A 575,537-nucleotide genomic window follows, 5' to 3' on the forward strand; every position below is an offset into this window, starting at 1 on the left:
CTGGAGGCCATCTGTGCTATGAAAGCAGCCCCATAGTATCTTGGGAAACACTGGTCCCAGCAGTCTCCCAGGAAACGGTGTTGAGGTGAAGGTGGTTGGGAGGTGGTAAACGCCACTTTCCAAGACATCTTCTGATGGATTCCCTGAAGGGGACAGAGAATACCGAGATGTTGGCTTAAGGAATGTAGAATTCTGGGCTGAGAAAATGGCACAAAATATTGTGCAAAGACATGAAAATCCAGAGTTCAAAAAAGCGTGTAGGATACAGACTGAAGGATATAAGAATGTAACACTATGATAATTCTGTATTTTCGAAGCTGATCGCTAGCAGGAAGATTTTGCAATTAACTAAAATAGGGCACAAAACAAACAAGACCACACTTTCTACCACTTGGCTTTCCTGCAAACTGTACTCCCAAGGTGACCTCCATAGGAGAGAAGGAATTGCCATGACTGTCGCTGTTATGACCCTTGTCATTATTACCTCTATTGCTGTTATTCCTCCAGGAGGAAGGGTCCTGGTCATCAAAGGTCCCAAAGGCAGGAAGCAGAAGGCTGAAGCACGAAGTGAACGTCTCTAGTTTATTCAATTTTCAGAATAATTTTTTCTTCTTATTTTAGAAAGAGAGAGAGAGAGAGAGAGCAGGGGAGGGGGCAGGAGAGAGGAGGAGAGAGAGAATCTCTTCTCACAGGCTCCACGCTCAGTGCAGAGCCCAACTTGGGGCTCGATCCCACAACCCTGGGATCACTACCTGAGTCAAATCAAGAGTCGGACGCTCAATCGTCTGAGCCACCCCGGCGCCCCATTTTTCAGAATTCGTAAAGTGCCCACACTGGGCTTGGCCCAAATCTCGGAGTCTTTGCTGCACAAATGGTGCACACGTAAGAGGAGATTCATGATGGACTAATTATAGGCTCTTACGCGAGTTGGGTCATATTTCCCTTCTCTTTGGGGACAGTGTTCATCTCACCTTTCCCTTAGCAAGTCCCATCCTGGAGATGTGCCAGTGAGCCAGCTGCCTGCAGGGTCACAAGCGTGAACAGCGCTGGGGCATGGCCGACGGCTCAGAGGAAGCAGTCCCGCGTCTCTGGTTCTTGCCCAGACACTTGGACCATGCTGAGGGCACCCCCTGGCCCGGAACAGCCTTAGAACAGCGCTGTAAGACTTGCAGGGATCATTTCTATGGTTCGTTACTAATTGTGTTAGTGTTCCTTTGTGGACATCGCCTCTGTCAGGATCCGTAACACCGCCCCCAAATGAATACCAGACCGAATGAAAGAGTTCTAGCCTTCTCATCTCTTTTATTCAAGTTCCCTACAGACATCCCCCCTCGCTTGAAACAAAAATGACAGTGACCAACCTCAGTAATAACACAAGTAAGTGCCTTTTAATCTGCTTATTTTGGAAGCTTCATATTCATCTCCTTGAGCCAACGTTTACCAAAAGAGAATGGTCAGCTCCCCAACGTGCTCACCCCAAGCTACCTATCCCACTCCAAATGATGCCAAAAGGGCCCAAACAAGCCTCTTTGGGGAGAAAAATTTTTGGAAGTGTGCAAAGAATTCAGGGTTGTCCACGCCAACTGGCAAAAGTATACTGTGCGGACAATCTGCAGCTATAAAAATATACACATACAAAAAGACAGCTACAAAATCATGGTGCCCATTTTCTTAGATTCCCATTATAAAAAGTAGGGGTTTTCCATTAAAGGTAAACTTGGGGGGGCAGCATTATAACTGTGATTCCATGTCTAGTCTCCCCTCATCCTTATTTTCATGGAATAGAGCACACTGAACTAGCCACTGAGGAGTGGAAGGGGTTAATCCTAACAATTCTCGGACCAAGGTGAGAAATTCGAGGTTCACGGTCAAATGGTCATTCTGCTGTCAGTAAGAGTGTCATGAGTCAGGGAAGGAGGGAAGTATTTTAATCCTGCCCTTTGGCCCTTTGGGTCTCTATTTTTTTTTTCTTTCTTTTTTTATGCACTATGAATCACAACACAGTCATTGAGCTACAGCAGACAGGCTCTGGAATTTGCATTGATGTGTGATCTCTGGCAGCCCCTACACATTCAATGGAGAAAATTCGATGCTTCCTACACAGAGTATTCCGCTGGGTTTGGCCCACAGAGTGTCAGCAGGAAAGGCCACACAGGGACTCCTGTCTTGGGTCTCGTTTCTCATCAGGGCGTACTTTCTCCTTGATGAGAGGAAACACACCTGGTCCCCGTGCCTCTGCGTATGGCATCGGGCAGGGGCTCGGGGCCCCCTGGGATTCTCAGGATAGAAGGCTGTGTCCCTTGGGCAAGGCCAGCTGGTGTTACTTGGCTCCACAAGTGTTGATGTTTTTCCCATCCACAGCGTCTTCCACGAGGGAAATGTGGTAATCGGTGGACAGGGTAAAATGAGAAATACAGCCCACAAGGCCTCGCATGTATTGCCTGTTAGTGTGCAGAGCAATTTCCTTCATTCCACCTGCCAGGAAGCAAGAGGGAGAGGAGGTGAGCCAAAGGGGAGGATGTCTCTTTAGGACACCTGTCTACTGACCAAGGCGTCCCTTGGCTGACACGATGAGTAAGGGCTATGAGCCCCTTGAACTGCTCGGTGCACAGCATTTGTCCAATTAATGATTACCCCTGAAGGAACAGGTTGACTGATATCAATCTGACACACAACCAGAGGCTATTTACACCCTCCCTGCATGTGATTTCTGACCCAACTGACCACTTACAGCCAAATAGTATCCAATAAAATTTGAAATGTTATATAATGTCAACAAAATGTAACATGTAAATGTGATGTCATCTTAAACAGAAAGAAATACACTGATATTGAATGCTTTCAATCAAGTGCACTTTTAGGAACTATCACATGGATAGAGATGTATTTTCAGGTTTCTGTATATGCAGTAGCAGGTTCTAAACTATTTACAGAAACACCACTCATTCTAATTCTGAGAGGGCCAAAGAAAGATCCTCCTTCCTCAGAGGGAACTTTCGGAGCTATATTAAGCAGGTTCCTGTTCTATAAACAAGAAAAGCATGGTTTTCCTGGTGGCTCAGCCCAAAAGCACAAAAGCATCTAAGTGCTTCCTGCCCCCTCAGCGATGAGTCAGAAGTTCAGAAAATGGAAGAAGAGAATATCTGGCAGGCTTCCCAATTTCTAAGTATCTGATCCAGTGAAGTACACCGCTTTGGGGAGCCCCACCATGAGAAATGGAAGATTAATGAGAAAACACTGGCATAATTTAGACTTGGTCAAAGGTCACTTACCCACATACAGAGCTCCATTGATGTTGAGCTGCCTCATCATGCCAGGTGATTTGCCTGTTCTGGCCCCATAGTCATCCACAGTTATCTTTCCAGATTGGCCATCCCTGTAGAAACCGTGATTTTTAGAGCTTCATTTAATTACCCTCCATTTTAATAAAACTGTATTCAAGTACCTACTCTGTGCCAGGCGCCATGCTAAATGATAGAGGTGCAAAAAAGAACAAAAAATTCCTGGCCTACAGGAGTATATGGTCTACCGAGGCAAACAAAAAATCAAATTGTAAATGACCACATCGTGCCCCCACTCTGCAGTAGAGGAATGCCAGGATGCTGTGCAATTACACAGGAGAAGAGAGGGTCAGGGAAAGCTTCAGAGGAGATTCTGAGTTTCGAAGGCTAGGTAGGTCAGGTGAAGGAGGAGGGTAATGCAAGCAGAAAGTGGCGATGCCAATGGGAGAAAAAACAGGGGATTGGTATACATTAAGCATAGAGAATTCCATAAGTGGGAGTAGAGCAGCCAGAAGCAGATGATGAAGGGCATCTCTGCTGACGGGAACCAGAGAAGAACGTGTAAGGGGAGAAGTGGTCGTGACATGATGGCACATGACATGTTTGAATGCTATTCTAAGCAAAACGGGAAGCCAATGAAGCAGGTATTGTAGAGGGAGGATTACTCTAGGGGAGGACAAAGAACAGCTTAGAAGTTTCTAAAGGATTTAGAGAGTCACCCAGAAGGGACTCTGGGCACAGTGGAGTGGAGGTATTCATCTATGGCAAGGGCTTTAACCATTTTCTAAGCTGATTTCCAAAACTACCCAGTCCCATGACCTTCAAAAAACTGCCTCTGTTTGTACAGCTTTTGGAGGGGGTGCACCAATGCAGGTTGCGCTTTTTTTTTTTAAAAAGGAGTTCATTATTGATCTTCTAATGTTCCTTTTTATAGCAAACTGTTCTTGTTTCTTGGGTTAATAGCCTTTCTTCCCTCTCTGACAATTGTAATATGTTTTATCATTTTTTTTCCATTCAAGTCTGTTTCCTTCAAATTGCTTTGTTATGTTAATTTGTTGTGGTACCCATCTTTTACACTGGAGACTTTTCTCAAATGCCCAGTGATTTCTGACTGCCACTTCATAGTCAAGTGAAGAAAAAAAGCACTAAAAAGCAGATTGGAAGCTCTGTGTGCAGGATGGGCTCTGTTGACTGTGTGATGGGCTTCATTGTGCTGTGATCTGGCTCAATCATTTTCCTGGGGGACACGCGAATTTTCTACTTCCTTTACTGTGGAGTATAGGCATGGCTGCCAGCGCTCTGTAATCTCACTGGAGGAAGAATTACAGGGTTCTTAATATTCAATATATGAGCTTGAACACAGTCCCCAGCCCAGTATATGGTCCAGTATTTAGTTATGCCTAGTGCCTCCCATTCCAGACCCTTATTTCACTCTTCCAGAGAACTGCCTTTCATTATTTTCCCATGGTTAGGCAAAGGGAAGTGTGCCAAATATGGGAAGTAGAAAAGAAGTTTGGGGTCTAACTCTTCAAGTAAATTCAAGTACATTTTTTAAAATCGATCTTCCTGCTTTTAGCCCCTCCTTCACCTTCCAGAGGTTCCTGGCTCTACCTCCTTTTTGGGGGTACACTAATATAAATCTGTCGCCTGGGCTTCACATCTTGGTAGCAACTCTTCTAGCAACTAGCTTTAGAGGTAATTCTGTTCTGTCCTCACCCTCGATACCACATACCGCCTCCCCATTTTGGATATGCTTTTTTTGGATCTCACACCTGAATGCCGTGATGGGCAATGCCCACAGTAGTTCGCTTTGCCTGACCTGCCGTTTTCCCCCCTCCATGACTCTAAAAAATTCCATTTTTCCTATTTCATTTCATCAGTTCTAAGAATTTTTCATTTTGTTATATCTCTGAAATGAAGATACTTCTTACAATCACTGGCATCTTAGATTTGAAAAAACATGGTATCGACTTCTAATATGATAAGTAATATACTTCGCTATTAGGTCCATTACTTATTGTCTACTGCCTCCCGTTAGAACGCAAGACCATCAAGGCAAAGGTGATGGTATTATTCGATGATGTGTCTCATGTGTCTGGAATAGCACTGCAGTAGATGAATGAACAAGTGAATGTGTGAAGCTTCAACATCCTCGTCTGAAATGGGAGTAACTATGCCTATCCTACGAGGCTACTGATGAGAGATTATACGTGCAAAGCACGGAGCATGGTACCTGATATGTAATTGCTGTACAAAGAGTGGTAGAGGAAGATGCTGCTATTGTTTACCAATACCATCATCGTTCTCATCTGTAAAACGAAGATCACAAAACCCAAGTTGCTGTGAAAATTGACCAGGATAAAGTATGTAAGGCACCTGGCATCTTGAAGAACCTTAACAAATGAAGATTTGCTTTCTCTTTTCTGCTAGGATTAATTCCTACAAGACCAGGATTACTCAGAGCAAGACAATGTAGGAAGCCGAGCTCCCCTTGGAGATCTCTTCTTCATTAATTCTATTTCTGACTCTGAAGCCTGCTTCAGAGAATTAAGGTATTCATCCAACCCTTCTAGGTCTAGTTGAAACCCATGGCCGTAACCCAGTTCCTGCTTGGATCTGTTGTACTACCCCTTCTAGGCCTATCTGCTCCTCTGGGGCACAATTTATAACATCTGCTTGAATCCTCCCATCTCTTCAGTTCCTGGTTAGTTCCTTCTGTTCAGTCCTCACTGCAATCTAAGACCCACAGGCAGAGATATCACTGATGAAAATAATAACATTCAGGTCTTAAATCATTTTTGTGGTGCCAAGCTCAGTGCTTTGACATTCAAAGTCCTTCTGTTGGAACATGCCCTGTCTTACCCTCTAAAACATCTGAAATCCTAGCTGGGGTGGGCTGCCACTCTACGGGGTGGGATGGAAAGAGCTTTGATCTAAGATTCTAATTTTGGTTCTGCTCACAGAGAGTTGTATAGTCTTGGGAATGTCACTTGACCTCTGTTCCCTGAGATGTCTAGGAAGTGCCTAGAATCCCCACCAGTGTGTATCTTGATGAGCATAATCAAACCACAACAATTTGGAGGATTTAATAATCATTCCACAATGTCTGACTATTCCACCAACCTTCTCGATTCAAGGAAATTAACAACAGGTGTTCTCTGATGTTCCCAGGATGGGAGTTAAAGGGATCAAATGTGGTATTTCATATTCCTTTGGATGATTCTGAGTGAGCCCTTTTACAGATGAGTAAAGAGAGAAATATGAAGAACTTAGAAGCTACATTGTAGTATCTTGAAGTTGAACTACAAGCATTTAAATTTATATCCTAGAATATATTTGAGATCAACATTATAAATACTCACTATGGGAAAGACATTTCCTTTTTTCAACCAGTCGGAGCTAGGGCTTCATAAAAATCACTGTCTCTTTTCAAGGGCTTTCTGAACCCCCTGGGCAGTTGGCACAGCTCTGCCTCTTTATCCTTACACATCCTTTCAGGCTCAGAGGTAGGCAAAATGGGCAGGACACTGGGGTCCATCGAGGCTACTCCCACCACAGCCTACATGTGAGCTGAGCCGGAAACTGATCATGGTAGCCCCATGTTTCCCAAGCCTTACTCATGACCTCACCCACCAACCTCCTCACGGAGGGCTACGGTAAATGCTCAAGGAACCTGACCCAAAGACTCTGTTCAGTTCATCTCCTAGAACCTTCATCTAACATGGCAAGAGTGAATTTTTTTTTTTGCATTTTTTTAAATTAATTAATTAACTCATTTTTTCATTTACATCCAAGTTAGTCAGCATATAGTGCAACAATGATTTCAGAAGTAGGTTCCTTAATGCCCCTTACCCATTTAGCCCATCCCTCTTCCCACAACCCTCCAGCAACCCTCTGTTTGTTGTCTATATTTAAGAGTAAGAGTGCCACTTTTTTATAGAGCTAAGTTTAAGCCTGGTGCTATTTGGTTTCTCAGAATATACTGTTAAGAATATGGACACAGGTAGTAAAACTCATTTTAAAGGAATGATTTACCCAAAGTTAATCAGAAGTCAAGGTAGTGACCTCTGTGAGAGGGGAAATATGTAACTGGGGCAGGTTACACACAGATTCTAAGGCTCTGTAATGTCAAAAAAAAAAAAAAAAAAAAAAAAAAAAAGGAAAAGTAGGCGATTACCTACACAATGAGAGTTGAAGCATTTCTTAAAGTCCACATGCCCAGAAATCTTATCCCACTAGAGCTATAGCTCTCACTAGATAGCAAGGCCCCCTTCCACTTTAGCCCTCAAAGAGTTCTTTCTCCAGAAAGTCACTGTCGAGTGAAGATTTGGGAGTTCAGCCTCCCTAGTCTGCCAGTGTTTGGGAAAAGTAAGGTGGAAGTCAGTAACAAAATGCCCCAAAAGACCCAGGTCAGAAGTAGTAGGATGCCAGGCAAGGTTGGGGAACAGGACACTGGGGCTAAAGGGACTGGGATATCACATCGACCTCTGTTTCACCTTTTGGTAGGTACTCACCTAACAGCCTTGACTCGGTGCCACCGACCATCATTGAAGGAGCCATTAACCATGATGGATGCCACACCACTGCCCAGGTTATAGCTGACAGCGTGGGGGAAGAACAAGACAGACAGAATGAAGTACTATACTACAGGCAGCCAAGCGTGCACAAACGATTCTCATCTCGAACATTCTTTGGGACTCAGAATGCAGTTTTCTTAACACGAAACAAAACAATGTTATAAAAAGCATTAGGGGTGGGAGGGAGGGCAGGGTGGGAGGGAGGGCAGGGTGGGTGATGGGTATTGAGGAGGGCACCTTTTGGGATGAGCACTGGGTGTTGTATGGAAACCAATTTGACAGAAATTTCATATATTAAAAAAATAAATAAATAAATAAATTAAAAAAAAAAAAAAAAAAAAAAAAAAAAAAAAAAAAAAAAAAAAAAAAATAAAAAGCATTAGGTTTCCAGGCTAGGCCATGAATGATTAAAAAAAAAAAAAAAAAAAAAAGTTTTCTTTAAATCTTAGTTGTAGTAAAATACACATAACATAAAACTTACCATTTTAACCATTTTTAAGGGTTTAGAGACAGTTTAGTAGTGTTAAGTATGTTCACATTGTTGTGCAAGCAATGACCAAAGCTCTTTTTATCTTGCAAAACTGCAACTCTGCGCCCCATAAGCTACAACATGCGATCCACCCTTTCCCCAGCCCCTGGCAAAAACACCACTCTACTTTCTGTGTCTGTGACTTTGACTATTCTTGGTACCTCATATAAGTAGAATCATACAGTGGTTATCACTTTGTGAATGGCTTATTTCATTTAGCATAACGTCCTCAAGGTGTTTGTTTGTTTGGGCCCCATGTACAGAAGTGTCAGTACCATAGTATCGGGAACAAGAAGGGTTTTATCATTTGTAATGTGTGCTACTAGGTTAAATGATGTCTCCTGAAAATTAAGGTTCACCCAGAACCTCAGAATGTGACCCTACTTGGACATAGGGTCTTTGCAGATGTAATCTAAGTTTATGATGAAGTCATACTAGAATAGGCAGCTCTAAATCCAATATGTCCTTATAAAAAGGGAATTTTTGGACAAAGAGACAGAGACATGCATGGGAAAATGCCACACGAATATGGAGGCAGAGACTGAAATGATGCATCTATAAACCAAGAAACACCAAGAATTGCCAGCAACCACTGCTACGTGGGAGAAAGGAATAGAACATTCTCCCTCAGGGGCTCTAGAAGGAACCGACCCTACCAACACCTGTGTGTTGGACTTCTATCTTCCAGAATGGAGAGAGAATTAATTTCTATTGTTTTACATCACCCAATTTGTGGTAACAGTCATGGCAGCTCTCAGAAACTAACACACGTGTTTTCGCCTTTTGAAAAACAAAACAAAACAGGACGTTGCGGAGTAGGCTGAGCCCCAAAGAGATCAGGGGAACTTACCTGAAAATCCCCAAACTAACGTATAGGACTTAACTTGGTCTCCTATCTGCTCCTCCCTCCCCATTTTATTCTGACATCAGGTCTACTCAGTAGCTTTGTATTTTCTAGTGCAGTTTCCAGATGCCCTCCTACCCCGGGGGTATCAGAAGACGTGCACATGTTGTTTACGGGAGAGAAATATCCCTCTTAGTCCAGTGTTCATTCAATAATTCTAATTTAATTCGATTCAACAAATATTTGGTGAGTGACCACTCCAGGCTGGGCACTGGGCCAACTGCATAGACCTCCCCTTGATAATGTAATAAAGCCTATGTAATCATGCTCTTCGAAGAAAATGTGTTCCACCAGGACACCTCTCTCTTCATCTTAGAAGAGGACATATCTCTCCATTACTTGACTGGCCAAGAATTAGGAATGTTGAAAGGAAACCTGGATTAGTTACTGAGCTCCTGCATGCACTCGCTCTGAGAAGACAGCAAGAACAGAAAGCACTTGGCTTTCCCAGGGAAAGCACTATCGGTCCTTTCTGTAATAATGGCAGCTCAACGGAGTCACACAGCCCATAGACACTGAACCAAGCACAGAACCTGGGCGACTTGACGAACCAGGAGACACAGTTGTCACTCTGATCCTGAAAAGTTTACTGCTTTCTAATGAATTTTCCCACATCCTGTGTCCCCTTGTATGAAGCAGCCTGCAGGTGGAATTGTCAGATTTCATTATTTAGTGGCCAAATACTTTTTGAAGAAACGAACGAATACGAAGCAGGGCCAAGAGCTGCTTGGCAGCAACTGAGCTGAATTACTAGTGTGGCTTTTAGGAAAGGTAGCACAGGGTAACAGAAAGGGCATCAGCTCTTGGATCGGACTAGCCGGCCTTGATTCCCAGCGTTGCCAATGACTAGCTCTGGGACGTTGGCCATTTGCCTGATCTCTCTAAGCCTGTTTCCTCATCTTGAAAAGGGAGTAATATCTTCCCTGAAGGACTGCAGGGAATATTATATACAAAGAGCACAGCACACAGTAAGATCCAAATAACCCCATTACCCCAAATATATGAGGTCTTTAGTGCAGCTCATATTCAGGGTTGACAATACATCTGCAGGAACCAGTAATAAGGAGAAAGTTGCCACCAAGAGTTAAACTCATCAGGCCTCTCCTGGAAGAGTAGTCATGTGTGACAGTAAACCCACAGTCTGTCAATATGTAACTAAAAAGGCCAGGAACACCAAGTTTCTGAATCAGGGTGACTTGGGTAAAATCTCAGGGACGCTAGACTGGAACGAGATTGTGATCCAGTGAGTGGAAACCTTTCAGTTGATAAGGCTCCTGTTCACGCAAAGAGCCCGAAAGTGCTCAAGGGAGTCAACAGTGAACCTGGCAGACAGGAATCCAGCCCTCATTGTGGGGTGGAGGTTGGAGGGGCCGCTCGGTTGGCATCTCCACGACCTGACTCTCCAATACCCACCACCACTCTATCTCACCCTCCAAATAACCTCTTGCCTCTCCAGACACCCTGTCACTCTGGAATATCTGCTTTTTGCAATGATAAAGACCAAGAACAGTGGTTACCTGTATTGGGAGAGGGCATGAGGGAGCTTCCCTGGGTGAGGGAAATGTTCTCTATCTTGTTCTGGGGGTGGTTACACAGGCATCTACATGTTTAAAAATTTACCAAAATCAGGGGCACCTGGGTGGTTCACCCGGTTTTAAGCGTCAGACTTCAGCTCAGGTCATGATCTCCCAGCAGTTCTTGGGTTTGAGCCCCACGTCGGGCTTTGTGCTGACAGCTCGGAGCCTGGCGCCTGCTTCGGATTCTGTGTCTCCGTCTCTCTCTGCCCTCCCCCCACTCAAAAATAAATACACATTAAAAAAAATTTTTTTAAATGTACCAAATTCATCAAGCTGTATACCTAACATTTGTGTACTTTATGTAAATTATACCTCAGGTGTTTTTTTTTTTTTTTTAAAGGTGGAAATATAGAATGAATGAACAAATGAATGTATGTCTGGCTTCTCTATCAATGCCTTGTTAATCTGGTTAGCATGAATCGCTTATTTTAGTCCAAATTTACCTACTTAACTTGCTGTGCACGAGAAGCTATGGGGCTGAGCACCAAGCGGGGGGCTGGCTCGACGAGCCACCAGGTGAGGCCTTTTGGAAACCACTCGGCTGCCTCCATGTGGCGACACCCCTGCTTAGTCACGTTCCCTTTGAACTGTAGCACAGGGCACTTTGCTAATGGCACATCTCTTCCTTTTTCTCTCTTGCCTGAAAATGTTATCAAGGTCACACGGAAACAGTGGGAAAGACGGTCAATCAAGCGATTGTCACAAACCTGTTCACTGGGTTTTATGCCCCATATCCAACCATAAAGCATCATGAAACAAAACAGGCAGTATCCACACACTTGGATTCCCTTTCTTCTACTTAATCTTGCACACAGAAACACAGAAAACATTTGCTCAAAGATCACGATTTTAATAACCATTACCACTAACTGCTAGATATGCCAGGCCCTGCATTCTGTGAATTAACTCCTTCAATGCTCACAACTGTTTCCTTTCACAGAGGTCAGGTGACCTGCGAGAGGTCACACGGCCATGGGAATGGTGCAAACCTGACTGAGAAGGCCACGCTTTTGATCATTTCTTAGGGCGTGGTTCCTGACGGCACCCACTAGGACCTGGTCCAGCAGAATCTCTGGGGGTGGTCCCAGGAGTCGACCTCCGAGAGCAGCTCCCTGCTGACTCTGTACATTGACATTTTCAACCCACTGGCCTGAACTCTAATTCCTCTCTCTGCTCAGCCTCCCGCAGCCGAACTTCCTACGCAGTAGGTGCTGGGTGAATGGATGTGGGAAGGAACTGCCCAGAGGAAGGAAAAGCAGCAGAGGCAACAAGGCTGTGGCCCCAGGCCCAGGGGCGGGCGCAGATGTGTGCCTTGGTGGGGGTGAGGTGGGCGATCCCTTACACAGCACACAGCTAGAACTCCAAGGCTTAAGTGAAAAACACTGGGCCCATTTTCAGAATCCCGAGGAAGAAGTGGTAGCCTAACAAAAATGGCTGGGATGCCGTGGAGTTGTCAGAAGGGTCTCTGAGGGTGTGGGAAGTGGGGGTGGCCGGCTGTGGGAGCCAGAGGGAGAGCTGTGCCGGGAGGGCCCTGGGCAGAGCTCCCATGACTGGGCTGAGTGGATGGGTTTTAGCTGGCGGTTTAGGGGGAAGTGGGGCCTCCCACCCACGGCCCAGCTACTGTTTCAGTTCCCTTTTCTGGGCACAATCAAGCACTTGAGGCCTTGGTGAGGTTAACCACAGGAAAACCACAAGAAAATGGCTTCGCGGCAGCCAGCCTGAAAGTGGGGTGTGAAGAGCTCTGCCTTTGACCTCGGGGCCAAGCGGGGGAAGGGGAACCAGCCGGTGAGAACTGCTCCCACCGGCCAGCCTCTAGCTTCCAACCACACGCGCTCTCACTAGAACCCGGCAATCACAGGACTGCATGGCTTAGCGTGCTCTGCTGTCTGGGGGCAAGCGTGATGTTGGGCAAGTGACATTTCCTCTCAAGATGCCTTTTGTTCAAACTGAAAAAGACTTAACGGTTATTCTACTCTGGCTATCAGTAATCCCAGTGCATGATCCACAGAAGCCTCAGAATTAAATCTTCCCCTTCTCCACAGGTCAGTCATCTTTGTTTTAATTCCAACTGATGCCCTATCATGTCGTGAATTTGTGCTAGTCACCAGAGGAGGAATTAAAAAAGGGAAAGCCAGATAAATTCCTACCCCCGTGGAGCAGACAGACGATCTAGAGACACGCAGGGGTTTCAAACATTAGCAGACACAGAGTCACTTGGGGAAACCGTTAAAACAGAATGCTGGGCACCCCCCTAGAGTTTTTCTGGTTCAGTAAGTCGGGGGCAGGGCTGAGAATCTGCATTTCTAACAAGTTCCCAGAGACCACGCTTGGGGGAGAGGGGCAGAGGGAGAGAGAGAATCTTAAGCAGGTTCCATGCTTAGCAAAGAGCCTGACACGGGGCTTGATCCCCGACTCCGGGATCACGACCTGAGCTGAAATCAAGAGTCGGACACTCAACACACGGAGCCACCCAGGTGAACCTGGACAAGTTATTTCTAAGCTCGAGTGAGGATGTAGCATCAAAATCTCTACAGAAGCTTTTTCATATCACACAAGCCAGTGCCTGCCTGGAGAAACCCAGCTCCCGCCCAGTGTGGCGGGGAGCAGTGGTCTAGGAAACCCTTTTGCCACCTCACAACCATCCATTTGACAAGTTTGAGAATAGTCTAAAGTCACTCAAAAGAGGTAAGAACTTCTGGGACTGCCTTATCAGTATCACCCAAGAAGCATTTACAGAAAGCCAAATGTTGGGTCGACCTACTGACGTATGAATCTGTGCTTTGCTCTTCTTTGCCGTGGGAGATTGGAAAGCAGGCATTCTCCTTCCAAAGGCTGCACAGCTAATAGGGAACAGAGTCATAATTTACATCCAGGTCTCGCGACCTTCGATGGCTGCATCCGTCTGAGCTAGCTTGAGCTGAAGAGTCATATCCATGCTTGGCGCTATCAAAGTCCTCTCTCTACGACTTCCTAATTTCCAAGTGGGGAGCATATGGCTGCAACATACTAGAACAGGGGTCAAAAAACTTTCCGTAAAGGGCCAGATAATAAATATTTTAGGCTTTGCGATACAGTCCCCACTGAAACTACTCAAGTGTGCCAGTGTAGCACGGAAGCAGTCAGATAATATATAAATGAACGAGTATGGCAGAATTCCAACAAAACTTCATTTACAAAATTGGGTGGGGGGCTACATTTGGTCCTCAGGCTATAATCTGCTGACTACTGCTCTAGAAGATGGATGAAACATCGAAACACCAGGAGCGTCAAATAAGCCTGGCGCTTCAGGCAACGGTCAATTCCAGCAAAATGTGTGCTGGCTTACTTTGGCATGACTCTGTTTGGCATGATCAGCACTGAGAAAAATCGCAAGGTGATGCTGCAGACAGCTGGTGAGGGGGTTACCTGAACACCAGGGCTCCATCTCGAAGGCCCAAGGAAATGAAGTCACTGTTGGGTCTCATGGGGCTGTCTCCCCTCCACAACAACAGGCCATCTTTGGCAGTTGTCTTAAACCTCATGAATGCATTTGTTCTTGATCCTGATACCCTGGGGGAAAAAGACAAATAATTGCAGCAAACCAACCAGTGTCCATCGACATCCATTCTGCATAATCCCAGTTTTGGCCACCAGCGCCAAGAAGCCAGGAATGAGGGTCATCTGGCCTTCCCGATACTTACTACCAGGAAATTAAAAATGGCATCACCGCCACGAGTCACAGTATGGGTCTAAAATGCTGGACTTCTCATTCTGCAGCAGTGTCCCCTCGCCACATGTGGTGAAACTCCACGAGGGAGTACTTGATGAGTCACAGAGTAGCCAGAGTCTGGCCAATGCCAGCATCAAAGATGCACCACCCCCTATACACACCTAGGTCTTTCCTCTTTCTTGTCCCACCTTCGTGGGGCCTTGGAAAAGCGCTCCTTATTCCCCAACAGAGAGTGAGTTTCTTAATTGCCAAGGGGTTCAAGTCAGCAGCCCTCTGGGCTATGATCATGGCCATCGATGGCTTGCTCTGGCAGGGACTGTCCTTTAGGGCAGAACAGGAGGCAGAGTGCCAGACGGGGCAGAGTGCCAGTCGAGGAAGGTGGCTTGATTGGATAATGATCTTGAGAGCTATTGGGGCAGCAGCAGGGTGGGGAGGAAGAGGAAGCTGAGAGGAATGGAGGGATGCTCAGGCAGGTCAGCTCCCTGCCCCCACAGCCATGGCTGGGCATATAATCACATGCTTATGTGTTCTTATCAATTCTTGGGAATAGACCAGTTCAGAAATCTAGTCTCACTAAAGTGACCAGGGTTTTATCTAATAAAAGGAGAAGAGCAAGCATGAGGTCCTTACATCAAAGTGAGATAAAAGTAAACATAATTTAGCATTGCTCCTAATATGGCACTACTGGGAAAGTCTCTTTTTCTATTTTCCTATCGCTCGTGCCATCCTTCTGTCTCACGTACCTGGTCAGGAGCTGTAGAGTATATGTTAGTGCAGATCTTCCTCAACTTACTATGGGGTTATACCCTGATAAACCCAACATAAATTGAAAATGCCCTAAGTCAAAAATGCATTTAATACACCTAACCTACCAAACATCATAGCGTACCTTAAACGTGCTCAGAGCACTTACATTAGCCCACAGGAGAGCAGAATCATCCAAAACAAACCTTAACGTAAAGTGTTGAGTGTCTCGTGTAACTTACAATACCATACTGAAAGTGAGAAACAGAATAGTTGTATGGAAACAAAATGGTTGTAAGTGCTTCTGTGGTTCACCCTCCTGACGGCGTGGCTGAGTGGGAGCTGCGGCCACTGCCCCGCACTATGAGAGAGGATCGTATCACACATCGTAGCCTGGGAGAAGATAAAAACTCAAAATTCAAAGTATAGTTTCTCCTGAATGCACATTACTTTTGCACCACTGGAAAGTTGAAAAATCATTCAGTCGAACCATCTTCGCTCAGGGATTATCTGCAGCGAACAGGGGAGGGGACTTTGGTCTAGGTTTTCCAAGAGCCCGACCTACATAGAAAGAGGTCAAGTTTACTGTCCCCATACAGCGCATTGGAGTGAAGCAGTGAGAAGCAGGGTCCATAATGGTGACTTTGCCACCAGGCCGGGTGCAGAGAATCCAGCCCTGACCTACTCACTAGAGATCTGCTTTTTTCCATCTTTTATTCCAAGTTCCTTACTTCTTTTACTTGCTCTGGATACATTGATTAGTATAAGCTGATCATTAATGGCTCCATTTCTCTTGCAGTGATTGGTTTAGGGGTGGCCATGTGACCAATATTGTCCAATGAGATAGAGGAAATTTATCAGGAGGATTCTAGGAGAGATTCTTTTCCTTTCAAAAAGAGTCAGATGTTGGGGCGCCTGGGTGGCTCAGCTGGTGAAGCATCCGACTTCGGCTCAGGTCATGATCTCATGGTTCATGAGTTCGAGGCCCACGTTGGGCTCTGTGCTGACAGCTCAGAGCCTGGAGCCTGCTTCGGATTCTGTGTCTCCCTCTCTCTCCACCCCTCCCCTACTCGAGCTCTGTCTCTCTCTCTCAATAATAAACATTAAAAAATAAAAACAAAAAAGGCACATAAAAAAAATGTTTACTTCCACTGGCTATTGCCCTGATTTATAGCCATCTTACGAGCATCTTATGGACAGCTGTCTTATAACCATGAAGGGCGGGCCATTGGGGAACTTGTTGAGGATAACAGGGCAGGAAGATGGAAGAGACTTACTCTTTGATGATACAGTTGAATCGCTGACTTAACCAACCCCGGAACCACTCTAAGTCTGGACCGCTTGTTATGTGATGTGATAAATGCCCTTCATCTTTCAGACATTTTGAGCTGAGTCTTCTGTTATTTGCAGCCAAAGGCATCCGACTGAAAGACCCTGATCTTGACTTCCTCTTGCAGCTTCACACACATCGCATATACATGCGTGTACACGCAATTGCTTTGGTTTGGGGCCCTGCACCTCCTCCTCTCACCAAACCCCTCTACTCCCCCAAACCACCCGGTGCCTCTTACTAAGCACCAGGGTGCTCAAGACTTGGGCCCTCTTCACACTGCCTTGTTTTCTGGGGACTGAATGCCCTTCCGTTTTGGGGGGAGAAAGTGCTGAAGAAGGAAGAAGCTCTCTCTCGGCTGGGAATCCATATTTCCTAAGGCCCCATGCAAAGACAACCTAGATAAATACAACCTGGAATTAAAGAAATGAAGCAATGCCTGCCTGGTGTGTGTTCTGAGTTACCAGGGACATCCAATGCCACAAGAAAAGGTCTCGTTACTACTTCTGTCCCTTAGAAGCCCCCAGACTCCACCCTAAGAACTGGGTGCCTTTGGCTTAAAGCTTTGCCTTAGTCTGTTAAGATGCAGTCAACCTGAAGATGAAGAAAAATTCTAGAATGATGGTGTTGGTGGCAGGGTTGGGGGGGTGGCACCCTATAAACTACAAAGAACCAGAGGCGGAAAAAGGAGAGAAGGGCAAACCAAAAGCACCAAAGATGCGTCTCACAAGGGCGAAGACTTGGCCTGGGCCAGCCTTTCCCTTGTCCTGTAAACATGCTCCAAACCAGGAGAATTGGACTGCAGAGCAGTGCCGGAGCTCCTGCCGCCAGGGATTGAAAGCCACGGCTAGGACGTGGGCCGCCAGGGATTGAAAGCCATGGCTAGGACGTGGGATTCTCCTTGTACCCACATGAGAGCTGAGAAGCTGCTCCCTGAGTGGGCCAGAGCCTGCAGAGGACAGAGGACCTTTGCTAAGGAAGATACAAAGCGGCACCTGCATTTGAAGACTAGTTGGCCGTGGGAACACTGGGGTGCTTGGGCTAACAGTTCCGGGAAGAACCGCAGACTGTGGCCACAGGACAACGTGAAGCAAACTGCCCCTCCCGGGGACTCATACTCATAACCTTCTTGCTTCTCAAAGCCCGAGTATCGCAAATCCTGGAGCTGGGTAGTTCCTCTCTCCAGGCCCTTTGACCAGAAAGGGTTTGCGCTGTTTGTAATGGGGTTGTTTGAAGGGCAGCATTTTTCAAGTTTAGTTTGTTTTTTGTTTGTTTTGTTCTGGTTTCTATGTTTATGGTGTGTGTGCTCCCCACCCCCCCCCCCCCACCCCAAGGCCACGGCAAAAAGGACTTCATTGAGAGTTATCTTCCGGCAAGTAAGATAAGGAAAAGTCTGGGAAAGACTCAGAAATCTACCCCCACAGAGATGAGAATGGTGCCTGCTGTAACTTCTTACCTCTTGAGGATGTCTGGATTGTCATAGATCAGGTAACTGCGGCCGATAAACTGTGGAATCTCGATGGCTTCTGTGATCGCTGAGACAGAACAGAAAATGGATGTTACATGGTATATGGCTCCCTTGACCCCAGCCCTCAACCACATGGCAGGAAAATACAAAGGAAGCCAGCTCCTGGAAACGGGACATTTAACAACCTGTCAGCCCCTTCCTCTTGGCTGCACATGCACTTGGCCAGGTTCAGAACTGCCTGTCGTGGCTGGGAGTTGGTGTCTCCCTGTGGTTGCCTCCCTGGGGCTGGCTGTCACTGCTATTGGCCTCAGCACTACTGAGAAGTCCTTGCAATATGTTGAAACTTGAACTGTGCCCAATTATTCTTGGAATCCAACGAGCAGGTCCGGGGCCATGTGGGGAACAGCTGGGGATAACCCTAGATGCTCTCCAAGGGAGGCAGAGAAAACATTCTCCGAACAAAGCCCACCAGGACTGCATTGTTTGAAGCCAATCTGCCCCAGGACTCCTTCAGCCATGACCTCAAGAGATCGGTGAGGTGGGCAGGATAAGGTTTATGACTCTTTTTTTTTTTTTTTTTTTTTTTTTTTTTTAACAAATCACCTCCCAGTGTTACATTTCATAGGATCTTCACTACAATCCCATGAAGTAGCAGGGAGTATGAAGGAGGGTTGGTTATTCCCATTTTACAGAAGAGGAAAATGACGCACAGAATCATCAAGGATTTGCCCAAGATCACACAGCTAAGACAGCAAAAGACCATAAGCCAATGGGTTCTCCCTAATTCTGGCCCTCAGCCCACTCAGCAAAAACTTTCCAGTATTTTAGAAGTACATTTCCTTCTTTCTAATTTCTCATCACTTTGTTTTCCTTAGGAATCACCCGTTTCCACACAGTTAGCAATATCTTTTCCTCTTTAGAAATGACAGTTTAAGGAAATTAACATGGAATGAATCTCATTTTCAAAGAAATGTGTATGAAATGAGAGACAAAAATCCAGCTTAGTTTTTTATTTAATTTTTTGCAATGTTTACTTTTGTGAGAGTGAGAGAGAGAGAGACAGAGACAGAGAATGAGCAGGGGAGGGTGGAGAGAGAGGGAGGCACAGAATCCGAAGGAGGCTCCAGGCCCTGAGCTGTCAGCACAGATCCCAACGTGGGGCTCGAACCCATGAACCGTGAGATCATGACCTGAGCTGAGGTCAGATGCTCAACCAACTGACCCACCCAAGCGCCCCTAAGGCAGCTTATAAAACGAGTTCTAGTTTCACAAAAATACGCAGTTGACACAAAGGAGACACTGAGCTGACTCTACACCCAGGAGAGGAAGTGTGTAACTATCTGATACTATGAACAGTAGGAGAGTTGAAGCATAACTTCTTAAACATGGAGAGAGAGAGAGAGAGAGAGAGAGACAACAGCAAACGCTCAAACCCGATGACATTGAGCCCTAATAGAAGGTCCTCTGTCGGCAAGTTCCCAAAATCTTTTCATAAAAAATACAAAAAAAAAAAAAAAAAAGGAAGGAGGGAGAGAAGGAAGGAAGGGAGGAAAGAAGAAAAGCAAAGGAAGAGAAGTGAAACGTTTAAGATCGTTTCTGAGGGAACTATGAAGAAATTGGTCTATTGCTCTCTGGTGCAGCACAGCCCTGGACAGGGGGCAGCCAGCTGAGAGGGCCTATTAGAACCCAGAAAGGCTCTTGTGCAGTAGCCCCCACTTACTCATGGCTTTGCCATCCACACTTTGAGTCGCTTGTGGTCGGCCGCGGTGCAGAGGGACATCATCCTCCTGACAACCCTCAGGAAGTCAGTAGGAGCGTGATGCCTTCCACCTCACTCATCTCGTCACACAGGCATTTTATCATTTCATAGCATCGCAGGGTGGGGACAGTCCCATAAGATATTTTGAGGGAGAGACCACAGTCACGTAACTCTTATTACGTGTGTTGTTACATGTACGTTCTATTTTATTATTAGTTATTGTTGCTAACCTCTTACTGTGCCTAATGTAGACATTAAACTTTATCGTAGGTAAGTCCTTACAGGAAAAAACATAGAATATATAGGATTCTGTACTGTCCGTGGTTTCAGGCATCCACTGGGGGTCTTGGAACGTTTCCCCCACAGATAAGCGGGGGGCTATTGTAGCTTAAAATTCTGGTCGCACCACCAGCCTCTCTCCCTTCTGGTTAAAGTGGGTAGGAGAAAGAGGGGAAGGAAAGGAGGGGAAATAGAGGAAAAAAGAGTGGGGCGCAAAACAGCACAAGTTGAGTAGAAAAACAAATGGGAAGAAGGAAAGAGAAGGGAAAGGTTCGAAAAGAAAACGATAAGGAAGGAAGGGAGATGGTGTGAAAAGAAAGGAGAGCAGGTGGACAGGCAGCCTTCAGGTGGGGAAAGAAAATCAGGGCAGGAAAGCCAGGCAGAGAGAGAAGGACCCAGAAGAACAGAGGCAGAAATGAGAGGGCAACAGTGGATGAGGTAAAAGGGGGCTTGCAGCTAGGATGCGGGCCCCTACTATCAGGATACGAGTGCCCAGAAGGAAAAAGGAGAGGCTATCCAAGCCGACGAGTCCTCGTTCCCAGAGCTAAACATAGCCAAGGCTCCCCTACTGGGCTTGGCTCACCCCCAGGGAGAGAGGCACAGGCAGGGCCCATCCCTGCTGTTACTGGCCACGGACATGGGCCTGTGGCCAAGAGCCATCGTTCCCCTGGACTCCTTGAAATGGTCAGGATGTTCTTGTCACATGTCACCAGCCCTGCACACAGAGAGCCTCAAAGGGGTCCGTGTGAGCCCAGTCCGGCTGCCTGCTAAGCCCCCTGGCTCTGGGGCTCAGGCTCCTCCTGAGACAAGCTGGGAGACCAGCGCATTCTCAGGGCTGGTGGTTTTAGAGGGAGGATTCCCACTACCCTGGTAGTGTCCGAGGCCCACACCATTTCCCCGGATACCCTCTGCATGTGGTCGGCCCGTGCTGTGCCCGTGGCCTGGCCAGAACTCTCCCAGGCACGAACCCAGGGTGCTTTCCCAGTGTCTCGTGGAACGTACTGTACTTACTATTGAGGCAGTAGTTCCCACACTCTGCCAGGTGCCAGCATGGAACAGAATAGGGAAAGTCAGAATTCCACAGTCAATATAAAACCCCAATTCTCTTGGTTGCAGATCCCCGAAAACCAGCCTTGTTTCCCTCATAGATCCCTGCAGAGGGCCCAGCTCACCCTCTTAGGGGAATGTGAGTAAGAATCCCAAAGGGACCACTGGGATCTTTCTCAGCAGGATTACACCAAGTCACAGACTCACCTCCCTAACTAAGTCTTCACTGAACAGTGGGGATGGGGGTGGCGGTGGGCAAAGAAGAGATGTAAGTTGTCTGACACTTCTGAGGCTCCCCTGACCTTCAACCAACAATCCCCATTTATTCTAAACCTGCAGAAGTAGTTCTTTGCTAAAGAGTCACTTACCTTGTCCATGATTATTACTTTTCTTGCCTCTAGACTACATGTGAAAGAGGAAAAGACGAAAAGAGCTGCCTCTTTTCTCTCTGTAGTGGAAAAATACCACCCCAATTCCCACCTTCACCTCCCCTTTGGAAGATCCAAGAACCCTGCTTATTTTGTGATTAACAAACGTCAGGGGGATGCTCCAGAAATGACATGACTGAGTACAAAATGGAGAAAATGTACTCACTGTAGGCAGTACATATGGATAAATATTAATTCCATACTAAAACATTAGAGCCAGAAATGACCATCTTGGCCCTTTCTGGCCCTTGTGGTTTATTTAAATATTGTAAACACGACGATATTTTATCCTAATCTAATTTTTTTCTACATTGTCTTTTTTTCTGCGGCAACTACACTAGTCGACAAGTATTTTTGTCACGTCTTCCCATTTATACCCAGAAGCTTGTGCCATCTGCTGACACACAAAAAAATACCCCAATGAATAGCAGCATCCAAGCCAGGCAAAGCGAATTTTCCACTTGAGGGACCTGAAATTCCCAAAAGACTCTAAATAGTTTGACGGGAGTGCTGGCTCTCTCACAGGACCACAGCAGAGGAAGGACCTGGGGGGGGGGGGGGGGGGGGTGTGATCTGACTTTCCCAACACCATCCCGATGGTGGCAACTCCCTCATCCACAGGGCAGCTCCATCCCTTGCTGGAAAGTTCTACTTGGTACAGAATTCTTGGTTACATGACGCCTACTCTGTAGGCACAGAGTGAACAACAACAGAATACCTTTTTCTTTATGACCAGCTGTCAGGGATCTCAAGAGCAACATCTAGGCCGACCACTCCCACATGTTTCCATTGTTTAATGATACAGCATCCCAAGGGGAAAAACTTCCCTGTATTATGCATAATTAATGTATTTTTTAATCTGTGGTTCTATATACTGAGTTTTCATATATTATGGCCTATATTTACTGAGGCTGTTTTTTCATACACTGGGACCAAATAAATAAATAAGTAACAAAATCATCTAAATCAGACCCAGCAATACGCTGTCCATTTGCTAAATACAATATAAAATGTTCAAAATGTTGCATTTGTGGTGTATCTGTAATGATGAGGCAAGATCCGATCTTTTAGGACTGCGCTTCCCTGACAAATATGTGACCAAACCGGTTTGGCTGTCAGTTGTGAGTGGGGTACAGCCCACGTGCTACAGAGGAACACCCCCATCTAGTGGCCTGCAGGGTCCTGCACGATCTGAGCCCAAGCTTCTCAGCAATGCAGGGAAGGGAAGGGAGGACCAGGGCTGAGTTCTTTCCCAGGTGGCCTGTGTGCCCTTGGCTGGGAGAAGCCCAGGAGGAAGAAGCTGTATCCTGTACCCTTGTCGTAGACACTTGGATCATCGCCAAGGCCCTGAGAAGTCCTGCAGAAGAGAGAGCTGTTTAATTGTGGTTGCTCAGGATTACCCAAGCTTATTTGACCACAGAACCCCACTGCCATTTTGTGTATGTGATTGTGTGTCTGCCTGTGTGTGTGTGTGTGTGTGTGTGTGTGTGTGCTCAAAGCAGTCATTAATATTTCTTAGAACCTAATTTTTTACACGAGCCTTGTGAAACTCTGCTTTAACTTGCTGGTCACTTATTTAGATACAGGAACTCTGAGGGACTGCACACAAGATGGGTAAATTTGGATGAGAGTAGAGAGAACAGAAATCCTTTAGGATGGGGCATATGTTATATGAGGAGGGAGGACTTGGTGATGCCCCTCTGGTGAAATGAGAAGGGGGTCTCAGTATTGGGGTGCTATATGGGGTGCCTAAGTTTGAGGTGGCAGGAGGCATCTAAGAGTGAGAGCCCCCAAATGGAAGGCGAGAGAATCACCAAAGTCAGGCCTTATGGTTTTTGTAGGCACCTGAAGTTAGAAGCAGGCTGGGGGTTAGAACTTCTGGTACATATATACAATGGAATACTACCCGGCAATGAAAAAGAATGAAATCTTGCCATTTGCAGCAACGTGGATAGAACTGGAGGGTATTATGCTAAGTGAAATAAGTCAGAGAAAGACAGATATCATGTGTTCTCACCCATATGTGGAATTTGAGAAACTTAACATAAGACCATGGGGGAAGGGAAGAAAAAAAAAAAAAACCTTATAAATGGAGAGGGAGCCAAACCATAAGAGACTCTTAAATACAGAGAAAAAACTGAGGGTTGGGGGCGGGGGTAGAGAGAGGGGAAAATGGGTGATGGGCATTGAGGAGGGCACTTGTTTGGATGAGCACTGGGTGTTGTATATGAGCGATGAATCATGGGAATCTACCTCCAAAATCAAGAGCACACTGTATACTCTGTATGTTAGCTAACTTGACAAAAATATATATATTTAAAAATTTTTAATAAAATAAAATATAAATTATTTGGGGGCGGGGAAAAGAACTTCTGGCTTCTCCTGTCCTGGTGGGTTCCCCACGTTGGGCTGGAGAGGCTCAGGTTTCTGTAGCTCCTGGCGCTGCAGGGAGCCTGCTGTGCCCTGGGAGCAGCGAGGAGCTCAGCGGGAGCCTGATCCCTACTTCCGTCTGGGCTCAGCCTTGCAAGAACAAAGGGGGAGGTCCCCAAACCATAGCGATGGTCTGCGTGTCTAGCACCACTCCAGGATTCGTGTGAGTTTCTGGCTCCAGTCCTCCTGTGCCACCAAGTGGTGAGGACGAGTGTCCATCTCCCAGCGAGGGCCCTCGTGGAAACCGCCTGCCTGCCACAAACTCCCTGACCAGGTTGGAGAAAACTAGACTCACGAGGATCCCCAAAACGAAATTCCTGAAGGAGGTGGTACGGATTGAATGAGGTCAGATGCTGGTGACGTCTGCAATATGTCGCTCAATGTGAAAGGACCAGTTTAACTTCTGGAGGGGATACTATGAATAGGTTTTTGCTTTTGAAACATTATCAGGGAGGGGGGAAAATTCAAACTTTTAACTTATGAAGCTAGGGATCACCTTGCTGGATTTGACAAGACTGTCTCCTGTCTACTTGTCAGGATTCATCCTGACAACCAAGGATGGCTTCTAAGTATTCTTGGTCTCCCCGACTAAGAATCCACCCAACTTTTAGAATGTTCTTATGCATCTCTACGGAAGAGTGTAGCTGCCTATCTCTCTCCCCTCTCTTTCCCATCCTTACTCAGGACTAGATGCTCACCCCAACGAGTCTGTATGGTAACTGCATACCACTGGGTGCCTGCTGGGGCCTGGAAAAAAATTGTCCTTAACAGCCCTAACCTGTGCCCAGGCGCATTAATCCTCTCAAGCCACATGATGGGAGAAGACATGATGCAGGCCATGCTCCCCATGTATAAATCTTCCTAGGGTTGGCAACAGCTGCCATTCTGCCAGGAGCATTATCTTTATTTCAAAACATAAAAAAAAATACTGAGACAACACAAGGGGAGCTCATAGTCTGCCTGGGTTTTACTCTTGACTCTAGCCTAGCACGTTGCAGAAAAAGAGGCCTAAAGGTCCCCTCAGGTTCCCCCGGCTGCTGTCCATTCCCTTGGATCTTGCCAGGAGGCCCAGGCCCTGCATGGAGATCTGACTCCTCATTCCGGTGAGATGTGTTTCTCACTGAACCAGAACCTACAGTTATGAAGCTATAAATGTGAGCGCTTTGCACCTGTCATGGCTGATATTCTACAGCGGGAAAGGAGGGTTAACAAGATCACAAATTATCCCGTCCTTCTTCCTTTCGTTCTCAAAGCTGCATGTTCATTTAAGCCTGGACTTTATATATTGACCATTAATGTTAGCATTTAAGGCAGGAGCAAACCTGAATTGCCTGTGGTAAAATTGGAGACCCAGGAAATTCAAACACTAATGTGTAAAATCCAAACTCAATTTTCTGAATGAATGGGCTACTCTCGAACTAAATCTCTGCAAGTACCCACTATTAGCTAAACAACGATTTGCTTGTTAGAATTATAATCAGGATCTTTCAGAAATGGATCAATTACTCTTCTTTGGAGGTTCACTGCTAGGGTGAGCTATGTTAATAAATATATTTCATATAATTTGCCAGGCAGTTTTCAGAATTCATTTAAATATAATACTACTCAGGCTTCCAGCCAGCAAATTAGCATTCATATTTCCCAAGACTGTTGCAAAACAACTTCTCCTAGCATTCCATATACCGCAATATCTACCTGTAACTTAACAGTCTTCCCCTAAGCCATAATTCTGATAAAGATCGGGAACCTGGAAATAAACAGGAAAGAGAGAGAGCACATCCCTTCACTTAGGCTGCCCCCTGCCTTATTTCCTTTGGCCTGTCTACCTTTTTTTATTAGTTCCCGGACAGGTGAGGCCATACTGATGTTGGAAACAAGAAGATCCATATGGCCGAACATGATAACCATATGCTGGCAGGCCTCTTCTAGACACCAGATCCGTGGCCTCTGCCTCCCTAAGGCAGATGTGAAAATCTCAGTCCAGCAGGGACTCACCACCTGTGACTTGCTCTAGCTTTCAGACAACGGAAGGTAAGGAGCTGAGTAGCTCACCGCACCTGTAGTGCATTTTATTTTTCTCCCCAGTAACAACATGGTTAGTCCTGGTTGAGTACTTACCAGGCATTGTCTCAGCAATATGCATCGTCTCATGTGGACTAAAGAGGACACTACTGTGTTAGACACTACTGCCTGGTTATTCCCGTTTTACAGATGAGAAACTGAGGCACAGAGCAAATAGCATGAAAAACAGCACTTTACAGAAGGTTATTTGTACTTGTAGTTTGAAGCAACCTATTTAGAATTTATACATTTCTGTATTTGGTGTGATTTCTCAGCCACATACAGAACACTTTTTTTTTTAAACTTTTTTTAAATGTTTATTTATTTTTGAGAGAGAGAGACAGAGCACGAGAGGGGGAGGAGCAGAGAGAGAGGGAGACACAGAATCAGAAGCAGGCTCCAGGCTCTGAGCTGTCAGCACGGAGCCTGACACGGGGCTCGAACTCACAAACCGTGAGATCATGACCTGAGCCGAAGCCGGAAGCTCAACCGACTGAGCCACTCAGGCGCCCCTAGAACACTTTATAGCGTTCGCAGGAAGGGGTCAAAATAGTTACCAGCCTATAAAGTCTCCACCTATGAGGACAGGCATGGCTCAGGTGCAGGGGTCCTGGGAACCCCCCTACACTATGATGTAACCTTTTGGTGGCTAGACCCTGAGGGGATTCTCAGGAAAGGAGCCATTTACCTACTGTTACAGAGGCATTTCAGCATTTCAATTCTTGTTTAATGTAACAATTAACCATCTCAGATGCTATTGAATACGTTACTGAGATCAATGATAAAAACCACTGGCACGGCTGTCCCGGGGTTGCCAGATCCTTCTGGAAAAGTCGGTCCCCTCTGCTCCCCGTGCAGCGCCTGAGCCCCGCCCCGTGTACCTTTCTGGCAGTGGAGCCCCTCGAAGCCCAGGGGGCAGTCACACTCATAGCTGTCCTTCCTGGGCCGGCAGCTGCCCCCGTGGGTGCAGGGGGCCCCCACGCAGGGGTGGGCTGCGTTCTCCACGTTCACGCCCCGCGTGAAGTCGTGCTTCACGTGGATGGTTCGGTCGTTCAGGATGATCTTCGGGAGAAAATGTAAACACAGAAAACATCTTTGCAGTCTGCTAAAGCTCCCCTCAGCCTGTTAACCTCAGCTACATGTGATGGGGGAGCTTTCATAAAAGAGAAAGTGTCTGGTTCCTGTTTTTACCGCCCAGTAAGTGATGCAGGCACTGAAGTGATGCTCTGTGGACCTTGGGAGAATCTGCAGAGAGTAAAGCGTCCTCTGGTCCTGGAAGATTCCGGGAGGTCGTAAAGAAGTCTCAATAAATACAAAATTAAGGTTCTCAACCTGGCTGCCTGTTAGAATCGCCTGGGGGACTTTAAGAAATACACTAATGCCCCAGGTCTCACCCAGATCAATGGAATCAGAAGCTCTGAGGGCAGGATCCAGTCAACAGTAACTTTTAAAAGCTTCCCAGGTGATTCTAAAATGCAGCCAAGGTTGAGAGGTGCTGCTATAAAGCCAAGTAGGGAAGAATACAGAACGAAGTATCATGCAGGCAGAAATCAAAGGGGAACTGACGCCTTCTAGTGGCAATGGGGCTGGGGGAAGCTTCTCCCTGTACTGCTGTGTTCTTCTGGCTGATGGTCTCGTGTCATCTACAGCTCCATCAGTGGGGTCTCCCAGATTGTCCCATCCCTTCCTGCTATCCTCTCTCCCTGACACTCTTGAATTCCCTTCCCCACATCCCCTTCCCCACTATTAAAAAAAAAAAAAAAAAAGTGACACTCAGATCACATTCTTGTCATTGCTGTGCAAATTCCCTGGGACAAGAGGGCTCCATTGCCTTCACTCCCTTTTCCCTGCAATGGGGGTCTAGTGAAAATGATGAATTATAGGGAGAGGTCACTGGGTTTCCCAGCCCCAAATAACGTCTGGGGGACCCAACGTTTTCAGCCCTCCACTTGGAGAGTGTGTTTACCTTGAGCTGTTGGGTGTTTTGGTGTCAGGCAGGCTTTGCAGAACCAGGAGACAGAACACCTCTCAGAAAGACCCCCACCCTGCAGGGGGTCCTAAGAGGTTAGCCATGGTCCTTCCTGCCACTAATCCATGGTTCCATAGGCCTGCCTAGTCCTTGGAGGGTGTCAGGAGAGTTAGGAGAACACTTTTTCCCAGTCTTGAATCTTACAAGCTGCAAGAGAGTAGCCAGAATCCTTCTACAATCTTCCCCTTTTCGTGCTTCAAGGGAAAGACTGTGAAACTCAGTCATATGTCCTTGAGACAGGCCAAGAGGCTACCATCCCCTTCAGGACGTGGCACAGCCAGTGACTCAGCCACTGGGAGGGGCGGGTGGCCTTTCCGGGACGTGGGGAGGAAAGGGTTGTGTGTGCCACGTGAAGGGGGCGGGGGCAAAGCCTGACAAGGGCCGGGAGGGAGGCGGTGAGGCCTCTTAGCATCTCAGCTTGATTTCTCAGTGAGAATTTCAAACGCATGATGAAACATGGCCAAACCCACTGACGGGGGACAATGGGCTGAGATGAGGTGTCGCTGGCATCACAGTTCAGCAACAAAGGGAAACACCTCAGAGTCAGCAAATATTGACTGGACCCCTTTTCTGTGCTCCACACTGGGATACAAGAGGAGGGGAACAGAGCCCCACGGGGCCCTTCCTAGTGCCCAGATGTGCAAATCACAGTAGGGCTTTCTTTCACTGTCCTGCCTTCATTTTAGCCTCTCTCATGTTTCACCCCGAGTCTAGAAAGGATCAATGGCCCACATTCCACCACTGGTTGCTAAAGGAAAACAGGACGAAGCTAACATCCAGCAATTGAATATGCTTTTTCTTCAAATGCTTTTTTTCCCTAATGTTTGATGGTCCTGGAAATCTGGTTTGGTGAGTCAGCCTGCACCTCTGTTACAGACAAAACATATTATTGAAACTGGAGAGGTCATGGGCAGCCCCAAGAGAAGGAATAACAGACAAATATGTGTGGGGTCAATGTCCTGTATCTTTCACTGGCTGCATGATTCCACCCCCCCGCCCCCGAACCTTCTATGGAAGGACTCCTTAATCTCTGCTCTTAAGAGCGTGGTTACATGATTGATGAGCTGCAACTGCTTAATTGCAGGGGTAGGAATGGGGGTGGAGGTGGGATGAGAGTTGGCTCTTGACTTGAGCAGGAACTTCAAAGGCACCTCAGAGAGAAGCACAGAGCCAAGAGTTGCTCTGAGACTCCACTGGCTTCCTTCCCTTTGGTAGAAGCCTGTCTGCAGCCACCTGATGCCCGCTGCCTCCCCCAGCAATGCCTGGATCCTTCGGTGGATGTATTGTAAAGACTCATCTTCATTGAGTTGCTTTCGTGGAATGGCTGCTGGACGGGGGCCCAGGAGCAGACGTTATAAGAAAATGGGGTTGGAAAGCTATGCTGCTAGCATTAAAAAAGAAAACCTTAAAACGTGAAAACTTCCTCCAAGCTTCTTTTTTGGATCCTGCAGATTCCACTGATCACGGTTCTTAATTCCATTGTCTGTAGTCAAGGTCACACAATAAACATGCAAAAGCGAAGCCTGTACCTTCTGGATGCTCCCACTAAAGGGCTTGAGGACGCCCGAGTTCTTCTTCACATCATCGTAATTAGGGACTCCACCAATAAAAATGTCCGTGTTGCACTTAATCTGTGTGAAGCCTCCCTGCCAACAGATGAAAACCAAAACACGGTATAGCTTCAGAAAAGGTAGTAAGGTCTGCCAAACGGTAGAGACACCTTGAGGACCCACTGCAACAGGCCGGCTGGACTTTCACGTTGTTTTGCATTTGCTACCTTACTGCCTGTTTGTATGTTTGGAAATGTATTAACCTCTCTGGGACTCAGTTTCATCATCTATAAAATGGCAGCCATCATATCTACCACATAGACACGTCACGGTGAATGTGGTGGGCCGCGTTACTGTCTGCCAGTATTCAGTGCTTCTCCAGAAGCGCCCCTTCTCCCTGCAGGGAGATGACCTTCAACCTGTTGCTCTTGAGTGGGGCCAGGTAACCTGCTTCAGCCAATAAAGCATGAACAGAAGGGAAATGAATCACTTCCGGGCAGCAGGTTTCAGAGCCAGAAGGTGACTCACAGTGCCCTCTCCCTCTCTCCCTGTTCCTTCAGCCAGGGTGTCAGATTAGAGCTGCAACTGAACGTTGATGGACATGTAATGCAAGTAAGAAATAAGCCCTTATTGTAGCTGATCTTCTGGAGCTGTTTGTGACCCGCTTGAGCCCAGCCTAGCCTCTCTTGGAGGCAGAGAGCCCACTGATTTAGCACTTTGCCCAGAGTTGGATGATTAATCAGCATTCCAGTCTGACCAGCTATTGTTATATTCGGCAGTGGTAAAGATAAAACCTCTTCAGGCCAAGAGAAAAGGAAGGCACGGTGGGTGGGAGGCATTCCTTGCTATCAACTACAAAGGGTAGAGAAATTCTTCTCTTTTCCAAATTCTCAGAAAACTACCCAGGTCAACCCCCAAAGCCTTGCCCTGTTACCGGTCATTTCAACAGCTTAAACTCTAACGGGTGGGCTAGACAACAAGCTGTGTATAATATTTAATGTCTAAACTCTTTCACACATGAGCTGGAAGCAAAATGTGAAAATGTCCTAAGACAACAAATAGAGATAAATGGAAATTTGAGACTCTAACATAAATCATTATTTCCTTTGATTTATGGTAAAAGGAAATATAAATAGTAGCAGCATTTAGTCATTAATTTAACAAATATTACTGGGCATCTACTGTGTCCCAGGCACTAAATGCTAGACAAACAACAGTAAATAAGGAAGACCTGGTTTCTGCCCTCAGAGGCAGAATCCAGACACATAAATGGGCAGGTGGGATTAGCTCAGCAAGGGCTGCTCAGGGGACTCTGGATGCACTTGAGGAGGGAGTGCACATATCCTACCCTAGACACAGATAGTCTGGGAGGTAGTAAAGGAAGAGTCAGAATTATAGAAATCGGTCAAAGTCAGTGCTTGAGAGGAATATAGTAGGTATAAGGGCAGAGGCAAGGAGGGGCCAGATACTGCATGCTTAGAAATGCCCTCTACCCAAAAAGCATCAAGCTTTAAGCAGAAAAAAAATAGTTATATCTGTGTTTTAGGCAGATTACAGGCCAGAGGGAGGAGAACGGACTTGGGGTCAGGTCAATATAGAGAAGGAGAGACAGAACAGAGAGGAAGGTACAGGATCTAGGAGAGTCTCACAGTGCCCAGGTCCCACCAGGGAACAGCATGGAGGTCTTGATTGGAACATAGACAGAATTGCCTTCCATCAGTAACCTTGGGGCAGCGTTCTTATTTAACTAGGCAGGGGTTTGGGGAGGGGGAGGGGAAGGCAGTGTTCATTAAAGAAGCAGAAGGGCTTTCAGGAATTGTAGTGGCCGGATGGAATGCTGACCCTGGAGGGAGCTGTTACCACACCACCCCCGCCCCCGCCCCCCCCAGGCCCCAGTCACTGTCTTAGCTCTTCTAAAGTTAAAATAAGATAGTAAGTGGAAAGGAGAAAGGTTGCAGGGTCAAAGGGATGTCAGAGAAACAGGCTGTTTTGAAAAACCTTTGAGTTACAGTTGTACCCAGTGAACAGGACCTGGCCTCATGGGGTGAGAGCTGGTTCCTTTTGGTTTCTCATCAAAACCCTCCCCTGCACCCCTTCCCCCCCCCCCCGCCCCCGCCACCCCCCACCCCCCCTCCTGTTGACAAGAGACAGGGCTGCAGCTGCCACACCCACAGGGAACCGCAGGAGAAAAGCAAACAGACCCCACCGAAAGGAGGCTTCGTGTCTAGATCTGCCACTTCTGTTTAGCTGGAAGTGGTTGGAAAACCTGAGCAAAGCTGCTGGTTAGGGTTTTCTGGAACCCTCAGAGGCACATCCCATCCTTAAGTCTGGCATAGACTCAACCCTTGGCTGTTAGTATTTCTCAGCTGAGCAACCCAGAGTTTGGCTTTCTCGTGGACACTGAGGGGCCTAGGCCCTGGGTTAATCCCCAGAAGAGTTCTTTCATCCCACCCATCTCTAAACTCTAAGACCACTACTCCTAATCCCATTGCTCTCTAACCGAAAGAGTCACCTATGCCTTTGAACGTGGTATGGACGGCTGGGGAGCAGAATCCCCTGCTGGGGGAAGATGTGATTAAGGCTCAACTCACTGAGATCAAGCATGGAGCCTTCCCACTCCTGTCTCAGAGCTGCCTCAAAAAACCCCAAAACAAAACAAAACACCCTCACATGCACACAGATTGGCTACACCTGTACCCACATGTGCACACTGCTTTCCAGGTGGGCAGCACTCCAGCCAGCTTTGTCCATTCAAAAAGCAATAGGGAGGCACTGGTTCTACCATATTGGTTGAATTCTGACTCTCTGATATTGTAGCAATAGAAATTCTGAGGTGTGGTTTTTACCTTTGTGTTGTCTCTTCACTGTAGGATCCCAACAGTAAATACTGTGTCCTAAAGAGTTTCTTCTTCATAATCAAAGGCCTTAACCCTACCATCTACAAATATTCCATTCTGAACTTTTGTTCCTGTTTTACAAATGTTTGTAACTAAGGCCTACAGAGATACAATGCTTTTTCGAATTTATATTAAGTCAACATATAGTCAAGTCTAGTCAAGTCTATAGTTGTGAGCTACTACTTCTATCTTGGACTGAAGTCAGCTGTTAGAATTTTCTGGATCATACCGGAAATTACTCCTGTTCTCCCTTTAAAATCCATTCCCCTTCATCCACCTTTCCTTCCTTTCTGCCTTTCTGCCTTCTTTCCTGCCTTTCTATTTCCCTTCCTTCCCTCTCTCTTTCCTTCCTTCTCTCCACAAATACATATATAGAACATTTTCTAGGTTTGAAGAGTGCTCACCTCGTGAAGCAGAGCCCAGTTGGGGATTCTTCTTATCCTGAGAAAGTCCTTGGTTCTGACAGGACCTCCCACCACTACCACCTCTGATACTGGCCTTGGGACATACGTGTTCTTCCTTCTGCTCTCTTCTTCAACTAAATACCTCTTTCCTCACCAAAAGTCTTTTTTTATTCCTTTTCTTTTCTCTACCAATCCACTTTCTTATCAGAATACCCACATTCACAAATGCCCTCTTTAAATCTGGTGATGCACAGAACAATGACATTGGGAATTAAAATAGTGGAAACCCTAAGTCCCCTTTAGGGGACTAAACTTTGTGTGTGTAAAGAATCCTAGTAGGTTATAATTTAAAACAAATCTCTCTTATCTTTTCTTAAAAATGTTATTTTCTTGGGGCGCCTGGGTGGCTCAGTCGGTTAAGCATCCAACTTCGGCCCAGGTCATGATCTTGCAGTTCGTGGGTTCAAGCCCCACACCGGGCTCTGTGCTGACAGCTCAGAGCCTGGAGCCTGCTTCAAGTTCTGCGTCTCCCTCTCTCTCTGCCCCTATCCCGCTCATGTTCTGTCTCTGTCTCTCTCAAAAATAAATAAACATTAAAGAAAAATTTTTTAATGTTATTTTCTTTGGATACGACCTTGGAAATAAAATCATGGGTGAAAGTTATAAATTTGAGTAGGAATTCTGTGCTCTTGAGGTCATGAGAGTACTCTATTAACCAACAGGAATAAGTAAAGCTACATAGTGTTGACCATGTACTGTTGTGTTTTACATATATAGTTATTTTAATTGGCACAACGCTACAAAGTAGGCGCTATTATGGTTGCCATTATCCCCACTTTATAGATGAGAAAACACAAACTTGAAGGTCAAGTGACCCATCTGAGTTCACACTACTGGTAAGTAATGGAGCTAGATCTGGAATCCAGGAGCCTGGCATCAGAGCTGTGTTCTTGCCAGATGTGTGGCCCCCACAACACTGGCCCGACCTCCAATGTATGTCCTGACCTACTACATTATACACTGACTCAACAAAGACAGGGATTGGCGGTAGGGGTGGGGGTGGCAAGTGATTTCATAAACGATGTACTTGTATTAGTTCACTTAATCCTTGCAATGGCCTTGTGAGACTGCTGCTATTATGACCCCATTCGCAGCTGAGGAATAGACAGGTTAAGTAACTTGCCCAGTGGGGAGCTTGGGTTTTAAGCCAGGCAATCTGGCCCTGGAGTCCATGTACTTAGCCATTACTCTGCTGCTTTTCTCTCCAGGACAGGAAGAAAACAGTAACCCAGTTTGCACTGACACGTGTCCTTCTTACCTCTGCCATTGCCTCCACTACCTTCTGCTTATCCACTTGTAAGATACCATTCTTTGCTGTGCGAGATACATGCAGCTCATGCCAGTGGCCCAGGGCGAGGGGGTCTTCACTCCTGTTGAAGGAAGGAAGCTGAGCGTGGGATAGCATCAGTGGTGGTATGGACAGTGTTCATCAAGCTGCCCTGATGAACTGATGCAACCTTAACTACCTCATTCATTCCATCCCAAGAAAACAATCACTCCTGCTTAGTGAACACAGCAACGCTCGGTCTGTTTATTGGACCCCTTTATGGTAGGAGCATTGCAATTATCACTTTATTTTATTACTTCCAACAAGCCTGAAATGTGGGTAAGATGAGCCTGGTGTCCTGGAGGAGAGGTGACAGTGAAATGTGATCATACTTGCACACAAGCTTTGAAAAAGAGAAAATTACCTGGACTGTAGTGTAAACCACAGATTCTTTCGTGTGCTGATGGCTACGGCATCCTTTGAAATGCATAAAAAATTAGGATGGATGGATGGATGGATATAAGGATAGCTAGACATGTGATAAAGCAAATACAGCAAAATGTTAATTATAGATGACAGGTGGGAGGAATAAAGATGTTTGCAGTATAATTCTTTCAACTCTTCCACATGTTTAGAATTTCTCATAATAAAACGCTGGTGGGGGGAAAGAGTCCATGTTGTCTGATATTGTGAAAAGGATTAAAACTAAAAATTCAATTAATTCAACATGAAAGTGTTTGAAGTTTAAAGGATTTCGATAAGAGTTTTGCACGCTACTTTGGATAGTGAGGTATGCAAGAAGAGGATAATTATTGCATTTGTATTTCTAATGATGTCTAGTTCCTGGCCTTCACTGAACCTCCCAATTATTTTTTGGTCCTGGATCATCCTTAGAAAACTGTCAGGAATACCAATGGGCACAATTATTGAAAGGTCTCCACCCCCTCACTTGATTTTTTCGCTCTGGCAAATGCTTTTGTGATTTGTCCTTAGCAATTAGAATTTAATCACCTTGGCTAAATCAATATGCAATAAAGAAACCAGAGGCACTCTTTAAGCAGCCCCATCTCCATAATAAGTACCACCGCCTTAGTCGTGTTCTTGTCCTGCAGAGGTCATTCCCTGTCAATACCCTGCCTTCCTCGGCACAGTTACATCGATCACAGCCGTCACGAGCTCATTTCAATTGCCTCGATTTTTGAATCAAGTTCATAATGAATTTGACCACCTTATCCTTTTCCTAAAGTTAAAATGATTTGGCCAATTCCACAACTTCCTGTGGTTCAGGATTTTACTGAATTTTCTTAATCAAGCAGGAAGTCTTAGAAATGATCTTCAGAATAAACATCTTGCAACGGGGCACCTGAAACGCCCACAGTAATCTCTGTTGTCAGGTTACCCTGGGGAGGGGATGGGACAGGGGTGGTCTTTCCCTTGGACATTCTGAGCACTTGCCTTCTTTTCGTTACACCTGATACTCTGAATTCTTTTTCCAGGCACTTTTCTGACAGGCAGGGAAATGATATCTTACATTAAAAAAAAATTAAATAACACTTCTTGTCTCAAATAGGCACAGAATGATGAAAGAGAGAAATGCTGGACACTAAGGTCCTATGTGTCTGTGACCCCAGAGCTGGAGCTGCCACCATGGAGGGGAGCAGTGGGGGGGGGGGGGGGGGGCGATCTGCCCAAGAGGAGGGCTGATGAGCCCCGACCCTCCCCCTCACTCTTTCTGGTCATTCCTTATCCAGGAGGAAGCCATTTGAAAGTACAAGGTGATATTCAAGGTGTCTTCCCTTCTGAACTTGACAAACAGTTCTACGTGAATTGCTTAGACTGTTTTGCATAATCTTATGTAAATTGAATCAATTAAACACCCACCAAAGTTGTCTTGAGACATAGGATGTTTTTGTATAACCAGAGGCACAAAAATGTTTGTCCATGGCCCAAGGTGGGAGGTATCAGTGACGTGCAGGAATTCAGCCACAGGACAAAAATGAACTGTCCTTTTTAAGAATTGTTGAAACCTAATGCAGCAAGCATTTCCCATCGGCCGTGAGAAATGATCAGCAGTTAAGGGCGATGTATGGCCGTAACATCTCTCCCGCAGTCTTCCTAAAAATGACAGTCTAGCAGCATAAATTACGATTGAATGCAGCCTGCAATTTCCTTTAAAACAACCACCACCTTTGGATTTCCTGCTGCGGGGCACCATTGAAGGAAACATCATAGTGAGTTTCAAAAGAGAATTCGTCGAATACAGGAACAAGGAGCATGTCTGCATTAGATTAGCAGGCCTCTGGCTGGAGGGTAAAAACTACCATGGAAGGAACACAGTGCGAAGACGGAGACATAAACAAATAAGAGAAACGTCTGTATCCACCATCATCAGGCTCTGAGGGTGTTGTAAAAATCATGACGCGCTGTACGGGAACAATTGATCTTCTAAGTAAATTAATAGTACAAGCTAGATAACAGGAGGAAAGGTTTGAGGACCCAGAGCCACTTCTGCAGATACCAGCAAGTACTTCAGAAGCACCTGTTCACTGCCATGCTATTGAAACCACTCATCGCACCGCCTTCTCGAACATATCGGTCAGGGATGAGCCTCTGTGATTTGCAGATTCGCTGTCAGACTCCTTATCTGGAGAATGGTCAGAGATGTGCTAACCATCTAGTTACCATCAAAGAAACAATGCGAGAGGGTGGTAAAAAAATCAAAGTCAGGTCACCAAGGGCATGTCTGTCCATTCAACTTCTGTTAATACTTCTTTCCTAGTCATCCTCTATTTACGGAGTGCCCACAAAATGATGCTAGGAGCACGGATTGATCAACTACAATTCATCAGGTTTTTGTGATGGCCTTGTGCAAAATGAAGGCAGCCCATCCATGGGTTGAAGCAGAGAGTTGCTACCTGCCGGGAAGTTACTTGACAAAAGGAAAACTTGCCAGTAGGAGAGAATGATCCATAATGAAGTATGTCATACCACCAGGACACGTTTTGGAAAAGAGAACCACGGAGGGACGACAGGAATAGTGCAAGCTATCAGGACAAGGCCATCTTTTTCCAAAGTGACCGCTGTTGAGCTTTTTGGGGGGAAGGAGCCCCTAAAGGTCTCAGCCCTTACCTGAGAACACCAGTGCCAGAGCCACAGTCAAAGCGGAACTCCACGTGGCCCCCTGCCATGTTGATGGACACAAAGTCTTTGCTGCCCGTGTCGTAGCTGTAGAGGAGGACACCATCACCCGAGTCCGGCCGAAACGTGATCTCCAACTCCATGAAGGAAAGGTAATGCTGGGGCTCCAGAGGCCAGGGTGTTGCAGCATAGGATCTCAGGGACTCTCTGAATTGAGGGATGGTCAGGGTGAAAGCTGAAGAAAGAAGCGTGCTGTTAGAAATCCCTCTGTGGCAGAACTAGCCATGTTCTCTTCCTCCTGGGTACGGAGCTAACCTACATTTCCCAGCTGCCCTGAGTGAATTGGGTAGTATAACTGAATTCCGGTCAGTGGATTGTGGGTGGGAGTATTATACGCATCCCAGGTCTGACCCCTAAAACTTCCCACCATCTTCCATGCACTCTCTCGTCCCTCACCTGCTAGCTGAATGCAGGAAGCAGGGGAGGATTCTAAGGGCCTGGCAGAGCCCTAGAAGGCAGGGCCTGTGTCCCTGAATGACTGCATGGCACAGAGGCCACCCCCACCCAAACTCCTCACTGACCTGCAGTGATGTGTGACGTGAGCAAGGATCAAGCCTTATTATGTTAGGCTACAAAATATAAGATGATATGTAACAGCTTTGACTTACAGGAACTCACATGCCCTCTTCTAGGTGATCTGAGATCTGAGATTATTCAGTGCTAAAGAAAAATCCCCCCCAGGATGGTGTCTTAGGTCCAAATTTGAATCAATGGTAGAAAAGTTAAAACATGTTCAACTCAGGCCATCTGGGGGGCGCTCATTGGTTAAGCACCCGGCTCTTGATTTCGGTTCAGGTCAAGATCTCACTGTGGTGAGATCGAGCCCCACATCAGGCTCAGTGCTGGGCATGGAGCCTGCTTGGGATTCTCTCTCCCTCCGCTCCTCCCACACTTGCACGCACTCTCTCTCTCTTCTCTCAAAAAAAAGTGTCCAACTCTGCATGTTTGCCAAAATCTTTGAAATCTCTGAAATTTCCCATGATTCTGTGTGTTTGCATATGCACATGTGTTTACGCGTATAGATACCCACATATTGAGACAGGTATAGTATCGAGAGGTGGACAATTCACTAGAACAGTAACAAAAAGAAGAAAGATTACTCTTGTGCCTTCCCATTGTTAACGACTCTGCGTGTGTCTTCCCCACATTTTCTCTGAACTTGTCAGACATTCTCAGAAGCATGAGCTGCAGATGCTCTGAATTCAGTCTGATACAGACCACACGTATAAAGGCTTTTCAAAGTTATGTGAGGGCCAAAAGGAGCCCACCAAAGCCTGGCCCAGAAGCATCTTAAAATGAACCTATCTTTGGTTGGCTTGACACTCTGACACTCAAAGGCACTCCAATCTGATAAAAAAACAAAACAAAACAGATTCTCCCATCTCTCCCAACAATGTATAAATTTTAATCCCATAAACATTTATGGGACTTGCTAAGAGCACGCTGATGAAAAATTACATCGACATGAATTAACAGGGCAGGCAAAGTGCAGTCAACTTGCTTCTTTCTCACCATCTTCACAGTGTCGGCCTTTAAACCCAAGGGGACACAGGCAAATGTAGGCGTCGGCTTTGACTGCTGCACAGGTGCCACCGTTGATGCACGAGGCTTCGTCACAGAGTCCACTGCTGCACTCCCCTAAATACAGAACAGGAAGGACAAAACCGATTCATCGCATGAGCCGGTCCAAGACGCTGGAGCTGACCACACCAGCTCTGAATAAACACGCTCAGCTCCCACTCGTGTTAATTTGTACCCCTGCCCAGCTGCAAAACAGCCTTCAGGGTAGGTGGAACGTACCCTTCATTTTAGTTTGATTTTGGCCTGTTCTTTATGAAGAGCCACAAAGAATCTTTAAAACATGGCAGACACAATAAATCAAATAGTAAATTGTTTGGACAATTATATGACCACCGACGAAGACGAATGAGTTGTTTCTGCGTTAATCCATCTGTCTCTTGTTTCAACAAGAGCATGTTTCAATCCCTTCTGTGTCAACATGGTGTTTCTGTTCCAAGCATTCTAATTTGTATGGCCCCAGTTACCTTAAGTGCTACTGCCTTGTTGGTTCAAAGTTGAGGCAATAAGGGGAGCACGGAAGCCACATCTAACTTATTACCTGGCCTCAACCTTCCACTGCTCTGTCTGGGGCAGGAAGGGGCTGGGGCGGGGGGTGCTTCATAATACCTCAGCATATGCCTTCCAACATCCCTATTGCCACCTCCAAAACTGAGATCTTATGGGAGACAGGAGGGTGGCCTGGAGTAAAAAGCAGTGAGAGCTTCAACACCAGATGGGTCCATACTCTTTACCAAACACATATCAGAGAGGCCCATACAGGGTATACTCTCACTGTCAAGATCATCAGATGACATGGAAACACATGGACTTCTCCTGCTCTGCTTTTCTTCTGCTTCTTTGGTCCTCCTCTTCTCCTTGTATATAAGAAATAAATTTCACAGATGGGCCACTAGCTGGCCCAGAACAACACAAGTGAGTACTAAACACTTGCTCCCGGGGTAGGGACAAAGGAGCACATCTCCGACTGAGCCGTGAGGGGCCCGGCCCTGAGCCCCGCAGGCTGTGATGCTGCACCTGCCTGAACTGCAAGCCCACTTCTGGTGGGATGAAGAGCCTCCGTTGGCCATCTCATCAGGGCAAGCCCCCCATCCTTTTCTCATCCGTCCTCTGCATTTGTGGAGCTGACCCCGTCTTTTCTTCCACGAAGCCTCGCTGCGAGCGTGAGCAGGGCTGGGTATAGTGCAGCCAGCCGAAGAGGCCGACTTCAGGAGCCAAGGACACAGTTTAATTAAAGCCCGTCCAGATGGCTCATCGCCACAGCCGGGGTGGGCTGGCCTCAGCGAATTCCAGCCGGGGCCACTGGAAGCTCAGGGCAGAAGTGACCAGTGGCCTCTGCAGCCACCGCCTGAGAACATGGCCAGCATCCAGTCTCCTCGGGGTGATGGACATGGAACCATGAGAGCCGGACTCTCACAGCCCCTGAGCGCCCCCGGGTCTGGGCGGGCTGGGATTCTTTCCCCGAGAAGGGCGGCTCCCACAGGAAGAAACGAGGTTCTTGGGTTATTTTAGCTACACATGGAAAAGATATTACTTTACAAATTTGCATTGTGACTATCCTTTAAGAGGGGGGAGTGGGGTGGGGGCGTTGATGAAAGCAACACGGCGGCAGGATTCTGCTGGCAATGGTATGCAAGATGGCCCGTGAGCGGCGGCGTGGGAAAGAGGAACGGACTCCCACGGGGAGGGAACGTGGGGCTGGCTGGGGTGGTAGCAGAGGAAATGGACAGGGAGCGAAGACATGGGGAAGGGAGACCCAGCCAGTCCCTTCTAGAGCTTGAAGGCAGAGGCAGACCCTAGCAAGGCCTCCGGGTTCCTCGCCTGGCGGTCTGAAAGGACAGTGGCGGGAGTACAATGATGAGCACGGCTGTGAGCAGGAGCTGGTTTCTGAGGCACAGAGGACCTGGCGTTGGGAAGCAGACTCCGCTTCCCATTCTCTCCCTCCCTCTCTCTCTGCCCCTTCCCCGCTCGTGCTCACGCTCTTTCTCACTCTCTCAAAAGAAATAAACATTAAACAAACAGATTGCATAGCTTTATTTCAATGTAATTGTTTCCTACCATGGATGTTATTCTCTACATTTAAAAACATCATTTGTTTCAAAACATCCGGCTGCGCGGTCAGGGGAACATGTGACTCTTCATCTCGGGGATTGTAAATTTGAGCCCCATGTTGGAGGGGGAAATTACTTAAAACTGAAATCTTTAGAAAAAAAAAAGAAAGAGAAACATCATTTTGGGAAGAGTCCACAGGCTTTACCAGACTGCCAGAGATGTTCACAGCACACAAACAGTTAAGAACCTTTGGGTTACTAAATTGATGATCCTGGCAGCAAAGTCCAGGGATGTAGGGAAGGATGGGTGCAGAGTTTTAGAAAGGAGGAAAACTGTCAACTCTGAGAGTGGGAGGAAGGAAGTTAGTCGCAAGGTCATGTGCACAGAGCGCTGGCAGGACCTCATCATCAGTATATAACTTTTATTGACATTGAACCTACTAGATGCCAGCTTTACGCAAGACAATGAGGTGAGGGCAGGAGAGAAATTAGGCCTCGGAGGAGAGCACAGCAGGTGGGATGGGGCAGACTACATTAAGGACGCATGGACGGTGAGCAACCACCTGCCCCTTGCCCACCAATCCGTAACTGAAGCCAGTCTATTTCCCCGACTGAAGATCTGTCCACTCGGTCCACATCTCCACCACCACTACCAGCCTAGAGCAAACCGTCATTATCTCTGATCTGGATTGTCGTCATAGCCTCCAGCCAGTTTACATGTGCCCCCTGAACACCGCTTTCAATAAGCTTTCCACAGCTAGAAGGATCGTTTCAAAACACAGACTAGATCATGGTAACCACCTCCCCCTCATACTCCCACTAGGACAAGCCGTTTCCTCTGCCTGGAATGATCTTCCTTCTCTTATCTGCTTAAAAAGAAATGCTTCAGATATCAGCTTTGTGTTATATGCTCAGAACGCTCCAGCCCATAAAATCCCCTTACTATACCCTATTATTATACCACCATTTCTTCTTTGTAACACGCTAAATTGTAATTTTTCATTGACTTGTGTGACTATTTGATCAGTTTGGTCTTTCCTTGTGGCAGCTACATGAAGGCTGAGGTAGGATCCTGTTTTCTTGTTCATTACTGTCTCCCCAGGACCTGGCATCATGACTAGCATTAAGCAGATCCTTAAAAAAGTATCTTGAGAGAAAGCATGAGTGAAACAGTGATAAACCATGGTGAGACCCATGGCCACCTCACACGTCTTGAGTCTCAAAAAACTTGAGAAGTTTGTTTCCCAACTTGTCACATTGACCCAGTGGGGTGTGGAAATCTAAGACAGGATTGGAAAAGATGAGTTCCGGTGGTCTAGGTTTAAGAATTTACGTGGAAATAATAAAAGAAAGTCTGGGCCGGCGAATGCGAAGTTTTGCTGAGATGACTGACTATTCTAGAATGTGGGTTTAGAGAGAGTCTCACTGCTGGGAATAATCTAAAGAAGGTGATGAAGGGGGAAGGCTTCAGTAATGAAAGGCCCCTTTGAGGAGTTGAGGTAGGCTTAATGGAGGTGGGGAGGGGGACAGAGAAAAAGCTGTGGTTGAAGATAGCAGTGACAAGTTAGAGATACCAGACAAAGGAACTGTGACTCTGCTACTGTCATTACCTTCTTCTGGAAGCCTGTATCTCCACCAGAAATTCACTGCTGTTTGTATGAGCCCAGTCTTCCCCCATGGTGGCACTGCATTTAATTTAAAAGAACTTGAATTTCTGGAGGACTACCTCAAAGTAAAGCAAGTATGGAGGTTGAATAACCAGCTCTGTTCTAGCACTCCAGGGGGAAAATGGGGAAAAAATGAAAAAAGGCAATGAGACTGATGCCTGCCATTAAAGTTCATCACAACGCTTGTAGACATCAAATAATCCAATAGCAGCTTCGGGTGGGGGGGGGCCCAGAGCCAGCAAGATGGGCCCATTTGGTACCACCTGCTCAATGGAGAGGCTGGTTTTGCACCATGTGAGAATTTAAAATACTGCCAGAAATCGGTCCTTGCTCAACTTTGCAAGGTCTTAGCTACCTGTCAGGGGTCACCATGCAACCTCAAGACTGCAGATCTGGATTTCAGGACTGTTTCCCGTTTGTCCAATGAAGAGAAAAAAAACAACTGATACCCTGCTTAATGGGTGGAGCCAGAATATTAATAATAATATTAATAACAAATACTTACAACATGCTTGCTATATGCAAAGCACCAACTCATCTAGACAAAGGGATTTTAGGAGGAAGTTACTAAAAAAATTCATAGATTGAAGACTGAATTCCCAATGTGACTGCATTTGGAAATAGGGGCTTTGAGAAGCTAATTAAGGTTAAGTGAGGTCTTAAGGGGGGGACCTAATTCAATCTGACCAGTGTCCTTATAAGAAGAGGGAGAGACACCAGGGATATAGACACAGACACAAGGCCCGATGAGGACACAGTGAAAGAATGGCCATCTGCAAGCCAAGGAGAGAGGCCTCAGGAGAAGCTAAACCTTCCAGTGCCTTCAGCTTGCATTTCCAGCTCTCAGACTGTGAGAAAATAATGTTACTAAAACCACCCATTCTGTGGTATTGTGTTATGGCACCCCTTCCAGGCTAAAATGGTCACTGAGTTAACCGACCTTAGAATTATCTATCTGCTTTCAGTGACGGAAATAAATGTCCTTACTGCTTTAAAGACAATCCAAGTCTTTTCAGAAAAATGGTTCTGGAACAACTAGACAACCACATGCAAAAAACTGAATCTAGACACAGACCTTACACCTTTCACAAAAATTAACTCAAAGAGATCACAGCCCTCAATGTAAAATGCAAAACTATGAAACTTCTACAAGATAATGTGGACAAAAATCCAGATGACCTTGGGTAAGGCGATGGCTTTTTAGAGACAACACCAAAGGCATGACCCTTGAAAGAAATAACTAAGAAGCTGGATTTCATTAAAGTTAGAGAAGACAAGCCATGTCTAGGAGAAAATATTTCCAAAGGACACATCTGATAAAGGACTGTTGCCCAATATATATATATATATAAATCTCTGAAAGCTCAACCGCAAGAAAATAAACAACTTGATTCAAAAATGGGCTAAATAAAACCTTAACAAAACCTCACCAAAGAAGGCATACAGATGGCAAATAAGTGTATGAAAAGATGCTCCACATCATATGTCATCAAAGAAATGCAACTTACAACAATGAGATACCACTACATATCTGTTAGCATCTGAACTCTGACAACACCAAATGCTAACAAAGATGTAGAGCTACGGGAACTCTCAAACATTCCAGATGGGAGTGCAAAATGGAACAGCTACTCTGGAAGACAATTTGGCAGTTTCTCACAAAATGAAACATGCTCTTACCATGTGATCACCACACCATCACACTTCTTGTTGGTATTTACCCAAAGAAGTTAAAAACTGATGTCCATCCAAAAAACCTGCACACTGTTTACAGCAGCTTTATTCACAATTGCCAAAAACTTGGAGGTAACCAAGATGCCCTTCAGTAGGCAAGATAGACATGCCCTGCAGTACATACAGACAATGGAATATCATCCGGCATTAAAGAGAAAGGAGCCATCAAGCCATGAAAAGGCATGAATAAAACTCAAATGCATATTACTAACTGAAAGAAGCCAATCTGAGAAAGCTACATATGATTCCAACTATATGACATTCTGGAAAAGGCAAAATCATACAGAATATAAAAAGGTCAGTGGTTGCCAGGGGTTGGGGGTGGGGAGAGGAATAAATGAACAGAGTACAGAGGGTTTTTAGAACAGTGAAAACACTCTATACAACACAGGACGTACAACACCATGAGTGAGCCATAATATGAACTACGGGCTTTGGGTAATACTGAAGTGGTAATTCAAGTTCATCATTTGTAACAAAGGTACAAAGGCGTGTTGCTAATAGAGGAGGCTATGCATGTGTGGGGGTGGGGGATATGTGGGAAATCTGTGTATCTTCTCCTCAATTTTTTTGTGAAGCTTAAACCGCTGAAAAATAAAAATCAGTCCTAGCTCTGCCTGCTATTTTGGAGAAGTTATTTGACTTTTACAAGCCCTAGTTTCTTCATGTATAAAATAGGTATCGTAACAATTTCTACTTCCTAGAGCTAGCGTGAGGAGTTAATGAGAGGGCATATGAGAAAGTTGGACACAGTGGTCAAGAATTAGAATGTGACCATTTCTTTTGGAAGCAGAGAGCATACGAAACCTCTTCTTACATTACTGTGTTGGCTTTTCCACTGAACTGGGTGAGTAAGGGAGGGTGAAAGCACTGAACTGCTTGCTGCTTTGTTGGATGAGACCATGCCATGCTTCGTGAAGAGAGCCAAGGGCAACAGGACACAACCAAGGGTTTGGTGCGCCATATTGTTTATCCTATCTTGGTATTCAGATCCAGGTCATCATGTCTGCAAAGCACCAAGCTTGTCCCCTGGGCCCACCTCCCTCCTAAAGTTTGACCTTAGCCAGCTGCCTAGGGTTTCAATCCATGAAGCTTCTTACTGCCCTGGCCCACACCAGAAAGGCAATCCCACAAGAGCACCCTGGCCCACTGGGCAACCACTTACCCACGTCGGCCCCACTGAGTGCTTTCCCCAGTGGCCAGGGCCTCAAGTCGATTCGTTTCCCATTGACGGTGAGCGACTGCACACAGCCTTGAAAGCCTCTGTTTGTTCCTGTTGCTCTGACCAACCAGTAAGCACTGGGAGCCCCACCAAGATAGAGGGGCGTCCGGAAGGTAATTTTACTGTACTGGCCCTGTAAGAAAGAAGAAAACCGTAACTCACTAAACAAAATCAAAAGCCAAAACACAACAGATTTTAATGAGGGACATGGTTAAGATGTAGTTTACAGCCCCACTGCTTTCTTCCATCTGTGTTTATGTTTATGACATTGCCTTACTGGAAAATTAAACCCCTGGTTACCGTAGGAAACTCAGTGAGCTCCTCAGAGGGCTGTGTTTCGAGAAGGGATGATTTTGGAAGCCTAGAAGGGAAGGGAAGGTAGGTCAGAGCCAAGAGCAACCCAACGGGCAGGGTACTGGGCCGGGCATCCAACAAAAACTTTGTCTTTCCAGTCTTGACACCAACTTACTGTGTACCTTGGATGGTTCACAGGGTTATTCTGCGTCTCAAAAGATGATAATGCTAATTTTGTGTATATGTGGGCCAACGCTTACCTTTCCTATTCCCAGCCACCTTTATACTATATCCTGCAAGAAACATTGTGTGTGCGGGGGAGGATTGCCACACAGATTGTGTTGCAAAATATTTTGAAATTTGCTCACGGATACAACTTGTGTGTGCGCGCGTGCGTGTGTGTGTGTGTGTGTGTGTGTTACTACGGTGAGGTAGGGACATTTCTAATCTTACAGAAAACCACAAACTGGATTGCAGGTTTTGAGGTTACAAAACACAGACCTGAACATTAGGTGGGACAAAATTAAGGCACCCTTGGTCGTTTTTATTTTTATTACAGAAATATTTCATTCATTTGGATTAAAGGGGAGTGGGAAAAAGCATGTTGCCAGAATTTTTAAAGTCCAGAACGTAAGCCACTGAAATGTGGCAAACGAAATGTTGCCAACAAATAGAACATCTAATCGTTACTTTATCTTTTCTAATGAATGGATAAGAATCATTTATAAATAGTGTGCTGAATGTGAGCGAGGCAGCTGTAAAGTGCTTACAGTGAATTGTAAGGACTGTTTGCCAGCCTCTGGGCACACTGCTTTTGTGGGATGAACTGAATGCCCTGTTGGCTTATTTCGTTAAGATCCTCAGAATTCACTCCTGAAACCCATCTTCACTCTGTTCCCTGATTCAGGACTGTACCAGGAGCCTGACCACTTAGCGCTTTTTTCCTTTTCTGGAACAGCAACCCTGAGCCCCCCTTACAACGTCCCAGGCAATAGTCTGGTAAAAGCTGGCTTTTACCTTCCTCTGGTGAGGGTTGCTTTGGGTTTCTGGAGCCTGCTTTGCCTACGAGGCAGAGAATTCGAAGTGCCCTGGCGTTTTCATTTCCCCCGACACAGCACTTAACAGTGTTTGATGGGTGCCAAAGTGTGAAAGTCCAATTGACCAGCTTTGGGTTGGGACCACTCTGAGGTATAGCTTATACTACAGAGCTCCCCTAGGGTCAGGCTGAAGCCAGACAGACCCTGAAGAACTTTGCAAACCTTGATATAAGACAGAGTCACTATCTCCCAAGATAGTTTACTAAACATTCCACAGCTGCTGTCCTGCTTATACAGCTTGCTAGCCAAGTCCCGGGAGGAGAGCGGCAAACGCTGCCCTGAGTAGCCATAAAATTGTATGCTTCTTGCAATTAATTCTTATATTCATTCAAAGGATAAGATTGGCAAAAATACAAACACTCATATAAGCCAAGCTCACATTGACTTCCAGAGCCCTTGTATTATCCCTACCAAAAGGTTTCGGTAACTTATTTTTTCAACACCCCCAAGGACAGGACAGGAAACCGTCTCCTGAGATAGTCCTTTGCACTTCTGTACACTTTTGTATGATTAAGTGGAGTTAAAATTACTCCCTTAGGCTCTCCCATTCAACATCAGCCTGGGGGGGTGCACAGAGTAAGTCCTTCTCTCCCCAAATCCCCTCTCTGATTCTATGAAAAGCCACCATCCACACCTTCACCTTCTTTTCTCCAAACTAAACAATGCTCCTTCAATGAATCACTCCAGGGATTTCAGGTCAGTTTCCTGTTTCAATGATTGCCTTCATGTTCCAATATGTCTGTGGTCCTCTTAGAGGACCTCTTCGAGTACAATCACAGAGCTGAATGCAATCCTCTTAGAGGATTAGAGTTACCATTAGAGCACTGGAAGCTATATACAGGGCTACTAGGATATCATACGATCATCACCTCGCTTTTTCTAGATGCTATGCCTCTATTAATACAACTTGTAATTTCTTCAGCTTGCTGTTACCACATGGCTCTGCTTATTAACCTTTACTGAACTTCCTTGCTTCAAAACATAAGACTTTTTCACATGTGTTGTTGCTTTTATTACAGCTTCTCTGCTCTATATTCACTATTACTATTTTGGATCCAAGTTCAAAGCTTCTTTATTCCTATCAAACTTAATTTTAATCATATTTAGGGCTATTGTTCTGGGATTTATGTGATTCTGTAGTTCATTTATCCTGTCTTTTTTCCTTAGAAGTACATGCATATATGCATAAGTGATCTCACTGGATTCATATTCTCTATATTTGGATTCTTATTCCTTTGGAAGCTTTGGGGTCCAAATTAATGGGAATCAGCAAAGCATGGCTCTTTATAGGATATATCTTGCCAGTAAAAAAGTCCAGGCAGGGAGGAAGCTATATACATATACACAAAGGTTTTCTTGCTACATTTTTCCTGAGAGAACACAGACACCTGCCTGATTATAATTACACACTCCGTTCCTTGGCAGGTTGCTAATCCAAACTGTTTATTCTAAACATGGTTCTGAAATTGCCCAGAGCATGACGAATATGTGAATACCTAGGTGATTTACTGAGTAGCCCCACAGTTAAATTGTTTTACCGCTTCCTATAATCATGGCCCCCCAAAATGGTAGATGAAAGGATCATTCCTGCATATTGAACCAAGTGAAACTTTCCGAACTCTTTGCTAAAGCCACAGAATTGCAACACCCTTGCCTTAAAAGCAAGCTTTGTGTTTGGCACTAATAATGGCTTCTATTCTTCTGATACAGGCCTTCTTCTACCCCTGGCTTTGATGTCCTTGTGGAAAAAGAACATGTCCCTGGGCACAAAGCCAACTGCATGCTTCTGCGCCCCCACAGTAATGACGCTTGCAAATCCGATTCTGCTCCTCAGTAGATGTGGGATGGATGTGTGCCCTGAAAGCCCACCGAGAGTGGTAAGAGCCACTGAGATGCAGGAGCATCTCAGAGCTGGGGTGCACGGGTTTGCCACGAAAACCGGCCCATCCGGAGCTTGCATCCCGCCAGTGTGGCCTGAGCTGGCAGCAGGGCCCTCTTGGGACGCGCATGGTGGGTGCTGGGTGGGTGGGCAGGTTGGGAGGCTCACACTCACCTGGGACTGGCCAGTCGCTGGGGTGCCATTGTTCAGCTGCAACAGCCCGTTCAGCCCATCTCTGTAGAGTGTAACCGTGTGCCAGCCCCCCAGTTTGATTTTGGTTTCACTTATAATGATGCCAACCCCAGTTCCACAATTAAACCTGTGGGGAAGAAAAAAAAAAGAAAGAAAGGCTCTTTGATCAACCAGCTCGTTATGCTTTCAGGCCCCACGGATACCACTTCTGGGGCAATGGCTTCTCTGAGAGTCAATCTGTTTAGTTACGTTTGTGAATATCAAGGACTGTTTAAATCTCTACAGGAAAGAGCTCAACACCTGCTTTCTGGGCCGGCCTCAATCTACTTATCTTAATCTGCCCACAGACCTTTCAAATGTGGGGCCTCTTTCAACCTGATTTTCTCTGCAGCTTTGAAAACGATGGGCAACTAAGATCCTCCCCCTCCTTCTCAGTGACTGCCAGATGCTTCAAGTGGATCCCAAGAGCAGAGAATTAGAACTCGAGTCATTTTGCTTCCAGGTATTTCTCTGGGGACTTCCCCCAACTCCCAAATGACAGGCTCCAGCGATATTATTAAAATGTCAAAAAACACTCATTTTGGCCAGCTGGCTAGCACTGCCATCTGTGTTCAGCTGTGCCCAAATGCAGGTGCAGTTTCCATAGGGGAGGCGTGGGCGGAGGGGGAACATTCTCAGACGATTGCTTTATTCTTGTTTTTGCTTTGTTTTTTCTCCCAACTTCCCTATGGCCCAGGGTACCCACCAGTCACTATGCCTTACACCCATGATTTTGACCCTTTCCAGTCAACTTCCAGGCAGCCACCATGCCACTCCCCCACAGATCCTGAGATGGCCAGTAGGGAAGGACACATGACCAGCATTGTCCTTCTCAGGACGTGCACTAATTACAGTCCCTTCTCCTGGCTTCCCTTTGTCTCCACGATCCTCAGTGGACTGAAATGGGGTTGAGAGGCATTGTGGAGCAGGCTCATCTAGAGGGGGATATCAGACTCCACAGCAGCTGCCCAGTTGGAGAGCGGCCAGCAGCCAATCACAGCCAATGCCACTGGAAGTCTATCAGATCCTTCAAGGGTGAGAACCACTGCCCCAGATCCTGGCCCTAACATCAAACTCCCATGAATCAAAGCATTTAGCAAAGGATAGGGGACCACTGTCTACCCCAGGTGGGATGTTTCAGTCTTCTTCAGCTTAACCCAAATAATTTTTGTGCTGAAATAATCAAAAGACAATGACGGTTAATGCTTATTGAGTGCTTGCTATGGGCCAGGCACTGCTCTAAGCACTTGTATGTATTAATTCACCTAATCCTCACAAGAGCCCTGGGAGGAAATGCAGGCTCAAAGAGGTACAGTCACTTGCTCAGAGTCAGGGAGCAGAGGAGCAGTGCCATCAGGATCTTAACCAGTACACTATGGAGAAGGACAAGGCTGATCCTCATCGGTCATTCTCAGATAGGTGCTTGTGTACCCTTGAGGGTGGCCAAAACACTCACACCTTCACAAAACTCTGCCCCCAGAAAACCACACGCAAACCAAAGATGGCTTCCAAAATATATTGGGAGAGAAATGACCAGGGCAGAGGAGGAACACCAGACAGCCTGCCACAGCCAGAGGGAAAAGTAGGGATGGGCTCTGAGCCTCTGGGAGCCCTCAGGAGGTTGTAGGCTCCTCTCTGCTCCCCAGGGATGTCAGTCCGACCTACCACAGGGGACAGGGAGAAGATCTCAGCCTCCTTCCCATCACATCCACTAGGGCTGTAGGAGCAAAGGGACTAGATCACTTAGGCTCACTGTTGCATTCGCAGGATCTACAACAGTCCCTGGTACACCGTGGGTGCTCAAGAAATATTTCCTGTTGAACGAACGGATGGTTACAGGGTTCTGAAACTCAAGTTCCAAGGGTGACCCTGCAGTCCCGATAAGCCACTATTTAGTAACCTTTATCTCCAGGAATCCATTCCATGTATTTTTTACTCTATAAAAATGTAAAAACATAATGTAGGATGGTATTTTAAAAATCTGTGGGATTTTAGTGAGAGTTACCTGAATTGGAGTGAGCGTCGGACGATGGCCAGAGACATGAAGTCACCCCTCCCGTGTTCATTCTCCCCGCAATAGAGCAGTAAACCATCTTCTGCCTCCGCCTATTGTACAAACAAACGCCACACAAACAATGAGCACCACCTGGAAACACTCATGAATATGAAACCTGAGCATTCTCCCTGTGGTCCTATTTACAAAGGGGCAAGCTCATGGACTCCAATTAACTCCCAGTTGCCAATTCTCAGTTCTTTTCCCTTTAAAAAACGGCAGCGATATAAACAGTATGTGACAAATGGCAGTGAGGTTAGAGAAAGGTGACTCCGCATTTGACCTGCTCTTTACTTGGCTTTGTGGGTCCACCAGCAGAGCTTCGGGCAAATGTGTGCAGAGACCACGGTCACAGAGAGGCTGTTTGCGTGTCCATCAAATTCTACTTCCACCAAAGAGCACTCTATTTGTTTTTGTTTTTGTTTTCATTCTTTTTACTTCCGTCCCTGTGGAGAAGCATGCAAATTTGCTTCTTTCCTTCTGTCAGGAGAACAGGACGATAAAATCAGCCCCACTGACAGACTAGTTTGGTTTTCACCCATGTTGGCTGCCCTAGCCTGAGACAGATCATCTTTTGGATGATCTCAACACTCAACACATTCAACACTGTGATCATGATCTCAAAGGAGGCTTGTTTCCAGGTCTCAAACCTTGTTGTGTTGTCTGAGATGCCCAAAAGAATAACTTGAAGCTGAAGTCGCTGACTGAATTCTGATGTGCAGTTGATTCAAATCAGAGAGCGTCTACCGGCCCCTCACTATGTGCGAGGGCTTTGTATAGCAGCTTTCCTATTTGTTCAGCTACAGCCATAGCATTGAGGGCAGACATTTGGGCTCCCTCTAAGAGGGATTGGGGAATGGGGAATGCATTATACCTCTGAAATCCTGGCCTGTGAGGAGTCACAATTATGGGCAACAGAGCTGGGACCTACACATTCTCACTGGTCGGACAGTCATTTCCATAGTTCAGTAGCATACAGGACCCACCCTCCACTCGCTGGCACCCTTGAATGTGTGAACGTGCCCAATGTTCTCACCACCCTGTGAACAGGTTTCAGGACAGGCCCTGTGTCATATTTACCTTCTCTACTTACCTCCCTGCTTCCTGCACCCCCACCCGACCCCGTCTGATGTGGCACAATGATGTGTTAAGCTGCCCATCCAATAGGCATTCATCAAACAACTAATCCTTCTTACCCTAAATTCAAGAGTAATTTGAAATGCCTGATAGGAGTTCTTCAGAGGTTCAAAGGTTACAAAGGAGTGGCCAAAGAACTGAGGATACTGTATAACAATATCTAAAAAGAGAAAAAGATAACATAAAAGAATGTTATTTCCTCACTTCTTCAAATGCAAAAATCAATATATGCCATTGCCCGGATATCATTAAGTGAGAACCCCTAACAATCTATTAAACCTAGCTCATTATCGTCTCTACTTTTTACACTTATGATTCTCATTCTTGGGGACTTAGAGCTTCTGAAACTCTTAGGGAGAAACTGGAGAGTGTTAACTTGCTACCCTAAAAAGAAATCAATGGCTTTAAGACCACTGACACCTGTTTTCCAGCTGTACATTTGTGTAAGTGTAAGTTGGCTCAATTATTATCTTTCTTAACCTTCACGCAACATGCTTCAGCTGCATGTTTTCGGTAGAGATGTGATCAAAGTAAAGTCCACCTCCCCAAGGTGCCTTTAGGATGATTAATTGCTTCAAAAGTACTACATGTGTGGCACACATAGACACAGGGCTGCTATTCAACTAGAAGCAACAGAAGTTGCCTTACCTTTTTCCTGTGTAGCTAATTTAATCGCGAGCACATGGAAAAAGGGGCTTCTCTTAGATAAAGGGCTAGAAGAAACCATGTGTGGACCACAAAACTGCCCTCTGGCTCCCAATGGGACCAACCTCCCTACCACATTCTTCTCCCCACCAAGGGCCTACCTTCTGAGCAGCTCTCACCACCTCTGCCCAGGTTGCAGTGGCACCGCGAGCCCCCCCAGGTGTAGTCATTGACACAAAAGCTGTCAGCTGAGCAGAGCGTTTCATCACAAGACATGTCAAAGAGCCTCGGCATTACAGCCACACCATTCTTCCCTTTCCTCTCCGCTGGAGTGGGCTGGGGAGCCACTGTAGTCATTGGGAGGGACGCTAGGGTAGGGGGGACAAGCCTAGAAGCGGTCTTTGGGTTTGACCTGGGTGCCATCTTGGATTCCCCCCAAAATTTCTTATGTCCTCCTTTGATAGCAGGAAGTGGTTTAACCTAGAGCCAGAGAAGAGAAAGGATTCAGGATTAACACGAACACAGTGTTTAGACAGCCTCATTTATGGTTGGTGTCTAATACTTGAAAAGTCCCTTTTGTTATTTCTCAAAACTCTAGGATGTAAATGGGGCAGATAGTACTGACCCCAGTTCATGGATAAGAACTTTAGGCTCAAGGATTTCAAGTACCTTGCCCTGTGCTATACAGAAAACCAGTGGCAAAGCTGATATTACATGATTTTTATTGTTATAATATCACGAAGATGCCTCACTTTGTCAAAGAATTGTTCATTTCCTTCTAATACCTGACTGTACATTTTCACGTGGTGGGAAATGTGTTTTTGCCAGTCCACAGGCAGGGGCTGGCTACACAACATTAGCATGTTAGTTGCTACTAATTTATAAGCACCTGGAGCCTAATAGAGAAAATAAATACGTATTAAGAGCAAATGGGCCCGCTTAAATAAGTTTTAAGTAGAATGTTCATGGTCCAACAGCTAACTTGCCTTGTTCAGCAGGAAAACCAAAACACACAGGTTTTAAGAGCAGAGATTCTTGTTACCTCCTCGAAGGAAATATCCAAATCTAAGTCGTCTTCAAATCCGTCATCATCCTCACTGACTCCCATGTCGGTTGTATAGCGGGGTCCATAGCGGCCACTTCCTGCCTCCTCAGGGCCTTCACAGAGAAAGGAACAGACTGTTGTCAACATATGCCTTCCCTCTGCCCCTTTCTATCCTAATTCAGCCACAGACAGGACTCTGCCAAATGCATCGCGATGTCTTGGAAACACACAAAGAATTCAACACGGAAGAGGAAGCATCAACGACTAACAAATAGAAAATGTTTCATCTCATAAGTATTAAGGAAATGCTAATCAATGCCAGAAAGAGCTGCCGTTTTATACTGACAAGATTGGCAAAAAGGTAAACGCTGGGCAATAAAAGAATATTACCAAGGATGGGATCAATGGGGACCCATACACCAATGTTACATGTGTGCAACCATTTTGCAAAAATACTTGGAAATAAGTAGAAAACGTTCGTACCTTTTGACCCAGCAATCTCACCCCAATTTGGCAATCTCACCCCAGCTTACAAAATCTGGAGAAACCCTCCCACATGAGTACCACAACATGTGCAAAACACATTCAGAGCATCACAATTTATAACAGTAAAAAGCATTTCAAATTTGCTGTTTATAACAAGTAGCACCCCATATATCTGTCAATAGAGAATGGATAAGTGAATTACAGTAATATATATATATATATATGGAATAGAATACTACATAGCAGGAGAAATGAATGAGCATTTAATGTGTTGACATGGCTTAATCAAACATTATTCCATGCAAAATATGCAAGTTGCAAAAGAACATATTCAGTTTGATGCCATTTATATAAAATTCAACAAGCAAAATTTAATATATTATTTAGATAAATAAATCTATATATCTAAATATATGTGTGTGTGTATATATATATATATATATATATATATATATATATATATATATATATGGTTTAACTCCCCCCAAAAGTAAGACAATGACTAAAATACCTGGGGGAAGTTAGAAAAGGGATGTGAATGAGGTGTGAGGCACCGAAGCCTTTGGATGCTCTATAATAGTCTATTTCTTAAGACAGATGCCGGGTACCTGTGAATGTTCATATTATTTTTATATGAACTTGATGTATCAAATATTTCATCACAAATTCTTTAAAACAAGAAAGAGATATTGCACTAGAGCAAACAGTGCTACACCCAGAAAAAAAGGGCCCCTACAAGGTTATCGTGGGTGCCACCATTTCCATCCATCTCAGCAGGACAATGGGATCTTTCAGATCTGGAAGGTGGGCTGAGAAAAACTCTTAGGAGACAAGGCATTGTCCTTTGGGAGGTCGTCACAAAATCTGCTGATCTGCAGCAGTCCTGACGTAGGCTCACACAGGTGGCACTCCCCCAGGGTATGAGAGTCTTTCAAAGTGCTGCTCCATAGCACCCCTATTTCCTCCCAACGGGTTTTCACAGGCACAGGTACTAGCTGCCTTCTCTAATCAGGGCACACTGGGCCCCAGCCTTTACAGCATAAACAACTCTGGCAACAGAAACTGACTTTTGTAGGTTGCCAATGCCCATCAGGCGTCCAGTGTTTGGATGCCTGGTTAGGAAGCGAAGGGAAAAGAAGGGAAGGAGAGGGGAGGGGAAAGGAGGGGAAGGGAAGGGGGGGGGCAGGAGGGGAAGAAGACATGACAAACATAAACTGAACTTTTTTTTTTTAATTTTTTTTTTTTTTAACGTTTATTCTATTTTTGAGAGAGAGAGAGACAGAGCATGAACAGGGGAGGGCCGGAGAGAGAGGGAGACAAAGAATCTGAAACAGGCTCCAGGCTCTGAGCTGTCAGCACAGAGCCCGACGCGGGGCTCGAACTCACGGACCGCGAGATCATGACCTGAACCAAAGTCGGACGCTTAACTGACTGAGCCACCCAGGCGCCCCATAAACATAAACTGAACTTAAAGCCATTCTGCTTTCAGAATAAGCTAAGCCAAACACCTTTGTCACAAAAGCAAACTCACCCTCCTTTATGCAAAAAAATAGCAAGCAGATTGAAAACAGAAGGATGTGACAGAAAGGACAGAAAGAGGGCGTGGGAAGCCTTCTGGTCAGGCACACTGCTGATCAGAAATCTCTGGACCAGGAAGAGAGAAAGGTGGTGAACAGGTGATCAGGAGACAGCAGGGAAGGAGCCGTTCTCAGGTGTTTGGGCACATTTTGGTGGAGGAGAGATGAGACAGGGGACGTGGTGTTCTCACTACCCTCACATCAATTCTCCACAGTTTTATTTAAAATAGCCCACGTGTCAGTGGAAAATTCAAGCCTGTTGATTCCAGGTTTATACCTGGATGCAAGTTCTCTTAAGCCACCTGCATCCAGCCTGCACAGCTGTGTGCCAGATGTCTTCACACAAAAATCCGGGAATCTTGAACACCACTTTCCTCTTTTTTGTCTCTCTGTATCTGTGTATCTTTCCACCTCTCTCCTCGACTCTCTCTCTTTTTCTGGGTCCTTTTCTTACTCTCCATTTCTATGTCTATCTCTCTCATATATTAAAAATCGTCAGATTAAAGAGGAAATATTCCATTTGGCAGTAAAAGTACTATATAGCACATATGTGAAGAGAGCTGGGTCTTATTTCCAGGAAGCTGGCCTTTCTACCCCCAAGGTGTTCTCTCTGCCCTGTGCACATTCTTGCCATTCTTGTACTGTGTTCATCAAAGTCAAGGTACTCTTCACTTAGTCTTATGATGCCCTATCTGAAAAATAAAAACTTTCAAAGACTACCACCACTTACAAGATAAATCCTAGGCTCTTGGTTGAGAATTCAAGGATCTCAATGGTAACTCCTTGTTTTCCCTCCTTTTTTTTTTTTCACCATTTATTTATTTTTGAGAGAGAGAGAGAGAGAGAGAGAGAGAGAGAGAGAGAGAGAGAGAGAATGCGAAGCAGGCTCCAGGCTCTGAGCTGTCAGCACAGAGCCTGATGTGGGGCTCAAACTCAAGGACTATGAGATCGTGACCTGAGCCAAAGTTGGATACTTAGCCAACTGAGCCACCTAGGTGCCCCCTGTTTTCCCTCCTTCTTTCCCCCATCACCATGATTTCCTGAAACCTACTTTCTCCCCCCCAAATAACAAGTATGGTTGTGTGCGTAACATAATACATTTCTAAACTTTATAATAATCTTGCAAAGTAATTATGGCTCATTTCACTTTGTAGATAAGTAAGTTGAAGCTCAAAAAGGTTAAATGATTTGACTAAGATCAAAGACTTTGTAACTGGCCGAGCCTGACTCAAAGCCAGGTCTTTCTGGTTGCTGCTTTCCCAGTTGTCTGTAAGAGAAGCAGCCACTGTGGAGGCAGGAAGAGCCTGGGAATTAGAAAATCAACATTTATTGACCATTTTTACTGTGCCAGGAACTTTTCATGCATTGTTTTTATTAATCCTCAAAAAGTCCTGTAGAAGTAGTATTACCTCCATTTTACCATGTGGAGATAGAAATTCAAGAAGATTAAATAACTTGCTCAAAGGCATGCAGATGATAAATGGCAGAGCTAGCATTTATCTTTGGTCTCTCTTTTGACTGCATCATACTATTTATAATCCGATTCCAAATTGTGTTTTCAGCCTTTTTTCCCCTCTTCAAAAGTCCTAGTGGCCAAACTGGTCTACCAGTTGTCTCCTTAATATATCTTGTGTTTTCTCACCCCAAGACTGGTCATTATTTTTTTTCCCCACATTACCATCTTTTCTTCCTCTCCTATATCCTACACGTAGCTTACCTATCCTCCCAACTGCACGCATTCTGTGGAGACAGAGCTGAATGTACACCATCAAAATGCTAAAATCAAGTGATATTTTAAAAAGAGAACATCAGACTCTTTCCAGAGAAAAAATGGTTATTCCACAAAAGATGGAACTGCCAAGACCTCTAGGATGTTCCTCTATCTCCTCCTGATTAGGGTTATCCACCCATGGATGTGTGCTTCTAAATATGAGCTTGGAATAAACTTCCATAGCTTGATAAAATCAGCATATATTTGAGGTGCTATTTCCACCGTCTGGACTCCAGGCCCCGGAATGCTGCCCTTGTGTTTCCCAACTCAGCTGTGAACCCCTTGACGGCAGGAGCCATAATTTTAGACTTCTTGACATCCCTTTTATTCATCCATTTAAGTAAAACTTCACATACTCATCAAAGCTCCCTCTAGGTACAGAAGACTCTCCCACAATGGCTCTGTCCTGACACTCTGGCTCTGTCCTGGCCTGGCCTAGCTGGCCATGCCTATTTAAGTGAGAGAATATCTGGAGGGGAATCCTTACAGGGTGAGACTCTGCCCCTCATCCAAACATATTCCCATCAAACTACCACCATCCTTGTCCCTTTTCAATTCATCAATGTCCCTTGTCCCAACTCAGACTAAAGTTGAAAGTTCAAAGAGAGCCTAGACACCATCCAGTCCAAACTTCCCATTTCATAAATATGTAAACTGAGGCCACAAAGAAAAGTGACTTGAGATCAAGTTCATGCATCTCATTAGAAGATCTGGGGCCATACTTGGATCATGTGACCTCTAGTTCAATATCCATAATACCCTCTCATGCAGACTTTTTGGTGCTAAGTATCTAATAAGATACTTCAGTCAGGAGAACACAGAGAAACTGAGGATGGGTGCAGGTAGCTGAGGTCTCCTCTTGCCCATTAGCCCACCTAGGAAGTCTGTCTTGAAGGCAACTCCTTAGAGAAAAGGACCGCAGATGCATTGCAGCAGCTATGAAATGGTACCTTGATGAGAATGGAAATCATTCCAGATTCCCTGTTCTTTCTAATGAGTAAAATAAGGCATATATTATTCATTGGATAAAATCCTTTGGTATTTATAAAAATTAGTCTTTCAACACGATATCACATATCTTTGTGAAATCAGAGGCTACTTCTCAGTTTGGGGAAACAAAGGATGTGAGATAAACAAAGGGAAAGGAATATGGAATTACAAGGACTCAGAGTCAAAGAAATTTTGACTTTTAAAGAAAGACTTTAGAGATCAGCGAGCACAAGTCCATTTTACAGAAGAGTAACCTGAGGCTCACAGAGTCCATGTGACTTGCCCAGAGGGACAGAGCATTGGTGGCAGAGCTGATCTAGAATTCTGGGCTCCTGATGATGCTTTCTGCCATCCTTTACAACCTGTCAAATTCCCTATCCTCATAATAACCCGGGGTAATAGTAATTTCCCACTTTTAAGGAAAAGAGTACAGCATGGCTAGAAGAAAGCTGGAATAAATCTCTCTACTCTTGTTCATGGACGGCCTCACCACCTCAGAGTTCAAATCCACAGCTTACATGAAGTTTTTACCAATGCCGTTTCTAAGTGAACACGGAATGCACAGTCCGAGATAGTGATAAGAATTCTCAGTGGCCTGGGGTTATTGTAATTAAAGTGCACAACTTATCTCTTTCTATTTGGCACATTGTTAATTAGGAAAAGAGAACATTAAAAAGGAAGCATTTATTTAGAACCAGAATAGTCAAACCACTCAATGAATGCAAAACAAGTTCAAGGGTTATTCCACTAGAGGAAAAACTAATATACAAAATACAAATTACTGTTAATAAGTTAAAGGATGACTTATTTTATAAAAACCTGTCTGTTTATTTTTATAAAAGCATCACAAGTGTTCTCCAGATAGTGAGTTTCTCTGATATATCAACATGGTGTAGTTGGAAATATCCCTGGTCACGGAATCCAGATAATTAGGAGAGGGACACAGATGACTATGTGACCTTGGACAAGACACCTAATCTCTCTGGGTCTCCTGTTTTCTAATAAAGCAAGGAATGGGATTATATTTGATGACCTAAGGATCCTTTATAGCACTAACATTCTGTGACCCTTAAGTTTACGCTTTTGATTGAGACATATTGCTGGCACCTGTTATTACAAGCAGGGCTTGAAAAAGAAACAACTGGGGAATTTTATTTATTGTGGATGAAAAAGCAAAAAAGAAGTTAGTTCAGCACAAAAGTTACATGCTTTGGGGATTGTGGCTTTCTGTTCAATATTATAAGCCTCCTAGAAGATAGGATATCATTTATCAGAATTCATCTTCATTAATAAGAACCAGGTTATTGCAGTCCCTTCTCTTAATAGCTCTTGGCAACGGATGAGAGAGGAACAGTTATTCCCCACTCCTGAAGTTGTAATCATGCAAAGAGAGTTCCCCAAAATACTGTTGGATTCTTGTCCAACCCCTTTTCCTCCCTACAGAAGTAGACAGTAGGCTGGTGTCTGGATGGAAGCATTTGGTACACATTTCTGAACTGACTGAAGTTAATCTATCAAAGAACCTGGGGCAGGGGAGGAGGACTTGGGGGCAAATTTGGTCGCTCCACCTTCTTTCTCAACCTAGAAAAGTGGAAAGCAGTGACCTGGGCAGGTGTGACTTTGCTGCAAATGCAAGCTTTCCTTCAAACGGGCTCTTCCGTAGTCAGAGGGGAGTCCACAAACCCCCTTTGTACTGTAGAGTAAGCTACGTTCTCTGCCCGGCCTTTATCAGAAATAAGGATGGCAATTTGATTCTTTATCTGCTGACTCTGCTGCCGTATTTCTGTTGGTTCAGAAAATGGACAAAGGGGAAAGTGGTGTTAACTGGGCAACCTCAAAACCCTAACACTCACCAAAACAAGAATGACTGGAGGAAAAGGGTCCCCCGTGAAGCAATGTGTCATGGACAGAAACTAGGTCATCCCTTCCAGTACAAATATTTAAGATTCGGTTGATTGGATGGAAAAATGACAGGCCAGACCTGTGGCCTTTGCGGCTTCAGAGACTTTCTTGTTACTCTAGCTAAGCCCCATCTTACAGCAATTTATTCCTTCTCATCCTGTTCCACCCAGAAAGAACATTGGTTCTTCTTTCATTTCAGAGACATATCTCCTGCCTCAGGGACTTTAGACATGTTATTCCCTATGCTTGGAAATCTCATCTCTCACTGCCCATCTTTTGCCTTTTAAATTCTTGTATTTGTTCAAAATCACTTTCTTAGAGATGTTTTCTCTGTACCCTAGATAAAGTCAGGTTCCCTTCCTATATACTCCCATGGTTCTGTCCTCTCTTAGAGCATTATTAACTTACAATTACATATTTATTTATAGAATGATTTCATAAATGTGACCTCCCAATAGATTGAAAGTGCCTTGAAGAAGGCAATACTGTCCATATTGGTTTCTACTATGACACCAAAACCTCACTCACTCCCTGGCACATTGAAGAAATTCACAAAATGTGTAAGAAATAAAAAGAGTGAACTTTTGAAACAATGCAGGCAGAATAAAAATATATGACAGTAGTATTCATCTGGATTCTTAAATAGCAAAAGTCTAGGGACAAGAGGACCCCACATAAAGAGTTTAAAAGCTATCAATAATTCTGAGATCTTAAAGAAATCATTTCACAGACTTTTCCCGGAAAAGAATCCATATCCTGAACCTCTTCTGGGGTTGGTCTTTCAAGCGGCTCTTCTGCATTAAGTTACTCTGGCTTCGGCTCTATGAACTTAGTCCTGCCACCCTCGCTGAAAATGATGGAACTAGGACCTATGTCTGAGCCTAAACAACCATATCCAGACTGACCACCCCTGGGGGCCTCATGTGAAAATCTACCAAAAGGAGGGCTTCATATCAGAGGGCAAGGCGGATATTTCAACCTTAATCCCTCCTCCCTTACCTCTTCTCTGTAGATACTATAGGAGCTAAATGTTGGATTTCTGAGCCTCCTTTGCATCTCGGTAGTTTGGGTCAGTAAGGTGCAAGTGGAAGTCTGTTGGAACTTCCCTTTCTACTATATTGTCTTTGGCAGTGAAGGTGGTTGTGATGCTGGAGTTTCAGTGCATTCCTAACTGAAATGGATGGGGATCCAATGACACAGTTAGACCCTCTCCTTGGGAAATGTACCCACCGACTGTGTGCATGCTGAGGGGGTGGGGCACAAGAGCTCCCCTGTGAACCTGAAGGTCACTGGGAGAGACTTCTGGTTGTGCATAAAATCAGCCTGCTCAACGTCAGCCTCGGCAGCATAAGGACTCAGAGGGTCTGCAAGGACACTGAATGGTTTCCCTTGCTCCTTCCTTTTCCCCAAATAATCTGCCTGAATGTTTTCTTCCAATTTGAATGGATCTAACCAATCCAGGGTATGTTGCCACAGTGGTAGGAGTCGGGTGTTGGGACAGAGCTGCTCTAAGTACCAGCTGTAGGCAGAAGTGTTCGCTCTTTTCTGCTCATGCTTCAAGAATGTCTCATCTGACTGGAGCTCAGGATGATACCCCAGGCATGGAGTGACCATTAGAGCCCTCACCTCAAAGCTTCTTAAACTCCTTTATCTTTATGCACACACACACAGGGGCCGCACCAACTGTGCATAACCCCTGTGGGGTGTCGCCTTTTGAAGAACATAAACCATTCAACAGAGAACAAGCCACTGTATCTTTCTCCCTCAGAGCCTCCCTTTCTATGGATAATGGGGCCGTGGAAAGTTAAGCAAACGGCCAGAAACCACCAAGGTGTTAGGCACTTACTTCTCTGCTACCCACTGAAGGAGGAGATGCACCGGCAAAGCATAATGTAAGAGGTGGCTGTAAGAGGTGGCTGCAAACACAGCAGGAAAACCCAAGGCCATATTTTCATCATGCTGTGCTAGAAATTTCAGACTTGGAATCTTTGTAACCTCAGAGAATGATGAATTATAATTCACTGACAACATTCCATGGCCATACCTGGGGACTCGGGGAGGAAAGGGCAGCGTACCGTTTAGCCGGGCAACAAGAACATTTCTGAACAGCTGAAATGGTGGCTGGCATTAAGAATTCAGTGTTATGTATACAGCGGGCACTCAATATGTATTTGTTAGCAAAGAGAACAGGTGAATGACTGAATGTTCTCTGCAAGAGCCAAATCTTACAGTGTGCTCTGCACACGGCAAGTGCAAAATAAATGTCAATTATTGATGGCAGAAAACTATTGTCCACAGTGTCAGGATATGACTTAAAAAGTGAGATCTCCCTCTTCTTCTCTCTCTCTCTCTCTCTCTCCTTTTCTCTCTCTCTGTGGGATAATTTGGCAGTATAATCAAGCATTTGCGTTATTCAATTTTGTAATTCTATTAGAGACTTATCCAGCCAGATGTATTAAAAATGTTCATTATTTTTTAAAATTATTTTCAACTTAATGGTGTGTGCTATGTTCATGGGATGACACTACGTTTGGAAAAATGGAGGTCATTGGCCCTCTTCACATGAGCAGTGGGGATAAAGGCAGGTTGGAGTTGGCTGAACAGTGAATAGAGGTCAAAAAAAGGGAGGGGGAGGTAACTGAATATAGACAACACAGTAACTCTAGCTTGAAGGAAAGCGGAGAAATGAGATGGTAGGGGAAGAACTGTGGGGTCAAGGGAGTCTTTTCTGTGAGTATGGCATACGTGTGTTGATGAAAATGACGTAGAAAAGTTGAGAGTGAAAGACGGATCCTGTCGGAGAGACTGGGGGTAAAAAACACAAAACTGATGTAAATGGTGTAATGTCCATCCGGCCAGTACAAAACAGGGCTTGGTTCATACCCTGCCTGCCCTTGGGACCCAGGAGGCTGAACAGAGAATGAGATGGGAAAGACAGAGGACATGCAGCTTGCAGTGCAGTGGGGAGGGAGACACCCTGCCCCACAGCGCGGGATGACTGATGCTGTGTGCGTGGAACACCACTGTCTCCGTGGTGCCCTTTGAAGTGGCTTCACATTTGGACATCAACTGTGGTCCAGTTCTCTTTTAGAGATCACCAGATGGTTTAAACCAGAGACGGTGATAGCTTCTCATTCCTCCTCTCCAATTTGAGACACGATGCTAGGAGAAATCATTACCATCACAAAGTTTTACGGGATTAAATAGTTTTTCAACAACAACAGTGAAACAGAGACTCAATCACAAAGTTAGAGAAAGTTCATCACCCTCTCTTAACAGATCCTCAAGAATTTACTGAAAAGTATACTTCAGGAAGAAGTATAGATGCAGGAAGAAGTAAAGAATAAGATGCAGAGTAGTGGGCAGAGAAACTGGTAAACATTTGGATAAATCTAAAGAAGTGTTACTTTAAAAAAAAAAAAAAAAAAGCCTAACCTGTGGCTATTGGGTAGAATAAAAATACTGAAAGAGAACATGCAAGACAAGAAAGAATTCACTTAGATTGAGGCTGTTAAGATTGAGGTTTATGAGGGTAATAGATACTGATTAACCTGAGACTATAAAAGTTTGGAAGTCAATAATTTATGGATGGTAAATAAAAGAATGCATAATTCATCCCAATAGAGGGGAAAGATAGGGGGCTAAGAAGATATAGTCTATCCTTTTTTTTAATTTTAATTTTTTAATGTTTATTTTTGAGAAAGAGAGGCAGAACATGAGCAGGGGAGGGCCAGAGAGAGAGGGAGACACAGAATCTGAAGCAGGCTCCAGGCTCTGAGCTCTCAGCACAGAGCCGGACACAGGGCTCAAACTCATGAACTGTGAGATCATGACCTGAGCCGAAGTTGGAAGCTTAACCAACTGAGCCACCCAGGTGTCCCCAATATAGTTAATCCTATAGAAAACAGGAAGGAAGCCAAGACAAAGATTCCCCACCCCTCATCACCAAAAAAAAAAAAAAAAAAAGAAAAACAAAGAGAGAGAGAAAAGCAGAGTAAAGAACACAAAATAAAATGGCGGAAATAAAACATGTTAACAATTACAATAACTGTAAAAAAAAATTCTTGCCATCTAAAGGACAGAGCTTGTCAGATTGGATTTTTAAAAGTTAAGCTGTATATTGTTTCCAGAAAGTACCTACAACATAAGACAGATCAAAAGTAAAAAAGATGTAATAGATGTTTCAAGCACTAGCAAAAGCCACTGGATCCATATTATTACTATATTATTATTAGGCAGCATAAACTTTCAGGGAAAAAAGAAGCAGCATCATTAATGTTAAAAATGGTGGCGGGGCGCCTGGGTGGCTCAGTCGGTTAAGCGGCCGACTTTGGCTCAGGTCATGATCTCGCGGTCCGTGAGTTCAAGCCCCGCGTCAGGCTCTTTGCTGACAGCTCAGAGCCTGGAGCCTGCTTCAGATTCTGTGTCTCCCTCTCTCTGACCCTCCCCCGTTCATGCTCTGTCTCTCTCTGTCTCAAAAATAAATAAACATTAAAAAAAATTAAAAAAAAAAATGGTGGCTAAGTCATGATTAAAGGAACCACCAGGAATATAAGATGATCCTAACCTTGTATGTACCTAATATTACAACCTCACATATATAGAGAGAAAGAGATTGAGATACAGGGAGATATGGTGAGAAATTTTAATGTGTCTCTCTCAGTAACTGATCAGGCTGACAATATAGATGATTTGAACAATGATATTACAAAGCTTGATCAAGTGGACATATATAGAACCCTAGACACCAAAATATGAGAATACATATTCTTTTCAAAAGCACATGGGAGGGGTGCCTGGGTGGCTCAGTTCGTTAAGTGACCTGCTTCGGCTCAAGTCATGATCTTGCAGTCTGTGAGTTCAAGCCCCACATCTGGCTTCTGAGTCTCCCTCTCTCCCTGTACCTCCCCTGCTCATGCTCTTTCTGTTTCTCTCAAAAATAAATAAAAACATTGAAAAAATAATTTTTAAAAAAGGACATGGGAAAAGTGCATGGAAAGAAAATTGTGACTACAAAAAAACAGAGAAAGAAAGATCCACAGATTAAACTAATTTCAAACAGCTTTCCAAGTATAAGAGACTGGAGAGTAAGTGTGACAAAACTCACTTAAAGACTTTAGAAAGATGCAAATAAATGGATGAAATTGAATACACATGACTCTATATCATAAAGATGACAATCCCTCCAGAATTAATTTATAAATTCAATATAGAATTCAGCATAATTCTGACTTTAAAATCCCAACAGAGTTTTTCACGGAATTGAAAAACTGATTCTAAAATTTATATTGATTAGTGAAGGTCAAGGAAAGACAGGGCAATTTCGAAGAAGAATGAGTGTAGAATTACCTACCAGATAACATAATTTTATAAAGCTGCAGACATTAAGACAGTGTGATATCCAGGAAAGGATAGAGAAATAGACTACAGAAAACTGAGAAACAGATACACAAATGTATGGAGCTGATACATTAGAAAGATGCCATTACAGATCAATAGGGAAAAGGATTAATGAATGACTCAACAGTTGGTGCTGGGCAACTGGTTATTGGTATGAAAAAAAAATATGAAGCTAGGCTCCTACTTCTCCATACCTAAATGTAAATTTCAGGTAGACTGAGATCTTAAATATGAGAAGCAAAATTTTCAAATTTATAGGATAAACAAAATTTTGCTTAATGACCTTGGGAAAAGGAAGTAGTTAAAAAAACACAGGAAGCAGAAATCATAAAAGAAAAATTGAGATATTTAACTGTATTGAATAAAATAATTCTGTTTATTAACTGACATTATAAGTGAAGTGAAAAGTCACAGGCTAGCAGAAGATATCTGCAACACATATTACTAAGGATTAGTCTTTAAATGTATATATTAATGCTTATCAATACACATTATGTAATGATATATACATGTATACACTATGAATATACACTATGATATACACTATGTATATCATTAATGTATCTAAATAAATTAATGTATATTTACATATATTATATGTAGGCATATATAGAAATAAGGAAAGGTAAAACATATAAGCAGTCAATTCATAGAATGATTAATAAATTTATAAAATTATGTTTAACTTCACCAGAAATGGGAACATGCAAATCAAAACAATAATGCCATATCACTTTACCTCCATCAGATTGACTCTATTGGTCTGATAATACCAAGCACTGGAAAGGATCTAGAGCAAGAAGGGTTTTGAACACACTGCCCATGGCGTAGAGGTAACTACAAACACCCTGAGGACCAATTTTCTACCCAGTGACAGAGTTGAAGATACACATGCACAACTCAGCAATTTCATTTGGAAGCACATACTCAGGAAAAGCTCTTCTACACAGGCTCAAGGAAACATATATGAAATTGCTCATTGCAATGTCGTTTTTAATGGCAAAAAGGGAAGAATTTAAATGTCTAAAATCCAAATAACTGATAAATAAACTATAGTGTATTTACGTGGTGGAACATTATACAGCAGTGAAGTTGCATGAATTCAAGCTTTACAATTCAACTCGCATAAGAGTCAAAAACGTAATGTTGTAGAGACAAGTTTACCATGAAAGGATACCTGCATGTCACTGCATTTATCACAGAAACACTCAAAACAATACCCCATAGTTTATAAATATATACATGTTAGTATATTGATTAAATGTGTAGGGAAATCATAACACAGTGCAAATGTATCTCCAGGGAGAAGACAGAAGGATGGTGTTGGGAAGGTACTGGGGACAGGGTACAGAATGTCCCTGTATCTGTGAGGTTTTATTTTTGTAACACTGAAGAAAATATGGCAACCATTAAGATTTCCCAAAGCTGGGTCACGGATATAGAGGTATTCCTGACATTTTTCACTATGCTTGAAACTGCTCATAAGAAAAAGGAAGCAACGGGGCGCCTGGGTGGCTCAGTCGGTTAAGCGGCCGACTTCAGCTCAGGTCAGGATCTCGCGGTCCGTGAGTTCGAGCCCCGCATCAGGCTCTGGGCTGATGGCTCAGAGCCTGGAGCCTGCTTCCGATTCTGTGTCTCCCTCTCTCTCTGCCCCTCCCCCGTTCATGCTCTGTCTCTTTCTGTCTCAAAAATAAATAAAACGTTAAAAAAAAAATTTTTTTTTAAAGAAAAAGGAAGCAACGTAACAAAGGCAAAATTTTATTCAGAAAATGAAAAGCCACACCTAAGATAGCAAAGACCAAAATTAATGCTGTGGAAGCTTGAATTAGTGATGTGGGGGTGAACCTGAGAAATGTTCCCAAAATGATGAAAAAATATGACAGAAAATAATATATATGGATGTGGATATAGAGGACAAGAGCCAAACCAAGGGATTATGGGTATTTATTTAGTATTTACCAGAATAATGGAAACATAAATATGAATCAAAAACATAAAAATAAAACTTGTCTGAGCCGGGGGAAAAAAAAAGGACACCAAAATTTGAAAGAGCTAATACTGCTGCTAAAATGAAAAGACCTGTACCTAGACACAAACTGACAAGATTTCTACAACAGAAAGAAAAACCGTAGGAATCAGGATGGTGATTTCTGTGTAGACAAGAAGTTGGGGAAGTAAAGAAATGACTTGAGGCTGAAATACATAGTCCATAAGGTGACTTATCTTGATTGGATTCATATAGACAGGTTAGGAGGGCAAAGGAAGTTCTACCACCTATAGAGAGTATGTGGACTAAAAGGAATTAAGATACTTTTGAAATATCCCTTTGAACTACAGTTTAAAGGAAAAACCTCAGTATTCAATAACAGTATGTATTCGGTGCTGGTCTCTAAAATATACATGAAGAATTTGCTGAATAATTCTGAAAGCATATTAACCATCAATGCTTCTAATTTTCTAAGGGTTTTCCTTCTGTGAAGTTTGATTATCCCCAGAGAAATGCCATAACTCAACCGCAGCCCAATTTTTAATGAGGATCAGTAAAAATCTAGCTATACAAAAAATATTTCTTCACCCATTAAATCACTATTAAGGTCAGTATTATAATGCTCAATATTATTTTTTTTTAAGTTTATTTATTTTGAGAGAGAGAGAGCGAGTGAGAGAGAGAACATGAGCAAGGAAGGGGCAGAGAGGTGGGGAGAGAGAGAGAGAATCCCACGTAGGCTCCATGCTGTCAGCACAGAGCCCAATGCGGGGCTCAATCTCACAGACCGTAAGATCATGACCTGAGCCGAAATTGAGTTGGACACTTAATCGACTGAACCTCCCAGGCGCCCCTCAATATTCTTTATATAATGATTCATTTGGTAATTTCTTCCGACAGCTATATCCAGAAAAAAAATTATTTTCACTGAATTGCATTCTTGAGTCAGATATGGAGAGTTCTGTAAAACCTTGATCTTTTCTTTGTCTTTGATAATAAGTTTAGAGGTTAGTGGCACCCAGGACTTCAGTGACTATCTCACCTCATACATTTATATTTGTATTTCTGATTTGGTTTCTGATCATCGTATCACATTTGTTTTTAATTACGGTGTGTGAATGTATGTGTGTATGGGTATGCATACAAACTGCCTCAAATGATTTTTGTGTGTTGGCGAAATACGAGTGACTTAAAAATGCATTCAAATGTCTTGAGTGAACTCACATTCCCAAAGCTTGCATGGCTTTAGTAGACAGTAGTCCTTACTGACGAGCTACAGAAGAGACCACTGGTGATAACAATTAGGCTGGGAGGGTCCCATGGTCTGCTGTCATGAAGAAAACAATCCTACGTTGTGAATATCATCATAGGAGCAGAGCCAGTCTGAACTCAGGGAAGGGAGTCTGGCTTAAGTCCTTACTCTGACCCACAATCTTCTCTAACAATTGATTAAAAACCCCACAGAGAGTCTGTGACAGGAGGAAGCTAAATTCTCTCTGGGTCATGGATTAAGTTGTGCCCAAGAAACTTTTTTTTTCAAAATAAATGGAAACAAGAGTAATTTGTTCTCACTTTCAAATAGATATTGGCATATTGATTAAACCAAGAACAGTGAGAGGAGAAGCCAGGGGTTCAGTGGAGGGTTTCCAAGCCCTGAGCGTCACAAACCCTTCTCCATCGGGGAGAAAATCATGAAATGCTAATTCTGAGAATTCACTGTCTGAATAACAAATGGAAGCATCACAATGCTTTCGATGGAAGAATTTCCATTTTCCATGCTTGAAACCTACACCTGGAGAAATTATCATCTGGCTGGAATTTGCTGAGCAAGAAAAAATGAGGATGTGGAAGAACACACAGACTTCCGGAGACAGTGGGTACCCCTGGTATACCACCTGCTGGGGTGGAGGGCTTGTGCTATGATTGCCAGGAACGATAAGGCAAGAAAAGTTAGCCGGAGCTAGACTATGAAAGATTGTAAATGTCAGGCTAAGGAGTGTGGCATTTATCCTGTGAACAGGAAGAGCAGGAGAGAGTAACATGTTAATGGGAGTGGTTTTACATTAGCCCAGTGCAGGGGTCCAGCGTGCATTTCCACATTCTGCCTTCGTGCCCTGTTATCTTTCGGCCTCATGCACACCCTCAAAGATCTCCCTCAACACCCCACCCAGAAAACCTTCTACCTGGATTCTCTTGTTCTTCATCCCCTGTCCCTTTGGAGAAATCCCACTCAGCCATCCCTAATGTCACCTTACTGGGGAACCTTCACCAATTCACCCCCCAGTTTCCTGATCCACAAAATCAATCACTGTTCCCCCTCTGAGCTGCAGAGTGCATTCTGTATACTGCACATCACTATACAGGTAGTTGTATGATAGTCTGTTCACTGGACTGGATCATGAATCCCAGGAAGGCAAGAACTGGTTTAATTCTCTTTGAAGAAGGTTTGGCAAAAATAGCTATTTGTGAAATTAATGGCCGATCCTTTTGGTGACTTCTGTACAGAATATACCCTTACTTCATGTCCTTCTGTGCTATTATGTATTTACATGAAACTGCGTTCACTTTTCTTCCATATTTTACCCAGTATTATTCAAACTGCAGATTTCAAACACATTAGTGAACAGTAAAAAATAATTCAGTGGGGGCGTGACCACATTTTTTTATTTTTATTTTTTAATTTTTTTTAATGTTTACTTTTGACGGAGAGAGACAGAGCATGAGTGGGGGAGGGGCAGAGAGAGAGAGAGACACACACACACAGAATTTGGAAGCAGGCTCCAGGCTCCGAGCTGTCAGCACACAGCCTGACGTGGGGCTCTAATTCAATGACTGTGAGATCATGACCTGAGCCGAAGTCGGACGCCCAACCGACTGAGCCACCCAGGCGCCCCACGACCACATTTTTTTAAATGGAACCAAGTGGTATAAAAATATAAACCCCTGCATTTAGCATGGGTGAGTATTGTCCTGTGAGACATTTGCACACACACACGCACACACACACAAACATTTACAGATATGTTTGTGTGCGTTGGGCTGTAGTGCAAGGGCATATTCTTACTGTGGGTTGCAGTCCAAAAAAGTTTGAGAAATCCTTCATTCTAGCTGATATTTTTGAATGCTGGTTCATTTTTCCAGTCTGATAGCCATTTTATTTTGAGCAAGGGTTAGATTTTCTAATTTTATTTTTATCTTATAGTAGGGTTTCTCAACCTTAGCACTACTGATGTTTTGGGATGGATCACTGTTTGTTGTGGAGGCCTGTCCTGTGCATTGTAGGATTCTTAGCAGAATCCCTCATTTCTACCCACAAGACGCCGATAGCACCTTCCCTCATTATAACGGATGAAAATGCCTCCAGACTTTGCCACCTGCCCCCTAGGGGGCAAAATTACCCCTCATTGAGGACTACTACTCTATGGTGCCCCGAAATAATGCTGAGCATTCAGGCCGCCTTTAAGACATGCATTAGACAGATCTGACACAAAGATCTTGCAGGACTCTTCTACAATAGAACGTCTGGGGATACCGATCTCCAAAGCTTCTTAACCTCTTATTGGGTTCACAAACAGGTCCCTATGCCACCTTCTGACTGTACACAACATCTTCAGTCTAACCACAGGGTTTGCATGAGTGCAGCTAGAATGTCCTGTGCAGCAGGACACAGCAAGGGTTCAGGGTCAGGAGGCGTTCTTGGAAGCCCCGAGGCAGGAGAAGGAATCCCAGTACTTCTGGTTGAAAGAAGTGGAGCCGTGCAACGAAAGAAGTATCTCAAGAAACTGGGACCACGGAAGCAACGGTCCCCTTGCTCTGAAAAGCAGCTACAAGTATGCAGGAGATACAGGAAATTAAGAAGCGACTCTGCTCTTACGTGGAAGGGCCTGACCATGCATGCAAATGGGGTCTTTGCAGCAGAGACGTGGGTAGGAAATGAAAAGAGCATTTGCCAGAAGTCCCATGAACCTAACACTCATGGCCACTAACTGGGACCTGGAATTAGTCCCTTAATCTGATGACTTTCAGTTCCTTACCAAAAAATTGTGGAAGTTTGGCTAGGTCCTTAACCTACCTGCTAGTTCCCAAATGCCATGATTTGGTTTGGCTCTCTACCTTTCCTTTTCATGTATATTCTCCTTAAAGCTACAGAATTGCCTCTTTGCTGGTCTCCCTTTGTTTCTTTTGATTTCCACACCATAGCCGCAATGATCCTGTTTAAAATGTAGGCCAGATCACATCATTCTGCCGCTCAAAACACTTCAAGGGCTTGGCATCTAACTTAGAATAAAACCCAGTCTTCACCAGGACCCACAATGTTTGACCCCTGGCCTCTGGCTACCTTTCTGACCTCACTTCCTATCATTCTTCTCACTCATCATGTCCCTGCCACACGAGCCTCCTTACTATCCCTGGAGTATCCTGAGGCTGTCATCACCCCAGGATCTTTGCACTTACTGCTCCCTCTCCATGGAAGGACTCTGCTCAAATCTTTATTTTGATAGCTCATTCCAAATAGCAGTTCCCACTATCCTCTATGCCCTCTTACTCTTTCTCTTTTCCTCTTAACACTCATCATTAAAGACGTATCACTGGGGCACCTGGGTGGCTCAGTTGGTTGAGCGTCTGACTCTTGATGTTAGCCCAGGTCATGATCTCACAATTCATGGATTTGAGCCCCACATCCAGCTCTGTGCTGACAGTGCAGAGCCTGCTTGGGATTCTCTGTCTCCCTCTCTCTCTGCCCCTGCCCTGCTCTCACACTATCTTTTTCAAAACTAAATAAACATTTTTTAAAAAGACATATTATTTATGTCATATAATAAATATTTATTTTATTATCTACTTACTTTCTGAGACTGACTCTCCCACATATAAGCTCAATGAGGGCAGGGATCATCTACTTTGTTGACTGCTAGACATCAACATCCAGAATTTGCCTGGTATATTATAGGCATTAAATGCATACTTTAAAAAATGGATTGGCAAAAGAATGTATAAATAAGTGAAATAAGCACTGTATATTCAGAATATTCAGAAACTAAATTCTTTACTTCCTCCAGCATCCTCAAAACATTTTCCAGATTCACACAGAAAATTAGCAGTAGCGATGTATGAAGCAAAAAACAAAACCACAATCCAAAAAGGTCTGACTTCAAGTTGTTTATAGCTTTTCTTATCTCTCACTTTTGTAATTTTAGCCGTTCTAATTCTGAATTTAACAGCCCTTTATTCCCTTTTGTTTTAGAAATTCATTCTATCAGTTCTTGGTACCATGAGGACTCAGCATCGATTATAAGCAGGATGTTATTAAGGACTCGGATCTCTATTCCTGCTTCAGTTTCTGCTCGCAAACTTTTCTTTTGACGGCAGATACTAAAATCTGAAATCACTTGCCCTCTCCCATTTTGATTGGGACTAGTTAACCATGGAAGAAGTCAATCACGTTGGGCAACAGAAGGGAACTTCTCTGTGTCGCCCTCATCTCAACCGCTCTGGGTGACACCAAACGGATTCTAAAGGCTTCTTCCAGCTCTGAAAGTCTGTGAACTATCGCCATCTGCTGGATGACTTGTGAACTACCACCATCTGCTGGGTGAGTCTTCCTACTACCTCCTTAGGAGTCGTTGGTCATTCCCCAGTGGTTGTGATCCTTTGGATGCGTGGCCTTTGAAATTCCTTTATGACCACATGACTAGGACCAGGGAGCAACATTCCACTGGGCCAGAACAGACATACATTTACAGTTTTAAATATGGTAGACACTACCGTTCCATGATCTCTGGCAGATCTGTAGCTCACCATTCAAGTGGAGTTAAGGAGCTGGAAACAAAAATTCCAATATAAGACCTGAGCTTTAAGGCAAATGATTCTTTTCTTTTGAAAAATAGTTTTGTCTTAAAAGTGTGTATGAACAATGCGCTTTACTATGTACATTACCTATCAAAATATTCACTATTAGTCAGAAAAAGCAGGTGAGAGTCTGAGGTTTCAAATGTCATCCATATTACCAATTGGCTGCAACATGAGTCAATCCATCAACAAATATAAGGAAGGGATAACAGTCCTGACCCACTGTGCTTTACAGCAAAGCCAAAGGGGGAAACAGAAACGTAGACAAGCTGAAAGTTAAGTAAGAGCATAATCAGGATATTGTATATTGTAGTGAAACAATCTAAGTGTCCGTCAATAAAGAATTAAATAAATGTAGTAGAGCTTTACAATGGAATACACTATGGTTATTAAACTTAATGATGTAGATCTACATTTGTTGATATTTAAAGATGTGTATAGCATTTTGTTACACAGAAAAATTTTATGTATGAAGATCTCAGTACTGGATTTAAAAAAAACCCTGGAAGATTATATACCAATATGTTAATAGTTGCTATGCCCGGATACTGAGATTAGATATAATTTTCATTTTTATTTTTTCCCATATTTAATGTTATTTCAATGTTTTTATAATAATAAGTATGGATTACTTTTTTCTATTTAAAGACAACAAAAAGAGCTATTACTGCTTCAGAATTATTGCAACGGTTGTCTTGACTGGTCTCGCTTCACTTACTCTGGCCCCTCTTCGGTCCTTTCACACACTGGTAAGAGTGGCTTCATTGAAACCTAACTAAAAGGGGAACTCCCAGTCTTCCCATTTCTGTCCCAGAAAAAGCAAAATCCAGTGACTTCCAATGGCCTCCAAGGTCCTAGTCAACCTTTACCATCACTTCCTACCCCTTCTTACCTCATCTCTTTCTAGGCTCCTCCCCCAAATACCCCCAACCCAGCCACACAACGTCCTTGTTCTTCCCTAAACACCCCAGGGTGCTCCTGCATTGGGACTTCTGAATGTGGCTGGAGCATTCTTCCCCCAGGTGGATGAATGGACTGATTAGATTAGATAGATAGATAGATAGATCTATTGGTCGAGGTACATATATCCAGAAAGTTCACCTCAGCCTTCTTACTCAAATGTCACCTTCTCGGGAGGCTTTCTCATGCTGCCTATCCCCTTCTCTGTTCTGTATTTCACCATGCCCTTATCCCCGCATCTGACATACTATCTACATGTTTTAACTGATCTGTTTACTGTCTGTCTGCCTTGATTAGAATGTAAGCTCTGCAAGGTCAGGGATTCTTTTTGTCTGTTTTGTTTCCTGCTCAATCTCCAGCATCTGAAACAGTGCCTGGCCGCCGTGAGCACTGAATATTTGTTTGAAAGAGTAAATGGGTATATTGTAAAATAAATTGGGGGCACTGATTCTTTAGGAAAAAGAAATCCCACAAACTTTAGGAATCAAATGGAAAACAAGGTTGTCACCAAACTGCGCTCTTATCCAGGATCTGCAACCAAGTGACCTTGAGAAGACTGTTGAGTCATTCTGAGCTGCAGTTGTCTCCGGTGAAAACGAGGACACTGTCCTTGCCCACTCTGAGTTTATAAATTTGCAGTGGACAAAAGTTTGGCTGTGAGACCTGACTACCTCCTTTGTTCCAGGCAAAATGCTAAAAAGGCAAAGATGAATGAGGTAAGGTTCATGTTCTCAATCAATAAGAGAAAGACCAAAACACAGTCCATATTTTTGGAATCCATGTAAAAGGCACCAATCTCTTATTATACGAGATTATACTATGACTTTTTTCAGTGGATTCCTTCCCTCTGTCCCCCAGTCTTCCAGCATGTATCTCTTCTCCTCTCGCCTCTGTCCTGGGCCCTGGGAGGCTGACCTGTGAGGCTTCCAGCTGGGATCTGACCATCTGGAGCATCAGCAGGAAAGTGGACAGAGGGAGGAAAGGAGTCAGCATCTTTGTTCCCCAACTTCCTTTCCACTAGGTTGTCACAGGATACATGTCTGAAGGTCACAGCTCTTGCCTGATGGCTCTCCCCGTCTGTCTCCAGATGCTGGTAATTGCATCCTTTTGGTTTCCTTACATCTGCCCAAACTTTTGCAAAAAAAATTCCCTCACTAAACTCATTTCACATGAAGCAACAGTATGTGCCCCCGTTTCCTTCTAGAGCCTGGTGACACCCAAGATCATTAGAGAAGTCATCTTTTCTCCCGTGGTTGTTTCTTACTTGCACATTATTTGTTTCACGTTTGGTTGTATCATCAGAAGAGATCTGCCAGACTCAGCCAGCATGCACTGTCACCGCCCACACGTCTGTCACTGCATCAAGCTGATTTCAGGTGCCCCCTCTCTGTGCTAAACCACTACTGTGGTCCTACTCTGTCATCAAAGAACCTGAGTGATTCAGGGATTTAGATGCTAAGAGACAATCCCAGTGGAGAACTGTGTCAAAGCAAGAAGTGTTCCCAAGGACAGAATAGAAAAGATTAACTATGAAATAATGAATATACAAGAAAGAACAAAGCGAGTGATAAGGAAATAGAAGGAAACAAAAGGAAAACTAGGGAATAACACTCGCGTCGGGCTTCAATCTATTAATGTTTCACAATTCATTGAGGCGAGAGTACCATAAACAGCATATGGTTGCTCGGGTGTGGTCACTAAATAGCAGCTGAGCCAATGAACACATGCTACAGCTGAAACCCGAGCACCATGAGGGGCGCTGGGTGGCTCAGTGGGTTAAGCATCTGACTTCCGCCCAGGTCATGATCTCACAGTATGTGGGTTTGAGCCCCACATCGGGCTCTGTGCTGCCAGCTCAGAACCCAGAGCCTGCTTCGGATTCTGTGTCTCCCCCTCTCTGTGCCCCTCCCATGCTCATTCTCTGTCTCTCAATAATAAATAAACGTTAAAAAAAAAAAAGAAAAAAGAAAGAAACTAGAGCACCATAAGTGCCTTTTCTTGGGAAAATTATATTTTCTTATCCTTTATTTTAGTCTTTCTTCCTTAGCTAGGCAGAGGGGGTAAAATACCTGCATAGTGATTATAAGTAAATGTATGGTAATGTAAGATGTACCAAGGCCTCAGAAGAACAATTAATAGGTAGCAGGTATTTAAACAGCAAAGTGAATCATTCCCTTTAGAACCAATAAAGCTGTGCAAATGAGCGCTACTCAGATTTACATGCATCGAGGCATTAGCAAATCAATAGAGCGATTACTGCGGAGGGCACCTGAATGTACAATCATGTCTGAAGTTATGTTTATGCACAAACCTCACACTTAAAATGCATTTTTATCTAGGCTATGGGGGAAACCAATGATTTGTTCTTTCTCCTGCTCCCTTTTCGGTCTTACATTCTAAAGATTTACAAATCCACGAAGCTCACGAATTTACAAGCCTAACCCAAGCTCAGGGAGGAATGCCCAGCAGAACAGCTTTCTCTTTCTCCCTGGAGAGCAGCACAAACCTGCCACCGAGGTTGCAGGCTTTTTGGGGGGCTCTTATTTGTTTCAGACTTTTCATGTGAACATTAAATTGCAGGGATTTGCCTCAAGGAGACAATGTCATCAGCATGCACCAAATGATTCCTTCCAAGTTTGACAAAATTGCTACAGGGAAAATTCCCCAAATTTTCAGGACAATCCCTTAAAATTTGAGGGGGAACCCCAGAAATATACCACAGAGGTCAGCTGCTTATGTCCCACTGGCCAAATCTAGTCCAATTGCTTGCCATTATTTAAAAGAATTTTTTTTAATGTTTACTTATTTTTGAGAAAGAGAGAGAGAGAGAGAGAGAGAAAGCCGGGGAGGGGCAGAGAGAGAGAGGGAGACAGAATCTGAAGCAGGCTCCAGGCTCTGAGCTGTCAGCACAGAGCCCAACGCGGGGCTTGAACTCAGGAACCTTGAGATCATAACCTGAGTGGGAGTTGAATGCTTCACCAACTGAGCCATCCAGGTGCCCCGAGCTGCCTGTTTTTATACTGAGGAAATAAATGTCTAAGCTCAAGATGGAGCCATTTTTGCCGTGGGGGGGGGGGGGGGGCACATCAGTAAACAGAAACCCAGGTATCTTGCATGTTCCTATAAACACTCCTCTTAAACCAGAAATGCAATGTTCCTTATAGTTTTAATTATTGGATGTCTTTTAAATCCGCAGCCTTTTAAAACCAATCAACCAACCCAACCCATCTTAATGATTCTACTTGACCTAACTCTGGCAGTCTCTTCTATTCTTCCACTTCGGTCAAGACAGTTTTTGTCCCTGACCCCTTGTTTCTGAATTCCGAGATTCTAATGCCCTCAGGTCCCAGGAGCAGAACTCAGGGCACAGAGTCGTAAAGGAAAATCAATTGACAGGTTAGCGATCACCTGGTCAGTTACACCATCCTTCAGAAATTATGCATGGAGGAAACACATATCAACATCCCCTTTGTCTCAAAAAGTGAGCAGATGTCATAATCTCTGTTTCACAGGTGTTTCCTCAAAATAACCTTGAAAAATAAAAAATTTTACCTACCTCAGACATTATTATACCCATTTTAAAGATGAGGACACTGAGGCCCAGAGAGATGAAGTGACTTTCTGGAGTTCTCATAGCAAGGTAATAAAAGAATGGTTCTCTACTCAGACCCAGGCATGCCTGACAGATTCTCCTCCATCTAAAGGTACAGTATTTGGGGGCAGTGAGGAACTTCCAAGGCTTGGTGAGGACTTTTCATAGGAACTGACCAAAACAGGCAGTAAGCTGTACATATGTCATGGAGATTTGGGGAGAAACTGCTTCCAGTCCCTTCCTGTTTCTTACCCATCCCTAGAGCATGCCACTACATTCTGTCCCGCTCGCTTTCCTAATTCAAGGCATTGCTACCAAATAGGAGCCCTTGCTAGTGACTGGGGATAAAGGAAATCTATTCTGTGTCTAGGTATGTGACAACATGTACCAAGGAACCCTAGCTTGCTAAACAGGTCTCTGGGGAGACAATCAGGCAATTAACGACAAGGACCCAGGGCACCTGGGTGGTTCAGTCAGTTAAGCGTCTGACTTCAGCTCAGGTCGTGATTTCACAGTCCATGAGTTCGAGCCCCGTGTCTGGCTCTGTGCTGACAGCTCAGAGCCTGGAGACTCCTTCAGATTCTCTGTCTCCCTCTCTTTCTGCCCCTCCTCTGCTGGCACTCTGTCTCCCTCTGTCAAAAATAAACATTAAAAAAAAAAAAAAAAAAAAAAGACAAGGGCCCAAATCTCAGAGCAAAACTGAGCAAAAGCAGATTCACTCCCGGACATTCACGTGATAAAGGTATAAACAGATACACAACCAACAGCAGCTGCGATGCCTGAGTAAGCAGGAAGGTAGAGAGCAGAAAAGTGGGGGTGGGGGGTGGGGATAGAGGGAACATTATGAAATCAGGTCTACTGTAGGAATTTTGTTGATTTGGGCCAGGGTGTGTTGTCTCAGCTCAGTAGAAGAGAGTGTTTTTCCAACTGCTGAAGACAATGGACTGTGGGGGAAGAGTCTGGTGAAAACCAAAGCCAGACTGAACTTCTCACATCTTCCTATGCAATCTCTGAAGATCTAAGACCATAATTAGATTTACTAGAACGAAGGGAAAAATGTACGCGAATTTTGCATGGAAATGTTAAAGCTTATTCTAACGATCAAGGAAGAACATAGGAGTGAACACAGGCTTGCTTAGAAAATGTCTCTCCCTGGGGTGCCTGCGTGGCTCAGTCGGTTAAGCATCTGACTTCGGCTCAGGTCATGATCTCACAGTTCATGAGTTCAAGCCCCATGTCGGGCTCTGGAGCCTGGAGCCTGCTTCAGGTTCTGTGTCTCCCTCTCTCTCTCCCCCTCCCCTACTCACATTCTGTCTCTCTCTGTCTCTCTCTCAAAAAAATAGACATTTAAAAAGAAAAGAAAAGAAAATGTCTCTTCCTTCCTCATCCCCTTCTTAGAAAACTGGCTCTTTGGATCACTGGAATCTCTCTCAAAGGCCTCTTCTCCATCCTTATTGCCTTCAATTTAAACTTAAACCCCCAAGTTCTGCTTTCTTTCTTCCCTCCTTCTTCCCCCCTCCCTCTTTTACTCTTCTTTTCTTTTTTTTGTGCAGTTCTGGAGTTGGACTTTTCCTGTGAACCACATGGACTGATTTCATCCCATGGGCTCTTGTCTTAAGTCACATTCAGTCATTCACGTACTCAATAAATATTTATTGAGCACCGACTTTGTACAGGGTGCTGGGAACACAGCCCTGAGCAAGAAAGCTTATCCTGGAGGAGAGATACAGATAATAAAATAGTTTCAGGCAGTGAAACACTCCGGAGAAATTAAAGCAGGAATGGGGCTGAGGTAGCTGAGTGTGAAGGTCAATGAACCCTGTCTGAGGAAGTGACATCCGAGCTACAGGAGTGCCGGCACTGGTCATGGAAAGATCTGGAAAAGAGAGTCCCAGGCAGAGGAAACAGGGGGTGCAAAAGCCCTGAGGCAGGAAAGAGCAAAATGACTTTGGTGAGGAACAAAACAGCACCTTCCGTTGGGACTGCTGTGACTATACCAATTCTACTTCAGTGAAGAATTTATTGGTTCTTTCTCTGCTTAAATAGTGAAGAAAGACCATGAGAAATTAAATGGTTCAGGGTGGTAGGACCAAGTTCCATTCCCAGGGAAATTTATATAACCCTAGAGTTGGTCAAACATGTGAGTTATTTTTTCATTTGTCTTTGGGAAAAAGAAAAATAAAATTGGCTTTTTTGTTCTACCACGTCTATTGTTTCCAGTTCGTGCCCTCTTTGACTCCTTCTATCCTTCTCAACCAAGCTAAGCTTGGATCCCAGCAAGTAAGTGACCACCAGATGGGGTAAACGCACGTTCACAAAGCCCACACGTATGTACCTGTGTCCTCGAGGTTCCGAAGAGCCCCCCTTTTCTGACTGGCTAATTTATAAGATCAATCACAGGAGAAAAAGAATGCCGTGGAACAATAAGGCAAATTATAATGTTGGCATTTCTTTCTTGAAGAAATAAACTTTAGGGAGTGGCAGACCGTGACCTTGGTCTTTGTATTTCCTAAGGGGAACAGTATAGGCCCTGATACGTATGGAAAGTCACCAGTGAGAGGATGGAGATAAATATAGGGTAGTAACCTTGTTACTCAAGGTCACTGAAATGATTCTGTTTCTGGTCAGAGGACCTGGGTGCTGAAACACCTCAGTATTTTCTTCCCGTTGTACTTGTAACTTGGTGGAGCTGAGGTAAGATGTGGAAGCTGGGCACAGCTGGCTGGCGACACTCCAGGGAAGCCATCAAACCCTCGCTCTTCCTCATGCCGGTGGAAGTCAGGGAAATACTGGGCCCTGGCTTTCATTAAGGACACACACTAGCACCTGAGATCTACCCATTGTCCCCTTAAGCAGTTAAGCTGCTAATACGGTCTGGCATTAATAGGTTCAGGGGAAGCCAATGCTCTGTCAGTAGAGCTGAGGTGTTAGCCGTCCTTACGAAATGAGGTATGTGTAGGTCTCCATTAAGCAACAGAGGGGCCCAGACTGTGGTGGCGTCCAGGGTGGGATCTAAGGATCCCCACTGGGCACTCTGCACTCTGGTAGTCAGCGTGAGCATTCTGTTCTGTAGTTCACCATTCAGGAAGCAAAGAAGGTAGGACACCAAGAGAACATCCATATGGGATGGACCTTGAGGTAAAGAAGAGGAGGAGGAACGAAGAGGACTGGGGAACACCCAACAGGCACAAATACAGATCTCACAGACCCCCTCAGGGCAGCCTTCAAAACGTTTAACAACTGGCTTGCCTCCCGTCTAACCAATCAGAAGGCTGCGGGCTGTAAATGCCGATGAGGACCAGTTGAATTTCAGGTCTGCGTGTATGTTTTATTCCTGTTTTTGTAATGTACAGTATACCTCACAACTTTTAAAAGAAAAAAAAAAATCTATAGGTTCGTTCTGTGCTGGCAAACTTTCTTAGTCCATAGATACCAGCAGGACTATTCCTTTATCTAACCGTTCTTTATCTAACCACTGACGCTGACCCTGCCACTCTCGTGCTACTTTGCATTCGAAGGATAAGAACCTCCTTCCTTCTGGATCTCGCTCAGGGAAGTAATTTTGCCATCAGCTAAGCTTGAGTTCAAATCCTGCCTTTACAAATAGGATTCTTGGCAAAATCGGTCACCTTTCAAAGACTCGATTTTTAAAAACCTATTCAAAGGGATGTCATTCCTCCGTCCCAGGGTTTCTGTGAGAACTGGCATGGAGTTGCCTAGGTAACATGCCTCGTGTAGGGCCTGGCACAGACATGGTTTTCGCAGCGGAAGATCTGAGATTGAGAATTTATTATAATTCAGATAAGTGCTACTTGGCGATTAGGTAATTTCATATATGGAAAAATGGGCTTGGGAAACTAATAATCTAAACTAATAGCAACGTAAGAAGTGTGAATGTGGCAGAACACAGGGTTTCCTAAAAATATTTGAAGCAAACGTGAGAAAACAACTCCCAACTGAAATACCAAACACGGCACATTCTTATGTTCATGAAACCAACCATCCAATCAATTCTATTGCTATTTTCCTGAGTTGAATAACTATATATATGTAAGAAAGAGTTAAATTTTATTTATTTAAGAATATTTCAAAATTGAGAGTTTTCACTGAACCAGCCTTCTCCCCTACACGCAATTACTTTACCATGATACGGTCTTACTTCACACTGGGGACCAAGTGTAACCAAATGTCACGTGTCTCTGAGGCAATTTCACACACCTTATCCCGCTTAATTCACAAATGGGGAAGTAATTATCAGAAACTGCAAGACCAGATCAGTGTTGCAGTTTAAAAAAAAAACAAAGTTTACAAGATGCCCCAACTTCTGTCCTCTCTGGTGATTCCCACGGCCAGGACCAGCACAAGTGGCTACATCTTGGCCTTTATTTCCCAGTCTCTGTGGAGAAGGAGACTAGCAGGCCTGGAGGGAAAGAAGTGAGCATGGGTTGGCTCAGGAAACAGGAACAGAGGAGCTGGGCGTTGAGGAAGCGAGTGGGGGCGGGGTACAACCACACAGCGCACCTGCTCAGTCTATAAAACAAAAAGACGAACTGCGTATTTCACAATAGTCAGATCCCGGGGCCTGCCCCAGCCACGGCTGCCCCAGTTCTTGCCATGCACCACACAGCTTAACTAAAGATTGTAGCATGGATCTCATGCAGCAAGAGTGGAAGGAGACCCTCTGTCTATTTGAAATAGAATTGTTAACATTTCTTCTAGAAAGAAGGAGGTTCCTTGCTTGTCATATGACTGGGGAGTGTTAGCTTCTAAATTCTGAAGAAGAACAATGAAACAACTGTTGAGCGATCATAGTTACTCTGTGTGTGTGTGTGTGTGTGTGTGTGTGTGTGTGTGTGTGCATGTGTGTATCATAGGCCTGTGTATGTATATGTGTGTGTGGGGGGGTGTGTGTATGTGTGTGTATTTGGGTGTGTGGGTATATAGGGGTTATGTGGGGTGGCCTCACCATAGCCCAATAGCCCCCAACAATTCAATCTGAAGGAAGGAGCCCTGAAATTCAAGGTCAGGGTAAGGGTTTTTTTCAGATAAGCCAAAATTCCTAGGACTTGTGGAATGTAGTGAATCTGGAAACAGCCATGGCCTTGGAAGTCAGCCATGTGGATGTTGTGTGAGGACAGGGAAGGCGTTTATTCAGATCGACTAACAATATAAGTAGGGCTCTGTGTTAGCCAATAGAAAGGCAACTGATGGTGTTAGGTAGGCTTCTTTTCTGAGAGCTCCTCTCCTGGGTAAAGAGGACCCAGGAGTAGCAGAGATCTTCAGACACAGAAACCTGGAGGAATTTATTGTTAAAACTGAAAAGATGACAGAGCTTTCAAACAAAAAGTGCCAACATTTCAATTCTGAGATCTCCCCACTACACAGTGTTCTAAGTTTACATAAATGTGCCCCTCATTTCCAAAACACAAGGATTCCTAAGCCAGCTTCGGCAGGTGGTATAAGTAATCAAAGTGTGGCTCTTGCTTGAATCATGCAGGAACATCTTAAACCCTGGACCACAATCAGAATCTGACTTTTCACAAAGTCCTCAGGTGATTTGACAGACAGTGGCCCAAGCTTTCCCCGGCCTTCCAGCGAGCCACTATGACAAACAGGAACTTCCGCCATTGGCTAGAGCCCCAGCTACACGTCCACCTGACAATGACTTTAATTCTCCCTGACCATCATTCAGAGGGACTGATTTTACTTGAGTGTCCTCGGTTATGCAGGTGAACACAAATCCTGAAGAGTCTGGGAGCATTATCTTTTCTCCTCTGACCCTAAGATGAACCCATTTTCTCAAAAGATGAAAAGGGCAGAGCTGGGGGACGGCTGCGCATCATCTTGGTATGTGATTTGTTCTGTGATTGCGAAAGAAAACTGACCTCAAACTCCCCAAGGATCATATGTAAAAATAAACTTTCCGCTGACCTCCCGTACATAGAAACAGCCTGTTGTCCCTGTTGAGAGCCTCGAACTTCCAAAGTGCTGGGAAAACAGCAGGAAAAGCTAGGGATAACCTCATCCCAGGGTGTCCTCCTGCAGGGCACTAAGAGACCCCAGTCAGATGGGTCCTCGCAAGGCAACCTCAGCAACGCAGCTATGTCTGTCCTTCAGACGGGCCCTGGTACTCACGGAAGGTCCTGATGGTGTCGCTGGGCTGGCTGCGAGGGCTGGGGCCGTGGGGATTCATGGCCCTCACGGCAAACTGATAGTTGGTATCTGGATCAAGGCCCTTGATAACCATGGAGTCCATCTGGATCCGCTCTTGGATTAAGGTCCACCTCTTGTCAAAATCTGGTCTTTATTGATTAAAAAAACAAAACAAAACAAGAAGCAGTAATTCAGGAAGAGCAAAGGGAAGGGAGGCTGGCTATGTAAACTCAGCATTCGGACTCTAGAAGCAATACTTATAAAAATGAGTTAACATTTCCTATCTAAAAGTCATCTTGATTTTAAATCATAGGTCACAATTTTTAAGTCCCTGCCAATAAAAGCAAGTAGATCATTTTTAGGGCCAGTTTTAAACCCTGTTTCAAGATCATCTGCTTTTCCTCGGCATGAGCTTGACCATGGTGAAAAGACCCCCACAGAGGAGTTCATTTTCCAGGACTGTGCCTTCCAGATGTTTCACAAACAAACCCTCCCCAAACAGCCGCCATTCCCAGAGGTCAGGAGAGCACAGATTCTGTCTATTCACAATCTGTTCACAAAGTAAACAAATGTTAAGTTTTATAGGGTGACTAACTGCATGAACGACCATGGGAAAACCCACTTAGATTGTGTTCGTGGCCATTCTTCCTCTTAACAAAATTGTACAACTGTGCCAACTCGCTGACTTCTCACAGGTTCTGCTAAGAACCCTCTAGAGAATGTGGGCCCTCAGAGCTCCCACCTGGGAGGCAATACGCAGAGGGTAAGGGTACAAATCTGGGGTTGCTCATAGCTGCTCAAATCCTGCCTCTACTACTTACTAGCTGCTATTTAACTTCTCTAAGTCTCTATTTTCTCATCTGTACAATGGGTATAATAAAAGTACTTATCTAAGAGGACTATCATAAAGATTAAATGAGAGCTATATCCTCAGCATGCTGCCTGGCATCACATGGTAAACACTCAGCATTTTTTGGCCATTATTTAACGGACTTATCCACATCACAGAGCCAGTAGATAACCCTGTGTCACTGCTTACTCCTCTAAACCTGTGTGTTCTGATGCGATAGCACTAGCCCATGTGGCTAGTCAGCACTTGAAATATGGTTAATCTGAACTGAGATGTGCCGCAAGTGTAAAATGTACATTGGGTTTTAAAGGACAAAAAAAAAGAAATGTAAAATATCTCGATCATATGTTGAGATGATAATACTTTGGATTCAGTGGATTAAAATGTATGTTATTAAAATTAATTTTATTTGTTTCTTATTGCCTTTTTAATTCCACAATTAGAAAACTTCAAATTTCTGGGGTGCCTGGGTGGTGCAGTCAGTTGAGTGTTCAACTTCAGCTCAGGTCATGATCTCGCAGTTCATGAGTTTGAGTTCCGCGTTGGGCTCTATGCTGACAGCTCAGAGCCTGGAGCCTGTTTCAGATTCTGTATCTCCCTCTCTCTCTGCCCCTCCCCAGTTGCACCCTGTCTCTCTCTCAAAATTAAATAAACATTAAAAACATTTTTTTAAGAAAAAAAAACTTCAAATTTCACCCAGGGTTTGCATTGTATTTTTTTTTTTAATTTTTTTTTTCAATGTTTTTAATTTATTTTTGGGACAGAGAGAGACAGAGCATGAACGGGGGAGGGGCAGAGAGAGAGGGAGACAGAGAATCGGAAACAGGTTCCAGGCTCTGAGCCATCAGCCCAGAGCCTGACGCGGGACTCGAACTCACGGACCGCGAGATCGTGACCTGGCTGAAGTCGGACGCTTAACCGACTGCGCCACCCAGGCGCCCCTGCATTGTATTTCTACTGGACAACGCTGTTCTGTCTGGCTTCCCAGTTGGAGGGGGAAAGGAGAGCATCCCAGGTAATATGAACCACAAGATGAAACTTGGGAATGATCATGCGTGGAGGGGGATGGTGTGAAGGCCTAATTAGCTGGATGCTTTGTGTTATTAGTTAATTAATAATAATTAGTCTATCAAGTGCTTGTGAAGTACCTATGTACTTCATAGTACATAGTATCTATGTAGTATCATAGTATCTATGCAGGAGATATTACATTAAACACCCTTCTCCCCTCATTTTTATAGAGGAAACAGAGCCATTAAATGATTGAGTAACTTGCCCAAGTTCACAGAGCTGATAAATGGTGAGGCCAAGTTGGGTTGATGAGGAAGGGTTAGATTAAGAAGATCTTTGACACTGGACACAAACTTGGGGTGATCGTGGCTGAGAGGCTGTTCTCCATCCTTTACTTTACTTCCTGACCACTTCTCAGTTGTTCGAGTGTTAAATACCTCTGCTCCCAGATATTTAGAGGATAACAGAAAGCAAAAAAGATTGATGTTTAGCCTTTATGAACAACTTATCAGGCAAGGAAACAGAGACTTATTTTGAGAAAGAAGATGCCCGGAGGATACATGGCTGTCTTGAATGTGAGCTTGCTTAGTTTCTCACTGGCAGGAATTAAAAGCCAAACGGAGTCCTTAAGCCCAGTAGAAGATGCTTCCTCAAGCTCACCGTGCAGGCAAGTAGTCTGTGGGGCCTGTGTCTCATTAGAATTCATCTGTTTGGAGAAGCAGCGGTCACAGGGCATGCTCACTGTAGAAAATCAGGGCTCATGTCTCTTTCTTTTTCTTTTTTTTTAATTATCTATTTTTTAATTTACATCCAATTATGTTAGCATATAGTGCAACAATGATTTCAGGAGTAGATTCCTTAATGCCCCTTACCCATGTAGCCCATCCCCCCTCCCACAACCCCTCCAGCAACCCTGTTTGTTCTCCATATTTAAGAGTCTCTTATGTTTTGTCCCCCTCCCTGGTTTTATATTATTTTTGCTTCCCTTCCCTTATGTTCATCTGTTCTGTGTCTTAAAGTCCTCATACGAGTGCAGTCATATGATATTTGTCTTTCTCTGTCATGTCTCTTTCTTGGTATCCTTTCCCTAAAGATGGACTTCTTGTGTAAACTAATTTTGTCACCAAAGAGAAAATCTTAGTGAGTGGACGGAAACACATTTACAAACTTAAATTAGAACAAAATCATGTCACAGGGGAAAGCCACCAGCGATACCTAAAAGTTGACAGAAAAGATATGATCTTCAGATAAAACTCTCCCGTTCTCCATTGCTAAGCCTTCCTGTGGCATTTATAGAGGAAATGCCATGTAATTGCTCTCAGAACATGCCACTGTTTACCCAGGACTGCCTGCAAATATCTAAACAATCCTCATGTGGAAATTACAGCCCCCCCCCCACACGCAAAAAGGAGATTATACTGTATTTGTTCATTTAAAGCAAGAAAGAAGGCTATATTTTAAGCGAATAAGAAACTGAAATCATTAACATTTAATTCCATGATATCAAGTGAGAGAGCAAAGCTCATGCGGACTGAATACCAGTTCAAAACCTTTAACATTTTGCCTCTGATTTTGTCATGGGTTTTGCATTTAAATGTTTTCAGCGTCTCTTGAGGTACAAAAGTGCAAAGGTGAGGTTGAGAGAGAGATAACCGGGCAAAAGCATTGTCTTAGATCATCCTCAAACAATAGCTTTATCTTTCTCCACTGAAGAAAATTATTCTATTCTGACTACAAAGTTGCCAGTCAAATCCCCATAGCAACACTAGCCTGCCAATTTCCCCATCAGCAAAAAGGCATGAGGGGGAAGTAAGCTAGGAATACGCTGCCATCCCAGGTACAAATAGGCAGCCACCAGCGGGGTGGACACTTTCAGCACTTTTCCAAATAGTGGGATAGAGTGGGGTTGGGAATTCTGCATCTCAGGAGATTAACTGCCTTTGGAAGGTGTCTGGGCGGTGAGGGTCGGGAGGGGGAAGGTTCTGATGGGGCAGACACAGGGCAGTCAGCAGTGGCTACTCAAAACCCAATTAGCTGATTCAAGTGATTGAGACTCACTGGTTCATTTTGGTGGAAACAGTACCACTCACTGGCAATGTTAGAATCCAGCCTGGTTATCAGATATCTTACAGATCAACCAGCCCAGATATCTACAGGCTCTCAGAAATTACACGCAAGATTTTACGTGTGAGCATGATCATTTCAGTTTTCTAAGTACAGTGTCCTTAGCTTTTTATCAGATTCTCAAAGATAATTACGTCCCCCAAAGCTTTAAGAGTCACTGATCTAGTCCAGTCTCTCAACCTACCCATGGGAACACGGAAAAAAAGTAATTTATCTAAAGTCATAGAACCACTGGGTGGTCTATTTTTCTTATTCCGTTTCTTGTGGCATTTTGACCACCTTGCCTATTTTTAGCGTCAGTCTTGAGTGGAAAATCATTTTTCTTGGTACCATCAACTCCGCAGGTGGCTGCCTCGGGCTACTCAATTGGCATGTGATTGATTATCAACAGGGTATCCATCACAGAAGCTATATTCTAGGAGGCTCCACGGAGCTGTAAACACAATTCCATTCTTAGGGAGTTTATAGTCTAATGGGGAGATAATATATCTAAGGATCAGTAGGAAGCCAGTACAAAATAGCAAGTTTCAAGTGTTATACAGCTGATCTTTGAATAACACAGGGGTGAGGGGTGCTGATGCCCTTGTGTTGCCCAAAAGCCATGTATAACTCTTGACTCCCCCAGAATTTAACAGCCTACTGTAGAACTTAACGATAGCATAAATGAACACAAATTAGCACAAAGTCAATTAACACAAATTTCATATGTTACCAGCATTATATACCGTATTTTTACAATAAAGAGAATAGATAACGTTATTAAGAAAATCATAAGGAAAATACATTTACAGCACTCTACTGTATTTATCAAAAAAGAATCCATGTATAAGTTTATCTATACAGTGCGAACCCATGTTGTTCAAGGTTCAGCTATATTTGAGTGGGTCGGTTGTAGTGAAATGGAATGCTGTGGTAGGTATGTGAGGCCAGAAAGAACTTAAGTTAGATTTCAAATGTATTTGGGTTTTGATAGCTGAAAAGGAATAGAGCATCTTTGGGTGAAGTGGAGACAAGAGCAACATCGGCTCTCTGTATGATCTGACCGTATTACGTACTAGTTACATGCAAAATACAATGCGGAATATCCCAAGACAGTAAATATATGGCTCCCAGTAATGAATGAGCAATCAATCTATACAAAAAATGGGTATGACATATAAAAACACGAGCCAAAAGTAAGTGAATGAATATACGGCACCTTTGTGCAGATCATACATAGTCAAAAGCTTTCCTTATCAACCTCTACTAACCAACCTGTCAAATTAACCGTGATCTTCATTTGTTCCCACTAAGTCAGCTATTGGCTTGTCAAGAGTCAGTTGTGTTTATTCCAAAACCTATTGATGACTTTTGTGTTTGTTATTGTAATTATGTTATTTAATGTAATATATAAACTTGTGAAATAGGAGTAAAATATAGAGCAACAACTATTTTTGAATGTTTTTGAAAGACTTGATAAAGCTGAACCACTAAAACATTATTGCCTTTGATGTGGTGTGTGTGTGTGTGTGTGTTTATGTATAGATTTAGTTATATATAATGAAGTATTATTCAGCCATGAGAAGAAAATTCTGCCATTTGCAGGAGCACAGATGAAACGAGGACATTATGTTAAATGAAATCAGGCAGAAGGAGAAAGACAAATATTGTATGATCTCACTTTTATATATGGAATCTAAAAAAGTTGAACTCAAAGAACCAGAGAGGTGAACGTTGGTTGCTAAGGTCTGGAGGTGTGGGAAATACAAGAGGTTGGTTAAAGAATACGAACTGTCAGCTTTAAGATGAAAAGGTTCTGGGAATCTTACAGAACAGTGTGGTGATTATAGTCAATAATACTGTATTGTATTCTTGAAATTTGCCGAGAGAGTAAATCTTAACTGTTCTCACCCCACACACACAAAGGTAACTATATGGAGTAACAGATGTGTTAATTAACCTGATTGTGGCCATTATTACACAAATGTATATACATATTAAATCCTCACATTGTATACCTTCGCAAAATCACACGGTACAATCTAAATATATACAATTTTTATTTGCCAATCACACCTCAATAAAAGTGAGAAGAAAATCTAAAATAATCAGAAGAATTTTAGGAAATGCAAATAGTTGCCTGGGAAGTGGCCTTACAAAATAAGATGCATGACAGAATAAAATATCAAAATGATCCCCACATACAGAAACATAAGGCAAAGCCAACTCAAATGATATATGTAAAATCTTATGTTAGGTCTTCTTAAAAAGCCAGCGGCACAGATATAAAGATAGAGAAAACCTGGGATGGCAAAAATCTATGGGGAAGGCAGAGGGCATAAAACTGGGCTTTAAAAATTGGTCACAAACTCAATATGAATTCTCTGGACAAGGTGCTGTTGACCAGCTCAGCACCCATATCCTGGGGAGATGTGGTCTTCTAGGCCGATCGCTCAGCAGAAGGTGCTCTGGACTCATCTCCTCCTGAGGCAGAGTTCAAAGGGCTGCTACCGCTTGGCTTGAAATAGCATAGGACAGTGTCTTTAGGTGAGAGACAGACTGTTGTCAAAGGAAGACGGTAAATTTGCCTCCATGTTGTCCATATTGGACTAGGAGAACCAGTGGTTCCTGACAGGGAGGTCAATGGCAGGACATTACAAGGAAAACCCTTAATGGCTTAGGAATGGTGGACAATGAAGCCAGATGCCTCAGAAAAATTGAATTCTGCATCAATGGCTATGTTGAAGCAGACGTTGGATGGCCATCAATCAGGGATGTAACAAGTGCCTTTCTGAACAGGAGGTTGGACTTTGTTTAGTAACTCTGATGTAGGGTCACGGTAACAAATACATTTATGCATAGTAATGCAATACACTTATACCTATATGTATGTATGCACATGAGCACAAAACTGAAGAGAAGTTTCAAGGAAAATATTTATCCTTACTCTATTCACTTTGCTATTTTCTTTTCTATCTGTTATTTTCCTTTTTTTTTTTTTTTTTTTTATACTGGTAAGAATCCACTAAATCAATCTTACCACCCACTGAAGTGTGGTGACCCATAATTTGAAAAACACTGGACAAAAAGGTTGTTTTTTTTTTCCCTCGAATACTTTGGATGGAGCTTTCAACTCTAAAATTCTATGATTAAAGGAAGCAGATTTTGTCAGTCGTGGAAAGAAATCTATGGCTTATAGTTTAATCAAATGTCCCACAGGTGGCAAACAAAGCCTATTAAACTCGAAATAATGCTCTAGATATGTCGAGCTCTACAAAGTCTTTGAATGATCCCCAGGAAGACCTACATTGGACAGTGTGACCCTCTACACGCCACACATACGCCAAAACACAACACTGAAGCAAACATTTCATAAAATAATTCCTAGTTTTACTCTGTGTGATACCTTCTGATAGTCTCTCTTCTGTTCTATTTCACTTTTGAAAAACTCTTGTTCGGGACGCCTCAACTGCTCCCACTACCTTCTAATGAGTAACTACTCACAGTTTGAGAACCCTTTCTCTTCTAGAAAGTTGGGGCTGGGCTGAGGAGGGCCGCTCACGTGTGCTTCAGACCTTAACTAGGAAACTGGGCTAAGAACGGTTAAATTCTGCTAGGGAAACACTTCTGAGAACGGAATTTGTTGGTGCAGAAAACAGTCCTCTAGGGGATTCAGCAGAACATCCAGAATGGCCTTGACAGTAGAGGCCACTCTACTGGTCTGAGAGGGAGTGGACCGAAAGCCTAATTATAGCAAACGAGAGACATGTGTGGCCTCCTTCCCTCAACATCAGATAATGTTTTGGGGAGAACCTTGGATTACTTGGAGTCTCCCTTCCTAAATATTTTCCTTCATATTATTCCTTCTCAGCTTCACCTCAGAAACAGAACTCTCCTCAAGATTCTCCCATGCCTTAAATCTAGTGCTAATATTACACCAATTATACTAACTTCTTTTTTTTTCATTTCTTATATGAGTTTAATGATTATTGATCTACTTATCTGTGAGAGAGAGAGCGCATGCATAAGTGGGAGAGGGGCAGAGGGAGAGAAAGGGAAAGAGTATCTCAAGCAGACTTCATGCTTAGTGTGGACCGGATGCCGGGCTCAATCTTATGACCTGGGGATCATAATCTGAGCCAAAATCAAGAGTCTGACACTCAACTGACTAAGCCACCCAGGCACCCCATTAATGTTTTTCTTTAGTAATAGAGAAGACAGTATCATTCATACCATTAAATTTTTTTATCACAATTTACCCATTTCTTTTTTTTTTCTTCCGAGTTTTTATGTAAATTCAAGTTAGTTAACATATAGTGTAGTATTGGTTTCAGGAGTAGAATTTAGTGATTCATCATTTACATATAACACCCAGTGCTCATCACAAGTGCCCTCTTTAATGCCCATCACACATTCAGCCCATCCCTCCCCTGCCCACCTTCCCCCCAGCAACACTCAGTTTGTTCCCTATTGTTAAGCATCTCTTATGGTATGCCTCTCTCTGTTTTTATCTTATTTTTCCTTCCCTTCCCCTACGTTCTCTGTTTTGTTTCGATTATACCACCCTCTAATGTTATTTTATATTTCTGTCTTTCCTGCCAGGCTATGTGCTCATTAAGCATGCTGATTGCCTTACTCATCTCTGTGTTCCTTGGAATGTCTTCATGATCCTTCAAAAGATCTGAAGGGACAGACTATATGTTCCTTTCCTGCTTAACACTCTCCATTGCTCCCTATTCCCTTCAGGACAAACATGAGCTCTGTTATTATGCCTGTTTTGCTCTGACCCTTTCTTGCTCTTACCCATCTAGCCTTATCTCTTGCTTCATAAAGCTTCAGATTTTCTAAGCAATTCCAGGAACATCTTCTTGCCTCCAAGCCATCACTCAAGTAGCTTCTTCTAGCCTGACTCTTTTCATGCTGTGTCTTCCTTCCTCTTTGCCTGGTTATCACAGATGTGTCCTTCTTTGCTCCTGTAAGAAGCCTTCCCAGACTCCTTCAAAACTGAGTTAGATGTCAAGCTGGTATTCCTCTGGGCCCCTGGGCCCCACTCCTGCCTGCAACACTCCCCACTTGGACTATGGTCTCGTCTGCCTTCCCCACTGGATTGTCCAAGCAGGGGCAGTTGCTGTTTGACCCCTAAATCTCTTGTGCACGCTTTGCACATAAAAGATACTCAATCCATACATGTTTGGATGAACATATGCACGTAGTAAGTATCTGATAAAGACTGGCTAAGCTGAATTGAAATACCTTCAAAATTTGACCGTAAGAATAACAAGATGTCCTAAATCAGGGGTTGGAAAACTTTAGCCGGCTACAAGGTATTGTAAATAAAGTTTTATTGGGGGTGTGGGAGGGCACCTGTTGGGATGAGCACTGGGTGTTGTACGGAAACCAATTTGACAATAAATTTCATATTAAAAAAAAATAAATAAAAGGCCAATTGTCCTTAACTGACAATTGGTTAGTATCAGAATAAAAAAAATATACAAAAAAATTTAAAAAAATAAAGTTTTATTGGGACCCAACCATGATCATTTGTTTAGTTATTGTCCATGACTGCTTTCTTGTTCCAATGGCAGAATTGTGTAGTTGAGACAGAGGCCATATAGGTGGGAAAGCACAAAATATTTACTGACCCTGTGAAAAAAAACTTTGCCAACCTCTGATCTGAGACAACAGTCTCTAACTTTGTACCACTTCAACAGTCTGAGGAAGATCTATGAACCCTTCTCAGAATATTTTTAAATGCATCAAATAAAAAATCCTTAGGATTGCAAAAAGACACCAGTTATACTGAAAACAATGATCTAAACAAAAAAATATTACGATTATGGTAATATATGTACTTCTTTATTAGTACATTAAATAATGATGCCTAGTGATGGATTAAATAAATGTAATTGTTTCAAAGTAGTGATAAGCATTACTGGTATTATGAGATATGTACAACAGTTGTAAAGGGACAAAATAACATACCTGTGATTCTATTAGTGGCAAAGCCACGGGAATTGCTAATACCACTGTAGTTTGTTGACTACATTCCTATTTGAAGGACATTAAATTTCAGTTGATAAAACTAAGAATGTAATTTTTGTCCAACCAAGATCCAGGGACCCCCTTGAATTCTATCTATCTATGGACCCCTTGGGGATCTATAGGCTACAGGTTAAGCATCCTACTCCAAGAGAAGAGACATGATCCCATAGATTATCCAGGGGTAAGAGAAAACCTCACACTCAGAAGAGCCTCTGATTCTCTGTCCATTTTACAGACTAGTTTTATGCAGGATTTGTTCTACACTAGAATGAATTGCAGAGGAAAATCCTAAACTACTAAGTAGTCAGTTAAAAAAAAATGTATTATTTGACCTTCAGCTTTCAGCCTCTTTCTTTATTTTTTTTTTAATTTTTATTTATTTTTGAGACAGAGAGAGACAGAGCATGAACGGGGGAGGGTCAGAGAGAGAGGGAGACACAGAATCTGAAACAGGCTCCAGGTTCTGAGCTGTCAGCACAGAGCCCGACGCGGGGCTCGAACTCACGGACCGCGAGATCATGACCTGAGCCGAAGTCGGCCGCTTAACCGACTGAGCCACCCAGGCACCCCAGCCTCTTTCTTTAATTATGAATTGGTTCAATTCAACCAAATGACAAACAGATAGATACAATGGGGGTAATGATAAACTCAGCTGGCAATTTGTCCCAGGCAGGGCAACTGGAGAGCATGCTTTCATTTATAGTTTACAAATGTCTCCCAATGCTGTTACACCAGAATTCAATTTATGTGAGCTCACATCAATCTGACCAGGGATTACATCAGGATAGCTCATGGTAGGAGGGATGGAATCTTTAAAGGATCAATTTGTAGAACTCTAAGTCAGACTTCTGCAAAAACATTTAGAACAACCCTTCCATTTGACCCTAAGTGGAGGAACTTTCTGGCTACCAGAATGTCTGAGATCAGGCACCAGCCTAGAAGGTGGTTCTAAGATGATTTTTTACTTAGAAACTAAAGATAAGAAAAAGGAATTTTTTGTGAAGCATCACTTGTTAATATGAAATCTCAGCTGACATCAAAGCAAGCCCATTCTTGCTTCTTTCTGATTCTAGTGGTGGTGGTAAGGAAGGCTTATACTTAAACAGCACAACTTCCTAAATACTTGCTTGAAAAGAAAGGAAGATTTTTTTGTTTGTTTTTTTCCCCCATTCTTCCCCAAATTAATCAACTGTATAGGAACAATTCTTTAAATATTTTAAGCTTTATACTTTTGGGGCCAAGAAAACCAACACAAGGACTACATCACTGTTAAATATTGTAGCCATTTGCCTAATTATTGCTATAAATTCTAGTGAAATGCTACACAAAAAGTTGGCAATTCACTTCCATCTTATGAAGAGCTCCAAAACACAGGTTATCATTCAACATGAAATAAAATAACAATGGGAACTTCCAGTTAGTCTTATACATGAGGTATAAGCTTTGCCATCTACTGGTATTCCTCTTATGATGAGCAAACAAAGCAAAACCCCAACTTGGGGTTGGGGGGAAAGAGGAGGCAGACGTGTGTGAAGATCCCAGGTGGGTTTTGCCTGGCTTACACTTCTGCAGTTGGTAAGGTAGATCATTGGTTACTGGCCTCTGAGATTAGTGGTAAAGGGTTCATTGAACCCCTGTGGCTCATGTGCCAACACATTTCCATTTCCAACACACGAAAAATCTTCTACAAGCCACTTCTCTAAGTATGGTACACACAGCTTTTCATATTCACAAGCCTCCTGAGGTAGCTGTTATTGTCATCCTTACTTTACAGTGGAGGGAAATAAGGCTCAGAGAGGTTGAGGAGCTCATACGAGGTTCCAGCTAGTTTTGGCATTCTCTAGGTTCAATCCTGTGACTGTCATGTCCAAATGTTCATCAGCACCTATTTGACACATGGTATGTTTACCCCATGCTAGGTGTTATATTCTACAAAGGGGAACACGTCAAGATGTTGCCCTCATGTCCTGGTGAGGAAGACCTTGAACAAGTAATTAACTGCAAGTGTGTTGAGTGTTGCAAGTAAATGTTACAGGTGTATCTAACCTAGTCTGGGGAGGGGGCAGGGTTTCAAGGAAGGCTTCCTGGACAAGGTGGTATTTAAGCAGGGGTCCTGAAGGCTGAACAAGAGATAGCTAGGCAAAGAGGTAGAAGAACTATCCTGGCTGAGAACAGCAAACATAAAGACTTCTAGCCAGGAAAGAACATGGCTCTGTACGAGAGCAGAAGAGATCTATCCCCAAAGTCACCATAGCAATGGTTCCTCCCATTGACTGAGCACATTTGGGAGCCAGGAGCTGTTCTGTACATTTCATGTGCATCAACTCATGTAAACAACTCCATGAGGTAAATAGATTGTTATCCTTATTCCTCTGTCTGAGACAAAGAGAAGTTAAATAATCTACCTAAGATGACACAGCTTAAAAGTGGTGGAGGGAAGGGTTGGACCAGGGAGCTAGCCCCAAAGCCTATGCATTAAACTTCCAGTCTGTACTGCCTCACCTTTGTCACGAGGACAGCAAACCAGGGTCACTGGGTTCTAGAGGGCAGATGGTCCAGCCTTATTTATACACAAGGAAGCTAAGAATTAGAATTGAGCAACTCATGCCCAGGATTAGAGAGGCCAGCTCTGGGCTATGTCTTCTGATTCTACATTTGAACAAACTCTAACTTGAAAGATGAAACCAAGTATCAGACTAGAAGTCTCAATTCTTTTTTTTATTAAGTTTTTCTTTTAGGAGCTCCTGGGCGGCTCAGTTGGTTAAGTGACCAACTTCAGCTCAGGTCATGATCTCACAGATCATGAGTTCAAGCCCCATGTCAGGATCTGTGCTGACAGCTCAGAGCCTGGAGTCTGCTTCAGACTCTGTCTCCTTTGCTCTCTGCCCCTCCTCCGCTTACGTTCTGTCTGTCTCTCTCTCTCTCAAAAATGAATAAACGTTAAAATTTTTTTAAAATTTTTATTTTAACTCCAGTATAGTTACCGTACAGTGTTAAATCAGCTTCAGGTGTACAATAGAGTGATTCAACACTTCTACACAACACCAGGTACTCATCACAACAAGTGCACTCCTTAATCCCTGTCACCATTTTCACCCACCTTCCCCACCCACCTCCCCTCCGTTTGTTCTCTAAAGTCTCAATTCTGAATGAGAAACTTTAACCTTCATAGGCCGTGACCTTGACCATGAGTCAAATCACATCATCCCTTAAAACTATTCAAGGAAAATCCATAATCCATTGAGCTTCTATTCTGAATCCCAGATTTCATCTTTATTTTAGTAACAGCCTTTACAAGGTAACTTCCTGCGAGCAAACTAATTAAATTCATTTGTTACTCGCAGATTAAGGAAGAGTTTTTGATAGGATGGAAAGACAGATGGCTTTGACAAAAATATCAATTTGTACAATAATTTAAAAAACCCACCCAAGTGTGTATGACCTTAAGATTCTCACGCGAAACCAATAGGTAGGCATTGCAATCGGCTTAGAAGCAGCCCTGTGTGAAGATGAATTTTTCAAGTCTTATTATGGAAGGCATCTGCAAGAGACCAGGGAAGTATTTGAGCAGAAAGGTGTGAAAGGGAAAAGAGGGCAAGCATTGCTTTTTCTCATTTATTAGGATAACTGTCTTGGGCTGAGATTGAGATCAACAGTTCTTGACCAGCGTCCTTAATACATACACAGAAATATTTTGAACTTTCACATGTACCCCAAATAAGCCAGTGTGGACTTTTGTTTTAAATTAAAAACAGCCACTATCATTTATATGTGGAATTTAAGAAACAAAACAAACAAGCAAGGGGAGAAAAGAGAGAGAGAGAGAGAGAGGCAAACCAAGAAACAGACTCTTAACTATAGAGAACAAACTGAGGGTTACCAGAGGGGAGGTGAATGGGGGGATGGGTGAAATAGGTGATGGGGATTAAGGAGTGCACTTGTCATCGTGAGCACTAGGTGCTGTGTGGAAATGTTGAACTTCTATATGGTATACCTACACCTAATATAACACTGCATGGTAACTATACTGGAATTAAAATTAAAACTCAAAAAGTAAACAGCCACTGAAAGCTCTAATCTACCCTTTCCAGCAACTGTCAATGCAAAACTCAAGCAATTTTAGCCCATCAGGTCACACTTGTAGAAAAACTATACTTAAGTTAAATGAAAACTGTTTTTCACCTATAACCAACCTGATAGATAGCATATGTGGGTCATGGCACCCCAAATGGAACATCAGAGATAGGGAATATTTTTCTAGGCCTTTAGTTTTCATTGCCACCATAGTATATATTTTTTGCTTATGAGAAAGGCACTTACCCTGGGGAAATTCTTAGGCAGGAGGAAAACTGCTCAGATATTTATAGCTAAAATATTTCAAAACATAGGTAGCTATATTTATGCTTGGTTCTTATTTTAATAAACAGTAGGGACTGCTGCCTCCAAAGAAATTTTCAGTATCACTTTAGAAAAAAAAAACTTCTCCTTCACCTCAAATGCATGGCTTTTCTGTTTTAAAAAAGCAGGTAAACGTTTGAAAAACATTGCAAAATATGTTACAGCCTAGGCTTACTTAGAATCGGCCTCTTCACATTTTTTTCTACACTAAAATAAAAAATCTACTGTTAGTGAGGAAGCAAATAAATAGCCCCCAGGCCAACTCTGGGGGAGATCAGATTACTCTCAACGAAAAGCTTCATCTTGCCTGAACCAGAGACTAAGACACTGAGAGCACCCCTTCAGGGTGGTCACCCTAAGGATGTCTTTCATTTTAAGGAGGTGGAAGCCGGATGAGAAACAAAATTTTGCTTGGTCCTAAGCCCATGACTCAAGACAGCATCATAAATATACAATGTCTACCTGAAATATCACCCAAACTAGCAAGTAAGCAGTCAGTACCCCCAGACTCTGGTCTAGTGTAATTCCTCAGGTTAAGCTTTTATCAGCCAGTTAAATCATTTTTAAAAAGGTTTTACACTACTTCTTTTTAAAATTTTTTTAATGTTTATTTATCTTTGAGAGAGAGAGAGAGACAGAGCATGAGCAGGGAAGGGGCAGAGAGAGAGAGGGAGACACAGGATCCAAAGCAGGCTCCAGGCTCTGAGCTGTCAGCACAGAGCCCAACACGGGGCTTGAACTCTCGAACCGCAAGATCATGACCTGAGCTGAAGTCAGACACTCAACCGACTGAGCCACCCAGGGGCCCCTAGGCTATTATTTCTTAACAAAGCCTTTAATATCATTATCCTCATCGACTAAGAAGACCAACTGATGTAGAAGTGCCTACCAAGGCAGAGAGATGGAGGAGAAGCTGTTCTTCCAGGGACAGGACTGGGAAGAGAATTTCACATTAAGGTGGTTGAAATCTGAGGATAACCTCCGGCGGTGAACTGATTTCTACAATTTCCTAGTCTTGGCTTGCCAAAGGCCTCCCTCTTGGATATAACAAGAAACTAAAGACCTGTCACGGGTGTTTCTGTACACAGGAGGTATCTGAGCAAAAAAGAATTTAATATTAAAATGAAGCAGACCTTTCTGGGGAAAATAGAATGATGACTAAAGACTCCCAGAAGCTTCTCATGCTAATTGCAGTTTCTGATTTAGCCCTCAGAAAAGCTCTCTCTAAACGTTATCCTTGAGCACTCACGTGTAATGGGATAGACTCTGAGACGTTTACAAGTGGATATGGGGATTTTTTCTGCAGCCAAACATTAAATACCACGAGAAGCTGTGAAAGCTTTCTTTCTAGAACAACAGCAAACAGCAGCCTACGATGAGGCTTCGTGTATCCTTACCAGCAGGGCTCTGGGCGGGCTGAGTCTATGCTTCCATTTCTTTTTTTATTTTTTAGTTTTTAATGTTTATTTTTTTGAGAGAGACAGAGACAGAATGCGAGTGGGTTAGGGGCAGAGAGAGAGGGAGACATAGAAGCAGAAGCAGGCTCCAGGCTCTGAGCTGTCAGCACAGAGCCTGCCCGACGTGGGGCTCGAACTCACGAGCTGTGAGATCATGACCTGAGCCGAAGTCGGACGCTCAACCGACTGAGCCACCCAGGCGCCCCTATGCTTCCATTTCTGAAGGTGGATCACAGACATGAAAGGGATATAGGGCTTCACAAGAGTACTGAGCTGGAAGTCAGGAGACTTCCAATTTTGATTCTGTTCCCAACCAGTCATTTTACCTTGGCAAAGCAGCTTAAGCAATTGAGTCTCAACTTCTTTCTTTGTCAAAAAGAAGTAGTAGTGTGGAGGGAAGGAAACTAACAGATATTCAATATCTGCGAAACACTTTATGAAGACAGTAACCAACAATTTTCCAATGAGAATTACATCAGCTTGATATCACATACGAGGAAGTGGAGGTTCTGAGATAAAATCATTTGACCAAAGCTACATATTCGGGAAGAAAACAGAGAGGCAGAATTCCTAGTATAGGGGCTGGGAATAGAGGTCAGCTTTCCCCATTCTGCCATGTTCCATTTGAAACTCCAAGATGTCCAAGAGTTTTAAATTCAAAGTTAGCTTTTCAGAAAACATGGTAAAGTTATACTGGTCAATATAAATAGATTTTTTTAAAAAAATTAAGAGTTGTTAGAATGGTATATAATTTTTAAATGCGTGTACATAAAAATTGGGGGCCTGAGCCCTCAAACGTTAGAGACTGTTTTCAATGTTAGAATGCATTTTTGTTGGTGACGAAGTATAATTATTACATGTAGGTACATAACACCCATATATATCTTACACTTTTGTAGGTTTTAATATCTACAAAGTTCCCTCTCATATGTGATTTCAGTTGATCCTCCTGACCACCCACTGTAAGGCTGGAAGGTTTTCACCCATCTAATTGCAGATAAGGACTGGCAGTCAACGTCTGGGGCTCCAAGTCACCTCCCTTTGTCCCACTCCTGATTGCAGCAGCAGCTGGGGGTGGAAAGTTTCATGTGAGCTCAGATTTGCCTTATAGACCAGGATCCAACCTCAATCACCTGCTGTGCTCATATCACACCTTCTTCTATCCTGAGATCCTTGTCCTTAATCTACATGCTGGCAGAGCCTAGAAATATGGGAAGTTATGCCCCTGAAGGAAACCCTCAATCAAGAGAGGAGAACGGAAGCCGGTGGGTAAATGGCTCCTGTCCTTTGAGAGGGATTCTGCATACTGCAAAGAGTGCTCAGTGGGATCAAACCTCCATAGAAGCCCCTGCTACCTCTAGAAGTGACTTCAGCGACATAGTTATACATCCTCCTTCCCTGTCTCACCCTTTCCACTTTCTCATTCCTGTTTCCAAATAAAATAAACCACTTGCACTCTAGCCCTTGTACCAGGCTATCCTGCGGGGGAGCCCAAACTACAAGAGGGACTGAAGTATCAGGGCTGCAAGTGATCAGCGCAGGGCCTCCTGGCCGGCAGGTAGTGGAGGCAGGGCTCTCTTCCGGTTCTTCTGGTTCGAACCCCAGCGAATCACTTTCATCGTCCACTTTCAGTTGTGCACACAAGTTAAGAAGCTGCAATGTCTACCTTTTGTCAATATGCCAGACTTAAAAAAAGTTTTAAAAATACATGTTTTAGCTCACAATTAAAAATAAATGGTAGCCATCATCTTTGCTGGTGGTTATACAGACAGTCTGCTGGGCTAGTGGGAAAAAAAAAAAAAAATTGCATTTCCCCAAATTTCAAAGTACTACATTTTGCTTTGGGTGTGCTAGACAGAAATGCATCACGAATGAATGTGAATCAGAAATGTTAAGATTCAGCCCAAGTTTTACAAATGAGCAAGCCGAACTTTTAGGACTTTCAGTGTTTCATGTTTACTCTTGGAATGAGTATTAGAATCTCTTCTATTCCAGGCACACCCCAGCTTTGCCTACCAAATTTGTTCAACAGCAGGTTTGCTGATTATCCTCAATGATGAGCATCAGTCTGGAACTTTGCAGTGGGCGTCGTTTCCTTCCTCTAATTTTCTCAGGATCTCTTCTTCCCTCTTTCATTAATAGCACCACAATTTTCCTTTGAGGAGCCAACCCTTCCGAACTCTCTCCATCCGTGTACTTCAGGTGCGAATGACCCACCAGTTCCAGAGCTCAGAATGTGACAAATGTTTGCCCAATTAGGGTAGCCTCCTCCCTGGCCACAGTGACTGGCTCAGAGAATGGAGAGGAACCCAACCCTGGCCAACTAAGGTGAACACTGAGACTCGAGTGGGTCCACTGAGAAATGACCACTCTTTTCCTGTGGGGAGCTACGCTAGTGGGTGGCAAGTCTTCAGTGCCTGGTGGCCGTCTTGCCACATCAGAAAAGCCTTCTTGAAAATGAAGCCAATACAGGGGAAAGCATAGCACAGAGATGGACGGAGACAAATGGCTGCTCTGGAACAGATCACATCTTCCCTGAATCTGGATTTTCCACCGGACTTTAGAGTCACAGGAGTCAACACAGAACTGCCTCGTCTTCTTCCAGGCTTCTGCCACTTGCAAGTCAATAAGTCCTGCCTGAAACCAGCTCTGTCCTCAGGCATTAAAGGGACTCCGTGCAGAGTGCTTCTCTGAAGAAACAAGTATCTATTTTTCACTACCAAGGAATAGGCGAGGAAGTCAAGCCACAGAGCAGAGCTAATCAAATCTTGCCAGAATCATCTGTCCCAGCGTCAGAAAGCCTCAGGAATGAGGTGCTGAACTAGTCCCTTTATGAATCAGGAAGCAGCAGGCTTTAGACAAATCCCGCCTTTAATGTAGAGAATACTAACTATGCAGACGTTTCCATCAGCCAGGTGCTCAGTTCACACTCCAGCTGTTACTGGAGTCAGAGAAAGGACCTTAGATTAGGAATTCTTTTTGCTTGGTGTGTGTGGGGGTGGGGGGAGCGCGTGCACATTGTTTTTGTTTGGTTTAGTTTTACTTATTTTTGCTTAAAACTACATAGCAGCATTGAGAATCCGTGTTTTTACATCTGTAAGCTTTCGGAAGAATTTCTTGTCACTCTTGTACCCTCTGATAAAGCTGAATAACAAGAACTGGAGAGGCAGACGAGAGAAAAAAACTGAAACTGAACCAAGAAACCGGCCCCACAGCAAATCAGGATGTGAAGGAAACAATGACTTATCGATGTTTTTCCCCCCTCCCTCAAGAAAAATCACCATCAGGTATTTATTTCAGATGTAATGTTGCAAAGCCAGGGAGGCGGGTTTCAAGAGTGAAAATGCAGGCAGGCTTGTTGGCAAATGATGCCTTGGGAGTTTTCAGAGCTTAAGATAGTCCTGACTGTGAAGGGGAAATGAGGCGGAGGTACGGTGAGTGCAGATGGGTTTACCAGATGACCCAGCTCCAAAGAGGAGTGGGGACAGGTGCTGACCCAAGGGCCGAGTAAAAATGCAGGTCTTCAAGCCTTTGTCATCTCTTAAATACACAGACAGCAGAGACGGCTCTCCATGTAGCATCCTATCGCGCTTGGAATACCCAAGGTCAATACATATGGCTTTTAAATGTGACACACACACTTACCTGATGAATTCCACAGAATAGTACTGAATTGGGGAGCTTCCTTCGCTCTTTCCAGGTTTCCAAGAGAGGGCTACCTCAGAATCAGAGACCACAGTGACATGTGGCTGCTGGGGTGCTGATGGAGGCAGGCAGGAATCTAGGTGGGACAGCAAACACCTAGAGTTGACGGTGGTCTTTGCTGCTGGGGATGTTTAATATATAAAAAGCTTGTGCTTCCCATTGCCTAAAGATCTCTGTTCAGAACAGCCTCAAAATCCAAACCAAACACAAAAAATAATCACAACTGGATTCACCATGTAAGGTTTGAGATACTAAAAGTTGGTCTTCCCTTCTTCCCCCAGCCCCCTGGCTGAAAATCCAACTAAATTACGTCCGGACCCCTGGCCCCGGGACACACAATGGTGTGTACCCTTTAAAACCCTCAACCACACTCCCACCTCCTGGTAACCTTTCATCCCTGTTCGCAGGTTGGAATTGATACCTGCAAGGAAAATTGAATGCAGAGCATTGCTGTCACTTACATTCAGTTCTTCTGTGTGTGTGTGTGTGTGTGTGTGTGTGTGTGTGTGTGTGTGTGTATGTTGTGTGTGTGTTTTGCCTTGACCATCAGAATGCATCCTAAAGGTAGGACATTTGGGAAATACCATCATGGGTAAAGATGTAAGAGTCACCCATGATCCTATCACCCCAAGGTAACTGCTATTACTCTTCATATCTAGACTTTCACATCTCTCGGCCTTTGTTTACACTATTGCTTATGCCAGAAACATTTTTTCCTGTCTTCTCTTGCTAGCAGGATCTTATGTAGTTTTCAAAGTTCGGGCCCAAAATATGGATCTTTCTAAAACCCTCCCTGATCCCTGGAGTAGGGGAGGTGCTCCCTCCTGAGTGCTCCAGAGCCCTTTGCGCAGACCTCAGATGCCCTGGATCTACTCACCTATCATTTGCCTCTCCCTCCACAATGAGCTTGTGAGCAATGATGATTGAGTAACCTTTGTCCCCCATTGTCCAGCACGGTGCCGCATCAATGAGCCTTTGATGGGTTCCCTTTGCCTGTAAATCTCTTCTCCCACTGGACTTCCTCCCCTTTCTGATTCCCACTTACTGGTCAGACCTTCACTTAGCAGTCACCTCCCCAGAGAATTCTTACCTCACCCCTACATGGGGTCTCCATTTGTACATTCTTACAGCATTTACCACAATCTGTGACTACACGTTAACTAGGTAATGTCTTCACCCACCTCACTGAGTTCTGAGAGGGCAAAGGCTGTGCCTAGTTTTGTTCACCGCCAGAGCCCAGCATGGTGCCTGGTACACAGTAGGTCCTCATTGATACATACGGAAGGAAGGAATGAATGAATAGCACCCATCGCTTTCCTAATCTTAATGAATTGAACCCATTTTACCTTGGGGCAAAGTAGTAATGTGCCGAGGAGAGCTAAGCCGTCCTTTGCCAGTCTGGCTGTAAGCTGCTACACTCACTCGATATTCAGTGCCTGGTTTCAAGTCTCCGATCACTTCCTCCTGTCAATGACCAAACGGGAAATGTGTCAATGACCAGAAGTCCTAGTAGAGCAAACCAGACAATTTCCATGAGGGCTGCATCTCAAGGCCCCTGTGAAACCACAGGGGACAGAGACCCTTTTGCTGTCTCTAGGGTTGGCCAAGTTTTAAAATTTGCAGAAAGGAAAACACCATCACATATTTCCCACAACTAGAGAATTACCCTTTACTGGAATCTATACACTGTTCTAGAACTAAGACTCATTCTCCCTATCAGATATGACTTTTAACATTTGAGTTCTTTGATCAGAGTACTGGGCTGCTAAAATCGAGGTAACAATCTTTTTGAGGGTCGGAACCCACCAGTTTTCTCTCCCCACTTACACGACACAGATGTTCAGAGACTAGCCACAACAGCAAACTGACGTCTTGATTTGTACTAAAGTGGGGACTCCAAGTTTGGTTCTCAAATTTTAAAGGGCATCAGAATCTCTAAGAAGGCTTAAATCGTTGGGTCTGGCCCCCACCCCACCCCCCAGGGTTTCTGACTCAGTACCTCTGGGAAGGGGCCTGAAAATGTTCATTTCTAAGAAGTCTCCAAATGCTGCTGCTGGTCCAGGGACCCCACATTGATGAAGAGCATATATGAACTTCACCTACACAAATGGCCCTGACCAGAAAGCCCCAGCTGAAGAACACTCACTCCACTTTAGGCTTTGACAAAAGCAGTATGTCCCTGGGACTACAGTGCTGCACAGTAAGTGGGAGTCTGGGTCTCACGGGTCCCAGCACACTGTAGCGGAAAGGACACCGGCTTTGGAATCAACGAGTCCTGGGCTTGAATCCTGATCCTGCCACTTATTCCTAGCCGTGGCCTTGACGTCACATCCCCTGAGCCTCAGCTTCTTCCTCTATAAAATGGAGATGATATATAACAATCCTGCAGAACTATACTACTTGGGATAATGTGTGTAAAGTGGCTGGAACCGAAGCCGTCCTCAAGAAACGGTGGTAATGGCTGCTGACTTGAGTGCGTGGGGCCCTTGCTCTTCTCTGCGTAGCTAGGCTCCAACACTTCTCTGAGACCCAAATCTTCCCCATTACTCCTGACCACCGACCTGATCTTACCCTACCGACTGTTGTGCCACTAATCTAGTACTTTCCTCTACTACAAACCATGTGCTACTATTTCTCCTATGGGATTGTCAGCGACTTGAGAGCAGGGATCCTGCCTTGTGTTTCCTCATAACCTCTTCTGCAGATGACCAAACCTTCTTCACTGTTGCTAAGGAGAATTCACCCACTGATCAAAAAAACTTTTAAAGCATTCAACAAATAGTTACCGAAGACGTACTACAGTAGTTCTTAACTTTGAGTGCACGTTAGAATCGCTAAAAATTACCAGTGCCTGGACTCCACTCCAGACTACCTACATCAGAGTCCATAGAAGGCTGGGCTCTGGTGGGCAGTTTAAAGCCCTCAGCTCAGGCTAATGGGCAGCCTGGTGTAGGAACCCCTGGTCCAGGGCTTGGCTCCTCCCCTGTGCTCTGAATTATATCCGTTGTCCACCTTCTATAACTCCTTCCCCTCTCTTACCTCCCTGGTCCTTCTCTATTTACTGTGTTCATCTCTCCCACCTTAAAAATGGTCAGCACGCATACACCCACCTCCTCTCTACAGGGGCAGGGGTTACCTCCACTTTCTCTCCTCCGATTCACTCCTCACCAGGCCTCTCTACACTATAAACCTATTGAGATGCTCTTACCAAAGTTACTACATAACTCTGTAGTAAATCCAATGGAAATGACTCTCCATGCATGACTTTTTGCACCTTTCAATACTGTTGCTTATCCTTGCTTCTTAAATTTCTTGGTTCCCTTGGAAGCCTTCTTGGCTCCTTCTTGGTCTCCTTCTACTTCTCTCATTGCTCCTTCTCAATATTCTCCACCCACTCCCCACTCTCTGCTTGCCCCGTACGTGTTGGTCCTTCTCAGGGCCTCACCCCTCACCATCTTGCCCTCTCACTCTGTAGTCTTGCTTGGGGCAGCTCATCTACTACGTCCTTAGCTTCTAGCACCACCTTCACTTGACATCTTCCAAATCTGCCTCTCAGTTCTGACCTGCCTCTTGATGTCCAGACATGGGTTTGTGACTGTCTCTAGGACATCTCTACCCAACAACACCAAGCCACTCAAGTTCGACATAACCAAAGCTCAACTAATCGTTCCTCCTCCTGCTACTGAAAACCAAATAAGAAACTGCCTCCCCTCTTGTGCTCTCTCTCCTCATTACCCAAACCACAAGTTCTTGACACTTGCCCCTTTGTGTTCACCCCTCCTCTCTAACCACCATTCAGTCAGTTACCAACACAGGCACCAGGACTCTCTCACATCACTGGAATCTATTTCGATCTATCCTCATGGCCACTTAAGCGCAAGTCCTCATAATTTTGACAGGGGGTTCAATTTTCCCTGCTACCCACGCTGCCTCCATCACCAGCGTAGACTCCACCTGCTACGGTTATGTTCCTAAACGTCAAATCTGAGCCTCTCACTTCCCATTTAAAAATCCCCTTAGAATAGCCCAGTGTGTCCCCCTGTTCATCCTTCCAGCATCATCTCATGCCTCTTCCCTTCCTTGCATTCTGTATTCCAGGCATACTTCAGAACTTGGCAGGGTGCAAATTTATGCCATTCAATTCCTTGCCTCTGGGCCTTTGAACCTGCTGCTCCCTCCACATGAAATGCCCTTCTCTCCACTCTTGCCTGGTTCACCCCTGCTCATCCTTCATGACTCAGTTCAGCTGAGACATTACCTCATTTCTCTGACCCCCAGCCTCCAGTCTGGTTAGGCCCCCCTCCTCTGTGCTTCCCTGGCGTCCTTGGTGTACCTCAATCTTAGCACCACTCACCTTAGATTGTAATTGTCTGTTTATTTGTCACCTCCTCCCCACCCACTTGAGGGAAGGAGCAAGTCCTTAGTCCTCTGGGAACCTAAAGCTTAGAATAGTTTTACCAGACAGGTAGCAAATACTCGAGCAATGCTTTTTTATGAATGAATAAATGAATGAAGGAAAAGCGAATGAATGAAAGAAATCAAATCAAGGTGTCCAATACAAGCAGATTACCTCATCAAGAACCAGCTTCTACTACTGAATCCTCCGTCCCAGTACCTCTGTCCCAGTCCCTGGAGTTAGCAACTCCAGCAACAAGGCTGACTTCCTCTTACCTACTTCCTCCCAGCCACCTCCACATGCCTTTCAGATCTGCTCCCTTCTTCCACTTCCTCTGAATCCTTACCTGGGCCATTTCTCCAGCCTCCCTGAAGGTTTCTGTCTCCAATCTTCCTCTCCCTTCCACTCTGACCCCCGCCAGCCTACATGCAGCTACACAAGGGGTCGTGGCTGAACATATGGACCTCGCTCCAAAGCCCCCTTTCTGCCCTAATTCTCTGCATCTGTGCACCCTAGTTCCACTATCTGTCCCCTGGGTCCATGGCCAGTCAGAAATTAAAGGACTGGTGGTACCAAGTGGATATAAGGCTTCTCATTCTCTTATAGGCCATGACTAGGCTATTCCTATGACAGTAAAAAATACACTTTCAAGCCAATACCCTCACAGCCTTTTGCTTTAGGATCCTTTTCTCCCATGGAGTCTATATGCTATATGACATATGAGAGGAGTGGTGTCGTTATAGATTATTAAAGATATTAGCTATGAGCCAATACCAAATACAACTACAATTAGCATGTATTATTGTGTGTTTTCTCTGTTCCAGGAACACATAGCCTGATTTAAATCTTCCTTCAGTCATATGTGAGAGACAGCACTCTTATTTTCATTTATAAGGGAGAAAACAGAATCTCTGAAAAGTTAATGATTTGCTCAAGGACATGAATTTATTAAGTGACAAAGTGGGGATTTGAATTCCACTTTGTTTGACTCCAAAGCTAAGTTCTAACTCGGTAATACATGTACAAAAAATATTAAATATATTTAAATTTTTTTAATGTTTATTTATTTTTGAGAGAAAGAGGGAGAGAGAGAGAGTGGGGGAGGGGTAGAGAGAGAAAGAGAGAGGAAGATACAGAATCCAAAGCAGGCTCCAGGCTCCAAGCTGTCAGCACAGAGCCCGATGTGGGACTCAAACTCACCAACTGTGAGATCATGACCTGAGCCGAAGTCAGATGCCCAACCGACTGAGCCACCCAGTTGCCCCTTAAATATATGTAAATCAATAAAAAATACTTAGCAGAAACACTGAAGACCAGATTACTGCACAAAAGTTTATGTACCAAAAATTTTTAACTTATCATTGAAAACCAAAAGACATTAGACTTGTAGAAGTTGCTTATGTAGCTTGAAAAACAAACTGTTTTTTATATATGGAAGAGTAGTCCTACCTTTAGCCCGAGTGTATGATAGATAGATAGATAAGATAGATAGATAGGTAGATAGATAGATAGATAGATAGATAGATAGATAGATAGATAGAAGGTGGCCCTCCCAGAAGCCAACTTTTTCCAGTCTTTTCCTGTGTCTTTCCTGTTTTGACTAGCTGGTTAGCTGGCAGGAGGGAGTGAGGGTCAAGGGCACTGAGGAGCTGGGGCCACGGAAAGAGGAGCTGGACTCAGTGATTTAACCATCACTTCTTCCTCTGACATAAATCGTCCCAAATGAAACCTCTCACTATATTCTGACTAGTGATAACCCTTGGATTCTTTATGAAAATACCACAGAAACAAATCTTTCTATGTCCATCCTTAAATGTCTTATAATGATTTGCATCAAATTAGATAAGATGCTGTATATGCACTTTCTGAAGTAGAAAAACAAAGTGTTTTGTTTTTTTGCCTTGTGGAAGTTTGAGAATAAGTCAAAATGCTTATCTCCCTTGGCTTTTATTTCTATACAAGACGGTGAAAGACAGTGAGGGAAATTGCCTTCTTGGAGTAGAGTCCAGAGTGAATTCAGCAGTCCTCACTGCCCCCTTCCCACACCCTTTTTGGGGGGTGAGGAGGCAAGGCTGGATGCTTTGTTGCAAAAAACCCTGCTTTGTGTTTGTCTAGCCCTTTCTGAAATGCAAAACCCCTTCCAAAAGCTGCCTCCCTTGTCTTCTCAGCAACCCCAATGGTTGTCATGAGATCAGAGAATTCACATCTCTGACAGAAAAAAACAAGGCTAGTTAGTTCACTGAGCCCAAGAAGAAAGCTCAATGACATATAGAACAACAATGGGTCTGGTTTCCCTCATACATACCATAATTTAATATGCTTCTAACTGCCCAACTCTCAAACATAGCATATCAAATTTTCAGGCTATTATTCTGTTTTTCAGATGTCCAGCTGCCTTACCCACATCTGCTTTACCAGTGCCATTCCTCTATTCACAGTCTGTGACAGGGATGACTGTTTCCTCATATCCATTTTCTCCTTTCTTATAATAGAACCCCTGTATATCAGTTGGCCCATCACCACTCAAGGATTACATTTCCCAGCATCTTTTGCATCTAGCTGTGGCCATGTGGCTAAAGTCTGTCCAATAGAATTTGAGTTAAAATAATGAGGGCAATTTCTGAGTTATCCCTTAATAGGAAGGGCTGTGTACCCTTTCTTCGTTTCCTCATCTAGTGGCTAGAATGTGGATGTTATCAGTGAGCCAATTTGGACCACGGGAAGGAGGGCCAAAGGGGTTGGCAGAACAATGAGATGGAAGGATTCTGGGTCTCTGATGGAGAGAAGCCACCAGAACTGGTTATATCCAGACAGGTTATATCCTGAAGGAAACATGAATGCACATCTTGTTAGAATCACTATTATCTTGGGATTTTGAACTGTTAGATTTTTATCCTAATTAATACCTGACCCAATGTACAAAAATAATCTGGATTGCTATGTACAAGGAGCCCCTGAAAAGATGGGACTATTCTTAACTGAATACTTCTTGCTTTGCGATGACAAAACCATGCTGAATGGCTCTGAACTTAAATCTCTGACCCTGATTTCAGATTCTATCTTTACCCCCTTCCATACCATACTTTTCTCCTATGGCTGGAAACCCAGGTCATTTGTTTCCAGAAATGAAGCTCTATGTTTTTTCATTTACTGGTCCAGACAGGTAGCTACTATTCCATAAAGGAATCCAGTGAGCATTGCTGGAAGAAAGCACAAAGTGGGAGAGCACTGGACCAGGAGCCAGGAGACCCTGGTTCTGCTACCAAATAGCTTTGCAATCTTGGAGATGCCACTTAACCTCTCTGGGCCAAAGTTTCAACACTAAAATACTACGATTGCTCTAAAATTACCTTGTTGGTAGGTAGTAACCTTGGGTGCAGCTTCACAGTTGACTTTACAAGTCAAGGCTCGGCCTTGGTTGCCTTGGTAGAAGTTGAGAATATCTAGCATCATGACATGGGAGCACCAGAGAAACAGAAAAATGCTATCTTCCAAACATTCTTTTTCCAATGGCCCTGATGAAAGCTATGCAGGCCAGAGTGGAGGGAAAAATTGGGGGATTCTATTCCCTTAGAGGTCACAGAAAGCTAGAAAGTATCTTCCAGGGTTTCACAGAAAGGGCAGCATTGACTTTGGGACTGAACACATCTTCCTTGTATGGGTCCGTCCTGTGAACCGCAGGAAAGCAGCATCCCTGAAGCTTGTCCACTAAAATGCCCACACTTAGGCCCATTTGCCCCATAAGAACTAAGAAACTCCCCGTTGGGAACCATTACTAGGCCACCCCTTCATTTTACAGTCAAAGAGAGATTAGATCCAGAGGGGTTCAGTAACCTTGCCTAAGATTACCCTTGCTCTGGTGAAGGAAGGAGCTGGGACTCCATGAAAGTCTCATGATTCTTGCCTACGTCTTCTCTCTGCATCCTGGGATAAGACCCAAGTGCAATCACTATCGTGGGTCAACCAGACCAGTGGACTCCAAAGCAGGGTGATAGTGTATCTCCCTGGGTGAATAAGACAATGTCCTGGGATGACAGAAGAAAAGCACTTTCTATTTTTGTTTTATTTCCTCCTTTAAATCCTGTGGAACTTTACAATGTACATAATTTATTAGTAGAGTAGCATGTGTATAATTTATAACCACACACACACACACACACACACTCAAATATTTTTCAACCAATCGTATGCATGATCCGAAAGTGTGGAGCCCACCAGTTTAAGCATTCATTTCCACTTCTAACCCTAAAAAGGACCAGATTGCCCTGGTTTATTTTACTACTTATTTTTCCAGGTTGGAACCTGCAAGTTGTTCTTCTAAGCGTCAAATGCTACCCAAATCAGAATCCTCCATGTAGGCAGATTATCAGAGGATACGATCAGTGGCCAACCTGATCTTCTGTTTGGCATTAAATCCAGCAAGCCAAACAGTTTTAGGTGACCTGGTCCTGACGTACTGGGAAGGTCTGGAATCACTAGAGGCAGCGAGGAAAGGAGAAGGGAAAAGAGGGGAAGCACACAGCGATGCTCGCTAGTTTAAACACCTTCTCTCCTTTTCAGTCTTGCTCACCTAGTCTTGGAACAGAGCTTAAATTACTTCAACCTTTAAAAATGTTCCTCTTAACCTTACTCTGCCACGAGAGATGAAGCAACACATAGGAGAATAAAAGCGACTTCTTTCTAAATGATCGAACATTCATCTAGTATGCTCTGTGGTCCCTGCTTACACTGGAGCTAAGCACTCTCCCTTGGGCCTTAATCAGTATGACCGAGATGCAGGAAAATCAACATTTTGATGAAAAGAGACCCCCTGAATCCTGGGTTGGGGCAAGGGTATAACCTTTCCAAAGCATACTTACAAAAATCACCTGACGATCGGATTGTCCCTGCAGAGGAAAAAAAAACAAACAAAACAACATGAAAGGAAAGCAAAACTTATAGGTCTAAAATGAAGCCTCTTCTACAGACAGCCAAGGGCAGCAAACACACATCTTCCCATCTGAACTCCCTTGACCGCTCACTCGGTTCTTGTTCCATGAGCGCTGTGGTACTGAGGGCTCTCCGCCCATGACCTTATTTGGCAATCACCGCATCCTTGTGCTACAGGCTGATATGATATGGTACAGAGGTTCCCAAACTTTCTATGTTCACACCACCTTTGCTGTCTCAGTAATATTTTTACAGCACCTCTCAGGCCAAAGAAATGCCTAAGTGTTCCATTTGTTCGGTAGTTACACCCAAACAACTTGGCATTGGTAGTTCACACAGATGTCGCCCTTTCCCTTGAAAAGTTGAGACAATCCACAGTATCCCTGAGAGGTTGGTGCAGAGCCCTGGACACCCTGGCACACAGTTTGGGAACCACAGATACACTCCCTATAATACAGTTATTATGTGGATCCCCGTTTTGTCCATGAGGGAACTGAGATCCAGTAAGGTTAGCTTGTTGTAATACAGCATCGGAATGCAAGTCTCTGAACCCAGAATCACTCTGCTATACCAGACACCTCCCCTCTTCCTGACTCACTGCCTGTACGTCTAGGCATTATTTCTCTTCCCATTCTGTATATTCTGCGCCTCCCCCCACCTCCCTACCTAAACACACAAGCACACGGGCCTGTACACACACACAAACTTGTCCTCTTGGTTCAAACCATTCCCTTTGACTTCAGTGCACCTCCCTCTCGTCTGCCTTCCAGAAACTGTCCCTGCTTCAATTCTCAGCACCTACTTTGACCACTTGTTTTTATACTAAATCTTCCCTCTTCAAAACTTCAGTCTGTCTATTAAGCATGTTCATCACATCCGGTCTTATGTTGCTCTCCAACTGTGTATCAGTAAGAATGTGATTTTCCCAGAGAACCGAAAGCTGCCGAGAAAAGGGGGTCTGTGTTGTCCTATGCTGGGTGTACAGTAGCAGCTATGAAAGTTTGTTGAAATCAGCAAGGTATAATTTGATAGCACACTCTGATGCCGGGATGTAATTAACAAACAGATCATATTTAACATAAAGGCAATGATCATCACGAATGATCATTAACATGTACCTGGCTTTACATTTTAACACCAAAGGCTTTTTTTTTTTTTTTTTTAACACCAAAGGTTTTTATTTTTGAGAGAGAGAGAGAGAGACAGAGTGCAGGCGGGGGAGGGGCAGAGAGAGAGGGAGACACAGAATCTGAAGCAGGCTCCAGGCTCTGAGCTGTCGGCAAAGAGCCTGATGCAGGGCTTGAACTCACAGACGGTGAGATCGTGACCTGAGCTGAAGTCAGACACTTAACCGACTGAGCCACCCAGGCGTCCGCCCACCAAAGGTGTTTACGTACACCATTGTATTTGGAACTCACAACAATTATAGCCCTTTTGTGGGAGAAAGGAAAGGGTTAGTCAGATGAGGCGACTCCGGCCGAAGTTACTCAACCTGTAAGTGCCAGAAGGATGTCTGGAAGCCCAGGGTGCCTATTTCCCTCCTGCCTCTCTCCTTCATGTATGCACTGCAGTGACCTCCCCAGAGATGCCAGTGTCCAGCCCAGCTCCATGTGATGGGTCAGGGACTGGATTCCAGAGGCACCATCCAGATACCCAGACACCTGTCACCAGCGCTGTACCCTTGCTGCCTGGACTGTGGTGTAGGCAGAGCAGTGAGCCACACTCCCCTGCAAGATAGAAGGCTGGTGGCTGGGGACATTGCTGGCTCCTTGGTGGGGTCCAGATGCTTGTTGAAAGTTCCAGTGCTGCCGAGGTGAGATAGAACCTCTACTGGTGGCTTCCGTCATGGGCTAAGCCAATCTCCCCTTTTAAGATAAAACCATAGCAGTTGGGATGGAGGGCTTCTGGGGCAAATGAGGAAAGCTGAAGCAAAAGTCTGAGACTAAAAGCCTACCGTGCAAAGGACAAGCAAGCTGCAAATGTGCATCTCTTCTTTTTGAAGAGCTTTGGTAAAAAAACAGCCAACAGCCAGAGCAGGACTCTGAAGTCAGCCTGCCCTGGGTTTACGGTTGACTCTGTTACTCACTAATGTTACGATTTCGGGGAAATTATTTCACCTGAGTCTCAGTGTCCTTGTCAGTAAAATGAGGTCATAGATAGTTGTGAATAAGAAATGGAAAAATGAATATAAAGCATGAGGAATAGTGCCTGGCAGGTAACAGAGGCCCAATGAGTGACAGCCACTTCTTCCCGGCGACAAATAGGTTTTCCACACACCAGCCTTGCGAACACTTACTAAGTAGGACTTACAAACAACCCCAGCACCACGGCCCCCATTACAGCAATCTTCTGGGCACTGGTGCTAACTGCTTGCAGAGCAATTCAAAAGGCTCTAGCCTGTAGGATAATTGTAGTAGAATGGGGAAGGAGGCAGAGAGTGGAGGAAAGAAAACAGAACATGCCTAAGGCAGAAAAATTCACCCAGAGAGACCTTGACAGCAGAGAGAAAAGAAATAGATGGAGAGCCAACAATTGGTTAGTGGAAGGACAGGGTGCCTGCCGAGCTTGACAAGAAAAATAAACAACTTGGACCGTTGGAATATACATTTCAAATTACATCATTTTCTTCTGCATTGTGTCTCCAGGCTGCAAGGGAAGATACAAATGTGTCATATTTATTTATAAAGCTTTACTGGGATTTTTTTAAAAAATGGAATCGAACTTTATGAAGACAAAAAGGGGGGAAACAGCTGTAAGGTGGCTGTTTTCTCACATGACGAATGGGATGGGTTGAGTCCAGGATGGAAGTGTTTATGCCAGAACTTTCTTCATACCGCTGCCTTTCTGGAGATATAGATGCGTGTGGCGAGGGAATGTGCATGAAAGACATTTGTAAATTCCAGGGGACTATACAAACGGTTATTATTATTACATATACAGCATGCGCACGCACACACACACGATTAGAAATCCTTCTGGATATCGCTGAAATGCCAACCGCAGCTGTGTCTTTGTGGGAGCTGCCATGATGGAGATACTCACAAGGGCAGGGATGTCCTGGCTGAGTGGCACACTATGGGACCGCTCCTGCAGGGATTTATCTACGCCGACCTCGGAGTAGAAGACCTGGAAAAGACACAGACGTCCAGGGTGAGAGTAGGGCCAGCACTCCTCTACCAGATCAAGGTTCTGGGGTTCTAACTCCACTCACAACAACAGTGGGTTCTGAGGGGCACCGCCTCTCCTCACAGACACCTGTTCTGAGGCAACAAACATCAGCTTGACCTGGCCGGGCTTGCAAACTCAGAAGCCAGAAGGGAGACACGTATTAGTGAAATGGGATAGAGAGGGCTGGACCCAGCTCCTACTATTTTTCCCCAAACCACGACTTTCTCAGGCAATCTTCCATCTTCCCACTTTGGATACAACATGACTTCAGAAACACATCTCTCTGCTTTAAGAAGCCGATGGGATGAGGACCTGTGTGTGTGTGTGTGTGTGTGTGTGTGTGTGTGTGTGTGTGAGTGAGAAAAGGAGGCAGTAGGGAGATGCAGGTCCTGGCGTTATTGGGGGAGCTTCCGTTTGACCTCAAGTGGGCAGCCCAGCTCCAGGGGGCTTGGAGCCCCATAGGAATGTGGTCCCCAGTGTGGCCAGCTCTCTGGATGTCCCCAGAGATTTCAGAACTCTAAACATTTATCTGAAATCTCCTAACTCTTAAAAGTTGACTCGTTTTTAAAAATCCTGTTCAAACCAAACATTTTAGTGAACGGAAATCAGTCAAACCTGTAACCTCTGGCAGGTAGGAACGCATTCTCTGTTCCCTCCCCCACTTTGCCTGTCCATCCCTTTTCTTTAAGTTAGATTTTACAGTATTTTGTATTTATTGACAACATTCCACAGTGACTCCCTATTACTTCCCATGCTTCTGCTATTTAGCCTCTGAACTTGACTGTGGGCAATTGGATAGCAAGAACCACATCTTCTACTTAGTTTATATTTTCCCATCCCTGAGCAGAGTGAGGACTCCAAAGATCCTAACTGCCTTTCAGGCGCTTATAAACACCCTTAAAAGGGAAACATTTCCTCTGGTTTCATGTAAGGAGACTGGGGGAGTTATTAATATGGGAGGGTCGATATAAGGAGACCATATATAGACAGAGCAAGGGTGGGAACAGCACAGTTACCCCAACCACACCCACTACAGAAATTCCTGTGCCCAGGTACTCACGGTATACCCAATGATGGGACTCCCAGGATGCCTTGGCATTTTCCACTGGATGCTGAAATCTGTGCAGTTCAGTGGGTACAGCATGATATCGAGAGGAGGCCCAACCTTGCCTGCCCCAAAGCAAAAGAGATTGTGTTAGAGGCTCCACGCATCCCACCTTGAGTGTACTTACAGATGGACAGCATACTTCAAGATGATGCCACAGGACAGAAATGCAGACATCTCTCTGGTATGCCACACCTCTATCAGCTGACTTCACCAGAATTCTGCTATCCCCTCCCAAACTGGCAATGGTAGGGAAATCAGCCCAGCTATTTCTCTCAGTCTCTTCTGTAACTATTTTGTTTTAATTTTTTTATGTTTTTTTATTTTTGAGAGAGACAGACAAGAGTGTGAGCAGAGGTGGGCAGAGACAGAGGGAGACACAATTTGAAGCAGGCTCCAGGCTCTGAGCTGTCAGCCCAGAGCCTGACTTGGGGCTCGAGCTTGTGAACCGCAAGATCATGACCTGAGTCAAAGTCGGGTGCCTTCCTTCTGTAACTTCTAATACCTCAGGGACCAGTAAAGGGAGAGTCAGGGTAGCACAGACCAAACACTTCCAACTTGAGTCTAGGAGCTTGGAGTGTATTAAAGGAAGATGGTGATTTTATTTAGTAGCATATATATATATATATATATATATATATACACACACACACACACACACACACACACACACACACATATATACACATATATATACACATATATACACACATATATACACATATATATACAGATATATTATGTATGTTATATAGCTATGTCTGTTTATATATATTCTTATTACAGAACATTTCAAAAATATGGTTAAGTGTAAAACAGGGTTAGGAAACTTCAAATGTTTTACTGTATCCTTACCTTAGATTTTATGATTACAAATAATGCATTTTATATTTATAAATATACTAGATGTGGATTGCCAAAATTGAGAAAATACAAAAAAATTACATTTAGAAATGAGTCCTGTTGAGGTGCCTGGGTGGCTCAGTCAGTTAAGCGTCTGAGTCTTGGTTTCAGCTCAGGTCACGATTGCGCGGTTTGTGAGTGGGAGCCCCTCATTGGGCTCCACGCTGCCAGTGCAGAGCCTGTTTGGGATTCTGTCCCTCTCCTCTCTCTGCCCCTCCCCTGTTGTGTGCTCTGTCTCTCTCTCTCTCTCAAAATAAAGAAATAAACTTAGGGGCGCCTGGGTGGCTCAGTCAGTTGAGCGTCCGACTTCAGCTCAGGTCATGATCACACGGTCTGTGAGTTCGAGCCCCACGTTGGGCTCTGTGCTGACAGCTCAGAGCCTGGAGCCTCCTTGGGATTCTGTGTTTCCCTCACTCTCTGCCCCTCCCCAACTCGTGCTCTGTCTCTCTCATTCTCAAAAATGAATAAATGTTAAAAAAATATTTAAAAAAAGAAATAAACTTTAAAAAAGTCTCTAAAAATAGAAATGAGTCCTGTCAACATTTGAATACAGTACCTCCTTTGGTTATATAACATTTTTTTTGTGTATGTATATATATATATATATATATATATATATATATATATATATACACACACACACACACACACACACACATACACAAATATATGTACATATAAATTTATATATGTATATATAATTTTTATTTTTCTTTGTTGTGTTCATTATATATAATAAATATATATACAGTCATAATTTTAAATCTTATTTTCACTTTGTATATATAGTATGTGTGTATATATGTGTGTGTGTATATATATATACATACATATATATATATATACATATATATAAACTGAAAGTATAGTTGTTCCCCCTTATGAGTGCAGGATACTTTCCAAGACACCCAGTGGATGCCCAAAACCACAGATAGTACCAAAACCTATGTATACTATGTTTTTTCCTATAAATATATACTTATGACAGTTTACTTTAATAATTAGGCACACTAAGAGGTCATCAATAGCTAATAATAAAATAGCACAATTATAATAGTATACTGTAGTATAAGTTACGTGAGGTCTCGCTGTCAAAAGATCTTGTTGTGCTGTACTCACCCTTCTTGTGATGATGTGAGATGATAAAATACCTACATGATGAGATACAGTGAGGTGAATGATGTGGGGACTGTGACACAGTGTTAAGCTATTAACCTTTTGATGACATGTCAGAAGGAGGATCATCTGCTTCCAGACTGTGGTTGATGGTGGGTAAATGAAACTAACAACATTGAAATGGCAGATAGGTGGGGGACTACTGTAATGCATATGCCACAATTTCCACTGTTTCTCATTCCACTATTGTTAGACATTTAATTTATTTCCAGTATTTTGCTATTTTAAATAAAGCTCAATGAGGGCAGGAAATGGGTATGTCCAGTTCAGAGCACAGAGACCAATAAATGGGAGAGCTTGAGTGCATGAATGTTCTTCAATTTGATTTCCCATTTGCTAATATGTCCTGATGATCCTTCTTTTTAACAACTGTGTATAATTCTCCAGCATAACAGTTAGAATATTTTGTCTGCAATTAAGAGAGATCTAATGTGTATATTTATTAGACTCCTGCTGGGGCCTCCCACCAATGCATTTAATAACACAGTGGCTCAAGTGATAGAGGTTCAGTGCCATCACTTGGCAAGAACTACAAGTCCAGGAGGCAGCTGCCACCCCTCCCTGCCCATAGACACCTACCACTGCCACCAATGCTATCACTCAGGGATTTGGTCTTCAACTACTCTCTAGCTCTGCCTTGGTTCAAGATCTAAAGTCCCATCCAACTGGCCAGACTTATGTAATGTGACACCTTCTTGGCTCAACCAAGGGGTCAGAAAGGAAAGATCAGTTTTTTTTCTGGTTTCCCAACTGTGAAAAGATGAAGGGAGTCTTAGGAATAGTTCTATCAATCCCATCCATAGTACAGAAGGCTGCTTAGAGAAGAATCAGACCCCAGGAAAAGAGCAGTGGGAGGTGGGAAGGCATAATACTCTGCTACTCAGAGCATGCATGTACATTAACTGTTACTCTGTCGATTGACATTTAGGTTGTTTACAAAATTTCACTGTTAAAAATAATGCTGAGAAGAACATTTGTGTATGTACCTTTTTGCTCACATGTCCAAATATTTCTAGATGGATACCTATTAAAGATTATGGGTACATCTATCCTAAAACAGTGAAATGCACATTCTTTTCAAGTGCATCTCCAGAATAGATTACATGTTAGGTCACAAAACAAGTCTCAACAAATTCAAAAAGATTGTAGTCATACCATGCATCTTTTCCCACCACAACTCTATGGCAATAGAGATCAACCAAAAGAAAAAAAGAAAAGAAAAGAAAAGAAAAGAAAAGAAGTCAATCACAAGAAAAAATCTGAAAGACCACAAATACATGGAGGTTAAATAATATGCTTCTAAACAATGAATGGGTCAACGGAGAAATCAAAGAGGAAATAAAAAATACATGGAGACAAATGACAATGAAAACACAATAGTCCAAAATCTTTCATATGCAGCAAAAGAACTTCTAAGAGGGAAGCTTATAGCAATACAGGCCTACCTCAAAAAGCAAGAAAAATCTCAAATAAACAACGTAACCTTACACCTAAAGGAGCTAGAAAAAGAACAAACAAAACTCAAAACCAGTATAAGGAAGGAAATAATAAAGATGAGAACAGAAATAAATGAAATAAAAACTAAAAACTAAACACACACACACACACACACACACACACACACACACACAATAACCAGTAAAATGGATCAATGAAACCAGAAGCTGATTCTTTGTAAAAATCAACAAAACTGATAAAAACATTAGCCATACCCATCAGAGAAAAGAAAGAGAGAGAGAGATAGAGAAGACTCAAATAAACAAAATCACAAATTAATTAAAGAGGAGAAACTGACACCACAGAAATGTAAAGGATTATAAGAGAATATTATAAAAAATTATATGTCAACAAATTGCCAACCGAGAAGAAATGGATAAATTTCTAGAAACATATAACCTCCCAAAACGAAATCAGGAAGAAATACAAAATTTGAACAAATGTATTACCAGCATTGACATTGAATCAGTAATCAAAAAATGCCCAAAAACAAAAGTCCAGGACCAGACAGCTTTCGCAGGTGAATTTTGCCAAATATTTAAAGAGTTAATAATGCATTTTTCTCAACTATTCCAAAAAAATAGGAGAGGAAAGAAAGATTCCAAATTCATTCTACGAAGTCAGCATTACCTTGATCTCAAAACCAGATAAAGACACTACCAAAAAACAAAAAAGAGAGAACTATAGACATAAAAATCCTCCACAAAATATTAGTGAACCAAATCTAATAGTACATTTAAAAAAATCATTCACTACGATCAAGAGGCATTTATTCCTGAGATGCAAGGGTAGTTCAATAGTCACAAATCAATCAACATAATACATCACATCAAAAAGAGAAAGGGTAAAAACAATGTGATCATTCAATAGTCACAGAAAAAGCATTTAACAAACTACAACATCCATTCATGACAAAAACCCTCAATAAAGTGGGTTTAGAGGAATATACCTCAACATAATAAAACCCATATATGAAAAACTCATTGCAAATATCATACTCTGGTGAAAAACTGAAAGCTTTCCCCCAAAGATCAGGAACAAGACAAGGATGTTCACTATTACTACTTGTATTCAACATAGTACTGGAAGTCCTAACCACAGCAATCAGACAAGAAAAAGAAAAGGCATCCAAATTGGTTAGAAAGAAGTAAAACTTCCACTATTTACAGATGACCTGATACTATACATAGGAAACCCTAAACACTCCACCAAAAAGCTCCTAGAACTGATAACTGAATTCATAAGGTCACAGGATACAAAATCATTATACAGAATTCTATTACATTTCTATACACTAACAATGAAATAGCAGAAAGAGAAATTAAGAAAACAATCCCATTTACAATTGCACCAGAAATAACAAAATATATAGGAATAAACTTAACCAAGGAGGTGAAAGACCTGTACTCTAAAAACTATAAAACATTGATGAAGGAAATTGAAGATGACACAAATAGAAAGATATTTCATGCTCATGGATTGGAAGAACATTGTTAAAATGTCTGTACTACCCAAAGCAACTTACAAATTTAATACAATCTCTATCAAAATACCAAAGCATGTTTCACAGAACAAGCACAAATAATCCTAAAATTTGTATGGACCCCCAAAGACCCTGATAGTCAAAGTAATCTTGAAAAAGAAGAACAAACTGGAGGTATCACAATCCCAGATTTCAAGATATGCTATGAAGCTGTAGTTATCAAGACAGTACGACATTGGCACAAAACTAAATAAACAGATCAATAGAACACACTAGAGAGCCCAGAAATAAACCCATGATTATATGGTCAATTAGTCTTCAACAAAGGAGGCAAGAATATGCAATGGGAAAAAGACAGTCTCTTCAACAAATGCCATTGGTAAACTGGACAGCCCCATGCAAAAGAATGAAAGTGGACCACTTTCTTACACCACACACAAAAATAAAGTCAAAAGGGATTAAGGACCTAAGTGTGAGAACTGAAACCATAAAAATCCTAAGAAAAGAGCACAGACAGTAATTTCTCTGACATTGGCTATAGCAACATTTTTCTAGATATGTGTCCTGGGGCAAGGAAAACAAAAGCAAAAATAAACTATTGGGACTACATCAAAATAAAAAGCTTCTGCACAGCAAAGGAAACTATCAATATAACTAAAAAGCAACCTATGCAATGGGAGAAGATATTGCAAATGACATCTGATAAAGGGTTAGTATCCAAAATACATGCAGAACTATGAGAAAGAATGAAATCTGGCCTTTTGTAGCAACATGGATGGAACTGGAGAGTGTTATGCTAAGTGAAATAAGTCATACACAGAAGGACAGATTCCATATGTTTTCTCTCCTATGTGGATCCTGAGAAACTTAACAGAAGACCATGGGGGAGGGGAAGGAAAAAAAATGGTTAGAGGGGGAGGGAGCCAAAACATAAGAGACTCCTAAAAACTGGTAACAAACTGAGGGTTGATAGGGGGTGGGAGGGCAGGGTGGGTGGGTGATGGGTATTGAGGAGGGCACCTGTTGGGATGAGCACTGGGTGTTGTATGGAAACCAATTTGACAATAAATTTCATAGTAAAAAATAAAAATTAAAAAAAAAATTTTAAAAAACAAAATACATGAAGAACTTATATAACACAAATAATCCAAATTAAAAATGGGCAGAAGACACGAACAGACATTTTTCCAAAGAAGACATACATATAGCCAACAGACACATGAAAAAATGCTCAACCTCACTCATCATCAGGGAAATGCAAATCAAACTCAATGAAATATCACCTTACACCTGTCAGAAGGGCTAAAATACAAAACACAAGAAACAACTGGTTAAGAAATTAACCAGTTTAGAAGTAAGGAAGAAGATACACCCTTATGTTTATTGCAGAATTATTTACAGTAGCCAAATTATTTGTTTTATTTTTATTTTTTCAATATATGAAATTTATTGTCAAATTGGTTTCCATACAACACCCAGTGTTCATCCCAAAGGTGCCCTCCGCAATACCCATCACCCACCCTCCCCTCCCTCCCACCCCCCATCAACCCTCAGTTTGTTCTGTTTTTAAGAGTCTCTTATGCTTTTACAGTAGCCAAATTATTGAAGCAACCAAGTTTCCATTGATAGATGAATGGATAAAGAAGATGTGACACACACACACACACACACACACACACACACAGGAGAATTACTCATCCATAAAAATAATGAAATCTTGCCAACTGCAATAACATGAAGCTAGAGAGTATAATGCTAAGTGAAATAAGTCAGTCAGAGAAAGACAAATACCATATGATTTCACTCAAATGTGGAATTCAAGAAACACAATAAATGAACAAAGAAAAGAGACAAAAAATAGAATCTTAACTATAAAGAACAAACTGTTGGTTGCCTGGGAGGAGGTGGGTGGGGGGATGAGCGAACAGGTGAAGGGGATGAAGAATCTACTAGTCCTGATGAGCACTGAGTCATGTACGGAAGTGTTGAATCACTATACTGTACAACTGAAACTAATATACACCATATGTTAAGTATACTGAAATTAAAATGTTTGAAATTATGGGTATATGCATTTTAAGTTTTAATGGACTGACTTACTGCTCTCCACAAAGGATTAAACACATTTGATTTTTTTCATTTGGGCAAATTCTTAAAGCAGAATTCTTGTATCTAAGACAGAATTTTTCAATATCCACACCATTGACCTTTTGGGCTAGAGGTTTTTTGTGGGAACTCTCCTGTGCACTGTAGGATGTTGAGTAGCATCACTGGTCTCAGCTCACTAGATGCCCCAAACATAGCTGGAAAAACCAAAAATAATCTCCAGACATTGCTAAATGTCTCCTGGGAGCAAAATTGCTTCCAGTTGAGAACTATTGATCTTAGAGAATGGATTATTTATTTATTTATTTATTTATTTATTTATTTATTTATGATGTTTATTTATTTTTGAGAGAGAGAGAGCACAAGCAGGGGAGGAGAAGAGAGAGAGAGAGAGAGAGAGAGAGAGAGAGAGAGAGAGAGAGAGAGAGAGAATGAATGAATCCAAAGCAGGCTCCAGGCTCTGAGCTGTCAGCACAGAGCCCGACACGGGGCTCGAACTCATGAACCATGAGATCATGACCTGAGCTGAAGTCGGATGCCTAACCAACTGAGTCACTCAGGTCCCCCAAGAATGGATATTTTAAAGACTTTTTATAAATATTACCCAACTAACATCTGAAAAATTAACCAGTTTAGAAGCTTATGGAGGTGTATGAGGATGCCCAGTAGAAGTAACATACCTTCACCAGATCTGAGTATTACTTAAAAGTCTTTGCTAATTTGATAAGAAAAGAATATTTTAATATCTTCTTTGGCTATTTTTCTTCATCTATTCATGTGTTTTGTACATTTTTTCAATTGGGTTGTTAATTTTTTTCTTATTGATGTAAAAAGAACTCTTACTAGGTTAAACATCCTAATCATTCACCTGTATTTTCTCTGCGTATTTTTATTTTGGGGTCTAGTTGTGTAATTAACCACTACTGGCCAGCTTTCCTGCCGAGTTAAGAGGTTTATGCTAACAAAATCTCAAAGGAGACTGGCAAGTGGGGGGAAACAGAGTAGAAATGACTTATCAGACCCTCACCGAACCATAGAATAACCAGTAAGCACACCTTCATCCTAAGTCCTAGGAATAGAACTTTCTCCATTTACTTTGGGGAAAACGACAACTGATCAAGGCGGGCTGCTTGGGTCAATAAGCAGGACACCAGTTCTCATGTCTTTTGTATATCTGCCATTGTTCACAGAAACAGAAAACACTCTGAGTATTTGAAGCACAAGCATGGTTACAAAATTGGTGAGAAGGCCAGTGGAATGGAATTTAGGACCCTTCGTTCACTGTATTTTATAGATAGATAAATACATAGATGAGAGAGAGAGAGAGAGAGAGAGAGAGAGAGAGAGAGAGAGAGAGAGAGAGGCTAGCTATAGTGGTGACCCAAAACTGAGAAGCCTCTGCCTTCACATTCAGTCTTGTCAATAGACTACAAGCTGCCTTCACACACCCGCTGATGTGGGGGTGAGCTTTGGAAGGATGAGTTCTCATGTTTTGCTGGCCTCGCTTAGCAGGAGAAACAGCAGGAGGAAAGTGGCCTTCATCCCACTCCTGTCTTCCACTTGTCCCAAGAATGCATCCCATTGGCGGAACCTAATTTACATCCAGAATACTGCCTGCAAGGCAGTCTGGAAAATGTCGTTTTAATTTTTCCAGCCTGTGCGTTACAGTAACGGCACCTAGAAGGAGGATGAATAGATGTTGAAGGAGCAAGCTATAGGTTCTATGACATATTCGTACCATACAAAGCATAAATTCCGATATGCTATCCCTTTTACTTTCATATTCTGTAGGAAAATATTCTGGCCGAGCCCTGCTGGGACACAGTTAGGTACGACTTCTATTTTACTGGCATATTCACTCATTCATTAAATCTTTCACATACATAGCAAGTATGTATCGAGTTCCTGTATGTATCAAGCACTGGGTTAGTCAGTGAGGCTACATTAAAGATGAGAGAGATAGAGGACCAGGAACGAGTTAGCAGGACATTACCACTGGGTGTGATAAGCCTAAGGGGAGATGTGGGGCACTTTTGAGGCAATGGCAAGGATGCACCTGAGGCAAAGTGGGGGTGGGAAAGCGTTCCAAGTACGTACTCTTCCCCCAAAAGCAGGAGGAAGAATCACATAATGGAACCACTGAGGCGTTGTAGTTGGGTCAATGTGGGGGGTCAATGTGGGGGCGAATGAAAGGAGTCAGGAAGGCTGCAAGGATTCTGCCTTGGGCAACACAGGGGAGGAGGGTTTAGGCCATTCAGTATCTGGGAACACAAAGATGGCCGTTACAGTGATGAGGGAGGTGTGGTCATGGGCAGCTGGTGAGCAAGACACGGCCAGGTCAGACATTTGGACCAAACACCAAAAATATTCCAGATGAATCAAATGGTGAAAGGCTGGAAATCAAATTATAGAAGAGAATTGGATTTTAAAATCAGATTTTTGTTTTTGAGGAGAAACCTTTCTAACCTTAAAAAAGGTAAAGAGAATAAATCAAAAGAAAATGATGAATTCTGCACCATAGAACTTTCACTATGCTCTTCAAAAATTGCAAAAGAAAATCAAAACAACAGACTGAAGGATAAACGATTGCAGCAAAATGACAGGCCAAGGGCTATCTTTATTTTAAAACTCATACATATTGATTAAAAAAAGACATATTCAGACCCTAATAAATAAAATATGAGGAGACAACTCACAAAAGAGAATGTATAGCTGGTAAACGTGCATGGTGAAATATTCAAATTTGCTAGTTATCAAATAAATACAATTTTTAAAAATTGAGATGTCCTTCTTACCTATTAAGTTAGCCAAATGTTTAAGTGATAGTAACTAATATTGACAAGAGTACATGAATGTGCTACTCTCAAAAAATTACTTGTGACAGTGTAAATGAGCACAGGCATTTTGGAAGACAATTTGGCAATGTGCAGTGATATCCAAAGCCATAAATATGTTCCTTTCCTTGGGCTCTCAGAAGTGTGGTTAGTCTGCCATGAGGAAAGAATCTTAAAAGAAGAGAAAACCACTCACATGAAAATGTTCTGCCTGTGATCACTTGTGATACAGAAAAAATATAAACAATCTAGATATTTAGAATCAGGGTGGTAGGTCATTAGCGGTGTATTTCACAGGTGGACTGTAATACAGACATTAAAAATGAGATTTGAGGGGCGCCTGGGTGGCTCAGTCGGTTGAGCGTCCGCCTTCGGCTCAGGTCATGATCTGGCGGTTTGTGGGTTCGAGCCCCACATCGGCTCTGTGCTGACAGCTCGAAGCCTGGAGCCTGCTTCAGATTCTGTGTCCCCACTCTCTCTCTGCCCCTCCCCCACTCATGCTCTGTCTCTGTCTCAGAAATAAATAAACATTTAAAAAAAAATGAGATCTGACTAAACATAAAGTGGTATCTTGGATTGGATCTGGAACAGAAAAGGACATTAGTGGAAAACCCAGTGATCTCCTAATAGTCTGTAGTTCAGTTGATAATATGGTACTGTGACTAGTTAGTACTATCCCTAGTTAATTTTTTATTTTTATTTTTTTTAATTTTTGATTTTATTTATTTATTGAGAGGGAGACACAGAATCCGAAGCAGGCTCCAGGCTCTGAGCTGTCACCAGAGAGCCCGACGCGGGGCTCGAACTCACAAACCGCGTGATCACGACCTGAGCTGAAGTCGGCCGCTTAATCGACAGAGCCACCCAGGGGCCCCTATCACTAGTTAATTGTTTAGATTTGACAAATGTGCCACGGTTATGGAAGACGTTAGCACGAGGATAAACTGGGTGAAAGGAGGGCAGGAATTCTTTGATCTTTGCAACTATCTATAAATCTAAATTTCTTTCAGAATTGAAAGTTTATTTCAATTTTTTTTTTTTTAAGTTTATTTATTTTGAGAGAGACAGAGACAGAGCAAGTGGGTGAGGGGCAGAAAGAGAGAGAGAATCCCAAGCAGGCTCTGTACACTGCCAACACAGAGCCCAACGTGGGGCTTGAACTCACAAAACTGTGAGATCAGGACCTGAGCCGAAATCAAGAGTCAGAGGCTCAACTGACTGAGCCACCCAGGTGCTCCAAAAGTGAAGCTTGTATCACTCTTCAGCAAAAAATATGATGTGGCGTTAAATAAAAAGTATGCTCAATTGCCATGGATACTATTACTAGACTTCTAGGAAGTACTCGAAAATAATTTGAAGGCAAGAGTAAAAAGCAATTGTTATGTTAGGGTGGCTGAGATTAAAGATGATTTTTCTTCCTTCTGTTTTCTTCTATTCGGTAAGCTTTGTGGAATGTTGAGTGTATATTTTTTTTATGATTTTTAAAAATGACTCTGAAAAGTATTTTTATAGTCAAAGACCAAACATTGCTGCTTTGTAGCAAAGGAGATCCACGGACAACTGCTTCATGAAGCTTGTATTAGTTGCCTTAAGGCAAGCTTTGTTGTCTCACGGACGTAATCTGTCTCTCTCCATTTAATGGGAAGGCTAAAAATAGTTGGCAATTAATGAAGCAGATCTATTAGCTCTTGACCACCAAAGGTAACGTATCTGCATAAAATATTATTCCTGTATCATAAGCCAATCATCATGGTAAAACAAAGGCACCCAGGAAGGAGGCTATCGCTGTCCTGAGCAGTGCCACACAGCATTGTCAACTGGTAGCAACAGAAGTGCTATCGGGGTGACGTGGCATTGGAAAGAATACAGAACAGGCACTCTCGTGCTCCTCCCTACTTTGGTGGCTGGCTCTATCAGAACTGGATTTTCCAAAAGTTTTTGCTCCCTATGCCCCGGATTCTCTAGAGCAGCTCTGATTCTAAATTGTGTCTCACAACAATGGAAGTTAGAGGGGCATGGCCACGGGGTCTCCCAGGACATGGGTGGAGGATGGCCAGGGCCATGTCTCACTCACAGTGTCTCAGAGAGGAAGGACAGGTCCCTGACCTTCATGAAGATTCTAAACTAGAGCTGGTGGGGAAGCCAAGTGCTCTGAGCATGCTGCCTTTACATACACCCATTTCCATGGCCCTGCATACTGATGAGATTTTGTTTTTCCTTTCTCAAAATAACTAACATTTTATCTAATGGGAGAAATATTTGCAAACTATATATTTGATAAGGGGCTAATATCCAAAATATGTAAGGATCTCATACAATTCAATAGCAAAACAAAAACAAAGCAAAAACAAAACAAAAAAAATACAATTAAAAATGGGCAGAGAACCTAAAATTTTCCAAAGAAAGACATTTTTCCAAAGAAGATACACAATTAAATAGCCAAAAGATATGTGGAAAGGTGCTCAACATCACTACCCAACAGGGAAACACAAATCAAAACCACAATGACATACAACCTCACAGGAGATACGGCACATTGGGGAGGATGTACGGAAAAGGGACTTTTCTTGTGCACTGTTGGTGGGAATGTAAATTGGCACAGCCCCAGGGTGCCTGGGTGGCTCAGTCAGTTAAGCACTGGACTCTTGATTTCAGCTCAGGTCACAATCTCACAGTTCATGAGCTTCCGCCCCATATCGGGCTCAGCACTAACAGCTACTTGGGATTCTCTCCCTGTCTCTCTCTGCTCCTCCCCTGTTTGCGTGCATGATCTCTCTCTCTCTCTCTCTCTTTCTCTCTCTCAATAAATAAATAAATAAACATGAAAAAATAAGTTTAAATTGGCACAGCCACTATGTAAATCTACATGGAGGTTCCTCAAAGAACTAAAAATAGAACTACCATGACTGGGTATCTGAAGGAAATGAAAACAGGATCTCAAAGAGATATCTGCACCCCTGTGTTCATTTCAAGCATTATTTATAATAGCCAAGGCAGGGAAACAACTCATGTCTATTGATGGATAAATGGGTAAAGATGTTGTTTTATATATACACACACACACCACCACTGATCAGCAAAGTACTACTGAGCCCTACAAAAGAAGGAAATCTTTCCATTCGTGACAACACAGATGAACCTGAAGGTCACTGTGCTAAGTGAAATAAGTCAGAGAAAAAGCGAATCCTATTTTATTTCATTTGTATGTGGGATCTAAAAAAAAAAAGTCAAACTCCTAGAAACAGAGTAGATTGCGGGTGGGTGGGGAGGAGAATGGGTAATGGTGGCCCAAGTATACAAGCTTTCAGTTATAAGATAAGTAAGTTCTGGGGACCTAACGTACAGCATGGTGATGACAGTTTACAATGTTGGAAAGCTACTGGGAGAATAAATGTGAAAAGTTCTTACCGACGTAATAAATGCATCAGCTAGCCTCACTGAGGTAATCATTTCTCAACAAGTAAATCAACTGCGTATGTCAAATTATCACATTGTACACCTTAAACTTACACAACGTTATATGTCACTTATATCTCAATAAAGCTAAAAAAATAAATAAATAAATGTGGGGACGAGGAATAAAATACAGCTAAATCTCCATTCTCTATTCCTTTCCTTTTCCTTCTTCTCTTCCAGAGGGAACAACCCTTTGGTGTTCTGTGTCTTATCCCCATGTAGGTTTGCATACTTTCCTTTTGTCTATACATTTCTTTATTTTTACTGGAAACAACGTAACTGTCCAGCAGTAAGAGAATGGATAGACTGTGGTTTATCCATACAATGTACCACCATCTTTCCCCCTTGAAGGTTGGTTTCTTGAAAATGAAAGAGAGATCTATCTGAGGAAAGATAAAGAGAGATACAGGAGAAAACCCCTGTAAACTTGAAAGCATTCCTCAAATAGTAGTCAGCTTCTGAATCTCCCCTCACTGCTGTCCTGGCAATCGTCATTCTTTGGTTTCTAAATCCATTGCCATTGGCCTGTGTGCATGTCAGTTTCCAAAATGTCTCACTGCCATCTTCTGCCTATTCCCTTTTGTCCTGCTCTTTGCCCCAAATTACAATCATTTGAGTGGAATTTGGGAAGGACCAGTAGTAAATACGTTTGTTCGACCCAACATCACCAGAAAGCAAGTGATCCGCATGACAATATGGGACACAGGAGAGAGAAATTATTCCCATTTTCCAGATGAAGAAACTGAAGTCTGAACGGGGTTGACATAAAATCTTATCAATGGGGCAGGAGGCAGAGACAGTGAGTAACGAGGTAGAATTGTTCTTCCTCCTCGACTTTTTCTTGGCGATTCTGCACAACCTCTTCTTCTCGACCCCCACTAGGTGCCCTGCTCCTGGGGGCTCCCATCCCCGCCACTCACCCCTGCATAGATGCTGGTGGCTCCCCAGTCTATTTCTCCAGCCCAGCCACCTCTTCCAGAAGGGCAGGTCTATGTCCCTAACTGCCAAGTGGACCCAGGTGTCACATGGGCTTCTCAAACTTCACATGTCAAAACTGAGTTCGTCACCTTTCTCTTTAACCTCAGCTGCATCAGTAATCCTTGTCCTGCTAGGTGGCATTACCATCCACCACAATTCCCACGATTCCAAGCCTGGAAGTCACCTTCAACATCAAATTAATCACAAGGTATCAATTCTCTCCTATTCGTGCAGGCCTCAGAATCCTCCTCAACTCAGTGCCTGGAAGCAACAGCACCAGCTGCTGTTCAGGGAGGTGGGTGCAGTGGAACATATTTGCCATTTGTCCAGACTCCCCTGGTGGTTTTCTGGTCTTTCCAGATCCTAGGGGATACAGTTTCCTTCTCTCTGCATTTACTCTCCTCTGAAGAGTATGTGTTCATAACTAAATGAAACTTGTTTTCTGCAAAGCAGTGGAATGCAACATTAAGGGTGTCGGAGTCAGGCTGGTGGCTCTAAACTCTGTGTGTAGGAGGCACATATGAATGGCCAGCTGCTGGAAGGAAGCACCAGAGACACATTTGCATTGTGAGCACAGCTTTTTTTTTTTTCCTTGTGTGTTTGTTTGAAGTGTCCTCCAGGGTAGGGTAGGGCGGATCTCCAGCTGGGGGCTGGCTGAAGCTGAATTTGCAGAGTAAGCACATTGTTTGAGAATGTAGATTACTGGGGTATACATGGAGGGGGCAGGTTAAAAGCCCGAGAAAGCCACCTAGTAGAACCGCCTTTGCTATGGAGATAGATTCCAGGCAGGGCAGGGTGGTTCTGGAAAGGTCGGAGAAACCATGGGGGAATCTTGACACAAGGCCTGGCATCAGCTTCAGAGATAAGGAGAGAGTGGACTATGGCCCTAACTGGGATGAGAGCCAATCAAAGTATCCTCTCTAAATCTCTTCCAGCTAAGTGAGCGAAACTAAAGAGACTTTCCTTCCATCTCTACAATCTCTGAGTCATCAGGAGAAAGTCCAATCTCTGAACGGGGCAAGCCCGAGCTACACTCTCCAAAAACACCTAATAAAGCAGAAAGTTTTGAGAAGGGTTACAACACTGAGGTTTTCTGCGATTTTATCTATTATGATTTAAAAACATACTAGCACGTCCTCATTATTAAAACAAAAAAAAATAGTAGACCACGTACATGTGGACTAAAGACTTAAGCAGTTGCATACAAAAATCACACTCCTATTTAGCCAACGATGGTTAGAATGACGGAAAAAATACATTACACAAGAGAAAACTAGTTTTGAAGAACTGTAGCCTTGAAAACTAGGATAATGCATTTATACAATGTATCCTGAAGCTGTGTTCTTGTAAGCTAAAAGCTAAAGTTCTTAAGAGATAAATAAAAACTGTGTTACGTTGCCACAAGGGAGCTGTATTCTTGGGCTTTCTTCTTTGGAGGGCTTTCAATTCTGTATTAGGTTTTTGCATTAGAAACTTCTGAATAATTAGGTCAATTTCTCATGGTAATTCTATTTCATAAAATACTTCAACTTCCTGAGCAAAATTCATCTCTGATTCAATTAGTTTTGTAATACAATTCATAAAAACACTTCAAAACGCAAACAAAAACATCATCTGTGACAGAAATACATTGCTAGCTTTTTAGTTATTTGATTTTCATGGAATGAACCAAGTTATATTCACTGATGCAATGGAAAGTGCCCAGACTAACTAAAAATAATCAGGAAATTCTGAACAGGGGGAAAAAAAAAAACCCCTTATTTCCATCTTTTTGAAGCTTGCTCCAACTATTATTACTAAAGCAGCACGAGGAATATGTAACCACAATCTGTCACTAGAGCCTTCCCCGAGGTGATGCCTTCGAGGCAGCCGTAAAAATGTGGGTTTAAGACAGAACAGTGTTTGTTCTAGTTACCCGGGGATTCAAGAAATTCTCAGACTCTGAGGAGCAGCATGAAGTGTTTTCCAAAGCCCTGCCAGCTTCTCAATGTGGGGCAGTTCTGTTCACATCACAGTCATGTTTCTCTTTGAAACCCACCCTCGCCGCACAACAATCCAGAATGTTAATCCACCATTCCACACAATGTAATTCCCAAATGAAATTCACCCTTCCGGGGTGTAATTTCAGAACGTAATCCACAACTCCAGAGCGTCAATCCACCAGGCCAGAACCCAACTCGCCACTCCAGACCACCTTGATTTTCTCACGTGTTAACCAATGGGCTTGATCAGATTATTTCTTTTTGTTTTTTGTTTTTTGTTTTAATTTTTTAAATGTTTATTTATTTATTTGAGAGAGAGAGAGAGACTGCACAAGTGGAGGAGGGGCAGAGAGAAGAGGGATACACAGGATCTGAAGCAGGTTCCAGGATCTGAGCTGTCAGCACAGAGCCTAGTGCAGGGCTCTAACCCACGAACCGTGAGCTCATGACCTGAGCCGATGTCGGACACTCAACTGACTGAGCCACCCAGGCGCCCCTGATTAGGTGATTTCTAATGTCTCTCATACTCTGGCATTGTATGATATGTCCCTTATACCACAGCGGGGCGTATCTGCAGAATACCAAAGCGAGAGGGGACAGGATCAAACAGTTCCTGGCTGCCCTTTCAGACCCACACAAACAGGAGTCCTCCTTTAGAAGCCCCAGTATGGGTCCTCCTTTTGCCATTCAACACTCCTTGGATGGAGTGTGGTATTCCAGGCTACATGCCTATGAGAGTCCAGGACCCCATGTGTAGACGACTCCCCAAGCGCCTAAGCCCTGGATTCTCCACCCAGACGCCTGTTTCCTGGTCCTCACTGACTTCTTCCCTGGTCTTTCCTTCTGAGGGCGGACCGAGCTGCTGATGTGCACACCCTCAGGCAACAGGGACGGTGAATGGATTGCCATTTGCCACAATAGGTGGTGGACAGGGCCAGGGTTGGCCGGGCGTCTGCCCATGTGCATGGGGGCCCCCTTCGGAGAAGGACAGAGCGAGAGGTGCACCAGACCAAGGGTTAGAGGCCAGTTCTCTCCGCATTGCCTCTTTTCAAAGTGGAAATTTAAGCAGTCTGAGGAATCTAAATTTGAATGTGGTCTTCCCGGTCACTATAAAAGTGTATCTGTCAGGATGGAAGGGGAGAAAATATTGTATCCAAGAGTTTGCTGGCTTAATTAAGTAAGTTTTTACACAAACGGTATATGAGCGTCCGTGTGAATTCTGAGCTTGGTTCACTGGCGTCAGGGGCAGGCCTGCCTCTGAGCGTCACGCTGTTTCATAAACTGGGCTCAGCTGGGTTGTGAGGGGACCTCGCAGAGGACTCTTCCTGGCCCAGCCGGTGACTTCTGACAGAAGGAGAGCTGGGCCGAGAACCTCGAGCAGCAGCTCCTGTTAAGAATCAGCAACAAGCCCAAGGGAACACAGATGCCAGAGATGAGGGAACTACTGGGGAGAGTGATAACACACGGAGCTGGCACTTAGTAGAGTAGCGATTATTCGACCTATTTCCAGGCCCACCTATACCCCGAACTCCAGCTGTGTCAGGGAAGGTTAAGGCAAAACACAGCTTTTGAGTGCCCCTCAATGCGGGAGTTCGTGCATTGCGATCTTTGGTTTTCGCTGACATAGCTTACTTTTCACTGCGTCATCCAAGAAAGCAAGCAGGACGGCCCTAAGTCTGCACTCACCTGCCTTCTGTTGCCCCACACACGCATGCACACATGTGCACACACATGCATACGCACACACACATCCTCCTGGCCCCAAGCAGAAATAATTTAAACTGTTTAACGATGATTCATCTTTAACGATGATTCAATGTTAAGATCATTTTACATGGTTGGGGGGGGGGGGGAGCGGACAAAGAAGCACCAGAGGCTATTAAACTTGACAAAAGCATGTGAACAAGAATGCAGTAGAGAAGCTTCTAAGCTGGAAGGGATTTTCAAATTCGTCTAATCCAGTGGTTCCCAAACTTTGGGGAGCGTCAGAATCACCTGAAAGGCTGTACTAACTGATGGGCGGCCCTGCCTAGAGTCAGTAGATCAGGGATGGGGTCCGAGGATTTGCACTTCTAACATGCTCTCAGGAGATGCTGGTGCTGGGGGGTTCCTAAACCACAGCGTGAGAACCACTGGTGTGGCCGAACCTCTGGTTTTAATTGTGGAGAAATTAAAACTCAGAGAAGCTAAGTGTCTTGTGTGAGGTCATAGCAGCTACTGAAGAGCTGACACTAAGACCTTGATTTATTGAATCTCTACTCTCAAATCTCATGAAATTGTAGCAGGCTTCAATTTGACCCAGGCCCCTTCCCAGGTTGTACCAGTGACTCTCAACCCTTTTTGTTGCCTTAACATACATCGAACTCCCCTAAGAGGACATCTCTGGTTTAGGGAGACTGCCTCTACGAGATATTTCAAAATCTCTAACTATCTGGGTCAAGAACACTTTTTCACAGAGTTTGGAGAAGTTCCCCGGGTGGTCCTGATGGGCACCTGCCCTTGGCTGAGCCCCACCCTGAGTCCCACTCTTGGGAATGAGATCTCATCCATTCCCACAGTGTCCCCAGGCTTCTGCCATGTGTATCTTTTCATATCTAAGTAGGCATATCTAAGTGAACATCTCAGCCTTGATGGCTCACAAACATCCCAAACTCCAAATGTTCCAAAATGAAACCATCATCTCCAACCTCCCAATCTCTCTCATGTTCTCCATAGCTCAGAAACCTGCCGTACCTTTAACTGCTCCCCTTCTCTTATGTTCCAAATACAGCCCTGATGCTGCCCCAGGAGACCACAGGATATAAACTCTCTGAGCACAAGGACTTTTACATTCACCCTTTATTCTTGACACCTGTGATAGTCTCTGGAACACAATAAGCATTCCACAAATATCTGCTGTCTGACTGACTAAATGTTTGCCTGAATAAATCCCTATCTTCCTGCTAGCACTCCTGCCATGACCTTAGTTCAGCCTTCTATCAAACGGGGCTAACATCCCCAAATAGCCATACACCTGGATCTGCTCTTTCAGGTGCTCAAGGTACCACAGGACAGCCAGAAAAGAAGAAACCGTGGGGGCAGGAGTGGGTCTTCTCTCCAACACTAGACCCCTGTCTTGCTCGAGACCAGAGTCCATTTCCTCCAGGCCAGAGACCCGCTGAGGTTTAGCTTAGGCTCCAGTCTGAGGACTAAAGGGAATGTGACCCCTGGGGGTCAGGGGCTGCTGCAGAAAACTGGATCACCTTTCCAAAGAAGGGACACTGGGGAAGGGCCAAAGTAATATTTACTCCTAATATTAATTCTCCTCATCTTATGAGCCTGAGGCCACAACCATATAGGAGATCCTTGTAAGGGCTAGGGATCATGATGTCTATAACCAGCTTCTTATAAAGTTCTCTTGGATGACCTCAGGAAAATGGCCTATTCTCACAGAAGACAGCCTTCGTAATTCTTCTGGCTCACTGCTAGATGGATGACATTTTGGGTTCTTGTGACTACAATGAGGGTCTTTATGAGGAGAAAGAGAATCACCACGAGAACACCATCATTAGCAACAGTTGCTGCCAGCGAAATCCATGAGTGAATGCAAACTTTAATGGGGAAGCTTTGATAAAGAGGACATTTGCACAGCCTCAAAGAACAGTTACTAATCACTGTGGTGGTTTTCACATGTGTCCACAAATGCTTTGATAGTCTTCCTCCGGAAGGTGGAGCTTAACTTCCCTCCCTTGAGCGTGGGCCGGATTTAGTGGTTTACGTCTAATAAATGGAATGTGAAAGGGAGAAATGGCAGCTTTACAGTGGAGAAAGATAGCAGACACCATTTTCACCAAGTGATCCAGGTTAACATCACCAGTGAGAAGACATGTTGGTATCATTTGTCCCCTGACTTGACTGGATGTGAAGGATAATTCAACCCTCTGGTATTCCTGCCCCAAATGCACAGCCCCAGTCTAATCATCAGAAAATATTCGACAAACCCCAATCAAGATGACAGTTTCCAAAATAACTGACCAATAGTCTTCAAAAGTGTCAAGGTCATGAAAGACAATGAATCTGTCACAGATTGAATGAGACTAAGGAGATACAACAAAATGCAATGCAATGTGGTATCCTCGATTAGATTCTGGAATAGAAAAAAAGACTGGAAAAGCTGATAAAATTTGAATTAAGACTGTACTTTAGTTAATAGCATTGTGCTAATGTTAATATCCTAGTTTTGATAGGGTCCCCTGGGTGGCTCAGTTGGTTGGGCGTCCGACTTTGGCTCAGGTCATGATCTCACAGTCTGTGAGTTCGAGCCCCACGTCAGGCTTTGTGCTGACAGCTCAGAGCCTGGAACCTGCTTCAGATTCTGTGTCTCCCTCTCTCTCTCTGCCTCTCCCCCACCCAAGCTCTGTCCCTGTCTCTCTCAAAAATAAATAAGCATTTAAAAATGCTTATTTTTTAAATTTTTTAAATTTTTTATTTTTAAATTTAAATTTTTATTTTTAAATTTAAAATTTAAATTTTTTTAAATTTTTTAAAAATCCTAGTTTTGATAAATGTACCATGGCAATGTAAGATATTAACGTTGGGAAAAGCCGAGTGACAGATGTATGGAAACTCTATACTCTTGCCACAATTCTTCTAGAAATTTAAAATTAATCCAAAAACTAAAATTACTGAGGAAAAAAATGTGGATCCTTCCTTTTCATCATAATCCCAGCAGGAGACCCTTTTCTCTCAGGCAGGACCCCTTTCACTAGGCAAGGCTCTCTCCCTCCTGGAGCAAGACTGTCTCAGGTCCTGCAAATCAACAACAAAAAGCTGGTATCATCCGTCATTGCCCACTTGTGGTGACTGGGCAGCCCTGTAATTCATCGCTCTTCCTCATACTCTCAGGATCAGGTTTCCTTCCTGTCTCCTCCTGCCAGCACGGGCTCCATACCAGATGGCCGTACATCTGGTGAAGGGTGTCTAGGCTACACCTGCCTTAGGAAGAGGTTTCCTCCTTTCCCTTGTGCCGGGCTACAATCTGGCCTCTGCAATTTTCAGGATGGCAGCAAAAAACATTTTGCCAAACCTTCACCAGGCTCCTTCCTGGTGAAGTCACTGGGTTAGCAGAACATGAAGCTTAATGAACAATGAGCTACATAAGCATGTACACGATCACAAAAGGTTTAAAATATCTTGTCCTACAGAGAACAGAGATTAACAGTCATTTAAAAATGGAAAAGGAACCAACTGTATACCTTATCCCACAATGCTGGAAACGTTAAGGACTGTAGGTTCATAGTTTGGGCATGTGAAAGACGGTAATAGCTGTAATTTAGGAACCACTGTCTCTAAGCCTGACACTCTTCAGCACTTTATAAGGAGGGTGCCTTCCACCACTGACCCAACTCCATAGGACAGTTTGGGCAAATAGGAAAAAGATTTCCTGTCTCTTGGCAGACACAGACCCCCAGGCTGGGCAAGAGGACCGGACAGAGGATGGAATTTCTGCCCCCAGGCCACTGCACCCTCAACCACTCAAGATTAACAAGGTGATCCCCAGGTGGATTCCAGAATTCTGCAACTCCTGGCGGCATATAAACGGCCCAACATTATGAAGCTTGTTTTTTTGACAGCTCTGCAAGGTAGGTGTTGTTATACCCATTTTTAAAAGGAGGAAACTGAGAACAGTCGATTACTGACACATTCAAGACCATAGAAGGAAGAATAGCCAGAATGTGACCCCAGACCTCTTTGGCTCCAAAAGGGATATTTGCAATCACTCGCAGGATCATGTGATGAAACAGCCATCAGAATGGTGATGGCAACAGATTTACTACAGGGGCAGGGGCTGCTGGCAAAATCCTATCAATTGCATATCTTGCTTATTCTGCTTTTGCACCCAAACAGCAAGTCTTCCCTTGTCCCCTGCCCTTTCTTAGTAACATCCTAAAAGGTAACATAAGAAAATGGAAAAATTTTTATTTCCCCAGATTCAGGGTTAGGGACAAACTAACCTAGCAAGTTATTCCTCAATAGAGAAATAGTGGTTGGGAGTGCAAACTGGTGCAGCCACTCTGGAAAACAGTATGGAGGTGCCTCAAAAAAACTAAAAATAGAACTACCCTATGACCCAGCAATTGCACTATGAGGTATTTATCCAAGGGATACAGGTATGCTGTTTTGAAGGGGCACACGCACCCCAATGTTTATAGCAGCACTATCAACAATAGCCAAAGTATGGAAAGAGCCCAAATGTCCATCGATGGATGAATGCATAAAGAAGATGTGGTGTGTGTATATACACACACACACACACACACACATACACACACACACACACACACACACACACACACACACACACACTGGAGTATTACTCTGCAATCAAAAAGAATGAAATCTTGCCATTTCCAACTACATGGATGGAACTAGAGGGTATTATGCTAAGCGAAATTAGAGAAAGACAAATATCATATGACTTCACTCATATGAGGACTTTAAGATAGAAAACAGATGAACATAAGGGAAGGGAAACAAAAATAATATAAAAACAAGGAGGGGGACAAAACATAAGAGACTCTTAAATATGGAGAACAGAGGATTACTGGAGGGGTTGTGGGAGAGGAGATGGGCTAAATGGATAAGGGGCATTAAGGAATCTACTCCTGAAATCATTATTGCACTATACGCTAACCAATTTGGATGCAAATTAAAAAATAAATAAATAATTTACAAAAAATAAAAATAGATATACCACATGATGTAAGAATCCCACTTCTGGGTATATATCCAAACGAAATGAAAACAGGATAGACATTTACACTCTTATGCTCATTGCAGCATTATTGACAATAGGCAAGATTTGGAAACAACCTCAATGTCCACCAATGTATGAATACATAAAAAAAGTATGATTAATTACACCTACACACACAATGGAATATTACTCAGCCTTTATAAAGGGAAATCTTCTCACTGTGACAACACATAAATTTGAAGGACATTAAGCTAAGTAAAATAAGCCAGATGCAGAAACAAAAATACTGCATCATCTCACTTATGTGGAATCTAAAACAGTCAAAATTCATATAAGTATAGAGCAGAATGGCGGTTGCCAGGCATGGGGAAAGGGGAAATGGGGAGATGCTGACCAAAGAGTACAAAGCTTCAGTTTTGCAAGAGATATAAGTTCAGGAGATCTAATGTACAGCATGGTGATTCCATAGGCCTGGAAATCTAAGGTACAGTTAACAACACTGTATTGTGGTGGTGCCTGGGTGGGTCGGTTAAGGGCCGACTCTTGATTTCAGCTCAGGTCATGATCTTATGGACAGGGGTTCAAGCCCTGCATTGGGCTTTGCGCTCAGAGCGTGGAACCTGCTTCGGATCCTCTGTCTCCCTCTTTCTGCCCCTACCCCGCTCACGCTCTCTCTCTCTCTCTCTCTCTCCCTCTTTCACTCTCTCTCTTCCTCAAAAACAAATAAATGTTAAAAAAAAAATTTAAAAAAACCCAACACTGTATTGTGTAAGTAAAATTTGCTGAGTAAATCTTAAGTGTTCTCAACACACACACACACACACACACACACACACACACACACACACACAGAAAATAACTATAAGATATAATGGTCTTGTTAATTGGCTTAATTGTGTTAATCATTTCACAATGTGCATTTGTATCAACATTATTGCTGTATACCTTGAATACATTTACAAGTCTTGTTCCTTTTACTTCAATATAGCTGGAAAAAAGAAAAATATACTTACATTTACTCATTGGTAGGGTATTTCAAATTAAAGATGAGTTATTATTTTCTATGCTTTTTAAAAACTAGAATGAGAACATGCAATTGTAGTATAGATATGTATACAAAGTATAGAGAGTAACCTTTTTTCAAAAATTGTTCTAGAAATGTCAATGAAAAATATACCCTACGACCTCTTAAACCTTCCTTCGTGAATCAATCGTAGAGAAAGAAAAATGCTTTTCTGAAAGTTAAAAAAAAAAATAAAAAGAGAGAGAGAGAAAGAAATAGTGGGAGCAGCTGAACTGGACCTCATGTCTCAAGGAGCTTCACAGGGGTAGCAAGGGGCATGTGGGAACATGGGCTTTGGAAGGCAGGAGAATGTAACGGAACTGAGCCTGCAAGGTGGAGAAGAGGTCAAATCTTTAACAAAAATTGCCAAACTTACAAAAAGGTGGAAGTGGACAATAACAATAGAGGAAGTTTTTTTATTGCTTATTATATGTCAGGCACAGTTCCAGAAGCAGTGGATGTATTAATCATCAGCCCTCGCAACAACCCTGCGAATTAGGCACTACTATTTTCCTATCTTAGGAGTGAGGGATCTGAGTGGTTAAGTAGTTATTCCAAGATGAGGGAGATAGACCATGAATGGAGGACAACTCCAGAGCCTTGAGGAGAGATACATGGAGTTTTAGTGCCAAATGTAACTCACCAAACAACCAACCAACCAACCAACCAACCAACTGAGGAACAGGAGGGCCTCCAAAGACATCTGGGCTAAACTTATCATAAAACAAAAACAAAAACTTCTGGTTTTTAAGGACCAGATTCTGTGCTTAAATACCTTACACATATTTTCTCATCTAATCTTCACAAAGATCCCCATTTTACAGATGGGAAAAGTGAAGCTGAGAGAGATCAAATAACTTGCCCTAACACATACTTCGTAAGTGACCACTAGAGGTCTAAGTCAGCTGGAGTCTGGAAGCCAAGCCTTTCAATCACTAGGCTTATAGCATTCCCTCTTGTGGGGGATGGCGCTAATACCCTTCCTCTTCTCTAAAGCTCCTAGTCCCACATCACTTGTGCAGCTCTGTTCCATCAGGAGCAATAAGCTTTTATGGTCAATTAAGAAAATGTAATAGGAGCATCTCACAGATAGACTTTGGAAACATAAGATGCTGTTAGTACATATTTGTGGAATGAATGAAGGAAGGTCCAGTATGGTGCTATAACCTGTGAAGACCCTGAAGTTGCATAAACATTGGCCATGCCTATCAGGACTTATGATATCAATAAGAAGAAAAGATAAACCGAACTGAAGCAATAAAATATGAAGAGTTGTCTACTGTCCAACACAGCAAATCATGCCATAGGTAATAGAGAAGAAGGGCTAGGATCACTAAAGACTATAAAATCTAAGTTAGAAAATCAATACCAGTAAATGAGATCTGAGATATGCAAAGTCACCTTTAAGAGATGGGGCAACAAGACTTAAGTGAAGTACAAGGCTAACAGTCATGCTGGATGCACCTCCATGGTGTCCTCCTGGCTGGCATCCATTTTGATTAGTCAATGTGCATATCATCCCAATTGTTAAATATTTTGACTCCTGGGTACCTGGGTGGCTCAGTCAGTTGACCATCTGATTTCCGTTCGGGTCATGATCTCACGGTTCCTGAGTTCAAGCCCCACGTCGGGCTTGCTGCGGTCAGTGCAGAGCCCGCTTGGATCCTCTGTTCCCCACCTCTCTCTTTGCCCCTCCCCTGCTCGCACACTCTCTCTCTCAAAAATAAATAAAACATTAAAATGTTTTTAAATATGTTGATTCCTGCAATCAGTCAGGCTAGGCTAGGTCATGCTGCTGTAATAAATGACCTCCAAAACACAGTGGCTTCCAACAGTGGGATTGCTTTACCATTCGTTCTACAAAATCACTGAAGGTTGACTGCAACTCTGCTCTATGCCATCCCCAAGGTGGGGCCCAGGCTAATGGAGTAGCCTCTATCTGGAGCCTAGCGAAACATGTGCTGGCTCTTCAAACCTCTTCCTGGTAGTGACACATGTCACTCCCACTTACCTTCATTGACCAGAACTAGAGACATGGCTCCTTTATAGTCAACAGGTCTACTATAGTCAACTAGTCAACAGACCATCTTTATGGATGAGTAACAGCATTCTACCAAGATGTGAAGAAAGACGCTGTCATTTAGTGGAGAAATGGGTATTCATGTGGAACCCAGAAGCAGGTGACAGTGGTACCCATCTAGGCTCTGTCCAGGGGAGCCAGTACCTGCGAGGCTTCCGCATCCCATCTACATCCCTGGATATCTGTCTCCCTTCAACAAATACCAATCGCTCTGTTCAAGGCCCAAAGATGGGCGAGGAGAGCAAAACTATCAGGCATGTGTAACTATCTACTGCCCATATTCTCCCATTCACATAATTGTTCTGGCTCTGCTGGGCTCTCTCTTGAAATAGTGGACTTAAAACACCCTTCAACTATAATTAAAACACCATGGTATTGGCGTAGAAATGGACAAGCAAATCAATAGAACAGAACAGATAGCCCTAGAATGTATAAAAACTTAATTTATGATAAGAAAGGCATCTTGGATCAATGGGGAATGGAAGAATTATTCAACAGATGACATTAGGACAGTTGGTTAGCAAATTAGAAGAGAAAATCAATTTCTGGCCTTAATTCATGCCACATACCGACATACCTTTAACTCCAGATGGATTAAAGAATTAGAGAAATTTACATGTGTAAAGCCATAAAACAAGAAGATTCTCCCCATTCACCCCCACTCACCCCAGCATATTTACTTATAAATTTTTGTTAATAGAAGAAATCATACACAAAATAAACAGATTATAAAACTAAAAAAAATTTAAGCATTTCTTCCTGTCAAAACAACAATCAAAGTTAAAATACAGCCTAGGATAAATATTTATAGACAGAAAAAAAGATTCATATCATTTAGTATATAAAGAACTCATACAAAATACAACAGCAACATTTTATGGTTCATAGAGAAAAATTGACAAGTTATTAAAAAAGATAAACTTTAAATACACACCGAGAACAATATTCAAAACTCATGAGTAATTAAAAGAAGGGACACCTGGGGCGACTTGGTGGCTCAGTCGGTTGAGCGTCCGACTTCGGCTCAGGTCATGATCTCACAGCTCGTGAGTTCGAGCCCCACGTCAGGCTCTGTACTGACAGCTCAGAGCCTGGAGCCTGCTTCTGTTTCTGTGTCTCCCTCTCTCTCTGCCCCTAACCCACTCACATTCTGTCTCTGTTTCTGTCAAAAATAAACATTAAAAAAATAAACAAATAAAAGAAGGGACACCTTATTGCAAAACGAGAGCCACTGCTTACCTATAAACTGAAACAAATTTTTTCAAATGATACCACCCGGTTTTTCAAAGGATGCCTTTGTATACATTTTGATTGTAGTTTTACTTGGTGTAACTTGTTTGGAAATTAACTGGGCAATGTATGAGAACTTTTTTTTTAATGTTTAATTTTTTTTATTTTGAGAGAGAAAGAGAGAAAGGGAGAGAAAGAGAGAGCATGCCAGTAGAGTTAGAACACAGAGAGACAGAGAGAGAATCCCAAGGAGGCCCCTCACTGTCAGCACAGAGGCAGACTTGGGGCTCAATCTCACGAACCGGGGAGATCCTGACCTGAACCAAAACCAGGAGCTGGATGCCCAACCAAATGAGCCACCCAGGCGCCCCACGAACTTTTAAATATATACTAACATGCCTTGATATTTGTACTTCTCACACTCTATCCCAAGAAATAATCTCTGTTATGGAAAAAAAGGGTTTATGCATACACATGTTTATATCAACATATTTATAATACTGAAAACTTAAAAACAACATTAATTCAGAATGTTTAAGTAAATTACAGTAACATATAATATACATATATTATATATATATATATATATATATATATATATATATAATTGGTAGTCTATCATTAAAATGATGCTTGCAAAGTGCTTCTAATGACATGGAGAAATGCTTCTGTTCTGACACTATGTAAACAAGGCGTCTACAAAATGAATGTATACACAATACAAAATTAGGCAGAGCAAAACCCTGGGAAAAAATTCAGCAGAAATTCATTGTAGTTGGCTCAAAGTAATGAATTTTTCTATTTTCCCATATATTTGAATTTTCTCTAAAGAGCATGTATTACTTTTATAAGAGGAAAATAAGCATCTTAATCATTAATAATAATAATAATAATAACAGAATGTTGACAGAGTAAGGCCTCATGCTGAGGCCTTACAAAATCAAGGCAGAAGCGCAACATCTAACATGTATTCAATGCTGGATATGTTCTGGTTGATCCCATAGGATATCCAGTCATTCGGTGTTACACCCCTATTTTATAGATAAGAACCTGATGCACAGAGAGGTTGAACAACTCTTCCAAAATCACACAGCTGGCGAGCATGGGACGGAGCCAAGATCTGAACCAAAACAGACTGACTGCAGAACCAGTGCTCGTAACTATATAGTGATTGTTGCATTTAGTCACTGCAACAACCTTGTGGACAACATTTGATAAATGAGAAAACTGAGGTTCTGAGAACGTTAAGTGGCCACAGTTACACGCTTGGCAAGAAAGGAGCCTGAATGTGAACTGAGGCAATCTGATTCTGGACACACACACCCCGCCCGGCCTCAACCCTCACTCCTAACCCCTGCACAAACTGCCTTGTCAAATAACCAGTACATATAGCTCCCACCCTTTTCTCATTTTCCCTCTGTGCTCCTTTTTCCTCAGTTAAGAAAGTATACTCTCGCCTGCTCAGTGTGTCCACTGCCCAAGACCCTCACTAGTCATCCCTTGCGTTTTTCAGCCTGTTTTGCATTCCTTTTCTTTCTCAGCATTTGCAGTTCTAAGCTTGCCAACTTTGCTCCACATATGCGATTTGATAAAGATCTCTGTAGGGAAGGGAGAGTAAGCACGTTACAATGTTTTGTATTTATTTGTATTCACTTCCATTCTTGCTTCCATTAAAACAAAATACACACCCACACCCACACACCAAGACAGGTGGCTGCTGCATACAAGTGTCATTAGTAACCAATCCATCCTCCCAAGTGGGAAAGAGAAAGAAGGTGGAGGGCGGTCAGAGACTAAGCAAGGGGAGCTGCTGATCCCACATCTGGCCCACCTCTGGAAGCAGTGTCCCCAGTGCTGGCCCCAGCACAAGGCTTTTTGGCACAAGACAGTACCGCCCTGGGCCGATCACTCTTCGGCTCTCGTGAACAGATCTCTGTGAGAAGAAAAGGCTTTATTGACCACATTGTTTTAAATGGTGACATGTCAGATAAAATGCCTACAAGATCCAGATCTTAAGAAAGGTCAATGCCACTACATTTGCACCCTTGTGTTATGCTTGAAAATTACCTGCAAATTCAGGCCAGACGGTAGATGATAATGGCCCAAATATGTACCTTAAAGCATTAGAAATAAAAAGACACATTTTTTTTTTTCTTTTTAGTAGCTTAAAGTATAACATTCAAAGAGATTCCTAGAGGGGCACCTGGGTGGCTCAGTCCGTTAAGCCTCCGACTTCAGCTCAGGGCATGATTTCACAGCTTGTGAATTTGAGTCCTGTGTCAGGCTCTGTGCTGACAGCTCAGAGCATGGAGCCTGCTTTGGATTCTGTGTCTCCCTCTCTCTCTGCCTCTCCCCCGCTCATATTTTATCTCTCTCTCTTTCAAAAATAAACAAAAACATTAAAAAAAAAAACCAAAGAGATTCCTAGAGGAGGAAACAATATGAAGAAGACAGGAAAGAATACTGAAATTGTACAGGGGTAGCTTCATAAAAAATAAAGAATAATTATAACAGACACTTTTTGAGCCCTTGTGTGTCACACAGAGTCTGAGTGATTTAACTCAGTAAATTACTTTGTTTAATTGATTGGATCCTCATGATACTCCCATGCAACAGGTGCTATCATTCCCACTTCACAGATGACGACACTGGCACACAGTTTAACCTTCTAAATGCAGCAGGATTTGAACCCCACCGTGTGACTCCAGAGCTCATAGCTCTTAACCACTTTCCTGATGTAAATGGAGCAACCGCAGAGCAAAATGGTGACTTAAATAAAACAGAAAGAAGGAACAATTACACTCTTTGGGGATTTGGAGAAAAAAGAGCTAGGAAAGCCTCTGCGGAAGATCACCTAAATCTGTTTAAGCACTTTAATAGACAATATCAACTTTTGTTCTGGGGATGAAGTACCATCTAGTGTCCATGCTTTGTGTGCTATCTATCAAGCATTCGGCAGCCCTGGAGGCTCCGAGTGCTATCAGCGACTTGGCATTCCCCGTTGTGGCTTATCTGAGCCGTCTGTCACTGCCGATGCTGTGGTCTGGCGTTAGGTCCCGCGGTGGCATTTGGTGCTATTGCAGAGATTCGGGTTATTATCATTCATTATGGTAATGGGCAGGCTGGACTTTACCTGCCCCTAGAGAACTGAATTTACTGTCCTGAAGTGCACTGTGTCCGCTTTTCATCCCCCCCGCCCCGCTTCACATCATCACTTAGGTGTTTTATCATCTCACATCATCACAGGAAGAAGGGTGAGTTCAGTACAGGAAGATATTTTGAGAGAGAGAGAGCACATTCACATAGCCTTTATTGCAGTATATTGTTTTAATTGTTCTATTTTTTTATTAGATATTGCTATTAATCTAATTTATAAATAAATCTTATAGGTACCTATGTATAGGAAAAACACAGTATATATAGGGGTCGGTCTATGTGCAGTTTCAGCATCCCTGGGGCGGGGGGGGCGTCTTGAAATGTATCCCCCCGGGAATAAACGGGGGGGGGGGGTGACTAGAGTTCTGTTTGCTAATTTTTGCTTTTGTTGCCCTTGCCTGAGGACACAGATTCCGAAAATATCGATAAGGCCGATGTCTATGAGCTTACTGCCTCTGTGTTCTTTTCTGAGCGCTACCTTTAAAAGAAAATCCCACCAGGTTATTTCTCTGCTCTGAACCCTGCCCTGGTTCCTCATTTACTCAGCATAAACCTGCCTCTTGAGACCTTGCATATCTGACCCCCTACTGCAGCTCTGCTCTCTCACCCCTTACCACTCAGCTCCAGCCACCCTGGCCTCCCAATGTTTCTGGAACATGTCAGGCACACCCCCACCTTAGGACGTTTTTGCGGATTGTACTTTATACCACTAACTCCCCCTCCTTTAACTTTCCAGCCTTCTCAATGTGACCAGCCCGAGCACCCTATTTAAAACGGCAGCCCATCTCTGGCCCTGCCTAGCACCCCATATCCTCCTTACCCTCCAGTATTTCTTATTTCCTATACCACTACTAATGTATACTTATATATTTATTTTTAGGTTATTATTTATTGTCTGCCCCCTCTAGAATATAATCTCCATGACGGCAGAGATCACTGTCTGCTTTTGCTCACTGAGGCATCCTATGCACTTCAGACGGTGAACGGCATACAGCAAGTGCTCAATAAATGTGTATCAAGTGAATTCTATCTAGCACCTTATTGGAGACCAGCCATCAGCATTCAATGCCATAGCCAAGTCTCACTTGTCACAGTGTCCTGAATTCTGTTCCATCTCACTAGGCTTTAGCTTCTTTATGTAAGCCACGTAGTGCATGGATGCTTTAGAAGGAAAGAATCACAGGCGGGCACGGGCACACTGTAGAAAAAGAATCCTTTGTGTCACAGTATCGGGCACCTGAACAGGCACAGTCTGGCCTGCACTCATCTATTCTTTCGTGTTGCGCAATACAGGCAATGACCCGGGGGCAGGGGACCAAGAGCACCATCTCTGAACCCTGTCACCTGGGTTTGTCGCCTGCTGCTACCACTCACTAGCTGTACTTACTGAGGGGAATTTCTTTAACCTTTCTGTACTTCAGTTTTCTCAGTTGACAAATGGGGACAATAGTTGTACCGACATCAAGCATCGTACAAGGATTAAATCAGCTAATACAATGCTTAGATATAATAAACATTGAATAATTTTAGCTAATATTGGTAAAGTATGCATTTATAGTTTATATTTATAGTTATTTGGGTAATTTAATGGAAATCTTAATTTTATATTCATAGACACTCAAATAGTTATATAATAGTATTCAATATATAGTAGAGGACTTCATACCATCTCAAAACCCCACACATGAGCTTTTATTTTTTTTTCCAACTTTTTATTTGAATTCCAGCTAGTTAACATACAGTGCGATATTAGTTTCAGATGTAGAATTCAGTGACAACACATGAGCTTTTGTAAGTGATTAATAGCCCCAGGATGGTCCAAAGATAGGGGCCCGTGACCGTGTGGGCTCATTAGGACTCAGCAAGGAAGCTATTTGTAAAGCACCTGCTAGCAGGGAGCAACAGGAAGGTGCAAGAAGCAGGGGTGTTTTACATCTCTCCTAACTGAAGAGCCCTGAAAGCGAGTGGTTGGGAAATTATCTCTAAAGATGACTCCAACATTGCTCAGATACGGCCGGAGTCACAGTCAATTAAAACTGAAGGCTTTACTAATGCCAATTGCTGTGCAGAAGGAAAAAAAAAAGAAAAGAAAACATCAGTGAAAGATGTACCATCAGTAAAGGTTCTTAGAGCCCAAACTCCACAGGGCAGCATCGAAAGGAATAACATATCCAACTGACAGTTGAATGCAAAAACAAAACTGTGGTATTTGAAATTCATTGCCAAGAGATTAGGTATTTTAAGTACTCTGGGAATATCTGTATTTGTGGATAAGTAAAAGATGATAGTAGTCTTTGTTTGGGACAATAAGATCCCTAGTCTTTATTAATTTAAACTATACCAGGGGCGCCTGGGTGGCTCAGTCGGTTAGGCGTCCGACTTCGGCTCAGGTCACGATCTCGCGGTCCGTGAGTTCGAGCCCCGTGTCGGGCTCTGGGCTGATGGCTCAGAGCCTGGAGCCTGCTTCCGATTCTGTGTCTCCCGCTCTCTCTGCCCCTCCCCCGTTCATGCTCTGTCTCTCTGTCCCAAAAATAAATAAACGTTAAAAAAAAAAATTAAAAAAAAAAAAAGATGATATGCTAAAATTTAATCTGAGGGGCACCTGGGTGGCTCAGTCAGTTAAGCGTCCGACTTCAGTTCAGGTCATGATCTCATGGTCCGTGAGTTCAAGCCCTGCGTCAGGCTCTGTGCTGACCGCTCAGAGCCTGGAGCCTGTTTCGGATTCTGTGTCTCCCGCTCTCTCTGACCCTCCCCCGTTCATGCTCTGTCTCTCTCTGTCTCAAAAATAAATAAACTTAAAAAAAAAATGAACTATACCATTATTTTCTTTATTTTTCTAAACTCTTTATTTAATTTAAATTTACAGAAAATTTACAAAAATAGTGGAGAGTTCCTGTATACCCTTCGCCAAGTTTCTCCTGATGTTAACATTTTCCCTAGCACAAGGAAGTCACCATTGTCTTAATACTATTAAGTAAACTATAACTCTTATTCATATTTTGAAACTTTTCCCACTAAGTCCTTTCTGTGTTTCAGGATCCAATCAAGGATCCCTTATGGCATTAAGTTATCATGTTTCCTTAATCTACTCCAATCTGCAACAATTCCTAAATCTTTCCTTTTCTTTCATGACTTTGACCCTTTTGAAGAGTACAGGTCAGTTGTCTTGTAGACTATCCCCTCCATTTGGCTTTCCGATTTTTTTTCATGGTTACATTGAGGCTATACCTTCTGGGCAAGAATGTCACAGAGGGATGCCCTCTCAGTGCATCCTATAAAGGAGTACGGAACGAATGTGTCTTATTATTGGTGGCTGATGCTAACCTTGGTCACTTGGATGAGGTAGTGTCTACCCACTTTTTCCACTGTGAAATTACTATTTTTCTCTTTGTAATTAATAAATCTCTCTGGGATGGGGAGATACTTTGTTACTATGAATTATCCTTATTCTCTTCAAACTTTACCTACTAATTGGTGGATCTTGCCAGCATTAGTTATTACTGCAGCATTTGACTAAGTGATTTTCTATTTCTCTCCTTCCTTCAACATTGATTATTTAAAAAAAAATTTTTTTTTAATGTTTATTTATTTTTGAGAGAGAGAGAGAGAGAGAGAGAGAGAGAGAGCACGAGCAGGGGAGGGGCAGAGAGAGAGGGAGACACAATCCGAAGCAGGCTCCAGCTCTGAGCTGTCAGCACAGAGCCCGACGTGGGGCTCGAACTCACAAAACGTGAGGTCATGACCTGAGCTGAAGTCAGACACCCAACCGACTAAGCCACCCAGGCGCCCCAATTTCCTTCAACATTTATTAATGAATGGGAAGCCTTCTGTAAAGAAGATGCCATTCCCTTCAAGTAAGAGGCAGTTGTGTGCACTGAGTCTAGATGAATAGACGTCGGAGTTAAACTGCCCTCTTTCGGAATGCAAACTTTTCAACTTAGTAGGGCAAGTATTCAGCAAGTGGATTCTATCATTATCATCATCAAATTATCATTTGCCTCCTGTAGAACAATTCCTTAGTCTGGTTTAGAATTGTTAAAACAGTACAAATCACGAGGTGTTCCTTCTATCTTTCTGCCTGGGCTTCTTCCATAAAGGAACTGCGTGGAGACCACCCTGCTTGTATCCTGACCCTATCAAGACCCCACAGGGACTACGTTCTTGCCCACACATCGTGTCTAAAGCACTGCATGGCCAGGAGTTTTGGGTGTAACCAGAAGTAGATTTGTTAACTCACCAAAGTGTCTGAACAGTTATTCTTGGGCTTGCTTCTGGGTGCATTTTGCAGTTTAAATAGTAGCACTAACCCTATATATAAAACAAGCAATCCTCTACATTTCAGAATTGCTACTTGTGCTGCCTACACTGTGAGACTTGCCTTTGCAATGTAGACAGTGTAGAGCTATGGTCTTGCAATCCACTGCCAATTGAAGCAGGAGGTTTCCTTAGCAATGGAAAACATTTTGCTTTCCTTGAGCAGTCTTTCCTACTAGAAATGTGTAAAGTAGCCTTTAGTAGTTGTCTGATAATCAGCACCATAATCTTATTTATTGTCTGGGAAGCAGGGAAGGCATAGCAAACTGCAAAGTTCAAATCAGTATACCCTCTCTCAGTGGCAGCCCAAAGTTTTACAAAAATCAGTCAAGGGGCACCTGGGGGTCTCAGTCAGTTAAGCGTCCAACTTCAGCTCAGGTCATGATCTCACAGTTCCTGAGTTCTAGCCCCACATTGGTCTGTGCTGACAGCTCAGAGCCTGGAGCCTCCTTGGGATTCTGTGTTTCCCTCTCTCTCTGCCCCTCCCCCGCTCTCTCTCTCTCTCTCTCTCTCTCAAAAATAAAAACATTAAAAAAATAATAAAAAAAATTTTTTAAATGAGTCAAATTTCTATTTGCAATTGTATTATTTTTTAACTTTTTCTGCTTGATGAAATACTGGGGCTCTTCTAACATACACCCAGAAGGAGAAAAGGAATGTCCTGTTTGGTCATCCCACGTTAGACTGCTTGTCCTTCTATGTCTTATTCATCAGCCACATGCTTTTGCAATTTTTCATATATATTATGTTAAAACACCCATATACTCAAAGATCAAACGGTAGGTCTCTCTGTGTCTTGATTACTAATGCAAAAATGCTTTCCCTTCCAAGTAAAAACTGATAAAAAGTGAAAAAAAGCCCAAGTCACCACAACACTCCATGAACTTTGCTCTGTGGTCAGCTCTCCAAACACTGGTTAGTGGCTGATGGAATCTAGTTGCGGTTCTCAGTCATGACATGCTGCCATCGGTGTGAGCTTTATCACAAGCCATCAATTACGAATTGTACCTAAAGTACCAAAGTTTAAGAATGATTTGCTTTTGAAAAATAAGTCCAGGGAGGTAAACTTTCCTGAAAGGGAGGGGGAAAGTAGAACTATAGCTAGAACCAAGACAAACTTGTAGAACCTATAGTCTTTGTTATCTTTTTTTAACAGTGGAAATGACTCTGTATGGGAATATCATCCTGTGAGCATCATTTTTATGTGACACTCCGGGATGGCCATTATGGAGGGACATTGGACCTCCTCTGTTTATACTGTAGACTGGCACCACACACGTCTGTGTATTTCACTTACAGGAACTCAATTTATGCACTTGACAAATGCCTCCCTAAATGAAAGTCACATGTGTAGACATCAAAGCATATATATACTATACTTAATGAATAATAGTAACAATAAAGACTCAAAGACTTGCACTTGATTAGATTACTGACCAAAAATATTTAACCTCCCTACCCCAACATAGAAGGACTATACTTCCCAGCGCCCTTCAAATTGGCCTTGGCTATATGATCTACTCTGGCTTCATGGTACATAAGATATGTATACTTCCCTATTCTTTGTCTTTAAGCTTAGCGATAGTATTTGCTTTGACCAATGAGACGTTAGCAGACACGAAGCAATAAGAGGCTTCAAATGTTCTTGTGCACTTGGGTGTGCCTCTGGTGCCCTGTCATGGCCGTGACAGTCCCTGCATCCTGCAACAGACACCTAAGGAGCAGACCTGAACCTAACCTGTAACAAGGAATCAATCCCAGAGGAACCTGCACCTTGAAACAGTACTGCCCGGCTGGGTCCAGCCGAGATCGGTCTGTCCCCAGCCAACCTGCAGAGACATGCATGAAAATAAATGATAGCTCTCCTAAGTCATTGAGTTTTGGAGTGCTTTGCTATCCAGTAATCGCTGGCAGAGTAATAAAGAAAAAAGGGGGAAAAAAGAAACATCAATATAAAGGGTGCTCAATGAATGAGCACCAGGAGCGAGTGTGAGATGAGAGTCTTAAATCTATTTTTCCTTAATAGCTCTCAATTCCCACATGCATCTCCCAGTGTGAGTATCAACCCCATGGAGTGTGATTTCAGAGTTTAAAGAGAAATGCTTTTCCTACAAATGGCTCCCTAAATGAGAGTCACATGTGTAGACATCAAAGCACACACACTATACTTAATGAATAATAATAACAATAAAAACTCAAAGAATAATGCCGACTCCTTGTGCAATTTTGACATCATGCACTGACCTTAGGAAATAACCCCACAAAACATACAGCTCCATTGTTCATATCTTGAAGAACCACATATGAAGACATTTTGCAGGCCTGGTATAGGGCAACTGCTAAGGAAAAAATCTGTTTTCTGTGTGGTTAACTGTTTACAATTAAAGTATTTCAGGCATGGAAGAAGACATTAAAGGAGAAATTCTTGGCAGCCAAGTCTCCATACAAAGCCAGTACAATTATAGCACTGTTAAAAAAAAAAAGAACTTAAAAATTATATAATGCATATGATGGAACTTAATTCTTACTGTAATTCTGTGGGCAAAAAGTACTGCTATCCTTATTTGACTTATTTTGCAAACAGGGAAATAGATGTTCAGAGAGGTTAAAGGTCTTATCGAAAGTCACACAGCTGAGACTGGTAAAAGGGCCAGGACTCAAACCCAGGTCTTCTGATTCAAATCCCATGTTCTTCCTATAACAGGGAGGAACTTAGCACGTCTGACTCCATATTGCTTCTATCTCCCTTACTGCAGTGATCTATAGCTTAAAAACTTCTGCTTCGCCCTACACGTAAGCATGTTAATTGTTGAAGGAATTTTGCTTACAGCTGAGATTTGCAAAAAAACCCTGCTTTTACCCACCACCTACCTCACTCAAGAAGATAAGGAAGTATGTACAGAAATGACTGTGCTATGTTTAAGATTTACAGGAAGGACACCACCAGATTCCTGCAGGCAAAGATCAACTCTACAAGGACAAGGACGTTACAAGCCCTTTCTCAGATGTCTACAAACGTCAGTCACCTTTTGACTCCGACTCCCTCCCACTTCCCCCCCTTCCTAACATAGGAGAAGCTCAAATCTTATGCTGAGAGAGATGGTTCTTTGGGACAATAGTCCATCATCCCCTCCATTTGCTGGCTTTCCAAACAGAGTCACTTTGCTCACCCCCCAATCTTGCCTCTGAACTTACTGGCCTGTCGCATGGCAAGCAGAACGAGCTTGCATTCCCACCACGCAGCATAGGAGGACAGCTGCCCTACAGCCCAGATTAGAAAGCCCAGGGTCTTCCTAGTCTGAAACACTAGACAAATTAAAAGGTTAAAAACAAAAAGCCTTATTAGATTGGAAGTCCGCAGTCAACAGCAGTTCACACTCTTATGCGTGGAAATGAAAAACATATGGAGTCAGAGGCTTGAAGACAGAAGGAAAAGCTGCAACCTAAAAACGACAAAAACAGGAAAGATTTCCAATGGAGCTGCTTTTTCACAAGGACACTCTCTGTCATATGTTCCATAGTGAGAGGAATAGACAAGAGAGCAGGAATTGATTTTTTTTTAATAATTGTTAATGGTTCTCCACAGAAATACCAACTAAATCACCAAATACAATAATTATAAATGTTTCCATGACTCTCTAGAGCATTATGTCCTTGCCTTCTAACACTGGCATAAAATTTGATTCTTCCAGAAAGTTCTCCTTGATTAAGTACCACTCACCCTCCCGGCCCTGACGACCTGCTAACACGGGTATATACAAAAGTCTCATAATATCAACATGTGCCCTTGCAAAACGTAGTTAAGCTGCCTACACACGTACACCTGTGTACTACCCTCTTGGTACATCTGGGATCTGTGTGTGATTTCGGTCAAGGGATCATTATTAACTCATTGACTGTGGGTACTTGGATAATGTAGAACAGTAAATGGGGGGGACATGAGTGATGTATAAGCGGGACAGATATCAGAATCTGGGGTATAAAAGCAAGCTTGCAGTTGGCTTGTATTTGCAAGTACTCACAACTGAGCTGCTGATTTTTTCCAACGTTTTCCTTGTAGACTTTCTTACCTAAGCAGTGGAGACAAACACATGAAACACAGCAAAGCCATCCTTAAACTCTTACTCAGCCATATGAGAATAAAAAGGCATGGGGCACATGGGCGGCTCAGTCAGTTAAGCATCCGACTTCAGCTCAGGTCATGATCTCAGGGTTCGTGAGTTCCAGCCCCATGTGAGGCTCTGTGCTAACAGCTCAAAGCCTGGACCCTGTTTTGGATTCTGTGTCTCCTTCTCTCTCTGACCCCCCCCTGCTCACACTCTGTCACTCTCTCTCAGAAATAAACAAACATTAAAAAAAATAATAAATCATTGAAAAATAAGAATAAGGGGGCAGTTAATGAAATTGAAAGGCAACTTATTTAAAACACATAAAAGAAAATGAATTTTTTTTGGTCCACTACATAATTAATTTTAGAATTTGCTGTACAAGAATTGTTAAGGCAAATTATTTGATATAGTTTTTTTTAAAAAAGGATTTGACTGAGAATGCAATCTGTTTTTGCATTCACGGGGGGAAGAAAAGATAAGGGTCATCTATCTTTGTTAAAATGAATCACCATCTGTGGCCAGAAGCTCCTCTCTGGCAAAGCATCTTGAAACGGAACGGCAATATTAATAAGGAGGGGTTGGGATTACCACGTTACAAAACCTCCTGGGTGCACAACCTAGGAAAGTGACACTGTGGATGAGGCCAGGATCATCTACTCTGCTGTTATTTCCTTTCATGAGCCCCGCTGTACACAGGAAATCTGAAAGCCATGCTTCAGCACCACAAGAATGCCTCTCTGAAAGTGAGGGCCAGGTGGAATCCCCTTCTGCAGGTTACAGCCGTTCTCCTAACCCATCGAAAGGGCAACTCTGAATATCAGGTGAAAGCACTTCCAGAATCATCTCCCTTTACACAGTTCTGAACCAAAGAAAGCCAAAGGTTTTTGTCACCTCCTAATCATTAGCAATCCTTAGCATATTGTGGAGTGTCACCTTTTTCAAACAATGTTTACTTATGTATTGAGAGAGAGAGAGAGAGAGAGAGAGAATGCACGTGAGCGGGGAAAGAGGGCAAGAGAGTCCCAAGCAGACTCCTAGCTGCCAGCATGGAGCCCGATGTGGGGCTCGAACCCATGAACCATGAGATTAACACCTGAGTCAAATTCAAGAGTCAGACGCTTAACCAAAGGAGCCACCCAGGCATCCCTGGTGTGGAGTGTCACTTTAAGGTGAATTACATTCTCCTCTCATGTCACCTGAATCAGGCAAACCATCTTCAATGCAATCCTATCTCTAATGGGAATAATGACAGATACACATTGCTCAGACATGATACATGGAGGGGAGCCTGCCACAAACTGCTGGAAACTGTCCTGCCCTCAGTCGTCAGCTCCTGCCCTTACTCAGGAGTGGCAACTGTAAGTGCAACACAGAGGCCAGAAGTCATGTGAGTAGAGAAGCTGACGGTGGCACAGTTAGCCTAAAAACAGAAACCTCCCAACATCCAGACTTCAACATGACCTTCCGCAAAGTCAGTCAACATGGACTGAAAGCGAAGTAAATGTGCATATGGATGTGTGTATGCATGTATACAGTCATATTTATCTGTCTGACTCCACTAAGCATTTGAAGTGACCGAATAAAACATGGTCCAGGCTCACAAGGAGCCTGGTCTAATCCAGAGAAAAACCTATAAGTGCATCCCTGCCATGTAAGACAGTACAGGGTAAGTGCTGCTGGTGCATTACTGGACTGCTTCAGGGTTAAGAGGTGAAAGGCTGCATTTCTGACGATCAAAGAAGGCTTCATGGAGAAGGCAGTGTTTGAGCTGAGCAGAGATCACGGACAGAATTTAAATAGGAGGCACAGAGCAAAGAGCGCTCCCAGTGGAAGGAATGGCACGAACAAAGAGATGGAGAAGAAAAAGGACAAGATGGTTTGAAGAGTGATCAGTGACCATTTGGGCTAAAGCACGGATCCATCTCCTGTGTTAGTAAGTAGTGAGAGGTCAGCGTGAACAGTGGGATTTGGAACAAGCGCGTTTGGGTTTAAATCTTATTCACTGTATTCCTTGGGCAAGTAACTTCACCTCTCCATAGCAGAAGCTGCCAATGCCTGTATTCCCCGGGATTACCAAGATGGCTCTAGAAAACAGCTTGCTCACCTCTGCCAAAGGGTATGTTGTGGCTGATAGCATGTGCTTGGCTTACGGACAGAGCAGGCCATAAGTTCTAGAGAGTTAACATCTCAAGAGCAACCTCCAGCAAATGACATACAGGAGGAAAACTAGCCCAGTTCCTTGGCCCATAAGGGAGAGCTGAGCTCTGTTCCCCAGTCTCTCAGAGGGTCTGCAGCTGGACTGAAAGCCCTCGCAGCCCTCAGTGGTAACTCACTCACTATCACATTCTTGACACTCCTTTCTTCCTGTTACCACAACCCCCTCCCTCACTGGGCTTCCTGGTTTCTGAGTCCTTGCCACATTGTCTGAATTTGGAGAAAACTAAACTGGGATATTCTCTAATCCTCAGTTTCCTTATGTGCAATATGGGATAATAACAGCAGCCTTGAAGAGAGTTAGGAGAAACAGACAAGATAATAGATTATCTTACTGACATCATAAGTGCTTCAAAACTATTGGTTATTCAATAAATATTAGAGATTGAATATTCAATCTTCAATATTCAATATTAGATTGAATTGTAGATCATCTGATAGAGATAGTCAGTGGGAACCACTGAAATGTTTTACTTAAAGAAGTGCTTTGACAGAATCACCAATGGCCTTCCTTGGAGGACCCGGCCTTTACTGGAGGACCCGCTCTTCAGTGTCGGATTCTGGCCTTCACTGTAGGATAGAATAGGGAAGCCTTCGAATGCTCCTCACTATCTCTCTCTCCACTTGTTAAAAGCACATGAGAGGGTTACACATTTCTGCCATGTGACTACCTGTGGCCAGCGACTGTGAGTGAAAGTTAGCACGTCATACTGAACATCTGTCAGTATAAGATCACCCAGGACCCTCTTCCTGCAATCTATGATGACCATGTAACATAAACTCCCAAGTACATTTTGTTTTAAACCACTGGGATTTTCTGTTTGTTTGTTACTGCAGCATAACCTAACCTAGTCTGGTTAATACAACTGAGAAGGAAGCAGAAAGACTTTGGCAAGTCAATTCAAAGGCCACTGCAGGCCTCAAGTAAAAAGGATCTGAAATAAGACCTAAAAACTGGAATGTGAGGGAGGGAAATGAAAGAGTTATTCCCAAGAAAGAAGAATCAGCAAGTAGGGGAGGAGAGAAAAGGAATTAGAGATAACTCCAGAGAGGCAAGCTTGGAACAGTGGAAGGAACATGGTGCCATAGAAGAAAAAGGCAATCTAGAAAAGTGGTTTGGTATGAGACATGAGTTTAAAGGGGTTCTACTTCCTATCATAAAAAGAAAGTTTCCTATCCCCTCTAGCCACAGAGGACTCCTGGAATTGAGGGTTAATAATGAGGCAAACCACGCAGGGTTTCCCTATAACATTGTTCCTCATAACAACACATGGTGATCACAGATCCAATCATAGGACATAACAGTGGGGTGGCTCATACCTGGAACCCCTGCCTTCTAACCCAGTGCTCTTCCTACTTCTTCAAAATTGCCCCAGTATTGAAGAAATAGCACACATCTGGTCTACACAACCAGATGAGGGATTGCTCAACAATGCAGTTAATTTAATATTGTCTAGACAACTAAATTATGTAACTTTTTAGGAAAATAAAGCAAATACTTGTCACTTTTTTCCTTCTTATAGTCAGAGACTATTTTAGTACAAGAAAAATTAGCACTCAGATTGTCCTCAGCTCCACTATGTAATTAAAGAACACCACTTCTCCCCAAGAATGCACAGAAGCCCTATATTTTCTCAACCGATGGGCCAAAGTCTCAGTAACTCAAGACCCCACTCTCAAACCTTAAATGTGGACTACTCAATCAGACTCTTTGATATTATAACATTTTATAAAATTATTTAGGTTTTTTGTTTTTGTTTTTGCTTTTTTTTTTTTTAAGTACAACTGTGAGATGAAAGCTTTCTACTTGGCCAGAAGATGACAATAATAATATGAATAATAGATAATATCAAAATGGAGGTCCTTTCGTTCCCACCAATATGTTTTTCCCATTTTCCAGTTTTAAAAATGACCATCTTTCTTTCACGATAGTTACAGCTATTTTACTAATTATATAGAAAGTGCTAGAAGATGTCAAGAAAATTGGGTAATACGATAAAACAGCCTTATCAAATACATAAGCCCTTTTATCTTTAACAGGTTTTTTTAAACTACAGACCTGTGCACTGAATTTTCATTTATGTATGTAAAAATACATTAATAAAGATCTATATTAAGAAGTTATACTGGAAAAGTAGTTCATAATGTACCTTTCAGCTTTATAATTAGTTCTGTAATCTGTAATCAGATGATTTAAATCTCATAGAGTTAAATTACAAACTAACTAATTTCTATGCCAACAGGAATCATTATATCTTTGGAATTTTGCAAAGCGTTAATGAGTTTTAGAGAAATTATTATATTTCTTATTCACTTTACTCCCAGCAGTTAGCACAATACCTGACATATGGTACTTACTAAATAAACAATTGCTGAATGAATAAATTAATATGTAATCATAAGTATGTGATTACCAAAAGCACATTATTTATTTGTCATTGTCCCCATCCAGGGCATGAAAGATATTCACTTCCATGTCTCAACTCAGAGTACTGATCCATTGTCTTCTGTTTGGTTGGGTGTCCATCCTGACTAGAAGGTTCCTTTGCCTTGTGGGTTATTAAATGGAAATGTGCTTGCCTCTGGACAGTGTGTGATAAAGTGCGGTGACTGCCAATCTGAGTCAGAAGATATAGGATCTGGGGGTGCCTGGGTGGCTCAGTCGGTTAAGCGGCTGACTTCAGCTCAGGTCATGATCTCGCGGTCCGTGAGTTCGAGCCCCGCGTCGGGCTCTGTGCTGACAGCTCAGAGCCTGGAGCCTGTTTCAGATTCTGTGTCTCCCTCTCTCTGACCCTCCCCTGTTCATGCTCTGTCTCTCCCTGTCTCAAAAATAAATAAAACGTTAAAAAAAAAAAAAAAAAAAAAAGAAGATATAGGATCTGATTGTTCACATGTATAAAGGAAATTTTCATTAAACCTATGGCAAACCGGGCTCGGTGCTAGGCGCATCTAGGCATCATAGGACCTAACTTCTAAAACTCCAAAAGATAAAGGATTTAGCCCCATTTAACACATGAAAAAAACTGAGGCTCACGAAGATTAAGGAACTAGACCAAAGTCACAGATCTAGTAGGCAGGATTGTAAAATCACTCTGACTCTATAATCTACCACCAGTAACACACTAATGATATGGCAAGAGTTTTTCAAACTACAGCTCTCTGTAAGGATGAGCTATCATCATCATCATCCGTCAGTATCCTATATCTCCATCAACGTCCTCAGAGACACCTCCTATCTGAAGGTGACAAGTATCACTCAACACATCAGTGGAGTCTTTGCTTTGCCAGACCATCCTGGTAGGCTCCGAGCAGGCCTGCTGCGTTCAGTTCCTTCTTGGTCTGTTTAGGTCGGACGTGACTGTCTGAGCGTGCTCACCCACTGGTCATCACTTTGTAGGTGCACAGTCACTGTTCAGGAGTGATGTCTGCTCACTTTTTATAATCTGTGTAAAGTGTAGCAAGATGGCGCTGGTGGCACGGTGCCCCATATTCAGATACTCAATCCGGTGACACAGCTTTCTAATGGCAATTTTATATCCATAAAAGCTGGAATTTCGGGGCACGTGGCTGAGGATTAAAGAGGCTTCTCACGCCCTGGCAAGAAAGACCTCACTCTGGGCTGGAAGTCCACCATGGCCACCAAGTCAAGCGTGTCTCCCTTGAGGAATTAGGCAATCTGGAAAGCTGTACTCACCTAACATGCCCCAGGCTGATGCCTCGTGATACATTTTGCTGAGAGCCTATCATTTGTACTTATGAGAGTGAACTTTAAAATGTAAAAGATTTGAGCAGAGTGGCCATTTGGGTCAAACCTCCAACCTCTCTTCTGCAACGCAACTTCACCCCTGAGGGGGCAGAAGGGAGTGGTTGACAAGAAAAGCTTTAGCCCAGTCTGGCTTGGTTCAAATCCCAGTTCAGCCACTCAACTTCTTTTGGCTGAATTAGGATTAGGGGGATTAGTCTCCTCATCTGCAAAATGGTCATGAAGTAAGACCTACCTCAAAGGGATGTTAAAAGGAGTAAAAGTACAATTGTTTCTAAGCATTTGAAATAGTACTTGGCATGTAGTAAAGCCACATGAATGTTGAAGCTATTTAAAAATTCTGAAATAGTTTACCAGTCGCTATGTTTTTTTACATTTGTGTGTCATTACACACGAATTTATTCAACATCGTTGAGTAAATTTCCCATTGCCATCTTTTAAGTGAAAATAGAATGTATCTATATTTAAATTGTCCCATTAACTAACTCTTTCAATTAACTAACCAATGCAAACTGGATTTGATAAGAGGGTTTCTATTGTAATTCTATGAAAATAGTTACTCTTGAGAACTGAGTTTTATTTTTTCTCTAAAACAAAGCTATTATCATTATTTTAAAATAAGAGCAGAATGAGAATTCTAGGAAGGGCTCAGATCTATAATGCTTTCTACATATGTGTGTTTTAGATATAGTTATTTATTGCCTATTATCTATGTGAAATGGAAAATTTATTGGTTGATAACTTGATTGTTTCAGGATTAGACCCCCATACCCATGTGAAGCTAACTGCCCTGGACTTGCTCTAACAGCCAACGTTCCTTTTAAGCACTATACCAATGCTATCTTTGTTGGTGTTTAGGAATTGAATGAAGCTATTTGCCAGAAAATAAACTTTCAGCAGAAAAAGACAATGTTAATGATATTAATAATGAATAAAGACACCACAGAGGAAGCAAACAAAAGGGAGCAACAGGCCTGCTGACCTGTACCACCTAAAGGCTTTGGGCTGACCAGAACTCCAGAAAAATATGGCCCTCTGCTTGTTTTGTAAATAAAGTTTTGTTGAAACACAGTCACACACTTTTATTTACATAATGCCTATGGCTACGTTTGCTTTACAATACCAGGCCGAAGAGTTGTGATACAGACCCAATAAAGAAAAATAAACGAATTATTTACTATCTGGCCCTTTACAGAAAGTTTTCTGACCTTGGTTCTTAAGGATCAATTCTATGTAAAAAATTCTATGTAGGCAGTGCTCTACAAGGTATGACTGTAACTGTGTTTTTTAAAGACGTTCTGGAACTTTGCCATCATGGATTAATTCCTCAAGGTGACCCCCAACAATGAGAGGCAAGCCAAGTGATTAAGCCACTGATACTGTCTTATGACACAAATTTCTCCTCAATTTCCCCTTCAGGGTGTCTCCTGGAAGGATTCACTTAAGAGCATGCTATGGGGGTAATTCCACATGGGAATTCTGATCCTGTACAACGTTACTCTTTTCTCTGCCCTGACACCCCTGGCTATCTACCTGTGGGTCTCAGTGTCTTAGAAGATGGTGCCTCTCACAGATTCTATAGTACAGAGCTAACCAGGAGGAGCCAAGAAGGTAGCTTGGGCCACGACTGAGCAGCAGGAGCAAGCTTTTCACAGCTCATTTGTTTCTCTGGACGTGGCACTGTTTTAGGAGCCTGAGCTGAGGGCTCTTTGCCTCCAACCATATAAGCAAAGACCACATTTGAAAGGAAAGAAGAGCTAGTCAATGAAAGCAGAAGTTGCACATAAGAGTCTCTACCTACTCCCGGGTCACAGAGGTGGTGGGGTCTCGCAGACACAGCATTGGGCCACAGGTCAAAAGCCTTGGGTCCTCATGCTCATTCTGCCACTAACTAGATGCATGATCTCAGGCCAGTGACTTACCTTCACTAGACCATACAGAGTTAAGACAGCTACCCGTCAGGTCCCTCCTTGTGCTAAAATTCAGGGTTTCTATGATGCCGGCCTTAGGAGGCTACGCTGTCACTACCAATGCCTGGTATACAGCAAGTACTACATAAATTTGGGCAATCGTCATTGTTTTGTGAAAGCAAGATGCACGCCTTTAAATGCAAATGGAGTTACCTAGAAGCAAATTCTAAACGGAGCATACTCATAAGTAGTGAAGGCTCTAACTCCTACTGGCCTTCTCAATTACTCCTCAGGCAGGACAACTCTGAACCATGTGTTCTGGACCAGTTCCTTCAGTTTCTCCCACCAGTTGAAGCTCTATCATCTATAATGTAACCCGCTTGCCAAGAAAACCTTCAGGACTCTCCTCTCAGTAGACAGTCTCACTCCCCCACGCTCCTGTTTTCAGCTTTTGTTTTGTTCTGTTTACCTTTCAGATAAACTATTTGTATTCAACTCTTTGTCTGTTACTGGGGAATCCAAACCAAGACAAAGGGGGTAGCCTAATTAATTCTTTTAAGTTTGAACGATAAGCATTTTCAGTTCAGTTCCACTCATCGGTAGAATATCAGATACAAATAGCCAAGAAACCAGAACAGAGTCTAAAAAATATCAAAAGCCTAAAAACCAACAACAAACCTAAAAGAACTGGGAAAAAGTCCAAGCTTCCCATGGTCTTTTCCCTTGAGATCAAATTCCCTGGAGTTATAAGAGGTTAGATTTGGTTCATGGTGATTTTCTCAAGAAATGAAGAATGATCCTCCCTTCATTTCCTATGTGTTCTAGAAAGCTCTGGGTTCCTAGAATTTCTACTAGGGGTCATGAATATCACTGCGATCATTTCTCAACACCACACAGCAATGTATAGGTTGGTCTCGATATGCTCTTTCTTACACAAGCCAGCAGATTTGGGCCCAGAGAACAAGCTCATCCTCAAAAAGATCAAGGTTCCTGTTACTCTTGCCAGGAATCTACAGCAGGCATCCTTAAGCTAAATCAGACCTGATCCTCAGAGAGATCTGAATGCAAGGTACATACAAATCAAAGCATTATGGTTATGCCTAAGGAGGGAAATCGTAGAAATAGGGCATATATTACAAAGCAGTAGTACCAAAGGTATCAGTTAGAGTCCCAGCAGGAAGAAGAATTTACTTAATTAAAAAAGATTTTAATTAAAAGACTACTTACAGAGATGTGAGCTGCTTTAAGGGACAGAGAGGGATACTGATGGCAACCCAGAGCCCAGCACTCCAGAAGTGTTGCCATTACGCCATGAAAATGCGTGTGGAGAAAAAACAGGGGCGGAAAATGCAAGTGGAGAAAAACCAGGTTACTGGAGCTGGCCAGGGCCAGGATCCATGAAGGGGCAGGAGCGGTGGTTTCTGAGAAATGCAATAGCACAGCAGGGGGAATCAGGGAAGAAATACACTGGCTTCTCTCCCCTGCTCCCCCTCATCTCCTTCCAGTGCCTCCCATTGGCTGAACCCTCGGGGGAAGCAAAAGGCACTGCAATCTGAGTAATGCCTTAAGGAGCCCCTCAGGGCAAGGAGGGGGACAGAGATGAGAGGGAGTGGATGTGGGGTGAGGGGTAGGACAAAGATGAAAAACCCCAGGGTGTGTGGGTGCACAGCACAATATGCTAGAATCTGTCTTCATGGGTAAAACTCTGTAGTCGTTGTTTATTTAATACTCAGTTCACCCTTTCCACCCCTTGATTATGAAAATATTCAACGTACAGAAAAGTGAGTTTTCCAGTGAACATGTATTCACTCACCACATGGATTCCACCATTGACATTTTACTACTTGCTTTATCGCATATGTATCCAACAATCTACCCCTTCTCCATCCATCAGGGCATCTTATTTTTAATGTACTTCAAAGTAAATTTCATATATCAGTAAGCTTCCCCCTAAATACTTTGGCAGTATATCATTTACTTAGTTCAATTTTAATTGCTACTACAATGCAACTCATTTTCAGCTCTCCGCTCTCTCCATATATATCCAAGTCATATATATGCATATACATATATACATATGGAAGTCAACCGGTGAATGGGTCAATCAATGGGTCAATCAACCAAACTCTGTAAGCTGCTTTTGGTTGGGCTGCCCAGGGGCATTCATTTTATCAGACATGTTGGTCCTTGCAAAACAAAGACTGGAAAAACCTTTGCAAACACTCCAGCTTTTGGTTGCTTTACTTTCCAGGGATTACAGAATTGATCTTCCTAAGCAAGCCAGGGCCAGCACAATAAAACTGAAGAAGAATGTTGAAGAACTTGAGTACTGTTTTCCTCCCGACCTCACAGTCAGATCTCATTACGAGAGAAGGACTGGCTTTATCCCTTCTCCCGCAACCTGACCTTTTCAATCATGCCACCAATGCCATTCCCACACAGCCTCATTTTCCTTCGGTTTTAAAGACAGGTGGGGGAAGGAGGGGAATTGAACACTAGACTGTTAACTCCTCCTCCCCCACTATCTTTTGATGTACCAGTAAATGGTATTATTGCCTTTGCTTCTTAACCTTCCAAGACATGATAAAAAACAGATCTGAGGCAGCCCTGCATGTTACTTCAAACTCTACCTGTTCTCCATGTATGGAAAATGACATATTTCACAATTTGGACTCGATCAGACACTCCTTAAGAACCCACAATTCCAATAGCCTTTGGCAGCACGTAGGTAGGATTTAAATTACATACTGCTGCAGACTGAGTGCTGAGATATTTCCTTCTCTAAACCAGACTGCAGTGCGGGTTTTCAAATGTCTGCTCAGGTTGAGCAAAACTGTTGGCACATGGAAGTGACACCTCTCCTGTATTGTGCTGGAGGGAGGAAATGAATTCGGGAGCGGGGAGCAGAATCAAATTAATCACACGACATAAAAAGGTGTTTGCCCACAACAAGGCCATCTCTTTCCATTCCACAGCTGCCTGGGGAAGGCCAACTGCATGCAAGACACTCCACCAGGCGATGGAGGGGACCCACAGGTGAAAGATGTCATAGTGCTTTCCTCAACAAAGTTACAAATCTAATAGAAGGCATGAGTCAGGCACACCGATAACATAATACAACAGAGAATGGGAGAAAACAGAAATGGATCCTGGCTGGGAGGGAACATGAAGACTTCACAGAACGGGGCAACTGAGCCATGCTTTGAAGGGTCATTGCATTTCCCTGAGCAGAGACGTGGGAAGGATGTTCCAAGGAGGCAGATCAGCATGTCGACAGGCTCATATTGGAAAAACGAAGAAGTAGACTATAGAATAGCAAATAATCTAGTTTGGCTGGAATACAGGTTGTGTATTCAGTGAGAAGACAGGAAAAGTAAGTTGGAGCCATATTGTGACAGACCTTGGATGTTCAGCTTTAGAGTTTGGAAGGCAGCAGGGAGCCAGAAAAGAATATTAAACACAAGAGTGACAGGATTAGAACTGCATTTTAGGAAGATTATTCTGGCAGAGAGCATGGTTGACTCAAAATGGGGAGAGAATAGATATCATAGAAATAGCATCTTTTATACTTATTCTCTTAATACCACAGTAAAGAAGGTAGCTAAGGAAAATTTTGTTTATATTCTAACTGCAAATAGCCTCTTTTTGGGTAAGGAGCCATACAGCTGATATATGAAAATCTGTTACTACTCTAGTAGCTATATATAATTTTGATATATGATCTTGATTCTTTCGTCTCGGTTTTATACAAAGCCCAAAATGGATGTTGGCTATTTTTATTAAACTCTAAGCCACTTCCAGATCTTTCATCGATAACATGATCTTTATGACTAATCTAGATACCAAGAGTCATCATTTAACAACATAAACTCCAAGAATCTATAATATAAAATTAAGGAAATGAAACCATTTTCAATTCCATTTTCATGGGAGCCTAACTAAACTCAATTATACATCTGTGTCAATGTTGTCAATATTTGAGGCCTCTCGAGTATGAAAAAGCTACGATCTCCACCGCTGTACAAACTCTACAAATTGTAATGAATCAAATTAATATGGACTAACTCTGGAGTGTAATTATGTACCAAACGTCTAAGTGCTTTCCTAGGTGCATTTCCAGAAATCATCTCATTTATTCATCACACAGAACCTTTGTGGCAGGTACTATGAGCCTTAAGTTTCAGATGGAAATCTAAGGAATAAAGAAATTAAGTTCTCTATCTGGAATCAGACAAGAATAAACTTGAAAACTAGGATTCAAACCCAGGTCTGTTTACTGGATTCTCGTTATAACTGCTCGAAGCTGAAGGGGTGTGTGTTATGTGTGTAGGTTGTAACCACAGCCCATGAATTACTTTAAAACAGCTAACAGAGGAATGCTTCTTTTTTCAAACTAATGGTTTATTTAACTACACTAATTAGGAACTCTTAGAATATCACAGAGCTGTTTAAGAAACCAACAGCAAGTCTTGAGACTTGAATGATAAACCTTGAAATACACCACGTTGAAGGTCTAGCAAACATCATTTGCCACTAAAGAAAATGGCTAAACAGTACAGGAATGGAAAGCTTCAAGGCCAGGCTGAGTCCTCTGAGTGGTCCCCGAGACCCCAAAAGGGTCTTCTTGGGGAGACATCTTGGGGGACTCTGGAGCTAGCCTCCAGCTACCACAGTTGTTTCTCGATTGTAAATAGCCCCTCAGTCACCGTGTACTTGACAAAATGCACAACTAACCAGCCAGGAGTATGACTGTACCAGTACCAGATCATTCTACATGGTGTCCTGCGACATGCACTGGAGCCTTTGCAAGTGAAGAGTGGCGAGTCTTGGTAAGTTTCCTCCTGACTGCATGTCATGACTGCAGAGCTGCTCAGGCATGTTGTAGCGATCAGGTTTTTATCTGTTAGCTGCAGGAATACCTCTGGAATGCTGGGAAGCAACAAGGGCTAGGGGCTGGATGACCTAGGTTCATGTCCTGGCTATGCCTACTTCCTCTTTGCTAAGTCATCTGCTCTGGACTTCCCAGTAGAAATGATCAAATGAGATCATTTCGATGAAAGTGTTTTAGGAAGTGCAGTGGTTCAATAAATGTATCAATTTATTTTTGTTGGGATCAGTCCACACCATCTTCGTTCCATCAAAGCAGGCTGTGGTGTCTAAAAACTGATTTTTATATTTTAAGATGTGTATCTCACTGAATAAATTATCCTACCATGAATAGTCCTTTTTGTTATGGGACACAAATAGAAGGAGCTTCCAGAAAACTATAGGGAAATCACTGGAGTTCTGGTCGATGTGCCTTAGAAATTTACTCTATTTAACCAACTGGATAGTTATTTTACTTTTTAAAAGGGATTAGTTTTACTTTTCGTAAAACGGACAAAAAAAGGTGGCAACAAATAGCATATATTCACGCAAACATATACCCATTTTTGCATCCTTTTGCAAACCAATCTAAGTCAATTTGACTGCTTAGTGTTTAGGATCTTTTGTTAAATTATGATGATTTCCAACACATAGATAGATGGTAGCCATCTGCGTCTCAGCCAGACTGCACACCATAATGGATGCAAATTCTAGGCCAAGTTCTGCCACGTACACAAATATTCGTTGGCAAGAGGTCACCAAAATTCTCATAGACTTTACTCTTTTAACATCCCTTGTCTATGGGTTTAGCAACTCCAAAGGACCGCTTCAGAAACTATCCACCACGTCGGGTCACTTTCTTCCGGTGCACGTGGCCAAACTATGCTTCCCAGCCTCCTTACAGTTAGGTGGGAGCCACAGGACCAGGTTCTGGCCTGGCAAGTAAAAATCTCCCACAGGGGCCTTCCTTTTCTTTTCCTTCCATGATAGCTTGGAAGCCCATTGTAAAGACGATGGCATTCCGAGACGGAGGACACAGGGAAAGAATGACTCAGGTCTCCAAGTCACACTTGGAGGGGAGCAGTCCAGGAGAGCTTGCCCGACAAGGGGCATCCACTTTGGACCTACAAGCAAGTAAACAATAAATCTTGTGTTAAGCCACTGACATTTGGGGTTGTTACAGCGGCAAGCACCTTGCTGAGGCAGGTACATCAACATTTTAATGGCGGAATCAGCAAGTCATCCAGGGGAGCGGGCAAAGGAGTCTACTGTTGAAGTGAGCAAAATCTGGGACTGAATGAAGCTTTAGCCCAACTCTAAAGCGGCTGGACTGTTGGGTTTAGTGCTTCCTAGTCTTTTTCCATTCAAAAAATAGAGGGACATGTATGATCTTTCTAGCTATTCACATGTTTCACCAGTGGAAACATTATTTCTAACATAATTTATGCTAGTTAACAAAACCTCTAGATTGGATTTTTGCTAATACTTATTTTCATGTATTTCCCAAGTCACTTTTGAGAGTGGACTTTAAAAGTTCAAGTGGTAACTCCCTAGCCCTGGAGTGTGGGTTTCTGCCTAGCAAGAGACCAAGTTCAAAATATTTAACCACTGGTATGGCACAGGCAGTGAGAGATTAAAATAAAATGTAAAGTCTTATGCAGGAGTGGTACCTTCTATGCCGGATTACTTCAAGTGTTAATTAAGCACCCTTAGGGTAGAGATTAAAGTAATTCACACAATGACTGTTTATACAGAAGTATTTTAAAAATAAATTACAAGCAATGTAACAAGCATCTAATTCACAGCCACCACCCATTTTATTTATTTCTCTGCTCACTCTAAGAATTACAAGCAAAGGATCATGGGACCTATTCCTAAGTGTAAAATTAGATCAATAAAATTAGCCATCTGTCCAAGGAAGGCTCTACACTCAGGTTGTATTTAAGTATTATGTTTCCAATTGCCCAGATGTTACAGAAAAGTGCCTGCTGATACAACTCCTTTTGCACAATGTAAACCATTAACTGGCTAACAGAAACTTATTGTGCCAAGATAAATAAATAGCATTAACATTGCATTAAATCTGATTCGGGATCTTGGGTGCCCTGTCAGCAAACACAAGTGTTAAGATTTAAATTGCTCAGGATTTGCAGAGTCAGATGAAGAAAGAATCTTCAAGTGTCTTCAGGGCAGTGAGGAGGAAGAGACTGGAAACGAGACGAAAGCTTCGGAAAGTATATCTTTGCTTGGCTAGTTGGTAAGGTAATAGTAATTACGATGATTATTGTCGAATGGTAATATCCCATCTTTATCTACTTGCTTCGGCTCTTGCAAAGCACTAGTCTGTTTTATTTCCTTCGATTCTTAAAATAAGCCGGTGGGTTATCTGGGGGGATGCAGGGGCTGCATGGCCGAGGAAATGCAAGAATCATTAATAGGAAAAGAAGAGCCAATGGAGCCTGACCTCTAACATTCCCTGTCATTGGTAGCGGCTCATGAATTACTCCAATCTCCCGATCAATGAGCAAACCTGAACCATTTCTTAACTCCCTAGCTTCACAGAGATTTTCTCCGCTCCCAGTTACACATCAGTCTGGCTAATTCTCGTTTAGAAACAGCTGCTCCCCCTGCGCCCCACACCCTGCAAAACCTCCCCAAGACAATTACCAGGCAAAAATCATCCACCACCCTTGGGGTTACTGTTTCTCAAAGGAATCCATTCAAGCAAGACCACAAACCCGGCAGCTACATTTTCTAAACCAAAAATCAAGGCATGTGGTTGACCAAAGAGTCCTTCTGATATGCCAATTAATTTATCTGAAAAATCTGACAACTCAGTACAAATTAAATCACATGTAATCAATCATATATTAATATGTATGGAAAAGGAACACGAAATCTTAAGTGTCTGTGTTTTCTGCTGTTCCTGGAACATATTCTTTCAGTCACACATATTCATTCTGTTTCTTTTTTTTCCTCTGTCCAGATTAAACAATCCCAGTTTCATAAATATTGCCTTCAGCCTCAGGCTTCTGTGCCTTTTAAACGCTTGAGTACATGTATCGCTAGAAGGATTGCATCCTTCTAGCAACCTTAATGTCAGGTTCCTTCCTCATCTTATTTTTACAGACAAAGAAACTGAGGTTTACCAAGCTAATATAACTTGCCTTACATCATCAAGTAACTAACAAAAAACAGTGTCAGAACTTGAACCCAAATTTGCCAAATATTAAAGTCTGTGCTCTCACCCAAGGAGGAGGCAGCTTTGGAGGCTGAAAGAACAGGTGCAGGGTGGGGGTTGGGAGGGTACAGTGGGTCTGAGGAAAATGGGGGCCGAGGGGCTAGCTACACACAGTTCCATGTGGCTTCTTGTTCATGCCACTACAGGCTTTCCCTCTGTGCAGCCACCTCTCAATGAACGGGCTGGTGGGGGGTGGGGATTTGCCTAGTAGAGATGTTGCTCAGCTATCTTCTGAAGACCACAAGCCCCAAATCTAACCTTCAGAAGACCTGTGGGGTCTAAGGTTACAATACAGACCCAGAGCAATGAGTTGTTGCTGCCAATCACATGTGGTGTGGATGAACAAAAGAAGGAGAGGCTGTCAGTGTCCTGCAGAGTATCTGGGGAGCAGGTGCAGAGGAGAAGGAGGCTGAGAGGAGACTAACCTCTCCTTTGTCACATCTCAAATGGGACCTGCAAATCACCTCAAGTCATCTGAGGTTCTTGTTAAGAAGGCAGATGCCTGTGAGGCACTCCAAGAATTCTTAACCCACATGGAAGGTCAGGAATCACCGGCCTGAGATCTGCAGAGGTCAGATCTGCTCCGAGCCAGCTCTGAAAAGTGCATCCTCTGCTGACAGCGGTTTGACTTGACTTTCCCTTGTGTCCCTTGCTGGCCCGTCCCCACCCCCGATCCCATGAGACTGGGGGGCAAGTAGTGACTAGGACGCAAATGTCTTCCAGCTCGTTTCAAGAAGCTGAAGCCACACTCTGGGGTCTTTCTTCAAAACAGGAGTGGAATCAAAGATGGGTTTGGGGGTGTCCACTACCAAGTGCCATTTAGGCTCTGAGGTACCTCTTATCCTTTTCCCTGTTTCTATCCCTGAAATAGCAGGTATACTTCCCATATCCACAGTTTGACACCTTATGACCAAAATCAGTGGCAGGGGTCCTGACCAGCTCAAAAGATTTTCTGTTGTGATCATGACATCACATCATTCATTTAGTCGATTGAGAAAAACTAGTCCTGCTTACCGAGTGGGTGTGGCAGGAAGACTCAGGACATCCACAGGACAGCCCAGTGGAAGCTGAGGTCCCACTATGGCCTCAGACGCCCGAGTCCCCGTCTTCCCAGAATCTAGTTCTGCGTCACTGGACCCCTTTTGAGCTAGACAGATGGACAACTACTCCCAAAAAGGATTCTGAGGTTATGAAAGCCCTGAGCTCAGGGTAAGAAACAAAAAGCAAAAACAAAAAACACCACTCAGTTCCTTTCTGGCCAAGTCACTCTTCCATGAGAAAGAATTCTGAGAAACAAGTACTGCCACATGTTATGTGACACTTACCCCTGACCTTGACCTCTCTGTCCCTTTACCTCACAGAGACTCAAAGGAGAGAGAGAAAGACATGCAGGGGCTTCTTAGAGGAATTAGATATGATGTAGAAACAAATAAGAGGGTAGGAGGGCTAATAAAATGAAAGAGCAGGGGAAATATTTCTGCTACATTGCCTGGACTGCATGGATGCTAGTAGTTAGGTCCTGGGGATACACACACACACACACACACACACACACACACACACACAGCATTTATGGGGGGATATATACGTGGCCTTTATGAGCTGCGGTTTTCCCCAAGAAGCCAGACAATCTGGATAGCATTGTAATGAGGTACTTCGGGTTGAAAAGGGACAAGGAGAGACACATAGAAAACATGAGCCCCCAAAGACATGCTTTGAGAAGGGCGCTTGCATGGGAGCCATGAGGTCATAACCAGTCTCTTGTGACTAGCAGGTTGTTCAGATTGGCATGGGGGGAAGTAGAGCTGGAAGATCCACGACCCCTAGCCATTGAACCTCACACTAGCAGCAGCAGAAACCACCTAGAGGCACGTGTATTCACCACCATCAACGAGCAAGATCACTGCCCATGAGCTAACTCCGCTCTTCCAGACTTTTGTTTTTTGCTCTCTGAGTTTCTTTGGATCTTCCTTGTAGTCCGATTTTACAGGCAAGGAAATGCTGAGGAAGCAGAAAGGAAAAGATCAGAGACCCGCATCTCCCTAACGATAGTTCTGGAGCCCCAGCTCTCCTAGGGATGACCTTGAATTCTCAACTCTGACCTGACCTGATCTCACTGACCCTGGAAAGACAGGAGGAAAGGCAGGGCCTTTACGCAGTCCTCCAGCCCCTGTCTCTGTGCCAGAGACTTAATTAACACCATGAGTTACCAATCTGCCTATGGAAACGTGTGTGTGGCTTGATGAGCGCTGGCTCTAGCACATGTGTCTGGATTTCCTTTTCCCATCTTCCTGCTCCACATCAGAAACACAACCGTCTTTCCCGTACTTCCTGGTGAGACTACGGATAAGGGAGAAGTACCCACTCAAGAGGCCTGGGTACTAGTTCCGGGTCAGCTTCTGATGTAAAGTTGGACAAGCCCCTTAATCGCCCTCAGCCCAGTCGTAAAATGAGGGCTTTCCATTTCCTTCCAGGTCTATGATTCTAATTCATTATCTGAAAATGAATGAAGGGTATATTGTTTCCACACCATGAAGACCCAGAAGATGACAGTGTCCTATACCCTACCTATCTTCAGAAGCCTCTTTTTTCTACCTCCAGGTACTTGGATGGATCCTCTGGCCCTCCTGAGACTTAGCACCCAGGAGTTCAACAAGAGAAAGGAAATGGTTCAGCAGCCTGTAAGATTACATCCCCCGATTCTTGTAGATGAGCTCAGTAGACAGTGGCTTCCAGGACTCCCTCTCAGTATATCACTCGCACTGTTATCTTTAAAGGCCTGGGCATGATCCCATGTACAAACGTTTAACAGCATTTAACAGGCTCCCCATGCGCAGCAGCAGGGATAACGCCCTCCATCCAGCTCTGTCCATGGGAGCTCCCTGGTTCAGCCAGGAGGAAGATGCCCTCCAAGGCAGGCTGCGTACCCCTGCTAACAGGACTGCTAAGGACTCCCATTCCTGGTCCTGAATATCACAGCCTGAATCCTGTTCCATAACTCACTAGTTGTGTGACCTCGGAAGAGATATTTAATTTTCTCTAGGCCACAACTTCATTTTCAGTCAAACAGAGGTAATAATAGTACCCATCTCACAGAGCTATTGGGTTGATTAAATATCAGTACGTGCCAAGTTCTTAGAACAGTGTAGCAAGCACTTCATTAGAGTTAGTTATTATTATTTAATTTGACTTAACTTAAAAGCTGTCATTTCTTGTTAGTCTCGGCAAATGCAGAGGATTCTTTATTAATGCTCGATCACAGCAGATGAGCTATCTTGGGGTCGAGGGAAAGGCTGCCTACGTCTGACTCAAATTAAACTCATAATTAAACCTGCTACTTGTTTACTTGTTTTTTTTCCCACTAGAGGTAGGTGGGGACGGGGAATTTTCTGGTTGATTTTGAATACAAGACTTCTCTACCAAAGCTGTACTTGTCAAAAGTAGATTTAGAGTCGTTAGGAAACATACAGGGTCATCTAAAGAAAACAGGACTGGGGGCACCTGGGTGGCTCAGTCAGTTGAGTGTCTGACTCTTGACTTTGGCTCAGGTCATCATCTCAGAGTTGCGGGATCCACGCCACTCAGCGTGGAGTCTGCTTAGGAGTCTCTCCTCTCTCTCCTTCTGCCCTTGTTCTAGCTTGCACTCTCTCTCTCTCTCTCTCTCTCTCTCTCTCTCTCGCCCTCTCGCTCTCTAAAATAAAAAAAGTAATAATAAAAACAAAAACAAAAAACCAGGACTGTTCCAGTACACCTACATGGCAGTCACACTACCTTCCAAGTACTGCTCACAAACCGATTTCTATTGAGGAAACAAGGTACGAAGAACTCCTATATGGATCCTGGCAGGACTTGCTGGTGTCTGGGGAAGATTACAAATTAGCTGGTTGCTGTTCACATCAGAGCCAAGCAGGGCACATTCAGTTTTTAATCTGGACCAATTTTACGGATCAAAAACTAGTCTTTCCAAGGGATGTAAATGAGCCCAGGAGAAAATTTTACCCTGAAGTTTATGAAGTAGCTGTCATTTTAATCTGAGCAGCTGTCCAACCTGAAAGCCAGTGTCTGGATAAAATTATAAAGTAATGAAAAGCTCTTCTGGGCTGAACCTAGTCCAAACACCCCCTCTACCTCAAATTTGATGTATTTAATATGCCAAAAATATTTAAAAGATAGAGTTTCCACTATCAAAACCCTATCCATGCTTCAGATAAAACCAAAGAGGCCACAACGGCACATTCATGGCATGAGTATCAGAATGAGATCCTAGATGAACTAGGTAGAAAATATTTTTAGGAGACAAACTACAAAACATAAGAAAGGAAATATGGTAAACCATAGGAGCAGTTTTATACAGGAGACAGTTATGAAATGCTTTTTAAAAAATTCTGCTTAAATGGGTTGAAATCTATCCTTAAAAGAATATTACACACAGTGCTTAAGCTTAAGAACTACAGGTGTAACTATGCGTTATTCAAAAATTGTGACTAGATGGTTTTATGTGAATAAACCCACAGAATACAATTGATCATGATCACTTTAGATGGTGGTCACTTTAGAAGGAAAGTTAGAAAGAAGCCCCTTCATTGAAATCCTTGAAGATGTGTGTACGTGTGCATGTAAGAAGTAAAACAATATAGTATTGCCTTGGACTGCTGCTATTATCTCCAAAATGAATTGAACAGAGGCTATAGAATAGCTCGTAATTTCAGTGCGTTGAAGATTAGGATAATGACTCTAAATTTCAAGGCAGGTAGCAAAGCACAGGTAATAGTAGATACAGCTTGAAGAGTGAGTACGTCTCTTGGAGCTGAAAGGCAACAAGTCATGTTTGCAAATGGAAAGACCCTTGAGCAGTGAAAATATTTAAGAAGCCATATGGGAACCGCCAAGATTATTTTCTTTGCCCTCTGATAAATTTCCCCTGGTTGGTCTCTTTCTTATAGAAACGTTATTTGTAAAGACAAACTGCACTTTCTGCAGAGTTTTGCAGACGGCATTCAAGTAAACTTACATTGTTTTCCATTGTTCCTAAGAAGTAATTAATCCCATAAGACAACTTTGCTTACAAAGTAAATTAAAAAAAAAAAAAAAACTCAAAACCAGGAAAACACAGATTTTCCAGAATTCTAAATAAGTCTTAGCAAAGAAGAATAAAAATCGTTATTTGGGAGATAATGTTTAGAACTTTATTGTTTAGGACGTTGTATTTTGAATAATCTCACAACACATACCAAGTCAAAGTAGACAGAAATAGATGAAGAACTTTTTAACCGCATAACTAGAGGAAATGCAAGTTACTGTTTCCAGTTCTCTACAATTCTTTGTAATATCGTACACCATACATCTGTGTTTAAATTGGCGAGCAAACAAAGGAGTTCAAAACATTGGGCACCCCTTTCTGAGAAAATGGCCCCAGAGAGGGAAGCATCCTTAAAAGCAGAGGCGACATCCCTACACACTGCAGGGTAAGGACCAGAGATGGGCATATAGGGAACTCCAGGCAAATCTTCAGACGCTTAACAGGAAATGGCCGGGCCCTGGGCAATATGAATTCAATAAAGATGTTTAGAGACACTGGAGGAGCTGTTTGACTTCTGCACAGTTGCAGTCCTCTGTAATTGAGACAGCATGATCGCTGTCCCTACTCTCAGCTCTCCGTGGTCAAATACAGAGCCCTCCATCTATACTGTGTCTGGAAAACAGATCATTCCTTTAACAAACAAACATCCCTGGAACCGCCTGAGCCGGGGAGAGGGCGAGGTTCGCACCTTTTCTCAGCTTTGGGCAGAGATGGACCCAGTTAAACCGCCGCCGGCCAGGGGAGAGAGGGGCGGTGCGTCGCCCGCTTTGCGTCCTGGCGGGGACCGAGACCCGGGCGCTCCGGGCGTGGTGTCCCCCGAGCGCACTGAGCGCGTTACCTGATTTTCGGAGAGCCGTTCTGAGCGACACTGCGCTGGGTCCGAGGCTGGCAGCCAGGAGCAAGAGCCGGAGCAAGACGCCTCGGATTAAATCCATTTCACCGCGGGCGCCTGCAAAGTTTCACCAAGTCCCGGACGCGCAGAGAAAGGGCGTCTCCTGGGGGACCTGGGGGGGAGGCGGCCCCCGTGGATCCCCTGCCCCGGGTGAGGTGGTGCAGGGCTGAGGGAGGTTGGACCAGGAACGACCGAGGAGTCCAAGGAGGCAGGACAGCAGCCGGGAGGTCGGCGTGCGGGAGTGAAGTCGGCTGCGAGCCGCAGGGCTTTTCCGGGGAGGGGGGCGGGGGCGGCGAAGGAAGCCGACGGGGAGGGACCTGCTAGCCGGGGGAGGGAGGGAGGCTCGACCCGCCGGGGGATGGAATTACAATCGAGTGGAAGTGAGAGGGGCAGGCCCTGAGACCATTTACTCTTGGCCCACCTCGGGGACAGGCAGCCCGCCCCTCTCCCTCTAGCGATCCCCCTGGCTCGGCCCTTCCCTGCTGGTGACCTAGATTGGGGCGCTAGGAGGGGCCGACTTCAACCACTAGCGTCTCGCAGGGCAGGAGTTGGGTGACTGTGAGCCCAGGACCCTCTGCTGTGGTTCAGACCCCGAAATCATGCGGCGCCTCCCCGGGCTGTACCCTACTCCTGTTGCTCCCCTCTAGGTCACTTCCACCCAGCTTGGGGACTTTCCCCAACACCTCCAAAGGTTGCTCGGGTCGGTCCAGCGCACTTGGGGGAAGGAGGACTGTCTGCGATTTGCAAGTGGGGGAGGATAAGAGAAGAGGGGGCGGGGCCGACCGAGTCTCGGGCGCTAAGAAGATAAATGGGATTTAAGGCGCGCAGATGGAGAGTGGAGGCCACGCCACTCCATTGGAAACGCGGGGTGGAGATTAGGGCCCAGCGCAGGGGATTGGGGTCCCCTCCCTGGGCAGAGGAAAGCAACTTGAGACCCTCCAGGGGAAGAGATGAAAGTCCAGGTTAAGCCTGGCGTCGGGGTGAGGGATCCTAGCTCAAGCCCCCTGGCGGACGGAGAAGACCCGAGCGGGACACCGCAGCCTCCCTCTGGGCTGGGGTTAGGGGCGGGCGCGAGGTCCGGGCCACTGACTCCACGGGATCTAGGTTCCCGGGTCGGCTCCCTTCTCTGGATTTGCTGCCCTAAGACTCAGTAAAATACGCCTTTTCCCGGGTTTCCTGGTGGCACTGCGAGAGGGGGGACCCCGAGACTCAAGTCAAGTTACACACACTGGCGTGCTGATCTTCAAGCCAGCGAGAAGAGAAAGCAGATACAATAAATAAACCAAGAAAACAGTCTTCGCCAGTCCCTGGGGAAAGATCAAAGGCCTTAGGAAGTGCCCCGCAGAGGGAGACAGTGGCTGCTGGCTGGGAGGACCTTGCACCTTCTCCACCCTGCGGTCCTGCGGAGGCTCCTGGGTGTCCTGGCCCTTCATTGTTAACCTAGGTTTCGGAGAGCCAGAGGGAAGGGCATTGATAGCTGATATCTGTCAGCTGATAGCTGAGAGCTGCTAGCTCTCCCCGCCCCCGAAGGTTTCTCCTCCTCTTTTTAGGAATGAATATCCCATGGCTAGAGGGTTTATAATGAGCCCAATCTTGTTTGTTTGCCAAGCTTGAGAATATGTTCCCTTGGCCTTCTCCCGCGCCCGACTGCCCGTAATAAATTCAAGTCCACTCTGACTTGAGTATTTGGAAGTCTTAGCTGTGACACCTGAGCTTGTCCTTTTATGCAGAGCTAGAGTAGAAAAGTCAAACAGACTGTGTTCTTCACTTCCAAGGTGATAACAATGCCGTGTTTGAAAGCCAGGCAATGTGACTGCCCCCAGGACTGCTAGGCTCAAAAGTAGCAGAATCATAGACCCTTGGGATTGCGGGGGCGGGGGGGGGGGGGGGCGCCCCAGAGGTTATCCAGGCTCTGCCCCCATTCCCTGCAGAAATCTGCTCTCAGCGTCTTTGGCAGGTCATTCCCCTGTGTTTAAACTCCACCTGTGACAGAGAGACCCTACCTCACCACCGCCCCTAAAGTTGTTGGATAGTTCTCTTTATGAGAAAGTGATTTTTTATATCAGAGCTAGGGTGATACCAGGAACAAAGCAAGTGTTACCAGGAAGAGAGCTTCCAGGTTGGTTCCACTCTTTCCCACTTAAAAATAATTCTCCCTGATCTAAAAATTGGAAGTAATACTAACCACTATATGGCTAACGTGTATATAATACCTACCGGGTAACACACTCTCTCTGAAGTGCTTTATAATCCCAATAACAACCACACCAGGTAAGTATTATTAGTATTACCCCTTTGACAGATAAGGAAACTAAGGCATGAAAAAGTTAAGTAACTTTCTCAAAATCATGCAGCTCCCAAGAAACAGAGCTTCAGCTGACTCTGGTCTAGTGCCAGAGTCCAGGAGTTTAAGGAGACCAAGGGGGAGCAGACAGAAAAGCAGACCAAGAATCACAAGCTCTTGGTGTGTAATCTCAGGCTCTGCCCACAGTGTACCTTGGTAAAATGAAGGGGCTGGAAGAAGTCATTGCTATCTCCCAGGTTTTGCTTCCTCTTCATCATCTGATGAACAGCACCATCTAGTCCAAGACATTTTTTGCTCTGAATGTGCCTTTTAAAAGACATAAACAAACTGTCCGTTGTAAATTTTGCAAGCCCGAGTTTCACCCTTCTTGCATACCTTCGACCTCCATGGGATGATGGAGGTGCCCATATCACCTCCTCATCCCTGGCATGGGCTCCCTTCCGTCTCTTGCAGATGGCTACAGGTGATTGGGAAGCTGGCTTGGGGTCTTCAGAGTCCCCACTTGTTTCTTCCTTGTGAGATCACCTTCAATTATATTATTATATTTTACTTTCGAGTGCCCCCAAATGCTCTGGGTCCTCAGGCCTTTGGATTAGACCTTCTTGGGATCAGCTTGTTACAAATCTAGGGAACACCTTAGAGAAAAGTTATTTCCTTCCTTTGAGAGTCAAATCACATCCTCCAAGGTTCCCTCTCCTTCCAGTTGGACAACCAGTTTGTGGCATTTATAAATCTGACAAAAGATAAATAGACACTTGCCTTTCACTTCCTTCCTGCCTTCTGGGAGGAGAGGAACTAGAGAGGGCAAAGAGGCTTTGAATGTTTCATTTTTAAAAATCTGTTCAAATTCACCAGAGGTTTAAACTCAATTAATAAGGTCACCAGCAGAAGAGTGACCTGCCTGCTTTGCTCAATATCGTGGGAGAAGAGTCTGACCTTTGCTCCACGGAATGGATTCAGAGGGTGTTCAGATGAAACAAAGACAAACTTACCAATGACAGAATGTTGAGGAAGTTCTAACACAGGATTCAGGAAAAGCAGCCAATAATTAACGTTAGGTCTAATTCATTTTTTTTGAAGAGGTTCTATGTACACATAAAATTTGAAATATGCAGAGTGTATGGTGAAAAATAAGTTTCCTTTCACCCAGCCTCTCCCAGAAGCAACCACTGTTATCAGTTTCTCGTGCATCCTTCCAGACATACTCTATGAACATACAAGCACGCACATATACTTGACACAAACAGGAGCAATTCGTACATGCTTTTTAACCTGAAAATCCACCCAAATCAGCAGATAGAGATCTGTCTCCCTCTTACTGACTGCTGAATATTCTGTTGTGTGACGTACAATTTATTTGTGCTCTCCTTATTGTTTCCCATGGCGCTATTATGGACAATACTGCAGTGAATGACCTTGAATAACAGTTTGCACATGTTATAATAGACTGTAGGGCACACTTCTAGACTAGCCATTGCTCAGCAGAAGGGTAAATGCCTTTTCATTTTGACGATTTGGCAAAATTGCCTCCCTAGGAGAGCATACAAATTTACACCCCCACAAGTGATATGTAAGCCTGACTATTTCCACAAACTCTCATCAACACAGTATCTTATCAAACTAGAACTGTATATTACTTACATATATGTTACATGTTTTAATCATCACTCAACATATAAAGAAAAGTAAAGCATACCAATGAATCATAGCCAAGTGAGTACACTTATATAACTACCACCCAGATCGAGAGAGCAAGAAAACTGCCCGCACGTCCAGTAATCCTTCCTTACACTTCCTCTCCAGATGTGTATGTTCTTCAGGAAGGATGAGAAGAGTTCAGACCTCCCATTTAAATACACAAACGAAAATTAAAGTTACACAAATAAAATATACAAATGACAATAAATCAGTGAAAAATGTAAGCATCCCTCATCCCCAATATGAAATAAGCATTAATCGAGATTTGATCCCACTACATGCAAGGCTCTGTACAGAGAAGAGGAAGACTATAGGAAGGAAAATACAACAATGCCTTCTGCACTCGAAAAGACAGTTGAGAGAAGAGAGTTGCATAGTCAACTTCTCCACCAAGCAGAACAAAAAGGACACTAGATAAGAGTGCCAACAACATGCTGTTGGTGTGACAAGGGAGGAAAACCCTGTATCACAAACGATAACCTATGTAGCAATATACTGTAAAAGATAGCCTTCGACCTCATGAATGTATTTCCTTTTTCTTAAGTTTATTTATTTATTTTGAGAGAGACAGAGACAGCATGAGCAGGGGAGGAACAGAGACAGGGAGAGGGAGAATCCCAAGTAGGCTCCTTACTGTCAGCGCAGAGCCCCAGAACCCAACACAAGGCTTGAATGTCATGAGATCATGACCTGAGCCATAATCAGGAGTCAGATGCTTAACCGACTTAGCCACCCAGGCACCCCATGAGTTTTTTTCTTTTTAAATTTATTTATTTATTTTGAGAGAGAGCGAGAGAATGGGGAGGGGCAGAGAGAGAGGATCCCAAGCAGGCTCTGTGTTGTCAGCATAAAAGCCCAGCGGGGCTTGAACCCACGAACCGTGAGATCATGACCTGAGCTGAAATCAAGAATCGGTCGCTTAATGGACTGAGTCACCCAGGTGCCCCGACCTCATGAATGTTTAAATCATGCTAATATACTTAGTAGGGTTCACCAGGGACAGGACTGGAGTTACAAGGGTAAATTACCTGGTATTCCCAAATCTGTCCTTCCTTCTGCATACATTTCTGCAAGCATAAATTAAAAATGACTGGGGAGGGGCGTCTGGGTGGCTCAGTCAGTTGAGCAGCCGACTTCGGCTCAGGTCATGATCTCGCGGTCCGTGAGTTCAAGCCCCGCGTCGGGCTCTGTGCTGACAGCTCAGAGCCTGGAGCCTGTTTCAGATTCTGTGTCTCCCTCTCTCTGGCCCTCCCCCGTTCATGCTCTGTCTCTCTCTGTCTCAAAAATGAATAAACGTTAATAAATAAATAAATAAATAAATAAGCAAAATAAAAATGACTGGGGAATTATAATTAACTTAGGCAACCTGATTCTCCAGCCTTTATTCTAAGGTAAACTTTTCAATGAAGTATAAAAATGCATAAGTCCCAACTACATGTATAATTCAGTGAGTCATTATAAAGTGAATAAACCCATGGGATAAGCCCCCAGATAATGAAATATAACAATTCCAGACCCTAAAAGCCTTTATATTTCTCCTACCAATTATAAGCTACCCCATAACGAAATAGGAAAGCATTTTCTAATTTCTAACATTAGTTTTGCCTGTTTTTGAACTTTATACAAATGGAATCCAGTAATTTCCAGTGACATAGTCATTTATGTCCAGCCCCTTTTACTCAATGTTATGTTTGAGATTTTCATCCAAGTTGTGTGGTTATTTCTTTTCATTGGTGTATGGTATTCCATTACATATACACATTACAATTTGTTTACATGCTACTGCTGATGAACATTTAGGTTGTTTTCTAGTTTGGAATTACACTAAAAAATGTTTCTGTAATTATTCTCATTCATGTCTTTGGTAAACTTCAGTATGCATTTCTGTTGTGTATACCTGTAAGTATAATTACTGGGTTATGTGGTAAGCATATGTTTAGGTTTGGAAGATATTGTCAAGTAGTTTTCCAAAGTGGCTATACCAATTTACACTTTTACTGGCAGTACATGAGACTTCCAGTCATTCTACAATCTCACCAACACTTGGTATTGTTTGTCTTTTTCTTTTTAGTCATTTTGGTGACTGTGTAGTAATGTCACATTGCAGTTTTAATTTGTGTTTTCTTGCAAACTATTAAGTCAAGTACTGTTTCACTTGTGTATTAGCTATTAGAATCCTAGTTTGTGAAGTGCCTGTTCGTGTATTTTGCCCATTTTTCTATTGGATTGTCAACCTATTTCTTATTGATTTGTAGAAGTTCTGTATATAGTCTGGATGCAAGTCATAGGACTTTTTTGTTGGTGGTGGATGTTTATGTTGAAAATAGTTTCCCCATTCTGTCTTGTCTTTTAACTCTCTTAATGATGACTTTTAATAAACAAAAATCCTAGTTTTAATGTACAATTCATAAATGTTTTTTATTAATATCTAGCATTTTTAATGTCCTATTTAAGAAATATTTATTTACCTCAAGATCATGAAGATATTAGTTCAAGTTTTCATCTAAAAATGTTATTTCTTACCTTCCACATTTAGATCTGCAGTTGATTTTTGTGTATGATGTAGGATAGTCCTCAAGTCTGTTTGACTGGATGCTCCCTCTTGATTTAGATGAGGACAGGTGCATCTTCATGGGGAGATGTGGCTTCTAGAGTGTGGCTTTGGAAGGGTATCTTTTCCTCTGTAAGCATCAACCAAGTTGATATTCAAGGCTAACACTGTGACTACACTTCTCACCAGGTATATCCAAGTGGATAGCTACCTTACATTATGTCTTTTGGAGCATAAACAAAGCCCACTTGCTCCAAAATATCTCACCTACAGGTCTCTCAGTTTCCTTGAAATTTCTATCATTTTAAATGTTTCCATGAGTTCAAAGTATTACTTGTTTACGGCCCATATCCATTATATCCCACAGAGCATTACAGAAAGATGGAAGAGAGATATTTTAAGAAGTTTTATCCAGGTGGTTCTCTTAACATGGCCATATTCTTCCTGAAAAGGAGAAAGGACTCATTCATTAATACTCTGCCTGTTAACAAAGAGGTAAGGACTAATTTATTAGCTAATTTAGCTGTCACCTACAGTATCAGCTCCAGGGTCTATAGAAGGTAAAGTGTATGAATTTGAAAGTGACTTGAGAAGGGGAAATTTGTGGTGGGCGAGGTTCAGAATGTGGGATATGGCTTGTTTGCAATAGCACAACTCTGTAAGTAACAAACAAATCCATCACTAGGGGAGAGCAGGTAAAACACATTATGGATTATAATGGAGCAGTAATCAGCTATCTAAGAAGTAATAGATTTAGAGCTTCATGTACCAAAATGGACAAAGTGGACAAAGCAAGATGTTGAGCAGAGTGCAGGTGTTCACAGAGTGTGGGAAGGGGATTAGGGGATCTGAGATGAATGTGGGGCAAATGAGCAATGTTATTTTTTTATTGGTTGTGTTTTTAAATTATAAGGCTATTTTAATCTGGGCTAGGAAAAAAATGTATGAATGCATTTTATTTTTTTTATTTATTTATTTTAAATGTTTTTTTATTTATTTTTGAGACAGAGAGAGAGCATGAGCACAGGAGGGGCAGAAGGAGAGGGAGACACAGAATCCGAAGCAGGCTCCAGGCTCTGAGCTGTCAGCACAGAGCCCAACGCGGGGCTCGAACCCACTGTGAGATCATGACCTGAGCTGAAGTCGGATGCTTAACTGACTGAGCCATCCAGGCGCCCCAGTATGAATGCATTTTGAAAGAAGACAGGTCAGTCTGGGTGCTGTAACAGTAGGAATCATGGGGACTGAGAAACCGAGAGAAGAAACACAGGTCTCACTCAACTTGAGAGAGGGAGAGAATGAAGAGTTTGAGACAGGCATTCCCAAAGGGGAGGAGGTCATGAAGGGCAATCATACCTCATGTGATTCCGTCTGGTGCTGCCAGATCTCACGTGCAAGGAAAAAACCAAAGAGCTACTGTCTTCCTGAAATGCAGGGAGACCCTGTAGCACGTTGAAGATTGGGGCTCCACACACAACACGACAAAACACAGGAGCGCTCCACAGTGGCGGCAGGTAACTGCTCACCACACTAAAAGACATCTGTCTTGAGAACCTGCATCCCATTTCAAAATGCAGGGCTTGTTTGGGAACGACACGATGTCCGGAAAATCTCATCGGACTGGAGGTCAGGAGGCCTGCACTCCTGCTCTGGCCCTGTCACTAACTGTCAATGGGACTTTGGTGATTCAATCGACCTCTTTAGACCTTACTTTTCTCCTCTATCAACCAAGAGTGCTGGATAAGATGACGTCTCAGCTTGTCCTAGGGCTCACAGTATCATCTTCCATGGAAGAGCCTCTTTACTTTTTTCAAGATAGACAGATGTCACTACTTAAAAACAAGGAGTCTTGTAAAAGGTTTGTTCTCAGAAAAACTTTGAAATTGGAAAGCAATAGTCTTTTGCCAAAAAAAGAAAAGAGAAAAAAAGAACACAAAACAAAACATTTAATACACATTCACACACACACAGAGAAGGCAGGACAAAGGCAATTCCTTGCCTCTGAGAAGGCTGTAGGAAGCAGACTCAAAGTTTCCAAGCAGCCCACATCCAGTCCATCCAGACAGAGGAAATGGGGAGGTGTGAGTAAGGAGGGGCAGGGAAGACCAGGGCTGGGAGGTGGGCGTAGGAAGCAGAGGAATGCTGGCTCCGTTTCTGGGTTAGTTAGTGACAGTGCAAATAAATGCAGATTTTCTGACGCCAAGAGAAAACCTGTGGAAAAAAGAAAAAGGCCAATCTCTTCACCTTTATTATACTTTTATTTGTGCGTTTCTTAAGAGACGAAGTGAGGAGGAGGGGACTAGAAGATTTAAAGGTATGATCTGATCGGTGTCCCCAAGCACAAGGGGTTAAGGAAGTGAAAAATAGCTGGGTGAGGGTGACACTTGGTTTGTACCCAGCCCCAGGGGAGGAGGGGGGCTAACAGAAAAAGGTTTAAGCAAGAGAATAAGTTGTGTGGCTTGCCAGGATGGCAGTGCTGTGGGAGGAAGGAGGAATGGGACAGCTTCAAAGGCTGATTCAAAAAGTAGGAGGGGATGGCTGAGATTCATGTTTTTAAGTTAATTGACAATATGAAGAAAGACCAACAGTGCAGGATGAGGGAGAAGTTAGCCTGGGTTTCCTCCCCTGTGTAATGGGATGTAACACCCACCGCGAAGGCTGTGCCCATCAGATGGGATGACCCAGCACACTGCATACCATGCACTTGGAACTCTGAATGTGGGCTTTATTTCATTTTATCACTCGCATCTATCACAGAGACAAGCTAAGTGCTCTCCAGAGTTAAATTCCAGAAGCGCTAGTAGATTATTGCCAGCATGACAAAGGAGACTCAAGGCCGAAGATGAAGCTTTGATCCAGACACATTCAACATGAACTGGAAATAGTGGAAAATCAAGGTTTGTGTTTTGGGACAATGAAAGACATGCCCCAAAAGATTATGACATCCTAGATAGGGATTCTCCCAAGAAGTAATAATAGCTGAGCCATCAACATGAATGAAGCCACATAAATAAAATAAGTGTAGGAGAAACCTACAACTGGTAGGATGCCAGTTGGTTCTGGATGCTCCTGGGACCATCGAGCTTATTCAGTTTCCTTCAGCTTTAGTGCCTCTTAATTGATCCAGTATGCATGCCTTTCATGTTCCCTATTTCCTTTGTTGTTTATTACTCATTATATGTCCCTGGGTGAGTCACATTGCTTTCCTAACATTAGTTTCCTGGGCTGAACTTGGATGGAATTCAAGATCCTTCCCAGCTCGGACAATCTTGCATCCGTGTTTGAGCATGGTAGCCCCAGGCACATCCTCCTCAGTCGTGTCTAGACCCCAGCAACTTATTGTGGGAAATGCTACCATGGCTCTGCTGTCTGAGCCAAAGGAATAGACCAAAGTGGAGATGTTGACTTGCATGTAGGGTAACAGAGAGGGATGGCTTTAATTGCTCTTTGTTCCCAAGCTCTATTATAATTGTGGGTTTAATTGGAAAAAAGCAAAAACACACAGGTCAAGCACTCCACTTTCAATGGGGTGAAAAGCAGTGTATAGCGATATAATGACTTTATTTTGAATGCGTAAGCAAGTACATGTGCATATTTATGTGTGCCCCCCTATATCCTCACCATGCAGGTGTATGCCTGGGCTTTCACAAACAGTAGAGAACTATATGGAGGAAAAGGAGGACAAAGAAAAAAACCCCGAAGTCAAGAAAACAAATGGAGAGTGGAGAAAGGAACAGAAGTGGAGGATACAGAGATAGGAAGAACATTCTCACCATATTCCAAACCGTCCACAGAACTGTAGCTCAGAAGTTTGATAGCACAATTTCAGATTTTAACTATTTAGCATTTTAATAAGTCAAATAGATAAACAAAATTGCCAGTTCAAACTGATGACTCTTTACAAATGTGTCCTTCTATAAGAAATCTAAATTTATGCAAAAGATTCATTTGGGGGATAATTGGGATTTTTTTCATGAATTTTAGGAAAACTTTTAGGTAGTAGTTACTACAGGGAGATTTTTCCAAATGTTTTGAATGAGAGTAAAATAGACACTTAAGCCAAAGTACGAGCTTTAATTTAATTTATATGTATTCAAATATAAAGATAAAACATTACTGAAGTGAAAATGTAAGCCAATGAAAAAAGTGGAATATATATATCATCTAAATTGCTATTTCGTTAAAAATTTTAAAAATACAAATATTTCATTATTGGAAGGAAACAATTAGACTTAGGGGAAAAAATCATTCTTAAAATGTTCTCCATCTTCCTCTCCCACATTTTCTTAGGAAGCCAAACCACATGTTCCATAATAGAAAACAGAAATACTCTAGGGGCTCCTGGATGTCTCCATCGGTTGAGTGTCCAACTCTTGATTTGGGCTCAGGTCATGATCCCAGGGTTGTGGGACTCAGTTTCATGTTGGGCTCCGCACTGAGCGTGGGGCCACCTTAAGATTCTCTCTCTTTCCCTCTGTCCCTCTATCCCACTTGCATCCTCTCTCTCTCTCTCTCTCTCTCTCTCTCTCTCTCAGAAAGAAAGAAAGCGAGAAAGAAAGAAGAAAAGAAGGAAAGAAAGACACACTCTAAAACTCAGCTTACCTTGTCAAGGCACCAAAACATATCCTCTTTTCCTACAATACTTGCTTGGTCTAAAGAGTAAACTTTAATAGCAAACTATCTCTATGATTACCTATTGGGATGTTAAAGAACTGAGAATCAACTTTATCAATCCCTAAAGCATCTAAAGCTGTCAAATGTGTCAAATCCATGATTAAACCATGCTCTAACATGTTTATCAGATTGGAAGGTGAGGCAAGCTGAAAATGAGAGGGAGAAGGTGTGATGGTATTTTATTCTCAAACATCCAAACTCATTAGACTACTTTATTTTGCAAAACAAGTAAGCATAAAAGAGAGTTTGTAAACTATTAATTTTCTAGATTGTATTTTACTATGTGAATGGTACTCAGAATCTGAAATGCTAGAGCTTCCAAATTTATTATTGTTTGTGTGTTATATTTTTATTAATCATAAATTAATATGACTGTGGGTAGTTGATTTTCCTTTTAAAGTAATATTTCCTCCCTTCTCCCCAAATTTTTTACTTGATCCTATATTTAACCTGCTAAGAATTACTGTTAACATGATTTATATATTCCCCAAACAATAATTAGTTTAATGCAACAGTATCTAAATAAAACTAGATAATTTAGGGGTACCTGGGTGACTCAGTTGGTTAAGTGTCCAACTCTTGCTTTTGGCCCAGGTCATGATCTCACAGTCTGTAGGATCAAACTCTGCTTCAGGCTCTGTGCTGACAGCATCGAGCCTGCTTGGGATTCTCTCTCTCCCTTTCTCTCTGCCCCTCCCCTGCTTATACGCTCTCTCTCTCTCAAAATAAATAAACTTCAAAAAGAACCCTAGATCATTTGAAAGCTAATTAAACGTCAACAAAATCGTTTTCTCTTCAATCTTACAAAAATAAATAAAAGCAGATTTCAGTTTCTCGAACAGTCATGTCACAAACAAAAGAGCATATTACTCAAGAGGACTACCTTGGGAGGAAAACAGCCAGCTGCTTTTAGGCCAGCAAGATTATGACGTTCGCAAAATTTCTCTTAGCACCGTCAGGCCACGACTCTACTGGCGACCCCGTGCACAGCTGATGGAGCTCACCAGCCTGGCAGCTGTAGAGGTTTTGACTCCCTTCTCCTCCCTCACCCTGAGGACTATGCGTGCAAAAGCAACAAAATGTGGGCAAGTTTGAAGTGGGCTGGTCAAAGCAGAGCTTCCGGTTCTTGGCCTGGCCCAGCCCCTTCCTGCCCATGGTAATTCAGCTGAGAACTGGTTCCCAGGAGGCGTGAAGTATACCCCTCAGCAGCCTATCTGCCTGTCATACACTTTTGTCTCATTCCCAATCCCTAGCTCCTCCATCACCGAGCACTGCTACTTGTCAAGCCTACTAGCGTATGCTGTTGAAGAGTTTGCAAGAAGTGATTTAGGCTGCTATTAAAAAGAGCCCTATTCCCAAGCAAAGTGCAAATGAGAGATAACAGTTTTGCCTTTCTGAGGGGCTATTTGCATTTCCACAGAATATCCAAGCAAGGAATGAAGTAAATAGCCTAAAATGCAAACGGGTGGCTCTCGACCAGTGGCTCATAACTTAGATGCACATTAGAATCTCAAGGAGAAATATCATAAAATTGTAATGCCTGGGCTCCATCCCTAGAGATTCTCATTTAGTCAGGGCTGAGGCATCAGCACGGGTTTTTAGAGGCTCCCCGAGTGATTTCGGAGTGCGGTCAGGTTGGGAACTCTTGATCTAGAGTGAGAGGTGTTAACACTGAAGCTGGAAGGTGAAGGCTGATGACCACTGGAGAAGCAGTCAGGAGGAGGACGGTGCAGATAGGACCGCTCTAGCAGATGGGAGGCTGGTCTGGAGAAGCACTTCTCCAACTCCAATATGCACACTCATCTCTTGGGGTCTTGTCAAAGTGAGGATTATGATTCAGTAGGTCTGGGTGGCTCCTGAGAGTCTGCATTTCTATCAAGCTCCCAGATGATGCCCATGCTGCTGATCCAGAGGCCATATTTGACTGGCAAGGATCTAGATGATCTTGAAGATCCCTTCTGATCCTAAGATTCTATGATTCTCTGAATTGAGACCAACAGGACCAGCAGAGAGATTTTTCCAGAGAGGGAACCTCCTGAAGGCTTGAACCACAGGACACTGTATTTTCCTAGCCCTGAAATGATGATGAACAAATTTGCCATGGAGCAAAATTCCCTCCTTGTACAGGTAGAGGAGTCAGGTTGCTATAGACCCAGTCAAGAAGCAGATGTGCTAAGGAAGCATTTCAGAGGTCAGAGGGACTCAAGGAGCCTACTCACATGCTCTCCTGAGTAGACCTGGAATAAGCTTGGAAATCCAGGCATCAGAGTAAGGTACAAAAAGGTAGGAACAAGACTGAGGCGCCTTGGTGGCTCAGTCTGTTAAGCGCCCGACATCAGCTCAGGTCATGATTTCGTGGTCCGTGAGTTTGAGCCCTGTGTTAGGCTCTGTGCTGACAGCTCAGAGCCTGGAGCCTGCTTCGGATTCTGTGTCTCCCTCTCTCTCTGCCCCTCCCCTGCTCATGCTCTATCTCTCAAAAATAAATAAACATTAAAAATATTTAAAAAATGTGAAGACATATTTGGACAAAAGAACTAAAGATAAATGAAGTAAATGCACATAAAGGGTAATCATACTAGTTTTAACTGAATTGATACAACAGCAGGTGGGATGATCTTGTTTTTTTTTTTAATCTTTTAAAATTTTATTTTAGAGAAGGAGAGAGTGTATGAGCAGGGATGAGGGGCAGAGGAAGAGACAGAGAGAATCTCAAGCAAGCTCCACACTCAGCACAGGGCCTGATGCAGAACTCGATCCTACAACCCTGGGATCACAACCTGAGCCAAAATCAAGAATTTGACACTCAACCAACTGAGCCACCCAGGCACCCCAGGATGATCTATTCTGCAGCAATTTAAAAATCTTGCAGGGATTCAATAAAATATGTTTTTAATTTTGATGTTATTCTTTATCAAATATGCTGTCTAAAAGGAGTACTACCTTTTGGGGTTTTGGTTTTCTGAAGAAATTTTTTAACTGTGCTGAGACCATGACCATGACCCATCATAGGACAAAGACAAGGATGTAAATTGCAACTGGAAAAGAAACAAAATCTAGAGCTAGAAAGAGTATTTTCACAGAACTTCTGAAGTCAGCGATTTTACAAAACACCAAAAGCCTATCCACACAATGAACATGACAACTTTCAAAGTCCTCCAGGATTCCCAAGAGTGATCTAGTGCAGTGGTTTTTTAAAATGGTATCGGGGGGGGGGGGGGTCCGTGGATGGGGTCTCTGAGACCTTTTCAGGGAGTCTGTCAGTTAAAACTATCCTGATAACGATAGTAAGATGTCATTTTGCCTTTTTGACTCACATGAGTCATGAATATCTGCTGGAGATTTCCAGAGGCTGTGTGTCATGTCATGTCACAGCAGACTGAATACAGAAGCCGGTGGAGAACTCAGCTCTCTTCTACTAAACCTGACATTAAAGAGATGTGCAGAAACGGGAAATGATGTCATTCTCACTAATGTTTTTATTTTGAAAAATATATTATTTTTTATTAAAATATTTTTTATTAAAATATATTAGTTTTTTATTTTTTATTAAAATAAAATAATTAAAATTTTTTATTAAATTATTTTTTATTAAAATATATTAGGGCGCCTGGGTGGCTCAGGCAGTTGAGTGTCTGACCCTTGATCTCGGCTCAGGTCATGATCTCACAGTTCGTGAGTTCGAGCCCTGCATCAGGCTCTGCATTGACAGTGCTTTGGGATTCTCTCTTTCCCTCTCTCTCTGCCCTTCCACACTGTGCTCTCTCTTTCAAAATAAATAATAAGCATTTAAAATAAATAAGTAAATATATATATATATGATTTACATGAACATATATAATGGGTTTAATTATTTTTAAAAATATTTTTAAAATTTCTTAGTTTTAGTTTTTACGACAGTAAATATTGACAGAGACAACCCATGTAAACAAAAACTCTTTGGTGTCCTCAATAATATTTAATAGTATAAAAGGGTCCTGAGCTAAAAAAAAAAGCTTTGAACCATTAGTCTAGGTCCTTGTTCTCAAAATGTGGTCCATGGACCGACAGCATTGGCCTTGTTTTCAAAATGTGGTTCACAGACCAAAATCTTGGTGCCTCCTCAGACCTATTGAATCAGAACCTGCATTTTTGCAAGGTCTCCAAGTGATTCGTGTACACAGTTAGGTCGAAAAGCATTGGACTATAGCCTTTCTCTATTCAGTCAATCCTAATCTTGATACAGCACAGTAATGAAAAATGTGGACTCTTAGAATTCCATCTTTACTACACCCTAGTTGGGTGAAGTTAGGCAAACTACATAGCATCTTCATGCCTCAGTTTCCTCAACTGTAAAATGGGGAAAATAATAATACCCAGCTAGAGTTGTTACGGAGATAAATGAACTAATATATGCAAATGTGTAGAATGATGCCTGGCCTAGAATAAGCATTCAGCAAATACTGAGAGCTTAGTAAATTTTCATAGTTTTAGTTGCTATTCCTACTTCAGGAAGTGTAAAGATCAGTGAGAAGGCAGAGATCGAAGCAACTGCCATACAGTGAAGCTGCCAGAGGACTCTTTGTGTGTTCAAAAAGGCAGAGGGAGCCTGGGGCCTGCCTGAGGAAGCCATGGATTTTATTCTGAAACTCCAAGGATAATGGGTCTTTCCAAATGGCCAAGTATGGAGAAGGCATACTCCACAGTTTCTAGAAAGAGCAAGGGAAAGGCAGAGAAACTAGGGAGAGTGTGACCCAAGTGAGGAACTACTGTTCTCCTTGCCACAAGCCTTTGAGTTCCACAGATGAGAAAACTGAGGTACAGAGAGGTTAAGTAACTGGCCCAAGGTCACCGAGCTAATAAAAGAAGCAGTCAGGATCCAAACAAAGGCAGGTGGGCTCCCAAGCCCATGTATTTTCCACTATGTGAAACAGCCTCTGTCCATAATGCCAATACTCAGAGATTTTTGAAATTTGTTCTATGGCTAATAAGTGACATACATATGTTTGCAAATGTTCCAGGTTCTCTATTTGGTGGGGTATTGGGTTCTATATGCCTCCATAAATCAAATCTATTTGCTGTACTGCTCAAATCTGGATGGAGTCCATTCACAAAAGGTTTGTTTGCCAGACAAAGGAATCCAGATACCATCCTGTAAATCATGACGGAGCCTTGCAGACTTGTTATGGGAGGGTGGAAATCTAATCTCAAGATTCTAAAGATCGGTCCATTGGATGTTGTGGCAGATTATATTCATGCAAAGTGATACCATGATGAAGATCTTCTAAGATGGCAAGAAAAAAAAATACCTCAAAGAGCATGGAACATAAGCTAGATCCTACTAAAAGTGCACCAATGTTCACAAGTGGAGGTCTTCGCCTACATGCACGGGTTGGGCATTGTTCTCAAAGGAGAGCCGAACCAAGGAGGGCTCTTTGTTAAACTCTACTTGGGGATTTGGGATTTAAATTGATCCTTAGGTCATGAGACCTCTGACCAGGAGGTGTATATGTTTTAATCAACAGAAAAATCAGTCTAAAACCTATGTTGGATTTTGGGAAGTCATCAAAATGGGCCATCTGAGCAGGTTCCTGCCTCCTTTCCCAAGGAGTTGTAAACAAACAAGTTGTAGAAAGCCCCAGCAAATACTTGTGCCTGCCGCCCCACACTCTTCACCCATCAGAGCAAATTGAAAGGGACCTTCCCTCAAATAAGTTCCATTGGTGGCCAGCCAGAGGGAGGGGGCTTCCTTTCTGCCCCTAAAGGGGCAGGTGCCCATCCACATAAGAAGGGGGCAAATCAACACACGTGGGTAATTAAAGTAAGGGGAAAAATCCATATTAAAGGCAACACTATAGGGACATTAAAAAGATTAGTGGTTGCTAGGGGCTGTGGTGGGTGGAGGAATTGTCTACAAGGGGCATGATATATTTTGTGGGGATGATAAAACTGCTTTATGTATTGACTGTGGTTACCCAAGTGTGTGTTTGTCAACTTTTCTAGAACAGTATACTATATGTAAATTATATCCCAATTAGCCTGACTTTTTAAAAATTGCATATTACTTCTCTTCTATTTTTAATTTGTTCTCTCTGTATTTCCTTAACATTCTTTCATAGCTAATATTTCCTGAGTGCTCAGTATTTGCCTGGTACAAAGCTAAACGTTTAATATCATGTGGAACCATTTCAAATTGCAATTTCCATAGACCAAAAGATAGTCAAATATCAGCTATTTCATGTGCTTTAACTTAATATTTACCACAACCCTATAGTACTATTATTATCTTCATTTTGAGGTACAGAATGAGGCTCAGGGTGGTTAAGCAATTTTCCCCAAACACAGTGAGGAGTGAAGCCAGTTCCAAAAAATATACAGACTTAATGCAGCAAAGTGGTAAAACACTGAGATTCCCAAGGAAGAAAGAAGACCCTCCCACAATACCATCAACCAAAGTGATAACATCTTGGTGTATTATCATCAAATATTTTCCTAAGCGTTCAATAAAAACTATTCTGATGCTTTTTTTTTAATAAACGAAGAAAAGAAATACAGACATTGAATAACTACAGAAGAGGTTATAAATGAAGATTTTTGTCTTACTTCAGCTTGCCAGGCATTCTGATAATTGAAAAACAGTTTAATGCTATTTTCCGCACTAACAGTTTTAATTTTTCCAATTCATCTTCTCCTCTCCTCACTTTCTACCCCTTAATGGTGGAGTCGACATCACATATTTAAGATGGCTATTGATAATTATCACGAGTTTCCAATGCAACGGTAGCACTTAGAAAGAGCCTAAGAATACAGGGGTCCATGTAACTAATTACCACACGAATTTATCTCAAGGGCCTCCTTATCTCCTCCCTCCTGTGAGTCATTGATAACTTGCCCGCTCCAGATGAATTCACTGTGTCAGAAATAGAGAAAGAGCATTGTAGAGTTCATTCCAGCTGCCAGAGAGGCTCAATAAGCCCCCAAGAAGCTTTTGAAAAATCAAAAAACTCTTAAAAAGGTCTTTAAAAGTAGTTTTTCACGTTTGGCCCAACAGAGTGATAATGCTTCTTTAAAGATAGCGGGCATATGAGCCAATCAATACACTATTAAGACACTGGCAGCACTGAGATAGGATTACATGGTGAAGAAATTGTGAAACCTTTAACTTTTCATTTTCAGCAAGAAGAATTGAGGGAAGTGGCTTTTTAAAATTTATTTTTATCTGAATAGCCTTAGGTAATACAATTTTCATTTTAGATCAGGAAGTTCACCCTCAGTCCACATACAACCGAAGGCTCGAGTTAACTTTATATCTTTTTTATAACATGACTTTATCCCCAGGTCTGGTCCAGCTTCCTGGTTTGGTGGGAAAACACAACTCCTTAACTCATAAAGACTTTTTCCAATGACTGCCCTTATTCCATTATTGAAACTATAGGAGCTTAACCAGATAAACTTACAAAGGAATCTGGCTGCACTTACACGTTAACTTGAGGTCTGAAACACTTTCTAAATAGAAGTCGGTGGTCTATAAGAGATTTTTTAAGGCTGGAAGGATCTGTAGAAGTCATTGTATTCCACCCCCAAATTCACAGATAACGAAATGGAGACCCAGAGGCGTTGACTTAAGACCACACAAATGGATGGATAATATTGGAGTTCAAAATCATCCTAAAACCTTGGCCCTTTCTACTCTATGTGTATCTTAGTATCACTTTAGGGAGCTTAAAAAACTCTGATGCACAAGCTACACCTCAAAATAAGTCAATTACAATCTCTTGAGTGGGACTCAGGCATCAGTGTTTTTTAAACGTTTGGGGAGACCATGATGTTTACTCTCCAAGTGCAGAGAACCACTGGGTTGAGCTTCTTGCTATGTTGAGTATTCACTTTTACAAAGGCAACTATCAACATTACTAGAAGGATTTGACATGCATGATTTTGAACATACTCCAGATCAGATCTTGTCCTTCAATTTTAATGACATGTGGAAGTCATTAGTACTATTTCAAAAATATTTTTGGCTCCTTGTCTTCCAAGTACTCAGTAGGATAACACATCCTGGCTCCTTGTGATTGAGTGGGGCATGTGACCAATGCTGGCCAATGAGTTGAGAACAAACATTTCTTTGGGCCTGAGTACTTAATTCCTGGTCCAAGCCCTTCCAAGGCTCTCAGTCTGTCTGTCACAATAACTAACCGTGATCCACAGAGTGGCGACTCTGTAATCCTGGTCCCAGAATGAGGTCAACACTCACAATGGATATGTCGCATGGATGAAAAATAGATCCTGTGTTTTGTTTTTTGTTTTTTTTTAAGCCACTGAGATTTTGAGGTTCTCTGTTACCACAGGATAACCTAACCCATCTTGAAAGATTCACCATAGATTCTTAAGATTAATATTACATGAGGGGCACCTGGGTGGCTCAGTCGGTTGAGCGTCCGACTTCGGCTCAGGTCATGATCTCGCAGTCTTTGAGTTCGAGCCCTGCATCAGGCTCTGTGCTAAAAGCTCAGAGCCTGGAGCCTGCTTCCGATTCTGTGTCTCCCTCTCTCTCTGCCCCTCCCCCACACATGCTCTGTCTCTCTCTGCCTCTCAAAAATAAAGAAAACTAATTTAAAAAATGAAAAAAAAGATTACTATTATATGAAAAATTATTTTTAAAAGAGAAACATGTTTTCTCCTCTAAAATCAGTATTCAAGATTTCATTGTTTTCCCCTTTCTACTAAGAATGTATCTTAAATACTTAATCTCAAACTCAAATTTTTGAAAAGACTTGTCTTGTTCCCAACATTCACAGTGTTATTTTCATGTATCATCAAAAGTCAGCTAAAAGAATCACATACAAGATCCCCAGATATTCAGAAATGAGAACATTTCTTTAGGAGACTTAAGTCTTTTCAACACACACATGGAGATTTCTTCTAACATTACTGCTGTTGTAATATTTACCAGTGGACTCACACCTGAACCTATGTTTGTCTTTTTACACTCTTGAGTTGTTGTTTAAAGTTGTTTAGAATTTTTAAAGTCTCCAATGGGGTCAGTCATTTGCTGTTAAAATCCATATGGTTATATGACTTATGACCCAAGTTATTGGCCAGACCATCACTCTGGGGTCTGGAGACATGACCTCTAACTTACTTCTTGAGCTCAAATCTTAATGTTGTTATTCCTGAATATAATATCTGTCCCTTCTTCTTCTTCCCTAGAAATTTTGGTAATAACAGAGGTCAACTGGAGCCCATGTATATGACTGCCTCAGAGGAAAGGCTACAACTCAACCTACAGGTGGAAGAGGCAAAATGCACCAGCACCAAATACGGGCTTAATCCAGCCAAGATGATATCACGGGATGGGGAGAAATAAATAATGGGTAACTGAGGGTCAGGGCCATGGGTATAAGAGGCTAGGAAAAGGCTGGGGAGACACCACACGAGGTCTAATAACCCCTAGCCAATTAATAATAAATTCACTTCGCATGCAGGCAAACACAACTGACAGGACAATCCAGCACTGTAAGGGTGAAGTGGGGTGAATTTGTTGACCTAGTAATGAGCTTTTCCTCTTCTAACATGTATAAGTCTATGACTAGCACTGGAGCCTTGTTACGCTGTAGTACCATTATAGACTTCTAAGTCAGGGTGGTCCTTCAAAGGCTTCTTGGACCTTGTAGGGTCTCATTTTATGTAGTTGATGAAACAGATCCATTTTCAACATTTACTTTCATTCCTTTGATTCCTCTGGGAAATTTCTCCACACCTCCAATAGCCAATCCTGCAACTTAGTGATGGTTCCACAACTTCAAGAATAAAAAATGTGAAGAATAGAGGTGAAGTTAGTTTGGAAGACAATCAAGAACTTTCTAAGCATGCTTTTTTTCTCTGAAAAGGGAATACATTTCTACTGACTGAAAGTTAAAATCTGCAATTTGCTCCAAAAATATGATCAGAGTAGTAGCCTCGAGTATGGTCTAGAGGAGAGACTACACATTTAGAAACGAAGGTTTCAGATTCAAGTCTCACCCTCTCTTTCACCAATTCTGCAATTGTGAGAAAATTAGATATACTTTCAGACCTTAGGCTTTTTATTCTGTAAAATGGGATAATAGTAAACTTGCTCTGTCTCAGCTATGGCATTGGGATCCATTTGTATGATATACTTTTCAAACTCTGGGCTTAATATTGTTATTGATATAAGAGTATCTGAAGGTTTAATCATAATCATTAATGAAAATGGGTTTTGAGAAGCAATAAAAGAAAATGTTACGATGATTGCTATTTATTTTTAAAATTCCAAAACTGGCAAAGTTCTGGAAATGTACTAAATACTCTGAGGCTATTATTGCCCTGGTAGGACAAGCACATTTCAGGGGTGTCCTTTAGCAGTTAATAAGCAGTCCCTATTTCAGAGGCAGCTGCTGTAAGCACTGCAGCTATCTTTATCCCTGATCCATACCAGAGGTTTTGCTAAGTAGCAAAATATATATTAGCAATGGGTTTTCATTGTCAAAAATAGCATTGCTTAATATATGTGGATTGGCTGGTGCAGTGGTCAGAAAACCTATTTTGTAAAGGGTCATATGGTCAATTATTTTTGGCTTTGCAGGTAAACGGCCTCTGCCACAATCACTCAACTCTGACATCATAGCCCAAAATCAGCCATAGACAATATGTAAATGAATTCTCATGACTGTGTTCCAATAAAATTTTATTCATAGGCACCGACCAGATTTGGCCTGTACACCATAGTTTGTCAACCGCCAAGCTAGAATAGTGTAGAAACACTGTCCTTGAGTGGAGAGAGTTTAAGAATAAAAATCTTTTCAGATATTAAAATGTTTCCCCAAGTTGAGTTCTACAATAGTCTTAAGGGGCGCCTGAGTGGCTCAATCAGTTGGGTGTCGGACTTTTGGTTTTGGCTCAGGTCATGACCTTGCGGTTCGTGAGTTTGAGCCCCACATTGGGCTCTGCGCTGACAGTGTGGAACTTGCTTGGGATTCTCTCTTACCCCTTTCTCTCTGTCCCTACCCTACGTGTGCACACGCTCCCTCTCTCAAAATAAATGTAAAAAAAAATGTAAATAGTTCTGAATCCACTGCTGTCATGGAGGACTCTGGTTACCTGGTGGCAACTACAAGGTTAACTGACCCCTGCCTGTGGGATGTTACGGCGTTTGCCCCAAAGGTGCCATTTAAGTGGGGAATAACTGGAGCATTTAAAAGGGTAAAGACCTGAAGTCACTGACTGAGTTGCATGCTTTCACGCCTGCTTGTCAATAACTGTGTAGCAGCAAAATTCGTCAGAGTCTTGCTTGTGTTACTTGTAGCACGATGCCAGGCTTGGAGATCTGTAGTCCTCACCTACCTCTGACTATGGATACACATCCAACGTGGATAGCAAGAACCTGAAAACTCTATGCTGCCAAATTGGTTTCGGCCACTTCGGGGCAAAAGTAGACACCAGAAGGGAGACAGTATCACCAATTCAGGAAAAGAAGAACTGAAATTAGAGAAAAGGCAAAGGGCGAGCAAAACAGCCCCGCTCCGAGAGGTCATAACAGCACAGCCTTCTGTGTCATGGGGAACCCAGTCCTTCGGAGTCAAAGATGGCATTATCTCTGCAGGTCTTGGCGGCTGGAGAGACCACCCCCAGATTTAACAGGCCTTTCGACTCAGGGGAAGACAGTTCTTTGACTCCGGGCAGCAATTACTTTTACAAAGCTTGTTATTGTTGGCAAATTCGCTGCTTCGAATTGTGGTATGTGCTTAGAAAGATCTCCTTCTTTCCAGCGGCTGGTCACCAGGCAGAATTTCCAACAACCCTTTTATAGGGATTGTAAGGATTAAGTGCAACAAGGTATGTAAGGCCTGGCCTTTAGTAAGCACTCTATAAATGTGAGGTGTTTATTATCATCTCCCAAATGTAATTGGCTTCTGTCCCACAGAGACCTTGGACTTTTTTTTTTTTTTTTTTTTAAGTCCCTACTCTTTCCCTTGTGATTTGGTTCACAGAATTCTACAATTTTAAGACAGAAAAGGACATCCAAGACTGTCTAACCCAATTTCCTCATTTAGTTTTGAAAACCTGATCCCTGATTGGTGACAAAGTGTGAGGAATTTCCTTCTTATCTATCTTCTTCCATATGGAGACATAAACCACATTAATGCTTAAAGCAGGCTTTAGAATTATGTAGCCAACAAAAGGGAACTAGAGGGCATTAATCTATTTCAACCAGAACGTGGGTCAAAAAATAGTTAAAAACTACAGAAAAATAGAATATGGGGTAACTTTGTTAATAGTTCAAATCACTGTAATATAAATATTTCAAATTAAAATATTTCAAATTTCAAATAAATATTTCAAACAAAAAAATTACTCTTTCCTTCCTCCTCTAGGATTGGGGAGCCCAACTATTCCATGAAATAATTTTGGAAAGCATCCTGGAAAGTTTATTCATTCCTTCAATCAAATCGACAAATTTTCATAAAACACCTACATGGTTAGGTTTCCCTTATAATGTTAGGACTAATAATTATAAAGGTAGAACTCCTAAAACTATATCTCCAGCCATAATCAACCTCTCTCTTTGCATTGCCATTTCCTTTCCCAGTTAGGTAGAGATGACCTGAACTTTATTCATTCGATGAATGTTCTTTGGGCACCTATTCTGGGTCAGTCATAATTCTGGGCATCGGGGACACAGTAGTGGACAGGACAGATATAGCCACTGCTCTCATGGAGTTGATGTTCTGATGAACTTTCTATAGTGAGTAGTCCTTCATGCTTACGCATGTCAAAACCTAAATTCATTCGGATTCCACTAACAGTTGTTAACTTTATAGTGTTTACCAGGCATTTTCACACGCGTCCTCTCTTTCTCCCTTACAACAACGCTGTAAAGTAAGCTGTTCTATCCTAATTTGTCCAAAGTGACACAGCTCTAGTAAGGGGTAGAGCCAGAGCTCAAACACAGGTCTTCGAACTCCAGGCCCCATGAGGTCAGTCTCTCTCTCTCCCTCCACATTCGTACATTGATCTTCTCCAGGTAGCTGCCCTTCCCCAACTTGTGCAATTCCTGGCACCTTCAGCCAGGCTGTCCTTAATTCTAAATGTCACCAGCCTACCCCTCTCACTCTTCTCTTACCTCCTCCTCCCCGCAAGCCCCACCATCTCTACATCTTGTAAATTTGCTATCTTCAGGTCTAGGCTTTGTATCTATTTAGCCCTTCAGCTCAGTCCAAAGAGGCCAAACAAGTTGCTGGCTCCGTGTATCATGGGAATTCTTTGGGAGAAGTTTCCCTAGTGGAGGAGTCCAACACCAGTCATTGCAAAGACATTATTATATAACCATACTCCTTCACGATATGTCTCAGATTAAAAATGCCCCTATCATGGGGCACCTGGGTGGCACAGTCAGTTAAGCATTTGACTTTGGCTCAGGTCATGATCTCACCGTTTGTGGGTTCCAGCCCTGTGTCACGCTCTGTGCTGATGGCTCAGAGCCTGGAGCCTGCTTCCGATTCTGTGTCTCCCTCACTCTCTGCCCTTTGCCCACTTGCTCTCTCTCTCTCTGTCTCAAAAATAAATAAACATTAAAAAAAATTTTTTAATGCCCCTATCTTCTGCTCCTTGGTGTAATAGGTCAACTTATAAGATATCAGAAAGCTTATTGTATATAAGTTCAGCTTAAACTCACCTTTCATGAATAATTGAGATAAAAGGCTTATGTAGTTCCCTATTAGGGTTATCAGAAATTTCTAACCGCCCTATCTCGCTTCTGTGACCTCGCCTGCTTGCTAAATAGATAAGATGCAAAACGCTCCCTCACCCCCTCTACCAAGATCTGGCCTAGGCAAGACCAACATGTAAAAAGTCATGTACTCACTGCCCTACGGCATCTCAGGTATCTAACTATGATTGGTCATTTTAAACCCTCTTAGGACAAAGAACTTTAAATTGATAGGTTCCCACCAAAACTAACGTCTGTGTGTCACAATATAATTGGCTACCATGAAATGCTGTAAATTGCAATTGGTTAACCAAATAATGACGTATTCTGACTTGCTAAAATCCGTATAAGCTCACTGCTACCTTTGTTCGGGGCCATTCTCTGCACTTTTCTCCTTAAGATCAGGAGATCAGGTTTGGCCCGGCCGTGAATAAAATCTTGCCTCACTTCTATTCGGCATCTGGTGGTCTTTTCGACAGCACCCTGTTTCACTTGGTATTTGGTTAACAGACACTCTCACATGCACAAATGGCATTATTGGGCAAAGCTACTCACTGGAACATCGTAATAGCAAAAGACTGAAAACCACTTAAATGTCCATTAATAGGGACTAGTTGAATAGAACACAGTGCATTGGTAAAATGAGATAACAGAGAAAATGGAGGAAGTTCCTTAAGTATTAATATAGAAAGATCTTCTATAGAGTGTTGTTAAGTTAAAAAAAAAGTTTCGAAGAAGTATTTATAGTATAATATATTTGTGTGGAAAATGAATATATACATGTTTCTTTAAATATACATAGAATACTTTTGAAATGATATATGGCTGACTCTTAAACAACTCAGGTTCATGTCCACTTACACATGGATTTGTTTTTTCAATAACTACAGTACGGTAAATATATCTTCTTTATAATTTTCTTTTTTTTCTTAATTTTTAAAAAATGTCTATTTTTGAGAGAGAGAGAGACAGAGACAGAGCACAAGCTGGGGAGGGGCAGAGAGAGCCTGAGGCAGGCTCTAGGCTCTGTGCTGTCAGTACAGAGCCTGACATGGGGCTCGAACCCACAAATGTTGAGATCATGACCTGAACCAAAGTCAGACACTTAACCAACTGAGCCACCCAGGGGCCCCATCTTCTTTATAATTTTCTTAATAACAATTTCTTTTCTCTAGCTTACCGTATTATAAAAATACAGTATATAATACATATTTCATACAAAATATGTGTTATCTACTGTTTATGTTATCAGTAAGGCTTCTGGTCACTGTAGACTATTAGTAGTTAGGTTTTTGGAGTCACAGTTATATGTGGATTTTTGACTCCATGGCTTCTGGGGAGGTCAGCCCCTAACCCTGTTGTCATTCAAGGGACAACCTTATAGGAAATAAGTAACAGTGGTGACTTCTAGAGAAGGAAACTAAGTTTCTGGAAAGTAAGAAAGAAAGAAAGACTTGCTATTTTTCACTAAATGATCTTTTACATTGTTTGGACATTAAATGCATTATATTATCTATTCAACAATAAATTAAATCGGGGCACCTGGGTGGCTCAGTCGGTTAAGCATCCAACTTGGGCTCAGGTCATGATCTTGCGGTTCGTGAGTTCAAGCCCCGCGTCGGGCTCTGTGCTGACAGCTTGGAGCCTGGAGCCTGTTTCAGATTCTGTGTCTCCCTCTCTGTCTGCCCCTCCCTGTCTTGTGCTCTGTCTCTTTCTCAAAAATAAATAAATGTTAAAAAAATTTTTTTAAATAAATTAAATCATTAAAAAAATGTAAAAGCAATATGCCCCAAGCAGATTTGTGTAGCTCAAAAACAAAGCCAATTTTAAGAGCATTAGAAGCTTCCCTGAAGCTCAAGTATTGGTACCTAGGAATGCTCCTTAAGGTGTCTTGTCTGCCCAGATGCCTCCCAAAAGGCTAGAAGTCAAACAATATCAGTGCATTAGCTCCTGATAAGTAGATTGAGATTTAAAAAGAATTGCATATGTTAAAGATGTGATTTGAATTTGAATTTCCGTAACCATCAACCTCATTAGGCTTACAAACCCATTCCTCTCCAATAATGTACAACTGAATACTTAGAACATCATTAGGAGCCCATTAAAACAGAACAACAGAAAAATATTTTTCTGTTAAGCAAATCAGGAAAAGCAAAGGGGGAAAAAGGCCATTTACAGCTGAACTTATAACCAGAAGCATATGCTTGGCCACCAGGAATCAATCTCCTAAGCCGTTTAATTACCAAATCTGATGACCACATCAGAATTTCTTTTTGTTTTAAAACCGACTTAAAAAATAAATACGTATATTTTAGATGCCATGGCTTCTGCATTGAAAGAAATATCAATCTGAAAAAGAAAATGACAGAGTGTTTTGTGGCTCGCTGCTTTAAGTCTCCTGGGTAAAAGAGCTGGTTAGCAGTCTTTTCACACAAGTGTGGTGTATATGGGCAGACGTGACTCCATGTTTTTTGTATGGACAACCACCAGTTCCATTGTGCCCCTTCCCAGGCTGGACTTGGATACAGCCAGAGGAGAACTCCGTCTAAGAATGCTGGGAAACGAGGTTTAATGCGAATTGGTGGGAGAGTGGGAGAAGGAGGAGGGGAAGGGGTGGGTTCTGCTTGAAGCAATCATTCAGGACCACAGGGTCCTTCTGTCTTGCAACCCCATCACCCCCAAAACAGAGACTCAAACGTTTCTGTGTGACGGAACCCACTTGGCAATCTGGTGAAGCTTAAGGACTGTTCCCACCTAACTGCCAAGGAGCCTGGGACTGGCAGGCCCACTGTGTGCCCTGGAGGAAAAGGGCAATGATTTGGTGAAGAATTACACAACCTCTGCAAGGCTGTTTTGAAGACTGAATCTGAAGTTTTTACCTTATTTTCACAATGGGGGGAAATATGTGCTTTTTGGTCACTGACTCTTTTGCATTCTGAATGTTTAGTAATTCCCTCTATTGTGGACAGAGCATGATTCTGACCTCAGGGATATTTGTGCATACAGCAGGGCCAAGACTTAAGAATGGCCATCTGCCCTGGGCATTAGGATTTCAGTTCCCACTTAGCCCGCATTAAACGTCAGAGACTTCATGGGGTGCCTGGGTGACTCAGTCAGTTAAGCGTCGGACTCTTGGTTTCAGCTCAGGTCATGAATGATCTCGTGGTTCTGGCTCTGTGCCCACAGTGCAGAACCTGCTTGGGATTCTCTGTTTCCCTCTCTCTCTCTCTCTGCCCCTCTCCCCCCCTCCCCAGCTCTCTATCTCTCTCAAAAAAAAAAAAAAAAAACAACCAAATTAATTAATTAAGAAAAACTCGGGACCTTCATCCTATAGCAAATACACTTGCTCTGTTTCCTATAGACAGACCCTGTGTCTTGTCCCTTCTTGGCCCCCAGCGATTTTCCCTGTTCTCCTGTGTGCTGGAAGGCAGTAAATGATCCACATGTTTGTTTTTGCTATTTTTTTTTTGTTTATTTATTTATTTTGAGAGGAACAGAGAGAGCATGAGTCGGGGAGGGGCAGAGAGAGGGGGGAGAGAGGATCCCAAGCAGGCTCCACACTGCCAGCGCAGGAGCCCAAGGCAGGGTTCGAACTCGTGAAACCTGGAGATCACTACCTGAGCTGAAACCAAAAGTTGGATGCTTAACCGACTGAGCCACCCAGGCGCCCTTGCTTTTACTATTTCCAAAGGTGGTGCCTCTTCCATAACCTGACACATCATAAATGAGAAGAATTAACAAAGGAAAGAAACTGTAGTGAAGCCCTGCAGGGGGTGAGAGCCAGCTTCCCTGGGAATCACTAGCCTTCAGCCTCACACCCGCATGGGCATCGGAGCCACTCAAGTGCCTGCTCCCAGTGTCCCCACCCCGACCTCCCCACCCCCCGCGGAGGGCTGAGTTCTCATGTCCTGTGTGATGCACACACGCCACAAGTGACAGACTGGCCTGTAGAAAAGCCACCTCATTCCATTCCCAGACCGAGAAAGGCCAAAAATTAGGAAACGTATGTGGTGGCGGCTGCCCTTATTTATTGTCAGAAAGCATTTAATTCTCCACGCTACACTCTTCTGAAACGGTATCGGCATCTGCCCTTACTAATGAGCCCCCTGACGTGGGCTTTCCGCTGGAGAGTAAAAGAAATCACAGCCTTCATGGCACAAACATTGATTGACAGGATTATTTACTCCATTGCAGTAGCATCCAGAATAATACAAAGAACGGGAGAGTTTGGTTTTTTTAACTCTTCTGGGAATTCAAATATCAGCTTATTTGGAATTCAAGAGGGCAAAACAAGTGAACTCCAGTAAAGTGTAAATAGATTTCACTTAATTATGTATTTATTTACTTTATATTATCTATCTATATTATACTATATCTATTATCTGTATACTGTTGATTTCACTTAATTATCCTATTGCCTGTTGCTAAGTTCGTAGTCTAATTACCATTCCAATAACACTTTTTCAGAAAGTCTAGTGGAAGTATTTTCTTAATTCCGCATCCCGTAAGTGAGGTTTGCAGACAGGTAGCCTCATTTTCCCTGCAGTCATTAGAAAGCATAGCAGACTTCTATCTGAAACACGTATGAAGCACACACAACGAGCACACACACACAGTATGCTGTACCCAGTACAGCTCAGACTGTCCTGGGCCTGGTGGAACTTAGGTTAAGGTCAAATACCCGCACCTTGAGTTTGAGGCCAGGCAAGGGACACGCACCCCTGGCTGTGTGTCCCCTGGGCTGGCCGTCTCCCTAACGAGCAGGAAGCAATATGCATAAACAGCCAATTCTCAATTACTCAGGGGCTCTTGTCAAGCTACTGGATTTTCCAATACCTCCATATTGTTTTCTTTTCCCCTCATGAGGCTTACCCCTACAAGGTGATGGTGCAATCTGCGATTTTACCTCTTTCCCAAAGTTTTGGTGGGGCAGATATAGCACACTGCTGAGGATGGGGGAGACAGAGAGAACTGTTAGCTATTTATTAGGATCATTTTCACTGGAATTGGTTCATCATTATAGGCAGAAATCAAATGTTTCCCATATGTGCAAAGCGATTCCCAGTCCTCAAAGTACTTTCTTTCTCTCTCCGCCTCCTTTTCTCCCTCTCTCTTTCTTTCTCTGTTGGCCCACTTCCTTCCAAGATGGAGAGGTGCTAAAAACCAGCAATTTCAACGTCTTGTTTTCACTTACAGAGTATGTACGCTCTCTGATTTATCCTCACAAGAAGGTCCTTGTTTTCCTACTGAGGAAATTGAGCCTCAGAGAGGCTAAGGGACTTGTCCAAAGCCATACAGCTAATAAGCAGCTGAAGATGAGATTCAAAGACAGGTTTTGTGATTCAGATGCTGTCAGCTTCTGTCCACCAGAGCCATCCCACCTGAAATAGCATATTCTTCAATGTGAGCTGCTGGCTAATGTTGAGGGGCCAGGCGTAGGTTAACGTTGAGGGAGAACTTTCTGCAGCAAGGATAGGTTGACCTATAAACTATTTTCATTACATAGCATTCACCATCCATGGAGATTCTGGAAATAATTCAGAGATGTAGAACTGAGACAAAATAGCAAATGCAGAGGGTAAGTGTGTTGCTCCCTTTGGCTTGAGTGGAGAAAGGGAAGTCGAGGCAGAAACCTACACGGGGAACACATATTCTTCGGACTTGACAAAATCCTACTGCTAAAGATCACTGCCCCTTGACCTCTGCAAGTTTTGAGGGCCACCTTATTCCTGATCTTCCAACATTTGCAAACTTACAGTTGCTTATTTATGAAATCATGGGCTTTAAAAAATATCTGCAAGATGAAATGAAAATAATTAGATGGGATAATCTCAATTACCTAACACTGGGTTGGGCACATAGTTTGGGCTCAATATGACAGCTGCTACTATGGCCATTATTGTCACCGCTGTCGTGGGTGTTAGAATAAGGCTGCTTTTCTCCTTATTATGAAATAGCCAAGCTATATTTCTTCACTTTGCCTCTCATACAACACATATAAACATTTTGTCTGAAATTGTATACCTTTTTGTTAAAGATAAGCACAGTGACTCATGGTGATAACCAAGCCAACTTTCATACCAAATCCACTTTGATCTAGAATATGTTCTAATCCCAATGCTTAGACACTCCCACCAGGGTTGCTACTAAACATATAACTGGATTATTAGAGAGGTATCACTACATAGCCAGATAGGGTCAATAAGCTATTTCAATTAACTACGCCAAATAGTATATTTCCTTTCCTCCCTCCTTCCTCTTTCCCCTTTTTGTCTCCCCCCAAGCATGATGGTTCACAGTACGTCACATTTAAATACCTTGAAAGACAAAACAGAAAGCATCTGTGAGCAGTAATCAGATTTGCACACAGTGGTTTGGTTGGTGTCTTGTTTCTCAATCCTGTCATTGTTTGATAATTGTTTTCCCCACTGGGATTTATGGGTGGAAAGCCCCTCCCCCCAAATCTTCCCCATGCCTGAATTTCCTCCCCTGGGGATTTGTACTGGGAACTGCCTTGTCTGTTTCCAGAACTCTCTTCAAAAAAGCAAAGAGTTCTGGGAAGGGTGACCAAGCCCTTACAGCTTGGGATAGAAAAGTTTATTGGATGCTTTCTTTTTTGACCTGAGTTATCCAAGTACTTTGAGGATGTTGAACAAAGGGATGAGGAGGTGGAAGAAACAGTGAAGGATTTCTGAAGAGAAGCACTATCTTCCTCACTGTTTGCCCAGGGCCAATCTTAGCTCTGAGTTCATTAACTCTGCAATGCAAACACCTTCCAGTAACACCAGACCGAACCTCTGATCCTCCCGAAGACCAGCTGACTTCTACAAACAGGCTTTCCATAAGGATTATCAAAGAAACAAACAAGTGGGTTTATACCAAGTGACTCAAGCCAGGCTCTTTCATCTTCCCACACTGAATCCTGCAGCCTGTAGCCTCTGTGCACTCTCGCTCTGTGTCCACTCTGGTCAGACCCAAGGTCTCCCTGTCCCTATGAGAGACCAATCTTCCATTTGTCCTCTTCTCCTCAAGGACTTTGCTTCTGCGGCAATTTCTTTCCTCCTCCACCTTCCCTTTCCTCTATTCATTTATTCCCCATTTACATAAAAGCATGCTAACTTCTCCCAGCTCTCCTGTGTCAATGTCCTCTCCTTCTTAGCCTCCTTTCCCCTCCACCGGTTCTACAAACAGAGATTGCCCAGGGCTTTGCCTACTCACTTCATTTTCCTAACTGCCCCTCTCCCTGACCTCATCCAGCACCAAGGCCTTAAGCAGCATCAGTATGATGCTGCTGCTCATATTTACATTTCCAGCCTAGACCTATCTCCTCAACCCCACACTTCCCCTTCTTTGGACTTGATATATCTGTGTGGGTGACTAATGGGCTCTGGTAAGAGAACTATTGATATCTGCATCCCCCCAGCCCAAAGTTACTCCTCTCTCCATCTTAACCATCTCAGTAAACACTCTATTTTCCAATCAGGAAATCCAGGAAAAAAGCTAAGAGAACACTTTTTCTCCCCATGACAAATCCAACGGGAGATTCTATCACCTCTCCCTCCAAAGTGCCTCTCAAATCCATTCAGTTACCTCTATCTCCACTATTGCTTCTTTGTCCACACCATAATCGTGTTTTTCCTAAATTCACCTCTTACAGGCTCCCAGATTCCATATTTACCTATACAGCCCATGTTTCATGATATCAGAATTATCTTTATAAAATATAAATAGTGCCATACCTTTTCTTTTCTTAAAACCCCCAAACAGTTTCCCATTGTACTTAGAATAAAAATCAAAGCTCTTTATCATGATAGCCATGGCTGCCATTAAAAAAAAAAATCTAAATGGACATAAATGAAAAACTCTTAAGCTCACCAGCACAGGTGTAGATAATAAGAGATTGTCCCAATGCTGACAGAGCAAAAATTTCCTGTCCCTTAACCCGGTCATTACACCTAGGTGACACAGCTTTCTAAATCAGAGTGATCACCTCATGTTATACTTGGGCTTCCTCACAATGTGGAGGGCTGGGCTCCTAGTGTTAAGGATACTGGGAGGTGGGAACACTAAGTACAAGTGCATTCTTTTTAGGACCTAGCCTTGGAAGCCACAAAGTATCATCTCTACCATACTCTGTGGGTCAGAGCAGTCACAAATTTCTGTCCAGATTCAATAGGAGGAAACACAGAGACCACCTCCCAGTGATGGAAGTGACAGTCACATAGGTCATGTGAAGAATATGTGGGATGTGATATGCAGATGAGTGTGGCCATTTCTGGAAAGACCATCTGCTACTCATGTGGTCATGGTTGTGATATTACATTGCTTGGTCAAGATTCAATAAAATTGTCCCTAGTTCATCTCTTGGGAGTAAGCAGATGATAAATTCTACAGTATTACACAAAGACTTGTAGGTGGTCTGCCTCCCAAATTTGAGAACTACTGGGGTCACCCAGCTGTTTCAGTTTGTAACTGATGGACCAAAGGACTAAAGAGATGATTGTGATCGCCTGCTGGGAGATTGCCTGAAGCACAGCTATTACCAATCTCATTCCTATTCTTCCTGGCTTTAGAGGCCATTCTAGAGCAGGTGGAATTGGACACCGACACTAAATGATGGAAGAGATTGGGCAAGTACTCAGGTGCCGTTGACATGTGGGATGGACTTTGGGAAAGTTTGGGGTCACTTGGGTTTCCCCTTGATGTGGACCCTGTAGAGTTGTGTCTGGTGGGAGGTACTGGAGAGAGTACAGGATGAGCAGAAGGGGACAGTGCCTGGAAGGGGATAAAGCAAGGCAGTGTTTCTCAAAGTGCCCCTGGTGGACCAACTGTGTGAGAATCAGGATCTAGAGTGTTTGTCACAGGGCAGGCTTTTGGACCCCTCGCCTTCTCAATCAGAATCTTCGGGAGTGGGGCCCAAGGAGCCATAGTGTAACAGGCTTTCAGTGGATACTTATGCATTGTAATGTTTGAGAATTACTGAGACAGATGATGAGCCTAAGTCTGGCTTATAAAATTGAGCCTGGCTCAGAAATAAGAAACCAGCAAAAGGGCCATGAGTATCTGTGTGTCATCAAGATGAAGCTAATCAAATACAGTGGAAAGATACTCTAGCAATGAAAGAGAAATGAAGATTTCAGTGCGCCTCAAAATAAGAACATAATTTAGGAGAAACGACTAAATAAATCTCAAAAGACTTCAGTTTGTACCCTTAAAACGCGATTCAGCAATGTTTTACAGCCTGTTGTCATTGTCATTTTTAATAAATGCATCTTCCCAAAAGAAAGTTTACAGTTTGACTTCAGAAACTCCCTCCATCTAGTGCTTCACAGAACTCAACAGGAGAGGGAACACATCTCTTTCTGTCACATTCAGCTGATTTGCACATGCAAGAGTCAGGGGGCATACGTTTCCACAGAAGTCTAAGGATGAAAAGCCAGAACACTATTTGTATTGGGGGCACTTATGATATGATCCAATTCTGCTTTGCCTCACAACCCACCCGTCCATGGTTTCCATTAATATGTTCTCTGTCTCATCTCTGAAATTCTTCATCATCAATGGCTTATTGTTAAAAACTCTCGTCCTTAGCTTCGGGCTACTTTGCCAGACGGCTCCATGTTCCCCTGCCCCCCACCAAGGATTCTTTTTTTCCTGACTACTAAAGAATGAACTTCCTGATGATGGTGGAGACTTGGACGTGGAGACTTTCAAGGACGTGGAGATTTTCTGTCCATGCCAATGGGATTTACCCCTTGGATCTTATTGGGCTGGTAAGACACCCTCGCCCATCTAATGAACACCCCAAAATGTCAGAGACTCCCAGAGAGCTTTGCCCTAGACAGCTAAAAATCTCCATGGCAACAGCCATCCATCTGCTTAACTTTTCCAGACAAGTTTTCTCTCCCTGGGGAGAGCTGATGGTGGAGCCTGTATTATTAGATCACACTTTGCATTCTTATCCCACGTATCGTTTAAAAAAGATGTTCTTTAACTTTGTTTCTGAAAGCTCTTTCTTTGGATGTCTCTGCCTCCTTTCCACCCTGCCTCCTCTCCCCCTGCACTCCCCACCCCATACACTGGCGGGCTATTAAACAACTTTAACACAGTTGCACTTCCTTTGCTCCATATCTGTGTTTTTGGCTTTCTGAGAGGAGGTATTGTGCTAGGCAGGACTATTTGATTGGAGAACTGTTTGGACTGGGGCAAGTACAATAGTTAAACAGGATTTTTTTATGGAGCTCAATTTCAAGGCAAAAGAAGGCATCGTGAATGCACAGATAAGAAAAAATGAAAACGTTGGCATAGACAGGACACTTGGGTCCTCCTAAAATAAGAGGCCACACACACAACTTCAACTCAGCTTCACTGAGTTGGAAAGTTGACTTTGAAATGGAATCCAATTGCTGAACATCTCAGTCTGTGAAGAGACAGAATCAGAAAAAATAAAAAACATACACGCTCATGAACGCAAACCAAAACTTTCACAGCAGTACTTCTTAAAACCCAGCGTCTTTGTTTCTTCACAATTCTTCATTTTTTCCACCGTGTGGCTTTCACCAGCAGAATGGCCTTTCTTTCTCCAATGCTTTTTATAAACCTTCTAGAGATTGGAAGACATAAGCTTTATGTCAAAATGGCCCCCCAATTCTGATGCTACAGTGAACCACAGCTTGGTGGAAGAGAAAGGTTGCATGAACTCAAACCCTCACTGGAGAGAGAACAAGGCACTGTGACCCAAGGAAACAAACACAAACACATGGCCGGGAACCAGAGACCAGGATTCTGAGCTTGACTCTTCCACTTTCTGGGTGGTCTTCCATGAGCTTTTCAGCTTATCTAGGTATTGATTTTTCTCACCCATGAATAGGTTAAATGAATTCAAATTTCTTCATCGCTCCAAATTTAGAAGGTACTGCCACTTGAGAACTAATATTTCTTTTCACATTTCTGGCTCATCTTGCAGAGGAAACTAAGCATGGTTTTCTTACCGCATGAGTGCTACAGGAAATCACTTGCCAGTGTTATTAGGATGAATCAAAAACTATTTTGTTCATTTTATTTTCATTTGCTGTCAAAAAGTCTGTGCTCCTCATGCTCAGAATGCTTCATATTGAGATAGTAGAGTGGCTTGCATAGCAACTTCATTTTCTACGACATCTTTCCTATACACTGTATCTCCAAGCACTTTACGGAGGTTCCGTAAATAACACAATTATGGAATTACAGGGGAGAAAGGAGTTTGAGAAAAACACAAGGAAGAAAAGACATGAAGTGCAGATTTTTCCCCCCACGATTTTACTGTGTGTACTGATATAAAGAAATTCTGCCCTCACTAGAGAATAATGTGGGCTAAAAAATATCACCTGTCTGGGGCTTTTTAACGTGATGGGACTTGTTCTCTGTGCTATTGCACGTGTTATGAGCTCAAACAGCTAGGACAAAATCTTATTAATTTGAAAGTCCACATTTTCAAGTGGATATGCTGGATGTTCCAAAGTTTGGAAGCTTAGAAACCTGGGGAGCATTTGGGTCTCTGAATCTCAGACCAGAACACATCAAAGTAACACTGGTGGGTCAGGGGGAAAAAAAAATTCCATAATAAAAACCTTGCCTCAAACCAGAGGTTTATTAAATATCAATACGGTGCTTTTCAGTTCAGTTAATAATTACTAACGGGTTGGGTACACCAAGCACAGATGTTGACGTGACACGACAAACTTTTGGAAACAAGAAGTTCACATGTCCTCATGGTCCAGATGTCAGAAATACTTCCTGCCCTTAGACACACATCTAGAAAGAGGTGAATTCATCCCGTGCCATGGCTGATGCTCATTTATTCCCAGCATCACCAATGATTAGTATAAATTAATTTTTTAAAATTATAATTACTGTATACCTATACATAAATTATTATCATTATTATCAATCAACGTAAATAACTAATAATACATTAATGGTGTGCATTTATGTTGCCACCTCTTTTTTCGACACACTTGAGTTAATTTTGTCAAAAAGAAATAGCTATTGCCTTCTTTGATTATAAAAGCAATATATACTCAAAGTACAAAAAAAAAAGGAAAGAAAAAGCAAGCAAGCATTGGAAGAAATTATATGATTTAGGCTGCAAAGCCTTCTCATCCCTCTAAATTCCTGAAATGTGTTAACCGTATGTACTATTCATTTGGGTTCCCTGAAACATAGTGTTGACTTTTCAGGGTACAGGTTCCCTCCTCTCTGGCTCTGCCCAACAGGGGAGGGAGTTCCTACACTTCCCAAAGCCCCTCATCCCATTCTGGCTCTAGACCTTCTTTTGTCTCCTTTATACAACATGAGTTCAAGGTTGCACTCCATCTCTTCCCACTCACTCAGCTCCTCGAGAGACCCCACTTCTTCCTGCCTTGACCCCAGAAGAGTTAGCCTTGGAAAGTTGACGCATGCCTTGCAAAAGTTGGTCACTCTCCATGGCATCTGGGAGGTGAGATGTTAAGAAGAGGCTGGAGAGGGAGAAGGTCATCACTTTGCACAACTCCTGACAGCGCACTCGTGCTGCGTTCCGTGGGACAAGCGTCCACGCAGCCCCTGACAGGAGTGGATGGTACCTCAGAAGCTGTGTGACGTGCTGGCTTGGTGGCCGGCATGCTCAGAGAAGGATGGTGAGCTGGCACAGAGGAGGCACTCAGTGCACGCTCTCTGTTGTTGTAGGGGAAAGGGCAATCAATGGCTCCCACCACGGAGGCTCGTCCACTGCTCACACACGAGGCCTCCTGACACGGCTGCCTCTTGGCCTTGTCTATGCTGGTCGCACAGAAGCCCACCCACACTTCAGAATGACCCGTAGCTCATCTTAAAACAGACACTAGTTGCCCTTTCCAGGACAATGCAGAAATCCTCCAACTTGTAAAACAGTTCCCCCGATGCCCAAATGTGGTGAAAGTCTGCCAGTCTGAGCCAGCGAACCTTCCACACATCAAATGCCCTGCACTATCAACCAAACGTGCAATCTGGAAGTATTCTGACTGAAAATGGGAAGGGAAAAAAGTAAATGGCTTACAGTTCACATAATTTCTGTCGCTCCCTCCCCTCCCCGACCTCTTTTTGTGCCAATTTGAATCTTTTTAAAACTGGATTGATAAAAATGATGAAACGGCCAACCTCTTTCTTTTACTTTCTTAAATGAAAAACTCATAGCACTCCTGGGTCTGACTGACATTTGAAATTGTGTCAGAATGATTAACATTTGTATCTGTTCCCTCCTCCTCCTTTCCCTTTCAGCCCTCCCTCAAGCCCAGCACCTTGAACCCTGGCTGCTTTGGGTTCTCCATTTCCAGGAAATGTCTATGTATGAGCCTTTCCCTAAATCCTTCTCAAAATGTATTTCTCTTAGGCCTCATTCATTTGCCTTCCAGGTAATAAAACTTGATGCATTGGTTTTTATTTATGACTGCTAATAACTTAATGTATTAGCCTTTCTATAACTGCGCACCTGCATGCATTTGCACGTACACACATTTTAATAAGAGTCTTCAGTATTTTACCCAAAGGAATGAGCAGTGACGAAATTTTAAAAAGGCCACAAATGCAGATATTTGGGGGTTAAGATTGCCTAAAGCTATAATGGAAGTAACGACAGGGCAAACTGGGTTGTCACCATCTTCATTCAAAGAGAACCTTGTCCCCCTCCTGTCCTCTCTCCTACACCCTAACTAAAATACCCTAGACACAGCCAGCAGTCACCTATCACTTCTCCACATCACAGGGTAATAACTTCCCATGGCAAAGACAATGAAGATTCTACTCCTGAAGAGGAAGAGGTCCTTGGGTTCTTAAAGCTCCAGAGTTTGACCTGGAGAGAATCTTAGTGGCTGCCTTGTTGGTCAGGATAGGTTAGCTGTTACTTCAGTAACAAACAGCCCGGGATCTCAGTGGCTTAAAAACGAAAAACAAGTGTGTTAAATGAGGATCAACCAGGGGTTCTGCTCTGTATTGTCCACACTCTGAGACTCAGCTGGCAGAGCTTCCACTTTCTGGTTCCAACGTATCTGGTTGCCATGGTAGAAGGGGAAAGATGGGAGGGGGGAAGCGAGAGGGGGTGTGTGCACAAGCTATGAACATTTGATCAGAAGTTCCTCTAACAACTCCTCCAACACTTCATTCACCAAAGCAAGCCCATGGCCACACTCACTACCAAGTGGGTGTGGAAGCAAGATTCTACTGTCTGCCTGCAAGAGCAGTCAGAATATTTACGGAAATTCCAACCGATTAACTTAGAGTATCACACACTATCATATTACAGTAAAATGCTGAGAACAGAGCCTGGCATTTAGCAAGAGTTGTTGTTGCTGCTGCTATTGTTGTTGTTGTTGTTACTATCTATGGGACAACAGATCCAGCAACATGAAATGATTACCTGATGAAAATGCACATTTATTGAAATCATATAGTTTTTTTTCTCTTAGTTCATCTGAATTCCTAGAAAAGACATGATCAAACACAATAATTGGACCACCACATTCAACTAGATAACCAGCGTGGGATTTGCTTTGTTTTCATACAGGATGACTTTCTAGAAGAGGGATCAGCAATTTTTTTTCTGCAGTGGGCTAGTTGGTAAATGTTTTAGGCTTTGCAGGCCATACGGTCCCTGTCATGCTACTCAGCACTGCCATTCTAGCACAAAGCAGCCACAGACAAGACATAAACCAGTGGGCAGGTCTGTGTTCCACCAGAACTTTATAAAAACAGAAAGTGGGCTGGATTTGGCCAGCAAGCTGTACTTTGCCCAACCCTTCTTCTGGAACATCCTTCACTGGAGAAAGACCGGTCAATGGAAAGTCAGAACAAACCCAAAGAACCCTTGGGCGAGTTACCTCACCTCTCTGTGCCTGGGGTCCTCTTCAGTACAAAACCTACTGTACAGGGTCGTTGTGAGCAAACAGGTCTGTATGTGCACCACACTTAGAAGAGTACCTGGCACACAGCAAACGCTCAAGTCACTGCCCCTTACTCTGTGCCAGCCGCTGTCCCCATTGCTGGAGGCTGGGTGGCAAGCAAAACAAAGTCCCTGCTCTCTTGAAACCAGTATTCTCGTCCAGCAAGTCAGACATAGAGACAACCAGATATGTAAGATGTCAAGGAGTGATAAAGGCTGAAAAGGAAATAAAGCAAGATGGAGGGCAAAAGGGGCAGGGGCAAGACTCCAAGCAGAAAACTTCATGGTGGGAGTAAGCAAGACATGTGGACACCTGGAGACACATGGGGCTAGCACGTTTCAACACAGGTAAGAGCAGGTGCAAAATCCCTGAGCAGGAGCCTACACCAGTGTTCCCAGAGGGGAGAGGGGGCCTACCCAGCCCGGGGAATCACTGCAGAGGGAGGGGGGGTTCAAACTGAGTCCGGGGGGAACGTGAGGAAGGCAGGTGACCGGCCCTGGTGAGGACTCCGGATGTAATTCTGCACGAACCGGGGAGTATTATCACCATCATCGGTCATAACGATTGTTATCCTGTATGGTCAGCCCTGCTTGCCAGCACTTTTTCATCGCTCTTCCTTCTCCCCACCTCTTGTCCTTCTGCCCACCCTCTCTCCCCATCTATCTCTGCCTCTTTATCTGTGCTCCTATAGGTGCTTTTTTTGCCCTTTTGTAATCTTCTTTTGGGTAACGCTTAGCTCAGTTGGTGGCACGTGAAACCAAGTTGCTCACTGCCCCCTGGGAAGGGTGGCCCAAGCCAGGGGGAGGATTTGACCTAATTCCTCAGATGCTGGGCATCAGACTGAAAAGGTTTAAGAAGAACAAGATGAGAATTAAAGCAAAGACCATCAAGAATATTTTGTTATTTTTTTTTTAAAGATGTATTTTTTTTGAGACAGAGAGAGTGTGCAAGTGGGGAAGGGGCAGGGGGGGCGGGACAGAAGATCTGAAGCCCAAAGCAGGCTCTGCACAGATAGCAACGAGACTGATACACGACTCGAACTCATGAGCCTTGAGATCATGACCTGAACTGACATCAAATGCTCAACCGACTGAGCCACCCAGGTGCCCCGTCCATCCTTTTTGCCATGTGAGTTGTGAGTGCATGAGTGTTTACCCCAGAATATAACCAACTCTGGGGTGCCTGGGTGGCTCAGTCGGTTGAGCGTCCTACTTTGGCTCAGGTCATGATCTCGTGGTTTGTGAGTTTAGGCCCCGCATCGGGCTCTGTGCTGACAGCTCAGAGCCTGCAGCCTGCTTTGAATTCTGTGTCTCCCTCTCTCTCTGCCCCTCCCCTGCTCATACTCTGCCTCTCTCTGTCTCTCAAAAATAAACAAATGTTAAAAAAAAAAAAAAAAAAAGAATATAACCAACTCTGGTTGCCAGGGCTAATTGAGGTGACATAAATATTCCAAGTAGCTAAAAGTCGTCGTGCTTTCCACAGATACCTTTGTAAATAAACTGTTGTGTTCTGGTTAAACAAATATTACACATAATATCTATATCATATATAATATATATATATATGATGGTGGATCTTTGGATATATATTCCACATAGAGAGGAGTGAGAGATGGCTAGGAGAGAGAGAAAGGGAGAGGGAGGGAGGAGGGAGGGAGAGAGACAACACAATATGACCATCAATAAATCAATATCCAGGATTGCTGTGTAATGTGCAGATTAAATCCAAGCACAAGAGCCCCTGGCCAAAAGTGCCAGCGGGTGCTGAAATCTTGTTGTGCTCACACATTTGTGGCTGCATCTGTCTGCAGGGAAGTGCTTTTTAAACTTAATTTACAGAAGACCACATGTGGGCTCCTGACTCTTGTGTGCTTCTCAAACTCAAATGTAACATGAATCACCTGGGGAATCTTATTCAAACACAGATTCTGACCCAGTGAGTCAGGAGCAGACCCCGAAATTCTGCATTTCTAACGAGCTCCCAGGTTTTGCCCTTACTGTCCTCCTTGGGCCATGCTTAATACAGTGGGATTTTTAACACAACAGTAAATTCAAAAGTTTAAGTTACATTGAGTGTCTATTTTATTGCACTAAATGGTAACATTTGTAATAATGTCTTGGCCAGCAGTGGACAGGTGTGTCATTTTTGGGTTGGGGACCGCTAAAGTTTCTAAAAGGAAATTTCCACAGTAAATTGACTTGGAAAGATGTTAACACATCTGTGGGAAAAAAATTCCAAATGTAGTTTGAATGTTGGCCTATTGGTATCCAAATGGCTGCAACCCAAGTGGATGTTTCAACTCTCTGATCAGCTGTTCCAGGTTGGACCCTCTGGCATGAGCATGGTGTGAGGCCTGTCATGAAAGTGCCAGAGTATTTGGCAAAGTGGTGCTGGGCAGTGACACAGGGCCAAACGAGGTTGGCTTGTTAGAGCTTGTTGGCCTTGGGCGCCATCTCGTGGTGAAAGCAAGAAACAATATTTTAAATCTGGAACCGACCAAATGTACTGCAATTCTCACTATCTCACAACTACGCTGTTGTGTGAGGCATTCGAATGAAGAGCGGTGCATATTAAAAATATTGGATTTCTGAAATGTATGAGTGGGAGTTTATAAATTCCTTTTATAAGTTGCTTTTCTAACTGTAAAGTTGACATTCTCGTTAAATTCACCACGTTGAGCTGGTGTCCACTCTTATTTGCTGTGTGACCAAGGCCAGATTATTTCATATTGCAGGGTCCTGAGTTCTGAGTCTGTAAATGCGACTAATAAATCTACTTCATGACACTCTGGTGCCCAGGGAAGGTGCTTGGCCCCAGTGCCTGGTAAGTGCTCAACCATGAGAGAACAAAAAGTGGCAGGAATTGTTATTGTTGGTTATAGTAGACAAAATAACAACGGTGATCAGGAAAAAAAAGAAAAAACACAACGTTTTGTTATTTCCAATTTGCAAACTAGGAAAATGAGGTCCAGAGGTTGAGTGATTTATCCAAGACAACAAATCCAATGTCAGATCTAGAGTTCAAATGCGGGTCTTTTAACTCTAGATCACGGACGCTTGCAATGACAAAGCCGCTCTCATCGTATGTATGACAAAGGGCAAAAAATATTAGTCAGCTTTCACTGAGTTATGCTTAAGCCACAATGGACTCCAAAGTCTCAGTAGCACATCAAACACAACGGCCTATTTCTTGCTCGTGTCACATGGGCTTCAACAGTTGACTGAGCTCTGACTGCTCCTATCAGCTGTGGGCAGAGAAAGTGAGCAGAGTTGAAGGTCCACTGGTGAAACTGGTAGGAAAGCAAGGCATCTGTATACTGATTATTTCTATATTTTCTATGAAGTTATGAAGCAAGGTCACCTAATGACCATGAGGCAAGGAAAAAATTTTGGAAATGCAAGGAAAGTTAAGGTGGGGCTGTGTACTTATTAGGAAAATGTAGTCTTCTGTTCCATGGTAAGAGTCCATTTGAGCTATTGGTCATAAGTGTGAAGCGGGCTCAGCCAACTCTGCTGTGTGATTCCCTCCAGGAACACTGAGCTTGCTTGGGTTCTGGTGTGGACTAGGCAGAAAGTTGGGTTGAGGTCTTGCTGGGTGAATACAACATTGGGAGAGGGGGCAAGGGAGGTAAGGATGTTTTAATATTTTTTGTCAAAAACATAAACTTCTAAGTCTGGAGAGAACTCGGAGGTCACGTAGCACCTTCTGCCCACTCTACAGGTGAAAAATGGAGGCTCTAAGTAGACAAATGACAGCCTGAAAGTTATGAAAGGAGGCAGAGAGTATCCTGGAAAGTAATCCTTTGTGAGAAAAGAATGTTCACATGGTGTGGCATTGTTGTGGGCCACTCCTGTGCCTGCTTTCCTTCACACACCTCTGCCCCTGCCTTGAGAGGTCCCCTTATGCCACCAGAGCTTCCTGAAATGAAGATTTTATCCAAATCCTGGCTGTTCATGGCTTTGAGTGCAGCAGCTCCCGTCCCGGGAATTGGGGATATGGTAGATTGAGTTCGGTGGGTGAGTTTTTCAGCCCTCTCCATATTCACACTGTTTATCATGTGACTTTGAAGTTCTTCCTTCCCCATCCTCTGACCTTGGGTTTGGCCATGTGGCATGCTTTGCCCAGTGGGATGTTAGAAGAGGTGATGTAACCAGAGGCTTGAATTGTGCCTGGCCAGTTGGATTTCTGTCCTCTCCATGACAAAAACATGCTCAAGAACCCCACTGATCCAAGGGTGAGGAGAGACTCTGAACAGAACTGTCACCAACCTGCAGCTTTGAGCCCAGTCTAGCCCCGCCTGGATCAGTCGCCTGCAGCTGACCTGCAGCTGTGTGAGCAGTGGTAGATAATCCCACTGAGGTTTGGGGTTATTTGTTACACAGCATTTTTGTGGCAATAGGTTACTATGTAGAAGTATCCTTTTGAAAATTGATTATGCCTACTTTCTTGTCATTCACCTTTCTCCTAAATATAGGGCACCACGGCACTTGTAGAAAATTGAGGATCTCCATTTATCAAAGCTTTGCCATAGCGTGATGCCATTTCTGACTAAAAATGTACAAGCCTTGTGGGAAGAGAAAAATGTTGACATGCATATTCCAATTCCCCGGAAAAAAGTTAGGGGAAGGGAGGAAGCCACTTTTACTCAGATTTTTGGTTTTTCATTTTCATTTGCCATCCACATATCAGCTGTAAAAGAGAGATGACAAAGAAGAATGGTGAAGTGAGAGTCTGAAGCCAGGGAAGGAACATGGGTGGGTAAGAGCAGGAGGGGAGAGAGGAAGGCTGGAAAAAAGTCTAGACAGAAAGGGTAAGGGGCAGATTTCCCACTGGAAAATACAAGGAGTTGGGGATGAGGAGAATAACAGAGAAGGTGGCCCTCCTTATTGCAGAATGTTAACAGACATATTTATTTGTTTTAACAAACAAAAGGTGTGCTATAGCATAACAACTAAATTTCTGAACTGTGTTTCATAGTGTACGTAGCTGATTTCAGGTACTTCTGTATTTCATGCCATAGTACATTGGAGACAGTTACAACTCCCCCCACCCAGCCCCACCCAGCCTTTGGGACATCATGTTGGAATTTGGTAGGTTACAACATAGGCAATATGGGCCCCCACCCTCTGCTTCCCCACTGCCGACACTGTTGATATTGGGAAGTGGCATCTGGAACGAAAGGTAGTAAGAACAGGAATAGGGAAAGAGGAGAAAAAAAGAGCCAGAGTGGTCACCAAGAGATGGTCACCCCTTCTGCTCTAGCAGACACTTTGCACTCCTGGTTGACAGCCCAGGCCCAGCCAAGAACCAATGGTTGGCTGGCCTCTGTTCTGCAGCCTGAGGACAGGAGTGGGGCATGGGTTTGCGGGGCTGGAAAGTGGGCAGATGACGTGACCACCATTTTCTCTACCACATCTAAATGTATTTATGGGATCTGGGTTTGTGCAGTCATGCCTCTGTCCTTTTCCTCATTCCCGTATTTCTTTCAAGAAGTCTCCCAGTTCTCAAGATGGAACCATAGGTATAACTGCACCTATGCCGGAATCATGGCAGGTCAGCTTCCCCTCGGAGATGGCCCACTGGGGCCTCCAGAACACCGATCTCCAAAGTTATTTGGCCCAAAGACATCACTTTCATTCACTTAATTTCCAGTATGCTCTCCTGAGTGGAGGAGTAAAGGGGAGGTACACAGGTCAAGGCTGGGAGTTGTGCACATACCTAAGCACACCCATGGGGAGTCATCAAAGCAAGTAAATCCAATGTGAAGAAAGAAAGGTTGAGAACCATATTTTGAATGCATCTTCTGCCATAAGGCATACTATGTCCAAGCTTTCCCATATAGTATTATGTACCCCATTTTGAAAGCTTTGGGGAGAACAAGGGCCCAAACACTCCTTAATAACACAAGCCTCTGAATCTTTCCTTTTGTGTAGACATATTCCCCCAAACATGTTTTCAGGTAGGCTCTACCTCCCAGCCCTCGCGGAAGTAAGTGACTTGTTGGAACACTCCTGCTGCCCTCTGCCTTCAGTTCCTCTGCTATTAGGGATGCTGGCTGTTGAATTTTGGTTTTGCCGCTTTCTAGAATTTCTAACCTTAGGAAAGATGCTTTGCCTCTCTTCCTCCATTTCCTCACCTATAAAATGCGGCAAGTAATAGGATGTCTTTCATAGTGTGGTTGCAAAGATCAAATAGTAAAGTAAATTAAGTACCTAGAACAATACCTAAAATAGTCAGTGTTCTATAAATATTAGCCAACAATAGTCAAATTATGGAAAAAACCCAAGTGTCCATCGACTGACAAATGGATAAAGAAGATGTGATATATATATACACACATACATACATACATACATACATGCATACATACATATAATGAAATACTACTCAGCAATGAAAAAGAACGAAATCTTGCCATTTGCAACAACATGGATTGAATTGGTGGATATTTTGCTAAGCTAAGTAACTCAGTCAAAGAAAGACAGATATAAAATTTCACTCGTATGTGGAATTTGAGAAACACAACAGATGAATCAGGGGAAGGGAAGGAAAAATGAGATAAAAACACAGAGCGAGGCAAAACCATCAGAGACTCTTAAATACAGGGAACAAACTGAGGGGTGCTGAAGGGGAGGTGGATGGGGGGTGGGTTAAATGGGTGATGGGCATTAGGGAGGCCACTTTTCGGGATGCGCACTGGGTGTCATATGTAAGAGATAAGTCACCGGGTTCCACACCTGAAGCCATGACAACACTGTATGTTAACTAACTTGACTTTAAATAAAACATTTTAAATTTAAATTAAAAAAATAGGGGCGCCTGGGTGGCTCAGTCGGTTGAGCGTCCAACTTCGGCTCAGGTCACGATCTCACAGTCCGTGAGTTCAAGCCCCACGTCAGGCTCTGTGCTGACAGCTCGGAGCCTGGAGCCGGCTTCCGATTCTGTGTCTCCCTCTCTCTCTGCCCCTCCCCTGCTCATGCTCTGTCTCTGTCTCAAAAATAAATAAAAATAACATTAAATTTTTTTTTAAATTAAAAAAATAAATATTAGCCATTTGTAGCTGATTTTGCCAACAAAACAAATCTAATAATAGTAATAATAATAACAACAGTACTAATGAGCATTGTTTGAGGATTTATCATACCTTAGGCAGTATTCTACATGTATTTGCCTATATCAAGTTGGTGATTAAGGTTCTAGAGCCAAACTGTATGATTAGATAAGGGGATTGGACACGATCAGATAGGCAGAATCTATGCACTAAATTCCTCAGGAAAAGGAATTTACAAACCAGATGGAAAGGAAAAAATGACTTATTGTTGGTGGAATTTAGGCATCAGCTACAATGTAAGACAAGGGGTGTGGTGCAGAGAAATGACATTTATGCCTGGACATTTCCAGTACCCTTCAAATAACACCTCATATAGCTGGCCATGGGAAGAATCTTTTTTCAGCCAAGTGCAAGATGAGCTTACTGGGGCTATATTTTCAGGTGTTTGGGGGCCAATACAGGGATAGTATGGAATGAGCCTCCCTTTTGTACCAGGGCACATATGTTGCTCTTAGTCTCCTGGCCCAGAAAGCATATCTGCTTCTATAACATCAGCCCCTGAGACCAGAAGTGGCACCAATGAAAAACCAAATAATAAACAGGTGGAGAAAAGTAATAACTTGAGCTTTGCCTGGACTGGATTCAATTTCTGCCTGCAGCATTTCAGTTTCAACTCACTAAACCTTGGTCAGAGTCTTGGGAGAACAAGACAGTACAATTCTGAAAAGCAATCAAAAAGCGACTGCCAAGTTATTGGGAGGTTCCATGGTGCGTTCCTAAACCAGTGCTAATCTAATAAATGTACGGGCAATGAACTGCGAAATTGAGAACATGATTGTCCACGTTCCCTAAGCCAAAGGAATAAAACGGTCATTTTCCCCTTTATTTCATATGAAAAAGGAGTCGCTAATAATATGTTATTTTTGCACCTTTGTATAAAACACGGAAGTCTGTATGTCTAATGGCATTTGTTAGCAGGGAGAAAACACTTAGAGAATTATGATCCTGGGTTTGCCAGACCCCACCTTCAAACAAAAGGCACGAAGGAGTACTGACTTCTGAGCCAGAAGGCCTGGATTAGGAGCCCAAACTCTGCCATTTAGCACTTCGTGAAGTGAGTATTAATTCCTATTCTACATCATTGTGTGAGCTTTAAACGAGATAATGTTTGTGGGAAGCACTGTTTGAAGTGTATGAATGAATGAGTGGGTATAAGGCAGGATATAGGGAGAGCAAATATTTTCATTTCAGTTTGGGGAATTACCGGATTTTTTTTTTTTTCACTTTAATCGCAGTTTTAAAAAAAACCCACAAATTTTGTGGGTACAACTTATACAACATAGCAAAAGCAGTAGAACCATTGAGTACGGGCAATGACACTCTAAGATCTTAGGGTTACCTTCTGGGACATCAATTCAAATCAACCAGTGTTTGCTCAGAACATCAGCTGAGTTGTGGAACTGAGCTGGTTGCTGTAGAAAATACAACAATGATTAGGATTCAGTGACTGCTTCTGATGTGATTACGAACTAATGGGAATCAGATGGGATAAAATAAGTGAGTTTTCGGCGAGATGAAAAATTGTAAGTGCAAAAGATGTTCAAAAAGCGGTAGCTAATTGCAAATAGTTACCTCTCGCTGGGTGATCAAAGATAAGACTTCATGAAGGAGAACGCATTAGGGATATACTTTGAAGAATGGATAGTGTATCATTCTGGACCTAATCTGGAAAACAGATACCAAGCCAAACATTTCTAACATAGAGGATTTAATTCAGGAATCAGTTACAAAAATACTGAATGAGCCAAGAAAGCAAAAACGGGAAGGCCAGGCAAACCAGAGATTTATAGTTTAAGGAAGAAGTTTCCATCCCTCTGGATGTAGAAACAAAGAAGAGGGGGCCATCTTACCCACAACCAGGAGCTCATTCTCCTGCACTGCTGGGGGTGCCGCCCAGCTATCTGGGACCTGCTGTAGAGGGGCCTTTACTTGGAACTGTCCTGGAACCATAAAGGCCCAACAGCTGGCACTGGGACATCCCTGATGGGAATCACCATGGCTGCATCTTTCAAGTAGCACTAATTTCATATGAATACCTTCCTCACCAACCCAGGAATGTTGTATTACTTTAAAACAAAATTTTTGATAGGGCTTTTGGGGTCTTTTGGATCCTTCCAAACATGAAATATCTTACTCCACAGCTAAGGATTCTTTCATTAAAATACTGATTTTTAACTATATACCCAAGGACTGGTGAAATAACCAAGATGTGCTTGGGATCGCATTAAGCTGTATTTAAGGTGGATTTGGACAAAACATCACTCATCAATGCATCAGCCTCCATAAGCCCCCTATTTAGTCTCTAAGAATTTGTTCTTTTTTTTAAAAAAAATGTTTATTTCTTTTTGAGAGAGTGCATGTGTGGGGGGGGGGGGGCAGAGAGGGGGCAGAGAGAAAAGGGGACAGAGGATCTGAAGCGGGCTCTGCACTGACAGCAGTGAGCCCAGTGTGGGGCTCAAACTCACCAGGCACGAGATCATGACCTGAGCCAAAGTTGGATGCTCAACTGACTGAGCCACCCAGGCACCTCCAGTCTCTAAGAGTTTGTTAGCGTATAGTTGGTGTTGAAATAGTATGTTTCCCCAGTACCCAGTTAGTCTGGTAGGTGGTCTTCAGGTATCTTGGAAAGCCAGGAGGAGGAGCCACCGAGTGTGCTTGAGGTGTGATTGCAGAGTCTTTCCTAATGACGCCCAATTCCTTCTTGTGCTGCCTATGGTTCCACCTATTGTCCCCTTCTGCCATGGTGGCCTAGTTCAAGTCAGACACATGGTCACAAGATCTGGAAGTTGCTTACGTAATATAATATTGGGTCAACTTCATTGCTAACTTGCAAATGAGGCATCAGAGACTGAGAGAGAAGTGTTCGATTTAGTTTATCAAAATACTTCATGTTTTTAGTCGAGTCAGGGATGTTGCCTTATCGCCAGGTTGCCAACAGGATGGACTTTTCCATGCGGTCAGTGTACTGGAATACTTGAAACAAGCATAGTATCTCGCTCACTACTCTGCCAACAGGGAGGTCATCCATTCCAAAGTACTGTTGGATTCCGTCCTTCTTCATCAATAATAAAGAGACCTGAAGACTGTGTCCTGTGCTCTCCATACATGATAATCCTTTGAGATCTGATAGGTCAAATCTGAAAGAAGTGAGATCTCCCCAGACCCAAGCCCTCTTCATGGGGAGGGGGGAGGTATTCCTTCTCACTATAACAGGTAAATCATGAATCAGCAGGGCATGCTATCACTTCAGTCTTTATAGATCTGAAGTCTCAAGTCTGTCGCTAAATTGATCGATCATTTAACACAAAAATGTGAAATCAAGAAGAAAAAAAATATAGGGATTTCCCTGTGACCCAGTTAAATTGAGCTCTTCGGGTTCTCCATTTGTCACTGCTGATGCTTCCCAGTAAGGTGCACATTTGGCTTTGCTGAAGGGCAGGCAGTGGTCAGGCACAGGCACCCTACATGCCTCTCTGGTGTCGATGCTCTGCCTACATCAAAGTGGCACGCCCTTCCACTGTCCTCAGGTCTGACTCCCATAGGGAGTGTTTCAGTGTTGTTCCTCCCTGGCCATGTGTTCATATTACCTAAATTCTGGCAAATCCACAGTCTCTCACCCTGAAAGTTACTTTTACTTACACCAATCAAGTAGGACCTTGATGAATTATCCATATACTCATGGAACTAAGAATCAGTTAACTTCTGCCAAAGATTCTTGTCAGTCAGCTCATTGCTATTACCAAATCCACTCTGCTGCCTGTTACAGTAAACAAACACCTTCGTCTCTGGTAAGTCTGGTAAGTGTAGGCATGCTTCTCCTATGGAGAGGCCGAAGGGCTCTCCAGCCCCACTGAAATCAGGGAACCCATTTCAATCGTAGAACCTCCCACTAGCATACTCAGTCCACATTCAATAGCCATAAAAGCACCACTCAAAGATGGCGGGTCTCCTTCCCAATGTTATTTCCAAAGGCCTTGGTGAAGAGCATGGTAACTGGACCCTCTCCGGAAACACAGAGGATAGATGCTGATCAAACACACTAAATGTATTCCAGCTTTCCCATTTTGACTTCTTTTCCTACATCATGATAAGAAACTTATCTCATCTTGATATCATTTAGTGGCTTCAGTCTATCAACCAAGCTAACAACAAGCATCGCTTCCAGATGATTGAACTGAATTCATAGGTAGGTGCACTTTTATTGATAAGTCCAGTCCTGGCTAAAATTATCCCCTTTCCTCCTTGGGCAGGCAACCCAAGAAAACACTCTTATGTTATTCCCCAGATTTTTTGCTGACAACATTAGAAAGAGGCCACATTTTTGGGGTGGGGAGATATAAGCTTTTATCTAGATTTGTCTTTATCAGTGTACCCCCAAGGGCATGGCTACTGCTGGCAAGGAAGAGACTTCAACACCTTTTGTTGGTTTTTTTAATGCCCATAACCCTGCCCAGACCTCTGTTGATAGTCTCTTCATTAAGAAATCTGCAGCTAAACCCTCTGAGTGTTTCATCTGATACCACTTGAGTACTTTGAGGGATCTGTCAAAATTCAGAATTTCAAAAGTCCCTCAAAATTCAGAATTCTGAAGAGTGCTTCATGAGGGTAGGGCCTTGTGAATTGTTTAATGTTTCTTTTTCTAGAGGTTAGTCCAGCGCCTGGCAAACAGTGAGTATCCAAGCAATATTTATGATTGAGAGCCAAGAAACAAGGATTAATTAGGAAGCTACTGAGTTAACTCTGCTGAGAAAAATCAGTCCTGCATGGAAGGAATCAATCTTATGATGTACATATTGTTTCCATTTTACAGAGGTTTAAATGAATTAAGTAAAAAGTCCACATTCCTACATGTAATGAACAGCAGAGTTGGGATTTGAACCCAGGTCTAACTGTGAAACTCATACTTGCCCATTATATCATGCCATGGGGTGGGAAGGGTGGTCCAGCAGTGAGGACCCAGTAAAAGAGGCAAGATACAGGAGGTATTGGCAAGTGACTAGATGCAGTGGGTGGGACAGAAAAATGAGGCAAAGTTGAGGGGTTCTGGGTTCTGGGCTGGAGTTACAAGGAGAGTGGTGATACGATTAAAAGAAATGGAGAAGCCAAGGAAAGGCACTTCCAAGGACAGGCTTCTGGAGTCTGCTTCGGACTAAGCAGGGTTAATGGAGGGACAACTGGATGGAGCTCTTCTCCGGGCAGTTGGATAGAAGTAGGCATCTCAGGACCAAGGTGGTGGGAAGGAAATAGATTTGCAAGTGACTCATATTGAGATGCTGATCTGAAGGTATGAACACCGAGGAGAAAAGTTACCGAAGTACAAGGGGTGAATGTATGTGGTCCAGGCATGACCTGTGGGTGGTGCTGAGTACATACAGATCCTAACGTATGTCCTAAAAGCAGGTCTCCTTATTAACTCTTCCTATCAGCGGTTTTCTTGTGATTTTCACATTTATTTAAGTGGGGTGTGTTGGCAGGGGATGAAAAACACATAGAGGATCTCTGACCAATGAAGGATCCACTCTTGGTGTGAGTTGGGTTCTGTCTGTGCATGACTTAGTCTTCTCAAGGAGACTTTATTTATTTTTTTTTTTATGTTCATGTATTTATTTTGAGAGAGAGGGAGCATGCATGCATACCAGTGGGGGGAGGGGCAGAGAGAGAGAGAGCGGGAGGGAGAGAGAATCCCAAGCAGACTATGTGATGTCAGCATGGAGCCCAACGCGGGGTTCAATCCCACAAACCACAGGGGATTATGACCTGAGCCGAAATCAAGAGTCAAACGGTCAACCCACTGAGCCACCCAGGCGCCCTCTAGGAAACTTTAAATAGCCAAGCGAAGAAACTGCAAATGCTGGTGATTCTCTGTCTGGGGGCTGAAAACCCAACCTCCGGGAGCCATGACTCCTTGGGTCACCCACCCGTCAGCAGGGCTTTGACTGTACAATCCCCAGGCACAGCCTCCAGGATTGGGTGTCTGCGTCCGCAGGTTGGGGATCCCCTTTCCTCTCCATCCTTCCCTCCCCGCCTTCCCTGAAGATTTACTGGGCTGCACCACTTTGTCTGATGGGTCTTGGCCAGGGCTTTCTAAGAAGCCAGATTCCCCCATGAAAAATAGTACTGAAATTCCACTTCTCAGGCCAAGTTGCCCAATTACAGCCGTGTCAGACATGGCCACCTCTGTCATTCTATCAAATCAAAAAACGACCTCAGATTTCTATCTGAACACAGATAATCCAAAACGGCTGGGTTTTAAAAGAGTCTTTCTGCACGCAACATTTTTATAGTGGAAAAGTACCCTGATTAATTTAGGAGAGCATTTTACCCTGATTTAGTTATAAGTGACTGAAAATGTGCTTTTGCACCTGTTTAGGATGACATTTCATGGGCATCTACCCTACATAGCCTTTCCATGACAATAAACACGTAGACTTGTTATTTGCTAGTTGCATCATTGCAGTTTTCTTCTGCTTGTTCTCAGAAAGGTGGAGAGCTGTTGGTGTGCTCTTTGTTCCCCTTTCTTTTTTTTTTCCAGGGGAAAAATGTAAAACGCATCAAACCTAGGGAAAGAAACAGTCAATATGCCATTGCTGCATGTAGGCTGCTGCTGCACGCGTATTTATTTGCCAGTTCATTCTCTGAATTCTCCTCTGAAGCGCTTTGCGGGCTGGTTGGGCTCAGGGCACGCTAAGTGGCAATGCATGCCAATGACCGCCAGAGGGCAGTCATGCCCTCATAAACCTCAGGAAGGCAGTCTGTCCTCCATCCGCAAAATGAGAATGGCTCTTGCAATCTGTAACTCCAACCACCTCTCTCAACCACTGAATAAATAATTGCTATGATAGAAAATCACTGCATGTGCTCTGCAGTCAGACTGCCTGACTTAAATCCCAGCTCTGCGACTTAATAGCTGTGTGACCTTGGCTGAATTACCTAACCTCTCTGGGTTTGTTTCCTTCTTGTTTGTAAAATGAGGATATTAATAATATCCATCTTGTAGGCTTGTTGTGGACATCGAATGAGTTAATATTTGTCAAGTGCTAAGAACAGAACCTGGCGCATGATAAGCTATTATATTTGTTGTTGTTACTAATAATAGTAAATTAAACCGATTTTATTTTCTCTTTCAGGGGCCCAACCGAACTGACTAAGGAAAAGGGACATGATTGAGGAGAAAGGGGGGAAAGCTGTGCCTGGAATCTCCGGGTGACGGAGAAGGGGGTGTCAAACATGGCAGCACTCGGGGAGGAGAGCAGGAAAATGGCTCTAGGGAGGTTGGAAGGGGCAAAGCCTGACAGGTTTGTCTGTTTCTTCCCAAAGCTGGAATGACAGACCCAAGCTTGGGCGGCGGGAAGGCCAGCAGGCGTCTGGGACAAAAAGGGCTTGAGGCGAGCGAAGAGCTGTTTTCCCCAGCAGCGTTCAAGCAGGGCGCAATTAGCTGCAGCCTGGGGAGGTGGCTGTGGGGTGCCTGCCGCCTGGGCACCTCCCCTCACAGGCTGGGGGAAGGACAAAGGGAGGACGCCAGCTCTGAAACTGAGGCCTTGGGGTTTTCACCACCAGCATGGCAGAGGCCGAGGAGACAGGTGGATGTTTCCAGCTGCCTTTGGCAAAAGCTTTAAGGTGGGGGTAAGGCGTGGGGGATTTGCAGCAGAAAGTGGGGTGCACCCTTCTGAAGGTCTCAGAGGCCTCTGGGAATGATGTGGAGGTAAGTTCTGGGCAAGCTTCTCGAGGGCCAGGGGCACGGCTCAGCCATACTTGTAAACCGGCAACTGCACCTGCCCTAGGGCTGTGGACAAACGCTCCGTCTCCCCCTGCTGACACACAATAGGATTGCACTTCCCTGCTGTTTCGAAGTCGGTGTTAACTTTCGCGGGCTAATGAAATAGAAGCAGCGCTAAGAGCCAGTGCAGACTTCGCTGCGTTCTTTTTCCCCGTCTGACCCAGCGGTGTGACTTCAGTGAGCAGAGTGCCCCCTACGCTGGCCTGTGGCAGCCGTGCCACACGAGTAAAAAAAAAAAAGTCAACCTTGGTTGCTTTAGGCCATTAAATGCTGGGGCAACCGCAGCATGACCCGGCCCACCTTGGCACAGCCCTCTGCCATACACACGCGCCTTTCCCCCACCCCACCACCTCACTGGATCCTCTGGAAAGCGCTGTGGGGTAGAGCTGTTACCTCAGTTTTCCAGGTGAGGAAACTGGGTCCCAGAAAGGGTGAGTCTTCAGGATGTCAGAGCAAAGTGACAGAGCTGGCAATCCACCTCAAGCCCCAGGACTCCGCCACCCTCCCTAAGTATGACACCCGAGGACGCACAAACATGCATTGATGTAATGGAAATGGTAACACCGGCCAGCACAGCCCAATCACTGCCATCACATGGCTTTCACGAGGACGAGTCTTTTCTGGGGCCGTGAACACAGACGTACAGCATGGCTAGTTCCGTGAAGAGCAAAGGCCAGTAAGAAACAGCGCCTCAGAGAAAGGACACACATCGGAAAACATTGCCTCGGCAAGACTTACTGTTAAGCATCACCTAACACTCATTACGGTGGCTTTGAACCCAGTTTCTCTCATACCACTCCCTTCATCACCGAGTCCCTCACCACGATCACCCCAAGGCTGGCTCTCTCGTTCTTTGTACCAAACCTCCCTCCGATCACACTGACCTGTTCTAGTGCCTCAGTCACTCAGGGCCCTTTTCTCCCCCTTGGGAAACTAAGTCAGGAGAAGGCTGTGCGTGTACTCTGTCTCCCACATATCACTCCTGCGGGTTAACTTGCTCTCCCCGCGCTGGTCCAGCAGAGAGGTTTTGGACCCACTCAGCCGGCTGGTACGGGAGGTGTCTGGGCACTGGCCGGCTTTTCATTACACCTCAAATCACATCCTGTAATCGGCAGTCGATTCCACCCACCCTGAGATCGCTTTCTGCATCCATCCATCCTTCGCTGCTAACTTTGGAGGGATCAAAAGAGCCCTGTGTGTTTTCCTAATCTCCCTAATCCTCCTGACTATCCCTGTGAGGGTGCAGGTATCATCGCCACCAGTTTTCAGATGAAACGAAAGGCCCAGAAAGTTTTAGCCACAGGCCCAAGGTCACCCCCATGGGCTGGTGGCAGGGATGGGAGCAGAACTCAGGCCGGCGGATCTCCCGGGCCATCAGTCTCCATTAGACCCTGCTGTCTCGCTGAATTCCCCCCGCAGTTTTAATTGAATATCATGTTCTTCACTTCCTGCCCTAAACAGAGCAACAGCTGCCACTCACCCTCTGAGCCGGCTGGCGGTACTTCAGTGGGGGGAAGTTATCCTGGGATATAAAGTGGGTGAAGCGTTTCAGGATAAAAGGGCCCATCCAAACGGAAGATATTCACGAAGGTATAAAAGAGATGCCTCGACTTTACTGCTCTCCCTGACTTTCAAATGACATCGTGTCGGGCACCGGTCTAAGAGGGAAATCCGCGAGGGAGGGTGAGTACCGGAGTCGGAAGGAGGGATCCTGTGGAGGAAAATAAAAAAAAATATGTGGGTGTAATTGGATGAAAACTTCTCCCCATAAGAAATAAAAAAAGCTATATCATTGGTGAGACGCCAGTGTGCGGCCTTGTGGGACCGTCCTGGGTTCATCTTCTTTTCTGGGGAATGATGCGATAGGGTTTCAGGAGGATTAAAAGGAGGAGGAGTGTAATTCACTGCACCCTGGTCCATCCACTGGACGGGGTCTACACCAGGAGCTCTCAGACTTGGGGCGTGTTGGCCTGGACCACTGGGGAGACGCGTTGGTCTCTGGCCCCGTTCCTGGGAGGTGTGACTTGGGAGGATTTGCGGCTGACTCGAAGGGAAGGCCCGTCTGTGCCCCCGCCCCACCCCCATGCACATTGGGAGGGTCTTGTCCGGTGGAGGACAAAGGAGCAAGCCCCAAGAAGGGGCTGGTTGCAGCGTTGGGTCTGGTCAGCCCCAGGCAGCCTGCTCCGCCGGGGGCGACTGTCCGCCCGCTGAGTGAGGCCCCTGATCACACTTCAGGGCACGGAGGACCGGTGTGGACAGGGGAATCTCGCCCTTGGAAATCTGAGCGGTTTGGTTCAGGCCAGGAGGAAATTGAAAAACTTCCCAACCAAAACGTTTACTTCCCGAAGAGATAAAAAGCAGCTCAGGGTCATAAATCCGTGCCAACAGTCGGGACCCAGAGGTCAGGCTGGAGGCCCAGAAGGGAACCAACGGCCCTGAGAGTGGGAAGTGTAAGGGGGGAGACCCTTGGCCATCAGGGTGCACAGCTTTTCCACAACCGCTCGGGTCACAGGAGCCGAAAGGGTGCCAGGGGACACCTCCCAGGAGGCAGGGGCTTCGGGGTTCATGGCATTCACACACAGCGAGGCAGCGGGGTCCTGGGGATGTGGTCCACCCGGAACCCCGGATCCATCACAGCCTCTTTGTATTTTGCAGAGTGGCATTTTTCCTGGACCCCAGCTTAGGCAACTTCACCGAAAAGGAAGCAAATCATCAGGGAAGATGGTGCAAACAGCTGGCAGGCTCTCTTTTCTAAACTGAGAAGCTGAGCTGAACCAGGAGGCCGGCGGACCAGGTGCCCAGCCCCAGTGCCCAGAGGGGGGCTGTTTGTCCCACTGTGCCCCATCTTGGGCAAATGGGCCCCTGAGAAGGCAGCCCTAATTACCCTCAGGAACCTACGCAGTGTTCAGGTAATCGTGAATTATGACTGCCACAGCAAGGACTGAATGAATTATGACTCAGGATGCCTTTGACTGTTAATTTCCGTCTGGAGGGGCTTCTTCTTCTTCTTCTTCTTCTTCTTTTGTTGTTGTTGTTGTTGTTTTGTTTATTTTGCAGGGGCTTCTTATTTCAACATGCTAACTTTCCCATTCTGGGTAGCCTTACCCACACTCCCTCTCCCCTGAAAGGTTCCCCAAGGTTAGGAAAGTCTGCAGAAGAGTGTCCTTAGAATCAAGGAAATTATTTATAGTTTCCTCACTGAACCCTTAAGATGTGAGGATCACACTAGTAGGGAGGAATTGTCATTTCCAAGGACAAATGGTGGTCCTGCTGATCCTAAAACTTCTTTATTTCTATATTTCAGTCATCTCCCACTGCTGGAGAGTGAGGTAGATAATCATCCTCTGATATGAGGGTGGGGGGGAGTCAATGTGAACTTAAAATAAAGCTTGTTTCCCTCAAGAATGGCATTGTAATGTTACATAAGTCCTTTAACCTTCCTGGGCCTCGTGTTTTTCTCGCCATAATACAGCTGTCATTTCATCGAGTAAGCAAATCATGACTCTTCACTGCCTCCGAAGGGCCTTGAGCTCTACATTTGGAAGGCAGAGAAGGCTGAGCAAAATATTCATGTGTGATTGCTTATAATAAAATCAGAAACTCAATTTAAGAGCCTGTAGATGTTGGATGGGCAAGCCTCACAAAGATATAAGGAAACATTTAGAGACATCACTGTTCAAAAAAGAGTTGATTCTCTTCTAGAGCAATCATCACAGAAGGCCATCTCACATCTCTGAAATGGAGTTACAAATAAAACAGAAATCAGAATAAGGAGAGGTGGTAAGGCATAGCAAAAGGCCAATGATCTGGACTTAGCCAGCCCTGATTCTGTCCCAGCACTAACTAGCTCATGATCTTGGGTAAGTCATCTGTCACTTTGGCCCTTGCTTTCATTGTGTTTATGTTTTGTTTTTTTTGTTTTGTTTTGTTTTTTTAATGTTTATTTATTTTTGAGACAGAGAGAGACAGAGCTTGAACGGGGGAGGGGCAAAGAGAGAGGGAGACACAGAATCGGAAGCAGGCTCCAGGCTCTGAGCCATCAGCCCAGAGCCCGACGTGGGGCTCGAACTCACGGACCGCGAGATCGTGACCCGGGCTGAAATCGGACGCTTAACTGACTGAGCCACCCAGGCGCCCCTATGTTTTGTTTTGATTGTAAAAACAATATAACAAAAACTCACCCTCTTAATTGTTAAATATATTCTGGGCACTGTGGGGTACTATGGATTCTAAAACTTTTCATCTTGTGTTAATAAAATTATACCCACTGAACAACAGCTCTGTGTTTTCCCTGGCCCCCAGGCCCTGGCAACCACCATTTTACTTTATGTTCCGATCAATATGATTGCTTTAGATACCTCATGTAAGTGGAGTCATGCAGTATTTGTCTTTTTGTGATTGGCTATTTAAGTTCACATGATGTCCTCAAGTTTTAGCCACATTATTGCACATGCCAGGATTTCCTTCTTCTTTAAGGCTGAATAATATCTCATTGCATGTATAATCCACATTTTCTTTATCCACTCATCCACTGATGGACATTTAGGATGCTTTCTTTTTTTTTTTTTTTTTAACGTTTTATTTATTTTTGAGACAGAGAGAGACAGAGCATGAACAGGGGAGGAGCAGAGAGAGGGAGACACAGAATCTGAAACAGGCTCCAGGCTCTGAGCGGTCAGCACAGAGCCCGATGCGGGGCTCGAACTCACGGACCACGAGATCACGACCTGAGCCGAAGTCGGCCGCTTAACCGGCTAAGCCACCCAGGCGACCCTAGGATGCTTTCTAATCTTGGCTATTGTGAATAATGCTGCAGTGAACGTGAGTGTGCAAATATCTCTTCGAGATCCTATTTTCAATTCTTTTTAATATATGCTCAGAAGTGAGATTGTTGGATCATAAGTAGTTATATTTTTAATTTTTTTGAGAAAACTCTATACTGTTTTTCATAACAGCTGCATCACTTTGTAATCCTACCAACAGTTTGCAAAAGTTCCAATTTCTCCACATCCTCGCCAACACTTGTTATTTTCTGTTTTGTTCTCGATTGTTTGTTTGTTTTGTAGTGGCCATCCTAACAAGTATGAAATGATATTGATCATGGTTTTTATTTGCATTTACCTGATGATTAGTGATATTGAGCATCTTTTCATTTGCTTTTTGTCCATTTGCACATCTTTGTTGGATAAAATCTATTCAAATCCTTTGCCCATTTTTAATCAAATTAAACAATATTTGTTTGTTGTTGTTGTTGTTGTTGGGTTGTAGGAGTTCTTTATGTATTCTGAATATTAATCCCTCATCCAATATAAAGTTTGCAAATATTTTCTCCCATTCTGTAGGTTGCCTTTTTGCTCTATCAATTATTTCCTTTGTTGTGCAGAAGTTTTTAAGTTTAATATAGTATTGCTTAACTAATTTTGCTTTTATTGCCTATGCTTTTGGTGTCATATTCAAGAAATCATTGCTATTTCAATGTCATGAAGACATTCCCTATGTTTCCTTCTAAGAATTTTATAGTTTCAGGTCTTACATTTAGGTCTTGAATCATTTTGAACTAGTTTTTGTATTTGGCATAAGCATCCATCTTCATTCTTTTGCATGTGGATATCTAGTTTTCCCAGCACCATATATTGAAGAGAATATCCTTTCCCCATTGTGTAGCCTTAGTATCACTGTCAAAGGTCATTTGATCATTTATGTGAGAATTTATTTCTTATCTCTCTATTCAGTTCCATGTATGCTTCTTTATGCCAGTACCATACAGTTTTGATTACTATTACTTTGCAATATGTTTCAAAACTAGAAAGTGTGAGGCCTCCAGTTTTGTTCTTCTGTCTCAAGATTGTTTTTGTTTTTTGGTGTCTTTTGAGATGCTATGCAATTTTTTTTTCCCTTTCTGCAAAAAATGCCATTGGGATTTTGATAGGGACTGCATTGAATATGTTTATGGCTTTGGAAAGTATGAATATCTTAACAATATTAAGTCTTCCAATCCATGAACATGGAAGGTCTTTCCACTTACTTGTGTCTTTAATTTCATCAGTGTTTTGTAGTTTTTAGCGTACAAGTCTTTTACCTCCTTGTTTATGTTCATTACAAAGAATTTTATTCTTTTTGGTGCTATTTTAAATGAGATTTTTTTCTTAGTTTCCTTTTTGAATCGTTCATAATTGATGCAGAGACATGCAGCCGAATTTCTAGTGCTGGTTTTATATTCTACAACTCTGTTGAATTCATTTATTCTAATAGTTTCTTTTTTGTGTGGCATCTTTAGGGTTTTCTACACAGAAGATTATGTCATCTGCAAGCAGAGATAATTTTACTTCTTCTTTTCTAATTTGAATGTGTTCTATTTCTTTTTCTTGTGTAATTGCTCTGGCCAGTACTATGTTAAATAGAAGTGGTGGGCATTCTTATCTTGCTCCTGATCTCAGAGGGAAAGTGTCCAGGTTTTCACTCTTCAGTATGATGTTAGCTGTGGGATTTTCAAATAAGACCTTATTGTATTGAGGTAGTTTCCTTCTATTCCTAGTCTGTTCAATGTTTGTATCATGGAAGAATTTTTAATTATGTCAAATGCTTTTTCTGCATCAATTGAGATGATCATGTGATTCCTGACCTCCATTCTTTTAGTGTGGTGTATTACATCTATTGATTTTTGTATGTTGAACCATTCTTACATCAAGGGATACAGCCCAGTTGGCCATGGCATATAATCCTTTTAGTGTGCTGTTGAATTCAGTTTGCTAATATTTTGTTAAGGATTTTTGCATCAACATTCATCAGGGATATTAGTCTGTAGTTTTCTTTTCTTGTAATATCGTTGTCTGGCTTTGGCATCAGGGTAATGCTGGTTTTGTAAAAAGAACGTGGAAGCGTTTCTTCGTCTTCAGTTTTTTGGAAGAGTTTGAGAAGGATTGATGTCAATTCTTTTTTTAAATGTTTGGTAGAATTCTCCCATGAAGCCATCTGGTCCTGGAATTTTCTTTGTTGACAGGCTTTTGATTACTGGGTCGGTCTCCTTACTAGCTATAGGTCAGTTCAGACTTTCTATTTCTTCATAATTCAGTCTTGGTGGGTTGTATGTTTCCAAGAATGTACCTTTTCTTCTCGATTATCCAATTTGTTGGCATATAATTGTTTACAGAAGTCTCTTCTGATCCTTTGTATTTCTGTGGTACCAGTTGTAATGTTTCCTCTTTCATCTCTGATTTATTTGTCATCATGTTAAAAGGAGATTGTTGACTTAGATTATTTCTAAGGCCTTTTTATCTCTTAAATTCTTTGGCACCTCAAAGGAACATTTAAAAATGTATTATAAAATATTTAAGAGATACAAAATGATACAAAATACAATGAATACCTACCTGACTTAAGAAATAGAAGTTATCAAGGTAATAGACAACCTTCTGCGTATCCTTCCCTAAATGCGTTCTCCATCCCAGAAGAACCCACCATTCTAAATTTTGTTTTTCATTCTCATGCATTTCTTCATAATTTTATTGTACACATATAAATGGATCCATGAAAATTATGTGGCATTTTTGCCTGCCTTTAACTTTGCATCAGTAGTGTCATACTGTATTTATTCGTCGACAAGTGGTTTTGGTTCTCTTAACATTTTGTGACCTTCATCCATGTGGATGCATGTAACATTTGTTCATTTTCAGCCCTGTCTAGTAATGATTATATAAAGGTGCCACCATTTATTTGTGCACTGCTGATGGACATTAGGTTGTTTCCATTTTTTTAAGCAATGCACTCATATGATACTTGCCGTAATAGTGGATTACTTGAAGCACAGGGAATGTACATTTTCACCTTGACTAAATAATGTCATTTTTTTCCCTAAAGTAATTGAATGAATGTATACTCCCACGAGCAAGGTACAAGATTTCCCATTGTTCAACATTTATACCATCACTTGGTGGTATCATGCATTTTATGCCCAATTTGATGGACATAAGATGGTAACCTGTTGGAGTTTCACGTGCATTTTACTGGTAACCATCATGGTAGTTCATTTTGTCGTATGTGTAGCAGCCATTCATGTTTCTCCTCTGTGAATTGCTTCTTCATATATTTTGCCCACCTTTAATTTTTAACATGGATGGACTGTATTTACTCCCACTCCCAGGAAAGCCACAATTGTATGACCAGATCTCACTATTGTGCAGTGCATTCTTGGGGAATTTATAATATAGCTCCCACTTGTACCACAAGAATTTGTAGACAAGCATCGCCTTTCCTCAGTTGCATTCACTGCATCCACATTTTCTTCACACCAGCCAGTGCAGGTGGAGAATGTGAGTCTCCTGTTAGAGAACTGAAACTCGGGGTCCTCATGGCACTTGTTGCTGAGCTGATGCTGATTCTATCCAGATGGCCACCTGCATCGCCTGATCTGGAGAGGCTTAAGCATGCACTGAAAGGAGGCCGTGCACACTGATTCTCCACAGAAAGAGTCATGGAGTTATGGCTCATGCTCTAATACTTAGAATTTCCTGGGTTTTATGAAGAAATGTGTATTCCTGGTATTTTTCATGGTTGCAAAATACTAACATTTATATAAAGACGTGTCACAAGTGAAGCCGAAAGAAACGCCCAAGGTTGAATTTGGGATTTCTCTCACTGCAACTTTGGAGCAGAATATTCACCAAAGAAAGGTTGGCAATGAAGAGGCAAAAAGCCTAGTGTATGAATCTTTGTTTAACTGTTCTTATGGACAACTAATTTTGTCCATCCGGGTTTTAAACAAGTCAGGATACAAGAGGCGGTGGGTACAAAGGATAAATTGACCTCAGTTTGTGAATCTGTCTAGTCTCTGATTAGTGTGAATTATTGCTGCTGTCACTTCAAATTGCTGCCCCAGCTGTAGTTAGGTTGGTTGATTTGTCAAGTGTAATGCTAACGTAGACTGGTATGTCCACGGTGGATACAGTCCCATTGGAGAATACTAAACGCTCACTGACAGAGTCCAAAGTAAAAAAATAGAAATTGTGGCTTTGTCATTGAGACACAGTTCATAGGACATTCAAAAAGCAGAGAGGAGTAGGTTTTATTTTCCATAGTCCCCAGTCCCCTTCAAAAATATGTACACACACACACACACACACACACACACACACACACGCACGAGTTCAGAAAAGCATAGCTACTCCATGCAGCCCCCATTCTGCTGAGTTTAGTTTGTCCTATTTCAACTGCTCAGTAGCAAGAAAAGCCAAAAGTCAGGGAAATGAAATAAAGAACAATAAAAACAAAAAGCAAGACAAATTCTATCAGACCTAAAATTCATAGAAGAATGAGCAAACATGTTTACCACAAAACCACAAAGCAAACCAGCATGCCACCAAAGTGCCAATCAATTAACACATGATTATGGAGTCAAGGTGTTCTGCATCTTCTGGATTGGGAGGCTCCTGTGGCTGCCCTAGCGCTTACAAGAACAGGAATTTAGGAATAGCCCTCACTTGGATGGCTGTTTCGATTTTCAATCAGCATCATACACACAGCCAGCAAAAGGAATATAGGAACAGAGAGCTAAGTAGAGAAGAAATAGATGACTATGCAAGACCTGGGCAAAGAGAATCTTTGAAATAAATGAACCTTGACTAATCGATCCATCTGCAAATATTTATCTAGGACTCAGTATGTGCGGTCAACGTCTATGCCCTATCAGCAGCATGACACTATCTTTCCCTTTTTGCTTCAGTTTTCTCAGCTGTAAATTGGGGACAATAATAGTACCCACCTCGAAGGATCATGGTGAGTGTTAAGTGAAATAACACAATTAAAGGATGTAGAGCTGTTCCTGTGCTGGTCAGGCAATCAATATTAAGGAAGGAGACAAATCCTAAGCACATAGAAACTGAACAACAATAAAGACATCAATACAAGAGATGTCACAGGCAGTGCATTATTAATTGCCAAACAAGTGCTTCTCACCCCTGAATGTCAAAACTGAGGGCACAGAGCTAAGAGAGAGCCAAAAGGAGTTTGGTTTCTCTCACTAGCCAAGCACCTGCCTTTTGCACGTGTCTGAGAAGCTGCAAACTGGGTCCCTCCAGAGACACCACGAATTGTGATGGGCTTTTGGGAAAAAACCCAGAGCTGCCCCTTGGCATGGAGGTGGTGCAGCAGAGTGCTGGAGAGCATAGCCATGGTACCAGACCGCCCAAGTTCAAAGCCCAGCACTGGTGTTTACTACTGGTAGGATCCTGGGAAAGTTACTTAACTCCTGAGTCTCCGTTTCATTATATGTAAATGAGGAAAGATAGTAGCATCGATTTCATAGGTTGGCATCAAGATTAAATGAGAGGGTTCATATTATGCTTGCAATAGAGTACCTGGCATGTACAAAACCATTTCTCATCTAAATTGAATGCTAAACCAGTTGCTTCTTCAAGATCTCCTAGGAAAGAAATTCCACAATCTGCCCCAATATTCAAAACTTCCCCCTGTGAGGAAATCCTCCCTTTTTAAAGTTCATATGATTGGAGAGGGCCATTAGAGATTTTATAAACCAACTCATTCTACAGAGGAGGAAATTGAAGCCTGGGAAGTTGAAGCAACATGCCTCAAGTTACCCAGATGGTTAGTGGCAGAGCTTGGGGCTGACTCCCAGTTCTTCTGACACCCAAATCCATACTTTTCCTACAAAGGCTGCATTTATTGCTTCCCTCTGCAGGCCCTCTCCTCCTGGGATTCCAAACTCAAGGCAGAGCATTCCAAGCCCTCCATGGTCTGGCTGTCATCTGCCTGGTGGGCACCCAATGCATAGCATCCCTCTTCCCTACATGGAAAAACTGTGAAATAAAACAAGGGTGCAAATGTGGCCAAAACATCACCTTTATTATTGATAAAGGTTAAATTGGAGAATACAGCTTAGTATGAGAGCCAACGAGCCTGCCAACTATACCCGCCTCCCCTCCCCCATTAGGCAGACTCCTACAGACAGCCCCAGGCATGTGGACTGCAGCGCAGAGAAGCAGATTTCCCTGTGGCAGACATTTTCAATCCCAAGAGGAAGAAGGAAGACGGGGCTGAGCAGAACATGCCCAAGCATTCTTCTGCCATGTGCCAATCAGAGAAGTCACTGCACCTCCCTAAGAATGGACAGAAGTTAGGGGCATGGGTAGGGAAAATCCCCTTTCATAGACACCAAGAGTGGGAAAAGACTTGCTTTTCTATTTCCACCTTTTTCCAACTACCCTCCCCTTGTTCCCTATTCTGGCCCTACAAATGACTTGTAAGCCTGTGTCCCCTATTCACTATTCCTGTTTTTGTTCACATTACCTGTCTTGGATAGATTGCCTGTGCCCTCTGGGTCCCTGAGTGTCAAGTGCCCTTCCATCTTTCAAGACTCAGTTCACGCATCACCTTCTGCATGGAACGCCTCCTTTTCCTTTCTCATTTCCACCCTCAGCATCTCAGAGGGAAGAATGGGTCAAACCCTTCTGTGTGATCCCATTGTGTTCGTACACTTTCCTTTCCCCTCAGCCCTTTGAGCACTTTATTCCACTTAATTTCCTGTGGCAGAGGCTACATCGTACCTATTCTGGGTTCAAAGCCTTGCATGGAATTTTGAACAAGGTAGGTTCTCAATAACTTCTGGTTGAATAAATGGTGAATACTTTTCCTAGGTATATGACACGAAGCCAAGTCCTGTCTTCTCCTATTAAAGGATCTCATTCTTTCATTTACCCTTTACGTGTCAATAGGTGAGTGGTACTGTGTTAGGTACTACAAAGATATATAACTTCTAGTCTCCCCTTTCTAGAAACCTCAGGTCTATTTGGAGAGATAAGGTAAGTTCACAAGACACAATTGAGTGCATGTACATCATTGATACAAATACTTCTTTGTACCCATAGAACGCTTTACAATTTACAAAGCGACATCTGCATAATTTGCCGTTTGATCTAAAGACCACCCTGTGACTCAAAGTGCACTGACCAGTCCCATCTGACAAATTAGGAGACTGCACTTGAGGAGCACCAGGTGCTTCACCCGAACACACACACGTGGCGGATGACAGAGCTGGAGCTTGAACCCACGCATTGGCTCCTAACCCACATTCACATTAAGCAGCCGAACAGAAGTGATAAAATGTAGTGTGTTTGCGATACCACGAAGGGAGGGCGGTGTGTGTACACACTCCTAGTGTCCCTGTCTTTGGCCAGGTTGAATCCCAACATCCTTACCCTTTCCTCAAAATCTGGCAACAGGTGAAGCCCAGGGCCTTCCTGCCAAACAGATGAAAACAGTTTTTTTAATGTTTATGTATTTATTTTGAGAGGGGGTGGGAAGTCTAGAGAGAGACAGAGAATCCGAAGAAGGCTTCACTCTGTCAAGAGTGGGGCTGGCGTGGGGCTCAATTTCATAAACTGTGACATCACAACCTGAGTCGAAATCAAGAGTCAGATGCTTAACCAACTGAGCCACCCAGGCGTCCCTCATGGGAAGTTAGAGTTTAGGGGCTGAGAAAAGTATTACCTAAGTTGGGATGTCAGCTATCCAGGTCTATCGAACAAACTAGAATCTGAAAGAAATACGGATCTGCGTATGTAATATCAATGTCTTTAAAGATTCCTGCTATTCTAGCCCTGAAGATTCCAGTCCATAGGAAAATTCTTGTATCAAAAATACCTCTTGAAGACTGTGTGGGATAGTTGTGGAATGAACAAATTTGAGTGGGAACTGAGTCATTTCATGGCCAAAAGAAGGGATTACAATAAACAAGCCATGAGATGGAAATCATTCAGATCTGAGAAAGACGGTATTGTTTGTTCCTCCATCTAAACAAGTGACTGCGATTTCACATGTATCTTTAGGTTTCACTTGAAGGACAATTAAATGTAAAAGGAGAACATTACAAGGAAAAGCTGTATTCTAAATTACAAGACGTTTCCGGGCAACAGATATTTAAAACAGAATGGTTAAAGTAACCCATGGCTAGAAGCCAAATTCTGGAGCAGGAGGCCAAATTCTGGAGTTCAGACTCTGTGGCATAACAGGGAATTAAAGTATAGAAATAAAATTAAACGGTATTGGGTACACCACTACACTGGTCACAGTTAAAGAGAGAACTTATAAATTGGAAGGCAGTTCTGAAGAATTCACCCAGAATACCGCTCGGAAAGATAAAAGAGATAAATATGAAAGAGCTGTGAGAGACAAGGAGGAGGACTGATAGGTTCCAATGTAGTATCTTTCATTTCCGTGAAAGAAAAGGAGTGGCTGGGGGAGAAGCAATACTTGTAGAAGTAATGGCTAAGACTTTGTAAGAACTGAAGAAGGTCATGAACCCTCCTGATTAAAAGCGCATACTTACACAGGGCAGCATTAAAAAAAATAAAGCAAAACCAGATGCTTCGTGGTGAAGGTGAAGAACACCAAAGGAGAAAATCTTAAGCTGGAGGGGGTGGGGGTGGGGGGGATAGGGACCTGTCTTCAGATATCTGAAAAGCTGTGTCGTGGGAGAAGAGTTAGTTAGGATACCTCTGAGCCCCTTAGGTGGTGACCTAGAACCTAGGAGTAAAAACCACATGGAAGTGGATTTTAAGCGACTTTAAGGAGAAGCTTTCTAATAACAAGGGCTTTCCAGAATGCATAGCTTGCCTTAAAATAAGGAAGTGAGTTCTGTCACTAGAAATTTTCCTTCCCAAATTAAGTTCCCCATTCTAAAGGGCCCTGGAGGAAAGCTAGGCAGACATGGGAGGTACTGGCTGGTTAGGGCCAGGGTGGTAGGACCAGGGCTATCTGAATGGCTTAAACACTGGAAAATGGTGCATGAAGGATGCAGGGAATTAGAGAGAAAAGAGCACTTCCAAAGGGGAAGTGTGATTTTACCCCTATCATGGTTCATTTGGGTCTATCCCCTTCCTTGTCATCTTCTAAATGAATTATATACCTTTCCTCAAATTCTACTCCACAAATTGACCTCCCCTAGAGTCAAGCCCCACCTGGATCTTTCAGCAGAACTATTTGCCATCTTGAAATTCATCACTCCCATCACCTTTTCTAGAGATTAGACAGCCAACATAAAACTTAACCAGCAATTTCCATTTAAGAAGGTGTCATTGAAAGATGCCTATTTCTAGGTCCTTTTCCCTTAATTCTCTGATATAGAAGACAGAGTGACGGCTCTAAAATGACAACTCAGAAAGCAGACTTTGGTTTTACAACGCTCTGTTATGTATACTAACCTCATTTAATTTTTACCAAAAGAAGGTAAAGCAGTCATTATCATTACCAGGAAATCAAGGATCCAGCTGGTTGTGTAAGGTGTCCAAAACCAACACTCAGCAACAAACCAAGTGCCTGAGTCTCCAAATCAAGAGATGGCTAATCATCCCAGGTGGTTGAAGCCATCTGGTGAAGAGCAAATGAAGAAGAGATGGAGCTAATGTTCCAAATTGCTTCCAGGAAGATTTTTGTCTACCGGGCATTGTATCTTATCTGCCTCCTCCCTGAGTGGGCTCTGTATGTCCCTAACCCTCCCCAGCTGACACCCAAAAGAAATATTCCCAGAGAGCCATGGTTATGGTAGTTAAGAGAACTAGCAATATCCCCCAGCACTAGTCCCTGGTAGAGAGAAGGTGTTCAGTAAATGTGTATTGCATTGAATTAGAATTATAGCTCAGACTTGTTATGGGCTGAAGTGACCACCAGTGGGTAGGCCAGGGAAACCAATCAGTGTTTTTCTATCCCCAGTGCTCACTCTGCTATAGCTACTCTGGCCTTCTTGTTGTTCCTTGAACATACCAAGTTCATTCTTGCCTGGAGTCTGGAACGTTCCTCCCCTGCTCTCTCACTCCTTCAGGTCTCTCTCCAATAAGGTGTTCCTGAGTTATAATCCCAGCCCCTCCTGGCATGCCTCGTTTCCCCACCTTTCTTTATGGGATCACCCGACGTAGCCTACATTTTACTTGTTCGTTTGTGGTTTATGTCTCCCCTGACCAGGGTATCCACCCCTTGAGGACAAAGGATTTTTTTATCTACTTTGTTCCCTGAAGGTTCCTCAACATTTATACTTGTCATATATAGTGCTCAAGATGTATTTCCTGAATGAATGAACGAATGAGTGAAAACATTCATTTACAGTACTATTTCTGTGGGCTTCCACATTCAAACAACTTATTTTCAAGCAGTTCGTAAATACGGACCTTGTGGAAATTTTTTGTGTACTAATAATGAAACACAGAAATAATTTTTAATAAGCCTAGTCTCCCCTCAGGCCGAGCTGTGCACCACGCAAGCCTTGAGACAGGCACAAGGAAGAAGACTCACAGAGCCCCGTGGGTCAGCTTGAAGCTGTGTGAGGACAGAGTGGGTGCTTTGCTGAGTGGGAGGCGTAGAACTGAAAAAGAGGGAAAGACATCCAGAAGGAGAACACAGGTCCATCAGCCTGGAAACCTAGAATGTCCTTGGTGTCTTGGCCTGTGCTGGGCAGTGAGGGCCAGACAGTCTCACTTATGGTCCCAAGGAATCCACAAAGCGGGGAAGGGACAATCAAAGGGGAGGAGCCCAGGGGCACACAGAAGAATGGGGAAGGTATTGACAAGGAGAGCTCCATGGAGGAGGACAGAAGAGGCTCACTGGAGGAGGTGGTCCTGCTGCTGATGTGGAAAGGTGGGTGAGTCCAGGGCCTCAGGAGAGGAGGGGGGAAGGGAGGGCCCTTTCCGACCTGGGCCAGTACAACTGCTGCTGAAGAAATGGGGCCGAGGGTGCTGCAAACACGAAGCTCTGTGCTAGCAAATCTAAAAATACCCACCCTCCATTTTTTTCTTTCCTTCTTGGTCCCTTTTCTTCTCACCCTTCTTCCTATTTTCTGCTTTCTCTGATTATCCCTTCTGGCCGCCTTCACGCATTTGCTCATCCCCTCCCCCCCCCCCCCCCCCAGGGAATCTCTTCCCCTGGGGGTGGGTCAAAACCTTCCTGGACTCCCTGCTGTTCAGGTACAGGTTGGCAGCGGCTCCAAAGGCCTCCCATCCCCCTCAACTCAGCTCTTTCGCATGCCAATTAACAGGTGTCAGCAATGCTGGCCCGGACTAAGAGACCCACGTCTGCATAACAACCCAACTATTTTGGCTATCCAGGCCGAGAGCATAAATATGGTGGCGTTTGAGCCCCCGGCGGGGCCCACGGAGTTTACAAGTATGCTGTCCAGCTCTCTTCACTGGCCTAGCGCTTGAAGTGTTGCCAGAAAGCCAGGGGACTCCTGTCCTTTTATGTGTTCCCAAGCGCAGTCCTCCCTGGCTCCGGGAGCAGCCCTCTGGGGACCGCGCGTCGGTGTGAATCTCAAACAGCAAGCTGACATTCCGGTTGGGAGAGTGACAGTGCATGCCTGGGTGATGATGCCAGGGCGGCAGGTGACACGGGTCGGCCGCAGAGGGGGAGAGGAGTCGGAGTGGCTTCTAATTACATGTCCTCAGAGTTCTGAAGGATGGCATTGGTTGGGGTCGGGGGAACAGTTATAAAACGAGGTTACAAAATCCGGATGTCCTGATCAAACTGAGACCACTGAGATGGGGCATTGGGAGCACAGACTACATCCGTGTTCCCCCAAAAAAGCCTCTGACTTGGATGGATCTAGGATTAAAACATTGCAAGCCAGACAGACCACTGTCTACCAGTGAAAACACATATGTACCGTCTCTCAGCGAGAGCAAGAGGAGGCACCCATATGATGTGCCCTAGATGCCTCCCTGAGGAATTCCTCCTTCAGGGCCATGTTCCCTACCCGGCCCCCACCTCCACCCCAACCCCCACTCCCATCCCAGGCCTCATGCCGGCCACTGAGGTTCTAACTCAGGGTAAACATCTGAAAACAGAGTGGCTGCCAGGGAGGAGGAAAAAAAAGGCGAGGATGGAATGGGATGGGGTGGGGCATGGCGACAGGAAGAGCTCAAAAGATTCTCAGGTTGGGCGACTACCAAGGTTGTCTTGTCCGGGAGGTCAGTTTGGCCGAGACCCTGAGGGCATCGGGGGGAGCAGTGTAACGCGCGCTTCTGCCGGTGGGGGCAGCATTTCCTCCAACTGCTGGGGTTCAGATCTAAGTTCGTGGGACCTTTTATAAACTTGGTTCCACTCCAACAGAACTGTATCACAGGGCCTGAACAAACTTTGCCTCATCTGCTTTGTGGTCTTTACGAAAGTGGGAAGAAGCCACAGAAGGAGGCCTGATCCAGGGGCTACTGAGACCTCCCCCTCAGGATCAGCCTGGTTATGCTTTTGTGATCACTGTTCCAGAAACTCCAAGGAGGGAGGCTTTCGTGATTTCCCCAGCTCTCTCACCACTTGTCATAGTAGCCCAAGATATTATAGATTTTACATTCATGGGGACCAACACCCAGAGAGACACAGATCAAGATCGTACAAGATCACATACCTCCCCTTGGTCCCTAATAATCTTTCTGCAACACTATTCCTTGTTCTGTATTGTACATATCTCATTATCGTATTGAAATGATAAAGCATGAAAAGTATAAATCCCTGGGAATGTTTCCTCTTCACTGAGATAGACGATAAACTCTTTGTGAGCAGGGTTGGCCTTTATTCCTTCACTCTCTGGTCCTAATTTAATTTATAGCCTCTGTTCAGTGCCTACTTCAGATGCTCCTGACCCCTGACGATTTGAAGTTAAAACAAAGAGTCTGCACAGCCCTGAGCCGCCCTGAGAAATGCACGGATGAACATAACAAGAGTCCCAAAGACAATGCAGAGTCCTGCCCCTCATCTGTTTGGACTAGAAAGTAGTGTCTGCCTCTAAGCAAAAGCCAGATGCCTGCAGAGGTGAAGTAGGAAGCTTTCAAGAGGATGAGGTCAGTTCTCCTGAAAAGAAATCTTAGTGGATGAAGACAGAAAACAAATAATTTCACCCAACACGAGAAAGCTATTTATTTCTCTGCTCCACGGTGGCCAGAGGCTACCGATCTGTAAAATCTGAAGGCCCTGTAGGTTTTAGAAGGTTGTCAGTGGGGTAATTTCTATTGTACAGTGAGTGCGTGCCCCAAGATGGCCAAAGGGAAGTGTCAGAGTCTCACATCTTGGCCCTTTTTGGGGAAGGCCGCTCTGGGCAGATATTTTGCTGATCATAATCACTTTTATATGTAACTGGACCTTAATTCATTTGGTAGTTTGAGCTACGGAAGGGCGGCACAGATTAGAGAGCTATGTCTGTAACTGACGAAATCTGCGCCTGGCGTGCATTTGTGGGGAAATTAAAAATAAAATGAGGCTCATCTGAAAAATGCCTGGACTGGAATTAGCCGTCTCCTGACCGGTCACGCATGGAACTTGTCGGAGATGACCAGGACAGAAAAGTGAGACCTGGGCACAGATCGGGCCGCGCTGCCCGCCAGGCTCCTGGGAGCCTGTCATAATTTATAATGGATTATCTTAGGAAATAGATGAGGACGGCTTGTGTTCAGGAGCCAGGAAGGACTACTTTGGTTTAAAAGAAAAAAAAAAGCCCCGAAAACATGCGTCAGAAATGCGTGACCCATTGTTATTTATTCCACAAGACATTTAATGCCTTGACTTGGCTTGAATTAGCTCATCAAATCCTGTGCTATGAATATGACATTTTTGAAGGGAGCTAATACAGCCAGACCAGGTAAACGGCGCCTCTTCCTAGCATTGGTCTGGGGGCTCCTGCTTGCACTCTTTGCCATATGGTAGCTCTCCTAATGTATTGGAGTTTTCACTTTATGCTTTGAGTTTCAAAATCTGGGGCTTACACACACACACACACACACACACACACACATCCCAAAGGTATATTCCCTCTGTGACTTCTCTTTCTTTCCAACACTGCCTTTAATGCCCACTTCATGTGATTTGATCAAATGTTACTGCTCTGGACCAACTACATTTGGTTGCATAGAGAAGAGAAAGGGCGGTAGCATTGTTGACTTTTCTCTGGGCCGTATGATAGGGCATTGCATAAATTCTGTTTACTTTCACAAAGACCCTTGAAGGTACTATCATTCTGCTGATTTTATTGATGAGGCCACTAAAACATGGAGAGATTACCTGACTGCCGAGATCTACTATCCAGTAAGTGGCCCAGCTGGGCTTTGAACCCAGAACACAGGTATAAGCCTGGGCCTGTGCACCAGGTCAAGGTGAAGTCAGAATCCTGCTATAACTGGGCAGGATGTGCAATGCCAGAAGTTCAATGCAGCAGCCAGCTCCATCTCAATCTTTAGCTCCTAACCTAGTCCTCAAACGCTTCTTTTTCTGGAACGATTATGAAAAAAAAATGCACTTCCAACCTGCAAGCATAATGGCAATTAAACAACTCACATTCCATTGTCAGCCTGGTTTCTCTGCCTCCGTAGAAAGTCTGATGGGATGTTTTGTAAGGCTGATAGAGACACATGATGAACATCAGGCTCATGCACAGAGCTTCCTCGAAAACTTGGTCACTGACAGCGGCATTGTTCTGTGATAACAGTTTTCTTTTTAGTGCACTGGAACAGAGGTGATTTGCATTTCAGCCACTCTGTGCGCCGACGCAGCCGCTAGCTCTTCAGGCAGAGGAACTGCATTTCCGCCTCTGTAGAAAGAAGACCAAGAGGCTGTTTTGTCCAAAATGTATCTAATCGTGTAATGCATGAGAGATGAGGTGTGAATCTTCACATCTATATTTTGGGGGAAGCTTCTGGATTGAAAGGAGGGACTGACAAGAGGCCTGGATGCAAAGTATAGTCTCAACTTCCCTGTATGAGCCATCTATGTCACCCAGCAATGGAGAGAGAGAGAGAGAGAGAGAGAGAGAGAGAGAGAGAGAGAGAGTGTGTGTGTGTGTGTGTGTGTGTGTGTGTGTGAGTTGGGGGGGGGCACTCACTGGGGAAAAGTTCCATGTGTTCCCCCCACAATATCTTGTGTTGTTTATGGAATAAAGGAAATAGGAGGTCATCTGCTTTTGAGAGATTTCAGAAATGTGTCCCTGCCTAACTTCACTCCTGCTTAGCAGAAGCATGAATTCTGAAACTGGGTGGAAAAAAAAAAAAGGAAACAACACTGAACAGGCACCTACCATGTGCCAGGCACCATGTAAGGTTCATCCTCCAATCTCCTTAATCCTCATTAATATCTCCTCTGAAATATTAGTCTCTTTTTAGAGATGAAGAAATTGAAACTAAGACAGGTTAGGTTACTTGCCAAACATTACATAACCAGTAGGCAGCCTAGGATTCAAGTCTATGTGTGTCAGACTCCTAAGTTGAACTTTGTTCCCTGTTAAAATATGACTGTCTCTGGGAAAGGTGGCACATGGGACCCTGTCAGTTATTTACACTGTAGTCTAATGAATCGATCCTACCCTTTCCTGAGAGAAAGTTTTGCTTAAAGGGCCTAATGATCCTAGATTCCACAAAGAGGAAGAAAGAGTCCAGAAGAGAGGATGGTGACGGCACAGACGCGCATCAGTCACTTCCCAATTTTGTCCAGCCCAGCCCTAAATTCCCTCGTAGTTGTGACAAGCAGGTGGAAGGGGGAGGGAAGATGTGACCTACAGTGTCTTCCTTCGATTCGCATTTCTGACAAGATAGTGAAGAATGGAAATGCTGCTAAGTTTCCAAGGGCAATGACATTGAGAAGGGAGACAGGGCCTTATTGGTAGTTGTGTGTAGCGCAACTCAAGGTACAAAAGCGACTGACACCACCTGGGCCACAGCATGGCTGCGGGGCTGTGGGGCCTCTAGACTGAGTGGGTCTAGGAATTATTCCTCCTGGTCCCTTTCCTCAAACCAGCCTGCTCAGCACCACAGTCCTGGCCCCTGGGATGCAGCGCTGCGGGTGCCCGCAGGGTACTAGAACTCGCTTTCTCCTGTCCAAGCTGTGCGGCTTCATTTTACAAATGAAGAAAATCATAGGGCCCACTTCACAGAGTCATTGTGGGAATGATGGGCATGGCACTTAGCAAACAGTAACTAAAGCTACACATAATTGCAGCCAGGAGACAATGGGGAATTGGGATGGGAAAGCTGTGGGGCCAAGTTGACTTGAGCCATTGATATCACTTTCATTACTACTCAGTGTGAACAGAGGTGCAGGGGGAAGAACTGTCAGCTCCAACACCAAACTACCTTCCTGACCCGATGCCACAGTGTCTGAACCTCCACATTCAGGATACATCCCTTTGGAACTGCCCCAAACATCTTTTCACTAATTCTTCTGATGGGTAACCCATGAAATCTACCAATTAATTAAAGCCACCAATACCAGCTACCCATAGGAATTGTCTGGGCATAATAATAATAAATGCTGATGCCTGGGCCCCACCCCAGGCCCCCCAAATCAGAATCTCTGGGAGGGGCCCAGGCACTAAAAAAATACTTGCCAGGTGTTTCTAAGTTGCCAAATGTGTAGCCAAGGTTGAGAACCCCTGCATTCAACTATTTCACTTCAGAAGAATGTAAGCTCCAGAAGACCAAGGAATATAGCACAGTGTCCTCAAAGCTTACTTATTTATGCACTTGGCACAAAATCAGTTAACCTACAAGTTCATGGTGGCTCTTGTTGCTGAATAAAAGTGAAGGTGTTGGTGACTCTAAATGGACTGCCGTGAGACCCAAAATCAAGGTAAGGGACAAAGGGGCTAAAAGGCAGAGAGAAGAAATAGGCTCTGGGTTATTACAGGAAAGCAAGTCACACTTCTAAGGAAATTCAGCTGCTTGTTACTCTAATGATATTTCTTTTTTTAATTTTTTTAACGTTTATTTATTTTTGAGACAGAGAGAGACAGAGCATGAATGGGGGAGGGTCAGAGAGAGAGGGAGACACAGAATCTGAAACAGGCTCCAGGCTCTGAGCTGTCAGCATTGAGCCCGACGTGGGGCTCAAACCCACAAACTGCGAGATCATGACATGAGCTGAAGTCAGACGTTTAACCAACTGAGCCACCCAGGCGCCCCTCTAATGATATTTCTAAAAGCAAGATAGACCCCCCCCTTGGAAGGAGGCGCAGATACTACACTAGGACTGGGGGGGTGGGGGGAAAGAAAGAAATGCTTCTTCAAGTTTCTAGAAGTATCAGAATACGAAGAGATAATTTTTTAATTAAATATTTCCCAAAGCCCCATTGGTGGTTAGAAGAAATAGAAAACCATGTGCTCTGGAATCAAAGGGTTCTGGCTTCAAATCTCACACTTCCCACTTCTTAATAGGATAACCTCATGGAAGGAGGTTAGGTTTTTCGTTTTTTTTTTTTTTTTTTTCCTATTTTTTTAAAGCCCTTCTGATCCTTAGTTTCTACATCTATAAAAGCATGAGTAATATTATAGATCTCCCAGGGATGATAAGGATGCTAGGTGAACTTGCCGGCACATAGTAGGTGACTGACTAATGCATGTAAATCTCCCCCTCTGCTCTCTCCATTCCATTCTAGCAAACCAGGTGATTCATGACTCTAGAGAGAACACCTTTTCAAAAATGAGAAATCGGCTCAGTGATTGCTACATTTCTGAATGCTAGTTGTTGTGAGAATGTTCAGGAAAGGTGAGGTGAGTGCATGAATCCTCAAAAATGCAAGAAAGGAAAGAATTACACAAGGAAAGCCCAGGTCCACAAAAATTCGGCCCCATAAAATTGGCAGGTAAACTGTGAAATAACCATGTGGTAGTTATGCTGACTTGAGAAAACATGAGGGAGATGTCCTTCTTTTTCTAGGGCCTGGAATAATGTAATCATAAGGTTGGAATTGTCTCCTTTTTTATAGGAGAACTGACTCAACTGTAAAACTATTTCAGTGGAAAATTGTAATCACTTACCTAATATCCTCATAATAAACTTTCGATTCAAGGTTTTCAATTAGTCTTTGGTTATTTTGGGTACTATTTTTCTAGAATTCTATATCAATTTATCTATGGGATTTTTAGCTATGCCTATTTGTGTTATAGTTTTTTACAGTTGCTCTGTAAATTAAGATGCATATTATTAATATCCCACATTCTCCTTGGAGTTAATATTCTTGTACATTGCAACTATATAGGTCAACTTCCCCCTACCCTGTATTGTATCCTCTAGTTGTCATAGGTAATTCATCTGATATATGTTATACATCCAAGAAATAGTGTTAAAATGTTATAATTTTTGCTTTAACCAGTCACATGTCTTTTAAAGAACCTAGCAGAAAAAAATCTTTTTTCATTTTTACTTTTCACTGAAAAAAATATTTTATTTTTATCCAGATATTTACCATTTCTGATTTCCCTCATTCATTCCTGGAGATCCACATTTCCTATGGTATCATTTCCTGTCAGTTATGAATTTCCTTTAGCTCAATACTGTAGGGCAGACCTGCTGATGACAAATTCCCTTACTTTTCTTTGGTCTGAAAAAAAACATCATTCTCAAAGGATATTTTCACTGAATATAGATCTCTGTCTTGCTGGGCTTTTGTTTGTTTTGTTTTTCTTCCAACACTCTAAAGATGTCTAGTTGTCTTCTTTTTTTTGTTTTGTTTTGAAGAAAGCTATTTTTTTTGTTTATGTATTTATTTTGAGAGAGAGAGTCAGAGAGAGAGAGCATAGGAGAGGCAGAGAGAGGGAGAGACAGAATCCCAAGCAGGCTCCACGCTGTCAGTGAGGAGACTGACATGGGGCTCAAACTCACCAAAAGACTCATGAGATCATGACCTGAGCTGAGATCAAGAGTTGGATTCTTAACCAACTGAGCCACCCAGGTGCTCTGATGTCTGGTTGTCTGCTTAGCTCCATAGCGTCTGATGAGGCAAGAAATCATTTGAAATATTATTACCCTCTATGTTGTGTGTCATTTTCCTCTGGCTATTTTCTTTTTTGTTTCTTTTTTATTTTTTTTAAATGTTTATTTATTTTTGAGAGAGACAGAGTATGAGCAGGGGAGGGGCAGAGAGAGAGGGAGACACAGAATCCAAAGCAGGGTCCAGGCTCTGAGCTGTCAGCACAGAGGCCGATGTGGGGTTTGAACTCACCAACCACAAGATCATGACTTTAGCTGAAGTTCAACGCTTAACTGACTGAGCCACCCAGGCGCCTGTCCTCTGGCTATTTTCAAATTTTTTTCTTCATCTTTAGTTTTCAGAAGTTTGATGTGATTAGGCATGATTTTCTTTGTATTTATCCTACTTGGAGTTAGTGGAGTTTTTTGAATTTGTATGTTCTTTACTTTTTTCAAATTTGGGAAATCTTTAGTCATTGTTAATTCAAAAAATTTTTTTCAGCCCCATTCTCTCCCTTTTAGGAGAGACTCCTCTTCCTGAGATTCCAGTTGTACACTATTAAACTTTTTGTCCCATAAATTCTAAGGCTCTGATCATTTCTTTTGGGCATTTTTTCTCTTCATTCTTCAAATGGGATCATTTTTATCCATCAAAGTTCATTGGTTCCTTCCTCTGTCATCTCCATTCTGCTTTGAATCTCATCCATTTTTAAAATTTCAGATTTTATCATTTTTTATTCTTTTTTATGACTTCCATTTCTCTGCTAAGATGTCCTATCTTTTCACTAATTTTGAACATATTTTCCTTCATATCATTGACCATATTTAAGTAACAGCTTTAAATCTTTGTTAGTTCCAATATCTGAGCCACCTTAGGATTCTTCTTTCCCTTAAAAAATGGGTACATCTTCCTATTTCTTTATATGTCAAGTAACTTTATTTCTTGAACATTGTAATGTTAAGTTGTAGACACTGTGCATTCAACCTTGTTTTAGCAACAACTAATTTGGTTGGATTCAAACCACAAACAATCTCTTGGGTGGCACCTCAAATCTCCGTTCCATTCTTTTAGCCTTAGAGAGGTCTCTCAGAATCTGCTTCTTTGTAATAGTTCAGAGATTTGAGCGGAGTTTACACACAACTTGGAGCTCTCCTTTCTGGTTCTAACAATCTTCTTACTTTCTTGTAGCTGTAGTGGTCCCAATTCCTCTGGCTCTGCCAGCCAATAACATCGGGAGCTTTTTTCCAGAGTTTTTGCCATTTTGTATGCTACAGGCTAAAACCTGCCCTCTGAGAAAAAGAGAAGGGAACTCACCCCATGCTGTTTGCTTCTTCTAAAGGTCAATCCAAAATCTGCCTCCAGAATCTACCTTCCCAGTGCCTTCACGTAATTGTATTCTTATGTTTGTCTACACTATATGGTTAGTCTGGTAAAAGCTTACTTGTCTGTACTATAAATAGAATCAGTCCATAGTTTTCAACTTTGTTACCACAGGGGAGTTGTCTCATAATTACTTTAATTTCATGGAAATCTATATTATGTCTCCATTTTCATTCCTTATCTTTTGCACTTTTTCTTTCATCAGGCTTGTAAAAATTTTTTGTCTGTTTGTTTCCCTCCTTATATTTTGTAAATATTTTTGAAGAACTACTTTTGGAATTTATCCTCTTTTCTAATTTTTCCCTTTATTTCAGTTGATCTTATATGTTTGTAATTCTAGGAGAAAAGTATAAGAAATAGTTGTGTGCTAGCATTTGAGCTGGAACAAGGAGATCTGAGAGGCAATTTTTTTCATCTTATTCACCTGCAACCATCCAGGTAGAGGGATGCTTAGGAATACAGAGAGGCAGTAGGGGAAGAAGAACCCTCTAACCCTCTCCCAATCTCATTGGTCTTGGACTTTTTTTTTGGATCTTAGAACAATTTTCCTGTTTTTATTTGTTTTGTTTGTTTGTTTGTTTTTAGGTCTGTACACATCTTGTTCTAAAAGGACTACTGAAAGACTTTTGTTGAAGCATTGATAATGCAGCCTGGATCTGACATCAAAGGGGAATAAAGAAATAAATATTATAATAAGGACTGGAAGAATGCAACTGTTTCTTTAAGATAATGTAAATGGCCTGGACCTAAAGCATATCCAAATGGAACCATGTCTCAGGAACTGACAGAGGAATTACACATGGAGCAAAGATTTCTCCCTGTGATAAAGCTTTCCTCCAAGCTGATAAAATGTTGAAAAACCTGGATATGGTTAAGTGATAGCAATTAAATGTCAAAAAGAAGCTTAGCCATAAGCATTGGCATTGGTCAGCTCCTGAGTACTCCCAACTCACTAAACCCGGAGAGGACAATACAGCAAGAGGAATAAGAAATCCCTGGATAGATTTAGTCTACCAACTGTTTATTCCTGATTACAGCAAACATTTGGACCCCCTACCTGTTTTGAGGCAGATATGCTCCCTCAGCTCCAGCCAAACTGACTTACTCATTGTTTCTGGGACATGATCTGTGGGTTCAGGGCACACTGTGAGCAAAGCACAGAACGAAAGGCTGCCAAGGCATGCCTCTAGGCTATAAGTAAAGCAGTTTATGTGGAGGGCACAAAAAAGTCTACTCTTCCAAGCAAATGATGGGTGAGTGTACAAACTTCAGTTATTTGTATATGTGTTTTGCCTCTATGGTTCAAAGCTCTTTAAAAGTAAGGTTTGTGCTTTCTTCAATTTTTATTGCCCATAGCATCTAGCATAAAGCCTGCCACACAGTAGGTTTTTGATAAATATTTCTTGATTCCAGCCCACTCAACTTTTTCTCTTTCATATTTACTTCCAGCTTCCAATTCAACACCACTATCACTCCCAGAGACAAAATAATCCTATCTTTCGGCTGCAAACTTTAGGAAGAAAAGGCTTGAGATGGTGGCCAGACTGGATTCTTTAAGATCAAAGACTAAAATATGAACACTGACATTTGGAAACCCATTGTGATAGGCTGAAGAACGGTCCCCCCAAAGGTGTTCACGTCCTAATTCCCAGAACCTGTGACTACATTGCCTTACATTTGCAGATGTAATTAAGTTAAGGATGTTGAGATGGGGAGATTATCCTGGATTGTTTGGGGTGGGTCCAATGTAATCACAAGGGTCCCTTAATCATGGAAGAAGGAAAGAGAATAGTTAGTATTACAGTGATGCAGTGTGAGAGCAACTCAACCAACCACTGCTGACTTTAAAGATGGAAGGAGTCATGAGCCAAGATATACAGGCATCCTCTAGAAGGGAAAGGCAAGGAAAAAGATTCTTCCCTGGAGCCTCTAGAAGGAGTACAGCCTGCTAACATCTTTATTTAAGCCCACTGAAACCCATTTCAGACTTCTGACCTCCAGAAACATAAAGTAATACACCTGTGTTGTTTTAAGCCACTTAAGTTTTTGGTAATAGGAAACTAATATACCATCTGGATTTTTTTTTTTTTTCTGAAGACTTTTCTGATTGCACTGAACTATTAACTCTAATTGAGAAGAATGTTTCATAAGCCAAAGGATCTTCTGAATATGCCACTTAGTTTTCTGAACTATATTAATTTCCTTTTTGTCTATATATTACTACCTAATAATCTATAGATATAAAATCACCAGTAGAGAGCGTATCTAACACAGGGTGTAGCAGGATAAAAGTGTTCAAGTTAGAGGTTTCACAACTTATTTTTCTCTACTTGTTTTATTCTTTACATTTTAATTCAGCATTTTGTGCAATGGTGATAGTCAAATAATTAATTAACTAGTACAAGATGGACCACCACCAATAACAGAATGGATGCTGGCCAAGATGCTCTGCCAGTGCACACCAGATGAAAATAGACCCTGATATCGAACGTCCTAAAAATTACAGATACCTCCTTTTACATATGTATTTGGATAAGGTCTAAAGAATTCATCTTTGCTGTTTTGTAATACATCCCACCTCCCAATCCTCAATTAGAATCTATCATATGTAGCATGGTCTCACATAGATCTCGGTGAGAACTTCTATTCAAATATAGTTAAAATAGCTGGGGAAGTGAATTCCAGAACTTTGGACCTGCCACCAAGAATCTTTGAAGTACAAAATAAAGATCTAAGTATTTGTGGCGGAATTGCACACGTAATCATAGCTGCCATGATGGAAAACTACCGAGAGGAATAAAAACCCCAAGGAAACTAGGTCTCGTCTGCCATATTAGGGGTTCATAAATCAAATCAAACAACATGAATAAGAATCTTCTGAGTCATTTGGAGAGAATGGAGGGGATATTTGGTCATTGGCTGGTGTCAATTCAGGGAATAGCCGGAACTGTAGACAGTGGTAGGGAGCCCATTCCCCATGGATAAGAACACCTGTCAGTGCTTGGGAGAAATCTCTACTCTGTGCCAAATGCTGAGTTTGGTCAAAGTTGCCGTTGGACCTCACTCCAACCCCTGCACCCACTCTGAACTACTGCAGCATCTTGGTGTTCTTGTATTGCCTCCTGGATGTCAAAGACATTTCAGTGGGGGGACTTGTCAGAACCTGAACTTCTCTAACTATGACACTTGTCCTGAATGTTTCATCTTTTCTAGATCATTGCAATTATCAAAATGTAGAATCACTTTATGATTAGCTAGGTCTTTCAAATAATTAATGAATAAATAACTGCCTTTACCACTGCCACAGTTGATTACCATCCCCCCCATTCAATATTCATCAATCAAAACCATAACAATTTCACTAATAAAAGCTCTAATCAAGAGGCACTTCCTGAAAAGACACGGAGAAAACAAATGCATATTACCAAGTAAAAGAAGCCAGTCTAAAAAGGCTTTTATACATATTGTGTGATTCCAGCTGTATTATATTCTGAAAAAGCAAAACTACAGAGTCAGTAAAATGATCAGTGGCTTCCAGGGCTTAGAGGAGAGGAATGAATGGGTGGACCACAGAGGATCTTTAGGGTAGTGAGACTATTCTGTATGATACTATAATGGTGGATACATGGCCACATACATTTGTCAAAACCCATACAATGTACAACACCAAGAGTTAACTCTAATGCAAACTATGGATTTCAGGTGATAATGGTGTGTCATTGTAGGTTGTAATAAATCATACTACTCTGGTGTGAGATATTAATAGTGAGGGAGGCTGTCCATACTTGGGTGCAAGGATATATGGGAGCTTTACTATACTTTCTGCTCAGTTTTGCTGTGAACCTAAACTTCCCTAAAAAATAAATTCTATTAAAAAAGTTATCTCCTAGTGTGATGCTAAGTGAAATAAGCCATACAGAGAAAGACAGATACCATATGGTTTCACTCTTATGTGGATCCTGAGAAACATAACAGAAACCCATGGGGGAGGGGAAGGAAAAAAAAAAAAAAAAAGAGGTTAGAGTGGGAGAGAGCCAAAGCATAAGAGACTGTTAAAAACTGAGAACAAATTGAGGGTTGATGGGGGGTGGGAGGGAGGGCAGGGTGGGTGATGGGTATTGAGGAGGGCACCTTTTGGGATGAGCACTGGGTGTTGTATGGAAACCAATTTGACAGTAAATTTCATATATTAAAAAATAAAAAAAAAAAAAGTTATCTCCTTCCAATATCTTTAGTGGGTCCTCTCTATATTTGTCACAAATACCAAGCTCCTTGGTCTAGCACCAAATGCCAACCTTAGGCTACCAACATCTTTCCTCCAGAAAAAAATCTCTTTGTTTTTCCTGCATGCTCCCTGTGCTGTCATCTCCCCGTGAAATCTTTATGTCTCAATTGTTCTTTCCTCTGTCTCAATATTAGAGTCCTTCAAGGTGCATTCAAAGACTGCCTTCACCACCAATCCCCCCTCCATCATCTACACATTCAGAACTTATATTTTCTACCAAACTCCAATAGCTGGCATCTCTATGGCATCACTTTCTACCTTGTTTTTTGGTGCACATAGCTCACTCAAACTAATAGATTGTCAGTATGGAGGACTATTTGCATCTCCCATAGCACTTAACATAGTGTCTTAAGAAAGAGTTGCAAAGCTAAACATTAAATGCGTAACTAATTTACTGTGCTATACTAGTCCAAAATTATACTGCATTTTATTAGCTGCTTTCATTCTGGATAAAGTTATTTTTTTAGTTTATTTATTTTGAGAGAGAGAGAGAGAGAGAGAGAGAGAGAGAGAGAGAGAATCCCAAGCAGGCTCCTCCCTGTCAGTACAGAGCCCAATGCAGGGCCTGAATTCATGAACTGAGAGATCATGACCTTAGCCAAAACCAAGAGTTGGACACTTAACTGACTGAGCCACTCAGGAGCCCCTTGGACAAAATAATTTAACTGAAAGGAATAAGGTAAAACTTTTCAGGAGACTCATTAGTGATAAGGGAAGGTAAACATGTTCATCCATCATTCATACTTTAATAACCCCATATCTTCACTTATAAACCACCCTTACAAAAAGTCACATCACACTCCTCAAACACTTCTCTCCCCTTTGTAGTGGCAGGTAGAGCTGGATTCATGGAAAGGCAGCTAGAACAGACATTGCTGGTTTCTTGGCCATCACCTATTCCTCCTTTTCCTTTCCTTTTGTTCAGATCTTCACCCTTTCTTTGACTCAGGGAGCAAATCTTGATTAATCTTAACTAATTATTGTAATTTCATCTCCCTTGTCAGAGATTGGTTTAGAAAGAAGCATGGATCCAATCTTGGCCAATGTTATATAAGGACTTGCTTGGGGGATTCTGAGAAGATTTCCTTCCAGAAAAACACAGATACATGAGAAAGGCAGCCTCTCTTCTGCTGGACGTCCTATCTGAATTATCTATTCTATAAGATGTCTACTACTATAAAGTTATCAATCTCATAAATTTAGGCTTTACTAATTTCATATTTTCAATAAGACAGGCACTTAACTGAATTTTACCTTTGCTTTAAGAGAATTTTATAAAACCAATTCACAGTATAAATAACATTTTAGAAAGGTACTAGATAAAACAATGAATAAATGGATGGATAAATGATATTATAGTTTGTTCATTCATTCATCTAATTAAGAGTTGATAAACTGACATTAGCTGTGGTTACAAAGCCCCATCTTTGACGAATCAGGGAATCAGTACGGCCAAATTGTGTCAAAATGATCCTTTTTTTAAACAAAGTATGCCTTCTCCTGGAACAGTGGATGAAGGCACTAATAATAGCATATCCTAATTTTATCAAGGCACTTGAAATATCTTCTACAGTGACATTTATTTCAATATAAATTTTGGTACAAAATATTCTATAATTCAGTCATTAATTAACAATAATGATATTAAGACTGATGTCTCAGTAAGTCAAAACCCATGAGATACAAACCTACTTTCTAGTGATTTCACAATGTCCTTTTCTGTGTGACAAACTTTGAGGTCGTCAAAGAAAGCCCCTCTTTTGAGTATAAAGTGTTATTGATTACTCCTTGCTTTGACATAATTGAACTATGGGACACTGATTGATTCACATTTCTTAAGGGATTACAAGGGGACAAAGAAGATACAAGTTCAGCTGATCGGTTTCAGAAAAATCATTAGATTTGGTCCATGGGTCACAGTAGTTCCCTTTCTTTTCCCAGAAATGTTCTTGGTATTAATTTTGAACAGTTGAGCTTTAGAAAGTCTGCACATCATTAGTGTCAGGGGATGCACAATAGAGTAATCATCACATGAGGACAGCATATTACAGATTGGCACCCCATCTGAAAAAAACCAAACAGAAGGAAAGAGAGTCATGGTAGTGGGTTCATCTCTTGAATATCCTTCCTGATGGGCAACTAGTTGGTGTTAAAAGTCTGGGCTCCATCAACTGTCATTGGCTGGTCAGCAGCAATTTCTCTCAGTGCTGTTCCCATGACGCAAGCAAACAGACCCTACTTTTGTTCTGCTTCACCCCCACGCCTGACAGGCACAAATGCCTTCTTGATAGATTGGCTCCTGGAATTGTGCAGCCCCCACAGCTGATTTCCTTTCTGGCAAGTTGCCTCCTGGTAAACACCGATGGGATGAGCAAGAGGATGTGTGGGTACAGAATAGTGATACAGGGCTTTGACTATGATTATGCTTTCGGTCATCATCATTTCCAAATTGCATATTATGAACACAGATTGTATTGGGGATGTTGAGGATGGAGAGGAAGGCTTGTGCATTTCTATTCGGGGAACAGTTATCAGAGTTTACCGTCTCCAAACTTCTATTGCTTTAGAATTGAAGGAAGAAAGGCCGCACAGTAGAGTCTTCCCAAGCCTCGAAAATAATTAGAGATTCACTTCTGGTTCAGCTACATCATTACTCCCTCCCTCTTGGCTTTCTTTTACAGACCTTTCACCCACATTGGAAGATTGGCATGTTTCTTTATATTAGGGCAACTCTCCCAGATGCGGATTCTGAAGATTTGTTCTATAAGGGGGTAGAGGAAGATGAATGGTGGACAGGGAAGGGGGAAAAGCCAAGTATAGCTGTGATTTTAGGAAAAGTTTCACAAAGGGTATTTGAGCCTGATCTTTTTCAGGAGAACTCTGGAGTGTGGATTAAACCTCCAAGTCTATCCCAAATTGAGGCAGTGGGTCTGGGCTTTCACTCTCTTCTGCCAGTCAGTCATTGGCTAAGGGCTGGACAGGGAGATACAAACTCTCAGGTGCTCTGGCTTTCAGGCTGCAGGCAAACAAAGGTGCAGTCTTCTGAGAGAGTCACACGTGTGAACTTACTAACAAAACACACAGAAGCTGGAGAAGAGAACAGCAAAATGGTAAAATGGATCAGAGGGGATCTGAATAGAGCAGGGCGGGGTCCTCTACGCTCCTGGTCAGATCTGCTGTACCCTTTGGCTAAAGTTGGTTCTGTAGCTTTCAATGCCTGTCTCAGGAAACTATCAGAATCTGGGTGTTGTGAGAGTCAAAACAGGATCCAAACTCAATAGAATCAATACATACAAAGAATAAGTTTATAGTCTGTACTTGGTAACTGATCTGGCCAAAATATTTTAAGGAATCTTGAAAATCATTAGACTGACTGGTATTTGGTTTTACCCCTTTCTCTGCATCTCTGGTTTGCCAACATCAGTTCTCTCCACTTGCTTTAGCTTCACTAATCCTTTACTTTATAAACACATCTGCCTTCAGAAAGGCTTCCCTGATACAGTGAGGTGGTGGCACCACTGCCTGAACTATCATATAAAGAACATTCAGAATCTGCCCCAGGTTATTCATTTTGTGTACACACACACACACACACACACACACACACACACTAATTAGACAAACTGTAAGATCCTTGGCAAAGCTCAGTAACCACCTCTGCTCAAGCAGAGCCTTACATTTGTCCCATTTGCCTCAGGCAATTTTTATGAGGACTTAAAGGTATCTGCGGTAAAAAAAAAAAGTGTAAAAGAACTAAATAATATAGGGTGACGTGTTTATTAACTAGTCAACAGTAATATCATTCATCCATTTGAAGTTGCTTCTTTTCTCTCTGAAGGCAAAATATGGATTGGTTAACTTTTCTGTGATTTGTTTTTCAAGTTGCTTTTTCTTTTAATATACAGATTTGTTTGTATGTATTTTGAAAAACAATCCAGTTGTTCATTAAATTGCTGTACAGTTTTATGTATTATACTTTCTCATTCCTTTGTTCCAACTCAGAAAACATAGAAATATATTTCTGTGGAATGAGGAGGGAAATATGGTCAGCTTACTTAATAAGGACTGGTTAAAAATTATCCAAAATGTTTCCTTTCCTTGGCCGCCTAGGTGGCTCAGTCATTTAAGCGTCTGACTCTTGATTTTGGCTCAGGTCGTGATCTCACAGTTTGTGAGATCCAGCCCCACGTCAGGCTCCACGCTGACAGCGCTTGGGATTCTCTCTCTCTCTCTTTCTCTCTCAAGATAAACAAATAAACTTAGAAAAAGAAAACCCACAATGTACTTCCCTTCTAGGTCAAAAAAGTATAATCCCTTGCAAATAACTGAATGTAAAAGACCCATCAGATGGCCAGTGAGTAGTTGAAGATGCTTCTTAAGTCAGTCCTCCCTCTGGAAATCAGAAAAAGAAGACTTGAAGAAGTTCAGATTTGAAAATTCTGACACTACGAAAATCAAGTCAACAAGTAAAGTTGTTGTCAAAGAATGTAAACAAGGCCTTCTGCAATTTATTTACACCTAATTCTCCAGCTCTTCATTCACTCACCTTCTCAACATCCATTGAGCAGCTAGCATATGCAAAATTTTGGGCTGGGTGCTGAGCAGAACATTAGGCTTTTTACTAAAAGTTTGAATCATTTGTGGACTGGGATATTACTGAAATCACAGACCAGTAAAGCACATTACATCAAGGGAACACGAAATGGAACAAAGCCACTTTTTAAAGGCCCCCTTTGAAAATCAGGTTGACCGGCTCTTCCTATTTGCCCAACTGCTAACCTTTAGAAAGATTTTTCTTATTGCTGATAAGGCCAGCTGGTGATCACCCTGTCTCCCCTCTATAGGGCATAAAGGGTGCCTTTGTTTTCCTCAGCACGAACTCAGAGGCAAACCCAGGGAACAGTGAAACACCCAGGATGGAAATGAGGTGTCTTTGTGACAGTAAATTCTTTCTTCGGCCCCCATTATCGAGATCAACATGACTGAGTCACCGGTGGATGAAACCAATGATTGTTTTACTCTGCCTACCCAGAGTCACTCACTGAGTCAGTGGGTAAACTGGGATCAGAACCCAGACTTGTCCTACCAAGGCTGAGCGGTTCTACTATATTTATCCAGGGTCTCATGATTCTTAGTGCTTTTGCTCTGCCCTCTAATTTGCACTGTGCCTGCTATAATATCTGAACGGGAAGTTGCCAGCTAAAATGGTCATTATCCGAGAAATCTATTTAAACATGTTTGTAAGGTCAAATGAAGTGGGTGGTGGATAAGCTAGACAGAAAACAACACAAGCTTTGGCTCAGCACAGCCAGTGAGGCTAAAGCAAAAAGAGAGCAATGTTTAACGTCAAGCTAGCACATGGTAGGAAAAGGCAATCTAACCAAAATCATATCTAAATGTAGGAATGAGCAGTCAAAATATTCAACCAACCAATTGATTTCTATGCAAGAAGTGGAACAATGATTTGACTTATTTTTTAACTCAATGGATTGAGAGTTTGAGGCAGCATGCCAATAGGGTTCCAAATCCAAACTTTGTAAAGGATCTTTATAGCCATAGTTTATCCCAACAAGAGGGAAGAGTCGAGATATTGAAGAAAAATGCCCAGAATCAACAAAAAATGGTCTTTGATGGACTTAACAATAGGTACTAGTGAGTGCTATAGGGCCACAGAGAAATTAGGAAACTGGGGGAAAATCTAATGTCTCTGGGAGCCCAAACTGGACTTCCTATACATTTGAGACTTTGAAGAACAGCTTTCAGCCCCAGAAAAACCCACATCTCACAGTTTAGAGCCAACCACTGCATTACATGACCACCCAGACTCTGCTCAATTATCTCTGAACATCAAAGAGGAAGAAGGAAAAGGGTATGTCTTCATTTTCGTTTTCTAAGAAATATGGGTACATGAGTTGGGAGGCTTTAGGTAGCAAAGAGAAATGTAGCATCTAAAATGTTTCCTACATGTTCTGCATGAGTGTGGATGCTAGTTCATAAAGATAGAGACTGAGCAATTAAGCAGATTCTGTGCAACTGAAAGATCCCGTATGGTTACTACTGGAAAATATGACATACATGGGCATCAAGTAATTAAGTCATAGAGGAGAGTATTTCCTTTTCACTATGAATGAAATTAATTTAATAAACACCTGTCCATACACAATTCACCTACAAATATTATTTCTTCCTAGAGCTTGATGTGGTAAGTTTTGGGCTAGAACTGCATAGCATTCGTCCCAGATTCCTTCCACTATACCAAAACATTAAGCACTTTCTGTCCCTTTCTTTCTGATTCTGACTCTCTTCTCATTTCTAATGATTTCAAAAGTGACTTATACAGGTCATTGCTAAAAGAAAGAAAAGGAGAGAGAGAAAGGGAGGAGGATATTGGAAAAGAATTTGGGGAAAAGAGGGGGTAGGTCAAAAGGAAAGAGAACTTTCAGAATGATCAGTGAGAGAGCACAGGGAAGACAGATGAAAGTGGCTTTGATATATTGCAGCAATGGATGTTCCTAGAACCGTGCTAATCAGTATAGTAGCCGTTAGCACGTGTAGCTATCGAGCACCGTAATGTAGCTGGTCTGAATTGCAATGTGTAAGTACAAGATACACATCAGATTTTGAAGACTTTTGTACAAGTAAAAAAAGATCACAAAGTATTAATAATTTTACATTGATGACATTTTGATATATAATATTTGGGATACGCAGTTGACCCTTGAACAGCACAGGTCTGAACTGTGTGGGTCACTTATATGCAGATTTTTTTTGGTAATGCAGTACAGGACTATAAATGTATTTCTCTTCCTCATGAGTCTTTTTTCTCTACCTCATGATTTTCTTAATACCATTTTCCTTTCTCTAGCTTCCTTAATTGTAAGAATACAGTATGTAATACACATAACGTACGAAATATGTGTGAATCAACTGTTTATGTTGTTGGTAAGGCTTCCAGTCAGCGGTGGGCTATTAGCAGTTAAGTTTGGGGGAAGTCAAAAGGTACACATGGATTTTTTTACAGTGCGGGGTTGGGGCGGGAGAAGAAGGTAAGTGCTCCTAGCCCCCATGTTGCTGCTCAAGGGTCAACTGTACAGCGTTAAGTAAAATATGTTGTTAAAATTAATGCCATCTGTGCCTTTCTAATTTTTTAATGTGGCCACTAGAAAAATTAAAATTCCATATGTGGCTCACGTTATATTTCCACTACTCGGTGCTCTTCTCCATCGTCAGGAGAAGTAGTAGAATGGCATTCCACTCTCCCCACTGTCTCTGCCACAACGACCCCCAAACTCTCAGCCCAAAATTCGGGTCCTGACATATTATAAAGCCTGCGATAGCAGTGTCAATGCCTGAAGTTTCTTTTGGGAGGCAGGAGATATCTCCAGCAGCTTCTAGTTCTTGGGAGGCCGATCCATGGCCGACGTGCAGGGGCCTCCAGAAAAGGCGGTTCTCAATCCCACCCTGGGGCCTTGGCGGGCCTGCTGTAGTCCTGACTCTCCCCACTCCAACCCCAGGGGACCCTGGCTTTGTCTTCCTCAAAGCCCCCTTGTCACAGGATATTTTCTCCCCCAGCTACCTTTCCCAGGATTTACCTTTTTTCCCCAAACATAGGTACCTTCTCATAATTTGGAGTAAACCAAAAAAAGGACAAAAACCTTTTATGACTCAGAACGTAATACATCAAAGGCAACTTGGACCTGGCCTACAGTGTGTGTAGGGTGCTACAGAAACTCTGGGTGATTTTGGAGCAGAGATTAGAATAACAAGGGACGCCTGGGTGGCTCAGTCAGTTAAGCCTCTGACTTGGGCTCAGGTCATGATCTCACGGTTGGTGGGGTCAAGCCCCGCATGGGCGTCCGGGCTGTCAGGGCAGAGCCCGTTTTGGATCCTCTATTCCCCACTCACTCTACCCCTCCTCCGTTTGCACTCTCTCTCTGTCTCTCTCAAAATAAATAAATAAACTTAAAAAAAAGAGAGATTAGAATAACAAAAGGGCTCCAGGTGGAAAGAAAAAGGAGGGAGCAAGAGGAAGGAGGGAGAACTGGTAGAGCATGTGAGATGCAGACACAGCTGGAAGAAGGTGGTCAACTGTCAATCATTTAGATGCATTTGCTGTGTCTTATCTCTAAAAAGTCATTGCATGCTCCAGATAGCAGGTGACTGTCTGCAGTGGCACTTCTACCCCACATCCAGTTTACCTGTTTTCAGAGCGATAGCCAAGCCCAACTTGATTTCAAATGTGAATACAAACACTGGAGTGGAAATTCTACACCCCTACGGGAGACCTAGCACAACTCAGATGCCTCACAGAGGAGGTCGCAGTAGCATCATGTCTTCCCGGATGAACTACTCATCTGGCAGGAAGCTTATCCTTTGCACCGAGTATTTCCACTCCTGGCACTTCCTCTGCCGAGGCAGTAGAGGCTTTATGTGAGAAAACCCGTGTCCTTGTCCCAAAGCACGGCCAACTCAACCAACAGCTCAGAGGATCCAACAGTTATGCTGTAGCTTAATACAACCGTTTACCCGGCGTAACAAAGAATTCCATACCTGATCTGCACCTCAGCATATCTGATGGGAAAAAATACACCTTTTCACGGTCATCCCTGAAAGCCTGGGGACAATAGTAATTTCCTTTCTCCTTCCCTCTCTTCTGTCACTTTTTATCCTATCACTTAGAATTGGGTTAAGTCTGGTGATTCTCAGGCAGACATTAGAAGAAAGGCCAGAGAGATCTCTGAGCCAATTTTCACTATTCACCCCAAGTTGGAAGATTCCTGTGATTTTAATAGCTGCTTGCTGGGTTGTCAGTGTCCCTTTTTTAGGGACCCTTTTTCAGTGACCTGGGAACTCATCCTTTTTGTAAGTTCCCAAAGGAAGGTTTCCTTCCTTACTTAAATTTTGTGCCCTGATGTACAGAAACAATTCAGGATTTTGGTGTAGTGTGGCCAAGATTATCTACCCATTATCACTTTCTTTCTTACCAAAGCAACCCTAATTTTATTCCAGGAAACAATGTGACCGGCTGAGAGATGATAGTCTCAGGCTCCCGTGTAATTAGGAGTGGTCTCTGAGATCCAAGTGGTATTTGTCAGGTGGGACTTCAAGGAAATCTCCTTAAAAGAGGAACAGGCAGCTGCTATATGTCCTTTAGCCCTTTCCTCCCCTCTCTCTCTTTCTTCCTGTCTAAACCCTAGAAGTGATGGCTGGAGCCTGAGCAGCCATCCTAGACCATGAAGTGACCTGAGGATATAAGGCAAGCCCTAAGGGTGATTAAGAAGAAGGATAAAAAGAATCTGGAACACTGGTGATCTTATAAGCATCCATAACAGTCTGGACTGCAGACCTACTTATTTTACAAAAGAGAAAAATTGAAACCTGTATCTTAAGCCACTGTCACTTGTGTTTTCTGTTGTAAGCTACCCAACCTAATCCTAACTGATACATGTAGAAAGAACTCTAGGTTTATTTTCCAGAAATCAATTTCTGTAATTAATTTCTATAATTAGCCAATCATCAATTTAGTAATTTGCCACATTATCCATTTGCTTAAAACCTATTTCCTTTTTTTTAAATGTTTACTTATTTATTTTGAGGGAGACAGAGAGAGCACACTCATGCATGGGGGAGGGACAGAGAGAGAGAAAGAGAATGAGAATCCTAAGCAGGATACCCTGATATGGGGCTCAATCCCACAAACCATGAGATCATGACCTGAGCCAAAATCAAGAGTCAAGACGTTTAACCAACTGAGCCACCCAGGCATCCCAACTTGTTTCTAATAATTACTTACAAAGTTTATGCCAATTTGCATTTTTCTGAAGCCTTTTAAAGTACACTGTATTTTGAGGTAGTCTTGTTTTTGGTAGTGTTGAACATATAATGACATGAAAGGATTTTATAAACAACAACCATCTCTTTTTTCCAAAAATTGTTCAATTTTATGTCTACAACTTTTCACAGAGAAATAAAAGTGTAGGGCCCTGCATGGGAATTGGGAAATTGTGACTAGGAATACCTTTACACATGTGTCCTCCTTGCGCAAACACCCAGCAGCCCTGTATGCACTGAAGAAAACATACCCTCATGTACACAGAGACACCCCTGGCCCACATGAAAACCTCACATTCAGATTTATACAGATTTGGTTTGCCCATTTGACAAAAGAAAGTTTCCATTTCATCTCTAACAAACAAGCTACATTTAAGGAAAAGTCATCCCATTCATATATGAAATATTCAGCTTTGGAGAAGTGCTCAGAATTGTCTGAAATATGAAACACTCATGAAATCGACCCTCAGTAGAATGCACTGACAAATATATATATTAAACAGAAAAGACAGTGAATTGTGTTCAAAGGATGACTTCATCAGATTCGGTATGCCATTTATGTTTCTTCATAATAGCCTTTCAGACATTTTCTTCCTACTAATTTGAAGGTTTGACGTTATGAACTATCTGGTTTCTTCCTGCAAAAGGCTAAGTCAATTGTTCTGTCATTTTTTTTCTGATTTATAAAATGGGAGTGCTAACAACCTCATAGGAGCATAGCAGGGGTTAGGTGAGAGAATGCACACGAGTAGAGTATCGTCCCTGGCATATGACAAATAGATGCTCAGTAACTACTGGCCTTATTGAATGGCCATAACAATGACTGGTATTGGACGATTGCACGTTCCTGAGCTCATCCATTTTCTTCTTTTGGTTAAGTTTATTTATTTATTTTGAGAGAGAGCAAGTGGGGGGGGGCGGTGAGAGAGAGGGAGAGAGAGGGCATCCCAAGCAGGCTCTGCACTGTCAGCACAGAGCCCGACACAGGGCTCAAACTCACCAACTGTGAGATCATGACCTGCGCCAAAGTCAAAAATCAGACGCTCAAGTGACTGAGCCACCCAGTCACCCCTTTTCTAATTCTGTTTCCTCTGCCCTCTAGAAGCCCTGAGCAACCCATCTCTGCTCTGGATCACTCTCTGCTGCTCCATGTATGTCCTTATCCAGGCAAACTTCTTTCATCAACTTCCACCCTCAATAATTTCCACGGTCCCACCCCAGATGCCTCTCCCACTCCTTCCTCTGGCTTCACATGAGCCACCCTCTAGCTCAGCACACATCACACCATCTTGCTATTGCCCCGTTACCTTGCTTGTCTCCTCCCATTTACTCATCATTGTATCTGCAGTGTCTACTGTAACCAACTCCTGACAGTCTTGAGAGGTACATTCTGGGACTGTCATAAATGTCTAGATTTGTCAATAGTTTCCTTCTTTTCTTTATTTCTTTCTTTCGAACCTAATTTTTTTTAAGTTTATTTATTTTTTGAGCGAGAGAGAGACAGCCTGAATGGGAGAGGGACAGAGAGTGAGGGGCACAGAGGATCCGAAGCAGGGTCCATGCTGACAGCAGCAAGCCTGATGCAGGGTTCAAAGTCACAAACCGTGAGATCATGACCTGAGCTAAAGTTGGACACTTAACCAACTGAGCCACCCAGGCACTCCAAAGACCTAATATTTTTAAGTTCAATGTCCATCATTAATTTTATTCAGACAGCCTGAGTTCAAACCCCATCTCTACCACCTATAAGTGGAGACCTTGGGCAAGTCATTTCATCCCTCTGTTGCTTCAGTTTCCTCATTGGTTCCATAGGAATAACAATAGTGCCCATCTCAAAGGGTTGTTACATGAATTAAATGAATTAATACATTTTTTAAAAGTCCTTAGAACAGTGCCCATGACATATGAGGCATTATTAAGACCGACCTCCAACAAATAATCATGAGTGCCAACTTCCCAAAAGGCACTGTGCCAGGCAGTGGGGGTGCAGCAGGGGAGGGAAAACAGATCATCCCTGCCCTGCTAGAGCCTGCAGCACCCTAGCAGATTTCCTCAGCCCTCCCTCAGAGATCCAGTTTCAAATGTGCCATAGGGGTCCAGGAACTTGCATTTTTAAATATTTATTTATTTTGAGAGGGAGGGAGGGGGAGAGAAAGAGAGAGAGAGTCTGAGCAGGAGAGGGCAGAAAGAGAAGGAGAGAGAGAATTCCAAGCAGGCTCCGTGCTTTCAGCACAGAGCCCAGCGTGGGGCTGGATCTCACAAACTGTGAGATCATGACCTGAGTCGAAATCAAGAGTCAGATGCTTAACTGACTGAGCCACCCAGGCACCCCTAGGAACTTGCATTGTTAATGCAGGTGGTGACTGAACCAAAATTTGAGAACTGAACACAAATCCAGTCTGGTATATGTACAAGATTTAAATTCCTACTTCAGCTCAATCACAAATGGTTGTATACACTGAGCCTTTGGGAAGAGCCAGACCTCGGAAGACCAAGCACCTCAAGGACAGAGTCTGGCACACAGTGGGGGATGGAATTTCATTTCTTTGAAAGGTTTGAACACAGGTCTGTGTGTGGAGGGACGAGGAACAGGGAAGGCAGGGAAATCTCTCCCAGTATTAATGGTCTCATGTTGTTCTTTAGGAAGTGAGCAAGGACCACAAAACAGTTACGTTTTGGAACTGTCTGACCACCGTGTTCTTTCTTATCTCCCCTCCCCCCCCCACCCCAAATATGAACTTGGAAACAAACACATTTGAGTTTGTCTGTAACATTAAGTAGATTGGTTGAAAATAGAAATAGATTCCAACAAGTTCTAGATACATTCGGGGCATACATCCATAGTGAGGTGCTAATTTCTAGGGATGTTTAGGCCACTCTCCTCATCTTTACTTTGAAGAGATAGTGAAGCAGATTTGGTGGTCACCGCTCCTGTTCCTCACAAATCTTCATTTTGTTGGGAGGTGTGAGGCACCTCCCAGACAGAGTTGTAGCCTTTGAGGCATGAGCAGGAGCCTTGTGGGTGGGGCTTAAGAGAGGACAAGCCCAGCAGGCTTGCACCTCTTACCTCTTTGCTCCTCCCAGGGCTTCCCACATACTTGGGCCTTGGTCTCTTAAAGCCACTGAGCCAACGTCACTAACCACTTACCTCCAGACTTCTTGAAAGTTGGGTAAAGTAAACGCCCCAGTTTGTGTAAGCTGTTTTTCGGGGGTAGGCTATTTACCTACAGCCTAGGTAAGGGGGCAGGGCTGTTTCTTGTAACTGAACACATTACCTGATACAGATATCAGGAAATACACATCTTTGCTTTCCCATAAACATCTTTGCTGCCATGACTGGTGATAAATACAGACCCATGTACTTCCTTGAACTAAATGATAATTTGACTCTGTATGTTGGGGAAAAAATAAAACAGTAAACTGTCTTTGTGGTTTTCCTTCAGGTCTTTAAAGTAGTTTATTACTCTCTCATTATTTTGATTATTATTTAAATTTTATTTAACAGAAATAACATTGCTGAAAAAAATCACACATTTTCTTCCATAAATTTAGGCATGAGAAAACCTTCAAATGGCACACAGCTTTAGAAACTATATAGCACCTATCCTTTTAAAATCACCGAATAGTAATTCTTTTATTGTCAAATTGAGGCTTAAAACAGGCAGCTACAGTTGAATATTTCAGGAAATATCTTGCCAAATTAACTTTCAGAAACTTTCTAGGCCAAAAGTCTGTGTAGCTAATGTGGTAATAACCAGAGGCCACCATTTATCCCATCAAATGACTGGTTTGTATCGAGCTGAAGGCCAGCTGAGGTTAATGAACCCCACCTGTGTCCTTAAGGACCCCTGTAAATCAACCTCAGGTGGGGGTCACTCATAAATGTAAAAGTATCCAGTAGGGATCAACTATTTCTCTCCTCCTGGGCAGTTGAGATGATGTTCACAAACAATTTTGAGGTAATTCTGGAAACAATGTCATGCAATTTGGACAACCATTAAATTTATCTCCCCAGACACTGAATAGGATTGGATTCCAGGTTGAACTCTAAAATGAAGGAAAATAATTTTTACCTTACATTTAGGTATCTACAGAGCACCTCAGTATTGGGAATGAATAAATTCTAAACTAATTCTTTCCCATGTAGAAAATTCAACTGCTGGTTCTTTCTATAAACCACATCTTCAAAGGCCCAACATCATTTTTCCTCTCCTAATTGCTATTATGAGACAATAAATTTCTTATAGGGAAATAATGCAAATATAACTGCATGGCATATGTAGGCCACGTGTTCTAGCAAATCCATACAAAATGTTTCATTTATATTTTTGATGAAAGGTACAACAATCTTCCAAGACCAGTAATCATTAATTTTGAAAACATAGGATTAATATGTGACTTATCTCAATACTGGAATAGGGCTCAGGAAATATCTGTCCAAGGAAGATATTTCTTTGTTTGTCAACAACAAATATTTAATGAGTCCCTACTATGCTGGAATTTAAGTATCCTGTCTTCCCTGGCTTAAGTGGCACTTTATGTAATAATGTGAATGATATTCATATGACATTTTAAAAAATGTGTTATAGTTTAGGATTTTCTAAAACAAAATACCCAAGATAAATTATTTTCAGGATCCAGAAGAACATTTTATAATAACAGAGAAAAGTGTAGACTTACAAGGAATTAGACCAGAAACCGTACAGCTATCAGACTCAAAGTCCATTTCTCCACCTCTCTGGGGTGATGTGGTCTCTCATTTCTGCCTTTGTCTGCATATCTGCAGCATTCTATTTTTCCCTTTCTGCAGACTAGCCTTTGATGCTTCTGCCTGAGACCCAATTTTGCATCAGGGTCTGGCCAGCATCATAGAATCCTAATTCTGGATTCTGGGAAAAGAAGATTTGATCGGTTCAAGCTAGGTCCCCCACTCATCCAATCAGCTTTGACAACGAAGGAGAGTTTCTACAGTAAAGATATGCTATAGGGTCTGTCCCTATGGTGGTGAGGAGAGGTTCCCAGAGATAGAAGCATGGGTTGGGCAGTCACCTCCAAATTTTTTTCCAGTTGAACTGCGTAGAAAATATCTTTAGTTGTGGGCCTTAGTATAAAGATAACCATCTAATTCTGAACCTCACTCAACTTTGCAGAAACCTACCAGAACAAATTTCTCTCTCTTAGCTGGAAGAAAACTTGCAATTCATTCTTCCTTGGTCCTCTGAGAAAAACTAGCTTCACTGAGCATCACAGAGCATCTCACTTTTTTTTCAATTTTTTTTAACATATTGAGAGACAGAGAGAGACAGAGCATGAGCAGGGAAGTAGCTGAGAGATGGGGAGACACAGAATGTGAAGCAGGCTCCAGGCTCTGAGCTGTCAGCACAGAGCCTGACACGGGGCTCAAACTCACAAACTGTGAGATCATGACCTGAGCCGAAGTCGGATGCTCAACTGACTGAGCCACCCAGGTGCCCCTCACTTTTTTTTTTTAAAGAATGTATTAAGAGGTGTGCATTCCTGTGAAGTCTTAGTTTCATTCAAGTTTTTTCCATGTATTTTCCATGGGAGTTTCTTAGTGTTTCTTATTTATTTATTTATTTATTTATTTATTTGAGAGAAAGAGCATGAGTGGGGTAGAGGCAGAGAGAGGGGGAGAGAGAGAGAATCTCAGGCAGGCTCTGTGTCATGAGTGCAGAGCCCAACATGAGACTTGAACTCGTGAACTGCAAGATCATAACCTGAATGGAAACCAAAAGTTGGCCACTTAACCAAATGAGCCACCCATGTGCCTTTCTGATTGTGGTTCTGTAGTTCTTCATCCTGAATTGTCTCCTAAAATATATCACCCCACTTAGTTATGGGTACATTTGACACAATTTACATGATTGCACTGGCTTGGAAATCTGTCATCCTTATCATAACACAATCCTCAGAAACATTCCCACAATTCAAATTAAAACCAAGAGCATATAGGGCACTTGGGTGGCTCAGTTGGTTAAACGTCTGACTCTTGATTTTGGCCCAGGTCATAATCTCCTGATTCGTGAGATTCAGCCCCACATTGGGCTCTGCGCTGACAGCATGGAGCCTGCTTGGGATTCTCTTCCTCCTCTCTCTGCTCCTCCCCTGCTCACTCTCTATCTCTCTCAAAATAAATAAATAAACCTAAAAAATAAAAAAACAAGAGCATACAAATTGCCCCATATTCCCATATCCAGATCAACAGTTTACGTCTATTTCAAATTCTCCAATATCATTTTCTGGAACCACCTCTTTGCCTTGTCTCAACCCCCTTCCTGTGATTGCTCCAAGATAACCCCAGTGACCTGCACGGTTTCACTCCAAGCCTTCTTCCTCTATAGGAGATCACGTCAAAACTTTTCTCTCATGGCTCCAATTTCTACAAACTAATTTCAGTGAAAAATTATAAAGCTGATGAATACCAAAAGTGGAAATGCAGTTTATTAAATACAGCTTCCCTCCCAGACATGAGAAACTGATTGAACTCTTCTATTCTCATCAGAGGATGTTTATCGGATGAGGGCAACAGGCTTCCATTCTAGTGTTGTGACCCCACCTAGGGTCTCAGACTTTCTCAGTAGAGATAAAAACCTGCCCAGAATAAAACCGAGTTTGCCTGTGTTTATTAAGAATACTATTTTATTTAGCTCTTCTAAAGTTCTTTTTCAAAACCCTCCACATAGATGATCTTGCTCTATCCTTACAATTCTATGAATGAAGCAAATAATAATGAAGGGAAAATATTATACATCCCATTTTATTTAAACATTTTTTAATGTTTATATATTTTTGAGAAAGAGAGTGTGAGCAGGGCAGGGGAAGAGAGAGAAGGAGACACAAATCCTAAGCAAGCTCCAGGCTCCACATTGTCAGCACAGAGCCCAACGTGGGGCTTGAACCCACGAACCGTGAGATCACGACCTGAACCAAAGTCAGAGGCTTAATGGACAGAGCCACCAAGGCGCCCCTATACATCCCATTTTAAAGATGAACCAACCAACACCTGAAATAACTAGCTTTGTGGCGCGGTCACAACCTTCCAAAGGAGCTTTGCCATGATCTGTAGAATGAAAGGCTGAAACCGAGGGTTCCCTAAAGTCCTGTCCAGCACTATTTGACTTTTAATTAGTATTTTCTCAACAGAATGTACAGGTTAGTGATAGGGCTGAGGCGCAGTAGGGAGATTTCATAAGATCAATCAACAACAACAACAAAAAGAGGATGTTACAATTCCAGAGTTTGAAGTTGCCGAATTCGAGTTTCCATTTCTAAGGTTAGGACAATACTCAGAGTGGATTACAGAAGACAGTGTAAATAATTCTGAGGGTAAAGCTTACCTTTCACTGGCAGAATCTTAGCAACAAGTGGAATATTTGAAGCAGAACAAAAAAAAAAAAGTTTAACTTTGAAGCTGCAAAATGGTCATGTTGAAAAATTCCATCCATTTTCCAGCCAAATGGCCCAAATAAAGTGACACATGCAGGTGCACCTGGAGTAATTTTTCAAAATGGAAAGGTTTTTTATACAAGTAACATAGTTTTCACAGAGATCCTCTTTGGATCATGGCTTATTGCCTGGGCCAGATTTAGCTCACAGGTCAGAGGCAAAACACTCTGAGCTCAGCACGGGACTGCTGAAATTCTGCTCTCCAGTGTGTGCCTGAGCTGCAGTGGATGCTTACCCTCTGCGGTGCAAAGGCCCAACCACTCGGGGACATTGAGCCTCTTGGTTCAGGAAGCCTTTCGCCAGATAACTTACTCTCTTAGACCAGCTGTGAACATGGCATTGCTTGGCAGAATCTTTAACCCTTCATTAAATAAAAACCCTGGCCCAACTACACGGCTCCACCTAGATCAGTATTTCTAATTTGGAGGGTCTGCCCTTGTGATTTTGTATTATGGGCTTATGATTAAAATTCCTATTTATATTTTCTGTCCAGAGTGTCTTAAAAAAAAGACTTATTGCGATATAATTTGCACATCATAAAATTCACTAATTTAAAGTGTAATGGTCTTTAGCATGTTCAGTGTTGTGCAACCATCACCATAATCTAATGCTAGAAGATTTCCATCATTTCCAGAAGAAACTGCATATCCACAAACTGTCACTCTCCACCCCCAAGCAATCACTGGTCCACTCTATGGATCTCTGTCTCAGTACAGCTGCCTACATAATACACGGTCTTATGTAACTGGCTTCTTTAAGTAGCACAGTGTTTTAAAGGTTCATCCATACTGTACATGTATCAGTACTTCATTCCTTTTTGTTGCTGAATAATATTCCACGGTATATCACATTTTGTCTCTCCATTCATCATCTAATGTACATTTGGGTCATTTCCACTTTGGGACTATTATAAATAATGTTACTATGAACATTCACATGCAAGGCTTTGTGCAAATGTATCTTTTTATTTATCTTGGGTAGATAACCCGGAGTGGAATTGTTGCATTATATGGTAACTCTATGATTAACATCGTGAGGACCTGCCATCTGTTTTTCCATGGCACCTTCACCATTTTACATTCCCACCAATGATATAGGAGGTGCTGATTTTTCCACATCCTTGCCAACACTCATCATTGTCCGTGTTATCCATGGTGTCTTCATACCAATGGCATGACTCTCCCAGTTGGTTCTTCGTTGTAGTTGTGGTAACTCTGGAAGATAACTGTCCATCTCTTTGATAGCATCTCTTTTGGGACTCCCAGAGTGTCTATTTTGTGTAGACCAGTCAGCTCACCCCAAACATACCAGAAAAAAGATTCTGTATCATTTTTGCATGATATGAGAACAACAATTAAATTCATTGATGTAGTTAGGTTGTAATCATTTAATGCCTTCTTGGTCTCCTTCTTTCTAGGGTCCCATGACTCAAAGATCCAAGCACAGGGAAGAGACCAGATCATCTAGCCAAAAGAAAAGTTTCAGACTTCTCAAAAATCTTAGTTAACTCAGAAACTCACAATACAATCACTACTTATTATTTTGATATTTGATACTACTAACTGGTATTTACTTTTTAAAAAGAAATAGCTCTGCACAGTGAAGGAAACAATCAACAAAACTAAAAGGCAACTGATGGAATGGGAGAAGAAATTTGCAAATGACATTTCTGATAAAGGGTTAGTATTCAAAATCTATAAAGAACTCATCAAACTCGACACCCAAAAAACAAATAATCCAGTGAAGAGATGGGCAAAAGACATGAACAGACACTCTTCCAAAGAAGACATCCAGATGGCTAACAGACACATGAAAAGATGCTCAACATCATATATCAGTGAAATACAAATCAAAACCACAATGAGATACCACCTTGCACCTGTCAGAATGGCTAAAATTAACAACTCAGGCAACAACAGATGTTGACGAGGATGCAGAGAAAGAGGATCTGTTTTGCACTGCTGGTGGGAATGCAAACTGTTGCAGCCACTCTGGAAAACAGTATGGAGGTTCCTCAAAAAATTAAAAATAGAGCTACCCTACAACCCAGCAATTGTACTACTAGATATTTATCTAAAGGATACAAAAATGCTGATTTAAAGGGGCACATGCACCCCAATGTTTATAGCAGCACTATCGACAATAGCCAAATTATGGAAAGAGCCCAAATGTCCATTGATTGACAAATGGATAAAGATTATGAAATACACACACACACACACACACACACACACACACACACACACATTTCCATTCATCAAAAAGAATGAAATCTTTCCATTTGCAACAACATGGATGGAACTAGAATGTATTACGCTAAGCAAAATAAGTCAATCAAAGAAAGATAAATATATGATTTCACTCATATGTGGAATTTAAGAAACACAACAGATGAACATAGGGGAAGGGAAGGAAAACCAAGAGAGGGGGAGGCAAACCATAAGAAATCGTTAAATACAGAACAAACTGAGGGTTGCTGGAAGTGTGCTGGGTTGGGGGATGGGCTAAATGGGTGATGGGTACTAAGGAGGGGACTTGTAAGGATGAGCACTGGGTGTTATACGTAAGTGATGAATCACTAAATTCTACTCCCGAAAACAAAACAAAACAAAAAGGATATAATCCAAAGACCATAAAGCATCAGTTCTCAAAAGGATGCCTGTGAACTACCTGGGAAGAGAAATGGCTTGCTAATTATGCAATGTCCTGGCCCAGTACAAAGCTATCATATTGGAATCCCTTGAAATGGAATCAAGGAATATGCAGTTATAAGAAGAGGTGAGTCTGGTGTGCTTGAATAACTTAATAATCTCTGCAACCAACCCTGAAGTATGTGTCTGAGCCCGGCCATCCTCTAGAGAAGAGTGGAAGAGCTCAGGTCCACATGCCCCTGACGTTGTTTGCATGGATACCGCAGTAGGATAGTAGGGAGGCTGAATGGAGAAATGTAGCCCAGCAAGGAAGAAGCAATAATTCTGTAGGGCATAGGTAGCAGCTCTCTTACGAAGGAGAATCTTAGAGGCAAGGCCCCTTAACTTATTTGAGGTGGGGTGGGGTGTATACACTATACCAAATTGAAGGCTTGGGACTATTGTGTCCGTCTCACGGAGCTGAGCCCCTTCGAGAGGACTTGAATGTCAGTCCTCTCGGCGAAGTGGAAATGAAAGACCCACCATGTGAGACATGGGTCCTGGGTGGAGGGGCCAAGAGGACAGCTGAGATGCTGGAGTGGAGAGAATAATTAGGGTGATTCTGCCAACTCAGCTCTTCAGGTAGAGCAGTGCGGACAACCTCTGGCACAGTGGGGGAGCAGAATCTGGGTATTTCCCAGGGATTTATTTCCCAGTTCCCAATAGAGAGAGGCTTTCAAGAGTGGTAGCCTCAGACTTAGCCAGAATCTCACCCAGTGGGCCACAGCTACTACTCCAAAGTATCCTTCCCCACTGATGGCAGGTGGCAACGAGGTAGCTACTCCCAGTAGAGGGAAGCCTGGGAAGGGCTGTGGTGGGGGGCAGAAAGCAGCGGGCAGCCATTACCAGGAGAACAAGGTCTCCAAAGCCCATGGCTGCCAGTGCCTGCAGCAGCAATAGGGATGATAATGGCTATTCCTCACATCGGAGAAGGAACACCTCCTTTACCTGAATCCCACCCAACTGCAGTCAAGCGTGGGTTCACAGTCCAAAGGGCTGGTCCAAGGCAGGAGGAGCCGGCGAGGTGACTCTGAGCTAAAGTCCCATAGGGGACCCTGATGAAGCCTGCAGGTCAAGTCCTCAAAGGGATGGTGTGGAATCACGGACAGACTCAGAAAGCAGATGCCATCTGGATTGAAACAAATATTGATCCCAGGTGGTAACTGGGTACTGTTAAGGAGTGGGCCCCTTTATCCACTGGCAGGTGAGGGCACAGAGTCAGGGGACATACGGACAGGCTGGGAGCTTATGCTCTCTGTGCTTCCTGGGACTGGTCTACGGTAAAGGCTTGCTCTGAGGAGAGAAATCCGGACCGAGTTTTTCCGGGGCCTGACACATTTCACTCACCAAGGAGTGAGCCTGAGCCTTTCTGGTTCTCTCTGGAAGGAGCTGGAAAAATACACCTGGGGGTCAGGAAAGGAGTTCTCAAACTACTAGTATCTGGGGTTGTCAGTCCCTAGAAGCCCAGGGGTGTGCTACTGACTGTTCACCTTTCGAATTCCCCACTAGGGTTTTAAGTGTAAACCTAGTGAGTTTATTGTCTGGAAGATTCCCAAATAGTCTACACTCAGCGCACGCACACACACACACACACACACACACACACACACACACTCAGACATACACATAATCAAATACACATAGATTACGAATGCTGCTCTAGAGAATTTAGAAAAGAGTCGATGCCAATCTGTCTGAATCTGCCCTGAGAGAAGATTCTTTTTCAGCCAGGAGACAAAGGGACGAAGGCAGCTTTGTCCTCAGCAAGGCTGGTGTAGGCTGGGATACTACAACTCTCTGGGCTGGAAACCTCGAGAGATCAGGTTCCCTCACCAAAGTCGAAGTATTTCCTGGTCTGAGCCGGCCCTACAATGCCAGAGGTGCCCTGGAACTCCTGGCATTTTGGTATTTCCAGCAATTAGTGGTGCTGAAAATCCTTGAGGGGAAAAAGAACCCAGGCCATGATTTCACAAAGAGAAAACAAACAAATCCCCAAGAGGGGGTGAGAAGGTGAACCAGACTTCTACTTTAATTTTAAGAAAAGCATAATTCTGCATCTTCCCTGCTCTGGCTGGCTCTCTGGCATGTGGGAGCAGGGCAGGTAGGCGGCCTTCCCTCAGGTCAGGCAGTGTATCCAATTTTTATCCTCTGTTAGTTCTGCCTTTTAAAGGTTTCAGACAGACTTAAAATCATCATTTAGGAATCTTAATGTGAACAGAGGCTCTCAAAGCGGCCTCCTTCTGGTGCTGCGGAGAAGGCTGAACGGACACACGCTTGAGTGGTGACCGAGTGCTGATAAGCGGGGAGGGGTGAATTTATGAAGTGAGCAGTTCGTCAAATACACAAGTCACTCAGAATTCATCGAAGCAGGTGTGAAATGACCAGGTTTCAACAGCTGAGGTGGGATGGCACTTTGTCATAAGAGAAGCCCCGCTCCTGGGCCAGGGTCGAGTGAGACCACGACTAATCAGGGCATGCTGTAACCGGGGGCCAGCGCTCCGGAGCCAGCGAACCCAAGCGGAGATGACAGGCCCAAGCTGGGGGCTCAGCCGAGGATGTGCGGTAGCCACACAGGAGGTTCCCACAGAACCCCCAGCCTCACCCAGTAGCAGAATGCAGCAAGTACAATTTGATGCACACTGCAGGCCTGTATTTTATTCAGTATAAATATTTTCAATGCAGTTTTAAATATTTTGCAAACCCAAAATAGCAGCAAGCCTGGAGGAGACTTCACTACTCGTTTTCTGCCTCGGTCTTGCAAAACGTGGAGTCGATAATGAGCCTGTTGTTTGTTTTCCATTTTAAACGTTCAGTTTCCTTAAACGTAGTTCAAAATGAAATGCAAACTTTTCTTTTTTTTTTCTTCCCTTTAAAGAGTGCTTCAACCCAACAAAGCAGGTGAGTTTTATGGATAGCATTATTTGGAATAAAATCATTCTTTAACCAGAGAGAGAGAGAGCAAGAGAGAGGGAGCATCGTCCTAGGGCACAGATCTGAAGGGCGCAGGGCCTAGAAAGTGGAGAGCAGCCTTTCCCAGAGGCTGACAACACAGGTTTGCTCTGAAATCTTTGAGAGAAGAGCCACACACGTGTCACACACAGCCCCTATTAGGGTGGTGCTTGGCCAGGAAAATCCTGCCGCACAGCCACCCACACGCCACAGCAGCCACATAACTGAAAGAGGCTAAAAAAAAATTAATCCGCAAGCTGAGCGAAAGCCACCACCGGCCTCTGACACTGTTGAGGTGGTTTGCTTTGCGTTTTTAATAAACAGAAATAGTGTGCAATGCTATGCAGGAAATACAACGTTCTCGGTAAACTCAACCTGGGTGGTGTCCTTGCAGAACAGACGTTAAGAGGCAGAACGCTAAGCTGTTCTTTTCCTCTTTTCGTTTTTCTTTTAAAATCTTTGACGCTGCTTTTGAGAGGTCAAAGTTCCAGGCAAGACCAACTACAGAATCTGCAGGGCCCAGTGAAAAATGAAAATTCAGGGCTCTTGTTCAAAAATTAGTAAGACTTTCAACATGGTGTCACTAGAACATCAGCCAAGTGCGAGTCCCTTCAGAGCTCGACTCTGTTGCTTTAGAGGTCACTTATCCTTTTTGCCTTTAGGTACAAAGCCTAATAGCAGTCAGATCTCTGTTTCTTTTTTCTTTAATGTTTGTTTTTTTATCTATTTATTTATTTTTGAGAGAGACAGAGACAGAGAGAGAAAGTGCACAAGCAGGGGAGGGGTGGGGGACACAGAATCTGAAGCAGGCTCCAGGCTCTGAGCTGTCAGAATGGAGCCGTGAAGCAGGGCTCGAACCCAAAAACCGTGAGATCAAGACCTGAGCAACCGACTGAGCTACCCAGGTGCCCCTACACCTCTGTTTTGTCATCGCACAAGGCTGTGCTGCTGAGGCAACCCTACATGGGCTTCCATCTCGCCACAGGAGTCACCTTTAGCCCTGGCCATGCCTGTGGAGGGAGCACTGAGGTCTCAGCCGCAAAACCAAGAAGTCAAGGCCGTTTGCTGACCTACGGCCAGAGGAAACACGGGAGTTTCTATTTCATTTCCTAAAAATAACGTTTGTTGTGGGATATTTCTTTCTGATTTAAAAAATAACACATGCTTATTGAAGACAATACAAAAAACACAGAACATCTGAAGAAAACAAAATCACCAGGGCTTCAACCACCCAGATATGACCACTGGTCACATATTATTATAGACCCTAATTTTTGAATTTTTGCTGTGTGTGTTTTCCGTGTGTGTGGCGGTGGGTGTCTAATTTTCCAAAGCTAGGATCATACTTAATATTGTTTATAAACTTTTTCAACTTCTTTTATTATCTCCCCTTGTCATTCATTGAATGGTCCTTAATTACCTCATTTTTATAGGTTGTACATTCATCATATATACACATATAGAGACTATTATACACTTATAGCACAATGTATTTAACATATATTATGCATATGTGTAATTGATATTTAAAATCTAACATATACACATATGTGTATACACACACCAAAAAGCACTTAAGCTGGATTATATGAATTTGGTCATTATTCACAAAAACAATACAGTCTATGTCTGGCCACCGTGGTCAGACTGAAAACAAAATTCCCTCGTCTGTTTGCTTACTTTGCAGTGTTTCAAAAAATGAATTCATTTTTTCAATCATAAATTAAAAAGAACACCAGGGCATCCCCAGCCTCTGAAAAAAAAAATTCCCTCTGCATAATTGGCACAAAAATCAACCAGTTCACTGAGTGCCGTTCTGCCGGGTCTAATAGGTAAATGGCATTTCTTGGTATTCCCGAGAGATGATTCATTTGGAATCGACAAGTGTTCACCAAGGAGATGACCGGCGATACCCCTGCTCACCAACCTGGAGCAGTCCCTCATGCAGTCACGCAGGCGGGGGCGGCAAAGAGCCTCCAGATTAGAAAGAATAATGCTAATAATACACCAAAATGTTTCTGAGCGTGAAGAGACGTTTCAGAAGTGGCTTTTCGTTTCAACATTCTTTCAGCAGTTCAGTCAACTTCTCATAAAATTAATAGTAAATACTTTTTTAAGGGGTGTGTGTGCGCTGGTATTTTTGTGTGATTTGTTTGGTGTTGTTGAAATACGCTACCCTGGAAAATGCTCAGCTATAAATGCCATTCTTCATAAACATGAGCCGGGCTGCTGATACATGGCTTTGCAGTTCTCTTTGAACTGTGCTTTTGTTGCTTTCTGTGGCCTTCTTCCCTCAGAGCACGTGTCTGGGAACAAGAGCTGGAGACGCAAAGGTCACGACGTTGTCGTGGAAACAGAACCTCTCCTCGTGGGCAGAGCTGGCTAACAGCGACCCGCAGCCGCCCTGTGCCAGGCACTGTGCGGGTTTTGCCAGCATCTTCTCTCGTTAACCCTCCAGAAGCCCTCTTCAGTACTACCAGCCCCATTTTTAGAGTAGAAAACTGAGTGAGACCAGCCAACTCTCTTGCCTAAAGTCGTGCCACTTCGAGGTGGCAAAATGGAGACGGGAATCAAATCTTATTCTCTGAACAACACTGCTTTTCCAGTTGGTCTGCCCCCACGCCCTAGGCGGGAGGAGAACGGGGGCCCACGTGGTTCCATTTCTCTGTAGCATCCCAGTGGCTGCAAATGGTGGTGTGGTCACTTTGACAATGATTCTTCCAGTTTCCGCACTTGACAGAATTCGCTGGCGACCAGTTCCCTGTCATGTGTATTGCTTTAAAGATTGTAACAGGGGCTAGATGAACCCAGAGGAACAGGCCAACATCTTCCTGGTGATCTTAACAATAACCTAAACTTTCAGAGTTTCCCGAAGAGTTGAAAAGAGGGAAAGCGTATGCGTGTGTGTGTGTATGTGTGCACGTGTGTATACAATGAACATGACTTGAAGCAATAGGGATGGGCAGGAGCTGGATGATAGAAGGAGCAAAGACCTCAAGAACTCCACTCAGAAACACGATAAACCCGAAGTTTGCACACACAGACTCCCCCCTCCCCCCACCGCTAGTACCATAGACTTCACCTGACCTATTTCTATAGATTCCCATTCTACACTTGTATGCACATCCATACCACACCATCTGTTTCACATATTTGCACCTCTGCAAAAATCCCATGATTTTCTGCAGGGCGCTAGTGGATGTTTGAAGCGGTCTAAAACCTTTTCTGTGTCAGATTATTTCTGGGGATCAAACTCCAGCTTCAGTTGGGCGAACACAGGCTGCCAGGTCAGGTGGGGTCAGCGTGTAGAATCCTCTGGGGACAGGGACTGCGTCAGCCACTACCCTCCCCATCCCGATACATACTTCCAATACACACACATCAGATTTTCCTCCTTGCACCTGGGTACACGCTGTACTCGGCAAGAAAACTATTTGCAGCTTATTCAAGACAAGTTGGACCAAAGAATTGTTCATCTTACCTGGTGCCACTGCAGTGCTAAGTGAAAACAAAGGCCTGGAAAATGCATCCAAAACGCCTGTCGACAGTTGTGGGTGGGAAGGGGGAGCTGATACTCTCTCAATTATTGTAGGCGTTTGCCCCAAGCCCATCTAACACTGTGTAACCCACAGAAGTTCCGGGACCTGTGGGACATCGCTGGGAACTTGTGAGAAACGCAGAATCCCAAGCCCCACCCCAGACTAGAGAATCAGCACTTGAACGAATCTCAGGTGATTCACATAAAATTTAAGCTTGAAAAGCAGCTCTGCTCTAGAATCCAGAAGAGGCATCATTAACTCTGGTTTCACATTAGAATCACCTGTAGAGATTCTTAACCAGAACAAAAGATAGGCCCCACCATTAGATTTTGATTTACTTTGTCTGGGGTGCGGCCCAGGCAAAGGTGTATCTCAGAAGTTCCTCTGGAAGGTTGCCAGATTTCGCAAATAAAAATACAGAATACTCAGTTACATTTGAATTTTTGGATAAACAGGAAAAGGTTTTTTGTTTATTTTTTTCTACTGCAAGTATATCCTATGCAGTATTTGGGACATACTTACATTAAGAAATTATCTGTATTTACCTTAAACGTGAATCTTGTTGGCATCCTGTATTTCATTTGGTAAGCCAATCCCCAGGTGATGCTAATGTACGCTCAGGGTTGAGAACTTCTGCTGTAAAGAAAGCCTAGTTCTATGCAAATATTTGTCCTGGAATTTTCTGAATGGTCCTGATGTAAAATATTCTCTCCCATGGTGGTGATGAATCATACTTTTGGAAAAAAGGCCTTTCTCGTCATGACCCTGAGAAGCCATTAGGCCTATGAAAGTCCAGTAATGCTAGTGAATGGAGGAATCTAGTTGCCAGGTAACTTATATATACAGGATATGTCCTGTATTTAATGATTTTTGTCCTGTGTCATCTATTGGCTTCGTCAAGATCCCTTAAATGTCTTGTATTCAGCTATTTTTTTTTTTACTAGATTACAAAAATTTGGCAGTCAAAGCTATTTTTCAAATTTAATTGGGTGTCCTATATTTTTATTTGTGAGGTCTGGCAACTATGTGGAGAAACTACTCTGCTAAAATCCTGGGGATTGTATCCTGAGAAATTTGTCATCCCAGATTCGGTACTTGTCTCAACCTCTGTTGAAGTGTTTTACTTCAGTCCTCTGAACTTCAGCAGGTCAAGTCTGCTGAAAAAATGTGGCTACTCTACCAGCCAAGAATTTCAGTTCATTCTTTGCCGTTCCCGTTATTTAAGTTGAATTTAATAGTTTGGCACTTACCTCACTCATATATTACACATGGGATAAATTAATATTGACAGACATTTGTTGCTAATAAAATGATCCCAAACTTCTTGGTATTTTCTTTCTTGAGTTATTTTGAAAAGACTAAAATTAAGACAAGCAGTGGCTATAAAAACAGGGAACTGGGACCCACAGATAAACTGGGATGGACATGAAGTGACTATTCATGGGCTTCTGGCTCCCATATGGATCCCAGGGTTGTAGATGCTCCAGAAAAGAAGAGGAAGTTGATGGAGCTCAAGTGTGCTCAGCCAAATAACACAAACATTGTGGGGAAACCCTCGGGGAGAGTCTTGGTTGGGACCCAGTTGGCTGGGGGTTGTGGCGTAGGGGAGGCGATGACGACCTTATGCTAGAGAGAACATGGGGCACAGCTGATGCACCAACCAGCCTGTAAGAGAGAGCTGTTGTGTCATTTTCTCTCCCTCCCATTCCCTGGCATTATTTCTATATCCATCCTCACTGCAGGACAGGAAGCAGCAGATACAAGGTTGCAAGCTGGAATTTCAGGTTGGAAAATTATCCCAGTAGGCATCAAGAAAGCCAAAAGAGAAGGAAAAATTAAGAGAACGATTGGAAGCTTTGAAAGGTAAACATGGAAGTGTCACATCTTTCTAACAGGAATCTCAAGGGGAAGAATGAGAGGAATCAGAGGGAAGGAAACAGCATATAAAGCAGACAACACACAAGCACATGTTCAGAGGATTTTAATAACATGATTAAGAAGTGCTGATATATATTAATAAAAGCTCTACACTATATATTCTATAATATAAGCACTAACATATATATATATATATATATATATATATATATATATATATATATACCTTCATTATCCACAAACAAAATTAATATCCTTCCAAGCCCATATAAAACTTCACAAAAATTGGATACATTCTTGACTGCAAAAAAAAGATTCAAGACATCTCAAGGCATCAACATCATGCAAACTAACTTCTCTGAACCAGTGCAGTGAAATTCAAGATCTATAAAATGATAGCTTTTTAAAAAATTCCATGTATCTGGAAACTAAAGAAAAATACTGACTTCTGAGGAAGATGGTGGAGTAGGAGTATCCAGAGTTCACCTCTTTCCACAGATAAACTAAACAACACCCACATCAGTGTAAATAACCCAGAAAACAACCCAAAGACTGGAAGAATATATTCTCCACAGCTAAATGTAGGGAAAGGGCCACACTAAAGACAGTAGGAAAGATGGAGATGTGGTCGAAAGCTAAAGGGACCTGCAGGACCGTTGGTGGAAGGGAGGAGTACCACCTGTGGTGAGAGGGGAGAGAAACAGACCCTCATACCAGGCACCCGCACAGGGAACCCCTATGGGGAAGATGAATCCCTATGACGTTTGGCTTTGAAAACCAAAAGAGCATAATTTTGTGAATTCTTACAATCAGCAGGGCCTAACACACAGAGCTTAAAAAATCAGCAGACTGGGCTTTAGGAGAGCTGGAGGGCAACGGGCAACTGAGTCCCCACGCTTGAAGAGACAGCACAAAAAATAGCCCATGGAGATACAACATAGAAGAAGCAATTTGAAAAATAACTGGGTTAAATGAAAGAGAGTTTTGTTTACTAATCTCAGGGTGTATGGTAGAGGAGCAGGGTTCCTCGGGAGACTTGTCTAGCAACAAAGGAGCTGGGGTACACCAGTCCCGCCTCCCTGACACAGCCCAGGCACACAGATGCCTGCAGGAATCAGCGTGGTACAAATACTAGCTACCTAACTTGCTAATAGCAACCCCTTAGTCAGGCCTTGGTTCTAGGTCTCCTCCCACAGCAGACAATTGAAAACCTTGCTACCACATGTTTCCCCCCACCACCCTACCCAAACTCAAGCTTTTATAGATCTGATCCCTCCAACCCAGCAGACCTTGGTCTCACCAGCTGCTGTGGACCTGCATGAAACTTGCTGGCACTGGGAGCCCAGTCCCCATGTTCTCCTATGAACTTGCCCCCTCTAGTACATCCTTAGCTGGAGCCCTTCCAAAGTGGTGTCACAAGTGTATAAGTTCAGTGTATAAGCAGGTCTGAGAGGGTCCAGGACCACTCCAAAGTAACTCCCACCCTGGGAAGAGGAGAAGATAGCCACACACCAGTCAGACTTTGCCCAGCAGTGAATGGGGGAAGACATCTCGTCTGACTGCAGGCTCTGCCCACCAACAAAAGTTTCTCATGGGACATCACAGGGAAAGCTCCCTGCAGTTCAGTGCTACTATATCTCTGGCAAATGCCAGGTCTGGCACAACTCAATCTCAAGGTGTCCCCATACTGGCCTACTAATAGCACAGGGACCAAACTTTGTCCATAACAGGCAAAGAGAGCCATTGCAGACTACTGAAGGAAATAGCAGCTTAGCTGCAATAGTTGGGCCCAGAAACACACATAGGAAACATCCCTGAAGGGCCAGGTTTTGGTGAACAGGGGACATTGTACTGCAAGACACTAAAGTACTTCTTCTTCATAAGGCCACTACTTTCAAGAGTAGGAGACATAAATGACTTTCCTAACAGATAGAAACAACACAGAGTTAGACAAACTGAAGAGACAGAGAAATATGTCACAAATGAAAGAACAGAACAAAATCACAGCAAGAGACCTAAATGAACCAAAGGTAAGTAATATGACTCATAGAGAATTTAAACTAATGGTCATAAAGATACTCACTGGACTTGAGAAGAGACTGGAGGACATCAGTGAGATCCTTAATGAGATCAAAAAAGAACCAATCAGAGATGGAGAACTCAATAACTGTAATTAAAAATACACTAGATGGAATAAATAGTAGACTAGAGGAATCAAAGGAAAGGATTAGCGACCTTGAAGACAGAGTCATGGAAAACAATCAAGATGAACATGAGAAAGAAAAAACAATGACAACAAATGAAAATAGACTTAAGCAACTCAGTGACACCATTAAGTGTAATAACATTCACATTATAGGGATCCTAGAAGGAGAAGAGAGAGAAAAGGGGGCATAAAATTTATTTGAAGAGTAAGAGCTGAAAACCTCCCAAATCTGGGGAAGGAAACAGAAATCCAGATCAGAAGTCACAGAGGGAGCGCCTGTGTCACTCAGTTGTTTAAGCATCTGGCTTCAGCTCAGGTCATGATCTCATGGTCTGTGAGTTCAAGCCCCATGACAGGCTCTGTGCTGACAGCTTCAGATTCTGTGTCTCCCTCTCTCTATGCCCCTCCCCCATTCTCTCTCTCTCTCAAAAATAAATGAACATTTAAAATAAAATTTTTTTAATAAATAAAAAAAAGAAGTCACAGAGAGTCCCAAACAAAACCAACACAAGGAGGTCCATGCCAAGATACATAATAATTAAAATGGCAAAACATGGTGATAAAGAGAGAATTTTAAAAGCAGCAAGAGAGTGGGGTGCCTGGATGGCTCAGTTGGTTAAGCATACAACTTCAGCTCAGGTCATGATCTTGCGGTTTGTGAGTTCGAGCCCCACAAGGGGCTCTGTGCTGACAGCTCAGAGCCTGGATCCTGCTTCAGATTCTGTGTCCCTGCTCTCTGCCCCTCCCCGACTCATGCTCTGTCTCTGTCTCTCTCTCTCTCTCTCTCAAAAATAAATAAACATTAAAAAAAAAAAAAAAGGCAGCAAGACAGGGCCGCCTAAGTGGCTCAGTTGGTTAAGGGTCTGACTTTAGCTCAGGTCTTGATTTCACGGTTCATGAGTTCAATACAATCTCAACAACATATTAGCCAAATGAATCCAACAATATATTTAAAAAGTCATTCACCATGATCAAGTGGGATTTATTCCTGGGATGCCAGGGTAGTTCAATATTTGCAAATCAATCAAGATGATACATCACATCAACAAGAGAAAAAAATTTAAAAAATATGATCATTTCAATAGATGCACAAAATGCATCTGACAAAGTACAACATTCATTCATGATAAAAATCCTCAACAAAATAGGTTTAGAGGGAACATACCTCAACATAATAGAGGCCATATATGAAAAACCCACAGCTAACATCATACTCAATGGTGAAAAACTGAGAGCTTTCCCCCTAAGATCAGAAATAAGACAAGGATGTCCACTCTCACCACTTTTATTCAACATAGTACTGAAAGTCCTAGCCACAGCAATCAGGTAAGAAAAAGAAATAAAACGCATCCAAATTTGTAAGGAAGAAGTAAAACTTTCATTATTTGCAGAGGACATGAGGATATGATACTATACATGAAAAACCCTTATAGACTCCACCAAAAAACTAGTAAACTGATAAATGAGTTCAGTAAGGTCACATGATACAAAATCAATATACAGATATCCAATGCATTTCTGTATAGTATAATGAAGTATACTAATAATGAAGTAGCTGAAAGAGAAATTAAGAAAACAATCTCATTTACAATTACACCAAAAGTAACAAAATAACCTAGGAATAAACGTCACCAAGGAGGTGAAAGACCTGTGGTCTTAAAACTATAAAACATTGATAAAGAAACTGAAGATGACACAAACAAATGGAAAAATATTCCATGCTCACAGATTGGTAGAACAAATGCTGTTAAAATGTCCCTACTACCCAAAGCAATCTACAGATTTAATGCAATCCCTATCAAAATACCAACAGCATTCTTCACAGAACTACAACAAATAATCCTAAAATTTATATGGATCCACAAAAGACCTTGAATAGCCAAAGCAATCTTGAAAAAGAACAAACTGGAGGTATCACAATCCCAGGTATAAAGAGATACTAGTGAGGTCCCTTGGTGGTGCAGTCAGTTAAGCATCCAACTCTTGATCTCGGCTCAGGTCATGATCTCACGGTTCATGAGTTTGAACCCCACATTGGGCTCTGTGCTGATGGTACAGAGCCTGCTTGGGATTCTGTCTCTCTTTCTCTCTGCCCCTCCACCACTTGTGTTCTCTCTCTTAAAATAAACTTTTAAAAAATGTAAAGAGATACTACCAAGCTATATTAATCAAAACAGTATGGTACTGGCACAAAACAAGACACATAGATCAATAGAACAGAATAGAAAGCCAAGAAATAAACCCATAATTATATGGTCAATTAATCCTTGACTAAGGAGGCAAGAATATGCAATGGGAAAAAGACAGTCTCTTCAACAAACAATATTGGGAAACCTGGACTGCTATATGCAAAGAATGAAACTTGACCGCTTGCTTACACTATAGACAAAAATAAACTCAAAATGGATTAAGGACCCAAATATGAGGCCTGGGACTATAAGAATCCTAGAAGGGAGTACAGGTAGTAATTCCCTGACATTGGCCATAGCAACATTTGTCTAGCTATGTCTCCTGAAGCAAGAAAACAAAAGCAAAAATAAACTTTGGGACTACATAAAATAAAGAGCTTCTGCACAACAAAGGAAACCATCAACAAAACTAAAAGACAACCAACTGAATAGGAGAAGATATTTGCAAATGACTTATCCAATAATGGGTTAGCATCCAAAATACATAAAGAACTTATACAACTCAACACCCAAAACACAAATAATCCAATTAAAATAGGCAGAAGACACGAGCAGATAGTTCTGCAAAGAAGACACACAGATGGCAAATAGACACATGAAAAGATGCTCAGCATCACTCATCATTAGGGAAATGAAAATCCGAATGACAATGTGACATCACCTTACCCACCAGAATGGCTAAAATCAATAACACAAGAAACAAGGGTTGGTGAGGATGTAGAGAAAAAGGAACCCTCATATACTGCTGGTGGGAATGTAAAGTGGTACAGCCACTGTGGAAAACAGTATGGAGGTTCTTCCAAAACTTAAAAATAGAACTGCCATAAAATTCAGTAATTCCACTATGGGATATTTACCCAAAGAATACAGAAACACTAGTTCAAAAAGATACATGCGCCCCTATGTTTATTGCAGCATTATTTACAATAACCAAATTATGAAAGCATCTCAAATGTTCATCAACAGATGAATGGATAAAGAAGTGGTATATATACACAATGGAATATTACTCAGCCACTAAAAGAAGGAAATCTTGCCATCTGTAGCAACATGGATGGACCGAGAGAGTATAATGCTAAGTGAAAGAAGTCAGAGAATGACAAATACCATACGATTTCACTCATATGTGGAATTTAAGAAACAAAACAAACAAACGAAGAAAAAAAGAGACATCCCACAAAACAGACTCTTAACTATAGAGAACAAATGGAGAATAAACTGATGGTTACCAGAGGGGAGGTGGGTGGGGAATAGGTGAAAAAGGTAAAGGGGATTAAGAGTGCACTGACCTTGATGAGCACTGAGTCACATACAGAATTGCTGAATCACTATATTGTACCTCTGAAACTAATATAACACTGCATGTTAGCTATACTGGAATTAAAAGAAAAATAAATAAGAAAGAAGATACTACTAAGCAACATTTAAGTGTAACTGCAAATCAGATAGGAAGTTACTAAAAACATGGAATTTTATGGCGCGGAAAGCACGTACATTTCAACATCAGTAGGATGCAGTTAAAGCAGTGTTTAGAGCACTAGTGAAATCTTTAAATATAGGTGACAAAAAATAAAAAAGATGGAAAATGAGCTAGGTATTCAACTCAGGAAGACAACGAGTAATAGAGCATACATCAAGAAGAAGGAAAAAATAAGAAAAATAAGGGATGTAAACAGTGAGAGAGGCAAAGAAAGAGAATAATGATAGGAAAAATGAAAACCAGTTTTTTGAAAAGTTCATTAGATTGATTAAACGTGGGGAGGGAATTGCAAATAATTTAAAGAGAGAATGAATATAATGATAGAAATCTCTGTTTTTTAAATTCTTAATAAAAACAACTAAAAGCCAACATACTTGAAATATATATATTAGTAGAAAACTAGCTAATAGAACGATAGACAGATGGATAGCTATTATGACAGTGGTTCTCAAAATGTGGTCCTACGATCAGTATTAGCATCACCACCTGGGAAATTCTGAAAAATGCATATTCTTGTGCCCCTTTCCAGCTCTACTGAATCAGAAACTGGGAGTGGGGTCCAGAATCTGAATTTTAACATGTTTCCCCTTCTCACCCCAGGTGGTTGAGACCTGCTAGAGCTTGAGTACAGATGCTATGGGGGAAAAAGCAGGGGAATGGCATGTAGTGAAGGATATTTGCTATTTTTAAAAGAATTAAGGAAGGCTTCATCGATATGGGTGACTTTAGAGTAGAGCACCTAAAAGAGATAAGGGACAGAATAAAGCAGACATACGAGTAAAAAGTGCTCTAAGCAGACAGAATGGCAAGTGCAAAGGCCCTGCACAAGGCAGGATCATAATGTGTCCAAGGAAAAGCAAAGAGGTCAGTGTAGCTGCAGCAAGTGAGCCAGGGAGAGAGTACCAGAAATTAGAAAGGTAACATGGGAAGGGCCTGGGGGACAGATCCTATTAGACCTATACCTGATTAACTCACTAGATGAAAACGTTTCCCTTCACCCCAGCGGGACTTTGGTGGACCAGCTAATCTCATTCCATAAGGACTCCTGAAATCATCTGCCACAGAAAGAATTTTATGTGGGGAATTGATTACAAAAGGATGAAAGAATGGAGAAGCCACACATATGGGTCAAACATACACGGGGCAAACATATATGGGGCATCTCAGAACTCCCCCAAATCTCCCACCCCAGCAGCCTGATTCCTGGCCAGGCTGTCCATGGGTGTCCTTGGGGCAGTTCTTGGTTGCCACACTATCTGGATGAGCTCTTGCCCCTCACTTCTAAGGAATGGCAGGAATTTTCAACAAGGTTGCTTATTCTTCCTTCATCTAGGAGAGAAGGCAAAATTACTTCTAGAAATAGTAGCAAGCTGACCCAGAGGGCAGAATGTTCTTTAAATCCCCCCTTTCCGGGCACCGCCCCTTTCTTCTCATCTTCTCCATGACAATTTGGTTGAGGGTAACTCACATTTCTATGGCTCTCTGGGGTCACAGTCAGTTGGGTGGGAAACAGCAGCAGCCGGGCGGATTCCAGTTCTCACAGAACTGTCAGCCTTAGTTTTTCTTTGCTGAGAAGCAGCAAACCTCACGGCTAATTAAGAGCAGAGAGGGAGCAGAGAGAAGGGCCCAGATGCCAATTCTAGCTTTGCAGGTTACAGGCTTGGACAAGCCAGTTAACAGAGCCTCTTTCTCTGGGTCTTTAAAACTAGTCAATCAAATTGACCTCACTGAACCTTTCAGAATTGAAAGTAGACAGCATGCATAGAGCCTAGTACTTTGCCTCACACACATATTCAGTAACTGTAGAGCTGTTGTCATCACTGAATTTATTATCTTTAATGGCACACCCCAAGTCGGACCCCAGCACTCTGACGATGGGAGGGTCCTGTTTTCCTTGTGCACAAATCCTGGACCCATTTATAGCCTCCGACCCATGGACAGCATTCTACAGCATTCTTGTCAGTTCTTCTCTCCATTGCTGGTGGGGCTGGAGTGAAGGTTGGAGGGAACCAGGAGAACCCCTGCAGACTGGCTTTCCTCAGTCTCTCAGGACAGAGGGGGGTGGCACCTGGGGGAAGTCAGGGCACCTCTCCCCTTCCTGTTCAGACTTGGGTGGCATTTCTTGCAGAGGCTGCATTTCCTCTGTGGCTTCGCCTCCTGCCTGACAATCCCTGGCCTCCACGGAGTGATACTGATCCCTAGGCTTTGGTAACATTGCTTCTTTCCTTTGTCCATATCATTTAGGGAGTGGCCATGAGTTTTCTGCTCTTTCTTATCTTTGGGTTACTTCTACTCTTTGTTTAGTTTCCCCAATCCTCTACCCCTTTGTAACTGTTCCCTGAATTTGATTCTTTCTGTAGTAATATCTAGACTGGTTTCCCTATTCCTGGCTAGACAGATATGCATGTGTTCTCATTAACATTTGCTTCCTTATTTGGGCTTGCACTGAATCTTCCATTCCTTCTTGACTACGTGGAGAAACAAGTAACAACAGCAAAACCAACCCTAGCTCCTGAGGAAAGCCCTCGGTACATTTATTTTAGGCTTTCCCTTAGCCCGGCCACAGCTAAAAATGATGAGCTTTCCCTTGTCCCCAGCTGTGACCTAAACTAGGGTTAATCCTGGAACAAGTAGAGAGACCAATAGACTAGCAGGAATATTTGTACTCAATACTAGAACAATAGGTAGAGAAAGTATGACTTATTCAAAATGGAAAAGGCTTTCTTGGCATTGAAAATGCCAGGTTCCTGATTTCAACTTACTACAAAGTTAAAATAATCAAAACAGTGGTACTGGCATAAGGATAGACATATCATGCAATGATTGAATAGGATCAATAGCCGGGAAATAAACCTTCACATTTTTGTTCAGTTGATTTTCAACGAGGGTGCCAAGAACATTCGATGGGGAGAAGACTCTCTTTTCAAACAAAGGTGCTAGGAAAACTGAATACCCAATTGCAAAAGAATGGAGTTGGACTCTCCCTTCACACCATATGCAAGAGTTAGCTCAAAATGAATCCAAGACCTAAATTTAAGAGCTGAAACTGTAAAACTCCTAGAGGAGGGGCATCTGGGTCACTCAGCTGGTTAAGCATTCGACTTCAGCTCAGGTCACGATCTCCTGGTTCATAGGTCTGAGCCCCACATCGGGCTCTGTGCTGACAGCTCAGAGCCTGGAGCCTGCTTCTGATTCTGTATCTCCTTCTCTGTCTGTCCCTCCCCTGCTCACCCTCTGTTCCTCTATCCTTCAAAAATAAATAAACATTTTTAAAAATTTTTTAAAAATAATAAAAATAAAACTCTTAGAGGAAACATAGGAAAATCTTCATGACTTTGGATTGGACAATGTTTTCTTATACGCGACACCAAAGCACAGGCACCAACAAAAAAATAAATAAATTAGACTTCATTAAAATTAAAAACTTTTGTGCATCAAATGACACTGTTATAAGAGTGAAAATATGCCCCACAGAAAGAAAATATTTGCAAATCGTATATTTGATAAGGAATTAATACCCAGAAGACAGAAAGAACTCCTACAATTCAATAAAAAGACAAAAATTTAAAAACAGACAAAGGACTTGAGTAAACACTTTTCCAAGGAAGATATAAATGGCCAATAAACACAAGAAAGAAATGTTCCATATCATTAGTCATTAGGGCAAAACAAATCAAAACCATGATGGAATGGAAAATAAGTGTCGGTGAGGATGTGGAGAGATTAGAACCCTTGCACATTGCCAGTGGGAATGTAAAATGGTGTAGTCGCTGTAGAAAAGCCTGGTATTTTTGCAAAAAGTTAAACATAAAACTACCATATGATCCAGCAGTTTCTCTCCTAGGTATATACCCGAAGGAACTGAAAAGAGGGGCTCCAACAGATTATTTGCTTGCCAGTGTTGATAGTAACATTATTTACAACAGCCAAAAGGCAGACACAACCCACCTCCGTCAACAGATAAATGCATAAACAAAATGGGGTATTTACATGCAATGGAATATTATTCAGTGATAAAAAGAAACAAAATTCTGGGGCGCCTAGGTGGCTCAGTCAGTTAAGTGTCTTGACTCTTGATTTCGGCTCAGGTCATGATCTCATAGTTCGTGAGATCGAGTCCCACACTGGGCTCTGTGCTGACAGCATGGAGCCTCACTGGGATTCTCTCTCTCCCTCTCCCTCTCCCTCTCTCTTTAAAAATAAATAAACTTAAAAAAAAAAGAAACAAAATTCTGATACATGCCACAATACGGATGAACTTGAAAATATTATGCTAAGTGAAAGAAGCCAGGCATGAAAAGGACAAATAATATATGATCTACTTATATGAAATATCTAGAATAAGAAAACTCAGAGAAACAGAATGTAAATTAGAGTTCATGAAAGGCTGGAGGGAAAAGAAAATGGCAAGTTTGCTTAAGAGGCGTAGAGTTTCTATTTACAGTGATCAAAATGTTTTAGGGATAGGTAATGCTGATGGTTGCACAACATGGTGAATGTAATTAAGGCCACTGAGTTGTACATTTAAAAATGGCAAATTTTATGTTATATATATTTTATCACAATAAAAAAAATGAGGTCTGTTAGGCTGATGGACTGGATGTGAACGGAGATAAAAGTGATTTATATGAATTTCATGATCGCCCATCCCTGCAATCCCTGCCGAGTCTCATAGGGTCAGCTCTGCACTCTTCTCTCCCAGGTAGGTGTCTTGAGTCAAGTCTATAATTGAGGATTTTTGTACAGAGAGGGGGTGCAGGCTTCTGGGAAAGTTGTGATGTGTATGAAGAAGGAGCGGGGGCAGTCAACAGGATAGAAGCATGCCGTTTTGGGGATAGAGAGGAAGAAGGTTTCAGCTGCTGCTGTGAGGAGAAATTTGGGGGGAAAAGGCAAGATGTCTAAAGCAGTTAGTAGGCACCCTTTAAGAAAATCTATAATAATGACAGCTCTTATTTTTCAAGGAGGGTCAGCTCAGGATTGCTATTTCTTTGAATGCAACACTGTAAGGACAGAGCTACAAGGAATGTTTGATTTTGTGCAATCTATGTGCACAACAGACAAATGGACATTTGTCCCCAGAAGGAGGCGGCCCAGCCCCACCCCAGCTGTAACATTTTTAACCAATAAATTCAGGGCTTCATATCTGTAAGTACTAGAGGCAAGACTGCTGCCAACAACAACAAAAATGTTCCTTCAGGAACATTTGTGAAGCAAAATTCGCTTGTCAGACACCATTTTGCTCTCAGAGGCACACTTTTCAGTGTTAACATTCCAAGAATTCTAGTAGGTGCTTTCCAAATTTGCTCCAAACTCAGGTTTCTTTCCTGACAGGCCCTCCCACCCACAAACACACATTCATTCTTGTTTCGGCCTTTGACCTGTCCTTTCCCCAGATCTGTGACATTCTCCCACCTGGAATATCGTCTCTACTCAGATAAATCCCACCCAGCCCTGAAACCCCCATCCCTCTTGAAACCCTCTCCAGACCCCAAGTTGCAGCTGCAGTGATGTCTCCTTCCCCTGATCTCCTCTAGTCATCCTCTTTTCTATGTCACATCTTAGCCCTTAGTAATGTTCTGATTCCTATTGTTCTCTCACTGGTACCAGGACAGCCTGTCATTCCCTTGCAGGTAAGGCCAACAGCAAACATTTATAGAGCTTTTGAAACAGACTGTAGCCTAGCACTATGCCAGGCATATGAGAGGTACTCAGTGAACTTGTTTCTTTGTTTTGAGTTGGTCCACATGGTCTTGCCTTTTCTTAATCTTTACCCTCACACCACGACCACCACATACATGCTTCTTTTCTCTCCTGGTTCCTCATTTTTAATTGTATAATATGAAGTCTTGTCACATACTGCAGGTTGCTCTGTAAAGTGATTTGCCAGGGCCAGGTGTTATTAACTATGCCAGGACAGTTCCTGGAGTTGGCTTTCTGACAGCCAGTCTTTCACCTTCCTTGTTGGCAGAGCCCCAGTTTTGTCTGGGTACCAATGTGCTCACCCCAGGAGATGAGTGTAACTGGTCTAAACCATTTATAAAGGCTTATTCCGCTTTACCTGCAAAGCTAGTAGCAGTCAGGTGACCAAATTCTAGGTCAGGTGACTCAGTAAGATATAAGTCAGTTGGAGGTTTCTGGGAAAAGATTTTCTTCTTGAAAAAGCAGCCAGTCACAGCATGAAAGCTCTTTGCCTTCTTCTCTCCCTTTCTGTTTAAAAGGATGGCATGAAAAGATTTTGGAGGCCCAGCAGCCATCTTGTAACCATGAGAGAAATGTAGTTCACAAACAGAGGCTAGCAGAGAGCATCTGGATGGAGCGTGGCAACTTACCTTGGAACCTTTTCTTTTTTAGCTTTTTGGTGTGAGAAAAATGCATACCTAAATTAATTGCAAATGCCTGTAGTGTTACCCTCATTTTTTGCTCCAGACCTTTAAGAGCAGCCCAGGTGGACCTGGCTAATGACCACAAACCCAGTGTGCAGCTCTCCTCTCTCCTTCTGCTCCCCTTCCCTCCTCCACCCTGTAAAGCTGAAAGATAGAACCTTGGGACATGATGGACATGAATTCAAACAGAGCCTATCTCTGTGACGTTCCTGACAAGGTCAGCTATTTACAAGCTAGACATTATTCTAAGAACTAATGAAATCACCAGGAATGTTTTGAGACCTCAGACTCAACAAACTTGAGACTTTTTTTGGACTTATCAAACCTATTACAAAAAATGCACTTGTGATAAGCACTATGAATTGAACCATCTGGTCATGTAAACTTGCAGAATGATAAGTAAGGGTGGAGGAGAAAGTGGAACAAGGGTGTAAGAGGAGATTTTGGTCTTGTTTCCATTTGATCTTTAATGTCTTCTTTTGCTTAAATTATTAATAGTGAGGTTCTTTTGCTTTTGCTTTTTTAACAGATTTCTTCTCCTCATTAAGGTGATGATCTCAAATTTGGAGAAGCCAAGAACTGTTTAGCCTCGAACAATTTTTCTTTAGAAACATAAAACCAAGGACCTTCTGACCTGGCACATCAAGAGTTATTTGACAATAATTAAAAACCCCATAATATCTTCCTTGACTTACCCATAAACAGCCCAGGCTGTGCACTCTGATAGCTAATCTTTGATAGGTTTATTCCTTTGCCTACATGAGGGAAGTATTTTTCTTCTCCAAGTACTAATCAACTGGCAGCTAGTGAAAGACAGTGTCCCCAACACCCACACACGCCAAAGGGATTTTTTTAGTACTTTGCAAATCAAAAGCTTTTAAATCACGTTTAATAAAGGGAAGTTTTAAGACTTTTATATGGAGCTTTTATGTTTTTTTAAACATTCTTTTGGAATAAGATTCAAATCTTTGGCACACTAAAGATGTACCTCAAGTATAAACTACAACCATTTGTATTATTTGAGGAAATGAGTACTTTTGCTGAACTATAAGGCTATTTCAGAACCTAGTGAGGAGTCTTGGTGTAAGGGAGTAGAGAGGGGTGCTTTTGAACAATTCACATAGCCAGGATCCCAATCAACAAGTGAGTAATAGAAACAAGGATTCAGTTCACAGAAGGGCAAATACAAATAACTGAACACTAAAATGTTCAGAAACCTTGCATTCTAAAAAAAAAAAAGAGAAAGAAAAAAAGTAAATTAAAATGACAAAATGAGATACAATTTTTTACCTATCAAATTTTGGAAGAATTAAATGTAAATATATATATATATATATATATATATATATATATATAGGTATGTGTGTATATATATGTATATATGCATATATATATATATATATATATATACATATACACACACACATATACATATCATATACACACACACACATATATATCAATATCAAATACAGGATTATGATAAAAAGGTATAAATTGGTACATTTCTGGCAAGATATTGGGCCATTTCCATTAAGAATGTTTAAAATACCCATACTTTTTTTTTTTTTTTTTTTTTACCCAGGATTAATTTCTAGGAATCTTCATGTAGTAGACAAGGATTTAGGTGATGCTCTGCTCACAATACCACCCTGGTGGCTATGTGTGTATGTGCATGTATATTTGTGTGTGTCCCTTACCTATTGATTGATTTGGTCTGACCTCGGCCAGTCAGAACTCCTCCCAGGCTCCTTCCAATAATCCCATTTTTGCATAACTAGCCAGAGTTGTGAATATACTTTAAAAATATTTATATTCCTTGATATAATGTTTCTACTTTTAGGAATCTGGTCTATGAAATTAGTCTGAAATTTGGACACGAAGAATACCAGGGTTATTTATAATATCACAAAGCAAAAAAATCTAAGTGCTCAAAGGCTGGTGAATAATTAGTAAATTATAATTCAGACATACAAATTAAAAATTATGAAGCCATTTAAAACTATGTTTCCAAAGACATTTTAATGACATGAAGAAATGCTTATGATGTCATGTCAGGTGAAAAATAAAATTGTATAAAATTATAAATATAGCATGATGTCAACCACATGTTATATATACATGTGCTTTAAAATGAACAGAGAATATGCAATGGGAAAGAGAGTCTCTTCAATAAATCATGCTGGGAAAACTGGACAGTGACATGCAAAAGAATGAAACTGGACCACTTTCTTACACCATACATAAAACTAAACTCAAAATGGATTAAAGACTTGAATGTGAGACCTAAAACCATAAAAATCCTAGAGGAGAACACAGACAGTAACCTCTTTGATACTGGCTGTGATGACTTCTTTCTAGATAGGTCTCCTGAAGCAAAGGAAACAAAAGCAAAAATAAATTACTGGAATTACATCAAAATGAAATGCTTCTTCACAGCAAAGGAAGGAAGCAATCAACAAAACTACAAGGCAACCTACTGAATGGGAGAAGATATTTGCAAATGACATATCTGATAAAGGGTTAGTATCCAAAATATATAAAGAACTTATACAACTCAACACCCAAAACACAAATAATCCAATTAAAACAGGCAGAAGACATGAGCAGACAGCTCTTTAAAGAAGACATACAGATGGCCAACAGACACGTGAAAAAATGCTCAACATCACTCGTCATCAGGGAAATGCAAGTCAAAACTATAATGAGATATCACCTCACACCTATCAGAATGGCTAAAATCAACAACACAAGAAACAACAGGTGTTGGCGAGGATGCAGAGAAAGGGGAACCCTCTTGCACTGTTGGTGGGAATGCAAACTGGTGCAGCAGTCAGAAAACAGTAGGGAGGTTCCTCAAAAGCTAAAAATAGAAATACCCTATGATCCAGCAATTGTGCCACTAGGTATTTACACAAAGGATACAAAAATACAGATTCGGAGGGATACACGTACCCCTGTTTATAGCAGCATTATTTACAACACCTAAATTATGGAAACAGCCCGGGTGTCCATCAATTGATGAGTGGATAAAGAATATGTAATACACACACACACACACACACACACACACACACACACACACACACACAAAACACGCAATGGAATATTATTCAGCCATAAAAAAGAAATCTTGCCATTTGCAATGAAACGGATAGAGCCAGAGAGTATTATGCTAAATGAAATAAGTCGGTCAGAGAAAGACAAATACCATATGATTTCACTCACATGTGGAATTTAATAAACAAATGAGCAAAGGGAAAAAAGAGAGAGAGAGGGAAGGGGGGAGAGAGAGAGAAAGAGAGAGAGCGAGAGAGAGAGAGAGAGAGAGAGAGAGAGAGAGAGAAATTAAGAAACAGACTCCTAATTACAGAGAACAAATTGATGGTTACCAGAAGGGACATAAGTAGGGGCATAGGTTAAATAGATGATGGGGATTAAGGAGTGCACTTATGCTGAGCACCGAGTATTGTATGGAAGTGTTGAATCACTATATTGCACACCTGAAACTAACATAACACTGTATGTTAATTAACTGGAATTAAAATAAAAACTTAAACAAAAGAGAAACTTCCCCAGGGAAAAGAGTGAACAGACAGAAATGCAACAAAACAGTTATCCATGGCAGTAACATTGAGTGATTCTGGTGTTCTTTTATCCTTTTTCAATTTCCAAATTTTCAACAATGTACATCTATTACTTTTATAGTCAGAAAAAAATAGATCTTATTTTAAGAAATTAGAATTAGGTAAAAACTTTGTTTTACTTGCATTCACCCACAGTGAATGAAATGCAGTTCAATTGGACAGCGTGGGGCAGTGGCAACCAGCCAGCTTCACAATAAAGTCACTTGGGGCACTTTTATCTATTTACCATTTTTTCTTTGACGATGACTTTATTTTCTAAAGTCGAAGATGAGCTAAGTTCACCATGTGCTCACTAAAAAGCGTTAATGTTTCATCAGGTTCCTGACATCTTGCTCCCATCCCCCCTCACAGCTGGGCCACGTGCCTGCCACCTGCAGGCTCAGTCCCACTGCTGTCACGTGGGCCAATCCTGGCTTTGGAAGCAAGGGCTGAACTAGGCTCCATATGACACTGAAGGTCTTAGCATTAAGACTTACTACTGGCTACTGCAGACATTATCTGGGTCCAGTAATTTGCTTTGCCCTGACTAACCATCTGACTCTCTTTTGCTCCATACCACAGCCTTTCCAGATCTAGGGCTTGGCCTGTCTCTCCCATTTCATTTTCTCTTTCTCTACCACAAAGTTTAGGATCCACTAATAAGCCTTCCAGGTGTTTCTTACCTGTCAGATTGCACGTTAGGCCATGGGGAGCTTCAAAATTATACCCTATGCCCAAATGACTCTAATCTAATTCATTGGTGGGGAGAAGGAAGACTGGAATCAGCATTTGGAAAGCTCCCCAGGTGACTTTTATGGAAAGCCAGGGTCTAGAACCACTGATTTCTTTGGATTAAATCTGTATAGTTAAAGCCTGCTAAGTATGAAGGGTTCAAAGGAATGATTAAAACTGATGAAAATAGTTATCTGTCCATTCTGGCATGATTTCCCAGCCCTCATATCATTCTATACCTCCTCCATGACTTTAGCTAGTTTCTCTACCCCTATAACTAGAACCATTTCTGGCTCCCAAGCTCCAGACTATATTTCCATATTCCCACTGGCCATCCACCAGTCTGCCCCATAGATCTGTAACTCCCCATATCCCAGACTGGCTAGTTAGTCCTCTCTCCCTGGCCTCTCACCATGCTATGTCACATCAATGATGACACCGCCACCCATGCTACTCCCAAGCTCAACATCTCTGATTCATCTCCAACTTATTCGTTTATCTGTAATATCAAATTCTATGGAACACGGGTCATAAATATATTAGCTTTCAAAAGTCAGTCTGGAGAAGGAAATGCAAGAGTCTGGGTGTGATACAGAAAAAAAGAGAATACATTCAAGATCAAAATGCATTCAACGCTCAATTTGTAAAACACTGCAGGTCAATGCCTCACTTTATGGATGGCGTCTCTCCCTCATCTGTATCTCTTTCCTGACTCTATCTTCTCTGCTTCCTTCTTTCTGCCACATAGACCCTTGTTGTTTCTTACCTGAGCTACTGGGACAGCCTGACTTCTGTGTGTCCTCCACAGTAATGCCCAAGTCCTCACTACCCAGACTACTAGTCTGACCTTAGAGCCTGTCTGCCCAGGTGTGACTCCCACCTCCACCAGTCCAGTGTGATCCACTGTGATCCTGGGCAAGTGACCTAACCTCTCTGTGCTTCAGTTTCCTCATCTATAAAATGGGAATAATAATTATGGTACTTACTTCGTGAAGTTGTTGTAAAAATTACATTAATCAATATATATAAACTTCTTAGACCAATTCCTGACACAAAATGTATATTTATTGTTATTATTTGTATGAATACTATTCTACTATTAAATGAAGTCCAGCTCCTTTAAGAAGTGTTCTAGGCCCCCCCACACTGGACCCTTCTACCTTCTAGCCTGATCCTTCACTACCTCACTCCCACACACCAGCATTTGCCACACTGGATTATTCATTCGTAATTTCCTGCCTCCTGGCCTTTGCTTACCCTTTGTTGCCTGGGATGCCCTTATCCTCATTGCTGGCTATGGAAATTCTGTGAATTCTTCAAGTCCAGCTCATAGGCAAACTTATTCTTGACCCTTTTACTGATGCCCCATCTTGGAATTAGTTTCTCCCTCCTAGGCAATGTATTTGCCCTTCATTTTTGATATTTAACAATTGTGCCTTATGTGACAGGAGGCATTTGTGGCCTCCTTCTTTCTCCTACCTCCCCTACAAACCCCTATTGTCCATGAAATTGTAAGTTCCTAAAAGCCGGGTTCTTGTCTTATTCATGTCTTAAACACATTTAATATTTTAACTTTATATTTATGACCTTGCACCTAGCAAAATGCCTGGTGTAAAGGAAGTTTTGCTAAAGTTTTATTGAAGAGAGTTGTTAAATGTGTGTAGACATTCCCATGTCTATTCCAAGACGAAACAGACACTCAGTAATTATCTGGTGACTATAAATAGGGTGTGAAATTGGACACTCAGGACAAAATAGTCTCTTTGAGATCCAGTGGTCTGATCTGAGTGTCTACAATGATGAGACTAAAGCTACAAATCTAAGATATTCGCTGCTTTGTGTGTGTCTGTTCAGACCTTTTTGGTTACCAGTAATACGAAACCTGATTCAAACCAATTTAAATAAAGAGAAAATTTAGTGCCACCTGAAAATGAAGGAGAAACGTTCAGCAAGGCTTGCTCCCGTAGCTCAACCGTGTCACCAAAGGCCCATTTTCATCCGATCTCCAGTCTGTCTTCCACATGTTGTGTTGAACCCTAAGGTTGGTTTCCCTTATGTCACAAGATGGCTACAGGAGCTACTGGGGATTATAAATTCCTCACTCGTGTCCATTGGCAGGTCCACCACGTTGTACAAATCCAGAATACACCATTCATGGAACCGAATTAAACATAATGCCAAAGGTACCTACAGAGTTCTGAGCACCAGGTTCTGACGGAGGTTGGAGGCAGGCTTCCACACCATCAAGCAATTCTCAGACACCATGTGGGTGCCCTACAATTCAACTAAATTCTGACACTATCTAATCTGGAGATAGCATCAGATTCCACAGGTGAAGGGCCCAGTCTCACAAACCTGCTCCTCCCCCAACTCATATGCCAGTTGCAAGTCTAGGTTATCACCTGTTCTGACCAGCCAGCTGCAGATCAGAGGTTCTACAGGCCATCTTCTTCCTTGGGTTTTGGGTATTTTGTTAGAGTGGTTTACAGAACTCAGAGAAACATTTTACCTACTGGATTACATATATATATATATATATATATATATATATATATATATATACACATATGTATGTATATATATATATATATGTATATGTGTGTATGTGTGTGTGTGTATATACACACAAATATGCATAATGTGTGTGTGTATATATATATATATATATATATATATATATATATATATATATATATTTCAGAAAACAGTCAGATGAAAGAGATACATAGGGCAACATAGGGGGAAAGGGCACCAAGCTTCCATGCCTTCTCTGACAACAAGCGCCACTCTCCCCTCATCTCCACGTGTCCACCAACTCAGCAGCTCTCCAAACCCCATCCTCCTGGGTTTTTATGGAGGATTCACTAAGAGCAGAAGGCAGGGGGTATTACTGAAAGTTCCAAGCTTCTAATCACATGGTTGGTTCTCTTGGCACCCAGCCCCAAACCTCAGGTGCTTTCCAGAAGTCACGAGTTTGGATAACAAAAGATACCTTTTATGCTCTCATCTCTTAGGAAATTCCAAGGGATTTAGGAGATCTGTGCCAGAAATGGGCATGAAGACCAAATACATATTTCTTATTATAAATCCCACTAGCACAGTGTGCCGGGATTCGTGCAAGGTAATAGCTCTGTCCACCAGAAAGAGGGAATCTCTCCAGATGGCTTCCATAGAAAAGAGAGGGAACTTCTTCCACCAGCAGCCTCCAGGAAACATCTTGTTACATTGTGGCCAGAGTCGTAGAAAGGGACTTTTGGATTGATTACATCAGGCTTTGTGTTTGGAAGACCCTGGGTTACTGTCAAAAGAAAGATGACCAATGACACAGCTAGTAGAGAGCAGAGAAGATAGTGTTTGCTCCGTCTAATGGAGCAATTACTATTATATATAGTAATTATATAATGTACATACATATATGCATACACACATATATAAGCATGTGTATAGTTAAAACATGTATACAATGAGACTGTAATTTTCATTTGCTCAACAAACCAGGTGCCTGATACAATGAACATTATCCAGTCTCTGTCCTCAAGGAGCTCACAGTCCTTTCTCCTTTCTTCCTCTCTTTTATTACGAAGTTAAAGTAGCTGAACCCTTAACCTTGATATAATCTCTTCAGAATCTGTTCCCAGAATGCACCTTTGTTTTGTTTCTAAGGTGGCTCATAGGATCATATTAAAGCCATCAACATATGTTTAGAAACTGAGGTGTTTTAAGGAAGTTTTATGCCTGTGACCTGGTGGACATCTCTCCAAGGGTGACCAAGGCCATGCCAGCCGTAGAGAAGGGATTGCTCAGACTGACCAGAGACCACGTTGAACCCTCTGAACAGCCTTGGGAGACAGGCAGATTTCCAAGACTAAATGTTCCCAGAAGTATTCCAGTAATTCAACCCACGTTGCAACTCACTTAGGAAGATATATTTAGCCTTTATTTTTATTTTTATTTTTATTTTTTTAGTGAATGATGTATTTATACTGGATCCCAGACATTTTGAGATAGAATTAAAACAATGATTTCTGATCTCCAACAAAGTCCAGATTTCCAGTTTTACTGGAGCTAACTCATTCAGATGAGGAGACAAGAAGTCAGAGCTCAACTGTTTATTAGTTATTTTACTCTGAATAAGTCACTTCACCTCTTTAGGCTTCAACTTCAGTAATCAACAACCAATGCAGAAAATATTTACTGGGTGCCTCTTATGGGTCAGGTTCTGTGCTAGATGCTCAGGATAGAACCATAAAGGCAATCCCCTCACCTGCAAAGTGAAAGAGAGGCCTAAATAATGTCAACCTCCCTCCTGCTATAAAGATTATATGCTTTGGAGATGGAGTCAGCAGGTACGTGTCCCCAGGCTCTGCAGCAGTGACCCATCAGTAATGGGGTGCGATGAACGTGGAGCCCATCCCTACTTGTCACATCCATCTCTCTCCTCATAACCATCGGTGCTGGGACAGCACGATCAGGGTGTAAACTGCCTTCTGCCAGGGCCTGCAGCACTCTGACTTTTGGTAATTCATCAGTTCATTTATAGATTAGTAGGCTATAAATATCCTATCCAAAATAAGTCATATATTCTCCTTTCCTTAGAGTCCCAGAAGAACAGGTGTGCTTTATCTCCTTTCATATAAACATCAGAGACTGACCCTGCAAGTTCATTAAAAAAAAAAAAAAAAGAAAGAAGGAAAGAAAGAAAGAAAGAAAAAGAATCCATTGGTGGGTGGTAAAATTCCTTTTGGACTCTCTGCCTGTTCGTAGAGTTGTTTTCAGAGTGATCAGTGATCTTCTGGACAGCAAGGAGAAATTAATCACATTGAAAGTTTGTCTGCTGCTATAAACCAACTGCAGATAATGGTGCCTGCGGCTGTGAGGCACAAGGGAAGGAGGAACAGAATTGGAGCCAAAGAAGCTGGCTTTGTTTAAGTCTCAGTCAACTTACCAGAGAGATGTTCGGTATGTCATTCTCAGACTTCTCTGAATCTCGATTTTCTTACCTTCAAAATGGGAATGCCTACTTCTCAGAGTTGTCATAAAGCTCACAAGAGATAATGTGTATGAAAAGCTCCCAAGAGATAATGTTAATTATCATTGCATCTCAGGATGTAAAGCACTTTCTCTTAACATAAAGATGAAAAGATCCTGCAGAGGGAACTAGTCACCAGCTGGCATCACAGATTTTTGAAATCTAGATGAGATCACGATAACCATCCAGCTCATCCACGCGATTTCACAGAAATTAAAGCCCGGAAAGGTTGAGTGAGCCACCCAAGAGAAGAGCATTAGCCACTATTTAAAAAAATACCTTAAAATGGTTTTTAAAATAGGGGTTCATCATATCACATGACAAGAAGTCCAGAGAATGGACTATTTCAGAAAGTCAACATTGTTAAGACTCAGACCTTCCTCTCATGTTGGCAAGATGGTTGCCATAGTCCTAAATATCACAACATCACATGACAATATCTAAAGAGAGGAAGACGAGTGTGTGTGTGTGTGTGTGTGTGTGTGTGTGTGTGCATGCTGGCACACACGTTGGGGAAGGTAGAGGGAAAAAACTCCCCTTGCATATCTTCCTTTTCCTCTAAGGGCATAAATATTTCGAGAGGCCCCCAGCACACTTTCCCTCAGGTCCCATTAACCAGAACTGACTTACATGCCCACCTTTAAGCCAATTACTGACAAAAAAAGAATGAGGATTACCACTGTATGGTTAGGTGATTCATGATTTTTGCCCTGGGACCACCTTCCCTAAGCATGTTCCTGACCCATGCCTAATAAATCTGAGTTTTTATTACTAAAAAGAAAAAATGGGCAGTAGTCATTGGGCAGACTGCCAATAGTTTCTACCATCCCGTCAAAATAGTCCTGTTTTTCCCAGAATTTGATACTCTTGGTGGTCCATTGGATAACTGGTGGCTCTTGTCACATAAACAACTCCATGATACCCATAGTCTAGTTCCTTCTATATGCAGACAATTTATTCAAGGTTTGTGATCTTTTGCAATTTATAGAAATATTTCAGTCTATCCTTCATTCTGCAAATATAGGAAATGCTCGATTAAACCCCATAAATCAACTCCTAAATAAGAATGTTAGCTACCTTATCTGTTCATTGATGCCAGACAGTTTTTTAAGTTTCCTACTACATACTAGGAACTATTCTTGGTGTGATTTATACATGGCACTGAGATAAATGTTCAACTATTTGGAAAAGCAAAGTAAATAAGTGCTTAATCTATTAAAGAGTTAGATATTTTGAAAACAGCATTTACAGAAACTTGAGGTCAGTAAGAGCTACCATAAAGGAAAGGAATAAAATCATAAAGGAACATTTCAAGTTGCCAAAAAGTTTTAACACTCCAACGCATCCCCCAAACAGTACGTTAAAAGATAACTGGGAAAAACATCTGTGATAACTTTAAGAGGATTTTGTTCTTTCATACATAAAAATCTTTTATAAATCAATAAGAAAAGAGGACACCTTAAAAAATGGCCAAAGAACATGAGCGTATAAGTCATAAGGGTAAGAAATGGGAATGGTCAACAAACGACCTAAAATGTTTGACCTTCGTAGTAAAGTGCATACAGTTGCGTGTTTAAGTAATATAACACCACTTTAACTTGTTAAGTTGGCAAATCATATTAACGTGTTGGTGTGAGTGTGTGGGAAACCAGCATTCTCATATATTGCCGGCGAGAGTAGGAACTGGCTGAGATTTGGGGGAATGCAATTTGCTGATATGCAACAAAAGCGTAAGGGGTCCATCTTTTGATCCAGCAATTCTCCTTCTAATCATTTATCCCCCAAAAGAGTCAAGGGAGTGTGCACAGATGTTTTGAATCAATGTGCCCACTTACTGTTACTTACAATGGCACTTGAAACTCAGGCTGTGGATTCCAAGTACAGACACCAAACTTACCTGTAAATTGAGTTTTTGCTTGGGTCTAGAGCCTGTTGGAATTTTATGAATTGCGCAGCATAAAGACTTTTGAAAAAACAAAGTATTTAAATTGTTGAGGGCCTGTGTAGTTTTGCTTTAAAGTAAGTCTGCTTACAACGGGTTTAGTTAATATCCATCATATTATATAGATCATATAGATACACTAAAAAGGAAAAAAAAAATCTCCTGGTAATGTGGGTGATCATTTCACAGTATATGTAAATCAAACTATCATGCTGTACATCTTAAACTTATATAGTGATGTATGTCAATTATTTCTCAATAAAACTGGAAAAAAAATTAAAAAACATAACAGAGTAAAAGTCTGCTTGATAATCTCCATGATCCTTTTGTGGGAAAAGAATAACCAAACATATTTTTAAAAAATTACCTTCACCTTCAAATTTTTAAAAAAGGTTCTTAAAATGATATTTTAAATGGGATAACCTAGTTAAAATTAACCTTAAAAAGTGATATTAAATTTTTTAAAAAATGAACCTACAAGTGCTACAAATTTAAAAATAAAAAAGACTTTTAAAGTAAAGCCACGAGTTTATTTTCTATTACTATTTTTTAAATACTTATTTATTTTTAAGAGAGAGCATGAGCGGGGGAGGCGCAGAGAGGGAGACAGAAGATCCAAAGCAGGCTCTGCACTGGCAGCACAGAGCCTGACGCAGGGCTCAAACTCACAAACCGAGAGATCACAACCCGAGCCGAAGTCAGACACTCAACCGATTGAGCCACCCAGGCGTCCCAAGGCTTTGGGTTTAAATGAGGGGAAAAGCAAGCCTAGGGCCAGACAGCTGCGTGCAACAGGCCTTTCTGCGTTGTCTTAGATTTGTAAATTCTTTTACAGTTACTACTATTTAACACTTAGATATTTAATGATTAAACTTATGACATTTTGGATTGCTCGTACTTAGAGCTGTGGTTCGTCTGCTCCTTAAGAATTAACTAATTAATGAAGGTAATTTTGAAAAATTCAGATCTTTGTTAATAGTTTGTAAGACTTCCTCAGGGTATGTGCTAAGTGCTCCAAAATAAGTAAACCTAATCGTAGCTAACGTTTAGTGAGCGCTTGCTGTGTGCCTGGCCTTGCTTTAAGCTCTTTGCATATGTTAACTCATTAAATGTTCACAGCAACCCGGTGAGGCAGCACCATTATGATCTCCATTTTACAGATGAGGAAACAGAGGCACACGAGGGTGACTAGCCTCCTCAGGTACACACTACCAGCTCATGGCAAAGCGGGGCTTTGACTCCAGACACCCTTACTCCAGAGTCCTAGCGCTAACCATTAAGCACAGCTGCCTCAACTACCTGAACAGCATTCGGTACTTGGCTGCAGAAGATAAAGATGTCTCCACAGGGCACAAAGAGGAGATGGGCACAGTGGTTCCCAACTGATTCACGAGATGAATCATCTGGGGAAAGTTGTGAAAAATACAGATTCCAGAATCAGATTCTCCTGAGGTGAGGGCCAGGGAACGGCCTTTTTGCCGGGTCGTGGAAGACCAGCGGATGCTTTCAGTGTTTGCTATGGGCCAAGCACTGAGCTAACCGCCTTGCACACCTCACCTCATTTCCTCCTCACGCAGACCCCACCCGCTGGACACTCTTTACACTCCTCCCGTTTTAGGCCTGAGGAAACAGAGGCTTTCAAGAGATGAGGTACTGTGTCCAAGGTCACAGAGCCCATGGGCAGTCAGATCAGGACTCACCGAGCCTCCATACTTTGACCTCTTACCACTGGACATGCTGTGGAAGGGCAGGGCTCAGGGAGAAAGTGCCACTTACTGGCTGCACCAAAGGGCATTCCCAGGCAACCAGTAAATGAGGCAGGCTCTAGGGAGTGAAGCGCCCACCTCACAACATGCAGAGGCTTCTCCAGGCTGAGAGGGACCAGAGGGTGGTTTCTGGACTAGAGGACAGAGGGCACAAAGCAAGTCAAGGCCCCAGAACACAATGGACACCAGCCCACAGAGGCGGGCTGCAAACACCACGGAAGGCTGATGTGCAAGGTAGTGTGTGCATGGCCTGGACCAAGGCCCTGTCAGTGTAGAACCTGAAAATCTGGTACCTTCACAGACCTTCAGGACCTGATAAGAATACTAGATGCTTGAAAGTGCCCTGCTCCCCCAACAGTCATAAAATTCAAAATAAAAACAAAACTGAACAATAAATTAAAGGGAACTCAACAAAGCTCTACCTTTTTCTCATCATCAGGACTTTGATTTTTTTTTTTCTTTTTCAAATATCAAATACCAATTTCTTTCAACCGCCCTAAACGCGTGCTTTGTCTGCACTGGGACACCAGCTTTTAATCACTGCTAAGGTTCCATTCTGCTACATCTTTGTCATCAGTTAAAGTTGTCTTTATGGTAAATTATGGTAAACATGGTAGTGTTTATGTAGGAAGGGGGAAATTTCCTACCTCAGTTGAGCCTGGGGTGTCAATATGATAAACATCAGGCTAACATGACAAATACGAGACATATTCCGCCACCATCTCTCTCTCTCTCTCTCTCTCTCTCTCTCTCTCTCACACACACACACACACACACACACACACACACACGCTCAACATAACGGCTCTGAGAACCTGGAACATAAAGCAGGGATCCGAGAATGAAGAGAAGAGAAAATCTGTGGAAATCTTTGAAGAAAACTGTGCTCTGAACTCTTTTTCCCTCGACCTTCCCAAGGTGTTTGAGGAGTACACCGTGAGGGGTCTTTGCTGGATCCCCTTCACTGAGCCCAACATGTCACAGAATTGGGAGGCCCTGCACTGCCAGGGACTGTAGGAGCCAACGAGGAGTCATGAGGGAAGCAGGTGGCCTCGGATTAAGGAGGCTGGAAGTGGATGGCCAGCTGCCCTGAACTGACAGAGGCAGCACAAGTCTGAGTCAGACAGAGACGGAGCCATGTCCCTCCAGGGTCCAGCGGGAGAGATGCCCTGCAGGGATCTGTGGGGATCCCAGAGAGGCTCCCATGAGGGAAAGCAACTGCTCTGCTCCTTATCTCATCTTCCCCACCCCACTCTATCCTGCCTCTCTGGCAGGGGAAAGAAAAAGTCATTCATTGGTGAGTGGGGAAGGAAGACAGCTGAGGCCAGGATAACTGTGAGGTGTTGAGGGTTGAGGGAAGATTTGCTGAGAGGTCAAGTGAAGAATGTTTATTGTTACAGTGCAGGCTTTCTGTCTTCTCAATCGAGACTATGTGACTGAAAGGAACTCAAGATGGCCACTGTGCTGTCAATGAGCATAGAAGGCACAGCCTGCCTGATTTTTCATCTGGGTTAAGGGAACATGAACACTACCACCTCTAAATAAAGTTTAAAGGTACCAAGGGAAGCAAAACTAAAGTTGTGTCTTGAATATATCAAAAGTTGTACTTGTTCAGTATATTGCTCTAACATTCATCCGACACCTACTTTTTGCCTGAGACCATGCTAGGGAAATCACTCACTATCTTACTTAAAACTCAAAAGAGTCCTTTGAGGAAGTATAAACCTCCTCATTTTTTCAGACAACTAAGGCTCAGAGAGGGTAAGTGATTGAGCTGAAATCTGAGCCCAGTTGTGTGGTCTCTACTGCAAGTACCACAGTGCCCTAGGATGGGAATGCCTGCAGCATCCTGTAGAAAGATTTCCCCGTTGAAGGGTTGGGGCGGTGGGCATACTGGTGATTTGTTCTGCTCTAGAATTGCAGAGACTAGGCTTGCCATCCACGTATAGACAATGTATATGCTCCCGGGAGGTCATCTGATTTGAATCGTGTTTCAGGCAGCAGCCGGGATGGACACGCATGGAACCACTCACATGCTCATAACTCATATCCTCCATATCATTCTCATATCCTCTATAACTCATCCTGGAGAGCTGGCACGAAGGCACATCGCCACCTCTAGTTAGCAGATGCCAATCTTGGCCCCATTGGCACCATGCTGGAATAGACTGGACAAGCCACAAACATCCAGAATGGCAAGATATATACCAAAGAGTGTCTAAATCAGCAGACAGACCAGCAGAAAAGGGAGAGTTTGGAATTTTACAAAAAAATGCTGTTTGAAACCACCATGAAACATAGGCTGTGATAGGGATAGGGTCCTTCAGTGATGAGGGTCAGTGTTTGAAACAGGAAAACCTCGTTTCCATCAATCTTTAACCTAATGTGTCAGGACACTGGATAGGTGACTTTTTTTTTTTTTTAACTTTTCATAAAGTCCCAATAAATTCAGTTCAAACTAACTTGTAAATTTCCAGGCAATCCACATGTCACTCCCCACCCCCAATCCCCCAAGCCCCTACCCCCTCCACCTCCCACCTCCGGAAACCACATAAACATATCAACAGAAGCAGGTTCCTCTCAAGGACAGGCTGCTGCATTCTTCAGATTACTAAATCCTCATGAAAAGCCACCATTGTCCTGGCAAGGCATTCACGCCACCCAGATTGACCGAGTCTCCTACCGAATTGCCCATTTCAGGCCAGAGGGGGCTCCCAGACAGCCTCAGGGAGGTAACTGCACCAGTGCATGGGGGCAGGGTGGGGTAGGGGGAAGGTCACTAATTTATCTTAGTGGGGTGCTAACTTTGAAGCACACTGAAGGCTACTTAAATGTTAACATTCGAAGGGGAAAGCACAAACACCCAGCTTTCAAGCCATCAAATTTTTCTTTTAAGAGATAACCACTTCTGACTCAGAAGACAAATATTAAAAATAAAAATACCCAATCCAAACAAAATCCAGACCAGCTCTCCACCATCCATACAATCTTGGTGGTCTCCAGGTGAAAGAAAGTTGTGTGTGTGTGTGTGTGTGTGTGTGTGTGTGTGTGTAAGTACAGCCCAACACAGGTTTTCTTTCTTTCTTTTTTTCTAAACAGTTTCTTTTCCCCACCTTTCAAAGGTTAGCTGAGTTATACAAATTCATCTGACCAAAGTAAATCCCAATGTATAAGTGATGAAACACAGTCTTATGAAAGATAAAGAGAAAGAGATATTTCATTACCATGAAGAAGAAAAAAAAAAAACAACCCAAACAACAATCCTCTCACCTAACCTTGGATTCAGTAAGAGGAAAATTGTCTTAAAGAATTTAAGCAGTGAAACATAAGTCATGACACTGCTGCATGGTTTAGAAGTTGCTCGTTCCTTTCTTCTCTCTGCCAAAAAAAAAAAAAAAAAAAAAAAAATTGCAGGAGAAGGTTACAGAGAATGAACAAAATTAATGTTCTTTATTTACATTCAAAGCTAAAATGCAGTTGTTATAGCCAGAGCATAAGCTGAAGACAGGAGGTTCCAAGGCTCAGATTTTGACTCTTCCCTCCTGCCAAGGTCTCTTCATTAGAAGCCACTTCTATGTCTCATTAATTTGCCTCTGCTTTCAGTCGGTGACTCACCCATGGGAATGAACTGCACCCAGCCAGCTCCTCGAGGAAAAATGCCTTTTCCACCCCTGGTGGGACTCCTTTTGTGTCAGTTGGAAAAAAATCAGCTGCACCTTTCTGGCTCTACCAGGACAACGCTTAAAGAAAACAGAGTCAGACCAAACTGTCGTTCTAATTCCTCTTCCACAATAAAATCTGAGAGATAGAGATAGAGAGAGGGAGATTTAGAATGGGACAGGGCAGAGATGTTGGGGAAAAAAAGTGAGGCAGGCTTTCTCTTATAAGTGGGTTCATTAGCCTAATTAAGCATCTTCAGCTTTTTGCCTCTCTCTCACCACTAACTGAAATACTAAAAAGGTGGAGAGAGGGATGTGATACCATCTCAAAAAGGATTTGGGGGCTTAAAGGGTTCCTTATTTGTGTACACAGACATAGCACATACGCATGGCTATTAGAATATGCTGTAGTCCAACTGCAGTGAAGGCAGAACTTCAGCAACTGCAGTGAAGGCAGAACTTCAGCATTGAAGGACCGAAGCAAAACGCGAAGTCTGGGTTATTCTTTTTTTTCCTCTTAATTCTCATCCTTGTCCAGACAGCATTCTGCCTTTACTCCACACCTTTGCATCCCAAGATCATCTGAGGAGAAAAAAAAAAAACAAAAAAAAAAAACAACCCACCAAACAAACAAAAACCAAACTACCCGGGATTTAATATAATTTTCAAATGTGGAACTCAAAAAAATGGTATCCACGATGGTTTAAAATCAATGTGCTTGTCTTCTCTCTCTGCATCTCCAACTTGAAGCCTCTCTTACTTGTTTTCCTTGTCCTTCTGTGCTATTTCAGCCAGAGGAATGAATTTTGTATTGGAAATTTTAGGCCAGGTGTGAGGTATTAACCTTGGCAGGGATACCAAAGATTAGTTTAAGAAAAATATAAATCGGCAGAAGGCAATGCATAGATGTTTCCCCAGGAACAGGATTAACAAAGAAAAATAAAAGAAAAAGACATTACATCCGGCATATTTCAAGGTCATGAGGAAACACATGGATTGTATAAAGAGTAAGATCCAAGTTGGCTCAATTCATAAAGAATTACGGAGGCAGCAATAAGAATATGAGACAACATGGGGGTGCCTGGGTGGCTCATTTGGTTAAGCGTCTGACTTGGACTCAGGTCATTATCTCATGGTTTGTGAGTTCAAGCCCTGTGTCAGTCTCTGTGCTGACAGCTCAGAGCCTGGAGCCTGCTTCGGATCCTGTGTCTCCCTCTCTCTCTCTCTGTCCTTCCCCAGCTCACAATGTCTCTCTCTGTCTCTCAAAAAAGGAATAAATGTTAAAAAAAAACTTTAAGACTATGAGACAACATGAATACAGCAACAACCTTCCCTTATTCTGCACTCCACCTGCCCCCAACACACACACACACACACACACACACACACACACACACACACACACACACACACACACTACACAAATGCCTTCTACAAAGCTTCTTTGAATACTTTTATTGGGGTTTTCTCTTCACTCACTACACAAATGCCTTCTACAAAGCTTCTCTGAATACTTTTATTGGGGTTTTCTCTTCACTCACCACTGACAGCCTCACCTCCACAATCCAGTCTTTGCACCAGCCGACATGGTCCGATTGCACAGTAGGTCTCCACATCACTCCAAACATCTTCATTACCAAGATCTCCAGCTCTGGAGTTGTCTTCACAGACTACCATCTCTCTGTCTTCTATCTCTCTCAGTCCTTATTTCTATCGAGCCTAACCTTCCACATCAAGGCGTCCCTCCTATTTTCCTTTAGTCCCTCTGGTTTCATTTCTATCCCTATTCAGCCTAAACTTCAAGTCACTTATTTCAACAATGCCTTGTCTAGATGATCTTATTTGAACTCCTGACTCTGGGAATTCCCCTGCCTCTCCATTCTCCATTCCCCTCCAAGAGCAATTGACACTCACTGGAAAGACCAATTCAGTACAAATGCCCATTCTTTTACTCCCACGGCCCCTTCCTTGTGCTTGAGACCCTCTTCCTGCAGCATTTTCCAAGGATATTCAAAACTCATCACCATATTCCTTCCATGTATCATGATTTTCTTGCAACTTTTATTGGTGTCTAAATCCACCTCTTTCTCTACCTATCATCAAACTGTAGTGCCATGTCTGGCTGATTTCATCTCCACAATAATTTTTAAATAATTCTCTTCCTTTCAGTTGCAGTTGGTTATTACCAAAGTCCCAGTTCATTCCCACATAATCTCTGCTTAGCAGTTTCAAAAGACCCCATCCTGCTCACCTAACCCTTAGCCTCCCCTTTCCATTCATTCAATCCTGCAATCATTTCAGTCCTCTGAAGAAGGCTTCAGTGGCCCTTGTTAAGTACTAACTGAACTACACACCCCACAGCCTGCACAAATCCTCTACAACAAAGCCCCAACCTGCTTTTCCAGTCTCATCCCATGCCATTTTTCCATTTTTAGGCCAAAATGGAAACACACATCGTTTTCACACCTCTACACTTTGGTCAGTTCCCATCCAGCCCTATCTGGCTTTCAAACTTCTACCATTTTTCTAGGTTCTTCTCAAATGCCATCTCTTCCATAGAGGCTCACTGGTCAGTGATCTTTCTTCCCTTCAGGCTCCTCAGTAGTAGATTGTTGGGTCACCAAGAGTGAATTTATCTCACTCTGCCTTGGAGTTTACTTCTATACTTATCTATATTGGAAGCTTCTTTAGGAGCCTTATTTTGTAACTTTGTATTTCTACAGGATTTGGAAAGTGCCTTCCATAATATAGGAACGGAATAAATACTTGTGCAAAGGAAAAAAAAAGAGTAACACAGCGAGCTGGATCTTGCATTTCAGTTTTCTAATCTGCTCTTAATTGGGGGAGGTGGTAGGTGGGAGGGGTGCTGTAGGTCCTTTCACCTTTCTGGGTCTTGTTCTCTTGAAAAAGGAAAGCTTTTAACTTGAAGGTCTCTACATAGTCTAGTTCAAATGCAATATAATTCTTCTGCTAGCTGAATAAATTTGGAAAAATACTGACAAGCTGGGTTTCCACTTCCGTAAGAAAAACCTCCCCAAACAGGTAGTTCCAGGAACTTCCAATCATAGCATTGTCACCATCAGGGCTGACTATATATAATCGTATTTAATGGGGAAAGGTCTGGGGAGCAAGGTTGTGATCTCACTGCCGTCTGACATCTCCTAACCCACTCACCCCCAACATTTTATGTGCAGATATTTAAATTGCATCTTGTTTCCCCAAGACTTAAAGTGAATTCCATGGAGTCCTCCTTTCAAAGTCTTATTGAGTCTGGTGAGAAATGATGACGGGATCAGGGTCTGCCATTATTTATTCTTTAATTTCATTTCCTGAGTCAGTCTCACCTCTCCCAACTCACACAGTCTGAGGGTAAATGGTGACCCCTGGTCTCACAGGGACATTTATTTATTTATTATTTATTATTATTTATTTATTTATTTATTTTTTGAGGTAGTTCCTACTGCAAAAGGCCATACGAAAGCTCTGCCATTTTGCTAATGAAAGGAAACATGTTTTTGCTTTATCCTTTTTTGTAAACCACACATCAAATGACAGAGTGAAGGGCATATTTGACTCTTGCCGATGATACTGAACATAATGAATATGCTGAGTTTGGAGGATAAATAATACATATGAAATATTGTTATTATATATATGCATACTAATGTGTCATATTAACACTACCATATTCATCTTTTTTTTTTTTTTTTTTTTTTTTTTTTAACGTTTTATTTATTTTTGAGACAGGGAGAGACAGAGCATGAACGGGGGAGGGTCAGAGAGAGGGAGACACAGAATCTGAAACAGGCTCCAGGCTCTGAGCTGTCAGCACAGAGCCCGACGCGGGGCTCGAACTCACGGACCGCAAGATCGTGACCTGAGCCGAAGTCGGACGCCCAACCGACTGAGCCACCCAGGCGCCCCTACCATATTCATCGAAAAGAACAGGAAGGAACTGGAGGAAGTAAAACTCTGGGAAAGTCGCTTGAGACCAATGGCCCTTGGTAACGAAACTTTAAGGCAGCGCTATATTACTTACTGGTATTTGCAAAGTACTTTATTCTCCAACACGTTCTCATTGAATCCGGGCGATGGCCTGACCAAACAAGTAGAGCAGGTGTTATTATACCCGCTGAACACAAGAGAGGACTGACTCCCAACCTACTTGTCAAATGGCACAATGGGAAGCGTCAGAGCCACCAGCCAGGAGTCCTGGGTCCTGGTCCTGCCATCTTGCCACCATATTGAGCTGCCCATGAAGGGCACGTGGAAAACATTAATTCCAAAGCTGCCTTTTTGAAATGAGAAAAAGAAGGCACAGACTATGCCAAGGCCTCCCAGCTAGCTAGACAGAGAACGGGTGAAAGCCAGACCTTGTGACTCCCCAGCCAGCAGACTCTTTCTGCTTACCAAAATGGAATAAATTACATAAAAACTAAATGGTTCTGAGGAGGTATTTATCATGCAGGACCAAAGGCATTATTCACTTACAATAGTGCATGTAAATATTTAAACTGTGAGAAAATCTTCATGATGGCTGAGCAGGCAGGATTACTACTTGAACAATTAAGAAAATAATATTAGCCTATGAGTACGGTGCTTGTTGCTGCTTTCCAATCAAATTTACAACATTGGTCGCTTGATAAATTTAGTGATTTTATATATTATATGTAATATACCTAATGATATGTATTATATATCATCAAATTTAGTGGCCACACATATATAATTGGATAACATATAATACAGTGATATACAATCAACTAATGTAGTGGGTGTTAACTAATGTGGGCGTTATACGAAAGTGATGAATCATTAAATTCTACTCTTGAAACCATTATTACACTATATGTTAACTAATTTGGATTTACATAAAATTAAAAAAAAAGAAGACCCTTCCCACCTTTGCCTGCCTCACTTATCCCGTGAAACTCAAGCATTCTTCCTGATAACTTTACCTAAACCAATTAGAATAAAGCCTTTATGTGTGCTTCGGTAAGTGTTCTGGGCATACCTCTATCTTATCCCTCACCATGTTTTATTCATGTTATCTGCTCACATCCTCTGTCCAATTAATCAGAATGCAGTTGGTTAAGAATTTTCACTAGTCATCAGTGACAATGAGTTACTGATTAATATGGGAGCATCTGAATACAGATGTCATTAGTGGTGGTAACTCACATAAGCAGCACCTCTCATAGAAGACTACTTAGCTTAGCTGGTTGATGCATTTAAAAACTCTATTTAGGAGCACCTGGGTGGCACAGTCCATTTAGCCTACAACTCTTGATTTGGGCTCAGGTCATGATCTTGCGCAGTCGTGGGATTGAGCGCCCTGTTGGGTTCTACACTGGGCATGGAAACTGCTTTGGGATTCTCTCTCTCCCTCTGCCCCTCTCCCCCGCTCATTGTACTTTCTCTTTCTCTAAAACATAAATTAAAAAATTAAAAAATAAATAAAAAATATAAAAACTCTATTCAATAATCCTCATCTTTGTCATTTTTCCATCTTTGTAAAACCGTCACTCTGTCTTTATTTCCCCTTACATTTTCATCATAAATTATGCCACTCCTCCTTACTCCCAGTAGGGTACTCTCAGTTTCATAATCTTATCGTCTATGACAACAGTGAGACATTTTTCTTTATAACTTGAAATTGTTTAATATGTCTTTAATGGTGATTTTGTGAATAAATCTGTTTCCGCTTATGAAATCGAAAGTCAAGTATTTGATTTGTTGGGCTCAATATTTGCCTTGAAAACACTTAATAAACCATGATGCACTTAATAAAAATTACATAAATAGGTTCAGATTGTGCCTTATTTGAGAGTTAATGCTTTCAACAAGTATTTTTTTAAAGAATAAATGAAATGGAAATGGCTAAATATTTGATAAGCCTCAAAGATTAGTAATTGTCTTCTCTCCGCCTTTTGTTCTGAATACATTTTCCTAAACATACTCAACACGGGGTGTTTTTCAAATGTTATTTTTTTAACACATTCTTTATACATGTTTACACATTTTTTTCTCTTCTACTGCTCTGACCCCACTGCCGCCATGCCTGCCAAGCCCGCTAAGCTGTGTGCAGGTAATCTGCCACTGTTTCCAGTGCCCAAAGATGTGTCACCAACGTCGCACTGTTGCATACACTGTGTCCGCTGAGTTTGGCTGCCTCTGCCACCTCCCTATGCATTGCCCTATGAACCTTCTAGATCTGGCTCCCACCACAGGGCACTGCCACCACTCCCACTGGATACTTCTACTTCTACCAATGCCAAAACATCAAGGTTTTGGAGGTCGCAGTTTCTCCTGTGGTGACACGGGGAACACTGTCCTCTGCACAAAATGTGGCTTTGTCCTCAGTGTCTCCCAGGGTTTTCACTTCCAGTCTCCTCTGTCCCCAGAACTTAGATATGATTTCACGGAGGAACCGGCTAAGAGCAGCCACCCCTTAAAGGACCAGGGGCACCTGGGTGGCTCAGTGGGTTAAGAGTCTGACTTTGGCTCAGGTCATGATCTCATGGCTCGTGGGTTTTAGCCCCATGTTGGGCTCTGTGCTGACAACTCAGAGCTTGGAGCCTGCTTCAGATTCTGTGTTTCCATCTCTCTCTGCCCCTCCCCTGCTCACACCCTGTCTCTCCCTGTCTCTCAAAAATGAATAAACATTTTTTAAAAAATGTAAAGGACCAGGCGTCTTACTAGGGCATACTTGTCCTGCCTCATTTATCCTCTGTGCACACAGGCTTCTGCAAACGTGCCCTTAGAGGCACTGTTTGAGGCATATGAATCAGGAATCCAGCTTAGGCTAAGTCTAAGGCAAGACATGCTATACACATTTTTGCCCCAAATTTTGTCCAGGTGCAAAATGAATGTGAATGTTCAGTTGTAGGCATTGCACACATGGTCCTGAATTTATCACATCACAAGCAGATTCTCAGAGTACATTTTTTGGCTTTTATTAATATCCTTTCCAAAAGGACAGTTTTCTATGAAATATGATTTTTAGAAAACCTATAAAATTAGAATATTTAAAAAAACATTTGAGCATGTGGTTGTAGGGGAAAAGCAGGAGAAGCTGGCATGGAAAATCTGAACATTCACAGGATTCGATCCAGATGATATCAATCATTAAGGGAATTACTTAATGGCCATTCTCATGTACTTGTTTTGTCACTGTCTACCCAGCTTTGATGTGGATACACCAGCTTTGCTGTCTTTGATTATAAACGGAGCACTACTGGAAAATTGGGAGTTTGGAAAAGAGAAACAACGGTGATTGAATGAATGTCAACAAAGACTATGTAAGGAAACATTTAAGGAGATAAATGTCTATATTTACGTGAAATATTATTTAGCGTAAACTCACATCTGAAATGTATATATGTGCATGCATATGAAATAGCTACTGATAAACAAATATTTCACTTTTACATATGACATCTATTAAGCATTGTTCTGTGAAAGACTAGACATCGAGGGCTAGAAAGAACTGGAACAAACCATTTAATCCATTTGCCTCCGTTTAGGCAGGTCCTCTGCATCGTGCATGAAATCTTAGATGACGCACTCAAGCGGTTCTCCAGCTTGGCGAATTACTGGCATAACCACACAAACTATCGACTTCCTCTATGCCTATCCTTATCCATTAGCATCTCCTTGGTGTTCTGCAGGCAGGCATAATTGCAGCTAGATATATTTCATGCTTTTCAATCAATAAACATTTATGGCTATCCTATGTGTAAATGATCAGGCTTGATGTTGCAGGGAATTTGAAGAAACTTGTAATACCTTAATTTGTATTTCATTTACCTATCTACCTATATACACACACATGCATATATATCTGTCTATATATATAAAGCACTTTCACACATGCTATTTCATTGAATATTCACAACAATCTCTTCCAAGGATGAAAAAAGTAAAGCTCAAAAAAGGTAAGTGACTTGCCCAAGTACACACAGTGGCAAAACTGAGCTTGAGTTGAGGTTTCATGATACTTAAGTCCAAGTTTACTATATATCAACTTTCCCTAAATGTTACAACATCTCATAACCTTGGTCCCTACCCCACAAGGAATTGACAATCCTGGGGCAAGCTAAAATACATTCACAATGATTGAAGGATGATATGATGAGGGATAAAGAATGATAGGAGCTCAGAGTAAGGAGGGATCAGTCACTTCCAAATCAGTTCATCTGGAAGAGTTCATGGAAGAGGTAGAATTTGATTTGGATTTTGAAAAACCAGTAAAATGTTCACAGATGAAAATGGGAGAAAGGACATGCCATGAAGTTTTTGAAATTGGAAACAATAGGAAACAATAGCAATTGACCTTGATTGGAATTTAAGGCTTGTGACAGGGTACAGTGGAAAATAAGCTTCACATTAGAAACTGGGATCCGATTATGCAGGTCCTTGAATATTCAGAAAAGTGTTAGGTACTCATGGAAGATTTTAGAGCAAGACATCTCTGGAGTTCTATAAAACATTAGAGGAAGAAGAAATTAAAGGAGAGAGACCAGTTAAAGGTTTACTACAAAGTTCAAGTGAAAAAAGTACAAACTTATTCTCAGGGGATGGCAGTGGAAATAAAGAAGAGGAAAAGTCCAATTGAAAGGATTCATTAATTGGATACAGGGGCTCTAGAGAGAAAACAAAGAAGATGCCAGGCTTTTGTGCCTGAAAGTGTAAGCACAAACAAGATAGGAGGAAGCACTGATGTGGGACAAAACACAAGAGCTTGCTTTTGGGTATTTTAAGGTTGTAGTTGGAGTGCCACACAGTAAGACATACAACAGAGAGTAGAAATGAAACCAGGTCATAGATGACAGGTCAAGGCATGAAATATAAATCTGAGTGACATCTGCCTAGACATTACTAATGAAGCATGGGAATGAATTAGGAGGTTACAAAGGAACATATTAAGAGATTACATGGGAGGAGAATGGAAACAAAAGGACAGGAAAGAGAAGAGGAGTACAAAATGACCTTAAAAATGTTTTAATTTAATTAATACAGGCAAAGAAGTCAGAAAGAAGACTGAGGAGCTGTAAGAAAGGGAAGTGGGGAGAAGGAAAATAACTCTTAAAGGAAGGCAAGACAAGAAAGAGAAGGCAGGAACTTCAAGGTTGCAAAAGCAGAATAAAGCCACAGCGTAAGAATCTCCCTCCCCCAGTATCTCTCGAAATCAGCAAAATGACAACATTAAAAAACAGGCCTCCAAAATTCTGCAGCAACAACCAAACCAGACAAGGGGATAGCCTTAGGCCATAAATTTCAAAAAGTATTGGCCAATGAAAGAGACTGAAAATTCTGTAATGAAGTGACACAGTTCATCATGGCAAGGCTCCTAACACTATTTCAATCCCTTGCAGCCATATAGGCATATCAACTAAATCCATGAACACCTCATTAGTATCTCAAAATAGGGAGAGAAAGTTACTGAGAAGCTAACTCTCCAAACGGGAAGTCACAGAAAATGTTGGAACATATTGGAAATGAACAACCAACTATAACCTCTTTAATGGCATTGAAGGCTGTAAGACTAAAACATGAAATTGAGGAACAGGTTCCAAGTTTGAGGGTACACTCCCATGTGACTAGAACACTCCCTCAACTCAGTGAAGAAAGCCCTCGCACAATTAATAAACACTTAACAACTTTAGAAATGACTTCTGAGCCCTGATACTCGAACAAAATCTGCACAATATCTCACCTAGGCTCTGTCCTGCCCTGCCATGCTTATAGAAGACATGGAAACATAAAAGACCAAGCTCTAAAACGTGGTTTGTCAGGAAAATAAATAAGTGTCAAAATGAAAAGGAGACAAGAAGACACCTGTACTATATTAGGGCAAATAACAGGTCTGGACCAAGAGGACAATTGAACAAGATGAAAATTGGCAACCTGGCAACTAGTCACATACAAATAAACTCATACACACACACACACACACACACACACACACACACACTACAAAAGATAAAGAAACCAATTTGGATACAAAACAACTAAAAATCAGAAGGAAATTGTTCACAAGTGCTCTGAAGTATAGAAAACTTAATAAGAAAAATTTAGTAAAACAAGGGCTCCTAGTCAAGATGATTAAGCAAAAAAATGAAATAAAGGGCTAAGTTACAGAAGCAAGAAAACAAATCAAAAAAGAAAACAGAATCATTTATGATTAAATTTGAGAATACAAGAAATAAACTAAATCCACCTAAAAATAAACTTCCCAGGATATAGGAAAGTGAATGCAAATTCAAAACATAAAATAAAAAAGTAGAGACAGATATGATAAAAAAGAAGTTAACTGATATAGAGAATAAAACATTAAATATGGATGCAAAAAGTATTAAATAATATGATACAAATAAATTTTACTGGAATGAAAAAAATTCCAGCCTACAGATCACATCACCTTGGGTTAAAATAATAATAATAATAATGGAGACCACTTATAATGCTAAGATAATGAATTTCTACATAATTCTCAGATATCTAGATAGAAAAAAACCTAATCACCATGCGGGGACAATCACAAATTGACCTCAATCTTCTCCACAGCAACATTTGATGCCAGAAGCAAATGTAAAAATGTCTACAAATTTCTGAGAGAAACAACAGTGTGTCTTATAAATATCAGAGCTAGGCAAGATATGGGTAATAATAAACAGACATTTTCAAATATAAAATAATTATTACAATAGGGTTTTTATGAGTTTTTTTCTTATTTTGATTTTTCAATGCTAAGAGTATAAGATTGAGAATTCATTTATATAGAGTAAAACTCATACATTTTAATGTACAGCTCAATGAATTTTGACTTGGGTAACCATCATCCTGATCAAGATTTAGAATATTTCAATCACCTCGGAAAGTTTCCTGGTATCTCTTTCCAGTAAATATCCCTGTATTTTTTTTCCTTATTTCTATCACCATAGATTAATTTTGCCTGTTCTTAAAATTCATATAATACAGAAGTAATACAGAATTGCTATTTTATCTAACTCGAGCTCAAAATATTGTTTTTGTATTTCATTTATGTTGTGGTGAATGTCAGTAGTTCTTTTATCTTTCTTTTCCTTCCTTCCTTCCTTCCTTCCTTCCTTCCTTCCTTCTTTCCTTCCTTCCTTCCTTCCTTCCTTCCTGAGAGAGAAAGAGCAAGCAAGGGAGGGGTGGTGGAAGGGAGAATCCCAAGCAGGACCTGACACATCAGCACAGAGCCTGACATGGGCCTCAAACCCACTAACTGTGAGATCATGACCTGAGTGGATACCAAGAGTTGGCAGCTTAATCGACTGAGACACTCAGATGCCCCATTTCTTTTTTTATTTCTGAGTCCATATTCCAGCTTTTCAGTTCTAATGGACATTTGGGTTTGTCTAATTTGGGACTCTTATAAATAAAATTGTTATGAACATTCTTGAAAAAGTCTCTCTGTAGGATAGATGCATATATTCCTTTCCTTTGGCAATATTTTTAGGAATGGAAATATTGGGTCATAGGACAGATGTATATCTAACTTTGAGAGTAAGAAACAGTCTTCCAAAGCGGTTGTTTTATTTTATGCTCCCACAAGAAATATATGAGAATTGCAACTGCTCCACATCCATAACAGCAGTCTTCTTAGTTTTAATCATTTTGGCATCTTATCATGGTCTTAATTTGCATTTCTCTAATGACTAATGATGCTCAATACCTTTCATATGTCACTGGTTGCTCATAAATCTCTTGTGAGGTGCCTGTTCAAGTCATCTGCCATTATTTACTTAGATCATTGTCTTTTTAAAATTTGATTTGCAGGAGTTGTTTTACATTGGGTATCAGTTCTTAATCAGATATATGTTTATGAGTACTTTTTTCTAGACTGGGGCTTGGCTTTTTACTTTCCTAACCAATGTCTTTTGATGAACAGAAGCTTTTAATGTTGATAAAGTCTGATTTATCATTTTTTATTTGATAATTTGTGCTTTATGTGTCTTCAGAAATATTTCTCTACCTCAAGAAAAATATTCTCCAATCTTTCCTTTAGGAAGAATTACAATCTAAGCTTTCATATTTGAGTTAATTTTCACGCATTGTATGAGGTAAAAATCAAAGGTTGTTTTTTTTTTCTTCAAATTTTTATTTAAATTCCAGTAAAGTTTTTTTTTTTCTTTTTCCATATAGACGTCCAGTTGTTCCAGCATCATTTATTGAAAAGACTTTCCTTTCTCCATTGAACAGACTTGGCATCATTTAAAAACCTAATGGAGGGGCGCCTGGGTGGCTCAGTCGGTTGAGCGTCCGACTTCAGCTCAGGTCATGATCTCGCGGTCCGTGAGTTCGAGCCCCGCGTCAGGCTCTGGGCTGATGGCTCAGAGCCTGGAGCCTGCTTCCGATTCTGTGTCTCCCTCTCTCTCTGCCCCTCCCCCATTCATGCTCTGTCTCTGTCTCAAAAAAAAAAAAAAAAATTAAAAAAAAATTTTAAAAACCTAATGGACTGTATATGTGTAGTACTATTCCAGACTCTCTTTTCTGTTTCATTAATTTATTAATTTCTTTGTCTACCTTTAGACCAACTACACTGTCTTAATTACTGAAGCTTCTAAGTCTTGACATCTGATAGCACAAATCCTTCCATTTTGTTCTTTTTCAAGGTACAACGGCTATTATAAGTCCTTGCATTTCTATATAAATTTTAGAATCAGCTTGTTACTCCAAAACACCTGCTGAGATTCTGATTAGAATTGCATTCAGTCAATAGGTCACTCTGGGAAGAATTAACATCTTCACAATACTGAGTTTTCTATTCTGTAAGCATCATATATCTTTCCACTTTTTTCAGTCTTTTAAATTTTCTATCAGCCGTGTTTTGTAGTTTTCAATATACAGATAGGTCTTGCATCCATTTCACTAAATAGGTCTTTATAAATGGTATTTCCTTTAATCTTCCAATTCTTTGTTGCTAATAAATGGAAGCAAATGATTTTGATATATTGACTATGTATCCTTTGAACCTGATAAATTTGGTTTTTAGTTGCAGTGGTTTTTAATTTTTTTGTAGATTCCATTAGATTTTCTTTGTACACCAATCTATTATCTTTGAATAGTTTTACTTCTTCCTTCCTATGTTTATACTTTTTACTTTTTATTTTTGCCGTAGTGTACTGGCTATGGTCTCCAGTACAATGTTGATTTAAGTGATGAGAGGGAACATTTTTGCCTTAAAGGGAACCCCCCCCCCCATCAGGTTTTATGTTAGCTCTAGGTTTTTGTAAATGGTTTTATAAGATTGGGGAAGTTCTCTTCTATTCCTACTTTTCTGAGAGTTTGTTTCATGAACAGATGTTTAATTTTATCAAATGCTGTTTCTGCATCTATTAATATTATCACATAGTTTTTCTCTTTATTTTTCAATGTGGTAAGTTATTGATTGATTTTTTAATGCTGTGCCAAACTTGTAAGACTCTACTTGGTCATAATGTTTCATCTTTCTTATATATTACTATTTGCTTGTATTTGTTTAGAATTTTTTCATTGACGTTTATTAGGTTCATGGGATCTATAATTTTCTTTTTTGTGTTTTCTTTGTCAAGTTTTGGTATCAAAGTTTTTCTGGCCTCATAAAATGAGTGGGAAAATATTCCCTCTTCTCTTATCCTCTGAAAGGTTTTAATATTTGTATTTTTTCTCATTTAAATGTTTGGTAGTATTCACAAAGAAGCCACTTGGGTCTAGGATTTCCTTTGTGGGAACATTTATAATTATAGATTTTAATTCTTTAACAAATAGAGAAATATTCACATTTTATATTTTTTACTTTTGATAATTTCATAAAGTTGTCTTTTTCAAAAAATGTCCATTGTTCTAAGTTGTCAAAAGTATCACCATAAAATTATTTATAATATTTCCCTTATCATCTTCCTAACATCTACAGGGTGTGTACAGATATCACCTAATTTATGTTTCTCTCCTTTTTCTTGATCAGTCTTCCTGTGGGTTTATTAATTTTATTAATATGTTTTAAAAAAAACAACTTTTGGATTTTCTCTATTTTTGCCTATTTTCTATTCCATTAATTTTGCTCTTTTCTTTATTATTTCCTTCCTTCTACTGTTTTTGTTTTACAAAAATAATACACTGATTTCTTTTTAAGAAGGGATAAATGAAGGAAAGAAATACATTCAATAGTGTTAAATCTTTATAGCTATTAATAAAAAGGATGAGAGATAAAGACATTAAAATTGGCAAATAGGAGATAATTTGTGACTTTCAACATGTTTCATTGAATAAAAGAAAGGCCCAGGGTCAGACACATTTGAGCTCTGGTAATGGAATCTGTAATTGTCTTTTGACCATCCAACATATGAACCTAGTTTCCTTTATTTGAGAGTTCCCCCTGCCACCTCCCAACACACACACACACACACTCACAGAATCACACAATACATGAAATGAGGCAAAACCTATTTTCCACTATACATGGAAAATTCCAGAAACTTACTTTCCCAGGAAACCTTGTTGCTAGGGACACAGGCCCATGACCTAGGTCCTGGCAGTCATACATACCTGCCTCATATAAGGGGACCACAAGAAATCCTCCCTGGTGGCAGCAGGAGTTGCAGAAATATTAAGCTCCTGGGACAGTGTTGAGAGTGGTGCCAATGAGGGCATTCAGTGTCCATTTGGCCGTGTTGGCAGTATCAGCAGTAAAAGCTACAGTGATGCCAGAAGTTTACTCACCCATCCACTTCTGGTTGGATGAGAGTCACTCTGAGCTACACTGCCCTAAATCTATGTCTGTAGACTTGCCTGGGGTTCTGTGAACAACCTAACAAGACGAACAATTCATTTACTGTTGAAATCAGCCAGGCTTAGTTTCTGTTGCTCACATCTAGGAGTCCTGGCTGTTACAGGCTGAAGCCAAGCTCTACAGATACCAGATGGGTGACTTTGACAGGTTGTGCAAGATTCTTGAACATCTTTTTCCTCAACGATTAAATGAAAGAAATGGTACCCACCTCAGTGCAGTTATGATTATTAATCAAGATAATGTATATAAAGCATTTGATACATACTTAGTACTGAAAAAAGTTAATTCTATAAAAATTAAAATTTATCAGCCCCTATAAAACATTGATTCAATCTCATTTAAAATCATCATTGAATCATACATCATAGATCACAATGGCTAATAAGAAATTTGGGGGTGGAAATAAGCAGCAAGTCTTTACCCTCAATATGTCAAGAATAAAGAAAGGCAAGCATAAGATACTAACTCAGGGGGGAGCAGGGTTGAGATAAGAATTTTGTGTGTGTGTCTTTTTAGGAGTCTGAAGATCTGAGCTTGATTGTAAGATAACAAGTAGGAACTAATAAAGAAAGAGGAATTTGGATAGAAAAAGACTGTTGACAAAAGTTCTTTAAGGATCTCAAGGTTCTGGATTAGAAATCATCTTTGGTTGTAAAAGTAAAGAAGACAGAGAATTTTACATACCAGGTACTGTAAAACACAAAAAATAAAAGTATTATCCAGGTGGGGCTAAGTTCCTGTTTAAGTTAAATCTATACATTCTCTGTATCTTGTCATCATAAAATTGAATTGTTTATTGAAAAAGGCAAGAAGCTCTCCTGTGATTTTCTGCTTTTAACCACAAAAGTTTTATAGTTATCTCCCATGGAATGTAAACCTTGACTACAAAGCTATGAAAACTGCAAATCTTCCTTTACATAGTTGTAGTAAAAATTATATTTGGACACTTTATGTTTATTATAAAAGTGATTTTTGCTAGAATATGTTTGTTGTAGTAAATGGAATTTTACTCACCTAAATTATAATGTACACATCAGTTTTGTGTTGATGGTGACCAACTCTATGAAGTCACTAACTGCATTCTCTAATTCACTACTATCTATAGGGCAGACCCTTTTGTCTTGCTTGTCTCCTCAAAAACTTATTTCTAAAAATTAAATTCATGATTCTAATAGATTTGCTTCTAAACACAACAAGAAGCTTCTGTCCCCGTTTTCTTTCCTTTCTCCCTCCCAGAGAACAGTTTTGGTAGATCAATGGGGATGACAGCCAGACTAAAAGGGATTAGGAGAAAGCAGTGAGGAAATGGAGTCAGGCAATTAGACTCACTTTAAACTGTTGGAGGTAACTGATAGGGCAGGGAGATAAAGATGCTAACTCAAGAGAGTAGAGAGTTAAGATAAAAACATTTTCTGAGATAGAGAAGACCTGCATTTATAAGACAAGGAATGAGCAGGAGCCCATGAAGAAGGAGTAATTGAAAACTCAACAGAGAAAATAAGATTAATGAAACAAAGTCTGGGGAAAATGAGGAAAATACAAGATCAAGGATATATAGTGTGAGACTAGTGTTTGAAAGAGGGAAGGATATTTCTTCCTCTGAGAGAAAAAGAAAAGGAACAGATGATAAAAATTTTAGGATGGCTATGAAATCTCATGTTCAGATACTTTTAATATTCCATTGAGACACAAAGGGCAGAGATGTTAGTTTGAGGACTGGAGGAAAATAAGAATATTGTTCAGAGGAGGATTCTATGGAGAAGCAATGAGTTGAATAAAATAATTATTGAGCAGCAGTGAAGACAAATGAAATGTCAGTGGTGGCAATGAGCAGGTTCCTTTAAGTTTTCTAGCCACATGTGGGTGTAGAGAATCTCTAACAGTCTTTGAAATATCAGGGACACTGGTCATCCTGTGAAGCTACACAGTATTTGAAAACACCCAAGAATAAAACAGAGCCACAAAAATCAAAATAACAGAGCTGGGAGTGACACCTAGGAGACAGTGAGGCCCACATGTTGACCTCCACGCAGAGGGATGGCTGGATGACCCACTGGCAATACTTGATGATAAGAAAGTGTCCCTTAAAACCTTGAAAATGAAGTATCCCTAGCATTTTAAATTGTGAAATCACAACACACAATAGAGCAGAACAGAAATACCCATCGCCATCTTAATGATCAGAGTGGATGCAGGCCTGCTAGACCAGAAAATGTGATCTGATTAAATATATTAACATATTTAAAGAAAGTATCAACCAGACTAAGAAACAAAGAGAGAGCACTGCCCAAGGGAAAAGGGTACCTCTGACAGTGTGCTTTTGAGTTTTCTGGTCCCATTGGCAAGATTATCCCTAAAATGGAGTGAGGAGTGGTCTTTTTTTGCATTCCATTCAATGGTTCAATCATTTGATTTGGGGCCGACCAGGAGACAGTCTTAACATAATTTGGCTTCCTTCAATTGTAAGTCTTTGTACAGGGAGACAATATGCAAGTCCTGAGACTTGAGTATCCTGGTGACTGTGATAATTATTTTTTATTGTAAGCATATTAAATAGTGGCCAGTTTTACATATCAGTTATATGAACTTAACTAACATACCTTCAAAAGCTAGGTCACTGGGTGAGCTGATCATGGGTTTCTAAATCTTTAAGGCTGAGGCTACATGGAATTCACCAATGTAAGGTCTTCAAGTTTTCATGGGTGACAACAGGATGGCCTTCCCCTGAGAAGAAGTCATGTCTACAAAGCTTTTTCCATTTTGAAACAAAAACTAGTAGATAATGTATTGAACAAGGTGTGATGTGTTTTTCATCCTTACTTTCCATGTGGGTGGTCTTTTCATGCCCTCCAGATGGCCCTGGATGGTAGAGTCCCTTACAGCAAAGGGAAAATGCCCTCTGGTTGGCAGGGCAATTACACCGCCAAAATTAGGTCAATAGCATTGTGTACAGTCTTTAAAGAGCTAGTAGTCAGCAGTTTTTGTGTTTCTTTCTCTCTTTTTCTTTTTCAGTAGAATTCCAGTCTGATGACTCTAGGTTGGACATCTCTATTTCCATAAGAGCATAGTTAGCACTTGTAATACTGAAAAGAGGAGCCTTTCCTTCAAAAGGTCCACACAAGCTTGCTCCTTGAAAGGTCTTCCAGACACAAGGTACAAATTTCTCTCCAGGATCTGGCAGGCCTTGTTTATTTAAGGAAAAAAAAAAAAAAAAAGTTTGCCAGGCAGGTGGAATGTCTCAAGGAAGTGGTTCCGTTTTTAATCTTGAGTGCTGGTATCTTTGAAATCTTTGATATCATGGAAGCATCACAGTTTTCTCTAAGTCCTTTGCCCTGATAAAAGATAAATACAGGATGTTTTGCATTTTCTCAAAATGTGCATCCATCTGGATGTCCTCTCATTTTCTCCACCTCCAACTTTCACGCTGGAGTTTTTATGTGTATTGTTGGGTACGGAAGGGAAGGAGATGGAGGGATTATATATTTTAAGATAAAAACTATGATTGATGTATCTGACATTTTCCTCTATGTAATAAGAAAAGGAATAAATGAGTACACTCATGGAAATATTTGGGTTGTGGGTAGCCAATGACAAAGTTGGCTGGGATGAGCCAGGCAAGGAGTGGAGATTAGACAGGAGTGTATGAGGCACATCAGGAGCTATGATACATAGAAAGGTGGAGACTGAGAGACCCACTATTCTCAAGAGAGAGTCAATGGAAATTAGACTTCAGAGAAACAAGAAGAATGCCTGGACCAAAGGACATGACCTCTTGAGGGGATATGGAATAGTCAGAAAGCTAGACATGTCAGGTCAGAAATGTCCCTGGGCTTAGCTTTGAAGAAATGGTAAAACCAATAAGAAACATGGAATCCAGTGCAAAGTCTGATCTGGGCTCTTCTGTGTAGAGAAAGCCTGTTTTTCTTAAGTAGATCTACATGATCAAAGATCGTGTAACCCTTTGATAAGACAAACACAGCAAAGTATGGCAAGTTCATGAATCAAGACAATAAGAAGAAATTTTAAATTAAAAAAAATTTAGAAATATTTTTGTTGTCAGTAAAGATTGGACCCAGGGACAAGAGCAGGGCAGAGGTATTGGGGTAGGGTATTGTGTAGATGATAGAGTTTATGGTTCCTGCCTCCACCCTACTGTTTCTGAATCTTTATAAAACCTTTGGGATCTTTCTGATCCCACTGGTGCTGTTATTCAGGAGAGTGAGGATCCTTGCAGGAAGCATTCCAGTCCATGCCAGGTTAGGAGCTAAACTGTACTCCAGCATTTACCAACAAAACGTCTTGTTGATGATCACATTAGGCCTCTACAGTCCAGAGTTCTATTAATCTTATTAACACTCAATGTTCCATGGGTGCGGCATAAGGTTACAAGCTAGACTGCATATACTTGGACTCTGGTTCCTGCACTGTGTCACTTAAAATGACTAATACACAAGTAGCTTAAATAGTAAAGAAGTCAGAAAGTGAGGGAGTTCCAGGATTGTTTCTGCAACTGAATGATGTGGTTGGAAACCTGGGTTCTTTTCAGTTTTCCATCCTTTCCAATGTGTTAGATTGCTGTTCTGGCTTGTTGCCTCATGGTCACAAGATGGCTGCTATTGCTCAAGTGTCTACTTTTAATGATATAGTGTCCAAAGCAGATAGCAGGAAAAGAAAAGGCCTCTGTCTCATTGACAGCTTCTTTCTACTCAGAAAGGAAACTGTTTCTCGAAACTGTTCCCCTCCTTACTCCCCCTCCCACAAAGTTGACCTCCCTATACATCTGCCAGAACTAATCACCCTAACTGCAAAAAATTTTGAAAAGTGATTTAAACCTCTGCAAATAATTTTGAAAAGTGATTAAAACACGATTTAAACCTCTGTTGTGGGAAGCAGAGTTTTCATTTAAAGAAAAGAGAAGAAATGACAGGCAATTATATCTGTTATCTATTGCTACAACAATGCTGCATAACAAATCACCTTAAAACTCAGTGGCCCAAAACAACAATTTACTATTTTTCATTAATTTATGGGTTATCTGGTTAGTTCCGTTGATCAGAGTCAGGGTTTGCCAATCTTGGCTGGGCTTGCTCATGTGTCTGCAGTCAGTAGGTTGGTGGGTTGGCTAGGGGCTGGCCATTCTAGAATGGCCTCAGCTAGGATGACTCATCTCAGCTCCATTACCTTCTCATCCTCCAGTAGACTATCTATTCCAGGCTTGTTCCCGTGGTGGAATCAGGGGCTCAACAGAGAAAGCAGAAGCACACAAGTCCTCTTGAGGCCTGGTTACCACGTGCAGCCACTTCTACCATATTTATTGGCCAAAGAGAGTCATAAGGCCAGTCTCAATTCAAGGGGAGGAGAAATAGACTTTGCCCTTCTATGGGAAAAGCAACAGTTATGCTGCAAGGGATGTGGATAAAGGTGAGGAAGAACTGGGGCCATTTCTGCAGTCAATCTATCACAGCAATCATACTTGCTGTATGCACTTAGTAGATATATGACCATGGACAAGTTATTTAAGTTCTGAGCTTCAATTTCTGCATTTGCAAAATGTGGATAATAATCAAATCTAACTCAGAACTTTGTTATGAAGGTTATATATGCATCAGTCTATGCCAAAGAGATTACAAGAATGTCTTCATTTGGTAAGTTACCAGGTACTAACCTATCTTAGGTCTCATAATTACTGCTTAACAACTGACCATAGCAGCCCTAGTCTCAACTATCTTGTGGATAAAGTCATAACTCACTAAGAACTCTGATGCCCAGGACAAAGAGTGTGAATGTCACCCTCACATTTCCTCAAACGTACTCTGTAATTTGTGATACTGCTCACAGATTGGTCTCAGTGACAGTGTTGTTCATAGACTGTCAGCATATGAATGTCACTAATATTTAAATTACAAACTCTGTTTTGAAGTAATTATTTCACATTTTTTGTACCCTGTAAATTTGGAGGTACCCAGGGGTAAGGCCCAGTCAGTCTGGCCCAAGTTGCTACACTGCCTTCAGGGTGTGCTACATGGAGGGGGTGGGGAAAAGAGGGGGGAAGAACATTGGCTGGGAGCACAGCTATTGGGCAGGAGCCCTAACCAGAGGGCTGGGTTAACTCAGGCCAGTGTGGCTATCTACTAAGCTCTCTATTCCTTTAGGGCCAGATAAATGAGGAAGCAGATTAATCCAGCATCCAAGCGTGAAACAAACTCATTTGACCTTGACCAATGGTAAGAGTACATTGCCTTTGCAGTTTTACAGAACTCAATACTCACATACAAATACATATGCATACACATATACATTAGCCATACAACACACAAGTGTATGTACATGCATGAAACGGAAACAAAAGGTTTCTGAAACCATGCTTACTTACCTTTTGTATATGTAATGTCCTCTGGTATTTCTTCTTTGATTGCTTGCTTTTTATTTGTATTTTTATTTTTTTAAATACTGCACTTGAACAATTAAGTTGGTTGGGAAACATTATTTGAACAACTCTTTTGAAAAACACTGTCTTATGTGGCATAATGTAAGAAGCACTGGGCAAAATCTCCCTTTCCCAGAAGTTTTCTCTATTTAAAGACTTACCAAGGGGGCAGTGTCAGAAGTTTCTGTAGCTGAAGCAGTATTGCACAGTGGTTAAGAGCAAGGAGTTTGTAGGGAAAATGCTCAGGTTCAAAATCTGGCTTGGCTACTCGTTAATGATATGACCCCAGCAGAGTTTTTTAATCCCTGGAGCTTTGGTTTCCCACCTGAAAACAACAGGGATGATATTACCCCTTCATTGCTGCTGTGAAGATAAAATGAAGTCACCTGGAATAGCACCCAACACAAAGTGAATTAGACAAGAATTAGATAAATGTTGTCTATTACTATTCTTTTAGAAGGTGTTGGTGTTGATCCTTAACCCTCTGGTAAAGCTATTTGGTACAACTTTTTTCTAGTGAAGAACTAGCTGGCAGGGTGGTGCATGCCTTGGTACAGAAAGGTTAGCACAGCCCTGGATGGGACCAGCAGGGGAGGGACACTGAGGTAGGGGTCCAGTGGGGGGAGGCGGGTGGGAGAGGAAAATTTCTACCAGCCAGGAGAGGTACCGAGGAAAGAAGTGGGAAGACACTGGCAACTCCTATACAGATGGGCCTAGGTCTTTGATCTTGTGGGTGACTGAAAAAGCTTTTTGTAGGTCTCCATGAAGTAGATGTGCAAGTGAGGCTCTACGGTGTATGTGATTGAACTTTGAACAAGCACATTAGAGCCCACACCTCAGTGCTGACGTTTGTGCAAATGAGAAAGAGTGAGCCTTCTGGGAAAGGCAACCCTGCCCAGGGCACATAGCCTAATGAGCAAACTGGGTAGGTGTTAGCCTCCTCCACCAGCTGCCCTTGTATACTGCACAGACGGCTCAGCATCCTCAGTGGCCCTCCTGGAACTCTACTAATTCAAAGTTATCCTTGTTCAGGATGTCTCTTCCAGGGACACCTTCAAACTCTGGAGAACATTCATTTACTATTCCCAATAGCAGCAAGTCCTCAACTGTTCAAGCAAAATTTAATTTGGGAAATGGTCAAAATTATTTTGATCCCAGAGGTGGCAGCAATGAAAATGCATCTCTCATATGTCCTGCTGCTGGGAGCATAATTGACTGATGGCCCCAGCTGCTGCCCCTTGAGATCTACCACACTGCTGCCATGCAACTTCTGGACCATGACTAAGCCTGGTGTGAAATAAAAGGTAGGCCCATTCCAGCCAGACATGGGACTCAAGGTCGCCCCATCAGCCTAACCGAACGCTTCTTAGAACTTGGCTGTAGTCTGATATTCTTCCCAGCCAGACCTTTTTCCTTCCCTCTCTCCTTCCACAGGTGTCAGACCTGCAATTCAATCTGAAGGTTCTTCCTGTCTTTCCTGCATCCTCCTTTTCCTTGCACATCTACTACATTCTTAGCATCTGATTCTCAGCAGGTCCAGACTATGGTATCAGGTGCTGTGAAAAAGAGGGAGGTGGCCAATCTGTTCAATACATATTTAGGGCAAATGCTAGAAGTAGCTATAAGATAAGATGAAGTTTCGTGTGTAACTGATAAAAAGAGCTCCATGAATACTGATTACACTATTGAATGAGTAAATGGTTCTGAAATAAAATAATCCCATCCTCTATAGTTTGGCCTAAATATGTACTTGTTCAGGAGAAGGTGGATCTCCAGCTTATTCTTGGGAATGCCCAAAGAGATTCCTCACATGTGCCTGTCTTGTTCACATCCTGCTCTGGCTCCCACTTCTTCACACTCGCTGCAAAGCCACTGGGAAAAGGCCCACAACTCTCACCGCCTATCCTGAGAAAACCAAGACCCAACCGTGCCCTAGATGGCCCAAACCTTCTCATTCCTCTTGAACCTGAACAGGGCTGAGCCATATAAAGAGGTCAGGGGAGAAGGTAGGGAAGGTTGCCTCCCTGTCTGACTCCATGCCATGGTTTTTACTTGACTTACCTGTACACATCTCTTGTGGCTAAAGAAGGGAAGTTTCATCAGATTCTCCTACTCACTCCTTTAAGTCACAAGAAGTTTAAAATCAGCCAGCCAAAAATCTCCCATCCAAACTCCCATCCAAACTCCCTTGGCCCTCTCTAGGTAACAGACGATAAAACCAAAGATGCAATGAAAAGGAAATGATGCATTAACTTTATTTTCTTATTTTCTGTATTCTTGATGTTCTGCATCTGGCATCATAGAGGCCTTGCCTATCCTGGAGAAACTACCCCTCCCAGGGCTAGATAATTCCCAGAGATAGCAAATAACTCCCCTGAGAACATGTCTTTCACCCAGTGTGTCCAATTTTTTGTCTCTAAAATAAAGACAATTGTGATAGAATTAAGTCAATTGAGGTGTACATGAGATATAAACAAAAGAGGGCTTTTCAAATGTAACAAACAAACCAATTCAGAGTCCATACCTACCAACTAATTCCTTTACTGGGCTCTTGCAGGCTGAGCCACTCTCCCCCTGCCCTAATCACTGTAGGGCCAGCTACCTGGCAATGAAGGACAATCCCTATATCCCAGAGCCTGCTGAAATTATTCAAAGTAGCCAATCTTAAACATGCCTAGCCTGCTTGCCCAGGCTTGACCATTCCTTCACACAACAAAACACAATAAAGGCTCTTACCCATGCTTCCTCTTCATTCCTTCTGTCTTCTGAATGACCATGGTACTCTCCCATGTGGTCCCCTAAGGCATGGCATGCCCCCTCCTCTTGGAACTGTGAGTGACAAACTATCTTTTCAGTGGTCATCATCTCCTGATCTGTTGCCCTCACCATATCTGACTAATAAGAAAACCTACATTTTAAAAGAAAGGGATATGGGGAAGTTTCAGTATGAGAGCATCTATACTAGCAATCCCCAACCTCCAATTTTTTTTTGTTGTATTTGAATAGCCCTCTTTTGTTTACAAAATATCTCATGTACATCTTCTTTCAGTTGTCTTAATTATATCACCAATATGTCTTCATTTTAGAGATGAAATTTGGAGATATTTGACCAACGGCAACATTACTGAAAGAAATACATACTTTCTATGAGGCTGTGTCTGAAGTACAGGGACAGAATGCAGAGCACAGGCTGTGGTGTGGTTTTAAAGAAGTCTTAAAACATACACCAGTAAAAACAGTCACCACCTCTAATACTTCCTGAGTACATCCTATGTGCCAGGCACCAATGTAGGTTATCTTCATAGATTAACTCATCTAATCCTCATGTCAATGCTGAGGCTGATACACAAGGTATCTACCATTATTGTCCCTGTTGAAAAGACAATCTGTAATTAACAGGTTGAAAATTTTATTTCACTCATACAGTGTTAAGACTGCAAAGAACTTTAGAGATCATCCCTTCCCATTTTACAGATGAAATAAATATGTTTATATATTCTACTCCACTTGGAGGTTTTGCTATTTTTTAGCACAGTCCCCAAATAAGGCATATGTACTCTAATTTTGCTAATAGTAAGTTCCGAATCCTGGGACCTCTAGCCTAGCTATGACATAAAGGGGAAGTGACACCTACTATAATAATCTCAAGCCCTATAATCCATCACACATATTCTGAAAGCACTAAAGGGAAACATGTTAAAATAACCAAACACACCGAGTATATATCACAAGGCTTGCCTAAATATTTCCCATTTATGCTATTTTGAGAATTGGCTTCTAGCCCAGTTCCGACAACAGTGTTCAAGATTAAGTGGAAGGCCATGTAAGCATGGTAATTGAAAATACAGTTTCCCCCCCAAAGGGCTATTAGTTATGAGTTTACTTTCTTGTGTGTGTGAGATCCCCTTTTGAGCATTTATGAAATATGGATTCTTCAATTGTCTTACTTACTGGAAAAAATATGTGTCCTATTAGGTTTCTGGAGGACAATGGCATGTCAACTCTAATCAGCTTTCCCTCAGAAGATTCTGCAGAAGTTGGGCCCAGGAGCCCCTCCTTAGACTACCTCCCATAGCAACTGCCTCACTCTTGGCAAAGGCACACTTTGCTCTACTCAACCGAGGTGACGTCAGTCACGTTAATAAGCTAAGGGTCCTAGACAACAACAGTCACCCCAGAACCAACCTAAAGCCAGCTTGAGGGGCAGTGGAAGCTCAGTTCCTGGACACAATCCCACCGTGTTTTTAGAATAGAGCCCTTGGCCACACAACTCCATCTTTTGGGATCCAATCCATTGGCCAATGACAACCTGATGCATTCATTTGGCTGGGAGGTCCTGAGTAAGAGAGTAATTAAATTTCAATGAGTTGGATGAGCCCTGTCTTCCTTCCCACTCCTCCATGGTTCTGTACCAGTTCTAAACTTAAAGGAAAGGAGAATATTTGGATATAATATTTTCCAACACTGAACAGCTGGCTTAGATCTATTAAATTGCAGCTTTAAATTAATATACTCTATACTTCCTCTGTAAATCAAGAAAAACAACAATGTACCAAAGAACTGGAAAGAAGGTTTCTGAGTTCTTTTAAATTGTGCCCAAAGATTTCTAATTCTAACTTTGAAAAAGGAAAGGATCTTGGTCTAAAGTCACTGAATGTGTATGCCAAGCAAATTCATTAGATTCTTTGGCATAATATTTGTGCTTTTGATTCTCCCAATTAGAATTATTTACTCTCCTGCATCAAGTAAAGTTATAACTTTGATTTCAATCTGTCACCATTCCATAACCCCATCAGAAGCATTGTATCCTTTTTTGTCAGAATTCAATGTGCCTTCATGACTACGGGGTAAGTAACTAATCCAACTAGTTATTCTCTTAGGTGTTCACTTCATTATTTTATCCACTTATTAGTTAGGTCAGAAACATAACAATATGTCAGTGGTCAGACAGACTCTGTCTGAACTCTGATCTGAATCTATAAGTTTAGGGGCTTCAAAATGAGGAAAATTCCAGGTAGACCCAGAAAACACCATTTATTAAGTTCCTCAAAGGCTGTGTGTGTCTAAAAGAGATCATCACAAAAACTGCTTTGCAGAAAATTGAATCAAGCAGCATGCCAACAACACTTCGCTACAGCTCAACTGCATTCTCAGCACTAAGGTCCATACTAACTAGGAACAATACCGGAAAACAGGGAGTCAGTCACTCTTCATGGTGAACTTTTTTCCACTTTGTTTTGCTTTGGTTTTTAAATTATACAGACATGGCCAGAATTTGAACCTGCTCTGCTGGCTCAAACCATGAATACTAACTACCTTAATTGGGAAGATATGCCAGATCCCAGATCCACGTTCTCTATCTGCTTCTACTCCAAGAAAAGACTGTGCTTCCTTACAGTAAGTGACCCAACACAATTTGGCAATGACTTTTCCTGCACTTTCTGGCAGGGAATATGGAAAATAATATATATGGAAAATGTATGTGTGTATATAGGGTATGTATGTGTGTGTCTGTAATGGTTTGTTTTCTCAAATGACTTTTCTATCTTTGAGTTTCCAGGATAAAGGGATACTAACCATTCCAGCTCTATTGATTTGCTAGGTTCTAGGATTCCTCAACAAATTGGGGCCTTAAGGCCTATCTCCAACAAACACTTTTTTTTTTTTTTTGGTTATTCTCCCAATGAGGTTCAAAGCAATAAAACTGAATAGGAACACGTCCTTGAAAGAACAATTTGCTCTTTTACTCTTAATTCTATAATCATTGAGAAAAGGGGTGTGGTGAATGGACACTAAAGGAATGTTTTGGCCTAAAAATGAGAAAACAGAGAGAAGGAAACAGAATACTGATCTGGAAGCATATTTAGATGAGGATTAGCAGCTACCCTGTCTCCTTTGATAAAAGGGCTTAACTAACAGCAAGAGGAATTGAGGATATATCTGAGGAAACACTTCCTGACCCTTATAAGCCCTGGCAATGCCTTACCAAAAGGGATTACTCAGTGTACCTCTGGATCTTTGTTTTGATGTGATGCATGTGATGTTGTTTTTGTAAATTTGGTGTTTTATTGTTATTCATACTAAGTTATAGAAGTTTTAAACTTTTATATTTTTTCTTCATTACTGAAGTAACTCATGTTTATTGTAGAAAAAAAGTAGGAAATATTGGTAACCATGAGAAAAAAATTACCTGTAATTCTACCACCTAGAGATAAGCACTGTTATCATTCTGGGACATATCTTTTCAGACATTTTTTTTTCAGGACATTGGTTAAGTAAATATTGGTACAGTTATCAAATGCAGCTATTAAGAATGATACACACATAATCTACCCACCTTGGACCTTGGCCTCCATGTTTATCCAAAATCTGCCATTTGGTTTCATCTCTGGCCTCGGCCTTGGCAAACAAAAGAGCTGAATGCCCACTTCATCACCATCTAGCAACCATGAACTCATGCATGTTCAGTTATTTTATGGTGGAACAGATTACCATCACATCTAGTCAGCAATAATATCAATAACTTGAATAAGACATCAGATTTCAAGTTGATAACTGAATATTCATCTAAAAATATACACAAGCATTTTCGATGTAACCTGGAAAGAAAATCTGTATATATGCTTTATATATGGAAATTCTAAGAGCTGGAGTACAAATATTCTAAGTATATTGCATTATATACATACACACACACATATACACATACACATGAGTAAAATGTTATAGTTAAAAATGTTTAATGTTATTAGTTTTATGTACTAAAATGATTATTGAAAACTTTAAAAAGTTTATATAAATAAGGGAACAGTATATAAATATTAAACTATTAATATAATATTAATATAAAATGAACTAATGCAAATATTAATAAAGAATGAATGATAATAAGATCATGATATCCTTTCTGAACCAAAGTACGTTTATAAAAATTCAAATAATAACATAAAGCAGACTAATAGTCAGCTATTTAATTTTATTTTTGGACACACTTTTTTTTTAAGAAAAAGTGCTGTTTTGGAATTCTTCATCTTTTTTTTTTTTTTTTTTTTTTTTTTTTTTTTTTTTTTTTTTTTTTTTATTTTTGGGACAGAGAGAGACAGAGCATGAACGGGGGAGGGGCAGAGAGAGAGGGAGACACAGAATCGGAAACAGGCTCCAGGCTCCGAGCCATCAGCCCAGAGCCTGACGTGGGGCTCGAACTCACGGACCGCGAGATCGTGACCTGGCTGAAGTCGGACGCTTAACCGACTGCGCCACCCAGGCGCCCCTCTTCATCTTTTTTAAGGTAAATTAAAACTATTATGTAGAATGAGTTTGGAAGTTTTCTTTCCATTTCTATTTTTTGGAACAGTTTGAGAATAATAGGTATTAACTCTTCTTCAAATGTCTTGTAGAATTCCTCTTGGAAGTCATCTCGTCTAAACTCTTGTTTGTTGGGAAATTTTTGATTATTGATTCAATATCTTTGCTGGTTATGGGTTTGTTCAAATTCTACTTTCTCCCTGTTTCGGTTTTGGTAGTTTGCGAGTTTCTAAGAATTTTCCCATTTCTTCCAGATTGCCTAGTTTGCTGGCATATAATTTTTCACAATTCTCTTATGATTGTTTGTATTATGATCTCTCCTCTTTAATTCATGATTTTATCTAATTGGGTCCTTTCTCTTTTCTTTTTGGTAAGTCTGGCTAGGAGGTTTATCAATTTTGTTAATTCTTTCAAAGAACCAGCTCTTAGTTTCATTGATCTGTTCTACTGGTTTTTTGTTTGTTTGTTTGTTTGTTTGTTTCTATATCCTTTATTTCTGCTCTAATCTTTATTATTTCCCTTTTGCTGGCTTTAGGCTTTATTTGCTATTCCTTTTCTACCTCCTTCAGGTATAAGCTTAGGTTGTGTATTTGGACCTTTCTTGCTTCTTGAGATAGGCCTGAATTGCAATACACTACCCTCTTAGGACGGCCTTTGCTGCATCCCAAAGCATTTAGATGTCATGTTTTCATTTTCATTTGCTTCCATGTATTTTTTTTATTTCCTCTTTAATTTCTTGGTTAAGCCATTTATTCTTTAGTAGGATGTTCTTTAACCTCCATGTATTTGAGGGCTTTCCAAATTTTTTCTTGCGGCAGACTTCAAGTTTCATAGCATTGTGATGTGAAAATATGCATGGTATGATCTCAATCTTTTTGTACTTGTTGAGGGCTGATTTGTGACCCAGTATGTGGTCTATTCTGGACAGTGTTCCATGTTAACTTGAAAAGAATTTACATTCTTCTGCATTAGGATGAAATGTTCTGAATATATCTGCTAAGTCCATCTGGTCCAGCATGTCATTCAAAGCATTGTTTTTCCTTGTTGATTTTCTGCTTAGATGATCTGTCCATTGCCAGCATTCCCTTGATTCCCAAACCAGACAAAGACCTCACTAGAAAGGAGAATTATAGGACAATATCCCTGATGAACATGGATGCAAACACTCTCAACAAGATACTAGCAAATTGAATTCAATGGTACATTAAAAGATTTATTCACCATGATCAAGTAGTATCTATTCCTGGGCTGCAGTGCTGGTTCAGTATTCACAAATCAACGTGATACATCACATTAATAGAAGAAAGGAAAAGAACCATATGATCCTGTCAATAGATGCAGAAAAAGCATTTGACAAAACAGCATCCATTCTTTATAAAAACCCCTCAGCAAAACAGGGATAGATGAAACATACCTCAACATCATAAAGGTCATATACGAAAGACCCACAGATAGTATCATCCTCAATGGGGAAAAACTGAGAGACTTTCCCCCAGAGTCAGGAACAAGAAAAGGATGTCCACTCTCATCATTACTATTTAACATAGTACTAGAAGTCTTAGCCTCAATCAGACAACAAAAAGAAATAAAAGGCATCCAAATGGGCAAGAAAGAAGTCAAACTTTCACTATTTGCAGACAACATGATACTCTACGTAGAAAACCTGAAAGATTCCACCAAAAAAACTGCTAGAACTAATACATGAATTCAGCAAAGTCACAGGAATAAAATCAACATGCAGAAATCTGTTGTGTTTCTATATACCAATAACGAGGCAGCAGAAAAAAGAAATCAAGGAATGAATCCCACTTACAATTGCATCAAAAACAGTAAGATACCTAGGAATAAACCTAACTAAAGAGGTAAAAGATCTGTACTCTGAAAACTATAGAACACTTATGAAAGAAAATGAAGAGGACACAAAGAAATGGAAAAGCATTCCATGCTCATGGATTGGAAGAGCAAACATTGTTAAAATGTCTATACTACCCAAAGCAATCTACACATTTAGTGCAATCCCTGTCAAAATACCACCAGCATTTTTCACAGAGCTAGAACAAACAATCCTAAAATTTGTATAGAACCATAAAAGACCCCAAATAGCCAAAGCAGTCCTGAAAATGAAAAACAATACTGGAGGCATAAAGATTCCAGATTTCAAGCTATATTACAAAGCTGTAGTCATCAAGACAGTGTGATACTGGCACAAAAACAGACAGATCAATGGAACAGAATAGAAAACCCAGAATCGGACCCACTATTATATGGCCAATTCATTTTAAACAAAGCAGGAAAGAATATCCAGTAGAAAAGAGTCTCTCCAACAAATGGTGTTGGGAAAACCGGACTGGATGGCAACATGCAGAAGAATGAAACTGGACCACTTTCTTACACCATACATAAAAATAAATTCTAACTGTGAGATAGGAAACCATAAAAATCCCAGAGGAGAGCACAGGCAGTAACTTCTTTGATCTTGGCCACAGCAACTTCTTACTAGACACATCACTGAAGGCAAGGGAAACAAAAGCAAACATAAACTATTGGGACTTCATCAAGATAAAAAGCTTCTGCATAGAGAAGAAAACAATCAACAAAACTAAAAGTCAGCCAATGGAATGGGAGAAGGTATTTGCAAATGACATATCTGATAAAGGGTTAGTATCCAAAATCTATAAAGAACTTATCAAACTCAACACCCAAAAAACAAATAATCCAGTGAAGAAATGGGCAGAAAACATGAATAGACAATTTTCCAAAGAAGATATCCAGATAACTAACAGACACATGAAAATATGCTCAACACTGCTCATTGTCAGGGAAATACACATCAAAACCACATTGAGATACTGCCTCGCACCAGTCAGAGTGGCTAAAATTAACAATACAAGAAACAACAGGTGTTGGCGAAGATATGAAGAATGGGGAACCCTCCTGCACTGTTGCAAGGAATGCAAACTGGTGCAGCCACTCCGGAGAACAGTATGGGGGTTCCTTAAAAAAACTAAAAATAGGGGTGCCTGGGTAGCTCAGTTGGTTAAGCGTCCAATTTCGACTCAGGTCATGATCTCGCGGTCCATGAATTCGAGCCCCACATCAGGCTCTGTGCTGACAGCTCAGAGCCTGGAAACTGCTTCAGATTCTGTGTCTCCCTCCTTCTCTGCCCCTCCCCTGCTTGTGCTCTGTCTCTCTCTCTCAAAAATAAATAAACCTTAAAAAAAAAAAAAAAACACCTAAAAGTAGAATTACCCTATGAGCCAGAAATTGCACTATTAGGTATTTACCAAAATGATACAAAAATACAGATTCAAAGGGGTGCATGCACCCCAATGTTTATAGGAGCATTATAAACAATAGCAAAACTATGGAGAGGGCCCAAATCTCCATCGACTGATGAGTGGAAAAAGAAAATTTAGTATACACACACACACACACACACACACACACACACACACACACACACACAGGAATATTACTCTACCATCAAAAAGAATGAAATCTTGGGGCGCCTGGGTGGCTCGGTCGGTTAAGCGTCCGACTTCAGCTCAGGTCATGATCTCACGGTCCGTGAGTTCGAGCCCCGCGTCGGGCTCTGTACTGACAGCTCAGAGCCTGGAGCCTGCTTTGGATTCTGTTTCTCCCTCTCTCTCTGCCCCTCCCCTGTTCATGCTCTGTCTCTCTCTGTCTCAAAAATAAGTAAACGTTAAAAAAAATAAAAAAAAATATTTAAAAAAAAAAAAAAAAAAAGAATGAAATCTTGCCATTTGCAAAGAAGTGGATGGAGCTAAATGTATTATGCTAAGAGAATTAAATCAATTAGAGAAAGACAAATACCATATGATTTCACTCATATGAGAGTGAAACAAAACACACTCTTGTTTAAGAAAACAGATGAACACAAGAGACTCTTCTAACTATAGAGAACAAACTGAGGACTGATAAAGGGAATTGGGTGGAGGATGGGCTAGATGTGTGATGGGCATTAAGGAGGGCACTTGTCATGAGCACTGGATGTTGTATGTAAATGATGAATCACTAAATTCTACACCTGAAACCAGTATGTCAACTAACTAAAATTCAAATTTAAAAAAAAAAAAAACTATTATGTTAACTCTGCCACCTTAAAATTTCACAGTGAGAAGTTCCTAAATCATGGACCATGCATCCATAATAAGCCAACAGACCATCTTTTCCAGACATAATAAGAATATAAATCATAGAAGAAATTGTTAGAGAAAATGGGCTCATACGACACACTTTATTTTCACTAACCCAATTTTAAAATTATAAACTTTGTAAGAATTCTCTAAGAAGGCAATTCTTTACAGTCTTTGAGCTTATAGAAGTTATCATTGTAAATAAACAGTTTATTGAGTTATTGCTATAGCTACCAGTCCTTTAAGGCAGTCAAGGATTTTTGAGATTTGCTAAAGTTATGAATCTTGGATAAAAAGTCCTTCTAGAAAACACACCGTTGAAACCTTTTCCTGAATTATATTCTGCTGTGCACAATGGCTGGTGACATTATTAAATGTACCAATTGAAAGTGGCCCTCTCATTAGTGCAGAAGAGCAGCTGAAAGAACTGTGTAGCAGTTGCCATCTCTGAGAAACTGCTATAATGTTCCTAGAGTATAACAAAGTTTTAGTGTTTGCCTATTAACTATTAAACATAAAACTATGATAATAACTTAAACATTTGCATCCAATTTCAGGTTTCTTATAGTCCAGAAATTATCTCAATGACTGATATTTGACTATAGGCTCTGCCTCATCAGAATATTTTCATCCTCAGCTATTTGTTATTTAGAACTGCAATCAGTGTGTCCCAAACATGTATTATATGTTTGAGACAGATATGTGTGTCTGTTAGGATGTTTTTAACTGCATGAAACAGACATCCCTACACAAATTAGCTTTTCAAAAGTGGGCATGGGAAGAGAAATTACTGGCTCACATGCCTGAAGAGTGTGAGGTGATGCATAATGTTGGCTCAAGGATGTGAAGAGGGCCTGGTGTTTCTCTCACCGTTGCCATCGCTACTTCTTAGCTCCCTTAGCTCCATCTTGTTTCCCTCTTTATGATGCAAAGATGGCTGCCAACAGTCCCTGAAGCCGCTTGCTTCTACATTAGCAAACAGGTAAGAAGGAAGTCAGTCTGTCCCAACAGTGCTCAGCAAAAGTCATGAAGTACACCCTGCTAGATGTATGCTTACATGATGTGTTCACCTCTCCAACATCACTGTGGTCAGGAGGATACCACATAATTATTTACTTATATCCCTGGAGGTGGGAAAAGGTCAAACCAAAGTGGTAATTTCCAAAGGAGTTGTGGGGTGTCATTACCAAGAATTAGGAGAAATTGATGTCGGTCAGCAAACAATAGGTGTTAACCACAACATGGAACCATACTTTACACTGTTAAAATATGATTATAAATGATAAATAGAGCATGACCCCAATTTTGATGTACAGATTTCTACGTGAAATATCTTTTGGCTTCAGTTATTTAACAAATTCTTTCTTTTTGGTTTTATAGATGTTTGTACCATTTCACTGTTAGAATCAATACATTAGCTAGCATGATTGTGTATAAATTCTTACATATATATACAATGATCTTATAATAAATTCCTAAAAATTCAATTGTTGAGTCAAAAAACAATCACCAATTGGGTTTTTGCACATGTTGCCTTCCCCAAAAGTTATACTTCCAGCAGCAGAGTACAGCAATGCCAGCTTCCAATAATATCACTCACCAAGTCAACAGGCAAAAATAACATCTCATTGTTGAAATATCTAACTTTTTGAGCACTACTAAAGATGGAATTATTCTGATATCAGTTATCCAATGATATTTAATTTTTTATCTATTAATATTTAATTAGTTGTTTGCTGATATCCTGGCTGTTCATTTCTCATTTTGCTCATCTTTACATATTAAAGATAGTAAACTTTGTCATATGTTGTAATTTTTGTTTCATTTGTCATTTTCTTTTTATTTTTGTTTATGGTGGAGTTTAGTTGTTTGTTGCTTTTCTATATAGAAGTTGTACATTTTGACATAATCAAAATTACAAAGTATTTCTTTTAACATTTCTGTCTTAAATGTCCTTTTGAGAAATAACCTTCCTTATCCCACTTACTTCAATTATATTTTCTTCTAGCATATTCATTGTTTCATATTTTACTTCTAAGTCTTTAATTCATCTAGAATTTACTTTGTTGTGAGATATGAGGTCAGGCCATAACCTTACTTTTTTCTAAGTGGCTAAATAGGATTCCTAACATTGTTGTTCCAGGTGGTGATTAAGAAGGCTGGCTCTGAAACCAGACTGGTGGGTTTGTGGCCTCTTTTCTATATCCCATCTACAAAATAGAGATGAAAATAATGGTACCTACACTTCATAGGGTGGTTTCAACTGTGAAACGTGTTAAAGAACATGGAAAATTTGAAATACTGCCCAGAGCATAGCAAATGTTAGACACTGTTGTTACTACTATTTATTGAAAGATCTATCATTTGTCCTCTTGAGGTATTACCTTGGTGAAGTACTAAATATTTATCTCTACATGGGTCTCTTTCCAGAATTTTTGTTTTCTGCTATTGGCTAGTCGGTTTAGTTTTGCCTCTCTGCTGATTTTAAAAGGATTCATAACAATATTTCTGAAATCAGCAGAATGAATTTGTGACTTCTTCAGATAGCTTGGTATCTTGTTCTTATAAGCACTAAGAGTCATTTCTTTCCTATGTATCATGTCAATCTTGCAGGAGTCAGCTCTTATCACTAAGCTCTATGGATACCCTTTAGTGCTTAATTAGCTTATTCAGACTCAACTCTTCCACTTACTAGCCATGTACCTTGGGCAAGTTACCTCAACTCTCTGCTTTATTCGTAAAGTGGGGGTAATAATAGTTATGATCTCCTAGAACTCCTGTGACGATTAAATGAAGTGATGCATGTAAATCATATAGTAGTGAACATAATAATCCTTAAATAATTGTTAGTTGTTAATTGATTTTATTATTTTATTAAACCAAAGTTTCTTCTTCAATAAAGGGCCTGGCAAGTATTGAACATAAGTAGTCAGGATATAAGGGATACAGAGAAAAGAAAGCCAATGGTATTTTTTAATTAAAGTTATAATTTTTCCACTTAATATATAATTAATAGCATCCCAAATAGTACCTTGTACATAGCACAAAAATTGCTTAAAATTAAAAAAGTGCTCAAAAAAATGTTGAACTGGCAAATATAAAGAAATCATATTGTCTTTCTATCTGTGCAATGCTGAGGATCTCATGTGAAGTAAATATTGAGAAAGAAAAACTTCACTAATAATGTTCCTTAAGAAATGTAAATTAGGGGCACCTGGGTGGCTCTGTCAATTAAGCGGTGACTTCCTCTCAGGTCATGATCTCACATTCATGGTTTCCTGAGTTTGAGCCCCACATTGAGCTCTGTGCTGACAGCTCAGAGCCTTGAGCCTGCTTCAGATTTTGTGTCTCCCTCTCTCTCTGCCCTTCCCCCCCCCCCACCGCTTGTGCTGTCTCTCTCTCTCTCAAAAATAAACATTAAGAAAACAAAAAAATATATAAATTAATAAAATAGTATTAAGATTCTTGTTCAAGGCTTCTGGTACAACTTTTCCCCATGATCATCACATATTTATACATATATACAAGAGAGAGATAGTAAAAAGAGAAAAAATGCCTAGGGATTAGTAGAGCAATAATTCCATTTTCTTCAGACCTGTGTTCTTTGCAAGCATGTCCACAGACTAATCACCCTCTTTTATAATCTATATAACATGCATTCATGTGTGTATGTGCATATACTTACACAAATAGGCATTTGTGTAATGCCAATTGCACAAATAGGCATTTCTTGACATTTTAAACCATTCCAGATTGGCTCAATTCCAGTTAATCACATTAAAATGTCAAGAAACTAAGTACTAAAGATACAATCTAGTCCCTCTTGAACTTATTTACTTGTTCTTTTTAAAAAAAAAAAAGATACAGCAGGAAGCAGCTGACCACTCCCTTCCTTTCAGCAGGCAGTCTATGTCTTCTTGTTTTCTCTGGGCAGGCTCTTTTACCATGTAAAAAGATGGAGAGGCAGAGAATCACAAACTCATATGAGAGAAGGTGTGGCCATGCATGCTATTTTGTCCTGAGGTTTAAAGTGCTGAGGCAAGGCCACAGAGAAAGACACTGTGAGTCTCCAACTCTGAGTCATCTTGGGGGTGCCAGTAGCATCTGAGATGTTATGCCAAAGAATTATTAGGAACCAAAACATTAAAATCACTCCAATGTGAGTGTGAAACTCAATCTTCTTGACTTTTGGAGGAGACTTGTTTCCTTTACAATTCCACCATTTTCAATGCCAGTAATTGCACACTGGATCAAAAGACTGATGAGGAGTGGAATTGGAAACCTGGAGATAATTTAAGAATAGCTTAGGTAACTAGACCCAGTCTTTGAAGAAGAACTCTATGGGGGAGGTCTTAAATGATCTGAAGGCTTGACCACAATTACTTAGACACCACCACAGAATAAGAAAACACCACTTATGTTTACATGGCATCTAAAAATTCAGCTATGTCAGCTAGAGTTGATTTTTACAGCCATTTTCACAAGTGATTTAAGTCACTAACTAATTGGCAAATGTTCAATTCCCATCCACTCTGGTTATCTAGGTCAAAAGAAATAAACCTGTCAATGCAGCCAGAATCAGAGAATTTCTTTACTGCTCTGTGAGACATGTTCCTCTGCTATACTGAATCAAATAATACACTTTTCATAGTCAACTCAGTATTTAAAGGTAGATGTACTTCCTACTTAATATGTAGCTTTATGTTTTAAATTTCATTTAAGACAAACTCCTGAAGTCCAAGGGCCTTTTTCTAAAGATTTGTTAAAAAAAAAATACATAGATGATTATGATGATGATGATGATGATGACAGATGGATAGGTAGATAGATAGATAGATAGACAGATGATAGATAGATAGATAGATAGATAGATAGAACATAGGAACCATTTAATGCATATGCCCCAGGTTAAAAAAGTAAAATATAATTTTATCCATATTCATTAACTTGTTATTCATTCATTGCACACATTTTATTAAATGCAAGTCACTATTCAGGCATTGAAGATGAAACAGTGATCCAGAAGACAAATATTTTTCTCTGCCCTTGCTGGAGCTTCTAGTCTAATAGAGGAAATTGCAAATAATTAGATAACCTCACAAGCAAATACAGAATTCACTAGGCCAAGTGAGTACAAATGGGAGACAAACAGATAGGAGGATCTGAAAAAGCCAAGGAGGTAAGGGAGGTCTTCTCTGAGAAGTGATAGTTGAGGTGATCTCTGAAAGGAGAAAAGGATAGGCAAAGACTAGGTAAAAACAGGAAGGAAAGATAGCTCAGGTAAAGGGATCACCACGTGCAAAGGCTATACAGCAGAAGAAAGCAAAGAGGGTAGAGATTAAAAAGAAAGCCACTGGAACACTAACAAATAGGGGGTAGGGTACAAGATAGGGCTGGAGAACCACGCTCAGAAGTTTTGTCTATACTTTAACACCAATGGGAATGCATTGAAAGAATCTAAGCAGGAGTGTAACATGGTTAGAATTACATTTTAGTAATAATTAGTCTGGATGTAATATAGAGATTGGCTTAGAGGGAGCCCAGAGGGCCTATGGGGAAACCAGCTAGAATATCAGGAATAAGCTGTTGCTGTTCTGGCAATGATGGTAGCTTAGATCAAGATGGTACCAGTGGGGATGGGTCAAAGAAAACACCACCAGACTTGAATCAGACTTGAAGGAGGAGACAGGCATATGGAATATGCTTATGTAATAAAACGAACTGCTTTTGGAGGTGGGAGGGTAGGTTAAAACAATACAATACTTCATAAGGCCAAATATTGTTCATGACACAGACAACTGGCATTCTAAATCTAAATAAGTGTAAATCCAGAACTGTGACTACTTTATGTTGCTCTGAGGTCTTACACTGGCCTCCTAGAGCCAGTCTAAGAATAAACTCCAAGATACTGGGGAGGGTCTACTTCTGGCTAAAGATATAGAAAGGCATAATGACCATCGCTTTCATCATAACAAAAGATAATAACAGATAAACGATAAACTAAAAATTGTATTTTTCAGGATGCCTGGGTGGCTCAGTTGGTTGAGCGTCTGACTTTTGAGTTTGGTTCAGGTCATGATCTCACAGTCATGGGTGTGAGTCCCGCATAGGGCTCTGCACTGACAGAATGGGTCCTGCTTGGGATTCTCCTTCTCCCTCTCTCTCTGCCCCTCCCCTGCTCATGCACACACACACACACTCTCTCTCTAATGAAAACAATACATATAATAAATAAATAAATAAATAAATAAATAAATAAATAAATAAATAAATAAAAATTATATTTTTCCTAAAGCCATCAAAGGCTTTAGACCACTAGACATGCATACAAGTCTAAATAAACTAATTCCAGAGAGGGACTTGCCATTCAAAGAAGAGAGCAAAGTGGTGGTTATTTTCATACTTGGAACAAATTTTCTAGCCTGAGTACAGGCAGGTAGAAAAGTAAGCCTGACATAGACAAAATAAGTTTGCTGGAATGAAAAGAAATCAAAGGAACTTTTTTTTTTTTTTTTTTTAATTTTTTTTTTTCAACGTTTTTTTATTTATTTTTGGGACAGAGAGAGACAGAGCATGAACGGGGGAGGGGCAGAGAGAGAGGGAGACACAGAATCGGAAACAGGCTCCAGGCTCTGAGCCATCAGCCCAGAGCCTGACGCGGGGCTCGAACTCACGGACCGCGAGATCGTGACCTGGCTGAAGTCGGACGCTTAACCGACTGCGCCACCCAGGCGCCCCTCAAAGGAACTTTTAACAACAGTGTGGGCTAGCATGAAACATTGAAATCTGAAACACAAAAATACATCTTCCAAAACAATAATTCTACCTCATGGGAATTCTGCTGAGTCAGAAGCAGTTGGGGCAGAGCTCAGAGGTAAAGAGAAATTTCCCAGTCCCTTCTGCACTTAGGTTCCAGAACCCTTCTGGAGTTGAATCTGGAGGTGAAATCAAACTAACTAAAACTTCAACCAAATCCCCTTCTAGTTCAAATCTTAAAAATTCCAAACAGATCAGCCCCCTAGATATGAAGGAAGAAGTTGGAGGTGAGGCTGAAAGGCTAAGAGAAATCTTCATAATTTCATTGGCAAAAGGCAAACCAAAATTAATTAAACTTGTATCCCAGTCCCAGTTCAGCTAAACTCATGATAGGAACTAGATAAAAATTCCCTTCCCAAACTTCAAGACAGAGGAAAGGGGAAAACCATCTCTGGGAAAAAACAAAACAAAAATATGCAATCTTCTTTTATGAAAAATGTCTGACATACAGTAAAAAATTATGGGATACACAAATAAGAAAGAAAATGTGTCCAAAATAAAAAAAAAAAAAGAAAATAGTCAACAGAGGAAACCCCTGATGGCCAGATATTGCAATAAGTAGATGAGGTCTCTAAAATATGTTAAAGATTATGTTAACTATATTAAAGTTAGACAAGGATAGGTGAACAAAAGAAACTAAAGAGAAACTAAAGCTCTAAAGAAGACCCAAAGTGAAATTCTAGAATAGAAAAATATGACATCTGAAACAAAGAATGTAATAAATAAGCTTAAAAGCAGATTGAAACAACAGAAAAATCAGTGAGCCCAAAGATAAGTCAACAGAAAATAGCCCAAGTGAAGTACAAAAAGAAAAAAGAATTAAAATACTAAACACAGTGTCAGAGATACATGGGTTAATACCAAAGGATAACTGGAACACTCAGTTACACCCTCTTTCAAAATGGAATTTAATTAGAAGTTGATAATAAATTGATAATTAGAAAAACCCTCAAATATTTAGAACTTGAACTACATACTTCTAAAAACCTCCATGGGTCAAAGAAGAAATGAAATAGAATTTGTAAAATATTTTGTACTGAATGATAATAAAAACACAAACATCAAAATTTGTGAGATGCAGCTGAAGCAGTGCTTAGAGGAAAAGTGATAGCTTTAAATGCACATATGAGAAAGAAAGAAATTATTTAAAACAAAGAATAAAAGGCATAAAGATTGATGAGTAAGAAATCATATTTCACTCTTTGTTTCCAACAATATAATTATGTATGTAGAAAATCCAAAGAATCAACAAACAAACTACTTAGGGCTAAGGAGTGAATCTGCAAGGTCACAGGATACAATGGCAACATATAGAAATCAATTGTATGGGGAAATGACAGTCTCTTCAACAAATGGTTCTGGGAAAACTGGACAGCTACATGCAAAATAATGAAACTGGACCAATTTTCTTACATAATACACAAGAATAAACTTAAAAATGGATTAAAGACCTAAATATGAGACTCGAAAATAAAACTCCTATAAGAAAATGGACAGTAATCTCTCTGACATTGGCCTTACCAACATTGTCTATATATGTCTCCTCGGGCAAGGGGAACAAAAACGAAAGTAAACTAGTGGGACTACACCAAAAATAAAAAGCTTTTACACAACGGAAGAGACATCAACAAAACAAAAAGGCAACCTACTAAATGGGAGAAGATACTTGCAAATGACATACCCGATAAGGAGTTAATATCCAAAATACAAAAAGAACTTATACTATCCAACAACAACAACAAAAGTCCTATTTAAAACTGGGAAGATGACCTGAATAGACATTTTTCTAATGACATACAGATGGCCAACAGACAAATGAAAAGATGTTCAATATCAATAATCACAAGGCAAATGCAAATCAAAACCACACTGAGATGCTACCTCACACTAGTCAGAATGAATAATATCAAAAAGACAGAAATAAGTGTTGGAGAGGATGTGAAGAAAAGGGAACCTTCATGCACTGTTCATAGGAACGTAAACTGGTACAGCCACTGTGGAAACAGTACCTTCCTCAAAAAGTTAAAAATAGAAATACACACAATCCAGTAATTCCACTACTGGGTATTTACCCAAAGAAAATAAAAACACTAATTTGAAAAGATATATATTCACTCCTATGTTTACTGCAGCATTATTTACAATAGCCAAGATAGGGAAGCAACCCAAGTGTGCATCAATAGATGAATGGGTAAAGAATATGTGATAGATACACACACACACACACACACACACACACACACACACACACACTGGAATATTACTTAACCATAAAAAGAATGAGATCTTGCCATCTGCCATCCATTTGCATGGATGGACTTAGAGGATATTATGCTAAGTGAGATAAGTCAGATGGAGAAAGACAAATGCCATAGGATTTCACTTGTATGTGGAATCTAAAAAACAAAACAAATGAACAAACAGAAACAGACTCATAAAAACAGAGAACAAACTGATAGTTAACCAGAAGTGATGGGGGAAGGGGAGGATGGGCAAAATGGGTGAAGGGCAGCGAAGTACCGGGTTCCAATTATGGAATGAAGAAGTCCTGGGGGTGAAAGGTACTGCATAGGGAATATAGTCAATGGTATTTTAGTAGTGTTGCGTGGTGAAAGATGGTAGCTATAACTGGGGTGAGCACAGCAGAATGTACACAGTTGTTGAATCACTATGTTATACATCTCAACTAATGTAACATTGTGTCAACTAGATTTTAATAAAAAATAAATAAAATTTAAAAAAATAAAAAGCTGAACTCAAAAGAAAAAATGAAGAAAATATAAGCTAAATATACAGGGGAATATAAAAGTAAATAAGAGACAGGAAGAAATTAAGCCACATGATTTATAAATATATTATAATAATGTAAATATTATAAATAGTATTTGAAATACGAAGATTTACTTCCAAAAGTGAAAAAATCTACTGTATTTCTGTATCCTAACAAAAAAATTAGAAAATGAAATTCATAAAATACCATTTGTAATAGCATTAAACACCTAAAAATCAATGTTTTAATATATGCATAAGTCCTCTATACTTATAAACCACAAAACACTGCTGAGAGAAATAAATGGAGTGATATGCCATGCTTAAGGACTGAAGGACTCATTATTGTTAAGATATTTATCCTCAAAAAAGATATCAATTCTCCCCAAATTAATTTAGAGTATACAAAGTATATATAGTATATATAAAACAGTTTCAATCAAAATCTTAGAAGTTTCTTTTCAGACTTTAAGACATTATAAAATTGAATTAATTAAGATGTTGGCCTGAGGAAAATCTTCTATTCATAAAATAAACCATTAAAGAAGTGAAAAAGGCAAGCCACTGACTATGAGAACATATTCACAATATATGTATATATAAAGATTGATTTCTAGAATACACAAAGAAGTTATACAAATCAATAATTTAAAAAAATAAGCCAATTAAAAACAAAGGAGAGAGTTAAACAGAAATCTTCCAACAAAAGGTACAGAATAGCCAATAAGCACATGAAAAGGTGTTTGACATCATAGATTACCAGGGAAATATAAATTAAAGCCATAATGAGATATCACTATCTGGTTAAAATTGGAGTGACCATATCAAGTGTTGGTGAACATGTGAAGCAGCTAGAATTCTCATACATTGCCTGTGGGGGTGTAAAAACACCATCACTTTGGAAAATAATTTAGCAGGTTTTTATAAATTCAACATACCCTAACTTATGACGTAATTCCACTCCTAGGAATATACTTAAGAGAAATGGAAGCATATGCCTACAAAATTACTTGTACACAAAAGTTCACGGAAGTTTTATTCCTAACTGCCAAAAACTGTCAACAAACCAGATGTCCACCAAAAAGAGTAAGTCAACTGTGGTATATTCATACAATGGATTTCTAGTCAACAATGAAAAAACAAACAAAACCAAACCTAAAGATACATGCAACAATGCAGATGAATGCACTGAGTAACAGAAGCTAGAGGCAAAAGATTACATGCCATCTGATTCCATTTATATGAAAACCAACTATAGACAAGATTCATATATGGTGACAGAAATCAGAATAGGGTTTGCCTCTGGGGGAAGAGAGGAATGGACTAGAAAGTGGCACCAAACACCTTTCGGGATAATGAAAACTAATGGTTACACAGGAGTACATACATCCATCAGAACTCATTGAACTACACACTTAGATCTGGGCATTTTGCTGTGTGTAAATTATTTCCTCAATAAAGGAAAGAGGGAAAAGAAAAGAATCCTGAGAGCAAAACCACTTAACCATATGAAAGAAGACACAGATATACTCAAATGTAAGTTCCATTCTGTATGCAGAATACTGAATTCATTATAAAAACACAATTTCACAATGCAAGGGAAAAGTACAAAGAAAGGAATATGAAATTAAGCAAACTGCAAAATTTTACTTTAAAAAACAGACGTACATAGAACAGATACATTTTTACAAGCCTGAGAGATTCCTCCTTTAGTAATCTGTCTACAGTCAGGGCCAGCCCCAGAAAAGTTTGTTAACATTTTTATATCGTGAAATGTAGTTTCAGTGATTAGCCTCAAAGATACTGAGCGGCAGCTGGTGGAAACAGCTGGGCTCTGGAGCCAGGTAAACCTAAATTCAAAGCCTGTCTGGGCCCAAATTGCTCTGTGACTTGGGCCAGAATCTCTACCTCTCTGCCCCTCAATTTCTTCATCGGTAAATGGGGAAAGGATTGTCCTGAACTTTATTTTTTTAGACATAAAATTTTTCTTTAATTTTTTTAAAATGTCTATTTATTTTTGAGAGACAGAGAGAGACAGAGTGTGAGCGGGGGAGGGGCAGAGAGAGAGAGAAAGACACAGAATCTGAAGAGGCTCCAGGCTCTGAGCCTTCAGCACAGAGCCTGACATGAGGCTCTGACTCACAAGCTGTGAGATCATGACCTGAGCCGAAGTCGGACACTCAACCGACCGAGCCACCCAGGCACCCCAGATTACAATTTTTTTATTTTTAATGTTTATTTATTTTTGAGAGAGAGAGAGAGAGAGTGAGAGGGAGTGAGAGAGAGTGAGAGAGCACAGGTGGGGGAGGGGCAGAGAGGAAGACACAGAATCTGAAGCAGGCTCCAGGCTCTGAGCTGTCAGCACAGACCCCGATGCGGGGCTCGAATGCACAAGCCATGGGATCATGACTTGAGCCGAAGTTGGATGTTCAACCAACTGAGCTGCCCAGGCACCCCAGGATTGTTCTGAACTTTAAAGAAGATAACATATGGGAAGCACTTAGTTCCTGACAGATAGGCAGCTCTCACAACTAGTGGCTGTAATTATTACTGATGGGGAGGAGAGAGCCCAAGGAAAGGTGGAGGAAGTAGGTGGGAGCCCAAGTTTTCAAAGGGGAGGTGTTCCTTTTGCTGAGCAACCAACCCCTGGGTCACCTTTGCTGAATGTCTGGACCTTAGAGGGTATTTTTTATATTAATGGAACCACTGTATCCTCCCTCATTTTACAGCCCCAGAGGTCTGATTCTGGGTTGGCCCCTCAGCACCCACAAAATGACTAAATGCACAAACAACGGGACTCAGAATGGCTACCTGGGTTTCCCACAACGTGGACACTGTTCAATACATAGTTTTCAAGGATAATAGAAACTGCCACCGGCTGACTTCAAATCCCATTCCTTCAGAAAAATGTAATCATAGGAATAGTAGAATGACTTTCAGATCACTTTTCTAAACATGAGTTTAGTACCTCAGGGATTTCCCCATATCAAGATCCTACCTGAAGAGTCTACGTACCCTGTCCCCGGGGAAACAGGCACGTCTGCTTCCTTATGTTTGCCTATAGAGGTTGAAGATAATCCCAGTAGAGATTATAGATAATCTGGGCCCAAAATAGGATTTCTGTGGTTTCACACTGTTGTCATCGCATCACATCAGAGAATCTCAGAAGTGCGAGGGATCTCTTTAGAGATCACACCATCTCCTTCACAGCCCCACTACTAAGAATCCGTGGTTAGTTCTATCATTTCCATTGTCTTGAACTTCATTACGCTGAAAGTCTCCATAATTCATGGATAGAGAGCTCAGATTGCAAAATTCTTTCTTCTGATGAATTAAAAATCTCCCTGTCACATATTCCCTCAGGATTCCTTACCCACCTGTGGAAGAAAACCGGGATTGATGCACTTCCCCGTCACAAGGCAGGTCTTCCCCTACTTTTGGAGTAGCCAGCAATTTCCCTGACCACACCATCCAAACCAAGATGTTCCTTATTGTTATCTACTTATGCCTGTGCTCAAAGCGCATATCACAATTTGCTATCGCTTTTTGTATGTCTTTTTTAAAGTTTATTTATTTTGAGAGAGGGAGAGAGAGAGAGAGAGAGAGAGAGGAAGAGTGTGTGTGTGTGGAGGGGGAGGGGCATTGAGAAGGAGAAAGAGAATCCCAACCTACAGAACCCGACTTGGGGCTTGATCTCATGAACCGTGATATCATGACCTGAGATGAGATCAAGAGTCAGGCGATTAACCAACTAAGCCACCCAGGCGCCCCGTATGTCTCTTTTATAAGAGAAGGTTAGCTCTCAGAAGGGCCACACTGAGCTGTCTTAGTTATGGCTGTACCGCCAACGCATGACTGAACCTGTCACATCATGGGTACTCAATAGACACTGGATACATGTGAGGACATGTCTTTAGATATTTTTAAATAGCTCATATTCTCTCCTTAGTTGTCTATGACCAGACCATATATCGTTATTCCTTCTGAGAGTTTTCAAATTGCAAAGCCCAGAGAGCAAGCAGGCAACAAATCTCTGTAAAGGGGGCCGCTACAAAGAAATGGGAAATGGTGAGGTGGTGGAACTGGCCGGAGTGTGTGCTTTGCCCGAAGGCACTCGATTTCAAGAAATTTTTAACCACTAGGATTACTGAGCGTAACATGTCTGTGGCTGGATTGGGCCTGCAGGTCACCATTTTACAAGCCCTCTTTCAACACTTCTTTCTCGAACACAGTTTCCAGATCCCTCATCTCCCTCCCCTGGAAATATTCCAGCATTTCAGTATTCCTCTTAAAGTTTGCTTAATTGACTAGGAAGTCACAGCACACGGGGCGCAGGGTACATAGCACTATTACTTACCTTCTGTGGTCTGGAGAGTAAATGACTCTCTGAGCAGTCCAGAAGGCCTGAGGTCTCTCAGCAGATGTCCCACATTGTTGTTGGCTCCAATTGAGTTTGTAGTCAATTCATCTTTTTTTACCATGAGCTGCTGACAAGCCACTTAATGATAATAATATTTATGAAACAGCCTAAACAAGGATCTCTGGCCATGGAAGAATTCAGACCATACACTTCTTGATGATGTTTTCTTTCCACACAAATCTTGATAAGAAGAACAGGATTCCCTAACTGCTCTGATCTCCCACGGACAGATGAGGCCCAAGTAACCAATCTAATCATGAAGGGAATAGTCCAGTCAGTTGTTCTTCCTGACTCAGGTAATGAAACTAGACCAATAGACCTGGCTGCATCCCAGAATCACCTCTGGCATCCTCCCTGGAGATTCTAAGTCTGGAGCGCAAGGAATCTGTATTATCAACAAGTTCCCTAGATAATGTGGCACATCCAGGAGCCCAAATTTGGGGACCACTGTCTAGATTAACAGTATCAGCATCACTTGAAAATTCTCAAAATTCTGGAAGTGAGGCCCTGTAAGTGACAGATGCATCCTAAAAATTAAGAGCCACTGATCTAGATCAGGGTTGATGAACTTAAAAAAATTTTTTTTTTTAAATATTCGTTGATTTTTGAGAGAGAGAGCGTGAGAGGGGGAGGGGCAGAGAGGGAGGGAGACACGGAATCTGAAGCAGGCTCCAGGCTCCACACAGCTCAACACAGAGCCTGACACGGGGCTCAAACTCACAAACCGGGAGATCGTGACCTGAGCAGAAGTCCCACGTTTAACCGACTATGCCACCCACATGCCCCAACAAACTTTTTTTTTTTTAACATTTATTTATTTTTTTTGAGACAGAGAGAGACAGAGCATGAACGGGGGAGGGTCAGGGAGAGAGGGAGACACAGAATGCGAAACAGGCTCCAGGCTCTGAGCAGTCAGCACAGAGCCCGACGCGGGGCTCGAACCCACAGACCGCGAGATCGTGACCTGAGCCGAAGTCGGACGCTTAACCGACTGAGCCACCCAGGCGCCCCCCCAACAAACTTTTTAATGAAAGAGCCAGATAGCAAATATTTTAGGCTTTTGGGGGCAAGAGGCAAAATTGAAGGTATTATATTGGTACTTATATAACTGTTTAAAATGTAGCCATTTGTTATAGGTTAAATTGTGTCCCACCCTCCCCCTCTCCAGAGAAGATATGTTGATTTCTTAATTTCTAGTACCTCAAAATGTGTCTTTGTTTGGAAAAATGGTCTTTGAGAAATAATCAACTTCAGATGATTATCATTAGGACAGGCCCTAATCCAATGTGGCTTAGTGTCCTTATGAAAAGGGGAAATTTGGACATAGAGAGAAATACAGGAGAATGTCATCTACAAGCCAAGGAATGCCTGAGGCTACCATAAGCTAGGAGTGAGGCAGAGAACATGTCCTCCCTCACAGCCCTGAGGAGGAACCAACCCTGCTGGTACCTTGGCTTTGGACTTAGCCTCCACAAATGTGAGACAATAAATCTAAGCTTAAGTCACTCAGTTTGTGGTACTTTATTATGGCAGCCTGAGAAAACTAATACATTATTTAAAAGGTAAAAACAATTCTTAGCACAAGGGTCATATAAAAACAAGCAGGCAGATATGGCCCATGGACCATATCTAGACTATGCCCAACCATACTTGGCTCCAACATCCAGGCAATCAACCCATTGTTCTTAATCTCATAATCCCTAAGACCCAGTTTTAGCTCCCCAAGTCCAACTCAAATATTATCTCTTTGGAGACGTTTTCCCTAACCTCTCTGTAATGTTGACCGTGTACTTCAAGGGTCTTGCCCGTCTTGCTCCCTGCTATATCCTTAGAAACTGACACATAGCAACTTTCAATAAATATTCAATGAATGAGTGAATTTAAGACAGATAATCAGAAGCTCTTTCAGCTGGCAGAGACTGTAAATTTCATTAATCACATTCCTTTATTTTTCAGAGAGGCAACTTAAACCTATGGGATATCACTGATTGCCTAAAGTGACATGGCAGAAAACCCAGGATTAAAATCTACTTGTCTAATCCAGATGGCCAACAGGCACATGAAAAGATGCTCAACGTTGCTCCTCATCAGGGAAATACCAATCAAAACCACACTCAGATATCACCTCACGCCAGTCAGAGTGGCCAAAATGAACAAATCAGGAGACTATAGATGCTGGAGAGGATGTGGAGAAACGGGAACCCTCTTGCACTGTTGGTGGGAATGCAAACTGGTGCAGCCATTCTGGAAAACAGTGTGGAGGTTCCTCAAAAAATTAAAAATAGACCTACCCTATGACCCAGGAGTAGCACTGCTAGGAATTTACCCAAGGGATACAGGAGTGCTGATGCATAGGGGCACTTGTACCCCAATGTTTATAGCAGCACTCTCAACAATAGCCAAATTATGGAAAGAGCCTAAATGTCCATCAACTGATGAATGGATAAAGAAATTGTGGTTTATATACACAATGGAGTACTACGTGGCAATGACAAAGAATGAACTATGGCCCTTTGTAGCAACGTGGATGGAACTGGAGAGTGTGATGCTAAGTGAAATAAGCCATACAGAGAAAGACAGATACCATATGTTTTCACTCTTAGGTGGATCCTGAGAAACTTCACAGAAACCCATGGGGGAGGGGAAGGAAAAAAAAAAAAAGAGGTTAGAGTGGGAGAGAGCCAAAGCATAAGAGACTCTTAAAAAACTGAGAACAAACTGAGGGTTGATGGGGGGTGGGAGGGAGGGGAGGGTGGGTGATGGGTATTGAGGAGGGCACCTTTTGGGATGAGCACTGGGTGTTGTATGGAAACCAATTTGACAATAAATTTCATATATTGAAAACAAAAATCTACTTGTCTAGACTTCCAAACCCACAGTCTTTTTATTGCACCTCACCACCTCTTAAGCATAGCTAAGCCTGTCCTGAAACACCGCACTTAAGACACAACACATTATCCACATTGTTACGAGAGGTTCTCAACTAAGAAGGGATGTTGGGAACTTAGGTATGATTAACACCTGCCTATAAAGCAGAAGGCCACAGGCAGGTTGAGCAGGAGGTACACCAGAACATTTACTGAAGAAAACTCTGTGGTAGACATTTACCAGGGCTACCTAGCTCCCATCTCCCTTTATAACCACACCTCTGTTTCATTTTGGGAAATCAGCTCTTTACCAGTGTGTAGCCATGACAGGAGGTCATTCTTAGAGGTGCCTTCTAACTACATAGAAAAAGACCAATCCATACAATACCTGCCCACAGATACAGTCAGAGGCCTGTACATGGCCTAAAGTCACTCAATGGGACATTGTCTCCCAGATTTTGTAACTCCCCGGTGATACAGGACTCAGTATATCAGTTATATATATCATCGCTGTGTAGCAAATAATCAAAACTTAGCATCTTTTTAGAAATTTTCTTCATGTTTATTCATTTCTGAGAGACAGACAGAGATAGAGTGCAAACAGGGGTGGGGCAAAGAGAGAGAGACACACAGAATCCCAAGCAGGCTCTAGGCCTTGAGCTGCCAGCACAGAGCCCGATGCAGGGCCTAAACCCACGAACCATGAGATCATGACCTGAGCCAAAGTTGGACACTTAACTGACTGAGCCACCCAGGCGCCCCCACAAATTTAGCATCTTAAATCAACATGTGTTTATTTGTTCATAGTTCTGTAGGTCAGAATTCGGGGGTGTCGTGGTTGTGTTCTTTGCTCACAGTCTGTGATGGTTAATTTTATGTGTCAACTTGACTGGGTTAAGGGATGCTCACATAGATGGTAAAATATTATTCCTGAGCATATCTATGAGGATGTTTCTGGAAAAGATCAGCATCTGAATCGATGATGGCCCTCACCAACGCGGGAAGGCATCATCCAACTGTGGGCCTGAATAGAACAGAAAAGCGGAGGAAGGGCAAATCTGTTCTCTGCTTAAGCTGGGACATCTATCTTCTCCTCTGTACACACACACACACACACACACACACACACACACACGTATACATCATATATGTCCTATGTATATGTGTGTCCTATATTATATATATATATATATATATATATATATATATATATATATATATCTCCTATTGGTTGTTTCTCTGGAGAACCCTAATACAAGATCTCACAAGATGTTGGCTGGCTGTGTTCCCATCTGACACACCTCTTCCAAGCTCATTCCTGTTATTAGAATTCAGTTCCGTGCAGCTGTAGGACTGAGGTCTTTGTTTCCTTCTTAGCTGTTGGCCAGGGGTCACTTATAGCTCCTTGCAGTCATTTTGTGGTCCTGGCAAATGGACCATCTTGAAGATGGGGGGCCATCTTCAAAGCCAGCAATGGCACATAACATCATTCTGATGCTTTGAATCTCTCGGACTTCCCTTTCTGCCTTCCTCTTCTCCTTTAAAGAGCTCTATGATTAGATCAGACCCATCCTGATAATCTCCACATGTTAAGGTCAACTGATTTAGACCTCAAACCCAGGAAAATCCTTCCACATCAGTACCTAGATCAGTGTTCTGCTAAATAACAAGGGAACATGAACCTTGGGACCTCTATAGAATTCTGCCTACCTAGAGGTCATCTTCATTGCACAGGCAACAGTAGTTGTAATGTCCCAGCCACTTGGTTCCTGCTAGGAGACAGAGGCAGCTGTTCTGTTTCCTACTTCCTATTTCTTGGGCCTTTGGTGTTTCCTTGGTTCTTTTCATTCCCATGCTCCCAGCCTCTCATCAAATCTGATAACTCCTAATATAAATGAATAAATCTCTATTTACCTGATATTAGCCAAAGACTCCTGTTGTAGTCAAGAAACCTGCCTCAAGCTCCAGAAGATGTCCGGCAATCCACCACAAAACAAGGATTCTTCTGGAAGGGGGAGTGTGGTAGGATAGGGAAAGATCCACGGACAGCTCTGTCAAACCACATATCACCATCCTCATATATCTGACATGCTGCTTTAAAACATTAGAGTTGTGCTAAACCATAGGAAAGCAACCATGTTTGTTTGTTTAAATATGGAATGCTTCATGAATTTGTGTGTCATTTAGAGCAAGGATCATGCCTTATTCTGTATTATTTCATTTAAACAAAAGTAGTCAGTGGTCTATATGGTAAAAACTAAATAACTTGGTCAAATTGAACAAAGATGTTTTAATTTTTTTTTTAAAGAAGGGGCTAGACAGAAGCTGAAATTAAACAATCTGACACTAGTTGGAAAGTGAAAAATCTGTCAAAAAATCTTTTGACCTCATATGGTTGTTATTATTAATTTAAATTCATGTTTTCCTAAACCAAATAAATTCTTCCCATAGACTCAGCCAGATAACACATGCCTCGAGGTTCAGGTTTTGTACCCGAGCTTGTGTGCAAGGTCACCTTTCAATACAAAAGCTAACATGGGCAGGATTTCTAGGGCAGCTTCGATGGAAGCCTTCATGTATCAACATAGCCCTTTCCAGTCCAAAGTTTTCTCCCAGGGATTTCTTTGTTCCATGGGGTGAAAAGACTTGGTCAATCCATTTGAATCTGGTCACAAGAGCCCAACCTGTTACCTTTCAACCTAGATTTTTCTGATCATAGCCCAATTCAAAAAGTATAACTGCCTCAGACTAGACAGGGTGATTGGCCTAGGTAAGTGGCTAAGCAGTCCAGACTGCACAGAAAAGGAAAGACCAAAGCCACCCCCTCTCACCCTGAACCTTGATTTTGTTTATAGATGGCAACATTTATGTGGAAAAATGTGTTTGCGCCAGCCTCCTTGAGCAGCGCTGGGGCAGCTCTTTCCTCCTTTGTTGAACTGAGCTTGGAAAAAGCACCTCGGAGTGAGGAATGGCTGGCACTGGGCAGAACACGCTGTATATTTCCACAGTCTACTCCAACATAAACAGACCAGGCTTATTAGTTCATGAAAAGCCAGGAACTCCGCTGCTCAGGAAGACAAGGGCCACATCCAGGGAAATCAGGAAACAGATCAAGCTCACGCTTTGTGCCCATCTTCCTCCATTCCCTTGCCGTACATATCCAGGGCTCTTCCTTCCCTCTGCATAGCTTTGGTACCCTACAATGTGGCGTTTAGTCATTAGCTCCAGGATGAGGTGTTCTGTGCCTTTCAGGCATCCTTGGTTTTTAGGAGCAGGCAGGGGAAGTGAAGGAGACATTTCCTACTCTGAGCTCTGATACACTCTGATTAGTGTATGTAAAGGGCATTTGAGCAGCACAGAGATATAGCATTCAGACTATGGAGACTGATGGCCCAGATTTGGATCCATTTACATCACTGTATTTGTCAGGGGAAGTGCTATAATTAACAACATAAACCCCAAGTCTCAAGGACCCATAAACAAAAAACCGGTTTACTACTCACTCAGGTCACTCCACAATGTGCTTTTGGCCAAGAGGCTCTGTTTTCTGCAGGGACCCAGGCTCATTGCATCCATGACATCCTCCAGGGCCCTGGAGTTAGCAAGTCAGGGAAGAGTGATCATGGTCTGGAGATGTGTCTTACTCTCACCCACTAGCCATGGACAAGCACTTAGTTACACAGTCTTACCCACCTACCTGCAAGGGAAGCTGGGAAATGTAGTGTAGCTGTGTACCCAGAGGGAAATGGAAAATGGTTTGGTGAACAACTACCCAGTCTCTGCCATAGTTGCTTACTTAAGAAAGTTTCTGTGTTATATGTTTTAGCTTCTTTCCCTGTCAATTGGGTGTATTAGAATCCTCCAGAGAAACAAAATGTGTGTGTGTGTGTGTGTGTGTGTGTGTGTGTGTGTGTATGTGAGGGTGTGGGGGGGGGAAGCAGAGGAGATGCATACAGAGACAGAGACAGAGACAGAGGGAAAACTGAAAATCTGCAAGGTAGATTTGTAGGCAAGAGTTCTCCTAGGCTTGAGTTTGAGTCTGAAGGCAGTCTGGAGGCAAAATTCTTCTTTCAACTGATTGGATAAGGCCCATCACATTATGGAGGTATTCTGTTTCACTCAAAGTCTACTGATTTAAATTTAACCTCATCCAAAAAATACCTTCAAAGCAATATCTAGACTAGTGTGTGACCAAATACATGGGCACCGTGGCTAGGCAAGTTAATATGTAAAATTAACCATTATGATGGGTATGATAAATTAGTATTAAAAAGCACCCAGGACCATGTCTGGCACCTAGAAAGGTCTCTGTAAACATCAGTTTACGGTCACTACTGTTGCTATATTATGTCACCACTACTACCTGAGGCCTGAACACAGAACCAGAGCACTACCACCACCTTACCACTCCCCTCAACTACCCCATCAAACCAGCTAGGGAGTTATTGACCTAGAAAGGGCTTATCTTACTTAGACAAATATTTTCTTTATTTTTTTCAAAGAGCTTTCCCATCTACTATTTTACTCGGTCATTCACTCAAACTTATAAAGCAGGCAGGGCAAAATTATGCCTACTGTTCTTATTTTAGAGCTGAGGTTCAGAGAGGATGGCTGTCCTCCCACCCACCCTTCCTAATCCGTGTCTTATTCCATCCTCCATTTTGTTTCAGGAGATTCACCCCTGCCCAGTGTGAGAGGTGGCTTTCTTCCAACCTGATTGAAAATTCATTATCTAGATTTCCCACAGAAGTCATAATGTAACAGGTGTTGAGTAGGATTAATTGAAATACTCCTATTAATACTACACTTCAAGTATTCCATGAATTAAATAGGTTTTTGTACACAGATCTTGGGGAACCCAATTCACCATGTAAAACATTTGAACTATTATTCCCAAGGAAAAACAAGCCCCACTATTCAAGAAATAAGCATATGAATGAATTTGGGGTATGACTATTTGTAAGAGGGGATTCCTGCATGAGTGCTGACACCAGTACTGGCTTTAGGCACTACTAGGAGCCAGTTAGAGGTTGTCCTTTGCTTCCCATTCCCTATGTTCTGGGGCTCACCCTTTTGCAGCCAATCTGTTTTCTTCATCATTGCTTATACTAAATAAATAGGACAGAAGCAGAAGCCAAAAGTCTAGGTATCTGACTTGGCTCTGTCCTAATCAGTTGCATGACCTCAGAAAAGTCTTTTTACTTTGGTTTCCTTGACTGTAAATCAAGGGGTGGGGGGGCAGGGTTCAGGAACTCATGATAGGCTTCCTATCAGCTACAAAATTTCTCAGTCTGCTCTGTGTCACCCTTCCATGGGGTCTGATATCTGTCTGATAACCTAGACTCACAAAGCTCAGTTTCCTCTCATCCTACATAGTGGTTCTAAAGTCTCAAAGAGGGATCATAATGACCCCAAAGCCTTCAACACACAAAGGAATTCATTGCTAGTGTTGGGAGTTCAGGCCCCCTAAATCCTATCGATGGGGGAACAGCACATTCTCCACCCTCTCACCAGTCAGCCTGAGGCTGGAGAGAGAATGTTTATGCAGGCTGAAATGAGCAGAGTAACTGGAGCCATAAGGAGGTCAGTTGGAGAGAGTCATTCAGGTGCAGACATTGCTCCTCAAAACCCAAATCCCTTGGAGAGCAAATTCCTTCAGCTGCCTGAGCTGGTGCACTTTTCAGTGCAGTTGGTACAGAGCCTCCTTCCCAGTGAGAAGCACGATCCCCTCTCCCCAAGGACATTGGTGACCCCCACAGAACCTTTTCTCCCTGACCTGCATGCTGGCCAATCATGCTCTTCTGAAACTAGATACTGTGAGGCCAGACCTGTGCATAGCAAAGAAGGCCGCCCAGCTCATTAATCCAATGAAAGGATAGCTTTACACAGGGCACATAGCGTTCCACTCAGCCCATAATGCCTGCATGTGTCTGGGGGTGGCATTGCTGTTAAATATCCAAGACAAATCTAAGCCTGCTGAGCAGTCCACCCACTCTTGTCAACTCTGAGCAACATAAGTCACATAGTGTAGTGTAACGCAGGCCTAATGGTTCTAAGACCCAGGGTTTGGTCCGGTTTCTATAACTTGCTTAATAGGTGACCTTGGATAAGTCATTTAAATTCCGCGGGACCTCTGGCTCTAGGATTCTATCAATAGAACCACATATAACAATGGAGTTATGACATTCCTTACTTTTATTTTCTCTCCAAAAGAAGGCTAAAAAATGAAAGAAAACAAATATCAGATAGCTTTGACATACTAGTCTTTCAATCCTCCCACTAATCCAGTGAGACAAGTATTATTATCCTTATTTTACAGATGAGGAAACAAGGGTTCAGAGAGGTTTAGTAAAGGCTATGAGCTGACTTGTGTGTCCCCAAAATTCACAAGTTGAAGCCCTAACCCCCAGTGTCACTATATTTGGAGATAGAGTCTTTTAGAGGAGGTAGTTAAGGTTAAATGAGGTCATGAGGGTAGAGACCTAACTCACAAGACTGGTGGCCCTGTAAGAAGAGAAGGACAACCCTTCCCCCACCACATGTACAGAAGAGAGGCCAGGTAAGCACACAGTGAGACAGTGCCTGGCATAGGATGTGCTCAAAAAATATATTTGACTGATGACTCCATGACATTCATTTAAACCTGAAAAGTGAACTTGAACCTCCAGTCTCTGGGCTCAGGAAATTTGAAAATACTTTTAAATTTCCTATTACTTAATGAATACTTCAATTTTAAGAATGACAGTCATAAACCATTCAACTAGAACTGGACAATTACAAATTTTTGAATTGTTTTTGTTTTCTAATTATCCATCCACTTTAAGTCTAAATTTTCTTGGTGCTAGTTCCAGGGTACCATTAACACTGGAACAATCAACAGAAAGCAGACTCTACTGGTTTATAGCTTCTCCTATCATTTCTTCTATTTGCTTTTATCACAGTCTCTCATGGTCAGGGTAGAGAATAATTTAGGTTATCATTTATGTTATAACACATAAAATTTATTTACTTAACTGTCCTGACGACCTCCAAGATTGTCGGGGGGAGGGGTACAAAACAGTGTTTATTAAAAGTTACCATCTATTTTTAAACTGGAAAAAATTACACACATGTGTAAGTATTCATGAATGTACATATGTGTGTAATTGCCTGGGCCTACACAAAATATCCTTGAAGGGATTCACCGGAAACACTGATAACACTGGTTTTCTCTGAGGAGAACTTGGAGGATCGAAAGAAGTGGGGAAGAGAGGCTTTAAAAAATATTGCATGTGTGGAGGTTCCGGAAGATGGCGGCGTAGGAGGACGCGGGGCTCACAACGCGTCCTGCCGATCACTTAGATTCCACCTACACCTGCCTAAAGAACCCAGAAAACCGCCAGAGGATTAGCAGAAGGGAGTCTCCGGAGTCAAGCGCAGACTAGAGGCCCACGGAAGAGGGTAGGAAGGGCGGCGAGGCGGTGCGCGCTCCACGGACTGGCGGGAGGGAGCCGGGGCGGAGGGGCGGCTCGCCGGCCAAGCAGAGCCCCCGAGTCTGGCTGGCAAAAGCGGAGGGGCCGGACGGAGTGTGGTCCCACAGCAAGCGCGACTTAGCGTCTGGGAGGTCATAAGTTAACAGCTCTGCTCGGAAAGCGGGAAGGCTGGAGGACAAAGGGAGGGAGAGCTGCTGAGCCCCCGGACGGCAGAGCTCAGCTTGGCGGGGAACAAAGGCGCCAGCGCCATCTCCCCCGCCCATCCCCCAGCCAAAATCCCAAAGGGAACCAGTTCCTGCCAGGGAACTTGCTCGCTCCGCGCAAACACCCAACTCTGTGCTTCTGCGGAGCCAAACCTCCGGCAGCGGATCTGACTCCCTCCCGCTGCCACAGGGCTCCTCCTGAAGTGGATCACCTAAGGAGAAGCGAGCTAAGCCTGCCCCTCCACCCCCCGTGCACTTTGCCTACCCACCCCAGCTAATACGCCAGATCCCCAGCAACACAAGCCTGGCAGTGTGCAAGTAGCCCAGACGGGACGCGCCACCCCACAGTGAATCCCGCCCCTAGGAGAGGGGAAGAGAAGGCACACACCAGTCTGACTGTGGCCCCAGCAGTGGGCTGGGGGCAGACATCGGGTCGGACTGCGGCCCCGCCCACTAACTCCAGTTATACACCACAGCACAGGGGAAGTGCACTGCAGGTCCTCACCACGCAAGGGACTCTCCAAAATGACCAAACGGAAGAATTCCCCTCAGAAGAATCTCCAGGAAATAACAACAGCTAATGAACTGATCAAAAAGGATTTAAATAATATAACAGAAAGTGAATTTAGAATAATAGTCATAAAATTAATCGCTGGGCTTGAAAACAGTATACAGGACAGCAGAGAATCTCTTGCCACAAAGATCGAGGGACTAAGGAACAGTCACGAGGAGTTGAAAAACGCTTTAAACGAAATGCAAAACAAAATGGAATCCACGATGGCTCGGCTTGAAGAGGCAGAGGAGAGAATAGGTGAACTAGAAGACAAAGTTATGGAGAAAGAGGAAGCTGAAAGAAAGAGAGATAAAAAAATCCAGGAGTATGAGGGGAAAATTAGAGAACTAAGTGATACACTAAAAAAAAATAATATACGCATAATTGGTATCCCAGAGGAGGAAGAGAGAGGGAAAGGTGCTGAAGGGGTACTTGAACAAATTATAGCTGAGAACTTCCCTGAACTGGGGAAGGAAAAAGGCATTGAAATCCAAGAGGCACAGAGAACTCCCTTCAGACGTAACTTGAATCGATCTTCTGCACGACATATCATAGTGAAACTGGCAAAATACAAGGATAAAGAGAAAATTCTGAAAGCAGCAAGGGATAAACGTGCCCTCACATATAAAGGGAGACCTATAAGACTCATGACTGATCTCTCCTTTGAAACTTGGCAGGCCAGAAAGGCTTGGCACGATATCTACAGTGTGATAAACAGAAAAACTATGCAGCCGAGAATCCTTTATCCAGCAAGTCTGTCATTTAGAATAGAAGGAGAGATAAAGGTCTTCCCAAACAAACAAAAACTGAAGGAATTTGTCACCACGAAACCAGCCCTACAAGAGATCCTAAGGGGGATCCTGTGAGACAAAGTACCAGAGACATCACTACAAGCATAAAACATACAGACATCACAATGACTCTAAACCCATATCTTTCTATAATAACACTGAATGTAAATGGATTAAATGCGCCAACTAAAAGACATAGGGTATCAGAATGGATAAAAAAACAAGACCCATCTATTTGCTGTCTACAAGAGACTCATTTTAGATCTGAGGACACCTTCAGATTGAGAGTGAGGGGATGGAGAACTATTTATCATGCTCCTGGAAGCCAAAAGAAAGCTGGAGTAGCCATACTTATATCAGACAAACTAGACTTTAAATTAAAGGCTGTAACAAGAGATGAAGAAGGGCATTATATAATAATCACAGGGTCTATCCACCAGGAAGAGCTAACTATTATAAATGTCTATGCGCCAAATACCCGAGCCCCCAGATATATAAAACAATTACTCATAAACATAAGCAACCTTATTGATAAGAATGTGGTCATTGCAGGGGACTTTAACACCCCACTTACAGAAATGGATAGATCATCTAGACACACAGTCAATAAAGAAACAAGGGCCCTGAATGATACATTGGATCAGATGGACTTGACAGATATATTTAGAACTCTGCATCCCAAAGCAACAGAATATACTTTCTTCTCGAGTGCACATGGAACATTCTCCAAGATAGATCCTATACTGGGTCACAAAACAGCCCTTCATAAGTTTACAAGAATTGAAATTATACCATGCATACTTTCAGACCACAATGCTATGAAGCTTGAAATCAACCACAGGAAAAAGTCTGGAAAACCTCCAAAAGCATGGAGGTTAAAGAACACCCTACTAACGAATGAGTGGGTCAACCAGGCAATTAGAGAAGAAATTAAAATATACATGGAAACAAACGAAAATGAAAATACAACAATCCAAACGCTTTGGGATGCAGCAAAGGCAGTCCTGAGAGGAAAATACATTGCAATCCAGGCCTATCTCAAGAAACAAGAAAAATCCCAAATACAAAATCTAACAGCACACCTAAAGGAAATAGAAGCAGAACAGCAAAGGCAGCCTAAACCCAGCAGAAGAAGAGAAATAATAAAGATCAGAGCAGAAATAAACAATATAGAATCTAAAAAAACTGTAGAGCAGATCAACGAAACCAAGAGTTGGTTTTTTGAAAAAATAAACAAAATTGACAAACCTCTAGCCAGGCTTCTCAAAAAGAAAAGGGAGATGACCCAAATAGATAAAATCATGAATGAAAATGGAATGATTACAACCAATCCCTCAGAGATACAAACAATTATCAGGGAATACTATGAAAAATTATATGCCAGCAAGTTGGACAACCTGGAAGAAATGGACAAATTTCTAAACACCCACACTCTTCCAAAACTCAATCAGGAGGAAATAGAAAGCTTGAACAGACCCATAACCAGCGAAGAAATTGAATCGGTTATCAAAAATCTCCCAACAAATAAGAGTCCAGGACCAGATGGCTTCCCAGGGGAGTTCTACCAGACATTTAAAGCAGAGATAATACCTATCCTTCTCAAGCTATTCCAAGAAATAGAAAGGGAAGGAAAACTTCCAGACTCATTCTATGAAGCCAGTATTACTTTGATTCCTAAACCAGAGACCCAGTAAAAAAAGAGAACTACAGGCCAATATCCCTGATGAATATGGATGCAAAAATTCTTAATAAGATACTAGCAAATCGAATTCAACGGCATATAAAAAGAATTATTCACCATGATCAAGTGGGATTCATTCCTGGGATGCAGGGCTGGTTCAACATTCGCAAATCGATCAACGTGATACATCACATTAACAAAAAAAAAGAGAAGAACCATATGATCCTGTCAATCGATGCAGAAAAGGCCTTTGACAAAATCCAGCACCCTTTCTTAATAAAAACCCTTGAGAAAGTCGGGATAGAAGGAACATACTTAAAGATCATAAAGGCCATTTATGAAAAGCCCACAGCTAACATCATCCTCAACGGGGAAAAACTGAGAGCTTTTTCCCTGAGATCAGGAACATGACAGGGATGCCCACTGTCACCGCTGTTGTTTAATATAGTGCTGGAAGTTCTAGCATCAGCAATCAGACAACAAAAGGAAATCAAAGGCATCAAAATTGGCAAAGATGAAGTCAAGCTTTCGCTTTTTGCAGATGACATGATATTATACATGGAAAATCCAATAGACTCCACCAAAAGTCTGCTAGAACTGATACGTGAATTCAGCAAAGTTGCAGGATACAAAATCAATGTGCAGAAATCAGTTGCATTCTTATACACTAACAATGAAGCAACAGAAAGACAAATGAAGAAACTGATCCCATTCACAATTGCACCAAGAAGCATAAAATACCTAGGAATAAATCTAACCAAAGATGTAAAAGATCTGTATGCTGAAAACTATAGAAAGCTTATGCAGGTAATTGAAGAAGATATAAAGAAATGGAAAGACATTCCCTGCTCATGGATTGGAAGAATAAATATTGTCAAAATGTCAATACTACCCAAAGCTATCTACACATTCAATGCAATCCCAATCAAAATTGCACCAGCATTCTTCTCGAAACTAGAACAAGCAATCCTAAAATTCATATGGAACCACAAAAGGCCCCGAATAGCCAAAGTAATTTTGAAGAAGAAGACCAAAGCAGGAGGCATCACAATCCCAGACTTTAGCCTCTACTACAAAGCTGTCATCATCAAGTCAGCATGGTATTGGCATAAAAACAGACACATAGACCAATGGAATAGAATAGAAACCCCAGAACTAGACCCACAAACGTATGGCCAACTCATCTTTGACAAAGCAGGAAAGAACATCCAATGGAAAAAAGACAGTCTCTTTAACAAATGGTGCTGGGAGAACTGGACAGCAACATGCAGAAGGTTGAAACTAGACCACTTTCTCACACCATTCACAAAAATAAACTCAAAATGGATAAAGGACCTGAATGTGAGACAGGAAACCATCAAAACCTTAGAGGAGAAAGCAGGAAAAGACCTCTCTGACCTCAGCCGTAGCAATCTCTTACTCGGCACATCCCCAAAGGCAAGGGAATTAAAAGCCAAAGTGAATTACTGGGACCTTATGAAGATAAAAAGCTTCTGCACAGCAAAGGAAACAACCAACAAAACTAAAAGGCAACCAACGGAATGGGAAAAGATATTTGCAAATGACATATCGGACAAAGGGCTAGTATCCAAAATCTATAAAGAGCTCATCAAACTCCACACCCGAAAAACAAATAACCCAGTGAAGAAATGGGCAGAAAACATGAATAGACACTTCTCTAAAGAAGACATCCGGATGGCCAACAGGCACATGAAAAGATGTTCAACGTCGCTCCTTATCAGGGAAATACAAATCAAAACCACACTCAGATATCACCTCACGCCAGCCAGAGTGGCCAAAATGAAGAAATCAGGAGACTATAGATGCTGGAGAGGATGTGGAGAAACAGGAACCCTCTTGCACTGTTGGTGGGAATGCAAATTGGTGCAGCCGCTCTGGAAAGCAGTGTGGAGGTTCCTCAGAAAATTAAAAATAGACCTACCCTATGACCCAGCAATAGCACTGCTAGGAATTTATCCAAGGGATACAGGAGTACTGATGCATAGGGGCACCTGTACCCCAATGTTTATAGCGGCACTCTCAACAATAGCCAAATTATGGAAAGAGCCTAAATGTCCATCAACTGATGAATGGATAAAGAAATTGTGGTTTATATACACAATGGAATACTACGTGGCAATGAGAAAAAATGAAATATGGCCTTTTGTAGCAACATGGATGGAACTGGAGAGTGTGATGCTAAGTGAAATAAGCCATACAGAGAAAGACAGATACCATATGGTTTCACTCTTATGTGGATCCTGAGAAACATAACAGAAACCCATGGGGGAGGGGAAGGAAAAAAAAAAAAAAAAAAGAGGTTAGAGTGGGAGAGAGCCAAAGCATTAGAGACTGTTAAAAACTGAGAACAAACTGAGGGTTGATGGGGGGTGGGAGGGAGGGCAGGGTGGGTGATGGGTATTGAGGAGGGCACCTTTTGGGATGAGCACTGGGTGTTGTATGGAAACCAATTTGACAGTAAATTTCATATATTAAAAAATAAAAAAAAAAAAAATAATAATAATAATAAAAAAAAAAAATAAAAACTGAGAACAAACTGAGGGTTGATGGGGGGTGGGAGGGAGGGCAGGGTGGGTGATGGGTATTGAGGAGGGCACCTTTTGGGATGAGCACTGGGTGTTGTATGGAAACCAATTTGACAGTAAATTTCATATATTAAAAAATAAAAAAAATAAAAAAATTTAAAAAAAAAATAAAAATAAAAAATATTGCATGTGTGGTTTCTTATAACTATTACTTACTATTCTACTGTAAAATGTGCAAATCTTATGTGAACAGCTCCATGAAGTTTTACACAGGTATCCACCCATATAACCACACCTTGATCAAAATACAGAACATTTCCAAAACCCTAGAACATACCCCTGCTCCTACCTAGTCAATACCCAGCCCCCAAAGACAAGCACCCTTCTGACTTAGATCACAATATAAGTGGATCCATACAGTATGTAAACTTCTGTGTCTGGCTCCATTCATTAGATATGATGTCAATGAGATTCATCCATGTTATTTTTCATGTGGCAATTCTTTTTAATTTTCATATAATATTGCATTGTGTGAGTGAATATACCACAGTTTGTATATCTACTACTGTTGATGGACATTGAGTTGTTTTCAGTTTGGGAATATAATGAATCAAAGCTGCTGGGAGTTTTTTGGTAGCATTCTAGGAGTCTCGTGGTGGCCTTAAAGGTATTTTGGCTTTTGTAGCTATTTCCAAGCAGCTTTTCCAAGAGTTTGTTCTAATTTACACTCCCATCATCTGTGTATGAGCATTCTAGTTAGTTGCTTCACATCACTGCTAACATTCGATATTGTCAAAGGGAGATATTCAGCAAGAATCTCTATGGAGAGCAATATGTATACCCTTCTGCAGCTTTTGATTTAACCGTGCATACATATTGCCTATTTATGATTAAATAAATAAAAACATAGCATGAACACTTAACAAAAATGAAAGACACAAGCTGGAAAAAGTTATTTATCTTTATTTAATAGAGATGAATGCCTAGGAAGTCTCCAGATATTCAGTACACAAAGGGAAGCAAGGGCCCTGTGACTTGCCTTCTGTAAGTGGTGCTGGGAATCCCACTGACTTGTCAGCCTGAGAAAGAGGCAGAAACCACCTGAGACATGAAAAGTGTCAAGGACCTTAAAAGACCACTGCTCTGGCAAACCTCACTATTGAGAGTGGCCACAGGAAGCCCTGGTGAATGAGAGAAATCACAGGAAGGCTTAGGAGGTAGCATCCACAAAAGCAGTATCTAGGAGTAGTCTTTTCTGCCACCTCCAATGCTGGGACATCACCAATAAATCCCTTCCAAGAAGCACTGGTATGAACAGTAGACTGGAGGGTCAAACCAGAGAAGCCACTGTCCCATTTCTCAGGATCTCTGACACTATCACCATCTTGGCTGAATTATCTTCAACATCCAAAGAGAGATTACATTAGAGATCACCAGTTTTGGAATGCAGACTTCCTTGTGGAAGGAGGACAGCCATTCCTCAGCAGAAATGAGGTGACACTGGAGGTTCAGAAATTCTGCATAAAGTCTCCAGACAGCAAGAGAAACCACGCAACTTCCATCAGAGAAGACAACTTGGAAAGGATGGGTTAAATCATTTGGTTCAAGTGCTTTCAGCCATGACCCACAAAAACAAAAACATTTCACACTGAAACCCAACATACACAATACCAAATCTAAGTTATCATCAATGGCAAGATACACCATAATTTTACCTCTAAGCAAGAACAAAAAAGTTGTTCATAATAAAACTCATCATGGTTTCAGAGATTTATAATGAAAAAATGTATGTCTTAGAATATATCTGGGATGGAATATAGAGAAAATCTCAAGAAAAATACCAACCTTCATTATATGCAATCAACTTTAAGATTTACTTTTCTGTTCTATTTAATGTCATTTCTCCCCAAAATGCTGGTAATGGCCCATTAACTTGATTTCAAGTACATTAATGGGTTTCAACCCACAATTTGCAAAACACTGGATTAGAATTAAAGCATAGGACCTCTAAATAATTGTATTAGGAACTCCAAAGAGTTTAAATAAATCTGGTGGTAGGACAACTGAATCCAAGTGATAATTACTATGCACTATATCAGTACGCATCTCCGAGCTGAATTGCCTAGAAACCTGAGGTGGAGCAGCGTGTAAACACTGCTATGGGAATAATTCAAGACAGTGGTGTTGTGGATGTGCATTGCTATAATTAAGCCAGAAGACATGTCAGCCAGGGCATTTCTGAGTGCTGATTCCTGCATGCCTCCTGTATGTTGTAAGGTATGTCTCCAAAATTAGAGTGGCTGAAAGCCCCTAAAAAAGTGCAATAATCCTTCTCTATAACACCCCTGCCTGGGGGTGTCAGGCTACTATTTATAAACATGGGTTAGGAGGGGAAATACCCTAACTTCTGTTTTATGAGTCTCTACAGATCCAAGCATAATAGCCAACCAGAATGCTACTCTGGTACCACAGTTTTCCCCATGTTTTGGAGTCAAATCTTTTCCATTCACATGAGAGCTCAGGGAGAAACCAGACGAGGAGTTCTTTAGTTGTGTATTGAGTTGATCACTTAGCTATGCACTGAGCATCATCTGATGGCGTCATGCATCGAGCCACACAGATCACTGAATGAATTTCTACTGGAATTACAGACAAGTTGAACATCTTGTCAAGAGAGTGGTAGTACAGAACAGACTGCTGAGTTCTATTTTGTGCTTTACATGGAATGAAGACTGGATAAAAATTACCCACATAAACATAGAAATGGAAACTTTTGATTTTTCTAAAGGGTTTCCAGGAGTGGACTCTTCCCAGGAGCTCTATACACATGGATAAAACAAAGGGAATTATTGTAACCTGAACAAAGTTTACTTATTTTTCCAACTTAGTAGGTTTTTAAAAAAAAAGTATATTGCCTTGGGGAAGAACATCTGAACATTTTCCCCCAAAAAACTAAAGTATCAGTGAGGTCAAAAGCAAATCAAGGAAAATGTGATCTAAGAAACCAAAGCCAAAGTATTAAAACTTAGAGCTTCAGAAGCAGATAATTAGACCTTTTATTGATCTCAAAAATTTTCTTTCCTTTCTCTGGCAGATCAGGCCCATTGCTATTCTCTACTAGAGCTAAGATCTTCTGAATGTTTGCAACCACGGCAATATATAGATGGTCAGGGAAGCTATATATCATTGTACAGGTTGTTCACTGCACAATGGTACCCAGCCAAGATGACTGGAGGCTGGCATGTAGCTCAAACTCCTTTTGTCCAATGTGTACCCTGGCAAGGGCTGCTTCTGCCTGGAGAGAGAGGTCTCTTTGTGAGTTTGCCACAAGGCACCATATGGGTTAGTGGAGGGCCTTGAAAATAGGGAGGGAAGGGGTACAACTAGCTCTAGCACATTTCAGATATGTGGCAAATCACTAGCATTTCTTCCTAAATATCACCCAGCTCTAGGGAATAAATTGGCATTTCAATCCAGAAATCTGAGCCTTAGTCTAACTCTATGTGTACTTACCATATATCTGAAATGCAGTTGTAATGTACTCTTAGAGCTTATTTATTAGAAATTTGGCTTGAAAATCCTCATGCAATTTGAGGATGAGAGCTGGGGGGAGAACAGAAGAGATGGAGGGAGAGGGAGTATCAGAACTGAGCACCTGTAACACAATAGTTTACTCATATGTTGAAGTATACTCAAACTATAATTATGCTCATTAAAACAGACTATACTTCAGCATATCTCCCATAACCTCGTACTCTGACCTCTGATCTTAGATGAAACAAAAACATTTCTTCCATCTGGAAAACCGACTGATTTCCATCAAAAACCCAGCAGATTTATTCTTTTAATTTTAAATTAACCAGTCAGAGCATGAGCCTAAAAACCAGGTAGGAGCATTTAGGGCTTAGCATAGGCATGACTTCAAATCTGGGCCATCTACTAAGAAGCATCAAACTGGAAACTACATATTGCAACTTCTCATTCCAGCCCCAGCCCAGCTTCCAGTATCTTCTCCCACTGCTTTTTCATACAATCTCACAAACTAGTCCAACGAACACACCTGATGCTCAACAAACCCACCGTGGACCTGGCAGGCTGCTCCTTTCTCAGCAGAACACCCAACCCCTAAGCACCTTTCAAGATTCTGCTAATAAGCCTCCTCCCCTCTCCCTAAAACATCCCTTCATTCCTACAGTTGGACCTAACTGTCAATCCTTTCAGTTCCTGGAATATATATAGCTCTATCCCATCTCAAGGCATTTCTGCACGTTCTCCAGTTTGACTCCCACTCGTACAACCCATGGCTGGCTCCTTTTCTTCCTTTAAGTCCCCCATGTTTAGACTTCCCCAGAGAAGCCATTCTTTCCTTTTTTACAGCCATTTTTTTCCTAATTCCTACTACAACTTGTAAAAATATATTATTTCTTTGTCTACTAGATTTTAATATCCAGTGAGGACGGGAACTTTATCCGTTTTACTTCCCTAGCACACTGCCTGGTGCAGAATTGGTAAACATTCAATAAATACTTGTTGAATGAATAAATAAATGGATGAACAAACCCTACAGCATTAATGTTTACCTCTTATGTAGGGCAACCATATAATTTTTCAAATGAGGACACTTTTGAGAGTGAAAGTGGATGCTAATTACTAATTATGTTGAGATAAAACAGGCATAAACCAGGATATATGGTCACCGTACATATACCTACTCCCATGTGTCTCATCTTTAACAACCAAACTTGTAAGACTCACATTATCTTTAGATGCCACTTGCGAAGCCACATTCCTTTTGTGAAGACCAGATTCCTTCTCTTTGGGATCAAATACTTGACTTGATATTTCCATAAAACTGTTTCAGCTGTGTCATTAACATCAGCTCCAATAAGGCTGAACATTTTTTCTTTAGCGTGGCCTTTGAGCATGTCTTCACTGATAACAACAGCCTCACTCAAGGAGTCCACAGGAAAGATTGCTTCATTTCAAGGCAGCTGATGCCACCTTGGATATCTAATTCAAGTTTATTTCACAACAGGCAGCATTAGTGCTACATTCAATGAGGCAAGCAATACCTCTGCAATGGCTCCACTCCAGCCTTGGAGCAGGATGGGATGGAGGAGGGCAGACAGAAGGCCAATGGTGGAGAAAGAGCCTTTTGGATTCAAACACTTCTGGACTGTAACTGGCAATATCTAGAAGACTTCTAAAGAGGAGGGATGAAGAGAGAAGAGCATGAGGGTCTGAGATAAATATTTCTGGCTTGGTTTCCAGGGTCTGCCTCTTTTCAGCTGTGTGACTTTGAAAAAGTTAGACTTTGAGTCTCACTCAGCTATTTGTAGGATAGATATAATCTTACTTAACCTGGTACAAATGAGATGATTAGTAAAATACCTAGTATAACACCTGATACATTATAAGTACTAAATACATGTTGTTATAAAAATAATAATTGTTATTATTTAATAAATGATGTCACTTTTATTATAGAGCTAGCATCTTACCATATAACATTTTACTATAACATAGTGGTCAAGAACCCCAAGTCAAGAGCCCTGGGTTCAAATTCTACCAGTGCCATTTAATATACATGAGGCCTCGGGGAAGGTATTTAACTTCAATAGACCTCAGAACTCTTATCTGTTAATTGAAAATAACAGATACAGCCTACATCATAAGATTGTTCTGAAGATCAAATGAGATAATGCATATAAAATGCTTGGCACAAGGCTTAGCACATACTATTGCATAACAATGTGTTTTGGAGTAGAATTTATTAGAAGTACAGGTACTAAAATAGAAATAAATAGCAAGGACAACAATCTTTTGACAAGCTTGTTGACCTGCCACAAGGGCAGGATTTGTCACAGTCTAGTGCGGTGTCCAAGGAACACCAGGGAGAGGAAAATGAAAACAAGAAAGTTGGGATATAAATTGTCCACTGAGATCCTGAGAAACTTAACAGAAGACCAGTGGGGAGGGGAAGGGGGGAAAAAAGTTACAGAGAGGGAAGGAGGCAAACCATAAGAGACTCTTAAGTGCTGAGAACAAACTGAGGGTTGATGGGGGGTGGGGGAGAGGGGAAAGTGGGTGATGGGCATTGAGGAGGGCACCTGTTGGGATGAGCACTGGGTGTTGTATGTAAACCCATTTGACAATAAATTATATATACAAATTGTCCACTGAGGATCCCAATTGGAATAAGAGTAATCAGAATGTGCATCCTCCCTGATTGTTTCTAGGTGAAGGTGGTAAGAGAGACTGGAGAACAGGAATGAAATCCCAATCTGGTAGACTTCAATGACCTCTATTTGGCCATTTGACCTTGCCATTAAAATCACATTAAAATGGCAGATTCTTTTATATATTACAACATTCATTTTGTAAACATTCACAGTTTAGTATTTCTCCTGTTTTTAAGGTCAACCATATTGTAAAATTCATACAATTTCAGTTTGGGTCCAAAAACTCCTCAAATTTTTGCCCGGTGACCTTAAAGAGCACACCTCCACCAGCCTTTGAATGCTTTCCTGACCCCACATTATTAAATTAATGTTGGATGAAAGTAGGAACATCTTTGCCTCACAAACGTTGTGATTGTTTTTAAAAGAACACTACTAATTACCTTCCCGGACATCTGACTCATTATTCCATTCCATGAAGTTTAAGACATGGAAAAATTCATTTGGAAATTTCAATTTTAATGATTCCTCAATTTACAAAGAAATTGCCTTAGGATGCAAACTCTATTCCCTTGATCGTAGCATTGGACAACTGCATATGTGCAAATAGGATTTAGTAAATACATAATACATAGTGTAGAATAAAATATTAGAACTCCAAAGTTGATACATGTTGCATCATTTGATGAAATGGAACCGAAATTTCACACACAGAAATGTAGCACATATACACATACATACACAATGAGGAAGTTTAGTCTGAAAATTTTTAAAAAAAAATTCCATTTGCTTGTAAAAAAAAATGCTCTCAACTAAGTAGACTAGAGACCCTCTGTGTACTTTGAAATTAAGAAACTGATGAGAGAGGCTTTTCAAAATCAATTATCTCCAATCTTTACAGAAACTGAAAAGACCACATTTTGGTGTTAACCTGAAAGAGCTCCTTGAAATCCAAATAAACATCATTAAAAGGAGAAAAAGAAGCACTTTTATAATAACCACGGCTGCTGGTCTGGTCACTATTATGTGCCATTTAAGAACGTGCCATTTAAGACGTGCCATTTAAGAACCTGTTTTGCAAATCCTAAATGGGAAGGAAGAATTAGCCACACTTCAATTTATATTTACCATTTTTAAGAGTGACTCTGATTTCTTACAATTTTTTTCTTTCAAATAAAATCATTTAATCTCTGAAGACTGCATTCCTCATTTTATGAGTAAATAATCTGAGACCAAAAAGACATACCAAGAAGACGCAAAATTTAGCAAATAAAAACTCATATACAGGGGTGCCTGGAAGGCTCGGTTGGTTAAGTGTATAACTCGTGATTTTGGCTCAGGTCATAATCTCACAGTTCATGAGATCAAGCCCTGAGTCGGGGTCTGTACTGAACTTGGGATTCTCTTTCTCCCTCTCTCTGCCCATTCCCTGTTCGTTTTCTCTCTCTCTCTCTCTCTCTCTCTCTCTCTCTCTCTCAAAAAAAACAAAAAAACAAAAAAACAAAAAACAAAACCCATAAATAAAATAAAAATTGAAAAACAAACACATGGGAAATACGTACACTAAAAAAGTATTCATTGTTCATCTAAAATTCAAACATAACGGAGTATCCTGTATTTTATCTGACTACCTTTCCCCTGGGTTACCCAGTTAATGAATGGGAGAGCCAACGCTACAACTGGATGTCCTTTCTGGTGTGAAGCCATTCATGAACAATTATTCTTTGAAAGCTAGATGTTCTGGAAAACTAAAAGCTATGTAAGGCAGTCCCTGCCCTCAAAGAACCTAAAGTCTAATGGAAAATGCCAGTACATCAGGAAGAGAGGAAGGAGTATCAATGTAACCATCTCAGCAAGAAAATGGTTCTCAGCCCTGGCCGCACATTAAAATCACCTAGAGATCTTTAAAAAAGATCTTTAGTGCCCTGAGGTGCTGATTTAATTGGTCTGGGATGGGGTCAGGGAAATTGATCTTCCCCCTCCCTCCCAAAAAATATTCCTAGATAATTCTAGTGTGTGGCCTGGTTTGCATAATAAACCACTAAGACTTAGAAATCTCCCCTAAGAAATCTTGATTCACAGAGTGGATAGGTCTTTGCTAAAATGCATGTGTGTGTGTGTATGAGTGTGTATAGTGGGGAGGGTCCCAAAGGACCTTGCTTCCTGTATATCACACAGGTGTCCAAAATAGCCCTTTGGACTTTGTAGTAAGATTTGTTGAAAGAAGAGCATTTTGCTGGAATTCATCTTCCCTCCGTCTGATCTTTGTTCTTAGTCATTTCTTAGCCTATATATTGTGTAGCCTGTGTCCTGAGAAATCCATCCTAAGTATACAGTTCACATATCCCTTAAAAAGAGAATAATCAAGACAATAATCTATAGTCCCCTAGTCCTATGGACTGCTCAGGATACCCCAGTTACCTGGTGCTAGACATGGAGCCTCTGGTCAGGACAGATGCTGTGGGTTTGGCATTGTTTGCATATCTTCCCACAGAGGAATCCACTAAATGAAAGCCCTATTCAATCTTATGACTTCCCATGGAGAGATAAATAAAGTGAGTGTCTCTGAGTGTCTTCACCATTGTCATTATATTTATTGTCCTGGTTAGAAAAGGGTCAGAAAGCCACAACTACATCTTCCTCTGCTCAGTTATTATTACCAAAAGACAGAGAAGCAAACGGACAAAAGCAGGATTTCTCAATACAGTCCTCACCTTCTCATTTCTCACATCAGTGTTAGGGAGGCAAGGTTCCTACCTCAAGTTTGCTGCATCTGTTCTCCAACTAGGCCATCTTCCAACACAGTGTAACTTAACATTTTAAAATCATTTTGACCACCAAGTCATCGAAAGTCCAAAGGAAATGATATCTAAGCCCCAACTCTGAGGACACATGTAGTTGTGGGTTAAGCCCTCTTCTAGAGGATCATCATGTAGATGATGTATTTAAGCCATTATATGTCATTGTTAACCCTCCCATCCCAGAATCCACCTGGGATCAATTCAGCCTATGACGACAAATGTTCTTTGGGATAGTTGGTCTGGTTTTCTGAGTTTAATGTTAAAAGACTCCCCCACCTGCCTCCCCCTTCAAAAGCGTTACACTAAAATATCTGGGACAAATAAAGAGCATGATAGAGCCAAACCAGGGCAAATGTATTGATCCAGGAATGATGAGAAGGCATATTTTTTCAATACATAAAAGGAATAAATGAATGTTCAACAATACTAATACTTGGAATCCTCAAGATCAAGACAAATCAAAAATATTCCAAATGAGTCTGATTGATGTTAAATATTTCCTGTCTCAGTGACCAACAGGCCATGTTAAAACCAGTCTCAACTCCTTTTGGAAGTCTTGTTCTGTTTCCCACATGAAAGGTAATGTAAGAATTTTGATCAATGATGCAAGATTACTAATTCTCATTGGGTAATTTTCCCCATTAGTCAGAGATCAGCCTTGCCAACTCAGAGGCCTCACATGTTTTGCGGCGGGCTGCCATTAGGAACTAGCTGTCAAACTCCAGGACTAATGGAAATATATTCTAAAGGCCAAATTCTACCATTTTGCTGACATAGGGACAGTTTCTCACCAGCAAGGTAGCCTCAACTGTATCCCAAGGTCTGAGATCTCTAGTCTTCCCTCATGACCACCTATTTCCTATGTCATCATCAGCAAATCTCCATTGACTATCCCTTTTTCTTTTCCCTCGAAAAAAGCCAAAATACCCCTAAGAAAGCATTATCTTTCTTAATACTTAGTTGAACAGCAAAGGAGAGATCCAAAATTTTTAAGTTCATGGCAGAGGCATGAATTCATTCATTACACCTTTAAGGGCCAGGATATGGACTAATGAGCAAATACAGACCAATCATAAACGCGAGGTGTTCCATACCCTCCTCTGCTGTAAATCTAATTCACGGAGCCAAGAACACATACTCAGGAATAAACAGGCTGCCTCTCACTGAGGTGTTTTAAACTGACAGTTCAAGTGGTGCGATAGTGATATTCATGTAGAAAAGGATGTCAATTAGCGTGCTAAACACCACCCAAACAGGGCCAACCCATGAAGGAGAATGCAGTTCTCCTGCTTCGCATCTACAGATACCCAACTGGAGGCCCAGTCATGTGGCCTATACAAGTGCCTACAAAATCTGCAAAGCCCCTGAAAGCTATGTATATAGGTGAGCCAATTCTAATTCACATGCAACAATGCAAAACCCCTTTCTTCCTCTGCCCCATGGCAAAAAGTGAATCTGTTCCATCTGTTTACAATGATTGCTGTTACTTTCCAGCATAACCATAATCTTATTTTGTAAATCCTATTCCTGACACGCCTCAAACCATCTGTCTATTCTTTCTTGGGTTAGCTTGGGGCTGTTTGGCAAATGTATGTCATTACCTGTGAGTGGAATATTTTTTAGCAGAGCACATGCCCCTTTTAAAGGCATGTTGCCATGGCTGCTAGGTGTTCCTAAATAATCTCCGATGTTTCTTCCTCTTAACCCAATATGCCTTTAGTAATTTTTAATGTATGTGAAATAAAGGCAAAGAGACAAAAAGGCATAAATGTGACTACTTGGGCTTAAGATTCAAAGTAAGTTTGCACATATTCTCAAACACAAGGAATCATTTGAAATTTTACTAATAAAATTACACGTGTCAATTTGAGGAGAAAGGTAGCTAATGTTTCAGATTCAGACTTGCAAAGAGTTGTGGAGAAAAAAAAAGTGATAAAATCTGAGGGGTAGAATTTCTGCCATTTCTTGTCCTCACGGAGCTGGGCCTGGGTTCCCACAAAGTCTCTACATTCTCTCTCTTCTTTATCATTCTCCCATTTTGCCCTTGTTTGTAACTACAAGGAGTTGGGAAAGAACTTAAAGCCCCAGAATGGAGGATATGTGATGAGGCAATTCAAAGAGCACAGATACAAATGGACAAACATGAGAAAAGATAGCTCACCTCATTAGTCATCAGGGGAATACAGAATAAAATAATAACAAGATCACTGCTGCCCTCTCAAAATGGCAAAGATTAAAACCAATGAAAATACTTAGTCGGCTATGGGGAAATGGGTACTCTTAGGCACTGCTGGAGAAAGAGTTCATACAGCTCTCCTGTTGGTAGTATCTAGCAGTTTTTCTGGTACATACCTTTTCATACCTTCTGCTTCATTTCTGAACTTCTATTCTAGAGAAATACTAACACGTACACACACATGCAAAACAAATGTGTGAATACAAAAATATTTATAGCAGCATTATTTATAAGACCCCCAAATAGGAAACAGCCCATCAGTAGGGAAATGGTTAAATTATAGCTTATCTACCTGATAGGATATTTTGATGCTTCATTAAAATGAATGAGGCAGCTCAACATCATCTAGAAATGAAAAGACTGTTGGATGTATTGACAAGACAGCACTTTGGAGGACATTAATATGTTTCAATTTATGGAAAACAGTGGAATCTCTAGGTCTATAACAAGATGTTAAAATGAGAATCTTTCAGGGGTGCCTGGGTGGTGTAGTCAGTTAAGCCTCCAGCTCTTGGTTTCGGCTCAGGTCATGATCTCACAGTTAGCGGGTTCAAGCCAGCATCAGGTTCTGCACTGACAGCTCGGAGCCTGGAGCCTGCTTTGCATTCTGTGTCTCCCTTTCTCTCTGCCCCTCCCCCACTAGCACTGTCTCTCTCAAAAATAAACTTAAAAAAAAAAAATGAGAATCTTTCAGCTTTGTCTGGGGCTTCAAAGATTCAGAACAAAGCAGGAGATGATTAGTGCTCTCACACTCCAAAATGACCTGCCAGACAGCCCTCGGCTAGACAGACAGCCCTCGGCAAAGGAGGCATCCACTGCAACCCCTAGCCCATCACCCACCTCAAGGGTATAAAAGGACTGAAACTGACAAGGCTGAAAGAGTTTTTCTTTTTTTAATGTTTATGTATTTATTTTGAGAGCGAGCGAGCGAGTACAAGTGGGAGAGGGGCATGAGAGAGAGGGAGAGAGAGAATCCCAAGCAGGCTCCGCTTCCAGCACAGATCCGGACACGAGACTCGATTCCACAACCGTGAGATCATGACCTGGGCCAAAATCAAGAGTTGGATGCTTAACCAACTGAATTACCCAGGCACCCCTGGTTGGGGCATGGTGGTGTTTCCACCTGTACCTTAATCTAATTACCAAGAGTTTTAACGAGATTGTTGAGAACAGACTGTTGTACCGACGGATCCGTGACCAAAGCTCATCTGTTGGCAAGAGGTGGGACCCAGAGACACGGGGAGGCCCAGGACTGAGTGCGCTGCACTGCAGTGACTGTGTTCCTCCTAATAGCGGCAGCAAGACTGCATCTGTGTTCCCTCTGGGCCACATGCAAAAGAGCCAACCAGGATCCTTTTAAAAGGGGCCCCACCTGTAGACATGCTTTCAGCACTCTCCACTCATATCCTTCCCATCTCTTGATCATATTCACACACCTGCTGGGGGGGGTGAGCTTTCATTCTCCCGGCAGCACCTGCATCTTTTGTCAGAGGATGCCCTCAAGGTGGTGGACCCCCTGTGTGCACAGACAGCCAGAGAGCCTAGGGACTATGTTTGAGACTTGAAAGGACTGGAGGAACTGTTATATATATGAGTGTCCAAGAAAGTTAGAATGAGCCTGCATATCATCTTTACAGAGACAGCACTGGGAAACTATTCCCTACCTTTACCCTATGGAGTCCCAGTCTTTCAATAGAATGTTAACAAGTACACATACAGAACAGTGTAAAGTCTGGATGTTTACACACAAAACCAACTGCGATCTCCAGAGAGCAGAGTGTGCTAGAAGATGAGTGAAAAGAACTTGTACATTTCGTTCTATACACTTCTATACCATTTAATTTTTTTAAAAAACAAACATTTGCTCATGTTTTTGGTAAACAAAAACTTAAGATATTACAGACACCCACACACATACACATTCATCGTATAAAAATTCAGAAATTTAAGAGAGAGAAAACAAACAAACCATGCACATAATCTCACTCTCCCAGATCCCACCTCCGTTAGTATCTGGGAGGTTTTCATTCCCTTCTTTTTGCTTTGAGTGGGTACACTTGCTTTGGGGAGGCAGGTTCTCACTGGGCTCCACCTGAATTGTTAAATTAAACAATGAAGAGTTGCAAAGATTGTTTACCACCTTCACCATATCTTCTGTGGCTGTTCTGGCCATATGAAAATTGGAGTTTAGCTTAAAGAAAATTGATTTGATACTACTAGGTTTCCCTTATATAGCTTAAAATGCTCACAATCAAGGGGCAAATAAAAAATCACCAGTGACGTTTCATGCACTGCCTCTAGACAGTAGCAAAGTGGAGGACTAGAACACTGGAATTGACTGCTCCTTTTAGGAAACTGGAAATGCACCTCCCTTGTCTGGCTGGAAATGCATATTCAAGTCGAACCTGCCAAGGCTCACTAAGTCTGCCCAGAAAGCCCAGCTGAGCCTCAAACACCTGAATGCAAATTCAAGAGGAGATTTTATTTCCTTTCAGAGATGCACACAAAAATCTAACCTGTTGCAAATTCAACTCCTAAAATATACAAGACACAACTTGAGACCCCAAGCAAATGAAGTGGCTGCTACACATGTGGAAATTACCTCCTTGTTTGTTTTCAGTCTTCCTGTTTCCCCTGGGAACCAGAGAGAAAATTCAATTTCTAAACCTTGAAGCAGCATGAACAATGAACAATTGTTAGCCTAGAAATAGCAGATGAAGCCTATTACTGCACAATGGAAAGTAAACGTATTGTCTTGAGGTTGTGTTTACTATACCGGCTGGGTGGGTAAAATGATACAGTAGAAGGGAGGATTGGTGTCCTACTCATTAGAAACCCCTGAGAAACCCTCTACACCGAGGGGAGTGTCCGACTCCTTTCTGTTTTTCCTCTTGTTGAGTATAGGTTTGGATAATTATATGTAATTTCTCATGTCTGACTACATGAATGAAACTTCTTACCAATTTCCACCAAAACCCTATACCAAATCAATTGAGACAGGATCAACGGAAAGCCAGTACCACACAAAAATTCAGGAAAGGTCTTCATATTTCTCACTTAAGTGGCAAACCAAAAGTCTTGACGAGGCGACAATCTCATGATCCAGCAAAACAGCAACAGAGCACACAAACATTCTCTTGGCTTGGAATATGAAAACTTTTTACAAGAGTAAATTAAATTGAGCTGAAATTTTAAAACCAGGAATGGCAAAGTGTACTTCTTACCAAATTTGTTGGAATCCAGTCATACACTCGGAATAAACTCCAACTGGTGCTAAAGTCCAGTTTCCTTTTTGAAAAAGAAGACAGAAAAATAAACTAGACTTTAAAATGCAGCTTTTGAAACAAGGTTCCAAGGGCTACTTGGATGTTGGCTGGTGCTGACAAAACAATACTAACAAGTTGAGTGTAAATGAATCAAAACCAGACAGATTCCATTTCCCCCTCAAGAAAGCGAGTGTTGGGGGGGGGGGGAGTGGGCGATAAATAAATAAAAGCTTCCCAAAAATGTATGTGAATTTTCACAAAAACCACAGTGTTCTGCATAAAAACTAGAGAGACATGTCTTCTGCCCTTCAAGCAGGGCTGGGTTTTTAAGAAGGTGACATGGAGGGGTCAAAGTGTGACATCCAGGCCCATCTGTGCCAGGTACTGACCTTCGGGAACATTGCTTTGATGTCATCCTCACAATAACCTGCACGGCAGGTGTTCATCCCCCACCTTAGTGATGAGAAAATGAAGCTCAGAAAATGAAGCTTGAGTCACCTTGTCCAGATCACTCAACATTACTCTGAAGGACATCTGTATTAGGAAACCATTCACACACACCCATGCTCCTGCTACGCGAGAGCCATTGCTTACTTAGCGAGTAGACTTAGTGACGTTTAAGAAGACAATTTTGAAGCACATTACTAGTGCAATGCTACATCTTGTCAAGGCCAACAGCTGTACTGGCTTAGAAAGCGTCTGGGGTAGAACTGGGTGGGGGTGGAGGGAGTCTCATCCTGATTTACCTTAGGGTCATTGTGAATTCATGTCTAACGCCAAGTTACTCAACTTTGTGGCAAGTCTATACTAAGTACTTTACTTGCGTTAACTCCTTTCATTCTCAAAAATGACTCTAGGAGTTTTGTAGGATTTTTATCCCTAAGCAAACTGAGGAATGAAAGGACTAAGGAAGAGGCAGAGCCATAGAGGATTCTAACCCAGCCTGTCTGACTCTTCCAGACCCAGCACATGTGCTCTTACTCCCTTTACCAAACTGAAGGACATCATCCATGTATGACAGAACTGAGTGCAGGATGACTATAACCCCAGAAATTAAGCAGCACTGGCTTCTTGTTTTAGTCCATTCAGGCTGGGATAACAAAATATCACAGACTGGGCAGCTTAAAAACAACAGAAATTTACTTCTCATCGTTCTGGAGACAGAAAGTCTGAGATCAAGGCCACAGCACGGTTGGGTTTTGGTGAAGGCTCTTTTCCTTGTTTAGCTGGCACTTCCTCACCATGTTCTCACATGGTAGTAGGGACTGGAATCTCTCTGGAACCTCTTTTATAAGAGCACTAATCCCACTCATGAGGGTTCTACCCTCATGACTTAAGCCCCTCCCAAAGGCTTCACCTACGAATATCATCAGTTTAGGGGGTTAGGATTTCAGCATGAAATTTGAAGAAACATACACCTTTAGACCATAGCACTTCTCAAGGTATGTGACCATCAGAACTTGATAGTATCTTCCTACCCATTCATTGGTTCACCCAACAGTAGTGATTAAGTGCTTACGATATATAAACATAGGGAGTTACAAAGAGATCAAGGATGTGCCGGTCTTTGTCCTCAAGAACCGTAAACACAACAGCCCCAAGTTGTTCCCATCTCAAATTTACTTGGTTCTGGATTTTTCCCTGGCCTTCTGTTATTCTTTACCTTTTCAAGTCACTTATTATTATATAATTTCTTTCTTTTGGACCTATCCAAATTTATGGTTTAGATTAGTTTGTCCCTGAGACTAGTGAACCTCATTTAGAGTCAAACAAATGGAGAGACAACTTGAAATCAAGGAACTCTTTGCACTCATAGATTATTAGAATTTGAAATACTAGAATTAGAATTTGGAGAGATGGGCCCTGTATTGGTCAAAGTAGGCTATCTGCTATAACAAAGAACCCCAAAAGTTCTTATTGTTCTCACAAAAGCGAAAGCCCAGAAGTTCTTATTGTTCTCACAAAAGCCAATGTGTACGTTCCTCGTTAGGCCAGTTTCCTCCAAGTGGTGACATGTGGGTTCCGGGCTATTTCCATGCTGTGGATCCACCATCTCGACAAAGGGTTTCAAGACACCCCAGGCTTCATCCAGCTAGCAGACAGAGAGCCAAGAGAAACTTCAGAGAAGGTACGTTACTCCTAACTGCCTCTCCCGTTCCACTGGCAAAAGTTAGTCACGTGCCCAGCCAGACACTAAGGTTACCAAGAAAACTCTGTAGTGTAGGGAGCATGTAGTAGTTAGTAGAGATGTTAGTAGTCGATCTCTAACACAGACTCCATAGCCCACCACCACCGTCACCATGCAGATGAGAAAACTGTGTCTCAGTGCAGCTAAGTGAGCCTTCCAGGATACAGGAGCAGACTCCATCTTCCAATACAGTGCATATTTACACTTTCTAAAAAGCCATTTACTACTTTAAAAAATTTTTTTAAATATTTATTTTTGAGAGAGAGAGAGAGAGAGAGTGAGTAGGGGAAAGGCAGAGAGGGAGACACAGAATCCGAGGCAGGCTCCAGGCTCTGAGCTGTCAACACAGCCCCATGCGGGGCTTGAACTCACAAACCGAGAGATCACGACCGGAGCCGAAGTCGGACACTTCACCAACTGAGTCAACCAGGCACCCTGCCATTTATTGTTTTTATCTCTTACCTCATGCTTACTATAGAAAATTTGGAAAATACAGAACTTAAGAAAATAAAAATTATAATCTTCCAACAATAATCACTATCTTTTGATGCCTATCTCCTAGTCTTTCCCATATATTTGTGTATGTATTTTACATACATATTAATTTTTAGTTACAAAATATTTCAAACGTACATAAAGTAGTATAAACAAACCTATATATCACCCTATATATCATTGTTTAACAAATGTTAACATTTTGCCATACTTTCTTCAGTTCTCCCTCTCTTTTTTAAAAATAAAATGGGTCCAGAGGTGCCTGAGTGGCTCAATCAGTCGAGCGTCCAACTTTGGCTCAGGTCATGATCTTGTGGGTGGTGAGTTCGAGCCCCACATCGGGCTCACTAACGTCAGTATGAAGCCCACTTTGGATTCTCTGTCCCCTCTCACTCTCTGTCCCTCCCCCACTGGCGGTCTTTCTCTCTCACAAATAAATAAATGTTCAAAAAATAAATAAATAAATAAATAAATAAATAAATAAATAAATAAATAAATAAAAATAAAATGGGTCCAGCTAAAACCCAACCTCCATCTAATTCTTTCTCCTTCCTAACAGAAACCTAGGAAGTGCCATCCTGAAGCTGAAGTATATACAGATCCTGTGCATATTTTTACACTTGTATTATATATCTGTACATGGATAGTAAAATTCCATGATAGTGTATTCTTTTGTATATTTAACATTTTTGCATGAGGGGTAAAATGACACATGTATCCTTTTGTATCTTGCTTTTTCCAGTCAGCAGTATGCTTTAAAATTTAGCCATGTTGATACATGGATATCACTTTCATTCTCCTGAACTACATGTGGTATCCCATTGTATGACTAAGCCACAGTTTATTTATTCTACTGGTATACAGTTAGATGATTTCCACTTTTTTCCCTTTATAATCATTAAAAAACCAAATTGGCATCAAATTATAACACGGGACTGTTTCCTGCTTTTTCCATTTACCATCAAGTATTCGTACATATATTCTTTGAGACTATTATTTTTAACAGCTGCATAGCATTCTCTCCCAGGAACATACCAAAATTATTTAGCCATTCCCATGACCATCCTTTTAGGTGCATGGAGGCACATTAACAAACAGAAAAACTAAGAAGTGCGTGTAGAGAGGGAAAGTACTACCAGGGTTCAGCAGCCATGTTCTGGTCCCACACTCTCTAGGTTCAAATCCCACCAAGTCCACTTTCTAACTGTGGGACTTTGGGCAAAACCTTTAACTCCTCTGTGTTCTATAAAATAAGATTGATCGTAGTACTTACCATGAATCCCACAGTCATCCCATGGGTTTATATGCTTCCTGGCTTTGGTTTTATTTTGTATTCTCTTGCAGGCAAACAAGGGGTAATCCTGCATATGCACGTCAATCTTGCTGACAGAAAGCAAGTCTCATTCAGAGGACAAGAAGTCTTGTGAGAGGCAAATTACTGATTCTAGCACAGTGCCTGGGACACAGAAGCACTAAGTGTTATGCCAAAAGTGTTTTATATTTGTAGTGGCTACACATTCAAACACGTGTGTGCACATACACTGCCACACAAATATCTACAACTCTGTCATATTTTAGGCACGTGACATGGCGCTGTTCCACCCCAACTCTTCCTTATTGATAAGGCTTCCCAATCTGCTCCTTTACTGTTCAATCTAGCAAATCTTCCAGTTTTGTTTTCTTCGGCTAGGAATCCCTTTAGACTCCCCAGCAAGCCGTATCTGACATGTTATACACTCAGCAAGTGTCACCAAAGCCTCTAACTGACTTTATGAAGTTCTCAGACTCTCCCTTTTGCAATTCAATTCAACCAAATGGTCTGTCCCTCCCAACATTTTCAAGTGTCACCTCCCACAGGCTCCTCCTCTCTTTTGTTTTATGAATGATGTCCCACTTCTCAACTGCCATCAGCTGGCTCAAACCTTAGTGCAGATTATCTTTTCAAGGGAATATAAAGAAACAAAGCACAAAACAAAGAAACCCACTAGGGTTTTTTTAGTCATTCCAGATAGGGCTCAATAAAACTTCATTGGCCTCAGGAGATTTCCCCTAATTCAGCTAAACAAACAGTCTTCCTTCTACTCTTAGGAATGCTCTTGGGCAGTGTAATGGCCTTTGAAAAACTGTGGAGCTCCTGACCTGGAAAGGGGGATGAAAGGAAGCTATGCATGAGCAGTGAAGCAGTCAAGCTCCAAGTCCTGCCCTCACCTCTGCAATCAGCATGCTCCAAAATCTGATGAGAACTATAAGCTCACAAGGAAGTACTTACTACACAACTGGTCACTACAATTTCCAAATGACCGAGGATGATCATGGCACCTTTAATCTTGGTAGTGCCTGGGGAATACTTAAAAAAGGCCCTCAATTGTTGAAAACCATCATGGTTAGAACTATTTCCATATTATCAAATATGGTGTGAATTAGCTTCAAAAAACAAGAAAGAAGTTTCTAAAGATGAAACACACACACACACACACACACACACACACACACACACACACATCTCTATGTGATAAACCTAGTTGAAAAGAAGATTGAGTCCCACCCATCCTTTCATGGGGAAAATTAGTGCCTTTTAATCTCCAGGAATTTATTTGCTTTCCTTAGCTGTAAGCTTAGTTACAATCTTCCAACTCATTACTATTAATTCCTTTTCCTACTGAAGCCTGATCAGAACTAATTCTCTTTTGAGAAGTCTTAGCAATGAAATCCAAATGGAGTTTTGCCCTCTGACCTACATCATTTGGGATTACTCCCATGAGACCATGTCTAGACTCTTAAGAAAAGCCAGGGAAGATGGTGTCCTTGATTGCTTGATTGTGTTCTTTGAATTTAGGGATGTTAGATAACTCTGTTGCCCCTTTATATACCCTCAGGAGTCCCAGATCCAGTTTTAAAATTGTGGGGATACAAGAATAAAGTAAACACAAATCTTAGTTGGTCTATGATCGTGTCATCCAAGACCACACTTTCTTTATAAGAATTAGGAACTGAGGATTTCACAATCACAGGTAGATGCCTATTTGTGACTTTGCTGCATACCTTCTTTTTCTACGGTTATGGTGGGGTTTTTTGTTGTTGTTGTTTTTGGGGGGGGGGTTTGGTCTAGGGAACCAGTAAATAAAGGGATTTATTTTAAGACAATTAGCACTGATTGACTGAACCATAAACATACCCTACACTTTCATCCTAACAATTCACTCTCAACTACTCCTTTATCAAAGAAAGAGAAACAGAGGAGGAGGAAGATATAATAAGTACATATGTAGGGAAGGAGGAAGAGAGAGAAGGAGTAAAAGAAAGAGAGGAAGGGAAGGAAAAAAGGAAGGAAGGAAAGAAGAAAGGAAGGAAAAGTGTTGTCTGCCATAATATCTGAAAAAAAAAATGATGAAGTAGAAAGATTTCAACTTTATGCCTAGTAAGGCCCCCAACTCTCAGTACATTCTACATAGAGAGAGAGAGATTCACAAAGTCTACACCACAACTAAGCCCCTCAAATACAGCAAGACTTACAGAATATGATAATGAACAAAAAGTGTCCCACAGAGCACCTCTAAAGTATCAACATTGCTTAGCATCTTAAATTAATACAACCTTACACTGCTAGGCTCTTTTTAATATCATGAGCCTTGCTGCTACACAAAATGGGGTTCTCTCAATTGGAATCGAATCTGCCTCAATCTGGCAACTGCTGCATAGAGCACTCACTGCCTTATAGGGAGAAAGGATGGTACAGGGAAGAGCAGAGTCAAGGCCACATGGAAGTAGCCCTAGTTCTGTCTGACAACTGACTATCCATCTTGGGCAGTATATTTAACCCCCTCAGAGCCCATTTCTTTCTCTGTAAAATTTACTAGACAGTTTCTCATGGCTCTCTCTGCACTAAGAAGTCTAGCCCAAGATTGATAACTAATTCATGTCCAATGTTTCCTTCATCAGTAAAATTTAAAAAAAAAACCAATACCTACTTAAATAGCATGGTATGTGGAATACCACAGAAATTTAAATCCACTGTATACATCTTAGAGAACTTTCAGTACATTCTACTTAGAGGTATAGAGTGGCAAAGTCTATGAATCATAAAGTCTCCAAGAATCGAAGGTCTATGGTTCAAGGATCCATGGTTCTCTAGCTCCAAGATCTTGCTCTGAGAAAACAAAACTCTTGAGACTCAAAGAGAGAATTTACCTGGATTAGACTCATACTGAGTATGCAGGTAGTGACCAGCCTTGTAGATAGTCCGGGAGGGATCTGCCTTGCCACCTGTAATTCAGCCCTTGATATAAAAGGATTTGGGATGGGTGTGAATAGGGATGCAGGGGTTGGATAAAATAAGAGAAACTGAAGAGTCTCAGGACATTTCTGCTGTTAGTGTTGTTCCCACATTCTGACTTCTGGGAACTGCCATCTACTGAGCATCCTGTTATTTGGAGGAGCACAGGACAGTCAGGAGACAGAATGGGACATTTTCTTATTTTATGCCCCCATCTTACTCCCCCAACTGACTTGGAGGTAGAATAGCAGTAACAGCAAAGGCCACACACCTAGAAGTAAACTGAGTATAAAAAGAGGACACGCACAGAAATGCAGTGGGAGCCTGAGTGATGCAGACATCCCTTGCTGCAGATAAAGTACAGAAATGAGAAATCACTGGGTTCAGCCTTCTATGTGGTGGATGTCAATCGTGCTCCAAGCATTATATAAAGGTTGCATTAATTGTGTGCATTCTTTGGTAAGGTTGGCTCCTGCTCTCCAGGTCAAGTGAAAAAGGACCAGCAAGAATCCTGAGAGCACAAGAGGAAAGCAGCCCACATCCACAGAGACTGCGTTCCAAGCTGAAAACTGTTTTCATTGCGATGGTTCAAGACCACCAAAGAAAATGCTGAAATGGATTGAAAGGCTGTTTCTGACTGAAACAAGACTGTACATTTACAAGAACATTTACCGTAGAGAAGGTAAATACTGTAGTCAGCCAAAAGATAAGAATATCTAATCCATAGGCAAATTACAGTGTATAAAGATTGTCCTTACATTTTCTAAGATTTTTCAAATTTGCATGTTGAATCTTTTGGCAGACAGATTCAGAAGGCAACTGACACCCAAACAGGAAGAAATCCCCAGGGAGAAGGCCAAGTTTCTGAGAAGTTAAAACATCTCTTCCAGAAACTTAACAGGAACCCATGGGGGAGGGGAAGGAAAAAAAAAAAAGGTTAGAGTGGGAGAGAGCCAAAGCATAAGAGACTCCTAAAAACTGAGAACAAACTGAGGGTTGATGGGGGGTGGGAGGGAGGGGAGGGTGGGTGATGGGTATTGAGGAGGGCACCTGTTGGGATGAGCACTGGGTGATGTATGGAAACCAATTTGACAATAAATTTCATATATTAAAAAAAAAAAACCATCTCTTCCATTTCTTTTCTAGTTAATGCCTCGGGCTTCTCCCCAAAGAAAAAAAGCTGCAGATACTTGATTGGCCTTCATGTTGCATGTACACAAGAGCTAACAAACTAGCCAAGCCTGCAAAAAGTCTCGTCGGGACATTTTCGGGATTTAGACCAAACGGCTTAGAAGGACCTGGTGAAAGCTTCGTGAATGGAGGTGTTCCCCCCTATCATGGAAGCCAGGCTCATGCAGTCAGAAAAGTCAACACTGCTTATTGGCAAATGCCTAGATAGTCAACGTGTTGGAAAGCCTGAGTAGTCTGATGGTGTCATCCCTATTTTCCAGGCTGAGAGATGAGGATAAAAGTTGAGTAAGTCATCCATCCGTCAGCTGCAGCATCATGGAGTGCCAGGATCAGGGTGCAGCCTCCCTCCCAGACCACACCCCCCCAGCCTGCTCCCTGCCAGGGCTCCCCAAGCTTCAGCTTCCCTTGGTGCTTCTCACGTCCTCTGATTTCCCCAGTCCTCTCCATGAGGAGACTCACCAGCAACAGAGAACAGCCAGGACCAAAACACTTGCAAACCCCTCAGAGCTTCAGAAATCTTCAAGGAACGAGTATAACCACCCTCCCCCAAACCCTGAAGAATTGGACAAGCAGGCAGGGAGGCTGTTTGGTGGAGAAGGGAGGAGTAACTTAGCCACTCTCTCTTCTTCTCGCCTCCCAAGAAGAAACAGTAAGAGCACAATTCTTCCCCTCCTTGTCACCCGATTCATCAAGCGGGTGTGGCCAGGAACTAGAAAATTCTCAGGTGTCGAACTCATCCTTCCTCATCCTGGGTGTCCACCAACTGGCAGTAAGAGATTTACTGGGGGAAGAAAAACTGGGATTTTCTTTTTTCTGTTCTTTTTTTTAAGATTTGAGACACATTTATATGCATTTTACACTTTAATAGGAATTCTTAGAAAAGAAAAGGTGAGGATTGGGGGCCGGGACGTGCCCTTTCTGCGGGAGCCTAGATGATGGTCAACTTGGCAAATTAAAGGCACTCGTATCAGGAACACACAATCTCCTCAGCTTCCTTCTTTAGCCGCATGTGGTAGAGTTTTCACTTTTAACAATAATTCTTCATGGAAGAAGGCTGAGAGTTGTACTTAATGAAGTTTTGGAAAAAGAATCTGATCCTTGCTCTGGCGTTCAGATGCTGCATCTCTGTAAACAGAGTGCAAGGGTCTTTATAAGATTTATAGGAAATGGCAATTGGCAGAGAAAACGTTAGCTCCTACTCTGGCCCCATAAAGCTGTACGGCTGGCTTTGTAGAGCTCTCAAAGAACGTTATTGAAAACAAAGGGGAAATCAATACCATTCAGTTCACTGCCAGCTGTGGGTCTCCAAAGCGAATCAACGTAGCTTCACCTACCTCTCTGAACAGTTAGCGTCGGCTTCAAACAGACTGCAATATATTCACAGCCCCCCCCCCACCCCGCCCCCAGTCCTTAGAAGATTGTCCCTGCAATGAGAGGTCTGCAAAATCTTTCATCTGCAAAGTGGTAGCGATGCAAGGAGTTTTCAGTTCAGGGCAAGTGATAGGAAAGAAATAGCCACTTTCTGCTCGTCATGCAGTGAATTTGATACCAAGGCTTGTTAGATGTGAATCAGCCCTCCCAGTTGAGTCTGTCCAAGTCTACCAGTAGTGTCTCAGGTTACCAAGAACCAAGTAATTAATAGGGGTGGCCGGACTAATTATGAGTTTGGAAAGGAAAGAAATGAGAAGCAACAATCATAGTGAATGGGGTTTTATATAACATAATACAAAGTCTTTACTTCAGACTTTGTTACAGGGATGCTAACGACTATCGAATACCCTCCTCCCACCTGGAAATAAAAAATTCCAAATTATGGTCTCTCAGGCCTTCCTCTTAGAACCTCCTCCTTTTCTGCCCCAAATGAGACAGCATACAGGTTAATACGCCAATTAAACCTCCACGAAGCAAGGCCTTCTTCAACATTCTCTTCTGTTGTGCATGAGGAGCTCTGCACAGGATTTCACTGAATAAAAAACAAGCTGTGCTTCTAATGTCACAAACAGCCCCTCCCCAGCAACTCCCTTAATTTAAAGTTGACGGCCTATCTCTTCACCTTGTCAGTCTTCAAATGCTTATTCTCTAACCATGATAGGGAAATGCCAAGTTCTCCACACAGAGAGGAAAAGTTCCTCAGTTATGCATCCAAATGTACTTGTCACACAAAAGAGCCCCAGTACTGACTTGCCCGAGTCAGCTTTGAGTGACAAACTTTAGCCCTTACCACCCTGAAGACAAAAGCAGGCACACATAAACGTGGTGGCAGCTCCTGGCATGGGCCAGGTCAGGCCAAGCATTCATGCCGGGAGTGTGGAATTTCCCTGTCACATAAAACCATAGCGGGGTCAAGAGGCAGATACACTAATCAAGGAGCAGAGCGGGACCTTTCAAGGTCTTCTCTGGCTTCGATGCTGGGAGAGGTAAAGCCGTCCTTTAAATGTCTAAGCAAAGGAACTTACTCCATTAGTGAATCCCTCAGCAGACTGACAAGGCAACTTATAATAAATAAAAATGTGCTGAACACCTACTCTGTGCAAAGCATTAAAAGGTAAGAACTTCTTAAGACTATAACGTAGTGGAGCAGCAGGGCGCCTGGCTGGCTCAGTCGGAAGAGCATGCGATTCTTCATCTCAGGGTTGTGAGTTCAAGCCCCATGTAGGGCTTTTATTTTTATTTAAAAATAAAATCTTTAGGGGCGCCTGGGTGGCGCAGTCGGTTAAGCGTCCGACTTCAGCCAGGTCACGATCTCGCGGTCCGTGAGTTCGAGCCCCGCGTCAGGCTCTGGGCTGATGGCTCGGAGCCTGGAGCCTGTTTCCGATTCTGTGTCTCCCTCTCTCTCTGCCCCTCCCCCGTTCATGCTCTGTCTCTCTCTGTCCCAAAAATAAATAAAAAACGTTGAAAAAAAAATTTTTTTTTAAATATAAAAATAAAAAAAATAAAATAAAATCTTTAAAAAAAGAAGTGCAACAGAATCCAGCTCCACTGGGGGTGTAAGCCTAGCCAATTATGGTTAACCATACAGCATTCGGATGCCCCATGAGTGACAGCCGTCTTTCCAATAGCCCTTACCCTTCCGTCCTTGCTGACAAAAACTTGACTTTGTTCAATTATCAGGTGACTGTGTTTTCCTGAAGGGTGATCTTCTCCACAGTCTGAAGGGGTGAACCTTGATTGGTCAAAAACTAATGATTCTAAACTCTTCCTGCACACTGGAAACACCCGGGAGTGGCTTAAAAGTTTCAATGATAGGGCACCCGGATGGCTCAGTCCATTAAACATCCGGCTCTTGGTTTCTACTCAGATCATGATCTCATGGTTCATGGGTTAGAGCCCCGCATCAGGCTCCACACTGACAGTGTGGTGCCTGTTTGGGATTCTCCCTCCCTCTTTCTGTGCCCTCCCCCCAATAAATAAAATTTTTTAAGAAAATAAAATTTCTAGTGATTGGGTCCCACTCTAAGACTGATTTAATCGGTTGGACATGGATCCCAGCATCCAATAGTTTTTAAAATCCCCAGGTGATTCTAATGTCACCAGTGGTTGAGAATCACTGGTCTAAATCAACACAGTTATTTCATTCTGTCTTTAATGACTGGCTTAAGATTGGTCATGTGGTTTAATTCAGGTCAAAGATATGAGAAGCATCTTCTGGAAGGCTTTTAGGAAAGTTTTCTTCAGGTTTAAAAACACAAAAGGAAGGTAGGTGCTTTCTTCTCCTCTTCCAAACTTTGGACGGTGTTTGTTTGTTTTGTTTTTTTAAATAAGTTTATTTATTTTTGAGAGAGAGAGAGAGCAGAGGAGGGGTAGAGAGAGAAAGAGGGAGACAGAGAATCCCAAGCAGACTCCCCACTGTCAGCACAGAGCCTGATGCAGGGCTCAAACTCACAAACCGTGAGATCACGACCTGAGTCAAAACCAAGAGTCAGATGCTTAATGGACTGAGCCACCCAGGCATCCCTGGACAGTGTTTTGAGAGGAGATGAGGCCTGAATACGGGCAAACAATGTGCACAGTAAAGGAAAAAGTCAACAAGGCCCTCAGAAGACAAAGACAGATACTTAGTCCATGATGATACTGTTGGACTGATGAAGTAACCAAAGCAGCAGCCCTCTTTCCTGTAGACCAGTGACCCTCCGGTAGATCTTGCTGCACACCGTGAACACTATTCTTAAAAACACTGATGCCAAGAAAAAGGAGGCACCTGGGTGGCTCAGTCAGTTGAGCACCCAACTCTTGATATCAGTTCAGGTCATGATCTTGCGGTCATGAGATTGATCTGTGTCGGGTTCCAGTCTCCCTCTCTCTCTACCCCTCCCTGACTCGTGCACTCTCTTTCTCTCAAAATAAATAAATAAGATCAAAAAAAAAAAAAAAAAATACTGACGCCTAGGTCTTCCCCCAGAGGAATCCAATTTAACTGGTTAGTGGTGAGACATGATAATCAGGATTTTAAAAAATATGCCCAGTTGGTTATATTGTACAGCCAAATTTGAGAACCAGTGTTCTAGATTTCTTGTTGAGTGTGAAAACAAATTTCCTATTGTTTAAACCAGTGGTTCTCAAAGTGTGCTCCCCTAGCCAGCACTATCAGTATCACTTGGAAACTTGTTGGAAATGCACTTTTTCGAGTGTCACCCCTGACCTACTGAATCAGAAAAGAGTCTAAGATAACATACATCTGACATACACTCTTCCATTTCATATATATTTGCCTTTCTAGTTACATTTGGCCCAATGTCAGGAGAGTTGTCAAACATACAGAAACGTTGTAGTTTCTGTCTGGTGAACAAGTAACATTTTGCTGTATTTGCTTTACCATAGATCTCTACAACTACTCAGCTCAATCTGTCCATCAATCCATTTCTTAGATGTGTTTTAATTTTTTTTTGTTTAACATTTATTCATTTTTGAAAGGCAGAGAGAGACCGAGCACGAATGGGGGAGGGGCAGAGAGAGAGGGAGACACAGAAACAGAAGCAGGCTCCAGGCTCCCAGCTATCAGCACAGAGCCCGACGCGGGGCTCGAACTCACGGACCCTCAAGGTCATGACCTGAGCCGAAGTCGGCCACTCAACCGACTGAGCCACCCAGGTGCCCCTAGATGTGTTTTAATGTAGGCTGTAGACATCAAAAAATTTCACTCCTAGACACTTCAGTGTGCATATCTCAAGCCAGAGTTCAATACTAGTTTACTATTCCTTTTTTTTAGCTTAAATTTACATTGAATAAAATGTACAATTCTTAATTGTACTATTCCATGAGTTTCTAATTACCTTCTGCTGATGTATATATTTTAGTAAAACTAGTATTCATTAATTTGCATGGCCTAAGCATATTTATTATAGATATAATAGTCAATAGTATAACAAGTATATAATAGTCAATAGTATAACACTGTCAATAGTATAACAAGAAGTAGATAATACAATGAGAGGTATTAATCACATCTTCTAGTTTTCACATTCATAAAATGTGGTGCTTCATCTGACTTTTATGAGATAATAAATACTGTGGTATGTTAGAAGTTATTAGTGATTAAAACTTCAATCAAAAATGTCTTCCCATTCCTTTAATCTTTTGGGTAGATTTAATGATGGGTTCCCTGAAATTACAAGATGTCCTGTCTTCTGTGAATATCCTCTGTGTGCATCAGGATTTCTCTATATTGTATAACCTAAATCAAAACCACACTCAGATATCACCTCACGCCAGTCAGAGTGGCCAAAATGAACAAATCAGGAGACTATAGATGCTGGAGAGGATGTGGAGAAACGGGAGCCCTCTTGCACTGTTGGTGGGAATGCAAACTTGTACAGCCGCTCTGGAAAACAGTGTGGAGGTTCCTCAGAAAATTAAAAATAGACCTACCCTATGACCCAGCAATAGCACTGCTAGGAATTTACCCAAGAAATACAGGAGTACTGATGCATAGGGGGACTTGTACCCCAATGTTTATAGCAGCACTCTCAACAATAGCCAAATTATGGAAAGAGCCTAAATGTCCATCAACTGATGAATGGATAAAGAAATTGTGGTTTATATACACAATGGAGTACTACAGGGCAATGAGAAAGAATGAAATATGGCCCTTTGTAGCAACATGAATGGAACTGGAGAGTGTGATGCTCAGTGAAATAAGCCATACAGAGAAAGACAGATACCATATGTTTTCACTCTTATGTGGATCTTGAGAAACTTAACAGAAACCCATGGGGGAGGGGAAGGAAAAAAAAAAAAAAAGAGGTTAGAGTGGGAGAGAGCCAAAGCATAAGAGACTGTTAAAAACTGAGAATAAGCTAAGGGTTGATGGGGGGTGGGAGGGAGGGGAGGGTGGGTGATGGGTATTGAGGAGGGCACCTTTTGGGATGAGCACTGGGTGTTGTATGGAAACCAATTTGACAATAAATTTCACATATTGAAAAAAAAAAAAAAAAAAGGATTTCTCTATATTGTATAACCTAAATAAAACCCAGCACTAGCTGCTACTATAACTTCTGATTTCCAAGTTTGTGTTCGTAAAGAAAGCCTCATTGCACATGCCAATTAATTATAAGTAACCATGACAAATGTGAACTTTTAAAATAAAACCTTTAATATACTCTGGCCTACTGATGCTTTGAACAAAATTAGACTTCATGCAGGAAAAAAAGAAAAGTTCCACTGTTAAGTTTGAAATCCACTAACTCTAATCCACTCTTATCCTATTGATGAGAAAACTGAGGCATAAGGACCAGAACTCTTGCCTCTTTTGGTCCTAGGCCCTCTTCATCACTTAGTATAAAAACTAAATTAATCCATACATATTTATTGTGCATGATTACATGCTCAGCTGTGTGCTAGATCCCGTGGGTTTAGACAAGTAGAGGAGGACATGGTGATTTCCTCACACCAGACAACTAGCAGAAGGGAAGAGGAAAAACTAACATGGATAACACAACACAGGAAAAACTATACAGACTAAAGAAGAGCTCCTTGAATCCAGGGAAGGGAACTGGGATAGCTGGGTAAGGAAAGGGGTAGTGGGGAAAAGGCTCCTGACAAGACAGTCTAGGGTATGTTTCATAGAACACAAAGGCTAGTTCAAATGTCTGTACAATGTTCATCCCCCCATGTCTCTGGGAGTTGTGAAAGCTCACTATTCATTTCACTTACTGTAGGAAAATTCTAAGTTCTCCACTTTTCCACTTACCTGTCTCCAGACCTTTGGATTCACCTTCAAATTTGACTAATGCCAACTCCTAAATCAAATATACAAGAGGCCCATTATGCTAACCTGGAATGTATTTCTTTCTTTCTTTCTTTCTTTCTTTCTTTCTTTCTTTCTTTCTTTCTTTCTTTTTTTCTTTTCATTGGGAATGGGAGGCCAGAGGGTAGGGACAAGATAACTGGTAAACAGAGTTTTCTAGAACAAGATTAAAAATCTTACAGCAGAAAGGTAAGAAATGAAACTATCAAGATGGTGTCAAATCCGGGAAGAGGAGGGCTGCAACTGGATACAATTAGCTTTGCAGAAAAAGTCCCCCAGTAAGACTTCTGCCCTCTAAAGTGACAAGCATTACCAGTGTCACAAAGATTACTTAATTTTCTAAGACCTTGCTCTTTGGCATTGTTCAGATTTGGTCCCTTAATACTGGAAGCTCCAGGCCTCCTGGTTCACTACTCTGAAAATCTAAAACATATGACAGAGAAATTCTAGTGAACTCAACAAGAAATTCTGCTTATTCAAAATTACCAGTCAATGCAAATGCCCAATATGTGTGGAGTGCCACATGTTCAAAGCTGTAAAATTTAGATGTTGTTTACCCAAGCAGCTTTCTTGGATGGCAGGCCAGGCACAAAAAATGTCAACGCTCACTCCTTCTGTAACTATACACTGCTCTCCCTCTCAACCTGGAACTGGCTATTGATATTCAATAGTGCCACAGGGCCCCGGGAAAGTTCTTAAATAACCCTGCTTGCGGTAAGCACTCAGACCTACACTCTTTGGACCACTGCTTGTATTTGTGTAGCCTCAAGAATGCTCATCAGGTCACTCACAAAAGGCAGGTGCTCTCATATGATCTGGCTATTCCAGATGCTTTGCTTTTTTGATGGGAAAGTCAGGCCATGACCAGGTTATCATTAGTGCCTGCCCCTAAATAGAGGAACAATGCTTATACCCCAGTTCTATGTTTAGGTTCCAAATCAAGCAATATTACCTCATTTTTTTAATTGCAACATCTTATGAACATCTCTAAAAAATATTCATATAAGTTCAATATCCTGCAGAGGCCAAATTCTAAGTAAGCATTATCTATCATGGGATAATGTATTGATTTGTGAAGAGTCAAGGGAGTTATTTTTGTTGAGAATGGGTAGATTCAAGAAGAATTTACTACCTCTTCTTCCATGATCAAGGAAGAGTTAATAAGGAATTTAGGTATACACAAAAGAAAATGTCTTTCAGTTTGATGCAAGATGACTCTTGAATTCTATATAAAAAAAGTAAACATCAGTGTCAGATGTTACTCTTTGGTGACTCTGGTCATATAGAGACATCGCAAAGGTCTCTCAGTAAGCACAGTCCTTTAGGGCTATAGGAAGTTGACAAGGAAGACCATGCCAAGTCATAGCTTAACCAATTTTCTTCAGCACTGGGTTTATTCTTTTCCAGTTCAGAGCAGCCTCCTCATAACATCACCCACCTTTTTGGCCAATGGATACTGTTAAACAGGCCACTGAAAAGGAAGTGAGAAACTGAAGACATTGGAATTCAATATAGATCCTTATGAGTTCTAGGGATGAGCTTGGGTCCCTAGCATCTGCCTGAACCTGACAAATTGAATTAACCAGCTTCCTGGAAACAGCAGGTGACCAACTCCATTAAGCTAGCCAACCTTTTATTGTCATCTGTGACTGATGAGCTATTTATGGAATTCCTCTCCTCTCTGAGATTCCACTCACTTAAACCCCTATTACGCATCATGTATGCAGCCCACATGAAGATAACATGGCTTGATTCTCCTTGATGGAGCAGGATAATGCCCACTGGAATTGATTACATTGGTGGTCTGACTTTAAGTGAGAGTTGAGCTTAGGATATTGATTTCAGTTTGCAAAGTGTTTCTTTAATCACTTGATGAGCCATTCTTTGAGATATTTAAGCTGGCTTTCTGTTCCTAGCCTGAACATTAGAACCAAATCCCACATCCATTTCTAAGATGATTAGGGCTCAAGGTAGTTACAGTCAGTGGTCCAAGGGCTACAGACTCAATCTTCAAAAACACATCAAGAAGCTCTGTAGTTATTGTCAGGGGAAAGTCAAAGAAACAGTGAGAAAAGGCAAAATACCACCAGGAAGATAGCCCTCCACAACAGATGACACATTTTTCCAAAAACACTCAGGAGGCGCCCTGCCAACAGGGTGTTCAATAGCAAATAGCCACTCTATCAACAAAGAATGAGGGCAGCTTCAGGAAGAGGGAGATGCACAGACAAGGAGGCACCTGTAAGCCTGAGTTTACTGAGGTCCCCCACTGTCCACATCCAGGAAATGAATATGAGAATGATCCACACAGATAAGCAGAAGAGCAACTCCCAAAAATCACATGACTCTTGAAATCACAAACCTCCTTGTAAGTCACACCCAACTGAGAAACAGCATGCTGGCCCAGCTCCTAGTGGTATTCGTAAGTCCCTTCCACTGATAAAACCTGAACCTCTGAGTCCCTAAACATGCTTCATTTGAGCCTTCAGTACCAGGAGATTTTGCTCATCAAACATCTCCAGAATTCAGAGAAAGTTCCTGAATCTTCAAAGTTGGTGGTCTTGGTGATGATGATGGGGTGTGTGTGTGTGTGTGTGTGTGTGTGTGTGTGTGTGTGTGTTTTAATCTATCAGGGGCCTTAAGACAGTGTGACACTAGCAAGAGGTGGAGCTCTAGTGAGAAAAACTTGAGTTTGATTCCTGACTTCACCAATTACTAGCTGTGTGACCTTAGACAAATTACTTCCTCTTCTGAAATACTAAGTTCCTCATCTGTAAAAGGAGAGTCCTAATAATGCTTGCCTCATGGCAAGTCTGCAAATGATGTCTGCAAAGCTACAGTATGGGGCTGGCACCTAGTGAGTACACAGTGTATCATGTTATGTCTTCCTGATCCACACAGCTTCCACAGAATCTAAGATACACAGGCACATATGCACACAGACACATAGACAGGCACGCACGCATGCACGCACACACGCATGCATTCTCTTTCTTCTGTCCTCTAACCTCTAGCTCTGTGAAAAGTACAAATTCTTACCTCTAGGCAATATAGGATATTCTTTATCCTATAATCAGTGAAATATTTTAAAAAACTCAAAGAGGACTCAATATATAAAAAGCCAAACACTATGTCAAGTGCTCTAAAGATGGGCACGAAGTTCATTTTGAAAAATTGGACAACAGAGTTAGACAGAGCACTTGAGCCACAAAGACCTCTCTTTTCCTTTTATTCAAGTAGTTCCTGAAATCCTATCTTCTCTATAGAATCTTCCTTAAATAAGAAGGGGGGAGGATAATGTTGGAAGTCTTCAACAAGCCATTCCCTTAATGCAGATATCCAGATTGAGGCAGGGTGATGAGGGAGGGAATGGGTAAAAACAGAACTTGAAGTTCCCACAGAAAATGTAGGAGCATATTTGGTTATTTGTGACAACTGCATATCAACAAGGCTTAACACCCCGATGCATAATACCTACCCTAGCCTTGTGAATGGCATGCATTATCTTCCTCCTTGAAGGCACCACTACTGAGTACTGGCTTTTCCTAAGGACCTGTCATATTTAGGACTCTGTTGTAAGCCAAGGAGGCAGAAAGGAGAATCAACCTACAAACAAGGACAGAGTATTCACACCCTGCCCCTCAATCCCCAAGGCAATATATATGAATATTACACCTATGAAAACAGACATCCATATACACCACACAAATATATCATGCCCCTGCTCTTGGCAGGCACCCAACTAGCCCCAGCTGCAGCCTTAAGCAAAATCTCTTAGCAGCCACTTGTGGTGGCCATGAAATATGATCAGACAGGAGTCATATTCCTCATACCTGTTCAACTCTGAAACCAAAGTCCTGGAGAAACCAATGAATTTATCCCCAGCTTGCCTATTCAAAGAGTCAGCGGTTGCAAAGCAGCAGGATTTTCTATGTTGGCATAGATATATAAGCTGTTGTCAACCAAAGTTAAAGTGGGGACTTTCTGAGAATATGTATTTCATGGGAAGGCAATAAAGAAACTTGAACCACATGATGACCCTGCTTAGACTGGTGGAGATGTTCTGCAAAAGAAGACAAGTGGGAACATGCCAACCACCAAGACTCCTGAAACGATCAGGGAAGCATATAAAATTTATGCTTTCCGACACAATTACTCTCTGACATTGCGATTTTTCACGGATCTATAACTCCATCTGCTTATTTCTCTTCATTAAGGTACTGCAGTATTTCAATTCAATTCAACGCATATGTATTTAGTCACTAATGTGTGCCCAAGGATGTGTTTGTTTGAGGGGTCAAGAGTGGTAAGGGGAGGCCAGAAGACTCAGAAGAAGTGCAGGGCATAGCTTGTGACTTCCAGAGTTTATAATCTGCTCATAGTCTCTCTCTCTCTCTCTCTCTCTCTCTCTCACACACACACACACACACACACACACACACACTCATTAAATAATAGTACAAGGGAGAATATGATGAAGTTTCAAAAAATCAGGTCATACAAATTCAGAAAAGAAAGAAAATCAGAATGGATTAGACAAATCTCCATGGAGATTGGAAACTTGAACTGGGACTTAGTGTTCATTTGTTCATTCATTCATTCATTCATTCACCGAATAGTCACGCCCTATGTACCACTATGTGCTGAGTAAAATAATATGATGGTGAGTAAAACAAGATACAGTACCCACTCCCAAGGATCTTACCAGCTAAAAGGTAACCAGACTTTCATCAAATTTCTTATAGTATAAATGGTGGCAGGTTCAGTGTCCTTGCTTTTAGCCTTCCTATGTTCCAGCCAGTTAGTCATCTATTTCCATTTCTCCTGGTACTTCCCTGATGATCATTCTAAGGGCTATCATTCATTGAGGGCTTACCATGTGGTAGGCACTACTAAAAACTATACTTTCATTATCTTATTGAATCTTCAAACCAACCCTAAAAAAATCAGTGTTATTTTCCTTGCTTTGAGTTTAGGGAATTGGACCCAAAGATGTTAAAATTTTACCCAAGGTCACACAGCCTGGGAGGATTGAGATCCAAGCCTCTTAGACTTCAAAGCTGCCTGTTTCTTGGGGATCCATATATAGCTTAAGGGTTTCAGAAGAAACATTATATTATCACTTCCATGAGAATTAAGAGAGAAATGTTGCAGATGGATATAAGGTTTTAAAAAGCTTTCTTTTGTGACTATCAACTAGGTAATCCAGCCAAATGACAATTATTTTGTCACAAATTTGTTCACCAAAAATCAAAACAAATGCCTTATATAATTTTTAAAATTTATACTCTGAAACATGAACCTCTTTCCTTTCTCCCTGAGAAAGCTGATCTAAAGAAAGACGTGACATTTGCTCCAAAATGCTTGTTCCCAGGTACCCTTTCTCTCCCTTTCCACAAAATGCTTAATTTCAAGGGCCACCATCAACAGGATTTGGCAGGAGATTCTCCTGAGAACCTAAGCACCCTCCTACAGAATTGCCGCTCAACCCAATCCTCCCCAAGGTGACCCAGCAAAGGAGGGGAGACCCGCCACAGAGTGCTGACATTTTCCATGGCCTCTTTTTAGGAACAGCTGGGCCATAATAGAAGGTTACTCAGGGATACCCACAGGTTTGACAGGAGCCCATATTTTAAACAGGGAGGATACTAAATCCATCCAATTCCTGGAATGTTACTACTCTCTCAGGAACCCTAGAGAAGTTTCTGATGCTGATCTATAAATCTCCCTGGACTAAAATACCCAAAATTAGTTTCTGTGCCATGGGAACATAAAAATGATATGGCTTTCTTCTTTGACATGTCAGTTAATAAAGAGTGGGAGGTGGGGCCCGGATGTTGCCTGACAGGTTTCTGAAGGGTTTACTCGTTAAAAATAGGAAGCACTTTAATTACCTGTTTGGTTTTTTGTTATATGTGTGTGTTACACGTTAAAAAAAAAAAACAGGTCTTATGGACACTCAGGAAATTATATCATTAATTATGCCTGTCAGAACATTATGTGGCCTAAAGCAAATGGAAATTTCTTAGGGTTTCTTTCTTCTTATTTTTAACTTTTAAAATGTTTTAAAAATATTGTTTTCATAATATTTCCACAGACTCTACTGTAAGTACTTAATTAGTGAAGACATTTTTTTGGTCATCGATAATCCAGCAAAATAACTGCAAAATCTGTGTATTTGACTTTGGAACTTGTTAACTGATGACTTACTTAACAGAAAAGTTACTTCCCCAAAGTATGTGCTACTTAACCCAATATTAATGTTACTTTGCATTCCTAACATACAGTAGCCATGGGAGAAAGGTATAGGTAAATGGCATAGGGAAAGAGGAGGTGGGTTGGCATCATGGAACCTGGAAGGCATTGCCACTAAATCTGAGAGACAGGACTGCCATTCTCCTGTGGCACATCATACCCTTGATGAAAAAACCCTCTGGCTTTTTGATACAGAAAGGACTGATGACTCAATACAATTCAGGTAGCTCTGAACTAATAGTCAAGCAGTGGGTAATCTTCCCTGGCCAACGCAGAGAAGAACACTCTCGCTTTGAGCCATATACTGCCTAGTTGTCCCAGACCTTTGCTCCCATGCAGCCCTATTGGGTTGGAAATTCTAGTGTATGGTCCCTGTGTCTCTGAAAGATAAAGTCTGCAACAGGCTTGGAAGAGGACCTTCACCCCATGTATTCAATCTGGAGCCAGTTTATGGGGGGCCCTCAAGGAAGCAGCCGTGCAGATTGTTAGAACAACTCAAAGAAAAGAAGGAATAATTAGAGCCCTGATGGCCTGGGGAGAAGAAAACTTTAGCCAATATACTCTAAAGCCAACAAGATGCTTCTAAATGCTCTGCGGGGCTCTCAACTCCTTCACAGCTCAGTGGTTAACATCCAATGGTCATAAATATCCTCACCTGTGAGTCTGTGCATGCATAAAGAGGGTGCCCTCCAACACTATTATCGCTTCAAAGAATGGATGAGACCCTAAAATACACTGCAAATGGGGGGAAATAAATTAATGCAAACTTCCTGGAAACCTACTTGGCATAATGTATAAAAATGTTCACACACTCTAAGTGAGCAATCTCCTTGCTAGAAATCTACTTTAGGAAATAATCAGAGATGGAACACAAATTTATATTCAGGAATGTTTATCTCTGTATTATCATAATAAAAAATTGAAACCAAACTAAATATTAACAATAGAAGACTGGTCAAATACATTCTGAAACATCTGTACTGTGGAATTTGAAAGTCTGTTAAAAGTAATGTTTTTGAAAAATACTTAATGGCATGGAAAAATATCTATGTTAATGATGACTGAGTTATTGGATTATGGTGATTTTTACTTTCTTCTATACAGTTGTGCTTTTCAAATTGTCTACAATTAGCAAGAATTATTTACATTCAGGAAAAAATACATTATAGAACAAAAAGAAGGAAAGAATGCTGTGCCCAACCTTCAATCAAACAATGATTCAAGTTCCATATTCTTCTCTAGGACCCATGGAGGACCTGTTTGTATTTGAATGGAAGGTCATCACCCATTCACCCTGGATAGCTGACCTTAGGGCAATTTTCTAGCTCCTCTTGCATGCAGGCAGTCTCTTCCATCGGAACTCAAGAAGGCATCCTATATACACTAGAGCCAGTAAACTGTAGATGAACCAAAGTTTGTACAGAGACTGGTACCTTGGCACCCAAGCTCAGGAGAGCTGGTTTTCTTCCTGAGTTCTTTAATGGCTGCCTAGCAAAGGTCACACCAATACTGATGGTGCCCTTGGACTGAAAGGGCAGGACACTAGTCATTAAAACAGAGCCAACTGTCCCACAGCACTTGTCGCCAGTGTAATTGGTGTCTTGCTTTCCCATGCCCTTATTCCAGGAAAAAATTATTTGGTTGGGTTTGGGGTTTTTGTAAACTGCAGTGACCCTTCTAACAAAGGTCCATATCCTCCTCCCCTTTAGTAAACTCAATATGTATTCATCAGGAGGCAATTTATCCCCTGCCACCCTCTGAATATATATTAGGGCTATGTCAATCACATCACAGGGGGGTACACTGAAGAAGATAAAACTTCTGAAACATAAAAAAAAGTTCCATCTCTATCCAAATCCCAGGCAGACTTTGCCAAACACTTTCCCCTGAAATTGTCAAGGCCACGTGTTTGAACAGGAAATTTAATCCACATGTTTCTGATTCATATGTACACTTAATGCATCAAAATATCATCTCTTTGAAGTCCAAATGGCCTTTTTATAGACTTCTTCCTTAGGAATGGAAAGTTGTGCTTGGCCAAGAACTAACAAATTTGAACCCTCCAAAGTCCAAGTTATTTTCAAAGTTCCCAACTCAGGAGATTGAACCAGGCTCTGAAATACACCCTCCATTCCCCTAGCCATCCCAATATGACTGAAAATCTTGAGACACTTCATTCCACCATGGCTTCTCAATCTTGATCATATACTTTCATGGCGGCTTCCCATGAAAGACAGTTAAGAGCTATCTTCCAATGAATTACCACAACAATGCCGCGGGAGGAAAGGCCAGCCCTCACCCCCTTCCAGGAACCTGAGATGGGAAATCAAGTGATTAGCCAGGAGTGATAGCAGTTGGGGGCAGAGCCAACAATTCAGTCTTAAGTGCAGACCAGAGGTAGGGTCCCAGGATTTCCCTGGGAACCCTGATGGTATAACATCACAGTTGGAATATTTGGATTCAGAGCTTCCATAATTCTATTCCCAAATGTCCCATTGCAGATATTGGTCCAAACCTCATGCTGAACAGACAGGACTGTAAGCCCATGTAACCTCTTTAAATCTCTTATCTGAAGATGATTTGAAACATAAATCGATGCTATCCAAACTGGAAGTGGGGAAGAACATTGGGATAGATGGGACAGAATTAGTCATTTCATGCATGCAATGTTTCCTTCAAGCTGAGCTTTCTGCACCAGCTGTGCCTCAAGTCACCAATGGTCAGTGGGCCAGGGGAAGGTGGGGCTATCAGAGTTAGAGAGCATCCATTCTGCTTCTGAACTCCTCTCCAGACAGGAGGTCCCTTGACAGCAAGTCTCTGTCTAATTAATTCAGTCATTGTCACCACAGCACTTGGTGTATGATGGTCAATAAACTTTTATTGAATAAATTGAGTGTGCATACATGAATTCTCACCTCAAGGTGTGCTTCTGGGACACCGGCCTAAAGCATATCAAGGGATTTTTCAGGATAGTATAGAGGAAATAAATGTGTTTGCAACCAGAAGGAACAGCAAGTACAGAGGCTTGAAAGTGAAAAAGGAAAGGCTTGGAGGATGATGGACTGGGACCTGGGCATGGGCTGAGTTGGGGGATTAGTATAGGACAAAAACAGAGAGCAGAATCTAGTTGTGAAGGCCCCACATTCAGGAATTACACTAGCCCACAGGCAGTGGGAAGCCAAGGAGCTCTGCAAGCAGGAGACAGAGGTAAGGAGTGATAAGTTCAGATCTAAGTTTCAGAAAGATATCTTTGGTGTCTGTTATGGACTGAATGTTCTGAATGTTTCCCACAACACACACCCAAATTCATATGTTGAAACCCTAACACCCATTGTGATGGTATCTGGAGTTGAGAGGTAATTAGGGTTATATGAGGTCACGAAGGTAGAGCTCCCATGACGGGACACCAGAGACATAAAGAGACACCAGAGAGTGTTGTATCTCTCTCTCTGCCATTGGAATGCACAGTGTGAAGGCAGCCATCTGCAGGACAGGAAGATGGCTCTCACAGGAACCAGACCATGCTGGCCCCCTGATCTCAGACTTCCATCCTCCCCAGCCGAGGGAAAATAAACTTCTGCTATTTAAACTCAGGGAAGAAAGGAAGAAAGGGAGGAAGGGAGGGTAGAAGGGGAAAGAAAATTGAGTGTGCATATTTAAAATAAAATTTAATGGACTCTTCTATTGTTCCTTTGAACATCCCTCTACCTCTCTTCACTCACTTGTACTTCCAAAATTTAGCTGTAAAAAAAATTATCAGCACCATCTCTCCAATGTACCCACTATTAAGCATTATTTAGTAAAAATAAATCAAATCTGTGCCTTAAGCAATTTGCCTGCCCTCTATCATTAATCTTTTCAAGTGAGTGGATGAATGGTCATTTGTAAATGGGCATAAAGCTCAGCGAACATGGACGGCAAATTCAGTTAAGCTTGCCTTCTGAAGATAATAACTCAAAATATTTATCAACACAAAGATAATGCACCTAAAAATATCCAGTCATGTCTACATTAGAGAGTAAAAAGAAACTGTGGCTTATTATTTCCATCCTTTTTTCAGCTTTCTCATGAACTTCAACAATCAAAACCCTAATGGTCTACACTTAAGTATAAAAAGCAACACTGATTTCAAATTGTGTGTAGAGAACTGCTCATCAAAGGTCTGTCAACCCTGAGGACTGACATGAAAGACATAAGGGTTCCTCATCTTTCAGCTTTCCTGGTATAATCCACACCTCTGAGTTTTTAGTAAGCCAAAAATTGGAATAAACTAACCAAGCTGCTATTTCTTCCTCAAATGGTAGATATTGCCATATCTACCGTATGCCTTAGAGAACCCAGTTATGTGCTGCTTCTGTTATCCAGATGGGAGAACTGAAACAGGTGGACCATTACATAATATGCCAACAAGCTGGATTTAGAATTTGAAGGTCAGCATCTCCTGTCTATGGCTTAAACCTCTGAGTAGTATCATATCCCAAACGCTCTTCCTTCCTCTCAGTCTCATGGGACAGTAAGAAACCTTGGGGATGATCTGATTCTATGGCTTTTCAAAAAATGCTTAACAGCCAGTCCTATCATCAAAGTCTTATGCAAACAGCCAATATGGAAAGTCCATACTCTTAAAGGGATTCTGGCTGAAGACCATGCAGTGGGGTACTGGGAGCACCCTGTCTATTTGATCCTGAAAGGACTCAAAGGCCGACCGGTACTCTTCAAAGCACAGGTTGAAGACCTGTGACACCATTCATTCCTCAAAGCCCAGAAAGGTGAAATGACTAACCTAGAGTCTCTAAGCTAACAACAGAACCCAGCCTAAACCACAAGTGTCCTAACTTTCTGTTGAATGCTATGCCCACTATCTTACACTAAATCTCCCAGCAAGGGAAGATTGATTTTCTGAATCAGCAACCCCATGATTGCTACAACCTAAACACTGGATTCAAAAATGGTTAATGTATGGAAGCGAGAATCTTCTTGGATTAAGATAAAATCATAAATAGGGGGTAGTGTAGTAGCTTAGATCAGGAACTGGCACACATTTTTCTGTAAAGGGCTAGAGAGTAAATAGTTTAGGCTTTGCCATACAGTTTCTGTCGCATGGATTCAACTTTCACTGTAGTCACAAATAATACATAAATGAATTTGTGTGGCTGTATTCCAATAAAACTTTATTTATGGACTCTAAAATATGCATTTCATATAATTTCATATGTCACAAAATACTTCTTTTGAGGCTTTCCCCCCAAAATTTAAAAACATAATAACTATTACCAGTTCACAGACTACAGAAAAAAAACAGGCAGAAGGCCAAATCTGGCCCATGGTTTGAAGTTTGCCAACCTCAGTCTAAAAGAAAACTTTGTGCCACAAAATGCTTAAGCAGGATTGAATAGGACACACAGGTTCTTTACATGCTTAGCACGTAATTCTTACAAGAGCTCAGACAATGCAGTCACTCCCTAAGCATTAGCATCTGGGTTGCCTTTTATTCAAGTCCTGAAGGCCCAGCAGAATCCCCAGGCGGAAAAAGTAATGTCTCCTTGCCTTAGACTGGGAACCAGCAGGATCAATGCCCTGTTAAGGAGCATGGTGGGAGCTGGTGAACTGACTGGCGGAGGGTCTGTGGCTCACCTGGAGGAAGAAAGGTGGAAGCCCAGACCCTGGTAGCAAGATCCCACATATCTGATCCTAGGACTAATTCAAGAAGATCGCCTGAAGACATGTCTCATTTCACTCAAGATTAAGTGTGATCCTAGGCACCTGGAAGTCACTTATTTGGCTCTTACGTCAGAATCATTAATTCACCGGCTGGCATGCTTATAACCATCATGGTATTCCCTAACATGGGCAAATAAGGGAGTGTTGACATGCAACAGTCCGTCTTCTGGGAACTGGATGAGTTTTTCCCATGGAAACAATTTTAAGAATAACTAGTAGTGTCACCATTACATTAAACAAGCATAACTCATGGAATTTAGCCATAAAATGACTTGTTCATTGGAGCTTAATTGCTGGATACCCTTGGGTGAAAATCTGAGTGGTCTCATGACTTTTCTGATAACCTTTAAGAAATATGAATATTCCAATCCATTAGTTAAATAGCCAATCTCATGTAAACTTCAGTCTTGCTCTAAAGTTACAACTTTTGTCCCTTCCTGTCACCCCTACCCAAGTGAGGGCCTATTATACACAAGAAGCATAAGGTCAGGGGTGCCTGGGTGGCTCAGTCGGTTAAGTGTCAGACTATGGCTCAGCTCATGATCTCACAGTTCTTGAGTTTGAGCCCCGCATCAGACTCTGTGCTGACAGCTCAGAGCCTGGAGCCGCCTTCATATTGTGTCTCCCTCTCTCTCTGTCCAACCAACCCTCCACCCACCCCCGCTGCCTCTACCAAAAATAAAGATTTAAAAATTTTTAATAAAAAATTTAACAAATTTTCTTTAAAAAAGAAGTGTGAGGTCAGGAAATGGGCTAAAGACAATTTCTTCCCTCCCCATGGCCCAGTACTTTATTCCTCCTCCCTCAGCTTGCTGAATGCACTTACTGAATGCCTCTGAATGAGAAGTCCTGGACAGAAGAAAGGAACCAGGGTGGGTGCATTCTTACCTGACTGATATGATTGTGGTACTTCAGCACTGCCACTCTCAGGACCCGGCAAATGTCTAAGGATGAATCTCTTGTGGGCACTTTTCTGGGTCCTCTGGGGACGCTCTGTAACTATGGATCTGCCACCAGCACAATGCATTTCTATTCCAACTGGTGGCTTATTCCTTCCTCAGCCCTAAAAAATCCAGCTGTACCTCCAGCTTCTGTCTTCTGAAGTCTGAGTGCCCTTCCTTGAGACCCATTCAGACAGGACGTAAGGAGACCCTACACTGGCTCTCTCTTGTTACAACCCCTGTCGTCTGCTGCGACAACTCTGAAAGTGCACATCAATCCCATGCACAGCACTCTCTCCTTCACCCCTCCACTCAGAGCAATGCCGGTTAATCTGTCACCTTTTGGACTTTCCAGTGATATCAGACACATTCACTGTATGTCATAAGCTCAAAGGGACACACGACTCCAACCAGTGTCCTAGAAGCCACTTTCTCTTTAGTTGAAGAGACTGGGGAACAACTCCTTTGGGGAATCCTTTGGATTGGAACCCACTCTCCCCAAAAATGCTCTCCACAGATTCTCTTTCAAAAGGGCTCCTCTCCTCAACCCTTTTATACCCTCAATGTGGATGAAGGGTTCAAGGTTCTAAGTTCTCAGTTACTTGCTTTATAAATCCTGGTCTTAAGAGTTCAGTTTGGGATGTTTGGGATGCCTGTTCCTGGGCATCAATAAAACTTCCATTAGAACCTGTTGTAATCATTAATGTTTCAGTCATTTATGAGAACAGTTTCCTGAAGCACACCCTCAAGGTAATGTAAGGAAACCACAGTGTTAACAGCACATGCTGTAAAACCTGGCCACTAGTGACAGCACTGGCCCCATGTGAAAGTTTCCACGGCATCGATGCCCTGCTTCTCTCCACTCATGTCCCACTAAAGTATCCCTGTGGCCAGTGGAACAGTCAGTCACTGCCCTGAGCAAACTATAAGCTTCATTTCTCACAGTATTTGCTCCTGCTGTTCTCTCAATCTGTAATGCCCTCTCGTTTCCCATCTAAAAATCTTACTGACATTTATCCTTCAAGGCTTCACTGAAATGCCACCACTGCCATAGAGCTTCCCCTCAAAGCCCCCATTTGAATTCTCTACTCCTCTTGTGTTCCCATAACACTGTGTTTTTACCTTTTCATAGCCCCAGTGGTATTGTCTTTGGGAATTATTTTAGTCAACGGTTCTGTGGCTGCCACTCTCACAAGACGGTGAGTTCTGGAATGGCAGAGACTTTGCCTTGCTCCTCTTTGTTTACTCCATGGCTCAGCAGCAGGGCCCAAGAGCACTGTTCTGCTCATCAAGGCAGAAAAAGGGAAGAGAGAGAAGAGGATGCCCGGTCCCCTTGAGAACAGCAGGATTTACAGCTCCAGGCGCACAGTGGAGCCCTGAGGGTCTATCCTGAGTGGTCTTGCCAGGCAGCCATTCCTACAGCACAGGATATGCCTCCAGTGCCTTAGACAAATGGGGAAAGGATCCCCGCCCTACACCGGACCCTGCCTATGCTCTGGCCAGAACCCTCGGACCTGGCTTGCCAGTTCTGTGTGCTCCGCCTTCTCCGGGGTCTGGGAGCATTAGTGGCTAACACAGTCAGCACTGCTTGTCACACATGCAGATCACTGAAGTGCCTAGACTTTTGCATCCTCTCTTGTGAGCCCTTAGCCAATGGCTGGCTGGTGAGGGAGCCCAGTTCCCTTCCTTACTTCCAGGCAGGACAAAGCTAAGGTGCAATTTCGGCCTCGGAGCTCCCTGGGTATTGAGCTGAGTAACCCACCTGAGTGAAATGCCTAGTAAGTGCCCGAGACAGGATTCAAATCCAGGCATGCTTTACCACCACCACAGATGGCTTGTGATTTTAAGTATTACAACTACAATGTCAGGTTCTGTAGACAAAGCAGGTGATTTAGGAAAAATAAAAGGAAACCAGAATATTTCTGCATTAAACTATTACATGGAAAATGGGCAGATCAATCAATTTCCAAATTATTTGTATTGCACGGGTATTATTTTCCTAGTGAAACAAGTGAAAAATTCAGAGCTTTGAACCTGGAGAGAACCGGCTTTGAATCCCAAGTCAGCTATGGGACCCCGGATATATTATTTCATTTCTCCTGGCCTCAGGTTTTTCATATATAAGATGGATATAATAACACCTAACTAGCACTGTAACAGAAAGGATTGGCTATATACAAAACCTCTACACAGTGACTAGCACATTGTCACCATTCAATAAATGGCCACTGTAGTAGTATGAGTAGTAAGAATATAGATCTGGCTTCTGTGATTTGTTTAACACGAAGGCTCACGAGTACAAATACAAAATCCCACCGCGCACAATGCTAATCTCTAAATTTACCAGAGTATGACTGATGAAAGTTAAAACTTTGCAAACTGGAAAAAAGAGTTATCTATTTGGACCCATATACACTCTGCCTGGCACATCAGGGATGATCTATCTGCCAGCAATCTTGTCTATTGGAAAACAAGAATAATTATAAAAGTCACTGTGTGAAAACTAGCCTAATACAGGCTGCAACTACATAGTTTCAAGCTGACATTTTATTGCACCTTAAAGAAATAACTATATTTAATAAGGTAGTTGTCACTAGAGGATCAGGGTCTAGAAACCAAGCTTCTGTCATCTGATGCATAATATTTATTTGTTTGGATAAATAATATAAGATCTGTTTGGAGTGAGGAAGTCAGACAGAGTCCCAAAAATACCCAAAATATATTATAACTCCAACAAAAGAATTTAGGTACTAATAGCTTAAGCTTCATTAGAGTCAAATATTGAGTTTATTCTTAGAATGGGTGTGTATAGTCATTACTTCAGTTGTGCCTTTTCTTTTTCTGGTTATAGATCAGGTTAGTTTTGTTTTGTCACATGGATTGTAGGAAAACAGCTCCAGATAGCCCTGGCCTCTAGAGGTAACAGAACAGTACATGGTAGATTTGTTCATGAAGACAACCAAATATGACCAAGAGGTTTACTCCATGTGATCACTGAGCTGTCTATGAAGACGGAAATTAGCCAAATAAAAGCTAGATCGCCATTTCCTTTGGGCCCAATTACCACTCCTGTCTCTGGTTCCAGGCTAACCTGCTAGAACACACTCCTCTCCCCCTAGAAGACTGAAGAACTATTCCAAGTTTCTCAACAAATCTAGAAACACCGTCTCACAGAGGGCCTACAGCTAATTGATGTTTTCTAGCCTCTCAACCCCAAGTGAGAGAGACAAGCCATTCATCCTTCAGCTCTGAGAGGTAATTTACATAAATAATCCCCAAAAGACAGACATAGAAAGGGACTACCACACACATTGAATGGAATTTGAAGATCCTGGATTAGATGCCTGGCCTGGCTATAAGATAGATCTGGACTCTGGACATGTTTTTTTCTTCTCCTTTATCCTTAATGTGAACTAAGAGACACAGACTCACAGGATGCAGTCTAAGATTGCTTCTAGCTACATCACTCTGAACGTGGGGGAACAGCAATGTCGCACATGTAGTATAATTACACAGTATAAAACATAGTCCTGTCTGTACATACAAGCACTGTAACTGTTAACATCCCAAATGCACTATTCTCACCGCAAAACAATGAAGTTAGTAAATACAATTTCTATCAAATTGACAGCAAGTCACTAAAAATTCAATTAACTTTTAAACGAATGTGTGCTGTTGTTTTTTGTTTGCTTTACTTCATTTGTTTTTTCTAATTCATTTAGAAAACTTGAGTAAGTAACAGTCTTTTGTCAACATTATAATATATATACAGTTTCCACCAGGCAGGACCCATTAGTAATCTTTCGAAGTTTCTGCATATAAGCAATAAGACATACGTATTAAAACTGTCCTATGTGTGGATTTGTGTATCACTCTGAATAGGGCGACAGATGCTACCTGAATGCAAAGACACACCTTAACGACTAATGTTTATAGGATTATCACTTGAGAATTACAATAATTACATGCCTCTGATTTCAAATATGCAGTCATAAAAATTCCACCAAAATCAGAACCAGTTCTTTTTCTTTCAAACACATCAAACCAAGCTCTCGGAACCTTCAAATTGCTTATTGCTTTGACCTTATCACACAGTTCCCAGAGTGCGGTGAGTTCCCACGACAACACCCTGAGATGAGTGTGTAGGAAGTTTATGGGGGAGGACTGTCAAGATCAGCACCTAAGGGGGAGAACGGACTCAGAAATGGAACACAGAAGAGGGGGAAGGCGGGCTGTGACGTCATCTCAGCAACCACTTCTGCCAACCCCACAGGGACCTCTGAAGCTGGGATGTCTCTTCAGAGCTGTCCCAAGTTGAGGTAGAGCAGCTGAGTAGTCCTTTAGTCCTAAGGGGAGGGATCTGTGAGGCTCATCACAGCATCCACTACAGTTTCTAATGGAGCCACCGCCAAGTATGCCAAGAGCCCAGGGGGTCTGCTATCAGCAAACATTTGTTGACTATGCCTCATGGGCTCACTACTATAGAGATCACCGAATTTTATACATATTCTTGCTATCAGAAACTTACTTAACCGTTTGGTTGAGGAGAACAGATTTAAAAACATCACACCATACAATTTTAATCACAAGCAAAGAAAACAACTTTAGAGAAATGAGGGTAGTCAGACAGAGATCATTTTAAAATTTAAAGGCTGGGGAGATGACTTAATTCTGTGAAGCCTGGAACAGACGAACTCGAGCTGTGTCTTTAAGGCTACTAAGATTTTGATGGGTGGAGAGCAGGAAGAAAGCCATTCTGGGTAACAAGGTAGCAACAAAAGATCAGAGGGCAAAATGGAAGTAATCTTCATAAAAAGGGCCATAACCCTTTGAAGAAGTGCATATTAGGACCCGAGGCGGAAGAAGAGAAGTGCACAGTTAGAGGTGGAAACCCCTGGGATGAGTCCAGCTTTTCTGGTAAGTGCAACGGTGGAGGAAGCATTTGGCTCTTCCAGGACTGGCAACAACAATGACAGCTTTTGATTTATCAATTTCTTATTTTAAAAATTTATTTATTTATTTTGAGAGAGAGAGAGAGAGAGAGAGAGAGTATGACCAGGGGAGGGGCAGAGAGAGAAGGAGAGAGAGAAAGAGAGAGAAAGAGAGAGAGAGAGAGAGAGAGAGAGAATCCGAAGTAGGTTCCATGCTGTCAACACAGAGCCTGACACAGGGCTTGAACTCATAAACCACGAGATCATGACCTGAGCCAAAATCGAGAGCCAGATACTTAACTGACTGAGCCACCAAGGTGCCCCTGATTTATCAGTTTCTTTCAAAAAAATTTTTTTACATTTATTTATTTTTGAGAGACAGAGACAGAGCGTGAACAGGGGAGGGGCAAAGAGAGGGAGACACAGAATCAGAAGCAGGCTCCAGGCTCGGAGCTGTCGGCACAGAGCCCGACGCGGGGCCCAAACCCATGAACTGTGAGATCATAACCTGAGCCCAAGTTGGATGCTCAACCGACTGAGCCCCCCAGGTGCCCCTTATCAATTTCCGATCAGAGTAGAGGTAACCTGGTTCTGAGAGCATCTCTCTTAGCAGGCCAGTTCTGCAGTGTGGTTCTTGGAAACCCAGTCTACAGGCTATTTTTCTGCATTCCCAATAATTCTGTGAGCTAAAAATCCCTTAATAAATACCTTTCTGCTTAAATCACTGAAAGCAAATTCTGCTGTCTGCAAACTAAGAACCCTACCTAACATACACACATTTTCTTATTACACATTCACAACAACTGCATGAATAAATATTACTATACTCATCTCATAGGTAAGGAAACTGAAGCTGTAAGGTTAAACAAACTGTCCAAGGTTTTGCAGTGAGTATGTGGCAGAGCCCAGATTTGAAAGCAGAACTCTCTGACTTCCTAATCCATGTCACCTCCACAACATCACAACTGTTTCCCAAAGACAGAGACATGAATGAGACTCAATATTTTCCATATGAGCATATCTGCTAACAGAATAGTTTCCACAGTGGGTCATAAAATATTACATTCAAACTTTGGACTGAAGTACACAGTACTAATGTGAATCATTCCAATGGGAGAGCAATACCACAAAGTGGAAAGTTGCCTGCAATCCATGCCAAAGACAGAAGTGGATGAGACCCTGGAGCCAGTGAGCCATGCTAGCTCTGCCTAACTCTACTTTCCGTGGTTGTTTGCAAATTTAGGAACCAAACTCAACAGCAATTTCTATAGCCTCGTAAATAAATTCAAGGCCACAAGGTAAAGCAAGTTTTGCATTACCCATCCCATGTTGTTCCATGTACTGAATTTAATCATCTCATGAAGGTTAAGTTTGTTCCCAAGAATGATGAAGGCAATTTAACCACCTGTCTTAGCCCTTTCAAGACAATTTCAGATATGAATGACCTTCAAGATCAATTTTGTTCAGCAGACTCATTGAGCAGTGGCCAAGAGTATGCATTTCCAAGACCAACCATCCATAAAGACCAACCATCCATAATTAAAAGTAGAATCTACGTGGGCACCTCGGTGGCTCAGTCGGTTAAGTGTCCAACTTCGACTCGGGTCATGATCTCACGGTTCATGGGTTCGAGCCCCACGTTGGGCTCTGTGCTGACGGCTCAGAGCCTCAAGCCTACTTTGCATTCTATGTCTCCCTCTCTCTCTGCCCTTCCCGTGCTTGCACTCTGTCTGTCTCTCTCTCAAAAATAAATAAACATTTTTTTAAAAAAGTATAATCTACGAGGGTGTCTGGGTGGCTCAGTTGGTTAAGCATCCAACTCTTGATTTCAGCTCAGGTCATGATCTCACAGTTTGTGAGACTGAGCCTCACGTCGGGCTCTGAGCTGACAGATTCTCAATCTGCTTGGGATTCTCTCTCTACCTCTCTCTGTCTCTGCCCCTCTCCTACTCATGCACATACACTCTCCCTCAAAATAAATAAACTATTAAAAAAAAAAAGGAGAACCTATGGCAAGATAAGAAAATAAATGCTACAACTACTGCTACACCTCCTACTAAGCCCAAGGAAACATGCTCACCACTGCACTCTGGCCTACAGTCTCAGGGCAGCCATTTTACACCTACCACCACTAGTTTTCTGAGATTCTGCCAGAGAACAACTTAGGCTCCACGGGAAAGGGAACTTACCCTCTGACCTCAACACTTCAAATCTGACTTCACACCATTTTAAAACACTTCATGGCGCCTTTCCATTCATACAATGTTCTTCTGGATATTCCTTTCTGTCCTCAATTCCATCTTTAGCACAGCTGACAAATGCTGCATGGACACACAGCTGTCTCCTGAGAGGAGCCCCATACTTTTTAAACAGCTTTGCTTTGTGACCTGACCTACAGGCGGGCTGCATACTTCAGTGTACTGACAGCTAAGTCATGTCTTTTGTCCCAGGCACACAGCAACAGCAGGGTAGGGAAAGTTCACATGAAATGCTCACATTTCAAAACGTAAATAAATGGCTCAGACCAGAGGCCCAGTGCACTTAAGTTTGGAAGACAAAACCTCCCAAAGAAAAGAGTGACTCGAAGGGGACCTTTCAGAAATCCCTGCAGGACCATGTGGCTATGGTAGCTGCACCTGGGGGGCTGGAGGAAGCAGACCTACTACCAGCAGGAGCCCAGATGTCCTGCACTGGGTAGGACTTCACTTGCTGTTCTTTCCTGACCTGTTCCCTAAATATCTTTCAGATATATATATTTTTTTCCCTCCTGAAACCCATTCCTTTCTTCTTCTTTTCTTTCCTCTGTCCCTCTTTTCTCTATTATACTTTGTGCTCCTTATTCCTCTAGTCTTTTCTCATATTTCCTGATTTTGCAGCTCTTATTTTTCTTATACTTGGAACCCTTTTATTTTCTTCCAGTTTTCCAAGGAACTTTCACACACAGCTGGTCCCATCTGTCTCTCCTAAATGATCCTCCCCCTCTTTAATCATAACTCACTTCCTCTCTAATTCCACCTGCTTTCAATAGCCTGGACCCTACAGTCTCCATACCCTAAATCCTACTAATGTTTGGGATAGCAACAGCCAGGGGCCCTGAATTCTCTCACCTTTTAAACGCCAGGCAGAGACAACAGGCTCACTGTGATACCACACTTTTTCCATTTCCTACAGTGATCTGATTTTTTTTTATTTTTTTGATATTTAACTCATTTCAAAACTTTCACAATTTTACAACACAGATAATGTATGTTCACCACAGAAAAATTAGTCATAAAAGTATAAAGACAAAAGTAAAAAGTCATCTGCAAGTCTACCCTTTCAGAAAATACCTCTGTGCTTCATGATTGACTTAATGAGCATTATCTTAAAGATACAAAGATGAATAAATGAGAAAGACATTGCCCTTGCTCTTACAGAACCTGCATCCAGAGAGGAAGAAAACAAATACAATACAGCGTATACAGAAAACAGCAAGAATCAATAGAAGCAAGGGCAAATAATTCACACTTTGGGAAAGGCTCCTAAAGAAAATGTCATTTATTTGAGGTGAGCCCTGAAAGATGAGCCAGGCACAAAAGGGGGAGAGGGAATATTCCAAGGTAAGTCATTAGAGTTTGGCACGTTCAAAGAACCAAAAGGAGTTTAGTATGGCTGAAAACAAGGAGTAATGTCACTCAACAGGCCTGAAGAGGTAAGGAGGGCATGTGAAGGCAGGTGAAGAAGTTTCTATAATGGCAATGGGAATATTGAAGGATATTAAGCAAAGGAATGCCATGATCGCATTCACACTTTTAATAGAACCATAAGCCTAAAAGACAGAACCACACTATGCAAGGTTAATGTTATAACCAGAACTTTAACAGGAAGGAAGGAAGGAAGGAAGGAAGGAAGGAAGGAAGGAAGGAAAGAAGGAAGGAAGGAAGGAAGGAAGGAAGGAAGGAAGGAAGGAAGGAAAAAGGGAGGGAGGGAGGGAGGCAAAGAAGAAAGAAGGAAATGAACAAACAAATGAACAAACCATAAGTAGTAAGTAGTAGAGCCAGGATACAGTCTCAGGCAGTCAACTATACTACTCACGTATCATGCCTGTTACATTGTTTATTGAGTCCTAACCATTTTGGGTGATCAACCAGGAAACTCAGGCAAATATGTTTTGTATGTGAACTGTACATTTGTGTATTATAATGGAATTAGCCCTTTGCCTTGGATGTAAAGAGTAGTTGATTCCCCCGTTTGAGGAACTGGGTAAGCTGGACCTGTGAGTGAGCAAAGGCTTTTCTACCCTTTCAGAGAATACCCCTGTGTTTTAAAGGGACACTCCACAAGCACTCTCAGTTCCCAAAACCAGGACTGATAATGTGAAATTATCCAGGTTGCTGTTTTGAATGTCTCAAAATCACAAATGTTGCTCAACCTTATGCTTTCATTTCTATGTGCAGCTCTTATCATGGCATATTTATAAATATTATTATTGTTGAAAGTTGGTCATGATCCTAAAGATCTTATGATTTTCCTACTCTCAACAATGCCTATTCGATTACTCACTGACACCAGGGCAATTTCTGTTGCTCATTAAAGCAATGCAGTTAATAGAATTGTTTGGACTTGAGCCTTAAGATAGGCAAGTGCTTCTTAAACTTTTTAATGGAAACTCAGGAAAAAAAGGAGGATATTTCATACTGAGATTTAGTACAAACATAAATATCTATATAATTGAATTGAAAGTTTGGAAAAACAATAAGTACCACTAATTATGTGATGCAGGCTTCCATTTTCTTTTCCATTCAGTTCTACTTCTGTTCTATTCAACTCTCAATTTGTACAATGACTTTATCAAACTCTTTGGTAGGATCCACTAAAGCACAATATACCATATCAAACGACTCAACAATTTCACTCTTACGTATATACTCAGAACAAAGAGTACATGTCCACCATTAGATTTGTTTAGAATATTCACAGAAGTAATGTGAACAAAAGAAATGTTCATAAAGACAAATACCAGAAATTTTTCCAAAGGCTCATCAACAGTAGAATGGGCAAATAAATGTTGATATATTCACACAATGGAGCACTACAATTGTTTGCATATAATAATATAGATGAATTTCCCATACATTATGTTAGACACAAAAGAGTTTGTGATTCTAGTTACATGAAGTTCAAAAGCAGCCAAAACTAATCTTTGCTGTTATAAATCAGGACAGTGGGATACCTTTGGAGGGGTAATGATTTGAAAGAGTCATAGCTGGGGGAGCTTCTAGGTAGCCGGTGCTTCTTGATCTAGGGATCTAGATGCTGGTTATGGGGTAGAGGTTCAACTCATAAAAATGTATTAAACCATGTGTGCATTTGTATGCAAATTATATTTAAGTAAAACAGTAAGAAAAAAATACTGATTATAAACCATTAGATTGTATTTCCCCACTCACTAATCACTTGCAACCTGAAATCTGAAATTCCCTACATTAAATACCAAGAACACCAATGGAAGACGTACTATGACGTATCAAAATATTTAAATTTTATTTACAAATAACACAATACAAAGCTCAAAAGTCTTATTTATGAGCCATTAAACACCAACCAAATAAAAGGAATCCAGAAAAAAATGAAACAGCTAAAAATAATAATATACTGTCCCTTCTTACTTGCTTTTAATAACTTTGCATCTGCTTTCAATTCATATTTTTATTGAATCTTTCATATTAATCTATACTTGCTGCCAATCACTTTGTTAAGAAACACACATTTTGGAATATGCTTACCTAGCTTTTTCCATAGTATCTAAGCCACCAGTCTCTTCTTATTGAAATAGCCAGAACAGCTCACTGGTAAGGAAAATCTCCCCTAATGCTCCCCTTTATGGTCCTTCTCATTGGAATCTATTTTTCCTCTTAGAGCATCCATCTATGACAAAATGTCCTCAGAAGCTCCAACCTGCTCCATTCCATTCTTGAGGTGAGAAGAGATGTCACCCAACCATGGCTGGTTGCAATCAATGATTACACATTCATAAACGAGTATGGTGCTTGGCATTTTAAAGAGACTCAGATATATTTCCATTCACAACCATTATCTTCCTCAAGCAACGTGCAGACTACAAGCAAAACTGCATCTGATTTTTTGTTTTTCACACAGCAGATTATTACACATATAGGGCAGATGTCTTCCAGGACATTTCTTGGCTGACATCTTTATTCCGTGATTCCATGAGAGTTTTCTTCAAATTCTGTAAAGTAGTAAGATCTCCAAATGAAGCTAGTCCAGCTATCTTGGGAAAGTGGTTTCCGTTTTAGCTGGCCTGTAAGTGTCAATCCATCAGGGGCTGCAGATGCCATTGCTTGGCTTGAGCTACAATCCCCACCCCACCCCCACCCCCCACGGTCTCAGTGTGGAACCAATATAGGTCTTTGGGGCTTTACAATCTCTTCTGAAACCTAGATTGCATCATTTTCCAAGAATGTCTGACTTTGGCTGTCCAAAATATCTGCCCAAGTCCCCCTTTCTCTTCACATCTGTCTAAACACAAGGGCAAGAGATATTGTGCATGATGCAAAGCCAAGAGTCAGTGCAATGCTCTTCAAACTCAGAGTCAACAGTGAGAATGACATGAAACAAAGTCAACCTGCTTTTTACAAAAACTGGATTTAAATTTTCTGTCTGCTAAAAGTACATTTGAAAAATGAAATCTTTCCATATGGCTTTATAGAAGAAAATAAAGAAAAAAGGGTTAGAGTGAATTCTGCTGTATTAAAAAAAAAAAAAAGAGCTCTATGTACATAGTGCTGACATATACACTAAAGTCATCTGGAAAAAATACAAGCTACTATAACAAATGCCAAATGCCAAAAGTAGCCAGTCTCACTCTATTGAGACAAATAGATTGAAGGAGAAATGTGTTTAGTTGACAGAGTGAATACAGAAAATTGATCTCTGACCATCAAATATACTGTAACCAGACATGAGGGTTGGGAAGTTCTAAAACATTGTATTTTGCACACATGATAAACTTAAAGCCTTCAAATGAACGTTTTCAAAAGCTTCTTACAGCCAAGGATGAAATTATTCACACCAGACTAAGCGTTTACATTAGATATTCCTCTTTAACTCTTGACAGGGGGGGAAAAAAAGCCATCCTTTAGTGAAAACGCGTATTTTTACACAAAGTTTTGGATCTCCAATGGAGAGAAACAGCGTATTCCATAAAAGAACATTTAGCACCTAATGTTCAAAACACCCTGCCTGTCCCCCACTTTTTATGAGCACAGTTGTATCAGAGCCGAGATATTTAAGATTACACAGCAAATTTGTAATAGAGCCACATGTTCTTTTGGAATACAACACAGCTACAAACAACAAAAAAAAGTCATATTTCCTCAAGTTATTTGCCAAATGTCCACATCTTCACACCATTAAGAAAGTCTAGTGGAATCCAGATACTATCAGGAAAAGGAGCAGGCATAAAATGGAGGTAGTCTAACCCTTCTCTTTCATTTCATAGAATCAATCCAAACACAAAGAAAACAAGATGCATTTCTAAGACCAACGGTCATATTTTAAGACATAAACGTTTCTTTGTAACTACGTCTTTCTTTTTTTTCTTTTTGGCTAAGAAGCAGATCTTATTTTTGCTGTAACACAAGAAAGCATTTCACAAAAATACCTGAATTGCACATAACTTAAAGAAAAAGCACTTGATGGGCTCACTAACATAATCCCCACAGTCTCAGATCCTTCAAATAACAGATTAATTCCATTTCCTTCTATCCTTCTACCAAATTCTGCCTCTCTCCGTTGCCACCATTTCTCCTACTTTGCTTTGTCTCTCACTTCAGTAAGCTCGACACTCTGGTAATTCAATCTCCTGTTCAATGTCATGGTTGAATCAAATCGCTGTCACTCAAAATATAACCTGCGGCTTAAACTATGGCATGGTTGAGTGATCAGGGCAAATATCCCCAAATCTGGAATTTCTGGGTTTTCAGCTACTGAGCTACTAAGTGGCTTTAGACAAGATCTCTATTCCTCAAGAGAACGGGTCAAATCCTGTTTGTACTGACTGGGATTCCACATGGTGGGATACAACAGGCGAGCAGGACTCCACCCATGACTGTGCTCTCTGTGGGTTAGTGGAGGATTTGTCATAATGGAATTTAAGCAGCAAATTGGCGACACCAGCATTGACCTCACAAGATGGACGTGGGTATTAGCAAATAATGAAAAAGCTTAGCAAAATGTCACTTTCACACCAGGGTAGAAGTCAGAAAAGACCAAAGGGGAACACTCTTTAATAGAGATCTTTATTTGTGCAGTATAAAGAATCAGGTTTCACAGAGAAAACCATTTGCATTCCTACCCCTAGCTCTACTTAAACAAGTTTGAGGCCAATATAACATGGTGTTGGTTTGCAAGGGTTAGGAGAAAGGTAGATAACTCTTCCTTGAGTTCAGAAGCTTAAGGAGAAAATCCTAAGGATGGAAAGTGACAAACTGTACTGATACTGACTTCTTTTTAAAAATTTTTTCTAAAAAAATAAATAAATAAAAATAAATAAATTTTTTTCTATAATTCGAGAGAAGAAACAGGGCCAAGCATATTATACCAATGTTATTAGACAAAGAGTAGAAAATATTCTAAGCATTATAACAGGAAAACGCCTGATGAAACGGTGTTAGAAATTACAAACACAAAAATGATCGCAGCCAACTAAGCTGCTAGACATTTGCTATGCATGGGGAGAAGAGTGTTGAAAGGAACCCAGAGGATGAAACTGGTGTTGGAAAACCATCTGACAGGATCCAGAGCTAAGACACCCTGCTTAGAGACCAGAGACTTTTGCCTAGCAAACTCACTCCACAGGAGAAAGGGGGCAAGTGGATAGCTCTTTGCTGAGTCCTATCACAAACGAGGCACTCCATAAATCTTTGTAGAATTGAATTGTTGAAATAAACCAAACTCAGATAGAAGAACTGGAAGTTTTCAAATTGCAACAGCTGCCTTTTTGAGCTGCACTGCTCAAAGAGAGAGTGGTTTGGGAAGGAAAGGACACCGGAACTAAATAGTCTCTTTTTGCAACTGCTAGTAAAATTAGAGGGAAAGCAAATAGCAAGAGAGCAGGCAATCAACATCAAATGGATGTGGACCACTTAAGTAATTGGGTCAAGGAATAGTAAATGCAGTTCAATTTAGGATAATGTTCAATAAATTGCTTTAAGAAATAACCTAGGGAATACAGGTTAAATGGAACAACCATGTAGGAGATTGATCTGCAAGTCACAATAAAGAAAATCATTGAAACTAACCACCAGAGCATTACCAACATTAGTAAAAAGGCCACCCTGACCCTAACAGTGAAAATGCAAATAGACTCGCTCAGACCACAGAGCAGCTGTCCTCATTCACGCGCTTCTTTCTATTCTTCCTGTGCTACGGAAAAGTTAACCACTTTCCAAGCAGCTCTCCTAACTTAATCTATTTCGAGATTACTACGGGCTTCCTCTAGTTTCTCTCCAAATTTCCTTATTTGCTTGGAAAAACTGGCAGTTATAGTCACAGACAAAATGGTCATGTTACAAATGTTACTACCCACTTGTCAAATTCTTTGGTTGACCACCAGGGGTGGCACGGAGAATCCTTGCGCCACACTTAGAGGCCTTTCCCCTAAAGAAGGTGGGTTATGGCACAAAGACAATACCGACCTCAGAGGTAAAACCAGGTAAAACTAAAAGTCAACCAAGCTCACACTTCCCCAGGAACAGAGCTGGAAATGACTGACATTTGCCTATTTGAATTTAAATCTGCTTCCTTCAGTTCTGGACAAGAAACGTGGAGACACTGGTTAATTTCAACGGACATTTGCCGAGCAGTATGGCAGACACTGCTGGGATTCCACCGTGACTAAGCTACAGCCCCGCCCTCGGGAGACCCACAGTCAGATAATCCCAGTATAAGGCACAGGCTAAGGACAACTTCTGCTGCGTTTGAAGTGATCACACATACTCTCTGTGGATCTGAACTGGATATAAATTTGGAACAAGTTTTCAAAACCCCAGAAATAAAAAAATAATAATAATGTTTTACTGGTATCTCTAAGGCCCAAATGAAAGAGAGATGAACTCCAATCATTTTGCTAAACAAAAATGGTCTGTTCCTGCCAGCAAGACAGCAGCTTGAGCAATGATATTCCAGCCAACTTCCTTTCTCAGCTCAAATCTGTCCTGTTTTGCCCCAGCCTTGGAGGAGTTTGCTCTTGCAAACAACTGAGACTCACCTAGATTCCTGAAAGGAGCAGGGTTAACCCAACCAGACTAATTAGGTATCTGGATTTCACTGGCCCAAGGAGAAACATTTTAATGGAAGACAATACAAACATGGGAGTCTGAGGTAAGTTGGTTTGGATCCAGCCTCTACATCCTATCAGCTTGTTATTTTACCTCTCTCAACCTCAACCTACTCATCTTTATAACGGGAGTAATTACTCTGTATTGTTGACTCATTCTTTACACTAAACAGGGTAATATAGGTAACAGAGTGCCTAGCGCATACTTCAACTAATGTCGAGACCCGTTCCATGCCACTATTCCCATCAGATGCTGGGGAAAGATACTTTCTTATATTCCATCCTTCCATCCAGCATGTCTCTAAAGAGTAACAATGGAAATGGCGTCAGCTGGTCATAGCATTCCAGGGGATACCTGTGAGTATCTTGTGAGTAAAAACATGGAGGGTCTACAGTGAGGGAGTCATCTCTCCTTCTAGCAAATACTTTCAGAGTCATCCTTCACAGAACAGCTTTATTCCACACTTGCTTTGTCAAAGATGACTTATATCCTAGCCATAGTGATTGAACTGGATATGGTAGAATTTTGCCAAAGGGTATGAATAAAGAGTGAAGGAAAAAAATACAACAACACTATGATTATTCTCATTACAGGTAAGGGATTTTATAGAAAAGAGAAGTTGAGTAACAAGCCAAAGACACACAGCATTTCAGAAGTAAAGTTTATGAGTGGTGTGCCTCAATTTCTAGCACTGTGCTCTATCTGGGCAAGAACTAAGTCTGCCCGTTTCCCTGCCACAGCCTTAATGCCTAGCCCCTAGCAACGCCCAGAACCTACGACTCCTAGCAATACCTCACGACACTTCACCATAATAGGCACTCAATAAATGCTTAAAAATCAGTAATCTTAAGAAAGGTAAAATTAAAAGTGTGCAGCTGCTCAGAGCCTGCACTGAAAGCAAAAACTAATAAAATATATATATTGAAAAGGAGATATCCTGTTCCAGCACAGGACAAAATGAGACATTTTTTTTCCAAACTAGCAAAAATGTCAGGTAAGTTCCCCCAATACCACCTAAGCGTTATCTTGCAATATCCCTCCCCCTTCTTTTTTTTCAGGACAATTTGCTATCCATTCTCAAAAACAACTCTCCAAATAAAGTAGATTTCATCATGATTCAAACTTACAACATTTTTTAATAAAGAAACACCAGATAAACACTAGGAGAGCTGATACTCTGGTCCCAAACAACCAAACAGATGTGATTCCTACCACTTCCTACCTTTCCAAAAGACGTGATTAATGGGGAATTATAGGAATATTCTAATTCTTGATGAAAAGCTTGATTGATTTATTGGTGCTTGCAGCCAAACAATAACGAGGTCCATGTTTCAAACCACTACAGATGACCCAGAATCTGGGGCTCATCACGATTCTATACTTTGCTACAAGACTGGTGCCAAGAAAATTTCCTCCTGGCTCAGTAATCCTTCTTCCTTTCTGGATAAATTCTACATCGCTTTCCCTTTGCTCCTGCCTTGGGTTAAGATTTCTTGCAGCAGCCTTGTAAATGACTTCTGTCTTTGAAGATTGATTAAAGTTACACTGTGTCTCTGATTCTCACCCTTGGAATGATTTCCACTTTCCACCCCAGCAGGACCTTGCACAGAAGTCTCAGTCCAGCATCAATCACCCCTGGGAACCATCATGGGTCTTGCTGTCCCTGGACTAGGTTGGGTGCTTCTGCTCTGTGTCCGTGCAGTATTTGTATATCCCCCACCGCAAGCTCTTCATATGTTATTATTAATTTCTATTTAATTGCCTATCTTTCCAACCAAACTGCATGACCACAAAGAAAACATCATATCCTCAGTACCTGGTGACTGTTAAGTAAATGAATGCCTCCCAAAGTTTGATCAGTGCTTAAAAGTCCAAATTTCATGCTTTCTCATGAGAGAAACCATCGTACTGTTACTTAAGCTAATTGTCTCCTGATATCCATTCTAATCTTTGTTCTTTGGGTAACCGAACCCCAGGAGTTTGGGCAAGGAACAAGGCCACACAGCTAGGGATGCTTCCAGTTTCCCTTGCAGATAGGCTCTGGCCAGCTGGATGTGAGCTGAAGAGATATGTACAACTTCTAGATAGTGTCATTAAGAAGAAACTGCCTCTCCTCTACTTGCTCCTTCCCATTCCTCAAGGCTGGAAAGCAAACATAGTAGTGCTGAGACAGCTTCAGACAGGGAGATGAGGAAAACAACCTAATGACGGCAGAAGCACAGGGCAGAAGAAACTTATTCCTAGGTGAGCTCAGATAGTAGACCCATCTGTCTACCCTGGACTACTCACCTGTCCCTAGACTTAGATCAGAGAGAAGCAAACTTGTCTCTTTATGCCTCTGAATCTGAGGGTCTCTCTCTTTTAGCATCTTAAGTTGAACCTTTAATAATTCATATCATTTGTAAATTCCTATAACTTAATTTTGCCTACAGAAAGGGCTGTTTTTAAAGTTTCCTAACCAGGTAAACAAACACTGATTATCGCTACCATCATGGATACAGGAAACTCATAATCATCTACTGTTCATGTAGCTACTATCCAAAAGCAATAAAGAATTCAGTAGAACATTACTGTTTACCATCCGCACTAGAGTTAATGCTTTGTTTACTTAATGATGGCTGCTGTCTTAATTTGGAGTTGTACAAAAATGTTGTGGCGAGTGATACCAAGTGGAAAATTGACAAATTGTCCTTCTCGGTATAATTTTGCAGCACAGAAAATCCTTTTGTATGGTGTATTTAAGTAGGTCTAAAGCACTCTTCAATACCTGTTGCCTACCCATAAGATCTTATAAGACTATAACTAGAAGAAATATACAGGTGCGGCTTGAAGGAGTCAGAGGGTGCTTGTGGAGTCAGTCCTGGGCCTTCAAGCCACACCTATACATTTGGATGATTTAGAAAATCAATATTTTGCCGTCAAAAATAATAAACCCCAAGAGATGTTATAACAGACTTGGTCCTTCTCTTTCTTTTTCTAGTACTTAAACCCTGAAGCCAGAGAGAATGCTCACAATGGATGGTAAGAACAGTCTCAGCTTTTAAAGACACAGTCAACTTGTCATGGGCTGAGCTGGACTCAAGATTTGCCACATCTAATTTCCTACAGACACAGCAGTTTGTAGAGTTCTCCAGGTGTCTAGAAATAAACCAAATTCCCTTTCAACACAAAAGCTTCTAGCTATAATCCCCTCATGGAAAGCCTCCTCTATGGGCAAGGCTTTCTGGCTTTTAACCATTTACGCTTCCAGTTAGACCGAGCATGGATGCCATGTTCCCATTAGGATCTGTCTACATGAATAACTACATCACTTCCTTTGGGTTTTTTTTTTTTCTTTTTTTTTTCTTTTTTTTTTTTAATTTTTTTTTTCAACGTTTTTTATTTATTTTTGGGACAGAGAGAGACAGAGCATGAACGGGGGAGGGGCAGAGAGAGAGGGAGACACAGAATCGGAAACAGGCTCCAGGCTCCGAGCCATCAGCCCAGAGCCTGACGCCGGGCTCGAACTCACAGACCGCGAGATCGTGACCTGGCTGAAGTCGGACGCTTAACCGACTGCGCCACCCAGGCACCCCTCCTTTGGGTTTTTATGCAAATGATATCTTACTAGTGAGGTCTTCTCTGCCCACCCTATCTGAAATTCCAGGCCTCGTCATACACCCTGTCCCTTTAGTATTAGCTAACATATGTATTACTCTTATTTTTATGTTTCCCCTATTAGAATACAAACTCCATAAGGGCAGAGAAGCATGTCTTTTTTATTTAGTGTTATATTCCTAGTGCCTAGAATAGTACCTGACACATAGAGAAAAAGGGGACTTCAGGAAATACAAGTTGAATCAAAGAATGAATGGAGGCCCTTTCTGAAAATTTATATTAAGCACCTCAGCAGTGCATATTCTAATTCCAGTGCTTACTCACATATTCTTTTTTTTAATGTTTATTTATTTCAAAAGTGTATACATGCATGCAAGCTGGGGAGAGGCAGACATAGAGTGAGAGAGAGAATCCCAAGCAGGCTCTATGCTGTCAGCGCAGAGCCTAATGTAGGGCTCAAACCCATGAACCATGAGATCATGACTTGAGCTGAAATCAAGAATAGGATGTCTAACCAACTGAGCCACCCAGGTGCCCCCCCCCTTTTTTTTTTAACTTGAATTAAAAAATGGTGTAGTATTGGTTTCAGGAGTAGAATTTAGTGATGCATCACTTACATATAACACCCAGTGTTTACCCCAAGTGCCCTCCTTCATGCCCATCACCCATTTAGCCCATCCCCCCAACCCATCTTCCCTCCAGCAACCCTCAGTTTATTCTCTGTATTTGTCTCTTATGGTTTGCTTCCCTCTATGTTTTTATCTTATTTTTCCTTCCCCTCCCCTATGTTCACTAAACATAGTGTGAACTGTTGTGTTTCTTAAATTCCACATGAGTAAAATCATGATATTTGTCTTTCTCTGACTGACTTATTTTGCTTAGTATAATACACTCAAGTTCCATCCATGTTGTTGCAAATGGCAAGATTTCATTCTTTTTGATAGCTGAGTAATATATGATTGTACATATATACCACATGTTCTTTATGCATTTATAAGTTGATGGACATTGGGCTCTTTCCATAATTTGGCTATTGTTGATAGCACTGCTATAAACATTGGGGTGCATGTGCCCCTTTGAATCACACATTCTGATTGGGCCCAAACACATTAGGTCAGAGGTAGCAAGTCCCTCACTTGCTTTGTGTTTTATCCATAGTCACAGATTTAAAAAAAAAAAAAAAAAAAAGATTAACTAAGATGTCATTGCAGGCAACAGAAAAGCTCAACCTAAATGCCCTTAAACCAAAACAGACTTGTTTCCTATCAAGTTAAATAGGTTTGGCTTACGTTTTGGCTTATGTTGAATTGTGTCCCCCCCACCCCCACCCCAAAAGAGAGATATGTTGAAGTCCCAACCTCTAGCATCTCAAAATGTGATCTTATTTGGAAAAAGGATCTTTACAGAGGTAATCAAGTTAAAATGAGGCCATTAGGATGGGTCCTAATCTAACATGACTGATAATGTCCTTAAAAGAAGGGTGGAATATGGATATGACAGAGGGAAAAAGATGTGAATACACACAGGGAGAAGACAATCATGTGACTGGAGTGATACATCTACCCAAGGAATACCAAAGATTGTCAGCTAATACCAGAAACTAGAAGAAGCAAGGAAAGATTCTTTCTGGGAGCAGTCAGAGAGAGCTTGGCCTTGCTACAGTGTGACTTCAGACTTCTGACCTCCAGAACTATCAGATAATAAATTTCCATTATTTCAAGCCACCTAGTTTTTGGTGCTTTGTTACAGCAGCCCCAGGCAATTGATTTAGCTTAGTATAAATCTTTAATGCAGGGCCTGATTTCTTTGACCAGGACCCTATTTCTCTCTCTCCAGTCTTGGCTACAAGTCCTTGGGCTCAGATGGTTCTTCTCCTTGCTCCCAAGATGGCTGCCAGCAATTTCCAGGGCTTCCTGCTTCTTCATATTTAATGGAGAGTCCAGCACTTACAATAGCCAGCTTAAGTTGGGACTGGAGTCACATACCTAACATAGACTGCTTGATTCAGGTGCCCAAATAGCAAATCAATGACACTGTCCAAGGGGATGGACTGTGCTGATTGCTCAGAGACAATCAAGGCCTCCACTTTGAGATGGAGGAGGAGTCCAGTCCTGCAGTCTTCACTGTTCATGGTCATAAACCTGCTCTCAACCCTCAATCTACTCAGTCAAGGCTGCTCACTGCAAACTCTGCTACTTTCTGTTTATGGGCTTTTTTCCTTTTTTTTTTCTTGACCACAAGCATATGTTCAGCCCATGCACAGAGCACACTAGAAGCTCCTAATGCCCCCAAGAAGCAGCCCTCATCTACGGACTTAAGGGAATTGACAGATCAGTATCCCAGCATCCTCACTCCTCAGGTGGGAGAACTCTGAGGTGTGTCCCACAGAGTAATCCAGAGTTTCCCAGGGTACTGAGCTCCACTGTCCACGGTGGTTGGTTAACATGCCCTTTACTGACTTTACCTCCCCCACCGGGATTTTTCCTAAATAAACTACTTTTACTTAAATCCTTGTGTCATGTTTGTTTCCAGACCAGAATAAGGACCAATGAATTGCAAAGTAGGAAATTCAGAGTTCTTTTAGAAAACAGAAAAAGATTGGAAAGTACTAGAAAGTCAACCAGTGAATGCCCACTCATCATTACTATTTCCTCTCTTTCAATTAATTAACTTTTTTCTACAGCATTGCCTGGCAGACCAGGAAGCATACACACTGGGCTCCATCTTTGCTACCCCTCTCCTACGTGCTGTGTTTCTATTTGCAAGTTATTTCATCATGTTGCAAGTTCCTACTTAATGAAGACTAAGCATGACAATCCTTGTCCCTACAGAGTATGACGCCAGGAAAGCAGACATGGCATAATGTAAATCCATATTACACCTCTTCACAGAGGTGGGTCTATTGCTAAAAGTGTCAGAAGGGCATATTTAACATCGTTCCCTATCTCTTGGTTCCAGGGAACAACATTAGAGATTAGAGCAGATTACAGTAAAGATCCAAATCAGATTCATTATCTCTGGAGTATCCTCTATCATCTGGAAACCACCCACTCACTCTTGATTTAATAAACTGATTTAAAAATACAGCTTATTTATCACTTATGTATTTTTTCAGTTCTATTGAGATATAATTGATATATACTACTGTACAAGTTTAAGGTATACAACATGTTGATTTGAAACATTTATATACTACAAAATGATTACCACCATAACATTAGTGAATACTCCACATCACTAGTCATCAGAGAAATGCAAATCAAAACCACAATGACATGTCACCTCCTACCTTCAAAACAACAAGAGATAACTGGTGTTGGCAAGGACATGGAGAAAAAGGAACCCTTGTGCACTGTTAGTGGAAATGCAAACTGGCACAGCTACTATGGAAAACAGGATGGAAGTTCCTCAAAAAATTAATGATAGAACTACAATATGATTCAGCAATCCCACTTCTGGGTATACATCCAAAGGAACTGAAATAAGGATCTCACAGAGAGATCTGCATTCCCGAGTTCGTTGAAGCATTATTCACAATAGCCAAGATACGGAAACAACCTAAGTGTCCATCAGCAGATAAAGGGATGGACCTTCAGGGCATTGTGCTAAGTGAGAGAAGTCAGAGAAAAACAAATACACACAAATAAGCAGGTGATCTCATTTATTGTATGTGGAATCTAAAAAACCCAAAAGGAGAGAAACAGGAGAGTAGAACAGTGATTAGCAGGGACTGGGGAACATGGGGGAGAGAGAAGGAAATATAGGTCAAAGGGTACAAACTTCCAGTTATAAGGTTAATAATTTCTGGGGATCTAACACACAGTATGGTGGTTATAGCTAAGAATACTGTATTAAATACTTGAATGTTGCTGAGAGGAAATCTGAAATGTTCTTACCACAAAAAGAAATGGTAATTAAAAATACTATCTTTAACTACTCTGGAGGAGCCCAGACAGCTTTCCTTAATGAGGTCAGTTTTGCTGAGCCCCCCGCCTGAGCAGCCTATGGATAATAAGCTTTCTCCAGCTTCTTCCTGAACACTGTGCTGTTGCCTTTGGATGGCAGAGAAACAGTCCCTGGGAAAAGCCACCCTGCATCTCCAGCACGCAGAGGCGGTGCTTTGCAAGGGTTGCAGGACACATCCTTGCATTCTCCTTTGTTCTCTGAGTATAAGCAGATGTTAGGCATTCTTCTCATTATCTTGGGATACTGCATAATATTATTATGGTGTCAGGCTATTAAGAGGCAGCAAATGCTCTACAACAACAGCCTTAATTGAGGCTTAGAGCTGAACTGTAAGTATGTAACCTTACTTCGGGGTGTTTGCAAATGCTTTCTGGAAACAGTTTAAAAAGATGTTTTCAATTGTTCCAACAGAGGCTTGCCCTGCCAAGATCAAGTAAAAGCTCCTTAAGATACAGGCACCATAAACATATTTCTTAAGATTTCAATTTTTTTTTTTTTTTCAGCCAGAAGCACAACAAATCTGTGAGCCAGAAAGCTTCATGCATGCCACTTCCTGGACTGTTCCAGGGAAAAACTAATGAAATGCTGCAAAAGTTGCACTCAGATCTACCGTGATCTCACAGCCACAGAATTCCACTCTTCCTTTGAAGTAACTTTACTATGATAATAATTATCTGTCCATGAGTCTGGCCTTGGCACTGGCCTATCCCGAGGGATGGGGATTCAGGCAACAACTGTCCATCCTCAGCAAGGAAGCTCCTGACACAGGAGGCTGCCCTCATCTTAGCAGCCACACTTGTCTGTCACCATACACACGGAGAGACTGGTGTTGAGTTCCTGAGTTGAACTGCAGCTCTCAAAAGTTTGGTTGCAGGCAGATTATGGTTCTGATGAACAGGATACAAGACTGAAAAATGTGGGTCAGTTGAAGCTGGTTCCAGGCAGAAACCATTTACAATAGTCTGACTCTCCTTTAGAGTAAAGGAAAGCGGCAAGGAAAACAAACTGAACACTTTGAAAAGTAAATTCAGAAAAGAATCCGGAGTTCAGAAACACATTATCCAGGCTGTGGATTATGCAGGCTCCCAAAGAATTGACCCCAATGGAGTTGTTTTTCTTTAACAGCTTACTAACACGTGCATAAGAAAGGGACAAGCTTATTAGCATTTTGCTGCTTGTTGGAGACAGTGATCAAAAGTTGTATTGGAAAATCCAGAGGAATGAAGGATTATAAAATCTCAGTATTATAGACCCTGGAATCCGGAACTGGGGATCATTACTATTTTTGCAAGAAAATAAAAACAAAAAAAGACTGCAGCTATGTTTAAGCAACTTATTTCATTACAATTCCACATGGTTCAGCAGGGGATAGGGAAGAGGTGAGGGCTACATAGCAACAATTATTATCATTGCTCAGGAGGATCTACAAACAACAGTATTTGCCATGGAAATATTATTTACCTAAGTAAAGCTAGACTTCTGTGAAAAATAAATCTATAATTCAAATATCAGAAGTTCAGTTAGGTTCATTTCTCAGTTAGGTTTATTCCCCAACGAAATCCTCAGATCCAGCAATAAGTCTGGTTTAATAAAGTATTTTACCATACTAGATAGATAAAATCTAGCCTTGGTGGTTTTCATTTATCTTCACTTCTCAATGATCAAAATTGATGATATATATGAACAGGATTTTAATGTCAGGTTACCTTTGGTAAGTAAAAGGGGATACCCAGCACTCAGCCTACTCCACATTTTCTCTGTTACATCCTCTCCTGTCCTGTTACTACTATTTAGATTTCTGAATTTATTTTTAAAAATTCTACTTCAGGCACAAGACTGAATTTGGGATGAAAGGCCCAAAAGAAGGCTTAAATGGCTAAGATGCTACAGCATTATACTGAATGTAAACATGTCCAGACCTAGGTTCATAATCTTGGCCCTGCCACATAGTGACTGTGATACTGTGATACTGTGTTTCTTAATATCTCTAGATGTTAGTATCCACAGCTACTAAACAGATGTAATGTATCTGTTTCGTAAGAGTCACTGAGGGGACAGAAAGAGATCATTTGTACATACACTTGCCACGGATCTGGCCACAAAGCATTTTTGCTTAACATGCTTATAGTGCTTCCTATATAATAATGCAGGCACTACCATAAGTCAAATGAGTTTAAAAAATTGGTATTTGAACTGTAGGTAGTCTGGTTCCAAAGCCAAGAGCCTAAATAACCATGATGGTGAGCAGCCTCGATATGTACTCAAATTGGGGATTCATAAATAGTAATGATTATTGCTGCAATTAAGGTTGTATCAGTTAGCTACCTCTATATAACAAAACATCCCAAAGAGTAGTGTCTTAAAACAATAATAATTTAACATTTTTTACTAGTCTATAGGTCAGCTGGGTAGTTCTATTGATCTGGTTCATACTTGGCTAATCTTGGCTAGTGAGCACTTGTGAGTGTGTGGACAGCTGGCAGGTTGACTAGGGGCTGACTGGTCTCAGATGGCCTCAGACGACCTAAATCTTTTATATGTGTCTTTTATAGCCTTTTAATGGGCTAGCCTGGTCATGTTCTCGTGGTTATGGCAAAGATGCGATAGCACCAAGAGACTGAGTCCAGACTGCATCCTCTGGACATGTTAACATTTGTTAACATCCCATTAGGCAAAGCAAGTCATTTGACTGACCACAGAGTCAAGAGTTGGGTCAAACTGCCCCTCCTACAGTAGGGGGAGTGAAAACTTTACAGTAGGGGGAGTGAAAACTTGGGGCTATGAATGCAATAAATCTACTGCAGAAATACTCAGAATTACGGGAGCAGCATAATTAAACCTGAAAAATGAATTCTTTCAACTAATATGTATCCAAAATTGACATGAACCCATGATGAATTAACATGCCTATTTCTCTTTAGAAGCAAATGCTTAATAAGATATAATATAAAGTTAGATTACTAACATTTGATCAGGGATCTAACATCTCTAAGTGAGACCACATGTAGTTTTACACTTAAACATCACAACACACCACAGAGACGACAGGGCAGCAAGCATTTCAGGAGCCAACTTCCCTTTAGTTATTTTTACAACATGGATTATGCTAGCGAAAACTGGCAAACTTTGTAATGCTGTACCTTATTATGTGAGAGCAAACTAGTTATAATGAGAATCAATCTTGCTGACCATAACAACAGTGGTGACAGCTTACAATTCAACTTGTAAAATATCCCATCAAAATGAAAAATTTAGATCTGGTATTCCAGGGTTAAAAATCAAATTATGATTATTTTAGAATGCTAGGTAAAATGATTTTACTGCTAACATAAGTAGAGCTCTAAAATATAGAACATTTTTATGTGGATGGCATTTGAAGACAAGAATAATTTTTATAGTATTTCTCTAATATAGCCAAAAAAGATATAATAGGTATTACTCTGAGCAAGAGGAAAATTGTTCAACAAGAAATATTTGAATGTGTGGTACAGACACCACTTACAAGCTGTGTAACCTTGAATAAATTATTTGTCCTCTCTGTACCTCAGTTCTCTCATCTGTAAAATGGGAATAAAGGTGCTTGTGCCGCTATGAGAGCCACATGGTTTAACGTATGTTGTAAAGCAGGTACCACAGCATCTTGAACACAGTAAACACTCAATAGCAGTTAAGAGTTCTTATAATCGGGGGCAACTGGGTGGCTCAGTCAGTTGAGCCTCTGACTTCAGTTCAGGTCATGATCTCACAGTTCAAGAGTTCGAGCCCTGCATCAGGCTCGCTGTAGTCAGTATAGAGCCCACTTCAGATCCTCTGTTCCCCTCTCTCTCTGCACTCACCATGCTCATGCTCTCTCTCTCTCAAAAAAATAAGTAAATAGGGGCGCCTGGGTGGCGCAGTCGGTTAAGCATCCGACTTCAGCCAGGTCACGGTCTCACGGTCCGTGGGTTCGAGCCCCGCGTCAGGCTCTGGGCTGATGGCTCGGAGCCTGGAGCCTGTTTCCGATTCTGTGTCTCCCTCTCTCTCTGCCCCTCCCCCGTTCATGCTCTGTCTCTCTCTGTCCCAAAAATAAATTAAAAAAAAAAAACGTTGAAAAAAAAATTAAAAAAAAAAATAAGTAAATAAACATTTTTTTAAAAAAAGAGTTTTTATAATCAGCATTATTAAAGCAAAAGAGTTTACAGCGAGGTTTCACTCTACCTGAACTCTTACTACATTCCCTTTGATTAAGCAAATTATATGTAGAATTCAAACTAACCAAACTGTATTCACATTTTGCAGAATCTAAAGAAGAATCAAAGCCTTCAATTTAGGAAGCGTTCAGACGGGAGTCTTCCGTTTCTCAGACAGTGACATCTTCTATGGAGGCGCCACATCCCAGCCCACCTTTAAGGGACATGAAATAAGCAAACTGAAAGAAAAAGGAAGCAGAGTTTCAGAGAACTGAGTGCGAAAACGGGGAACTTGCAGATATGGTATAAGTGCCTATGGCTACGACAGGCTAAGGATGGGAGTTATGGGTAACAGAGAAAGGCAGAGAAAGGCGATGCAGTCAGCGAGAGCACAGCGGAGGCTGCAAAGCCAGGGAAGTGCACAATCCCTGCAGTGCCGTCTGCACCATTCGGGGAGGCACCCTGTCAACACACTTCCCGCCAGAAGTTTTCACCCCAATCTACTGGAGGATTTTCTCCAGATGAATAAATCTCCAGATACTTATGGAAAATAATATTTGCTTTATAATAAACTTCGCTAGAATGCATTTGCAGAGTACAATGAAGGAGGCCTACACACTTTTCTAAGGACGTAGGTGAAGCATGAAAAAGAGTACTGTAGAAACCCTTCAGCATAGATTAGACCAGACAAAGAACGAAAATATTCTGAGAATTGGTACGGCACCTATTTGCTTTTTCAACAGAGTAGTAAACTTGTCAGCAATGAAGAAAAAGCACTAATGAAATGACACTTGGCTCTAAGCATTTGTTATTACTTGAAAAACACTCTCAGGGTTACCTAGAACCCAGCAAAGTATATGTGTTGGAATGTTTCCATTCTCACCAAAAAGGACTGCAAAAGACACCCAGCCTTTGGCTAATGGTTGCTTAGCACAGGGAGCTTCTCAGCAATACTTCTTGTTTTTAAGAGGACTAGTCCAATTTGGTGACAGTCTGAAATACAAAGCACTTTTTATTGAATTACTTTATAGGAACATATGCCAACATATAGCAAAATGTGCTTTTCCCAGCAGTTTATCTGATACCTATTTTACTTAAGTATAACTAATAATTAGCCAATTGTTTATATGCAAAGTTATTAAACTGAATGGGGCGCCTGGGTGGCTCAGTCGGTTAAGCGGCCGACTTCGGCTCAGGTCATAATCTCGCGGCCCGTGAGTTCTAGCTCCGCGTCGGGCTCTGTGCTGACAGCTCAGAGCCTGGAGCCTGCTTCAGATTCTGTGTTTCCCTCTCTCTGACCCTACCCTGTTCATGCTCTGTCTCTCCCTGTCTCAAAAATAAATAAACGTTAAAAAAAAATTTTTTTTAAATAAATAAATAAACTGAAGTCACTAGGGGCACCTGGGTGGCTCAGCTGGTTTAGCGTCCCACTTTTGATTTCGGCACAGGTCACGATCCCACGGTTCATGAGATCAAGCCCTGCATCAGATTCCACACTGATAGCACAGGGCCTGCTTGCGATTCATTTTCTCTCTCTCCTTCTCTCTCTCTCTCTCTCTCTCTCTGCCCCTTCCCAGCTCTCTCTCTCTCTCTCTCTCTCAAAATAAATAAATAAACTTAAAAAAAAAAAAGCTGACATCCTTTAAAAGTTTGTTCTTTCAGGGGCACCTGGGTGGTTCAGTCACTTAAATGTCCAACTCTTGATTTCTGCTCAGGTCATGATCTCACAGTTCATGGGTTTGAGCCCTGCATCGGGACTCTGTGCTGACAGCTTGGAGCCTGGAGTCTGCTTCAGGTTCTGTGCCTCCCTCTCTCCGCCCCTCCCCTGCTCACACTCTGTCTCTTTCTCTCAAAATTAAATAGATACATAGAAACATAGATAGATAGGTAGATAGATAGATAGATAGATAGATAGATACATAAGATAGCCAGACAGATAGACAGTTTGTTCTTTCACGTAATCTCAATGTTCCTCCCTGGGATCTATTTTTACAGACTCATTTGCATAGAGTTCTTAGTGGTGGTGGTGTTTGGTGGGTTGATTTTTTGTTGTTATGCTTTGGTAAGAAAGCAAAAACAAATGTAAGCTTAGCCCATGTCTGTTTTATTTCGAATTCCCTTCCAGTGGGAATTGATGGGATTTTATTGCCATGACAGGTCTCTGACATTGACACACACGTGTAGTTCTGAATACAGGCAGGACACAGAAAGTAGCGAGAAGAAAGGTGGGGAAACCCAGGGAAAGGCGACAGAGGACAGAAAGATAGAACAACCAACAATGAGTGTTGTTAGTGGCACCAGCGTGGAGTTGAGTCACTGACCTCAGGGAAAGAAAACCTGAGGCCCCTAGGCTCCTAAAATACATGGGAACCATTTTGGTCATATTTACATTCAAGAAACATTTGTGGAAAATGTAATATTCACAAAGTATGGTGCTCCACCATGGGAACAAACACAAAGAGCAGCATTCTCATGGCCCCTGTGCTCCAGGGGCCACAGTAAACAAAACCCAATAACGATACTCTTAATAGGTGAAGAGACACCAGTTGCGATTTAGTAAACCAGCCCCCCCCATCTGTTCTTAATACAACAACTGTTTATTTCTCGCTCACGTAACAATGATATGATGCACACATTTTGGATTAGTTGGCAGCACTCCGCCTAAAGGTGATTCAAAGGCCTACATAAGTCCGTCTGTGGCTTCCGTATCTTCAACATTTGGTTACCAAAGTTACACTGAGAATACAGACTGCCAGTATCAGGTATGAGAGGGGTATTATCATCACCACAGATCCATAATAAATAAACATTCTGAAAAACTTTATGCCCACAAATTCTACAACTTGGATGAAATGAACAAATGCTTGAAAAACACACCTTACCAATTACTGGGGCAAAATGAAGTAAAAAATCTGAATGGCCCTACAGCTATTAAGTAAATTGAACTGATGTAAAACCTTCCCACAAACAAAATTCCAGGCCCAGATGGTTCTGCTGGTGAATTCTATCAAATATTTATAGAAGAAATAATTCCAGTCTTCCACAGACTTTTAGAAAACAAAGGAGGGAATACTTCCTAACTCATTTCATGAGGCCAGCATAACCCTGATACTAAAACCAAATGAAGACATTATAAGAGAAGAAAATTACAAATTTCCCTGGGCATCATCTCCATTCCAGCCAGCTGGAAGGGGACACAAGCATAGGTGATTCCATGTGAAAAGCTGTCTTCTGAGCCAGGCCCGTATGCGGAATGCACTACATCTGTTCACATTCCTTCAGACAGGACTCGGGAGTATAGCTGCACCTATTGGTGAAAGAGGTGGGGAAACTTAGTCTAAGCCATGTGTCCTCAAGAAGAAATGAAACTAATTTGGTGATGCCAGCAATGCAGTGTGACAAACACTGCAAAGAAAGGTCATATAGACGGGGCGCCTGTGTGGCTCAGTCGGTTAGCATCTGACCTGAGCTCAGGTCATGATGTCACAGCTCATGAGTTTGAGTCCCCTGTTGGGCTTTGTGCCGACAGCTCAGAGCCTGGAGCCTGCTTCAGATTCTGTGTCTCCTTCTCTCTCTGCTCCTCCCCCACTCACACTCTGTCTCTTTCTCAAAAATAAATAAACATTAAAAAGAAGAAGAAGAAGAAGAAGAAGAAGAAGAAGAAGAAGAAGAAGAAGAAGAAGGAGGAGAAGAAAGCAAGCTCATACAGAGAGCTGGTGGAGCAAAAAGGCAAAGCTGTGACTGGAGAAATGAATGAATGAGCCAGCAGTTAGCTAACAACATAAATAGCCTCCCTTAAAATTGCCCCTGCCTAGTTCCAGATGAGGTAGTAACTGTACCAATGGGAATAACGATTTACAAATCACTAATGGGCCCTGTTTCAGTGTTAACTTGTGGCTCAAACACGGGGTGTGCATTTGCTTTCTGTGGGACTTGGCGGGAAGCCTGGCCTAGAATTAAATGCCGCAGTTCTACGTCAAGCCGGTGGTATTCTTCTGCAGGCATTTAGCCTACTGCACCCCCCCAAATTTGCTTCCCTTTTTCTTTCTCTGAGACAGTGGGGTGCACGGGAACAGGAGGGAGCAGGGGGGTGGTAAGTCCAGAAATCCATCCTGGTTGAATGTTATGAAACGCTGTGTGGTCTCCCTGCATACATGAAAAGTCGGTAAACTCGTTTTAAAAGATAGGAAACTTGTCTCCTTTAAATGTGTGCCACAGGCCTGCCCTGCCTGTTAACTCTCTTCCGTTTTCTATAGCTCTGTTTTTCCTTATTTGCATTCCCCATCCTACTAGTTTTCTTGCTTCATTTCCTGACCTACCACAAAATACCCCCTTTCCCTCTGAAGAGCTGAAGGAAAGGTAAGCTTTCTGGAGGTTTCTGAGCATGGCTCGAATCCGACCGTCATTCTGAAAATCAAGGTAACGGTTTCTTCCAAACACCAGCAGCACCATTTGGGGAGGAGGGATGTTACCACAGTAAAGAAACCTGAAAAGCCTGTGTGTTGAACTAAAATGGAATGCAATGACATTTCCAATGTCCTCACACCTCCTTTCTAATTTCTTCAGTCCCCTGAATGCATCTGCAAGCATGATGAGTGAGGATTTCCGCTAGTCTTCCCATCTACCACCACCACCACCACCACTACCACCCCCACTATCTCTCTGGGTCACACAGCGTCCCCGAGACCTGGCAACCACTCCCACTATACAGCAGAATCACAAAGCATCTTTATAAAGCACTCTGAGGAGCCTTGTATGGTGGCAGGAAAATAAATGCCCTCCAGCCACCCCTTACATTTCATTCCGGTGGTAAGTTTGCCTTCATAAGACACCCTATGTCCAAAACCAACAGCTTAGCCTTGAACTTGTATTTTCATTATTCCTAATGTATATTACGTTCCTTTCTACAGCCAAATTTTAAGTTTCTTGGGGCAAGTCACATCTAATGCTGCTTTGGTACTTCCACAGCGCCACACACAGCCTTGCACATAATAGATTCTCAATAACTATACAGTGATGTGATTTAGGTTAAACAAGGATGCAATCACTACATACAAGGTGAACATCCCTGAAAAAGGTACTACTGTAAGCCCATTGTATCATTAAACACCTGCCTTTGAATGGTGTTTCTTGTTTCAGTGTTTGGATTGGGACTGATCATGAGAAGACCCAGAGGAAAACTCAGCACTGAGAAGAAAGGGTGGGGGAAAGGGAGCCCCTCCCCAAGTGGGGGGAGTGGAAATTTGAGAGAGATTGGGACTATTCTTTACACTGGTTGTAGGACCATCAGAGTTCAGAGAACAAACAGTTCCATAGTGGCCTGAGTGGTCAGAAAAGACTGTGAAGAAACAGAGCTTCCTCAAGGAACAAGATTTGATTAGGTAGAAAAATAAGAGAGAACTTTTCTGGCTAAGGGGACAGAAAAGGCAAAGGTAAGGAAGCATGATAGAGTTTGATAAGTCATGTCCTTGAAGAGGTGCTGCAGGCTCAGTCCACAAATGCTGGAGAGTTATGGGGCATATGTTGGGACAGTTATTGTGAGGTCCATCTATGGGGAACTTTGAAAGCCAGGCATGGGAGCAGGAAGCTATTATAGGTTCTTAAACTGGGAAAGGCCCTGGGGAAAGTGTTACCTGGGGATGATTCCCCACCATAGGGAACTGCTACTTAACCTCTTAATACTGCTCACTATATCTGTATAATTTCTTTGTGAGCTCAGTATAGCTCCATCAGAGTCTTGATCTTTGTAAGCTCAACTTAGGCTGAAGATCACTATTAGCTTTCCCCTCTGGGCTTCATATTAACCTGTTCCCCCCAGCCCAGTTCCATTTTTAGAGTCCTCTATAGATAGGCTATTATTCATTATTTGCACAGTGGTCTCTCTCTTTTTTTTTTCTCTCTCATTTTACAGTATCTGCACAAGCTGGGGAAGCCCAGGTTAGAAATTCTCATATAGCACCAGTGTTGAATATTAGTTATTCTTTTAGCCAATGCCACACTAGTGCTGTCCCCCCAAAAGTTATACTAGCCACTAGGATATATATATATATATATATATGAAAAGGATACCCACACAAAAGAAAGGCAATCACAAAGAAATGATATCTGGGATTTCAGAACCGAGAAGTTTTACAGCTTCAGCCCAAGTTTTTGGGAACATTTTCTCCCAGTCATCATGCTGTGAAGAAGACCCAGCAAAAGGGCCCCACGGAGAAGAACCAAGACCCTGGTTGACAGCCCCAGTTAAGCACCAACTTGCTCATGGGAGTGAGCCATTTTGGAAGCATGCCTTCCAGTCTCAAGCAGGCTGACCCAGCTGGCACTATGTAGGTCAGGGACAAGGTGTCCTCACTGAGCCCAGTCCAAATGATCGACTTGTGAGTAAAAATAAATGATTGTTGTTTTAAGCCACTAAGTACTGGGGGCTATTATACAGCAAATACATAACCATAATATATGTAGAAATCAACCTCACCTCTCCTCACACAATTTACACACATACCTCTATCACTACACAGGAATTTCTGCTAATATAATTAATCTGGATCTATGAGAGAGAGAGAGAGAGAGAGAGAGAGAGAGAGAGAGAGAGAGAGTATCAGCATTGTGCCCTGGGTTCCCATTGCATATCAGTATGATAGGCAAGCCTTCTGAAAACTGCCCCAAGGAATCCATGTGGTATGGGTTTCAGTCCCAAGTCTGTGCATGCTAATATATCAGTCAGATTATGTAATCGGTGCCTCAGTGTGTACCTAAATGTCTAGTTCCTGTTAAAAGGCTGGGCTTCTTAAAAAGTTAAGCTAATGAGAACTTCAGGCACATTAGAAATCTTTAAAGAAGATATATTTAGCCAGTTAATCTCAAATTTCAGGGCATGAACAGCTTTCTTTTGGATCCATACTTAAAACCTGACTCTATACCCTAGATTATAAGCCAAATAACCTGCTCTGCAGCTAAACATTGACATCCCTTACCTTATATGCAGGGGAAGGCTCAGATTCCCTCATGCTAAGGAGATAGGGCAGGAATACGGGGCAGTAAGAATAACAGATATCTGTAGCTATTTCTCCCTTAAACCAATGCTTCTTGAGCAAATCACCTGAGAGTATTGTTAAAATGCATATTCTGCCTCAGTAAGTCCGAGATGGAACCTAAGCTTTCATATGTGTAACGAAGTCCTGGTCGGTGGTCAATGTCACTGTTCTGTGGACCACACCTTAAAGCTCTGACCACCATCATTAATAGTAAGCCTTCAGTGCCCCTTATGCAACTTCCTCCAAAGCCTGAGCCTGGCAAAATAGTGTCACCACCCCATCACCACCTTCCCCATCATCACCACCATTTCCACTGTCACCACCATCACCTCTCTGACCACTACCATCTCCTTCACCACCTCCACCCCTTCCAGTAACACCACCATATCCAGCACCTCTGCTGCCACCACAGTCTCCACCATCACACGCCCCACTACCATCACTTCTACCTCAATGCTGCCCATTACAGACCAGCAGAACTACTCAAACAACAGATCGTTTATTTATCCAAATAGATTCTCGCTGGGCATCCCAGAGATGATTTAACCAATAGATAAGGGCACTGAAACCAAAGACAGTCATCTCCAATCCAACAATAACAATGATAAGAACTGAAGATTGGTAGTTCATCAAGCATAGCCATTTCAGCAGGAAATACCAGCTCCGTCCGACCAAAACAGCTAAAGCACAGCAGATCCAAGAGCAAGGCAGATCCTAATGAAAATAATATGGTTGTCATGACACATCTGCCAAAATAGCCACCTTCGTGTCGCCCATTTTGGACTTGCAGGAGAGTTCGTTCATTTGGAAGGGCAAAAAATGTAAGTAGGTGGACTTGGCTTACAGCTGAAATAGGTAACTCCTCTGTTACATAAAATTAAAAACAGAAAACTGGGGTCTCTTTCCTAATCATTCTTCCCTCCCTAAGAAGGTCTCCAGGATGAGCTGCCAAGTGCACTCAACGTCTGTGTCCACCAAACTCTAATCCCTGGCGAATATAATTTTCATTCTAGAAATGAAAAATCTGCCCAAGCAGTAGCAGCATGAAGTTCAAAAACATCTGTACTGCTAGGTAAAGATGATCTGTATACATGATGTGGGCAGCGGTGATTTCCTCTACTAAGCTTCCGAAACGAGAGAAGCTGGGAAGGCAGCAACTCGACTCAGCCGATGTGAACCTTCTGGGGTTTCAGAAGTGATTACAACCAAGTTCTCTAATTGCTTGTGTGTTTTATTAAGTAGATCCCATTTGAGTCTAAAATCACATGCGATGTTTAAATGTTATTTCTGTAAACTATACAAAACTATAATTTTCCAGTAGAGAAAAAAAGATGCTGTCAAATAAGAAGAGATATGAAATGAGATCGTTTCCCTTATTTGCGAGACAGATGTTATTTTTGGCTCTTCTGTATAATGCATTCCATATTATAGTCTCTTTCTGACCAAACACTAGGAACAGCACATGCTTGCACACAGTGAACCAAAACCATTATCAGGAAAACTTCTTTTTATTAACTCTGACAACTTTTCAGGTCCCCGGTGCAGAAACCCCAAGCTTTCGGCTGCAAACAGGGCCCGTTATGCCAAGGCGGGATTTTTTCATCCATCTGACGTATTCTTGCAACAGAAATAAAGCTGTACGCTTCCTTCAGAATCTGCCCCTGAGCGTGGGCAAATGATTTTTTTTTTCTCTTATCTTTCCTGTGAAGCTCTTGTCCTCTTATGCTGACAGATCATAAGATTTTTCTTTATCGCTTTCTTTAGAAAAATGTGGAAAAGGAAGACAGTAAGGATGGCATAAACTTCCACAGGAAAAAAAAAAAAATCCATCACACTAACTAGCTGTTCTACTTGTATTTATCTCCAAAAAGTTTGACGCTGAGCAAATATCAGCTGAAACTAATTAGCCCCAGGATAAAAATCTCAATACTGAACTGGGATGACAAGAATGCAACCAGAAATGAATAAAATGTACTGGTTGGAAGCAGACGGCAGTTTTGCCAACAACTAATGTGTGCAGAGGGAGAAACAAATGGTTATTATTAGGCTGACTTAATTTTCAGTTGGAGGTTCTTCTCTGTGATGGAGGAGCTGATGTTCATTTAAATAACTTGACGTCAGCCAACTGCTTACACTTCCTGGGTTTGCCAAGGTATTTACTTTGCAGAGTTTTTAAAGATGGTGTCTGCCCCACAACAGCCTGGGGGCACCACCAGCCAAGATAAAGAACAAACAGATAATAGTTAAAGGGACAAGAGCCTGGATGCAGGGAATGTGCAGATGCTCTCTCTAAAGTCTGATGTCCTTCACCGTTGCTGACACAGGTGTAAGGAAGGGTTAACACTTGCGGCACGTGGGATTCAGAGGCGACTCAGGCTTCCTCGTTTCACAGAAACGAGAGTTTGGGAAGATTTCTGGGACTACATCTGGGTCTCTCTTCCCCATGGAGGGAAAGTGGGTGCTGGCGAGAACCCACCAGGTAGACATTCTCTTCCAAATTCACTTGGGAGCACGGTTAACAGTCAAGGGAATTAGCCAAGAGTCAAGATGATTTCCCTTCAGTTCTCCCACCCCCTTCTAGTACAAGGATGGTCACCTCAGAGCAGGTAGAGTAGGGGTGCTTACCTCCAGCCAGTTCATTTCCTCCCAAAAGAACCCTGACAGGACTGGAGCCAGGATATTGGGGAGGCTCTTCCACTGTGAGGAGGCCAGTCTGCCCTGTTGTAGGGTCAGGCCAGGTCCAAATGCCCTCAACCTACTCAGAGGTCATTTGCAGCTTCAGTAGACAGTTCTCGAATATACCAAAGGCTTCCTCCCTCAGGTATGTGTATCGTTCTTTACCTTCAATGTTTACCAGAGCATGCTTGGCCCTTGCAACCAATGAGACACGAAAGCTGGTGAACAGATCCCTCAGCTTTCTTGTCCCTTGGTGAGGCAGTTCTAAGTTATGTGCCACCCACCCTCTCAGGATTAGCTGCCCACAGAAGCAATGCGCCCATTAGTATCCCTTTGATTTGCTTTCCTCCGTGTTTGTTTGTTTGTTTGGTGGTTTTTTGTATTTTTGTTTTTTTTTTTTGGTCTCTGTCCCCATTACCTTACCCTCTGGATCATGTCCCAAAGAAACTAACATCCAAATCCCTGTGTCATAGTCTGCTTTGGAGGGGAATATGAACCAAGACACTTGCTCTAAGCAACTCCATGTTATATGAAGTTACTCAGGATGAGAGTCTGGTATCCAGCTCACACCCAACCACATGGTAAAATATCCCACAAATAATAGCAGCACAGCAGCCTATTAAGGTCCAAGAGAACGCCTCTAGGCATAAAGCTGATTTCCAAGGATTGGAAGCATGTATTCCTAAAACAAATATTTATTGAGGGCACTGTAAGTCGGCCTTCACCAGTTTGTATGTACAACTACTGGGTTATTTTTGGTAGCTCTCAGTAGGCCATAGTTAGAGAAAAAGGAGAATGAGTCGCTCCCCCAACCTTTCTAACAGGTTTCGTGAACTAAAATCTCAGACCAAATTCAGCCACACACATAGACATTTATTTGCAAGCAGGCAGAAAAACAAACAACCTGTTCCGTAAGCTCAAAGATTTCTGTTCTTTTTAGAGCGTTGCCCACACCTTGCAATGAACAGTCACCTGGGACTAACAGGATCACATTCCGTAGCAGGTCACAGTTAACCTCTATTGGAGTGAGGCCGCCAAAAACCCAGGAACCGGTGGCTGGACACAGGACTCTACAGGAGCACACAATAAAGGTGTACTAAGACTGGCTCATTGAGGCTCTTACCTATTGACTAGTGCAACCGTGCACATCTCTTCCCAATGTCTTCTCAATGGCTTCATGTTGGTATTTGGGCCATGACGGGAATATTTATAATACAGATATCAGCAAACACTAAACATTTCCCCAAAGAGCCTGTTAAACATTTACCACTACATTGGTGGCACCATCCATGAAACCTGACAAATATCTCATAGCCTATTATACAAGAACAGGAAGTACCTCAAAAAATTTTACACCACTCACTTATCTTGAATGCCACTATCTTTACTAACACTTATTATGCAATTACTAATGCTTCTGGTACTGACAAGAGATGGCTTATCAAAGGTACTTCTGAAGTGTGACTCTTCTGATTAAATAGAAGCGGACTACTCCTGAGGTATATATTCCTGATTAGAGCAACTAATCATCTCCAGATTGTAGCTTAAAGAAACACAGAAACAATGTCATATTAATGATGCTGAAGTAGGTGAAAATAAGTTGCACACATCATAACCGGGGGCTTACTATTTATACCAGGCAGTAGGCTAGGCATATCTCTACAAGCCCTCAGACCTCACTCCTAGAAGTTTCCTGAGAAGCCATTCATCTAACAAATATGTTTTGAGGAATTACTATTAGTATCTGTAGAAAGTGCTGCAGGAAATCCAAAGATGAGAAAACAAAGGGTCCTGTCCTGGGACTTAGGAATAATGACCACCCCCATCCCCCTCCACAAAACTCCTCTAATTCACTTGCAGGAGGCTGATGTATTAAGAACAGAGAGTGCAGAAGGAATGGGGTTCCAAAGGCAGGTCTACTCCACAGAGCTCAAGGAGCAAAGCAGATCCTGGTGAAGAACCACATGAAGGAAATGATGGATGGGTAGAAGGAGAGAGTGAGGTAGGTAAGGAGGAACTATCACTAGATTAATGTAGATTATGAAAAGGCTTAAGAATTCTATGATCTTAAGACTAACCCCTTAAGCCAAACGCAACTAATTTCCACCACTGCTTTCCCCAAATTCTTGGAATTACTACTTTCAAGTCAAGAAAAGCATCAGATGGGATGAGTAGCACTGGGGACAGGGTGAGGTCAGGGCTTCCAGATGGTTGAAGTATGCAGGCATGTTGGCCTACAGTTCCAAGTAAAGGGAACAACATGTGCAAAATGCAGAGATGTCAAATTTGGAGGACTTTGAGAACACCAGATAACAGTATGTCTTGGGTTTTGAGTTCTAACCTTAGCTTCATTACTGAATAGCTTCCATGGCCTTGGGCAAGCCACTGAAATCATATGGATCTCAGTTCTTTCTTTATCTATGAAATGGGTAGGTTGAACTTTGCCAATTCCTACTCAGATACCTATTCTTCCCATCTTCCATACCAGCAGAACTCCTCTTTAGTTCTGGGAGGCAATGTACCCAGGTGAGGAACTTCACTATCTGGTGGCTTCTCCAAGCAGCAGCCCAAGACTAACTCTCTGCCTCTGGACTTATTACTCTGGGAATTCAGCAAAGTCTTATTTGATTAAGCCATTGCATTTATGCTTCTGTCACATAGAACCAAATGCAAACCCAAATCTTGCAACCCAAATCATTTATATATATATATAAGCCATTATATACATATAATTATATATTAAAATATATAATTAATATAATATTAATTATAATTAATATATTATATAAATTATTAAAATATAAATTATAAATTATATAAAATAATTATATTAATTATAATATATTAATAATAATTATATTAATTATAATATATTAATTATAATTAAATATATAATGGAATATTACTCAACAATCAAAAAGAACGTAATCTTGCCATTTGCAACAAAGTGGATAGAGCTAGCGTGCATTATGCTAAGCAAAATAAGTCAGAGAAAGACAAATACCATATGATTTCACTCATGTGGAATTTAAGAAACAAAACATATGAACAGATGGCGGCAAACCATAAGAGACTCCTAACTGGAAACAACAAACTGAGGATTGATGGAGGGAAGTGGGGTAGGGAATGGGTTAAATGGTGATGGGTATTAAGGGGGGCACTTGTGATGAGCACTGGGTGTTACATGTAAGTGATGAATCATTAAAGTCTACTCCTGAAACCAATATATGTTAACTAAATAGAACTTAAATTAAAACTTGAAAAAAAAAAAAAAAGAGGAAGCAAACCCACAAATACCTGCCTTTCAGGAAATAAGGCTTCTGCTCCCAAACTCTCATTTGTTTCAAGATCCACTTAGCATCTTTAGCCATAACTGTTGCTAACTCTGTACAAGTGGAATATGCAAAGACAGTTTATGCATGTCAATCAGTTATGGATGCAGGTGGGAACTCTGGCCAATGGAGTCCTAGTTCTGTTTCTTCCTCTTCTACCATGCCTTCTTATTTAATTATTTTACTTAATTAAATTAATTTTACTTGATTAATTTTAATTAATTAATTTTATTAATTTTACTTAATTAAAATGTATTTACTGAGTGAGGAAATAAATAAAAGTGGTTAAGGACACTGAATATAATCATTGTTCAGACTCCTTTAGGTCCAGGAATTCTAGTTTCAAATCATTTTGTCTAGCTAGTTACCAGTCTCTTAGATATAGTAGAAATAGAAGGTCATGATACACAGAACTACTAAGTTGGATGGTGGGGGGAGGAAGTGGTTGGAATTGAGGGTATCATCCTAGCTCACTGGGATCCAAAGTAGAAAAAACACTTCGATGGTATTGCAAAGGGCTGGAAATATGACAACATATGCAATGGTGACCTTTGCAAATTTTCCTAGGATCAACCATTTTTTGGAGCATAAAGTGCAGGTGAGAAGCAAAGTATATAGGATCAAAAGAAAAGCAGCAGTGCCAACCTCACCTAAACACTATGGCCCCGTGGGCAGGGCTTCATAGATTATGAAGTAAATTGCCATTCCTCCCTCAGGCCTCACACACACACACACACACACACACACACACACACACACACAAAGGATTTGTTCCCCAAGAAAGAAACCATGGGTTTATAAGTACCAGCTTTTTGACAGTATATTCAGCAATGGTTCAGAAGGCCAGGGTTTGCACACAGTCCTTAGTATGTATAATTCTACAGGCTGCATTCAAATTTCCTAACATGTCATCTGTAGACTTCAATAAAATCAACTGACAGATGCCACTTGCCACAAGTATATTAATTAGGTTATATTCAGTATTCAGAGCCTCTGAGATGGAACAGGATGTCCACTGGGTTTCTCTGTTAGAACCTATGATTGGTGGGGGTGGAAGGAGGGAGAATGGGACACAGGAGAAGGTCCTGGCATAGGCAAACAGAATACACAAGTCTTTACAAAAATCAGCTTTTGGTTTTACAGGGAAACTTTACTACTTTCTTTAATTATTTTTAAATTTCTGTGTAAATAATTTCTACTATTATCTTTATTAATTCCTTCACTCCACATTCTTTATTTTTCTCACATGTATCTAGTTGTTTCTTTTTTAACTTTGGCATTTTTATTCAGGCATGTAGAAATTTTTTTTTTATCTAGCTTCTTAATTTCAAAGATTGGTTCTTTTTTGTCTTGCTTTTCCTAATAAATATAATTATGATAACAAATATTTCTCTGAGTACTGTCTTGGCCCTATCAATGGTACTTTTATTATATTGCATTTCTAAATAGTTTTTTATTACCTCTTTGACTCAGATGTTACAAAGATGTTGGCTTTTTTTTTTTTCTTCAAGGAGTACAGCTTTTAATTTTAAGAAATACAATTGGTTTTTGGTTTGAGAGGGTTTTTGTTTTTGTTTTCTTTCTCAATTTCTAATTTAAGTGCATGTGATTTTTATTTAATTTGTAAACATTTTCTAATATAGGATTGATATTTTTGACAGCTTAATGTGCTTTTGAAGAAATGAATGCTGTTCATTGGCTGTGTGTGTGTGCGCATGGTGTGTAAAGTTTATTGTGTTAATCAAATCTTTTATTATTTTTTCTTTCAAGAAAAAATAATATTTCTGGTTAGTTAATATATGGGGTAATATTAGTTTCAGGAGTAGAATTTAATGGTTCATCACTTACATACAACACCCAGTGCTCATCACAAGTGCCCTCCTTGATAGCCATCACCATTTAACCCAGCCATCACCATTTAACCCATCCCCCCACCCACCTCCCCTCCACCAACAATCAAATCTTTTATATTCTTATTTTTAGTGTATTTGATTTATGTATTTCCAAAAAAATGTTAAAGTCTGTTGTGATTGTGGATCTATTTATCCTTATATTTTCTATTTGCTTTTGCTTTATATATTTAGGAGCTATGTTGTCAGAGTCATAAAGGTTTGATAACTTTCACTACTTTTATTATTCTGAAATGTTCTTCTTTGGTCATTTTAATATCTACCTTGAATTTTCTTTTGTCTGATATCAGTAGTGTCAGATTTCCTCTATTCTGGTCAGCATTTTCCTTTTATATTTTTTTCCATTCCTTCATTTCAACCTTTGTGTGTCTTCAGCCTGCTTGTGGGAGAGAGTACAACAAGTTCTGTGCAGTGTGATTTCTAGCCTGTCTTCTGTGATCTGGAGAGGGAACAGAGTGTGCTATCCCCCTCAGGGCAGGCCTTTAGTCATCTCCTGGCCTTTAGGGCTCATTATTATACCTGGGTGTCAGCCACAAAAGGCCCCACCCAGCCTCTCTTCACTGATTCTTCCCACCTAGGGGGACATATATATTGGTTGCTTTTTTGCCTGGAGAGGTAGAGGCAGAAAAGAGGGAGATGGCACCTGGTCAACAGACCTGTTTGCTTCTGCTGCAGAACCCCATAATCACCCTGTCAGTTGCCACAGGGCTTCTTGCCACACCTCTGAAAGTCACCAAGCGTTTGGCTAGAAATGTCCTTGGAGTCATACCCACCTTTGTAAGAGTTTGCTCCTGCATGAGTTTTAGGCTGTGATTTCATTCTTCAATCAGATCTCAACTATGTTCCATATTTCTGAAATTTATCAAATGTTTTTTTGGCCAACTGATGACTATTTTGTTTGGGAGCATGATTTGGGAGCAGATCTCAACTATGTTCCATATTTCTGAAATTTATCAAATGTTTTTTTGGCCAACTGATGACTATTTTGTTTGGGAGCATGATTTGGGGGGCCATGATTTCTGGGGATTTTGTGTGGGAGGGAGAGGCTGCAGGGATTTCCATAATACTTGTTCTGTCTCTTCCATTATTTCTTTAATCCAGATGACCAAAAATAGGACTCTGAGGAGTGCCTGGGTGGCTCAGTCGGTTAAGCGTCCGATATTTGATTTCAGTTCAGGTCATGAGCTCACAGTCTTGAGACTAAATCCCACATCAGGCTCCATGCTGCTTAAGATTCTCTCTCTTAAAAACAAAAATAGGACTCCGAGGCAAAGCATATGAATATTTTTAGGAACCTTGATACATACCGCCAAACTGCTTTCTAGAAGGATTATAATAATTTACACCATCAACAGCAATTCCTTCAATGGAAAGTTTGCTCATTATTTAGAAGAAAAAGAGAAGTTAGAAATCAAGTAGAGGGATGGTTAAAGTTTTTTAAAATAGTTTTATAAAGGTATAATTGACATACAATAAGCCACACATATTTAAAGTATATAATTTGATAAGTTTGGGTGTATATATATATATATATATATATGAGATGTGTATATATATATATATATATATATGAGATGTATATATGTACATATATATATATGAGTATATATATATATGAGGTATATATATGTGAGGTATATACATATATATATATGAGGTGTATATATATATATAGAGATTTATATATCTGTGTGTATATAGATATAGATATATATATTTATGTATCTGTGAATATATAAATCACACCACAATCAAGAGAGCAAAGATATCCAAAAATCTGCAAAATTTCCTGATATCCCTTGGCAATCCCTCTTTCCTACTCCCGCCTGCCTCACTCTCCCATCCCCAGGTAAACACTGATCTGATTTCTATCACTGTTGATTAATTTATATTTTCTAGAGTTTTATAGAAACAGAATCATATACATATATACCTTTTTCTCTGGTTTTCACTCAGAATAATTATTTTGACATTCATCCATATTACTTCATGTGTCAACAGTTTACTCCTCTTTATTGCTGAGTAGTATTTCATATATATATCCTCTTGAAGTTACCCCACAGCTCACAGATGCTCTGGTTATTTTTAAAAAATTTTTCCCGTGTGTTTAATTTTTTACAGTTTCTATTATGTCTTCAAATTCACAATTCTTTTCTTCTGCGATGTCTAATATGCTATTAATCCCATCCAATGTATTTGTCACCTCAGACGTCATAGTTTTCACATGTAGAGGCTGATCTGGCTTTCTTTAAGATATCTTCCATGTCTCTATTTTACTTTTGTACATCTGGATTATAGTTATAATAATTGTTTTTAATGTTCTTGTCTGTTAATTCCAATGCCTATGTCAATTTTAAGTAAGTGTGTAAGATTTTAAGTAAGTGTAAGATTGATTTTTGCCTTGTTATGGGTTATATTTTCCTGCTTTTTTTTTTTTTGGCATACTTGGTAATTTTTTATTGAATTCCAGTCACTGTGAATTTTACTTTGTTTGCTGTTAGATATTTTTATATTCCTATAAATATTTTTGAGTTTTATTCAAGGATACAATTACAAGGAAACAGTTTGGTCCTTTTTGTTCTTGCTTTCAAGACTTGTCAGGTGGACCAGAGCAGTGTTTAACTTAGGGATAATTATTTCCCACCACTGAAACAAGACATTTCTGAGTATTCTACCCACTGCTACATGAACTCCAGTCTCCTGTGTGAGCACCAGAGACTATTCCTTCTAATGCTTTTGTCTGGTTCTTTCTCTGGCTTCAGTTTCCTCATATGTATGTGCTGGTATCCACTATTCTTTTATATATTACATCTTTGTTCATTTCAGGTGGAAAGGTAAATCCAATCCCTTTTAATCCATCTTGATAGAAGCAAACTAAACTTTTTTAGTGTGAAAAGGCTTTTTTCAAATAATGTCACTATATAACACAGATACAAAGCAAAGCTCCTGTGACTCAAAGTGAGGTAAAGTATTGATAGCCTGAGAAAATCTGCCCACAAAACTTCATCCTTGATGCTCTCAGAAGCTAAAGCTCTCCCCTGATCCTTAGAGATTCACAAAGCCAATTTAAAGACCACTAGATCTGGTCAAACTCTTCTTTTTTATACTTGATGCAACTGATACCTAAAATGGTGAGTCACTTGCCCAAAGTCACACTGCTAAAATCTAGGTCATAGGATGAAAGGGAATGATGACTGCACACAAGTAAAGGCCTCAAGAATGGTAGCAATTCTTACTATGTCTGCCCCTGTATTTATTAATTTTCAAAATACTGACTAATATTGAACAGAGAAGAAAGACTGTGGTGAGTTTAAGAAAGGACCCAGTGCAGGGCTCCTGGGTGGCTCAGTCGGTTAAACATCCAACTTTGGCTCAGGTCATGATCTCACAGTTCATGAGTTCGAGCCCCACGTCAGGCTCTGTGCTGACAGCTCAGAGCCTGGAGCCTGTTTCATATTCTGTGTCTGCCTCTCTCTCTGCCCCTCCCCTGTTCACGTGCTGTCTCTGTCTCAAGAATAAATAAACATTAAAAAAAAAATTTGTTTTAAAAAGAAAGGACCCAGTGCATTTCCTAGGAAAGGTTCTCAATGAGCTTCAGCTCAGCTCACAGATCTCTGGCAAAGGGCAGACTCCTGAAGACTAGAACCCAGATCCCTGAATCACAGGCAAGTGTTCTGTCTACTGTATCCCATCTTCTCCCTTCCATCTGTAAAATTCTAGAATCCACTGAAACCCTTTTTGCTACATACCAGACACTTAAAAAAGAGATTACTGACCAAGAACAATGTGTTTGTGATTGTTGGCAAAATTTCCTGTGAGCACAGAAATCTCAATCCCACACTAAAAAAGTACAGATTCCATTTTGCCTTGAACATCATGCAATAGGGTATAGTGTGATGGTGTTTATAAAGCAAGCTACAAGGAAGACAGTTCATCAAATAGGAATGACAGCTCTAGGCCCCCACTGAAAACAACAAAATAGGAAAGGTATGGGTGCCAGGAGCGTCTAACTTAGACATTGACATACTGGATGAGTCTGGATTTGCCACTCAATGAATTTCAAATTCCTTGTCTTTAAATAGTATTCATAGAACCTGCTGCAGCTTGATTCCCAGAGAATCCAGAAGCTATAAGTGGATTTAAAAACAATTTGTAAATCACTTAGCGCTCCTTAGAGATAGGAGGATATATAAATATGTGGTACTACTATAAAGTTAACCATACTTAAATATAGTTAGCCATACTTAAGTATGCTAACCATACTTAAATATTTACAATATTACCATTGAGAGGGATTATCTGCAAAACTCTTAGTGTCTTCTCCAATTAATATTCCAAATGATAGAGAAGCTAATTATCCTGGAGTCTTGCTATACTGTAATCTTACTATAGCCCAGAAATTAAGATACATTTAGAACTTTTTCTGTATCAGTGAGAACGGAAGGAATCTCAACACAATATGGCTATTCCCACACCACATCACAGACCTCAGAGCCAGCACCAGTAAGGAGCATTCAGCATCCTTCTTGAGGATTCAGTCTTATCACTTTGCCCACCATTAGAGAAAAAAATTACCAAGTAGTTTGGTCATTTTGTGATCTAGTTGTTATTTTTGATACATATTTGTTTGCAAATCCAGCGCTCAAAAGATGGTTTATTTCACCTAAAGCTGTGCCTTCAGTTTAGGATAACAAGATATCATTAGGCAGATGGTAAACTGCAGGCTGCTGATGGCTGTACAGGTATGAATGAGCCTCTGAAACTGTCCTGTACACAACCTGCTCCATCATGCATAGCTTCCCTTATTCTACTCTAGTACTAGAAGAAAACTGTGAGTCAGAAAAGGTAATGTGGGAACATGAGGAAGCCAGGCAACAGAATTCCTATAAAAGATATGCACACACAGATAATAATAGATCTGTTATGGATTTTACATTCACGGATCTGTATATAAAATGTTATATTTGTTTGCATAAACACATTACATTTACCCATAAAAATGTTTAACACATACACATAAGCTGCATACATTTACTGAGCCCCTATTACTAGGCATATAATAAGAACTTCATAATTATTCAAATAGATTAATGAACATATACTTACTGTGAAAGCTATATACTATGGCAACTAAACTAATATGAACTCCTAATTTTTATCAGGATGAAGAAAAAACCAATGTTAATTTTCATCCAGTTAGAACTGGTCTACTAGTTTCAGAAGACTCCAAAAGAACACATAACCTAGAGTTGCAAGCATAATAACCATTAAGTGTGACCTAATCAGCACAAATTAGCTGAATTCCCTATACCATGTACAGAAACTATTTAATTCTAAAAATACTGTTCCTGAAAGTACAACTTTCACTATTGGCAGATGACATGATTCTATATTTAGAAAACCATAAAGACTCCACCAAAAAACTAGAACTGATAAATGAATTCAGTAAGGTCACAAGACACAAAATCAATATACAATATATACAGTGAAACATTACACAGTCATGAAAAAGGATGACATTATACCATTTGAGACAACATGGATGAACCCAGAAGGTCTTATCCTTAAGTCAACTAAGTCAGACTGAGAAAGATAAATACCACACGATTCCACTCATAAATCAAATCCAAAAAAATGAATAAACAAACAAAAAGCAGAATCAGAACAATAAATATGGAGAACAAATTGATGGTTGCCAGAGGGGAGAAGTGCCAGAGGGGACTAGGCAAAATTGGGGTAGAGGAACGGGAGATACGGACCTCCAATAATGGAATAAGTCACAAGAACAAAAAGCAGAGCATAAGGAATATACTCAATGATATTCCAATAGTGATGTAATAGGACAGATGGTGAACAGAGCATAACATATAAATAAACTTGTTAAACCACTGAGTTGTACACCTGAAACTAATGTAACATTGTGTGTCAAATACTAAAATACAAAACTTTTTTTAAAAAGCCAAAAAAAACCAGTATACAGAAATCTGTTACATTTCCCTACACTAATAATGAAGTATCAAAAAGAGAAATTAAGAAAACATTCCCATTTACAATTGCACCAAAAATAAAAAATACCTAGGAAAAACTTAACTGAGGAGGTGAAACACCTGTACTCTGAAAACTATAAAACACCAATGAGAGTAATTGAAGGCAACACAAATGGTAAGATGTTCCATGCTGATGGATTAGAAGAACAAATATTGTTAAATGTCCATACTACTCAAAACAACCTACAGATTTCATGCAATCCTATCAAAATACCAAAAGAATTCTTCACAGAACTAGAACAAATAATCCTACAATTTGTATGGATCCACAGAAGATACAGAATAGCCAAAGCAATCTTGAAAACGAAGAACAAAACTGGGAAGTATCACAATCCCAGATATAAAGAGATACAACCAAGCTGTAGTAATCAAAACAGTGTGGTACTGGCACACACAAAAAAAGACACATAGATCAATGGAACAGAATACAGAGCCCCAAAAAGAACCCATGGAAAAAAAATATATGGTCAATTAATCTTTGACAAAGGAGGCAGGAATATGCAATGAGAAAAAGACCATCTCTTCAACAAATGGTGTTGGGAAAACTGGACAGCTACATGCAAAAGAATGAAACTGGACCACTTGCTCACACCATACACAAAAGTAAACTCAAAATGGATTAAGGACCCAAATGTGAGGCCTGAAACCATAAAAATCTTAGAAGAGAGCACAGGCAGTCGTTTCTCTGACATTGGTCATAGCAACACTTTTCTAGCTATGTCTCCTGAGGCAAGGGAAACAAAAGCAAAAATAAACTACTGGGACTACATCAAAAGAAAGACCTCTACACAGCAAAGGAAACCATCCAGAAAAGTAAAGGACAACCTACTGAATAGGAGGAGATATTTGCAAATTACTTATCGGATAAAGGGTTAGTATCCAAAACATGTACAACACCCAAAACCCAATAATCCAATTAAAAAGGGGCAGAAGACATGAATAGACAGTCCTCCAAAGGAGACATCCAGATGACCAACAGACACGTGAAAAGATGCTCAACATCACTTGTCATCAAGGAAATGCAAATTAAAACAACCACGAGGTATCACCTCACACCTGTCAGAATGGCTAAAATCAAAAACACAAGAAACAACGGTGTTGGTAACGATGTGGAAAAAAAGGAACCCTCGTACACCGTTGGTGGGAATGCGGTCTGGTGGTGCAGCCACTGTGGAAAACGGTATGGAAGTTCCTCAAACAATTAAAAATAGAATTGCCATATGATCCAGGAATTCCACTAGTGGGTATTTACCCAAAGAATCCAAAAACACCAGCTCAAAAGATATATCCATCCCTATGTTTACTGTATCATTATATACCATAGCCAAATTATGGAAGCAACCCAAATACACACACACACACACACACACACACACACACACACACACACACAATGGAATACTCAACCATAAAAAGGGGGGAAATCTGCCATTTGCAACAGCATGGACAGATCTAGAGAGTATAATGCTAAATGAGAAGTCAGTCATAGAAAGACAAATGTCATGCCATTTCACTCATGAGGAATTTAAGAAACAAAGAGAAAAACAAAAAAAACCAGACTCTTAAATCTTAAATATAAAGAACAAACTGGTGGTTGCCAGAGGAAGGTTGGGGGATGGATCAAATAGGTGAAGGGGATTAAGAGTATACTTATAATGATGAGCACTGAATAATGTACAGAATTGTTGACTCACTATATTGTACACCTGAAACTAATGCAATACAACACTCTAAGTATAAAGTAGCCTGGATTTAAAAATAAAAATAAAAAATAAAAATTCCTGTTCCTGAAACTCAAACACTATTGTTTTGCTTTGTCCCTGTTGTCATAGGCAAATTCCACTTTCTAAGAACGGTCATCATGAAATGGGGGGGGTGGGGGGGGTGGGGGGGGGAGGGAGGGAGGGAATAATTATCTAAGAATCAGAAGACCTGCTCTCCAGGTCAGCTCTGTAACAAGCTGAGGGCACTAGTTCTAGTTCCTTCTCTCCATATCTTAACTGCTTAATGAGTAAACTTCATAGTTGCATTTAACAATGTATAAGGTCCCTTCGGGCTATGCATGAACTAATTTAGTTTTTTAATTTACTTACACCCTGTCAAATCAATAAGGTTAATAAAACAGAAAATTAGAACCAAATGGTAAAAAAGGAAAATGAAAATATGCTTAACAATAAGAGTTAACATAATTGCCAATTAAGTTTTATATTTGACTCTGAGCAATTGGAGAAAAATCACAAATGCAAGCTTCACAACTTTTCATTTTTAGAAAGGGAGAAAACTTTCCTTTTTTGGAGGTATGATTTTCCATGGTTATAATGCCAGCCGTAGTTGAGAAGATAAACTGTGACCCTAGGTTCACAAGAGCATCTTCAAGCAAGAAACCTCTCCATATATTCTCCGTATTTAGGTAAAGATTAAACATTTGAATGGCACCATTTTTCATAGGTTGTGAAATGTCACTGCGAGGTGACTGGGTACCAACACAATCGAGGGCATCAGAACACAGAGACATTAAATTCTATTTCGGAGGCCACCCAGCTAGCCATGAACAGCAGAGAGATTAAACACTCAGGAGTTCCTGACCTGAGATCAGAGGCTCGTTTTAGGTGACTGCCAGCGAAGGAAGGCGGCGGGGCAGCGGGGTCCAGAGCTGGCTGTCGGTGGAAGCTGACGACACCTGCAAGGAGCACAGGAGGAAGCTGCAACGCAGATGGGGCACTGGGGTCCCCTGCCGAGCGTGCGGGTCCCTTTCACTCCATCGCAGTCCTGCGGTCTCACTCAGCTCAGTCTTGGCCCGCTGAGTAAAGTGCACCGTTCACTTCCTGTTCTGCGCAGAAGACCCTTCCGGTGACAGACCCAGGCCGCCAAAGTATCAGCAGGGCTGCAGGATGGCACCCTGTTTCTCAGAGACCCTGGCTGGAGACACCGTAGGTTAGGGGCTGAGGAAAGGTCTGCCTCGGTAGGGACAAGGATGGTCCCGAACAAACCTCAAACACATCTCGGGCCTGTCATCCTACTGCCCTGAGGAGGTGCCTCCAGGGACGAGGTCACCAAACTGGTGCCTACAAAGAACTATTAACAGTAAATTTTGAGGGCAATTTGTAGCAACAGTCCCCTCATTTCCTGGTCTCCAAAGAGTCCTGAGGCTCCTGGAAGAATCAATACTCCCTGGCCCTTCCTCTTAGCTGAGGTGGGGAGAGCCTAAAAAAGTATGCTGGAATGCAGCTTCCAGAGAAAACATGGTATACAGGCACACCACCCTGAAGAACAAATTTTTTGAAACCTCAAAATACCTTGCCTATCAGTGTTCCCCTTGCCCCACCCAAATTTTATCTCTCATTAGCCACCAGGGACAATATTTCTAATAAGCATCAAAAAATCATCGTTTACTCCTACAGTATCTGTAAAGAGTCTTAGAAATAAAAGGAACCTTAAGAAACACGTGCAGCCACTAGAATAGCAAAATAATTATTCCACAGCCAGTCAGTGGAAAATCCAGGAATACGAATTAGCTATCCCATCTCCTACACTGGGAGTTTTCTCTTTCATTAGTATTTTTTCAACAAACATCGACAGTGTGCCTACGAAGGCAAAAGGAAGCACACACGACCATGCTCTGGCTCTGAAAATTTCTGTCTCAGAAGTAACACACATCTTTTCTGCCCGCATTTCATGGGCAAGTCACTGGCCATGCCAAATTTATTTCCATGGGATGGATTATCCTTCCGTGGAAAAATCATCAAGTGTTTGTGAACAGTAAAACAGTCTTCCACAAGAACTGAGGATAAGTTGGTTTCACCCAGCTTAGTTAAGGAGTTAGGACCCCAGAAGATAAATAGTCCAATAAAGGGGAAGCAACCACAGCACCTCATTCCTCAACCAAATCTACAGACACTCTGAAGATACACACATCAGTGAGGAACACAGGGCAGAAAAGCTCTCCGGAAGCTCTCTGGGGAGAAGAATGCTTTTTCCAACCTGAGAAATTCAAGAACATATGTACATAAGTCCCTGACACGGGATCTGAAATTTTTCATGTACATGCAAATTCAACCAGATGTAGGGCTCTGAGGATGAGACACATCACCATGATGGTGTCTGCTCTTGCTTTTCTTCAGTGTTCTAGATGCTAAAGCTAGAATGCTCTTTTAAAAACAGAAAACTGGTTGCATTTGCCCAACCCTTCTTCAACTGTCCCATGCACAACTTTCCATTGTTGAAAACCCATCAATGGCTTCCCATTGCTTTTACTCTAAAGATTACCACTCTAACTAAGAGTTCTGTATTCTCTCTGTTCCAGGCACACTGGCCTTCTTTTAGTTCTTTGGGATTATATGCTTCTTCCATCCACAGAGCCATTCTGCATGTTGTGCCCAGCATTTGGAATGCTCTTCTCTACCCTCTTCATCCAGGTAGAGGACAATCTTTTGATTGTGGCTTATTGTCATTGCCTTCAGAACGTGTTCCTTGACCTCCTTCACCAAATCAATCTCTTTAGATTACTCATACAACAAATATATTTTGAGGGCCTTCTAAGTGCCAGGCATCTGTACCATAAAGGTAGGAAAACAATGTGGCAGGGAAGCACAATAAACAATAAATATAAACCCCATCAGGTATGATAGGTGTAATGAACAAATAAACAGGGTAAAGGCCAAAAGGATGGGATATGTACCATTTCAGATAAAGTGGCCAGAGAATACCTATCTAAAGAAGAGACACTCAACAGAGCCACCAATGAAGTGGAAGAAAAAAGTTCCAGGTAGAAGGAACAACAGTGCAAAGGTCCTAAAGGTAGAGTGTTGGAGGAAGAGCCACAGGTTTATGATTTATTTCCATGCTGTGTACCTTAGCACTTATCACAGTTGCAAGTTAAAACATTCATTTATATTATCTGATTAATGCTCATTGCTTTTCTAGATTATTCCTTCTATTGACATAAAGACAGGAACCGTATCCATTTTTTGCTCATCATTGACTGTTGAATCTCCTGTGTCCTGCCTGATGCCTAGCACATAATAGATCCTTGATATGCATCTGTAGAATGAAGAAATGAAGACTACATGAATGAATGATGAAACAGATCCCTAGATGACCACATATAGTAGGTGTTGTCTGTTGCCACCCATATACCCTTAAAACTTACCTATAAATGGCAAGAGCTATTTACCCTGAAACTTCTACCTATAGAATTTTCCTTCTGACAAAGATGGCATGCTTGGCCAACGAATTTCAGGGAGTAGTTAATGTCCCTAGAAATAGCCCTCTACCAACATCAATGGATAGTCAGGTGATACATATATCCCAGTGTCCTTATCCCTTGAGTGGGATAACTAGTAGGAAGTGATTCTTAACCCTGAGAGATTGTATCTCCAGAGAACATTTGGCAATGTCTGCAGCCCTTTTGGGTTGTTACAACTGGCGGGGGGGGGGGGGGGGGGGGGGATGAAACTTGCACCCAGTGGGTAGAGGCCAGAGATTCCTAAACATGTAACAACATACAGGACATCCCCCTAAACAAAACAAAACAAAACAAAATGACCCGGCTCAAAATGCCAACAGTGCTGAGGTAAGAAAGCCTCTCTAAGGTGTGTTCTACACAGTTTCCCAAGATCCCCAGCAGAACTGAGCTCTAGTTGCCCACAGTAGTAGCTGGTTTAATAACACAGCATTTACTGGCTTCCTTTCCTTCCCTGGCTCACTTCCTCATTTCCCTACTAGTGTTTCCTGAGATCGCCTCCCAAATAAACTACTTGCCTTCAAATCTTTGTTTGAGAGTCTTTTTCTGGTCAAACCCAAACCATAAAATAGCTCTCAAACTTTATGTTTCTCAACAACCAGTCTCCCCTACTGTTCAGCCATGTAATAAAGCCACGGGACTGGTCAAGGAAACCAGGATGTAAACAAGTGACACTGGCTGCTTGAAAATGGCAGCACTGGGACTGCAGCTTTTAAGAAAAGGCTGTGCCACCTGACATATGATCTGGTTTGGGAACAGAAGCTCTTTTCCCGCTTGTACCTCTAAAAAGTCACTCAATTTGGACAGTTACCTGGCACAAGATGATGGAAAGGAGAAAGAACACAGGGGCAGGCAATCGAAGCCCTGGCCTAAATCTTGCCTCTCTTGCTAACTAGATCCCTCCCCTACCTGAGTCCCTAAGTTGTCTTGTACTGGGTTTCCCCAAAGGACTTTATTGGGTAGGATGATCACTAAGGATTCTTGGAGCCCTAGCATTCTACAATTATAAGAAACAATCTCACTTCCCATGCCCCCTCCACCATAACCCAAGCATTTTCTGCTCTATTTGGAAACCTCTTCCCCTCCAGTCCAAACATGGACTCCCAGAGCAGTGCTCCACGCTACAGGCCTCACATATCCACATTCTTGCAATTCAGTTCAGCTCTTCAAAATCTGCACGTCTTGGAGTGCTTGGGTGGCTCAGTCGGTTAAGCATCCGACATTTGATCTTAGCTCAGGTCTTGATCTCAGGGTCGTGAGTTCAAGCCCTGTGTTGGGCCAAGACTACTTAAAAAAAAAAAAAAAATTGGCAGGTCTCCAGGCTTCATTTCCTTGAGGCAAACCAAGGCACAAAAATGTTTGTTCACTTTCTCAAGGTTGCAAAGTTGTAAAACTCAGTTTAGACACTTGAACAACTGAAAAAATATGCCTAAATGTCCACTACTTTTATACTGGGTGTGAGGTTTCAAGAGCAAATTGACGGAAACATTAAAATCCTTCCTCCCAATTAACAGAAATAAGGAATGAAGTGTTCTGATTGAGAATGACCATATGCTGTAGAATGATCAATTTTTGAATAATTAGAAAATAAAGGCCCACATACTTTATTTTTTTTTTTTTTTTTGGATTTATTTTTTTTTTTTATTTTTTTTTTTTTTAATATATGAAATTTACTGTCAAATTGGTTTCCATACAACACCCAGTGCTCATCCCAAAAGGTGCCCTCCTCAATACCCATCACCCACCCTGCCCTCCCTCCCACCCCCCATCAACCCTCAGTTTGTTCTCAGTTTTTAACAGTCTCTAATGCTTTGGCTCTCTCCCACTCTAACCTCTTTTTTTTTCCTTCCCCTCCCCCATGGGTTTCTGTTATGTTTCTCAGGATCCACATAAGAGTGAAACCATATGGTATCTGTCTTTCTCTGTATGGCTTATTTCACTTAGCATCACACTCTCCAGTTCCATCCATGTTGCTACAAAAGGCCATATTTCATTTTTTCTCATTGCCACGTAGTATTCCATTGTGTATATAAACCACAATTTCTTTATCCATTCATCAGTTGATGGACATTTAGGCTCTTTCCATAATTTGGCTATTGTTGAGAGTGCCGCTATAAACATTGGGGTACAGGTGCCCCTATGCATCAGTACTCCTGTATCCCTTGGATAAATTCCTAGCAGTGCTATTGCTGGGTCATAGGGTAGGTCTATTTTTAATTTTCTGAGGAACCTCCACACTGCTTTCCAGAGCGGCTGCACCAATTTGCATTCCCACCAACAGTGCAAGAGGGTTCCTGTTTCTCCACATCCTCTCCAGCATCTATAGTCTCCTGATTTGTTCATTTTGGCCACTCTGACTGGCGTGAGGTGGTATCTGAGTGTGGTTTTGATTTGTATTTCCCTGATAAGGAGCGACGTTGAACATCTTTTCATGTGCCTGTTAAGGCCCACATACTTTAAAACTCACATTGCAGATAAGCATATATTTTCTTAAAAATTCCAATGGTCTTTCAGATTGGCAGAAATAACAAGAATGTTTGCCATTGGTTTAGCTCTGGGACATTTACAGTCCCAGTTTTCAAAAGGTCTGTATTATATCCAGAAAAGCTGGGCATGTAATTTCAGTAAAGCTTCAAGTGTCAGTCAAGGTTACAGAATATGAAAATAGGAATTATTGCCGTGTCTAATCTGATGAGAAAAATAGCATATTTCACTTTTACTTTTCACAAAAATAAAGTTATTTACTGAGTTATCACAAAGATAAATGGTTTTATAAATAAGTTCTAAATACTTTATTGTATTACTAAAACAACATTCATTTGAAAGTTTTAAAATTTAAAAAGTAAATAAAAAATCATGAAAATAAAATTAAAATTGACTACAATTCTATATGTAGGGACTATTCTATGTGTTTTCATGTGCTTCCTACCAATTTTTCAGGCCTTTTTTTTTTTTCATCAAAATGGTCATACCTTATTTGCTTAAATTCCAGTTTGGTTAACAGAGTGTTATATTAGTTTCAGGTGTACAATATAGTGAGCCTATAATTCTATACATTACTCAGTGCTCATCAAGTGTACTCTTAATCCCTTTCACGTATTTCATTCATCCCCCCACCCACCTCTCTCTCTTCTGGCAACCCCCAGTTTCTTTTCTATAGTTAAAAGTCTGTTTTTTGGTTTGCCTCTTTTTTTCTTTGTTCATTTGTTTTCTTAAATTTGTTCATTTGTTTCTTAAATTCCACACAAGTTAAATGTATGGCATTTGTCTTTCTCTGATTTATTTCATTTAGCATTGTATTCTCCAGAACCATCCATGTTGTTGCAAATGGCAAGATGTGTTCCTTATGGTTGAGTATTCTCTTGTGTGTATGTCTGTGTTGATATATATACACCACATCTTCTTCATCCATTCATCTACCAATGGACACTTGGGTTGCTTCCATAGTTTGGCTATGGTATATAATGCTGCAGTAAACATAGGGATGGATATATCTTTTGAGCTGGTGTTTTTGGATTCTTTGGGTAAATACCCACTAGTGGAATTCCTGGATCATATGGCAATTCTATTTTTAATTGTTTGAGGAACTTCCATACCGTTTTCCACAGTGGCTGCACCACCAGACCGCATTCCCACCAACGGTGTACGAGGGTTCCTTTTTTTCCACATCGTTACCAACACCGTTGTTTCTTGTGTTTTTGATTTTAGCCATTCTGACAGGTGTGAGGTGATACCTCGTGGTTGTTTTAATTTGCATTTTCCTGATGACAAGTGATGTTGAGCATCTTTTCACGTGTCTGTTGGTCATCTGGATGTCTCCTTTGGAGGACTGTCTATTCATGTCTTCTGCCCCTTTTTAATTGGATTACTGGGTTTTGGGTGTTGTATATGTTTTGGATACTAACCCTTTATCAGATAAGTAATTTGCAAATATCTCCTCCTATTCAGTAGGTTGTCCTTTACTTTTCTGGATGGTTTCCTTTGCTGTGCAGAGGTCTTTCTTTTGATGTAGTCCCAGTAGTTTATTTTTGCTTTTGTTTGCCTTGCCTCAGGAGACATAGCTAAAAAAGTGTTGCTATGACCAATGTCAGAGAAACGACTGCCTGTGCTCTCTTCTAAGATTTTTATGGTTTCAGGCCTCACATTTGGGTCCTTAATCCATTTTGAGTTTACTTTTGTGTATGGTGTGAGCAAGTGGTCCAGTTTCATTCTTTAGCATGTAGCTGTCCAGTTTTCCCAACACCATTTGTTGAAGAGATGGTCTTTTTCTCATTGCATATTCCTGCCTCCTTTGTCAAAGATTAATTGACCATATATTTTTTTTCCATGGGTTCTTTTTGGGGCTCTGTATTCTGTTCCATTGATCTATGTGTCTTTTTTTGTGTGTGCCAGTACCATACTGTTTTGATTACTACAGCTTGGTAGTATCTCCTTATATCTGGGATTGTGACACTTCCAGTTTTGCTATTTTTTAAATTTTTTTGATGTTTATTTATTTTTGAGAGAGAGAGAGAGAGTGTGAGCAGGGGAGGGACACAGAGAGAGGAAGACACAGAATCTGAAGCAGGCTCCAGGCCCTGAGCTGTCAGCACAGAGCCAGATGCAGGGCTCAAACTCATGAACCATGAGATCATGACCTGAGCTGAAGTCGTATACTTAACCCACTGAGCCATCCAAAGGTCCCGTTTTGTTCTTCTTTTTCAAGATTGCTTTGGATGTTCTAAATCTTGTGTGGATCCATAAAAATTGTAGGATTATTTGTTCTAGTTCTGTGAAGAATACTACTGATATTTTGATAGTGATTGCATTAAATCTTTAGGTTTTGAGTAGTATGGACATTTTAACAATATTTGTTCTTCCAATAAACCAGCATGGAACATCTTATCATTTGTCTTGCCTTCAATTATTTTCATCAGTGTTTTACAGTTTTCAGAGTACAGGTCTTTCACCTCCTCAGTTAAGTTTTTTCCTAGGTATTTTTTGTTATTTTGGTGCACTTATCAATGGGAATTTTTTCTTAATTTCTCTTTCTGCTGCTTAATTATTAGTATATAGAAACACAACAGATTTCTGTATATTGACTTTGTAACCTGCAACCTTACTAAGTTAATTTATCAGTTCTACTAGCCTTTGGTGTAGTCTATATATTCTATATATAGTATATATATTTGCTATAGTATATACAGCATATCTATTTATATACATATATATATTCTATATATAGTATCATGTCATCTGCCAATAGTGAAAGTTTTACTTCTTCCTTACCAATTAGGATACTTATTATTTCTTTTTCTTGTCTGATTGCTATAGCTAGGTCTTCCAGTACTATGTTGAATAAAAGTGGTGAGAGTAGACATCCTTTTCTTGTTCCTGATCTTAGGGGAAAAGCTCTCAGTTTTTCAACATGGAGTATGATCCTAGGGTTTTTCATATATAGCCTTTATTATGTTATGTTCCCTCTAAATCTACTTTAATGGTTTTTATCATGATGTTGTACTTTGTCAAATGCTTTTTTGCATCTATTGAAATGATCATATGGTTTTTAACTTTTGATACGATGTATCATACTGACTGATTTGCAAATTTTAAACCAACCTCATATCCCAGGAATAAATCCTACTTGATCATGGTCAATGATTTTTTTTAATGTATTGTTAGATTCAGTTTGCTAATATAACGTTGACAATTTTTGCATATATGTTCATCAGAGACATTAGCCTGCGGTTCCTTTTTTTTTTTTTTTTTTTTGTATTGTCTTTATCTGATTTTGGTATCAGGGTAATGCTGGCCTCATAGAATGAATTTGGAAGCTTTATATCCTCTTTCCTCTTCTATTTTTTGGAATAGTTTGAGAGGAATAGGTATTAGCTCTTCTTTAAATGTTTGGTAGAATCACCTGTGAAGCCTAGACTTCTGTTTTTTGGGAGATTTTTGATAACTGATTCAATTTCATTGCTGGTGATCAGTATGTTCAAATTTTCTATTTCTTCCTGATTCAATTTTGAGAGGTTATGTGTTTCTAAGAATTATTGCATTTCTTCTAGGTTGTCCAATTTGTTGGCATATAATTTTTCATGATATTCTCATATAATCCTATTTCTATGGTATCAGTATCTCTCTTCTTTCATTTCTGATTTTGAGTCCTCTTTTTTTTTCTTCTCTTTTTTTTTTTTTTTTTTTTTTTTTTTTTTTATGAGTCTGGCTTAAGGTTTATCAGTGTTATTGAACTTTTCAAAGAAACAGCCCCTGGTCTCATTGATCTGCTCTATATTATTTCTACTCTAATCTTTATTCTTTTTTTCCTTCTACTGATTTGGGGTTTTGTTTGTTCTTTTTCTAGCTCTGTTAGGTGTAAGGTTAGGTTGTTTATTTGAATTTTTTCTTGCTTCTGGAGGTAGATCTGAACTGCTGTAAGCTTTCTCTTAGAACGGCTTTTGCTGCATCCCAAAGATTTGGGACCAGTATGTATTCATTTTCATTTGTCTCCCTGTATTTGTTGATTTCCTCTTTGATTTCTTGGTTGACCCTTTCACTGTTTAGAAGCATGTTATTTAACTTCCATATATTTGTATTCTTTTCAGATTTTTTTCCCTGTGGTTGATTTCAACATTCATAGCATTGTGGCTGGAAAACACTCATGGTATGAAGTCTCTTTGAATTAATACATTTTTTTCGTGGCCTAATATGTGATCTATTCTGGAGAATGTTCCATGTACATTTGGAAAGAATGTGTATTCTCCTGTTTTAGGATGGAGTGATCTGAATATATCTGTTACATCCATCCAGTCCAATTTGTCATTCAAAGCCACTGTTTGTTGATTTTCTGTTTGGATAATCAATCCACTAGTCTAATGCAGTGTTAAAGTCCCCTACTATTCTGTTAACAGCAACACACAGAAATGGTTAAGACTGAGGAAGTAGGGAGGTTGGGGCAGATGGGTACTTCTTACCTTATTGCTTGAATGTTTTTCACTGAAAAAGCCTTGGTTTTTTAATTAAAATAAAACTCAATTTGGATTTTTCTTAATTCAGTAAATACATATATGCATACATAAATAAAATAAAGTCCCCTACTATTATTGTATTACTATTGATTACTTCCTTTATGTTTGCTATTAGCTGCTTTATATATTTGGGTGCTCTCATGTTGGGTGTATAAATATTATACAGATATTACAACTGTTATATCTTCTTGTTGGATTGGTCCCCTTATGATTATATAGTGTCCTTGTCTCTTGTTACAGTCTTTGTTTTAAAGTCTATTTTGTCTGACATAAATATTGCTACCTTTTCTTTCACTTTCATTTGTATGATAAATGCTTTTTCATCCCTTTACTTTCAATCTGCAAGTGTTTTTAGGTCTGAAGTAAGTCTTTTATAGGCAGCATATAGATGTCTTGCTTTTTTATCCATTCCATCACACTATGTCTTTTGTCTGGAGCATTTAGTCCATTAACATTCAAAGTAATTATTGATAGGTATGTACTTATTGCCATTTTGTTACTTGCTGTATGGTTATTTTTGTAGTTCTTCTCTGTTCCTTTCTTCTCTTGCTTTCTTGGTTTGCTAGCTTTCTTTAGTGAAATACTTGGATTCCTTTCTCTTTATTTTTTTGCATATCTGTTACAGGTTTTTGATTTGTGGTTACCATTAGGTTTGTATATAACATCTTATACATATAGCAATCTATATTAAGTTGATGTTTACTTAAGTTTGAACCCATTCTTTACTCCTCTCTTCCTACCATGTTTTAGGTATATGGTGTCATACTTCACATCCTTTTATTTTGTGAATCCCTGGACTGGTTTTTATAGATGTACTTAATTTTATTACTTTTGTGCTTCAGACTTTTTTTTTTTTACTCCTACTTATGGTCTTTCCTCTCAAAGAGTCCACTTCAACATATCTTGGAGGGCTGAAATCTTTCTCTCTCCTTCTATTCTTAATGATAGCCTTGCCGGATTGAGTATTCTTGGTTGCAAGTTTTTTCTTTTAGCACTTTGAAAGAAATGCCATGTCACTTCCTTTGGCCTGCAAAATTCCTGCTGAAAAGCTGATAGGCCTTATGGAGTTTCCCTTGTATCTAACGGTTTTCTTTTCTCTTCCTGCTTTTAAAATTCTCTTTATCACTACTCATTGCCATTATAATTACTGTGTGTCCTGGTGTGGACCTCCTTGGGTTGATTTTGTGGGGATTCTCTGTGACTTCTGGATCTAGATTTTTATTTCCTTCCTTCAATTCAGAAAGTTTTCAGCTATTATTTCTTCAAATAGATTTTCTGCCCCCTTTCCTCTCTTTTCTCCTTCTGGAATCCTTTAATGTGAATGTTATTATACTTGATGGTGTCACTGAGTTCCCTAAGTTTATTTTCATTTTTTATTTACTCTCTCTCTTGTTCAGCTTGATTGTTTTCCATTACTCTATCAGGTCACTGATCCATTCTTCTGCTACCTCTAGTCTACTATTCATTCTATCTTTTTAATTTCATTTATTGATTTCTTCATCTCTTATTGGTTCTTTTTTATGCTGTCTCTGTTAATAGTCTCACTGAGGTCCTCCACTCTTTTCTCAAGTCCAGCAAGTATCTTTATGACCATTACCTTTAAAAAAAAATTTAATGTTTATCTTTGAGAGAGAGAGAGAGAGAGAGAGAAAGACAGAGTGAGAGTGGGGGGAGGGCAGAGAGAGAGGAAGACAGAATCTGAAGCAGGCCCCAGGCTCTGAGTTGTCAGCACAGAACCCAACATGGAGCTTGAACTCATGAACCATCAGATCATGACCTGAGCTGAAGTTGGACGTTTAACTGACTAAGCCACACAGGTGCCCCACCCCCACTTTTTTTTAAGGGAGAGTGTGTGTGAGTGGGGGAGAGGGACAGAGGGAGAGAGAAAACCTTAAGCAGGGCTCCATACCATGACCCTGGGATCATGACCCAAACCAAAATCAAGAGTCCGACATTCAACTGACAGAGCCATCCTGGCACCCCATCTTTATGACTATTACTTTAAATTTTCTGTCAGGCTTATTATCTCCATTTCACTTAAGCTTTCTTGCTATTATTTTGTCCTGTTCTTTCATTTAGGACATATTCCTCTGACTTCTCATTTTGTCTAACTCTGTGAATATTTCTATGTTAAGAAAGTCAGCTAAGTCTCCTGTGTTGCAAGTAGTGGCCATGTGAAGAAGTGGCCCATAGAGCCTTACAGTGCAATGTCCCCTGTTCACTAGGACCTGGCACTTCAAGAGTGTCCCGATGTGTGTTGCATTGACCTGTAATTGCGGCTGAGCTGCTTCAATCCAGTTTGCCTGTTGTGGACAGGGTTCAGTCCTTGTGTTGTTAGTGGGCTACTCTGGGGCTGCCTTAGGCCTGAGTTGAGTCATACCAGGCATTTTCCAGAGATGCAGTAGCACCCAACTGCAGGGCACTTCCCCTGTGTTGTCCCCTGAGTTCTGTTGGTGGGCAGGGCCAGCAGTCAGACCAGATGTCTATTCCCAGCCCACTGCTGGGGCTACAGTCTGACAGTGTGTGTGGTTATCTTCCCCTCTCCCTGGGTCAGAAGTCACTTTGGAGTGGTGCTGTCCCTTCAGGGCTGCTTGTACACCACTAGACTTGTGGCACTGCTTTGGACAGGCTCTGGCCAAAGGCGTATTGGAGGAGGCAGATCCGCAGGAGAATGCAGGGGCAGGGCGCATGCTATTAGCAACATTTGCATGGGTCTGCTGTGGGAGGGAACCTGAAACCAAGGCCTAGCTGGAGGGGGCATGTCTACAGAATGCAGGGACAGGGTGCACTCTTAGGAAGTTAGATGGAGTGTGTTGTGCTGTGCTGGCTCCCATAGGTGTCCATGTATCTAGGCTGGGGTGTGGGGGAAGGAAATGGCACCTGCCAGTCCTTTGTTCCTGGCTAAGTCTCCCAATAATCCTTGCCCCTTCAGCACAGCTCTGTGATCAGTAAATAAATCTTCCCCAGGCATTTTTCAAACTGCTATTTCTATGCTGTATCTCCAAGAGGCTGTTTGTTGTGCTCTTTAAGGTCTTTAAGGGTAGAGACTCAGTTTCTTCTTGCTCTCCTAGCTCTTCCAGAGCTGAGCCCACTGATTTTTAAAGTTCCAAAGAGGTTAAGTTTTCCAAACCAAATGTTATAGGGATTTGTCTTCCTCGTGCATGCTCCCTGGTATGAGAGTCTGTTTCTCTCCCCTCTGTGTCCAGGGCGTCCTTCCCTCCTGTGGATAGTCTGCAGGGTCATTTAGCTTTCAACTGCATCTCTACCCTTCTTACCCTCTTTGATGTAGCCTCCTGTGTCCTTTTAGCTGCGGAGAGTCTGTTTTACCAGTCTTCAGGTCATTTTATGGGTTATTCACACTGATGTGGGTGTTATCAAGTTGTATCCATGGGATGCAGTGGGCTTAGGCTCCTCCTACTCCGCCATCTTCCCACTTTCTCAGACATTTTTAGCAAAAATTGAGATTATTGTCTAATACATACACAATTCTTGTATCATGTCTTGCTCATTTCTCACTGTATCATGAGCACTTAAGCCAAGATTCTGATTTGTGTAATCATTGCATAATACTCCATTTTTCAGTCTATGAAAAATTGATTTACCCTCATAGCTGGATGTTTAGGCTGAATCCCATTTCTCAACTTCTACAAAAAACTCTCTGATAGATTCTAAAGAAACAAAATCATTGGGTAGATAAACACTTTTAAGGTTCAGAGAAGGTTTAAAAGAAATAAAGGCCAGGAATTATTTAATACCGTTCTCATTCATTCTTAACTTGTCAAGCACAGGATTAACCTAACCCTGGTCTGACTGACAGATCTAGCAAGAATTCCTCATCCTCACCTCAAAGCCTTATGTTGGAGTTATCTTTTTGAAACTCTCTGGGTCTTTAGGAAGAATCTAGAATCATTTTTAGAGGAAAAGGATTTCTGGGGTATAGCTAATATTCTATTTCTTGATCTGGGAAGAGGTTATATAGATGTATTCAGTTTGTAAAAATTCATTGAGTTGTACACTTATGATCTGTGTACTTTTATGTGTTATATTTCAATAAAAAGTATGCCTAGAAACAAATGTTTCGTGCTTCTTAAAGTCATTAATTTTGAATTTCCTCAAGGGAGTCATCAACAGCCATGAAATCCTTATGGTCTTGGGGAAAAAATACTGTATGTACTTGAAAATTGTTAGGTGCTTTTTAGATGTAAAGAATTATTTTCACCACCTGAGTAAAGCCATTTATGCTAACAGGAATGAGGCAATACTCTCAGAGGGCATTTTAATTTTATCATCAAATTAGGTATTCCGAAATTGGTGAGCTGATAGGTGGGGAAGGAAACTTTTGAAGAGGAGGGTTTTCCCCTGTCCACACTTCTCTGGGCTCCCTTGCCCAAAGAATAAGGTATATGTCATCAAGACACTCAGGCTCTAGTTTTAGAATCTAAAGTTCTAAATACAAGATTACCTGAGACATACCCTTTGGCAAGTTCACTAGGATCTGGGGTTAATTTCTTACCTATCCAATGAGACTTCGTTCTCCCTGAGCAAGGCCAACGCATATGGTCAGGGGGGTTGTTCACTGAACAAGAACACCTGGCTCAAGTGTCCAGTGAAGGATGACAACCAATGCTCACCAGGTTATACATCTTCACTAGGGGCTGTAGCTACTCAAAGGAAGAGGGACCTTTTTCTAATTTAATCAAAGATGCCAAAGGGGCTACCAGAGGTTCTGTTTCTGAGGACCCTCACCTTAATATTCTGTGATTCAGGCACATAAAACTGCCACCTCATATGTTCCACCTCCCCCACTTTCAGGCCAGGCCCTGTGGACTCACTAGGTTGATCCACCATGAAATACAGTTTACATCATTTAGGCTCGAGGTTACAAGCAGGGTGGGTTCCCACAACCACACAACATGGTTTGACTTTAGTTCTAAGACAAGCCCTGTCAGCCTTCTGCTCTGGACATGATCCCCAGAGACCCATGGGTTCTAGACATCTGTGATGGCTGACTTTGTGTGTCACTGGAGCTATGATGCCCAATGGTTTAGTCAAACGCTAGTTCAGATGTTGCTGTGGAGGTGTTTTTAAGATGTAATTAGTATTTATAATCCGTAGACTCTAAGTAAAGCAGATTGCCCTCTATAATGTGGGTGGACCTCATCCAATCTATTGAAGGGCTTAGACTTTACAGCAAAGACTGAGGTTCCTTGAAGAAGAAGGAATTTGGTCTCAGGACTGCAACATAAAAACCCTGCTTGAGTTTCCAGCCTGCTGGCCTGCACTACAGATTTCAGACTTACCAGCCACCATAATCTCACAAGCCAATTCCTTAATAAATTTGTCTCTCTCTATATACACACACACACACACACACACACGCACGCACGCATCAGTAGGATATATATATATCCTATTGTTTTTTTTCTCTGGAGAACATCGACTAATATAGCACCTGAACACTGCCTTTCCAGTGGAGCAAGGCCTGCTAAGAAACCCACATGTTCTCACGAGGGCTCTCAGCAGAAGAAGCAGCCAGGAGCACAGTGATTCACGGCAATCCAAAAAAGCAGAAACCTACATATGCAGAAACCCCATTTTAGCACTAATTTTAGAGGACTGACTACAAATACAAGCTCAGAACAAATCATTTTAAGAAAACTGGATATCCAAACAGAAAGGGTAAGGTTTTGCAGGGTCGGGATCTTAAGATGATTTCATGACCATTTTTAATAATTCAGAAACTGTTTTACATGCTTGACTTTCCTGGATCTTGCAGTATCTCTCAGGAATATAGTCTTTTTTTTAATGTTTATTCATTTTTGAAAGACAGAGAGAGAGCACAAGCAGGGGTGGGGCAGAGAGAGAGGGGGACACAGACTCTGAAGCAGGCTCTAGGCTCTGAGCTGTCAGCACAGAGCCTGATGTGGGGCTCGAACTCACGAATCCCAGGAATATAGTCTTAAACTCAATTCTACTTAAATTCTGGTCCTTTGAGAGAAATGGAATAAAATGTCAGAAGAAACACATCATATTCTTCCACCAGAGACCATACGATTTCATAGGAGTTTCTTTAGATCCTTGGGTAGTGTGCATTTTAAATAATCCATGTCATTCAGTTGATATTAAAAACAAAGTAAACATTTAAAAATAGTTCAAACAAGTACATCTTCCCTTGATTTTCATGAGCAGGCCCAGAGTTTGAAATGGCATGTAAAGTCTACCCAAAAAAAAAAAATCTATTTAGGAATTGCAATCAATCATCTTTTCTCCCCTCCCTGTCCCCCTTAATCTTTCTGGCAGATTAATCTGAAGAACTCTGCCCAACCATCTCATTTCCTGTGTGCACACACCCTGTAGACACATACAAGCAGATCATTATCATTCCGGGAGTGATCACGGACCAAGTGTTATTTTCACCTTCTCCAGCTTTGCACCGTCTCATTCTGAAGACTCTGGCTGTCAATCTGTCCTTCACATCTTGGTGGTATTTTTAGCACCATTTCCTTTCAGGTCTGCTTTTCTCCTGTCAGAATTTCCCTGGCAAAGAGATAGTTGCCTTCTAGCTTTTTCTACTTTCAGCAATTAATGTTCAGCGGGAAAATTCGTAAGTCTTAGTAGAGTGGCCTCAGTTATCTGCTACATCTGCCAATGATGATGAAGATGAAGCGGAGGGGGATGGAGAAGGAGGAGGAAGAGAAAGTGGCAGTAAAGAAGCAAAGGTACCTGCAAGTTTCTTGCAAGTATCATCTGAGTCTTGCTCATCTTTGAATTCCTGCCTCTTAACATCATGCCCAGCACAGAGCGTGTACTTATTCAATGTTTGGAGATTTTAAAAATATAAAGAAAATGAACAAATGGAAAAGAATGAAGTCTGCAGAGAGGGAAGAAGAAAAAGAGGGAGGGAGGGGAGAAGGAGGAAAGAAATATGAACTAAACCTGGAAATATAAGGAGACAGTAAATAAAATAGTTTCTAGAGTCAGAATGACTGGTTTGAATCTCATTTCTGGAATTCACTAGCTGTGTCACCTTGGACAAGTTTATTAAGCTTTCTAAGCTCCAACTTCCTCACCAGTAAAATGAGGATTATTATAGCACCTTCTTCATTAGGTTGTTCTGAGAACTAAGTGTAGTAATACATGTAAATAACATTCCACAAATGTTAATTACTATTATTTCTTTATCATCACCATCAAAGTCATTTTTACCCATTAATCTTGAACCTGGGTCTCTTCTTACAGAAGTATCTTGATTTGGCAACCACTGAAAATTTAGAAGTCCATTTTGCAGATACTTATAGCTGTCACTCAAGAGGAAATTCACCCAGTCGATTTCATATTCTGACAGTGCTTCAGGACATGGTGGAGTACATTAAGAACTGTTGCATTCTGATATTTTAACCAATTAATGTAACATTTCTTCTGAATGCTCAAGGCACAACCTAGGAATGTGAAGCAGATGAATCTTGTGTCACAGTTTTAGTCACATTACAGTGAATTATACTCCCTGGGTTTACAAGGGAATGTTCCCTTACATCCCAGAATATCTCCAACAGCCAAACCTGAACAAGCTTGGCAGGGACCCAGGACTCGTGGGTACTTACTCACCTGACAAGCAATCACATTTCATTTGCAATAAAGAGGAATTCCCTTTCTGATGACAAATGTACTTCAGGGACACACATGCTAAGCTGGGCACTGTCTCATGACCACTCAGGGGAACTGACCCAACAAGCTTTCCCAAATAGCAGGTAAACATCAGTCCCAAGCTATTCATCCGTATCCTCAAGGAAATGAAGGCAGAGAAATCAGGGAATTTCTAGGAAAGAGCAGAGATGGGAAAAAACAAAGGGAATCATTAGGTCTACGTTTTAATCCCATGTCCATCCACCATTTTTTCCTTCCCACTCACCCACCCAAGAATAAAATATATAATTTCGGGGGGGGGGGGGGGGAGGCAGGGGGAAGACTGGTGCTGAATCACCATCTACTCATATGCTTGTTTTACAAAATTACTACCCTAAGGTTATAATGTTTTATAGGTGCTTGGCCCTCCTCTTCCCTCTCCTTTCCCATAGAGCAAGTCTAATCATATAACCTTTCACCCAGATCTGAATCATGGGTCTAATGATCAAGTTTATTTTTTTAAATGAAAGAAAAAAAATAATGATCATTTATGTTGTGGAACACAGAGTTTACAGACTGCAGAAAACACACGGCTGTTAATGTTTGATTTTAACAAACCTTGTTCCAAATCTGAGATTCCCATCACTCCAATAGTCTCTTTCTTTGAAATTCCAGGAATAAAGCTATGAACAACAGCAGCTCATCTCAATTGCACATAATAATTATAATGACAGCATTTGTATTTGGTAAGTTAAATTCATAAGCGAGGAACTCTATCTCCATTTACAAGAGTTAATAAAAATGCAACCCAATAAAGAGCAGCATAACAAGAGAGAATGTTCCTTGAACATAGACAGACTGGTTAGGGGCTCCTGGGTGGCTCAGTCAGTTAAACATAGACAGACTGGAAAGGAGCTTACAGAGGAAGTCCTGGCCTCAGGAGCTTACCTAAGGCTGAGACGTGGTCAGTCAACCTGGAATTCACTAGCTGTAAGTTTCCTGAAAAATGCCCATCCTTCGGCACAATGCCAAACAAGCTCAGGTTTGGAATCACAGCCCCAGAGACTGTCTTAGTCTGTTCAAACTGCTATAATAGAAATACCATATATTGGTAGTTCACAACAAACATTTATTCCTTACAGTTCTAAAAACTAGAAGTCCAAGGTCAAGGATCCAGCATATTTGGTGTCCAGTGAAGAGTTCCTGATTCACAGATGGCTGTCTTCTTGCAGTGTCCTCACACGGTGGGAGGGGACAGGGAGCTCTCTAGGGTGTCTTATATAAGGACACTGAGCCCATTCATGAGGGCTCCACCCTCATGACCTAATCACCTCCAAATGCCACCATGCTGGGGGTTGGGTTCCTACATATGAATTTCGAGAGACATGAACATTCCATCTATTGCAGAGACTGAGTCCCCAGACTCGCAAGTGCTGGATGAACCTCAGCAGTTCACTAAAATGTGCGGTTGCCTATTCTTTCCATCTGTGAAATGGAGATACTACCCACCTCACAGCACTGTTATGGGAACAAATTATTTCATGTATGAGAGCACCTAGTAAACTAGCAAGATAACGTTTAGCTAGAGCAGTTGGGGAACACATCATGACAGAGGGAGGCTCCAAACTGAGTATTAAAAAAGGAGCAGGGTCTCAATAGGTAAGAGAACAATGTGACAGGTAATAATCATGACAGCAGCAAAGACAATACAGATACAAGGGGTAAATTAGACTAATAGGAGCAGGGAAGAGTGCTGCAGTCATGGGACATAGGCCTTTGTTTGATCCTTCTGTCTGGAGGTCCACAAGAATCTTGGGATTAACATTTCACAAAGTTGTACTTTACATAAAAGTTTGATAAAAACTTAAACCACACAAAATGCTAATTTTCCATAAGACATGCATTTTCCTGCCCAATTTTACTGACAAGCAATCTTCCTCATAACTATGCACCCTCTAATTAGTGTCTCAAGTCACTAAACCAAAGGTTCTCAAAGTGTGGTCCCCAGGCCTGCAGCATCAATCACCTGGCACGGTGTAGAAAGAATCATGGTCCCCCCAAAGATCCACATCCTAATCCTTGCAAATATTTGTTTCATGGCAAAGAATAATAAAATTTCAGGTGAAGTTAAGGCTGCTAATCAGCTCACTTTAAAACAAAAAATTATCCATGTGAGCCCAATGTAATCCAAGGATCATTAAATGAGGAAGAGGGAAGCAGAAGAGTTAAAAACCAGACAGAGAGCAGTGCGACTCAACCAGTCCTTGCTGGCTTTGAAGATGGAAGACAGCCACAGGTGAAGGAATGCAAGGAACCTCTAGAAGCTGGAAAATGCAAGGGAACAGATTTTCCCTTAGGGCCTCCACACAACCCTGCCAACACCTTGATTTTAGCCCAGTGAGACTCACTTTGGACTTCTGTCCTACAGAACTATGGAATAATAAAGTTATGTTGTTTTAAGCAGCTATATTTCTAATAATTTGTTACAGCAGCATTAGAAAACTAATACATCTGGAAAGTTGCTAAAAAGGCAAATTTTCTGGCCACAACCCAGACCTACTGAATCAGAAAATCAGAGGGTGGGGCCCAGAAATCTGCCATTAAACAAGCCCTTGGGGTAATTCTGATGCACACTAAAGTTTGAGAGCCACTCACTAGACTAAGCAAACACATTCAGGCAGAGATCCCCAAGAAAAGTCAACACTGACAACTGATGACTTGATTAACCATGATAAAATCTACTAGTGCTATGTCCTGCCTTGACAAGCATAGAATAGGAAACCCAACCAAATCATTGGTGATTCAGATTCCTTCAGGGCCCGGGGTCCTCACTTGGAATAGCAGTGATAAATGTGCCCTAGTCCAAGACCTGTCCTGGAAGCTCTTTTTAAAATTCATTTGTGATTCCAACTAGACTTTTATAAAGGGTGGAGTCATTTGCCTCTTTCTCACTAAACTTGAGTAATATTGGGGAAATGTGGGTGGGTGAACATCCAAGTAAACTGAGGATTTATGAGGGCTTGTTCCAGGAAGGAGAGGGTGACTTAAAAAACTCATAGATATGGAGGGCTGGGGGTTCTTACTGTCCATGAAGCTGGTTCCTCCATCTTGAGTGTAGGTCTGCTCATGCCCACCACCACAGCACTGCCAATATCTCTAATGACAAGGACCTCACTACCTCCCATGGCAAACTATTCCATTCAGAGAAGGCTCTAATTTGTGAGATCTGAATTCCTTTCATCTGGCAGCTGATTTTCTTTGGACTTCACGCTTGATTTCATATTGGCCTACACTGAATTATTTGAAGTCTCTGATGCCCACTCATATGCAAGAATGAAATATGGCTAGGTTGTAACCTCCACTGCATACATTGACTTGTTTTCTCAGCACTATTAGCCTCTACTGACCTCAAAGGGAGGCATGTGCGTAAGCTAGGCAGGAGGTAGACATGGACCCGGTTAAAGGCAAAGTGCTTTAAAAGCCTTTGATGAAAGGCATTAAGGCTTGAAAGGGTTGTTTCTGAAATACTACACCTCCCTTTTAAGAACTCTTAAGATCTGGAGGGTGATACTCTCTCACCCCAGAAGAATTCAAGCATGAATGTTCTTAGAGCCTCCAATTAAGAGTCCAATTCCATCTCTCCAGATGCTCATTTCCACCAAAATTACCTAGTTGATTTTTTTTTAAGAACAAACAAAACCAGGCTGAACAATATCTCAGAGTTAAATAACCACTAAATGGGTGTTGACAAATTAAGATATAAAAGCCCAATAGCTCTACTTCATACATATAACTATAAATGAAAAGAAAACCCCAAACCATTCTTGCATTACTTATTGATTAATCCAACTGTTGTGTGCATCTATTATCTGCCAGCCACTAAAATAGATACATGATGATGAACTAGACAGACACAGTGCCTGCCCTCTTAAGGCTTAAAGACTCCATTTGAACATCAACTCGTCTGTATTCCTATGGTCCTGGGGCATTAACATTCAGTTGTTTCTATCATTTATAAAGTGATATAGGGAAATATGCCTATTGTATTGGAATGCACCTAGATCCTTGAATCAGATGGTTAAATGTTATATATTTTTTTAATGTTTATTTTAGAGAAAGAGACAGACAGAGCATGAGTGGGGGAGGGGCAGAGAGAGAGGGAGACACAGAATCTGGAGCAGGCTCCTGGCTCTGAGCTGTCAGCACAGAGTCTGACACGGTGCTTGAACCCACGAACCGGGAGATCATGACCTGAGATGAAGTCGGATGCTTAACCGACTGAGCCACCCAGGCGCCCCTATGTTATATATTATTTTTAGAGATGGGAGTTGAAAACCCAAGACAAAACAGTCCTTGGATTTTCTGGATGGTGCATGTTAAATACATAAGAAAATCTCATTCTTATCCACTGTTATATTGGTCTCTTTATAGAAATGATGGTTGTCCAAGAGGGGATTATATTAATAGGATGCTTTTTTTTTTTTTTTTAAATTCTTACTCTATGTCTTAATGTTGATTCCATCTGCACAGAGTTCAAACTTGGTGGCCAATGTCACTGGATATCAGCAGTAATTATGAGCCCACAGTCTTCTCTGTGATCTCTGCCAACCTCTAGGGGCTGGCCCCCCTCATTCCATTTTTAGCAGAAAGGTATGAACTACCAATGGCTGTCATAGCACCAGCTCTTATCACTACCCCAAATGCTAGCATCATCTGTGGATTCTCCAATATAACTAATCCTGGAAGACCAGAAGATGCTTAAGACATGTGCAAATTCTTCTGTAAAGACGAAAGAGCTGCTCTTCTGGATCAGGATAATAGCTGTGACAGAGATCCCAAGAAGCATCTTATGGAAGAATACAGTATGATCTTTGATGTGGTCTCAAAAAGTCAGATCCTAACTTAAAAAAAAAATTAAAAATCTGTTCCCTCCACAGCCAACTCTATTAACCATAAACATATAACCATTGTAAATTTGTATTTACAGAGCTTCCCTTAATTCTCGAGTAATGAGAAACAAAAGTACATTACCCCATATGAAGTAGGACTTCTTTATATTATGTTAAGTTTGCCTTTCAAAGAATATTTCTTTAGAAATTCAGAACTTGTGAACTCTTAGCCTTTACTTTTATAGGCTGAACAATACTGGCCTTCTCACCTGTTCTCATAAATACAGCCCCTGCCTCTCCCTGCCCCCTTCCATCTCTTTACCTCCCACCTTCATGCTTCAATTTTATTTATCTCCCCATAGCCTTCTTTTCCGGCAGCATCTTTTCTTTTCTTGTGGCACAAGCCTGTGTTCAAACACAGAACAAAGTTTGTCAGGGGGTGAATCCATCTTTCTCTCCCATAATGGTAACACAATGCTGTTCCATTTCCAACATGCCTAAATGATGACCAGAATTTGCTGGATCTTTTGCAACCAACGTCTTCGTTGACCCCTGTGCCCTTTTCTAGATTGCATCTGGTAATCCAGAAATGATTAATTCACCTGAATAGCTTATTCTCCCACATATTCAAGACCTTTATCTATTTTGAACAAGAAAATGGAAAAATGTTATGATTTTCATCATGTCACTCCTTGAGATGGCATCTAGGCCAGAAGAAACTGTGGCTGAAACCCTCACTAAAGCAAGCTGCCCTGTCATGGGGGGCACTCGGCAGTCCTGTGGGAAAGCCCATATACACACAGACCACATGGAGAGGAAGCAAAGAGCCTCACCTTGCCAGCCACGTGAGTGACCCACCATCAAAGCAGATCCTCCACCCTCTATCAAGCCTTCAGATGATTCCAGCCCCCAGTTTTGGGTCTTCTAGCTGAGACTTCAGACATCATGGAGCAGAGACAAACCACCCCTGCTGTGCCCTCACCCTCTCTGAATTCCTGGCCCACAGTAACTAGAAGATAATGATAGCTGTTATTTAAAGATACTGGCATTGTGAGGTAATTCGCTACACCAATTGGTAAATATCACAGCATATATGTATGCAAAGATAACTTTTCTTAGAAAAGCAAAAAAAAATTATAATATAAAATTCAAGGTAGTGGTTACCTCTGCATGGGAGGCAAAAAAGCAGGGTAGGATAAGATGATATGAATAATTAATAAGTAATCAGTGAATATCTACATCTTGGTTGGATGGTAATGTTCTTTAACAGGTAGATAGATGAATAACAGAGAGGATCTTGCATAGCCCAATGATGATAGTGTTTCATGAGCAAAAAATTATATTTAATCCATTTTAAGCAGATGTCCAATGATAAGGAAAGAAATAAAAGGGAAGGAGAGAGAAGGGGAAAAGGAAGAGATGAGGGAGGGAAGGTAGGAAGGAAAGAAACGTCGAGAGAAAGAAGGAAGGGAGAGAGGAAAGATGGAAGGAAGAAGTTATTAGGTTACTACTTGGTAAAATTTGAACTTATTTCCATCTGTCACCTAGCACATCTACTTCTGGGTAGAAGGAGCTTCTCCTTAGAGAAGCTCTAGCACTAGGAGACAGGTACAATATTCATATAAACATTTTAGGGGAGAAAAAAAAACTAGAAATATACAAATATCCAGCAACTATAAAATGAATAAGTACATGGTGGTTATTCAGGAAGTAGAACATTACACAGTGATGAATACTAGTGACTAACATCATGGATGAATCTCCACTTGACACCATGGATAAATATCTAGAGATGTACAGTCCAACAGAACTTTCTGCAATGATATAAATGTTCTAGAGCATGATGCTGAGCAGAAGACAAGAAATGACTCTGTATCTATGAAGCTAAAGGCAGACAAAACTAAACAGTATACTGATTAGAAATGCAAATATGGTAGTAAAACTATACTGAAAAGTGAGAAAATATGCAAAATTTACACTGGTGGTTAGGGGAAGCAGGGTGGGGATTCAAGAGGAGCAGGGAGATTTGATAGTTTAGAAATATTCTAAAGTGGAGGGGGAGATCCATAGGTATTCATATTTTTATTCTTTGTTTTTTAAATGTTTTTATTTATTTTTGAGACAGAGAGAGACAGAGCATGAGTGGGGGGGGGGGGGGGGCGGGGCAGGGCAGAGAGAGGGGGAGACACAGAATCCGAAGCAGTCTCCAGGCTCCGAGCTGTCAGCACAGAGCCTGACGCGGGGCTCGAACTCACGGAGTGTGAGATCATGACCTGAGCCAAAGTCAGACGCTTAACCGACTGAGCCACCCAGGCACCCCACATATTTTTATTCTTAAACTATACACAGACGTTGTACACACTTTCATATGTACTATAAATTAAAGAAATAAAAGATATGAGTACAAAGCAACAAAAGAGGGAATCACCATCCCATGAATGGACTTAAGCAGAATTTCCTTCTGGTACAGCGTTACTCTTTCTCTCTCCAATGTCTCGGAGTCAAATATGCAAGAAACCTCACCATCCCAGGTTTCATCTTGCCCTCCTTTGAAGATTAAAACAAACAAACAAACAAACAAACAAACCACATGCAGCACCAAACCATTCCTTCCCACCAACAGATCTCCAACTCAGCTTTGTGGACTGTCAGTTTATTTAATGCCACATGGCACAGTGGATGGGGAACTGGATCCTCAGAGACCAAGACTGGGGGCTGCTGAATCACTCCCAACTTCTACGACTTTGGGAAAATCATCTCACCTCTCTGCTCAGCCCCCTCAGAAGAGCCCCTGGGGTTAACCAGCACTGCTCCTTTTTAAAATGTTCTTATGTTGGACTTTTTGGTTTAGTTTCCTTTGAAGAAAAGATTACACCGCTTTAAAAAAAAAAAAAAAGTTCAAAAGCCTCTAGACCAAATGATCACTAACAATTCTTGCTGGAACATTTTAGAAATCTGTGTTTTGTGACAGCCACATTGGGCCTGGCACACTGTTAGATAGGTAGATGAAAAGGGACTAAAACTAGATCACAAACCTGGCATCTTACAGAAAAAGCCTAAATGTGTATTGCCTAGAATGATGGATTATTCCAAAAGTTCTCTCAGATTTTTCTTCCTTGTTTCAGAACCCACCTCCTATCCTACCACCCTTACTCCTAGGTATCTGACAGCAAATCTGGATAACCAGTTTAATCACTATTGAAGAAAAATAATGCGAGAGGGACTGTAGATCAGGGGCATTTTCTGCAAGGGGCAGAATTGCATGGGAATTTTCACAGGAGTGCCTGGTGGCCCACAGCCCTCTCCTCTGACCCTGTCCATCCTCTAATGTCTACACTGCTCAGGGGCGGGTTGCACAGGCCCCTCAGCTATTCTGTCTTTAGGTCTTCTTCCTCCACCCATTCTTGGGTTTCTCTTATACTCTGCTAGGTCAATGATGTGTCAAGTGTTCCAGATCAGACATTATCATTTAAATCCCTATTTTCTGGGCATGATGAATTTCAGGTACCAGGTAGAGATGCCTGCATGGCACAATCTTCTGTCCATCTGTATACAAAGTCAACCCTGCCGGGGACCACTTGTCCCATAATACTCACCACTGCCTGACAGGACAGAATGGAAGATTTGTCCTCTGGCCAGGATCCCAACATTACTGTCTCAGTAAAAGATTAGCTATTGGGCGTCACCCTACTTTGGGCCACACTCTCTACTTTAACTCATTCTAATTTCCAAACAGTATGCGCCAGTTGTTGTTCTAAAAAATAACAGAAGAAAAAACAGTAATTTTTAGGATATATGAGCTTGTTATATAGACTAATTGATACAGTCCATAGTTCTTCGGACTGGTCAGATTAATGAGAAACTGAAGATTCAATATCACGATTTCTGCAAGATGCAATTCTGATATGAAATCACGACACACCCTCTGGAGAAACAAAGGCTATCATTCCTTTTTCCTCTCTTCCCTCCCTTCACTCAGGGGGAATGGAGCTGAACTCCCAGGAGAATCACACAGCCACGCTGTGTCAATTTCTAGACACTCACATTGAGTTTGAAATGAGAAGATTTTAAGTGTTGCCCGTAAAGATAAGTAATTTTCTCCCTGGGAGAAAAAAAAATCAGCACAGGAAGAAATCAACCATTTCTGCCTCAGCCATCCCAGAAATTAGCAGTTTCCTCAAATCACAAAAATAAGTTCTCTGTCTGCTCCTATTGCAAAAAAGCATCTTCATTTGTTTATAGGATCACTACTAAACATACTGGCTTCCTCCACCCATGGTCTGGAAAATCATTCTCCAGGATTTTTATAAACAAGTTGAGTGGAGGAGGCTCAAAGCAATGCTCTGTCTAAAGGAAATTATACCCAGCCCCCAAACTCCAGCAAGCATGAACTCAGTGCCCAAAGAATTCAAGCTAATCCACCCCATTCTCAGTGGCTGGACCTGGTGGTCCACGTGCATATCCTCCAATCCAAAGGAAATGGGCACCGTCTCATCAGGAAGCCAGACTATACAAACTGGGATCCCTCCCATTTATCATATTGCCATTTTGTTCTAAAAAAGGAAACAATATTTGATGGTTCTCATTTTTTCAGAAATTTAACCCATTTTCCTTTGACCAACATTCTATACCAGCAACCCATGGATGTCCATCCCAACCTCATCTCCCACTGCTCCCTTAGCCTCTGCCAGAACCAAGCTGTTTTAATTTCTATCCCTTATGCCCCTCTCTCCCACCTTACACAGTTCCTACTTGGGATGCATCCCCTACCTCTGAAATTCTTTCCAACAGTCAAATCCCAATGCCCGCCTCTTCCTTAAAACCTTCCTAAACATTCCAGCCAGAAATCTCTCTACTTCCTATGAATGTTAGATCTTCTGGCTTATACTCTTCTTAACTTGCCATTTTTACATACTAATTTGCTGGTTGAGATTTTCAGTTTATTTGGCTTGAACTTTAATATAACATCTACCTATCCTAGTTCCCCCACTAGACTGAAGGCTTCAATGTCAATGGCCAAGAGGGTTGCAAGGAAGATACCTTAAACTTTTGTGGATCACCTGTAGCATCTACCACTATCTTTATACAGAGTAGCTGACTCAATAAAAGTCTGTTGATAATGTTTGAGAAGTGAAGATTCCAGACAAAGAAACCCAAAGTATGTTTTCAAACGTAGGAACAGATTCCTCTTTAGTAAAACAAACAGCTAATCTATATATTCACATTATTCCTAAGACTCAGCCAAATCCCTAGAATTAGGTCTACATCAAGTTTGTAGACATTACCAGTATGCCAGTTAAACTCTCACATTTAGAGATAATGGGATAGAGACCCCAAAATCCCCCAGAGTGTCCCTAGGTTTGCCATTCCAACTATATCATGTTTGATCCTAAGGATCTTGGAAAATTCTTGAATTTGGGACTACCCAGAATCATTTTGTCTTTGTCAACCCAAAGTGGGTAATAGGACATCCCTCCCATCTCCCAGTGCCCTCAGAACCCAAAACCAGACCAGTCCTGACTTGCAGCTGTTCAAGGATATCCAGTTTCAGGCATTTACCCCATTGAATGGCTTCCATATTCATTGTTTCATAGGCCGAATGAATACATGAATAACCTGTATCTACTTAATAGGCAGATAATCAATGAGTGGTCCCTATGATTGTTACCTTATTTTGTCTTTGCTGTTTTAATAAGAAGTAGGGCTTATCTAAAGACTTTCTTTGGACTCTAAGTCCTCAGGACTCAAGTTCTCCAATATCCAGGAAAGATATAAGCACATTTACCATATAAATAAATATCAATATATCAATATATATTATCAGCAGAAAGTTACCATCTCCTTCCTTGGGAAGAACTGTCCATTGTTCCTCATTTTTCACGTCAAAATATTTTTCCTCTTAATAAATTACTAGTCTAGGAGATAGTAGCTGTCAACTAGTTTTTAATGGTATTACTTGACAAAATAAGAAGTCCGGCTATCCTGTTTCCTCAAAATTATTCAAAAATTGGATCCACCTATAAAATCAAAGCTTGGGAACCACTGGCTGGAGAATGTAGACCTAATTAGTACTAACATGATATCTCTGCCCTTTACTCTCATTTGGACCTTACTTTAAACCATTATTTATGGAGGCACCCATTGGGTACCTAGCATTATACCAGGGGTTGGGATTACAGACACAATATACACATGTCATTATCAGTTTGCCTAAGGTCTAGGAAAGAGGCAAGCAGACAGTTATCCTATTTAAAAAGCCATTGTTTCCATGTTCCAACCATGGTGGGTTCCACAAAAAGGAGCATCTGGTCCTCCAGAACTCAACCTCTCATCCTTTCGAAGGGGTCTGCCTACAAGAAGGCATTTGTCCTTTTTTTTTTCTAGAAACCTAAAAATTAGAAGTGGCCTGGGCCTTTCTCAGTCTCCAAGATGCTCTCCTTTGATGCTCAGTCAATAAGTCCCAGGCTCACTTTGACCTTTAAGTTGTACCCTTCAGCTTCAGTTAACATTCAACAAACCAAAACATATCCTCCTTTGTGTTCCATGATTCCTCAGCATATGATAATTTTAATCGTACTCTGTTGCTCTTGAAATATTTCTCTTATTATAAGATATCACCTTTCCCAAAGGAGATTCCAATCAAGACCCAGAAGAAAACAATTAAGGTGTTATTCAAACAAGAAATAAATGGAATATCATAATCATAAAATAGGGTAATCAAAAGCATCATAAAATTTAATGAGGACACAAGGGAAAAATGATAAAAGGGCTTCTTGTCTACAGAAAAGGTGAGAAGTTCCTCTACTCCAACTTTCAACTTCCACACCCCATACCCTGTGGCTACAGAGATTTTTTTGGTGACACATCACTTGGATACCTTATAGCAAGTGAGGAGGGACAGGCACAATGACATCTTGATAAGCTGGCTCTCTGAAAGAGAAAAAAAAAATCTGATTTGCAGCAGTTACCAGTTTCCAATGGGGCAAATACTCCTGCTCTGGCCAATTTCAAACTGCTAACAGTTTAGTATAACCAGATAAGAAAATTCTTAAGTATTCAACTACTAGTTTTCATGAGCACGTGTGAATAGCTCCTACACACCATCAGAGGAGTGGCATTTGAGAAGTGACTGCTCCGATCCTCATCAGTTGGTAAGAAAGAAGGCCTTTTGGTGGGGCTAGGTAACTCCCTAACTTAGGTGAGAGCAAGCAAGCACATCAGCAAGGGTACATTAAGTCACTCTTGTTACACACCTGAAGATGAGAACCAATGGCCTTAGGACAGAAGCCAAAGAAAAGTTGATAGTTCAAAGAGGAAATTCCCATGCTCAGCCAGGTGTTGTCCAGACATTGGAGGGCAGGGAGGGACTGAATACAGGCAAGCTGAGGGCACAAAGGGCCACAGAGGGAAGTTGGGGACAGAGAGGGAGAACCTGAGGGTAAGAGATGAGATGAAGATGACAGAGGTTCCCCCCAAAAGCAGCCAAGTACAAAATAGGCTCATTTCACAACTTCACCTTCAACTGATACGTGTTTGTTGAATTGAGTTTCCTGAAAACTTTCATTTGGCTTCCAAGGAAAACAACCATAAAGATACGGTTTTCTGTCCTGTGGTCTGTCCCCCCCAGGAACGTGATTGCAGGAATGTGAACTCAAGCTGATAGCTCCTTTCTACACATATGGAACAGCTTTGGGATGGGAAAAAGATTTTTAAAAGACTGAAAAAAAATCCCTGAAGAGCAACTTGGCTTTTGTTTAATGGGTCTGATTAACAATTTGAGGGAAATGAGAACTGTGGCAAAATGGAGTTTTTGAAATTCTGAATTGCTCCTTAGAACAGGGCTTTACCATTCAGTAGCCTGACTATGGGTCTCCTGGGCCTGCTAAGGCTCTTAATTTGATTACTTTTAATATAAAATTTTTAAATAAGACATTTTCATTTCAGTGGGATGAATGGATAGATGATAAATAGAGGTGACTATTAAACACTAGGTTTCCCTCCTCTCAGCTCCTACTGGCACCTTCCTCACTCTTGCTCGAGGGAATCAACATCCTCTTATCCGGAGCATTGAGAACTACTAAGATTCTAATTGGAGGCAGATTCAGACCCATACTGTGGCCAAGTCTGGTGAAATTTTTGCCAGTATCTCTAAGAACCTGTTTGCAAGTCTTCTCACTAAAGGTGATGATTCATGCATTCAAAGTTCAGAGACACAAAGACACACAGACAGAGACAGAGACACACAGAGAGAGAGACAGAGATGAGATATCTATTTATGTAAAGGTATTTATATTAAGGAGTTAGTTCACACAATTTTGGGGACAGCAAGTCTGAAATTTCTAAGGCAGGCCAGCAAGTCAGAAACTCAATAGGAATTAACTCTGCAATCCTGAGGCAGAATTTCTTCTTCCCTGGAAACCCCAGATTCTGCTCTTAAGGCATTCAACTAATTAGATGTGGCCCACCCACATCATTAAGAGTAATCTCCTTTAAAGTAAACTGACTGTGGATGTTAATCCCTTCCCCACAATATCTCCACAGCAACATCTAGACCAGTGTTTGGCCAGACAACTGGTCACCATAGCTAACCTGACACATAAAATTAACCATCACAGGTAGGATCCTAGCTCACCCTCTTTGGCCCCAGGCTGGAATTTTTTCTCCACTGCTGTTCTAGTACTCTTGGATCCCATTACCACTATCTGGTTGCACAGATAGTGCCACGGTGGTTGTGTTAATGTGGCCCACATCAGGTCTATTCTCTGTGACTCCTAAATGCCTTCTACTACCCTCTGGTCCTCTTCTCTCTGATATGTTCTCTTGGGAAAGATGACTCTACCCTCCTTTGAGGCTCAGTCTCTTGAATTTTTTGTTCTAATATCTGGGTTCACAGGGGGCAAATACCACTACCCAGAGGCCCTCATCAGCCCCCTATAAGGACCCATGAGCATACTCCACTTCCTCCTTCAATGATAGTGTCCATTATAGGTCGCTGTGGGCCCTTGTCTGTGTCAACCTTGCTCTAAGACCCACATGGGTCTGCGATTCTTTGGAATCTTGCCAGTCACTGGGGCAGAGGGAAAATGGAAAACCATGCCCCGACTCTTAAAGCTGCCATCTGAAAATGACACTCATCCCTTCCATTCACGTTTCATTGGCCAAACCATGTCACATGGCCATATGAACCACAAGGGAGCAGAGGAAGTACCACCCCACCATGTACCTAGAAGGAGATCAGCTGGTGAATGTTTGGTGACCAGCACTGACCATTACCCCAAGTTCTCTCAGCTTACCTGCAAAGCTGACGGACACACCTCAAGTGGGCTGTCAAATCTTTTTGGGTTCAGATCGTCAGCCCCTCCTCCTCACTTCCCCAGGTGCTTGTGAGTCTCCATCCAGTGCACTCACAACCTTCCTCCTCCATGTTCTTCTGTGTCTCAGCCTTTCCTAACTGCCCAGACACAGAAACAACCTTCCTTCCAAAGTCGGTGCTAGAAATGTATCATGGAAACACACGTTGCACAACATTAATAGGCAGAGTCTATTAAAGAAAGGATTATTTCTCCAAGATTTCCTGATCCAACATCTTGACTCACTCATTGCAAACCACGCAAGACCAGTGGCTGCCTAGTACTTAAACTGTCGATGTGATTCTAACAAAATACAGTTAAAGATGAGAAAGAATTCTTAAGTTAAATATAATGTGTAAATAAAAGAATGTTCTGTAACACAGAATAATCTCAATTTTGTGAAACAAAATATTCACATATGCAGCTTTTAATGGGTCAAAAAAAAGACTTCAAAATGATAGAGCGTTTTTTTTCCGGAAAGTGGAAGGAGAATTGATTGATATGTTCTTAGGTTTTTAAGAGAAGAATGTATGCATATTCTTTTAACTAGCAAAGCTATTTTTTCAAGGTTTTAAAGTCCACATGGATGAGAGTTTTTCATCCTCTCATTGCCTTTTAATCAGTCTTCTAGGCAAGAATCTTCCCTTACATCTCATTAAACTCTTTTTTATAGTAGTATAAATCTGTTGCATCCTGTCTGGCTTACAAAAAAAAGAGGGGATGGGGTTAAGAGAGGCATGGTGTCTCCTTAGATTACTGTAACAATGGCAGAAAAGTAACCAGGAAAACTACTTCAACTCCTCCTGTGGCCGCAGAGAATCCACCTACAGGAAGTCTTGGGCTCCCCTCCTCCCTGCTGGACTAATGCACCTGAACATAGAGGGAATCTAGAAGCAGGGTGGGGCCAAGGATGGGCAGATGCAGCAGATTCTCTCCCCCCCCCCACCCCCCCCCCCCGGCCCCGTCCCGCCCAAAGAGAAGGCACTCCTCCTGCAAGATTGGACACCATTCCAGGTCAAGTCACGCCAAGTTAAGCCAGGGCTTCTCCGGGCATTGCTTTGGACTTATCCCCTCATCTGCAAGTCCTGGGGCTGGGCAGAGTGTGTGTGGCTAGTGAAACTGTGCGGGTGGGGGGGACTTGTGTTGGTTTTAAAACATGGATGCACCACATATGCTTGAAAGGTGGTGTAAGGTCCCCATCAGAGGTTGACCAGAGTCAGGAGGCACCAGGGACAACGGCACATTCAAGCAGTTATTATAAGCTCTGGAATATTTTTTGTTTTCTAAATTTATCCAGGATCATAAGCCCTCTAGTCTTATCTACTTCCTATGGCCACAAAGAGGGGGCACAGGGAAAGACAGCTGGGGGAAAATAAGAGCACACACTGGCTTACAATGAATGGTAATAAAAGCAAACATATTGAGGGCTTACTATGTGCTGACCTCTTTCTACGTAGTATCTCAATCTTCCAGTAACCTCACATAGCAGGGATTAGGACAGCACACATTTTACGGATAAGGAAACCAAAGTTCTACAAGCTCAAGTGCAATAGTGGAGCGCACTGGTTCAGACCATGGACTCAGGAGCCAGACTGTAAGGATGTGAATCCTGGTTCTGTCATTTACTAGTGTCTGACCTTGGCATGTTACAGAACCTCCCTGCGCCTCAGTTTGCCTTACTGGCAAAATGAGGACAGTATGCGTACCTTCCTCACCAGGTGATGGTAAGGACTAAAAGTTACTCTATGCAGGAGGCATAGAGAACTCCCTTCAGATGTAACTTGAATCGATCTTCTGTACAACATATCATAATGAAACTGGCAAAATACAAAGATAAAGAGAGAATTCTGAAAGCAGCTAGGGATAAACGAGCCCTAACCTACAAGGGTAGACACATAAGGGTAGTAGCAGACCTATTATCTACTGAAACTTGGCAGGCCAGAAAGGAGTGGCAGGAAATTTTCAATGTGATGAACGGGAAACATATGCAGCCAAGAATCCTTTATTTATGCACAAAGCTTAGAAACAGTAGATGGCCCTTGACATACACTGTAAAGCGCTAGGTCTTGTTAAGTCATTTGCCCAAGGCCACAAGGTCAGGAAGGGGCAGTGCCAAGAACTGAAGGTCAACAGTGTCACACCAAAGCCCCCACACCTAAAATCTACCCGACCCTGACAACACGACCTATCTAGCTGGCCCTTGTAACACACCCAAAGGCATTCTATTTGAATCTAAAGATATCCTCTGGGCAGTCATTTAAGCAAACATTATAACGCAACAACAACCTTGCCTCCATACAGCATTCTAAAACAAATAGATGCTGAAGTTTTTTTTTTTAATTTTTTTTTTAACGTTTATTTATTTTTGAGACAGAGAGAGACAGAGCATGAACAGGGGAGGGGCAGAGAGAGAGAGGGAGACACAGAATCAGAAGCAGGCTCCAGGCTCTGAGCCATCAGCCCAGAGCCTGACGCGGGGCTCGAACTCACGAACCGTGAGATCGTGACCAGAGCTGAAGTCGGACGCTTAACCGACTGAGCCACCCAGGTGCCCCATAGATGCTGAAGTTTTAAGTCACCAGTGTGTCGCCAACATACAGCAAGAGCTGGGGACTGTCCTCGGAGGGAAGGAAAGCAGCACAGAGACTCTCTGCTCACTCCCCCTTGGGCCAAACACCTCACAAGGGAGGCGATGCCCCATCCTGGGCCTCTCTCCACTGGGCTTGACTGGAGTGTCCAGCTATGGGCACACTTCGGTGGGTGCAGCCTGGCCACCCCCCAGCCCTGTCTGCCGCCCTTCAGGCTGCCCCAAGCAACTACAAGCATGTTAAATCTGCAGCACCCCTGAGTTTTTAGATCTCGCCTTGGATTTTGATGTAGGTCCAAAGTGGAAGCTTAGTTTAAGGGAGAAAAAGGAAACCCTTCCAGCTGATACTAAAGTTGAATAAAGGAAGTGGAGGGATGATGAGCACTAGTCCAGACAAGAGGAACTTCCTTCCCTTTGCTTAGTGTGGGCTAAACCCACAGGCCTAATTACCACCATTGACATTCCCTGCACCATAACAACCTCAGTGGTGCCTCAAGTGGCAGATGGAACAAAAGCATCTCCCCTGTGAGATGCAATAAACCCCCAGGGAATAGCAGAATGTGAGAATAAATCCCTACTCCATCAGCTGCCGGCTGTATGCCCAGGGGCAAGCCGTTTTGGTTTCTTCACCTGTGAAATGGGGATGATCATCTCCATTCATCACATTTGCTGAGAAGAGTAACTGAAGGAAGGGTCTACATGAAAGGGCTCTCCGAATTTTCTGCAGTAGTCCCTACAAAAGTAAGGTCATATTAATCATGGGTTTTTTGTGTTTTTTTTTTTTTACTCTCTATATTTTATGATGCTTTGACATCTTGAGGACCTTGCTGGCTGGGAGAGACTGCCCCTAGGGACAGAAACAACTTGCCTGTGATGGTTTTCATCTGCACACCAACAAATCCAGAGCCAGTGTCCTGAACCACCTCCACTATCTAACTCACACACACCAAGCCAAGGTTTCCTCTGCCCTAAATCACCCCATGGCCAGGTACTAGACATCTGGAGACCAACCCCTAAAGCCCAGAGCTTGCCGAAATTATTCAAACTAGCCAATCCTAAGGCATTTACCCTTCCCTATAAATTTCCCAAGGTAAATCTGACCAGCAAAGGATGCTTATGTTATATAGGCTGAGTCCTTAATACTCTCAAGATCAAAGATACTTCTGGGGACCAGCAGCTATTTCCCCAAAGAGGTGGCACAAACTGGAAAGCCAGCAGAGCTATAAATGTGTGAAGCCTCATGTCAGAGACTCTCATAAAGGTATAGAAGCTCTGCTCTTTGCTTTCAAAAGACATGGAAACTGCGCAAATGACAACTTGCCAAGTACATGTGTTTATTATATACATTATATACAGTAGTACACGAAAAATACCACATGAATGTTACATGCTACCAAAATTCAGAGTAGGAAGAAAGCACCAATAATACAAATAAAAGTAAACAGGGAGTCTAACATAACAGCTTAAAGAAAATGAGACTGTTCTAGGTCCAACTCCAATTCTGAGGTTGATTTCCATGGTGCTCTTACACACAAGGCAAAACCCTCCACTTGGCAATTCTTGGCATTCAGTCCCTTTATCTCTCTGACTGCTATTGCTTCCTTCTTGAAAGCACTCTCTGGCCTGAGCCCAGCCCCTCAATTGTGGCTGTTCCCTCAGTGGGCCATGATCCACCCATACTTCAGTGAGGCTTTGAGCATGTGTTCATTCCGTCATCCATCCACTTCAATGCATCACCTAAAAACTGCCTGAAAATCCAGCTGATGCACTCTTTTTTTAATGTTTATTTATTTTGAGAGGGAGAAAGAAAGAGAGAGCAGGAAAGGGGCAGAGAGAGAGAAGAGAGAGAATCCCAATCAGGCTCTGCCCAATATGGGGTTAGAACCCAAAGGAGGGCTCAAACTCACAAACCACAAGATCATGACCTGAGCCAAAACCAAGAGTCAGATGCTTAACCGACTGAGCCACCCAGGTGTCCCCAGCTGATGCATTCTTGAGGAAACGTGTTTCTGAGAACACCGTACCAAGGCTAGAGGCTGGGCCATGTGATCATGCCTTGTCATTGGTCATCAGTACATGTTCACAGAGGCCACCGAGGAAACCGGTCCAGAAGTCAGCCCTGCCAACCAGAACTGGGCCAAGCAAGCAGTGCTCTGGGCTAGTTTTCACTCGGGACTGCGGATGGAATTTTTGATGAATGCACAGTATGTGACTGGCTTTTCCTCAAAAACTGTAAAGTTACCTAAAGAATTCCCCATTTCCCATTAGATGCTAAAAATATGTTTCCAATTTTGTTTATTTACTTACATGTGTTTGGTGCTTATTTATTTGTCCTTTACAAGGCTCATGACAGGAAAGTCTGCTTTGACAGGAACCTCCCAGCAGCCAGATCTTTCTTCATCTGTCACTCCTAGGTTTGCATGCGATGGAATCGGTTGGGCTTCAGAATCAGATCCACTGAGGTTTGACTGCTGGTTCTGCCTCTCCCCGGAGGTTGGACCATTGAGGAAGTCACCTAAACCCCTCTGAGCTTCCTTTCCTTCCAGAAAAACTGTAATAGTCATTCCTATCTCACAGGATTGTTATAAAAATTCAACGAAATAACACAGGGAAAATCCTTAGCACAGTGCCAAGTAGGCTGCAGATGCTCAAAAATACATGAATTCCAGCCTAGCACTAACTAACAAATGTTTTAAGTGCCCACTCCATAGTCCTTGACCTCAAAGAAATGGTCAACTGATGTTAAAAGATAAGGTAATTATTATGATAAAGATATATTAGTCAGGATAGATCAGGTTATGCTGCAGCAACAAACAACCCCAACATCTCAGCGGCTTAAAACAATAAAGGTTTATTTCTTGCTCATATTCTGTGTCCATCATGAGCAAATGGGGGGCTCTGCTTCACCCTCATTCAGACACACAGGCTAAGAGACTCCACGCTGGCTGGCAGTCTTGGTAGACGGAGGAGGAGATAGAGAATCACACTCCAGCTCTTCAATACACGTCAACACAACTCCATTCATATATTGGCCAGAGAGAGTCACCCAGCCATATGTAATTTCAGAGAAACAGGGAAATTTAATGTTCCTGAATGCCCAGAAGTAGAGTGGAACCCAAGATTGATGAAAGTACTCATGTCTCCCACAGAAGATATACAATGTATGATGAGGTCATAAAGAAAGGAAAGCCTGAGGTTTTATTGAGTGTCCAGAAGAGCCTCTGTCAGGGAGGTAATTTTTGTGATGAAACTCTAACAATTAAATTTAACTTTCCAACTAGGCAAAGGAACAGGAGGTATGCCACACAGAGAGCAAAGAGTTGGAGACTTGAAAGAGCACGATGCTCTCTGGGACAAGTTATTCAGTATTAACAGGAGAAAAGCATGATTTGGAAAGAAGTGAGACCTGAGGTTAGACCTGTGCTAGATCATGCCATGATAAGAAACTCATATTTGATCATCTTGGTGATGAGGGGTACGGTATGGCATTGAAAATCGTGAGCAAGAGAGTGACAAAATCAGATGTGCTCGCCTATTCAATCAACAAATAACCAATGAGTGTCTATCAAGAGCAAGGCACTGTTCAAAGAGTTGAGGATATAATGGTGAACGAAGACAAAATTTCTTGCCCTCATAGAATTCAAACACCAATGTTGGAAAAGGCAGTGTGGCAGCATTATGGGGAATGGATTAGAAGGAACTGGTTGACGTGAGAAGCAGAGAAACCAAAGACAAGGTTACTGCAATATTATAGGCCAGTTATAATAGGGACCTCAACTATACATAGCAGCAAGAGTGCTAAGTTGAAGACAGATAAGAGACATTGAAAGAATCAACAGAACTTGGGAACAATGCAACATAAGAGTAAAGAAGTGGGAGAAATTAAGAATGATTCTGTTTTCCTGCATGGACAACTAGATAAATGTCAATGCCATTCACCAAGACTGAGAACTCAGAAGAACAAACAGGTTAGAAAGAAGTGATGGGTTTTGCCACAAATGTAAGGACTTTTGGGCGGAATTTTTCCCCACAGGAATTTGTATCTGGAACTCAAGAAATGGCTATACACTGAAAACATATATATAGCATTGGGGAATAAACAGAAGGGAACAGAAAAATGGGGGCAAATGTAGACTAATGGCAAGCATAGATGTTCTCTCACTCCCAAGACCACTCTAGCATGATATTAGGATATTTAAGAAGATATGTGGGGCACCTGGGTGGCTCAGTCAGTTGAGCATCCAACTTTAGCTCAGGTCATGATCTCACAGTTTCTAGGTTTGAGCACCACACTGGGCTCTCTGCTGTCAGCACGGAGCCCACTTCAGATCCTCTGTCCCCCTCTCTCTATGCCCCTCCCATATTTTTACTCTCTCTCTCTCTCAAAAATAAATAAACATTAAAAATATATATAAACATACAACCGCACAGGGAACAAGAAAGTGGATAACACTGAACAACAGTAAGTGGTTGGAAGAAGGCAAACCGATTTCACAAAAGAGAAGGCTCAACCAAAAGTGCTTGCAAAGGGGCTCACTTGCCTTCCAAAAACACTTCAGAAAATGCTGTTGGAAATAAAAAGTGATAACTAAAATAACTAGAAGTAAAGGAAGACAATGATGTTGAAGAAATCTAGAAAGTGTATAAAAAGAGAAATGAAAAATAAGAAAGAAAAGATTGAAGACTTAGATAATCAATCCTGGTGATCCACCTGCTGACTAACAGGAACTTTAGAAAGAGAATGGAATGCGAGGATACAGGAAATTATCATGAAATAATACCCAGAAGATGTCCCAGAATTGAAGAACAAATCCCCAGATTGAAAGGGTCCTCTAAGTACATACACAATGACCAAATACAGAGCTCCATCGAAACATAGAAAGTAATGAGGAAGTTTACCAATGTTGGAGTGATATAATATTCTAAAATCTATCATGGTGATGGTTACATAGCTCTGCATATATTAAAACTCATCTAATTTTGTAGCTTAAATATGTCAATTGTATGACGTGTGAATTACATCTTAATAAACTGTTACTTCAAAAACTGGGGATCCAATTCTCTGACTAGTGGCAGAAGAGGAAATCAAAGACATGTAGCATGAGGAAGATTTGACAGATAACTGACAGACCACTGGCTAGAAGATGGCACATGGGAATGAATGTAAGCGGTCTTTAGGAGCAAAGAATGAACCCTGTCAGCCAGCAAAGAGGTGGGGACGTGAGTCCAACCACCTTAGTTTGACACAGCTGACAGTGACTATGTCGGTGAGTGAGCTTTAAAAAAGATTCTCAGAACTTCCATAAGAGCCTCACCTGACCAAGACCTTGATTATGGACTTGATTCACTGTCTTCAGAAAATCCATTTGAGCTTGCTTTGACTAGGAATTTATACAACTGGGATTTAACAGTTGTAGGATTTATACAAGGGATTTAACAACCAAAAAAGTTCCATAAACTGGTAAAATTTGGTAATTTGTTATGCAGCCAAAGAATAACTGCTTGAAAAAAATAAATCTTGTGATTAAAAAAAAAAAATAGAAAGTAAAATTTAAAAACACCTAGGTTATAAACATAAAATCAAAATCTCCCAGTGATACAACCATAGCTCATACACAAAGGAATAGGAGTCATAATGATAACAGAAGGTAGATCACAGATCTAAATGTAAAAGTAAAACAATACAGAATCCAGAAGAATCACAAGGAAAGTATCTTTGTGTCATTGAGGTGGGCAAAGATTTCTTAAACAGGACAAAAAACATGCCAACTACTTAAAAAAATGAATAAACTGTACCTTTGTAAAAATAAATACACCACTAACAAACTAAACAAGCAAGTCATAGCCTGTAAGAAGATAGTCTGAATACATATATCTGACAAATGACTTGTATCCAGAATATATAAAGAATTCCTTCAAATGAATAAAGACAAGCAAGCTAATTTTTTTAATGGACAAAAGAATTGAATACACATTAAAAAAAAAAGGGGGGGGTTTCTAGTTGGCCGGTAAATAAAAAATATTTAATGTATAGTTATTCATTAGGAAAATGCGAATGACAGCTTCAATGAGATATCACTACTTACCCAAAAGAATGACTGAAGTTTTAGGGGTGTCTGGGTGGCTCAGTCGGTTAAGCGACCAACTTCGGCTCAGGTCATGATCTCACAGTTTGTGAGTTTGAGCCCCATGTCAGGCTCTGTGCTGACAGCTCAAGCCTGGAGTCTGCTTCGGATTTTGTGTCTCCCTCTCTCTCTGCCCCTCCCCCGCTCACACTCTGTCTCTCTGTCTCAAAAATAAATAAACTTAAAAAAAAAAAAGGCTGACCATTCCATATGTTAGGGAAGATATAGAGCAAATGGGAGTCTCATAATTGGGAAAAATGGTTCATCTACTTTGGAAAATCATCAAACTTTCTGATAATATCTATAACCCCAGTGTCCAGAAATTCTATTTCTAGGTATTTACTCAAGAGAAGTAAAAGTGTATGTCCTCAAAAAGACATGCACAGAATGTTCTTAACAATTTTATTCATAGTAATCAAAATCTGAAAACCACCCAAAAGTCCAAGAACAGGAGAATGGATAGAAGTTGTGGAATACAACATACTATAAATATAAGCAAACAACTAATATCCACAACCACATGGATGAATCGCAGCTTTTTTATTGAGCAGAAGCAGCCAGGCACAAAAGAGTACTATATGATTCCATATATGAAGTTCAAGAACTAATAAAGCAAATTCGTGTCATAGAGGTCAGATAAGTAGTTCTCTCTAGGGTGGGGGTGAGATAGTACTCACAGGGAACAGGTACCAAGGCACCTTCTTGGGTGGTGATCTGGATAGCATTGCACAGGTAGACAGATCTGTAAAAATCTATCAAGCTATATATTTAATATTTATTTTTTATATTTTAAAAAGACATTATATTTTATAAGATGATGCCTGCTTTTTAAAAAATAAAAGGAAATAAGAAAAAGAAAAAAAGAAAGAATGGCATCAGGGCTTATCAACTGCAACACAGGAATCTAAAAGACCATGAAGGGGGCGCCTGGGTGGCTCGGTCGGTTAAGTGTCCGACTTCGGCTCAGGTCATGATCTCGCAGTCTGTGAGTTCGAGCCCCGCATCGGGCTCTGTGCTGACAGCTCAGAGCCTGGAGCCTGTTTCGGATTCTCTGTCTCCCTCTCTCTCTGCCCCTCCCCTGTTCACGCTCTGTCTCTCTCTGTCTCAAAAATAAATAAACGTTAAAAAAAATAAATAAATAAATAAATAAAAAATAAAAAAATAAAAAAATAAAATAAAAAAAAGACCATGAAGGAATGTCTTCAAAATTCTGAGAGAAAATAGCTTCAAATCTAGAATTCCAGACCCATTCAAACTTTCAATCAAGTGTGAGGTTAAATTAGAAACATTTTCAGATGAGGATGAGCAAGCACTCAAAAAGAAAAATTTAACTCCCATGCATTTTTTCTTTAGAAGCTTCAGAAGGTTTCTCCACCAAACACGGGAGAACCCAGTGGGTCCAAAGAAAAAGGAATGCGACCGGAGTAGGAGGAGGGAGGGCCATAGTGGAAGGTATTCAGGAAAAAGAAAAGGAGAATTGAAATGTAACCAGATATAAGTGAGCATTTAGAAAAAAAAAAAAAAAGGTTTGTGACAGATATATAATATGGCTTTCAGGAACAAAAGAAATTGCTACATTCAAAAATCTGCAAGTGCGAATTAGGAGCAGCAACTGACACTAGGAGAAATAAAAATGATACGAGAGAGCAAATATCAACAGTCCTCTACTTGGGTATAAAATGAACATTAATACAGGAATCTTGTATGCTGATCATCAGCTTAACAAAAAATATAATTATCTTTGGGTCATGAGGGAAGCAAGTGCAAGGATGTGAGGAATAAGCTTAGGAATTCCCTGAGCTTGCACTGATGGGTTAACAAGGCATAAAGAAACAGAAATCTCAGGATGTATGCATCCAAGATTAGGTAAACATGATTAGATATAACAGATTAGGTAAATAGGGCAAAGGCCCCCAGTATAGGACAAAGGTATAGAAACAGGAAATCTCAGGATATACACATCCAAAATTAGGTAAACAAGATTAGGTATTCAGGGGAGGAAGCACCCCCCAATTTAGTACAATAGCAGAAAGCTGCTTTCACAGGAAGGAAGGACCAAAATGGGTGAAAAGGTAAAGAGGGGTATAGACTGCAGGCAGGGCAAAGTTGCCCAGAGGGGAGCTAATTAGCAAAAGAAAGGTGCCTTGTTGACCCTGAGGTAGCAGGCTCTGTCTTTCTTGCCCCCTAGGCAAGTTTAGGTAAACTGAGGTGGCCCTCATGCCTGTTGTAAACAACCATTGATACCAGGATTTTGTTTTGTATTGACCCAAACCCCCAACACCGAGTATCTTCAAAACTCCCTTTCCCCCACACCCATGAGTTGATGTTCATGGTTTCATTGTCTCTTTGTGCATCATGCTTGTAAGCCTCCTGATCCTAATAAAAACAGAGCAAGGACCCTTGATCAGGGCTTTTGTCTCCTCCTGGACATTAGCCTCTCTTACACTTCAATCCTGCATCCCCTCTCTTGCTGGACAAGAGAAAACTCCAGACCCAGAGTCTATGACACAAGGAGATGCAAGAGAGTTAAGTCTTCGTCGACACTGTAAGAAATGTATTAATTTCAAGCATTGTCTGAAATTGACATATGAGAGCTAGTGGTATCAAATATTATTGAACTAAGGGGACAACTATGAAAAGAAACTGCCAAAAGAATTAACAAGTATTGTCTCCACAGAGTGGAAATGGACACAGGATAAAGCTGTGTAGGAGGCTGATTTGTGCATTTTAAGCCTTTCAAAACTATTCTTAAATAGAGTTTTTAAGAAACAGGAGAAAATAGAGACATGTATAAGATTATGCAGGGAGAGGAAGATGAATGAGAAGTGAAGGATCCTGGGAATTCTACGGAATATCAACGTTTAAAGGGCAAAGGAGGAGGACTACAAACCAAGACTGAGGAGGCAACATCAAAGAGGCAGAAAGACAACCCCAAAAGGGCTCCAGGGAAACCAGAGGAGGCTGAGTTCTCACCTGCTGTGGGGTCAAGGTAGGGCGAGACTTTTACTGAGCAACTACACATGCTTGTATCCACTTATCATTCTCCCCTACACAGGCAGGCCAAGACCTAGTGAAGGTTCTGGAATTGTTAAGCACCCAGCTACAGATTTTGCTGTTGTGCCGTCACTGCAGGTGAATATGTATCTGGTCTTGGGAAAGCAGCCTGAGCCAACAAAGTCTCTCAGAAATAGCTCAACCCTTCCATGACCACCTGCCTCCCCAACTACCCACCCTCCCCTGCCCCAAAGGCTGTGAACTTGGGCCTCTGTTTCAAGGGTAGGATTCTGGGACTTTCCTTCCCCAGTTCTCTGTGGCTTCTATTCAGATATTCTAGTTTAAAAAAAAATTTTTTGTTAATGTTTATTTATCCTTGAGAGAGAGAGAGACAGAGTGAGTAAACATAAGGGGGGGCAGGGGAATAGAGAGAGGGAGACAGAGAATCTGAAGCAGGCCCCAGGCTCTGAGCTGTCAGCACAGAGCCCAGTGCAGGGCTTGAACCCACAAACCACAAGATCGTGACCTAAGCCAAAGTCAGATGCCCAACCTACTGAACCACATAGGTACCCCCTAATTTTTTTTAATGTTTATTTACTTGAGAGAGAATTGCACACGTGGGGTGGGGGGCAGAGAGAGAGAGAGAGGGAAACAGAGAATCCCAAGAAGGCTCCATGCTGTCAGAGCAGAGTCAGACACAGGGCTTGATCTCACAAACCATGAGATCATGACCTGAACCAAAATCAAGAGTCAGACACTTAACCGACTGAGCTACCCAGGTGCCCCCAGATAACCAATTCTTACTTACATTGAGACTCTGTCCTTTGCTTCTTGGACTGGATCTAACATTCACCAGGTGCCTGTCTATGTGTCCCCACCTGCTCCTGGGGTCCATAAGGTGTGCTGCTCCCACCTGTGGGTGCACATGACAGGAACAGTTCCTGAAGCAGAGGCAGCTTCACCTTTCCTGAGATAACACCAGCCCAACACTCACAAGGCTTGTCAATGAGCATTCTCCAGTTAACTGCTTTACAGCTAGATAATATTCCAGTGCTTACTTATAGATACATTAATTGTATAATTGGAAATAAAAAGCACTAATTCTTTAGAGTAGGAGGGAAGGTGGTGAGAGAGACCATGCCAGTGCTTCCAGGCTGATAACTGAATGAACCAGAAAGTTCTGGAGGTACATAAAGAAAGGACACTCAAGGAAAACACCATCACATAGCATTTATGAAATGAAGGACATCCCAAAGACACATGTGGAGGATCCAACCCCACAGAGGATCTGAACAGACATGTATTTATCCCAGAAAAGCAAGTGGAATGGACAGAATCACTGGTGATCAGGAGAATCGTGTTAAATGTAGGCAAGTTTGGATATTACTATAATAATGATATATATATATATATATATATATATTGTTTCCTATGTGTTGGGCTGTAAACACTATCTATATTAGCTTACTTAATCCCTACAAAAACTCTGTGAGGTCAGGATTATTGTTATTTCCATTTCATAGATGAGAAACTGAGGTAAAGGGAAGATATATAACTTCCCCTCGGTCTCATAGGTGACAGCACTAAGGTTTGAACCCAGGCATTAACTGTCCACCAGAAATGCTCTGATGAGCTTAAACTGCAGATCACATGATCTGGATGTATTTCCAGGCTGGAAGCAGTCCAGCCTCGGTGAAAAAGTAGTTATAGAGCCTATAATGGAAGAAATGGGAGCCTATTAAAGAAATGAACCGATACACAGGTTCCCAGCTCCTAGGGAGGGTGAAATCCTGATAGGAAACTCTGTAGCCAGGCATACAAGTATAGACCCAGCTATGGAGTAAGACTTATGAAGGTCTAACTCTTACCACAGCTGTGAGCACAGAATGAGTCCAGCAAACTTTTCCAGATCTCAGAAGAGTCTGGGGTTTTCAATACCACCATCCTGAAAGCTTCCTTAACTATAGTCTTGAAAAGCCCAGCGGTAAAACAGTCAGGGAGAAGATTTGTAAAAATATATACCAACAAATTGAGCCTGTCATTTAGGGGACTGTGCATCCATTTTTAAGAAAAATTCTTAACATAAGTACCCAAATCTGAACGTGCAAGTCTGTAGCTAAATTTTACTCCAAGGGCAAAGAGTTTTCCCGGTGAAGCCAAAAGCATCTTTAGATAATTCAGGGAAATAATTCACATAAAAAGAACAGCAAGCTTTGTTGAAAAGGACTCCTGGTGTTTGTTCAGCATCAGCATGAGAGACCTCATTTCAAATTGTTCTCAAATCCTGATTATTTGAAAATCAATCCAAATGTCTCCCCACCAGCCCCATATTCTTCTAATAAGTTTCGTTGAGCAATAAATTCACAAATATACATTCGGAAACTTCAGATGACACTAGTCGAATTCACTATACAGTGAACACTCCAAATAAATCAACATTCCTCTTCCACGCTTTTTCATAGGGAAGGCCAGAAAGATCTCCCCAACACCCCCCACCCCACCCTGGGTATGACTTTCAGGAAGGGGACTTGGCACATAAAAGAAGTGAAAGCTTGCAGAGCTGAGACTTCTGCATTTAAAAGGCTGAGGCTCCAGCCATGCTCTGAGTGTTATTAGTTCAAGACCTATAGTTATGTCCAGGCTTCACAATGGACTCCTAAAAGCACCAGCTACCAGCTTTCTTGCCAAAGGCCCAAAGCAGTAAGTTCAAGGTGCTTCCTGGCCCTGACTCAGCCTGTATGGAAGGACCCTGTGTTGACAGTGGTGCTGGAGTGGCTCTGAGCCTTCTCTAAGAGCACTCTGGAAAGCATTATCCTACCCAAAGGGGATGTAAGTCTCTTTGAAAGCTTTTCTCCGAGCCTGGTCAGAGATGAAGACAAAAACCATAACACATGGGGAGGACCAATATCCCTCAAACTGCTGCCTGATATTATTTGGGAATTCTGCTTTTGAAAATACTTTGTTTATAAAAGAAAAATGCAGGGCGCCTGCGTGGCTCAGTTGGTTAAGTGTCCGACTTCAGCCCAGGTCATGGTCTCATGGTCCATGAGTTTGAGCCCCGCGTCAGGCTCTGTGCTGTCAGTTCAGAGCCTGGAGCTTGCTTCGGATTCTGTGTTTCCCTCTCTCTCCGCCCCTCCCCCACTCACACTCGGTCTCTGTCTCTCAAAAAATGAATAAACATTAAAAAAATTAAAAAGAAAAAAGAAAAATGCATTCCCATCACTAACTGTCCCTTGGAACAAGTCATCTGCCCTTGTACAAGCTTGAGGACATCCTCTGTAAAATGAAGAGTTGAACTACATGACTGCTGAGGTCCCATTCCATCTAGTAACAACAGCTGTCAAAAGTAGTCCAATATTGACAATTTCCTATGCTTGGATATGCCGATTACACACACATATCCTCACCGTGCCTACACCCTCACAGTTACTCATTCATTCAATAGATAAGTATTGCCGGCTAGATGCCAAACACTCTTCTAGGCACTGAGGATACAGCAGCAAACAACACAGCCAAAGCCCTGCTTGCCTGGAGATAACTTTCTAGAGCTGGCCAGAAGCAAAATAATCAACAAATACATGTCAGGTAGTAATAACTGCTATGGAAAAAATGGAGACTGTCAGTGTTGGGTAGGATGTTCTATCTGATATGTGATCGGGAAAGGACCCTTTGAATAGGATATTTGGGCAGAGCTCTGAAAGATATAAGGTAAGGGAATGAACCACTGGATATTCGTGGCAAGGAGGTTCCAGGTAGAAGCAACACCATGGGCAAAGGCCCTGAGGGGGAACCATACTGACCTATTCAATATTCAAAAACCTGCAAGGAAGTTAGCATGGCTGACAGAGGATGAGTGCAGTGGCGGAATTTCCAGTTGCTGAGCTGGAAAAGACTATGAAAGGAACACATTTTGGGTGGTAAGAGATAGAAATCTGGATGTTTCATTTGGGGCACAAGAAGTTTGAGAGGTCTGTTAGATACCTTATGAAACTGTGATCTTAATACCACCAGCTTCTAGAATCTTCTTTGGAGAATAACTTAAAATATAATTCCCAGTGACAACACTCAATATCTTCTACTTGGGAACTGTCCAGAGAATACCTGTGACTAGTGGCATGCTGGAGAAGGTTTAATAATCTGCTCTCTGGGGGGTTGGAGGAGGGGGGAGGGAGAAGTCCCTAATTTGTTGCATTTGCCTATTTCCATGGTGTAAATACTCATTGTGGCCAACTTCAGGCTACCAATATGAAGCCACTGAATGTGGCGAGGGGAGGAGATGGGCACAATTGTCTCCCACATACAGAGCGAGCAGCAGCTCTAGGACGCCACTGCAGGGACCCCTTCCCCCAAGCCCCCCACTCTGTTCAGAAGATGAAGAGAGGAAGTAGGGACAATTTAGATGGCTTTAGGCAGTGTCCTTTAAACACCTTTGCAGGGCTTTTGAAAAAACACGTCCTGAGAAATACTGAGGCATTTGCATTATAAACAGCTGCCTTATTGTAACAAACTGATCCAAGATCTGACATTAATTATCTCTAATGCAAAGCAAATTTACTGTCAAATTTCCATGCGGGGGGGGGGGGGGGGGTGGGAGAGCAGACAGGGGAAGATGGAGTCCCCAGTCCCACTGATGGTCCTCCAAGTCATTGGTGGAGGGAAGGAAGCTCCATTCTCAGTATTTGTTTCAGTTTCCAAGCCCAGTATCCCTCTGTAAATCAGTCAGGGCATACCTGGCTCACTTGTAAATCTGGGATGAGAGAAAAATTTGCTCTAGGCTTTAACCTGCCCCTGGAGAGAACTATTTTCTCAGGGCAATAAAAGACATTAGGTTTGTGTTAGCAAACTATTGTCCAGTCAGCAAATTAAAGATTCTTAGGCAAAACTTGCTTGCTTTCTCCACACTAGAACAGGCGTTCTGAATTCTCTCTGCATTTTTAGAATCAGCTAAGTTGTTAGCAAACTTGTGTTGGGGGTGGGCACACTCAGAGATTCAGATCCAATTGGTTGGTGAGAGCCGGGTGTGGGTATTTTTAAATGCTCCAAGCTGATTCTAAGTGTAACCAGGGCTGAGAAGCACTGCACTGGAAGCCTGAGCAGTGATTAGTTAGCTGGAATCCACCTGATTGCTCCGTGGGTGTTGAAAGATCACTCACACACCGAACAGTGGCTAAGACGGGTGGCAAAGCCATGGGACTAGGAACTGGGGAGTCTGGGGGTCTGCCACTGGAAAAGCTGCTGCACAGTACGGGCTCCTGAGGGTTAGGACAGATGGTCTCCAAGTTCATTCCTCCCCTGATTCTGTGTCTGCTAACGTTGGGAGCTCCGCTGTAGGAGTTACACTTTGGCAGCCACTAAGGAAGCCCCCTGGATGGTGTGAGGTCATGTTTTCAGAAGAACGGCAGCTAAGAGCTGCTAAAACATCCTGATAAAGAATGCTCAAGCAGAGTAAGCCTGGGCCAAAGATTTTTCCCAAAATAAAGCATCTTGTCTGGGATGGTGAGCCAGGCTGAAGCATACTCCTGCCTTTCCCAACTCCCATACCGGAGTTTAGTTTCCTGGTTTTATTGCTGCACAAGGATGTGGCATTACTAATGGGAAACCAGCACTCTTCAAAATCCTGAAATTTCACCACATGGTTCCTGACCAAACAATAAATCAATCAAAGTTCAATTAAGAAATTCATCCTAAAATCAAGTAATATTTAATTTTCCTTTCCACGAACACTGGCAATTAATCATCAGTTGCACCAAGCTCTCATTATAGTGTAAGTCTACCTGTTCGCTTTTCTGTCCTGTCTCTCCAATCCAGAACAATCCCACCCTTCCCCTGCCCCCAGGCACACACTCCCCTGCTCACACACAGACACCAAATTGGGCCCCAAAGGGACAGAGAGAACACATCAGCAAACAATGCAGAGTGGATGGAGGATGGATGGCAAGGGCTGGTGGTCCCATGGAAGGACAAAGGCCCAGAAAATGACCATTTCCAAGGAGGATGAGGAAAATCTTCAATGGAGACCAGAGCCCCAACCGAGGGAAAGCCCCTACATAATAGGGGGTCGAATGTGCCTAAAGGAACACAGCCACTAGGGAGTCAGAACTGGCTCAGCGCTGGCCACCTTGGTCTCCACTTGCTGTGCTAGCCACACTTTCAGCCCATCTCCCACCTCCAAGTGCATCTCTTGTGGGGGGGTGGTGCTGGAGAGGAGGAAACACTCAACTGCCGTGGCTACAGAGGCTTTTGATTAAGGGAAGTAAATGGTACAGAAGCTTTGTCTTTTAAATCCCTCAAAACAGTTTTCAAAAAATAAAACAACATGCAGATAGAAGAGGAGCACAAATGTTCTGGAAGGCCAGATGGAAGAAGAAAATTCATTGCATTCAGCAAGAGAACAGAACAACGCTGCCAAACTACACAGGGGAGGGGATTCCCTGTTTTTCTCACCTCTCTTCTCACCCAAGAACATAGTTATGAATTTCATGGAAATGGATGGCAGCATGAGTCAGTTAAATTTACCTTTTCCAAATACAATAGCCAGTCACCCTTTTCCAAATACAATAGCCAGTTTGGCAAATCGGGTCTCTTGCCTGTGCTGGTCCTTCTACCTGATAATCTCCTTCTTATCCCTTGGGACCCAGCTCAAATGTCACCCCCTCTGAGCGGCCCCCCCTAGATTCACCCAAGCAGAATATAGAGCTTTCCTCCTTTGTTCCCAAGGCCTTCATCCACACTCTACAGACATACTGTGATGTTGTCACCTAGTTATGTGTGTGTATCCCCAAGTAAGCTTCCAGAGGTAAGAGCTAGACTTTGTTCATTTGCTCATCCCCGGTACCTAATAAATGCTTACTAAGGGAACAGACTGGCCAACAGACACAAAGATTCCAGGGGAATCCAGAGAGGCACTGCTCTGAAAAGGAATCTCCATCTACAGGAGACAGAAGAGATGCCAACCATGAGACAGACTTTTCTGTAGGCAACGACTCATCTTTTCTGGAAGTTTGGAAGGACCGTCAGCAAGATCTCTGCCAGTCTCCTCTGTGTCTCTATTTATACTCTGGGGCCAGGAGACAGGAGGAGGCTGTCTGAACCCAAGGACAATGGTCTGCAAGCAATATCTCCTCTGCATTTATTCTTGGCAAGAATCTCCAGAGATTAGATTTCCTCTAGAAAGTAGCCACTAAGAGAGGGAAATTCCAGTCTTTAAGTTCTCCTGCTATTTCCAAAGAAATGGATAGAAACTTTAAATATCTTTTTGGTAGCCTTTAAGTCACCAAAATTCACCCTCAAGCAAAATGACTATAGGCATTTCAGAGGTCTTGAGCTCAAATTTCAGGTTACTTGAAAGAGAAAAGCAAAAAAGGTAAAACTTAAAGGGGTCTCTAAGAGAGCAAAAAATTTGGAGGGAGGGGGGATATAAAATCACCAGCCTGTCCAAGTATTTTAACTGCATAATGGGGCAAAAAAAGAGTTCAGGAAAATATCCGGGCTTATCCTTAATGGATCTAGAAACAAATACAAACACACATATAGTAAAGCAACTATTAACCTAATTTGCCATAACCTCAACTTGCTCCCTTTTAGGAAAAGAAGCAAAAGCCACAGTAATTGAGAGCACATGGTTAGATGTCAGACCTGAATTGAATCCCACTCTCCAGCCTTCCAGCTGTGAGGCCTTGAGCAAGTTACTCAAACTCCCCAAGCTTCAGTGTCTCCAGCAGGAAAATGGGCTGTCACAAGGCTTCATGAATGCTACACATTAAAGATCTCAGCACAGCGCCAGGCACAGAGAAAGGGCTCCCTAGGTGGTAGGTGGCAGTGATGGGAGCAGTCTTCAGGATCCTAACTGTCATCACAAAAACAAGAAAACAAAAGTACGCCACGAATTTAGGAAGAAAGGGAAAAGTCCTAGTTATAGGAAGAAATCTCCTGAACTCTGGGCAACAGCCTTCCCTATTATTTATCAAATGCACTCGTCTCTCCGTAGAATCCTCAATAATGACAGAAAGATCCAATTATGGTCATGGTATTTTATAAGAAGGACATTAACACATTTGATCAAACTTTTCAGCCAAATGGTTGAGACCACAAAGGTTTCTTTCCCGAACATTCAATTACCAGGAAAACCCCACACCCTAAGAGCTTAGTTCTAAGCTTGAATTGTTTATTAGTTTCAGGAGGCCTGAGAGACTGCCTAAATACAGATTTTTTTCTAGAAGTTACATCAGAGAGTTTCCACTTGTTATGTCCCCAACAGTCTGGAGTAATTGAATACACACCCCAAGAGGAGGCCTTTTTTTGGCATTAAAAATGAAGTACCAACGTCAAGCACCAACTCCAAGTTCATGGACTTTGTAGTAACACAGTCCGTCACTGAAGACAGCACTCTGTCACCAGAAGCTTGAAAAACTCAGCAGGACAAAGCTGTTCTCCATTTTATTATAGCTTTTCAAGGGCTAAAGATCTGACATTTAAACACAAGTGTATGGTGTGTGTGCGTGTGTGTGTGTGCTCACGTTCACAAACACAAGAGCAGGTGTGAGGATTATGAGTCATGGCCCACACCTGGCTCTGCCTATCATGACAAAGATGCTCCCAACTTGTACCAGTCAGTTCATCTATGCCAGAAAGAAGGGGGTAGAAGAGGAAAGAAAGACTTTATTTTTTTTTTTTTAATTTTTAACATTTTTTAGTTTTTGAGAGACAGAGTGTGAGCAGGGGAGGGACAAGAGAGTGGGAGTCACAGAATCCGAAGCAGGCTCCAGGCTCTGTCAGCACAGAGCCCAACGCGGGGCTTGAACTCACAGACCATGAGATCATGACCTGAGCTGAAGTGGGACGCTTAACTGGCTGAGCCACCCAGGCACCCTAGAAGGAAGACTTTAAAGCATCAATGAAACCCAACCCAACTTGCTAACAGAATACCATAGAGTGGATAGATTACAAACAACAGAAATCTATTTCTTACAGTTCTGGAGACTGGGAAATCTAAAATCAAGGCCCTGGCAGATTCCTGTGTCATAGACAGCCATCCCCTCACTGTGTCCTCAGGAGCAAGGGAGCTCTCCCAGGGCTCTTTCATAAAGGCACTAATCCCTTTCATGATGGCTCCACGCTCATGACCTAATCACCTCCCAAATGCCCCACCTCCTAGTACCATTACATAGGAGGTCATGATTTCAACATACGAATTTTGGGCGGGGGGCATAAACAGTCTACAGCAAGTACCAATAATCAAGAAGGTGTAAATAAATTCAAATGACATATTTCTACAAACTTCATTTTTATCTAACTTCAGAATGAATAATACAAGTTGACATTTAGGTTAGGGATTTTTTTTGTTCTTTTCCTTTGCAGTTAATCTTTAGCATTTGTATTAGGAGGGAGTGGCAATTACAATATAATTACATCCCATATACCCAGACCAAGTGATGGTTGCAGATTTATACTTGATAAAAGAAAGAAGTCACTCTCAGATGAAAAGTATGCTGGATAAAAGAGTGGATAATAGTAGATAACAGGGAGTTGGCTTATCATGTGTGTGTGTCTCCATATATATCTGAGTATGTATATACATATACATGTAGCAAATCAATGCAAATATTGTATATGTACATATATGTATATATCTGAGTATACATTCATGTTTACTTTTAACATGAGGTTGACATGTATATATTTCTATGTATATGGATGTATATGTGGGGACATATGTAACATATACAAGCACTGAATGATTCACATGTGTGATATATGTGCGTGTCCTTGTGAAGCTTCAGCCTTACAAAAGAATCTGTCTCATGAGCCCTGTCTGTAGCTGGCATAAGGCCTTGTTTTAGGAAACATGTTTTCCATTTACATGGTTTATTATTCCCTGGTTGTTTCCTTCCTCCAGCAAGGAAATGCTGAACCTACAGCTCCTTCCCTCCTCTCCACAGATCACCTGCACTTACTGGGAAAAGCCAAGTCCCTTCCACTTTTGCAGGGCCATGACTCACACCATCCTTCTCTGTAGACAGCCCAAGGCAGCCCTATCCTGGTCCTAGGTGACTATCTCTATCAGCCTCAAATCCTTCCTTCCGAGGGCCTTTTTCTGCCTAACCAGAGTGCAGATTTTGGTGGTAAGTCTCACCCAGGCTGCCTCTATCAGACATGTAACATCTGGACCCAATAACACCTTATAATGAAGGACCTGCTGTAGCTGGGATCAAGTCACATCCCCTCTGGTCATGGTGAAAGTCATTTGTCTCCCTGTATTACAGAGTCTCTTAAGAGGGCATGGATTTAGGCTCTATTATATAAATATGACCCTGCTGCCCTTGAGAAAATGTGGGAAATTCTCTACCTGGTAAAGGGTTTATGTCCCTATATGTGCCCACTCTCCTGGTGCCACATTCCCTGGTTCTCCATCTCTCTTTAGACCTCTCCTGAGTATAGAATGTAGATCTTCTCCACTACCCCACTTTCTCAATTGCCCAGTCTCAACCCAGGGGCAACCCCCCCCACCATGCCCAAGAGACCAATCATCCTGAATTCCCCTTAAACTGTCTTCATGCTCATCAAAAACATATTGATCTTCTGAGTTCCACATCTCTAGAGGTGATAGAAGATGATGTTACTTGGTTCATTTAATTATCACCTGATGCATATGCTAGCTAATGGGTTATCTCTTATCAAACAGAAGATCAAAAGAAGGTAAAATCAGAGGTGGAGTTCTAAGAATCCAATGCAGATTAGAAAGGAGTCACTGTGGGAGGAGTAAAATTTGGATCCTCTTATGCCATCCTATGTAAATAGTCACCAACTCTATACCCAGCAAAGCCAGGAAGAGGGATAGATGGTCACCAGAAAGCACTTCTCCAAAAAGAGTAGGTTAACCATTCCTGGTCCTTAACCTCCAACCCCTGACCTCTCTTAGAACCACACATGGAGCCTTTCTCAGCTCCCACGTGGAGGGTGGGCTCCTTCACCCTGCGGTAGGGGAGTCCAGTACACAAACAGCACTCCCGGGGCCAGGAAGCCTCCGTGTGCTTCCCCAAGGGCACCACGGAAGAGCTGGAATACACGGAACTGGGAGGCCAGGCAATCAAAAACACTTTTGGCAGGAATACAAGGGCCATCAAGAAGCTAATTGAGATTCTTGCCTGGCTGCCTTGGGTCTGGAAGGAACAGAGAGAGAACAAGAAAATTATGTAGTGAATTGTCAGAAGGCAGGAAAGACCCAAGGCCTTGGTCTTAATCATGCTCCATGTGAAGTTCTGGCATGGTGCGTGCACGAAACCTGCCAAACCTTGAGTAATGGGAAGAAACGAGGGAGGAAAGAGAGGGAGGGCTGAGAGGGACTGGTGGGGAGAGGGAAGTCAGGCTGTGTCTAGGTGGTGCCGAACATCTGGGTAAACTGTAAAATGTTTAAGCCAACAGCCAGCCATTTTGTCTATAGAACAACAAACATCGAATCTGAAAATGCTTAGGTCACATCACTTTAATTTTGTTTAATTTTATTTTTCATTGTGCAGATGTTTGAAAGTTCCATGAGGGCATAACCAAGGCTTATTTTCAAGGCTTATTTCCCCACCTTCCAGTACTTAGTACATTTCTGGTACCTGGTAGCTACTCTACATATATTTTAAAAAGGGAGAGTGGGAAGGAGGAAGGGAGGAAGCCATGTACAGGACTACCCCCAAATCCTTAATAACAGGATAACCATATCATTTTATTGCCCAAACTGGGACAACTTAGAGAGTAACAGAGGGTGCTAATACTGGCCCAAGCTAATAGCCACCCTACTCAATGGCCAGTTACATATGAAAGAATAAGCCATTAAAAAGGATCTGCCTTTGTTATTTTCCAAAAACTATTATTTAAACAGGCTTGGAGAACACAAGAAATAGCAAGAAGACCAATGTGACTGGAACAGAGAGAGTGTGGGGAAATGAGGCAGGAGCAGCCAGGAACTTGAACTTCTTTCCAGGTGTGATGAGGTCCCATTGGCATGGGGATGGGTGAGTTACCTGGGTGAGTGACAAGATCTGATTTATCTTTTAAAAGATCTATCTGGCCGCAGTGTGGAGAACGAATTGTCAGGGACAAGGGTAGCATCAGGCCACTGATGTTGTCCAAGTGAGAGGACTGTGGCTTGAGCCAGGAATGGTGGTTGCAGACAAGGCAGAAAAAAGGGGACAGTTTCAACTGGTTTAAGTTCAACTGGACAACTTTCAACTGGTTTAAGTTGAGTTGCTGGTAGGATGGACATAGGAGGTAAGTTAAGAGAGGCATCAAGGATGACTGTTAGGTTCAAAGGCTGAACCACCAGCTGGGTAGCTGGTGCTGTCCTTTATATACCCAGGGACCCAGGGAGGTCATAGCCTTCACTGATGTCCCTCTAAAAAAGCCACCCCAAAATCCTCAGCTATTCCCAGTCTCTTATCCCTGTTTACCTCCCTCATGGCTCTTATCACCATCTGTAATTGTTCTACTTATGGGCTTATTTAGCTAATGACTTGTGTCTCCCACCAGATTGTTAGTCCTGTGAGGGCAGGGACTTTGCCTTATTTACCAATATGCCTAGCACAGGGCCTACCATCTAATACATGATAAATAAATATCTGCTGAAAGGAGAACCAAGATAAATTTTTAAATATACTAAACTTGAGCTTTAGGACATGTTCTGGGACCAGGGAGCTGCAGAACCCTAGACAAGCCTTTGGGCCTCTGGTTCTCGGCTCTCATCATTACAATGACAGATTTAGATGAGGTGTTCACCAAAGTCCCTTCCAGCTCAAACATTCCAGGACCGCGATTGTGTGTCCCTTGATGTTCCCAGATAAGCTAGAATCAGCAAAACCAGAAAGTGGTAACTGCAGCTCTCTGAGCCAAAAAAACACTTTGACGGAGAGCTTGGCGGGGAGGTTTTCCCTAGCCCAAGCCCTCACACCAGTAAGTGAAGATACAGCAACATCGCAGGGAAGCAGCAGGTAGAGCAGGGGTCCTGCTCCTTAGGGGTCTTTAAGGAAGAAAGTAGCATGCCAACCCCATGACCAGCACTGCCATGTATCAGATGTCCCCATTTTTCCAAGGCAATAGGATGGAGTCCTACCATTCTGGGAGTCAGTGCCCACTTTTTTTTTCATGTCTGTTCAAAGTTTGATGTGTGGTTTACATGCAATAAGTCAGATCATTTTGTACTAAAAATGATGAAGCCTGCTATCCCCTGACAGTTTATTGCATGATATTATTTTCTCCTTTCTCCTTCCTTCTTCCTGCTCCATGTCCAAGAGAGAACTTCAGAATGAGCCCTGTGAAGGCTGATACTCTGCCAACAGCTCTGTGATCTCTGATCTTCCTGATTCCACGTTTGGCATTTCCCGAGCCCAATAGCTACAATGACCTTTCCTCCCTCCTTGCCGGCAGGAAAGAGAGAGCACGGAGAAAGGCAACTGACAGATAACTTGAAACCCCATGTTAGTTATTCATTAAAACCTCCTGATCTGCTAACAAGAACCAGAACTCATCCTAAGAATGTTTCAAAACCCCTGCATTAAGCTGGGTTGGTGTAGAGTTGCAACACTCTCCATTGCATCTCCACACGACCATGCCTCATGCCAATGGTTGGTTAGCCCACGCCCAAAGGAAACCTCCTGAAAACCAGGCCAGAGGCAAGAGTCCTCAGTTCGACTAGCACAGCCCAGATGTACTACTGGTGGATCCACTATGTCTCTCCAAACCTGGTATCCCAAGCCCCATCCCATGTCTAAACACGAAGACTCCTCTGCTGCTCCACCTTTGTCACTGTACTGGACCTTTGGCCACCAGTCTCTGGCCATATTCTGCCCATGCCCCTCACCATACATGAGCCCACATCTGCTGTGGGAACACGGACACTAGTTTCCTCTGGAGTTAAAGAGCCACCGCGCAAACTTTCACAAATTTACCAGGTCCCCCTATTTTGCATTTTTCTCCACCTGCCCAATTTACAACTAGAAGCCTGTCTCAGGTGCTCTCTTGACCGTCCCTAGGCTCAGCTGAGTCTAGAGTCTCCTGTCATGGAACTCCTGTTCCAAGGTTCCATTGGAAGCATGGTGAGCAGTCACACCGGTGACTGTTTTCTGTTTCTCTGCATATTCTCTTGTTGATTCTGCTGCTTCTAAATCTTTTGTTAAAGAGAGACTTGGCCAGGCCCTCAAAATGACTCAGGTTTTGCCCAATTTGAAGAAAAATTAACATACCTATTAGCAACTTCTAATGCAACTGCTGAGTGCATAGATGCCTTCTGGGTCTGATGTGAACTACCACCAACTCACCTGTGACAGAGCCTGGTTACATCTGTCTGTAATAACAGATTACTGCCCTTTCTGCTGTACAGTTCTTCTCCATAGAAGTTTATTCAAATAGAAGTCTGATCATGTCATATATGTGCTCAAAATCCTGCAACTCTTCTCCCATTTATCTCAGGATAAAAGCCAAACTCTTCCCAATGGTTTGGAGTTCCTTCAAAATTGGAGGTGTATCCAACAGTTTCTCAAACAACGAGGCATGCACCTGCCTCAGGATCTGTGCATTGGCTTGTCCTCTGCCTGAAAGAGTTTCTCCCAGATAACATGGTTCATTCCTTCTACTCCATCAAATCTTTGTTCAAATGGCTTATGCAGACCAATCCATTTATAATTTCAACTTTCATCCGGTCATCCAATCCCCTTTCCCTGTTTTCCTAAATCATATTCTAACATACTATCTAACCTACTTATCTAGTATGCTATTCTTTATTTCTGTCTCATCTACTAAAATTTAAGCTCCAAGAGGGCAGGAATTGTTGTCTATCCTGTTCAGCAATGAACCAACCCTCCATGCCTAGAACAGTGCCTGACATATATTATGGAATGGATGAAGTAATTAATAAGAAGTTCATCAGTGAAGAGTCTAGACCCTGGTCTTACTGCTGAGTTCAAATCTCAGATTCAACTTCTATGAGCTGTGTGACTTTGAACAAGTTTCTTAACTTTTTTATGCCTCAATTTATCCATCTGTAAAAATGGGGGGGGGGGGGGAATAACTGCAATTACTTTGCAGGACTTTTGATGAGAAAATTCATATCACACTGCACTCAGAACACAGAAAGAACCCTGTGGATGGTATCTATTATCTTCAGCCTTGGTGGGTAAACTAGACTTTTGAAAATAACCAAAAAGCCACTGGAACTAAAGCATGGTAAATAAAGTAATAGTATCTCTACTCAAAAAGTGGGAAGATAGTGCAATATGTGTGATTCTCTTTTGTGGTTCGTAAACCAGCTCCACAAAATAATTCTGGGATAAGAAAAAAAAAAGCAACACTCATGTTTTAAGCAATGGTACTTCCTATGTGACCACTTGGGAGGGCAACACTTGGCTTCATACATTATGACATATTTGCTAATTTCATGGAGTCCCAATGATAGAAATAATAGAAATAGAAATCGTAGAAATAGCAGTCCTTAGAGGTCCCCTGCTATACCTCCCGCTTCACTGATTCACTTTATGTTGCTTTTCTGCCAAGGAGAGCCAACTGTGCTGAGTATGTGGGTCAAGAACCTCTGGGGAGAGAGTGCCGAAGAGGCTTTATAGAAAGGATGTCACAGAAAGTGATACCCTGAACCAGGCCGAGAAGTAACCTGAGCATCATGAAGGTCTAGAAACTCAATCTGGGGAAGAGTGAGTAGAGACGGAACAGCTCATTTGCATAATAGACTTTCTGGGGCCCAGACGAGAGGGGAGGAGGGGCAGACTCACCCCCAAGTGGGCTGACCACCGGCCAGGCTGTTACAGCTCTATGGCCTTCCTCCTCTCTCCCTTCTTCTGGCACCTCAGGAAAGAGGGAGTGAGGACAGAAGGAAGGCTCAGGGCGGCACACTCAACCCTGCCACCTGAGAAGAGGCAAAGCATAGGGCCTTTCCATTCCCATGGCTCCCACTGTTCTTGTCCAGGGCCAAGCATTGTCTTCAAATTGTATTAGCGACTATCCCTCCTCATTTTCCAGAGGAAGGAGCTGAGCCCCAGAGAGAAAGCAATGGGGCTGACAGACACAATTGGTGGTCCCTTCAAAGGGATCACCCCAAAGGTCACCTCCAAACAGGTCTACCTGGCCATGACTTCCCGCCTCTCCCTGCCTAAGGATGTCCTCTGGCTTCAGGAGCATGCTCAACCCACAGGCAGATGGGCCAGACATGCCAGGGAGTTATTACCCCAAAACGACCCTCAACCTACCAGGGAGACTAATTTCAGAGGCATGCCACACTGTCTTAGAGGGTGATTTTCTTATCAAGTTCAGATCCCAAGTTTTAAAATAAGGGAACATGCTTTCATATTTAAAAGAGAAGAACTAAAGGGGAGGTTTGAGCCATTTTTGTTCCCCTGGACTCCTTCAGCTATTTGGTGAAGACTGTGGACCTCTTCTCAGGATAATTATTCTTAAGGCACAGAATATATAAGGACTATAAAGGACACTAAGTATGTTGAAGACAATCATCAAAACAACTTAAAAGCAATTTTGTGACATCATAACACAGACTTATTTTAGAGTAAGACCTAAAAGAACAGCTCATAACTACCATATTTTTAAATGAGTGATGAGCATTAATAGTTTCTGTAATAACTGTTATATGGTATGAGAACAGGTATAATTTTTGTTGACAAAATCACAGTCACCGCTGATACTGCTGTGGTGGGTTGCCCACCGTTGTAATAGAAGGAAAGAGTAAAATGCAGTTATAAGTTAGAGAATAAAGATGTGATTTCCCAAAGTTGACAGACTCCTGAATTTTCTACATGCACTTTCTGGGCATCTATGGACCCCAGGGAGAACCCCTGTGCTTTATGTGAGACTTGCTAATTGGTGGCTCAAAATTGGATCAGTGGCCTCTTGAGCTTGCATTCCCTTCCTGAACAATTCAGTCCGAGAGCCATTAGTTGGGGGCAAAGCAAGGTAGTAGTTCCGTGGTGGGCGTGGGGAAAGCCACAGTGGCTCAGAGTAGGGTATCAGAGTTTCAACAGAGTGGGGAGGGCGACCCTGCTAGGAAGGTACGGCAGCAGATTTGGGAGATTGGTTGGATACCAGGAAATTGATCAAATGAATAAATACATATATAACGAAAGCAAGGTTCGCCACTGTTGGAAAAGTTATACAGAAAGGGGGAAGGCAGGCATGAGCCCTGGTGTTGGGTTACAATTGGAGACATCTGTGTGAATTCAGTTCAAAAGATGGAGATGTGTTACACCAACACACACACACACACACACACACACACACAGAGCTCTGGCCATTGAGAAGGTCTGGGAGCAACAATCCCCCAAGAACAAGGAGTATATTTAGCACTCAGACATTGGCTTCTAAATAACATTTTCTACTAAAAGAGACCAGGGTTCCTTGGAGAAATGGCTGATTCCAGGGCTGGAGCACAGGTGACCCTAGAACATCTTATTGTGCCAGAAAGCCAGGGATCACTCAAAGAATGATAGGGTTCTGTGAAAGGAATACAGAATCCAGCTTGAATGCGATCCCACTGGCCAAACCAGGGACAATCTGAGCATCAAAATAAATAAGAATTAAAATTCATTCAATATAATGGGAAACCATGAGTCTGTACAGATGTAAATAAACACATGAATCAACTGAATGTCTGATAAGGAATGAGATGTTTATACAGTTTCAAACTACCTTCCCACAAAATATGTATCAATTACACAGGGGAAGAGAGGAAGTTTACAGTGGGACCTAGAAGACACCAACTTAAGTGATCAAAGGTAACAACACCAGTAAGAGCATAAAGACACATCTGTGCCACTTGATAAGAGACAATGAGGAAACCTCAGACAAATCTAAACTGAGGGATGTGCTACAAAATAATTGGCCTACAAATTTCCAAGTGTCAAGGTGATAAAAATCAAGGTAGGTTCCAGACTGAAGAAGGCCTAAGGGATGACAACGAAATCCAGTACAGGATTCTGAACCATATCCTGTTGCCATAAGGATGTTATTTGGATAACTGGAAAACACTGAATAGGCTATGAGGTTAGATGATAGCAAAGTTATCAATGTAAATTTCCTAATTTTATTGGTTATATTGTAGCTACATAGGAAAATGTCCTTTTCTTTGTAGGAAACACCCTCTAAAAGATTCTAGGGTAAAAGTATGCAGGTTGGAAATTTACTCTCAAGGGTTTGGGGTGTGGGAAGTTCTTTACAGTGATCTTCCTGGGTTTGTTTGTTAGAGAGAGAGAGAGAGAGAACCAGAAAGGGGCAGAGGGAGAGAGAGAGAGAATCTCAAGCAGGCCCCATGCTCAGTGTGGAGCCTGACACAGGGCTTGATCCCACAACCCGAGGATCGTGACCTGAGTCAAAATCAAGAGTTGAATGTTCAATCAATTGAGCCACCCAGGCACTCCAACAGGTTGGAAATTTACTCTCAAAGGTTCGGGGTTCAGGAAGTTCTTTATAATGATCTTCCAGGGTTTTTTTTAAAGTTCAGGATTGTTTCATAATTTAATAAGAGGGGAAAAGGCTGATTCTGTCATCTATATAGTCCATCACTTACATGTAGCCAATATGAGGAAATAAAAATAAGTAAAGAAGATTGGGGAGCAAGGATTTCTTTGAAGAGGGGTGTGACCTTGTATTTAAAGAATCCTGTTCATTTCAGTTGGGTGACATGGAGAGCCATTCCCACCTCCGCTCTTAAAGGGTATCTGCCTGAAAGAGAGATTAACATTTTGCCCCTCAGCGTGATGCGTGTGAAGCTGCAGAAACTCAGAGCTCTTAGCACTGCAACCAAAGCAGAGTATGAAAAGGTTTGGGCACAGCCTGCCCTTCCAGAGTTGGGTGAGCAGAAAATAGAAACTATCTCCCGGAGCAGCAGACATCATGGAGGACAGCTATACTTGAGCCACCTTAAAAAAATTCAACTCCAAAGGCAAAGTGATCTCAGCAGCAAAAAGCTTAAGGGAGGGGAACCATGGTGGTCAGCAGGAAGGTGAGCCACAAGCCAGGGAACAATGCAGTGGGCAGTACCTGACACCCCTTTAAAAGGGAGAGGGGCCCTCAAATCTACAAAGCTCCCCAAGAGAAAAAGCCACCATTTGGGTATCCGATACCCAGAGGCCATCAACCCCAGAATACAACTGCACTAATATCAGACTAAAAGTACAAAGAACTAGCAGCAGAAAAAAAAAAAAAAGAGAGAGAGAGTGAGAGGGAGAGGGAGAGGGAGAGGGAGAGAGAGAGAGAGAGAGAGAGACAAATTAAGAACAAGAAAAAGAAATCACAGAACAAAGGTCACTCCACCCTTTCACCTTTCCAGTGCAAGTTCCCAAGAATGGATCAGGCCTAGGGTTGGAAGAAACTTGAAATTTTGATTTGCATTATAATTTTTTAATCAGAGAGCAAAACTAAAATACCTGAAAGTGACCAAACATCTATGAAATTTTCCAGGGATAGGGAAGGAAAGGCCAAAAGAAACTGTCTGAAAAGCAATGGTGGACAAGAATAATGTAACTCTCTGCTTCTTCCCACTGAGTCCAGCTCATGCAATCTGCTGGTTACACATGCGTTATCCTGTGTATTCCTCACAACACCCCAGAAAGGTGGCCTTGACTGAAAGGGACCTGAACGCAGGCTCATCAGTACCAAGTCATGGCACCCAGTGTGCCAGCCTCCCAGGGGAACAGGGCGGTGCTTTGCACCACAATGTCATACATGGGTAATGAGTGAGCAGACCCCAACACCGAAGCAGAAACCAATGGAGGAAATGCAAAAAACAGTCGCAGGGAATTTGTTTTGCTGTGTAGTAGCTTCCTAGGAAAACCACAGCTACAGGAAATATTAGCAATCAGGGATGGGTGGTTCTTACAGCACAGAAACATTGACAGAAATGCTTTGTGAAAGCTACAAGCCCAACAAAGAAAACGTCCACATCAGGGATGTTCACGAACCAAGCTCCAATTTATTCATCATTGTAGTGATTCTTAACATTGCTTATACATTAGAATCACCTGGGAGTTTTTTTTAAATCCTGATACCTGGGTCCTAACCTCAGGGATTCTAGCATTGGGATTTTTATGTTAAGGTCCCTGGATGATTCTAATGTGCAGCCCAGGTTGAAACCATAGCAATAGATTTTGTTGCTGAAGTTTGGAAAAAAGAAAAAAAGAAAAAATGTTTTATCTCCACTACAAATATCAACTCCAGAAAGGTTTCACTGAGCATGACTCTCAACCCTGAAAAGTAATTTGTTTGAAATATAAACATCCTAATGAACATTCAGGCATACCTTCATTTGCTAGGCCTAAGTATAGATACAGAGACAGATATATATCCATTTTCCTGGTGCTAGTGGTAAAATATGTATTTAAAAGTGTTTTTCCTAAAAAGAGGTTAGAGTAGAAGAGAGCCAAAGCATAAGAGACTCTTAAAAACTGAGAACAAACTGAGGGTTGATGGGGGGTGGGAGGGAGGGGAGGGTGGGTGATGGGTATTGAGGAGGGCACCTTTTGGGATGAGCACTGGGTGTTGTATGGAAACCAATCTGACAATAAACTTCATATATTGAAAAAAAAAAAAGTGTTTTTCCTGTGTTTGGAGGAGATGCTCACCGGTTCATCTTATCCACACTTAACTGATTTGGTCCTTCTTACAAAGGACACATTTACACGGTAGCTGTATGACATTACGTGTGCAAAAAGTCACAGAAAAGAAGAAAGACTTTGGGCCCACCAAGGGACTGAACTGGAGGCACAGGGAACTGGGGGGGGGGGGGGGGGGGGGGGGGGGCTCTGTTTAATGAAAATTGTTCTGGAGCCAGCTGAACCCCCACACCACTGCATGTCCATCCACCCACGGGCACTAGTGTTTCAATAAAAGCACGTTATTTAACTCCACTCAACTTTCATACCCTGTTCTCAGATTATTTTTAATACTTCTCCGTTACTCACATTAAAAGAAAAGATCCAGCTCCACTGATCCCCATTCCTTCACTCAGTTCCTTATTGCTTTAACTCTCGGGCAGAGCTTTGACACAGGCCAAAGCTTAAACAGAAGCCCTCAAGGGCTTGCTCGGCTGTGATTGGAGGACATCCCCGGGGTAGCCCATTGGAGGAGGAGAAGCACGTGCCCAGTAACAGCCTCCTTCCTCCCTCCTCCCCCCAATAAACACACACACATCCGCTCCAGGCCAACAACCAATCAACTGTCAGTCTTTTATATGCGTGAACTTGGCTGAGACCGGAAGAATCTCGTGGCTGAGTCCATCTTAGATCACCACCCGGTGAGAGTATGCTATTAATGCGCCCAAGGAAGACCAGAACTGCCCGGACAAGCCTAGCCTGAACTGCCATCCTGCAAAAGTATAGGCTTAATCAAGACCAACTCTTTTCTTTTCGGTCACTGAGTTTTGGGTGGTTTGTTACATTACTGTGGCAAAAGAAACGATCCAAGTGCCCAAACTAAAAACTGTATAGCAGTCATTCAAAAGGGGTGAGAACGAGTGGGCAAAGACGAAGACTGCAGGACCCCTGAGGGCAAGGACTTATGCAGTTCCCCGCTGACTGTATCCCCTTTGCACGAAGACAATCACCAGTCCTCAATAATACGTGCTGGATGAAAGAAACATCTGTTTGAAACAGATCCTATACTGTAATGGTTCTCAGAATGGTCATGAAATCATTAACTTCCAAACTTTTAAAAATATAACTGACCCACTACTATCATTTATTTACCTTTTTCCTTTCCAAGTAAAAATCCTCAGCCAGCACACATAAACCACAGAGCAAAAAGAGTTTCTGTAAAAGGCTTCCCCCAAGCATGCCGATGACTCTTTGCCCCATTACATAAAGCCATTTCTCTCCAGCTGCCAGGCTGCTTCTGCAAGAGCCTAGCCAGTTACAGTAGCTGGTGTAAAAGCTAATCTTAGAAAGCACACATCACTTCTCCAACCCCGTAATTAAGACCAGAAATCCGTAACTGAGACATTCATAAAACTGGGGTTTCCAAGTGCCAGCTTTGCCTTAAAGTTCTGCAGAATGGGCCAGATCGGAGGACGACTGCCCAGACCAATCTGATGGGCAGGCAAATGGGCTCCTGGATGGCCAAGAAACTATGGAAGCAAGCCCAAGCCAGTCATTTCCAAATCTTCCTCCCCTTCTAGCCAGTGGCTCACAACTTCTCTGTCCACCTTGGATTATTATTAAGTGCCAGAGCTAACCAACTATTAGCAAATCCATAATAGAATAAAAGATTACTATGGACAAAGGTAGAAATTTGGGGGTTCTTTTTTGCTTTTCTTTTTAAGTTTATTTATTGTGAGAGGGGGCGGGGAGCAGAGAGAGAGAGGGAGAGGAGAGAGAGAGAATCCCAAGCAAGCACTGTGTTGTCAGCACAGAGCCCGATGCAGGGCTCAAACCCACAAACCACGAGATCGTGACCTAAGACAAGATCAAGAGTCACTTAACCAACTGAGCCACCCAGGTGCTCCAAATTTTTTGGTTTTTAGATTAATGTCTCCAGTGGCTAGTTGTCAGTGAGAAGGCTTTTAATTTCTCAGAAGGATATTTCTATTCTACCAAGTTTATCTTTCACAGAAGGGACAGGTTTCAACCAACTGTTTGTAGTCTTGATAGTTGGATTCAAGTCAGAGAGGGTTATTAAACTTAGTTATACAGTGCTTATTACTAAGTTCTGATTTATTAATGTGCTTATTTGGACATAGCCATAATAACAAGGACTGGGAACCTATAGCCTCTCCTTCCCAAAGTGCAAACATATACATATGCCTTACCTCTTGACTACAGGCCTTGCATTTGTCTGGACAAAGTGCTGTTATTGGCAGGTCATTCTTGAATACGCTTTAGGAGTCTGCCTCTTTGATACAGCCAGGAGGATAAAACCGCCCTCTCCACATATGTCTTCAATTGCTGAGATATTCTTTTCCCACCACTTCCCACTGTGGAGACTTTTTCAATCTGTTTAATACTAGGGAGGAGCCAGGTTGCTATTTTGGGTTTAACTATGAAATATTTATTGAGTTCTAACTTACCAGGAGCTATTTGAAACCCCGGGGCCTTAGGACTGTAACATTTTTATAAAAATGGGCCCAGAAATTGATCAGTTAATGAGAGAAGGGAAAAGGAAAGTCACCCTGATTTGAAGGATCAGCAGACCAGGGGGCCTGGGTTATAAGCACCCAGAGGACAGGAAGGGCAACATTTGAGTGTTTCATTCGCTTTTATAGGCACAGAATATAAAAACTGAACAGTACCTTACAGATCCTGTGTTGTAAACTTTCCATTTTATATGAGGAAACTGAGGCCCAGGGCGTTTAAGTGACAAACCCAGGTCACACACCTAATCAGGGGAAAAATCAGAATCAATTTTCTTTTTTACTCTTTTTAAAATTCCAGCAAATGACCATAAGTATCGTTTACAGACACAGGGCAGTGTTTTAGCGTTTGGTGTCGTAGTTACATACAAACCAGATTTCAGAATGTTGAAGGTTCCTGCCTCCTGGGGCCCAAATTGGACACATTCATATCAGTAACATTTCTCATTATACATTAGCTCTCAAAAGTAAAGAATCTGTGCTTTATAGCAGGGATTCTCAACTTCAGCATTACGGACGTTTTTGTGCAGATAATTTTTGATAACCTTTCATGTGGACGTAAGAGGGGATGCATTATAAAATGTGTTGCAGCATCTCTGGCCTCTACCCAGGAGATGCCAGTAGCTTCTAGTTTGGTTCTCCGGACACTGCCAAATGTCCCCTGGGGAGCCAAATCACCCCAATTTAGAGCCACTGATTTCAAGCAAAATTAATATGATACCTGTTCAAATCTCTATAAGCATCATTGAACTGCATGATATGTTTGTATTAATGGTGAGGAAGTAACACCTAGAGACATAAACAGAAAGACCTGATATTGTCACTCCAGTACCTATAACCATTCCTGGTACAAAAAACTCATATTACGTCTTCTTAGAAATTAATATAATTAATAATTGATACTTATTACTAACAAATGTTAATTTATGAGTTAATAAAAATCTTCGGAATGCTTCAAGTCTACATGAAAATAATTTTCTTTCATTTCTTACTCCTAGTGCACAGGTGGAATTCTTTGCCTAATGGTCATTGCAGTTCTTTTTAAAAACCTACATCAAACTAAAAAGTTTTGCATAGCAAAAGAAATCATCAACAAGACAAAAAGGCAACCCAGAAGACACTTACAAATGGCATATCTGATAAGGAGTCAATATCCAAAATACATAAAGAACACAACACAACTCAACACCAGAAAATCAAATAATCTAGTTAAAATGGGCAGAAGACCTGAACAGACATTTTTCCATAGAAGGCATACAGATGGCCAACAGACACATGAAAAGGTGCTCAACATCCCTAATCATCAGGGAAATGCAAATCAAAACCACAATGAGATATCATCTCAAATCTGTCAGAATGGCTAGTATCAAAAAAACAAGAAATGATAAGTGTTGGCGAGGATATGGAGAAAAGGGAACCATCATGCACTGTTGGTGGGAATGCAAATTGATGCAGCCACTATGGAAAACACCATGGATGTTACTCAAAAAACTAAAAACAGAAGCACCACACAATTCCATTGCTGGGTATTTACCCAAAGAAAACAAAAGCACTAAAGCAGAAAGATAGATGTACACCTTGTATATTGCAGCATTATTTACAATGGCCAATTTATGTAAGTAGCCCAAGTGTCCATTGGTAGGTGAATGGATAAAGAAAATGTGGTATACATTTACAATGGAATATTATTCAACCATGCAAATCTTGCCATTTGTAACAACATGGACAGACCTAGAGGGTATTATACTAAGTAAAATAAGCCACACATAGAAAGACAAGTACTATACAATTTCACTTATATGTGGCAACTAAAACACAAAACAAACAAAAACAACAAAGACAGAAACAGACTCATAAACACAGAGAAAAAACTGATGGTTACCAACGGGGAGGGCAGTGAAGGGATGAGCAAAATGAGTGAAGGGAATTAAGAGATACAAACTTCCAGTTACAAAATAAATGTCATGGGGATGAAAAGTACAGCGTAAGGAATGTAGTCAATAATATCATTATACGCTCATCGTGGTGAGCATTTTGTAATGTATATATAGAATCACTATTTTGTACACCTGAAAATAATTTCATATTACATGTCAACTGTACTTGAATTCAACAGGTTTTTTATTTTAAAAATCATAACCTGAAGAGTATACAAAGTATATAAATGTGGAATAAAAACAATCCCTCCAAATAACAATTCAAAACAAAAACCACATTCACATTTGATCCTTTAGCAAATTAAAATTCATTTTGATGATTGGGCAAACACCCTCAGGTGGATTAGCTTGCGTTAGTGCAGTCAGATGGCACCTAGCTCTAGCTAATGAAGACCTAAGTGGTTATGTGGGGTGTAGAGAGGGGATAGGGTCTTGGCATTTCAGAATACCAGTTTCATTTCATTTAAACTCACAGTTTAAATGTGAGCTTAATGAGCACCTGGGTGTTTCAGTAAGTTGAGCATCTGACTCTTGATTTCAGCTCAGGTCGTGACCCCAGGGTCATGGGATTGAGTCCTGCATTGGGTTCCATGCTGAACGTGGAGCCAGCTTGACATTGTCCCTCTCTCTCTCTCTCTCTCTGCCCCTCCCCCTGTGAGCTCTCTCTCTCTAAAACAAAAATAATAAAAAATTAATAATAATAATAATAAATGAATTTAAAAAATAAACTCCCAGTATGATACAACTCCAAAGTCCTAGGGGATGTAGCCATTTGTAACTTGGTTAAGGTACCAATCTGAAGCTGGAAAAAAGCCCTGACAGCTGATCAGTGACCATGGTTGGACTCAGTTCCACTGATCTCTTCTAGTTGAAGACATGTGCAAAGTAACTCTGGCAGCTGATTTTTAAAAATTTGTTTCTATGTGAAAAATGCCATCAAGTGAGAGATTAAACTTCAGGGAAATTTGGAAAAGTGGTTAACTACAATTAACAAGCAATGTGAGGGCAAGCACAGGAACATGAAACTCTCTGTGGAAATATGAATTAAGAGTAAATCAAGACATTATACATTTTCTTATTCTCATTTTATTCTCAAATTTACGGAGTCAGAAAGTTCTAGAGAATCATCCTCTGGATCCTTAATGGTCTATTGTAAACTCTCACTAACCCAAGAGCACATTGGATGGGAGTCCAATGAGTCAGGGTCCAGACTGAAGGGCGTTGAGCACCCTGAGATCACGGGCTTGCCGCAGGAGTGGCTAGGAGGCGGAAGCCAAATGCAGGCTCACTTGGCATTTCTGCCTTTCCAGAACTACCTTCCCAAGTCATTCTCTTTTAACTTAAGTGTGGCTGAGGAACAGACTCCTGCCATGGTGAGTTCGTTCCAGAGTGGTAGATATGAAAGAGCAGCCTAGGGTCAAGTTTGGACGGTAGGTCTTCTGCTTCCCAGACCCCATAAAAGCCCTTTGACTATGGAAGGATACAAATGTCAGGAAGACCAGGCATGGGGAGGCCCAGGCAGTGCTATTCCAGGGGGCTAGTAGGAGAAAGAAAGATGCCTGTTCCATGGAGTCATTGGCCAGGGTGATGGTGTATGTGTTTTCAGGGCTCACAAAGCTCTTCTTCTTTTCTTCCCTGCTAGAGCCACCACTGAGGCAACCAAGAACCCAGATCATCAATGCCTTGGGCTGTGCAATCTCCTCTCTCACATCCTTTCCCTAAAACCTAGAGGAATAAACCAGCTGTAGATCTTATTTCAAAGGGACAAAGGAATAGACTGCCTGCTTGGTTGCACTCCCAGCAGCTCCAAATCTCTGACTAACCATGGTTCCCACATAAGCCAGCAGAAACGTACTCACACTTGGTTCTACCACCATTCACCAAGCTGGAGAGAATGCCACAATTGTCCTTCTGCAGAAAGATTCACTGTCCCATGATGTGCCAGGCACTTTATATTATTGTCTTATTTATACTTTGTAACAGCCCCCTTTATAACAACATGGCAAAGTGCATTTTCTAAATGAGCAAGTGGAAGAAAGGAGAAGTTACATACTTTGTCTGAGGTTGCACCAACATGAAGTGATCTGGCTAGGACAGAACCAAGTCTAAGGCCTGTGCTCTCTCCATGGCAGCAAGGGATATTCAAGACCCAAGAGAGATGGAATATTTCAAACGAATCCAAATGGGAGTTGGAGCCCCTCCTGCCTGACTTGTTCCTGGGAAGACCTGGAAAATGCCACCAGAGCTGTGCCTCTCCACACCACCCGCCATATTGATACCCCAGCTATCAGTGCTACCCCGAGAGTGTCCTCGAAAGTGCCCCTGGATCCAGACTTCCCACCACACCCAATCCAGGACTTCCAGAGATTCAGTGTAGCCAGTTTCTCAAAGAAAGCCTCACATCCCAACCTAATACCTCGGGTACAGAGACTGCAGGACCTTTCTTGGAGTTGGGGACAGATGCATAGCCTTGGTCCAACTACAGGCCCAGAGCCTCATTTATTACTTTCCCATGGCTGCTACAACATATTACCACAAATTTAGATTTGTATGTACAGTAGGAAAGATTTAGGTTAGGTTACACAATTGGAAGAACTTGCCCAAATAATACGGATTGAGTTAGACCATTAGGTTAAAAAGAATGAGGCACCAGAACAGAATTGTCTTTCCTTGGAATCTTTCACAATACAAACCCAGGAGCTAACTAATGTTCACAAATTAACATTCACAAACTGACCTGCGTCTTCTTCATTAGTGCTGTCATATCACTCATCCTTCCCACAGCCCCAGAGACCTAGAATGGGGAAGAGGGCAGAGAGGGGAGCTGCCACTACCTCCCAGAGGGAGTCAAACCCCAGAGTCAGCTCCCAACCTGTGGTTCTCAAAACTCAGTGGGCATCAGAATCACCAGGAGGGCTTATTTAAAAACAGATTGCTGGCGCCAGCCTCCAAGTCTCTAATTCGGCAGGTAGGTCATGGTGGGATCTGAGAATTTGCGTGTCTAACCAATTTCCAGGTGATGCCGATGCTGCTGGTGGGGACCTCACTCTGGGACGTGTCAGTGTACTTACTGTGTATTGTACCCCCGCCACCCTGTTCCTATATACACCTCAATTTAGAAGAGATCTGGGCTTCCTCCCACCCCTGTGGAATGTCCCGGGGTCTACAGGATGGCCAAGTGCACCTTCTCCAGTTTTTCTTAGAACAGTCTCTCGAGATCTTGCTGGAGACTTTATCTTGCACAAAAGAGGCGCTGGCCCTGTCTCCCCGCCACAGATGAGATCAGGTCCTTTCTTTTCTCTGAAAAGACACTAATCTTGAGAGCTTGCAGAGAATGTGAGTCGCCTATTCACCAAGCCGCCACTGGCTTGGCACCGATATTTGCTTAACCTTTGCTCAGCTGCCGCCTTCTGAGGATATTCTTGCCCCGCCCTTGGCCAGGCTCATGTTTTTCAAGTTCAGTCCTGAAATCCTCTTATTTACCAGTTTGAGGAATTTGGGTCTCTTTCCTGCACGTGCCTCTTTTGGACTCCCCACCTCTGCTGTTCTCCATCCCCCAGCGGCAGAGGGCCAGAGGACAGGGACGACCTGAAAAGGCTGTCCTAGCAGGGAGAGGCATTTTATCACCCTACAGTGAACTGCTGGCACCTGATGATAGCAACAATCCGTATGCTTTATTACTGTTTTTAAATTCTCCACAGACAATGCACTCCCCTCCCCTCCCCCTATGGTCTGCACCTGGGACAGATGGTTCCCACCCACCCGCACCTTGGTACACCAAGGTCACACAGGGTTGCTATTCTAGAAGCCTTTGAGTTGAGCACCATCCTTAAAAGGACTGTTGTCACAAGGTTCCCTGGGAGCAGGAGTCAGGGTCTAGATACCAGTCCCCTCCTTGTCCCAGGAGACTTCATGCGGCTTCCCCTTTCCATCACCACCACCACCAACCTCCACAAGCGATCAGCCTCAGTGCCCCAGGTTCACGCTTATTCATGTCTGCTTGCTGTTCCCTTCTCTCCTCAGCCCACCACCCATCAAAACCTGCCCAACCTCCTGCCCATGTAACCAAATGATCTGACAAACTCATCCTCCCTAAGGCCTTCATGGAGAGGCAGAACTGCTCCCAGACCTTGCTGCACCTAAAATAACAGGCCTCCTGGGGCGCCTGGGTGGCTCAGACGGTTGGGCGTCCGCCTCTTGGTTTCGGCTCAGGTCATGATCTCGCGGTTCATGGGTTCAAGCCCTGCGTCGTGCTCAGTGCTGATGGCTGAGTCTGCTTAGGATTCTCTTTCCCTCTCTCTGTCCCTCCCTCCACCCTCTCTCTCTCTCTCTCAAAATAAATAAATAAACATTTTTTTTTAATAGCAAGATTCCTAGGTAGAAGGGTGTCTGTTTGCAAAAGATTATATTGGTAGTGGTGGCAATGAAGCATTTTGAGGCTTTAAGAAAGGTCAGTATGGGAAAAATAGCCTCTGAACAGGATGCTAGGATCACCTTGTGTATGTGAATTCTGAATGTCCTATGGCACCAGCCTTCTTTTAATATCCAAACAAAATGTCCTGAGCCCACATCCCATGGGAATACAGTACTCTCCTCAGGATTCCCAAGGGAAGGCATGTTGGGGGGCAGGGGGCGGAACTTGAGGTCTCCTAGATACCCCACACTTAAGTTCTCCCTTCCAGAGACTTCTTGGTCTGTAGTCGCCATCTTGCCTCCTGCCTCTGTGTTCTCCTCTGAACACCTGTATGTGCTCTCCTCCTAGGACATTACCCCCTGTTTCAATCCCATAGTCATACTGTTAGGGAAAGGTGGGGAAAAAAAAACAGAAAAGAGCTTAAAATTGAATATTAGTTATCAGTGTTCTTAAAGTTGCTGTTCTATGCCCACCACTCTTGCCCTCTCGAGCTGAATCTCTCCTTGCTCATCTTCTCCCCATATTCCAGGTTCCAAATCCCTGTTTCTCCCTCTACCCTCAAACTGCCGAGGGAAAACTGAAGTTTCTGTTACTTTATTATACAGACATGTTTAAGTATGAACTACCCCTTTCTAGGGACTTTGGGGCCTCTTCTACTCATCGGCTTAATAAGGTTTCCTTAACAAAGAACTGTCTTTCCCTGGCATGAAATCTTCTGTTCCCAGCACACAGGGAAGCTACAACGGTCATTTCTGTTTTGAAAGAGCAATTTTCCCTTCCCTGTTACATAGGCAATTTCCTCTTCTGCCTAGAGCCTCACTTTGATTCCTAAACCATAAGAAGCTTTTCTTTGTGCCAATTCACTTTTTTCAATTACTTACATATATTTTTTCATAATTTCATAAAACCATGTCATATGTTATTGAAAATAAAGAACACAATCCCATCACCCTTACAGGCATCTGTATTTTCAAAGGCTCCATTTCAGTCTCTGTCTACCCAGGCATATTTTAAGGCATCTCTGTTTTCCTTGTCTGTTTTTTGATTTTACATACTACAAACAACTTTCTCTGCCTTCACTGCTATTTTTTTTAACAGTTGCAGAACATTCCATTGGGTTACTGCCCCACAGTTTAGCTACACATTCCCCATCACAAAAGCAGCGACTTTTGTCTTGTTCACTGATGTATCCCAAACAATGGGAAACAGCGTTTAGCATGTAATAAGATCTCAGTAAATATTTGTTGAATTGAATGAATGAATGAATGAATGAGACAGGTTGTTTCTAATTTCTTATTGCTATAGGCAGATGCAATAAACATCTTCATGCATACTACATTTGTCTTTAGCTTACTATTTCCCTGATATAATTGTTTCCCTGATATTAGAAACTGCTTTTAACCCATTAATAAAATACAGTAGCAGCAGCAGCAGCAGTGATTATAATAGCTAACATTTACTGAGCAGTTATTACATGCCAGGCTCTGTGCTAAGAACTTTATACCCAAATTGCCATGCACTCCTTACAACATCCTTATGAGAAAAGTACAAATTACCCTCATTTTACAGATGAAAAAGCAAAAGATTGTTACTTGCCCAAGATCACATAGCTTATACAGGGCAGAGATGGGATTTGAACTAAGGTCTATCCCACTCCACATTCTGAGGTCTTAACTATAATGACTTATAAGATCAAAGGGTATAAGTGAACTTATGACTCTTGGTACATGCCATGCTGCTTTCAGAAAGGACCATGGCCATACACCTTATTTTAAGGTATACCACTTACAAGGTGAATAGACTCCAGTTTTGTTTTTTATTCACTATGACAACTTTTACCTTTCAATTGTAATATTTAGTTCATTAATATTTAATGTAATAACTGGCTCATTTCTATTTAAATACCCTACCTTACTATTTGTCCAAACTGTTCTGTGTTCTTTTTCTCTTTTTTCTTGCCTTTTTTTTTTTTTAACGTTTATTTATTTTTGAGACAGAGAGACACAGAGCATGAACGGGGCAGGGTCAGAGAGAGAGGGAGACACAGAATCTGAAACAGGCTCCAGGCTCTGAGCGTTCAGCACAGAGCCCGATGTGGGGCTCGAACTTACGGACCATGAGATCATGACCTGAGCCAAAGTCAGATGCTCAACCGACTGAACCACCCAGGCGTTCCTCTTTTTTCTTGCCTTTATCTAGATTGGTTTTGTCTCTTTAAATTGCATCTTTCCTTTCTAGTAGCTGGGTGGGAGGGGGGGCATATATTCTTTTATTCTTTTTAGAGGTTATCGGAAAAGGGTCTTTATTATAAAATCTCCTGGCACTCAATAATTACAACTATTGGCACATTTTTTTTGCTAGATACTCATTAATCAACCTAAATTAAATAATCTCCTAGAGCCCTCTTCTCCCTACACGACATTGTGGGTCATGCAGAATTCCCTACACATAGGTAGTGCCAACTTCTGGCTGTAAAATATTAAGCAGCTCCTGTTGTCCTCAAAGGCGTTCAATCCAGTACAAACAAGCAGGTGAATCATTCAATACCCAAAATCAGATGGCCATCAGTGTAAGACACAACCTGAGCACAGGCTGATGGCAGAGATGACCTCAAACCCAGCCCATGCCATAGACAAGCCCAGCCTGCCTCATGCTGCCCTCACAAACCTCAGAAGACCCTTTCTGGGAAATAGAACCATCATCTAATGATCTGGTCCAAAATATCGTTCATCCTTGCAGAGGACATGGTAACCTTTTAATTATTCATTCGAACTGAGGACATCCAAATATCCCTTATTCTTGGCTTTGGACTATAGTGTTTGTTTTTTTAACGTTTATTTATTATTGAGAGACAGAGAGAGACAGAGCATGAGCAGGGGAGGGGCAGAGGGAGAGGGAGACAGAATCTGAAGCAGGCTCCAGGCTCTGAGCTGTCGGCACAGGCCCGACGTGGGGTTCGAACTCATGAACCGCGAGACCATGACCTGAGCTGAAGTCGGATGCTTAACCGACTAAGCCACCCCGGCGCCCCTAGACTATAGTTTTATATTTACATTTGAGATGTTCTCAAACTTTAACAATAAAATGAAGCCATGTTGAAAAGCGCTGGAGCAAAATAGGCTTGAAAATAGCCTAAGACTTTCATCCTCCCTCCAACCTGCTGCTAATACATTCAGGGTTTAGGGTGGGGTGCCGGTTGTCTAAGACCCCAGGGTATCTATGCATGCACTTCAGTAATAAAGTTGTCTAGGAATTCCTAAAAATGATCTCCCTATGACCACAGACACGAAAAGTGAGAATGGAAAACATCTCTAGCCGAGGAAGTGAGCTATTTCTGTTCCTTTAGAGTATGATTTTGAATCTGTTGACAAAGCTTTGCTGTCTTCTCTGGAGTCAGAAAGGTCAGTTTGAGGTTAAGCCCAAGTGAACGGTCCATGATGAAATAAACACAGCACAACCCAGGGCTATGTACAATGTTATTCTTTTACCTTCTTCCTGGAATTTCACAGGTTGTGCAAATGGAATACAGAAATGGACAAAATAATGTAACAGTGCAAAATAATACCAGGGGTGAAATCTGCTTACTTGATGATTCAAAGAAATAAAACACACTTTAACTATGGATCTGTCCATCTCTGCTCCCTGCTCCCTGATAAGCGTCCCTTCCCCCAAAAAGAAAATCTTCTACTTTCTCTTATCTTTTCTTCCTTTCCTTAAGTTTTTTGTTTCTAAAACTCTTTATCCCTCTCTCTCTTTCCTAGATACATACAGAGACAGAAACTTAGGATGTTAGAACTGGGTGGGAGAGCTGAAAAATCAGCAAAGCCAGAGCTATTCAAACTTCTTTTAAACCAAAAGATATGATTATTTATTAAAACTTATTTGTAAGCTATGCTAGCTGTGACTATAATAATGCTGTGTAACAAACCACTCCCCAAAACAAAATGCTTTTAACAACATTTATTCTCATGCTTACAGATTGCAGATTGAGGATAATAAACGAGTGTAGGTGGGACTCAGGCTATGGTCAGGTTTGGGTCTGCTGCACAACTCTCTCTTTCTTTCTACTGTGACTACCTGTGGGCACATTCTCCTAGTAAATGAAAGAGCACAAGAGGCAAGACAAATCCTGCAAGTACATTTAAAACCTCTACCTATGTCACATCCTCTCATATTCCATTGGTCAGGGTAAATCTCATGGCCAAACCCAAAGTCAGTAGGACAGGAGAGTACAGTCTGCTGTAAGGAAGACAGGGCAGGGAGTGATTGTTAGCTGACCAATAATCCAATCTATCACAGAAACCAAATATATAAAATAGACATAGGTGATTCTTTGCTAGTTGAGTGAGGGATGAAGGGAGCCTAGACCCCATCGTGTTCCCCAACTCCAATGTCCCAATGAGTCCTCTGGCAATGCCGGGGACTTCAAAGAACATGGCATGAAATGCAAGGCAAACCCACTCACTTTAGAGACAAGAAAACTGAGGTGCAAACAATTCTAACAACTTGTCTACCATCTGAGAAGTATCAGGCATGAGACCACAAGTGAGAGGACCTTTTCTAGGAGTTTTCAAATCTGATGACAACTGGTCATTTTCCAGTCTCAAGTCGTAGCTACAGAGATGACAACAGTTACATAGTTTACGATTTGTGTAAATTGCTTGCAGGTGGAGAAAATGTTCACAAACAAGGTAGCATAGCAAATGAGAAAAAGAGGGAGGGGCGAATACAGTTCTGACTACCAAATCCCAAACTACTCATTTCACAGTACAAAACTCAAAACCAGCTGCTTCCATTCCTGGCTACCCATCCATGATTTCACATGGGTTAGAGCAATGATGGACACAATAAGAGAGCACATGGCTGAGTTAAATTCTAAATGCATCTTTGGTGAAGGCAGTTCTCAAATTCAAGAATAGAAACTATATGATAATTATATTGGTTGGTAAATGAAGCCTTCAGAAGCCAGAGTATTAGGAAGAAGGTAGAAGCTTTCCCAGGGCTGTAACTCCTGAGCACTTTAGAGCACCAAGGGGATTGCCCACCATCTGAGGATTTGGCCACCAAAGAGACCTATAGGTCCAGCTAGAGGATTTAGCAGGAATAGGCGTCAGAAGTAGAGAGTAGGGTCAATACCAAGAAAAGAGCCATTCAAAGAGACACCAGGGCGAGGTCAGAGGCACACCAGAATCCCAAAGAGGGACAGGTGTCTTCAGCCTTACCCAGCCCCTGTGCAAAGTCAAGGATTAGTGGACGAGACGTGAGCCTTCAGTGCTTAGGGGGTAGAGGGGACGCCAAAGACTCCAGCTTCTGAGGATGAGATGAAATGGCCAGGCTATTCCTTGACCTGAGAGTATAAAGGGCTCTGGTGTCCAGTCTTCAGCTGCCCCTTGGCTCAGGTCTGGTTACCCTTGCCTCTCCCCACTTGAAATGTTAAAGGTGAGTGTCATGCACAGGCCATTCTGGGCGATGAAGCTTTTACTCCACCTGAGCTACGTGAGGCCCCCACCATGGTGACCATGTCCCGTGTCACAAGAACTAAACAATGTCCCAGAGTTCTTTCCCTGTATGGCTCTGAATTCAGGCTGGCAACAAGAGAAATCTGCATGAGATTTGGAAGGCAGGGTGAAGCAGTGACCACCCCACTCGGGAGGTCTGATTAGGGCACCAGGCACAGCAGGAGCCCACACATGCTGTCTCAGACCTGTGGCTCACCTGGGTGCTGTGGACACTGGCTGGGCCCACAGCATCTCCACTACCCACTGGGTCTCCTCCAGCTTCTCTGGTTCCTGGTCCAGGTGCATGTGTGGCTCTGCAGTGATGGGCACCCACTTGTCCTGCAGGTCACCTGTGTTATCAAGATTGGAGGTGGTGAGAGTCAGAGGCAGGTTCCAGTCTGTTCTTGCTCTCCCCCACTTCATATCCAACTTTCCATCCCACGTGCAGGCCCTGCTGACCTGTAGAAACTTTAGGCCCAACATCAGACACAGAGGCAACAGCCTTGCATAGACTTTTCCACTGGCTTCCACATTGAGGAAGTCTAATCTGTATAATAAATCCCTTATTCCATGTCACCCAGAGTAGCTCTGCTTTCCTCACCAAATGCTAACTGATCCAACCAGCTATTGCCATTGCCTCAGCAAATGCAAACAAAGATACTTCTGTTTGGCTCACCATGTGGTTCCTCTGAACAGAACATCGATACTTCCTCCAAGCTTCTGCTTTCTTGACTGAACTTTTATCACCACCAAACCATCATCACCACCATTATGGTCACCATCACCTCCACCACCCCCAAATGACCGTCACTGCTACCACCATCACCATCACCACCACTCTTTGTTAGCAGAAAAAGAAGGCATGGATTCAGACAAGACCCCCAGAGCCGCGCTGGGGTGGAAGTGGGGATGCCAACCACCTGGGTGGCAGCACTGACCCAAAACCTGCCCGGGGTTCAGAGACAAAGTGGCCTTGCTTCTGTAGACCTCAAGTTCAGAGCCCCAGAGGAAAGCTTGCCCACTGAGTGAAGGTCAGAGATCAGGACAGAAATCCCGTTTGGCCTTCCAAGGACAGGCCAATGAGTTAAAAGAGGTGAGGGTCAGAAATGACCAGGGGAGGGGCGCCTGGGTGGCTCAGTCCGTTAAGCGTCCGACTTCAGCTCAGGTCGTGATCTCATGGTCCGTGAGTTCGAGCCCCGCATCGGGCTCTGTGCTGACAGCTCAGAGCCTGCAGCCTGCTTTGGATTCTGTGTCTCCCTCTCTCTCTGACCCTCCCCTGCTCATGCTCTGTCTCTCTCTGTCTCAAAATAAATACAAACATTAAAAAAATTAAAAAAAAAAAAAAAGAAATGACCAGGGGAAGCACCCACAATGACCACTCTTCATGCTTAAGCCAGAGTGGCTCTTAGCCCTCACTGCACATTAGAAGCATCTGGAGAGTTTTAAATGTATTAATCCCCAAGCTCCACACTCAAAACCTCTATTATCTCTTTAACGCTCCCCAGTTCATCCTGAAGTGTGAAAAGGATTGAGAAGCAATGCATTAAACCAGAACAACACTAAGCTCATGACTTCCTTCCATCTGTGCCCCGGGAGTTACCTCACACTCTGGGATGACTTAGTTGGGCTCTTGAATTAGGTGACTCTGGATGCTAGATGGTGGTAAAGCAGAGGAGAGAAAAGGATCCTCCCTAGAATGGAGAAAAAGATGAGCCTAAGTTTCGATGGAAAATTTACCTGCTTCTTATTCTGGGGTGGAAGAACTAGAGAATTAATCTATAAACTGAAGCAGTAAGAAAAGGAACATAATCCGGAGAAGACCCCTGCAGCTAGAGTAAGGTGCTTATCCTTGTAATTGTCCTTGTCCTCAGCCTCAAGGTGAACTTGACTTATTTTCTACCATGTCCAAGGCTTAATGTAACAAGAGAATTTATAATCAACAATAGCAATTGTTAACATTTGCCAAACACTTATCATGTGCCCAGCACCATGCGAAGTTCTTTACGTGGAATAACTCTTTTAATGCTTAAAGCAAGTCTATGTGGTGGGTGTTAACATTTTCCCCATCATACAGGTGAACAGAAACTGAGGTACAGAGAGGCCGAAGAAGTTGCCCAAGTTCACACAATTGTCAGAGCTGCGATGGTATCCCAGGAATACTCCTCCAGAGTTCACACTCCCAACACCACACTATACAGCATCTCAGTCCCCACGTGCCCTGGGGTAGGTAATATTCTCCCCACTTTACAGGTGGGGAGACTGAGGTTGAGTAACTTTCTCATGCTGCCACATTTCCCCACTAGCACAGCCTGGACTTGGAACCTCCAAGTAAAATATACCAGAGGGGCTTAGGACAGTTAGGCCCAGAGGCGGGAAGATATGTCTAAATGCCCATCTCTTCCCAACACCACTCCATCCTGCACACTCAGAAGCTACACATGCAATCATCTTTCAAAAGAACTGCGTTCAAAAAAATCCACCCATGACCCAAACCAGCACTGGCATGCACGTCGAGTCTGAAAATGGCACGTAAATAGAAGGAAAGGGTGAATCCAGACGCGCTCTAGGTTGGGCAAAACATCTCAAATTATTTGTTTCTAACATTTTACAATTGGCAAGACCCAAACCACATTTTTCCAAGCATTCTCTTCTCCAGCCCAACCCCACCCCCACTGCCCCGCTTTACATTGTAAGCCCATGTGTATTTCCCCAAAAATGTAATCCATATGTGTCTGATCCGTTTACACTTAACTCATCAACTTGTAGTTTGCTGGGAGTTGTTTGCTGCCCATGAAGCCTTCTGAGACTGTCTGTGAGGCCTTCAAAAGGCTCCTTCAGGCTCTTTTCTTAGAAATAGGAAGCTACATTTAGCTAAGGGCAAGTAGAACGGAAAATGTCAATAGGAAGGAAGAGGTTCTAGGACCAAAAGGTTTATTCTTATTCTCCACAAGGCAGAAAAGCAAGGAGAGGCCCCCGAGGTAGTACATCAAGGTCCTAGAAACTTGCTCTGGTTGGAACACCAAGGCCAGGGTTGGGTCCAATTTTGTTTTCAGCCACATTCACAGTCCCTCTGCTGCCACGGCCCCTACAGTGGCTCTGGAATGTAATGGAGAGCCAGAAGCACGTCCCTGACCTGGGTCACCGGTGATCCTGATGGTATCAACTACTTTGGTGGAACTAAACCCCATATACTGGGTTTCTACCTTGGCAGCCAAAGATCTTGCAAATTCTGTTTTTCTATCTCCCTTAAACACACACACACACATATAGACAACCAACCAAACACTTCTCAAAACAAACCATTACATCTGATATGCTTTAACTCATCCATGTTTTTTGGCTTTAGCAAAAGGTTCTAGTTTGGGGTTTGTTTTTTTTTTAATTGCTTAAGTTCAGCTAACTTGTGTCCTTCGGGAAAACTGATCTATGTAAATGTGATTTAACTAAAGGGGTTTGAGCCATTCACATGTGTTTTACATTTTCTAATCATCCTGAGCTCTGTACATAGTGAGCAGACTGAAAAATGATGGTGGTCTCATTTCAACATCAATTTTTAGCCAATCTATCTCCCAAGAATGCCGAAAGACGGCTGGAGAGAATCTCACTTCCTATTTCCAGACAATCAGAAGCTGATATTTATGGAAACCCTGGAAGTGTGTGAAGTTGATTGGATGGGTAGAAGACTCATCAGAAGACAGCAATTCTTTACAATGTCTACGTTCTTAAAATTGGCCAAAACTTCAGCAAAGATTCACTTGAACTATTCTATTTCCCTGATTAAATTCAACAAACATTTAAGAAATGCCTACTGTATTAGTTTTCTATTGTTGCATAACAAATTACCACAACTTTAGTGGCTTAAAACAACATACATTTACTATCTCATAGTTTCCATGGGTCAGGAGTCTGCGCATGGCTAAACTGGGTCTCTGCTCAGGCTCTCATAAGGTTGCAATTAAGGTGTCAGTCAGGCTACATTCCCATCCGGAGGCTTGACTAAGGAACCATCTACTTCCAAGTTCATTTGACTTGTTGGCAGAATTCACTTCCTTGTGGCTACATAGCAGAGCTCCCCATATTCTTGATAGTTGTCAGTCATGAACTGCTCTCAACTCACAGAGGCCACTTCAGGTCCTCGTTGTGTGGGTCCTTGTTCTTACAACATGGATGTTGACTTCTTCGAATCCAGAAGGGGAATCTTTTCCTTTGGGAAAGTCTAGGCTGGTTTAAAGGCCTTTCACCTGATTAAGACAGGCCCACCAGGATAACCTCCATTTAGGTTAACTCTAAATCGACTGATTTGGAAACTTCAGTATATCTGCAAAATCCCTTTCCTTAATCATATAATGTAACCTAGTCAGGGGAGCAACACCCTTCATATTCACAGGTCCCATTCACATTCAAGGAGGTGTGTATACCAGGAAGGTGGGAAGCTTGGGGGCCTTGGGAATCTTAGAAGACCCTTGTACATATACCTGTACAAGGGCATGGTGATATATAAGTTATGAATCCTACCTTCATGAAACTCATACCCTATTAAGGGCAGTGGATACGCAACAAATAATTACTTCATAGATATTTTCTGTAATAGAGGGATGTTCTGTGTTCAGAAAAGCACAAAAAGGGTCACAGAGAAACTGGGATTTGTGAGATAAATAGGAGTTCAGCAGGCAGGCAAGTATGGGAAAGGGGCATTTACATGGGGTTGGCTTGAAACAATATGGTGTGATTAACAGTTATAAGGAATTGGATTTTGCTAACAGCTAAAGCAAATGTGCTGAGCCTTTTTATTTGCTTTATTTTGACTTATCTTCTTAAAATAAAAAGAAAGGAAATGAATTGCTTTAAAGCCTGGCTGATGGACCACACGTATGCGTGTGTGAGATTTGCTGCATGACTCACCTATTTACAGCCACCATGAAAATAAAACCGAGGGGGGAATGCGTAACCAATTAACACTCCAACTGCTATGGGCTGAATGTTTGTGTACCCTCAAAATTCATATATTGACGCCCTAGTCTTCAGCATAATGGTACTTGGAGGTGGGTTCTTTGAGAAGTAATTAAGTCATGAGGGTAGAGCCCTCGTGGGGGGATAATAAAATCCTTTCTCAATAAGAAATATGTGGGGCACTGGGTGGCTCAGTCAGTTAAGCATCTGACTCTTGACTTTGGTTTGGGTCATGACCTCACGATTCGTGGGTCTGAGCCTCAAGCCTGGGATTCTCTCTCTCTCTCTCTCTCTGCCCCTCCCCCATTCACACACCCTCCGGCATGCTCACTCTCGCTCTCACTCTCTCTCTCTCAAAAATAAATAAGCAAACATTTAAAATTTGAAAAAAATAAAAAGAAAGATGAGCGAAATGATCTCTCCACCATGTGAGGATACAGTGGGAAGGCAGCCATCTGTAAACCAGGAAGAGGGCTCTTGCTAGGACCCAACCATGCTGGCACTGTGATCTGACTCGCAGTCTCCAGAACTGTGAGAATCAAATGTGTGTTGTTGAAGCCACCCAGCCCGGGGTATCTTGTTACGGCAGCCTGAACTGACGAAGGTACCAGCCCTATGAGAAAATATGCTTCTGGGTCCCCTTTGGAACGGGTAGACCTTTTACAATCAGAAGCTTCCCTTGAATTGGTGTTTCATTCCAGAAAGGTGGATAAGCCCACCCCTACAAACTTAACAACAGGAAAAGCCAAGGAATTTCTGTAACCCACAGCGCAAAGGACAGCAACTGAGGCTGGCCATGAAGTCAGGCCAATCCCAGCACCTGAGGACCTGTACCCCACATCCTGGTACTTTCACAACTTGAAACAGGATTCACTTTTGAAGCCCGAAGCCTCTGACTCCTCCACCACGTTATATAAACGCAGGCCAGAAAGAAAAAGCCTCTAAAAAACACAGGAGTTTCTATGTCAACTCCAAAATACCTGCTGAGCCACTAGGAAGATGACAATACTACAGAGGAAATGCAACCATCATGCAGGTGGTTTGATCCACGTGTTTCATTTCCATTGTCAAGTGCAACCGCGGGATACTATTTCCTGGTTACTCAGCACCACTCAGGTTGGTCAGCCTCTCTGTGGCCCTCTGAAAAGCCCTATGGTAGGGACGCCTGGGTGGCTCAGTCGCTTAAGCGTCTGACTTCAGCTCAGGTCTGATCTCATGGTTCATGAGTTCGAGCCCCGTGTTGGGCTCTGTGCTGACAGCTCAGAGCCTGGAGCCTCCTTCAGATTCTGTGTCTCCCTCTCTCTCTGCCCCTCCCCCACTCACACTCTGTGTGTGTGTGTGTGTGTGTGTGTGTGTGTGTCTCAAAAATAAATAAGTATTAAAAAAAAAATGTGAAAAGCCCTATGGCAGAGGGAGCTACTGAGATACATTAGGAGATGTGCACTCCAGTTTCAATTCAATGTGTTCTTCCATATACCCAGGATTGGTGGAGGACAAATTTTCCACTCACAGGGATAAATGGGTTTTCCAGACAACTGAAAATCTTGCTAGCCACAGGATGCTTGCACATTATTGTTTCAATATTGGAAATTCTCTTAAGATACTGGCATATATTAAGAGCACGGGCCCTGGAGCCAGGATGCCTGGGTTTGAATCCCAGCTCCACCACATGCTCACTGTCTGACACTGGGCAAGGGGACTAACTTGTCTGCATCTCCGGGGACGGTCCCTAGTTCATAAATAGTGGTGAGGGTTAAATAAGTTAACTACACAAAGACATTCACGTACCTGGCACATAATAAACATCTCAATAAGTTGTTACTATAAGACAGAATCTACAATATAAAAGATAAGTGAGGCTCTTTCTCAGGGTCATTTTCATAAACACTAAGCAAAATACTATATATATATATATATATGTATATATATATATATATATATATATATATATATATATATATGTCCACTCTTGCTAAATATATGTAAATACATACCCATATATAAATATGTGCACAAATATATAAAAACATGCCTTTGTGACCCACTGAAACATATTAGGAAGATGACATTTACCCTAAATGACCTCAGAAGGTGGTTTTTAATGCCTTGTGTTTGCCTTTTTAAAACATTCTTGCCTTCTCTCATTGGTCTCACTGCTAGCCACAGTCATGTCTGGCTATCTGTCTTCCTCCTCTGAGTTGTTCTGTTCTTTCCATGACTGGGAAACCAGATTACAAAGTTTGCTATAACTGTGAGTAGAAAAAGAGCACAGAGATTTGAACGGCAGTCCTACAGGCTCCTTTATGAACCAAATGTATGGGCTTGAAACTGGGCATTGTGTCATGTATTTTGACTGATCAGAGGATAGCCTCTTGCTTACTTTCTTTCAGGATCTTGAACATATCCTGAATCTGTGGTTTTCAGCCACTCCCAGAGGGCCTTCATGCTCTGTGAGCGCATCTCAGGGGCCTCCTTGGTGGGGGGAGGAAACGGGCAAAGAGATGTTTACCCAGTAAGGCTCCGAGCCCTCCACTCCCACTTCAACCAGACAAGTTCTGATATATGTTTTATGTAATGGAGCTCTGCATACAGGACCATTTGAAAAGAAGGTTCCACTGCTAAATCCATAAATAAAGTGACAGCTACTGTTCTACAGTCATGTTTGCCAGATAAATGACATCGGGACATACACTCTTTTCTGTATGTTTGAAATATCTCAAATGTAAAAAAAAGAGGGAGAGCCACAAGTCAAACCATCCCTAGGAATTAAGCATAACAAGAATTCATACATGATATATGAGACTAGACAGCTACAGAAAGCATTTCCAAATAAGCCACCATAAGTATGATTTGTAAAAAAAAAAAAAAAAATTTAATGAGATTAGGCTAACCTCATGTCTCACCAGAGACTCACCAAGTTAAATGTAAATAAATGTAAAACAAGTTACAATTTTGGGAAATCTAAAATGTTAATGATAGATATATATCGATGTGAGTGAGTTGCATGGTTGGGAAAAGCAGAATGGGTCACAATGATTTGTCAGTGTTTCTCCAGAACTCACCAAAAGAGATTCCGATAGCTGACGCCATGTTTCTATTCAGAAAAATCCTTAAAAGTGAAGATGGACACATTAGCATGATGTAACTGACCTTTCAGCAACATCAAACTCCCTCTTGTTCAAACTCTATCCTTGCTAACTGTATCACTTAGGACTGTTTTGGCTGCCAAAAACATAAAACACAAAAGAGACTTTTTAAAAAGCTTAACCAAGATCAAAATATATTTCTCTCTCACAGTCTGGAGATAGTTAGCCCGGGGCTGGCACAACACTCTATGATTTCAGGGATCTAGGCTTCTTCTACCTATTGCTCTGCCCCAGGTGGCTTCCATTTTTAAGACCCCTTCTGATCCAAAATGGCTGCTAGAGCTCCAGACATTATGACTGTGTGCCAGACAGCAGGAAGGAGGAAGAAGGGAATTGCCCTTCCTTTAAGAAGACTTTTTAAAGTTTCACATACCCCTCCTGTTTACATCATATTGGTCACAACTTAGTAGTAAAACCACACTTAGCTGCACAGAAGGCTGGGAAATGTAGTCTTTATCCCAGACAATTCTGTGTCAAATTAGGCATTCCATTTCTATGAAAAAAAGGGAGAACAGGTACTGGAAGACAATAAAAGTCTCTACCGTGCCAACTCACCTCCTGATTTCTATTTTGACTTCCTAAGTGGACTATTCAACTGAAATAGAGTGGTATCCCCATTATTCACTCCTCCCCCAATTATACTTTCAAAATTAATTTTCAATTCAATGTAATGCCACAAACATTTGTTAAATACCTACTATGACTTATACAATGGAATACTATTCAGCAATAAAAAGGAACAAATTATTAATATATGGAACAACATCAATGAATCTCAAAATGATTATGCTGATTGAAAACAGCCAGACAATAAAGAATAAAAATGTTATATTCCACTTATATAAAATTCTAGAAAATACTAACTAATCTACAATGGTGGAAAGCAGGACCTTGGTTGTCTGGGAACAGTGGGAGGAAGGGAAGAAGAATTGCAAAGGAAACTTTGGGAGCAATGGATATGTTCAGCATTTTGATTGTGGTGATAGTTTCATAGGTGTATACATGTATCAAAACTCATCAAATGGGGGGCGCCTGGGTGGCTCGGTCAGTTAAGTGTCCGACTTCGGCTCAGGTCATGATCTCGCGGTCTGTGAGTTCGAGCCCCGTGTCAGGCTCTGTGCTGACAGCTCAGAGCCTGGAGCCTGTTTCGGATTCTCTGTCTCCCTCTCTCTCTGCCCCTCCCCTGTTCACGCTCTGTCTCTCTCTGTCTCAAAAATAAAAAAAAACGTTAAAAAAAAAATTAAAAAAAAAACCTCATCAAATGGAAAACTTTAAAAATGTGCAGTTGATTCTACATCACTTATACTTCAATAAAGCTATAAAACACTTAAAAAAAAAAAAAAAGAATCTATTACATGCCTGACACTATGCTAGGCACTGAGGATACAAAAAAAGCTATGATTTCTGTCCCCAAGTACTCACAGTACAGTACATTGTTTTGATGAATAAAATAGGCTTATGGGTGAAGATGGGGTAAGTGGCTCCCCCAACACCTGATTTAGTCTTCAATAAATGGACAAAAGCAAGGCACTCAGTCTACAACTGAGTATAAGATCCTGTCCCATGTGTCCAATCAACCCCCAGAGCTCAGCCTGAAGCCCATGAGTTTTAAGCACTTTATAGTAAGGAGCTATGTACATGTACATGCCCTCCTTTCAATCTATTTCTATATACGGCTCTGGATACATATAAGGAATAATATTAGTACTTTAAAAGCCCCAAAGTTAATTGTGTCTTTTCTACTTTTAGAAATGAAATCCAAAGGCATGCTTTCTTCACTTTTCACATCTGTGTTGCAGAGCCAGCAAGGATCACATGACAAAGACAAGTAGTTGGCACAAAGGAATCTTTAGAAGGAATAGTCTAGCAAGACAGATATTTGGAAACTGTTTCCAATGACCACGACTTCTCATGTCTTGACATCTCTTGGTGATGCTGTTGTAGTGTGGGTAACATTGCAAGAGTGCAGCGTTAAGGTCTGGAACTGTCAGCTGTTGGCTCATGGGCAAATATTATCGATCAAATTCCTTATCTTCTCCTCAATTTTGCACCCCCTAGTTCCTAGGGCTTTTGAAGGTCATTAGGACCTTTCCTTAGAACTGAAAACTATTGCTCCTACTTTTTCTACTTTGAGAAAAAAAAACTCATAAAAGAACAGTGGTTGCCAGGGTTTGGGAGGGGGAATGATAGATGAATAGGACAGGTGAAATAGAGTGGTATACCCATTATTCACTCTTCACACAGAGTACGGAGGATTTTTATGCCAACGAAGATACTCCGTATGATACCATAATGACGGTTACATGTCATTATACATTTGTCCAAATCTATAAATTTTATACTACCAAGAACAAGCTATAAACTATAGACTCTGGGTGATGATGTTGTGGCAATGTAGCTACGTTAGTTGCAACAAATACACCACTCTGGTGTGAGTGTTGGTAATGGGGAAGGCTACACATGTGTTGGGGTAGGGGGTGTATGCAAAATCTCTGTACCTCCGTATCAATCTTTTTTGTGAACCTAAAACTGGTCTAAAAATATAAAGTCCGAATAAAAAAATCAACATGCAAAATGGTAATCAACCTCATTAGAGTTGTATAAATTCTAATAAAAAATAAATAAAAGAGAGATTTCTTCCTAACATATTAACTTTTTAATTACAATAATCAAGATACTTCTATACAGTAGGTAGGGGTGTATATTGGCATGTTACTCTGGACAGTAATTTGGCAAGATATACAATGAGCCTTGTGTAAAGTTCCTGACAAGGTATGCATAAAACATTTCCAAAAGATGATACAGTTATTGGTCTTTAAAAAAGTTATCAGTTGCTGAGTAGATAGCTTCTTCATTAAAAAAATAACAAGATTAGATCAATTCACGAGCCATGCCAAATAAAGAAAATTTTCTTCCCATCGTCCATGAGGCCTTTACTGGTGGGGCAGCCCTGAGCAGGGTGTGCCCTACAGAGTCACATCAAATCCTGCCCACAACCCAAAACACCTCCCCCTTCTATCCTTAACCACCCCTAACACTACTGTACTAGTGACCTCTTTAGATTAAGATGCTGAAGCTGAATTGTCCCCTGGGAAAAGAAAGCAAAAATCCAACTGGCCCACACTGCCCAGAAGTCGGGAAGGACAGTGTAAGGCAACCCCATGGGGTTGGTTTGCATGATCACCATGGACTTGGTGGGAAAGCAGCAAAGGACAAGGTGAGATGACTGAGGTGATGACAATGAACTTTGGTTATGGGAAATTTTCTTGAAGGCCAGTACTTCATATTGTAAAAAAACTAATCTGGAGTGAAGCGATGAATTATTCCATACAAAATCACCAAATCTTAATTCTTTTCAAATGTTGATGTGTTCTCAAAGATCCACAATTCAAAGCACTCCTTTCATTTTTATTCAATCTCCTAATAAAAGCAGGCTCCTTGTCCTCATTAAGTTCAATTTATTGGCACTTGAAATGTATTGACTTACTAGTGTATGATTGCCCTAATTTCACTGGAAGTTCCAAAGCCAAGGAACTCTGCTGATGAAAATAATCCCTCCCTAACACTTCCTTTCTCACCGGGCACTTCTGTGCATTGAAAACACATTTTCAGTGCTAACTAGGAAGGGCTTTCTTAGTTCATATCACATTAATCTTGCAGCCTTAACATTTTTACTGAAAGTCTGTTTCTTCCACAAGTCCTTTCCTTAAATCACTTTGAGAATGGCCTGAGATACTTCATCAATGAGAAGGCAGATGTGGAAGGAAGGAGAGAGAAATCAGTGACAATCTTCAACGTTTGTTCTCTAATGACAGGCAGCTCCTGAATAGAACGTTTGAATCAACTACTCCCTTCTGAAGCTGATGGGAATTTAATTCTGCCTGAAACAGAAGTCCCTCATCACGATGTGGTTTGCCTGAGCAGATATTTAGGGGCAGGGGGAGGAAGGTTTGGGACAAGGAGATGTCAAATATGGCCATCAAAACCTAACATTGTAATGCCTACCTGTAAGACACTCATAGCTGCAAGTTGGTGTTAGTTCCAATTCCTAGCATGTCACAGAGGCTTTTACCACATCCCCCTCCCAAGCACATCTACAGCTTGCTTTATGCCCTTGGACAAGCCACTGCTCACCTCTGAGTGTCCATTCTCATCCATATCAAGACAAGCCTGGACAAGGGGACAGTCCATTGTAATCTATTCTGTTCTTGAATCCAGTACATGGAATTATCTTCATCCTCCCCTAGTGGCCGTGCTTTGTCTTGGTGCCTTAATTCTTCGTGGCATCACTCTTCTTAAGACTCCTCAAGGAAGCATAGTCTGATTTTTTAAAATACCACATCCAGAAGGCAGAGAGAGAACTTCTTCAGGTGCATGTTAAGGATGGTTCATGGAGAACAGTTGGTGAAAGTCTACTATCCGCTGAACGGATCTTCTAAACACCATCCATGCAGAGTGGCCCAGAGCTGGAGATCAATTTTGCCCCTCAGGGCACATCTGGCAACCTCTGGAGACATTTTTGCCATAACTTGGGTGGGGAGGGGGATATTTTTATCATCTAGTAGGTAGAAGCCAGAGATGAAGCTAAACACCGTGCAGTGCACAAGACAGCCACCAACAACAAAGAATTATCCAGCTCAAAGTGTCAACAATACCAAGGTTGAGAACCCCTGGCGTAGTCCACAGAATCAGTACTATTTGGTGCAGCCAGCTCCCCAGAATTGATTGTATGCATCTTTTTCCAGCTCCTCATTCGTAAGATAACTTTAGCAGCTTGAAATTGACCATTGGGGGAGTACTTACACCACAGACATCAGCACACTCCACAAAGCAAGGCAATTCTATTTCTGAAAGCCAGCTGTTAGGATAACTTTTTTTTTTAATTTATTCTTTTTTTTTTTTTTTAGTAATCTCTACACCCAACATGGGGCTCAAACTCACGACCCCGAGATCACGTCGTATGCTCTTCCGACTGAGCCAGTCAGGCGCCCCAGGCTGAGATCCAGCTGTTAAACAGCTGCCAACACACCGCTACTCAGAACCAGCACATGATATACCTGATTCAAAACTCAAAGGTGGGGTGCCTAGGTCACTCAGTCAGTCAGTGACTCTTGATTTCAGGTCAGGTCATGATCCTAGGGTCATGAGATCAAGCCGTGCATTGGGCTCTGCACTGAGCATGGAGCCTGCTTGGGATTCTCTCTCTCACTCTCGCTCTCTCTCTCTCTCTCTCTACCCCTCTCATCCTCCCCCCTACCCCCACCCACATTCACATGTGTGTGCGTGCTCTCAAAAGAAAACAAAACAAAACTCAAAAGCACTTTCAGCAAGAAGGCTGCATTGTGGAAAACTAGAGATGATTTTACACATGGGCAAAGAGTCTGACCTCATAGCACCACCATGCCAAGAACAACAAAGAAGAAAGGAACAGCACAAGGAACACTGTGAGCAGGTATTGGAAGTCTCTCATGTCTTGTTGTTTTGTTTGTTTATTCATATACACCCTGCCTTCTTCGGAGAAGCATTTGAGGGGACCACTTAGGGAATAAACAATATGCTTGTTTATTAAAATCCTCAGAAGAGGGGCGCCTAGGTGGCTCAGTCAGTTAAGCATCCGACTTCAGTTCAGGTCATGATCTCGCAGTTTGTGGGTTGGAGACCCGCATCTGGCCCTGTGTTGACAGCTCGGAGTCTGGAGCCTGCTTCAGATGCTGTGTCTCCCACTCTCTCTGCCCCTCCCCCACTTATGCTCTGTCTCTCTCACTCTCAAAAATGAATAAATGTTAAAAAACATTTTTTTTAATCCTCAGAAGAAATGTATGACGGAACGATAATAATTCAATACCCTTTATTTTGAAAACTTGGACGTAGAAAAATAAAGATCAACACACAACAGGTGCAAAGCCTGAGAAGCAAGCAAGTCGGTTTTTCCAGACTCAGCAAACTGAGAGATGTATTTTCCTGGCGGGTCCTGGAAGTCAGTAAAGCTGGACTCCACTAGATCCCCCCACGAGGGACTCTGGGGCCAACCACTGCGGTTCGTAAAGGGCTTCACCCAGACAGTGGACGCCCTACAAAAACTCAAGCCACATTGGAAGGAAACCCTTTCCCGAGTTTGCTCTTTATTGCTGTCTTGATATTTGCCTCTGGTTGCTATGACAAAATCTGGCATTGGAATTTTTCTGGGAACAAATAGGAAATAGTTGTGGGAGGAGATTCAAGACCCAACGCACATTTAGGTTTGGTTATAAACATTCATGGTAAAATACGGCAATGACTCATTAAACCCCCCAAAAAGGAAATCCCAAAATATTTTTAAGCCCCATTCAGCATGACTTTGTTCCAGAGGTGACCAGCTAGAAGCTCTTTGTTCTAGACAAGGTCACCAGCTAAATGAACTAATAGGGGAGACTACTGACCAATTGAGGTATTGGTCACCCTATGCCAAGTCACCCTCTGCTTTCAGTGTGTTTGGTTTCTGGAGCTGAAAGTGCTAACCCCACACAGTAGAAATTTTCCATTTGCTAGAGTTTAATTATTTTGTCCAGCCTCACAGAAGAGAAAACCAGGGCTGCAGCCATTTAAACTTTGGCAGCGAGGGTCTGGGAAATCTTACGAGAGTATTCAGGCCCAGGACATGCCTTGGATCCAGATGGGCTGGGGGTCTCTTTGTCTTTGTATATGTTTATCTAAGGCTTCTGTATCTAAAATTTTTTTTCTGAATCTCCAGTTTTGACCTAAGCCCAATTAATCTCTTGGTTAACATTCACTAACTTGTCTTCTAGAGCCAGCCTTATACGTGAGAAGAGGCACCTGCCACCATACAGAGTGCTCTGAGGAGAGTGTGGAAGCTTCTAGAGCGAGCCTTATACGTGAGAAGAGGCACCTGCCACCATACAGAGTGCTCTGAGGAGAGTGTGGAAGCCCACTTCACCCCATGTGGGCTGGTAGGCACGACCAGGCGTCCATAGCATGGAAGGCTGCCATCAAACACAAAGGATGTGGGGAGATGTACTGAAGAAATACCCTACTGATCCTTCAAATGGCCATCTGGCTCCAACCTATCTTTCCCATCCTATCCCCATATGCTCCCGAATGAACATACACCACTCCAGATAGGGTCCTATCCCACCACCTCTTCCATCTGCCACAAATGCCTCAGAAATAATGATTAAAACACAGTTCCACATACGGCGATTTTTATCTCTCAGAATTTCTCTAAAGGGAAAACAGATCTATTTGGATGAAATAGTGAAGCAAGCTAGTTGGAGAGGACAGGCAAGATCTCTAGGGTTGTTCCAAGAGCAAACAGTGGTCATTGGACTACTATTCATAAAATGAGGAAGGAGGGAAAAGCCGAGAGGTGACAGGAGGCTGGGCCTGTGTGGGAGGGACTAAAGAGTATTAACTGTGAGACTATCTACTGTTTGCCTCTACCTGGCACTGTTCTGACCTCTCTATACGTATCACTCACTTAACGCTACCAACAACCCTAACAAGTAATTAGTAATATTATTCCTATTTCACAGATGGGGAAACAAAGGCCCAGAGTGGTTCAGTAAGTTGCCCAAGGTCACTTGACTAGGGAACGGCGGAGCTAGTGAGCAACAGTCTGCAGCCTGGCTCCAGAATCTGTGCTTTGAACCCTCTATGCAACTGCCCCGGTGCGTAAGCCTCTGGTCACAGTTAAGGAAGGACAACAAAGCAGGAAGCTACAAGGATTTCACCAAATATAAGAAACCCTACTATTTTATGTATTGCCATGACAATGTGCCAATTATACTATGACACACCATCACAGTAAGGCAGATTCTGACTCAGAGATAGCAAATGTTCGAATGTGAAAAAGGTGCATCTTAGATATAAAATACGGTATTGAAGGGGGATTATACACATGTTTGCTGCAGAGTATGCAGTGACATCTCCTCCATCTCTCCTTGAAATCCCCAGTGAAGCCCACCTTTCTCATTAATGCTCTTGGGGATACAGGTTCTTGGGGGGAGGCAGCGGCAGGCAAAACCCGTAAAGATCCCATGTGTGTAGGTGTGTGTGCATTCACGGGCATGACGCGCAGGTGCGCCCACGCCTGCCGGCGTCAGGGAACACATGCAGGGCAAAGGCGAGTTCAAAAGTATCCTGCATTTAGCGACACAAAGAAAATATAGCTTCATTATTTTCTATAATTGATCTAATCTTTTTCCCCGAGCCCTTCACCTTACTATGTAGGGAGGGAAATTAAAACAGCAGCCAGTCCAATCATTTAAACAGTCTCCTAGATATTTCAATCTTGCAGTTTTCCTCCCCCACTTTCCCTTTTCTCTCCAAGGTGGCCCCTGGGGGAAGAGTTTACTTTACCTGGTGCTGGCATGAAAGGGGACGGAGGTCCTCGACCCACATGATTCATACGCGCAGGTCCCTGTGCCATCCTCCGGGTCCTCCCTGGAAGGTCTGCATGCTGAAGTCGGTGGCTGGTAGGGTCTGCTATGGGCCGTCCTTGCAGGGCCCTGCTGCCTGAGCTCCACTCCGGTCCTCACAGAAGCCATACACCTCCTGAGGTCCAGCTACGTTTCCCATGTGATCTCCAGCCTGGGAGTCCCCACGGTGGCAACGCCTTGGTAAGTCCGTCAGTTGGGGCTCCTCACGGCACTCACATCACTCTTGTTCAATGAGCCTCGGTGTGACTGCGGAATCCTTCCCATCGCTGCCCAATATGTCAGCATATTAAATAAGCTCTCACCATCCTGGATCTACTGGTGATTCCCTAAGAGGCACACCTGTTGGCCATTACCTGCACCCAGGAGAGAGTAATCGCCTGAAGAGGGAACACAAACGTTAGACGGACATGTAATCAGTACTGGCTGAATTAATAAAGATCTTTATCACCTACTGAACATGTGAGCATGGGTCCTAGTCCTAATTCTAGTAAACATTAAACCATCTATATTCCCTGAGGGAGAGAGGGGAATGCATGCCGCATGCACATGTGCTGGTCGGGTCAGGTCTGCTTCTGACCTCACCCCCCACCCCCCAAGGATAACCTGACCCAGTGGAAGCAAGCGTGGCATATGTGGGTATGTCCGGAGTTTGCCCAGAACTTTGGGCTGCCATGGCTGAGAGGCTGAAGATCTGATACTGAAATCTCATCCATTTCATCTGGGTGAACCCACCGAGATGTCAAGACGGAGCTCCAGGCAGCACGTGGTCCCCTCTGTAGACTAGAGCTGCCGGATGTGGAGAAGCCTGTCCGGGCCAGACAGCAGCCCCCGACTCTTTCTCCACAGTCCGGCTCTTCCTCTTCCCAGAATATCTATCATCCGTCACCTCAACTGACCCTTTCCTCTGTCCAATGAGTGGAGTGTTTGAATTCCACATTTTCCTTTGAAAAAAAAAAAAAACCCTCAGAAGGCCAAATCAAAAAAAAGAGTGTGAAAGTGAGCTCTAAAAAAGAGGACACAGAGGAGTAGTATTGCCCCCGTCTCTCAGGAAACAGGGCTCCCTTGACCCTACACCTCCAGCCCTCCACGGGTCCCAAGCCCACTTCCAGAGCCTTCCTACACCCGTTCTCTCAAGAGCAGGCCACATCTCCAGTGCAGACACCACTAAGCCCAAAACCAAGAAGTGGCCAAAGGGTGGCTCTTTGCCACCATCCATCAAGGATGGAGCTTAGACGTGCAGGCTGGGATGTCTACACGTGTGTGCATGCCGCAACTCTCGTGAGGGGCTGCCAGGGAAGGGAGGGAGGCCACAGGCAGTGGGTACAGAGTCCACAAGCCCTGAGCCACCGCACTCCTGCATGGCACTCCCGGAGCCTCCAAATTCTTGATTCAAATCTGCCCTCTGTGCAGGTATATTTGTCAACGCAAAAGGATGGAACATAATTTTGTTTGTCAGCTTGATTTATAACTTTTAAATATTTAGACATGGTATGTGAGCCTCCGTTTTTACACCTGCCAAAGCCCCACAAAAGTTAGGGGAGGACCCGGAGAAGGAAGGGATGGGCAAGTCTCTACATCAAAAAAGACCAAAATTGGGGCGCCTGGGTGGCTCAGTCGGTTAAGCGGCCGACTTCAGCTCAGGTCACGATCTCGCGGTCCGTGAGTTCGAGCCCCGCGTCGGGCTCTGGGCTGATGGCTCGGAGCCTGGAGCCTGCTTCCGATTCTGTGTCTCCCTCTCTCTCTGCTCCTCCCCCGTTCATGCTCTGTCTCTCTCTGTCTCAAAAATAAATAAAAAAAAAAAAAAAAAAAAAAAAAAAAAAAGACCAAAATTGTTTCTCTGCTGTGTGGTGCTTAGAATAGCACATGGCATATACTCAAATATTTGCTGAAAGAGAAAAGAAGGAAGGAAAGAAGGAGGAGGCAGGGAGAGGGAAAGGAAGGGCTCGGGTTAAAACTTTCACACGTTTGGAGTTTGTTTTACGGAGTCAGGCTGGAAATCAACTCCTGTCTCTACCATCCCACCTGCATGTCCTTGGGTAGGTTATTCGACATCTCCAGTCCTCATTTCCTCTTCTGGGAAAAGGGGAAGCCATGCCTATCACAAAGTGCAAACAAATAAATATTAACTACTTACATTATTCTCACCATCAATGTTTATTATATACTCCATCCCCTTAATCCCATTTAATTTATAAGTCCTGTTCTAAGGAACAATTTGTTTCAAAGAATCTCAGGAAGGCTACTCCTACTGATTGATGTGCCCCAGATGGATAGAGAGCTATTTCATGATCCCCATTTCAGCCCCACCAACATCCTCAAATGCCCCTCAACCACCAGAGCAGACGTTGCTGGTGCCCCATCCATATCCCTGGGCACATATGCTCTCACTACTCGGCAGCCTGACTTCCAGCTGCCAGCCCCAGCATTGCTTTGTGTAAAGGCATCCTCTTCCAGACCCTACTTGGCCACTTGAATGGCAGGACAGAAGTGCCATAGAATTAATGTCCAAGATGCAGCCTTCAACCAACATCGGATGGGAACTTAAATGTCCCAGCTCTGTCACTCCTGCGGAAGATAACTCCAGGGTGCACGGTCTATACTGAATCCCAGCAGGGTCACAATATAGTTGCTCTTGGTGGTAACTTGCTAGATACTAATTCCTTTGGTTGCTACACAAAAACATGAGTACGCCCACACCAGTTACTATGCCCAGTGAATGTGCCTTCTAATCGCCCAGTGTTCATGCCTTCGCACTTGTTAAACATTTTGAAAACCACACTTCACATTTAACCAATAAGCTGCCCCCCACGTGCTTCTTGAAAAACATCAACATTCTGTAAAACGAGATCCAGCAGCAATTTCACCTAAGAAACTAATAAATATTTACTCTTTCCTCCTTCCTACAATGTGGCATTAAAATGCAACAGTTAAGTGGAAGAGAACAGACAATAAAAGATCATTCAATGCTTCCACCCACATACAAAAGCCAGCAAACACCACGGATTTTGTTGTTAGTTTTGGAAATTTCCCCATATGTCTAAGTGAGGACCATGACCCCACACAGTCTATCAAATAGGGCATCTGCTCAAATGTACTTTTGTACTTGGCAGTGACCTCAGGGCTTGACAAATATGTTGTCTCTGTGTTTTTATTTATTATCCACAATCCTTTGGATGGCAACACATTCTGAGGTTAAAACAAATGTATTAAGATCCCAATTTGAATGGCACATAACAAAAAAAATGACCTAGATCTAGATGGGTGAATGCCAATCCAAACAGTGGCTAAACTAGGCAGCTGTTTGCAGTTAGGTCCAATTAACACGTTTTAAACACGGCAGTGCTGGGAACCTCTTTGAAGTGTGTGGCTGGTAAAGGTTTTTCTTGAAAGGGGTTTCCTGGTGGGAACCAGTCAAAACCCACAGATGAACAACTCAACTTACCCTTTGACTTCCGTGCCTTGTAGAGTTCACAGTTTTAGAGTTCATTTTCCCCAGGTATGTGTATAAATACTTCAAACATGTAATGAAACGTCTGGGAAGGTGTCTTTCCTGAAAGAACATTTTCAAGCCAGGAAGAGGAAAGCAAGGGCAGGGCTCCTGAATTCTAATTTGCAGTCTGTCGAACTGCCAATCTCTACTGGAAACATAAATTGCAAAATGTTTATGTAATAAGCATATGAGGGCATTGTCTGCCTTGAAATAAAAACTCCATGAGGGCAAGAACTTTGTCTCGTTCATCACCGTATCCGTAGCGCCTAGACTGATGCACAGCAGGCTTACGACAGACACTAGCTGAGTGAATGGACGGGTGGATGCATACTAAGCGAACAAACAAATGCATGAATGAAGTACTAAAGTGAATTAATTCTACACACATGTTTGGAAAACCATAAGCTAAAGTCCCTAACCCACATGTGTGTGACACAAAGGCACCACACACACACTCAGAGAAAGGGAGAGGACTGTCTTAATTCTCCTAATTATTTTGCTGGTGCTGCCTATTTGGGAATAATTTGGGACTTAAACCTCAGCTTCATTTTTCATATCTGACAAAAA

The 575,537-nt window shown here is 42.0% G+C and overlaps 1 protein-coding gene across 3 annotated transcripts; it reads right to left on the bottom strand.

The window, feature by feature from the left end:
• Positions 1-1,364: 1,364 nt before the first annotated feature.
• Positions 1,365-477,026, bottom strand: EGFLAM (EGF like, fibronectin type III and laminin G domains). 3 transcript variants are annotated; one of them, XM_042951715.1, is made up of 25 exons: positions 476,751-477,026; positions 397,814-397,877; positions 253,134-253,386; positions 117,949-118,058; positions 116,763-116,846; positions 113,651-113,677; positions 105,742-105,859; positions 104,336-104,471; positions 84,812-84,978; positions 54,159-54,274; positions 53,278-53,596; positions 52,531-52,631; positions 51,287-51,387; positions 49,225-49,369; positions 45,724-45,913; positions 39,041-39,166; positions 37,460-37,703; positions 34,322-34,433; positions 29,682-29,798; positions 27,005-27,185; positions 18,108-18,186; positions 14,274-14,417; positions 7,796-7,879; positions 3,273-3,376; positions 1,365-2,475 (listed from the first exon to the last, which is right to left on the bottom strand). In XM_042951715.1, the coding sequence occupies exons 3-25, from the start codon at positions 253,225-253,227 to the stop codon at positions 2,321-2,323; spliced, it is 3,054 nt and encodes a 1,017-aa protein (XP_042807649.1). In that variant the 5' UTR covers positions 253,228-253,386; positions 397,814-397,877; positions 476,751-477,026; the 3' UTR covers positions 1,365-2,320. The 3 variants fall into 3 exon arrangements, with proteins under 3 accessions (XP_042807649.1, XP_042807640.1, XP_042807657.1); XM_042951706.1 differs by lacking the exons at positions 253,134-253,386; positions 397,814-397,877; positions 476,751-477,026 and adding an exon at positions 179,009-179,290; XM_042951723.1 differs by lacking the exons at positions 27,005-27,185; positions 29,682-29,798; positions 34,322-34,433; ... (15 more) ...; positions 397,814-397,877; positions 476,751-477,026 and adding an exon at positions 19,840-19,933.
• Between the last annotated feature and the right edge of the window lie 98,511 nt (positions 477,027-575,537).

This window comes from Panthera leo, chromosome A1, assembly GCF_018350215.1.
Source record: "Panthera leo isolate Ple1 chromosome A1, P.leo_Ple1_pat1.1, whole genome shotgun sequence".
NCBI classification, from domain to species: domain Eukaryota; kingdom Metazoa; phylum Chordata; class Mammalia; order Carnivora; family Felidae; genus Panthera; species Panthera leo.

Excerpts from the sequence above, each read along its gene's own strand:
- EGFLAM (XM_042951706.1), bottom strand. The coding sequence starts at position 179,105 with ATGGATTTAATCCGAGGCGTCTTGCTCCGGCTCTTGCTCCTGGCTGCC. Across the intron at positions 113,678-116,762 it reads GCCAGGACATCCCTGCCCTT|GGACAATCCGATCGTCAGGT; the intron begins GTGAGTATCTCC and ends TTTCCTCTGCAG. Across the intron at positions 105,860-113,650 it reads CCGATCGTCAGGTGATTTTT|GAGGAAGTGATCGGAGACTT; the intron begins GTAAGTATGCTT and ends GGTCATTGACAG.